Genomic DNA, 576,716 nt, shown 5'->3' with positions numbered 1-576,716 from the left:
CATCCATAATTGTATACCACCTACCCGTGGTTTTTTCTTTCTTCTTTATACATACTACATCTCATTATCATCCAGTCTATATTAGCAGCAGACACAGTACAGTACGGTAGTCCACGGCTGTAGCTACCTCTGTGTCTGCACTCGGCAGTCCATCCATAATTGTATACCACCTACCCGTGGTTTTTTTTTCTTTCTTCTTTATACATACTACATCTCATTATCAACCAGTCTATATTAGCAGCAGACACAGTACAGTACGGTAGTCCACGGCTGTAGCTACCTCTGTGTCGGCACTCGGCAGTCCATCCATAATTGTATACCACCTACCCGTGGTTTTTTTTTTCTTTCTTCTTTATACATACTACATCTCATTATCATCCAGTCTATATTAGCAGCAGACACAGTACAGTACGGTAGTCCACGGCTGTAGCTACCTCTGTGTCGGCACTCGGCAGTCCATCCATAATTGTATACCACCTACCCGTGGTTTTTTTTTTCTTTCTTCTTTATACATACTACATCTCATTATCATCCAGTCTATATTAGCAGCAGACACAGTACAGTACGGTAGTCCACGGCTGTAGCTACCTCTGTGTCGGCACTCGGCAGTCCATCCATAAGTATACTAGTATCCATCCATCTCCATTGTTTACCTGAGGTGCCTTTTAGTTGTGCCTATTAAAATATGGAGAACAAAAATGTTGAGGTTCCAAAATTAGGGAAAGATCAAGATCCACTTCCACCTCGTGCTGAAGCTGCTGCCACTAGTCATGGCCGAGACGATGAAATGCCAGCAACGTCGTCTGCCAAGGCCGATGCCCAATGTCATAGTACAGAGCATGTCAAATCCAAAACACCAAATATCAGTAAAAAAAGGACGACAAAACCTAAAATAAAATTGTCGGAGGAGAAGCGTAAACTTGCCAATATGCCATTTACCACACGGAGTGGCAAGGAACGGCTGAGGCCCTGGCCTATGTTCATGGCTAGTGGTTCAGCTTCACATGAGGATGGAAGCACTCAGCCTCTCGCTAGAAAACTGAAAAGACTCAAGCTGGCAAAAGCACCGCAAAGAACTGTGCGTTCTTCGAAATCCCAAATCCACAAGGAGAGTCCAATTGTGTCGGTTGCGATGCCTGACCTTCCCAACACTGGACGTGAAGAGCATGCGCCTTCCACCATTTGCACGCCCCCTGCAAGTGCTGGAAGGAGCACCCGCAGTCCAGTTCCTGATAGTCAGATTGAAGATGTCAGTGTTGAAGTACACCAGGATGAGGAGGATATGGGTGTTGCTGGCGCTGGGGAGGAAATTGACCAGGAGGATTCTGATGGTGAGGTGGTTTGTTTAAGTCAGGCACCCGGGGAGACACCTGTTGTCCGTGGGAGGAATATGGCCGTTGACATGCCTGGTGAAAATACCAAAAAAATCAGCTCTTCAGTGTGGAGGTATTTCAACAGAAAAGCGGACAACAGGTGTCAAGCCGTGTGTTGCCTTTGTCAAGCTGTAATAAGTAGGGGTAAGGACGTTAACCACCTCGGAACATCCTCCCTTATACGTCACCTGCAGCGCATTCATAATGTCAGTGACAAGTTCAAAAACTTTGGGCGACAGCGGAAGCAGTCCACTGACCAGTAAATCCCTTCCTCTTGTAACCAAGCTCACGCAAACCACCCCACCAACTCCCTCAGTGTCAATTTCCTCCTTCCCCAGGAATGCCAATAGTCCTGCAGGCCATGTCACTGGCAATTCTGACGAGTCCTCTCCTGCCTGGGATTCCTCCGATGCATCCTTGCGTGTAACGCCTACTGCTGCTGGCGCTGCTGTTGTTGCTGCTGGGAGTCGATGGTCATCCCAGAGGGGAAGTCGTAAGCCCACTTGTACTACTTCCAGTAAGCAATTGACTGTCCAACAGTCCTTTGCGAGGAAGATGAAATATCACAGCAGTCATCCTGCTGCAAAGCGGATAACTGAGGCCTTGACCACTATGTTGGTGTTAGACGTGCGTCCGGTATCCGCCGTTAGTTCACAGGGAACTAGACAATTTATTGAGGCAGTGTGCCCCCGTTACCAAATACCATCTAGGTTCCACTTCTCTAGGCAGGCGATACCGAGAATGTACACGGACGTCAGAAAAAGACTCACCAGTGTCCTAAAAAATGCAGTTGTACCCAATGTCCACTTAACCACGGACAAGTGGAGCAGGGCAGGGTCAGGACTATATGACTGTGACAGCCCACTGGGTAGATGTATGGACTCCCGCCGCAAGAACAGCAGCGGCGGCACCAGTAGCAGCATCTCGCAAACGCCAACTCTTTCCTAGGCAGGCTACGCTTTGTATCACCGCTTTCCAGAATACGCACACAGCTGAAAACCTCTTACGGCAACTGAGGAAGATCATCGCGGAATGGCTTACCCCAATTGGACTCTCCTGTGGATTTGTGGCATCGGACAACGCCAGCAATATTGTGTGTGCATTAAATATGGGCAAATTCCAGCACGTCCCATGTTTTGCACATACCTTGAATTTGGTGGTGCAGAATTTTTTAAAAAACGACAGGGGCGTGCAAGAGATGCTGTCGGTGGCCAGAAGAATTGCGGGACACTTTCGGCGTACAGGCACCACGTACAGAAGACTGGAGCACCACCAAAAACTACTGAACCTGCCCTGCCATCATCTGAAGCAAGAAGTGGTAACGAGGTGGAATTCAACCCTCTATATGCTTCAGAGGTTGGAGGAGCAGCAAAAGGCCATTCAAGCCTATACAATTGAGCACGATATAGGAGGTGGAATGCACCTGTCTCAAGTGCAGTGGAGAATGATTTCAACGTTGTGCAAGGTTCTGATGCCCTTTGAACTTGCCACACGTGAAGTCAGTTCAGACACTGCCAGCCTGAGTCAGGTCATTCCCCTCATCAGGCTTTTGCAGAAGAAGCTGGAGACATTGAAGGAGGAGCTAACACGGAGCGATTCCGCTAGGCATGTGGGACTTGTGGATGGAGCCCTTAATTCGCTTAACAAGGATTCACGGGTGGTCAATCTGTTGAAATCAGAGCACTACATTTTGGCCACCGTGCTCGATCCTAGATTTAAAGCCTACCTTGGATCTCTCTTTCCGGCAGACACAAGTCTGCTGGGGTTGAAAGACCTGCTGGTGAGAAAATTGTCAAGTCAAGCGGAACGCGACCTGTCAACATCTCCTCCTTCACATTCTCCCGCAACTGGGGGTGCGAGGAAAAGGCTCAGAATTCCGAGCCCACCCGCTGGCGGTGATGCAGGGCAGTCTGGAGCGACTGCTGATGCTGACATCTGGTCCGGACTGAAGGACCTGACAACGATTACGGACATGTCGTCTACTGTCACTGCATATGATTCTCTCACCATTGAAAGAATGGTGGAGGATTATATGAGTGACCGCATCCAAGTAGGCACGTCACACAGTCCGTACTTATACTGGCAGGAAAAAGAGGCAATTTGGAGGCCCTTGCACAAACTGGCTTTATTCTACCTAAGTTGCCCTCCCACAAGTGTGTACTCCGAAAGAGTGTTTAGTGCCGCCGCTCACCTTGTCAGCAATCGGCGTACGAGGTTACATCCAGAAAATGTGGAGAAGATGATGTTCATTAAAATGAATTATAATCAATTCCTCCGTGGAGACATTGACCAGCAGCAATTGCCTCCACAAAGTACACAGGGAGCTGAGATGGTGGATTCCAGTGGGGACGAATTGATAATCTGTGAGGAGGGGGATGTACACGGTGATATATCGGAGGATGATGATGAGGTGGACATCTTGCCTCTGTAGAGCCAGTTTGTGCAAGGAGAGATTAATTGCTTCTTTTTTGGTGGGGGTCCAAACCAACCCGTCATTTCAGTCACAGTCGTGTGGCAGACCCTGTCACTGAAATGATGGGTTGGTTAAAGTGTGCATGTCCTGTTTATACAACATAAGGGTGGGTGGGAGGGCCCAAGGACAATTCCATCTTGCACCTCTTTTTTCTTTAATTTTTCTTTGCGTCATGTGCTGTTTGGGGAGGGTTTTTTGGAAGGGACATCCTGCGTGACACTGCAGTGCCACTCCTAGATGGGCCCGGTGTTTGTGTCGGCCACTAGGGTCGCTTATCTTACTCACACAGCTACCTCATTGCGCCTCTTTTTTTCTTTGCGTCATGTGCTGTTTGGGGAGGGTTTTTTGGAAGGGACATCCTGCGTGACACTGCAGTGACACTCCTAGATGGGCCCGGTGTTTGTGTCGGCCACTAGGGTCGCTTATCTTACTCACACAGCTACCTCATTGCGCCTCTTTTTTTCTTTGCGTCATGTGCTGTTTGGGGAGGGTTTTTTGGAAGGGACATCCTGCGTGACACTGCAGTGACACTCCTAGATGGGCCCGGTGTTTGTGTCGGCCACTAGGGTCGCTTATCTTACTCACACAGCTACCTCATTGCGCCTCTTTTTTTCTTTGCGTCATGTGCTGTTTGGGGAGGGTTTTTTGGAAGGGACATCCTGCGTGACACTGCAGTGACACTCCTAGATGGGCCCGGTGTTTGTGTCGGCCACTAGGGTCGCTTATCTTACTCACACAGCTACCTCATTGCGCCTCTTTTTTTCTTTGCGTCATGTGCTGTTTGGGGAGGGTTTTTTGGAAGGGACATCCTGCGTGACACTGCAGTGACACTCCTAGATGGGCCCGGTGTTTGTGTCGGCCACTAGGGTCGCTTATCTTACTCACACAGCTACCTCATTGCGCCTCTTTTTTTCTTTGCGTCATGTGCTGTTTGGGGAGGGTTTTTTGGAAGGGACATCCTGCGTGACACTGCAGTGACACTCCTAGATGGGCCCGGTGTTTGTGTCGGCCACTAGGGTCGCTTATCTTACTCACACAGCTACCTCATTGCGCCTCTTTTTTTCTTTGCGTCATGTGCTGTTTGGGGAGGGTTTTTTGGAAGGGACATCCTGCGTGACACTGCAGTGACACTCCTAGATGTTCCCGGTGTTTGTGTCGGCCACTAGGGTCGCTTATCTTACTCACACAGCTACCTCATTGCGCCTCTTTTTTTCTTTGCGTCATGTGCTGTTTGGGGAGGGTTTTTTGGAAGGGACATCCTGCGTGACACTGCAGTGACACTCCTAGATGGGCCCGGTGTTTGTGTCGGCCACTAGGGTCGCTTATCTTACTCACACAGCTACCTCATTGCGCCTCATTTTTTCTTTGCGTCATGTGCTGTTTGGGGAGGGGTTTTTGGAAGGGACATCCTGCGTGACACTGCAGTGACACTCCTAGATGGGCCCGGTGTTTGTGTCGGCCACTAGGGTCGCTTATCTTACTCACACAGCTACCTCATTGCGCCTCTTTTTTTCTTTGCGTCATGTGCTGTTTGGGGAGGGTTTTTTGGAAGGGACATCCTGCGTGACACTGGAGTGACACTCCTAGATGGGCCCGGTGTTTGTGTCGGCCACTAGGGTCGCTTATATTACTCACACAGCTACCTCATTGCGCCTCTTTTTTTCTTTGCGTCATGTGCTGTTTGGGGAGGGTTTTTTGGAAGGGACATCCTGCGTGACACTGCAGTGACACTCCTAGATGGGCCCGGTGTTTGTGTCGGCCACTAGGGTCGCTTATCTTACTCACACAGCTACCTCATTGCGCCTCTTTTTTTCTTTGCGTCATGTGCTGTTTGGGGAGGGTTTTTTGGAAGGGACATCCTGCGTGACACTGCAGTGACACTCCTAGATGGGCCCGGTGTTTGTGTCGGCCACTAGGGTCGCTTAGCTTAGTCATCCAGCGACCTAGGTGCAAATTTTAGGACTAAAAATAATATTGTGAGGTGTGAGGTATTCAGAATAGACTGAAAATGAGTGTAAATTATGGTTTTTGAGGTTAATAATACTTTGGGATCAAAATGACCCCCAAATTCTATGATTTAAGCTGTTTTTTAGTGTTTTTTGAAAAAAACACCCGAATCCAAAACACACCCGAATCCGACAAAAAAAATTCGGTGAGGTTTTGCCAAAACGCGGTCGAACCCAAAACACGGCCGCGGAACCGAACCCAAAACCAAAACACAAAACCCGAAAAATTTCCGGCGCTTATCTCTAATAAATACTGACTCAAGGCCTGATTCATGTTAGTACGCACATGCCTACGCGCACAGTTTGATAATCGCTCAGTTGCATGAACATCGGCATTGCATACAAACATGGATTAGGCCCTCAGTCCACAAAATGGTGGACTTCACCTTGGCTAGATGACTGGTACTCTTCGGGGTTAGTTCAGCTGTGTGCAATGTAAAACCATATGCTGCGGTGCGATGTATAGGCAATGTACAGCGCATACCTCACTGGTGGATAAGGTAGCCCAACATAATGCATGTTCCCTTGGGCGTGGGCGGTAAGATGCACCATGAAGGCTGCCTTCACCGTCTCTCACGTGATCCCGACGGCATCGCTCCCACATCATAGGTAATAGATTTACCTCCCTTTAAGTCTTACATGATAAAAGTTTGATGAATTTCTTGTGTGTGGGGAGTAGCAAATCAGTCTTACCTGGGTCCTACCATGGCTGCTGGGCGAGTGCCGCGGGGCTGTGACAGTTTGCTAGAGAGGTGATCCGGCAACTGTCACTTCATTTCATGTGTGGCGGTTCTGAGTCAGTTTCTGTGTAGGAGGCAGGTGCTCTGCTGGGAGCCGTATACAATGCACACACACAGGGGCAGATGTATTAACCTGGAGAAAGCATAAGGAAGTGATAAACCAGTGATAAATGCAAGATGATAAATGCACCAGCCAATCAGCTCCTAACTGTTCATTTACATATTGGAGCTGATTGACTTGTGCATTTATCACCTTGCATTTTCCACTGGTTTATCACTTCCTTATGCCTTCTCCAGGTTAATACATCTGCCCTATTGTCTGAAATGAAAGCTTATTTTGATTATTATTTTACCATGCACAATTTATGGTCATTCACACTGTAGGGAATGCACAATGGCCCTCATTCCGAGTTTTTCGCTCGCTAGCTGCTTTTAGCAGCCGTGCAAACGCTAAGCCGCCGCCCGCTGGGAGTGTATCTTAGCTTAGCAGAAGTGCGACCGAAAGTATCGCAGCACGGCTACAAATAAAAAGATTGTGCAGTTTCTGAGCAGCTCCAGACCTACTCCTGCCTTGCGAACACTTCAGACTATTTAGTTCCTGTTTTGACGTCACGAACACGCCCTGCGTTCGGCCAGCCACGCCTGCGTTTCCCCAGGCACGCCTGCGTTTGTATGTCACACGCCTGCGTTTTGCCACACACTCCCAGAAAACGGTCAGTTACCTCCAAAACGCCCACTTTATGTCAATCACTCTGCGGCCAGCAAGTGCGACTGAAACTACTTCGGCTGTTGTGAAAGTACGCCACGCATGCGCAGAAGTGCCGCTTTTTTGCCTAAACGCTGCGCACGAAAACAGCTAGCGAACAACTCGGAATGACCACCAATGTAAAAGCTCAGGGGCCAAATGTAATAGAGTGAGAGTTTCAGAAAGTGAGAGATTTGGTAAGGTTTTTCAGGTTTTTTTTTAAAGTGGCAATCATTTACACTGCAAAACCAGGTTGATCTTGCGGTGTAAATTATTGCCACTTTAAAAAAAACTGCAAAACCTTACCAAATCTCTCACTTTCTGAAACTCTCACTCTATTACATTTGGCCCCTGGTGTATGATCTAGCACAGGGGGTAAATCAGATCTGATCGCTGGGCTACGTTTTTTGCTGTCCTGCGATCAGATAGTCGACACCTACAGAAGGAGTGTAGCTGAGCTGCTAAAACCCAGTGTATGCAGTCTGTGCGCAGCCTAGGACTTAGGGGGACATTTACTAAGCAGTGATAAGAGAGGAGAAGTGAGCCAGTGGAGAAGTTGCCCCATCAACCAATCAGCAGCTCTGTATCATTTTATAGTATGCAAATTATAGATGATACTTCAGTGCTGATTGGTTGCCATGGGCAACTTCCCCACTGGCTCATTTCTCTGCTCTTATCACTGCTTAGTAAATGTCCCCCTTACTCCTCCAGTGCGATAAGAACAGGCTGATCGGGGCTGGAGCTGACGTCAGACACCCTCCCTGAAAAACGCTTGGTAACACCTGCGTTTTTCCGGCCACTTCCTGTAAACACTAAGTTGCCACCCACAAACGGCCTCCTCCTGTCAATCACCTTGCGAACGCCCGTGCGATCGGCTTTTTTGCATCATCCCGTCGCTGGCCGGCGGTGCTTGTTGCTGTTGTCCGACGTGCGTTCGCATTGCAATGTATAGGCATGCGCAGTTAGGATCTGATCGCCCGCTGTGCGAAAACGCACAGCAGCGATCACATCTGAATTACCCCCATAGTCATATACGACGTGAGAGGACGGTCATATGTTAGTCAGTGGTAACTTGTATAGTAAAACATGAATACTATTTCTGAAGGGACACAGGAGGCTATTCAGAGATGGATGCAGTCTTACAAAAAATTGCAAATGGGCAATTTTTGGAAACACCGCGCACGCACAGTGGCCGCATTGCACGTGCGCGACCAATCATTAAGCGATCGCATGATGATTGACAGGCGACAGGTGTCCGAGTGCGTGGACGCAGCGTTGGGGGAGGGGAGTGCACCAGGAAACGCCTGCGTTTCTTGTGTGTAGACAGGAGTCAACCTCCATTTGAGGTTTTTGCGCTGCAATTACACTTGAATGCTGGCTCCCAGCATGCGATTTTAGAGGTTGCAGATTTTGCAAAAATTGCTAAATATGCAACCAACTCTGAATAACCCCCATAGTACAGGATGTACTAATGGGAAAATGTGGTAAAACCCCAGTTTTTGGGGTTTTACTGCATTTCCCATATGTACTAAGCCCTGGTCGCCGAGTTTCCGATACGGAAGGTAACACCAGCAAAAGCTGGCATTACCCTATAGAAGCCTATGGACTTCTTTCCGCATTGGTGCTGCCAGAATCCCTCCTAGTATTCCCCGCCGCCACCCTGTCGCTATTGCGTACAAATCCGGTGGTGGGTTCCCTACGCATGCACAGGACCCTTTCTCTGCTCGTGCGAATGGATCCTGCAGTGTTGCATGCAGTGCTTCCTAAGCTTTAGCCTGATGTGGCTGCTTACATTTGAGGGCGGGCAAATTGCTAGCGACTTTGCCTCCGAGTCATGGAATGTAATAGCCTGGGTATTAGAGGCTGAGGGGGAGATGTACTAAGCAGTGATAAAAGTGGAGAAGTTGCCCATGGCAACCAATCAGCTGCTCTGTATAACTTTATAGTATGCAAATTATAAATGTTACGTCAATGCTGATTGGTTGCCATGGGCAACTTCTCCACTGGCTCACTTCTCCACTTTTATGACTGCTTAGTACATGTCCCCCTTAGTCACCAACCTGCAGGTGGGTTATGACGCCACACATCGCCAGCATTCCCTCATCATTACATTTTTCGGTGTTTAAATAAATGAAAATAGCAGAAAATAGAGACGGTGCAGTGTGTTGAACCGTAAGTAGTACCTAAATATTATACATTAAATGCATTAATTGACCATAATGTAAATATTCAGCAGTTATTTCATGTATCTCAAGCAATAACCATAAAAATGAATATATATATATATATATATATATATATATATATATATATACGAAAGCCCTCACTGACTGACTGACTGACTGACTGACTGACTGACTGATTGACTGACTGACTCATTCATTCTCTTACTTCCCGATATGTTAGGAGGCTGAAATTCAACAGAAGGTATTCTGCAGGTAGAAAGTAGGAAAACTACGTAATTAGAATTTTAATAAACCTCCCCTAAGGGGATGAACGGGGGGTTGACATAATGATGTCATTGATAAAACAAAGATACAATCTGATAAAATACAGTGCGCCAATGATGGCTGCCCTCTGATTTCAAAATGGATGGAAAAGTGTCACCCAACACTTTAGAAACCGTTGTAGTCAAGAAATACCATTTGAATCCATAGTAGGCTCTCAAAAAAAAACAGATAAAATAAACATTCATAGTGTACCATATATATGCATATAAAACCCAAATCAAGTAGAATCTTTTAATAAGCCCTTATACCTCAAACAATGTCTACTGTTTTAAGAGTAGACAGTCACGTTTATTGGGGGGGCTGGGATTTCACCAGTTCAGATTCTGTACACCTTCTGATCCATTCTTCCAAAATCGACACTCAAAAGAGAGAGACAGAACCTCCGATAGTGTAATACTATTTATGCACTGCACAAAATATGTACCAAATGGGGGATATAGATGGTCTCTTATCCTATAAAATGGTCTACAAGTGAAGTAGACAAAAACAGTGTGGGACCTGGAATTTCGCCAGTTTAGATTTTTGTGTACTTTCTGATCCTCTCCTCCAAATTGGATACCCAAAAGAGAGACAGAACCTCCAATAATGTAATACTATTTATTCACTGTATAAAACATATAACAAATGAGGGATATAGATGGTCTCTCACCCTGTGAGGTGGTCTACAAATGAAGTAGACAAAAACAGCTGGTTATAAAGATGGTAATACTGGGCGTCCCCGGAACCAGCCGTCCACCTCCACGGGGTGATGTCGCCAACGTCTCCCCCACAACAAGCAAGTCCTCCTACCGACGCGTTTTGACACAAGCAGTGTCTTCATCGAGGCATAAAGAGGATGAACAACTTCAACATATATATACCCTATAATTACGTCATTACTGATGCGTGGCTTGTGTTGCATGAACGATAACGCCCAAACGGACAATCGGATCAAAATTCGGATTGTACCTCTAGTGTGTAGAATTTAATAAACTACAAAAATGGTCCTGTCACTTTTTACCGTATCTGCTACGAGTGCTCCTCGGGTTACGCCAAGAACCATGGATTAATATTTATTTACATTAACACGTCTCAAATTAACATCTTTATAGATTTACCAAATTTTTAACACTCATTTATATTTACAACAGTGAAAATCAGAAACTGTGTGAAGAAAGGGTAGAACAGCTAGTAAGCTTATAAAACTGTATAGGTGAATAAAATCGTGAGAGCATAGAACACAATGCAACCAGTCACGAGGAGAGTGTCTGCAGGTTCACATACTGTCTAAAGAGCTAGAAAAAGAAATTCAAAAAATACAAATGTATATATGAATGGTAGTTCAAGGAAAATCAACAGGTAGAAACTGTTGGGGCCGTGAGGGTATAGACACTCCAATTAGGAGTGGGTCTCTCCAGATCTGATATGGGGTACGGCAGGGACGTGCAGTGCCTCCCCTGTCATAATGATTAAATAATAAAAAAAGATATTTGCAACACAGAGTCTGTTATAAATATCTTCTTTATTATTTTAACCATCCCCCCCCCCTTCCCCCCAGAAATAGAAAATCCCTTCATCGTAGGGTTGGAGGCAACGGGAGAGGTGCCTCCCGCTGCTAACATTTAAGTCCGGGCAGCGGGGGGCAGGCAGGGGGCAGAGCAAAGCAATGGGCTGTAAAAGCCCATTGAAAATGTATGGGGAAGCGGCACCTATACTGGTGCCTCAGTGACGGGCGTGCATTCAGCCCACATGAAGGCACGCCCCTGTCAGTCCCCCAGATGTGATTGGGCACAATCGGCGGCGCGACGCGGCGGGCATCGTGGCGGCGGGACCCGGCGGGGAAAGGGTGGCTGGCGGCAGACCTGGATCCGAGAGGATCCAGTCCCTGCCAGCCACTCTGCAGAGTTCGGCAGGAAGAGCGGCTTCCAATTTCAAAATTTCAGCGTCATTTTTTAAATTCAAGATGGCCGCCGCAAGCCAATCACGGCTCGCTGCATCATCGCCCCGCCCCCTCAACAGGCTTATATAAGCCAGTGGCGAGGTAGCGGCGGCCAGTCCGGTGGCGGGGAGGGAGCAGTCAAGAGCTCCCGAAGACCGAAGACGCTGGAAGCCCTGGGGAGGCGGCGGCCATGCAAAAGAGCTTAAAGGCCGCCACCCCCCCGGTAAAGACGCCGGAAGTCCTGGAGTGGGGTCAGCCATGCAAAAGAGCTTAAAGGACGCCTCCCCCAGGTGAAGGTCCTGCACAATAAAATACTAAAACATCAGGTGTTGTATTTTTATTTTAATATTTTCTTTACAGGTGGACTACGGGTGCCAGCGGGCCCTTAAAGTCCAGGCATGCTGGCACTTGTGGTTCTCCAAGTGCCGGCATGCTTGGGCAGGCTTGCTGGGACCTGTAGGCCGACTGTAAAGAACAATATTAGTATGCCATGAACCCCGCATCCACCGCCACCAGGGGTGCGGGGCATAGCACTGGGAATTCAGCCCAGTACTGGTTGTTGCTCAGGAGGGGGGACCTCATTTAAGTTTTTGGGGTCCCCAATTCCTGAGGCATTCCAATCCTGGGCTGACTAGTTTGGGGGGTTGTTTAATGCTATGTCAGGGGGACCCCACACTGAGTGTCTCCCCTGCTATGGCATTACTCCCCCTGGCTGAGGATGAGAATTCTGTAGGCAGTTATTTCCAGGAGTACGAATCAGCAGGGACCCTTTACTGCAGGGTCACTATATCCGAAATCAGTGAGAAGAGATAGGAATCATATTTCTCAGGTGGACCCCAAAAGGTAAGTCTGCCTTAATACGTTTTCACTAGATATACTGTACCAGCTTCATCAGAGACAAGTGATGGAAGACAGAGTCCTGGCCTCTGCACTCCCACAAAATAGAGACCATTGCCGTTCCTAAACATCTGTTGGCCGTCATTCACCTCTTTGCAAGTGACGATGCCTGACCCATACTGCACAGGTGCAGTATGGGTCTTGGGCATGTGCAATGTACTGAACAACGGTGCATTGCTACTTTTCCGGATTAGTGATGGGACCCTAATTGGGCCCTATATGGGGGGGGGGGGGGGGGGGAGATTGCATTACAGGCAGTGAAATAGACCAGTGGGCTGGTTAGGGAGGGAAGAGGGAGGTACTGATACTGTAAGGTCAGTGAGATGGGCGTAGGCCGCTGGGCTGGGAGGAGAGGGTGGCACTGGGCTGGAGACATGGGAGGACTCACCTGGTGTTGCTGCTGCAGTAATTAGCATTCCTCCTTAGCATCTTCTCAGCCTCCGTCTCCACTACTGCTGCTGGGATCTGATCATCTGGTGGCTGGGGGGGGGGGGGGGGGGAGAGGGGGGGTACCCAGACTCCAGCAGCCACCCTCAATGAGAATAATTGTGAGGACTGGAGGTGGAGTCTCCCTTGTTGGGAGGAGAGTGATAAGAACTGTCAGGACTGGAGGTGGAGTCTCCCTCAAGGAAAGGAACCTGGTGTTGTGCCCAGCACTCAGACTCCAGAAGCTCCCGCCACTGATAAGAACTGTGAGGAGTGGAGGTGGTGTCTCCCTTGAGAGGAGGAGCCTGGCATGTGCCCAGACTCCAGCAGCCACCATCAGTGAGTGGAACTGTGAGGACTAGAGGTGGTGTCTCCCACGGTGGGAGAAGACTGATGTTGTGCCCAACCCTCAGACAGAATGAGCATGAGGTCCCCCTGAATCTTCCGTAACTAGTACTAGGCATTATCAGTCATGACTGTAGGCACTGTAGGAGTTGGAATATATGTCATGTTGTGACCAACAGGAGCTGCTCGCACCTTAAAAAGAAAGTACATTAAACACAGTACACGGACACCATTGGTAAAATATCTTTTCATAAAAAAATTCACTCATGTCAGGTCTGTAATTGTGTCTGTTCCCGGAGGGGGCACTAGTGGGTCAGTGGTGGTGCGGTGGAGGAAAAGAGGAGGATGTAGAAGATTCCTGCGCATGTGCGCAATGATATTTATTTAGTGCACAGGGATATGAACAGTCACTGAAGCACAATATAATACTGATGGTATGAGCAAAGAAGCTGATGGAGATATAACAACAGTCACAGGTGATGATCTGTAAACCAGGCAAATTAATAACAGTGATGACCAGCCTGGAAGCCGATGGCAACAGGATCAAATATGCAGACGATAGTAATGCAACTGAAGACAGTGAACACAGGCGAAAGTAACTCTGGAGATTGGTCTGGAAACCAACAGCATTAGATTCACACAGTCTGTATTTACAGCATGCACAAGTCCACAAAGCCAAGCAAGGCAAAAGCAGGAGACAGTTTGTAAATTGCAAGCTGGTTGTTTTAAGTGCCAGATGGAATAGCACAGTGCTGAACGCACAGGTGAGAATGGTAAGTAGCACCTGGAGAGAGTCTCTTACTGTATGCAAAGGTGGAAGCGGACCGTGGAAGGAGTTGTGGCAGAGCAGGATGGCTGGAGCCTGCAATTCCACGGAGGCACTGGAGCAAGGAAATCACTGGAGACAGAAGACTGGAGCCAGGAGACACTGTACACTGGATGTGACGCGTTGTTCAAGGCGATGAGACTGAGCCAATGTTCTGGATTTATACCCCCTAGTCAGCAGGCATTGGATGCTTGAAACATGTGTGCAGGATTGGGTGTTTGCAGGTCAGCTGACCGCAAGTGTCATGGCGGCGCCTATGCTGCACAGATGGTGGGTACACACTAGATGGACTTCAGGGGTACACAATGACAATGGGCACCGTGCCCACGGACAGAGCATTCATGCAGCCGCAGACTGGGTCCGTGACCTCCGGAGGCCTGCACACCAGCGCGCTGGTAAGTGAGATGCCACTGAACGCCAATTCCTGACAACTCATTTATTACTCGCCTAAATCTTTGGTCCCTATAGGCATCCCATGGACTTGGAAAAATAAATAACTATATACTGTATATGAGGTTCCAATGGTAATGGCAAGTCACTCACAGCCACTACCATAGGAATGAATGAGAGGACTTTGATTGGTCAGAGGATGGGAGCTGCCATGCTCTGGCCAATCAGAGCACTCCAGTTCATTCAACGCAACCACCATCCTCCCTTAGCATTATAAGTACCTAAATAAAATGCCCTCATGTTGCGACCTTGCTGATATTGACACTTATATTGACATTATAAATGTCGATACCTGGAAATGTCAGCATACGAAATGTCAACATTGTGTAAATGTCGACATTAGCATTAGGGCAAGGGTTACCACTGGGGTTAGATTTACCTGAGAACACATTATCGATATTCTGACCATGTCCACATTTCAGTAGTGTCAAAATAATGACTATCAAACTAATATACAGAACCCTTTGTTGCTGGCATGCAAAGTCTGCCCTACCTTCCTTTCCATCACAATATGCTAGGCCACAGGTTCTCAAACTCGGTCCTCAGGACCCCACACAGTGCATGTTTTGCAGGTAACCCAGCAGGTGCACAGGTGTATTAATTACTCAGTAACACATTTTAAAAGGTCCGCAGGTGGAGCTCATTATTTCAATTGTGATTCTGTGAGGAGACCTGCAAAACATGCACTGTGTGGGGTCCTGAGGACCGAGTTTGAGAACCTGTGTGCTAGGCCATAGGTTCTCAAACTCGGTCCTCAGGAGCACAATGCATGTTTTGCAGGTAACCCAGCAGGTGCACAGGTGTATTAATTACTCACAGACACATTTTAAAAGGTACATAGGTGGAGCTAATTATTTCACTTGCGATTCTGTGAGGAGACCTGCAAAACATGCACTGTGTGGGGTCCTGAGGACCGAGTTTGAGAACCTGTGTGCTAGGCAATAGCCATTAATTGAGGAGTGATGTCAGCTGCTTGTGCAGCTGATGGCGATGCTGATCTTATGTGCAATGGATGTGCTGCAGATGATATTATCAATAACCAGGGCTGTCCTGCAACTTCTGCTCCAGCCCAGTAAAACCACAGATCAGTTTTACAATTTTAAATTCGTTTCTAGTTTGTTTTTGCCTATGATGTATGTTTAAAGAAAAAAAAAATTAAATAAAAATGGTAAAATGTTTAGATTGAGAAAGGACTTGGCTGTCTGTAGGATATTGAGGCTAATTACATCATGAATGGGGAAGTAATAGAGATTGGCGCAATGAGGAAATGGAGACAGATCACTGTAAAGGAACTATTGGATTGCGCAACATCTAATACAACATTATAATACCGAGATGCAGGTCACACCACAATTCCAAGGAAAAACCTACAATGACATGTCCAATTGCACTCTTAACACCAATGACTTATTGGTATCATCAGACCCATTACGGAGCCCTCACAGCCCATATACAGCAAACAGGCTCAGGGTGAAGTCAAATGCTGCCAGAACCGATGTCAGAGGGCTTACTGCATTCTGCGGGTGCTGTGGCTATCCTCCACCAATCCCCCATGCAGGTCACATGCTATAGGAGAGGGTGCATGGCTCTGCCTGGTATTTAAAGTGTAACGCATGTGCCGTAGGAATAATTGGCACATGCACAGTAGCAAATAATCACTCAACTCAGTGGCGTAACTCCCAGAGACATTGGAGGCACTGGCCAGCGGGCTCCAGATGATCAGAGGGCATACTTGCCTACCTGACCCTCTCCATGAGGGAGAAAATGCTCCGTTCCTGGACTTTCCTGGTAATGTGTGATTGCCATCACCTGTGGTGAAACACCTTTCTTATCAATTAACTAGCTCACCACAGGTGATGGCAATCACACATTACCAGGAAAGTCCAGGAACGGAGCATTTTCTCCCTCATGGAGAGGGTCAGGTAGGCAAGTATGTCAGAGGGGCACCAAGAAAGAAAGACCAAGGGAGCTGTTGAGCTAGAACAGATCTCTGTGCCTAATTCAGAGTTGATCGCAGCAGCAAATTTGTTAGCAGTTGGGCAAAACCATGTGCACTGCAGGGGAGGGGACGGACAGACAGATATAACGTGTAGAGAGAGTTAGATTTGGGTGGGGTGTGTTCAAACTGAAATCTAAATTGCAGTGTAAAAACAAAGCAGTCAGTATTTACCCTGCACAGAAACAATATAACCCACCCAAATCTTACGCTCTCTGCACATGTTATATCTGCCTCCCCTGCAGTGCACATAGGGGCTAATTCAGACCTGATCACTGCTGTGCATTTTCGCACAGCGGGCGATCAGGTCTGAACTGCGCATGCGCCGCAGTGCACATGTGCATGCCAGAGATGCAATTGGCATTTCAGCCCAGCGATTGCCTCTGCCTGACTGACAGGCAGAGGCGCTCGCTGGGCGGGAGGGGGCGGGCTGCCATTTGAGGGCGTGGTCCGGGCAACACAGGCGTGCCCAGACCGTACAGGGGGCGGGCCGTGGCAGCTGCGTCACGTCACACGCAGCTGCCACGGCCCGCCCCCTTTACGGTCTGGGCAAAAAGTTGCCCACCATGTAGGGACTTACTCGCTAGATGCAATGCTATCACCGCCGTGCGGTTGGGGTGAGGGCCATACATGCGGGGCGTACTAGCCCTGTGCTGGGCGTCCCCCCGTATGTCAGGGTGGCTGATCGTAGCCGTGCAAAATTTTGGCTACGATCAGGTCTGAATTAGCTAGAGATGAGCGCCTGAAATTTTTCGGGTTTTGTGTTTTGGTTTTGGGTTCGGTTCAGCGGCCGTGTTTTGGGTTCGACCGCGTTTTGGCAAAACCTCACCGAATTTTTTTTGTCGGATTCGGGTGTGTTTTGGATTCGGGTGTTTTTTTCAAAAAACCCTAAAAAACAGCTTAAATCATAGAATTTGGGGGTCATTTTGATCCCATATTATTATTAACCTCAAAAACCATAATTTCCACTCATTTTCAGTCTATTCTGAATACCTCACACCTCACAATATTATTTTTAGTCCTAAAATTTGCACCGAGGTCGCTGGATGACTAAGCTAAGCGACCCTAGTGGCCGACACAAACACCTGGCCCATCTAGGAGTGGCACTGCAGTGTCACGCAGGATGTCCCTTCCAAAAAACCCTCCCCAAACAGCACATGACGCAAAGAAAAAAAGAGGCGCAATGAGGTAGCTGACTGTGTGAGTAAGATAAGCGACCCTAGTGGCCGACACAAACACCGGGCCCATCTAGGAGTGGCACTGCAGTGTCACGCAGGATGGCCCTTCCAAAAAACCCTCCCCAAACAGCACATGACGCAAAGAAAAAAAGAGGCGCAATGAGGTAGCTGACTGTGTGAGTAAGATAAGCGACCCTAGTGGCCGACACAAACACCGGGCCCATTTAGGAGTGTCACTGCAGTGTCACGCAGGATGGCCCTTCCAAAAAACCCTCCCCAAACAGCACATGACGCAAAGAAAATAAGAGGCGCAATGAGGTAGCTGTGTGAGTAAGATTAGCGACCCTAGTGGCCGACACAAACACCGGGCCCATCTAGGAGTGGCACTGCAGTGTCACGCAGGATGTCCCTTCCAAAAAACCCTCCCCAAACAGCACATGACGCAAAGAAAAAAAGAGGCGCAATGAGGTAGCTGTGTGAGTAAGATTAGCGACCCTAGTGGCCGACACAAACACCGGGCCCATTTAGGAGTGTCACTGCAGTGTCACGCAGGATGTCCCTTCCAAAAAACCCTCCCCAAACAGCACATGACGCAAAGAAAATAAGAGGCGCAATGAGGTAGCTGTGTGAGTAAGATTAGCGACCCTAGTGGCCGACACAAACACCGGGCCCATTTAGGAGTGTCACTGCAGTGTCACGCAGGATGTCCCTTCCAAAAAACCCTCCCCAAACAGCACATGACGCAAAGAAAATAAGAGGCGCAATGAGGTAGCTGACTGTGTGAGTAAGATAAGCGACCCTAGTGGCCGACACAAACACCGGGCCCATCTAGGAGTGTCACTGCAGTGTCACGCAGGATGGCCCTTCCAAAAAACCCTCCCCAAACAGCACATGACGCAAAGAAAAAAAGAGGCGCAATGAGGTAGCTGACTGTGTGAGTAAGATAAGCGACCCTAGTGGCCGACACAAACACCGGGCCCATTTAGGAGTGGCACTGCAGTGTCACGCAGGATGTCCCTTCCAAAAAACCCTCCCCAAACAGCACATGACGCAAAGAAAAATAAAAGAAAAAAGAGGTGCAAGATGGAATTGTCCTTGGGCCCTCCCACCCACCCTTATGTTGTATAAACAAAACAGGACATGCACACTTTAACCAACCCATCATTTCAGTGACAGGGTCTGCCACACGACTGTGACTGATATGACGGGTTGGTTTGGACCCCCCCCAAAAAAGAAGCAATTAATCTCTCCTTGCACAAACTGGCTCTACAGAGGCAAGATGTCCACCTCATCATCATCCTCCGATATATCACCGTGTACATCTCCCTCCTCACAGATTATCAATTCGTCCCCACTGGAATCCACCATCTCAGCTCCCTGTGTACTTTGTGGAGGCAATTGCTGCTGGTCAATGTCTCCGCGGAGGAATTGATTATAATTCATTTTAATGAACATCATCTTCTCCACATTTTCTGGATGTAACCTCGTACGCCGATTGCTGACAAGGTGAGCGGCGGCACTAAACACTCTTTCGGAGTACACACTTGTGGGAGGGCAACTTAGGTAGAATAAAGCCAGTTTGTGCAATGGCCTCCAAATTGCCTCTTTTTCCTGCCAGTATAAGTACGGACTGTGTGACGTGCCTACTTGGATGCGGTCACTCATATAATCCTCCACCATTCTTTCAATGGTGAGAGAATCATATGCAGTGACAGTAGACGACATGTCCGTAATCGTTGTCAGGTCCTTCAGTCCGGACCAGATGTCAGCATCAGCAGTCGCTCCAGACTGCCCTGCATCACCGCCAGCGGGTGGGCTCGGAATTCTGAGCCTTTTCCTCGCACCCCCAGTTGCGGGAGAATGTGAAGGAGGAGATGTTGACAGGTCGCGTTCCGCTTGACTTGACAATTTTCTCACCAGCAGGTCTTTCAACCCCAGCAGACTTGTGTCTGCCGGAAAGAGAGATCCAAGGTAGGCTTTAAATCTAGGATCGAGCACGGTGGCCAAAATGTAGTGCTCTGATTTTAACAGATTGACCACCCGTGAATCCTTGTTAAGCGAATTAAGGGCTCCATCCACAAGTCCCACATGCCTAGCGGAATCGCTCTGTGTTAGCTCCTCCTTCAATGTCTCCAGCTTCTTCTGCAAAAGCCTGATGAGGGGAATGACCTGACTCAGGCTGGCAGTGTCTGAACTGACTTCACGTGTGGCAAGTTCAAAGGGCAGCAGAACCTTGCACAACGTTGAAATCATTCTCCACTGCGCTTGAGACAGGTGCATTCCACCTCCTATATCGTGCTCAATTGTATAGGCTTGAATGGCCTTTTGCTGCTCCTCCAACCTCTGAAGCATATAGAGGGTTGAATTCCACCTCGTTACCACTTCTTGCTTCAGATGATGGCAGGGCAGGTTCAGTAGTTTTTGGTGGTGCTCCAGTCTTCTGTACGTGGTGCCTGTACGCCGAAAGTGTCCCGCAATTCTTCTGGCCACCGACAGCATCTCTTGCACGCCCCTGTCGTTTTTTAAATAATTCTGCACCACCAAATTCAAGGTATGTGCAAAACATGGGACGTGCTGGAATTTGCCCATATTTAATGCACACACAATATTGCTGGCGTTGTCCGATGCCACAAATCCACAGGAGAGTCCAATTGGGGTAAGCCATTCCGCGATAATCTTCCTCAGTTGCCGTAAGAGGTTTTCAGCTGTGTGCGTATTCTGGAAACCGGTGATACAAAGCGTAGCCTGCCTAGGAAAGAGTTGGCGTTTGCGAGATGCTGCTACTGGTGCCGCCGCTGCTGTTCTTGCGGCGGGAGTCCATACATCTACCCAGTGGGCTGTCACAGTCATATAGTCCTGACCCTGCCCTGCTCCACTTGTCCACATGTCCGTGGTTAAGTGGACATTGGGTACAGCTGCATTTTTTAGGACACTGGTGACTCTTTTTCTGAGGTCTGTGTAAATTTTCGGTATCGCCTGCCTAGAGAAATGGAACCTAGATGGTATTTGGTACCGGGGACACAGTACCTCCAACAAGTCTCTAGTTGGCTCTGCAGTAATGATGGATACCGGAACCACGGTTCTCACCACCCAGGATGCCAAGGCCTCAGTTATCCGCTTTGCAGTAGGATGACTGCTGTGATATTTCATCTTCCTCGCAAAGGACTGTTGGACAGTCAATTGCTTGGTGGAAGTAGTAAAAGTGGTCTTACGACTTCCCCTCTGGGATGACCATCGACTCCCAGCAGCAACAACAGCAGCGCCAGCAGCAGTAGGCGTTACACGCAAGGATGCATCGGAGGAATCCCAGGCAGGAGAGGACTCGTCAGAATTGCCAGTGACATGGCCTGCAGGACTATTGGCATTCCTGGGGAAGGAGGAAATTGACACTGAGGGAGTTGGTGGGGTGGTTTGCGTGAGCTTGGTTACAAGAGGAAGGGATTTACTGGTCAGTGGACTGCTTCCGCTGTCACCCAAAGTTTTTAAACTTGTCACTGACTTATTATGAATGCGCTGCAGGTGACGTATAAGGGAGGATGTTCCGAGGTGGTTAACGTCCTTACCCCTACTTATTACAGCTTGACAAAGGGAACACACGGCTTGACACCTGTTGTCCGCATTTCTGTTGAAATAGTTCCACACCGAAGAGCTGATTTTTTTGGTATTTTCACCAGGCATGTCAACGGCCATATTCCTCCCACGGACAACAGGTGTCTCCCCGGGTGCCTGACTTAAACAAACCACCTCACCATCAGAATCCTCCTGGTCAATTTCCTCCCCAGCGCCAGCAACACCCATATCCTCCTCATCCTGGTGTACTTCAACACTGACATCTTCAATCTGACTATCAGGAACTGGACTGCGGGTGCTCCTTCCAGCACTTGCAGGGGGCGTGCAAATGGTGGAAGGCGCATGCTCTTCACGTCCAGTGTTGGGAAGGTCAGGCATCGCAACCGACACAATTGGACTCTCCTTGTGGATTTGGGATTTCGAAGAACGCACAGTTCTTTGCGGTGCTACTGCTTTTGCCAGCTTGAGTCTTTTCATTTTTCTAGCGAGAGGCTGAGTGCCTCCATCCTCATGTGAAGCTGAACCACTAGCCATGAACATAGGCCAGGGCCTCAGCCGTTCCTTGCCACTCCGTGTGGTAAATGGCATATTGGCAAGTTTACGCTTCTCCTCCGACAATTTTATTTTAGGTTTTGGAGTCCTTTTTTTACTGATATTTGGTGTTTTGGATTTGACATGCTCTGTACTATGACATTGGGCATCGGCCTTGGCAGACGACGTTGCTGGCATTTCATCGTCTCGGCCATGACTAGTGGCAGCAGCTTCAGCACGAGGTGGAAGTGGATCTTGATCTTTCCCTAATTTTGGAACCTCAACATTTTTGTTCTCCATATTTTAATAGGCACAACTAAAAGGCACCTCAGGTAAACAATGGAGATGGATGGATACTAGTATACAATTATGGACGGACTGCCGAGTGCCGACACAGAGGTAGCTACAGCCGTGAACTACCGTACTGTACTGTGTCTGCTGCTAATATAGACTGGTTGATAAAGAGATGTAGTAGTATGTATGTATAAAGAAGAAAGAAAAAAAAACCTCGGGTAGGTGGTATACAATTATGGACGGACTGCCGAGTGCCGACACAGAGGTAGCTACAGCCATGGACTACCGTACTGTACTGTGTCTGCTGCTAATATAGACTGGTTGATAAAGAGATGTAGTAGTATGTATGTATAAAGAAGAAAGAAAAAAAAACCACGGGTAGGTGGTATACAATTATGGACGGACTGCCGAGTGCCGACACAGAGGTAGCTACAGCCGTTAACTACCGTACTGTGTCTGCTGCTAATATAGACTGGTTGATAAAGAGATGTAGTAGTATGTATGTATAAAGAAGAAAGAAAAAAAAACCACGGGTAGGTGGTATACAATTATGGACGGACTGCCGAGTGCCGACACAGAGGTAGCTACAGCCGTGAACTACCGTACTGTGTCTGCTGCTAATATAGACTGGTTGATAAAGAGATGTAGTAGTATGTATGTATAAAGAAGAAAGAAAAAAAAACCACGGGTAGGTGGTATACAATTATGGACGGACTGCCGAGTGCCGACACAGAGGTAGCTACAGCCGTGAACTACCGTACTGTGTCTGCTGCTAATATAGACTGGTTGATAAAGAGATGTAGTAGTATGTATGTATAAAGAAGAAAGAAAAAAAAACCACGGGTAGGTGGTATACAATTATGGACGGACTGCCGAGTGCCGACACAGAGGTAGCTACTGCCGTGAACTACCGTACTGTACTGTGTCTGCTGCTAATATAGACTGGTTGATAAAGAGATGTAGTAGTATGTATGTATAAAGAAGAAAGAAAAAAAAAACCACGGGTAGGTGGTATACAATTATGGACGGACTGCCGAGTGCCGACACAGAGGTAGCTACAGCCGTGAACTACCGTACTGTGTCTGCTGCTAATATAGACTGGTTGATAAAGAGATGTAGTAGTATGTATGTATAAAGAAGAAAGAAAAAAAAACCTCGGGTAGGTGATATACAATTATGGACGGACTGCCGAGTGCCGACACAGAGGTAGCTACAGCCGTGAACTACCGTACTGTGTCTGCTGCGACTGGATGATAAATAATGATATAAAAAATATATATATATCACTACTGCAGCCGGACAGGTATATATATTATATAATGACGGACCTGCTGGACACTGTCTGTCAGCAGAATTAGTTTTTTATAGAATAAAAAAAAAAACACCACACAAGTGAAGTCACACGACGAGTGTTTAACTTTTTCAGGCAATCACACAATATAGTATACTACTAACTATACTGGTGGTCAGTGTGGTCAGGTCACTGGTCAGTCACACTGGCAGTGGCACTCCTGCAGCAAAAGTGTGCACTGTTTAATTTTAATATAATATGTACTCCTGGCTCCTGCTATAACCTATAACTATTAACTGGCACTGCAGTGCTCCCCAGTCTCCCCCACAATTATAAGCTGTGTGAGCTGAGCACAGTCAGATATATATACATAGATGATGCAGCACACTGGGCTGAGCAGTGCACACAGATATGGTATGTGACTGAGTCACTGTGTGTATCGTTTTTTTCAGGCAGAGAATGGATATATTAAATAAAACTGCACTGTCTGGTGGTCACTGTGGTCAGTCACTAGTAAACTCTGCACTCTCTACACTTCTACAGTACTCCTAAGCTCCAGTAAATCAGGTCAATCTCTCTCTCTCTCTCTCTCTCTTCTAATCTAAATGGAGAGGACGCCAGCCACGTCCTCTCCCTATCAATCTCAATGCACGTGTGAAAATGGCGGCGACGCGCGGCTCCTTATATAGAATCCGAGTCTCGCGAGAATCCGACAGCGTCATGATGACGTTCGGGCGCGCTCTGGTTAACCGAGCAAGGCGGGAAGATCCGAGTCGCTCGGACCCGTGAAAAAAAACATGAAGTTCGTGCGGGTTCGGATTCAGAGAAACCGAACCCGCTCATCTCTAGAATTAGCCCCATGGTTTTGCCCAACTGCTAACAAATTTGCTGCTGCGATCAACTCTGAATTACCCCCTCTCTCCACTCATTTCATAGTGATTTGCTACAGTCACTGCTGACTGCTGACCCAGTCTACAAACCCCTTTTGCAGCCTCCTGGAGCTGACAAGTCTTGGAATGTGTGTACTGTAAATAGTGAGCTACAGTTCTGTTGTTGTTGTACTATATGACAAAAGAAAGGAGAGCAGAAGTTGCTTTAAGGAAATGCACTAATGTATAATATAATAATAAATGTTTGATGGGGGGGGGTTATCAAAGCTTGGAGAGAGAAAAAATGTAAAGAGATAATGTACAAATCCACTCCTGTCATTTTTCACACACAGCCTGTAAAATGTAAGGCAGAAGCTGATTGGCTGGTACTTTATCTCACAATTTTATCTCTCTCCCAGCTTTGATAAAACCCATGTATTAGCATTTGCAGTCAGCACCCGAAAAATAAAGATTCCTTATCACCACAATCAGCTGCAATACGGAATCTTTATTCTTTCAGATGTGCCATTGGCAAGTCACAGGGATGTCATTTCACCTCCGTGCACCTGATATGAACTTATGTCCCTGGCTCAACTGCGCAAACATCGGCACTGCACTCAGCGTCTACCTCAGAATAAGTCCCTTAGGGGGACATTTACTAAGCAGTGATAATTCATTCAGGGCCTTTATAATGATAATATAACAGTGGATAAAGTGCATCTTATATTCTGTAGCATGACGTAAATAAGAAAGTCAATCAGTGAACAAATGTGATGATTAATCTCACATGAGCTTAAAGTACAGATCGTGTCAAAAAGACCGCACACCTCCTATTCATTTACTAAGGCAGATTGTTAACCAACAAAGCCATGACCCAATTAAATGATGTCATGTGACAAATGGGACATTCTCTCAGTAGCTGAAATCAGTTCTAACTGAATAACCAAAGACATCTTGGTCCTGATTCTGAGTGACACGGAAACCACATGGCAGTGTCCACGTAGTTCAGTGATTATATGTTAGTGCACGGCAGAGGCGGATTGGCCATAGGGCTCACAGGGAAGATCCCCGGTGGGCCGGCGCACCCGTGGGGCCTGTTTAGTTTGAGGACATGTGGTCCTTTTTATAGACATAATGAATAAGATGCTAAATAATTTGCATATATGAAAATGACTTTGCCACTTAGCCTGTGATTGCAGATGATCTAGTGCAGTGGTTCTCAAACTCGGTCCTCAGGACCCCACACAGTGCATGTTTTGCAGGTAACCCAGCAAGTGCACAGGTGTATTAATTACTCACTGACACATTTTCAAAGGCCTGCAGGTGGAGCTAATTATGTCACTTGTGATTCTGTGAGGAGACCTGCAAAACATGCACCGTGTGGGGTCCTGAGGATCGAGTTTGAGAACCTGTGATCTAGTGCATAGGTTCTCAAACTCGGTCCTCAGGACCCCACACAGTGCATGTTTTGCAGATAACCCAGCAAGTGCACAGGTGTATTAATTACTCACTGACACATTTTATACGGTCCACAGGTGGAGCTAATTATTTCACTTGTGATTCTGTGAGGAGACCTGCAAAACATGCGCCCTGTGGGGTCCTGAGGACCGAGTTTGAGAACCTGTGATCTAGTGTATGCTCTGTCTGCCTGCTTGGCTGACATATAAGATTGAGTGACTAGTGATTGGGATACAATTGGTGTAATAAGCAAGAAAATATCTTTCTAAAGAATGATATAGTTTCCTAAATTCTGAAGGTGTATCATATAATGTGCTCATAATATGTAATTTTATTTCCTTTTAACGTCCCCCTTGATGCTGGACATGCCCACTATCTGGAAAATCTTGGGGGGAGGGTGCTGCTGCCATGGCCCATGGCTAGACCTTACACCTCTGGTGCTGCCCATGTGGGGCCACTAGTACAAATTTTTCCAGGGCCGCTTTTTGTTCCCAATCCACCCCTGGTGCACGGGTGCAAAATATTCTGAAAACACCTAAAGCACTTGCGTTATCATGAGTGCATACTCAATGGCGCTGTTGTATGCGAGACAGATTATATCAGAATTTGAGAGGCAAAGTGATGGGAGTTCCTTGCCAGTGTCCGTGGGGTGGCCTGGAGTGTACGCAAGACAAATCCTGGACCCGTCGCCTAACTCCATCTGAAGATCATGTAAACCATTGTAGTCAATATGCTACAGATCACAAAAAGTATTGGGAGAAGGATCCGTAGGATCCCTCCCCAGCACACTCCACTCGCACACTCATAACAGTAGTGCAGATGGCTCTGGAAAAACAAGTGAAAGGATCGCTTACGCACCGTAGGGACAGGCTTTCTTTTCACTACAAGCGGTCTATGGGGGTAATTCAGACCTGATCGCTAGGCTGCGTTTTCGTACAACCTGCGATCAGGTCTAAACTGCGTATTTGCACCGCAATGCGCAGGCGCGTCGCACAGGTACAAAGCGGATCGCCGCTTAGCGATGGCTTTGTGCGAAGAATGCATTCACACGGGTGATCGCAAGGAGATTGACATGAAGAAGGCGTTAGTGGGTGACAGGGAGTGGCTGGAAAAACGCAGGCGTGTCCATGCGTTTCCAGGGAGGGTTCCTGACGTCAGTTCCGGTCCCGGACAGGCTGAAGTGATCGCAGCGGCTGAGTAAGTCCTGGGCTGCGCAGAGACTGCACAAGATCTGTTTCTACAGCTCTGCTACACATGCGTTCGCACACTTGCACAACTAAAATACCCTCCCCCAGTAGGCGGCGACTATCTGATCGCAGCAGTGCAAAAATCGCCTGCTAGCAATCAGGTCTGAATTAGGCCCTATGTACTAAGGTGTTTTCCCCCAATAATGCAAAAGACATTGCAGATAACGCCGGTATTAACCAAAGCACTGCTGTACACTGCCATGTCCATAGTCCTCTATGGAAACGGCGATCTTGCGGCATTCGTGAAAGGTGGAGCCAGACACCCAGATGGGAGATTGTGTAAGCACTCACCTATAGTGCCCCCAAAGCAAAATCTGGAGAGAGGCCTGGTGATGCTGGTGCATTTACTTTGGGGGCTAAACAGCATTGCTGTGCCGCTGGCACCATTACCAATAGACAAAAAGATTAGAACACATTCAGCATGTAATGGAGAACGTGTGCGATATGGGTCTATTACGGCCTATTCTGCTTTGTGTGCCATCTAGCAGATTCCTGACAAGCAAATTGCACTTGAGGAGACCATTGTTCTACAGGTAGGGCTGGTTGGTAGCGTGAGGAATGGCAATTCACACGTGAAAATGTCAGTCATCTGCATCTCCAAGGCAAGTGCCCTAAATCGAAATGCAGAGGGTTTGCCAAATGCTCAACAGTGCTTCTTACCCAGCCACTTGTCAGACAGACGGGAGAGAGTGGCGTAATGCTTATGGAGCATGCTAAGTAGACAGATCAGCACTTACAAGGATAAACGTGTGAGCTAGCTGTGGGGCTCTTGAAGGATCGGAGCAGGTACTGCAAAAGTATTTGTTGTCTCTGTGGCAACCAGACAGGCTACCAGCGTGTCAGACACATTCTCTTATTCCGCCTCTGTCCTGGCGGTGATAGGAAAGGGGGAAAATAGATTTTATTTAACAGGTTAATTGTGCATTTATGTGCATAGACAGGTGATGGGAGCTTGTGTAGTTTAGCCACGAGCAGTGACAGGTGTCACATATTCAGTGCAATCACACAGAATAATTTAAATAGCTCTTTCTGCATTACTTATAATGGACATTTTTACACTTACTCCGAGAAGTGTACTTGATGTTCCCACTTGCACTGCCAATGAGTGGCAGGCGTCTCTTTCTGATGGCTCTTTTGCCCTCAGCATGGGGCATGTGTAAGGGCCAATACTAATGATGACAGTTGCGGTTGCAAACAGAAAAACAGTGGGTGGTGTCGCTATTCTGATGCTTTCATTAGCATAAGGTAGGAAAACCAAAACATGTACCCCCAGCACCGTGCAATGGGCAAGCAAATACGATTTACATCCTACAGGGTCATAGAAATGCAGAGATCTCTGTTACATACATTTGCAAACATATGGTAAGCCATCAGCCACGGCAAGGCGTCTCTGCTCTGGTGGTCCTATGCTACATGATAATAGCACCTACTTTGGGTCATAGATTTATGTATTTCTACATTGACAACTCGCTCTCAGTTTAGAAATGCATAAATGTATGACCCAAAGTAGGTGCTATTTTCATTAATACCCCTTTTCCACTAGCTCAAAAAACACGGGTAAATGCACGGGGGCGCGCATTTACCCGTGTTTTTGGCAAGTGGAAAAGGGTAAACCCGGATCAAGTGACCCGTGAATCCTACCCGGCTATTTACCTGGGTAGGACACGGGAATGATCCGGGTAGGGTGTAGTGTAAACGGGAGCCGTGTCGATGCGACACGGCTCCCGTTTACACTGTATGGATAGGCGGCGCTGGGAGATCATGTGATCTCCCTGCGCCGCCGCTGTCGTGTAGCTAGAAGCGTCACCAACCCGGCATATGCCGGGTTGTGACTGCTAATGGGAAAGGGACCGAGCACGGGTCGCAGCAGGGGGCAGCTCCCGTGTCAGGCTCCCGGCTGCGACCCGTGCTCGTAGGTGTAAAAGGGGTATTAGTGTAGGACCACCAGAGCAGAAACGCCTTGCTGTGGCTGGTGGCCTACTATATGCTTGCAAATGTATGTACTGTACCGGAGATCTCTGCTTTACTATTATCATGTATGATGCAAATCTCATTTGCTGGTCCATTGCAGTGTTCTGGGGGAACTTGTTTTGTCTTGTCTAGACTAGACTAGCCGCTCCCTCACATGCACCTGTGATGGACCAATAGATTGATTGAGCAACTTCTATTTTGTGTATCGTTAGCATAAGCCAGTAAATCTGGCTGCATCATCCTTCCACACTTGCAGCCGTTTTGCATACATCTCTGGACGATTGCCCTGACTCCATACCTATTTGTGCTTTTTCTTAAATTTTGGTCTTCTTTTTACAAATGCTATTTATTCCATTTCACTGCGTTTGCCACGTTTCAGCACACACAATTATACAATCTGTAAAACGCTAGTGAATAATATGCATATCAAACGGTCTCCGAGTAGAAGGAACAGCACCGTACACTCTCAGAGACCTTATTACTGCAGCTCCCAGTCAGGTACGGCTGAAACAAGCGCTTTCATTATTTCACTTTAGTTTACAGGCTGCAGCTCCGGATATTCCTGCTGAGTGTGATTAATCGGTGCAATCACTTTGATCAAATTACCTATGCTTCCATATTGATATAGCTGTGGACTGAGGGACAATCCCAGAGGAGTGGTTTTCGCAAAAGATATTATCATTCCTCACTCGACGTGAACGTTTACGGGATAATTCAGCTGCTACTGAGAAACACAAGGATATTAACAGTATCCAAGGAGTTACGTGAACATGAAAAGGAATGAGGCTGCGGGGACTTCAGTTTTGCACGTATTACATGTCGCTCGGTGTACCTTGTCCATTAACACTTCTGTAAATATTATTAGCATAATCAGACATCAGAATGTGCTCATTGTACAAAATTTTCCTGATGGGAAGGATCAAATTTTTCAGTGCTCAGTTCATGGCAAGAGTAACTCTCCAATTCAAGGATACAGCCAGCGGTGTAAGGAAATGCTATAAAACTGATTGTATCATTGGAGTTCCGAATGGCTTTGGCTTGGTCTCGTTCAGGTTATGTAAGATGAGGTGGTGGGGAGGACTACTGTCAAATGTCAACATCTGTCAGTGTGTATGTCACTGTCATCGTAAGTCTTTGGGTTAGTTACTGTCATTGTGAGTCTGTGTGCTAGTCACTGTTATTTAAGTCTGTGTCCTGGTCGCTGTCATTGTGAGTCTGTGTGCTAGTCACTTTCATTGTGAGTCTGTGTGCTAGTCACTGTTATTTAAGTCTGTGTCCTGGTCGCTGTCATTGTGAGTCTGTGTGCTAGTCACTTTCATTGTGAGTCTGTGTGCTAGTCACTGTCATTGTGAGTCTGTGTGATAGTCACTGTTATTGTGAGACTGAGTGCTAGACACTTGCATTGTTAGTCTGTGTGCTAGTCACTGTTATTGTGAGTCTGTGTGCTAGTCACTGTCATTGTGAGTCTGTGTACTAGTCACTTGCATTGTGAGTCTGTGTGCTAGTCACTTGCATTGTGAGTATGTGTGTTAGTCACTGTCGTGAGTCTGTGTGCTAGTCATTGTTAGTCTGTGTGTTAGTCACTGTCATTGTGAGTCTGTGCTAGTAACTGTAATTTTGAGTCTGTGTGCAAGCCACTGTTATTGTTAGTCTGTGTGCTAGTCGCTTGCATTGTGAGTCTGTGTGCTAGTCACTGTCATTGTGAGTCTGTGTACTAGTCACTGTCAATGTGAGTCTGAGCTAGTCACTGTCATTTTGAGTCTGTGTGCTTGCCACATGCATTGTGAGTCTGTGTGCTAGTCACTGTTATTGTTAGTCTGTGTGCTAGTCACTTGCATTGTGAGTCTGTGTGCTAGTCACTGTCATTGTGAGTCAGTGTACTAGTCACTGTCAATGTGAGTCTGAGCTAGTCACTGTCATTTTGAGTCCGTGTGTTTGCCACTTGCATTGTGAGTCTGTGTGCTAGTCGCTTGCATTGTGAGTATGTGTGCTAGTCACTGTTATTGTTAGTCTGTGTGCTAGTCACTGTAATTTTGAGTCTGTGTGCTAGTCACTGTCATTGTGAGTCAGTGTACTAGTCACTGTGAGTCTGTGTATTAGTCACTTGCATTGTGAGTCTGTGTGCTAGTCGCTTGCATTGTGAGTATGTGTGTTAGTCACTGTCGTGAGTCTGTGTGCTAGTCATTGTTAGTCTGTGTGTTAGTCACTGTCATTGTGAGTCTGTGCTAGTAACTGTAATTTTGAGTCTGTGTGTTAGTCACTGTCATTGTGAGTGTGTGTGCTAGCCACTGTAATTTTGAGTCTGTGTGCTAGCCACTGTTATTGTTAGTCTGTGTGCTAGTCGCTTGCATTGTGAGTCTGTGTGCTAGTCACTGTCATTGTGAGTCTGTGTACTAGTCACTGTCAATGTGAGTCTGAGCTAGTCACTGTCATTTTGAGTCTGTGTGCTTGCCACTTGCATTGTGAGTCTGTGTGCTAGTCACTGTTATTGTTAGTCTGTGTGCTAGTCACTTGCATTGTGAGTCTGTGTGCTAGTCACTGTCATTGTGAGTCAGTGTACTAGTCACTGTCAATGTGAGTCTGAGCTAGTCACTGTCATTTTGAGTCCGTGTGTTTGTCACTTGCATTGTGAGTCTGTGTGCTAGTCGCTTGCATTGTGAGTATGTGTGCTAGTCACTGTTATTGTTAGTCTGTGTGCTAGTCACTGTAATTTTGAGACTGTGTGGTAGTCACTGTCATTGTGAGTCTGTGAGCTAGTCACTCTCATTTTGAGTCTGTGTGTTAGTCAGTGTTATTGTTAAGGCCAGTACTGATGGGAGAGATGTGTGCTGAGCGATCTTAACACAAACCGCTCAACACAGCGCGATGTGTGGATGTGTGCTGAGCGAGGGGGGGGGGGGGGGGCGGTCATTTCACACAGCGAGTGAAATAAGTGATGTGCTAGATTGAGCCAGCATGCAGGCCAATCTAGCACCCCCTGTGGGGGGTACACACGGAGAGATCAGTGCTTAACTTCTAAGCAGTCTAGTCAGATTGCTTAGAATTTAACCACTGATCTCTCAGTGTGTACCTCCCTTTAGTCTGTGTTCTAGTCACTGTCATTGTGAGTCTGTGTGCTAGTCACTGCATTGTGAGTCTGTGTGCTAGTCACTGTAATTGTGAGTCAGTGTACTAGTCACTGTTAGTGTGAGTCTGTGCTAGTCACTGTCATTTTGAGTCTGTGTGCTATCCACTTGCATTGTGAGTTTGTGTGCTAGTCGCCTGCATTGTGAGTATGTGTGCTAGCCACGGTCATTAGTCTGGGTGCTAATCATTGTTTGTCTGTGTGCTAGTCACTCCATTGTGAGTATGTGTGTTAGTCACTGTCATTGTGGATCACTGTGCTAGTCACTGTCATTTTGAGTCTGTGCTAGTCATGGTCATTTTGAGTCTTTTTGCTAGTCACTGTCATTGTGAGTCTGTGCTAGTCATGGTCATTTTGAGTCTGTTTGCTAGTCACTGTCATTGTGAGTCTGTGCTAGTCACTGCCATGTGAGTCTGTGTGCTAGTCACTGTCATTGTGAGTGTGTGCTAGTCACTGTCATTTTGAGTCTGTTATTGTTAGTCTGTGTGCTAGTCACTGCATTGTGAGTCTGTGTGCTAGTCACTGTCATTGTGAGTCTGTGTGCTAGTCACTGTCATTGTGAGTCAGTGTGCTAGTCATTGTGAGTCTGTGCTAGTCACTGTCATTTTGAGTCTATATGCTAGCCACTTGCATTTTGAGTCTGTGTGCTAGCCACTTGCATTGTGAGTCTGTGTGCTAGAAGCTTGCATTGTGAGTATGTGTGCTCGTCACTGTCGTGAGTCTGTGTGCTAATCATTGTTAGTCTGTGTGCTAGTCACTTCATTGTGAGTATGTGTTAGTCACTGCATTGTGAGTCTGTGTGCTAGTCACTGACATTGTTAGTCTTTGTACTAGTTACTGTCATTGTGAGTCTTTGTGCTAGTCACTGTCATTGTAGGTCTGTGTGCTAGTCACTGTCATTGTAGGTCTGTGTGCTAGTCACTGTTATTGTGAGTCTGTGTGCGAGACACTTGCATCGACAGTCTGAGTGCTAGTCACTATCATTGTGAGTCTGTGTTAGTCACTGTCATTTTCAGTCTGTGCTAGCCACTTGCTTTGTGAGTATGTGTGCTAGTCACTGTCGTGAGTCTGTATGCTAGTCATTGTTAGTCTGTGTACTAGTCACTCCATTATGAGTCTGTGTGTTAGTCACTGTCATTGTGAGTCAGTGTACTAGTCACTGTCAATGTGAGTCTGTGCTAGTCACTGTCATTTTGAGTCTGTGTGCTAGCCACTTCCATTGTGAGTCTGGGTGCTAGTCGCTTGCATTGTATGTGTGCTAGTCACTGTCTTGAGTCTGTATGCTAGTCATTGTTAGTCTGTGTACTAGTCACTCCATTGTGAGTCTGTGTGTTAGTCACAGTCATTTTGAGTCTATGTGCTAGTCACTGTCATTTTGAGTCTGTGTGCTAGTCACTTTCATTGTGAGTCTGTGTGCTAGTCACTGCATTGTGTGTGTGCTAGTCACTGTTATTGTGAGTGTATGCTAGTCACTGTCATTTTGAGTCTGTGTGCTAGTCACTGTTATTGTTAAGGTGTGTACACACAGTGAGATAAATTTTTAAGATTTTGACTATATAGTCAAAATCTTATGAAAGGTTAGTGCATATCTCAAGGTGTTAGGCAGCTTGCGATACAGATTCAATTCCAACTGTGTGTGCTAGTCACCCCTTTGTGAGTCAGCGTGCTAGTCACTGTCATTGTGAGTCTGTGCTAGCCACTTGCATTGTGAGTCTGTGTGCTAGTTGCTTGCATTGTGAGTATGTGTGCTAGTCACTTTTGTGAGTCTGTGTGCTGATCACTGTCATTGTGAGTCTGTGTGCTGGTCACTTGCATCGTGAGTCTGTGCGGACAGTCATCTGAAATTTGAACATATCAGGAAACTTCTGCCCAAAGTTCAGAGGTTCTTCTAATGTTCTTTAGCTCTCCTACGTTCACTACTATCACACAGCAGAGAGAGTGGAGAGTCATACAGTGCCTCTCCCATGTAACCTGAGGTAGCCATTTTGTTGAAGATGGTCCTGTCAATTCACTGAGACGAACAAGGAACAAACACTCAAGAGAATGCAGCCTATCAATGCACCAGGAACCTGTGACATCACCGAGACTGAAAACTCACTCAGGAAAAATTGACTTCACAGAGACACATTTTCATAACACATGCACATTGAACTTGACAATCATTCTGTACCGTTGGCCACACACCCACCAACGAATGACACTTTTTTGTTGAAAAAAGTTATTAACCAGTTTTGTTTTATCATTGTAAAGCGCAACGGAATTTGCTGCGCTATATAAGAAACTGTTAATAAATAAAGAATATTTAACATTTGAAAACTGGAACTGCAATGAACCCGTAACCACGGTGACGTTCTGAGTGACACTTAGCCCAGGTGTTTCCAAGGATCCTCTGCAACACACTCTTCATAATCAGGTAGCTCTTTCCTACGCAACACCCAATGATAATTTTCGAGGCAGTCTATCAGCGGGTATACAAGCGACTCTTCAAAACGAAGACGATTGTCTTTCAAAGCTGAAGAGAAATTTTATTGGTTACTTTCTATTTGATTGAGGTTTTTTTTATTTTTTATTATATGTCTCTGCTTTGGTATTAACCCTTCCATAGGGCGAACGCTGAGCATTATGCCTGACAGAATGTAGTCACCTGCCTGACAATGTCACATTTGCCATGCCCAAATATTATTACACATGTTGCGTCCAGCTAAAATATAATTATACGCCTATACATAGAGACAGTACGGACGGTGTAATGGTTAGCATTACTGCCTCACAGCACTGAGGTCATGGGTTCGATTCCCACCATGGCCCTAACTGTGTGGAGTTTGTATATTCTCTCCGTACTTGCGTGGGTTTCCTCCGGGTACTCCGGTTTCCTCCCACAATCCAAACATATACTGGTAGGTTAATTGGCTCCCAACAAAATGAACCCTAGCGTGAATGTGTGTGTGTGTGTGTACATGTGGTAGGGAATATAGATTGTAAGCTCCACTGGGGCAGGGACTGATGTGAATGGCCAAGTATTCTCTGTACAGCGCTGCGGAATATGTGTGCGCTGTATAAATAACTGGTAATAGATAAATAAATAAATAGTAAAATAAATAGAGACGCCTTCATAATACAGCATGATATAACAACTTGTCCCATTTGGAGGAAATAATATATCTTGGCAATGATAATCTTCTTATCCCGGCAGCAGCGTTGTACAACAGAGTCTGAAGCTACATTAAGCCAATTGATTTTCTTTATCTTGAAGAACTATATCAAGCCCCTTAGTCATGTATTTCTAACTTACAATATCTTGCCGTACAAAAAGTTAAATCACCCACTACTGGCTAAGCCTAATTAAGTTACATTGCTGCTAGCAGTTTCAGTTAATTAGATAATTAGATGAATTAGCTAATTAAGTGTGACTGCTGCTAGACAAAAGCAGGTAGTACGCTGATGGTGATAAGAAAACAAAAGTTTAGGGGCCTATAAAAGGAGATTATAGGCCTATTTTATTATGTTTAAAGAGGAAGCACTGCCGTAGACTGAAATATTACGCTGCGTGATGTAATAATCTGCTCTTAACCTGGTCTCACCAAAAGTGCCGACACAGGAATGTGCACACCTGAAGCTGGCCATGAATTGGAGCAGAATCAGTTTTATGAGCAAATTAACCACTAAGTAGCTTTCTGCAATGGTTCAGAATTCAGAAAATGGTCTGCAGGATGGCAGTACTTAAATGAGATAATGGTGCAGTGAAGAAGTATTTACATGGTCCAGTTGTAAAGCGCAACGGAATTTGCTGCGCTATATAAGAAACTGTTAATAATAATAATATTCCATGATTTGTGATAAGGTATGGGACTCCCAGCATTGTCCCCACCTTGGAGGTTGTATAATGGGCCATGCAGCCAAAACAGTTCTCTACAATAAAGGTTTACATGGAATATGGGGCCTAATTCAGCATAAGCTGTAGTTTTGCTTCACTAGTATGCGGGGGACCGCAAGCAAAGGGTAAGGCCAACCCGCATGCCAGGTCCCCCCCCCCCCCCCACGCTGACATGTGAGCACATCGCTATACAGCGATGCACTCGCATGATTAAGGTTGACCCTGCAGCTGCATGTGACGTCACGCAGCCACAGCGACCAGCCCCAGTAACAATCCGGACACGGCTCCGTTGTCCGGGCCATGCCCTCTTAAACGGAGCGTCGACTACCCATTCCCGCCCCCTCCAGGTCTTAGACTGCGTTCTGAAGAGAACTCCATAGCGATTTCAGCACATAAGCGTCAGATGCTGAATTAGTCCCATAAAGGATGTTGAGGACATTACCATTCAGAGAGGAGATGCAAGAGTTTATGGATGACCAATGACATTAAGCCAGGTGCAAAGTGGATCCCAAACTTTGACTTGATCTAGAACCAATCTTTGCAGAATATTACGTTTCTAGGTGCACTTCTACCAATGCAACAAAAGTCTTCAAACGTAATAAATACAGCCTGGATATCCCTTTATTCTCAATAAGGGAAAATGTAAAAAAACAGTGAGGCATACAGAGCCTGGATGCTGATGTTATAATTTGACAGCAGGAAAGAACTACCAGATTAACCAGTGGGTGACTTAATAGCCTTAACTTTTAATTAGTGTTCCTCTTATCACTTTTTCAGCCATACAGCCTACACTGAATAAAATAGCCACATTCATTCACCATAATACTGTCTTTCTCTGTGCCCCTGTATGCCAGTCCGTGTATTGGTTCTACTCAGGGGCGGAACTGTGGGAGGCAGTGGAGTCGGCTGCCGCCGGGCTCTTGGTTTCAAGGGGGCACTTCTCCTCCACTGTCTCCCACTGACGATCACTCACTGCTACTTTTTTTTTTAATGATTCTTACAGACGGAGGAGCTGTGTCCGTGACAGGGAAGCTGCCTCCTGTATATACAGAGAGCTGCTTCTCCATGAGGCTGATGATAGCCAAAGGTAGGCACTGGCCTCAAGCTGCACTGTGGTGGGGAAGGTATAGTTGGGGGTGCTGGGGGGGCTTTGATAAATGTTGGAAGCACTGTGTTTTGTGTGTGCATGTTTTAAGTGAGGTGTGTGTGTGTGGTTTTAAGGAAAGTTGTGTGTTCACGTAAAAGAGGCATGTGTGTGTGTGTAAGTGAGAGGCATGTGTGAAAGGCATATGTGTGTGTGTAAGTGAGAGGCATGTGTGAAAGGCATATGTGTGTGTGTAAGTGAGAGGCATGTATGAGAGGCATGTGTGCGTGTGAGAGGCATGTGTGTGAGAGGCATGTGTGTGCATGTAAGTGAGAGGCATGTATGTATGTGTGTGTAAGTGAGAGGCGTGTGTGTGTAAGTGAGAGGCATGTGTGTGTGAGAGGCGTGTGTGTGTGTAAGTGAGAGGCATGTGTGTATGTGTGTGTAAATGAGAGGCGTGTGTGTGTGTAAGTGAGGTGTGTAAGTGAGAGGCAAGTGTGTGTGAGGCATGTGTGTGTAAGTGAGAGGCATGTGTGTGAGGCATGTCTGTGTAAGTGAGAGGCATGTGTGTGTGTAAGTGAGAGGCACATGTGTAAGAGGCAAGGATTAAAGGAGGCATTTGAGCATTTCTACAGGACTATGGGGGTCATTCCGACCCGTTCGCACGCAGCGGTTTCTCGCTGCGGTGCGAACTGGTGCGGAATGCGCATGCGCGGCGTACGCTGTCGCCGGGTTATGTCACGCCTACCAACGTAAGATTGATAGGAAGGAGGCGTGGCAGGGCGGATCCGGACCATTGGAGACCATTTTCGGGGAGTGGTGAGTAAAACGCAGGCGTGTCCAGGACAATGGAGGGCAGAGGTGTGACGTCAAAGCCAGGCCCATCATCGCTGGATCTATCGCACAGGGTAAGTATGTCCAGGGCTTGTCTATTTCTGCTTGAATTTTTTTTAGCTTAGCAGGGCTGCACAAGCGATCGCAGCCCTGCTAAGCTAAAATACACTCCCCCATAGGCATGGACTATTGATCGCAGCAGCTAAAAGTTGCTGGCTGCGATCAACTCGGAATGACCACCTATGTACAGAGCACACACCTGGTCTGCGTACACGCTACCTTACAAATATATGACGGTGTGTGTGTGTGTGTGTGTGTGTGTGTGTGAGAGAGGCGTGTGTGTGTGTGTGTGAGGCATGTGTGTGTGTGTGTGTGTGTGTGTGTAAGCGAGAGGCATGTGTGTGTTTAAGTGAAAGCGGCGTGTGTGTGTTTTTAAGTGAAGGAGGCGTGTGTGTGTGTGTGAGTGAAAGAGGCATGTGTGAGAGGCATGTGTGTGTTTTTAAGTGAAAGAGGCATGTGTGTGTTTAAGTGAAAGGTGTTTGTGTGTTAAAGTGAAAGCGGCGTGTGTGTATGTTTAAGTGAAAGAGGCGTGTGTGTGCTTTTAAGTGAATTAGGTGTTTGTGTGTTTTTTATATATATATTGGCACACGGCTGCGCCAAAGCATCTCCATCGAGACCTGCTGGCGGGTGAGGGAGCACCGTAGGTGTACTATAAAGGTATGCTGGTATCTGTTTTTATTGTAATGACTGACTTGGAGTGCGTCCACTTTTTATGTGTATCTATATTACTATTGGGAAAGGTACCTGAGCATGCTACTACTGTTCACCCTGAGTGCCGGATAGTTACATATGGTATGTGTGTGTATATGTAGGGGGGCACCAACATTTATCACGCCTCCGGGCGACTGGGACGAACTTACGCCACTGGTTCTACTTACTTTTACTACTATTTAATCTTCTAACCCTTGGTACATACAGTATGTAATCTCGTCCCCATATACACTCCGAATTGCCATGTTCAATGTACATACAATGGTTTCAGAGATGGACCATCTATTAGGCAAATCAGGCTTCTGCCTAGGACTCAGTGAGCCCTTAGACTCCCCGATTACCCTAACCTGAGGTCCCATATAGACTTAATCAGGCTCTAAATCGATTGCTTTACCACTATCATATTATGTCTACTCCTGCAGGTAACAAGACTTCTCTAGAGCTGAACCTCATATCTGGAACTGACTGCCTTTCTAAACAGAAACTTCCCACTTCTTAGGATTTGTTTAGAGCGCTTTTTCCTCCCTGTAAATTCTAGATCTTACCAAGGTTTTAGTCATAATTTGGAACAAACTTAGTAGCCGGCTACATGTTGCTGGTTCATCCACCAACTCTTGCCGCTCGTCTTGTCTCTGAACTGCAAGTTCTCACCTGGAGGGCTCCTCAACATTTTGTATTGGCCTTATCATGCTATATATTATGGAGAGCTGTGTTAGTCAGGAACATGAATAAGTTGTAGATTGCCTTCAGCTACCTTTATTTAAATAGCCATTGATCAGCAATAGTTCACCTGTCCCCCCAAGTCCATAATTGAAATAAAACTTGCCTATGCATAGCGGGGTCAGCCATTTTAAGTGTTCATGAGATAGCAGCCTGTCATTTCACTAGGAAAAAAATGGTTCCTCTTGCCTCATCGGTGTCTATTGAATTGTATATTTTTTGCGCCAGTAAAAGGGTTGCCAACACAGTATGTACACAGGTACCCACTGGTAAAAAAAAAATATATTACCATCCTAAATCCCAGTAACTCATATCACCCTTTCCGTGGCCTGACATGCATTTTTTTTTTATCACAAAACAGGCTGGGGGGCAAACATGGTGTTAAAGTGCTAAAATGGTGTTATTATTACAATTTTAATTGGCTAATTGGATGTTAAGTAGTAAAAATCCATAACTCTGTCTTGTTAGTGTCCCTGGATGGTGTAACTCAGCTCTTTCCCTCTCTCTCCAAATGATCCAAGCACGGAAAATGCACTGATTGTGCTGGGGGCGTCTGGGAGGCGTGCTTCACACAGTGGAGCCTTGTCTTGGTTTCGATTACAAGATGTGGGTGTTACCAAACTCTGAGGTGAAAACATTGGCATGCAGAGAATGTCATCCGTTTCAATGTTATACCAGCAAAAGGCTGAAGCATTATTTTGTTTCTTTCTTTTCTAATGCCTGGGAGTACAGAACACGTTTCTTAAAAGTGCACCTGTCACCTACACATCGGTGGAGGCAGCCATTTTGTGGGCTGGATTGACCTTCATGATGATGATGCCTGCCAGTTCACTAGGAACTAGTGACATCACTGAGGTCATACAACCAGGTGAGGAAGAGTAGGTCATTCATAACAGGAGTAAAAGAAAGAAGAAGAAAAAATGTGCTCAGTGGTGTGATTATATTTCCATCTGTACTTTTGGGAATCATCAGAGCATGCAATTATTGCTTTGCTAATATTATTATAGTATTACACAGAGCTTCACAATATATTTATTGCATTGATGGTCAAAGTCAGAGCCGGATTAAAGGGATGGAGGCGGTGCTCTGGTGGCCCCCACAAGCATGCATTTGCAAGTTGTCCCACTGCCTGTCTATGCACCCAGCCTGAGCACACTGCTGTACTGTGTAGTTCCATGCATTTTCTAAGGGCCAAACAAGTGGGGGTAAACCAAATGATGAGTGGGGGCGGGCTGGATGACGAGTGTGGGTGAGTCGGACAACAAGTGGTGGTTGGCAAGATGACAAGGTCAGTGCTGGCTAGAGTTGGAGGGCTGGAGAAGTGGGGGTGGTTCTCCCTGTTTTAAGTGCCTTCGGCCCCTTGAAGGCTTAATCCGTCCCTGGATGAAATGATATCCATTCATCTGCTCACTGCTGTTTGAAGCAGATAGTAAGTGGGCTTTAAGTGAAAGTTCTTATGCTCTGATTGGGTAACAGTTAACAGTTAACCCTGCATATTTTCAGGTATGTGAGCAAATGTCATTCTTCATGTAATAAGAGTGTGTGTTTTGTCTCCAGGGTCATATAGAGTGTTCCTGGGAATACCCCGTTGGCCTTCACGTGCCATGCTAAACTTGGCTTGGAAAGTAAAAAGGTTTAAGCAATCTAAAAATTGACTCCTCTTACAGGATCACCAGAAGATAATGAGTAGGAGTCACGAGAACCTTCCAACCAGTCAGGTCGTAGCTTTCATTTATCTAGTACATTCTATAAAATGAAAGCAAACACCTGATTGGTTGCTGAGGTAACAACTCTGCTTGTCCTCTTCAGAAGTTTTGGTGAATTTTCCCCTAAGTGTCAAGTTATGTCAGTACGACCCTGATTCTGTTCAACTCTGGTTTGGTTGATGCCAAATGAACCTGACTGTTGCTGCCACCTCCAATGTAAGTTCTGAGAGGGAAGTCAGAGAGAGGCCAGTAATGCTGAGACATGGGGGGTAATTCAGAGATGATCGCAGCAGCAAATTTGTTAGCAGTTGGGCAAAACCATGTGCACTGCAGGGGGGAAGATATAACATGTACAGAGAGAGTTAGATTTGGGTGGGTTATATTGTTTCTATGCAGGGTAAATACTTACTGTTTTGTGTTTACACTGCAATTTAGTTTTCAGTTTGAACACACCCCACCCAAATCTAACTCTCTCTGCACATGTTATATCTGGCCCCCCCCCCCTCCCCTGCAGGGCACATGGTTTTGCCCAACTGCTAACAAACTTTCTGCTGCGATCAACTCTGAATTAGGCCCATGGACGTATCTATAATGAGTGCAGCATGTGCTATGCACATCGGCCCCTGGGTCCAGGGGGGCACATACCACACACCCTGCACGCATTCACTATTCTTATTGGCACACGGCCCCCCTTCTCTATTAAAACTTCACTGTGTGGAAAGTCAGTACTAAGAGGTTGAAAGTACCGCCAGGACAGAAGGCTGCTACCCGGTTCTGTCTAAGGGGTATACTTGTTAAAGTTTGAGGTTTTAGAAGTGAAGATGTTGCCCATAGCAACCAATCTATCTATTATATTCAAGAAGGTGCTAGGTAAATGATAAGAATTTGATTGGTTGCTATGGGCAACATCTCCACTTCTGAAAACCCGCACCTTTCTGAGATTAGTAGTGCCAATGAAGGCGATCGCCAGGGCCGTAACTAAGTGTGTGCGGAGGGGGTAATGAGTGTTGCTAGTCAATCCAAACAATCCTTATATACCCATAATATCCAATCCCTTCACTACCTCCTACTGAAAAATACATAACTGCTGAGGCTGGTCTCTCTCCAATCATTGGCCCTCATTCCGAGTTGATCACTCACTAGCTACATTTAGCGGCCATGCAAACGCATAGTCGCTGCCCACGGGGGAGTGTATTTTCACTTTGCAGGAGTGTGAACACGTGTGCAGCCGGCCAGCAGCAAACACATTTTGTGCAGAACAAGACCAGCCCTGTAGTTACTTATTGTGTGCAATGATTGCTGCGACGAAGGTCCCGGTATTGCCGTCAGATACCCGCCCAGCAAACGCCCGGCCACGCCTGCGTTTTTTCCAAACACTCCCAGAAAATGGTCAGTTGACACCCAGAAACTCCTACTTCCTGTCAATCTCCTTGCGTCCGCCAATGCGAATGGAAGCGTCGCTAGAACCTGTGCAAAACCACAAAGCTCTTTGTACTTGTACGACGCGCCTGCGCATTGCGGTGCATATGCATGCGCAGATTAGCCCCGTTCTGCCATAATCGCTGCGCTGTGAAAATCCGTAGCGAGCGATCAACTCGGAATGACCCCCATAGATCTCTAAATCATGTGACGTAAACAATTCCCATCTATAGGGCAACAGTGTGTTTTTCTATTAACACTGATGTCACTTGATATTGGTCACGTGTTCCGGCTCGGCGTCTATCTGCTGCCATCTTTAATGTTTCCGGAATCTCCATCACTGCGTCTCCATTCCCATGGAGATGGCACTGTGACTACTTCCTTTCCTCCCCGCCTGCTGTCTTGGTGATGTGTCGGGTACTCTGTATTTCCGCATTCGGAATAGATGCGTGCATGTTGTTATGGCAACAGAAGCGGCCTGTCACCTCTTCCTTTAAACTCAAGACTAGCAACCAATAAGCTTCTAGCTATCATTTATCAAATATATTCTATAAAATGATAGCTAGAACCTGGTTGGTTGCTATGGGCATTGTATGGTGGTCACTGGGATGCTCCTTGTATTGAAAATCTCTCACTGGAATGGTAGACAGAAGCATTGTGATTTATTTATTTTTTTACACCACAAGGAAAACTGTGAGACCAGTGGGTGTTTAGCAATGGATGAGACCCTAGTAAGAATGATCTATATTATAATGACCTATTACCAAATCATTGCTAATCTTTGGAATTCCCTGCTGTTGGTTTAAGTAGTAGTAATCATTTAATGTGTGTACGTGTCACCCTGGTGTGCCTCCAACCAGTGCAATACCTCACCCACTGGTGTGATTTCCACCTCCTGTGACAGGATCCTCCTGCTGGTGCTGTGACTGCCTACCAGTACAATACCTCACCCACTGGTGTGATCTCCACCTCCTGTGACAGGATCCTCCTGCTGGTGCTGTGACTGCCTACCAGTACCAATACCTCACCCACTGGTGTGATCTCCTCCTCCTGTGACAGGATCCTCCTGCTGGTGCTGTGACTGCCTACCAGTACAATACCTCACCCACTGGTGTGATCTCCTCCTCCTGTGACAGGATCCTTCTGCTGGTGCTGTGACTGCCTACCAGTACAATACCTCACCCACTGGTGTGATCTCCACCTATTGTGACAGGATCCTCCTGCTGGTGCTGTGACTGCCTACCAGTACAATACCTCACCCACTGGTGTGATCTCCACCTCCTGTGACAGGATCCTCCTGCTGGTGCTGTGACTGCCTACCAGTGCAATACCTCACCCACTGGTGTGATCTCCACCTACTGTGACAGGATCCTCCTGCTGGTGCTGTGACTGCCTACCAGTGCAATACCTCACCTACTGGTGTGATCTCCACCTCCTGTGACAGGATCCTTCTGCTGGTGCTGTGACTGCCTACCAGTGCAATACCTCACCTACTGGTGTGATCTCCACCTCCTGTGACAGGATCCTTCTGCTGGCGCTGTGACTACCTACCAGTGCAATACCTCACCCACTGGTGTGATCTCCACCTCCTGTGACAGGATCCTTCTGCTGGTGCTGTGACTGCCTACCAGTACAATACCTCACCCACTAGTGTGATCCCCACCTCCTGTGACAGGATCCTTCTGCCGGTGCTATGACTGTCTACCAGTACAATACCTCACCCACCGGTGTGATCTCTACCTCCTGTGACAGGATCCTCCTGCTGGTGCTGTGACTGCCTACCAGTGCAATACCACACCTACTGATGTGATCTCCACCTCCTGTGACAGGATCCTTCTGCTGGTGCTGTGACTACCTACCAGTGCAATACCTCACCTACTGGTGTGATCTCCACCTCCTGTGACAGGATCCTCCTGCTGGTGCTGTGACTACCTACCAGTGTAATACCTCACCCACTGGTGTGATCTCCACCTACTGTGACAGGATCCTTCTGCTGGTGCTGTGACTGCCTACCAGTGTAATACCTCACCCACTGGTGTGATCTCCACCTCCTGTGACAGGATCCTTCTGCTGGTACTGTGACTGCCTACCAGTGCAATACCTCACCCACTGGTGTGATCTCCACCTACTGTGACAGGATCCTTCTGCTGGTGCTGTGACTGCATACCAGTGTAATACCTCACCCACTGGTGTGATCTCCACCTCCTGTGACAGGATCCTCCTGCTGGTGCTGTGACTGCCTACCAGTACAATACCTCACCCACTGGTGTGATGTCCACCTCCTGTGACAGGATCCTCCTGCTGGTGCTGTGACTGCCTACCAGTACAATACCTCACCCACTGGTGTGATGTCCACCTCCTGTGACAGGATCCTCCTGCAGGTGCTGTGACTGCCAACCAGTGTAATACCTCACCCACTGGTGTGATCTCCACCTCCTGTGACAGGATCCTTCTGCTGGTGCTGTGACTGCCTGCCAGTACAATACCTCACTCACTGGTGTGATCTCCACCTCCTGTGACAGGATCCTCCTGCTGGTGCTGTGACTGCCTACCAGTACAATACCTCGCCCACTGGTGTGATCTCCACCTCCTGTGACCGGATCCTCCCGCTGGTGCTGTGACTGCCTACCAGTACAATACCTCACCCACTGAAGTGATCTCCACCTACTGTGACAGGATCCTTCTGCAGGTGCTGTGACTGCCTACCAGTGTAATACCTCACCCACTGGTGTGATCTCCACCTACTGTGACAGGATCCTTCTGCTGGTGCTGTGACTGCCTACCAGTGCAATACCTCAACTACTGGTGTGATCTCCACCTCCTGTGACAGGAGCCTCCTGCTGGTTCTGTGACTGCCTACCAGTACAATACCTCACCTACTGGTGTGATCAGTAGCGGATCTTGCCACGGGCAAGCAGGACTTTTGCCCGGGGCGCCGCCTTCCGGAGGGCGCTGGCGCCATCCGGAGGGCGCCGCACCGTGGCAAGATCCGCCACTGCTGCCCGCTGCGTCCGCCTCTGCTGCCCGCTGCCGTCCCCCGTCCGCCTCCTGTGAAGGGAACTAGACGCTACGCGTCTAGTTTCCCTTCGTGGAGAGTAACTTTGCTGAGCGATGCGCAATGACGTCATCGTGCACCGCACAGCAAAGGTCCTCTCCACGAAGGGAACTAGACGCTACGCGTCTAGTTTCCCTTCGTGGAGAGGACCTTTTGCTGTGCGGTGTGCGATGACGTTATCGCGCACTGCTCAGTATTCAAGCGGCGCTAGCAATGTACAGGGGGCGCGACTGACCACGCCCCCTGTATTAGGCCACGCCCCGTTTCCTGCCCGGGGCGCAGGGCGGCCTTGAACCGGCCCTGGGTGTGATCTCCACCTCCTGTGACAGGATCCTTCTGCTGGTGCTGTGACTGCCTACCAGTACAATACCTCACCCACTGGTGTGATCTCCACCTCCTGTGACAGGATCCTCCTGCTGGTGCTGCGACTGCCTACCAGTACAATACCTCACCCACTGGTGTGATGTCCACCTCCTGTGACAGGATCCTCCTGCTGGTGCTGTGACTGCCTGCCATGCTGCATTGGCCTTGCTTACTACCATTGTGGCTAATGCTAACAATTTGCTAACCCCCCAGTTTGTGTCAGGCCCTGCTTATAGCTGACTTACTCCAACCTACATGAGGCCATAAAGTCATATTTTTCCAGGGCAGAGCTGGCCCCTAACCAATATGATGCTCCAGGCAAGATTTTAGCTGGTGCCCCCTAGCACCACCGCTGGTTCCGCCTCTGACCTTGTACCCCCTATATTTTAAATAGGAACAGATTGCACATTTGGCGCACAGCCCAAAAAGGGGTGTGTTTTTGCTGGCAAGGGGCATGGCCACGCAATAACCACAATTCCAATTCCGCCACACAGTGCTGCAACTTTTTTCACATATGATCATGCGATAGTGTCCATAATTCATATTACATCCCATAGTAGTATCACTTTACCTTATAAACGTTACTCCTCACAGTAGAGCCCCTTATTCACATTACATCACACTGAATTGCTCCTTATTCACATTACACCACACCTTATTGCTCTTTATTCACATTAGACGACACAGTAGTGCCCTTTTCTATATGCAACGCCACATAGTAGAGCACCTTATACACATAATGCCACACATTAGTAATGCATTTATACACATTCCACACAGTAATGCCCCTTACACATATGAGACACCTTATTAATGTCCTTATAAACATAATGCACCGTACACATTATGACAACCTTTATTAATGCCCTTTTACACATAATGTCCCTTACACATATGCCGCACATGATTAATGCCCTTATACACATAATGACACACATAGTGTCCCCTACACATTTGCTGCACATTTTTAGTGCCCCTATACACATAATGACACACATACAGTAGTACCCTGTTACACATATGCTGCACATTATTAATGCTCTTATACACATAATGACACACATAGTGCCCCTTACACATATGTTGCACATTATTAATGCATTTTTACATGACACACAAAATGCTCCTTACACATATTCCAAACACTACTGCAAAACCAGCCCACTTACATGCACACAGCACTCACACTGCCACTAACACTGTGACCTCTGCCTCTGCTTGGATACAGATGTGTCCTTATAAATATTGCCTCAATGCTAACGTCGGGCACACCTTTTTTATGAAAATGCATCTTATTTGCATTGCTATGTGGCTAGGATGCACAAGCAGCTTCTTCTGATTAAAATGATATGCAGCATGCCTATATACTGTGTGCGACTGCGGCTGTATCTGCATATGAAATGCTACACACAGAATCTAGGCATGCTGCATATCATTTTAATCAGCAGAAGCTGCTGATGCCCCTAGGCATATCAAATGCCCTAGGCAATTGCCTAGTTTGCCCATACCTATGGCCGGCTCTGTTCCAGGGCCACTGTACGTTTCCAATCCACCCCTGTCTGTCATGGAAGAAACGTGAATGATAAATCACAGTAAATGTACCAGGAGGGTATTGACCAGCCATTAGAAAGTTATCAGAAGATGGAAACCCTTCTTAACATTATCTTATATTGTGAATTTCTTACCCTGTTTCCAAGACAAAGACATTGTCAATTATTAATTTAACCTGTTAATTAAGTGAAAGGGAGACATGATATTTTCCACGAGATGTATCACCCGTGGAGAGAGGTAAAGTTGAGTATTTGCCCAAAGCAATGATGCTTCAAGTTCTAACTATAGGTATCATTTCATGTACTGTGCTAGATAAGTGACAGAAGATGATTGGGTGCTTTGGTTATCTCTACTTTTTCTCTCTCCAGGCTTGATACATATCCCCAAGTGTGCTGTATATAATATATGTCTCGCTGCTATACAACAGGCCAGGACGACGAGCAGGACAGTAGAGTAACAGTCATATCAGTAACAATTTGCAGACCCTGTGAAATTAGCATGCAATAAAGAATGGAGCCTCAGTCAATTAATACATAAAACAATTTTTAGTTTATGTTAAAATATTAAAATTTTATTATGTGGAATATTTCATAAATGTTTGCGAGACATCTCCAAAAACAGTCAGTTTTGGGGGCTGCCCACAAATATTAAACAGCCCATGAATGTATGTATTAGGGACTGCAATGTATATTGGAGATTTCTGTTGTGTTCCTCCTATTTTTATCACAAAAGCAACCACCAAAAGTTTCTACGGCAGTTGGTAAACTGCAAAACTCTTTTGAAAATAAGAGAAACCGCGCTATTACTGGGATTTTTTGTGTCTGAGCAGCCCTGAGCAAGAAAAATGGATACTGATAATTTGTTTAAAAACAAGGCGCTTGTTACAGTGTATAAAATGTATTGCAACAAATGATTGTTGCAATACTGCAGTGCAATACCTGTAATAAAAAGGGAATTAGTAAATGTTTACAGTCCCTTTTGTATTTTTTATTGGTCCTGCCGGATTTCTGTATTGCCGGCTCGTAGCTCCGTTAAAGTCTCTGTGCAGGATGGCAAGAAATACCTATCTGTCCCTATACTACCCACCTTGTACTTGATAGTGGTGGGGCGGGATCTTCACTCCTGGCGGCTAGCTGTTAGTTCTCCGCAAACAGCTGTTCGTTTTAGCAGCGTCTCCTGTGTGCCAAGCTGTACGGCTGCAGAAGCTCGGGACTCCGGCTTGTAAGGACGGACGGAGGGTATCTTCTTATGTGCACTCTGTGTAGCTGAGAGTGCACGGACCGTGTAAATGCTTCCAACGCGTTTTCGGGCTGCACGCCCTTTATCGAGGATATCACTGGTTTAGCCTTATTGTTATTTATCCCGCCCCACCACTATCAAGTACAAGGTGGGTAGTATAGGGACAGATATGTATTTCTTGCCATCCTGCACAGAGACTTTAACGGAGCTACGAGCCGGCAATACAGAAATCCGGCAGGACCAATAAAAAATACAAAAGGGGCTGTAAACATTTACTAATTCCCTTTTTATTACAGGTATTGCACTGCAGTATTGCAATAATCATTTGTTGCAATACATTTTATACACTGTTACAAGCGCCTTGTTTTTAAACAAACTGCGAAACTCGCCAAGCTCCAGCATGTGAAGCATTTTTGAGCCTGGCCCGGCAGCGAAGGCCATTTCTAAATGGCGTTTGTAGCCTGTGGGCAACATTATGCAATTCTTCCCAGGAGAAGGATCCTTGGGATCCCTCTGCATTACGGTCTGCTCTCACATACGCAGTCTGACGAATGCAGCCGTGGTCTAAACCCAGAAGTAAAGTGATCACATTAGTGATTATTTTACTTCTTATACATTGCAGAGACGGGCATCAGATTGATTATGGCATAAAAGCTACACCTCTGGACTCACGAAGAGTCATCCTTCTGTAAGAGGTTGGCGGTGCGGTGTAGTGCCTGCTGCTGTGCAAGTGTAGACTCACTACTTACCAGGCGCCGCACTCTCTCACCTTCAGGTCACGGAACCTTAACGGACCTGGAACCTTCAGTCGGACCCGGACACGATGACCTAGGGGGAAGGAGATTGCTGAGTGCCGTTCCTCCTAACTATGGACCGAAACGCCCTCCGAAACAGAAAAATAGAGCTTTCGGGCTAGGTGAAGGTCATCCTGGGCGCACGGCCTCAGAGCCCGAATTTCACCTATCGGTACTCTCGCACCAGGTGTAAATTCAACCTTGCACCTGCGTGTAAGGTTCACATTTCGCCCTGAAGGAAAGGAGACAGATAGGGACAAACACATCGAAAGGGACACACGGACAGCATAGGTGTGCGCAGGGGGGGTGCCTGGTGCGCACAGGCACCCCCTAATATTTGGCATCCCGATCTCACATGCCTGATGCAGCGATCGCCGAACAGGCTGATTACTGTCCCCTCTGCGCTGCACCCTGTCAGGACTGCATTACTGACCATATGCTTGGGTTAATCAAGGGTGCCACTGCCACAGCTTTCAAACTCCCGGCTCCACCTCCATGTACAAAAACAGCGTGATGTGATGTGATTACATCATGCTGCTTGCACGCCCACCCGCCACATGCCCACCTCTCTCCTTCTATGCTATGCCAACGCCAGCCACTGATGAGGATCAGCATGCAACCAGCGTTCCTCATAGGAAGACAAATTCAATACTGGCAGGCGGTCGGCAGCAACATTGACACATCACTCATTTTTCCAGCAACAGCAGTACTAGTCTGTGACTGTCAGTGTCAGTGAGTGACTGACTTGTAAGTAAGCTGCTGCAACTTGCAGGGGAAAGAGAGGGGGAGCCAGAAAAGGCTGAGGAGGAGCAGTGTAATTGCAGTGAGTGCCATCAGGGGTGTTTGCTTGGTGCACACCACAACATCTGACAATGGGGTAAATTTACTAAGGTGGGAGATTTTTAGAACTGGTGATGTTGCCCATGGCAACCAATCAGATTCTACTTTCCATGTATCTAGCTGCTTCTAGCAGATAATAGATGTCATCTGATTGGTTGCTATGGGCAACATCACCAGTTCTAAAAATCTCCCACCTTAGTAAATTTACCCCAATGTATCTGCTTTATTAGGATTGGTACAAGGGTGGATATTTTATATTGCGTTGACCGTCAATAGATGGTGCTAGACTCACCCCTCCGACGGTGCACCCCCTAACAAAATGTGCTGTGCACGCCTATGACGGACAGAGGTGTTACTCACCGTTGCCAATCTTGCACTGCGAACTTCTTCTCCACTTACAGGTCCCTGTAAGGAGGTAAACAAACAACAGCCGTGCAGGGCCCCACTCTATACTGGTGTAACACCACTACACTAACTATAACGGCAGAGCCCTCAAACTAGCTCTGTGTGTGTGTGGTGCAACAAACTAGACACAAACTATCAGCAAACTTGGCCCTGCACGGAAACAACATTCATCACAAAACACAGTGCAATCCAAGTATTTACAACGGTGCTGTCTCTTTAAATCCCTATCTGCCTTAGAATACTGGGATGTGGGCGCTGTACAGCCTACCCACTTCCCTTTTGCTGCTTAATTGGGCCTAGTGCCGCCTATATGCATCCAGGCCAGAGGCCTGACTTTACCCTCGGGCCTAGTGCCCGCCTAACTTGGGGCCCGTTAGGTGACCTGGGCCTAATGCCCAGGGTCACCTTATATACCTGATGGCCGCCTAACTGAACTAGGGCCTAATGCCCTCTAATATACCCGCAGGCCTAATGCCTGGTCTTGGCCACGGGCCTAGTGCCCGCCTACAGTGCCACAAGCCTGTGGCCTGACTGTGCCCACTGAGGGCCTACCTATCCGTTGGGAGAGGCACCAGGGGAGAGCTTTGTTAGCTCTTTTTCTTTCCTCCCCTGGTGGCCTCTCCGGCACTCCTCTTCACTCTTCTGCCGCCGGCCCGTAATGGCCAGCGGCGTCGCCTCCGCTCCTCTGCGTCCAGCCGCTGCTGGACATCTGCTTTCAGGAGCCCGGCATCTTCTGGCCTCTTCAGCGGCCACCGGAGCTCTTCTCCCCACGGCCGCCATCTTCTTCTTCGCTGCCGCCTCTTCTGTCCGTCCCGCTCTTCAGCGCGGCCTCCTCTCTTCCTCTGCTCCCGGCGGCATCTGACATCACATCCAGGGTGCGGGGCCTATGACGCGGCGAGCGCGATTGACTCGCCGCACCTGCCTCTGATTGGCCCGCGGAGGGCGCCGGATTTGAAAAGACGCGGCCGGTGCTTCCCATTGGCGGTAAAATTGGCGCCAAGTTTGAAACGCTGCGTTGCCCTCTGTCGCCGCTGCCAGTCTGGTGCAGGGAAAAGTCTAATCCCTCCACCGGACACCCGCCGCTGCACTTCTGATGTGCCTTGTGACACAGGGCACATCTCTACACTTCAGCACTCAGGAGAGGAAAAACCGCCTTGGGGTGAAACCTCTGGGGAACCATGGCCTCAGGATCGCCCTTTCCTCTAGGCCAGGGGTGGCCAACCAGTCAGAGACAAAGAGACAAAAAAATCTTGTTAGGTACGTCAAAGAGCCGACATCAAGCCGAAGGCGCGTGTGCAAAAATGGGGTGTGGCCACGTGCCTACTAGGCCACACCCCTGGTATAAAATACAATGAAAATGCCAGATCCACTTAAAATACATTTTAAAGCCAGATTCAACATAAAATACATTGAAAAAGACTCTTCCACATAAAATAATAAAAAAATCCAGATCCACATAACATATGTTGAAACAGCCATATTCACATAATACACTTCAGCTCCTCCATGTGTCACTCCAGTCAGCACCCTCCTGTGTCACTCCTGCCAGCTCCCCCATGTGTCACTCCTGCCAGCACCCTCCTGTGTCACTCCTGCCAGCTCCTCCATGTGTCACTCCTGCCAGCACCCTCCTGTGTCACTCCAGCCAGCTCCCCCATGAGTCACTCCTGCCAGCACCCTCCTGTGTCACTCCAGCCAGCTTCCCCATGTGTCACTCCTGCCAGCAGCCTCCTGTGTCACTCCAGCCAGCTTCCCCATGTGTCACTCCTGCCAGCACCCTCCTGTGTCACTCCAGCCAGCTCTCCCATGTGTCACTCCTGCCAGCACCCTCCTGTGTCACTCCAGCCAGCTCCCTAATGTGTCACTCCTGCCAGCACCCTCCTGTGTCACTCCTGTCAGCTCCCCCATGTGTCACTCCTGCCAGAACCCTCCTGTGTCACTCCTGCCAGCTCCCCCATGTGGCACTCCTGCCAGCACCCTCCTGTGTCACTCCAGCCAGCTCCCCCATGAGTCACTCCTGCCAGCACCCTCCTGTGTCACTCCAGCCAGCTTCCCCATGTGTCACTCCTGCCAGCACCATCCTGTGTCACTCCAGCCAGTTTCCCCATGTGTCACTCCTGCCAGCACCCTCCTGTGTCACTCCAGCCAGCTTCCCCATGTGTCACTCCTGCCAGCACCCTCCTGTGTCACTCCAGCCAGCTCTCCCATGTGTCACTCCTGCCAGCACCCTCCTGTGTCACTCCAGCCAGCTCTCCCATGTGTCACTCCTGCCAGCACCCTCCTGTGTCACTCCAGCCAGCTTCCCCATGTGTCACTCCTGCCAGCACCCTCCTGTGTCACTCCAGCCAGCTTCCCCATGTGTCACTCCTGCCAGCACCCTCCTGTGTCACTCCAACCAGCTTCCCCATGTGTCACTCCTGCCAGCACCCTCCTGTGTCACTCCAGCCAGCTCTCCCATGAGTCACTCCTGCCAGCACCCTCCTGTGTCACTCCTGCCAGCACCCTCCTTTATCACTCCAGTCACTGCCCCCATCACGTCTCTCCTGCCAGGATCCTTCTGTGTCACTCCAGCCACTCCCCCTTGTGTCACTCCAGCCCACCCTCATATGTCACTACAGCTCAGTATCTGGCTCCCTCAGTTTTCAGTCACTGTAGTGCTGCTGTGTGTCTGGCTGGAGAGCACCAGTTTCCAGGATCTGTTGTGGTCAGGTGACTTTGAGTGTTGGGAGCCACATTTGAATAAAGAGCCGCATGCTGCTCCAGAGCCACGCGTTGGCCACGCCTAGTCTGGGCATTAAGAGGTGTACTAATAGGGGGATAAGTCTGATATCCCGGCGCAAGGGATCCCGGTAATCGTAATACTGACGCCGTGTTCCCAGTGCAAAAAAGACAGACGGGTGAGTAATAGAGATGAGCGGGTTCGGTTTCTCTGAATCCGAACCCGCCAGAACTTCATGTTTTTTTTTACGGGTCCGAGCGACTCGGATCTTCCCGCCTTGCTCGGTTAACCCGAGCGCGCCCGAACGTCATCATGACGCTGTCGGATTCTCGCGAGGCTCGGATTCTATCGCGAGACTCGGATTCTATATAAGGAGCCGCGCGTCGCCGCCATTTTCACACGTGCATTGAGATTGATAGGGAGAGGACGTGGCTGGCGTCCTCTCCGTTTAGACACTTGATTTACTAATTTTGGGGAGCATTAGGAGTACTCAGTAGTGTACAGTGCAGAGTTTTGCTGATAGTGACCAGTGACCACCACTTTTATTTATAATCCGTTCTCTGCCTGAAAAAAGCGATACACAGCACACAGTGACTCAGTCACATACCATATCTGTGTGCACTGCTCAGGCTCAGGCCAGTGTGCTGCATCATCTATATATATTATATATCTGTCTGACTGCTCAGCTCACACAGCTTATAATTGTGGGGGAGACTGGGGAGCACTACTGCAGTGCCAGTTATAGGTTATAGCAGGAGCCAGGAGTACATAATATAATCCGTTCTCTGCCTGAAAAAAGCGATACACAGCACACAGTGACTCAGTCACATACCATATCTGTGTGCACTGCTCAGGCTCAGGCCAGTGTGCTGCATCATCTATTATCTATATATAATATTATATATATCTGTCTGACTGCTCAGCTCACACAGCTTATAATTGTGGGGGAGACTGGGGAGCACTACTGCAGTGCCAGTTATAGGTTATAGCAGGAGCCAGGAGTACATAATATTATATTAAAATTAAACAGTGCACACTTTTGCTGCAGGAGTGCCACTGCCAGTGTGACTAGTGACCAGTGACCTGACCACCAGTATATAATATTAGTAGTATACTATCTCTTTATCAACCAGTCTATATTAGCAGCAGACACAGTACAGTGCGGTAGTTCACGGCTGTGGCTACCTCTGTGTCGGCACTCGGCAGCCCGTCCATAATTGTATATACCAGTGACCTAACCGTGGTTTTTTTTTCTTTCTTTATACATACATACTAGTTACGAGTATACTATCTCTTTATCAACCAGTCTATATATTAGCAGCAGACACAGTACAGTGCGGTAGTTCACGGCTGTGGCTACCTCTGTGTCGGCACTCGGCAGCCCGTCCATAATTGTATATACCACCTAACCGTGGTTTTTTTTTCTTTCTTTATACATACATACTAGTTACGAGTATACTATCTCTTTATCAACCAGTCTATATATTAGCAGCAGACACAGTACAGTGCGGTAGTTCACGGCTGTGGCTACCTCTGTGTCGGCACTCGGCAGCCCGTCCATAATTGTATATACCACCTAACCGTGGTTTTTTTTTCTTTCTTTATACATACATACTAGTTACGAGTATACTATCTCTTTATCAACCAGTCTATATATTAGCAGCAGACACAGTACAGTAGTTCACGGCTGTGGCTACCTCTGTGTCGGCACTCGGCAGCCCGTCCATAATTGTATATACCACCTAACCGTGGTTTTTTTTTCTTTCTTTATACATACATACTAGTTACGAGTATACTATCTCTTTATCAACCAGTCTATATATTAGCAGCAGACACAGTACAGTAGTTCACGGCTGTGGCTACCTCTGTGTCGGCACTCGGCAGCCCGTCCATAATTGTATATACCACCTAACCGTGGTTTTTTTTTCTTTCTTTATACATACATACTAGTTACGAGTATACTATCTCTTTATCAACCAGTCTATATATTAGCAGCAGACACAGTACAGTGCGGTAGTTCACGGCTGTGGCTACCTCTGTGTCGGCACTCGGCAGCCCGTCCATAATTGTATACTAGTATCCAATCCATCCATCTCCATTGTTTACCTGAGGTGCCTTTTAGTTGTGCCTATTAAAATATGGAGAACAAAAATGTTGAGGTTCCAAAATTAGGGAAAGATCAAGATCCACTTCCACCTCGTGCTGAAGCTGCTGCCACTAGTCATGGCCGAGACGATGAAATGCCAGCAACGTCGTCTGCCAAGGCCGATGCCCAATGGCATAGTACAGAGCATGTCAAAACCAAAACACCAAATATCAGTAAAAAAAGGACTCCAAAACCTAAAATAAAATTGTCGGAGGAGAAGCGTAAACTTGCCAATATGCCATTTACCACACGGAGTGGCAAGGAACGGCTGAGGCCCTGGCCTATGTTCATGGCTAGTGGTTCAGCTTCACATGAGGATGGAAGCACTCAGCCTCTCGCTAGAAAACTGAAAAGACTCAAGCTGGCAAAAGCACCGCAAAGAACTGTGCGTTCTTTGAAATCCCAAATCCACAAGGAGAGTCCAATTGTGTCGGTTGCGATGCCTGACCTTCCCAACACTGGACGTGAAGAGCATGCGCCTTCCACCATTTGCACGCCCCCTGCAAGTGCTGGAAGGAGCACCCGCAGTCCAGTTCCTGATAGTCAGATTGAAGATGTCAGTGTTGAAGTACACCAGGATGAGGAGGATATGGGTGTTGCTGGCACTGGGGAGGAAATTGACCAGGAGGATTCTGATGGTGAGGTGGTTTGTTTAAGTCAGGCACCCGGGGAGACACCTGTTGTCCGTGGGAGGAATATGGCCGTTGACATGCCAGGTGAAAATACCAAAAAAATCAGCTCTTCGGTGTGGAGGTATTTCACCAGAAATGCGGACAACAGGTGTCAAGCCGTGTGTTCCCTTTGTCAAGCTGTAATAAGTAGGGGTAAGGACGTTAACCACCTCGGAACATCCTCCCTTATACGTCACCTGCAGCGCATTCATAATAAGTCAGTGACAAGTTCAAAAACTTTGGGTGACAGCGGAAGCAGTCCACTGACCAGTAAATCCCTTCCTCTTGTAACCAAGCTCACGCAAACCACCCCACCAACTCCCTCAGTGTCAATTTCCTCCTTCCCCAGGAATGCCAATAGTCCTGCAGGCCATGTCACTGGCAAGTCTGACGAGTCCTCTCCTGCCTGGGATTCCTCCGATGCATCCTTGCGTGTAACGCCTACTGCTGCTGGCGCTGCTGTTGTTGCCGCTGGGAGTCGATGGTCATCCCAGAGGGGAAGTCGTAAGCCCACTTGTACTACTTCCAGTAAGCAATTGACTGTTCAACAGTCCTTTGCGAGGAAGATGAAATATCACAGCAGTCATCCTACTGCAAAGCGGATAACTGAGTCCTTGACAACTATGTTGGTGTTAGACGTGCGTCCGGTATCCGCCGTTAGTTCACAGGGAACTAGACAATTTATTGAGGCAGTGTGCCCCCGTTACCAAATACCATCTAGGTTCCACTTCTCTAGGCAGGCGATACCGAGAATGTACACGGACGTCAGAAAAAGACTCACCAGTCTCCTAAAAAATGCAGTTGTACCCAATGTCCACTTAACCACGGACATGTGGACAAGTGGAGCAGGGCAGGGTCAGGACTATATGACTGTGACAGCCCACTGGGTAGATGTATGGACTCCTGCCGCAAGAACAGCAGCGGCGGCACCAGTAGCAGCATCTCGCAAACGCCAACTCTTTCCTAGGCAGGCTACGCTTTGTATCACCGCTTTCCAGAATACGCACACAGCTGAAAACCTCTTACGGCAACTGAGGAAGATCATCGCGGAATGGCTTACCCCAATTGGACTCTCCTGTGGATTTGTGGCATCGGACAACGCCAGCAATATTGTGTGTGCATTAAATATGGGCAAATTCCAGCACGTCCCATGTTTTGCACATACCTTGAATTTGGTGGTGCAGAATTTTTTAAAAAACGACAGGGGCGTGCAAGAGATGCTGTCGGTGGCCAGAAAAATTGCGGGACACTTTCGGCGTACAGGCACCACGTACAGAAGACTGGAGCACCACCAAAAACTACTGAACCTGCCCTGCCATCATCTGAAGCAAGAAGTGGTAACGAGGTGGAATTCAACCCTCTATATGCTTCAGAGGTTGGAGGAGCAGCAAAAGGCCATTCAAGCCTATACAATTGAGCACGATATAGTAGGTGGAATGCACCTGTCTCAAGTGCAGTGGAGAATGATTTCAACGTTGTGCAAGGTTCTGATGCCCTTTGAACTTGCCACACGTGAAGTCAGTTCAGACACTGCCAGCCTGAGTCAGGTCATTCCCCTCATCAGGCTTTTGCAGAAGAAGCTGGAGGCATTGAAGGAGGAGCTAACACGGAGCGATTCCGCTAGGCATGTGGGACTTGTGGATGCAGCCCTTAATTCGCTTAACAAGGATTCACGGGTGGTCAATCTGTTGAAATCAGAGCACTACATTTTGGCCACCGTGCTCGATCCTAGATTTAAAGCCTACCTTGGATCTCTCTTTCCGGCAGACACAGGTCTGCTGGGGTTGAAAGACCTGCTGGTGACAAAATTGTCAAGTCAAGCGGAACGCGACCTGTCAACATCTCCTCCTTCACATTCTCCCGCAACTGGGGGTGCGAGGAAAAGGCTCAGAATTCCGAGCCCACCCGCTGGCGGTGATGCAGGGCAGTCTGGAGCGACTGCTGATGCTGACATCTGGTCCGGACTGAAGGACCTGACAACGATTACGGACATGTCGTCTACTGTCACTGCATATGATTCTCTCAACATTGATAGAATGGTGGAGGATTATATGAGTGACCGCATCCAAGTAGGCACGTCACACAGTCCGTACTTATACTGGCAGGAAAAAGAGGCAATTTGGAGGCCCTTGCACAAACTGGCTTTATTCTACCTAAGTTGCCCTCCCACAAGTGTGTACTCCGAAAGAGTGTTTAGTGCCGCCGCTCACCTTGTCAGCAATCGGCGTACGAGGTTACATCCAGAAAATGTGGAGAAGATGATGTTCATTAAAATGAATTATAATCAATTCCTCCGCGGAGACATTGACCAGCAGCAATTGCCTCCACAAAGTACACAGGGAGCTGAGATGGTGGATTCCAGTGGGGACGAATTGATAATCTGTGAGGAGGGGGATGTACACGGTGATATATCGGAGGGTGAAGATGAGGTGGACATCTTGCCTCTGTAGAGCCAGTTTGTGCAAGGAGAGATTAATTGCTTCTTTTTTGGGGGGGGGACCAAACCAACCCGTCATATCAGTCACAGTCGTGTGGCAGACCCTGTCACTGAAATGATGGGTTGGTTAAAGTGTGCATGTCCTGTTTTGTTTATACAACATAAGGGTGGGTGGGAGGGCCCAAGGACAATTCCATCTTGCACCTCTTTTTTCTTTTCTTTTTCTTTGCATCATGTGCTGATTGGGGAGGGTTTTTTGGAAGGGACATCCTGCGTGACACTGCAGTGCCACTCCTAGATGGGCCCGGTGTTTGTGTCGGCCACTAGGGTCGCTAATCTTACTCACACAGTCAGCTACCTCATTGCGCCTCTTTTTTTCTTTGCGTCATGTGCTGTTTGGGGAGGGTTTTTTGGAAGGGACATCCTGCGTGACACTGCAGTGCCACTCCTAGATGGGCCCGGTGTTTGTGTCGGCCACTAGGGTCGCTAATTTTACTCACACAGCTACCTCATTGCGCCTCTTTTTTTCTTTGCGTCATGTGCTGTTTGGGGAGGGTTTTTTGGAAGGGCCATCCTGCGTGACACTGCAGTGCCACTCCTAGATGGGCCCGGTGTTTGTGTCGGCCACTAGGGTCGCTAATCTTACTCACACAGTCAGCTACCTCATTGCGCCTCTTTTTTTCTTTGCGTCATGTGCTGTTTGGGGAGGGTTTTTTGGAAGGGACATCCTGCGTGACACTGCAGTGCCACTCCTAGATGGGCCCGGTGTTTGTGTCGGCCACTAGGGTCGCTAATCTTACTCACACAGTCAGCTACCTCATTGCGCCTCTTTTTTTCTTTGCGTCATGTGCTGTTTGGGGAGGGTTTTTTGGAAGGGACATCCTGCGTGACACTGCAGTGCCACTCCTAGATGGGCCCGGTGTTTGTGTCGGCCACTAGGGTCGCTAATCTTACTCACACAGCTACCTCATTGCGCCTCTTTTTTTCTTTGCGTCATGTGCTGTTTGGGGAGGGTTTTTTGGAAGGGCCATCCTGCGTGACACTGCAGTGCCACTCCTAGATGGGCCCGGTGTTTGTGTCGGCCACTAGGGTCGCTAATCTTACTCACACAGCTACCTCATTGCGCCTCTTTTTTTCTTTGCGTCATGTGCTGTTTGGGGAGGGTTTTTTGGAAGGGACATCCTGCGTGACACTGCAGTGCCACTCCTAGATGGGCCCGGTGTTTGTGTCGGCCACTAGGGTCGCTTATCTTACTCACACAGCGACCTCGGTGCAAATTTTAGGACTAAAAATAATATTGTGAGGTGTGAGGTATTCAGAATAGACTGAAAATGAGTGTAAATTATGGTTTTTGAGGTTAATAATACTTTGGGATCAAAATGACCCCCAAATTCTATGATTTAAGCTGTTTTTTAGTGTTTTTGGAAAAAAACACCCGAATCCAAAACACACCCGAATCCGACAAAAAAAATTCGGTGAGGTTTTGCCAAAACGCGTTCGAACCCAAAACACGGCCGCGGAACCGAACCCAAAACCAAAACACAAAACCCGAAAAATTTCAGGCGCTCATCTCTAGTGAGTAAGGGGTGTTTTCCCCTCTCCCCACCCCCTTAACCCTCCCTGTCCGCAGCCTAACACTAACCACCCTCCTCTGTGCCTCACTCTAAGTATGGGTACACACCAGAACAATCGCAATCGTTCGACGATCGTTCAACAATTTCCTTTCAACTTCCCGGGAGCTCCTGGACAGGCCCAGACTCACTATTTGGCAAAATCGTTGCATTTGTGTCAAACGATTATGATCCGACTCTGACCATCCGATACATTGTTTGGTACACAGAACACCAGCCGACCGTCTTGCCGATTGGCCTGATAATTGCTGAGGGGATATAAATAGCAGGAGGAGGAGAGAGCGTGTGTGTCTGCACTGCTGGTACACCGCACAACATACTTTAAAATGTATCAACTTGCCATTTATCTATTTTATTTACTTTTTCATCCCAAAGCAAGAACCTGCCTCATAGAGACTTATCTCCACTGTATGTGTGCTTACCAGGGCTGTTTCTAGCCAATTTGGCTCCAAACACCCCCCACCCCCACCCCACCCCCGTTGACATAAAAAAATGCTCCCCCCCAGACACAAAAAGAAAAAGCATGCGCGCGCTCCCGGCAAGGGTGTGTGACCTCATCAAAATGGGCGTGGCCTCATATAAATGGGCGTGGCCTCACCTGATTGCATCATCACGGCCACCACAGGAAAAAAATAAAAAGTCCCCATTTTACACATTACAGCAGGCACGTGTCCCCATTTTACACAGTACGGCAGGCAAGAGTCCCAATTTTACACAGTACGGCAGGCAAGAGTCCCCATTTTACACAGTACGGCAAGCAAGAGTCCCCATTTTACACAATACGGCAGGCAAGAGTCCCCATTTTGCACATTATAGCAGGCAAGAGTCCCCATTTTGCACATTATAGCAAGCAAGAGTCTCCATTTTACACTGTACGGCAGGCAAGAGTCCCCATTTTACACAGTATGGCAGGCAAGTGTCCCCATTTTATACAGTATGGCAGGCAAAAATCCTCATTTTACACATTACGCAGGCAAGAGTCCCCATTTTACACAGTACGGCAGGCAAGTGTCCCCATTTTACACAGTACGGCAGGCAAGTGTCCCCATTTTACACAGTACGGCAGGCAAGAGTTCCCATTTTACACAGTACGGTAGGCAAGAGTCCCCATTTTACACAGTACGGCAGGCAAGTGTCCCCATTTTACACAGTACGGCAGGCAAGTGTCCCCATTTTATACAGTATAGCAGGCAAGAGTCCTCATTTTACACATTACGCAGGCAAGAGTCCCCATTTTATACAGTACAGCAGGCAAGTGTCCCCATTTTGCACAGTACGGCAGGCAAGTGTCCCCATTTTACACAGCACGGCAGGAAAGAGTTCCCATTTTACACAGCATAGCAGGCAAGAGTCCCCATTTTACACAGTACGGAGGCAAGAGTCCCCATTTTACACATTACGGCAGGCAAGAGTCCCCAATTTACACATTATGGCCGGCAAAAGTCCCCATTTTATACAGTACGGCAGGCAAGAGTCCCCATTTTATACAGTATGGCAAGCTAGTGTCCCCATTTTACACATTACAGCAGGCAAGTGTCAAGTGGGGGGGGAAGGAAGGGAGACGGAGGGGGGGAGAGAGAGAGAGACTACTTACATTTGAAGAGGTTCTTCCCGCTCTTCAGGCCGCCTCTCCGTCCTCGCACCGGCCGCCTCCTGCTTCTAGCTTGGCTCCCCCTCCTCTTGCCATCAGTACTCCTGCTCGGGGGAGGGGTAAACAAGGACCAGCAAAGTGCCGCGGTTGGACGGCTCACCCGCCGCAAGAAACGGCACTGGTGCTTATCCTCCATACTGCCCTCTTTATTTCTGTAATGCTACATTTTTATTCCTAAATATGTAATTACTTCCTAAGCTTCTCCTAATTATGTGTCCTTGTACCAATATTCCCTGTTCTGTCTATGTTGTCTTGCCTTTCAGCTGACTATACTGCACTCTGTCTTCCTTACCCTCCCTCTATCATACCCTGCTATGTAGGACTCACCTCCTCCTACCTGTCTTCCTGCATGGTAACTGGAAACTTCAGCAGCTACAGAATGTTACAGGATGAAGCATTGTGTGTCACAGGCTTGTGATGTCACAGGCTAGGTGAGTGATGTCACAGTAACCAGCAGCAAAGCTACCAAGTTACAGCTGTCTTACATATACATTTTATACATCAATTCTAATTCGTGACTACCCCCGCGCGCCTGCTGGGCTGCTGGTCGCCGGATCCTGTGTGCTGCGGTGTCCCCCGGTGCTGTAAAGGGCAAATGCCTCCCTATCGCAGTGCTGCCCTGTGATCTCGCCAGCCTGAGCTGGTGAGATTATCACAGGGCTCGCTGCGGTATTTTTTCACTTTTTTTTTCGTTTAGTAAGGTTGGCCACATCACATTTCCCATTATAAGTATGGGGAATGCAATGTGGCTTACTAAAACAAAAGTGAATTAAAGGTTTGGAGCAGTTTTTCATAAAAAACTGCTCCAAATGCCCTTTAATACATTCAGGCAATACTAAAATAACGTGAAAAGGGTGTGAAAACACCCCTTTTCACATTATTTTAGTAAAAATAATGTTAATAAATAGACCTCTAAATCACCACTTATAGGGGGTAATTCCAAGTTGATCGCAGCAGGAAATTTTTTAGCAGTTGGGCAAATAAGTATCTTCTTTATTATTTTACTCATCATTAAATCAGTTTGGGAGGCACCGATCGTGGTGCCTCCCGCACCGATTGTTAAAAGATATGGGAGCGGGGGGCGGGTGCGGGTGGGGCCTAACAATGGGCAGGAAAAGCCCATTGAAATTGTATGGGAAAGCGGCACCATTAGAGGTGCCGCTTTCCTACAGGGACGTGCTTTCAACCTATGAAAGCACGTCCCCTGTCAGTGAGGCCACAGTGATTGGCCAGCGGATCCGTCACTGGATCCGCTGTCAATCACTGTGTGGGCCTCAGTGGCGGCGGAGGTGTGGGCGGCGGAGGTGCGGGATGCGGCGGGCCGGGGCGGCGGAGGTGCTGGCGGCGGTGATGCGGACGATGGTAGCGGCGGCGGGACCCGGCATTACATACAGTTCAGCAGAGTTTGGCAGCGGAAGCGGTACCCATTTCAAAAATGGCGCCTCAGCGTAATTTTTGAAATTCAAGATGGCCGCCACGAGCCAATCATGGCTCGCCGCGTCATCGCCCCGCCCCCTCCGCTGACCTATATAAGTCAGCGCGAGGCAGCGGCTGTCAGTCCGACGGTGGAGGAGGAGCTGAGAAGAGCTCCTGAAGACCGAAGACGCCGGAAGTCCTGGATGGGCGGCGGCTATGCAAAAGAGCTTAGCAGCCGCCGCCCACCAGGTGAAGATGCTGGAAGTCCTGGGAAGGCGGCGGCCATGCAAAAGAGCTTACAGGCCGCCGCTTCCCAGGTGAAGACGCCGGAGGAAGACGCCAGAAGCCCTGGGGAGGTGGCGCCCCCCCAGGTGAAGACGCCAGAAGCCCTGGGAAGACGGCGGCCACGCAAAAGAGCTTAAAGGCCGCCGCCCCCAGGTGAAGACCCTGTTTAATAAAGTTTTTTTTAAAGTATGTATTGTGGTTTTTTTTTTATATTTTCTTTACAGGAGGACTACGGGTGCCAGCGGGCCCTTTATGTCCGGGCATGCTGGCACTTGTGGTTCTCCAAGTGCAAGCATGCTGGGGCAGGCTTGCTGGGACCTGTAGGTCACCTGTAAAGAACAATATTACTATTCTTTACAGGTGGACTGCAGGTGCCAGCAGGCCATTTATGTCCGGGCATGCTGGCACTTGTGGTTCTCCAAGTGCCAGCATGCTGGGGCAGGCTTGCTGGGACCTGTAGGCCACCTGTAAAGAACAGTATTAGCATACAATGAACCCCGCACCCACCGCCACCAGGGGTGCGGGGCATAGCACTCGGCTATCAGCCCAGTGCTGGTTGTTGCTCGGGAGGGGGGACCCCATGTTCATTTTTTGGGGGCCCCACCTTCCGAGGAATGCCAACACTGGGCTGACTGGCTGGGGGGTGTATAATGGCATGGCAGGGGGACCCCACACTGAGTGTCTCCCCTGCTATGGCATTACCCCCCCCCAGCTGGTTCTGCCTGGTGCTGGTTTTAGCGGTGGGGGGGAAACTGCATTTTTTTTTATTTTGCGGGGGTGGGGGGGTAGTTGCAGTGCCTCCCCAGCCCCTGACCTCACCGCACGTCACATGGGCCCTCATTCCGAGTTGTTCGCTCGTTGTCGATTTTCTCTATATTGCGATTAGTCGCTTACTGCGCATGCGCTTAGTTATTTTACTCAAAAGTTAGGTATTTTACTCACGGCATTACGAGGATTTTTCTTCGTTCTGGTGATCGGAGTGTGATTGACAGGAAGTGGGTGTTTCTGGGCGGAAACTGGCCGTTTTATGGGAGTGTGTGAAAGAACGCTGCCGTTTCTGGGAAAAACGCGGGAGTGGCTGGAGAAACGGAGGAGTGTCTGGGCGAACGCTGGGTGTGTTTGTGACGTCAAACCAGGAACGAAACTGACTGAACTGATCGCAGTGGCAGAGTAAGTCTCGAGCTACTCAGAAACTGCAAAGAAATTTCTATTCGCAATTCTGCTAAGCTAAGATTCACTCCCAGAGGGCGGCGGCTTAGCGTGTGAAATGCTGCTAAAAGCAACTCGGAATGAGGGCCATGGTTTTGCCCAACTGCTAACAAAGTTCCTGCTGCGATCAACTCAGAATTACCCCCATATTTTATAAGGATATAAAGCTCTTTATCTAACAGGCTGAATTAATAATTTTCCATAATATATGTATGTGTGTACATATATATCTCCTATATAATAGCCCAGATCTGTGATTTTGTGATTCATTTGCAAACGCTGGGCGGAGTCACAACAGTGGGCGGAGTTAGTCAAATGAGTCACAGATCAGGCCAAATCTATAGGACACTAGGAGCACACACACACACACACACACACACACACACACACACACACACACACACCTTCACGGGAGGGCCCCCGTTTTCGTCAGTGAGGGGGCATGCCCAGCGCTCTGTGAGCTGCTGGCATGCCCCCAGGGGCTGATTATGAGTCCGGGGGGCACAGGGTACTTGAGACAGGGGAGCCCTATCTCATAGCTGTGCCTGCTGTGGGTTAGAGGGCGTGGCCTAATCGCGCCACGCGAGGCCACGCCCCCTTATGCAAATTCCGGGATTTTTACTTTTTTTTTTATATGGAATTTTGGCCCCTCAGCTAGGGGTAAATCCAGAGGAGGTGGTCGCTCCCCCTACACACCCGCACAGGCAGAAGAAAGCAGGGAGACTGCTGCCTCCCTGCAACACCACAGACCTGCCAATACGCAGCAGCGTGTGCTGACTGTAGCACAATGCTGCCGTTGTTGCTGGGGGAGCTTCTGAACTGGGACAGAGCTACTCGAGCCGGGGGGACCCCTAAAACTGTGGGGCCAACGGTACGTACCGCCTGCCCCCCCCCCCCCCCCCCTTAATCCGGCTCTGCTGCTGGAACCCCCCCTTCATCCGTACCCCCTGATGCCCCCTCTCCCTCTGTCTCCACTATTCACCGCTGCTCTGCTAAGCAGAACAGCGAGTACAGGAGCTTTCCAACTGCCCCCCCCCCCCCCCCCACCACCACCGCAGGACACTGCGACCCGCGGGTGGGACAGCGGGACAGACCCCAAAAAATGGGACTGGCCCGCGAAGATTGGGACATTTGGGAGGTATGGGGGTGTGTGAGGGGGTATGCCATACTTGACCCCCACATCAGCATACTCAGCAGGGTCTCTCTGGCGGGGAGGAGCGTCACTTTCTGGCACACTCCACGCTTCTTAGCTGTAGTTTTGTGGGTCACCAGCCGCTGTGCACTTTCCGTACTGCCTCTGTTATCTCCAGCCCCGGCAACCCCACCGCTAGCTGCAGCGCTGCCACCCGCAGTGTGGTGCGCCCAGCTCCTTCACACACTTTAGCCGGCGGGTAGCGCTGCAGAAGTCCGCGCTGCTTGCCGGCTCTCTGACCCCCTCCTCTCTCCAGCGGCAGCGTCTCCTGGGAGCTAACCAGTCACTCCCAGTCTCCCCTTACCATAGTGCCCAGCAGCCGTGAGGTCCGCGCCACGTGCATGCTATGACCCCCTCCTCCCTCCAGCCGCAGCATCTCCTGGGGGCTAACCAGTCACTCCCAGTCTCACCTTACCACAGTGCCCGGCAGCTGCGCGAAGTCTGCGGTGTGTGACTGAGGAGGGGGGGAGTGATGCGGACGGGCAGAGGAAGCAGGACTACAGCCTAAGAGAGTCAGCCATGCCAAGTCTCCACCAGCAGCAGATCCCAACAGGTTGGAGTGGAACAGCAGCAGCCAGCAGCAGTGACTCCGGCAAGACACATCTGTCTGTCACCACTGTTCTGTCCCTAATACCAATCTCTCCCGTGCCCTGTGTTCTGTCATGTCCCTGTCACCCCTGGCCTTGACGTGCCACCCTTATCCTGGCCCTTTCACCCTTATCCTGGCCCTTTCACCCTTATCCTGGCCCTGTCACCCTTATGCTGGCCCTGCTACCCCTATCCTGGCCCTGTCACCCCTGTGCTTGCCCTGTCAACCCTATACTGGCCCTGTCACCCCTGTCCTGGTCCTGCCGCCCCTACACTGACCCTGTCACCCCTATCCTGTCCCTGTCATTTCTGTCCTGGCCCCGTCGCCCGTGTCCTGGCTCGTCACCCCTGTCCTGGCCCCGTCACCCCTGTTCTGACCCTGTCACCCCTGTTCTGACCCTGTCACCCCTGTCCTGGCCCAGTCAACCCTGTTCTGACCCTGTCACCCCTGTCCTGGCCCTGTTACTGCATACCCTCCAACTACCTTTTTGGCAGGTACAGTACCCGCAGCACCTCCAGACCTCTCCCCAATGCACCACACCTCCGCACCTTCCCCTCCACCACATGTGGCACTCCACCCCTCCCCCACATGCTGTGCCTCCAGACCCCCTACACCACCCGCGGCTCCCACTCCTCCGCCCCTTCACCACCCCCAGCAATCTCCAGGCCCCCTCCACCATTCACCCCCCTTATATGTCTCCCCCACACCTGCCCCCCTCCACCTGCAGCATCTGCAGACACCATCCTCCATCCGCGGTCCCCTCCTCCCCCACCCCTCCCCCACTCCTCTGCCTCTCCCCCACCCGCAGCACCTCCCAACCCTTCCCCATCCGGGCCCCACCCCCACTTCTGCCCCCCCTCCATACGCAGCATCTACAGCCACCATCCGCAGTACCCCCCGCATCCGCTACATTCTGTACATTGTGGCCTGCAGGTGCTTTTCACGCCGTCGCAAGGGGCTGCGACTCCTTCACCATCGCACGCCCTTTCATTGTGCAATATTTAACCACTAACAAAGGAATGCAGGTGATACTCCATATAACACAAATATTGAACCCCAGAAAGGCATGCAAGGGTTAAGGGGGCGTAGCCCCTTGCGACGGTGTGAAGAGCGCCCGTAGGGCGCGATGAAGCACCTAGTATATATATATATATATATATATACACATACACACACTAGGTGATTCATCGCGCCCTATGGGCGCTTTTCACACCGTCGTAAGGGGCTACGCCTCCTTAACCCTTGCACGCCCTTGTGGCGTGCAATATTTGTATTATATGGAGTATTACCTCCAATCATAATTGTGTGAGTAATTAAATATTGCACAGACAGAGGGCGTGCAATGGTTAAGGGTTCGTAGCCCCTTGCAACGACGTGAACAGCACACGCAGGGCCTGATGAATCACCTAGTAGGTGCTGTGGTTGGGGGAGTGGAGGGTGCGGGGGAGACGCGGACAAGGGAGTGGGTCCCACAGGTGGGGGAGGGGTGATTGCGGGGGTGCAGCGGGTGGGGGAGGGGCTGGTGCGGTGGTGCCATGCCTGGGGGAGGGGTGGGTGCCGCGGGTGGGGGGGGGTGCTACGGGTGGGGGAGGGGCGAGTGTGGTGGCGCAGCAGGTGGGGGAGAGGCGGGTGCGGGGTTGCTGCTGGTGGGAGAGGGGCAGGTGTGGTTGTGCGGCGGGTGGGGGAGTAGCAGGTGTGGGGGTGCTGCAGTTGGGGTAGGGGGTCTGGAGCCACCGCGGGTGGTGGAGGGGGGGGGGGTGTGGGGGTGCCCCGGATGGGGCCCGGAGGTATTGTGAGTGGGGGAGGGGTGGGTAATGCTTGTCCTGCTTCTCCTCCTGGAAGCAGCTAAGCTGCTGTCCTCCCTTTGGCAGTGGCTCTTCCGGAGACTCACACAGCAGCCAGTCACTATTGTTAGTGCCGCTGTCCCAACGCACCACATTGCAGGTGAGAAGATGCACTCAATAAACTACAGCTCCAAGCAGCCCTAAGGGCCGGAATGCTCCTGCACTAAGGGCTGCTGGGAGCTGTAGTTTATTTAGTGCGTATACTTCCCTGTAATGCAGTATGTTGGAACACCGGCGCTAACAATAGTGGCTGGCTGGCAGAACTGACTGACTCGCTGAATCAATGTAAAGGGTGAGAGTGCTGTGCAGTGTCAGTGACACTACACACCCACTGCACTGCACAGCACTGTCACCTTTAACATTGATTCAGCGTCCAGACATTACCCTCCGCGATATCACCCACTCTAGCCGTTGCATTAGCCATCTCGGGGCTTCCAGGCCGGCAGGCCAGGTGCTGTGTTGCGGAGTCGGGCCTCTGGGGATCTGGGCACGGCTGTGGCGGGGAGGCACTTCTGTGACATCATGCGCAGAGGAGGCTCCGGGGCTCAGAGAGCATGCGGCGCAGGGAGGGTTATGAAAGCCTTCCGCTGCACCGCTTTCATACACATCTATGCCAGTGGCCACAGCAGCTTTTGTTCCACCTGCGGCGCGGCTAGGGAGTGGGGATTGTTGATGCCGGAGGGGGCAGGCGGACCGACAGCAGGACATAGGACGCTGCAGTAAAAGGATTGTTTTTTCCCTATCTACAGCGCAGAGACTTGCTGCAGATGCAGTGGCCTACCCTCCAGCTGCACCTTCTTGGCAGGTACAGTCCCTTTTTTTTATGGTCTGTACCGATTTCTGGCTCTCCAAACTTCCATTGAAAGTATAGGAAAAGGGACGTGGCCACGCCACTGTACCTGTGGCCACGGCCCTTTTGGAATTTGTAACGATGTTTATGTGTAAAGTGTTGGAGGGTATGTTGCTGCAGATGCAGTGGGCCTGTTTTGGGGTGTGGACCAGGAGCTGCAGCTCCATCAGTCCCATTGTTAATCTTGCTCTGGAAACACACAGCAGCCAAAGGGCAGAGCCTCCCTTTGGATGTAACCTGTGTGGGAGGACGTTTATCGACCAATCAGCTGTGGACTGGGTGTGATGGACCTGCTGCTAATCCAATGAGAACTCCTAGCCACGCCCAGTGTTATACACACAGGCACAGAGTCACAGATCTGGGCTATTATATAGGAGATATATATATTACCTCCCAACTGTCCTGGTTTTTGTGGGGCAGCCCCATTTATTTTGGGACTGTCCTGCTGTCCCGCATTGAGGGGAAAGGGGGCAGTAGGGAGGCTCCTGTCAATCGCTGCTCTCCTGTAGAGCAGCGGTGAATAGACGCTGTGCGCATGCGCATACAGTGTCTAGTTAAGGAGACAGAGGGACTGGGGGCATATCAGCAGCCCACAGAGTGTTACATACATAACACTGCCGCAGGTTCCGGTGTCCGGCCTCTCCCAGCTCCCCCTTCTTCAGCCGCAGCGAATACTCCGCAACACATTCCCCACGCTGATCCATCGCCGCCCGCAGCTGACAGGTTTTTGTTATCCTTTGGGGTTCGGAGGTCTGAACAGGAAGCTAAGCCATGTGACGTGGCAGCTGCTTATCATATCTCCTCAGTGAGAGGGCAGGCAGGGAAGCTTCCTGCAGCGTGCCGCCAGTTCCCCTGGGACTCTGAGAGCTGTCCCACAATGCACTCTTCCTCAGTCCCCCGGTTAGGCTTCTGTAACAAGCTGCTCTGTATGTGTGGCAAATGTGCTGTAGTGTAGTGTGGTGGTGCTGCACTGAGGGTGCGGTGGGGGTGGGGGCTATTTAGTAAATGATGGTAGCGGTGTGTGTCAGCAGGGCCGTAACTAGATGTGTGCCGAGTGTGCTCAGCTCACAGTGCATAGGCCCTACTTTAGGTATGGATGTGTGTGTGGGGGGAAGGGGTGGAGGTGCACCAATTCTCTTTCTGGCACAGGTCACCAAAATGTCTAGTTACGGCTCTGGCGGTTGCTCTAAGTAGCAGGTCCAAGACTGCAGTATGAGTGAGCAAGCTGCGATAGTCATAGACGTGCAGAGGAAGATGAGTGTCAGCTCTTGTGTCAACACTAACCTTAATCTACCAGTCCAGTGTGGTTTTGGACTGTAGCACACACAAAAAAACCCCACATATTACCATCTGAAATTAATTTTAGTGGAATTTTTTATTTATTTATTTATTTAGCAAATTTCCTGTGTCCTCAGCAGCACCATTACAAACATGGAAAAGCGTTCTCTCCGCTCAATTCTTTCCAGGTGGACTCTGAATGCATCGCCCACTTGCTGGATAATCAGCCGGCGGAATTGCTTTCTTCTGGCTAACAATGGTGATGAGTACTTCATTTAATGGCTCAAGTCTCTTGTTAGGTGTCTGTTTTCTGCTCTCGTGCTGTACTCAGCATAAACCAAAGCCGCTCTCAGCGGGAGATCTCTCTAGCCCTTGTTCACAGCATTCCTCGCAGCTCAGGATGTGCCGCGTTGAATGATTCTGTGTTCTGACTGTAAAATGTTCTGTTAGACTCTGACACAAACTCCCACAAGACCGCGGCGTCCATCACGTCTCTGTTCCAGTGTTGCAGCTGCTGGAAAAGATGTGTTGGTGAAATGATCAGAGAACAGCGTCTGAGAGTTTCGCAGACAAAAGCTTTGACAGCACTTTTTTTTTTTTTCAATCTTTTTTTTTTCCTTGCAATTCTTTGTTGTAACTTCCATTTGTGATAACTTGGTTTATTTAGAAAAGTGAAAACAGTACAGTGCAAATACGGTGACATCATAGGTTTACGGCACAGGTTCTCAAACTCGGTCCTCAGGACCCCACACAGTGCATGTTTTGCAGGTAACCCAGCAGGGGCACAGGTGTATTAATTACTCACTGACACATTTTAAAAGGCCCACAGGTGGAGCTAATTATGTCACTTGTGATTCTGTGAGGAGACCTGCAAAACATGCACTGTGTGGGGTCCCGAGCGAGGACCGAGTTTGAGAACATGTGGTTTACGGGTTAGATGGAATAGTGTGGGGACTGCTAAGGTTTGCTCCTTTTTAGAGTGAAGCAGACAGGAGTATTTCACGGAGAGTGTGGTCTATTGAAGGATTGAACAGAAACGGTCCGTATGCACTAACAATTTCTGCAAACGCCGAAGCTGACTCCCTTGGATGGCACATGTGCAGTATATGCATCCCCGAGGACCCATGCATTTTGCAGTGGGGGTGGAACTCAGAATCAGGCCCAAGGTCGGACTGGCCCACAGGGAGCCCACTGCCTGAGGGCCCCACCACTATCTTTAATCTCAGGTTCCAGACTGTGATCTCAAATTATATATTGTTACTCTATTCGTGAGTCAGTTACATGGTCTCCTAATGGCTGGTAAGCCTCTGGCTGGACCCCCCTACCCCCCCGTGCTAATTGGCCACACCCCTTAAGCATGGGTCCCTGCCACTGCATTCCCCTGTTGGGCCCTTCATGCTCCAGTCCAACACTGACCAGGCCCCTAGTGTTATGGCTGTTTAGGGACTCAGCAATGAGATTATGAATTTTGCAACTGACAGGTTGCAGCACAGGAAGGATTAGGTGACGGGCTAAATGCAAGAACAGGCAAAACAGGTTCCAAACAGGTTTGCACAGTGATCCAAAGGTCACGGTCACAAGCAGGCATGGGCAGCGAGGAAATAGGCCAGGTTAGAGACAGGTGATCAGACAAGTGTTATACACCTGTCGCTCAGGAACAGACAATTCTCTGAGCATCTCTTTAAACCTGCAGCCACATATTGGGTGCTGGGCCAATAAGATGGAAGCAGATACTTGAGAGCGTACCTAGGAAACAAGGTGATCTGACTGTCACCTTGTAAAGAGGTAAGTTCCAGGGGAGCAATACCATACACCAAACGAAATTGAGCAGAAATGGAAAAGTTTTGCTGAATGGAAGAGGTGGCGCTGACGAGGGTGGACTTGATGTTCTCTTTAGCTTTTATATCATGCTCCTTTTCACGGGTGGTATTCAGGTGACCGACGGTCACATGACCTCCACCAACATGCCCCCTCACTATCCCGACCAACAGGGACTATTTCCACTCGCGGGTGTCCACGAAACCCACAGAGTGGGAATAGAACTAGAGATGTGCACCGGAAATTTTTCGGGTTTTGTGTTTTGGTTTTGGGTTCAGTTCCGTGGCCGTGTTTTGGGTTCGAACGCGTTTTGGCAAAACCTCACCGAATTTTTTTTGTCGGATTCGGGTGTGTTTTGGATTCGGGTGTTTTTTTCAAAAAACCCTAAAAAACAGCTTAAATCATAGAATTTGGGGGTCATTTTGATCCCAAAGTATTATTAACCTCAATAACCATAATTTCCACTCATTTTCAGTCTATTCTGAACACCTCACACCTCACAATATTATTTTTAGTCCTAAAATTTGCACCGAGGTCGCTGGATGACTAAGCTCAGCGACCCAAGTGGCCGACACAAACACCTGGCCCATCTAGGAGTGGCACTGCAGTGTCACGCAGGATGGCCCTTCCAAAAAACACTCCCCAAACAGCACATGACGCAAAGAAAAAAAGAGGCGCAATGAGGTAGCTGTGTGACTAAGCTCAACGACCCTAGTGGCCGACACAAACACCTGGCCCATCTAGGAGTGGCACTGCAGTGTCACGCAGGATGGCCCTTCCAAAAAACACTCCCCAAACAGCACATGACGCAAAGAAAAAAAGAGGCGCAATGAGGTAGCTGTGTGAGTAAGCTAAGCGACCCTAGTGGCCGACACAAACACCTGGCCCATCTAGGAATGGCACTGCAGTGTCAGGCCGGATGGCCCTTCCAAAAAATACTCCCCAAACAGCACATGACGCAAAGAAAAATGAAAGAAAAAAGAGGTGCAAGATGGAATTGTCCTTGGGCCCTCCCACCCACCCTTATGTTGTATAAACAGGACATGCACACTTTAACCAACACATCATTTCAGTGACAGGGTCTGCCACACGACTGTGACTGAAATGACGGGTTGGTTTGGACCCCCACCAAAAAAAGAAGCAATTAATCTCTCCTTGCACAAACTGGCTCTACAGAGGCAAGATGTCCACCTCATCATCATCCTCCGATTCATCACCGTGTACATCCTCCTCCTCACAGATTATCAATTCGTCCCCACTGGAATCCACCATCACAGCTCCCTGTGTACTTTGTGGAGGCAATTGCTGCTGGTGAATGTCTCCATGGAGGAATTGATTATAATTCATTTTAATGAACATCATCTTCTCCACATTTTCTGGAAGTAACCTCGTACGCCGATTGCTGACAAGGTGAGCGGCGGGACTAAACACTCTTTCGGAGTACACACTTGTGGGAGGGCAACTTAGGTAGAATAAAGCCAGTTTGTGCAAGGGCCTCCAAATTGCCTCTTTTTCCTGCCAGTATACGTACGGACTGTCTGACGTGCCTACTTGGATGCGGTCACTCATATAATCCTCCACCATTCTTTCAATGGTGAGAGAATCATATGCAGTGACAGTAGACGACATGTCCGTAATCGTTGGCAGGTCCTTCAGTCCGGACCAGATGTCAGCATCAGCAGTCGCTCCAGACTGCCCTGCATCACCGCCAGCGGGTGGGCTCGGAATTCTGAGCCTTTTCCTCGCACCCCCAGTTGCGGGAGAATGTGAAGGAGGAGATGTTGACAGGTCGCGTTCCGCTTGACTTGACAATTTTCTTACCAGCAGTTCTTTGAACCCCTGCAGACTTGTGTCTGCCGGAAAGAGAGATACAACGTAGGTTTTAAATCTAGGATCGAGCACGGTGGCCAAAATGTAGTGCTCTGATTTCAACAGATTGACCACCCGTGAATCCTTGTTAAGCGAATTAAGGGCTCCATCCACAAGTCCCACATGCCTAGCGGAATCGCTCTGTGTTAGCTCCTCCTTCAATGTCTCCAGCTTCTTCTGCAAAAGCCTGATGAGGGGAATGACCTGACTCAGGCTGGCAGTGTCTGAACTGACTTCACGTGTGGCAAGTTCAAAAGGTTGCAGAACCTTGCACAACGTTGAAATCATTCTCCACTGCGCTTGAGACAGGTGCATTCCACCTCCTATATCGTGGTCAGTTGTATAGGCTTGAATGGCCTTTTGCTGCTCCTCCAACCTCTGAAGCATATAGAGGGTTGAATTCCACCTCGTTACCACTTCTTGCTTCAGATGATGGCAGGGCAGGTTCAGGCGTTTTTGGTGTTGCTCCAGTCTTCTGTACGTGGTGCCTGTACGCCGAAAGTGTCCCGCAATTCTTCTGGCCACCGACAGCATCTCTTGCACGCCCCTCTCGTTTTTTAAATAATTCTGCACCACCAAATTCAAGGTATGTGCAAAACATGGGACGTGCTGGAATTTGCCCATATTTAATGCACACACAATATTGCTGGTGTTGTCCGATGCCACAAATCCACAGGAGAGTCCAATTGGGGTAAGCCATTCTGCGATGATCTTCCTCAGTTGCCGTAAGAGGTTTTTAGCTGTGTGCGTATTCTGGAAAGCGGTGATACAAAGCGTAGCCTGCCTAGGAAAGAGTTGGCGTTTGCGAGATGCTGCTACTGGTGCCGCCGCTGCTGTTCTTGCGGCGGGAGTCAATACATCTACCCAGTGGGCTGTCACAGTCATATAGTCCTGAGTCTGCCCTGCTCCACTTGTCCACATGTCCGTGGTTAAGTGGACATTGGGTACAACTGCATTTTTTAGGACACTGGTGAGTCTTTTTCTGAGGTCTGTGTACATTTTCGGTATCGCCTGCCTAGAGAAATGGAACCTAGATGGTATTTGGTACCGGGGACACAGTACCTCAATCAAGTCTATAGTTGGCTCTGCAGTAATGATGGATACCGGAACCACGTTTCTCACTGCCCAGGATGCCAAGGCCTCAGTTATCCGCTTTGCAGCAGGATGACTGCTGTGATATTTCATCTTCCTCGCAAAGGACTGTTGGACAGTCAATTGCTTGGTGGAAGTAGTAAAAGTGGTCTTACGACTTCCCCTCTGGGATGACCATCGACTACCAGCAGCAACAACAGCAGCGCCAGCAGCAGTAGGCGTTACACTCAAGGATGCATCGGAGGAATCCCAGGCAGGAGAGGACTCGTCAGAATTGCCAGTGACATGGCCTGCAGGACTATTGGCATTCCTGGGGAAGGAGGAAATTGACACTGAGGGAGTTGGTGGGGTGGTTTGCGTGACCTTGGTTACAAGAGGAAGGGATTTACTGGTCAGTGGACTGCTTCCGCTGTCGCCCAAAGTTTTTGAACTTGTCACTGACTTATGATGAATGCGCTGCAGGTGACGTATAAGGGAGGATGTTCCGAGGTGGTTAACGTCCTTACCCCTACTTATTACAGCTTGACAAAGGCAACACACGGCTTGACACCTGTTGTCCGCATTTCTGTTGAAATACTTCCACACCGAAGAGCTGATTTTTTGGGTATTTTCACCAGGCATGTCAACGGCCATATTCCTCCCACGGACAACAGGTGTCTCCCCGGGTGCCTGACTTAAACAAACCACCTCACCATCAGAATCCTCCTGGTCAATTTCCTCCCCAGCGCCAGCAACACCCATATCCTCCTCATCCTGGTGTACTTCAACACTGACATCTTCAATCTGACTATCAGGAACTGGACTGCGGGTGCTCCTTCCAGCACTTGCAGGGGGCGTGCAAATGGTGGAAGGCGCATGCTCTTCACGTCCAGTGTTGGGAAGGTCAGGCATCGCAACCGACACAATTGGACTCTCCTTGTGGATTTGTGATTTCGAAGAACGCACAGTTCTTTGCTGTGCTTTTGCCAGCTTAAGTCTTTTCATTTTTCTAGCGAGAGGCTGAGTGCTTCCATCCTCATGTGAAGCTGAACCACTAGCCATGAACATAGGCCAGGGCCTCAGCCGTTCCTTGCCACTCCGTGTGGTAAATGGCATATTGGCAAGTTTACGCTTCTCCTCCGACGATTTTATTTTAGATTTTTGAGTCCTTTTTTTACTGATATTTTGTGTTTTGGATTTTACATGCTCTGTACTATGACATTGGGCATCGGCCTTGGCAGACGACGTTGATGGAATTTCATCGTCTCGGCCATGACTAGTGGCAGCAGCTTCAGCACGAGGTGGAAGTGGATCTTGATCTTTCCCTATTTTTGGAACCTCAACATTTTTGTTCTCCATATTTTAATAGGCACAACTAAAAGGCACCTCAGGTAAACAATGGAGATGGATGGATACTAGTATACTTATGGATGACGAGTGACTGACGACACAGAGGTAGCTACAGCCGTGGACTACCGTACTGCGTCTGCTAGTATAGAGATGATAATGATATAAAAAATATATATATATATCACTACTGCAGGTATATATAATATAATGACGGACCTGCTGGACACTGTCAGCAGACTCCTAAACTACTAGTATGAAGAAGATAGAAAAAAAAAACCACCACAGGTAGGTATACAATTATGGACGAGCACTGACGACACAGAGGTAGCCACAGCTGTGGACTACCGTACTGCGTCTGCTAGTATAGAGATGATAATGATATAAAAAATATATATATATCACTACTGCAGGTATATATAATATAATGACGGACCTGCTGGACACTGTCAGCAGACTCCTAAACTACTAGTATGAAGAAGATAGAAAAAAAAACCCACCACAGGTAGGTATACAATTATGGACGAGCACTGATGACACAGAGGTAGCCACAGCCGTGGACTACCGTACTGCGTCTGCTAGTATAGAGATGATAATGATATAAAAAATATATATATATCACTACTGCAGGTATATATAATATAATGACGGACCTGCTGGACACTGTCAGCAGACTCCTAAACTACTAGTATGAAGAAGATAGAAAAAAAAAACCCACCACAGGTAGGTATACAATTATGGACGAGCACTGACGACACAGAGGTAGCCACAGCCGTGGACTACCGTACTGCGTCTGCTAATATAGAGATGATAAAGATGATAGAGATGAACAAAAAAAATATAACACTACTGCAGGTAAATATTTATATAATATAATGAATGACGGACCTGCTGGACACTGTCAGCAGAATGCGTTTATAGAATTAAAAAAAAAAAACACCACAGGAGTGTTTAACTTTTTCAGGCAGACAATATACTGGTGGTCACTGGTCAGTCACACTGGCAGCAAAAGTGTGCACTGTACTCCTGCTATAACTGCACCCCAGTCTCCCCCACAATTCAGCTGTGTGAGCAGTGAGCACTCAGCACAGTCAGATATACATAGATGATATTATCATGCAGCACACTGAGGCTGAGCACAGATATGGTATGTGACTGTGTATCGTTTTTTTTCAGGCAGAGAACGGATTATATTAAATAATAAATAAAACTGGTGGTGGTCAGTCACTAGTAACTAACTATCAGCAAAACTCTGCACTCTGAGTACTCCTAATGCTCCCCAAAATTACTAAGTAATCAACTCAAGTGTCTCTATCTATTCTAACGGAGAGGACGCCAGCCACGTCCTCTCCCTATCAATCTCAATGCACGTGTGCAAATGGCGGCGAAGCGCGGCTCCTTATATAGAATCCGAGTCTCGCGATAGAATACGAGCCTCGCGAGAATCCGACAGCGGGATGATGACGTTCGGGCGCGCTCGGGTTAGCCGAGCAAGGCGGGAAGATCCGAGTCTGCCTCGGACCCGTGTAAAAAGGCTGAAGTTCGGGGGGGTTCGGATTCCGAGGAACCGAACCCGCTCATCTCTAAATAGAACCCGTGGCGAGCGCAGCAAGCCTGCAAGGGGCTTGTTGCACTCTTCCCCCGCGCCGGGATCCCAGCGTCCGTATGCTGACCGGCGGTCTCCTGATCGCTGGTCAGCCATACTACACACCCTTTTCACATTAGTCCAGTTCACCTTCTGATCCCAGAGGAGATGAACAAACCTACAGTATATTTAGTACAGGGTTCCAATGTATAGACAGTGTCTAGATACACAGTCAGTAGGTCGACCCCATATGGTCGACGTGGTCAAAAGGCCCACAAGGTCAAAAGGTAGAGAGTGCTTAAGGTCGACAGGTGCAAAAGGTCGACGGCTCAAAAGTTTAACATGACAATGGTTGATACAGGTTTTTTGGGGGGTTTCACATTATTTTTCAACTTTTGTTTGATTTATTACTATCCACGTGGACTACGATTGGGAACAGTAACATGGTCCGAGCGCAGTGACTGAAATGAGCCCACGAGGTATATGTCTGCAATAAATGTGGTCATATATGATGAAACAGAGAAAATTACACCCCCCAAAACATAAATAAAAGTATGTCGACCTATTTTGTGTGGCTTATTTCAATGTCGGCCTTTTCTACTGTCTACCTTTTCCATAGTGACCCTGTCGACCATATGGGGTCAACTTAATGACTGTCTAATTACTGTAGATCTTCTATATCACACCCATTAGTACATGGCCTAGAAGAAGCAATATGGCCAATAATAGGCCAATGGCTACCATCAATATTGCTATACCATTTAAACGCCTTTCAGTGGTGATATGTGCCCCTTCCCTGCCCATCAGTAAGGATGACCACTGGGATACCTTTCACTGACACACCCGTCGTTAGCTGCACATAATCACCTTGCGTGGGAGTAAGTGTTGCCAGGCATCAGTTAACTGTTCATGCGCCATATCTGGCACTGTGGAAAGTTCTGCCAAAATGATACTTGATGATGTCACAGGCTCACGCTCTGGCCACACAAACTACAAACAAGTGACTATTGCTTGAAAAGTTAGACGTACGTGAGAGCCTGATGCAGGATGGAAAGAGAATCAGGTGCAATTACTTGGTGCAAATAATACTCATGTCCAGTTATATCTCTTCAGTCACAAGAGGAGACGACATTGAAATGCATATTACTGCATCGCCAGTGCATCTATATACTTCTTTTTTTAGCTTGTGCAGTCCAAAAGCAAGCAAGATACACTCAGCAAACCAGCAGCCATTCAACTCAGCATCAAACCCTGAGTGAGAAACTGAAACAGAAAAAAAATCTGCAGTTCCAACATTAAAAATGCTGCAGCTACACAAAAATATCTGTCAACGATAAAAAAAAAACTATAAAAAAAGCTTCTCTCAAAGGAAGAACTGTTGCGTAAGCCTAAATGAAATAGTAGAACCCCCTCCCCCATTTGTCACGCTGTTATCCGTCCACCACCCATGCAATGCTCAGTACGGGAAAATTTGAATGACCAACATCTCGTTCCTCTTTCCCTGCGCGTGGGTAGTCGTGACGGGAGGGGGGGGGGTCGACCGGACGGCAGCGGTAGTGGCGATATTGGCGGGGGCGGCGCATGCGCAGCAGGACATTGGGGTATTTTTTAAGAAAAATACCCTGATGACGCTGCAAAGAGGCATCGCAGGGACAGAATTGACCGCAAGCTCTATCCCTGCATGCGATAATTGATACATCCCTGCGATGTAATCAATTATTGCAGTGCGAGTTGGGGCGTTTTTATCACCTGTCATCCGTGATAAATAGGCCCCTAAAGCAAAACTTATGTAAACCTGAATGAAATAGTAGAACCCCCTCCCCCATTTGTCACGCTGTTATCCCTACACCACCCATGCAATGCTCAGTACGGGAAAATTTGAATAACCAACATCTCGTTCCTCTTTCCCTGCTGAGAGCGCCAATCTGCTCACTGCACACAAAAGCTTTAACGTTCTCCTTTGTCCTCTAGGAGTAGAATTAAGTTTAACCATTCCAGAACTGTGATTAAGGCTAGTACCTGAAGTTCCTCAGACAGTCGCAGACAGGTTCGGTTCTGCTATTAGGGAGGATTAATCTGTAATTATAGGTCAGAATGAAGTTCCTTTAACCATAACTTTACATTATATACTGCTGATTACAGTTTTTCTTTACTAAATGTCCATTAGAATACATTACTGCCTTTTGTATTCACTTTTATAAAAACCTCCCTCCCAATATTACCAGTTGTTCTCTGTGGCAAATTCTAGACAAATCAGTTTCTAATGAAGACACTAGGCCAGAGGTTCTCAAACTCGGTCCTCGGGGGCACACACAGTGCATGTTTTGCAGGTCTCCTCACAGAATCGCAAGTGAAATAATTAGCTCCACCTGTGGACCTTTTAAAATGTGTCAGTGAGTAATTAATACACCTGTGCACCTGCTGGGTTACCTGCAAAACATGCACTGTGTGTGCCCCCGAGGACCAGTTTGAGAACCTCTGCACTAGGCCCTAGCTAGAAATCCTTAACCCCTGTCCTGATTTTAAGAGCCAAGTCCAATGGAGATTGTGAGAGTTGAGTATTTATTATCTTAAACCTCATTTCTTTTTCTCAAAAGCTCTGTTTGACATGAGAACAGGGACAAAAGACAAGATGATGGATCCAAAGTCAGGTTCAACCTTTCACACGGGGGATGTGTAACTTAATCTTTCCAAAGAACAGATGTCACCGATTTGTAAAGAATGATATATATGTGATACCTAGCAGATGCCGTGAGGTGTTTATTGGAAAAAATTGAGCCGTGAACATGTGCCAATCTTATGGCAATTTAGCTACAATGATAAGCAGCAGTTACGTCTACCTGCTTTGAAGCTGCACCGCCAGGTGGGGTGAAAAGACCTCATTATCCAGGAGACACCTTACCAGAGCACAATACAAAATGGTGCACCGCCGTAGGGGGGCGTATGATAGCGTGCCCCAATAAAAACCACAGACACTGAGAATGTAAACGCTCTGTTCACATGCCCCCTCTGCGGACATTTTACAGTGTTGAGACCAGGGAAAAATATTTGTCTGGCTCAGAGGCTTCACCATAATACGACGAGCCGCTGTGACTGAGAGCAAGTTTTAGGACTCATTTTTTTGCTTTATCTGACCCCTGTATTAGGAATTTTTGGCAGAACCTATGGTGTTGATAGTGATGGAGGTCAATCCACACGATGAATGGCTTAACCAGGAGTTGGTTTATTAACCAGGTAGAACACAGTTCATTGGTCAATACAGGGTTAATGCACCAGTCATACAATGCAGGAACATGTAGTATAACAGATCCAGCCAGGATCAGGTTAAGGTAGGTGGTGTGTGGTATCTGGGGCGCATAGTCAGCGGTGGCTGTGGAATGTCTGAAACACCAGGGGTGCATGTACAGTCTCTGTCTCCCCTCTACATGATTTGTGCTCTGTTCATTGCAACTGAATGGTTCTCAAATCAGTTTTTTTAAAAAGGGATTTCTGATGCCCACGGTGATGGCAAGGCTATTCAGGTAAAAGAGGTTGGCTATGATGATATGTTGACAGTCATAATGTCACCATTCATCATGTAGACAGTGATGAAATGTCGACATGTTAGAATCTCATTATTGTCCTTGGTGGCCCAGCGGTGACTTACCTGCTCCTGGCAGCTGTAGCGGCTCCAGCAGCGTATATTATAGTTCCTGGCAGTCATGTGATTGTCACTTTCTGGTCAGACCTCCGATCTTCCAGCATTCTGGTGAGTACTTATCTCCGCTATCCCTAACCCTAATCCCTACAACTGACCCTCCCCCTAGTGTCTAACCATAACCTTCCCTTACGCAGCCTAACCCTAACCTTCCCACACACAGCCTTTCCCTAACTTCCCCACACAGCCTAACCCTAACTTCCCCTCACAGCCTAACCCTCCCCACCCGCAGCCTAACCCCAACCTCCCCCGTAGCCTAACCCTCCCCACCCGCAGCCTAACCATAAGCTCCCGCTACAGAGCCAAACCCTAACCTTCCCACCCGCAGCCTTTCCCTAACTTCTCCCCTCAGCCTAACCCTAACCTCTCCCCACAGCCTAACTCTAACCTTCCCACCCGCAGCCCAACCCTAACCTCCCTCCACAGCCTAGCCCTAACATGCCCACCTACAGCCTAACCCTAACCTTCCCCACAGCCTAACCCTCCCCACCCACAGCCTAACCCCAACCTCCCCCCGCAGCCTAACCCTTCCGCAACCTAACGCTAAACTGCCCACCTACAGCCTAACCCTCCACATCCGCAGCCTAACCCCAACCTCCCCCCGCAACCTAACCCTTCCGCAACCTAACCCTAACCTGCCCACCTGCAGCTTAACCCTAACCTCCACCCACAGTCTAATCCGCACACCTGCAGCCTAACCCCCCCATCTGCAGCCTAACCCTAACATCCCCCACAGCCTAATCATCCCACCTGCAGCCTAACTCTCCCCACTCGCAGCCTAGCCCCAACCTCCCCCCGCAGCCTAACCCTCCCCACCTGCAACCTAACCATAAGCTCCCCCTAAACAGCCAAACCCTAACCTTCCCACCCGCAGACTAACCCTAACCTCCCCCTACACAGCCAAAGCCTAACCTTCCCACCAGCAGCCTTTCCCTAGCTTCCCCCCTCAGCCTAACCCTATCCTCTCCCCACAGCCTAACTCTAACCTTCCCTCCCGCAACCTAACCCTAAACTGCCCACCTGCAGCCTAACCTTCCACATCCGCAGCCTAACCCCAACCTACCCCCGCAACCTAACCCTTCCGCAACCTAACCCTAACCTGCCCACCCGCAGCTTAACCCTAACCTCCACCCACAGTCTAACCCGCACACCTGCAGCCTAACCCCCCTCTCTGCAACCTAACCCTAACATCCCCCACAGCCTAATCATCCCACCTACAGCCTCTCCCCAGTCGCAGCCTAATCCCAACCTCCCCTCGCAACCTAATCCTAACCCTCCTCTCCCACAGCCTAACCCTGACCTTCCCCCCGCAGCCTAACCCTAACCTCCCCCAGCAGCCTAACCCCCTGCCTGCAGCCTAACCTCCTCCAGCAGCCTAACCCTAACCCTCCCCCAGCAGCCTAACCCTAATGTCAGTCACTTGTCGACATTCCAGGAATATCAACACATTGCCTTTTAACAGTGTTGACACAATTGTTAACATTGTGGTGTTGACATTTTTTATTGTCACCTGTTGACTAGATCCTGTTACAATGCAGGATGGATGTCCAGCAGAACATAGATGGGGGAAAATACTGCAAACGGCATCTGTGCTCTTCACCGAGAGTCGCCACATGAATGCCGTTATACCCATGCCATGACGCCAATCAATCAACCAGCCCTTTTTAAAGCTTTGTTTCACCAACATTTTGTTCCGTCTAATGCATGCAGAAATCTTTCTGTGCCCACTTGCCATACATATAGAATTATATACTGTACATAGCTAATAATCTACCAATTTATCTCTTCACAGGAAAGGAACTCTTCTTACTTCTCAGCTCAAAAAATCCCCAATACATGTTTCTAAATAGATGACGGCTAATTTCGGATGTGGGGAAATAGTTCCAGATTCATGGCCTATCTGAGAGATAATGATCCCATGTACGCCACACTTGGAGCTTTCTCATGATGAAAGCCTCCAGCTTCTAATAAAGATCATGAGGAAGTAATCAGGAAAACGTTTCAAAGACAAAACCTGGTTTCATAGGTCAGGACTGAGGTAGCCTATAAACCTCTAGACTCAGACACGTCTTAAGGCAAGAATAAATCTACGTGTGTCTAAGGTTTGCCAAAGATCTCCAGATAAAGCAGAGAAATATAACAGGATAATAATAATACTTTATTGTCATCAATAGTTCAAGAAAAAAAATACATGAACAATCAACGAAACTAAAAGCAAGCATATACAGAGACCATGAGAACAGAAAGAGCACTCCTGAAACCAAGACATTCTCAATTATCAATTTATCTCGGTTTTGTCCGGTTTAACATGTTTACTGCTGTTGGGAAAAAAATACCCCTTAACCGGTTAGTCCGACAAAGAATAGAACGATAACGCCTATTAGATGGCAACACAGAAAACATCCCCACATTAGGATGAGATAGATCTCCCAAAATACTTCTCACCTTAGTGAGGAGCCTCTTTTCATATATATCCTGAATACAGGGCAAACTAACTCCAATAACCCTGCTCACAGTTTTAACCACTCTCTGAAGGGACTTACGTTCTACGGCAGTACAGTTACCAAACCATACCATAATCCCGTATGTAAGGACACTCTCTAAGATGGCCGAATAAAAATTTACTAAAATCTCCTTACGTATTCCCACCATACGCATTTTCCTTAGTAAAAACAGGCGTTGTTGGGCTTTTTTAACAACACATCGAGTATGAGTGCCCCAGGACAAATTATTAGAGATGTTAATACCCAGGAATTTAAAAGACTCAACTGTCTCCACTACCTGGTTATTTACAACTATAGGGCAAAAGGCCTGCTTATGCGATTTCCTAAAATCTACAATAATTTCTTTCGTTTTTTTTTACATTTAGGATTAAATGATTTGTTTGACTCCAAGCTTCTAACCTAGCGACCTCAGATCTATGGGGGTCATTCCGAGTTGTTCGCTCGTTATTTCTTTCTCGCAACGGAGCGATTAGTCGCTAATGCGCATGCGCAATGTCCGCAGTGCGACTGCGCCAAGTAAATTTGCTATGCAGTTAGGTATTTTACTCATGGCATTACAAGGTTTTTTCTTCGTTCTGGTGATCGTAATGTGATTGACAGGAAGTGGGTGTTTCTGGGCGGAAACTGGCCGTTTTATGGGTGTGTGCGAAAAAACGCTACCGTTTCTGGGGAAAACACGGGAGTGGCTGGAGAAACGGAGGAGTGTCTGGGCGAACGCTGGGTGTGTTTGTGACGTCAAACCAGGAACGACAAGCACTGAACTGATCGCACTGGAAGAGTAAGTCTCGAGCTACTCAGAAACTGCACAGAGAAGTCTTTTCGCATTATTGCGAATCTTTCGTTCGCAATTTTGATAAGCTAAGATTCACTCCCAGTAGGCGGCGGCTTAGCGTGTGCAAAGCTGCTAAAAGCAGCTTGCGAGCGAACAACTCGGAATGAGGGCCTATAATCTGACTCATCGTCCTTACTAATTAAACCTACAACTGCAATATCATCGGCAAATTTAATAATGTGAACTGACTCCGATTTAGAAATGCAATCATAGGTAAACAGGGAGTACAACAGGGGACTCAGTACGCAACCCTGAGGCACCCCCGTACTAATTACAAGCTCGCTAGACAGAGAATTGTGCAATCTAACAGATTGGGACCTGTTTGTCAAGAAATCCAAGATCCATCTACATACAAAATTATTTAATCCCAACTGAGATAGTTTAGACACTAATGATGCTGGGATTACCGTATTAAACGCTGAACTGTAGTCCACGGACAAAATTCTCGCAGAAGAACATGTGGATTCTAGATGGGTAGCTACACGATGAACCAAAGTGATAGCAGCGTCATCCGTCGACCTATTTGCTTTATATGCAAACTGAAAAGGATCCATATTAACTGGGATATTTTTCTTTATGTGTCCCATAACCAATCTTTCAAAGGCCTTCATTATAAGAGATGTCAGAGCAATTGGTCGGTAATCGTTTGGCTCACAGGCCTTACCATTTTTGGGAACCGGGACAATAATAGATGACTTAAAACAATTTGGCTCCCAGTGCGAGATTTAAAAATGCGCCCCCCCCCCCCCCATAGATATAAAGAGGAAAAGCATGCGCGCGCGCTCCCGGTAAGGGTGCGTGACCTCATTAAAATGGGCGTGGCTTTGTTAAGCTGGGCGTGGCCTCATCTGATCTCATCAACACGGCCACCACAGGATATAAAAAAAAAAAAGTCCTCATTTTACACATTACAGCAGGCACGCTACCCCATTTTACACAGCACGGCAGGCAAGTGTCCCCATTTTACACAGTACGACAGGCACGTGCCCCCATTTTACACATTGCGGCAGGAAAAAGTGTCCCCATTTTACACAGTATGACAGGCAAGTGTCCCCATTTTACACATTGCGGCAGACAGGTGTCCCCATTTTACACATTGCGGCAGACAGGTGTCCCCATTTTACACATTGCGGCAGACACGTGCCCCCATTTTACACATTGCGGCAGGAAAAAGTGTCCTCATTTTACACAGTACGACAGGCAAGTGTCCCCATTTTACACATTGCGGCAGACAGGTGTTCCCATTTTACACATTGCGGCAGACACGTGCCCCCATTTTACACATTGCGGCAGACAGGTGTCCCCAATTTACACATTGCGGCAGACAGGTGTCCCCATTTTACACATTGCGGCAGACAGGTGTCCCCATTTTACACATTGCGGCAGACAGGTGTCCCCATTTTACACATTGCGGCAGACAGGTGTCCCCATTTTACACATTGCGGCAGACAGGTGTCCCCATTTTACACATTGCGGCAGACACGTGCCCCCATTTTACATAGTACGCAGGCAAGTGTCCCCATTTTACACACTGCGGCAGACAGGTCCCCATTTTACACATTAAGGCAGACAGGTCCCCATTTTACACATTAAGGCAGACAAGTCCCCATTTTACACATTAAGGCAGACAGGTCCCCATTTTACACATTAAGGCAGACAGGTCCCCATTTTACACATTACTGCAGGTGGTGGGGAGGGAGAAAGGGAGAGAGAGGGAGAGGGGCTGACTTACATTTGAAGCGGTTCTCGCCGCTCTTCAGCCGCCTCTCCCTCCTTGTCTGCGTGGCTCCCCCTTCTCCCTCCTCCCGAGTGCCCAGCTCGGGGGGCGGAGTTTCGCGGAATGACGCGTTTGCGTCGTGACGTCACGACGCAAACGCGTCATTCTGCGAAACCCCGCCCCCCCGAGCTGGGCACTCGGGAGGAGGGAGAAGGGGGTTTCAAAGTATGAAGAAGTGCCGCGGCGGGCGCCCCGTGCGGTTGCACGGCTCGCCCGCCGCAAGAAACGGCACTGCACTTAGGCACATGACAAGTGGCAAGGGAAAGGTTAAAAATCATAGTAAAGATCCCAGCCAACTGCTCAGAACATGTCTTAATTACATTTCCCGGGATCCTATCTGGGCCGGGGGCCTTACCTGATTTAGAGCTGGCAAAGCATCGTCTAACAGACAATTCATCCAGTATCAGGGGCTCCGCATTCTCCAGATTCCCATCCCAATCAACAGGGGAAACAGCCATGCTATCAAAACGAGAATAAAATATGTTTAACGTTTCCCCTAGGGAACTATCAGCCTCTTTATGAGAGAGATTCTTATTAACTTTGTAGTCAGAAATGTCTTGGATGCCTTTCCACAAGCTTTTTGCATCTTTATCATTTTTAAACTTGCTTTCAAGTTTAGCAGAAAAGGCCCTCTTTGCCTCTATTATACCCTTTTTAAATTTTTGTCAGGCAGCCCTGAAAGCATTTTGGTCACCAGATCTAAATGCTTTGTCTCTCTCACTTAATAAGGTTCGAACCATGCCATTTATCCATGGTTTATCATTTGCAAAAGCTCGAACACACTTTTTAATTGTTACACTCTCTATACAGCAGCACACATAACCAAGGACCATGGAGGTGAGGGAGTCCACATTCACATTATTGTCGTCCCCCAATGATTCGTCAATGAACAACCCCCAATCAGTAAATTCCAAAGCATCCTGAAGTTTCTGCATTGCACCCTCAGGCCAAGCTGTAATATTAGTACTGGTCGGCCTAGACCGTTGAACTACGGTTTTGTATGCTGGGACCAAAAATAGGGACATATGATCAGAGTGACCAATATTAGGATATCTAAAAGTCGCATAAGCATCCTTGATATTACAATAGACATGGTCCAACACATTTCCCCCTCTGGTGGGGACTTTAACATACTGATAAAATTTTGGTAAAACTGCCTTCAATCTAGCCTGATTAAAATCCCCTGCAACTAAAAAAAACCCCTCAACATATTTAGATTCCAGTTTAACTATAGCAGCGTACAAGACATCTAATGCGTATTCTACGTGAGCAGAAGGAGGAATGTATACGGCCATTACCAACGCCACTGAAAATTCTCTTGGCAAATAGAAGGGTCGACACTTAACCACCACATATTCCACATTTACAGAGCAAAAAGTTGCAACAAGACTAGCATCAGTGCACCAGTTATTATTTACATATACACATAGTACACCACCTCGCTTTTTCCCAGATTCCATGGTTCTGTCCGATCTAAATAATGACCAATCTGTAAGCTGAACTGCAGAGTCCAGGATAGAGTCATTCAGCCATGTCATCATGAGAGAGCAGGTCTTTAAAAAGGACTTATTTGCCAGTCTCACTTGGATCTCATCCAATTTGTTCATAAGAGATCTTACGTTTGCAATAAATAAACTGGGAAGCGCCGGTCTATGGGGGCACAAATAAAGTCTTACCCTAATGCCTGCTCTTTTACCCCGCTTTTGCTTCCTCTCTCTCCGCGGTCTACGTTTCCATCTGGGCTTGCATACCCTCCAGGGGCTAGGCATCCTCCAATCATGAGCAGAATCTTGTTGCTCGGGCTGCTCAGGCTGACCAGATTCCAGGCATCCTAGCCTCCTCCAGCCTCCAACAACCAAAGTCCTCCTGAGTCCACCGCAGGATCCCCTACAATTCTCCTGTCCAGAGGAGCACCCAGCATGCCACGGGTCATCACCTCCTCTGACCCCGGAACTAGCTTGCGGGCCTTCCGTAGTAGCAGCGCTCAGAAGCCGGTCAGCGTCCCCGCCAGCCCGCTCATTGGCGCCCGCCAGCCGCACACTCCCTGCCGCACCGGTCCGCCCGTCCGCCGCCGGGACATTGGAAGTCAGCAGGGTCCCCCACGTGGCTTCCTTCAGCGGCAGCGGCGTCGCAGAGGGACCAGAGCCAGAACGGACCGCAAGCAGCTTCCACCGTGAGTATGTGATCCTGTATGAACCACACGGCAGCAGAGCCCCCAGGCCCCCTATCCATGAAATCAAGATAAGGGAGAATAGAATGGTAGGTAGAGATACTCCTACTCCTGCTCCCATAGTTCTGTTACGCTCACAGCCGCTGCGTCTGAACGCGCCGCCAAGTATGTGCCCCTGTCACATGCAGCCCTGTCCTCACTGACACATCACACATGGACTTAAAGCTTGTAGAGCTCTTGCACTAACAGCTCATGGGGGTAATTTTGAGTTGATCACAGCAGGAACTTTTATAGCAGTTGGGCAAAACCATGTGCACTGCAGGGGAGGCAGATATAACATTATTTATTTATTTATTTATTTATTAACAGTTTCTTATATAGCGCAGCATATTCCGTTGCACTTTACAATTAGAACAACAGTAATAGAACAAAACTGGGTAAAAACAGACAGACATAGAGGTAGGAAGGCCCTGCTCGCAAGCTTACAATCTATAGGGAAATAGGCATAGATACACAAGGATAGATGCTACCTATTGCATAATGGTCCACCAGATTGCTAGGTTCTTAATAGGTTGTATGATGATACCCACAAAGTTATCCAAGTGTCAGGAGGGTGTGAGACTAAAGAAAGACAAGATATGTGATGTTATGAATATTCTACAGAGGATGTAATTAGATAGGAAAGCACTGAAGGTTATGTGGGTGGGTCTGGAATTTGATAGGCTTGTCTGAAGAGGTGAGTTTTCAGGGAACATTTAAAGGTTTGGAGACTAGAGGCGAGTCTTACTGTGCGTGAGAGGGCATTCCACAAAGTGGGTGAAGCCCGGATAAAGTCCTGTAATTTTGAGTGTGAACAAGTAATGCGTGTGGATGAGAGACGTAGATCTTGTGCAGAGCGGAGAGGTCGGGTAGGGAGATATTTTGAGATGAGTGAAGAGATGTATGTTGGTGCAGTTTGGTTAATAGCCTTGTACGTGAGTAAAAGTATTTTATATTTAATACGGTAGAATACCGGTAACCAATGGAGGGACTGACAGAGCGGATCTGCAGACGATGAACGTCTGGCAAGGAAGATTAACCTCGCAGCTGCATTCAAAATGGATTGTAGTGGTGAGAGCCTATGTTTGGGAAGACCGGTCAGGAGACTATTACAATAATCAATGCGGGAGATAATGAGAGCATGGATTAGAGTTTTTGCTGTGTCTTGTGTAAGATAAGGGCGTATTTTGGATATGTTTCTTAGATGTATGTAACATGATCTTGAGACAGATTGAATGTGGGTAACAAAGGACAGTTCAGAGTCAAGAATGACACCTAGGCAGCGAGCTTGTGGGGTAGGGGTGATTGCAGAGTTCTCAACAGTGATAGAGATATCAGGTTGGAAACTACTATTGGCCGGTGGAAATATAATTAATTCTGTTTTGGAAATATTAAGTTTGAGGTGGCGAGATGTCATCCAAGATGAAATGGCAGAAAGGCATTCAGTGACAGGGGCCAATACAGATGGTGACAAATCAGGGGAGGATAGGTAGATTTGAGTATCATCCGCATACAGATGGTACTGAAATCCGAAAGAGTTGATTAGTTTGCCAAGCGATGTGGTATAGATAGAGAAAAGCAGAGGACCTAGGACTGAGCCTTGCGGTACTCCAACTGAGAGAGGTAGCGAAGGAGAGGTGGAATCAAAGAAACGAACACTGAAGGAGCGATTAGATAGGTAGGATGAGAACCAAGAAAGGTCTGTGTCCTGAATACCTAGGGATTGTAGTGTTTGTATGAGAAGAGAGTGGTCAACATTGTCAAAAGCAGCAGAGAGATCAAGGAGAATAAGTAGAGAGTAATGTCCTTTAGATTTAGCAGTGACCAAATCATTCACTAACTTAGTCAGTGCCGTCTCTGTGGAGTGTTGGGCACGAAATCCTGACTGAAGTGGGTCCAGTAGGCTGTGTGAGTTAAGAAAGTGTGTGTGCAGAGAGAGTTAGATTTGGGTGTGGTGAGTTCAATCTGCAATCTAAATTGCAGGTAAAAATAAAGCAGCCAGTATTTACCCTGCACAGAAACAAAATAACCCACCCAAATCTAACTCTCTCTGCAAATGTTATATCTGCCCCCCCTGCAGTGCACATGGTTTTGCCCAACTGCTAAAAAAGTTCCTGCTGCGATCAACTTGGAATTACCCCCCATATTCATAAAGTAGCTGAATCTTGTGCATAGATTTACTCTTTATTGATGAATTGGCGGCTTTTGTAACACGTTGCATCCAGGTGGCCGTATGGACTTATGTAATAGGCTACAATTTGCTGGTCACCACATGATTTTGTGATTTCGACAAGATAGCTGCTAGAATTAAAGCACCAATTAGTTTTAATGTAAAAACAATCTGGTTTCACTCTAAAACCAATTGCTGCTTTAAATCTAGTAGCTATCTCTCCAAAATCACAACAGGACCAGCAAACTGCAACCTATTACATAAGGGCCTATAAAGCATAATTTTTAAAATAAGTATGTGGGATTGCCCCGGTATCTAACGCCGTCTTCGGATGATGTTTGCCCATAGCAGCCTATAGCCTTCTCTTCCGTCTTTTTTTTTTTTTTTACAAAGAGGGATTTCTCAAATTGGCCACCGGCCCCAACTGACACATTGGTAGACCTGACACATTGGTAGACCTTGACAGGAACGAACTCTTATTGAAGCCTGTGTTCCTGCAAGATAGTTTCTAAATCTGAGCAAAAATATAAACTTTTGTGTTGCAAATTTGGTCAATACTATGACATCACAAACACATAATATATGTATTATGTGATTAAAATACCCTACATGTTTTAGCATCTGATACGGGGCGGATCTAGCCTTTTTTTTTTTAACACTGAATTATCCCCTTTCCGGTCCTAGGGGTATATTTACTAAAGGTCGGGTTTGCTATAGCTTGGTAATCAGCTAACAAAGGCAAATGCCTTTACACTGATAGATTTGGCATAAAGAGAGACTCAATTAGCAATACAGAGTTTTATAGGTAAAGGTGATTTATTTAATAGGGTGCATGGTGACGTGATTTGTTCACCATGTGGCATAAATTCATTTGCACAGAGAACTTTTTTCTTTTTGCAGAACTCCTACCCAGCTCAGAAGGTGCCTTAGCTGTTCTCAGGACATGCGACAGGGTGGTACAAGATCACAGAGCTCAGTCTTGGATCTGACCCCCCGTCGCTGCCCTGCCTGCGCCCAGGGGTGTATTAAGTGAGTAGGGGGTCCATGTGCAGTCTCCATCTGGGCCCCCTCCGTTCTAGCTGGCAACGCAGTAGACTCTGAGAACTAGGGTAACTAGTAGAACATAGTGTGTGCCAGAGTCTTGTGCACATGCGTAAGTCTCCAGGGAAATGACGCAGTGTCCATTTTCCTAGTGATTTTCCTACTGTGCAAAACACTGGGAAAATAGCCACCAAACCATTTTAGCAGTGAGCTCTGCAATGCTGTTGCAACGACGAGGGACTTCCGGAAGAAGAAATGTCTCGTATGCTAAGTGGGACCTCCTGGCCCATGTGCACCGCACATCCTGCACCCATTACAGATACGCCACTGCCTGTGCGGCTGCAGTGAATACTGCAGGGCGCAGGCATGAAAAGGGAACCTTGCGCAATAAAGTTTTACTTTTCTTTTTGTGATGAAATGCGCGTGATGTTATGATGTTGCGCCACAAAATTTTTTTTATTTTTTTATTTATTAACAGTTTCTTATATAGCGCAGCAAATTCCGTTGCGCTCTACATTTGGAATGACCTTGAGGAGTCGGGAAGAGGAGCAGCAGAAGACAGAAAAGGTAAGCGTCGACAAAGGCTGGAGCCCGAGTGATACTGTGGAAGGAGGAGCTGGTGCCAGATAGACAGAGGGGGCCTTGCTGGAGATGGAGAGATACGGGGAGTGTGGGGGATCTGAAGCCAAAGATATTGGAAGACAGGTGAATGAGGCTGCGGCAGGAGAGACAGAAAGGGAGGTGAGGTTGAAGATGGAGAGACTACAAGGTGGATCAGGCTGCAGATGGAGAGACAGAGAGGCGGATGATACCAGAGATGGAGAAACAGAGAGGGGGCTGAGAATGGAAGACAAAGAGGGAGATTATACCAGAGATGGAGAGACAAACAGGGGGATAAAATTGGAGAGACAGAGAGGGAGATGAAGCTGGAGATGGAGAGACAGGGAGAAGGATGAGGCTGGAGAGACAGAGAGGGGGATGATACCAGAGATGGAGAAACATGGAGAGGGATGCGGCTAGAGGGACAGAGAGGGGTGGTACTGAAGGAAGGCACTGGGATAGGGCTGGAGAGACGGGGATGGGGCTGAGATGGAGAGACAGGGAGAGAGAAGAGGCTAAATGGATAGAGAGTGGGATGAGGGTGGGGAGACAGAGATGGGGTAGGAGAAAGAGAGATAGGAAGGTGGATGACACCGGAGATGCAGAGCCAGAGAGGGGGATGAGTCTGGAGATGGAGAGACAGGGAGAGGGATGAGGCTAGAGGGACAGAGAGGGGGACGAGTCTGGAGATGGAGAGACAGGGAGAGGGATGAGGCTAGAGGGACAGAGAGGGGGATGAGTCTGGAGATGGAGAGACAGGGAGAGGGATGAGGCTAGAGGGTCAGAGAGGGGGATGAGTCTGGAGATGGAGAGACAGGGAGAGGGATGAGGCTAGAGGGTCAGAGAGGGGGATGAGTCTGGAGATGGAGAGACAGGGAGAGGGATGAGGCTAGAGGGTCAGAGAGGGGGATGAGTCTGGAGATGGAGAGACAGGGAGAGGGATGAGGCTAGAGGGTCAGAGAGGGGGACGAGTCTGGAGATGGAGAGACAGGGATGAGTCTGGAGATGGAGAGACAGGGAGAGGGATGAGGCTAGAGGGGGATGAGTCTGGAGATGGAGAGACAGGGATGAGTCTGGAGATGGAGAGACAGGGAGAGGGATGAGGCTAGAGGGACAGAGAGGGGGATGAGTCTGGAGATGGAGAGACAGGGAGAGGGATGAGGCTAGAGGGTCAGAGAGGGGGATGAGTCTGGAGATGGAGAGACAGGGAGAGGGATGAGGCTAGAGGGTCAGAGAGGGGGATGAGTCTGGAGATGGAGAGACAGGGAGAGGGATGAGGCTAGAGGGTCAGAGAGGGGGATGAGTCTGGAGATGGAGAGACAGGGAGAGGGATGAGGCTAGAGGGTCAGAGAGGGGGATGAGTCTGGAGATGGAGAGACAGGGAGAGGGATGAGGCTAGAGGGTCAGAGAGGGGGATGAGTCTGGAGATGGAGAGACAGGGAGAGGGATGAGGCTAGAGGGTCAGAGAGGGGGATGAGTCTGGAGATGGAGAGACAGGGAGAGGGATGAGGCTAGAGGGTCAGAGAGGGGGATGAGTCTGGAGATGGAGAGACAGGGAGAGGGATGAGGCTAGAGGGTCAGAGAGGGGGATGAGTCTGGAGATGGAGAGACAGGGAGAGGGATGAGGCTAGAGGGTCAGAGAGGGGGATGAGTCTGGAGATGGAGAGACAGGGAGAGGGATGAGGCTAGGGGGTCAGAGAGGGGGATGAGTCTGGAGATGGAGAGACAGGGAGAGGGATGAGGCTAGAGGGTCAGAGAGGGGGATGAGTCTGGAGATGGAGAGACAGGGAGAGGGATGAGGCTAGAGGGTCAGAGAGGGGGATGAGTCTGGAGGTGGAGAGACAGGGATGAGTCTGGAGATGGAGAGAGATGAGGCTAGAGGGTCAGAGAGAGGGATGAGTCTGGAGATGGAGAGAAAGGGAGAGGGATGAGGCTAGAGGGTCAGAGAGGGGGATGAGTCTGGAGGTGGAGAGACAGGGAGAGGGATGAGGCTAGAGGGTCAGAGAGGGGGATGAGTCTGGAGATGGAGAGACAGGGAGAGGGATGAGGCTAGAGGGTCAGAGAGGGGGATGAGTCTGGAGATGGAGAGACAGGGAGAGGGATGAGGCTAGAGGGTCAGAGAGGGGGATGAGGCTGGAGATGGAGAGACAGGGATGAGTCTGGAGATGGAGAGGGATGAGGCTAGAGGGTCAGAGAGGGGGATGAGTCTGGAGATGGAGAGACAGGGAGAGGGATGAGGCTAGAGGGACAGAGAGGGGAATGAGTCTGGAGATGGAGAGACAGGGAGAGGGATGAGGCTAGAGGGTCAGAGAGGGGGATGAGGCTGGAGATGGAGAGACAGGGATGAGTCTGGAGATGGAGAGACAAGGAGAGGGATGAGGCTAGAGGGGGATGAGTCTGGAGATGGAGAGACAGGGATGAGTCTGGAGATGGAGAGACAGGGAGAGGGATGAGGCTAGAGGGACAGAGAGGGGGATGAGTCTGGAGATGGAGAGACAGGGAGAGGGATGAGGCTAGAGGGACAGAGAGGGGGATGAGTCTGGAGATGGAGAGACAGGGAGAGGGATGAGGCTAGAGGGTCAGAGAGGGGGATGAGTCTGGAGATGGAGAGACAGGGAGAGGGATGAGGCTAGAGGGTCAGAGAGGGGGATGAGTCTGGAGATGGAGAGACAGGGAGAGGGATGAGGCTAGAGGGTCAGAGAGGGGGATGAGTCTGGAGATGGAGAGACAGGGATGAGTCTGGAGATGGAGAGACAAGGAGAGGGATGAGGCTAGAGGGGGATGAGTCTGGAGATGGAGAGACAGGGATGAGTCTGGAGATGGAGAGACAGGGAGAGGGATGAGGCTAGAGGGACAGAGAGGGGGATGAGTCTGGAGATGGAGAGACAGGGAGAGGGATGAGGCTAGAGGGTCAGAGAGGGGGATGAGGCTGGAAGTAAATGCTACACATCTGCTTGTGGCAGAAGTCGTCATTATCAGCACGCACAGCACACAGTCCTATATCTGGGTGCAAGAGATCCGTAATCATACAGACATATGCTTATGCACAACTCTGCATAGTCTGCAATTCTGACTACACCCCCACGATGTGCACCCAGCTCAAAGTTACCCATGCGTAGACACTCGGTTTAGGAGACAGCCATAAACACAGCTTTCCTAAACAACCAACGCGCTTCTCTAATCTAGGAATGCTCATAAATACATTGATCAAACCTAAATAACACCAGACGCAAAGATGTAGTGTGTGGATGCTAGAGCTGTACCTTTACATGTGCCCAAAGCACGTGGACACACCACTCCCTCACTCTGTGCTCCAACCCCACCCGTCTCTCTGGCTCCTTCACTAAATGGAGGGCGCAGAGCGTGGAGAACAGGGAGTCTCCATTTTGGGACCAGAAATGGGCAAGGGTAAAAGGGGATGGTTATACACGGTCGAGTCACATTATTATGACCATCTCCTAGCAGCGCATGAAGTACGTCACGTGTCGTGCGCTGGCGTGGTGGGTATATAAGGTGTGTGATAGGCCGTCTGCACACAAATCACTCGTTGCTGTCATGGGTAAAAGGGGCAATTTATCCGAGTTGCAAATAGGGATGATTATTGGCTTTCGGGCCTAGGGTGGCAGTATTCCTGACACCGCGCAGTTTGTGAATTGTTCGCGTGCTGCTGTGGTGAAGGTGTATCGTGACTCCACAAATGGCACCATTGCGTATAACCGGCGTGGAAACTGCGGAGACTACGTGCCATTGATGTGAGAGCTGAACGTCGGCTACGCAGATGCGTGAGGGCCTACTGACACGCTACAGTGGAGCAGGTCACCGTCACAATGAACCTGAGGGCTACCAGACATGCGTCTTAAACGACAGTTCAGCCCGTCTAGCTGCTGTCCGTGCTGCACACGGCGGTTACTCTGGCTATTAGCTGGTGGTCATAATAATGTGACTCCACCGTGTACATTGCATACCCTCCAACAATTTACACATAGAAATCGGTACAAATTCGAAAAGGGGGCGTAGTCACGCCCGTTTTCCTATACTTTCAATGGAAGTTTGGAGAGCCAAAAATCGGTACAGACCATAAAAAAAAAAAAAAGTACTGTACCTGCCAAAAAGGTGCAGCTGGAGGGTATGACATTGTGAGAGGACTATGACAACCCATTTGGGCCATATTGGTCAATATGTCTATAATGAGCCCATTATCTATTTATCCAACTCCCTGTGAGTTGCGGAGTCAAATACCAAATTGCCGGAGCAATTGAAGATTGAAAAACAGCTGTCACCACAATCCCTAACACCTGCAGTTACGCCACTGATACCTAGCGGTGCAACCTTACACCGCCGAGTCTGACCCGGCAGCGTTAGTGCTCATGTGTCACCTGCAGATGGAGGACACCGGTACGAGCAGAGGGATCTCATCAAATCCCTCTTCGCGACCCAGTGCTCTTTCCCAAAGAAAGGAGCAGGGCTCTGGGAATCAGCGCCATCTGAAGGTGGCATATGTTCTCATGGGCAAACACCAAACACTTATTTTTCTGAGTATTTGATGACTATTAGTTGGCCACATTGGGCCCCTAATAATGAAGGGACCTGTTACTAAAAACATACAGAAACTACTGTAAAAGGCCTGTTAGTGATGAACAGTCCCCTCAGCTTGATAGGAAAGCTGTGGGAGGAAATAAAGAAATTCTGGCGAAGAGGAAGCAAAGAATGGAACTGTACTAGGTGGGGAGCGCAGTGAGGATATTTTTAGTCAGTCATTCCTTAATAATTATTACAAAAAACAACAACAAATACAATGGGAAATTAAAAATATGTGGTTAAAGTCTCTTTAAGAATACAGAGCATTAGGTTTAGGAGCCGGAAATGAATGGAAAGTAATCCAGGGCAGAGTGCGGGTGAACAGTTACTAAAAGTCCGGAGAGATGAGGACACTTGAGTATTTTATGTGGTGTCGGCTCCAATTAAATGGGAAGGAGGCCAAGGAAAGGGGAAACCTGGATACATGATAGAGACATTGCCATGGCCATTGAATTGCTAAAGTTGATCTTAAAATGAAATAATTGAAACTAAGTAATGAAGCTACCAAACATCATGGAAACATAGTGTAGCCACAGGTAATAGATATGAAAGGATGGGCTGGCTGTGATGTCTCCTGCTTTCTGCTGCCATTATGCTGTCTCATACCACGCATATCGGGGGCAATACGCTGTGTACTGCCAACTGTGCATATTGTTGGGGGGAGGATGACCCCCTCAAGTCAGCAGTAATCTCGGCAGGGTGTGGTGGGATATGGCGACATTCATCATGTAGATGTGGTGAAATGATGACATTGTCAACCTTTTGACTATATTCCCTTGAGTGAGCAGTACTGTGCGTACTGTAGTCAGATGGGGTAATACTATGTGCAGAAGTGAATGGAAAATGCTGTCCTTTGAGGGGGTAGTGCTGTTTATGCTGCGGACACTGAGGGGAGTGCTGTGTATACTGATGACACTGAGGGGGCAGTACTGTGTGTACCGCTGATATGCATACTGCTGACACTGAGAGGGCAGCGCTGTGTATACCGCTGGAACTGAGGGGGCAGTTCTGTGTACACTGCTTACAATGAGTGGGGTGACGTGTATACCACTGACACTGAGGGGAGTGCCGTGTATACCACTGACACTGAGGGGGCAGATCCGTGTATACCGCTGACACTGAGGGGGCAGAGCCGTGTATACCGCTGACACTGAGGGGGTAGTGCCGTGTATACCGCTGACACTGAGGGGGCAGCACTGTGTATACCGCTGACACTGAGGGGAGTGCCGTGTACCACTGACACTGAGGGGGCAGTGCCGTGTATACTGCTGACACTGAGGGGGCAGTGCCGTGTACAGCACTGTCCCCTCAGTGTCAGCGGTATACACGGCACTGCCCCCCCAGTCACAGTGTCAGCGGTATACACTGCACTGCCCCCTCAGTGTCAGCGGTATATACGGCACTGCCCCCTCAGTTTCAGCGGTATACATGGCCACTGACACTGAGGGGGCAGTGCCGTGTATACCGCTGACACTGAGGGGGCAGTGCAGTGTATACCGCTGACACTGAGGGGGCAGTGCAGTGTATACCTCTGACACTGAGGGGAGTGCTGTGTATACCGCCGACACCGAGGGGTCAGTGCCGTGTATACTGCTGACACTGAGGGGGCAGTGCCATATATACTGCTGACACTGAGGGGGCAGCGCTGTGTATACTACTCATATTATAAATAATAAGATTTTACTTACCGATAAATCTATTTCTCGTAGTCCGTAGTGGATGCTGGGGACTCCGTCAGGACCATGGGGATTAGCGGCTCCGCAGGAGACAGGGCACAAAAATAAAGCTTTAGGATCAGGTGGTGTGCACTGGCTCCTCCCCCTATGACCCTCCTCCAAGCCTCAGTTAGGATACTGTGCCCGGACGAGCGTACACAATAAGGAAGGATTTTGAATCCCGGGTAAGACTCATACCAGCCACACCAATCACACCGTACAACTTGTGATCTGAACCCAGTTAACAGTATGACAAACGTAGGAGCCTCTGAACAGACGGCTCACAACAATAACAACCCGATTTTTTTGTAACAATAACTATGTACAAGTATTGCAGACAATCCGCACTTGGGATGGGCGCCCAGCATCCACTACGGACTACGAGAAATAGATTTATCGGTAAGTAAAATCTTATTTTCTCTGACGTCCTAGTGGATGCTGGGGACTCCGTCAGGACCATGGGGATTATACCAAAGCTCCCAAACGGGCGGGAGAGTGCGGATGACTCTGCAGCACCGAATGAGAGAACTCCAGGTCCTCTTTAGCCAGGGTATCAAATTTGTAGAATTTTACAAACGTGTTCTCCCCCGACCACGTAGCTGCTCGGCAGAGTTGTAATGCCGAGACCCCTCGGGCAGCCGCCCAGGATGAGCCCACCTTCCTTGTGGAATGGGCCTTGACAGATTTAGGCTGTGGCAGGCCTGCCACAGAATGTGCAAGTTGAATTGTGCTACAAATCCAACGAGCAATCGTCTGCTTAGAAGCAGGAGCACCCAGCTTGTTGGGTGCATACAGTATAAACAGCGAGTCAGATTTTCTGACTCCAGCCGTCCTTGAAATATATATTTTCAATGCCCTGACAACGTCCAGCAACTTGGAATCCTCCAAATCGCTAGTAGCCGCAGGCACCACAATAGGCTGGTTCAGGTGAAACGCTGACACCACCTTAGGCAGAAACTGAGGACGCGTCCGCAGTTCTGCCCTGTCCGAATGGAAAATCAGATATGGGCTTTTATACGATAAAGCCGCCAATTCTGACACTCTCCTGGCTGAAGCCAGGGCCAGTAGCATGGTTACTTTCCATGTAAGATATTTCAAATCCACCGATTTGAGTGGCTCAAACCAATGGGATTTGAGAAAATCCAAAACTACATTAAGGTCCCACGGAGCCACTGGGGGCACAACCGGGGGCTGTATATGTAGTACTCCTTTTACAAAAGTCTGGACTTCAGGAACTGAAGCCAATTCTTTCTGGAAGAAAATCGACAGGGCCGAAATATGAACCTTAATGGACCCCAATTCGAGGCCCATAGACAATCCTGTTTGCAGGAAATGTAGGAATCGACCCAATTGAAATTCCTCCGTGGGGGCCTTCCTGGCCTCACACCACGCAACATATTTTCTCCAAATGCGGTGATAATGTTGTGCAGTCACCTCCTTCCTGGCTTTTACCAGTGTAGGAATGACCTCTTCCGGAATGCCTTTTTCCCTTAGAATTCGGCGTTCAACCGCCATGCCGTCAAACGCAGCCGCGGTAAGTCTTGGAATAGACACGGTCCCTGCTGAAGCAGGTCCCGTCTTAGAGGTAGAGGCCACGGATCTTCCGTGAGCATCTCCTGAAGTTCCGGGTACCAAGTTCTTCTTGGCCAATCCGGAGCCACGAGTATCGTTCTTACTCCCTTTTGCCGTATAATTCTCAGTACTTTTGGTATGAGAGGCAGAGGAGGAAACACATACACTGACTGGAACACCCACGGTGTTACCAGAGCGACCACAGCTATTGCCTGAGGGTCTCTTGACCTGGCGCAATACCTGTCCAGTTTTTTGTTGAGGCGAGACGCCATCATATCCACCTTTGGTTTTTCCCAACGGTTCACAATCATGTGGAAGACTTCTGGATGAAGTCCCCACTCTCCCGGGTGGAGGTCGTGCCTGCTGAGGAAGTCTGCTTCCCAGTTGTCCACTCCCGGAATGAACACTGCTGACAGTGCTATCACATGATTTTTCGCCCAGCGAAGAATCCTTGCAGTTTCTGCCATTGCCCTCCTGCTTCTTGTGCCGCCCTGTCTGTTTACGTGGGCGACTGCCGTGATGTTGTCCCACTGGATCAATACCGGCTGACCTTGAAGCAGAGGTCTTGCTAAGCTTAGAACATTGTAAATTGCCCTTAGCTCCAGTATATTTATGTGGAGAGAAGTCTCCAGACTTGATCACACTCCCTGGAATTTTTTTCCCTGTGTGACTGCTCCCCAGCCTCTCAGGCTGGCTTCCGTGGTCACCAGGACCCAGTCCTGAATGCCGAATCTGCGGCCCTTTAGTAGATGAGCACTCTGCAGCCACCGCAGAAGAAACACCCTTGTCCTTGGAGACAGGGTTATCCGCTGATGCATCTGAAGATGCGATCCGGACCATTTTTCCAGCAGATCCCACTGAAAAGTTCTTGCGTGAAATCTGCCGAATGGAATCGCTTCGTAAGAAGCCACCATTTTTCCCAGGACCCTTGTGCAATGATGCACTGACACTTTTCCTGGTTTTAGGAGGTTCCTGACTAGCTCGGATAACTCCCTGGCTTTTTTCTCCGGGAGAAACACCTTTTTCTGGACTGTGTCCAGAATCATCCCTAGGAACAGCAGACGTGTCGTCGGAAACAGCTGCGGTTTTGGAATATTTAGAATCCACCCGTGCTGTCGTAGAACTACTTGAGATAGTGCTACTCCGACCTCCAACTGTTCTCTGGACCTTGCCCTTATCAGGAGATCGTCCATTTTCTTTGAAGAAGAATCATCATTTCGGCCATTACCTTGGTAAGGACCCGGGTGCCGTGGACAATCCAACCGGCAGCGTCTGAAACTGATAGTGACAGTTCTGTACCACGAACCTGAGGTACCCTTGGTGAGAAGGGTAAATTTGGACATGGAGGTAAGCATCCCTGATGTCCCGGGACACCATATAGTCCCCTTCTTCCTGGTTCGCTATCACTGCTCTGAGTGACTCCATCTTGATTTGAACCTTTGTATGTAAGTGTTCAAATATTTCAGATTTAGAATAGGTCTCACCGAGCCGTCTGGCTTCAGTACCACAATATAGTGTGGAATAATACCCCTTTCCTTGTTGTAGGAGGGGTACTTTGATTATCACCTGCTGGGAATACAGCTTGTGAATTGTTTCCACTACTGCCTCCCTGTCGGAGGGAGACGTTGGTAAAGCAGACTTCAGGAACCTGCGAGGGGGAGACGTCTCGAATCTCCAATCTGTACCCCTGGGATACTACTTGTAGGATCCAGGGGTCCACTTGCGAGTGAGCCCACTGCGTGCTGAAACTCTTGAGACGACCCCCCACCGCACCTGAGTCCGCTTGTACGGCCCCAGCGTCATGCTGAGGACTTGGCAGAAGCGGTGGAGGGCTTCTGTTCCTGGGAATGGGCTGCCTGCTGCAGTCTTCTTCCCTTTCCTCTATCCCATGGCAGATATGACTGGCCTTTTGCCCGCTTGCCCTTATGGGGACGAAAGGACTGAGGCTGAAAAGACGTTGTCTTTTTCTCCTTTATACGGCAATACTTCCATGTGCCGTTTGGAATCTGCATCACCTGACCACTGTCGTGTCCATAAACAACTTCTGGCAGATATGGACATCGCACTTACTCTTGATGCCAGAGTGCAAATATCCCTCTGTGCATCTCGCATATATAGAAATGCATCCTTTAAATGCTCTATAGTCAATAAAATACTGTCCCTGTCAAGGGTATCAATATTTTCAGTCAGGGAATCCGACCAAGCCACCCCAGCGCTGCACATCCAGGCTGAGGCGATCGCTGGTCGCAGTATAACACCAGTATGTGTGTATATACTTTTTAGGATATTTTCCAGCCTCCTATCAGCTGGCTCCTTGAGGGCGGCCCTATCTGGAGATGGTACCGCCATTTGTTTTGATAAGCGTGTGAGCGCCTTATCCACCCTAAGGGGTGTTTCCCAACGTGTGAGAGGTGCGGCTGCTGTGCGTGTGGTGGTGCCTGCTGCCGTGCAGGTGTAGACTCGGTACTCACCAGGCGCCGCTCGCTCTCACCTTCAGGTACCGGAACCCTCAACGGACCTGGAAATCTTCACTCGGATCCGGACACGGCGATTCCCTCTCGGAGCTGACCGACGACCTAGCTGAGGAGAGAAGGGTTTACATCAAAGGGGTATCGACCCTTCTTCCGGTGGAACAGGGGATACCCCAGGGGTGGCTGCGACCTTCACCGGCTGGGTGAATGGTCATCACCGGCACAAAGCCTCAGCTACCCAGCTTTCACACACTCGCGCTTTCGCACGTAGTGTGATGAAAGGGATTCTCACGTCCGTGAGCAATCCTAACTCCGGCGCTCGGGGACAAACAAGGGACAGACGTACACGGATGCTACTCACCGTCACGAGTCTTGCACTCCGATCTTCTCCACTTACAGGTCCCTGTAAGGAGGCAAAGAGAAACAGCCGTGCAGGGCCTAACTCTGACCTAGTGTCACACCCTATACTATCTACAACAGCGGAGCCCTCAAACTAGCTCTGTGGGTGTGGTGCAACACAACTATGCACAACTTACACAACACATACACTTTGCCCTGCACGGTAACAACATATAACACACTATCGGAGTTACAACATAAAACGGTGCTGTCCCTTTATCTACCCGACCCAGAACACCCAGTAGTGGGGACCGCACAGCTCACCCACCTACCGTACTCTCAGGGTGGCCTGAGCCTAGCGCCCAGTACCACCTTTACTCACCTCAGGGAAACGCTGCTTCGCTGGGCCTAGCGCCCCCTAACTGCCCACAGGCCGGAGGCCTGACTTTGCCCACGGGCCTAGCGCCCGCCTAACTTGCCGCCCGTTGGGTGACCTGGGCCTTGTGCCCAGGGTCACCTTTCATATCCCTAATTGGCCACAAATCCACTAGGGCCTAGCGCCCTCTAATGTCCCCACAGGCCTAGTGCCTGAACGTGCCCCTCGGGCCTAATGCCCGCCTAACTGTGCCCACAGGCCGGTGGCCTGACTATCCTCATGGGCCTAGTGCCCAACATGTGCCCCCCAGGCCTAGTGCCTGCCTATCTGGTGCCGCAGAGGTTGGGTGGCTTGGGCCTAATGCCCGTCCCTGGTGGTCTAGGGAGGAAAAGGGGCCTCACTGAGGCCTTACCTAACCCGGGGGCCTCCGGTGCCCTCTTCGGCCGCTGGCCCGTCCTGGCCAGCGGCGCCGCCGTCGCATCGCCGCGTCCAGCCGCCGCTGGACATCTTCTTTCCCAGGGCTGGAGTCTTCAGGCCTCTTCAGCGGCCACCGGAGCTCCTCTCCCTGCGGCCGTCGTCGTCTTCCTCCACGCAGTCCTTGTTTCCTGTCCGGCTCCTCTTCCTTCTTCGCGCTCTTCTGCGCGCGCGCTGTCCTCTTCGGCTCCCGCCCGCGACGTCTTCTCCTCTTCCCGCTCCTCAGCGCCGTCGTCCTCCGCTCTGGCTCCCGCCCGGCGTCTGACGTCAGACGCCGGGGGCGGGGCCTATGACGCGGCGAGCGCCGATTGGCTCGCCGCGTCTCTCTCCTATTGGCTGCCGCTCCGGGAGCCGCGATTGGCTCCCGGAGGGCGCCAACATTCAAACCCTCCAGCCTGGGGTCCGGTGCAGGGAAAAGGGTAATCCCTGCACCGGACACCCGCCGCCGCCACGCACCCAGCGCTGGGGACAGACAAGCTGCCCCAGCGCTGTCCCCAACTAGGGACAACACAGATGTGCCCACAGGGCACATCCTTACATTTCCCCCCCCTTTTTCCTTTGTAGTCCCTACAAAGTTCCTCACGACGCCCATTGTCCGCGGGTCAGGGAATTCCGAGGTCCCTCCGGCGAGGGTGCATTCGGGGGCCCAGCCTGGACCAGCTGTGACCCCACATCCTTCCTCCTCCAGCTCCGGGTTCCTCTTGCGTCCTGACCTCCATCGGCGGATCCTCTGGGGGAGTGGCATCTCCTCACGGTCGCTTGACGTTGGCCACCAAGGGGAATCTTCTTCCACGGGGACAACAGTCACCCACTCTTGGCCTCCGATATCGTCTGTGGCTTCGTCCCTGTCTTCCGGGTGTGGTATCGACCACCACCCAACAGCGGAATCCTCCGGGGCATCCGTTTCCTCCCGGGCAACAGCCACAACATGTCGCATTTCCTCGTGGGGCATCTCCAAAGGTCCTATCTCTTCCTCTGGAACGGGTCCTCCCACGGCAACGCAGTCCTGTCCCCGTACGTCGGTCCATTTCGGCACTCCTGGCAGGTATTCTTGCTCCAGGACTATCTCCTCCTCTTCACGGAGGGCATTCAACTGGGAGCATGACTCCACCCGATCCTGCCAGTCACTCTCGTCGGCGCTTCCGATGCCAGAGTCGTCCTCCATCTGTTCTGGGAGGGATTCGTCGGCGGACAGCTCACCGTAGTCCGAGTCCTCCTCCGATACCTGGACTGGGGTATTACTTTCCTCCTCAGCGTACTTCTTCGCTTCCGCTGGCACCTCTGCTTCCTCAGCGTACTCCTTCGCTTCCGCTGGCATCGTTACTCCCTCAGCGTACTCCTTCGCTTCCGCTGGCATCGTTACTTCTTCAGCGTACTCCTTCGCTTCCGCTGGCATCGTTACTTCCTCAGCGTACTCCTTTGCTTCCGCTGGCATCTCTTGGTACCCAGGACACTCCTGTTCCGCACGTCCTGGTCGTGGACGGTTCCATCGCGGGGAGATTCCGGACGTCTCAGTCACTGGGTCTTCACGCTTTTCTTCACAGCGTGGTCTCTTCACCTCCCAGTCGTCCACCTCCGCTTCATGCGGGAAAGGATTCTGCCTTACTGGGGTCACTTTTTTTGGACAGAGTAGGTCCGCGGCATCTTCCCAAGGGCACTCACTGGCCGCATGTCCTGGTCGCCGACACTTCCAACAAGGGAGGGCCACTGCCACCTTCTCCAAGACGGGTTCCTGGTCCACCTCCTTCACTGGGGAATCTTCACCCGTTGGTTCCGGCTCAGAGGAAATGGGCACCTGCGAACTAACTTCAAGCAAGGCCTTCCGCTCCATTTCCCTGGTTTCCTCCTCCCATCTCTGGGCGCGACCATCCGCAATCATCCGGTCTTCGTTCCACGGACAATCGGGAAGCGCATGTCCTCTCGCCTCGCAGAGCGCACACACAGGCTCTGCAGCCACCCGGTCCCAAAGCTGCTGACGAGACTCCGTCAGCTGCTTCACCGTGGCCTCGTAGTCCGTCCGGTCTTCAGTCCATGGACATTCCAGGAGCCGATGTCGGGGATCTCCACAGTTTTCACACCAGGAATCAACCTCGTCTTCACTCAACTCTTCGTCCCAAGGACAACTGTTGTGCTCATGCCCGTAGTTTCCGCAGAGCAAACACCAGGACTCCTTCTTCGCTTGGCCCTTCTGACGTCTTCGGTCCGCTTCCTGGACCACCTTCTTTGGGGACGCCTCTCGCCAAGTACACTCGTCGGCCAAGTGACCTGTTTGCCGACATTTCTTGCAGGGCGTCACAGCGGCCTTCTTGCGCCCCTTCTCCCGGCGCTCTTCTTTTTCACGCTGGACCGACCGCTGCACCATCTTCAGGATGTCTGCCCCAGACACCGTCACCCAGTCGCTCTGGTCCGCACACATCCGGGGGTGAGTCTTCTCCGGAGCCGTCCGCAGGGAGGTCTTCTTGGTGGCGTTCCACATCGTGTCCGTGATCCGGTCTCTTTTATCCTGCCGACTACGCCAAGTGTGAGAGGTGCGGCTGCTGTGCGTGTGGTGGTGCCTGCTGCCGTGCAGGTGTAGACTCGGTACTCACCAGGCGCCGCTCGCTCTCACCTTCAGGTACCGGAACCCTCAACGGACCTGGAAATCTTCACTCGGATCCGGACACGGCGATTCCCTCTCGGAGCTGACCGACGACCTAGCTGAGGAGAGAAGGGTTTACATCAAAGGGGTATCGACCCTTCTTCCGGTGGAACAGGGGATACCCCAGGGGTGGCTGCGACCTTCACCGGCTGGGTGAATGGTCATCACCGGCACAAAGCCTCAGCTACCCAGCTTTCACACACTCGCGCTTTCGCACGTAGTGTGATGAAAGGGATTCTCACGTCCGTGAGCAATCCTAACTCCGGCGCTCGGGGACAAACAAGGGACAGACGTACACGGATGCTACTCACCGTCACGAGTCTTGCACTCCGATCTTCTCCACTTACAGGTCCCTGTAAGGAGGCAAAGAGAAACAGCCGTGCAGGGCCTAACTCTGACCTAGTGTCACACCCTATACTATCTACAACAGCGGAGCCCTCAAACTAGCTCTGTGGGTGTGGTGCAACACAACTATGCACAACTTACACAACACATACACTTTGCCCTGCACGGTAACAACATATAACACACTATCGGAGTTACAACATAAAACGGTGCTGTCCCTTTATCTACCCGACCCAGAACACCCAGTAGTGGGGACCGCACAGCTCACCCACCTACCGTACTCTCAGGGTGGCCTGAGCCTAGCGCCCAGTACCACCTTTACTCACCTCAGGGAAACGCTGCTTCGCTGGGCCTAGCGCCCCCTAACTGCCCACAGGCCGGAGGCCTGACTTTGCCCACGGGCCTAGCGCCCGCCTAACTTGCCGCCCGTTGGGTGACCTGGGCCTTGTGCCCAGGGTCACCTTTCATATCCCTAATTGGCCACAAATCCACTAGGGCCTAGCGCCCTCTAATGTCCCCACAGGCCTAGTGCCTGAACGTGCCCCTCGGGCCTAATGCCCGCCTAACTGTGCCCACAGGCCGGTGGCCTGACTATCCTCATGGGCCTAGTGCCCAACATGTGCCCCCCAGGCCTAGTGCCTGCCTATCTGGTGCCGCAGAGGTTGGGTGGCTTGGGCCTAATGCCCGTCCCTGGTGGTCTAGGGAGGAAAAGGGGCCTCACTGAGGCCTTACCTAACCCGGGGGCCTCCGGTGCCCTCTTCGGCCGCTGGCCCGTCCTGGCCAGCGGCGCCGCCGTCGCATCGCCGCGTCCAGCCGCCGCTGGACATCTTCTTTCCCAGGGCTGGAGTCTTCAGGCCTCTTCAGCGGCCACCGGAGCTCCTCTCCCTGCGGCCGTCGTCGTCTTCCTCCACGCAGTCCTTGTTTCCTGTCCGGCTCCTCTTCCTTCTTCGCGCTCTTCTGCGCGCGCGCTGTCCTCTTCGGCTCCCGCCCGCGACGTCTTCTCCTCTTCCCGCTCCTCAGCGCCGTCGTCCTCCGCTCTGGCTCCCGCCCGGCGTCTGACGTCAGACGCCGGGGGCGGGGCCTATGACGCGGCGAGCGCCGATTGGCTCGCCGCGTCTCTCTCCTATTGGCTGCCGCTCCGGGAGCCGCGATTGGCTCCCGGAGGGCGCCAACATTCAAACCCTCCAGCCTGGGGTCCGGTGCAGGGAAAAGGGTAATCCCTGCACCGGACACCCGCCGCCGCCACGCACCCAGCGCTGGGGACAGACAAGCTGCCCCAGCGCTGTCCCCAACTAGGGACAACACAGATGTGCCCACAGGGCACATCCTTACAAACGCGCCCTAACTTCTGGCGGGAAAGGGTATACCGCCAATAATTTTCTATCGGGGGAAACCCACGCATCATCACACACTTCATTTAATTTATCTGATTCAGGAAAAACTACAGGTAGTTTTTTCACACTCCACATAATACCCTTTTTTGTGGTACTTGTAGTATCAGAAATATGTAACACCTCCTTCATTGCCCTTAACAAGTAACGTGTGGCCCTAAAGGAAAATACGTTTGTTTCTTCACCGTCGACACTGGAGTCAGTGTCCGTGTCTGTGTCTGTGTCGACCGACTGAGGTAAAAGGACGTTTTAACGCCCCTGACGGTGTTTGAGACGCCTGGACAGGTACTAATTGGTTTGCCGGCCGTCTCATGTCGTCAACCGACCTTGCAGCGTGTTGACATTATCACGTAATTCCTTAAATAAGCCATCCATTCCGGTGTCGACTCCCTAGAGAGTGACATCACCATTACAGGCAATTGCTCCGCCTCCTCACCAACATCGTCCTCATACATGTCGACACACACGTACCGACACACAGCACACACACAGGGAATGCTCTGATAGAGGACAGGACCCCACTAGCCCTTTGGAGAGACAGAGGGAGAGTTTGCCAGCACACACCAAAACGCTATAATTATACAGGGACAACCTTTATATAAGTGTTTTTCCCTTATAGCATCTTAATATCTATAATCATATCGCCAAATAAGTGCCCCCCCCTCTCTGTTTTAACCCTGTTTCTGTAGTGCAGTGCAGGGGAGAGCCTGGGAGCCTTCCCACCAGCATTTCTGTGAGGGAAAATGGCGCTGTGTGCTGAGGAGAATAGGCCCCGCCCCCTTTTCGGCGGGCTTCTTCTCCCGTTTTTCTGAGACCTGGCAGGGGTTAAATACATCCATATAGCCCCAGGGGCTATATGTGATGTATCTTTTAGCCAGTATAGGTATTTCATTGCTGCCCAGGGCGCCCCCCGCAGCGCCCTGCACCCTCCGTGACCGCTGGTGTGAAGTGTGTGACAACAATGGCGCACAGCTGCAGTGCTGTGCGCTACCTCATGAAGACTGAAAAGTCTTCTGCCGCCGGTTTCTGGACCTCTTCACTTTTCGGCATCTGCAAGGGGGTCGGCGGCGCGGCTCCGGGACCGGACTCCATGGCTGGGCCTGTGTTCGATCCCTCTGGAGCTAATGGTGTCCAGTAGTCTAAGAAGCCAATCCATCCTGCACGCAGGTGAGTTCACTTCTTCTCCCCTAAGTCCCTCGTTGCAGTGAGCCTGTTGCCAGCAGGACTCACTGTAAAATAAAAAACCTAAAAACTTTTTCTAAGCAGCTCTTTAGGAGAGCCACCTAGATTGCACCCTGCTCGGACGGGCACAAAAACCTAACTGAGGCTTGGAGGAGGGTCATAGGGGGAGGAGCCAGTGCACACCACCTGATCCTAAAGCTTTATTTTTGTGCCCTGTCTCCTGCGGAGCCGCTAATCCCCATGGTCCTGACGGAGTCCCCAGCATCCACTAGGACGTCAGAGAAATTACAAATGTATTCTATAGCCGAATTAGTGGATCTGCTGAAACTTTCCTTTAGATCAGGGCAGGGGCGCAGCACTCAGTATGAGCAATTGCATATTGTTTGTGACACACCCTCTTCTGGGGGGAATTATCCCTTCAAGCACTGGCAGCCAGTATTTATGGTCTATTCATTGCTGAGCCAGTTGGTTTGGGGTAATAGCTGACCTGCCTGGACAAGATACACAATCTGACTTCCTGGAGCTGTACCTTATCTTGTTCCAATACTGAGTGATATGTCTTGTCAGCTATATATATATATATTTACTTAGTCACCTGCAATTACTGTCTGTCTGCATAAGAGGTACTTCGCCATAGTGTAAACAGTGGTCACTCTACCAGGAAGGTTCCCGTGAGCTTAGAATCAGTGTGCAGGGTACTAGAGAGAAAGCTGACTGTGAGGAGAATAGGGGGGGGATCTACTGCAGTGACGTGCGGTGGGGTGAGGCAGGAGCCAGTGCCTCCTGAGCTATATAGCTCACCGCACGTCCCTGATCTACTGTGTATAGGCCCTACACTTCCAGGAGAATTCCTGACTGTTCCCAGCTGTCACTAATGTCCTATCACTCACCCTGCTGTCTGTCACAGACAGGGCTGTTTCTAGCCAATTTGGCTCCTAGTGCGAGATTTAAAAATGCGCCCCCCATGACTTAAAAAAATGTGCCCCTCCCCACACACCTAGATGAAAAAAAAAACTTGCGCATGCACCCGGCAAGGGGGCGTGGCCTCGTCTAAATGGGTGTGGCCTCGTCTGAAAAGACTACCTCACAATCCCGTTTTTGACCCTGCTCCAACAGATCACGACCACCACAGGAAAAAAAAATTCTACCATATTAAGCCCCACACAGTAATGCCCCCTGCACCATATTATGCCACACACCGCAATCCCCTTGATACATTAAATCCCCACACTACGGCAGGCAAGAGTCCCCATTTCACACATTACAGCAGGTGTCCCCATTTAACACATTGAGAGAGAGAGAGAGAATACTTACAGAGGCGATTGCCGCTCTTCGGCCTGCCTCACCAGTCGCTCCTCGCGCCGGCCTTTCCCTCTTCCTAACTTGGATCCCCCTCTGTACTCCGCTCGGGGGGGGGGGGAGTTTGGCGCAGTGACGGGGTTGCGTCATGACGTAATGACGCAACCGCGTCATTCCATGAAACTCTGCCCCCCGAGCGGGTTACTCGGGGAGAAATAGAAGGTGGAAGCAGGGAGCCACAGTTAGTGCCGCTGCGGGCGCCCAGTGCGGTTGCACTGCTCGCCTGCCCCAAGAAACGGCCCTGGTCACAGATAAGCTCAGTTATGTCACAATGTATCTGCTATTGCGCAGTGGGAAACAGCGTAAATGTGTTGTCTCCTTATACACACCACCCTGTTACAGCATTTGCTACAGATGCCTTAAGAAGTATAACAAAGACATTTCAGCTTGCAAGTTTAAAAGAATCTGTTCTATTTAAAAATAAAAAAAACCTACTGCATATTTCATTGGTATTGGGGGGGGTTGCAATTAAGTGCGGTATACTATTACAAGTGGTAATTTACCGAACAGTAAAAATTGTCTTTTTAGCCCAATAGTACTATCGGGCTATCCTATTATAGCCTGTTTTTACCATGAGGTAAATGACCCGTTATCGACTAATAACACATGGGATCTGGAATAAGTTCCTGGACCCACATTTTATCAGCTGTTAGGATACCACCCTTAGACTGTAAGCACCAATGTGGCAGGGAGGGATACATACGATTTGCCGGGGGCGTGAGATCCGGCTGTCACTATACCGAAAGTGGCACCCCGTCTTCCGGAATCCCGGCAGCGAGTCCCCTTGGAATATACTTCCTGTGCATATTAAAAATCTCACGTTATTGCAAATTAACACTGAGCCTTTACTTCAGTTACACAATAGTTCAGTGAGTGTTTGTACAATGATAACATTGTTTTTGACCCGATAGATTATGAAGTTGTAATCACGTCTGTGGTTGTTTTAGAGTAAACTGATCCCAAGTTTCTCCGTGTCTGTGACCAAGAGCGCCGGTTACCCGATCAACACTGATCAAGACTGACACGACAAACATACAATTTAAGGATAATGGGGCTGATTCTGAGGGGGGAATTCAATTAGCCACAGGGTTTACCCCGCAGTTAAATGATAATACTGTGCGGAGAATAGCTATTCAATTAATTTGCCATTTCCGTGTGTGGTAAACTATGGTTTAATATGCAGAAACCCACTGATTCACGCAGAATGCAGAACCAAATGGGTTTACCTATGCGTTCCTCTCTTACAAGACCTTCACTGGCTCCCCTTCCCTTTCAGAATCCATTTCAAGCTTCTCACACTCACTTACAAAGCCCTCACCCTCTTCTCCCATCTACATCTCTGACCTTATCTCCCTTTACACTCCCACCCGTCCTCTTCGCTCTGCTAATGCACACGCTGACTCTCCTGCCTACTGATTACTTCCTCCCACTCCTACAGTACCTCCAAGATTTTTCACGTGCTGCTCCCTTTCTCTGGAATTCCCTACCTCTCCCCCTCAGACTCTCCACCTCTCTACAGAACTTCAAACGGGCTCTCAAGACCCACTTCTTCACCAAACCCAGCCAAATCTCATCCTATCCCTCTGTTCCACGCTCTCTATGTACCCCGTCTGTGCCACCCCGGTCTGTCTAACCCTCCCATTTAGAATGTAAGCTCTCATGAGTAGGGCCCTCTTCCCTCATGTACTTATCCTTTTCTTACTTTAATGATCTTCAACTGCGCCAAATCCAGCAGTCTTCTGCCACCTGATACTTATTCCAGTGTCATCTGCTGCTGTAGCTCTGTTTATTTACCCTGTACTTGTCCTATATTGTCGTCAACTGCTGGTTTCCTGTTTTGATTATTTGTTTATGTACTCTGTAATTGGGCGCTGCGGAACCCTAGTGGCGCCATATAAATAAAGGATCATAATAATAATAATAAATGCAAAGGGTTGCATTTGCCCATACCTCCCAACTGTCCTGAATACAGCAGGACAGTCCCGCTAATTGGGCACTGTCCCGCCTGTCCCACGCGCAGGCTGCATTATCCTGCTGGCAGGGAAGGACAGTTGAGAGAGCCAGCGATCACCACTGCTCTGCTCTGCAAAGCAGCCAGTGATCACTGAATAGATGCCGTGCGCATGCGCACAGCATCTATCAGTGCAGGGAGGGTTAGCCACGGGATGCCCAGCTGCTCAGGAAGCAATGCCCCCCAAATGACGAAAACGGGGGTCGCACCGCTAGCCCTATGTTCCACCAGGCAGTTGTAAGGCAACATAGGCAAGTAGGGTGATTTTGATGAAAATCTTAAACAAGGCAATGGAAAGTCATGTTCATAGCACTGTGTTCTTGAGATTATATCTCACAGCTCTCACTGGCTGCCTGACACACACAGAGATAGAGATGAAAGAGAGAGTGGGTTAAAGGGGACAGGTGAAAGAAACACAGTGGAGGGGGGGGGGGGTGATGTACAGAGATGAGAGACACAGATAGGGTGTGGTTGAGGGACAGAGATGAGAAGGTTGGGGAAGATACCTGTCTGTGCCTGGAAATGATGAGCCCCCATCAGCCATGGCTACCCACCCATGACAACTGCCAACAACAAACTAGCCCTCCCCACAGGGGTGGGGGAAAGGGACAGAGATGAGAGAGCAAGAGGTATGGGAGGAAGGATGATAGAGAGGAGCGGGAGAAAGAGGCCGACAGTATGAGGGATAAAAGGAGCGAGAGAGGAAGGTGGGAAAAAACTGCAAGTCCAAAATACTAGAGTATATACATTATATATGTACACAAATGCTGTCCCTAGTATCCCCTCATGATAAAAAAAATGTTTAGCAGAGCTCATCAGAGTGTCTTGGGTAGGTGCTTGTGCGTATAAAAAATGAAGTCACCAAATAGCTGCAAATATTTCTTTATTTGAACTCTATGGATGATGTGTTTCTGGATAAGTAATCCTGACATGTGCGTAACTGTGTGTGTGTATAAAATTCTAGCAGGTAACTTCTCCTGAATGAAAATGGATTAACATGTATTCATTCCATCATACTGTATATCAACATCTTTATAACGCCACCCTCGGTATAACGGTTGTTTCAGCACAATTACATAGCGAACACATTCTCATGCATCTCTCCATCCCCCAAAGTGATTACACATATTCCCATTCTCCCAGTGATCATGTAATCTATGGTCTTTTGTCTTCTTCATTGTATAATGCTGTGGGATTTGTCAGCATAACATAAATAAATGATAAATGATGGCATTAGAATGATGGTAATTGGAAGCGGAACACCTCAGGTTGCATGAGAGGAGAGAAAAGGGTCACTTTTTCTGTGTCTAAAATTCTGCTTTGTCTTTCTCCTCCTGCAGGAAACCACTGGGGATTTACTAAGGTGTCACTCTGTTTCTCTATACTTCTAGGTAATAAGCAAAGAGTTTATGGGACTGCAGGACCTGCTGTAAAGTGATGTTAGTTTTTTTTTTTTAATTAATAGATAATAGTAAATAAATAAAGATATCCTATAGAGTTGCATTGTTCTTTATCAGAAGTAGGAAATCTGGGTTATCCATCAGTTTGGGAACTACTCCATGATCATCTTGCTGGAGGAAAAGACTTCTAGACAAGGAATGAAGTTCCCTAGCCTATACTGTATATATCATAACTGGTACAAGATCAAGCATCGGTCAAAGTTACCTAGGCACGAAGTTCCCTAGCCTATACTGTATATATTACAAATGGTACAACATCAAGCATTGGTCAACTGCATTTTTGGCCAAGAACTATTGATATACATCTATTTTAAATGTGTTCTAGCCATGTTTAGGTGTGGTGGAGCCCCCAAGCCCAGTGATTTCCAGACAGTTTTGGCTAAAAATAGCCTTGAGTGTCTAATTTTAATCTACGTGATAAAACTGAATAATTGAAATAAGATAACAGGGATGGAATACAGAGATGGCAATTCATTAGCCAGCAGTCATGTTCTGTATAATAAAAGATGGCACAGTACTTTCAAACTTTTCAATTGGCCAGCCTAATAGGTACATGTGAGCAACATAAGCTGTGGGCAGATGGATTTAGGCCCAAGTGGGCACTCTCAGATTTTATCAGCTGCATCCTGCAGGCATATCTAAGGTTTTCCAATGAGGAACATACACAGACTATAATAATATCCATGGCTGAGTTACAGTTCTACTATGAAACAGTCCTAATTTGAGGCTCTCAACTCCAACTCCCTTCCTTCCTCCTCCCATTCCTCTTTGCTCTTGGCTTTGCCACCCCATTCACCTCCAAAATCAAGCCCATGACATATCCTCACATCAAATCCTTCTCACCCCATCCCCTTTCTCCTGTGTACACACCCTTTCCCTCTCCCTAGCACCCTCCGCCTCTTGCACCCCAACCTCTCCTCCATCAACCTGGTTTCTGTACCCTTCTCTCCTCATTGACTCAATCGACTTTGACCTCCTCCGCTCCTTCTGTCATGAGGCTGGCTCCCACCCTGCTCACCTCTTCAACCAATCCCTCTTTTTTGGTACATTACCCTCCACCTCCACACATGCTCTTGTATCCCACATGCTCAAAAAAAACATTCCTTGACCCTGACTTTCTCTTTGCTTCCAAGTTTTTTTGAGCATCTTGTTGTAAAAACCTCACCTTCCTCTCCTCTCACTCTGTCCTTGATCCACACCAGTCTGGCTTTTGCTCTCTTTACTTCCTGGATACAAACCTTACCAAAGTCATCATCAATCTTCTTACTGCTAAGAATAAGGTTCACATCTCTGTCCTTATTCTTCTCCACCTCTCCGCTGCCTTTATACACTTGACACCCCTCTACACTTGCCAATCCTTCATTCCATTGGCATCACTTACCTCGTACCTCCACAACTCGCTCCTTTTCTGTATCAACGTCTGATTCCACCCCCTACCCCCCTTCTCTCACCTACAGGAGTCCCCCAAATATTTGTCCTTGACCCTCTACTTTTCTCCCTTGGAAATCTCATCACCTCTACACTGATGGTAGCCAAATGTATTGCTCCTCCCCAGACCTCTCCCCCTCTTTCTTCTCTTCTGTCTTCAGTGGTCTTTTAGGCATCTCATCCTAGAAGTCCTTTCTGAAACTCAATATCTAAAGCTAACATCATTGTCGAAAAACATTGACCATTTGTGCGACTCAGAATGCACCATTTAAAGGAAGTGTCAACAATTTTACTGTTATGGTTTTAGAATGACTGTAAATAAATCTATGTTTATGATGTTAAAATGTCCTGTTTTGCAAGTTTGTATTAAAAAAGTGAATTTTCTGCCATGCATTTATAAGTAAGCAGCTGTGTTTGCAGGTCTCTAGTTCTCCATACAGGATAATTTCCTGGTGTTCATTGGTGATTCTAAAGAAATAAAATGTATAAATAATAAAATGCACACGTGTGCGTGTCTGTGTGTATAGACTGTACGCTTTCTTGAGCAGGGCCCTTTTCCCTCATGTGCTTCTCCTTCACTCACTTATGCCATCACCTCCCCCACATTGCCTACACTGGCACCTAACCCTTGGGTTCTGTCACCCTGCTGCTTATTTGGGTATTATGGCCGCTGATGCAGCAATATTTATAAACCTTATCCATGTCTTGCAATGCTCTGTACTGTATGTATGTATATTGTTATAGTCTTGAGCAGTAGGAAGCACAATTCTAAAGACAGGTAAAGGCCCAATTTTCATAGCACATCCGACCATTATTATAGTGTAAGCGTGTTACTTGACACTGTAACGCACTGCATAAGGATTCTTTCAGGGTATTCTTTGCCTGACTCACAAGATCTGCAATCAATTAGGACTTTTTTGTATCTATGCTAGGACACTTCCCGCTGAGGACAAAAGTCAGCGCTTAAAATCCTGGAGGGCTTTGAAGTCGGTAGAACAAGCTCGGAATGAATGACTCCATTAGCCGTTTCATTTTGCTTTGTTCCTCCTGGTTTGTAGATGCTGCAAGATGTCGCTGCACTAGGCTGGAAAAGTTTCTGGCTGGTGGGCAATCTATTTGCCAGCAGCAGGGAAACACAGACTTTTTGTAAGTAATTATCTGCACAGCAACACCCAGAAGATCGCTATCTGCTCTCTGAGGACACAGCAAGGGGCATACACACTTCTGGCATTTGTAGTGCTCTATGCAAATACTCAGTCCACCCAGGGCCGGTTCTTGCCCTTGTGGCGCCCCGGGCAAAAATAGGGGCGTGGCTTCATATGGGGGCGTGGTCAGTTACGCCCCCATTTGTGCCCCTGTAGCGCAGCTGGAAGAAAAATAAAAATAAAATAAAAGTATACTTACAATCCCCGCTCCTGATTCCAGACCTCCTCCTCCGCCGGCGCCGCTCTTCTCCAGTCCTCGGATCTATGGGAGAGACGTCATTACGTCTCTCCCATAGCACAGCATAGACACTAGAGGTCAATTATGACCCCTAGTGTCTGTGCCACTATGCAGTGCGGTGCGCGATGATGTCATCGCGCACCGCACAGCACAGGTCCTCTCCATGAAGGGAAACTAGATGCGTAGCGTCTGGTTCCCTTCAAAGCGGGGGACCAGCGGCCGGCACAGCGGGGGGCACAGTGGCGGATCTTGCCATGGTGCGGCGCCCTCCGGATGGCGCCGGCCCCGGGCAAAAGTACTGCTTGCCCGTGGCAAGATCCGCCACTGAGTCCACCTCGGGAAGGCATTAGCTAGCGACAAAAAGCTATGCCCTTTACCCACGTTAAATGATAAATGCACAGTTGGGTCAGCTACTCCCAAAATTTGTGCAATCTATTGCTCCCTGCACTCACTTCCATAATAATGACACTCTAAGCCAGGCCTGGCCAACCTGTGGCTCTTCAGCTGTTGTGAAACTACACATCCCAGCATGCCCTATACCAGTTTTAGCATGTACTAATACATACTAACCTACAATATAAATATCCTCTCCGGGAGATGCCTGAAGTGGAGAAGTGAGGGGCGGGGCCAAGCAAATTGCACAATTAGGCCCCACCCCCTCACCGGGAAAAATATGCGATTGCCTCATATTTGCATAGGGGTGGGACTAAAATTGTGCAATTAGCATCATTAGGTCCCGCCCCCTCCAATGGGTGCACATTTTTTCTTAGTTATCTTCATAGTCTGCCCACTTCACTAGGAAGTAGGCAGAATGCGGGAGGGGTGCCTACTCTTCCGGGGCTGTGGGGGGCTACCCGAGAAACTGGGTGTCTCCCGCAGAATCCGGGAGAGTAGGCAAGTATACCATAATAGCAAAACTGTGACAGGGCCTGCTGGGACTTGTAGCTTCACAACAGCTGGAGACATAGGCGGATCCAGGGGGGGGGGGGGGGGGCACATGGGCCCGTGCCCCCCCCCTGTCGTTTCTGACTTCTTTTTATCAAAAGGAGAACAGCAGCAGCACTACTGCTATTTCCGTCAGTCAGATTTGATAAAAGAGCCGGCAGGCACTAGGACCCGCCGCGGCTCTAACAGCAAGTCCATGTGGTAACCAATGGGGAGGCTGGAGCTGCAGCTCCAGCCTCCCCCTGCTCACACCGCAACCTACCTCCCCCACTGCCAGCTGGCCAGAGTCCAGCCCAGGCGCGGGGTTCAAATGCCAGCATCGAGTAAGACTGTTACTTATGATGGCACAGAAGGCTTCATTAGCCCTCACTGCACCGCAGTGGCGTGCGGTGAGGTCAGTGGCTGGTGAGGCATGCCCACTAAAACCGCCTCTATGTCCGCTGCCAGAGGTGAGTTTAGACCCCTAAGCAACACACGGATTTGGGGCCCCCTTCCTCATACAATCCATAGCACTATATCATGTCATCGCCACCCCTGGCTGTGCCTGCTGTGCTTGTGTCTCCTTCTACCTGCACTACAGCAGTAGGGGGCAGATTCTGGAGCCTCCTCTCGGACAGCATGGGGACAGACTCTGCTCACCTCCATTCTCCGCCAGCAGCAGCAGGTTTCCCAACAGCTGAGCTGCTGCTTGTGGTGGAGGCTGGAGACAAGTAGAGTCATCCCTGGCCAGCAGTACCAGTCTAGGAATGGGCTCTACCTGGCGCAGTTTAGAAAAAGGCTGCAGGGTTTGGGGGAGTTGTCGGGATCCTGCACATCGGGATGACGCTGTCGGTATTCTGACAGTCGTCATCTCAAGCGCCAGGATTCTGATACCATCCCTCACAGTGGTTGAAGTGGAATTTTGAAGTGGGGATATGGAAAAGTGAAGGATGCAATTATGTACGCGCCGAAGGCGCGTGCGCTACGGATCAGGGGGCGTGTCCTTCAGTGTAGTTTACCACACCATATACCCCTTATACACTACAATAGTAGAACCCCTTATACTGTCTAGTATTGGTGCCCATTTCACATTATACAACACAGAATGAGCCGAAATTCACATTATAGCACACGGTATGAGCCGAAATTCACATTATAGCACACGGTATGAGCCGAAATTCACATTATAGCACACGGTATGAGCCGAAATTCACATTATAGCACACGGTATGAGCCGAAATTCACATTGTAGCACACTGAATGAGCCGGAATTCACATTGTAGCACACTGAATGAGCCGGAATTCACATTGTAGCACACTGAATGAGCCGGAATTCACATTATAGCACACTGACTGAGCCGACATTCACATTGTAGCACACTGACTGAGCCGACATTCACATTGTAGCACACTGAATGAGCCGACATTCACATTGTAGCACACTGAATGAGCCGACATTCACATTGTAGCACACTGAATGAGCCGACATTCACATTATAGCACACAGAATGAGCCGGAATTCACATTATAGCACACTGAATGAGCTGAAATTCACATTATAGCACACTGAATGAGCTGAAATTCACATTGTAGCACACTGAATGAGCCGGAATTTAGGGAAAGTGACAGCAGGGACAGAGAGAGTGACAGAGAGGGACATGGAAAGTGACAGCAGGGACATAGGGAAAGGGGGATTGACATGGAGAGGGACATGGAAAGTGACAGCATACAGTAGGGACTAGGGAGAGAGAAAGGCAGCAGGGTAAGATTACCTCTTTAGTAGCGGCGGTGCTGAGGATGCAGTGGTCTGCAGTGCAGTGGATGAGGATGCTGTGGTTGGCATGGTTCGGAGGAGGCAGAGGTGGAGAGAAGGACTGAGGCCGGCCGCACGGCTGAGGGTGGCGGAGGTATAGCGAGGAGGCAGAGGGTGGCAGCGGTGTAAAGAGGAGGCTGTGGTTGGCGGCACTGCGGCTCCTATGACTGCGGCGCTACTCTTTCAAATCTGCTGCGGACCGGCAGCCTATCAGGAGCGGTACACCACAGGAGAGCCGGTTATACACGCTACACTACGGAAGAGACGCTTATACACGTCACACCACAGGAGAGCCGCTTATACACGCTACACTACGGAAGAGACGCTTATACACGCTACACTACGGAAGAGACGCTTATACACGTCACACCACAGAAGAGACGCTTATACACGTCACACCACAGAAGAGACGCTTATACACGCTACACTACGGAAGAGTCGCTTACACACGTCACACCACAGAAGAGACGCTTATACACGTCACACCACAGAAGAGACGCTTATACACGCTACACTACGGAAGAGACGCTTATACACGTCACACCACAGAAGAGACGCTTATACACGTCACACCACAGGAGAGTCACTTATACACGTCACACCACAGGAGAGCCGCTTATACACGCTACACTACGGAAGAGACGCTTATACACATCACACCACAGGAGAGTCGCTTACACACGTCACACCACAGGAGAGCCGCTTATACACGTCACACCACAGGAGAGCCGCTTATACACGTCACACCACAGGAGAGCCGCTTATACACGCTACACTACGGAAGAGACGCTTATACACGTCACACCACAGGAGAGTCGCTTACACACGTCACACCACAGAAGAGCCGCTTATACACGCTACACTACGGAAGAGACGCTTATACACGTCACACCACAGGAGAGCCGCTTATACACGTCACACCACAGGAGAGCCGCTTATACACGCTACACTACGGAAGAGTCGCTTATACACGTCACACCACAGGAGAGTCGCTTATACACGCTACACTACGGAAGAGACGCTTATACACGTCACACCACAGGAGAGCCGCTTATACACGTCACACCACAGGAGAGCCGCTTACACACGTCACACCACAGGAGAGCCGCTTATACACGCTACACTACGGAAGAGACGCTTATACACGTCACACCACAGGAGAGCCGCTTATACACGTCACACCACAGGAGAGCCGCTTATACACGCTACACTACGGAAGAGTCGCTTATACACGTCACACCACAGGAGAGTCGCTTATACACGCTACACTACGGAAGAGACGCTTATGCACGTCACACCACAGGAGAGTCGCTTACACACGTCACACCACAGGAGAGCCGCTTATACACGTTACACTACGGAAGAGCCGCTTGGGGGGAGGGATGGAGCTGAGGGGAGAGAAGGCAAAATAGCATGCACCCACGGAAAATGATGAGGGGCAACCCGGCCATATACAGGTCCTTGTAGCCACCCGCTCACCCCCGCTGGTGGCTCATCTGGTGTATGACTATGCTGCGCTCACCCAAGCTGGCGGCTCATGTGGTGTATACATACATCACATGAGTTGCCAGCAGGGGTGAGCGCAGCAGTCTCAGCGGAGCCCCAGGCACAGCACTGCAGCTTCCCCCAACTGACACTCAATGGGCCGCCAGCTGGGGGTGAGTGCAGGATAGTGTCAGTGAAGCCCCGGGCCCGGCATTACAGCTTCCCCTGCGCTCCCTCCAGCTAACAGCTCAGCTTAGCTGGCAGGTAAACGGCGGGTGTCAGAGAGGGGGGGGGGGGGAATATGAGCAGGGAGCTGCGCTGCACTGGGGGTGATGGGGGGGTGATAAGCAGGGGGGTGTGCCTGGGGGTGATGAGAGGTGAGCTGTGGGTGATGAGCAGGGGGTGGGGCGCCTGGGGGTGATGAGAGGTGAGCTGTGGGTGCTGAGCGGGGCGGGGGGATCGGCACCCAGCGGTGAGCAAGGGGTGTTATTTGCAGGGCCATCGCTGAGCAGGGGGGGGGGGGGGGGGGGGGCGGGGGGGTGAGCGGCACCCAGCTGTGAGCGGGGGGGGGGGGGTGATTTGCGGGACCATAGCTGAGCCGAGGGGGGGCAGCAGTGAGCGGCGGTGGCTTGATGTGCGGCACCCGGTGATGAGTGGGGGGGGGGGGTGATTTGCGGGTCAATCGCTGAGCGGGGGGGGGGGGTGTAAGCAGCACCCAGCGGTGAGCGGGGGGGGTGAGCAGCACCATAGCTGAGCCGAGGGGGGGGGCAGCGGTGGGGGTGATTGGGGGGGGTTTGGGTTATTTCAGCGGGTGGGGTGAGCAAGGGGTGTGATTTGTGGGGCCATTGTGGGGCGGGGGGGGTCGGCACCCAACACTGAGGGGGGGGGGTGATTTGCCGGACATCGGGTGAGCGGGGGGGGGGAAGAGATTTGCGGGACAATTGCTGAGCGGGGGGGGGGGTGAGCGGGGGTGATTTGTGGGACCATCGCTGAGCCTGGGGGGTGAGCGGCACCATAGCTGAGCCGAGGGGGAAGGCAGCGGTGAGCGGCGGTGGCTTGATGTGCGGCACCCAGTGGTGGTGAGCGGAAGGAGGGGGATGTGCGGGACCATCAGTGAGCCGGGGGGAGATAAGCGGAGAAAGGGGAAGCTTGATGAGAGGCGCTGGCGGGGAGCTGGTGATTAGCGCCAGTGAGTTCACCGGCGCCCGTTGCTCTATACAGCCACTAGTTAGGAGAGGTCAGGGAAGCAGAGGCCGCCAGGGTCTCTTCGGCGGAGCTGCAGAGGGTCTGGCCGGAGGAACGGAAGCGGCCAGCGGGTGAGCTCAATGTCTAGTGCCCAATCATATGTGCATCAGCGACAGGGGCGTGCTTTCATATGGGCTGAAAGCACGCCCCTGTCACTGCGGCACTCACACTGGTGCCGCTTATCCTGTTTTTTTCAATGGGCTTTTACAGCCCTGTCCTTGGCCCCGCCCCCTGCCCACCCTCCGCTTCCGGCTCTTTGCCATTATACACAGGAGGCACCGCTCTCGGTGCCTCTAAAAAAAAATTTTAACCTGTTTTCAAATGTAGTAATTATACAATAATATAAAGCATATACTTAGGACACAGAATATGTGTCATAAGTATCTTCTTTATATTATTGTAATCATTAATGACAGGGGAGAATGACAGGGGAGGCACTGCCTCCCCTGACTGCACGTCCCTCCTGCACCGCACAGTTTCCCAGCACTTCCTCCTCCACTTCCTTTACCACCATTCTAGGTGCAGTCACACTCAGCTCAGCTTTGAGAAGGCGGCCCGTGTGATTGTGACAGGGCTGTCCTGCAGATGTCTTATGCTGCTTGTTGGAGATCCAGCTGGCTGCTTCTGCTAATCAAAGATGTGCAGTCCGTGTCCTGCAGTCTGAGTCTCAGTTCAGTGCCCAAAACAAGATATGCTGCACCTGACACCACCAACTAAAAACTTTAATAATTATATTGTGCTGGGGTGCCTTCCAGGCCCTCATACCTAATGGAACAGGTGACCAACATTTCAAGGCCCAATCAGCCTTTTCATCTGGATGAAACATTGGCAATAAACCAGGATGCGCTCCTACAGCCAATCATTACATGATGGCGTATTCTGTGAGGCCACACCCCCTGTAATACCACACCCCTTATCTGGGAGCACGCGTGCCTTAGGTGCAAGTAAATATAACTTACCGTTCCTCTATCATGGTGCCCCCCCTTTCATTTTCTTCTGGATCCGACCCTGGCTGGAGAGCCATAGGTTGACCAGGAGTGCTCTTCTAAGCCATGGGTCTTCATCCTGTGGCCCTCCAGCTGCTGTGAAACTACACATCCCAGCATGCCCTGCCACAGTTTTGCTATTAAGGTATGCTAAAACTGAGGCAGGGCATGCTGGGATGTGTAGTTCCACAGCAGCTGGAGGGTCGCAGGTTGAAGACCCATGCTCTAAGCTATGTGTTCTCCTGTACAAAAAAAAGAAGCACATTCAGGCATAAAATAGCAGCATGACATCACTAAACAGAAGTTACGTTTAATGGTGGTGTCACAACTGAGGGCCTGAGCTGACGGGAGGCAGCCTCAGTTGTAGGGGCTGAGATGTACCGGAACCTGGGAGGTTGTATCAGACCCCTGGACATGTAAGTAACATGAATAATAACTGCCCGAAGGCGTGACCACGACAACTTGGATAAAAGTCAATGATGTTTATTATGACAACTCCGCAACACAGCAGCAATAAAAGAAAACGTAAAAGTCAGCAAAGAATAAATACAGTTTCTGGGTACTACAGGATGGCAGGAGCCACAGGGCACTGGTAGTGTGAGATAGTTCTTATGATCTTCTAGATGGAAAGTCCTTACCAGGCCCGACTGTAGCAATGGAGATAACCCAGGATTGTGCCAGCTGGTGTTCCAGGAAAAGCTGGGTTGCTGAAGATAAAACAGCTGCTGTGGATACTGGCTGGAACCAGACTGTTGTTAGTACGGAGTGGATACTGGCTGGAACCAGTTAAATAATAAATGAACTTGGGAGCGATGAAATATGAACTGAAATGTAGAACTTGAGAGCGGAGAAATAATAATACCGGTGGAGAGTGGTAAAGTGTAGAAAGGACACCGGCCCTTTAAGAGAAGCTGTACTCTGCTGGAAGCTGAGCTGGAAGCAGGTAATGCTGTAGCTGGAAACAGATGAATCCACAATGGGTTGGAGAGTCAGGCTACACCGCAGGTGGAATGCTGGTGCGGGTCTCTATGGTGGAAGTCTTGAGACAGGAGCTGGAACCTGGAAGACAATCACAGGAGAGAGACAAACAGGAACTAGGTTTGACAACCAAAGCACTGACGCCTTCCTTGCTCAGGCACAGTGTATTTATACCTGCAGCAAGGAAGGGATTGGCTAGGCAATTATGCAGATTATCAATACTGAGAACAGATTGGTGGAAATGATCAGCTGACAGAATCCAAGATGGCTGCGCCCATGCAGACACTTGGAGGGAAGTTTGGTTTGTAATCCATGTGGTAATGAAAACAGTAATGGCGGCGCCGGCCACCGGAGACAGGAGGCGCCAGGCTGACAGATGCACATCCAACCACGCGGACACAGCGGAGGCCGCGGCCGACGTAATCGCCACTCAGACACTCTGCATGCAGAAGTTCAGGGACGGCGGCGGAGGCCGCGGGAGACGCCATGCCAGGTGTAATATGGCGTTCACTGTGACAGCGTCCCAGAGTGACAGGAGAGGATACAGGAATGTACACATCAGGATAACAGATGGGATCCGGTCCTGGAGCGCTGAGCCAGCCTTAGGAGGCATCTGATGGGTAAGAAATTGCGTCCAGATACCCGGATCGTGACAGCACCCCCCCTTTAGGAGTGGCCCCAGGACACTTCTTTGGCTTTTGAGGAAACTTGGAATGGAATCTCCGGACCAAGGCAGGAGCATGGACATCAGAAGCATTGGTCCATGAACGTTCCTCAGGACCATAACCCTTCCAGTCAATAAGATATTGTAGTTGACCGTAACGGTGACGTGAGTCCAGGATCTTGGCCACTTCATACTCAACGCCTCGTTGAGTTTGGACTTTCGGAGTTGGAGGAAGTGAGGAATGAAACCGATTCAAGATCAGCGGTTTCAACAGGGAAACATGGAATGTCCTGGGTATTTTTAAGAAGGGAGGCAACTGGAGTCTGTAAGCAACAGGATTGATGACTTGTTCAATCTTGAAAGGACCGATATAGCGAGGTGCAAACTTCATACTGGGAACTCTTAACCTCAAATTCTTCGTGGATAACCATACCCGATCACCCACCTTGAGAGCAGGAACTGCTCGACGCTTCTTATCCGCAAACTTCTTGTACCTGAACGATGCCTTGAGCAGAGCTGATCGTACGCTCTTCCAGATATTGGCAAACTGATGCAAGGTGATATCCACTGCGGGAACAGAAGTTGCTGGAAGCGGTTGGAACTCAGGGACTTTAGGGTGGAATCCAAAGTTAGTGAAGAATGGTGTTGAAGCAGATGAAGAATGATACTGGTTGTTATGACAGAACTCGGCCCAGGGAAGTAATTGAACCCAGTCATCTTGAGAGGAGGACACATAGATGCGGAGGAAGGCCTCCAAGTCCTGATTCACCCTCTCGGTTTGACCATTGGTCTGAGGATGGTAAGCCGTGGAAAACTTTAGCTTGACTTGGAGGACTTGACATAAACTTCGCCAGAATTTGGCTGTGAATTGAACTCCTCGATCTGAGATAATTTCTTCAGGAAGACCGTGGAGTCGGAAGATCTCTTGTATGAATACTTGAGCCAACTTGGAAGCTGACGGAAGACCGGTGAGAGGAATGAAGTGTGCCATCTTGGTGAACCGGTCAACTACCACCCAGATGGTATTGAACTTGTTGCACATGGGTAAGTCTGTAATGAAATCCATCGACAAGTGGGTCCATGGTCGACGGGGAACGGATAGTGGAACCAGTTGCCCCGCAGGCGACTGGCGGGATACTTTATGTTGGGCACACTTTGGGCAAGATGCAATAAACTCCAAGACGTCCTTTTTCAGAGTTGGCCACCAATAGGACCTAGAGATAAACTCCAGGGTTTTTTGGATACCTGTATGTCCGGCAAAACGGGAAGCATGGGCCCAATGCATGAGCTTCTTCCTTAGCATCGGCTTCACAAAACTTTTCCCTGATGGGGGCGTAGAGTCCATCCCTACCGTGGAGAATGCCAACGGATTTATAATAGGATGCTTGTCTGAAGACTCTGACTCATTTTCTTGCTCCCATGAGCGGGAAAGGGCATCGGCCTTGCGATTCTGAGAGCCCGGACAGAACTGGAGTTTAAAGTCGAACCTGGAAAAGAAAAGTGCCCATCTGGCCTGACGAGGGTTGAGACATTGTGCGCCCTTCAGGTATAAAAGGTTCTTGTGGTCTGTAAGTATGGTGATTGAATGAGAAGCTCCCTCCAACAGATACCTCCACTCTTCTAGAGCGAGCTTGATGGCTAGCAACTCCTGGTCGCCAATGGTATAGTTGCGCTCAGCTGGGGAGAACTTCCGGGAGAAGAAACTGCAAGGGTGTAAATGGCCATCTTTAGCCCTCTGAGATAACACCGCTCCTACTCCAACGGAGGAGGCATCCACCTCTAAGGTGAAAGGAGAGTCGATGTCAGGCTGTTTCAGAACAGGCGCAGAGATGAACCTTTGTTTTAAAAGATGAAATGCTTGCATGGCTTCTTCAGACCACTTGGACGGGTTAGCACCCTTCTTAGTGAAAGCAGTAATAGGCGCCACAATGGTGGAAAAGTCTCGTATAAACTTTCGGTAATAGTTGGCGAACCCTAAGAACCTCTGGACCCCTTTGAGGGTTAAGGGTACCGGCCAATTTTGGATTGCTTGTAGTTTCTCAGGATCCATCTCTAGTCCGGAACCGGACACAATGTACCCTAGAAACGGAATGGACTTGACTTCAAAGACGCATTTTTCTAATTTGCAATAGAGATGATTGACACGGAGACGGGACAGAACCTCTTTAACCCAAAAACGATGTTCCTCTAAATCGTTGGCAAAAATGAGGATATCGTCTAGATAGACCACGACATGACGGTATAGAATGTCTCTGAAGATCTCATTGACAAAATGCTGGAAGACAGCTGGAGCATTGCTCAATCCGAAGGGCATGACGAGGTACTCATAATGTCCGTCACGGGTGTTAAAGACGGTCTTCCACTCGTCACCCTCACGGATCCGGATGAGATTGTATGCACCTCGCAAGTCCAGCTTTGTAAAGATGGTAGCTCCGCTAACTCTGTCAAAGAGCTCAGTAATCAGGGGTAAAGGATAACGGTTCTTGATGGTAATGTCGTTCAAACCTCTGTAGTCGATGCACGGCCGTAGACCACCATCTTTTTTTTTACAAAAAAGAAGCCTGCGCCGGCTGGAGAAGAAGAAGGTCGAATGAACCCCTTTGCTAGGTTCTCTTTAATATATTCCTCCATAGAATGCGTCTCAGGCAGAGACAACGGATAAGTTCGGCCTCGAGGTGGAACCTTCCCTGGAACGAGATCAATCGGACAGTCCCATTCTCTATGAGGAGGAAGGATATCAGCAGAAGCTTTACTGAACACATCCGTGAAATCTTGATATGGAGGAGGTGGAACATCAGACGACCTGGGGGAGGAAGAACAGACAGGCAATACTTTAAACAAACATGTCTCAGCACAGGAGGAACCCCATGCCAGGATTTGCGTAGTCGTCCAATCAATTGTAGGATTGTGAAGACGGAGCCATGGAAGACCCAGGACCACAGGATGTGTGGCTCTTGGAATCACTAAAAAAGAAATAAGTTCGGAATGAAGAACTCCCACTCTCAGACGAACTGGTAGAGTCCTTAAAGAAATAACTGCATCAAAAATTTTGCTGCCATCCACGGCAGTTAAAGAAATGGACGAAGGAAGTCTCTCGGTGGGTAGGAACCACCGTTTAACATAGGCTTCGGTAATAAAGTTCCCAGCTGCTCCGGAATCAAGGAGGGCAATGACGTTCCGATAACGTTGAGCAACTTGAAGCGAGACTGGGAGATTACAATCTTGAGGAGATGGAGAGGAGATCATTACTCCTAGCCGGCCCTCTCCTTGGCGAGCTAGGATTTGGAGTTTCCCGGACGTTTGGGACAGGCATTAATGGTGTGAGACGGAGCTGCACAATAGAGACAGAGAAACTCGGAGAGACGTCTTCGGCGCTCAGCAGGAGTTAAACGGGAACGGCCAAGTTGCATGGGCTCATCTTTAGATGGTGACAGTTGACGAGGAGGAGGAGCAGAAGATTTTGGAGAAGATGATCTTCCACGCTCAGTTGCTCTCTCTCTGAAACGTAAATCAACTTTCGTGCAGAGTGAGATTAGCTCATCTAACTTAGAAGGTAAGTCTCTGGTAGCTAACTCATCTTTAATACGCTCAGATAAGCCATGCCAGAATGCAGCATACAGGGCCTCGTCGTTCCATGCCAGTTCGGATGCCAGGATCTGGAACTGTATCAGATATTGTCCTACAGTACGTGACCCCTGGCGTAAACGGAGAATCTCGGATGAAGCTGAGGTTACCCGGCCTGGCTCGTCGAAGATGCGCCTGAATGTTGACACGAAGGCAGTGTAGGAAGATAGCAGGGTGTCGGACCTCTCCCATAACGGTGATGCCCAATCAAGGGCTGAGCCACTGAGAAGAGAAATAATGTAGGCAATTTTTGTACGGTCACTGGGAAAATTGCCAGGTTGTAGCTCAAACTGAATCTCACACTGGTTGAGAAATCCCCTGCAGAATCTTGGAGATCCGTCAAATTTTGCTGGCGTTGGAAGATGAAGACGTGGAGCAGAAATGGGTAAGGTGGGTGGGGTTATAGCTGGAGTCACTGTGGTTGACGCACCAGACGCGCCTGATCCACGGAGAGTTGTCTGAATCCCATCCAGCCGAGTAGAGAGATCCTGGAGACAGCGGATGATGTGGCCCTGTGCAGCCTCCTAATGTTCTAGTCGGGCTGCCAGTTCTTGCATCGGCCTGGCCGCTTGATCCTGGTCTCCGGCTGGATTCATTAGGTCAGTGCTTACGGTCACAACTGAGGGCCTGAGCTGACGGGAGGCAGCCTCAGTTGTAGGGGCTGAGATGTACCGGAACCTGGGAGGTTGTATCAGACCCCTGGACATGTAAGTAACATGAATAATAACTGCCCGAAGGCGTGACCACGACAACTTGGATAAAAGTCAATGATGTTTATTATGACAACTCCGCAACACAGCAGCAATAAAAGAAAACGTAAAAGTCAGCAAAGAATAAATACAGTTTCTGGGTACTACAGGATGGCAGGAGCCACAGGGCACTGGTAGTGTGAGATAGTTCTTATGATCTTCTAGATGGAAAGTCCTTACCAGGCCCGACTGTAGCAATGGAGATAACCCAGGATTGTGCCAGCTGGTGTTCCAGGAAAAGCTGGGTTGCTGAAGATAAAACAGCTGCTGTGGATACTGGCTGGAACCAGACTGTTGTTAGTACGGAGTGGATACTGGCTGGAACCAGTTAAATAATAAATGAACTTGGGAGCGATGAAATATGAACGGAAATGTAGAACTTGAGAGCGGAGAAATAATAATACCGGTGGAGAGTGGTAAAGTGTAGAAAGGACACCGGCCCTTTAAGAGAAGCTGTACTCTGCTGGAAGCTGAGCTGGAAGCAGGTAATGCTGTAGCTGGAAACAGATGAATCCACAATGGGTTGGAGAGTCAGGCTACACCGCAGGTGGAATGCTGGTGCGGGTCTCTATGGTGGAAGTCTTGAGACAGGAGCTGGAACCTGGAAGACAATCACAGGAGAGAGACAAACAGGAACTAGGTTTGACAACCAAAGCACTGACGCCTTCCTTGCTCAGGCACAGTGTATTTATACCTGCAGCAAGGAAGGGATTGGCTAGGCAATTATGCAGATTATCAATACTGAGAACAGATTGGTGGAAATGATCAGCTGACAGAATCCAAGATGGCTGCGCCCATGCAGACACTTGGAGGGAAGTTTGGTTTGTAATCCATGTGGTAATGAAAACAGTAATGGCGGCGCCGGCCACCGGAGACAGGAGGCGCCAGGCTGACAGATGCACATCCAACCACGCGGACACAGCGGAGGCCGCGGCCGACGTAATCGCCACTCAGACACTCTGCATGCAGAAGTTCAGGGACGGCGGCGGAGGCCGCGGGAGACGCCATGCCAGGTGTAATATGGCGTTCACTGTGACAGCGTCCCAGAGTGACAGGAGAGGATACAGGAATGTACACATCAGGATAACAGATGGGATCCGGTCCTGGAGCGCTGAGCCAGCCTTAGGAGGCATCTGATGGGTAAGAAATGGCGTCCAGATACCCGGATCGTGACAGGTGGCAGTTTTGCCACCGTATGAATGACTCTTAGAGACCTTTAAAAACTTCACATTTACAGTAAAGTTCTTGGTTTGATGATTTTGGTACTTTTATCTGTTATGTGTCAACAGATCAGCAGGATGGGTCAATGCACTATCAGCCAATAAGAACTGCTTATCATCATTGAGTACTGATGCACCAGTCCACCAGCGCCCGCCAAAAGGTACACTTCCTAAAAAGCCAATATTGGCGGACGATCTCATGTCTAATTATATCGGAATTCCACAAACACAAATAGCAAATATATTAATGCTACCCTGTAGAATTCTTCAGCAATATCATGTTGTACAGTTCTGCGGCTGCCTTTCCCCTGTCCTGAATAATTCATATTTACTGACTCTTCCAAAATGTCCAAGAGACTCCTAAAATATTATGTGATCTCCCAGACTCCCGAGAGTCTGGCAATCTCCCTCAAGCCAGACAGAATGAAAGGTGTTTAGGGGCATACACTATATGCCATACAGCGTTCTTCTGATGCAATTTGTATAGTACAGTACATTGTGGTGGGTGGAAACTGCTCTGTCATCGATGGTTTAAAATCATCGGTTAGCAACCACATGATGACTGCACGACAATGGTTTAACCTTTCACGTGCGCAGACCGCTTCTATGTATATGCAAACCGCATCCGATATTAGCTAGCAGGGTGCCGCCATTGCTGTACACCACTGGTGGCTTCTCATCGATGGTAGAACTAGTTACCATCACTATCAGACTATCGATGGTTGCTAATAATCAATGCTCAATGGCCATTGCTACATTAATGCCCGACCTCCGTCTTCACCCCCTTGGCGCAAGGGAGCTCTAGAATTTATATCCAATGTCCCCACCAAGACTGAATGTTCATTTTTCTCAATCGCATAGATAATTTTTATTTTCTTTGTTCTATGGATTCTGCAGTTAAAAATCTGTTCCATCTACTGTATATTATGCCAAATCTAGGCCTGGCACCAGCTGAACAAGAATGAAGCTTGTTACCTGTGACTCGTACTGTAGCATGCAGATTCACCGTCTTACCGTCATTGCTCTACAGCACCTTTATCATCAGCACATGTTGGACAAATAGCCTCTGCTCTTTTTAATTAAACCGTCGGCAGCCTGGGAACTCGCCGGCTCTTAGTCACCCACAATAATCACCCCTTGCAGTAAGACCTCCCCACACATCACCAGCGATCATTGCCTCCACAGGGACTACAAATGTGTTTTCTTTCCCTCGTTTGCTGAGAATTCAGAGTCAGCAATCTGTACACAGATTGGATTCTGTCCAATAGATCTGGATTTATTTTTACTTGCATCTAAATTTATGTACTCTGTGCCCTGCCCCCATTAGCCAGAGGCTGGATGTGTCATAGCAGAGCTGTCTTCCAATGCAGCACTTATATCATGTTATCTGTTTCCTTGTGTTCTGCACTGTGAATTGCGGACAGACGTGTGTGGGCCTAAGAAGCTTTATATCATTATTACATCACAATCACATACCAGAGCAGTATAAAGTAGCTGTGTGTGCTCTGTGACTAGTGAGCAAACACAAGCCGAAAAGCGTGCACTGGGAGCCTGTTTGTACAGTTTTGGGGAGGGGAGGATGGATCGCAGGAAAAGGTTTTTTAATGAAAGCCCCCCTCTCGCCCTGCCCCTACATTCATTTTTTAAAGCTTCAATTGTGTAATTATGTAGGAGGGCAATAATTATATAATTATATAGATGGTCATCTACTGGATCCACTACAATTACCTTAAGATCAGTGCCATTGATTATTGAACCCTCTGGAGCCATGGTGAAATATTATTATTATTATCCTTTATTTATATGGCGCCACAAGGGTTCCGCAGCGCCCAATTACAGAGTACATAAACAAATAATCAAACAGGAAAATATCCAGATTATATCAAGGGGGAATGAGTTATGAATGAAGTACCACCAGCTTCAAATAAGGCCAGCGGTCACCAGCACTGATATTAAAGAATGATTCCCATAGACATTCCAGCAGACCCCTACTAACAGCACTACAAGTAGGGGGACCATAATATCCCTTTAAACTGGGACACTCATAAATTACACAGGTTCTGTGGCTGAATAAAAACAGGTGACATACAGACTTGAAGTCAACCAGCCACAGAACCTGTGTAATTCATTAGTGCCCCAGCTTAAAGGGATATTATGGTCAGCCTACTGCAAGGGTCCCATGCCCGGAATGCCTGAGGTTTGCTTGATACCATTACTTTAACACTTTTGGCTGGTGACCCTGGTTTGTCGTTTTTTTTGGGGGGGGGTTGATAGTAGGGCAATGTTTGGAATGAGTATCTTCCACACAGTGCATATCCTAGGCATTAGGTCATACTTGCTTACTTTTGAAAATTAGTTTCAGGGAGATTCTAGATGGTATTGTGTGGTGCACCTTTGAGGTGGGAGGGTAGGTAACTATATGCTGGTGTCTCCTAATCGCTACCAGATCTCCTGCATACAAGTCTAAGGGGTCTATTTACTAAACCTTGGATGGCGGTAAAGTGGATGCAGATACAGTACCAGCCAATCAGATCCTTACTGTCATTTTTCAAACCCAGCCTGTGACATAGTAGTTAGACACTGATTGGCTGGTACTTTACCTATGTCCATTTTATCTCCATCAAAGGCTTAGTAAATAGACCCCTAAGAGGATAACCGCAAATATTAAGTATCCTCTGAATGTATGACGGGGAGACTGCAGCAGATATCTATTATATATTAGATATTCCTGTCATCAGTGCCGTTTCTACTGGTGGGCGCCTTCCGCGACACCTGCTGTCTGTTATCCTGCCTCCCGCCCATAGTAATAATAATAATAACAATTTTATTTCTATAGCGCTCTTTCTCCAATAGGACTCAAGGCGCTTAACAGATACATAGCATAATATAGTACAGAAAATAATGAAGTACATTTTCATAAAATACAGAAGCATGACGATACTAAAAGGGACATTATGAAAATGCTGAGTAAAAAGGAAAGTCTTGAGTCTACTTTTGAAGGATTCTATAGTTGGGGCCTCTCGCACTGTGCGGGGAAGTGAGCTCCATAGAGTCGGAGCCGCATGACTAAAAGCTCCACCCCCGGATGAATTATGGGAGATTATAGGTACTGCTAAAAGTCCTTCATCTACAGATTGCAGTAAGCGAGTGGGGCAGTATGGAGTCAGAAGCTGTTTCAGGTACCTTGGGCCCTGGTCATGTAGTGCTTTGAAACTCATTAAGCCAATCTTGAAGATGATTCGCCATCTTACAGGCAGCCAGTGAATGGAGTAGAGTATGAGTGTTATGTGGCTAGAACGGGGCTGGTTGGTTAACAGCCTGGCAGCTGTGTTTTGCACCAGCTGTAAGCGCTGCAATTCTTTTGCTGGGCGACCAAGGTAGAGGGCATTATAGTAGTCTAATCGAGATGATACAAATGCATGTATGACTTTTGGCATATCATCTGAGGGAATTAAGTGCTTGATTCTGGCTATGTTCCTCAGGTGAAAGAATGAGGATTTGATTGTGGCTGATATCTGATGTTTAAGTGTCAAGCCACCATCCAGGACAACACCAAGATTCCGCACACGATCACTGGTCTGTAATTCTGAATCCCCGAGTGTAAGTCCAGTTGGTTGGCTATGCTGCGGTCCATAGCACTCTGCTCGAGGGGTGGAGTTTTGCGAAATGATGCGGTTGTGTCATTTTGTTTAGCTCCACCCCCCGAGCGAAGTACTATGGGTGGGAGGAGGGGGAGAAGGATAGCAGTGCTGGCGCCAATGAGTATTACACTCCATGGCAACGAGCATTACACAGCCATGGCAGTGAGCATGACTCCCGTACAATGAAACCCCTGGCAATGGACATTACACCCAGAGCATTAAAATGGGCATTACACTTCCATGCCAACCCAGAGCATGAAACCCCTGGCATCAAGCATTACACACCCCTGGCAACGAGCATGACACCCAGAGCATGGAACCCCTGGCAACGAGCATTATACCCCTTGCAACAAGCATTACAAACCCCTGGCAATGAGCATGACACCTAGAGCATGAAACCCCGGACAACAAGCATGGAACCCAGACCATGAAAGCGTTGGCAAAGAGCAGGTAATTTAAAAGTAATTAGAAGCCTTACTGTAGGGCATAATGTATCATGGGCATTGCGGTGTGTGGCATAATATGATGCAAGGGGCATTACTGTGTGGGGCTTAACATGGTGGATTTTTTTTCTTTCCTATGGTGGCTGAGGTCTGTTGGTGCAGTGACAAAAATTGGGGTGTAAGGTAGTCTTTTCCTGCAAGACCACACCCATTTAAGCGAGACCACGCCCATTTTAGCGCAAGTTTTATCTGTACAAACAGAACAGCTAATATCCATATTTTGCTTTGTAAAATTCATCTCCTCGGCGGCAGAGCAGCAAAAGTAATGCCGGACCTCAAGGCCTGAGGACCCTATTAAAGTGGAGGCGCCGGAATACTGGTTGAGCTGGCTGTATCATTATAAAAGTATGCTAGAACAACTAAGAATACAATTACATGGCTTTATTACTAAATAGAGGATATTTGTATACACACAATGGTCACATGACAATCCTCATAAATTTACCTGGCAAACCCATGAGAGCACTGACATAAATTGTCTGAATAGGGTGTTGGGGTGTCTTACCCATCAGGTCAAACTCAGTGCTCTGTGCCATCAGCTATAAATACCTCTTGATCTCTAATGGGAGATGACATAATTCTTTCATCATCAATTCTATGTTTTGTTAAAGCTGGAAAATTCTGGCTACCTCATACCCCTTTCACATCGCAATGCCGGGTCGCACCTGGGAATTGGAAATGGGTCCTTCCTGGGTGCGACCTGGCACTGGACCCTTACACACTGGCTTCCCGACCCAGCAGTATGCCGGGTCGGGTTGCCATCGGGACGGGGACCACCGCGGGCATCGGGGGTGGAGGCGGTGCTGGGAGATTAGATAATCTTCACACTGCCTCTGACTATGGTGTGAATGGGTCCCGGGTTGCATCGACCCAGCAACCCGATCACACTGCACGTGACCCGGTATTAAACCCGGGAGTAACCCTTCTTTATTCCTGGGTTGAAATACCGGGTCAGGCGCACCAGGAATTTGGGGGTGACCCCTTTCATACCGCACAGCGACTCACGTCGACCTGGTAATATACCGTGTCGATACCGGGTTATTTGTGCAGTGTGAAAGGGTGCCTGGGCTGGGATCCGGTCTGAAGATAGTCAGTGTCTAGGTCGACAATGTTTAGGTCGACCACTATAGGTCGACAGTAGGGAGGCCAATCCCGGGATCGGGATCCCGGGATTTAGGCCCAAAAACGGCCGGGATTCAATCCTGGGATTGGGAGCTCCAATCCCGGGGATTGAGGGATCAGCGTTGAGCGTCCACAGGACGCTCAGACGCTGCCCGTCTCCCCCCGCATGTGAAGTCACAAAGAGCCAGCTGTGCGATTGGTGCAGGCAGAGAGACGCAGCGACAGCAGCAACTTGCCGCAGCCCGAGTGCGTCTGTCCCGCCGCTGCCAGAGCACGCTGTTTGTGTGCACGGCATCGGATCCCAAGGCGGCGTCTGCAAGTCGCGGCAGCGCAGACCGAGCTGACTATCTGAATCCCCTGGAGCAGGGGCCCAGCTTGCTGAAGCGTGATGAGGTATTGCTAAGGTGCAGAAGGGGCGGGTGATCCCTGTGGCTCCAACCGGGCATCAAGTCACCGATTCCAGGCAGAAGAAGCCTGTGAACCGCACCCTTTGGGTACTCTGCTAAGGGCACCCTCCCAGTAACACTCTTGCACCACTTCCTGGGCACATGCTGGTGTGTGTTCTCCTAGCTGGGGTCAGTGACCAGTGAAGGGTAGAGCAGTGTGCACAATTCTTGCTGGCAGTAATGGGCCACACCTATACCAACTGCTATCCCAGCATCTGACAGAGTTCCCACACACACAGCATGCTGATTACTACTGGGGGCAAGGCTGGGGTGCCCTGCACTGAGTGCAAGCTCTGCAGGCCAGCACTACTCACCGGGTGTAGTACCACCTTACCGACGCCGGGATCCCGGCAGCATACAGACGCCGGGATCCCGGCGGGGAGGGGCGAGTGCAGCAAGCCCCTTGCGGGCTCGCTACGCTCGCCACGCTGCGGGCTCAGTGGCGACCTGCGGTCGCCACGGGTTCTATTCCCACTCTATGGGTGTCGTGGACACCCACGAGTGGAAATAGTCCCTGTTGGTCGGCATGCCGACCATCGGGATAGTGAGCCGTCGGGCTCACGGAGGAGGTCATGTGACTGTCGGTCAGCCGACCGGCGGTCACATGACTACCACCCCTACTCACCACTTGGCTGCATTTCAGGATCTCATAGACAGAGCGGATGTAGTCCATGTCACAGCAGATGCCCCTCCAGCCCCAGTTCTGCCTCACCGGCTCTGTGGTAGGCTGGTACGGGCTGCTGGCCCCAGAGACCATGGAGGCTGTGGACGCTTCTGCCTCAAACCCTGTCTTCGGCGGCTCTCATGCCTGCGGCTGGCCCCGGCGCTCAGATCAGCAGGGTTGGGGGGCCACAGTCTGCACGATGCTGCATGGCCCCAGCCGCCTCTGCAGAGACGGATGTTTCCCACCTGCCCGTGTTGTATGGTCAGTTATGTGTGCGGCGCGGGCGGGGCAGACACATAGGGAAAAGCCAATCCCGGGTATCCCGGGAATCCCCGGATTGACCATTTTCCAATCCCGATACCCGGGATTGAAAAAATGGCCCGGGATTGGCCTCCCTAGTCGACAGTCACTAGGTCGACAGGGTCAGAAGGTCGACATGTTCTAGGTCGACAGGTCAAAAAATCGGCATGAGTTTTTTAAAAAAACTTGTTTTTTACTTTTTCTTACTTAACGATCCACGTGGACCACGATTGGAACGGTAATCTGTTCTGAGCGAAGCGAGGCACCTTGCCCGAAGCATGGCGAGCGAAGCACGGTGCACTAATTGGGGTTCCCGGTCACTCTACGAAGAAAGTGACACACACAAAAAACCGTCATGTCGACCTTTTGACCTGTCGACCTTCTGACCCTGTCGCCTGGAGGTAATGATATCTGCAATACTGGGGACATTGCACATAAAGTAATGTAGTAATAAACGGTTTCAGGTCACATTCACAAATGTACATTTTTATACAGATTTTAAGTAATTATTTAAGTTAAGTTTATTCTTTCAACAACTGCCATGTATGTATGCAAGTCATACTTGCCTAACCTCCCGGAATGCCCGGGAGGCTCCCGAAAATCGTGAGGCCCTCCCGGCCCCCCGGAAAGGTGGGCAAGCCTCCCGCTTTCTGTGCTGCCCCTCCACGACCCTCCTCGGCCGCCCGCAGCAGAGAACAAGTGGGCGGTCCGAGGGGGTCTGATGACACGATTCACGCTGAATTGCGTCATCATAGCGCCGCCCCCCGCTATACAGCGCCTCTTTTCTCAGCACTGCATAGTGAGGGGGCGGAGCCACAATGACGCGATCATAATGCCACGCCCCTGGACTGTCCACTACCCTGTTGGCCATGCCCCCATGCACCTACAAGGGGGGGGGGGCAAAGTAGGTAAGTATTATACAAGTGCAGGCTTAGTTTTCTGTTCTCATGGCTGTAACCACTTGCCTGGTATGGTCGCATCTGCTGTAATTTCCTTGCTACACTCACATCTGGTGCGATAGTGTCAGAAATGCACACCAGTGGCTGCTGGAAGGTAATCTTCTGTCAGTCGCCGGGGACTGCACAACCAGTCGGCCTCTTTGTTGCTTCAGAAACACTTTCCTCCCCCAGGATCCACCTCCCAGCCATGTAAAGAAGGGTGAGCTTAAAAGTATTGCTTACCTGTGGCTGCAGGAAGACAGGGTCTAATTCAGACCTGATCGTAGCAGCAAATTTGTTAGCAGATGGGCAAAACCATGGGGGTCATTCTGAGTTGATCACTCGCTAGCTAATTTTAGCAGCCGTGCAAACGCTATGCCGCCACCCACTGGGGAGTGTATTTTAGCTTAGCAGAAGTGTGAACGCATGTGCAGCCGAGCTCTGCAAAAACAATTTGTGCAGTTTCAGAGTAGCTCAGAACCTACTCAGCGCTTGCGATCACTTCAGCCTATTTGTGTCCGGATTTGATGTCATACACCCGCCAAGCGAACGCCCAGCCACGCCTGCATTTTTTCAGACACGCCTGTGTTTTTGCAAACACTCCCTGAAAACGGTCAGTTGACACCCAGAAATGCCCCCATACTGTCAATCTTCTTGCGGCTGTCAGTGCGACTGAAAACTTCGCTAGAACCTGTGCAAAACAACAAATCCCTTTGTACCGGTACGTCGCGCGTGCGCATTGCGGTGCATACGCATGCACAGAAATGCCGATTTTTAGCCTGATCGCTGTGCTGCGAACAACGGCAGCTAGCGATCAACTCGGAATGACCCCCAGTGTGCACTGCAGGGGGGGGTAGATTTGGGTGGGGTGTGTTCAAACTGAAATCTAAATTGCAATGTAAAAATAAAGCAGCCAGTATTTACCCTGCACAGAAACAAAATAACCCACCCAAATCTAACTCTCTCTGCAAATGTTATATCTGCCCCCCCTGCAGTGCACAAGGTTTTGCACGCGCACTAGCAAGGGGGGCTTGGATTCGTTGCACGCCCCCATTTCCATGGAAACGGGCGGGCCGCGCGTCGGGGGCGTGGACTCGCAGCATACCTCCATTCCCATGGAGACGGGCAGAGGGGTGGAAGAGCTTCTACAGCATAGAGGCCGGAGGCTGCGCTGAGTGCGGCCTCCCGGCTCTCCGAATGGCAGGACCAGCCCACCAGCCCTTCTGGCATTTGCCAGAATTACCAGATGGGCAGTCCGGCCCTGGGTGTTTCTGTTCCCTTTGCTATGCCTGTCTGTACTTCTGGGTACACGCTAGGACGATGGGACATATCTGACGATCGATAAGTGCATACACACTTACCAATCGCTGGTCCGATGTGTTGTGCCTGACATTTACATGTGCCCGCCCAGTTGTGATGTCAGTCATCGTCGACCTTTGCAGCAAGTGTACCATCTCCCGTACACACAGCACGATGTGCCAATATATCTGCAGACATACTGTGCTGTACAGCCGACGCGATATGCCTGTGAATGACTTCATTCACAGACATATCGCTGGTACATACTCGCCGACGCCCCCACAATATATCGGCCATTCAATTGAACGGCCTATAAATCGGCCTGTGTGCACCCAGCATACCACTCAGCCAATAAGTTTGCTATGGTACACAACAGTTTAAGTTTCACCTCACACTCACAGGGTGCACTTCCCTCCCAGTGCAGTTGTGCGGAAATGACTGGATGTAATAACAGGATCACTGGACCCTGTGACAAGGTCCTATTAGCAATGTCACCAGGGCTGGCTCCACAGGAGACCCCCGTCCCGTCTCACTGGAGGAGATGTGCTGCTGAGCCATTAGCCACGGAGAAAGCACCTCATTCCACATCTCCTCTATTTACAAGAAAAGGTCCTGGCTTATTCAGTTGTACATGGAGGTTTATTGTACGACCGGTTTGCCCTTGCGGTCATGGACCAATAGGAGGGCACAATATGTCTGCTGGATCCTATAGGAAGTAGGAACACCCCCCCCCCCACCACCACCACCCACAAGATGTGTGCAGAGTACAGGAGTCACAATAACACATATGCAGTGGGAAGTTGCCTATAGCAACCAAATCAGATTTTACCCACCATTTTATATGTATTAAATAAATGATAGCTAGCAGCTGATAGGTTAGTTTGGGCAATTTCTCCACATGTCCGCTTTTGAAGGTCTGATATATCTCCCCTTTAGTCACTAAGAGGAGCGCCGCTAAACAGTATAATAAGTATAGCAATGGCAGGAGCTGTGAGTTGAATGACAAGGGAATAATTAGAGATGTTTAATTAGATTTTAAGACATGGAGTTCCAAATTAGGGAGATGCATAGTTCTCCCATGTCCCAATCTTTCAGGGTAATAGATCCCACTTACGCACAAGCTGTCCTGATTGCAAGTCAAACTCCCATGTATCTTTATTATTTAAATTTGTAAAGTATGCAAATGCGGGCATAAGCTAATTTGGACTGTCAGGAACATTGCCTGAGGATTGTGAGGCTGATCTGTTATTTACCATTGTCACAGCTGTACGTGCCCGCTTCCTTATTGTATAGAAGGTCATAAAACACGTTAAAATCTGCTTGTAGCAGAAGGAGGACAGTCTCTGGTTGCAGAGATAAAACCAAATGGATGCACAATAATTGTCTCTTCTCAGGAATTCCCTTCCATGGCGGAAATATTTTGTGTTAGCACAGGAGAAAGTGGGAAAGACTAGAGGCACTTTGGTGGCTGAGTCACAGCTTTGCTCCTTTGGGCATTGGTTGGGGGATGGGATGAAGCAGGAACGGCTGGAGAGAGGGGTTGAATACGTCTAGACTGCCGGACAATATTTTTTGTTTCTGAAACAAACAGGGGCCGGATGAGGGTTTCAAGAATGTGTCCGGCTACCCTTTATCAAAATAACTTCCTTTTTTGTTTCCACTTGCACAAAACCGCCATGTAAGAAGTAGTTCTAATGAATTATATAATTAAATCAGATTTTTAACCATTTTTGTACTGGTATTTTAGCTAACAAATTAGGGCAACCATTTCACCTGGGATGAATTTATTTAATCTTGAAATTAGCACTGCTTATATGACTTGAAGAGTGTGGTAGTGTTCCCTTATATCAGACTTTATAGTGTCAGACCGGGAAATCGCTGCGTTCTAAATTGTGTTTCGCAATCACGATTCTGCTGCCAGAGTTTTGCAGGTGTTTAATGTTTAAAGCTGGGTACACGCCATGTAATGGCGCAACACAGTGGAGCGGCAATCCAATGTATGGATATATTGCATCCGTCATACACACTAAATGATCCACTGTGCGATGGCGCAATGTATTGTTACATGCTGTGTGTATCTATATCGTGGTCAGACGTGGAATCGTCCCATTGGACATGCAGTACATCCAATGGGACAAATCAATGAATGACTGACGGGAACAACAAATTGGGTATACATGCTATCCAATATGGGGGGGGGGTCATTCCGACCTGATCGCACGCTTGCTATTTTTTGCAGCGCTGCGATCAGGTCAAAACTCGACAAAACTGCGCATGTGTATGCACCGCAATGCGCAGGCGCGTCGTATGGGTACAAAGCGGATCGTTGCTGGGTGATGGATTTAATGAAGGATCCATTTGCACAGCCGATCGCAAGAAGATTGACAGGAAGAGGGGGTTAATGGGTGTCAACTGACCGTTTTCAGGGAGTGGTTGGAGAAACGCAGGTGTGTCCAAGCGTTTGCAGGGCGGGTGTCTGACGTCAATTCCGGGACCGGACAGGCTGAAGTGATCGCAGCGGCTGAGTAAGTTCAGAGCTACTCAGAAACTGCACAAAACTTTTTTGTACCGCTCGGCTGCGCAAGCTTTCGCACACTTGCATAGCGAAAATACACTCCCCAGTGGGCAGTGACTATCTGATCGTAGCGCTGCAAAAAAATAGCTAGCATGCGATCAGCTCGGAATGACCCCCATGATCCGTATCGGAACAATATCGCGTACGATATATGACTTAGTGTGTACCCAGCTTAATGTTAATGTAAAGCTCACAAAACGTATCCTTGCTTTAGAACGCCATATGAAAATAATGCTACAAAGTAAAATACCTATTAGGAGGTAGTGGTGGCCACGGTGTGTGTGGGGGGAAGGGGGAGTCGATTGTGCCCCTTCTATGCAATGCCACAAATTCCTGCGTCATGCAGAGGGGTGGGGCTCCAATGACGCAAATCACAGAGAATCCTCACTCTGCCCCTTTCCCTATGAAGTGAAAGGGGGTGGAGGGGGGGATTTAGGGGTGTACACAAGGGGGTAACTACAATAGGTGTGTGGGGGTCCAGCTGCAATGGGACCCTGAATTGTGAGAGGCCCGCATTTCCTGTCAAAGTTACATGTGTATAATGAGTATATACATTGTTCACCATTGGGCGGTACATAGGGGCACTTACAAACTAATGCTGTGGGGTCTTCAGATATCTAGTTTCGACCCTGAGTGCACTCTATTCTGCAGGGAGTCTGTGAGATGCCCTAAAGTAAAATCCTGTGAGTGTCCCAGTCCTTCCAAGAGAATAGGTAAAGATGAAGGGTGTGATACGGGTGACCATTGTTCGGGATGCCGGCGGTCAAAAGACTGACAGCAGCATCCCGATGGTGAGAATCCCGACAGGAGTCTGGTAAGTATATTTACCTTCTCCCCTTCCCCCCTAACCCTCCCTTTCTGCAGCCTAACCCCCTAACCCTGCCCCCCACTGCCTTGCCCTAATCCTGCCTAACCTTTACCCTACACCGCCCCCTTCCCCGCAGTCTAACCCTAACCCTCCCCGGTGGTACCTAAACCTGATTCCCCCCTCCCTCGCAGCCTAACCCTAACTGTCCCCGGTAGTACCTAAACCTAACCCCCCCCCCCACACACACACACACACACACACTCAGCCTAACCCTCCCTTCCCCGCAACCTAACCCTAATTGTCCCCGGTGGTACCTATACCTAAACCTAACTCCCCACCCCCACACACACACACACACACACACACACTCAGCCTAACCCTCCCTTCCCCGCAACCTAACCCTAACTGTCCCCGGTGGTGCCTAAACCTACCCCCCCATCCCCCCCCCCCTAAACCCCTAACCCTGCCCCCCACTGCCTTGCCCTAATCCTGCCTAACCTTTACCCTACACCGCCCCCTTCCCCGCAGTCTAACCCTAACCCTCCCCGGTGGTACCTAAACCTGATTCCCCCCTCCCTCGCAGCCTAGCCCTAACTGTCCCCGGTGGTACCTAAACCTAACCCACACACACACACACACACTCAGCCTAACCCTCCCTTCCCCGCAACCTAACCCTAACTGTCCCCGGTGGTGCCTGAACGTAATGCCCCCCCCCCACACACACCACCCTGCAGTCTATCCCTGAGTACCCGGCATACTTATGTTTGGGATGTCCGCTGTCAGGATTCCGCTGTCGGCATTTATACTGATGTTGGGATTCTGGTGCTAGCATTCTGTCCGTGTGTCAGGATTCTGGCGCTGGGACTTTGACCGCTGGCATTTCGACCGCCGGCACCCTGAATGTATCCCAATGTGATAGCTAACTGGCATTCATAAATCCCTCTCCTGGGAAACATTTGGCATACTGAAAATGGGCAATACCATCTAATCAGCTGATCATTTCAGGGCTTGTTAAATTAGCCATTTTGGAAGTTTCCTTAGCAAGCTATGGGGACTGATACTGCACCCGGAAATTACGGTGAATAGCCCCTATCTCTTATATAATAGCCCAGATCTGTGACTTTGTGCTTCATTTGCTAACGCTGGGCGGAGTCAAAACACTGGGCGGAGTTAGTCAAATGAGTCACAGATCTGGGCAAATCTATAGGAGACTTGGAGCAGGAGCAGATGGTATGGCCATGGCACAAGCAGGGGTGCATATCTCCTAGCTTTCATCAGGCAGGAGGCACACGCACAGCAAAAAGGGGGCATGACCAACGGAAAGGGGGCGTGGCTTCGCGGGTGGACCCAGCAGCGGATTATGAGTCCGGGGTGCCCAGGGCACTTGAGACAGAAACCCTATCTCATTGCTGTGCCTGCTGCGGGCTTGGGGGCGTGGCCTAATTGCGCCCTCGTGACCACGCCCCCTTATGCAAATTCCGGGATTTTTTTTTTTAATGGGATTTTGGCCCCTCAGCTAGGAGTAAATCCAGAAGGGGTGGTTGCTCCCCCCTACACACCCGCACATGCAGAAGACAGCAGGGAGGCTGCTGCCTCCCTGCAACACCACAGACCTGCCAACACGCAGCAGCGTGTGCTGACTGTAGCACAATGCTGCTGCTGTTACTGGCAGGACGGGGGAGCTTCAGAGCTGGGACAGAGCTACTCCAGCCGGGGGGCGCCCTAAAACTGTGAGGCCCGGGGTACGTACCCCCTGGGCCCACCCTTAATCCATACCCCCTGATGCCCCCTCTCCCTCTGTCTCCACTAAATAGACGCTGTGTGCATGCTAAGCAGAACAGCGAGTACAGGAGCTTCCCAACTGCCCCCCCAACCGCGGGACACTGCGGCCCGCGGGTGGGACAGTGGGACAGACCCAAAAAAATGGGACTGTCCCGCGAAAATCGGGACAGTTGGGAGGTATGGCGGTATGTGAGGGGTATGTCATACAGACATCAGCATACTCAGCAGGGGCTCTCTGGTGTGGAGGAGCGTCACTTTCTGGCACACTCCACGCTTCTTAGCTGCAGTTTTGTGGGGCACCTGCCGCTGTGCAGGTTCCGTACTGCCTCTGTTATCTCCAGCCCCGGCAACCCCACCGCTAGCTGCAGCGCTGCCGCCCGCAGTGAGGTGCGCCCAGCTCCTTCACACACTTTAGCTGGCGGCCAGTGCTGCAGAAGTCCGCGCTGCATGAAGGCTCCGACCCCCTCCTCCCTCCAGCCGCAGCGTCTCCTGCGGGGCTAACCAGTCACTCCCAGTCTCCCCTTACCACAGTGCTCGGCAGCCGCGAGGTCCACGCAGCGTTCATGCTATGACCCCCTCCTCCCTCCAGCCGCAGCGTCTCCTGGGGGCTAACCAGTCACTCCCAGTCTCCCCTTACCACAGTGCCCGGCAGCCGCGCGAGGTCCGCGGTGTGTGACTGAGGAGTGGGGGGGAGGGATGCGGACGGGCAGAGGAAGCAGGACTCCAGCCTGAGAGAGTCAACCATGCCAAGTCTCCAGCAGCAGCAGATCCCAACAGGTTGGAGTGGAACAGCAGCAGCCAGCAGCAGTGACTCCGGTAAGACACATCTGTCTGTCACCACTGTTTTGTCCCTAATACCAATCTCTCCCGTGCCCTGTGTTCTGTCATGTCCCTGTCACCAATGGCCTTGCCCTGTCACCCTTATCCTGGCCCTTTCAGCCTTATCCTGGCCCTGTCACCCCTATCCTGGCCCTGTCACCCTTATCCTGGCCCTGTCACCCCTATCCTGTCCCTGTCATTTCTGTCCTGGCCCCGTCACCCCTGTCCTTGCTCTGTCACCCCTGTCCTTGCTCTGTCACCCCTGTCCTGGCCCCGTCACCCCTGTCCTGGCCCCGTCACCCCTGTCCTGGTCCCGTCACCCCTGTCCTGGTCCCGTCACCCCTGTTCTGACCCTGTCATCCCTGTCCTGGCCCTGTTACTGCATACCCTCCAACTACCTTTTTGGCAGGTACAGTACCCGCAGCGCCTCCATACCCCTCCCCAATTCACCACACCTCCGCACCTTCCCCTCCACCACATGCGACACTCCACCCCTCCCCCACACGTTGTGCCTCCAGACCCCCTACACCACCAGCGGCTCCCACTCCCCCACCCCTCCACCACCCACAGCCCCTCCAGACCCCCTCCACCATCCACCCCCCATATATGTCTCCCCCCACACCTGTCCCCCTCCACCCACAGCATCTGCAGACACCCTCCTCCATTCGCGGCCCCCCCCTCACCCACCCACGGCACCTCCGCACCTGCCCATCCACCACCTGCAGCGCCTCCGGAACACCTTCCCCGTCCGCTGCACCACCCGCACCTGCCTCTCCCCCACCGCGGTGCCTCCGGATCCCCTACCCCACCCCCGCCCCTTCCCATCCCACAGCACCTCCGGAACCCTTCACCCATCCGCAACATCCCTGCACCTGCCCCTCCCTCGTGGCACCCCCGCCCCTCCCCCACCTGCAGTGCCTCCAGACCCCTCCCCCATCTACAGCCCCCGCTCTTCTGTCTCTCCCCCACCCGCAGCACCTCCCAACCCTTCCCCATTCGAGCTCCCCCGCATCTGCCCCCCCTCCACCTGCAGCATCTACAGACACCCTCCCCCATCCGCAGTCCCCTCTGCACCCGCTCATTCTGTACATCGTGCCCTGCAGGTGCTGTTCACGCCGTCGCAAGGGGCTGCGCCTCCTTCACCATCGCATGACCTTTCATTGTGCAATATTTAACCACTAACAAAGGAATGCAGGTAATACTCCATATAATACAAATATTGAACCCCATGTAGGCATGCAAAGGTTAAAGGGGCGTAGCCCCTTGCGACGGTGTGAAAAGCGCCCGTAGGGCGCGATGAAGCACCTAATATTAAATAATGTTGCAATCCTCCAAAAACTGATCTTTTCAGAGAATTGACTACAATTATTACTTTAATAAATAGGCTTACTTACTACTTAGACATAGTAACATTGAATTTGACATCAGATAAAAATCAAGTCTACAGGTCATCTGATTTGCCCTTTATACATCTGCTTTTTCAAGGGGCTTTTGTTAATAGCCCTTTTACAACTGTCTAAGGCCAGTTCTGACATGAAATGGTCACTTGTTACGGATTTTATTTCAGGCAGTCAGTATATAATCAGGAGCCCTGAAAAAAGATGGTGAGATTGCCTGCGGACATTCCCCCTCCATTCTCTGCTGAAATCGCCTCCTCCGCTCATTATTAATTTACAGCACAGATGTGTGAAAAATCTGACACTTGTAAGTTTCCCCGAGTCTATTATGCTGAGCGCCAGAGGTGGCAGAGGGAGGACGAGAACAGCCCCCTGGGTTTTGTCACTTATATGAAAATAAAGATGTCCAATCATTTTCTAATGGGAAGGTTAGAACAGGGCAGCTGTAAAGCGGCGAGTGGAGCCTGGGGGGATTGGTTATGATAAAGTACTGGACTAATTGGGCTGGTTTACACTTTATAATTACATAATGCTGTGAACCGCAGCAGGATATTGAATGGAAACGGAACATTATTCGCAGGGAGCAACAAAAAATTAATTTAAATACTGGTCACTATACAAGGCGGGATTATATCCACTGTCTACCCGGGTAACAGACCACTGCTCCACAGTTACTGGTAGTACAACATGGGCCCAATTCAGACCTGATTGCTAGCAGGCGATTTTTGCACTGCTGCAATCCGATAGTCACCGCCCACAGGGGAGTGTATTTTTCGCTTTGCAAGTGTGCGAACGCATGTGTAGCCGAGCTGTACAAACAGATTTTGTGCAGTCTCTGCGCAGCCCAGGACTTACTCAGCCGCTGCGATCACTTCAGCCTGTCTGGGACCGGATTTGACGTCAGGAACCCTCCCTGCAAACGCTTGGACGCGTCTGCGTTTTTCCAACCATTCCCTGAAAACGGTCATTTGCCACCCACAAACGCCCTCTTCCTGTCAATCTCCTTGCAATCGCCCATGCGAATGCATTCTTCGCACATAGCTATAGATGAACGTCGATCCGCTTTGTACCCGTGCGACGTGCCTGCGCAGTTTAGACCTGATCGCAGGCTGTACAAAAATGCAGCCTAGCAATCAGGTCCGAATTAGCCCCCATATTCATAGTTGTTACATTTCTGACTCAAATGAACACCAATAACTGCTTGGCTCATGTAATATTAGGGTTACAGTATGTGAGTTCTTGTTAAAAAAAAAAAATGGGATTATTCAGTTTTATTAACCTGCTTCCATTTATTCCAAACATAATGTAACCTTTCAAACCTTGATGCCCCATAGTCAGGGTATTTGTAGAATGGTATCTACTGCTGCAAATTTCCACACTGCTAACACAGTGCAGACCAAGAATCAGTGACATCATAATGGGGCAGATGTATTAAGCCTTGGAGAATGATAATGTGGACAGAGATAAAGTACCAACCAATCAGCTCCTGTCATTTTACAAGCTGTGGTTGCAAATCGACAGTTAGGAGCTGGTTCGTTGGTGTTTTATCGCTGTCCACTTTATCAATTTCCAAGGCTTAGTAAATCTGGCTCATAGGGGGGGGATGTACTAAACAGTGAAAAGAGTGGGGAAGTGAGCCAGTGGAGAATTTGCCAATGGCACCCAATCAGCTGCTCTGAATAATTTTATAATATGCAAATGATAAATGTTAACTCAGTGCTGATTGGTTGCCATGGGCAACTTCTCCTCTGCCTCACTACCCCCACTCTTTTCACTGCTTAATACATCTCCCACTTTATCTACATCCACTTTGTTTCTCCAAGGCTTAGTACATAGACCCATTAATGGCGAACCTTTGACATGTATTGGCCAAAGCACAAAAAAAGCTGTGATCAATGATAATCCTTTATATGTAGGGCCTCCATATGGAATGTTAGGTTTCTGTACAAAATGGGGGGTGGGGGGTGGGGGTGGGGGTATGGAAATTCCACATCAGACTTCTGGTGACCTATCCACAGATACTAAAATCAGCGAGGTCACACCAGGTTGCACCTGTTTACATGTAGGGGTAGATTTACCAAGCTACTAGCAACCAATCAGATTCTAGCTATCATTTCACTGTTGCATTCTAGAAAATATTACAGAGAAGTTAATTGGTTGCTATGGGTATTACCTCCACTGTTTTAGAAGCTTTAGTACCCCATAGTGTGAGAGATTTGCAGCCTTGCACTGTCAGGATTGGCAATCTGTCAATCAATTATGCCTCCAATCTTTGAGAAGAGAACAATATTTGGGATGGTATTGGAATCCTTGTAGTCTGGATACTGACACTCAGAATGGCCACAGGGCACGGTGACTATATTTTAACCCTAACTCTACCGCTAAACAAGCCCCTCCTATAGCCTGACCCTAACCCTCCCACAGTGCCTAACCCCAACCATCCCCACCTGCAGCCTAACACTAACTCCCCTCTTCTGCAGCCTAACTCTAACCTTCCCCTTGGTGCCTAGCACTAACCCACCCCTCCCGCCGCCTAACACCAACTGTCTCCACCAGCAACCTACTCCTAACTGCCCTCCCCCTAGTGCCCAAACCTAACCCTTCCCCCTGATGCCTAACCCTAACCCACCCCTCCCCTCCTGCAGCCTAACCCTCCCCCTAGTGCCTAACCCACCCCTTTGCAGCCTAACCCTCCCCCTAGTGCCTAACCCACCCCTCCTGCAGCCTAACCCTAACCGTTCCCACCTGCAGCCTAATCCTAACTACCTTCCCCTGTAGCCTAACTCTAACCATCCCCCTAGTGCCTAACCTACCGCTCCCACAGTCTAGCCCTAACTGACACCACCAGCAGCCTAATCCTATCTGCCCTCCCCATAGTGCCTAACCCTGCCCTTCCCCCTAATTTCTAACCCTAACCCACCCCTCCTGTAGCCTAACCCTAACTTTCCTTCTAGTGCCTAACCCTAACCCACCCCTCCTGCAGCCTAACCCTCCCCCTACTACCTAACCCACCCCTCCTGCAGCCTAACCCTTCCCCCTAATGCCTAACCCTAACCCACCCCTCATGCAGCCTAACCCTAACCTTCATCCTAGTGTCTAACCCACCCCGTAGTGCCTAACCCACCCCTCCTGCAGCCTAACCCTAACCGTCCCCACCTGCAGCCTAATCCTAACTACCTTCCCCTGTAGCCTAACCCTAATCATCCCCCTAGTGCCTAACCTACCGCTCCCACAGTCTAGCCCTAACTGTCCCCACCAGCAGCCTAATCCTAACTGCCCTCCCCCTAATGCCTAACCCTACCCTTCCCCCTAATTCCTAACTCTAACCCGCCCTCCTGTAGCCTAACCCTAACTTTCCTTCTAGTGCCTAACCCTAACCCACCCCTCCTGCAGCCTAACCTTCCCCCTACTACCTAACCCTAACCCACCCCTCCTGCAGCCTAACCATCCCCCTACTACCTAACCCACCCCTCCTGCAGCCTAACCCTCCTCCTAGTGCCTAACCCACCGCTCCCGCAGCCTAACCCTCCCCCTAGTGCCTAACCCACCCCTCCTGCAGCCTAACTCTAACCATCCCCACCTGCAGTTTAACCTAACTGCTCTCTCCTGCAGCCTAACCCTAACCCTCCCCATAATGCCTTACCCTAATCCCAGTACTTACCATTGGGACTTTGACCGTCGGGATTCTGCTGTCTGCATCCCCAATATTCCCACAATTTCCAGCTGCAGTCATACATCCTGCATCAGCTGGGATAAATACGTGACAGGGAAGGGAAATGGTAGTCCAGTGTGGTGGCGATTCCACAGCAGCTAGGCATACATATAAAATACACATGGTGCATACGTGTAATTGCATTGTGACTGTACTGCACAGCCTATAAATGTCATGTGTCACATTTCATTAAGTGATATGTTGTATATTTCACTTATATCAGACTCTATGCAGTGTATACAGTCACTGTGTCAGCATTCATAATGTTGAAACCAGAATGTCATTATTTATGATGATGACATGATTAAAATGTTGACATCATAAATGCTGACACCTGGAAAATGTCAACCTGGGCAGAATGTCGGCATCATGAATATGCCCACATGATTATTAGGGTTAGGTTTATGGGGTTAGGGTTACACTTACCTTACTACGACACTACGACCATGTTGATATTCTCATATCGACATTATGAAGGAAGACATGGTCACTGCCGACATGATATACCAAACTCTATCAGACTCCAGACACACATTTTAGGTTGGGGTAACTAGGCGGCTAAAACAACAGGGCCCTTCAAAAACTAATTGTGCCCTTGCCCTGCAAATCAAGATCACTTTTCTCACACACAAAATTGGTTTTGTGATGCAAAACAAAAAAACAACAAACAATTTTGTAATTCACAAAATTGATTTTGTGTCACAAAACTTTTTCAAAAACGGAAAATTGATTTTGTGTCACACAAATTATTTGTAACTGACAAAATTGATTTTGTGGCAAAAAAAATCTATATGGTAATACCTAATATAGATTTTTATTTTTTTTGCCAAATCGAGAAATAGAAAATGTGATGTATTGTTAGGTCAGTAGAGTATATTGGGCCTGATTCAGATGTGGTTGGAGTTGCTATCACTTCCTTGGAAGCAGCAGTGATAGCGCTGTATGGTGATGCAGCAGGAGGCAAAGGGTGCCGCGCAATCTGACCATCGCCAGGAAATCTGTCCTTTGACGGAGATCCCCGGCCTCTTCCCTCCCTCTAACAGGTGGCAACATACCTCCATTTTCACAAACGGAGGCCGTCACCGCCCCTCCCCGCCCCCCAGAACGTCAATCACTGGCAGACTGCTGCCATCATGCTTCCTACATCACAGGGCGGGTATGGGTAATATGGTCGACCACACTTAGGTCGACAGTGTCCCTGTTGACCACTATTGATCGACAGCGAGTAAGTCGACACCCAAAATATATCGACACAATCATTAGGTCGACATGACAAATGGTCGACATGAGATTAGTAGAGTGATCGGGAACCCTGATTAGTGCACCGTGTCCGCTCGCATGACTCGCTTCGCTCGCCATGCTTCGGGCAAGGTTACCGTTCCCAATTGTAATCCACGTGGATTGTAAAGTATGAAAAAGTTAAAAAATTAAAAAGATTGTGAAAAACTCACGTCGACCCTATGCCATGTCGCCTTAGGGATCATGTGGACCTAGAAACCCTGTCGACCTAATGCGTGTTGACCAATAGTTGTCAACCTAATGACTGTCGACCTAATTGTGGTCGACCTAATGACCGTATACTTACAGGATCTAGTCGCGCATGCGCCGAACAGGTTCTGCGTATACGCAAAGTAACGATAACCGGGACTTTGCGCATCACGTAGCAATAGCTACGGGATCTGAATAACCCTCCACTGTCTTACCTTCGGCTGCATTGATTTCATTTCATGAAGACCAGGCAGCAACACACACAAATGATTTTGTGCCAAAACACATTTCCCACAACAAAACACATTTCATCTAGGGGAACAAAATCAACCCTATACGGCATTGTTCTTAACTGCATTTCCTCTCAGATGTTCTTACCTGCATTTCCTCTCAGAATCGAATTAAAAGGAGAAAAAACAAATGGGCCCGACAGACACGGCGATCCGCCGCCGAGCTGCCCGACTGCCGATACGGCAGACGGGCGACCCGGCGGCGGGGGAGGGGCAGTGACGGGGGAGTGAAGTTTCTTCACTCCCCCCATCACCCGGCTCCATACAAGTGCAGGCAAATATGGACAAGATCGTCCATATTGGTCTGCGTGCACAGCCGACGGAGCACCAGCGATGAACGAGCGCGGGGCCGCGCATCGTTCATCGCTGGTGACTCCACACTCAAAGATATGAATGGTATCTCATTCAATAATGAACGAGATCGTTCATATCTATGAAGATTGTCGGCCATTGTGTAGGGCCTATAAGTTTGATTGAAATAAAGCTAAACACATATCTCACATACAGGCCATTTATGTACTTATATACTGTACAGTATATCCAGTAGCGGATCTTGCCACGGGCAAGCAGGACTTTTGCCCGGGGTGCCGGCGCCATCCGGAGGGGGCCGCACCATGGCAAGATCCGCTACTGCTGTGCCCCCCGCTGGTCCCGCTGTGAAGGGAACTAGACGCTACGCGTCTAGTTTCCCTTCGTGGAGAGGACCTTTGCTGTGTGGTGCGCGATGACGTCATCGTGCACCGCACAGCATTTCAACGGCGCTACTCTACTGTACAGCGGGCGTAACTGACCATGCCCCCTGTATGAAGCCACACCCCTATTTCCCACCTGGGGCGAATAAAGGGCTAGAACCGGCCCTGTGTATATCTAGCTACACAAAAGTGACACGTTTCCTTTCATCTGTGGCATCTGCTTCACTTCATTATTTGATTGCCCTGTGACCTGGCCCATATAACCTGGGGTCATTATATCCACTTAATTTATCATCTGTAGCGCTACAAGCATGTGTAGTATGTAGAGTAGCTAGATAGGAGCATGTCTAACCTGCAACATTTTATGTCACTATAAATTGATTTAAGTTATTACTTTATTAGAATAAGACATTATATTTACTAAAATAATGTGAAAAAGGGAGTTTTCACACCTGTTTCACATTATTTTAGTATCATCTGAATGTATTAAAGGGCATTTGGAGCAGTTTTCATGAAAAACTGCTCCAAACCCTTTAATTGTCATTTCTTTAGTAAGCCGCATCACATTCCCCATACTTATAATGGGAAATGTGATGAGGCCGAATTTACAAAAAAAAAAAAAAAATATTATTATTTTTTTTTTTAAATACAGCAGTGAGCCATGTGATAATTTTGCCAGCTCAGGTTGGCGAAATCACAGGGCAGCACTGTGATGTACATCCTTTGCCCAGCTTTCTCTGCCCCCCTGGACACACAAGCTGTTCACAGTGTAAAAAAACCCCACATATTTACCAGTCCAGGGAGACCATGTCCGCTGTCCCGGTGAGCGCTGCCGGGCGCCGGGACCTCCATGTGCTGCACTGTGACCCCGGTGCAGTAAAGTGATGCTGCAAAGCGGCAGCTCACTTTACTGCAACGGGGGTCACAGCACAAAAGAAGGACTTGGCAGCATCCAGGAAGCAGCAGACACCGGCTCCTGGACTTGTAAGTATAAAATCAGGGGGGGCTTTTTGCGGCGGTGGAAACCCGGTGGCGGCTGTCGCGAAGGGCGGCGACGCATGCGCAGCAGGACATCGGGATATTTTTTACTAAAAATACCCTGATGATGCTGCGGAGAAGCATCGCAGGGACAGAGCTTGCAGGCGATAATTGATACATCCCTGCAATGTACTCAATTATCGCAGTGTGAGTTTGGTCTAGTTGATCACCTGTCATACGCATCAGCAACTAGACCTCTTTATCATGTTTGTTTGTCCTACAACTTCTTGTTTTACTGTTACAATATGTCCATACTTGCTGATTTCTTCTTCCTCCCAGACCCCACCTGTATCTCCCAGCGGTTGATGTCAGGGTTGACCATCAACCATTGACGATCTGAAGGTGACTAGATACACCATCGATGAGAGACAGCCCTGATGGTTAGTGCTGGCCGTGGGAAACCTTCAGTGGCTTGTCCATAAATGGTTCCTAGTCGATGATTTAAAACCATCAGCCATCGACGGACAACTCTAATCAATGTGGGAATCCAAGGGGCGAGGCAATGAAATTGGCACCATTGTGGGTAACTCCCCTATACCAATGCCACAATATCTGTTCTGTTTCGCAGTGGAAGGGGTGCATGGTGGGCCGTGATGAGGCGAGTCATGTCATTAAGTCCACAGACTGCCCCTGAATTTCCAATTACATAGATTTATCTTGAAAATGCCACAATATTAAGCAACTGTGCAGTAAAATCTCTATTTTCTGCCCTTGCAGTATTGTAGTGTGCTACAGTATATATTACCGTTATATAAATACTCTCTAATAATAATGTATATTGAATCATTTATATCTTTGCGTGCATGTATAAAATGCATTTTAGATGAAGTTTTAAAATGGCAGGTTCCTTTTTGCTGTTAGATACCAACAACGTCCAACTTCTACAACCAGCTTATCGTTTAATAAATCAATCTGACTTTCTGGCATTATGTTGGCTGAGACAGCTATTGTCATATCACAGCCCGTTGATAGCTGCCAATTAAATGCTCCCATTCTTGACCTTGTTGTTTAGTCACCAGGCACACACCAGTGTCAGCTGGATAGAATTTCCCTGGGGTAGTACAATCTGCAGCTATAAATAAGGTGACCTGCCATCTATAAATAAGGTGGACCTGCCATCTACACGATAGTACAGGATTGCTCCAGGAACGTCTCATTGAAGTTGCAATTCCTGCACAAAAGCTTGTATTCAGGTGGCAAAGACAAGTTTATACAGTGATTTTCTGTGGGTTGCAAACAGGGTAGAGCCAGGAATGAAATTCTAGTGAAAGGCATAAATAAAATTATGTCAAAGCTGAGCCAAGATGTTACTGTGTCTAGGGCAGGCATGTCCAAACAGCGGCCCTCCAGCTGTTGAGAAACTACACATCCCAGCATGCCCTGACACAGCTTTAGCATTCTCTGACAGCAAAACTGTGTCAGGGCATGCTGGGATATGTAGTTTCACAACAGCTGGAGGGCCGCAGTTTGGACATGCCTGGTCTAGGGTGTACATGATATCCACTCCACCAGAAATCATCCCTAGATAGTACTGTACTAGATATATTTCCATTCCTTTGACAACAGCCACCTAAGTCCTCTCCATGTTTCACAAAATCTTTCCTGCTCCCAAAGCCCACTTCATTGACTGGCGGTCTACCTCCTAGAACTTCAACGCCGGTTGTCAACTGACAGCCTGAGCCCAATAAGTTCATCTCCCTGACACTTAATTACAGAAGGCTGTAAATTGTTGACAGAGTGTCATCAACCCACCCCCAAGGTCCTCATCAACAGCATCCAGTTGCTGAATCATGCAACGACAATGGGATGCCAATTAAGTTTTTGGAGGCTCTTATGGAAACTTAGGTACTTACAGCATTAAGGCATATGTCATGTGCATAGAAATGGCAATGAACTTTGAGGAAAGGGTTGCATTGCCACTTCTTCAAGTCACCCCACATTGCAGCCACAGCCAGGGTGCTCACTTGACCTTATGGCTGTTTGTCAAAGAAGGATCAAAAAGGCTCTAATAAATCTCAACTGGGTCTACTTACTCTCCCAGAAGTTATGGGAGATGCCCGATTTCTTGGGTAGACCCCCCCCCCCCCCCCTCCACCTCTGCATGAGTGGATTGACCACCTTCCTTGTGAAGTGGGCAGGCATGGCAGATAATTATATCATTAGTGATAAGGTCGGTGATATTCACATTGCACCCGTGTGCAGTGGAACTCTTCTTCTGGTGCTTGGAGATGACATCATCTCACGATACTGTAAATGGAATTCATGTTGGACAACTAACTTCAAGAAGTAATGTATATTGAATACCCACTCTATATTCCGAGACAATTTACAATTCAATTATGAGAGTCAGGGGACGTGAATATCTAAGAACACTTGAAATACCTATTTAAAGACCTTTTCACATACAGTATGTAATACAAGTAATGCTATGTAATTTACAAGTAATGCTACGTAATTTAGGGGAACATTTACTAAGCAGTGATAAGAGTGGAGAAGTGAGCCAGTGGAGAAGTTGCCCATGGCAACCAATCAGCACTGAAGTAACATCTATAATTTGCATACTATAAAATGATACAGAGCTGCTGATTGGTTGATGGGGCAACTTCTCCACTGGCTCACTTCTCCGCTCTTATCACTGTTTAGTAAATGTCCCCCTTAATCTGGTTTATTTTGGTTTGGTTTTGGTTTTTATTCTACTTTTGGTTTTGCTTGATATTCTTACATGCATCATGCTATCTTAACATGTAGTTGAATTCACTGGTACAAATAAAACTTTTTATTATCTTTTTATTATAAAACTTTTTATTGTATTATGCATTTTGTACATTTCTTACAATATTTTACATCTGTATGCAAAGACTAGCAGAATACATAACTACAGCCACGGATTACAATATTTCTTTCAATATTACGCTGCCCCTTAACCTGGGTCCTTCCCAGGACCAACTCTACAAACTACCCGGTCACTGGACCATTTTTTTTTTTTTGGGGGGGGGGGACCCTTTTACACTGAGCTGCGACCCGGGGTCCAAAGCTTGATGTAAAAGGGGTGTTATTATTCCAGCTGCTCCCACAAACAGAAATCCTCAAAACATGACCTTCTGGGTACACTTGTGGGTTGCAGTTGAGAACCGCTGGTCTATTCAAATACATATACTTCTATACAATGTACCATTAGTACGGAGTGTTCACCATGTGAGTTAGTTTATGTGTACTTTTGTTTCCAGTATAGGACAGCTGTCCCGATTCTCAATAGCATCGTGGGTGGAGGCCCTACGCATATTTTTCTTTCTGTTTGTTAGATCATTTGCACCTGCAGCTCTCCCCTGGTAGTCAAGGGTGTGGTAAGCATTTATAAACTCCTCTGTTCCTTTCAGGCACAGAACCTGTTGTACCGGCATGGCCTCACTTGTCTGAACTGCTATACCTGTCTACCAGCCCGGCTTATTTGGTTGCTGGTGAACCTGATCCTGTGTTTTGCATCTCTACTCCCTGCTCTTGGTCTTGAATTGAATTCTGATGAACCTGAGCTGCCTCTCCTGACCTCGGCCTGTTCCCACCCATAAGCAGAGGGATGGGGTTCTCTATTAATCAATGCTGCAAAAAAGGAGGTCCTTTCCTTGGACCCCTTACATTGAATTATGGAGCACATAAGACAATGGTGTGCACAGAAATGAAGTAGAGAGCCTTCAGTCTAAGCAACCAGGCCTGATCTACCAATCCCGCACCCTTGATCTGTCATGATAACACCCTTAGGGCCTTAATCAGAGTTAGACTTAAATGCAAGTTGCAGCCGTTTTTCTTTTTTTCTTTTTAGTTTACATGTGCTTTTTTTTTGTGAAACATAAAATTTTCCACACGCAAGGGGGGCATGCGACTCCCTACCACATGGGTCCAGAACGGGGGTTGGAAGAAGCAGTTAGACGTTACAAGTTGCCCACTGATGATGATGATGCTGACGACTGACACTGGCTGCCCCCGATTGGCTGAAAGCGTCTGAAACACTAATGCAGAGTAAAACTGCTGCAGAAATAAAGTATGTTTTATCCTCTGTTTGGGAAGGGGAAGGCTGCCCAAATGTGTAAAAAATATTATATTTGCATCTTCACATGCTTCAAGCGACTTGGGTACTTATTAACAGCACTATGTGGGCATTTTACTGTAATGTGTATGTATTGTCAACTGCAAGTTTTTGCTGTTTGGTATCTTTTATACTCGGAGTCAGCCACACCTTCTGTTATATACTTGGCGCTCCCAAACCTGTTACGTGCTATGTAAGGAAGCCGCAATTGCGAACTTGCATATGTGCCCATCTCGATGTAGCCAGTGGCAGAACTTCCCATCACCCTGAGGCAGTATCTCCTCCTCGCTTCTTACCGGCTTGTAGAGGCAACAGCACTCGGCTCAGGCCAAAAAGAAGCATGACTAGCACCTAGCGCCATAGTCCTGATCCCAATATTACATATCAGTACCTTTGCTGATGCCGTGTACCGGGGGTGCCAAGACAGGGAAAGGGTGTGGGGGGTGCAGGTACTGATCACCCGGGCCTGGCTTGTGGTGGGGTATGGGTCAGCTGCTGAGGAGGACAACTATATACAGCATATAGTATGTTTTTCATTTTTTATCATTTAGGCTTAGCCACACCCCAGTACCCAGGCCCAGTTCAGCTCTCGAAGGCCCTACTTCTCCCTGCATGGAGTGCTTCTGTTGCCTCTGGGAGTTACGCCACTTAATCCAGCTGCCTCAAACGGCAAGCTTTTGGGTGAGTCCACTACATGAAGACAATTGGTTTAATGCCAATTTTTGTGATGCAAAAATCTAAATGAATTATATTTTGCCTTGGTAGCACTAATAGCTAAAATTGCATAATTTGCAAAGTACATGCAGCTGATATACAGTACAAAACACTTTATATACAGGATGAGAAGTGCAGAACTCCTGGTTACCCCTCACGCAGCAGAAAGTGTAGTCAGATCCCCGATTATTGTGTTACAATGTGCAGCAGTGTTCTGGGGTGGAATTTAGTAATACCGCTGAGCTTTGGAGTTGGAACTCAATAAACAGAATAATATATTTTTGACATTATTAATATATACACTATTATATTGCCCAGGAGCTATTGTGGTCTGGTTTTACTCTGTTTTACTGTAAATTAGAGATATCGGGTTACACTGTTGGCCAGCAGAGCTGAAGCTGTTAAAAAGATTTTGCTGTTAGGATATAATGGCCTGTTGCTCTGTAGAGACTACCTGAGCCGTGCTTTTATCCTGCTCAACGCACTGACCCGCAGACGTATTATGTATCCCCGGAGATCTTACACCCCTGAGGCAAGGATGCTTAAGACATAGAGTAGTCAGCGACCCAGCGTAACAAGACCAGCCAGAGAACAGCACGTCTGACATTTGGTCCAGTTACTCTTATATATGAAATAGACCTCAAGTGTATAAAATTCTGTCAAATTCACATGGATCTTAGGGATTTTGCGCAAATGTTACAGTGTTCCTCATCGCCTGTGTGCGAGCAGCGTAGACTGTCATTTATTAGGCTAGACCAATATTTAGAATATAGCTTATTCAGGGGTCTATTCATGAAGCAGTGAAAAGTGTGGAGAAGTTGCAAATGACAACCAAATGTCAGTTTGCTGAGTCTCAATAATAAGCTCCTTAGGAGTCTATGGGGGTCATTCCGAGTTGTTCGCTCGTTGCCGATTTTCGCAACGGATCGATTAAGGCGAAAATGCGCATGGTACGTAGCACGCATGCGCTAAGTATTTTAGCACAAAACTTAGTAGATTTACTCACGTCCGAACTAAGAATTTCCATCGTTGAAGTGATCGGAGTGTGATTGACAGGAAGTGGGTGTTACTGGGCGGAAACTGCCCGTTTTCTGGGAGTGTGCGGAAAAACGCAGGTGTGCCAGGATAAAACGCGGGAGTGTCTGGAGAAACGGGGGAGTGGCTGGCCGAACGCAGGGCGTGTTTGTGACGTCAAACCAGGAACGAAACGGGCTGAGCTGATCGCAGTGTAGGAGTAAGTCTCCAGCTACTCAGAAACTGCTAAGAAATTTCTATTCGCAATTCTGCTAATCTTTCGTTCGCAATTCTGCTAAACTAAGATACACTCCCAGAGGGCGGCGGCCTAGCGTGTGCAATGCTGCTAAAATCTGCTAGCGAGCGAACAACTCGGAATGACCCCCCATGTACTAAGCCTTGGATGGAGATAAAGTACCAGCCAATCAGCTCCTAACTGTCATTTTTCAAACCCAGCATGTAACATGGCAGTTAGGAGCTGTTTGCTTGGTACCTTATCTCTGTGCACTTTACCTCCATCCAAGGCTTAGTAAATAGACCCCTATGTATTAAGCCTTGGAGACAGATAAAGTACCAGCCAATCAGCTCCTAACTGCCATGTTACAGGCTGTGTTTGAAAAATGACAGTTAGGAGCTGGTTGGTTGTCTACTTTATCTCCATCCAAGACTCAGGCCCAGATTTATCAAGCCTTGAAGAGTGATAAATTGCACGGTGATAAAGTACCAGCCAATCAGCTCCTAGCTGTTATTTTTCAAACACAGCCTGTAACATGGCAGTTAGAAGCTGATTGGTTGGTACTTTATCACCGTGGAATTTATCACTCTCCAAGGCTTGATGAATGTGGGCCTTGGGGGGAGATGTACTAAGCAGTGATAAAAGTGGAGAAGTGAGCCAGTGGAGAAGTTGCCCATGGCAACCAATCACCATTGAAGTGACATTTATCATTTGCAATTTTGCATATTTTACAATTATACAGAGCAGTTGATTGGTTGCCATGGGCAACTTCTCCACTGGCTCACTTCTTCGCTCTTTTCACTGCTTAGTACATCTCCCCATTAGACCTTCATTCAGCTACTGTTGCAGTTTTGCTATTTTAGCAAAACTACAACTGACTGCGATTGCATGCTGGGGGCCATCCAGCACAGGGCAAGGCCGTCCAGCATGCAAATAACCGGAAGTGATGCGATCACAATCCAATTGCGACCGCATCACTGATTTGTAGATGCTCCCCCCTGCCTCCGCAGCCAGGCTGCAAAGGCAGGCGCAGGGCATCCATTTTCCCATTGTCCCAAACCCGCCCCCATTTCCGTCACCACACCCACTGAATGCTGCATCACCACCCCTGCAACGATGCAATACCTCCCACCCAACGCCCGCAGCTGTCAATTATACTGCGGTTGCACCCTTCTAGCATGCGACCGCAATAGGACAACCCGCTCACGCGCATTACGACAAATGCGCACTACAACACGGGTTGGCAGAATGCGAACACAACGCATCACCAACCCATGCTGAATAATACCCTTAGTACATAGACCTCTCAGCACCGACATGAAGTTTTTGTAACTATAAGTTATTTTTCTCTGCCACATTTCCTAGACATTCTGTGCGAATGCCGGAGACACTGACTCCCTTTCAGGCGTGGCAGAAATGTGCTCATTTTCTGCTGTTAGCGCTACAACAAGTACACTGGCTGATATAATTAATTGCCTTCTGTGTTTCTACACTTAGCTAGCTAATGGTGTTAATAACAAGAACAGATTTTATTCTGTTATGTGCCACTGAATTCTAACAAATATACTACTTGGGATCAAAATATATATTTCTACTTCTACACCTGTATCGCTAATGGTGCGAGTGACAAGTACAGAAATGAATTTTGTATTAATCAAATATACGGCTCAGGGGTTGATTCACTCCCAGACACAGTCCTGATCTGGTCGCAATTTACCAATGTTTTCAGAAGTGCCCAAACCGCCGGAGGCAAGTGCGCATGTCTGGCGCTGGTGCTCATTGACAGGCTACACGGAATTTGGGGCGGCGACAGGGAGCGTTGCCAGAAAATAGGGGCGTCCGTCCTGTTTTCTGGGCATTCTGAAGCCAGTGGCAACATTCTCGGATGCAGCTTCACACTCTGCTACTAATATCCATGTTTTCCACTAATACATAACCCAGGAAGAATGAGTGTCCGAGGGATTGTAATCTTGCTTTACAGCTATACACATGTGACCTTTATCCATGCTCCTTGCTTGCATACCTCCCATTTCTGGAAAGGGGATCAGTTCCGCTGCATGGTCATGCAACGGAGGAGGAGGAGGAGGAGGAGTCTTTGAGTCATGGAGGTGGCGTGGACACTCCGCCAGGGTGTGTCTATTAAATAAAAGCACTAGGATGCCCCCCTCTCACTCCAGCACATACAAGTGGCAGGAACCGGTGACCCACGTTCAGTGAATAGAACATACCTCTCCAACTGCTGAACCCATCAGGACAACACAGTGCTGATGGAGAGGGACACAGCCCTCAATCCGGGACAGTCCCCCACAAATTCGGACGGTTTGGAGGTATATGATTGGGCAGATTCTGCAAATTCACTGATCCACAAATGAATTCACTGAAGTGGGAGATTGTCCACAATCTGTATGGCGACACTAAAATACCGGCTCAGTTATTGCGACACAGATGTAATACTGCTAACCGCATATTAAAGGGGGATGGAATTACAAATTGAATCATGGTTATGCCTATAATGTCGCCCTCTTTAAAAGCAGCATTACGACTGTGTCGCAATAGCGCCGGTGCCTGCATTTCAGTGTCCCCATCACAGTGGTAGGCGTAATTTAGGTCGAACAATCATATCTATTTCCTTAAAACTAATCTCTATATTTCATCTGAATTTTAATCCATCCCTATATTTGTCCATCCTCAATGGTAAGCTGTCCTATTCAATTATAATGCAGAAAATTGCTAACAAACCGCTTTACTCAGAAATAATAAAATAATTAAATTAAGAAGAAAAATAAAATGAGACCCTTTATCAGAACGCTGAATCTCAAGAATGTAACCACAATTAATTTCTGTATATAAATAACATGCAGGATCAATCTAAATCAATGCAGCAACTACAAATGACAGCAAGGGCGAGACAGCTTCCAAACCAATTAGACCCTGTAAATTGAACAACACGAGATATTCGTGAAATATCCGAAAAAGCATAAGAACAAGATTTTCACGTACCATGTCTTCAGGGCCCCATCTGCTGCTGGGGATGTTCATTAGCAATTGAGTAAAGGTATTTGGGATATCCTGCAAATAAGGGGGCACTTGACCGTGACAATAATTGGGATCAGCTGTCCATTTACATGGAAATTAGAAAGACTGAAACACATTTGAGTTATTTGTCTAACCCTGCTGGAACACTTGTGTGCATTCAGTCCAGCGGCTCGTTAACTCTTTCATGGTTAAAGGTTGCTATTTCCCATATAATAATAATAATATTATTATTACTAATGTCATACATGGAAACAGCATTAGAAAGGACCTAATTCACGGTGGAACTACAGCAGCATCACGGAAAAGTCAGCACAAAAATACATTCTAAGCTCCCACTCCTCAAAACTACTTGTGTCTCATATTTTTTTGGCCCTTGTAGACTGTAACCTGTAATGTTATCCATTTAATGTTTCTATCTAAACTCCCAATTGGCTGAGGAGTGTTCCCTGTGTCAGCCACACCGTACATACAGGATACTTATTTTAATTTAGTGGATTATTATATTAAATTAAATTATATTATATTAAAGAAAACTGTGAGGTGGGGAAGAAAGGACAGCTATAACAGAGCACACAGCTATATAGTGCTCAACCAAACTAAGGGGGACTTTTACTAAGCAGTGATAAGAGTGGAGAAGTGAGCCAGTGGAGTAGTTGCTCCATCAACCAATCAGCAGCTCTGTATAATTTCATAGTATGCAAATTATAGATGTTACTTCAGTGCTGATTGGTTGCCATGGGCAACTTCTCCACTGGCTCACTTCCCCACTCTTATCACTGCTTAGTAAATGTCCCCCTAACACACATGCACTGTAACAGCAGACTGCTATAAGCTAGAAACTATAAGCTTAACTCGCACCTGTTCTGCTTACTCAGCCATACTCTCCCACCATGACAGAACCACCAACCGACCCGCCCAGCTAGCTAACAACGCTAACAACTGGTATGGTAAGTGCATAAACACTTTCCAGTTCTCCACCCGATGTATCGTGCGTGACGTCACAAATGGGCAGGAATTTAAATGAGCCAGCTGAGATGTCAGTCACTGGCGGTCGCTGCAGCATACGCACACACAGCCAGTTGCGTCAATATATCTGTAGCCGATGCAATATATCTGTGAACATCATTCACAGACATATCGGGAGTACACACCTGCTGATGGGCTTGCGATATATCGGCGTTTGCTCGAACGGTTGATATATCTGTCAATGTATACCCAGCTTTAGATCCAGCAGACAAAGAGGCCTGAGCCTAGCATGACAGAAAACTGATATCCTTGCTACCACTCCCCCTACAAACATTGGGGCCCATTTATCAACAAGTGATAAAACTTGTTGTTTATGATAAATGGCTCTGGATACACACGCGCTTTTACCACTCGGCATGGAGGCTGCTGCTGGCTGGGTTGCCCAAGCAAGCTATGGTTCACACAAGTGGCTGTAGTATAGTGTTTGTGGGGATGGGGGTGCACGGTAGTGTGTGTGGGGAGGGGGTACACGGTAGTGTGTGTGGGGAGGGGGTACATGGTAGTGTGTGCGGGGAGGGGGTGCATGGTAGTGTGTGCGGGGAGGGGGTGCACGGTAGTGTGTGTGGGGAGGGGGTACATGGTAGTGTGTGCGGGGAGGGGGTGCATGGTAGTGTGTGTGGGGAGGGGGTGCATGGTAGTGTGTGCGGGGAGGGGGTGCATGGTAGTGTGTGCGGGGAGGGGGTACATGGTAGTGTGTGCGGGGAGGGGGTGCATGGTAGTGTGTGTGTGTGGGGGGGTGCATGGTAGTGTGTGCGGGGAGGGGGTGCAGTGCAGGGTAGTGACGGTAGTATGCAGGGGAGGGAGGGAGTGAAGTAGTGTATTGGGTTAGACGCACAGGTTCTCAAACTCGGTCCTCAGGACCCCACACGGTTCATGTTTTGCAGGTCACCTGTACATTTTTCAAATGTGACAGTTGGTGATACACAGTGCACCTGCCGGTGACATGGAAAACGTGACCTGTGTGGGGTCCTGAGGACCGAGTTTGAGAACCACTGGGTTAGAGGTAGTGTACTGTATGTGGGGAAGGGAGTAGAGATTAGCAGCATTACTGTAGTGTGTGCAAGGTGAGCAGTGTAGAGTAGCTTCAGTAATGTAGTGTCTTTTTTATTTTATTTAGTAGTGTAGTGCAGTGGTTTCCAAACTTTTTTGAGTCACGGCATCTTTGAGTATCAGAATTTTTTTCACAGCACCGCAAATATAAAAAAATCTTATTTAAAAATTACAAAAATAATATTAAATTAAGTAAATTGTTTTTCTATGTGGTAAATTACATTCAGCACGTATTGAATAGTGTCGGTAGGGGGCTCCCGCAGTGAATAAATTTAGCGCACCATAAATCGGAGAATGCCGGTTCTCGCAACTTAAATCTTCTGTTTTGTTAGGAGAACCAGCATTCTCTGACATAACTGCCCCACCGCGATGATGTTTGCGCCACGCTGTGACACAAAATGACATAGCTGTCCTAGTTGTGTAATCATATACTATACGATAAAATTTGATCCGCGTCCTCTTCATACTCCAGTCAGGTTCATGCTGTCCTCCCTCTTCAGATGAAATCCTCTACTGCAGCAAGATATGTTAGTTGAAACAACTGAGTAGGGGGAGGGACAAACCACTTGCTAAACTAGCCAGCGTGAATATAAACATGTTGGATTGAAAAATTAGACCTATTTACAGCATTTCTAATAGTTTGGTATTAATTTCAAAACAAAAATTTGTAAACTCTCACCCCTTTGGGGATGAGAGAAAAAAATGGGGAATTTTAGAATAAAATTGTCAGGAATTAGAACTCTCACCACAACCGAGATTTAATTGAATTGGTCTTATAAGCTATAGAGAAAACAATTGTCAGTAATTGCAAAAACATCTCCAACTAAAGAGCAACATCTCAGAGAATTGAATTAGTGGGAATTTGTTTTGGCGACAAAAGTTCCCAAAACTCCTGGAAACAGCAACATCCCACCGAATTGAATTGAGCCCCCTAGGGCGTGTGGACGGTATGGCGGGCTATGCACAATTCTGTGTATGCAGACACCCGTCTGATTTCAGATGTATCTCTTGCACTAGGGATAGAGCTGGAGCACATCTGTGCTGATAATGCAGCTATTTATGAAAGTACGGTCACCCTGAATGATCCCTTTAGTGTCCATCTTGTGTCAGCTGGCCAAACAGATAACAGGACAGAGAAACAGGAAAAGCCGGATTGAGGGGCTCTACATAGAACCACTGGCTCAGCCGGCAGAGAACAACGCAGGCTTCAAAGTTAAACTTTCTCTGTCTGCAAATCACCCGGAGGCTTTAACCTCACTCGCTCCCAGAGTGGTTTACAGAGTACAAATCACAAACGGCCTCTGGCCCTTCTGAGTCCAGTCTGGATCCCCTTTCAGTTCTCAGGCTTGTACAGTGCCCTGGTTTGTCAAAGATTAAAAAATGTATCATTTACCTTTCTTTTGATAAGAATACATTCTCCTAAAGTTCCACATGTTGGGAATTTGTAGGCTGAAAGCTTTGAGTTATCCAGGAATCATTTTGGGGCAGGGTGGTGAAATCGAGTGAAGTGGGAGTTCTGATTTACTAAAAGCCCCTGTAGCATATAAGACCTGTAATTATTATTATTATTATTATTATTATTATTAGTGTGGTTTACGGATTACAGCAATACATTTGAAAGTAAAATTATAACTATGCAAAATGATGTTAGATTTTATGGAGTAATCGTGAGGCTATAAATGTAACATAAGACCTGTGATACTGAATGGTGTATAAGACATGACATGGAACACTGATGATTACAATGGTGTGATGATTATGGTAATGCAGATTTATCTAGTTATCACAAAGATTGACGAGCAGCATTTACCTGGTGCTGAGAATGGGAAAATGAAAGTCCTGTTGAGGAAAACATTCTGCATTGTCTCCTTGTTCCTATTGCCAGTGCTGTAGGGTCCCCGTAGTAACGGAGGTGCGCTGATGTCATGTGCGTGACCTCTAACCTCATGCTCCACTGTAAATGTACACCTTTACCACGCGTCTTCTTCTCCATCCATAGAACTAGAACATGGCTCTCCACCGCTGGCTACTATATACAGTATACTCCACTGCCGCCACTGTGTGCTTCAGATACCGCACACCACCTGCATTTAACCGACTCTCGGCTGGTTCTGTCATACTGTACGTTCCTGCATTGTATTCCTACTGCATTTACCCTGTGTTGACCAGCTTCCTGCGTTCTACCTGATTAATAAACCATTCCCTGGCTAAGCTATTGATGGTGCGGACTGACCTCCATCACACCCCGCTGACACCTATCAACACCATAGGTCTTGCCAATAAGGCCTTCATATTTAGAGGAGTGAAAACCCCACGTGGAAACCTCTGAAGGGTCACGGCCTCACTGGGAATATTTTAGGGAGGAAAAGTCTACGTGCATTTTGGTGCCTGGGTTTGGGGGTATAACACATCACCATTCCCAACACAACCACGTGTATGAATGATGAGAGTGGGAACTTGGTTTCAAGAGACTCATGTGGCAGCTGCTACATAAAAGGAGTCACAAGGCTTATAGGAACAATGGAGGCTGAGACGTGACAGGTTAACCCTATGGGACCAGATGGATGACAATGTGCTTAGCAAAGAATATTATTGGGGATTCTGGAGTGGCTGAATGAGATAGTATAGGAAGGAGTTGGAAGTTTGTGGAGCAGGAACAATTAAATGAGAGATAATTATTGACTTTGGTATTATTAGAGAGACAATCGGTTTGTATAAAATTAGAGATGAGCGGGTTCGGTTTCTTTGAATCCGAACCCGCACGAACTTCACTTTTTTTTCCACGGGTCCGAGCGACTCGGATCTTCCCGCCTTGCTCGGTTAACCCGAGCGCGCCCGAACGTCATCATGACGCTGTCGGATTCTCGCGAGGCTCGGATTCTATCGCGAGACTCGGATTCTATATAAGGAGCCGCGCGTCGCCGCCATTTTCACTCGTGCATTGAGATTGATAGGGAGAGGACGTGTCTGGCGTCCTCTCCATTAGAATAGAGATAGATAGATTAGATAGAGAGAGATTGTGCAGAGTCGCAGACAGAGTTAGTTTACCACAGTCAGTGACCAGTGCAGCAGCTAGTTAACTTTTATTTAATATAATATATCCGTTCACTTCTCTCTGCTATATCCGTTCTCTGCCTGAAAAAAAAAACGATACACAGCACAGTCAGTCACACAGTGTGACTCAGTCTGTGTGCACTCAGCTCAGCCCAGTGTGCTGCACAGTCATCAATGTATAAATTAAAAGCTTATAATTAATTGTGGGGGAGACTGGGGAGCACTGCAGGTTGTTAGCAGGAGCCAGGAGTACAATTATATTAATTAACAGTGCACACTTTTGCTGCAGGAGTGGTGACCAGTGCCTGACCACCAGTATAGTATTGTTGTATACTACTAATATCTCTTTAAATATCAACCAGTCTATATTAGCAGCAGACACAGTACAGTGCGGTAGTTCACGGCTGTGGCTACCTCTGTGTCGGCACACGGCAGGCAGTCCGTCCGACCAGAATTGTATTATTTATTATTATATACCTACCACCTAACCGTGGTTTTTTTTTCATTCTTTATACCGTCATAGTGTCATCCTAATTGTTACGAGTATACTACTATCTCTTTATCAACCAGTGTACAGTGCGGTAGTTCACGGCTGTGGCTACCTCTGTGTCGGCACACGGCAGGCAGTCCGTCCGACCAGAATTGTATTATTTATTATTATATACCTACCACCTAACCGTGGTTTTTTTTTCATTCTTTATACCGTCATAGTGTCATCCTAATTGTTACGAGTATACTACTATCTCTTTATCAACCAGTGTACAGTGCGGTAGTTCACGGCTGTGGCTACCTCTGTGTCGGCACACGGCAGGCAGTCCGTCCGACCAGAATTGTATTATTTATTATTATATACCTACCACCTAACCGTGGTTTTTTTTTCATTCTTTATACCGTCATAGTGTCATCCTAATTGTTACGAGTATACTACTATCTCTTTATCAACCAGTGTACAGTGCGGTAGTTCACGGCTGTGGCTACCTCTGTGTCGGCACACGGCAGGCAGTCCGTCCGACCAGAATTGTATTATTTATTATTATATACCTACCACCTAACCGTGGTTTTTTTTTCATTCTTTATACCGTCATAGTGTCATCCTAATTGTTACGAGTATACTACTATCTCTTTATCAACCAGTGTACAGTGCGGTAGTTCACGGCTGTGGCTACCTCTGTGTCGGCACACGGCAGGCAGTCCGTCCGACCAGAATTGTATTATTTATTATTATATACCTACCACCTAACCGTGGTTTTTTTTTCATTCTTTATACCGTCATAGTGTCATCCTAATTGTTACGAGTATACTACTATCTCTTTATCAACCAGTGTACAGTGCGGTAGTTCACGGCTGTGGCTACCTCTGTGTCGGCAGTCGGCAGGCAGTCCGTCCATCCATAATTGTATTATTATTATAATATATACCACCTAACCGTGGTTTTTTTTTCATTCTTTATACCGTCATAGTGTCATACTAGTTGTTACGAGTATACTACTATCTCTTTATCAACCAGTGTACAGTGCGGTAGTTCACGGCTGTGGCTACCTCTGTGTCGGCAGTCGGCAGGCAGTCCGTCCATCCATAATTGTATTATTATTATAATATATACCACCTAACCGTGGTTTTTTTTTCATTCTTTATACCGTCGTCATAGTGTCATACTAGTTGTTACGAGTATACTACTATCTCTTTATCAACCAGTGTACAGTGCGGTAGTTCACGGCTGTGGCTACCTCTGTGTCGGCAGTCGGCAGGCAGTCCGTCCATCCATAATTGTATTATTATTATAATATATACCACCTAACCGTGGTTTTTTTTTCATTCTTTATACCGTCGTCATAGTGTCATACTAGTTGTTACGAGTATACTACTATCTCTTTATCAACCAGTGTACAGTGCGGTAGTTCACGGCTGTGGCTACCTCTGTGTCGGCAGTCGGCAGGCAGTCCGTCCATCCATAATTGTATTATTATTATAATATATACCACCTAACCGTGGTTTTTTTTTCATTCTTTATACCGTCGTCATAGTGTCATACTAGTTGTTACGAGTATACTACTATCTCTTTATCAACCAGTGTACAGTGCGGTAGTTCACGGCTGTGGCTACCTCTGTGTCGGCAGTCGGCAGGCAGTCCGTCCATCCATAATTGTATTATTATTATAATATATACCACCTAACCGTGGTTTTTTTTTCATTCTTTATACCGTCGTCATAGTGTCATACTAGTTGTTACGAGTATACTACTATCTCTTTATCAACCAGTGTACAGTGCGGTAGTTCACGGCTGTGGCTACCTCTGTGTCGGCAGTCGGCAGGCAGTCCGTCCATCCATAATTGTATTATTATTATAATATATACCACCTAACCGTGGTTTTTTTTTCATTCTTTATACCGTCGTCATAGTGTCATACTAGTTGTTACGAGTATACTACTATCTCTTTATCAACCAGTGTACAGTGCGGTAGTTCACGGCTGTGGCTACCTCTGTGTCGGCAGTCGGCAGGCAGTCCGTCCATCCATAATTGTATTATTATTATAATATATACCACCTAACCGTGGTTTTTTTTTCATTCTTTATACCGTCGTCATAGTGTCATACTAGTTGTTACGAGTATACTACTATCTCTTTATCAACCAGTGTACAGTGCGGTAGTTCACGGCTGTGGCTACCTCTGTGTCGGCAGTCGGCAGGCAGTCCGTCCATCCATAATTGTATTATTATTATAATATATACCACCTAACCGTGGTTTTTTTATACCACCTAACCGTGGCAGTCCGTCCATAATTGTATACTAGTATCCAATCCATCCATCTCCATTGTTTACCTGAGGTGCCTTTTAGTTCTGCCTATAAAATATGGAGAACAAAAAAGTTGAGGTTCCAAAATTAGGGAAAGATCAAGATCCACTTCCACCTCGTGCTGAAGCTGCTGCCACTAGTCATGGCCGAGACGATGAAATGCCAGCAACGTCGTCTGCCAAGGCCGATGCCCAATGTCATAGTACAGAGCATGTCAAATCCAAAACACCAAATATCAGAAAAAAAAGGACTCCAAAACCTAAAATAAAATTGTCGGAGGAGAAGCGTAAACTTGCCAATATGCCATTTACCACACGGAGTGGCAAGGAACGGCTGAGGCCCTGGCCTATGTTCATGGCTAGTGGTTCAGCTTCACATGAGGATGGAAGCACTCAGCCTCTCGCTAGAAAACTGAAAAGACTCAAGCTGGCAAAAGCACCGCAAAGAACTGTGCGTTCTTTGAAATCCCAAATCCACAAGGAGAGTCCAATTGTGTCGTTTGCGATGCCTGACCTTCCCAACACTGGACGTGAAGAGCATGCGCCTTCCACTATTTGCATGCCCCCTGCAAGTGCTGGAAGGAGCACCCGCAGTCCAGTTCCTGATAGTCAGATTGAAGATGTCAGTGTTGAAGTACACCAGGATGAGGAGGATATGGGTGTTGCTGGCGCTGGGGAGGAAATTGACCAGGAGGATTCTGATGGTGAGGTGGTTTGTTTAAGTCAGGCACCCGGGGAGACACCTGTTGTCCGTGGGAGGAATATGGCCGTTGACATGCCAGGTGAAAATACCAAAAAAATCAGCTCTTCGGTGTGGAGGTATTTCACCAGAAATGCGGACAACAGGTGTCAAGCCGTGTGTTCCCTTTGTCAAGCTGTAATAAGTAGGGGTAAGGACGTTAACCACCTCGGAACATCCTCCCTTATACGTCACCTGCAGCGCATTCATAATAAGTCAGTGACAAGTTCAAAAACTTTGGGTGACAGCGGAAGCAGTCCACTGACCAGTAAATCCCTTCCTCTTGTAACCAAGCTCACGCAAACCACCCCACCAACTCCCTCAGTGTCAATTTCCTCCTTCCCCAGGAATGCCAATAGTCCTGCAGGCCATGTCACTGGCAAGTCTGACGAGTCCTCTCCTGCCTGGGATTCCTCCGATGCATCCTTGCGTGTAACGCCTACTGCTGCTGGCGCTGCTGTTGTTGCCGCTGGGAGTCGATGGTCATCCCAGAGGGGAAGTCGTAAGCCCACTTGTACTACTTCCAGTAAGCAATTGACTGTTCAACAGTCCTTTGCGAGGAAGATGAAATATCACAGCAGTCATCCTACTGCAAAGCGGATAACTGAGGCCTTGGCATCCTGGGTGGTGAGAAACGTGGTTCCGGTATCCATCATTACTGCAGAGCCAACTAGAGACTTGTTGGAGGTACTGTGTCCCCGGTACCAAATACCATCTAGGTTCCATTTCTCTAGGCAGGCGATACCGAAAATGTACACAGACCTCAGAAAAAGAGTCACCAGTGTCCTAAAAAATGCAGCTGTACCCAATGTCCACTTAACCACGGACATGTGGACAAGTGGAGCAGGGCAGGGTCAGGACTATATGACTGTGACAGCCCACTGGGTAGATGTATGGACTCCCGCCGCAAGAACAGCAGCGGCGGCACCAGTAGCAGCATCTCGCAAACGCCAACTCTTTCCTAGGCAGGCTACGCTTTGTATCACCGCTTTCCAGAATACGCACACAGCTGAAAACCTCTTACGGCAACTGAGGAAGATCATCGCGGAATGGCTTACCCCAATTGGACTCTCCTGTGGATTTGTGGCATCGGACAACGCCAGCAATATTGTGTGTGCATTAAATCTGGGCCAATTCCAGCACGTCCCATGTTTTGCACATACCTTGAATTTGGTGGTGCAGAATTTTTTAAAAAACGACAGGGGCGTGCAAGAGATGCTGTCGGTGGCCAGAAGAATTGCGGGACACTTTCGGCGTACAGGCACCACGTACAGAAAACTGGAGCACCACCAAAAACTACTGAACCTGCCCTGCCATCATCTGAAGCAAGAAGTGGTAACGAGGTGGAATTCAACCCTCTATATGCTTCAGAGGTTGGAGGAGCAGCAAAAGGCCATTCAAGCCTATACAATTGAGCACGATATAGTAGGTGGAATGCACCTGTCTCAAGTGCAGTGGAGAATGATTTCAACGTTGTGCAAGGTTCTGATGCCCTTTGAACTTGCCACACGTGAAGTCAGTTCAGACACTGCCAGCCTGAGTCAGGTCATTCCCCTCATCAGGCTTTTGCAGAAGAAGCTGGAGGCATTGAAGAAGGAGCTAACACGGAGCGATTCCGCTAGGCATGTGGGACTTGTGGATGCAGCCCTTAATTCGCTTAACAAGGATTCACGGGTGGTCAATCTGTTGAAATCAGAGCACTACATTTTGGCCACCGTGCTCGATCCTAGATTTAAAGCCTACCTTGGATCTCTCTTTCCGGCAGACACAGGTCTGCTGGGGTTGAAAGACCTGCTGGTGACAAAATTGTCAAGTCAAGCGGAACGCGACCTGTCAACATCTCCTCCTTCACATTCTCCCGCAACTGGGGGTGCGAGGAAAAGGCTCAGAATTCCGAGCCCACCCGCTGGCGGTGATGCAGGGCAGTCTGGAGCGACTGCTGATGCTGACATCTGGTCCGGACTGAAGGACCTGACAACGATTACGGACATGTCGTCTACTGTCACTGCATATGATTCTCTCAACATTGATAGAATGGTGGAGGATTATATGAGTGACCGCATCCAAGTAGGCACGTCACACAGTCCGTACTTATACTGGCAGGAAAAAGAGGCAATTTGGAGGCCCTTGCACAAACTGGCTTTATTCTACCTAAGTTGCCCTCCCACAAGTGTGTACTCCGAAAGAGTGTTTAGTGCCGCCGCTCACCTTGTCAGCAATCGGCGTACGAGGTTACATCCAGAAAATGTGGAGAAGATGATGTTCATTAAAATGAATTATAATCAATTCCTCCGCGGAGACATTGACCAGCAGCAATTGCCTCCACAAAGTACACAGGGAGCTGAGATGGTGGATTCCAGTGGGGACGAATTGATAATCTGTGAGGAGGGGGATGTACACGGTGATATATCGGAGGGTGAAGATGAGGTGGACATCTTGCCTCTGTAGAGCCAGTTTGTGCAAGGAGAGATTAATTGCTTCTTTTTTGGGGGGGGTCCAAACCAACCCGTCATATCAGTCACAGTCGTGTGGCAGACCCTGTCACTGAAATGATGGGTTGGTTAAAGTGTGCATGTCCTGTTTTGTTTATACAACATAAGGGTGGGTGGGAGGGCCCAAGGATAATTCCATCTTGCACCTCTTTTTTCTTTTCTTTTTCTTTGCATCATGTGCTGATTGGGGAGGGTTTTTTGGAAGGGACATCCTGCGTGACACTGCAGTGCCACTCCTAGATGGGCCCGGTGTTTGTGTCGGCCACTAGGGTCGCTAATCTTACTCACACAGCTACCTCATTGCGCCTCTTTTTTTCTTTGCGTCATGTGCTGTTTGGGGAGGGTTTTTTGGAAGGGACATCCTGCGTGACACTGCAGTGCCACTCCTAGATGTGCCCGGTGTTTGTGTCGGCCACTAGGGTCGCTAATCTTACTCACACAGTCAGCTACCTCATTGCGCCTCTTTTTTTCTTTGCGTCATGTGCTGTTTGGGGAGGGTTTTTTGGAAGGGCCATCCTGCGTGACACTGCAGTGCCACTCCTAGATGGGCCCGGTGTTTGTGTCGGCCACTAGGGTCGCTTATCTTACTCACACAGCGACCTCGGTGCAAATTTTAGGACTAAAAATAATATTGTGAGGTGTGATGTGTTCAGAATAGGCTGAAAATGAGTGTAAATTATGTTTTTTGAGGTTAATAATACTTTGGGATCAAAATTACCCCCAAATTCTATGATTTAAGCTGTTTTTTAGGGTTTTTTAAAAAAAACACCCGAATCCAAAACACACCCGAATCCGACAAAAAAAATTCGGTGAGGTTTTGCCAAAACGCGGTCGAACCCAAAACACGGCCGCGGAACCGAACCCAAAACCAAAACACAAAACCCGAAAAATTTCCGGCGCTCATCTCTATATAAAATACAGTGTTCTTGTTTCTTTACTATATTAGACCTTTTGAGAAAGGGCACTTTAAGAAAAGATACTCTAATTCACTAGAGCTGATGAAATCATGAAAGGTCATGAAAAAGATTACAAAATGAATGAAAATCACGTGATAAAGGAAATGTTTAAATGTTTGGTATATATGTTTATGAAGTGAATGAACAGTGGACTATAGGTAAGCATCAGTCAGAAGACCAACAGCAGGATCCCAATGGCCAGAATCACAACACATCCCAGTAAGTATTTTAACCTACTACTAATCCTAACCCACCCCTCCCCACCCGCAGCCTGACCCTAACCTTCCCCTCCCACAGTCTAACACTAACCACCCCTCCCGCAACCAAATACTACCCCCCACCCGCAGCCTAACTGTAACTTCACCCACCCTTGCAGTCTGAACCTAACCCTCCCCCTAGTGCCTAACCCCAACCCCTGTACTTACCTCCAGGATGGGTTGGGATTCTGTCAGTAGGGATTCCGCTGTCGGTCTTCTGACGGGGTTTTCGACTGTCAGGATTTTGACCGCATCCAGATTCTGGAGAGGAATTCACGCAGAGGAAACTTTTATTGGCACTAACCATAGTAGAGGAAGTGTAGATAAGGTGTAGTGTCTGAGTACATACAGAGTTCGGGTTAGCATCAAGGATTAGGAGATAGATTTGTGATAGCAGAGTGTTTACGTGGCAGATTCTAGGTTCTGGTAAATCACATAAAATAATTTAGCTTTCATTGAATTAGCGGGATATAGATAATACCTTTAGCTATGAGTTGCTAATGAGTTTGTGTGGTTCAAGTTTTTAGTGAGTTGGGTCATGATACCAGTCAGAGGTAAGTAGGTATTTATACCTACTTTTCTGATGTAGGACTCCAGTGGCAAGGACACCTTGCATCAATATGGCAATGTGTGGTGAATAACCACAAAAAGTACATGTCCTTAAGTGTTGCTCATTTGTTTTGCGATATTAGGTCACCAAAACTCATAGCCAGACATCCCAATATTGCTGTAAAGATCAGTAGAAGGCAGTAGAGTAGTCAGAAAGCAAGACAGAGGTCAGAAGTTGATGTCACATTCCAATGTTCCTGAAATGTGCACAAAAGCAATATAACATCAATCACCTAGCACTGACTGCTAGGCTAGGGCTCACTATAAGTGGCAAAATGAACATCTGAGAGCCATATTGCACAGTCAGTTTTTCAAAGTGGCATGAATTTTGAACGAACGCTTAGCACTTAATTTTAAATGACAATCCAACAACACCACTGGGTTCACTAGATATACTGAATTAAGATATTTTTTTTCTTCTTCTTTTTCTTGAAGCCCGAGGTGCGTGGCTTCATCACCCAGTGTCTTGTGCAAAATGTACTGGGGGTGTAGGACCTTGGACCCTCTCCAAAAGGAGAAGGGCCCCATTACTCCCCAACCCCTCAGAGCCAAAAGGCCTACTGAGGGAAAAAAGGGTCTGTAGGTCCCTCCTTGCCGAAGCACAGAGGGACCCTCGAGTATCCTCAGGGTTGGCCGAAGTTTACCCCTGGGGAACGAAACAGTCTCCAGCCCTCCCCAAAAGGAGAGGGCCTCGACAACTAGGTGAGAGGGTGGCCCATAAGGGTATCACTTAAACCACACCAAAAACGTGACAAACACACAAAAAAACACAAAAAAGTGCAGTGTAGTGCAAAAAAGTGAATAAATAAATAAGCCCCAGCCCGAAGGCCGGGGGGAAAATAAAAATTATCCTTGCCCTAGCCAGAAGGCCAGGGCAAAGGAAAGTGGGTGCAGACAGGAAGGATGAGGTGCTCAGTGCAAAAGTGCCGTACTAGTGCGTGGTGTGTCAGATCACCAGTGCATTTTCAGGCACCCCTGGTTCTCCCAGCACCAGGGGCACATAGCAACCTTGGGCTTCAGGCTGCTCCCGACCCTCCAGCCAGACCAAGCTTCATACCCACTCTGTGCCAGGGTCAACCCCCAGTACGAGAGTAGATACTAGACCAGGCCGTTCTCCGCTCCACGCATGGGGTCCTATTTCAACCCCTTAGAAGGACGGCGGATACTAAGCCCAGTTTTTCTTCACTCTCGAACAGAGGCAGTGCCACACCCCGGCATGGTACTCCACAAGGTGTTTCTCCATTCCACACTAGGGACCTCTCACGCTCCCAGTGTAAGAACAGGTACTCCACCAAGTGTTTCCCTCGAGCAGGTACTACACTTGATCTTAGCCAAAAGTCAGAAGCTGAATTAAGATAAATAGTGTATAAACAAAGGTTGATTGTGTAAGAACGAATGAGACTTAAGAGAAAATTATGAATGGCCTATGAGAGTCTGAAGGATTTTATGGAGAGACCTCGAAAGGAAAACAAGGTAATTAAAATTCAGTAGGAGAACATGTATATGGTCACAAAGAAAGCAGCCAATAGGTAGGCTGTGACGGTCAAGCTACAAGTATCTGGAAAGACAACTTACACATGGAATGAATCTTATGAGGTAGAGACTACGGGGTATATTCTAGAGATGAGCGGGTTCGGTTTCTCTGAATCCGAACCCGCACGAACTTCATGTTTTTTTCACGGGTCCGAGCAGACTCGGATCCTCCCGCCTTGCTCGGTTAACCCGAGCGCGCCCGAACGTCATCATGACGCTGACGGATTCTCGCGAGACTCGGATTCTATATAAGGAGCCGCGCGTCGCCGCCATTTTCACACGTGCATTGAGATTGATAGGGAGAGGACGTGGCTGGCGTCCTCTCCATTTAGATTAGGGTTGAGAGAGAGAGAGAGAGATTGACCTGAGGCTGTGATACTGTAGAAGAGAGTGCAGAGTTTAGTGACTGACGACCACAGTGACCACCAGACAGTGCAGTTGTTTGTTTTATTTAATATATCCGTTCTCTGCCTGAAAAAAACGATACACACAGTGACTCAGTCACATACCATATCTGTGTGCACTGCTCAGCCCAGTGTGCTGCATCAATGTATATATATATCTGACTGTGCTCAGCTCACACAGCTTATAATTGTGGGGGAGACTGGGGAGCACTGCAGTGCCAGTTATAGGTTATAGCAGGAGCCAGGAGTACATAATATTATATTAAAATTAAACAGTGCACACTTTTGCTGAAGGAGTGCCACTGCCAGTGTGACTAGTGACCAGTGACCTGACCACCAGTATATATAATATTAGTAGTATACTATCTCTTTATCAACCAGTCTATATTAGCAGCAGACACAGTACAGTGCGGTAGTTCACGGCTGTGGCTACCTCTGTGTCGGCACTCGGCAGCCCGTCCATAATTGTATATACCACCTAACCGTGGTTTTTTTTTCTTTCTTTATAGTCATACTAGTTACGAGTATACTATCTCTTTATCAACCAGTCTATATTAGCAGCAGACACAGTACAGTGCGGTAGTTCACGGCTGTGGCTACCTCTGTGTCGGCACTCGGCAGCCCGTCCATAATTGTATATACCACCTAACCGTGGTTTTTTTTTCTTTCTTTATACATACATACTAGTTACGAGTATACTATCTCTTTATCAACCAGTCTATATTAGCAGCAGACACAGTACAGTGCGGTAGTTCACGGCTGTGGCTACCTCTGTGTCGGCACTCGGCAGCCCGTCCATAATTGTATATACCACCTAACCGTGGTTTTTTTTTTCTTTCTTTATACATACATACTAGTTACGAGTATACTATCTCTTTATCAACCAGTCTATATTAGCAGCAGACACAGTACAGTGCGGTAGTTCACGGCTGTGGCTACCTCTGTGTCGGCACTCGGCAGCCCGTCCATAATTGTATATACCACCTAACCGTGGTTTTTCTTTCTTTCTTTATACATACATACTAGTTACGAGTATACTATCTCTTTATCAACCAGTCTATATATTAGCAGCAGACACAGTACAGTGCGGTAGTTCACGGCTGTGGCTACCTCTGTGTCGGCACTCGGCAGCCCGTCCATAATTGTATATACCACCTAACCGTGGTTTTTTTTTCTTTCTTTATACATACATACTAGTTACGAGTATACTATCTCTTTATCAACCAGTCTATATATTAGCAGCAGACACAGTACAGTGCGGTAGTTCACGGCTGTGGCTACCTCTGTGTCGGCACTCGGCAGCCCGTCCATAATTGTATATACCACCTAACCGTGTTTTTTTTTTTTTCTTTATACATACATACTAGTTACGAGTATACTATCTCTTTATCAACCAGTCTATATTAGCAGCAGACACAGTACAGTGCGGTAGTTCACGGCTGTGGCTACCTCTGTGTCGGCACTCGGCAGCCCGTCCATAATTGTATATACCACCTAACCGTGGTTTTTTTTTCTTTCTTTATACATACATACTAGTTACGAGTATACTATCTCTTTATCAACCAGTCTATATATTAGCAGCAGACACAGTACAGTGCGGTAGTTCACGGCTGTGGCTACCTCTGTGTCGGCACTCGGCAGCCCGTCCATAATTGTATATACCACCTAACCGTGGTTTTTTTTTCTTTCTTTATAGTCATACTAGTTACGAGTATACTATCTCTTTATCAACCAGTCTATATTAGCAGCAGACACAGTACAGTGCGGTAGTTCACGGCTGTGGCTACCTCTGTGTCGGCACTCGGCAGCCCGTCCATAATTGTATATACCACCTAACCGTGGTTTTTTTTTCTTTCTTTATACATACATACTAGTTACGAGTATACTATCTCTTTATCAACCAGTCTATATTAGCAGCAGACACAGTACAGTGCGGTAGTTCACGGCTGTGGCTACCTCTGTGTCGGCACTCGGCAGCCCGTCCATAATTGTATATACCACCTAACCGTGGTTTTTTTTTCTTTCTTTATACATACATACTAGTTACGAGTATACTATCTCTTTATCAACCAGTCTATATATTAGTACAGTGCGGTAGTTCACGGCTGTGGCTACCTCTGTGTCGGCACTCGGCAGCCCGTCCATAATTGTATATACCACCTAACCGTGGTTTTTCTTTCTTTCTTTATACATACATACTAGTTACGAGTATACTATCTCTTTATCAACCAGTCTATATTAGCAGCAGACACAGTACAGTACGGTAGTTCACGGCTGTGGCTACCTCTGTGTCTGCACTCGGCAGGCAGTCCATAATTGTATACTAGTATCCATCTCCATTGTTTACCTGAGGTGCCTTTTAGTTGTGCCTATTAAAATATGGAGAACAAAAATGTTGAGGTTCCAAAATTAGGGAAAGATCAAGATCCACTTCCACCTCGTGCTGAAGCTGCTGCCACTAGTCATGGCCGAGACGATGAAATGCCAGCAACGTCGTCTGCCAAGGCCGATGCCCAATGTCATAGTACAGAGCATGTCAAATCCAAAACACCAAATATCAGAAAAAAAAGGACTCCAAAACCTAAAATAAAATTGTCGGAGGAGAAGCGTAAACTTGCCAATATGCCATTTACGACACGGAGTGGCAAGGAACGGCTGAGGCCCTGGCCTATGTTCATGGCTAGTGGTTCAGCTTCACATGAGGATGGAAGCACTCAGCCTCTCGCTAGAAAAATGAAAAGACTCAAGCTGGCAAAAGCAGCACAGCAAAGAACTGTGCATTCTTCGAAATCCCAAATCCACAAGGAGAGTCCAATTGTGTCGGTTGCGATGCCTGACCTTCCCAACACTGGACGTGAAGAGCATGCGCCTTCCACCATTTGCACGCCCCCTGCAAGTGCTGGAAGGAGCACCCGCAGTCCAGTTCCTGATAGTCAGATTGAAGATGTCAGTGTTGAAGTACACCAGGATGAGTAGGATATGGGTGTTGCTGGCGCTGGGGAGGAAATTGACCAGGAGGATTCTGATGGTGAGGTGGTTTGTTTAAGTCAGGCACCCGGGGAGACACCTGTTGTCCGTGGGAGGAATATGGCCGTTGACATGCCAGGTGAAAATACCAAAAAAATCAGCTCTTCGGTGTGGAGGTATTTCACCAGAAATGCGGACAACAGGTGTCAAGCCGTGTGTTCCCTTTGTCAAGCTGTAATAAGTAGGGGTAAGGACGTTAACCACCTCGGAACATCCTCCCTTATACGTCACCTGCAGCGCATTCATAATAAGTCAGTGACAAGTTCAAAAACTTTGGGTGACAGCGGAAGCAGTCCACTGACCAGTAAATCCCTTCCTCTTGTAACCAAGCTCACGCAAACCACCCCACCAACTCCCTCAGTGTCAATTTCCTCCTTCCCCAGGAATGCCAATAGTCCTGCAGGCCATGTCACTGGCAATTCTGACGAGTCCTCTCCTGCCTGGGATTCCTCCGATGCATCCTTGCGTGTAACGCCTACTGCTGCTGGCGCTGCTGTTGTTGCCGCTGGGAGTCGATGGTCATCCCAGAGGGGAAGTCGTAAGCCCACTTGTACTACTTCCAGTAAGCAATTGACTGTTCAACAGTCCTTTGCGAGGAAGATGAAATATCACAGCAGTCATCCTACTGCAAAGCGGATAACTGAGGCCTTGACAACTATGTTGGTGTTAGACGTGCGTCCGGTATCCGCCGTTAGTTCACAGGGAACTAGACAATTTATTGAGGCAGTGTGCCCCCGTTACCAAATACCATCTAGGTTCCACTTCTCTAGGCAGGCGATACCGAGAATGTACACGGACGTCAGAAAAAGACTCACCAGTGTCCTAAAAAATGTAGTTGTACCCAATGTCCACTTAACCACGGACATGTGGACAAGTGGAGCAGGGCAGGGTCAGGACTATATGACTGTGACAGCCCACTGGGTAGATGTATGGACTCCCGCCGCAAGAACAGCAGCGGCGGCACCAGTAGCAGCATCTCGCAAACGCCAACTCTTTCCTAGGCAGGCTACGCTTTGTATCACCGCTTTCCAGAATACGCACACAGCTGAAAACCTCTTACGGCAACTGAGGAAGATCATCGCGGAATGGCTTACCCCAATTGGACTCTCCTGTGGATTTGTGGTATCGGACAACGCCAGCAATATTGTGTGTGCATTAAATATGGGCAAATTCCAGCACGTCCCATGTTTTGCACATACCTTGAATTTGGTGGTGCAGAATTTTTTAAAAAACGACAGGGGCGTGCAAGAGATGCTGTCGGTGGCCAGAAGAATTGCGGGACACTTTCGGCGTACAGGCACCACGTACAGAAGACTGGAGCACCACCAAAAACTACTGAACCTGCCCTGCCATCATCTGAAGCAAGAAGTGGTAACGAGGTGGAATTCAACCCTCTATATGCTTCAGAGGTTGGAGGAGCAGCAAAAGGCCATTCAAGCCTATACAATTGAGCACGATATAGTAGGTGGAATGCACCTGTCTCAAGCGCAGTGGAGAATGATTTCAACGTTGTGCAAGGTTCTGATGCCCTTTGAACTTGCCACACGTGAAGTCAGTTCAGACACTGACAGCCTGAGTCAGGTCATTCCCCTCATCAGGCTTTTGCAGAAGAAGCTGGAGACATTGAAGGAGGAGCTAACATGGAGCGATTCCGCTAGGCATGTGGGACTTGTGGATGGAGCCCTTAATTCGCTTAACAAGGATTCACGGGTGGTCAATCTGTTGAAATCAGAGCACTACATTTTGGCCACCGTGCTCGATCCTAGATTTAAAGCCTACCTTGGATCTCTCTTTCCGGCAGACACAAGTCTGCTGGGGTTGAAAGACCTGCTGGTGACAAAATTGTCAAGTCAAGCGGAACGCGACCTGTCAACATCTCCTCCTTCACATTCTCCCGCAACTGGGGGTGCGAGGAAAAGGCTCAGAATTCCGAGCCCACCCGCTGGCGGTGATGCAGGGCAGTCTGGAGCGACTGCTGATGCTGACATCTGGTCCGGACTGAAGGACCTGACAACGATTACGGACATGTCTACTGTCACTGCATATGATTCTCTCAACATTGATAGAATGGTGGAGGATTATATGAGTGACCGCATCCAAGTAGGCACGTCACACAGTCCGTACTTATACTGGCAGGAAAAAGAGGCAATTTGGAGGCCCTTGCACAAACTGGCTTTATTCTACCTAAGTTGCCCTCCCACAAGTGTGTACTCCGAAAGAGTGTTTAGTGCCGCCGCTCACCTTGTCAGCAATCGGCGTACGAGGTTACATCCAGAAAATGTGGAGAAGATGATGTTCATTAAAATGAATTATAATCAATTCCTCCGCGGAGACATTGACCAGCAGCAATTGCCTCCACAAAGTACACAGGGAGCTGAGATGGTGGATTCCAGTGGGGACGAATTGATAATCTGTGAGGAGGGGGATGTACACGGTGATATATCGGAGGGTGATGATGAGGTGGACATCTTGCCTCTGTAGAGCCAGTTTGTGCAAGGAGAGATTAATTGCTTCTTTTTTGGGGGGGTCCAAACCAACCCGTCATATCAGTCACAGTCGTGTGGCAGACCCTGTCACTGAAATGATGGGTTGGTTAAAGTGTGCATGTCCTGTTTTGTTTATACAACATAAGGGTGGGTGGGAGGGCCCAAGGACAATTCCATCTTGCACCTCTTTTTTCTTTTCTTTTTCTTTGCATCATGTGCTGATTGGGGAGGGTTTTTTGGAAGGGACATCCTGCGTGACACTGCAGTGCCACTCCTAAATGGGCCCGGTGTTTGTGTCGGCCACTAGGGTCGCTAATCTTACTCACACAGTCAGCTACCTCATTGCGCCTCTTTTTTTCTTTGCGTCATGTGCTGTTTGGGGAGGGTTTTTTGGAAGGGACATCCTGCGTGACACTGCAGTGCCACTCCTAGATGGGCCCGGTGTTTGTGTCGGCCACTAGGGTCGCTAATCTTACTCACACAGCTACCTCATTGCGCCTCTTTTTTTCTTTGCGTCATGTGCTGTTTGGGGAGGGTTTTTTGGAAGGGACATCCTGCGTGACACTGCAGTGCCACTCCTAGATGGGCCCGGTGTTTGTGTCGGCCACTAGGGTCGCTAATCTTACTCACACAGCTACCTCATTGCGCCTCTTTTTTTCTTTGCGTCATGTGCTGTTTGGGGAGGGTTTTTTGGAAGGGCCATCCTGCGTGACACTGCAGTGCCACTCCTAGATGGGCCCGGTGTTTGTGTCGGCCACTAGGGTCGCTAATCTTACTCACACAGCTACCTCATTGCGCCTCTTTTTTTCTTTGCGTCATGTGCTGTTTGGGGAGGGTTTTTTGGAAGGGACATCCTGCGTGACACTGCAGTGCCACTCCTAGATGGGCCCGGTGTTTGTGTCGGCCACTAGGGTCGCTTATCTTACTCACACAGCGACCTCGGTGCAAATTTTAGGACTAAAAATAATATTGTGAGGTGTGAGGTATTCAGAATAGACTGAAAATGAGTGTAAATTATGGTTTTTGAGGTTAATAATACTTTGGGATCAAAATGACCCCCAAATTCTATGATTTAAGCTGTTTTTTAGTGTTTTTTGAAAAAAACACCCGAATCCAAAACACACCCGAATCCGACAAAAAAAATTCGGTGAGGTTTTGCCAAAACGCGTTCGAACCCAAAACACGGCCGCGGAACCGAACCCAAAACCAAAACACAAAACCCGAAAAATTTCAGGCGCTCATCTCTAGTATATTCATGAAGCAGGGAAAAGTAAGGAGAAGTGAGCCAGTGGAGAAGTTGCCCATGGTGATGAATGAGCATTGAAGTAATATTTATCATTTGCATACTATACAATTGTAGGGATACGGTCATTAGGTCGACACCACTTAGATCGACAGTCATTAGGTCGACCACTATTGGTCGACAAGGTTTCTAGGTCGACATGGTCCCTAGGTCGACATGTTCTTGGTCGACATGACAAAAGGTCGACATGCGTTTTTCACCATTTTTTGTATTTTTTTTTTCCATTTTTTCATACTTTACAATCCACGTGGACTACAATTGGGAACGGTAACCTGCCGAAGCATGTCGAGCAAAGCGAGCCATGTGAGGGGACACGGTGCACTAATTGGGGTTCCCGGTCACTCTACAAAGAAAACGACACCAAAAAAAATAAAAAATCTCATGTCTGCCTTTTGGCATGTTGACCTAGGGACCATGTCGACCTAGAATCCCTGTTGACCTAATGCATGTCGGCCAATAGTGGTCGACCTAATGACTGTCGACCTAAGTGTGGTCGACCCAATAACCCATACCCCAACTGTGCGGAGCACGTGATTGGTTGCCAATACCATAGGCAACTTCTCCACAGGCTCACTTCTCCACTCTTTTCACTGCTTCATGAATAAAATTCTTTATCTTGGAAACCAGATTTCTACCTGTAGCTGAAAACTAGAGCTGGAGAAAAATAGGGGAGGAAGAGGTACATGGACATAAAGTAAGCAAAGTAAGAGTACCCAGGTGATGTGGTCAGCGGGTCATGTGGTTGCCAGGTATTATAAACTGCTAATGAATGTTAATGAGAATCATCTGTGAAGAAAAAAAGCAGAGGAGTCATGGAGCCACCGAAATGGAAGTGGGACATCAACATTATTATCTCTTTAAGTAAGTGTGACTAATTGACCAGCCAAGAGAAAGATCCTAGATGGAATTATTCAGAGGTTGGATCCGAGGAAGGTAGGGCAAGGTCAGTTGTTGACATGTGTTGAGTTTGAGAAGTGAAATGACATAGGAAGCAGGTAGAGGACTTCATTAAAGAAGTCCAATGAACACAGACTACAACTCACTGCACTTTTAGATGCCACCATCTGTCGCACCATCAAAACCTTTCACCAGCCCTGTGGTAGGTGCAGTTTCTCTATCCGAGTATGGCCTCCTATGTGTGCAGTTGAGCAACACTCCCATAACACGTCCATTTGCTAAGAAGCCTCCCTGTTCAGGAACTATTGGCGTTTTTATAATGGATCAGTGTGTGCGGTCTAGGGGGGCCCACACCACATATAGTGCACACGTTTAGGTACTTACCCTTTTGGGATCCCAAGTCAGCGCTGCAGCACATGATCAGTAGGAAAACGGCTGCCAAGCATGTGCAGTAGTGTGTAGTCACCAGAGCATGGCGGATGGCATGTTTCTGGAGACTTGTGAATGCGCAGTAGACTCTGGCATAATGGCAGAGCCTATGGCGCCGTAGAGAGGAGGGGGCTCATAAGGAGTTTGCACATGGGCCCACCTCCTCTGCTATTCCATCCCTGCCAGGAACGCCCACTAAGTTTTCAATAGACTTCTCCATGCATGCTCAAGAAATTTAAACTGTGGACACTGCACCTTATTCAGTAAGTATTGCAAAATTTGCAATTCGCAATCCGGACGAGCATTCGCATTGTGTACGCGCAAGCAAAAATAGCGACAGAAATTGCGTACAGATCGTGATCGCAATGCAGCCGCTGTTTGTCTGACAGGAAGCTGGCATTTTGTGAGCGGAAACCTGCCATTTTCTGGGTGTGTCTGAAAAAACGCAGGCGTGCCCAGGCTTCCAGCCTCTTGTGTTGCAAGAATTGTGGATTACTTTGCTCGATGCAGACGGAAAATATCTTCGATGTTCCGGTAATTGTGTATGGTTCTGCGATCAGCCCGCATATTGCAATGTATTCGCAATTTCTGCAATGGGCGTTTTTTTCTCTATTTCTGGGTGGCAACTATTTGATCGCAGCAACTGCTTTTGTTTTTAGCAGAAATTGCAATCCTTACTGAATAAGGTCCACAATCGGGATGCATGCGCATTGCGACTTAGACACCAGTGCAGTTCATCATCAGTGTGTCCATCTCTGACAGTGGCCCTCATTCCGAGTTGATCGCTAGCTGCCGTTGTTTGCTGCGTAGCGATCATTTAAAAAAAACAGCAAAACTACGCATGCGTATGAGCCGCAATGCACACGCGCGGCGTACGGGTACAAACAGCATCGTTATTCAACACTGCTTCTGGCGACGATTCCATTCACACAGCCGATCGCAAGGAGATTGACAGGAAGTGGGAGTTTATGGGTGTCAACTGACCATTTTCTGGGAGTGTTTGGAAAAACGCATGCGTGTCCAGGCGTTTGCAGGGCGGGTATCTGACTTCAATTCCGGGACCCTCGTCGCAGCAATCATCGCACAGAATAAGTAACTACAGGGCTGGTCTTGTTTTGCACAAAATGATTTTGTACCACTCAGCTGCACAGGCGTTCGCACACTTGCAAAGTGAAAATACACTCCCCCGTGGGCGGCGACTATGCGTTTGCACGGCAGCTAAAAGTAGCGAGCGAGCGATCAACTCGGAATGAGGGCCCGTGTCCCAAAATATACTGCAAATGGAAGATGCAGAATATATACTATTAAAAGCATAGGTCAATACCAGATCTGAGTGAATTGTTAATGAAATAGGAGATACCGGGGTATCAGTATAACCGATTAGCTTCACTTAGCAGGATGTGACTGAATGCAGGCGAAATCTTCCGTTAAGAAGCACTTAATGTAATGCTTCAATTGATTGCTGCAGCTACTAGATAGCTTCCCTTTGCTTGGCCGAGAGATGACAGATTGAGCTCAGCATCCAGTGCTTGCTGGACACTTGCGGGGAGGAGTGGAGGCAGTGCAGAGACGGGTGTTGCTAGGTGATGCTAAAGCACAACCGACAGGGGAGGAAGGAGAAAGCCATGTTGCAATGAAAATAAGGATTATGGTAGAAGATTCATGAACAGTATTATTATGTACAAAGTCTACGCCCGGACCTAATCTCTTATCTTGAAGGGTGGAGGCAGAAGTCAGGAGATAGTGTTTAAGGATCTGATTAACCTTCTCAATCCCATTACTACACTGGGGGTGAGAGACTGGAGGAAATTCCATCTTATTAATGTCTGTTTCCAGAAGGGTCTCCAGACTATAGAAACAAATTGTTCCCCAATGAGATACTGAGGGTCCTCAAATGCGAATACGCCCGCATCGCCGATTGTGTTGTTTTTTAGCAGACTGCACATGTCATAGCCAGAATACATATAATTAAGAGATAGGACTCCAGCAGAATAAGACATCTTACAGAAGCTATCTACCATGACCGAGAATCAATGCAATTTTCAAGGGCGGATGAGTGTCTATGTAAGCTACCGCTTTCAGCGCAACACAAGCAGCACTCCAACAACATCTCTGTGTGTCTTCTTAGCCACCCATCCCTGTTACCTCCAGGTCATTGTCCAGGAATTCCACTTACTTTTCTGATACCGTATGTCTAAAAAGAGTTGGGTATGGGTGACCGCGGCTGGGATACCGCTGGTCACCAAACCGACGCTGGGATACCAGAGTTTAGGTTGCCAGCAGAGGGGGGTGCAACCAAGCCCCTTGCAGGCTCGCTGCGATCGTGGACACCCACGAGTGGGAATAGTCCGACTGTCGGGATTTCACCCAGGCGGGATTCCGGCGTCGTTATAGTGACCGTTACCGTATCCCGTCTAAAAATGATCTGTGACTCTGTCAAAGCAATGCACCGGGGCTCCTACCCCCCCATTCATGGAATCCAATAAAAAAAATCATAACATGCCCCTCCTGCGGTGCTGTGCCGTCTCTCCACATGCTTCCATACAGTGAATGGCTGTCAGCACTCTGATTGGTGGATAGCTCCAGCCATCCACCAATTAGTATGCTGACAGCCATTCACTGTATGGAAGCATCCTCGGAGGCAGGTATGTAATGCTGCTTCGCTGCTCTGATTGTGTGACCACCACCTGCCTCTGCCCGGAGGCCCCTAGAATTGCGGGGCCCTGGGTAGCTGCCCAGTGTGCCTATACTTTAAGATGGCCCTGCATGCGCTGTGCAACTCAGACGCATATGCAGAAGGAAAAAACATTGTCCGTTTGTGTGAAGGCATCGTGTGGGACTCTAAAGGTGGGTACACACTAGTAGATATATCTGCAGATCAATTGATCTGCAGATATATCTATGGACGGATTGGGCAGTGTGCTGTGTATACACACTGCCCGATCCGTCGGGGACTGACGTCATGAACTGGGCGCCCGCCCAGCTCAGCTGTCAATCACCGCCGGCCGCGGCGGCATGTGTACGGGCCCGTACACAGACAGCGACGCGCCAATATATCGGTAGATATATTGGCCGTCGGCTGTGCTGCGGGGCCGACGCGATACGTCTGTGAACGACGGAGTTCACAGACGTATCGGCCGTACACACTGGCCGACGGTCCCGCGATATAGAGAGAACGGCCTGCCACAACTGAGGGCCTGAGCTGACAGGAGGAAGCCTCAGTTGTAGGGGCTGGGGTGAAGCTAAACTTCGGAGGTTTTATCAGACCCCTGGACATACGAGTAGGATGTAGAAAGGTTGCCCGAAGGCGCGACCATGACAACCAGGATTAAAAGTCAATAAGTATTTATTAACAGAACTCCATGTAATCGCAGCAGTAATAAGTCAATGAAGATATACAGCAGATTTAGTAAAAACAGTTCCTGGAGAACTACGGGTTGGCAACGGCCACAGGGTACTGGTAGCAGTAGGTACAGTTCTTAATGTCCCAGAGATGGAATGTCCTTACCAGACCCGTCCGTAGTATGAGGTATAACCAAGGAACACACCAGCAGATGTTTCACTGGAAGCTGGTAGCACTGTAGTTGAGGTAGCTGCTGAGGAGGCTGGATGGAACCAGCCAGGTGTTAAGACATGGAGTAGATGCTGGATGGAACCAGCCAGATAGTAGAATGAAGCTAGGGAGCGAAGATGTAGAAACCGATGGTTTGCAGGTACCGATGGTATGCAGGTAACCAATGGTATGCAGGTAACCGATGGTATGCAGGTAACCGCTGGAAAAGCATCGGCTCTTTAAGAAAGCTGATCACTGCTGGAAGCTGACCGCTTGAAGCAGATGAGAGTGTAGCTGGAGACTGGAGCAAACACAGGAGACTATAGAGTCAGGCTGCACCGCAAGATGGTAGGCTAGTGCGGGTCTCTTAGTGGAATCTGGAAACAGGAGCTGGAAACCTGAAATGGAAACAACCACAGGAGAGAGAGACTGGAAACAAGGTTTGACAACCAAAGCACTGACGATTTCCTGGTTCAGGCTCAATCCCTTTATACCCTTAGGTATGCAGGGATTGGATGAGCAATTAGGCAGACTTCAGTGGAGCTATGGATTGGAGGACAGGATCATGTGACTAGAACTAAGATGGCTGCGCCCATACTGGCCAGTGGAGGGAAACCTTGTTTGTAACACCACATGGAGATTCCTCTGTAATGGCGGCGGTGAACACAGAGAACGCCGACTTGCGTCTCAGACCTCCAGTGCGGACGGCCGCGGCCGCAGTAGATGAGTGCCACACAACCTGTAATGCATTGAGAAAACACAGACGATGCCCGAGGCCCCGCCGGCTGGCGATGCCATGCCAGTCGCCCGGGCACTGGAAGGACAATATCCACGGACCAGCAGAGATGAGACATGACATATGAATGCTAGCAACAAAGCTTTGGAACCGGGCCTAGGACGCTGAGCCAGCCTTAGGAGACTCCTGAAAGGTAAATAATGGCGTCCAGATACCCGGATCGTGACACGGCCGATATATCGACCAGTGTGTACGGGCCTTAAGGGTGATATTCAGTTGTTTGAAAAGTCACTTGGGTGTCTGTTTTTTCCTATCTAATAGATAGGATAAAACAGACACCCAACCGACTTTTCAAACATTTGAATACCCCACTAAGAGTCTGATCAGTGTAAATGAATACCCAGTTAGCTGGAACATAAAGAAGAAATGGAACAGTACGTGCTGGACACAGTTTCTTATTTTTGGGCACAAACAGGACAAGCTGACATGATATCTAGTATATACTTCTTTAAATTGGGCCACCAACTTATTCTGGTTATTAACGCCAGGTTCTAGTGTGTATCCAGCCTTAGGCTGGGTACACACTAGACAGTTACATCGATCATTTGAGCGTCAAATTATAGATCTGTAGGTTATCGGTACTTGTGTGTATACCTGATATGTCTGTGATTTACGTCATTTACAGACATATCGGGTCGTCCCCGCAACACATCTTGCAGATATATCGGCGTGTCTGGCCGTTTGTACAGGACCATCGACACTGTCATCACAACTCACAGGGCAAATTCAAATGTCGACGTCCCCCTCAGTTGTGATGTTAGGACCGACATATCGAGTGGCCTTTTAGTAAGTGTGTATAGCCAAGCTAATTGGCCGCTCGGTCGGCGCGACGCGTTGTCACTGTGGTGTGTAATCAGCTTAAGATGAGTGCTTGGTAAGGGCAATTGATGTTTTCCCAAAAGGATTTCTTCAGTATAGATGAAGGTAGCATCTAGATCTTTAAGAATTATACAGGACAAGTCCAGCTCTTGCTGATCTTCTTTGTACAGTGGAGAGGATTGAGAAAGAGCATCAGTGTTTACTGTTTTTGGACCAAGGGCAATATGTGAGGATGAAGCCAATGGAGAACAGAATCTGCCTGACCTGACAGGGGATTCAACCCTGGATGTTTTTATAATACAGTAATAGGATGCAGTGCCTACTCCAGTGGTCCTCTTCATTCCCCCAAGTCAAGTTTCAGAGACAGCATTTCTATGCCTACTATGGAATAATTCTTTTCAATAGCCAACAGTTTCATAAAAATTTTTGGACAGACTTATTGCCCAGACCTTCTGCTACTACAACTGAGGAGTCAGCAATATCTACGGAGACAGGAAGAGTGATATCCCTGGTCTGTCAATAATGCTGCTTTCACATCGCAAATGCCGGATGCTACCCGGTAAGAGAAACGTGTACTTACCGGGTGGGATCCGGCATTTGCGCTCCGTTGCTGGCTTTCCGACCCGGCAATATACCGGGTCGGTTGCCATAGCAGCGGAGGGCGCAGCAGCAGCAGGGGCGGGGGTGGAGGCGGCGCCGGGAGATGAGCTCATCTCCTGCGCCGCCTCTGCCTATGCTGTGAATGGGAGCCGTGTCGCATCGGAACGGCTCCCATTCACACTGCGCCTGACCCGGTAATCAACCCGGTAATAACCCTTCTTTTTTACCGGGTTGAATTACCGGGTCAGGCGACCCGCTAATTCACCAAAGGACCTTTCACAACGCATACGGACCCGTTTCGACACGGCAATATGCCGTGTCGATACCGGGTTTTTAGTGCGATGTGAAAGGGGTATAACTGGCAAAGAGAAGATTACTTCCGGAAGGCAAACTTATCATCTAATGCATTTTGGTAAGAACTTTCTGTTATTTACCCTTTGTCTTCAAATGTAATAAAGATGTAATTTGCACTAAAAATGTAGAAATTATATATAAAGGAATACAGAATCCCAACTTGTAAAATGACAGAGCATCCTAGTGACTGACACACAATTCCCAAAGAATCTATATACAATACATATTGCATAGTCAAACTTTGCCCCATCCGCCTTAACCTTACTCTTGTGTTACATTTAATGTATTAAGGAACATGGTGTGGGGGGCATGGTTCTAGTGACTTCTCTGATGCACGGGTGCAAATCTCCAATAAAATCCTGTCTGTGTCCTTTTCCTGTGATTTCAGCTGCTGCATAGCCGACGCAATACTCTGGAGAAGTAAGTATATTTATATGGGTACAGGGTGTGCGATCTGGGGCCCCCTGGAACTGCACACTCAGCACCCATTATACATATACCATACTTGCCTGCTCTCCCAAAAGTTGCGGTAGACTCATGATTTTTTGGGGTAATCCCAAGCTCCCCAGAAGAATGGCTGGATCTCCCGCATCCCGACCGCTTTCTTGGGAAGTAGGCAGGATGGGGAGAGAACACCGGAAATTATGAATCTGCTTGAGGGGGTGGAGCTAAATTACATAATTGCATAATGTAGCCCCACCTCTTCCTTGCAGACTCACGAATCACAGCAATTTGTCGCTATGGGGATGGGGCCAAATGGTGTGATAGCTTCCCCCCCCCTCTCCCCAAAGGTACCTGCAGCGTCTCTTCTTTGGGTACTAGAGTTCTAAAAAGTAGGCAAGTACGACATATGGGGAAAGGCACTATGGTTGGTAAGTCCTGAATAAATGCTTACAATTTGTCAGTTTTAGGTATGAGTTTGAGGCACAGGACCCCCTGGGTTAATGCAGACTGGTCACTTTGGGGCATCATATTGTAACACTAAATCTAGCACATTTTTAGCGCTGAATTGCTTTGCTACCAATGTAACACTTTTTAACTTTCTAATTATTACCTCTCACCTATGTAACACTGTTAACACATAGCTGCTGCTGCTTCTTACTTATATAACACTTTATAACACTTAAACCTCTCACTAGTGTGGTGCCTTGGGGTGATTGGCTTTTGCTGACCTGAGGGTGTCCCATTCTCTGTACTTGAACCTTAGTGTTAGGGACCCACCAAATTAGGTCACCTGGTCACTGTTGGTGTGCCCATTCTCTTGGCCAAAAATTATGCTAAGTATCTCAGTTTTGCTCTATGTTAGATTGAAGCGTTTAATAGAATTATACTGATTAGCAGCGCTTAGTACTATGGAGTGTGCATCTGCATTTCCTTGTTTTTTTTCTGTGTGGAAGTCTTAGCATAGTAGAACCTCTTATACCCCCACCTCTCGTGCATGCACAACATTTCCTCACCCACTAATGCATGTCCACTAATGTAATTAACTTAATACATAGTCATCCGGTAAAGGCTATGTTAAACATCACTATGGGAGCCGCCACATTTCCTCGCCCATCGCGTAGATGCAACATTTAGTTACTGTGCTAAGCAACAATGCAGAATGGTAAGTATTGCTGCAATCAGGAGCACAATGACAGCTGGTTTTCCAACTCGTGGCAGGCAGGTTTGTTTCTTTGCCCATACAAAAGGTTAAATATAATGTTTTGCAGGTCGCTGGAAGCTTTCAGAGCTTGACAGGCCATTAAATAAAAAGTACTGTTCATCACACATAAAAGAGTTACCGGTAGCATTCATGTCTGTTTATGCACGTGCGTCCCTGACAAATAACGGGCATTGTGTTTGTATTTGTCCTGCAGGCTACAGCTGAGTGTGAGCTATTGTTATTTATCAGTCAGATTTCTGCAAAAGGAAAATAGTAAACGTAGGTCGCTTCAATATCTCTCATACATGTAATCACATAATCAGGGCTCATGAGGATCTGGATGGAATGTTCAACTAAATTGCAAATGCACCCCAAGAAAAGGCGCATTTTGCTTAGTTTGCAGAGGTGATCTATAAATGCGCTCGGCTTACCATCATCATCATCTTCAATTCACGTAATGCACTAAAGGCAGAGGATCCGCAAGTGATCCAGCACATCTCCAACCTCCAGCCTTTACTTTACATTGGCCATGCTTACGTGCTCCCTCCAATGCGCGTCCTGTCCCCTATCGCGAAACGCGTCTCGGTCAGCACGGATATATAAAGAATATTTGGTCATTTCATTTGTGGGAAAACAGAGGCGTGAATTGAGTTGGTGTAAGACTCTGCGTGAGCTCCTTTATTTCAGATAACTAAAGACCTGGTCTTGAACCTTTTGTAAATGTTACAATTAGTCTCCTTTAATGCTGAAATAAACCACGAGAAAGAGGAGATGGCGGAGCTGCTTTATTTCTTGTGCCACTTTTGCCATTGTATAATGCATTTTATTACAACTCCTTGACATATGTCTAGAAGCGGCAATTTCCTGCAGAACGTTTTGAATGTATATGAACTAGGTTGGGTTTCCAACACTATAGACCACCAGGAGAACCGGGGTTCTTTTGCACGCCCCCCATCTTATTTAAATAGTAGACTCTCTCAAAATGAAATCCTGTTATTCTCCGCCATTGCTCAACTAGGAGCACATGTGCCCTATCCATACTTCTGAGGGAATGCCAACCAACCTGCCCAACAGCTGGGGCAGGATAGGGTTTAGCTTGCAAATCTATGTGTTTACCTGTATAACCATCCATCTGCACAAAAGTCACTATAGCAGTCTTCATGTCTGGCATTGCTAGCAAGGTTAATGCCCATACACACTAGATAAGAAAATAAAAGATCTCGCTCAGATCTGAGCAAGATCTTTCACAATCTCATCCAGTGTGTACACTACATGTCATGCACATCGTTAATGACCCCCTCACTCATCTAAACATGTACAGACGAGGGAGGTCCTCATTAACGACAGCCATGCTGTAGATGCAGCATGACTGTCGTTCCCCCGCCGCCCTGCCATCGCTGCCTGTCCTGCATCAGCGTCGACGGGTATCAGGTAATGTGTATGGAGCTTAAGAGTTCCAATGTATGAGTCGATAGTCAATAGGTCAACCCCATATGTGTTTTTTGGGGGGGGTTTCATGGTTTTTCAACTTTTGCTTGCTTTACTATTCACTACGATTGGGATAGTAACCTGCACAAGCCACCTTGCCCGGAACTTGGTGAGCGAAGCGAGCCCGCGAGGGTTCACTTTTCCACTTATTGTGCTTAGAAATGGTGTCAACTTTTTGTTTTTTTTTGTGTACATCATTGTCGACCTTTTGACCCTGACGACAGTTTGTACCTTTCGACCTTACCCACTGTCTACCTTTCACCTGTTGACCTTTTGACCCTGTTGACCTAATGCATGTTGATGATATGGGGTCGACCTAATGACTGTCTACCTAGACAGTGTACATCTTCTATACCACACCTGCAAGGTAAAAGGGGCTGGTGACCTCTACTCACTATTCCCAAGACAGAACCAGAGCCAGAGTAAGATCTGATGGGGGCATGACGCTAATGCAAAACACTGGTGTAGCCGACCTCTTATCCAAGGTGGGAGCCCACTCATTGCCCACTGAGCCCCACTGCACTACCAGTGCACGATGCCATGACGCTACTTGCCCTGCAAGGAACAGGTAAGACGAAGGGAATAGCCCAGCTATATGGAGTCTGATAAGGCTCCTCACAAGACCCAGCTGGGTGTTGACACCGGTCTTACCAGAACTCCATACAGTTACATGTGATTGTCATACTACAGAGAGACCAACCATGCAAACTACAGACATAGTACATATGTGTAAAATTGTGGCCTGCACAACAGTGGTGCGTGTCCTAGATTGAACTGCAGAATAAAACGTTGTATTGTTCAGCAAAGCACTAGCGTGCACAACATGCAGGTACCTGCCGAAGACAGTTGCAAGAGAGTTTCGCTCATCATTCTACAGCTAACATGTCCTATGTGTCAGAGAACCTGCCAGCTACAAAGGGATTAATGGATTTCTCTTTTTGGCTTAGCTACTAAACATGCCCGAGGCATTTCAGCCACCAAATACCTTCTACATAAACCGAGAGCTGCAGACTGGAGTGAGCTATCACAACATCTCGTCTAGGGCAAAGTTGAACAGCTGAAGTGGCCTTTTAACGCCAGCTCTGCCAATCATTCGGGAAGCCTTGCAGACTCTCTAAACATGTTACACCTCTAGCAACTGCCCCCCCGTGGAGTCTGGCGCAGTGGGATTCTCAATTCAATTATCCAGCCCAGCTGCCCATCAGTGTGCGGGGGGATTTTCACAAGCTGCTATAAAGAGGTCTTACCCGCTTCCGAACGCATTCAACCAACAGTTAATATAAATAATCATTGTCTTCCACCGGCAAACCCCCTGCCCAGGGGCAGGGGAGTGCTAATACCCGTCACATGTACAGAAATGAGTGACTGATGTCTCCAATTTACCCAACCTTATCCTACACACAAAGTTGTTTCTTTGTAGCACTGTTCAGTGGACCTAAGGGGTCATTCCGAGTTGATAATTCGCTACGCTGCGATCAGATAGTCGCCGCCTATGGGGGAGTGTATTTTCGCTTTGCAAGTGTGCGAACGCTTTTGCAGCGATGGCACAAAAAAAGTTTTTTGCAGTTTCTGAGTAGCTCTGGACTTACTCAGCCGCTGCGATCACTTCAGTCTTTTTGGTCCCGGAATTGACGTCAGACACCCGCCCTGCAAACGCTTGAACACGCCTGCGTTTTTCCAAACGCTCCCAGAAAACGGTCAGTTGACACCCACAAAGATCCTCTTTCTGTCAATCACCTTGCGATCGGCTGTGCGAATGGATTCTTCGGTAAATCCATTGCCCAGCACCGATCCTCTTTGTACCCGTACGACGCGCCTGTGCATTGCGGTGCATATGCATGCGCAGTTTTGCCGAGATTTAACCTGATCGCAGCGCTGCAAAAAGTTGCTAGCAAGCGATCAACTCAGAATGACCCCCCCTAATTCAGAGATGATCGCAGCAGCAAATTTGTTAGCAGTTGGGCAAAACCATGGCCCTCATTCCGAGTTGTTCGCTCGCTAGCTGCTTTTAGCAGCATTGCACACGCTAAGCCGCCGCCCACTGGGAGTGTATCTTAGCTTAGCAGAATTGCGAACGAAAGATTAGCAGAATTGCGAATAGAAATTTCTTAGCAGTTTCTGAGTAGCTCCAGACTTACTCGGCCATTGCGATCAGTTCAGTCAGTTTCGTTCCTGGTTTGACGTCACAAACACACCCAGCGTTCGCCCAGACACTCCCCCGTATCTTCAGACACTCCCGCATTTTTCCCAGAAACGCCAGAGTTTTTTCGCACACTCCCATAAAACGGCCAGTTTCCGCCCAGAAACACCCACTTCCTGTCAATCACACTCCGATCACCAGAACGTTGAAAAATCCTTGTTATGCCGTGAGTAAAATACCTAACTTTTGAGTAAAATAACTAAGCGCATGCGCTCTGCGAACCTTGCGCATGCGCAGTAAGCGACTAATCGCAATATAGAGAAAATCGGCAACGAGCGAACAACTCGGAATGACCACCCATGAGCACTGCAGTGGGAGGCAGATATAACATGTGCAGAGAGAGTTAGATTTGGGTGTGGTGTGTTCAATCTGCAATCTAAATTGCAGTGTAAAAATAAAGCAGTCAGTATTTACCCTGCACAGAAACAAAATAACCCACCCAAATCTAACTCTCTCTGCACATGTTACATCTGCCCCACCTGCAGTGCGCATGGGCCCTCATTCCGAGTTGATCACTAGCTGCCGTTGTTCGCAGCGCAGCGATCAGGCAAAAAATCGGCACTTCTGCGCGTGCGTATGGTGCGCACTGCGCACGTGCGTCGTACTTTCACAAAAGACTATGTAGTTTCACACAAGGTCTAGAGACGCTTTTCAGTCGCACTGCTGGCCGCAGAGTGATTGACAGGAAGTGGGTGTTTCTGGGTGGTAACTGACCGTTTTCGGGGAGTGTGTGGAAAAATGCAGGCGTGCTGGGGAGAGGGCGGCGGCTTAGCGTTAGCACGGCTGCTAAAAGCAGCTAGCGAGCGATCAACTCGGAATGAGGGTCATGGTTTTGCCCAACTGCTAACAAATGTGCTGCTACGATCAACTCTGAATTACCCCCAATGTATGAATGTAAACATAGAAAATATGCAGAATATATATAACTAGCTATTTTATCTGTCTACTAAATCTCCTTTCCTGCCATCTCTGCTCTAACATCATTTATTTTGCAGAAAAGACAGAGGGGTTAATTCATTGCGGCTCGTAATCTGTGCGCATCGCATGGCTGCTCGGAATTAAATGCGGATCTTCACCTGTGTTAGCATCTATGCTTCCGCCAGTGTCGCAACAGGGCGGCAGGTGCCCTGTACCAGCCCCACCCGTCAACGCATTACATCATGATGTCATGCAGAGGGGGCGGGGCCACCTGCACCTGGAAGTGCAGAAATGCCTGCAGCATCCTGAGAACGACCCGAGCGGCTGTACTGGCTGCAGGGTGTCAGTCTGGAGCAGGGGTGGCCAACCAGTCAGAGACAAACAGGCAAAAAAATCTTGTTAGGTACGTCAAAGAGCCGACATCAAGCCAAAGGCGCATGTGCAAAAATGGGGAGTGACCTTGTGCCTGCTAGGCCACACCCCTGGTATAAAATACAATGAAAATGCCAGTTCCACATAAAATACATTTTAAAGCGAGAATCAACATAAAATACATTGAAAAAGACACTTCTACATAAAATAATTTAAAAATGCAGATCCACATAACATATATTGAAAAAGCCATATTCACATAATACACTTCAGCTCCTCCATGTGTCACTCCAGTCAGCACCCCCATGTGTCAATGTGTCACTCCAGCCAGCACCCTCCTGTGTCACTCCAGTCCATACTTGCCTACTCTCCCGGTATGGCCGGGAGGCTCCCGAAAATCGGGTGACCCTCCCGGTCCCCCGGAAAAGCAGTCAAGTCTCCCGATTTGAGGGGTCCCCCCCAGTGGCGTAAGTTCGTCCCAGTTGCCCGGAGGCAAGATAAATATTGGTGCCCCCCTATTTCCTATATCAAAATAAATGTGTGTGTGTGTGTGTGTGTGTGTGTGTGTGTGTGTGTGTGTGTGTGTGTGTGTGTGTGTGTGTGTGTGTGTGTGCGCTGTATATACTATATTTATACATTTAATTGTTATATTAAATCACACATTTCTTAGCGGTCATACCTAGGATTAGAACCCATGACCTGTTACACTAACAGCAGACACTTTACTGATGGAGCTATTTAATTCTTTTTTTTTGCAAATAGATTTTTATTGAAATTTCAAATATACGAAACCAGGAAGTTGCGGAAACAATACAGTAGCTTCTAAGATTGTCAGAGGTACATCATCTGGAGAAACTTAGCACCTTGTATAATAATAGAAAAAAAAAAAAGAAAAAAAAAAGAGAAAAGACTGTATAAGGGGATGTCCTCTTTCCACAATCGGATCATAATTCCTGGGAAAGAACAATATATAGAGCATAAAGGAGTAAGAACTATAAACGTTTCATAAATTGCAACTTCTTGATGCAAAAGGGAGAGAGTAGTAGTAGGAGAGGAAAGAAGAGTATCGAGGTGAAAAGAGAAAGATATAGGGATATGGGGTAGTATTACTCTCAGAGTAGAGGGGGAGAAAGAAAGATTACTTAGGGAGTTAAGGTTTAGGAAGGGGGGGGGGGGGGGGGAGGTTCTCTCATCCCTTCCCAAGGGGCTTAATGCATGATTGATTACATATGGCTACTGGAGGTAAGAAAGGGGGGGGGTTTCTCTTAAAGAGAAGATTTGTAATGGGCTGACGCTTTGTATTCCAGCCATGGGCTCCAAGTAGCGATGAAGGAGGTGTTTTCCATTTCTAGAGACAAAATGAGATCTTCCATTGCCATATAGTGGTCTAATCGGGCGGTCCATTCTTTCATGGTGGGGGGCACTGTTGATTTCCAGTGAACTGGGATCACTGCCTTAGAGGCACTCAAAATATGGCGAAGTAGTGATTTCTTGAGATGATATCTAGGTGTACGCGTGAGATTTAATAACCAAAAGCTGGGGCAAAAGGGTAAGTCCTCACCGAGGATAATGCTAGCTGTCTCCACCACCTTGCGCCAAAACGGTTGCAAGAGAGAGCATTCCCACCATATATGTAGTGGGGTGCCCACTGCTGTCCCGCATCTCCAGCACGTGTTGGGTACTCCAGGATAGATTTTCGCAAGGATATTTGGGCATCTATACCATCTTGTAAGTACTTTGTAGTGAGTCTCCAAGACTAGCACATTGGTAGTTAATGAGAAGGTATTTTTATAGATCCCTTCCCAATCATCCGTGGTCACCAAACCTCCCAGGTCTAATTCCCAATCTCTGACAAATTTCGGTTGGGAAGAAAATCTATGATTCACGATCCACTTGTAAAACGTGGAAAGAGTGTGTCTAGGGTATGTGTGAGAGAGGCACATCTGTTCAAATAGAGTCAGAGCTCGTATACCCTCTCCAGAAGAGCAAAAGGTCTGTAGGTAATGTTTAATTTGGAGATATCTCCAGATTTCTTTATTGGGTAGATTCCATTTAGTTTGCAGTTCGGGAAAAGGTATTATACCAGATGAGTCCAGCATTTGATTCGTTCTCCGGATGCCCTTTTCCTGCCATGCATAGTACGACAGGGAGTGGCATCCAGGGGGAAATTCAGGATTCCCAAACAGTGGTGAGAGTGGGGAGGGATGTGCTGAAATATGTGGGAGGGAGCGCAGGAGACGCCAACACGAAAAGATGGGACCAGCCAGTGGGTGCATTACCTGGGGGACTTTAGAAAGCCAGGGGGAGTTCATGCTAAGAGAGGGAAGAGAGGCCAGTTCAATGTCTACCCATTGTTTCCTGTGGAGTTCACTACTCCATTCCATGACTCTCGTAAGGAGTACTGCATGGTAATAGGATAAAAAGTGAGGGAGTTGGAGACCTCCTTGATGTTTCCGTCTAAAGAGGATCTCATGCTTAAATCGGGGTTTTCGCCCCGCCCAAATGTAGTCTCTGATTTTTCGTTGTAGTGAGAGGAACCATGGTCGAGGAATAGTGACAGGCAGGGTTTGTAATAGGTAAAGAATTCTGGGTAAAATATTCATTTTGATTACTGCTATTCTCCCTATCCATGAAATTTTTTTCCCGCCCCATTTGGAGAGATCAGATTGGAGTTTTGATAGGAGTGGGGGGAAATTCAATTGGTAAATTTGGGAAAGATCCTTGTGAAGGATTACTCCTAAATATTTTAATTGTGATGGATGCCATGCAAAGGGCGAGATAGATTGTAATACTTGGAGGCTGGTCTGGTCTAGTGTTAGATTCATTGCTGTAGATTTTGATAAATTTATTTTAAAATTGGAGAGAGTGCCAAATCGCTTGAACTCTTTAAGGAGATAGGGTATAGAGGTCAAAGGATTAGAAATCACTGCAAGGAGGTCATCTGCATATAGGGCAAGCTTGTACTCCGTCTTCCCCACCTGCAGCCCTGTGATGTTAACATTCTGGCGAATGGCCCTCGCCAGGGTCTCCATACATAACACAAAAATAAGTGGTGACAAAGGACACCCCTGACGAGTCCCATTCCGTATCTGGAACGGGTCTGACAGTTCACCATTGATACGTACGCGAGCAGCGGGGTCAGAATATAGGGCCCTAATTCTCTGGAGGCACACCATGCCCACGCCCATGTGTTCCAGCACCCCCATTAGGAAATCCCAGTCAACTCTGTCAAACGCTTTTTCTGCGTCTGTTGAGAGGAGAATGGAGGGGGATTTACAAGTTGAGGCGTAATGAATCAAATCAAGAACCTTCGTGGTGTTGTCCCTGGCCTCGCGGCCCGGGACGAAACCCACCTGGTCCGAGTGTATCAGTTTTGGAAGGAAGAGTTTTAAGCGATTCGCCATTAATTTGGCGAAGAGCTTCAGGTCTACGTTTAGTAGGGAAATGGGTCTATAGCTGGAACAGTGTGACGGGTCTTTGCCCTCTTTATGAATCACTGTGATGTGTGCGAGCATTGACTGGGGGGAGAAGGAGGACTGGTCTGAAACCTGATTAAAAGCTCTAAGCATCATAGGTAGCAAGACATCTCCAAATGTCTTATAGTAGGCTAGAGAGAAACCGTCTGGGCCCGGACTCCTGCCATTTGGGGTGGTCTTAACCGCTTCTTCGAGCTCTGCCAGAGTGTAGGGGTTCTCGAGTGACTCGACTTCTTCAGGTGTAAGAGTGGGGAAATTAATTTCCCTTAAAAACTCTGCAATGTAGGCCTGTCGGGGAAGATCAGATTCCGCCTCCGTGGGGCTTCTTAGATTGTATAATTGGGTATAATAATGTCGGAAAGCTGCTGCTATCTCTGTCGTGGTGTGTTGTGTTGTTCCCGTATGGGATTTTACTTTAGATATAAAAGATGCTGCGCGTTGAGCCTGGAGAGCCCGCGCTAGCAGCTTCCCAGGCTTGTTCCCCCATAGGAAATAGCGACTGCGACATTTTCTAGCCTCTAACTTCAATCTGTGGGACATAAGCGAGTCTAATTCCTTCCGGGCCATTAGTAATGATTGAAGGTTTTCATCTGACATGGTGGATTTATGGAAAAGTTCTAATGCTTGAATTCTGTGTAACAAGGCTTCCCGTGCCGCCATATGTTGTCTTTTCCTATGGGCGCCCAGTTGAATGAGTTTTCCTCTTATTACACATTTGTGTGCCTCCCAAACTACCACTTTAGAGATCTCCTCTGTGTCGTTAACCTCAATATAATCGGCTATCGCCTCTCTGATCTGCTGCTGGCAACTGGGGTCCCGGATGATCATCTCGTTTAGTCTCCACGTGTAGGAGTTCGGGCGGGCAGGGGACAGGCGAACCCCCAGAGAGACGGGAGCATGGTCCGTCCAGGACATGTTGCCCACAGCAGATACTTCGGCCAGGTGCAAAAATCTATGCGGGATAAATAAGTAGTCAATCCTAGTGTAAGTGTTGTGAGGGTGTGAATAAAAGCTAAAATCCCTAGTGGAGGGGTGTTGTATCCTCCAGACATCTATAAGTTGGAAGTTATGTAGGATCTTCCGGACCCTACGGTGTAATTTATCCGAATACCTTGGGGAGGGGTTGGAGGAGTCTAATCGGGGCTCCAAAGACCAGTTTAAATCCCCGCCAAAAAGCAGAATCCCATTAATATGGGGTTGGGCTAGCGTTAGGACTCTTTCCAAAAAGCCTGGCTGTGCCTTATTGGGGGCATAAACATTGAGAAATGTGAGAGCTCTATTAGCGATGCTGCAGTTTACAAGTAGAGCCCTGCCGGGGACCAGTTGGTGACACACAACCTCAGCGAGGGTAACATGTTTGGCGATCAGAATCGCTACCCCCAATGTCTTACCTTCAACGTTATTGGAAAAATACCCTGTAGGGAAGTCTCGATTCCTGAGAGAGGGGGCCACTCCCTCTTTAAAGTGAGTTTCTTGCACAAAGGCAACGTCTGCTTTTTCAGCTTTCAATTCACGTAAGGCCCTTGACCGCCTCTCAGGAATGTTGAGTCCCCGGGCATTAATAGAAACCACTTTTAGTAATGCCATTTACTCGTTCCAAAAAGAAATAGTACATCTGGTCTTACCGAGATCCCAGCAGCATAGAGTAGGGTTTGGGTATTGGTGAGTCTAGGTAATTTTGGAAGGGAAGAGAGAACCTGGAGGAGAGGAGGGGAGAAAGAAAGGGATAGAGGGAGAACAACAGAACAGAAAAGCATAGCAATATAGAACATTTGAACATGTGAAGACGTAACACCGCTCCTGGCGATACGAACAACGGGGACAATGACCCCATCGGTCGCTCCAGGACCAAACATTGTGGTGCAAATGGGGTAACAACGGGGGGGATGGACCCGCCCTCCCACACGAACTATATCAATGGAACATAATTAATAACCACAATAATATGAACATTGCATGCCATCACATTCGGAACAGTGCATTGCCCGAGCTACAATAATATAGTAGATACCGTGTCAGAGTTGCTTAAATCTCACTCTATTCGGGAAGTTAAAATGTCTAAGTCCCTCGGGCGTGACTGGACTGTCAAATGTAGAGGCGGGAGTCCGAGAGGCAACGCGCCCCTCAACTGCATGGTGTCTCAAGGGAGGCAGTCTTCATATAGGAGCCATGGACCCTCCTATAGGGACTTGACATAATGAGGTAGTCCTCTCCGTGCCCGTCAGTCCTGCGTAGCGAGGAAAGGTTGCCATTTTAAAGGTGGGGCGATCAGGTCTTCGCAGCCGAGGGAGAAGATAAAGATTGAGGGGACGGAAGGGAGCGATTCCTTTTCTGTGCTGCTGAAGGAGATCCCACTGTTTGGAAAGGTATGTCAGCCCGGGGAGGTTGGGGGGGGGCGTATCCTCAAGCCTACGGATTGCCACTCAGGGACCTGTACTGGGTCAATAGATAGGGTGGAGCAGAAGGGGGCGACATCCTCGGGGGTCCGAATCGTTGCAGACCTGCCGTCATTGGTTGCTGTGATGCTGAAGGGAAAACCCCACCTGTATTTGATGTTGTTTTTACGGAGAGCATCTGTTAGGGGTTTTAGTTGACGTCTTGACTGTAGGGTGTGGCGAGAAAGGTCCTGGAAGACCTGGATAGGTGCGCCGTTGAAGTCTAGGTCTCCGGCGTTCCGGAGTTTCCTGATTATCTCTTCTTTTTGGCTGTAGTAGTGAAGTCGGCAAATAATGTCTCTTGGCCGGTCGGACTGCAAGCCTCTGGGACGCAGTGCTCTGTGTGCCCTGTCGAAAACAATGGGGTCGTTCGGGTCGGTTTCCAGGATTGCACCAAAGATCTTGTTGAGGACATCTGAGATGTTTTGCTGTGGTATGTCTTCGGGAATGCCCCTCACTCGCAGGTTATTCCGACGTCCCCTGTTGTCTATATCATCAAGATGGTCGTGCAGGTTCTGAATCTCTTCTGCTTGAAGTCTGATAGTATCTACCAGTGCGTGTTGGAAAGCGTTGGATTCATCCCCCCTGGTCTCCAATGTTTCAATTCGAGAACCCAGCTGAGTCAGTTCAGACCGTAGTGAGGACACCTCAGAGTGGACCACATCTCGGAGTTTACTCTCCAAAGATGTGAAGTCCGCCTTAGTGGGCAGGGTCTGCAGGAGGGTGAGGACTTTCTGCATGTCTTGCTGTCCAGAGGAGTTCCTATCTGGTGTAGTCACCTTGGTTTCGCCTTGCTTCTCCGCCCTCTCGGAGTGTGCCGGAGAGGGAGGCGTCGGTGGAGTCGACATAACTGTATCTTTCCGGAGATTGAGAAACCGACTTAGGTCTGAGCGGGGGGTGACTTCAGACTGACGAATAGAGGTTTTCACTCCCCTACGTTTCCTGCGACTCATGGGTAATAAGAAGGAGATGTGGGCGTCGAAACCAGTGCGACAGGCGTTGGGGCAGATGTATTGGGCGATTCAGTATCACAGGTCACACTTTGAGCTTTCCCTCGGTCCCATATCCCAGAGCTTGGGGCTGATATTCACTGATCCCTAAGTCGCCACCATACGGAAGAGAGTGTCAGGTGCAGTGGTGGATGCGTTCGGTGAATCGCGCGGTTACAGACATGTCCGGGTGGATGCGTTATCGTGTCGGGTCTAGCAAGTTATTGCAGAGTCAGCAAAACAGATCTGTGGTCATTTTGGTAGTGGAACGTGTTAGAAGGCGTCCGCCATCATCCCCCGAGACGGCCCTACATGACTGCAGGAGGAGGCGTCTATTTCCTTGTGGGTGGGGGCATGATGGTCACACAGCGGTGGCTAGTTGTAGGCAATTTGTTTTGTTATAATACAAGCAAGTGTAGCAGTAGGGGAGGTGAGATGTAGCAAGGGTCCACCAGGGGGAGCTTCAGTTCCCTATGTCAGGCAAAGAATGTGCAGCTCATCCCCTATAACTAGTGGGGTGGTTGGAACCTTGTGTTAACAGCCCCTGTCACCTACACCTTATTTGGCAGCAGGACTATAAAGCTCCCCAGAGCAGCTTCTCTTAGTATGGGTGCCTTTGCCAATTGCCAGTGATGTCTGCCAGGGTCTAAGATGGCGTCGCCAGGCTGCTGTCTCTAGGTGCCTGTAATGAGCCTTATGTATCTCCTGTCTGCGGGATATTTTCAGTGGTGGCAGTGGCTGGCGTCCCCGGAGCCCAGGTGGGGTCTCCTGGGGCACGCTGTGAGCTTTAATTATCCCAGTGGCCGCGTCCGGCCCCGGGAGCGATATCACGTGACCGGCGCCGCACTCTCACTACGGAGCCAGCCGCCGGGCACACAGGGACCCGCCGCGCAGAGCGTATCGTCTAGGTACAGACTCACCAGGACGGGGTGACGCGCGGTGAGTGGTGCGGGGGCAACAGGGGTGTAAGGAATAGTTCCAGCCCGTCTCTCCGCCGCAGGGCGCCGCACTTACGGTCCGGGGCAGCTCCAAACGCGAGGTCCCGGCTCCAGCTGGCAGGGAAGGCCGCAACCCGCACGGGTCCAGGGGGCACCCGCCGGCTCCGCAACCGCCCTGTGTAGTGTTGGGGGGGGTCCGGGTAGGATATATGAAGGGTCCCCGTTAAGTCTGTGTGGCAAATGAGCAGTTAAAACTGCTATTGTAACAGGAGCTTAAGTGCTGCACCACCTCCTGCATCCACAGCCAGGCCACTCCCCGGAGCTATTTAATTCTAACTATATTGTCACAACTGAGGGCCTGAGCTGACGGGAGGCAGCCTCAGTTGTAGGGGCTGAGATGTACCGGAACCTGGGAGGTTGTATCAGACCCCTGGACATGTAAGTAACATGAATAATAACTGCCCGAAGGCGTGACCACGACAACTTGGATAAAAGTCAATGATGTTTATTATGACAACTCCGCAACACAGCAGCAGTAAAAGAAAACGTAAAAGTCAGCAAAGAATAAATACAGTTCCTGGGTACTACAGGATGGCAGGAGCCACAGGGCACTGGTAGTGTGAGATAGTTCTTATGATCTTCTAGATGGAAAGTCCTTACCAGGCCCGACTGTAGCAATGGAGATAACCCAGGATTGTGCCAGCTGGTGTTCCAGGAAAAGCTGGGTTGCTGAAGATAAAACAGCTGCTGTGGATACTGGCTGGAACCAGACTGTTGTTAGCACGGAGTGGATACTGGCTGGAACCAGTTAAATAATAATGAACTTGGGAGCGATGAAATGTGAACTGAAATGTAGAACTTGAGAGTGGAGAAATAATAATACCGGTGGAGAGTGGTAAAGTGTAGAAAGGACACCGGCCCTTTAAGGGAAGCTGTACTCTGCTGGAAGCTGAGCTGGAAGCAGGTAATGTTGTAGCTGGAAACAGATGAATCCACAATGGATTGGAGAGTCAGGCTACACCGCAGGTGGAATGCTGGTGCGGGTCTCTATGGTGGAAGTCTTGAGACAGGAGCTGGAACCTGGAAGACAATCACAGGAGAGAGACAAACAGGAACTAGGTTTGACAACCAAAGCACTGACGCCTTCCTTGCTCAGGCACAGTGTATTTATACCTGCAGCAAGGAAGGGATTGGCTAGGCAATTATGCAGATTATCAATACTGAGAACAGATTGGTGGAAATGATCAGCTGACAGAATCCAAGATGGCTGCGCCCATGCAGACACTTGGAGGGAAGTTTGGTTTGTAATCCATGTGGTAATGAAAACAGTAATGGCGGCGCCGGCCACCGGAGACAGGAGGCGCCAGGCTGACAGATGCACATCCAACCACGCGGACACAGCGGAGGCCGCGGCTGACGTAATCGCCACTCAGACACTCTGCATGCAGAAGTTCAGGGACGGCGGCAGAGGCCGCGGGAGACGCCATGCCAGGTGTAATATGGCGTTTACTGTGACAGCGTCCCAGAGTGACAGGAGAGGATACAGGAATGTACACATCAGGATAACAGATGGGATCCGGTCCTGGAGCGCTGAGCCAGCCTTAGGAGGCATCTGATGGGTAAGAAATGGCGTCCAGATACCCGGATCGTGACAGCACCCCCCCCCCCCTTTAGGAGTGGCCCCAGGACACTTCTTTGGCTTTTGAGGAAACTTGGAATGGAATCTCCGGACCAAGGCAGGAGCATGGACATCAGAAGCATTGGTCCATGAACGTTCCTCAGGACCATAACCCTTCCAGTCAATAAGATATTGTAGTTGACCGTAACGGTGACGTGAGTCCAGGATCTTGGCCACTTCATACTCAACGCCTCGTTGAGTTTGGACTTTCGGAGTTGGAGGAAGTGAGGAATGAAACCGATTCAAGATCAGCGGTTTCAACAGGGAAACATGGAATGTCCTGGGTATTTTTAAGAAGGGAGGCAACTGGAGTCTGTAAGCAACGGGATTGATGACTTGTTCAATCTTGAAAGGACCGATATAGCGAGGTGCAAACTTCATACTGGGAACTCTTAACCTCAAATTCTTCGTGGATATCCATACCCGATCACCCACCTTGAGAGCAGGAACTGCTCGACGCTTCTTATCCGCAAACTTCTTGTACCTGAACGATGCCTTGAGCAGAGCTGATCGTATGCTCTTCCAGATATTGGCAAACTGATGCAAGGTGATATCCACTGCGGGAACAGAAGTTGCTGGAAGCGGTTGGAACTCAGGGACTTTAGGGTGGAATCCAAAGTTAGTGAAGAATGGTGTTGAAGCAGATGAAGAATGATACTGGTTGTTATGACAGAACTCGGCCCAGGGAAGTAATTGAACCCAGTCATCTTGAGAGGAGGACACATAGATGCGGAGGAAGGCCTCCAAGTCCTGATTCACCCTCTCGGTTTGACCATTGGTCTGAGGATGGTAAGCCGTGGAAAACTTTAGCTTGACTTGGAGGACTTGACATAAACTTCGCCAGAATTTGGCTGTGAATTGAACTCCTCGATCTGAGATAATTTCTTCAGGAAGACCGTGGAGTCGGAAGATCTCTTGTATGAATACTTGAGCCAACTTGGAAGCTGACGGAAGACCGGTGAGAGGAATGAAGTGTGCCATCTTGGTGAACCGGTCAACTACCACCCAGATGGTATTGAACTTGTTGCACATGGGTAAGTCTGTAATGAAATCCATCGACAAGTGGGTCCATGGTCGACGGGGAACGGATAGTGGAACCCGTTGCCCCGCAGGCGACTGGCGGGATACTTTATGTTGGGCACACTTTGGACAAGATGCAATAAACTCCAAGACGTCCTTTTTCAGAGTTGGCCACCAATAGGACCTAGAGATAAACTCCAGGGTTTTTTGGATACCTGTATGTCCGGCAAAACGGGAAGCATGGGCCCAATGCATGAGCTTCTTCCTTAGCATCGGCTTCACAAAACTTTTCCCTGATGGGGGCGTAGAGTCCATCCCTACCGTGGAGAATGCCAACGGATTTATAATAGGATGCTTGTCTGAAGACTCTGACTCATTTTCTTGCTCCCATGAGCGGGAAAGGGCATCGGCCTTGCGATTCTGAGAGCCCGGACAGAACTGGAGTTTAAAGTCGAACCTGGAAAAGAAAAGTGCCCATCTGGCCTGACGAGGGTTGAGACATTGTGCGCCCTTCAGGTATAAAAGGTTCTTGTGGTCTGTAAGTATGGTGATTGAATGAGAAGCTCCCTCCAACAGATACCTCCACTCTTCTAGAGCGAGCTTGATGGCTAGCAACTCCTGGTCGCCAATGGCATAGTTGCGCTCAGCTGGGGAGAACTTCCGGGAGAAGAAACTGCAAGGGTGTAAATGGCCATCTTTAGCCCTCTGAGATAACACCGCTCCTACTCCAATGGAGGAGGCATCCACCTCTAAGATGAAAGGAGAGTCGATGTCAGGCTGTTTCAGAACAGGCGCAGAGATGAACCTTTGTTTTAAAAGATGAAATGCTTGCATGGCTTCTTCAGACCACTTGGACGGGTTAGCACCCTTCTTAGTGAAAGCAGTAATAGGCGCCACAATGGTGGAAAAGTCTCGTATAAACTTTCGGTAATAGTTGGCGAACCCTAAGAACCTCTGGACCCCTTTGAGGGTTAAGGGTACCGGCCAATTTTGGATTGCTTGTAGTTTCTCAGGATCCATCTCTAGTCCGGAACCGGACACAATGTACCCTAGAAACGGAATGGACTTGACTTCAAAGACGCATTTTTCTAATTTGCAATAGAGATGATTGACACGGAGACGGGACAGAACCTCTTTAACCCAAAAACGATGTTCCTCTAAATCGTTGGCAAAAATGAGGATATCGTCTAGATAGACCACGACATGACGGTATAGAATGTCTCTGAAGATCTCATTGACAAAATGCTGGAAGACAGCTGGAGCATTGCTCAATCCGAAGGGCATGACGAGGTACTCATAATGTCCGTCACGGGTGTTAAAGGCGGTCTTCCACTCGTCACCCTCACGGATCCGGATGAGATTGTATGCACCTCGCAAGTCCAGCTTTGTAAAGATGGTAGCTCCGCTAACTCTGTCAAAGAGCTCAGTAATCAGGGGTAAAGGATAACGGTTCTTGATGGTAATGTCGTTCAAACCTCTGTAGTCGATGCACGGCCGCAGACCACCATCTTTCTTTTTTACAAAAAAGAAGCCTGCGCCGGCTGGAGAAGAAGAAGGTCGAATGAACCCCTTTGCTAGGTTCTCTTTAATATATTCCTCCATAGAATGCGTCTCAGGCAGAGACAACGGATAAGTTCGGCCTCGAGGTGGAACCTTCCCTGGAACGAGATCAATCGGACAGTCCCATTCTCTATGAGGAGGAAGGATATCAGCAGAAGCTTTACTGAACACATCCGTGAAATCTTGATATGGAGGAGGTGGAACATCAGACGACCTGGGGGAGGAAGAACAGACAGGCAATACTTTAAACAAACATGTCTCAGCACAGGAGGAACCCCATGCCAGGATTTGCGTAGTCGTCCAATCAATTGTAGGATTGTGAAGACGGAGCCATGGAAGGCCCAGGACCACAGGATGTGTGGCTCTTGGAATCACTAAAAAAGAAATAAGTTCGGAATGAAGAACTCCCACTCTCAGACGAACTGGTAGAGTCCTTAAAGAAATAACTGCATCAAAAATTTTGCTGCCATCCACGGCAGTTAAAGAAATGGACGAAGGAAGTCTCTCGGTGGGTAGGGACCACCGTTTAACATAGGCTTCGGTAATAAAGTTCCCAGCTGCTCCGGAATCAAGGAGGGCAATGACGTTCCGATAACGTTGAGCAACTTGAAGCGAGACTGGGAGATTACAATCTTGAGGAGATGGAGAGGAGATCATTACTCCTAGCCGGCCCTCTCCTTGGCGAGCTAGGATTTGGAGTTTCCCGGACGTTTGGGACAGGCATTAATGGTGTGAGACGGAGCTGCACAATAGAGACAGAGAAACTCGGAGAGACGTCTTCGGCGCTCAGCAGGAGTTAAACGGGAACGGCCCAGTTGCATGGGCTCATCTTTAGATGGTGACAGTTGACGAGGAGGAGGAGCAGAAGATTTTGGAGCAGATGATCTTCCACGCTCAGTTGCTCTCTCTCTGAAACGTAAATCAACTTTCGTGCAGAGTGAGATTAGCTCATCTAACTTAGAAGGTAAGTCTCTGGTAGCTAACTCATCTTTAATACGCTCAGATAAGCCATGCCAGAATGCAGCATACAGGGCCTCGTCGTTCCATGCCAGTTCGGATGCCAGGATCTGGAACTGTATCAGATATTGTCCTACAGTACGTGACCCCTGGCGTAAACGGAGAATCTCGGATGAAGCTGAGGTTACCCGGCCTGGCTCGTCGAAGATGCGCCTGAATGTTGACACGAAGGCAGTGTAGGAAGATAGCAGGGTGTCGGACCTCTCCCATAACGGTGATGCCCAAACAAGGGCTGAGCCACTGAGAAGAGAAATAATGTAGGCAATTTTTGTACGGTCACTGGGAAAATTGCCAGGTTGTAGCTCAAACTGAATCTCACACTGGTTGAGAAATCCCCTGCAGAATCTTGGAGATCCGTCAAATTTTGCTGGCGTTGGAAGATGAAGACGTGGAGCAGAAATGGGTAAGGTGGGTGGGGTTATAGCTGGAGTCACTGTGGTTGACGCACCAGACGCGCCTGATCCACGGAGAGTTGTCTGAATCCCATCCAGCCGAGTAGAGAGATCCTGGAGACAGCGGATGATGTGGCCCTGTGCAGCCTCCTGATGTTCTAGTCGGGCTGCCAGTTCTTGCATCGGCCTGGCCGCTTGATCCTGGTCTCCGGCTGGATTCATTAGGTCAGTGCTTACTGTCACAACTGAGGGCCTGAGCTGACGGGAGGCAGCCTCAGTTGTAGGGGCTGAGATGTACCGGAACCTGGGAGGTTGTATCAGACCCCTGGACATGTAAGTAACATGAATAATAACTGCCCGAAGGCGTGACCACGACAACTTGGATAAAAGTCAATGATGTTTATTATGACAACTCCGCAACACAGCAGCAGTAAAAGAAAACGTAAAAGTCAGCAAAGAATAAATACAGTTCCTGGGTACTACAGGATGGCAGGAGCCACAGGGCACTGGTAGTGTGAGATAGTTCTTATGATCTTCTAGATGGAAAGTCCTTACCAGGCCCGACTGTAGCAATGGAGATAACCCAGGATTGTGCCAGCTGGTGTTCCAGGAAAAGCTGGGTTGCTGAAGATAAAACAGCTGCTGTGGATACTGGCTGGAACCAGACTGTTGTTAGCACGGAGTGGATACTGGCTGGAACCAGTTAAATAATAATGAACTTGGGAGCGATGAAATGTGAACTGAAATGTAGAACTTGAGAGCGGAGAAATAATAATACCGGTGGAGAGTGGTAAAGTGTAGAAAGGACACCGGCCCTTTAAGGGAAGCTGTACTCTGCTGGAAGCTGAGCTGGAAGCAGGTAATGTTGTAGCTGGAAACAGATGAATCCACAATGGATTGGAGAGTCAGGCTACACCGCAGGTGGAATGCTGGTGCGGGTCTCTATGGTGGAAGTCTTGAGACAGGAGCTGGAACCTGGAAGACAATCACAGGAGAGAGACAAACAGGAACTAGGTTTGACAACCAAAGCACTGACGCCTTCCTTGCTCAGGCACAGTGTATTTATACCTGCAGCAAGGAAGGGATTGGCTAGGCAATTATGCAGATTATCAATACTGAGAACAGATTGGTGGAAATGATCAGCTGACAGAATCCAAGATGGCTGCGCCCATGCAGACACTTGGAGGGAAGTTTGGTTTGTAATCCATGTGGTAATGAAAACAGTAATGGCGGCGCCGGCCACCGGAGACAGGAGGCGCCAGGCTGACAGATGCACATCCAACCACGCGGACACAGCGGAGGCCGCGGCTGACGTAATCGCCACTCAGACACTCTGCATGCAGAAGTTCAGGGACGGCGGCAGAGGCCGCGGGAGACGCCATGCCAGGTGTAATATGGCGTTTACTGTGACAGCGTCCCAGAGTGACAGGAGAGGATACAGGAATGTACACATCAGGATAACAGATGGGATCCGGTCCTGGAGCGCTGAGCCAGCCTTAGGAGGCATCTGATGGGTAAGAAATGGCGTCCAGATACCCGGATCGTGACATATATGAAGTTACGTGTAATTGTCAGAGAAGTATCTTCATATAGTTAGAATTCTCATATTTCCTACACAGGAGCAAACAGCTTCATCAGTAAGGTGTCTGCTTCCAGTGTAATAGGTTGTGGTTTCTAATCCTGGTTGTGACACTTGTAAGATGTGTATATTCAGTATAATAAAGAGGGTGTGATTTGTAAGGTGCAGGGACCAGTGAGGAAGTCGCCACTGAAAAGACAGCGGCAGCTATCAATTAACTTAATTCACTGGTGTCACAGAATGGGAGGAGAGGTGCCCCCCTTCAGAGCAGGAGCCCGGCGGCAGATGACTCCGTTGCCTCCCAGAGTTCTGCCTCTGGTCCCCCCGCCCGTCCGCCCACTTTGTGTGTAAAATGGGCGGTCCGGGCAGTCGATGACGCGATTCTTGCTGAATCGCGTCATCATAGCCACGCCCCCTGCAGTGTAATGCCAGTGATTACAGAGCGGGGTGTGTGGCTTAAATGAGGCGTCACCGTAACCCCGTCCCTGTCCCACCCTTGCTCCGCCCCCATCCTGCCTCCGGCCCACCCCCTCCTTACATCACAGCGCTCCCCGGCCCGCCTGTTGAGCTACCTGGCTGCTCTCTCCCGCAGAGAGCAGCCAGAATGTCGGTAAGTATGCTCCAGTCAGCTCCCCATTGTGTCTCTCCTGCCAGGATTCTCCTTTGTCACTCCAGCCAGCTCCCCACTGTGTCACTCCTGCCAGTACCCTCCTGTATCACTCCAGTCAGCTCCCCCATTATGTCTCTCCTGCCAGGATCCTTCTGTGTCACTCCAGCCAGCTCCCCCTTGTGTCACTCCAGCCCACCCTTATACTGTATGTCACTACAGCCCAGTATCTGGCTCTCTCAGTTTTCAGTCGCCGTACTGCTGCTGTGTGTCTGGCTGGAGTGCACCAGTTTCCAGGATCTGTTGTGGTCAGGTGACTGAGTGTCGGGAGCCACATTTGAATAAAGAAAGAGCCGCATGCGGCTCAAGAGCCACAGGTTGGCCACGGCTGGTCTGGAGTGTCTAAAGTACGCTCCAGCAGCACAGCAGCAGTGATCCTGGCACTCTGCTAGCCAGAAGCAAGGACTGTGGAGGACGTTTTTTATTTTTTTATTTTTAAAGGTAACAATTTAAAAGGCAAAACCAACCTGGCGTTGTCTTTTATATTACTGCCACTTTTTAAAAACACACGTTAAGACTCACTGGGATGTAACTGATATCTGCATCTCACAGGCTATTATATGTCCCCCTTCCCCCTTCTTCTTTAATCTAATATATAAAAATAAAAATTTGTCCTTCTGTCTTTCTATACAAATCCACAGTTTACAAGCGAAGATCGTGAAATTTTACATACGAGCGTATTAAAACATGGCGGAGGCAACTAAAACAATTTGAAATTCCTAGCACCCCTAGGGGGGCAGACAGCAGCACAGAGTATATCAGGATACAGCATAACTCCGGAATTGCTGGAGCAATGTACTCAAATATTGGTACACATCGGCCTTACAATCTGGGAACAAACACTGTGCGGGGAAGACACCCCTAGGGGTGGGACAGCAGCACTGAGTATTTCAGCAGACAGCATAACTCTGGAATGCCTGCAGCAATTTACAACAAACTTGGTACACACATGACTTTCACTCTGGAAACAAACACTGTGGGGGTCAGACACCCCTAGCACCCCTAGGGGTGGGACAGCAGCACAGAGTATGTCAGCAGACAGCATAACTGTGGAAGACCTGGAGCAATTTACACCAATCTTGGTACACATTTGACTTACAATCTGGGAACAAACTCTGTGGGGGTTTGACACCCCTAGCACCCCTAGGGGTGGGACAGCAGCACAGAGTATTTCAGGATACAACATAACTCCCGAATACCTGGACCAATTTACAACAAACTTGGTACACATATAACTTACACTCTGGTAACAAACACTGTGGGGGTCAGACACCCCTAGCACCCCTAGGGGTGGGACAGCAGCACAGAGTATGTCAGCAGACAGCATAACTGTGGAAGGCCTGGAGCAATTTACACCAAACTTGGAACACATATGACTTAAAATCTGGGAACAAACTCCATGGGGGTTAGACACCCCTAGCACCCCTAGGAGTGGGGAAGCAGCACAGCGTATTTCAGGAGACAGCATAACTCTGGAATGCCTAGACCAATTTACAACAAACTTGGTACACATATGACTTACACTCTGGGAACAAACACTGTGGGGATAAGACACCACTAGCACCCCTAGGGGTGGGCCAGCAGCACAGACTATATGAGGACATGCATGATATGTCAGTGATGACAGGGCTGCATGTAGGGAGGCCAATCCCGGGATCGGGATCGGTGGGATCCCGGGATTTGGGCTAAAAAATGCCGGGATTTGAATCCCGGGATTGGAGCATCCAATCCCGGGATTCACGGGATTGCACTGCGCATGTGTGGGAGGGAGTGTGTGTAAGTAATACTACTTACACTTAGGCGGGCGGCAGCCATAGACGAACGCTGAATGCGGCGACACTTCAAATGTGGCGCCGGCCGCCAGCCAATCAGGGAAGCTGCCGCGGCAGCCAATCAGGAGCGACTGCTGCGGCCGCTTCCCTGATTGGCTGCTGGTCCGCCTGCTCTGGTTGGCTGGCAGCCGGCGCTTCATTTGAAATGCCGCCGCGTTCAGTGTGTCCATGGCTGGCGCCCTCCTAATAGTAAGTGTTATTACTTACACCCACCCTCCCTCCTGCGCCGCTACCAACCCTCCCCGCTACCTACTGTACATCCTCCCGCCCAGCTACCTACACCCTCCCGCCCAGCTACCTGCACCCTCCGCACAGCTACCTTCACCCTCCTGCCCAGCTACCTACACCCTCCCGCCCAGCTACCTACAACCTCCGCACCGCTAACTACACCCTCCCGCCCAGCTACCTACACCCTCCCGCCCAGCTACCTACACCCTCCCGCCCAGCTACCTACAACCTCCGCACCGCTAACTACACCCTCCCGCCCAGCTACCTACACCCTCCCGGCCAGCTACCTACACCCTCCCGCACCGCTAACTACACCCTCCCGCCCAGCTAGCTACACCCTCCCGCCCAGCTACCTACACCCTCCCGCCCAGCTACCTACACCCTCCCGCAGAGCTACCTACAACCTCCGCACCACTAACTACACCCTCCCGCCCAGCTACCTACACCCTCCGCTCCGCTAACTACACCCTCCCGCACCGCTACCTACACCCTCCCGCCCAGATAGCTACACCCTCCTGCACCGCTACCTACACCCTCCCGCCCAGCTAGCTACACCCTCCCGCACTGCTACCTACACCCTCCCTCCCTCGCCGCTACCTACACCCTCCCGCCCAGCTACCTACACTCTCCCGCCCAGCTACCTACACCCTCCGCACCGCTACCTACACCCTCCCGCCCAGCTACCTACACCCTCCGCACCGCTACCTACACCCTCCCGCCCAACTACCTACACCCTCCTGCACTGCTACCTACACCCTCCCTCCCTTCCCCGCCGCTACCTACACCCTCCCGCACCGCTACCTACCCTCCAGCGCTGCTCCCTACACCCTTCTTTACTGATCCCTACTGCAATCCCGGGAATCCCGGGATTGATCGTTTTTCAATCCCGAGATTGAAAAAATGGCCCGGGATTGGCCTCCCTAGCTGCATGTGATAGGGACAGTGACATGATGTGAGGAGGGGAATGGAGGTATCACAAACCCACACACTGACAGTTATATAGTGGAAGTAGCACGGACTCCCACCAGCACAGAGTATATCAGGAGATACATAATGTGCTGCGCTATATACGAAACTGTAAAAAAATTGATAATTTCACAGGTGCACCGACATGACGTGAGGAGGGGAATGGAGGCAGCAGGAAGCCACAGACTGAGAGTTGTATAGTGGGAAGAGCAGGGTCCCTTGGGGGACCAAAAAGGGGCTCGGCCACTACACAAAGTGCGTCAGGGAAGCAAGATATGCCTATATACTAGATCTCCAACCAATGTAACTTAGCAAACAACTATCATTCTCATTTACCATCCTCATCCTGCAGCGAAGCATGGGTATTCCGCTATCTACAATGTTATTTATACTGCGTGTTTAATATTTACATTTATTTTTGTAAACAGACATTCTTAAAATCCCGGGCAACGCCGAGTACTCCAGCTAGTTTATAATAAACACATAAAGCATGTTCCAAATCCTATATATGTAATACAAATAGCTTCCAACAGTCCTGATTCTGTCAGGATAGTCCCGCTTTTTGGGTCATGGGAAGGAAAGGTTGGGTGGTAGCTTTCTGTCACCTGCTGCCCTGCATAGAGAACCAGGGGTGTGTCATGTGCCCACACCCCCAAAATGAAGCACATCTTGGCAATATGTTTGTAGGCATAGTAGCTCAGGACATGAACAATCATTATCTACAGTATGTGCATTTCACAATCAATGATTGCTTAATATTGCAGAATCACCAATCTACCATGGGTGGGTGGAGCCCAGTGGCAGAGCTGCCGCCATTGCAGTGGGTGTGGTACATATTTGCCCACTGTCTCAGATGTTGCTACAGACTCACAAATTGGGAGGAGAGTCTCCCTGGCTTCTAGTAAAGTGGGCAAATGTCCCGTGTCCCACCGCCTGACTGTGAAGTGGGCGGGTTGCGGGTATTGATGGCATTGCGTCATCACAGCCCCACCTCCAGGGTAGAAAAGCCAGTGATGCCGGCAAACAGTAGCAGGGGGCGGGGCTGCAGTGGTGCAATTTGGGATGCTCTGCCCTTGCCCCACCCACATGACTCTTCCTCTCCCAGACTTTACAAAGTATGAGACTTGACAAAGTATGATGTGGTACCTGCAGGGCCTGGAAGTTTGATCCACTTTCTCCTGTGGAGAGATGTATTAAACCTTCTAACAGGTGGAAGAAATGGGGAAGTTGCCCATAGCAACCAATCACCTTCCAGCTATCATTTACCTAATACATTCTATAAACTAATAGCAGCTTCTCCACCAGTCCCCTTTATAAGGTCATTCTTTCCTACACTCCCGGAATATCCAGGAGACTTGTGATTTTCAGGACTCCAGTGAGTGAATTATCCTTCTGGATCCAGCCGACTACCCCATGTAGTCTTGAAAATCCAAACAAGTTTCACAGCGCATCCTCTGGGTGGCTTTAGGAAAATGGGCAAACATCCCCCTCCCCACTTCATATTTTGCTATGTCGCCGAGAGATCCGTGTTACGCCCATGGCAGAGCCTGTTTATACATAACATATGATCAGGTGGACGGAACCTTTAAATAATTTATAACCCATAAATAAATGTTAATACAACATCATTTATTATACGTAGTGCTGGTGTTCCATGAAATTCAGTCGTCCCCCCCCCCCCCCCCCCCCCCCCCCGTTTCCCCACTACTAAGCTCCACTTCATGGCTGTCTTTATCCAAAATAAGAACCAACACCTGAGAAATCCAATTAACTTGAAGTCCAGTACTCTGTCAGTAGTGCAGCTCGGATACTGATGAATGGATGATACAAAGGCTATGCTGAAGAGCACGGCAGAAAGCCATGTACAAAGTATAAGTGGCAAGAGGGTACATGCAAGCCAACTCATTAAAAACATCCTGGGTTTAATGTGGTAAAAAATTGCTCCATTCAGAGATCATTCTTTATGTATCTATGGAACAGAAAAATGGTGTTAGCTAGGCGACTGCAGACAGGAAAGCGTACATGAAATGTGCCGCAAATACTCAGTAGACTAATCGCTTGCTAAACACCTGGCCAAGACAGGACATATCCTCATTCAGCGGCCTCTGCTGCTTGTCACACCAGCAGCCCTGCAACGCGTCCGCATCTAATGTCACATTTATCGAGCTAGGACTCTGCGGACTACAGTTGCTGTCGGAGAAACAAAACTGCACTACAGGGAAATATTACAGATTTAATACTTGTCCTTAATTGCTATGAGAAAATTATATCACCTTCTACCCAGTGAGAGGCAGCACAGAAAATCTCTGTAACATATTATGCGCCTGCATAAGCCCCGCTGGCAGAAATGATTCAGTTGTAGGGACGAGATAGGAGCGAACAAGTAGCTTATTTAATTCATTATTATGATTCATTATGTGCAAATCTATAGAGGATTTGGAGGCAGATGTTGTGGTCACAACCCTTCTTGGCAGGCTGACTCTCTCTCACTCACTCCGCGCTTCTTGCAAGCAGTGTACACTGTATTATCTGAACTGACAATCTACACCGAGAGTCCTGCATAAAACATCACAAGGCATCATTGTCACAGACACACCTGGATTCTCACCGCTGAGGACAAACACACCAGGCCGGCTTCCTGGTACCGCATCTTTCATCCAGATTTCCTCCTAAACTACTACTCGGCGCAACTTTTTTGATAGATTTAATTCGTCCTGAGAGTGAGGGGACACTGTGAGTGTCTCTATGACATGTGATCAGTGCCAGATTACCAAATAGGCAGAGTAGGCACCAGCCTATGGGCCTTGCGCAGAGCCGGATTAAGGGGGGGGCCCAGGGGGTCAGTACCCCGGCCGGAGCTCTGCACCGCTGTGTCGCCACTCTCCAAGCTGCCGGGGCAGGAGGGATCCACGCTCCAGCCTCTGCTGCTGCCAGGAGAGATGCTGCTGGTTGCAGAGGCTGGAGATTGCTTGACTCAGTCCCCTACCGTGCTGCCCGAGAGGACGGGGGAAGAAGCCACATGCATAGCCGCACCTCTCCCCCGGCAGCGTGGATCCCTCCTGCCCCAGCAGCAAGGGGTCTTCTCTCCCTGCTGCAGCGCGGCTCTCGTTGCTGGTGGCCGGCCGCGTTGGGAGGGGAGAGGTGAGCAGTGCGTGCAGCCGGGAGGTGCTGATGGTCGGTGGGATGGGGGGGGGGGGGGGGTGTCTTGGGTGCCTTGTGCCCCCTGAGGGCCTGATCCGGCCCTGCCCTTGTGCCTTTTAGGGGCTCCGCGACAACGGATCAAAATAATATTGATTTGATCTTGAAAGGAAATGACAATCAAGATTACGTTTTTTCAAAAGATAGAAGAATTATTCAACTCAGAGAAACAGAAACTTTGCGTTAATTAAAGACTCTATAGAGAAAATACTATATTAATGTAATGTACCCATTAACAACATTGGGGGTCATTCCGAGTTGTTCGCTCGTTATTTTTTTGTCGCAACGGAGCGATTAGTCGTTAATGCGCATGCGCAATGTCCGCAGTGCGACTGCGCCAAGTAAATTTGCTATGCAGTTAGGTATTTTACTCACGGCATTACGAGGTTTTTTCTTCGTTCTGGTGATCGGAGTGTGATTGACAGGAAGTGGGTGCTTCTGGGCGGAAACTGGACGTTTTATGGGAGTGTGTGAAAAAACGCTATCGTTTCTGGGAAAAACGCGGGAGTGGCTGGAGAAACGGAGGAGTGTCTGGGTGAACGCTGGGTGTGTTTGTGACGTCAAACCAGGAACGACAAGCACTGAACTGATCGCACTGGAAGAGTAAGTCTCGAGCTACTCAGAAACTGCACAGAGAAGTCTATTCGCAATATTGCGAATCTTTCGTTCGCAATTTTGCTAAGCTAAGATTCACTCCCAGTAGGCGGCGGCTTAGTGTGTGCAAAGCTGCTAAAAGCAGCTTGCGAGCGAACAACTCGGAATGAGGGCCTTAATGTTAATAAACAACAGACATAAGATTCAAATTACAGGTTGCAGATTGTAGACTGTTGGTTGGTAAAATTAGAAACGTATTAGGAAATCATTTGCGAGGGGGGCCCCAAGATTTTGGAGGCTAGGGGCCTCCATAGGATTTAATCCGGCACTGCACGTGGTGATTTCTTATGTTTGATGCAGTTTATTAGCTTAACATTGGGCAAAGTGCATCGGAAAATCCCATTCTCCGCAGATTAATCCTGATCTCTGTCACAGGGGCAGTGAGGAAATCTGACCGTCACCGCAGCGTAATGTTTGTTTTACTTATCCAAGACCGTGCTTCTAGTTCCACCGCGAATGTGTGCACAGGCAAAGCCAGGACACAATAACTATATCAGTGAACTTTTCTTAATAAATAGGGGAGAAACTAGATTTTCTATCTCTCGATAAGCAGCAACAGAAAATAGTGAATAGGCCCATTAAAGTCTGATTCCCTTTATACATCCACACACTTTCTCCTTTGGCTGAGAGCTAAAGCAGCGGAGTTCTCCGTCTAGATGAGACATGTATTTACTCTGTGTGGTGTGAGATCATCTGTCCAGTGTGGTTAGGCCGGCTTACTGCAGCAACCAGGCACGGGCTGTGCGGTTTGATCTCACATAAATGTTGTTTAAAATATGCATTGATTCATTGCAGTAAATGTGCTATGCCAATCACACAGTCTGAATATGAGAAGTCGTAGGTGAGATCTGTGACCGCATTAATGGGCTCTAAATGTAGCCGTAGATGACCTGACTTCCCACAGTTCCGTTCTAGAGTTGAATGTGAACCAGGGGTTCTATTGAATGTGGTCTATTTCTTTTTTATTATTATTATTATTATTATTATTATTATTAACAACAGAAATTTTGACTTAAACCAATGAAGTTTAAGGGCTGTTCAACACATGATGCCATACGATGGAAAACTGAAGACATGGAATGGATCAGTAGATGGGAGAATCTCATTCAGAGTATAGGAGGTGTAATTAAGAACCCCATTTATGATGCACACTTTGCACTTAGATGGTCAGGGGCTGAAAGGGGCCAAGAATTGACCCTGGCCTCTTACGGGCAAGGTGCGCAGTAGATAAAATGCATGCGTTCACGCATCACAAGGGAGTGGCTACGAATCTTAGCGATGGTCCATGAGGCATGGAGGCACGGCCTTGCGCTAAGCCCTGTCTAAGCATGCCGGACAAACTGGGCACCGGGAGGCGGAGATGCTTGGCCAGGCCTTCAGGAAGCAGGACCGGTCCAGCAGGCTATCAGCCCTTCTGACATTTGCCACAAGTGCCGGATAGCCATTCCTGCCATGTAGATAGTCCGACTGATGCATGTCAAGGTGGAAGCCTTCTCTATGATCTTGGATGTCTTCTCTATGATAACTCTGCAAACCAGGGGCCCGATTCAGACTTAATCACTGCTGTTCGTTTTTGCAGCAGTCTGCAAGTGCAAGTGTGTGAATGCATGTGTACGGCGTGCAAAAATTACGCCAGGCAGAGGACATATGCAAATCTGTTCGCAACTCACTCACCATCGAATGATTTTTCCAGTCTGTGCATCCTAAGACTTACTCCTACAGTGCGATACAAACAGGCTGACTGAGGCCGGAGCTGACGTCACACACCCTCCCTGAAAACTCTTGGGAACACCTGTGTTTTTCCTGACAATCCCTGAAAACGGCCAGTTACCACCCACAAACGCCCGCTTCCTGTCAATCACCTTGCGAACGCCCGTGAGATCGAAATTTTTGCACCATCCTGTCGCTGTTTGGTGATGTACCTGTGCATTGCGGCACATACGCAAGCACAGTCATTAGATAATCGGCCGCTGTGCAATTTCACACAACAGAAAACGGGTCTGAATCAGGCCCCAGAAGCAGACCTAGCTGTGCGGAGAGGTTAAAATTGCACAAACCCAATAGACCAGGGGTTCTTAACCTCAGCCCTCAAGTTTCCCCAGCATGTCATGTTTTCAGGATTTCTGTCTGTGGAAGATGGAAGAAAAAGATAAACATGTTATGCAGGGTTATGAGCATAAAAGGAGCAATTTGCTCTGGAACAAATGCATTTTTTTGCATGCAGGATAAACATTGGCTGTTTTTGCATGTAGTCTGAGAACAAATACTGGGCAGCTTTGTTTTTACGCCGAAATCTAGAATTAGGGGGTCATTCCGAGTTGTTCGCTCGCAAGCTGCTTTTAGCAGCTTTGCACACGCTAAGCCGCCGCCTACTGGGAGTGAATCTTAGCTTATCAAAATTGCGAACGAAAGATTAGCAGAATTGCGAATAGACACTTCTTAGCAGTTTCTGAGTAGCTCCAGACTTACTCGGCATCTGCGATCAGTTCAGTGCTTGTCGTTCCTGGTTTGACGTCACAAACACACCCAGCGTTCGCCCAGACACTCCTCCGTTTCTCCAGCCACTCCCGCGTTTTTCCCAGAAACGGTAGCGTTTTTTCACACACTCCCATAAAACGGCCTGTTTCCGCCCAGAAACACCCACTTCCTGTCAATCACATTACGATCACCAGAACGAAGAAAAAACCCCGTAATGCCGTGAGTAAAAAACCTAACTGCATAGCAAATTTACTTGGCGCAGTCGCACTGCAGACATTGCGCATGCGCATTAGCGACTAATCGCTCCGTTGCGAGAAAAAAATAACGAGCGAACAACTCGGAATGACCCCCCAGGTTAGAATACACTCCTGCTTTCTAGAAATCTGCTCATTTGAAACGTGCCCCAGCTGCGTTGTTACGGAATGCAATTTTTTTTTGCTCCTTTATTTGATTTGCCCCTAAATATGTATAAACCCCAAAGAGATTATTATTTTTACACTTCTTTGTTTATAATAAATCATATTGGGACATTACATAACCAGTGGGCAGGAAGCACTACATATAAGTAATGCCGTTTGCTTAAGGAGATTTGCCCTAGTCTAGACTTATCAGATGGTCACAGCCCAGGTGCGTCTTCATGAGAGGAAGGGATCAAGAAAAAGGAGCGCACTGTGAGAGTAAAACTGTCCTTTAATCCTGAAGGTTTAACGTTCCTTAACAGGGATTAACAGAGTAACTGTAAAACCTGGGAATGAATGGGATGCTGGTTGCTCTTTCGGTGGCATAACACACACTGAGACCTGTAAGTCATCACATTTTGGCAGTGACAATTCCACTGAGTGTGTTAATGAGGCCGGGAGCATGACATCACACTAACTGCTAGGCTGGAAACTGACAGGGAGAGTGAGTGAGATTCTGCACCTGTGCGTCGCAGGGAACAACGCTTCTGAAAAGTCAGCTTTCAGGTCAGTGTAACACTGCTCCTCAAGGAGAAATAACCTTTTCACAGTAATGCTTGAAAGTTAATTACGAGTCTAATTTTCCAGTGCTTGTCAAGCAACAGCGATTGTGACTTGTCATTAGAGTCCTCTGTTTCTATAATGTAATACTGCAACGTCATAAATATTGGACACATGGAAACTCTAGAAATATGGTAAATGTGAAGGTTAGGGTTAGGCCATTGGCATTTCTATAATGGGTGTGGTGCACACGGGCCTCTGGGTCCAGGAGGGGCCCACATCGCACTGATTTTAATACTTACCTTTCCGGAGTCCAGCACCGGGAGCTGAGCCAAAATGGCCACCGCACATGAGCAGGAGCCAAATTGGTCTCCGGATCATGGCGGGCGCCATGTTTCCGGGGACCTGGGCATGCGCAGTAGACTCCGGCACAATGCGCAGTAGACTCCGGGCCCCCTCCTCTGTAGAAACGCCCATGGGTTAGGCTACCGGTGGTTCAGGGTTAGGCTACGGGTGGGGAGGGTTAGTCAATGGGCAGGGGCGTAGAGATCCCCGCCGGCCCAAAGAGGCGTGGCTTAAAAAAGGTGCATGACGACGACGCCCTCTTCCATAAAAATATTAATGTAAAATTTTATTGCAGGGGGGGCCGCGGGGGAGGGCAGACGCTTCCTACCTTACTTGAACGGGAAGTTGGTCCCTCCGTCCTGGCCAGTGCCATCTTTCCAGTGATATTTGGGAAAATGACGCCAGCCACTAGAGGGCAAAGACTCTAGCACAGGGTTAGGCTACAGGTGGGGATGTAAGACTATGGGAGGGTTAGGGTTAGGCTACAGGTGGGGAGGGTTAGGCTACGGGTGGGGAGGGTTAGACTATGGGAGGGTTAGGCTACAGGTGGGGAGGGTTAGGCTACGGGTGGGGAGGGTTAGACTATGGGAGGGTTAGGCTACAGGAGGGGAGGGTAAAATTGAGCAATAGAGAGAGGTTTATGGGTTAGGATTAATGATATACTCTTCGCCGTAAAATGTGCATGATCATCCGGAAGTCATTCAGATGTCACCGCAGATCTGTAAGACACCAATGGAGCCACTGTACCAGGTAAGTAATCTAGTGGGACATTTTATCAACATTCTAATGATGTCAACATTTCATCAGTGTTGACATTCCAAGAATGTCAACATTACCACCATGTCAACATTTTTGTGTCGACATAATGAATATATACCACACCCTAGACTAGGGAAGAAAAAAAAACATATCTTTGATTCTGCATTTTGTACAAAAATGGTGCCGTTCTCTTATTGAGCAAGTGAACTAATCATCATTTCTCTGACGTCCTAGTGGATGCTGGGGACTCCGTAAGGACCATGGGGAATAGCGGCTCCGCAGGAGACTGGGCACAAAAGTAAAGCTTTAGAACTACTTGGTGTGCACTGGCTCCTCCCCCTATGACCCTCCTCCAAGCCCCAGTTAGATTTTTGTGCCCGAACGAGAAGGGTGCACACTAGGTGGCTCTCCTGAGCTGCTTAGTGAAAAGTTTAGTTTTAGGTTTTTATGTTCAGTGAGACCTGCTGGCAACAGGCTCACTGCATCGAGGGACTAAGGGGAGAAGAAGCGAACTCACCTGCGTGCAGAGTGGATTGGGCTTCTTAGGCTACTGGACATTAGCTCCAGAGGGACCGATCACAGGCCCAGCCATGGATAGGTCCCAGAGCCGCGCCGCCGGCCCCCTTACAGAGCCAGAAAACAGAAGAGGTCCGGAAAATCGGCGGCAGAAGACGTCCTGTCTTCAACAAGGTAGCGCACAGCACTGCAGCTGTGCGCCATTGCTCTCAGCACACTTCACACTCCGGTCACTGAGGGTGCAGGGCGCTGGGGGGGGGGCGCCCTGAGACGCAATAAAAAAAAAAACACCTTGGATGGCAAAAAATGCATCACATATAGCTCCTGGGCTATATGGATGCATTTAACCCCTGCCAGAATACATAGAAAAACGGGAGATAAGGCCGCCGATAAGGGGGCGGAGCCTATCTCCTAAATGAGGTGTGTGATGATGCGTGGTTTTCCCCCGATAACAACTGATAATTTCTAAAATGTTATTGGCATTATATCCTTTCCCGCCAGAGGTTAGGGTGCGTTGGGAAACACCCCCTAGGGTGGATAAAGCGCTCACACGCTTGTAAGGGCTCTACCCTCTCCTGAGATGGCCGCCCTTAAGGATCCTGCTGATAGAAAGCAGGAGGGTATCCTAAAATGTATTTACACACATACTGGTGTTATACTGCGACCAGCAATCGCCTCAGCCTGGATGTGCAGTGCTGGGTTGGCGTGGTCGGATTCCCTGACTGAAAATATTGATACCCTAGATAGGGACAGTATATTATTGCCTATAGAGCATTTAAAAGATGCATTTCTATATATGCGTGATGCACAGCGGAATATTTGCCGACTGGCATCAAGTCTAAGTGCGTTGTCCATTTCTGCCAGTAGAGGGTTATGGACACGACAGTGGTCAGGTGATGCGGATTCCAAACGGCATTTGGAAGAAGGGGAGGAGCTATTTGGGGTCGGTCTTTCAGACCTGGTGGCCACGGCAACAGCTGGGAAATCCACGTTTGTACCCCAGGTCGCCTCTCAACATAAGAAGATGCCGTATTATCAGGCGCAGTCCTTTCGTGGGCAAGCGGGCAAAAGGTTCCTCATTTCTGCCCCGTGACAGAGGGAGAGGAAAAAGGCTGCAGAAATCAGCCAGTTTCCAGGAACAGAAGCCCTCTCCCGCCTCTGCCAAGCCCTCAGTATGACGCTGGGGCTTTACAAGCAGAATCAGGCACGGTGGGGGCCCGTATCAATGAATTTCAGCGCGCAGTGGGCTCACTCGCAATTAGACCCCTGGATCCTTCAGGTGATATCTCAGGGGTACAAATTGGAATTCGAGACGTCTCCCCCTCGCCGTTTCCTAAAGTCGGCTTTACCGAGGTCTCCCTCTGACAGGGAGGCAGTTTTGGAAGCCATTCACAAGCTGTATTCCCAGCAGGTGATAATCAAGGTACCCCTCCTGCAACAGGGAACGGGGTATTATTCCACACTGTTGTGGTACCGAAGCCGGACGGCTCGGTGAGACCGATTCTAAATCTAAAATCTTGAACACTTACATACGGAGGTTCAAATTCAAGATTGAGTCACTCAGAGCAGTGATTGCGAACCTGGAAGAAGGGGACTACATGATGTCTCGGGACATCAAGGATGCTTACCTTCATGTCCCAATTTACCCTTCTCACCAAGGGTACCTCAGGTTTGTGGTACAGAACTGTCACTATCAGTTTCAGACGCTGCCGTATGGATGGTCCACAGCACCCCGGGTCTTTACCAAGGTAATGGCCGAAATGATGATACTCTTTCGAAGGAAGGGAATTTTAGTTATCCCTTACTTGGACGATTCCCTGATAAGGGTAAGATCCAGGGAACAGTTGGAGGTCGGTGTAGCACTATCTCAGGTAGTGTTGCGGCAGCACGATTGGATTCTCAATATTCCAAAATCGCAGCTGATTCCGACGACTCGTCTTCTGTTCCTAGGGATGATCCTGGACACAGTCCAGAAAAAGGTGTTTCTCCCGGAGGAGAAAGTCAGGGAGTTATCCGAGCTAGTCGGGAACCTCCTATAACCGAGCCAAGTCTCAGTACATCAATGAAAGGGTTCTGGGAAAAAGGGTGGCTTCCTACGAAGCAATCCCATTCGGCAGATTCCACGCAAGAACTTTCCAGTGGGACCTGCTGGACAAATGGTCCGGGTCGCATCTTCAGATGCATCAGCGGATAACCCTGTCACCAAGCACAAGGGTGTCTCTCCTGTGGTGGTTGCAGAGTGCTCATCTTCTAGAGGGCCGCAGATTCGACATTCAGGACTGGGTCCTGGTGACCACGGATGCCAGCCTGCGAGGCTGGGGAGCAGTCACACAGGGAAGGAATTTCCAGAGCTTATGGTCAAGCCTGGAGACATCACTTTACATAAATATCCTGAAGCTAAGGGCCATTTACAATGCTCTAAGCTCAGCAAGACCTCTGCTTCAAGGTCACCCGGAGTTGATCCATTCAGACAACATCACGGCAGTCACCCACGTAAACAGGCAGGGTGACACAAGAAGCAGGAGGGCAAGGCAGAAGCTGCAAGGATTCTTCGCTGGGCGGAAAATCATGTGATAGCACTGTCAGCAGTATTCATTCCGGGAGTGGACAACTGGGAAGCAGACTTCCTCAGCAGACACGACCCCCACCCGGGAGAGTGGGGACTTCACCCAGAAGTCTTCCACATGTTTATAAAACTCGACAAGTATTGCGCCAGGTCAAGGGACCCTCAGGCAATAGCTGTAGACGCTCTGGTAACACAGTGGGTGTACCAGTCAGTGTATGTGTTCCCTCCTCTGCCTCTCATACCCAAGGTACTGAGAATTATAAGATGGAGAGGAGTAAGCACTATATTCGTGACTCCGGATTGGCCAAGAAGGACTTGGTAACCGGAACTTCAAGAGATGCTCACGGAGGATCCGTGGCCTCTACCTCTAAGAAGGGACCTGCTCCAGCAAGGACCCTGTCTGTTCCAAGACTTACCGCGGCTGCGTTTGACGGCATGGCGGTTGAACGCCAGATCCTGAAGGAGAAAGGCATTCCGGATGAAGTCATTCCTATCCTGATCAAAGCCAGGAAAGATATAACCGCAAAACATTATCACCGCATTTGGCGAAAATATGTTGCGTGGTGCGAGGCCAGTAAGGCCCAGACGGAGGAATTTTCAACTAGGTCGATTCCTACATTTCCTGCAAACAGGAGTGTCTATGGGCCTGAAATGGGGGTCCATTAAGGTTCAAATTTCGGCCCTGTCAATTTTCTTCCAAAAAGAACTAGCTTCAGTCCCTGAAGTTCAGACGTTTGTGAAAGGGGTACTGTATATACAGCCTCCTTTTGTGCCTCCAGTGGCACCTTGGGATCTAAATGTAGTTTTTGGGGTTCCAAAAGTCACATTGGTTTGAACCACTTAAATATGTGGAGTTAAAATATCTCACATGGAAAGTGGTCATGCTGTTGGCCCTGGCCTGGGCCAGGTGCGTGTCAGAATTGGCGGCTTTATCCTGTAAAAGCCCTCATCTGATTTTCCATTCGGACAGGGCGGAATTGAGGACTTGTCCTCAGTTTCTCCCTAAGGTGGTTTTCAGCGTTTCACCTGAATCAACCTATTGTGGTGCCTGCGGCTACTAGGGACTTGGAGGACTCCAAGTTGCTAGACGTTGTCAGGGCCCTGGAAATATAGATTTCCAGGACGGCTGGAGTCAGAAAATCTGACTCGTTGTTTATTCTGTATGCACCCAACAAGCTGGGTGCTCCTGCTTCTAAGCAGACTATTGCTCGTTGGATTTGTAGTACAATTCAGCTTGCACATTCTGTGGCAGGCCTTGCCACAGCCAAAATCTGTAAAAGCCCATTCCACAAGGAAGGTGGGCTCATCTTGGGCGGCTGCCCGAGGGGTCTCGGCTTTACAACTTTGCCGAGCAGCTACTTGGTCAGGAGCAAATACGGTTGTAAAATTCTCCAAATTTGATACCCTGGCTGAGGAGGACCTGGAGTTCTCTCATTTGGTGCTGCAGAGTCATCCGCACTCTCCCGCCCGTTTGGGAGCTTTGGTATAATCCCCATGGTCCTTACGGAGTCCCCAGCATCCACTAGGACGTCAGAGAAAATAAGAATTTACTTACCGATAATTCTATTTCTCGTAGTCCGTAGTGGATGCTGGGCGCCCATCCCAAGTGCGGATTGTCTGCAATACTGGTACATAGTTATTGTTACCAAAAAATCGGGTTATTGCTGTAGTGAGCCATCTTTTCTAGAGGCTCCTCTGTTATCATGCTGTTAACTGGGTTTAGATCACAAGTTATATGGTGTGATCGGTGTGGCTGGTATGAGTCTTACCCGGGATTCAAAATCCTTCCTTATTGTGTACGCTCGTCCGGGCACAGTATCCTAACTGAGGCTTGGAGGAGGGTCATAGGGGGAGGAGCCAGTGCACACCAGGTAGTTCTAAAGCTTTACTTTTGTGCCCAGTCTCCTGCGGAGCCGCTATTCCCCATGGTCCTTACGGAGTCCCCAGCATCCACTACGGACTACGAGAAATAGAATTATCGGTAAGTAAATTCTTATTTTTGGACTAGTATTTGGATTATACTGAATATTATTAAAACATATTCTCGATTGTCAAACCACAACCTAATTTAATCAGAGTTACTGTAGTGTAAACTAAATTACCTGCATAAATGTTGCATTATAAACACCAAGTTCTTCTAATGCATGAACACAAAGACGGAACGTTTGAAGTGGAGTTTAATATGAGAAAAAAAATCACAAATCTTTATTGAATAATAAATATTACTAACAAACTGACATACAGAACTATTATTTATTTATTATTACCAGTTTCTTATATATTGCAGCAAATTTCGTTGCGCTTTACAATTGGAAATAACAATGATATAATAAACTGCGTGATAACAAACAGTCATAGAGGTAGGAAGGCCCTGCCCGCAAGCTTACAATCTATAGAACTATAAAAGCAAACCTGTTTTCTTAAAAACAGAAATAAAACATTAAGAGGCTCATTGTACACTGACAAACCGGCGTTTAAGGAATATCCAAGGAAACATAATACACTTATAACACTTGTAATGACCCCGTCACCCCAAATATGGTATTTTCTAGTCAACATAGAAACATTCCAATCTTTTAGCTTCTTGTAATCTTTAAAGCCAGATGACAAAAGAAAGCTTATCAGGCATGCAACAAAATACACTAAAAATACTCTAAAAACACCTTGGGGGTAATTCCAAGTTGATCGCAGCAGGAAATTTTTTAGCAGTTTGGCAAAACCATGTGCACTGCAGGGGAGGCAGATATAACATGTGCAGAGAGAGATAGATTTGGGTGTGGTGAGTTCAATCTGCAATCTAAATTGCAGTGTAAAAATAAAGCAGCCAGTATTTACCGTGCACAGAAACAAAATAACCCACCCAAATCTAACTCTCTCTGCAAATGTTATATCTGCCCCCCCCCCCCCCCCGCAGTGCACATGGTTTTGCCCAACTGCTAAAAAATTTCCTGCTGCGATCAACTTGGAATTACCCCCCTTGTTTGTTTACACATAGTGATCTGCTGGAAGCCTTGTTATCTCGACCGCCCCCCCTAACACAGTCATAGCCACGCCCACTTTTGAGCAGAAGAGAGCTCTCCGGGGAGAGCATGAGGCAGAACGATGTGCTGCAGCTTATACCACAGCAGCACAGAGGAGCCAGGAGAGCAAGGGTTACAGAGCATTTGTCCCTCACTTGCTGGTGTGTGGGTACTAGGGCTAATAAATACAATTACCCCATAGCACAGTCACATGTACATAGAACAATCACAAAGCTCTATCTCAGTCTCACTCAAAAAGTTCAGTCAGAATTGAGAGAGGAGGAGTTAGGATTGCAGATGGGAGGAGTTGGGACTGTAGAGGGAGGAGTCAAGATTAAACAGTAAACCGGCCCCCCTAAAGAAAAGTCTAGATCCGTCCATGTCCAGTACCCAAGTACCCCTAACAGTGCATGTTTTATAGATATTCTCAGTATCACAAGTGAAATAATTAGCACCAACCGCGGATTTTTTCCAGTGTGCCAGCCAGTAATGAATACACCTGTGCACCAACATTTCTAGAGTGGGACCCTTCGCTCATGCAAGGGCAGGTGGTGTGACTTTGTACCAACTGTGCCATGCCTCCTGATGTGCCATTTAGAGGTGTGACTGCATGTCATATCCTGCCTCTCTAGTCACAAAAGAGCCCAGTACTTCCCCCAGCCTCTCTCGGCACTGCATGGCTGCATCCATTCAATGTTGTCCAATAACAGGACAGTGCCTGAAATGTGGGAGTGTCCTGGGACAGTTTGGGGATACATATAATATATATATATATATCCTGTGTGTGCATGCCGGTGACGGCCACCCTGATACACTTCAGGACATACTTGCCTACCCTCCCGGAATAGCCGGGAGGCTCCCAAAAATCGGGTGACCCTCCCGGCCCCCCGGAAAGGTGGGCAAGCCTCCCGCTTTCCCCCTCGGCCGCCCGCAGCAGAGAACAAGTGGGCGGCCCGAGGGGGTCCGATGAATCGCGTCATCGTAGCTCCGCCCCCGCTATGCAGCACCTCGTTTCTCGGCACAGCACAGTGGGGGGTGGAGTCACGATGACGCGACCCTGATGCAACGCCCCCGGACCACCCATCCTGCTGCAGGCCACGCCCCGAACCGACCATCCTGCTGCCGGCCACGCCCCCATGCACCTACAACGCTGCCTCCTCCCGGAGGAGGAGGCAGCAAAGTAGGTAAGTATGCTTCAGGAGCTGCATTGTGCGGAACCTCTAACCTTCAACAGGCCGCACATTGGGGGTCATTCTGACCTGATCGCTTGCTGCAGTTCTTCACAGCGCAGCGATCAGGTCAGAACTTGACATGCGCCGGTGCTGCAGTGCCGCACCGAAAGGCTGACAGCCGATGGCTGTCGTTGCCTTGCGATCGCCTCTGCCTGACTGACAGGCAGAGGTGGTCGCTGGGCAGGAGGGGGTGGGCCGCAGTGGCTGCGTGACATCACACGCAGCCGCTGCAAGCCGGGCTGCGACAAGTAGCTCCCGGCAAGTGCACAAACGCTACGCTGTCCGGGAGCTACTCTTCAAGCTAGCCCTGTGCTGAGCCTCCCCCCGCATGTCAGTGTTCCTGATCGTAGCTGTGCTTAATTTAGCACAGCTATGATCAACTCGGAATGACCCCCATAATCCTTCATCTCAAATTAAAACATTACATTGAATGAAATAAAGAGACTCACATCTGTAATAACACATCAGAAGGCATTTTAAGCAAGGTATAGTGAACAAATCTGACAATATAGCAGGAAGGAGCTGAGGCTGCAGGCTGATGGGCTGATGGGCTGGACTACAGACCCTCCAACACGAGCCTTTCCATCAGGAAGAAAATACTCTGTTCCTGGATATCTTTCTTCATTTATGACTGCTGTCCCCTGTGCTGAACTAGTTAATCGCAGGTGACTGCGTTCATATATTAGGAAGGAAGTCCAGGATTTTGCATACGATGGAAGGGGTCATGTTGGAGGGTCTGTGAATATACCCCCAAATCACTAAGCAAAGCCCCCCTTTGTTCTGAAGACCCCGGTGATTTAGTGAGTGATTACTTGCACATCGGGGGTCATTCCGAGTTGTTCGCTCGTTATTTTTTTTTCGCAACGGAGCGATTAGTCGCGAATGCGCATGCGCAATGTCCGCAGTGCGACTGCGCCAAGTAAATTTGCTATGCAGTTAGGTATTTTACTCACGTTTTTTTTTTCGTTCTGGCGATCGTAATGTGATTGACAGGAAGTGGGTGTTTCTGGGCGGAAACTAGCCGTTTTATGGGTGTGTGCGAAAAAACGCTACCGTTTCTGGGAAAAACGCGGGAGTGGCTGGAGAAACGGAGGAGTGTCTGGGCGAACGCTGGGTGTGTTTGTGACGTCAAACCAGGAACGACAAGCACTGAACTGATCGCAGATGCCGAGTAAGTTTGAAGCTACTCAGAAACTGCTAAGAGGTGTGTGGTCGCAATTTTGAGAATCTTTCGTTCGCACTTTTACTATGCTAAGATTCACTCCCAGTAGGCGGCGGCTTAGCGTGTGCAAAGCTGCTAACAGCAGCTTGCGAGCGAACAACTCAGAATGACCCCCATCATCCGTACTAGCAGAGACAAGGCTGTTACTGTGTCAGAGGGCCTGATTCATATTTGTACTCAAATCTGATAGTGTAGGGGCTGCGCAGGCTCATGTGCAGAACGGATCTTGCAACATCGATTGCAGCCCCAAGTCAGCCGCAGGATGATTGCCATGCTGCGGTGTATGGGGGGCAGCACCCAGTGCCGTTCATCAAAACAGCATCGCCTCCAGTTAGTTCGGCGTTATGAGTCCAGGGTCTGCTTCGTCGGATGCAGACTTACTGGACCCGGATGTCCAGATCTGACGGGCAGCATGAGCATCGGCTTACGCAGGCTGACTGACGTCTGAAGCCATCGCAAATCACAATGGTGATCCAAGGCTACTCAGATGCTGCAGCACTCAGGTCTTCATACTTACCAACTTTGAAGAATGCAGAACCGGGACTCTATGCGCGGCGAAGCCGTGCCCACCCAAAAAGGGGGTGTGGCCTTTGGAAAAGTGGGCATGGATTTGTGGGAATGGCGAAACCGCCTGCTACACCCCCGGCGCTCTATGAGCTGCTGGCATGCCCCCAGTCCCTCTGTCTCCTGTGAATAGACGCTGTGTGCGCATGCGTACACAGCGTCTATTCACCGCTGCTCTATAGCAGATCAGCGAGTGACAGGAGCCCGCCAACTGTCCCTTCCCCCACCACAGGACACTGCGGCCCATAGGTGGGACAGCGGGGCCATCCCAAAAAAAACAGGACTGTCCCGTGAAAATTGGGACAGTTGGGAGGTATGGATCTTGCTAATGCAAACAGGAGGCGTCTATCTCCTACAGACGCTCCTACTGCATTTCAATTTTCACCACCTCACAAGCTCATCAAACAATTCCCCCCTAGAGGTGTTGGGTGGCTGAGATTTTATACATAAGGTCCAACAGCTCCTCTGCTATTATACTGCACGACTCAGACTGAGTACTCACTCTGCATTGTAAATACTATACAGGGGGCATTAGTTCTCAATTTGTCTTTCTTGTGCAAATCAAAGAGGTGTCACGTTTCCAAAGGTCACGTTGCACACGGATTGCATGAAAGGAACCTGGCTCTCTGGATGGCTCATTATTGTCAATTATTTTTTCCTCTTTTTCATGGTTAATGATTGTTGCGTTACATACTACAGTAGGTGCCAGATCCAGTGTTTATAGTTTTTATTTTTTTGTATTAAGAATTATAAGCAGACGTATGCAAGTGTCTTGTAAATGAGGCCGGAGTTGTTCCCAATGCTGAACACCGGAGAGGTGTTTGGGGATCTGTTGCTATTGTCGGCTGAATACAACATAAGCAAACCCGGATCCTGTATCAGCCAGGCAGGCTGTAATACATTGTTGTTGCAAATGTTACCGACAAGGGATCCTGATTAAAATCTGACTTTCAAAATAAACAGAGGCAACTGGTGCCCGATCAGATCTATGGGGGGAATTCAGGGGGCAGATATAACATTTGCAGAGAGAGTTATATTTGGGTGGGTTATTTTGTTTCTGTGCAGGGTAAATAAATACTGGCTGCTTTATTTTTACACTGCAATTTAGATTTCAGTTTGAACACACCCCACCCAAATCTAACACTCTCTGCACATGTTACATCTGCCCCCCCTGCAGTGCACATGGACCCTCGTTCCGAGTTGATCGCTCGCTAGCTAATTTTAGCAGCCATGCAAATGCATGGTCGCCGCCCACGGGGGAGTGTATTTTCGCTTTGCAAGTGTGCGAACGCGTGTACAGCCGAGCGGGATGAAAAAGTTTGTTGCAGTTTCTGCGTAGCTCTGGACTTATGGGCCCTACAAATATAAAGATCCGCCGCCGAGCTGCCCGACGGCGGATACGGCCGACGGGCGACCCGGCGGCAGTGACGGGGGGAGTGAAGTTTCTTCACTCCCCCCGTCACCCAGCTGCATTGAAGTGCAGGTAAATATGGACGAGAGCGTCCATATTGGCCTGCATGCACAGCCGACGGGGAACTAGCGATGAACGAGAGCGGGGCCGCGCATCGTTCATCGCTGGTGACTCCACACTGAAAGATATGAACGTTATCCCGTTCAATAATGAACAAGATCGTTCATATCTTTGAGGAATATCGGCCAGTGTGTAGGGCCTATTACTCAGCCCTTGCAATCACTTCAGTCTTTTTGTTCCCGGAATTGACGTCAGTCACCCGCCCTGCAAACGCTTGGACACGCTTGCGTTTTTCCAAAATCTCCCAGAAAACGGTCAGTTGACACCCATGAACGCCCTCTTTCTGTCAATCTCCTTGCGATCGGCTGTGCGAATGGATTCTTCGTTACATCCATCGCTCAGCAACGATCCGCTTTGTACCCGTATGACGCACCTGCGCATTGCGGCTCATACACAGTTTTGCAGAGTTTTGAGCTGATCGCTGTGCAGCGAAAACCGTCTGCGAGCGATCAACTCGGAATGACCCCCATGGCTTTGCCCAACTGCTAACAAATTTGCTGCTGCGATCAACTCTGAATTAGGCCCTATGGCCTAAGCCACCCATGTGATTGCTATAAAAAGAATATATGCCTCCAAGAGGCCTCTCCGCCTGCCTGCATGGAGTATGAATAATTGAATTTGGCAGCTAACGAGGATAAAAGAAATGTGTAGCTATAGTTCAAGCACCTGTGTTAAATGAGTAATTCTGCAATGAGTGTTAATTATTTGAGTAGATCTTTATGGCTAGGAATTATTTCATATTTAAGCTTGAAGGGGAAGAGGACCTTTACAGTTTTGCTGCATGGTCCAGTGATTTCTATTCAGATTGTATTTATAGCTGAAGCTACCCTAAGCATTATATCCCCGACCAGGGGCGCAAGTTCATACTAGGAGACCGGAGGTGAGATAGTTGTTGGTGCCCCCTCCGCTCACACAACCAACACCCCATCCCAGCAGCACCCAGATACACATTCTCTCCAGGGCTGCTGAGATGGGGGTACTAATGACCTGGGCCCAGGCTTATTAAAGGGGACCGGTCTGGGTCATATGCTAAGGGGAACATGGTCCCCCTCTGCGGCTGCCTGTGCCCACTTTACAGCTGGGAGGAGGAGGGCACGTTAGGTTGGGGGTGTGTGCACTCAAGAGGAAGTCTCTCCCCATAGGTGTCGGTGGCTGTGGGAGGGGCCCTGCCTCCTGCAGATCACATTCACCCTCCACATTCGGGGAGGGCCCGGGAATGGGAAGGAGGGCCGCGGCATATGCCCCCTGGGCTCCCTGCTTAGTCCTGCTCTGGGGTGCATACAGCAGAACCTGGAGCAATGGAGGAGGTCAGTGTACCCCCTTCAAGGCTGGCCCCACGGAGGAGACTGCCTTCCATTGTCTCCTGTATTTGTGCCCCTGTACCCGATAGCAGATTGTGCACACACTGTGTTGTAAGTCTCCAGCCAGCAGACCCCTCTTCCACCACATATACAGGTAAAGCAGGTGACTGGCAGAGACCAGACAAATGCCTGAAAATAAATCTGGCATCAACAGATATCTGAACCCAACACTAGGCATGAACTTAGGTTACAAAATCAGATGCAAAGATGTAGAGGTCTATGTACTAAGCCTTATAGAGAGATAAAGTGGAAGGAGATAAAGTACCAGCCAGTCAGCTCCTAACTGCCATGTTACAGGCTGTGTTTGAAAAATGACAGTTAAGAGCTGATTGGCTGGTACTTTATCTCCGTCCACTTTACCTCTCTCCAAGTCTAAGTACACAGACCCCATACTACCTTATGTTCATGTGAGATTCCGTCCAGTTAATGTGGGGTTCCATGCACCTGCTGTTGCAAGTGGAACTGTCTGTCATTGTTAGTATCATCCAGAGACAGGCTTCCCTCCCCCTTACACATAACCCACGGAGCGTTAGATACACGCTCACGACACACCAATGTCACTCCCACAAGCCAGGGCGGTTCTGTGTGTGAAAAGACAGACCTGGCCAAGTTCTAGCCAACTCAGAATAGGCTGGACAGATGCACACATTAGCATCTGCGCAATGCGCTACACGCAGAAACCCCTTTCCGACCGGCCACACACCCCTTTTTCGAATACGCGTGCCCAGGACACCTGCACCATGCCCTGCCGGAGTCTTGGGGAGGACACTACTACTGTGCCTTATTATTATACACTGCTCCCCTCTAAGGTCAAGGCTGGTACTGCATGTGACGTGTGACATGAGCCAGACAGAATATGAAGGGAACACAGCAGGTATTCTCTAAAGGGCCCCATACACTAGAACGATAATGCCCAATTTCATCCGATTTCAGGCATTCGGCCCGATATATCAAATGAAATCGGGCATTATGGAGGTGTTTCCGATACGCGTTCCTGTGAGCATTGGATCGGATCCTCCAGATTGACTGTGCTGCACTAGCGATTATGTCCGACCCCGCAGGCACGGCTGGGATCGCACAAGATAGATCGTATGCAAAAGGACAGCATACGATGTATCTTGGGCGATCCTGCCGCCTGGGAGGTGTCAGAGTGATCGCCTGCGACATGACGGTCTGACATGTCGCCTAAGTGTATGGGGCCCTTTAGCCTTTCGGTTGCCTAGGGCCAGGGCCGGATTAACAATGGGGCGGATGGAGCTGCAGCTCCAGGCCCCTCATTGACAACAGGCCCACAGGATCCCCTGCAATCAGTGCCAGATTAAGGTCCACATGGGCCTGGAGCTGATATTTATAATGGGCCTATTGTGTGTTGTGAAGTGGGTGTGATTAGCACCACAGAGAATTTCTTCCTGCATGGTCAGATGGGTGTGGTGGCATAGTACATCACTGCACTTCCTCCCTACACTACATCTTCACTATATAACTACTGTACTACACTACATCTCTGCACTACGGGGCAAATGAGGATAGGATGTGATAAATTCGACAGCAATAATTGAATACATCGCAAGGATATATCAATTATCGCATACAGGGACAGATCTTGTGAGAAAGTTCTGTCCCTGCAAATCCAGTTACCACAATTCTCAGGGTATACATTCAGATTGTACAACACGTCTTTGCCCTGGTCTCTAGAGGTAGGAGAAGTTTAGAAATAGGCAGTACAGACAGGATAGGGGAAAAGGAGGGGTTGGCCTGAGAGTGGGGATGGGGAAGATAAAAGTGGGCAGTGGGGTATAGGAACAGGAAGAGTGCAGACTTGGTCTTGGGGATAAAAGGGACTACTTTGGATGTCTACCTACTCACCACAGCGCATCAGTCCAGGGGTGACTGGCTTATTCACATTACACCGGACAATAGTGTCCGTTAGTCACATTATGCACACAGTAGTATCCGTTATTGACATTGCACTGCAAAATAGAGCCCTTTATACACGCTACACCACACAGTAGAACCCCTTATAACGTTACACCACAGAAGAGCCCCAAATACTCATTATGCCATGGTAGAGCCCCTTACGCATTACTCCGCAGTAGAGCCGCCTATACACAGTTTGTCAGGTAGAGCCAGTGGCGTAACTACTGCCCCCGCAGCCCTCGCGGTGGCTTGGGGGCGAAGGGCTGCGGGGGGCGCCACTGATTTAGTGCAGACTGACATGCGGACGAGCGTCCGCATGTCAGTCTGCGGTCTCGTTCCCTCCGCTGCTGTTAGGAGGGACACGGAGGGCACAGCGCGCGCCTCTCCTGTGTCCCTCCTGGGTCTCCGGCGGCCGCGGGTCTAATAAAGGAAGTGCCGTTCGTGAGCACTTCCTTTATTAGACCCGCGGCCGCCGGAGACCCAGGAGGGACACAGGAGAGGCACGCGCTGTGCTCTCCGTGTCCCTCCTTACAGCAGGGGAGCGGCGGCGGAGGAAGCGCGCGCGCGGGGGGGGGGGGGGGGGGGGCGACGACGCACTGAGGGGGCACGCACTGAGGGGGCATATCTGGCACTGGGGGGGAATATTTGGCACTGGGGGCATATTTGGCACGGGGGGGGGGGGGAGAATATCTGGCACTGGGGAAATATATGGCACTGGGGGGGAATATCTGGCACTGGGGGCATATATGGCACTGGGGGGGAATATCTGGCACTGGGGGCATATATGGCACTGGGGGGGAATATCTGGCACTGGGGCATATGTGGCACTGGGGGGGAATATCTGGCACTGGGGGGGGGATATCTGGCACTGGGGCATATGTGGCACTGGGGGGGACTATCTGGCACTGGGGGCATATATGGCACTGGGGGGGAATATCTGGCACTGGGGGCATATATGGCACTGGGGGGGAATATCTGGCACTGGGGCATATGTGGCACTGGGGGGGAATATCTGGCACTGGGGGGGGATATCTGGTACTGGGGCATATGTGGCACTGGGGGGGAATATCTGGCACTGGGGGCATATATGGCACTGGGGGGGGGAATATCTGGCACTGGGGGCGTATGTGGCACTGTGGGGGAATATCTGGCACTGGGGGCATATGTGGCACTGGGTGGGGTATATGTGTACCTGGCACATGGGGGGGGCGCTATATTTAGCACTGGGGGCATGTGAGTACCTGGCACCGTGGGGGAATATCTGGCACTGGGGACATATGTGGCACTGGGAGCACAGCCCTAGCAACAAGGACTACCTCCTAGCAACGAGCATGACACCCAGTGCATGAAACACCTGGCAACGAGCATGACACCCAGTGCATGAAACCCCTGGCAACGAGCATGACACCCTGAGCATGAAAACCCCTGGCACCGTGCATGGAACCAAGAGCATGAAACCCCTGGCAATGAGCATGACACCCAGTGCATGAAACCCCTGACAACGAGCAGGTAATTGAAAAGTAATTAGAAGCCTTACTGTAGGACTTAATGTGTAATGGGCATTACGGTGTGTGGCATAATGTATCACGGACATTGCGGTGTGTGTTATAATGTGTCACAGACATTACGGTGTTTGGTATACTATATCGCGGGCATTGTGATATGTGGTATAATGTCTCAGGGTCATTGCAGTGTGTGGCATAATGTATCACGGACATTGCGGTGTGTGTCATAATGTGTCAGGCATTACGGTGTGTGGTATACTATATCACGGGCATTGTGGTATGTGGTATAATGTCTCAGGGTCATTGCAGTGTAGCATAATATATAATGGGCATTGCGGTGTGTGGCATAGGGTATAACGGGCATTGCGATATGTGTCACAGGCATTACGGTGTATGGTATACTATATCACGGGCATTGCGGTATAATGTCTCAAGGTCATTGCAGTGTGTGGCATAATGTGTCACAGGCATTGTATGTGCTATAATGTATCGGGCATTGCAGTGTGTGGTATAATGTATCACGGACATTGCAGTGTGTGTCATAATGTGTCACAGACATTGTATGTGCTATAATGTATCAGGGGCATTGCAGTGTGTAGCATAATGTATAACGGGCATTGCGATTCCTGTCATAATGTGTCACAGGCATTACGGTGTGTGGCATAATGTGTCACAGGCATTACGGTGTGTGGCATAATGTGTCAGGCATTACGGTGTGTGGTATACTATATCACGGGCATTGTGGTATAATGTCTCAAGGTCATTGCAGTGTGTGGCATAATGTGTCACAGGCATTGTATGTGCTATAATGTATCGGGCATTGCAGTGTGTGGTATAATGTATCACGGACATTGCGGTGTGTGTCATAATGTGTCACAGACATTGTATGTGCTATAATGTATCAGGGGCATTGCAGTGTGTAGCATAATGTATAACGGGCATTGCGAATCCTGTCATAATGTGTCACAGGCATTTTGGTGTGTGGCATAATGTGTCGGGGGCATTATGGTGTGTGCATACTGTGTCATGTGCATTATTGTGTGTGGCATAATGTCTAAGGGCCATTGCAGTATGTGGCATAATGTATACCGGGCATTACTATAAGGAGGAAAAATGACAAATAATGTAAGGGGCATGAAGGTTGCAAAACTGGGGTATAAGGTAGTCTTTTCCTGCAATACCACGCCCATTCCAACGAAGCCACGCCCATTCAATCAAAGCCACGCCCCTTTTTGCTGCGCGTGCTTTCGCCGCGCGCCTATTTTGCCCATTATTGCTCCCAATTATGGGGGATGGGGGGGCGCGCCGAAGAATTTTTTGGCTTGGGGGAGATAAATTTCTAGTTACACCACTGGGAAGAGCCCCTTATATATACTATGCCAAGTACAGCCCCTAAATCCCCTTACTCCACAGTAAAGCCCTCATTCCTACTTATCATCATGCCCCCCCCCCCCCCCCCAATCTCTGTGACTGAAGGCAGGGTGGGGCCAGTCACTGTCAGCTTGTCAGCTGCATGCACTAAACTGCACCTGTTGCTGCTGGGGGCTGGGCTCACCAACCTACCCTGCTTGCTAGACGGTGGGTGGACCTCTGAAAGAAAAACTCGACTCCTACTGCTGCAGCCTGCTGTTCGGTGACTCAGTGCCTGCCAGTAGCTGTGGGTCAGCCTCAGTATCCTCCTCTCCCTCCTGCCCAAACCATGTGGCTCTTTTTGTGGTGCAGGGTACTGTAAGTGCCATCTCTCCCAGAAGACGCTGTGGATATAGAAAGGGAAGCCGGGAGAGGCGGAACTTGACGATGGACAGGAAACTGCAGGACTGCCGGCTACCTACGTGCTGGGCGCTGCAGCTAGGAAGCGGTGGGTAGACAGACAATTCTAGTGGCGTGGCCATGCAGGTGTTCTCAGCGGCTCTGTGCGCACAATACATATGCGCTGTGTGCTAGGCACTGCTTGCACAGCGCTACTTACAGCCCTGCCCTAACACAGACTACTGACCTGAACTTCTCATCCTGTTCATGGCTCCCCTGCACGACTTATGTCAGGTATTCTGATTTCTACATGATGAAACTGCTACGCTTGCTCCATCAGGCACTGCTGCAGAAGTAACCTCTTTTCTTCACAGTTGGTGAGAGGTGCAGGTGGCGAGAGGGGTGGAAGCACAGGTGGTGAAGCGAATAGAGCCACAGGTGGGGAGGGAGGCAGAGATACATTTGAAGAGGGAGGCGGATGCGTAGATGGAGGGAAGGCAGTGGCACAGGTGGAGAGGAAGGTAGAGATACAGGTGGAGAGGGAGGCAGAGATGCATTTGGAGAGGGAGGTGAAAGTGCAGATGAAGAGGAGGCAGAAACACAGGTGGGGCCGGGGATAGAGATACAGGTTAGAGGGGGAGAAGCATAGGTGGTGAATGGTGCAGACACAGGTGGGGAAGGGGTAGAGATACAGGTTGGAGGGGGGGGGGGGGGGGGGAGCACAGGTGGTGAATGGGGCAGACACAGGTGGGGAAGGGGTAGAGATACAGGTTGGAGGGGGGGGGGGGCACAGGTGGTGAATGGGGCAGACAGGTGGGGAAGGGGTAGAGATACAGGTTGGAGGGGGGAGCACAGGTGGTGAAGGGGCAGACACAGGTGGGGAAGGGGTAGAGATACAGGTTGGAGGGGGGGGAGCACAGGTGGTGAAGGGGCAGACACAGGTGGGAGGGAAAAAGAGATTGGAGAAGGGGGGAGTAAAGCGCAGGTGGCGAAGGGGGCAGACACAGGTGGGGAGGGTGTAGAGATGCAGATTGGAGAAGGGGGGTAAAGTGCAGGTAGTGAAGGGGTCAGACGCAGGTGGGGAGGGGGTAGAGATACAGGTTGGAGGGGGGGAGCACAGGTGGTGAAGGGGCAGACACAGGTGGGGAAGGGGTAGAGATACAGGTTGGAGGGGGAGTAAAGCACAGGGGGAGAGGGGGGCAGAGATACAGGTGGGGAGGGAGGCAGAGATGCATTTGGAGAGGGAGCAGAGGAATAGATTGTAAAAGAAGCACAGGTGTAAAGGGGCAGATTCCCCACTGGCCAATCAAGCTGCTCAAAGAGTGGCTTCATAAGCTCTGACAGAAGCTGAGAATATGATGGGTCCGGGAGGGCTGGTGACACTGACTACATTGCAGGGGATCCTGTGGGCCTGTTGTCAATGGGGGGCCTGGAGCTGCAGCTCCATCCGCCCCATTCTTAATCCGGCCCTGCCTGCAATGTAGTCAGTGTCACCAGCAGGGCCGGATTAAGAATGGGGCGGATGGAGCTGCAGCTCCAGGCCCCCCATTGACAACAGGCCCACAGGATCCCCTGCAATGTAGTCAGTGTCACCAGCCCTCCCGGACCCATCATATTCTCAGCTTCTGTCAGAGCTTATGAAGCCACTCTTTGAGCAGCTTGATTGGCCAGTGGGGAATCTGCCCCTTTACACCTGTGCTTCTTTTACAATCTATTCCTCTGCTCCCTCTCCAAATGCATCTCTGCCTCCCTCCCCACCTGTATCTCTGCCCCCTCTCCCCCTGTGCTTTACTCCCCCTCCAACCTGTATCTCTACCCCTTCCCCACCTGTGTCTGCCCCTTCACCACCTGTGCTCCCCCCCTCCAACCTGTATCTCTACCCCCTCCCCACCTGCGTCTGACCCCTTCACTACCTGCACTTTACCCCCCTTCTCCAATCTGCATCTCTACACCCTCCCCACCTGTGTCTGCCCCCTTCGCCACCTGCGCTTTACTCCCCCCTTCTCCAATCTCTTTTTCCCTCCCACCTGTGTCTGCCCCTTCACCACCTGTGCTCCCCCCCCTCCAACCTGTATCTCTACCCCTTCCCCACCTGTGTCTGCCCCTTCACCACCTGTGCTCCCCCCTCCAACCTGTATCTCTACCCCTTCCCCACCTGTCTGCCCCATTCACCACCTGTGCCCCCCCCCCCTCCAACCTGTATCTCTACCCCTTCCCCACCTGTGTCTGCCCCATTCACCACCTGTGCTCCCCCCCCCCCCCTCCAACCTGTATCTCTACCCCTTCCCCACCTGTGTCTGCACCATTCACCACCTATGCTTCTCCCCCTCTAACCTGTATCTCTATCCCCGGCCCCACCTGTGTTTCTGCCTCCTCTTCATCTGCACTTTCACCTCCCTCTCCAAATGCATCTCTGCCTCCCTCTCCACCTGTATCTCTACCTTCCTCTCCACCTGTGCCACTGCCTTCCCTCCATCTACGCATCCGCCTCCCTCTTCAAATGTATCTCTGCCTCCCTCCCCACCTGTGGCTCTATTCGCTTCACCACCTGTGCTTCCACCCCTCTCGCCACCTGCACCTCTCACCAACTGTGAAGAAAAGAGGTTACTTCTGCAGCAGTGCCTGATGGAGCAAGCGTAGCAGTTTCATCATGTAGAAATCAGAATTCCTGACATAAGTCGTGCAGGGGAGCCATGAACAGGATGAGAAGTTCAGGTCAGTAGTCTGTGTTAGGGCAGGGCTGTAAGTAGCGCTGTGCAAGCAGTGCCTAGCACACAGCGCATATGCATTGTGCGCACAGAGCCGCTGAGAACACCTGCATGGCCACGCCACTAGAATTGTCTGTCTACCCACCGCTTCCTAGCTGCAGCGCCCAGCACGTAGGTAGCCGGCAGTCCTGCAGTTTCCTGTCCATCGTCAAGTTCCGCCTCTCCCGGCTTCCCTTTCTATATCCACAGCGTCTTCTGGGAGAGATGGCACTTACAGTACCCTGCACCACAAAAAGAGCCACATGGTTTGGGCAGGAGGGAGAGGAGGATACTGAGGCTGACCCACAGCTACTGGCAGGCACTGAGTCACCGAACAGCAGGCTGCAGCAGTAGGAGTCGAGTTTTTCTTTCAGAGGTCCACCCACCGTCTAGCAAGCAGGGTAGGTTGGTGAGCCCAGCCCCCAGCAGCAACAGGTGCAGTTTAGTGCATGCAGCTGACAAGCTGACAGTGACTGGCCCCACCCTGCCTTCAGTCACAGAGATTGGGGGGGGGGGGGGCATGATGATAAGTAGGAATGAGGGCTTTACTGTGGAGTAAGGGGATTTAGGGGCTGTACTTGGCATAGTATATATAAGGGGCTCTTCCCAGTGGTGTAACTAGAAATTTATCTCCCCCAAGCCAAAAAATTCTTCGGCGCGCCCCCCCATCCCCCATAATTGGGAGCAATAATGGGCAAAATAGGCGCGCGGCGAAAGCACGCGCAGCAAAAAGGGGCGTGGCTTTGATTGAATGGGCGTGGCTTCATTGGAATGGGCGTGGTATTGCAGGAAAAGACTACCTTATACCCCAGTTTTGCAACCTTCATGCCCCTTACATTATTTGTCATTTTTCCTCCTTATAGTAATGCCCAGTATACATTATGCCACATACTGCAATGGCCCTTAGACATTATGCCACACACAATAATGCACATGACACAGTATGCACACACCATAATGCCCCCGACACATTATGCCACACACCAAAATGCCTGTGACACATTATGACAGGATTCGCAATGCCCGTTATACATTATGCTACACACTGCAATGCCCCTGATACATTATAGCACATACAATGTCTGTGACACATTATGACACACACCGCAATGTCCGTGATACATTATACCACACACTGCAATGCCCGATACATTATAGCACATACAATGCCTGTGACACATTATGCCACACACTGCAATGACCTTGAGACATTATACCACAATGCCCGTGATATAGTATACCACACACCGTAATGCCTGACACATTATGCCACACACCGTAATGCCTGTGACACATTATGCCACACACCGTAATGCCTGTGACACATTATGACAGGAATCGCAATGCCCGTTATACATTATGCTACACACTGCAATGCCCCTGATACATTATAGCACATACAATGTCTGTGACACATTATGACACACACTGCAATGTCCGTGATACATTATACCACACACTGCAATGCCCGATACATTATAGCACATACAATGCCTGTGACACATTATGCCACACACTGCAATGACCTTGAGACATTATACCGCAATGCCCGTGATATAGTATACCATACACCGTAATGCCTGTGACACATATCGCAATGCCCGTTATACCCTATGCCACACACCGCAATGCCCATTATATATTATGCCACACTGCAATGACCCTGAGACATTATACCACATACCACAATGCCCGTGATATAGTATACCACACACCGTAATGCCTGACACATTATGACACACACCGCAATGTCCGTGATACATTATGCCACACACTGCAATGACCCTGAGACATTATACCACATATCACAATGCCCGCGATATAGTATACCAAACACCGTAATGTCTGTGACACATTATAACACACACCGCAATGTCCGTGATACATTATGCCACACACCGTAATGCCCATTACACATTAAGTCCTACAGTAAGGCTTCTAATTACTTTTCAATTACCTGCTCGTTGTCAGGGGTTTCATGCACTGGGTGTCATGCTCATTGCCAGGGGTTTCATGCTCTTGGTTCCATGCACGGTGCCAGGGGTTTTCATGCTCAGGGTGTCATGCTCGTTGCCAGGGGTTTCATGCACTGGGTGTCATGCTCGTTGCCAGGTGTTTCATGCACTGGGTGTCATGCTCGTTGCTAGGAGGTAGTCCTTGTTGCTAGGGCTGTGCTCCCAGTGCCACATATGTCCCCAGTGCCAGATATTCCCCCACGGTGCCAGGTACTCACATGCCCCCAGTGCTAAATATAGCGCCCCCCCCCATGTGCCAGGTACACATATACCCCACCCAGTGCCACATATGCCCCCAGTGCCAGATATTCCCCCACAGTGCCACATACGCCCCCAGTGCCAGATATTCCCCCCCCCAGTGCCATATATGCCCCCAGTGCCAGATATTCCCCCCCCAGTGCCACATATGCCCCAGTACCAGATATCCCCCCCCCCAGTGCCAGATATTCCCCCCCAGTGCCACATATGCCCCAGTGCCAGATATTCCCCCCCAGTGCCATATATGCCCCCAGTGCCAGATATTCCCCCCCAGTGCCATATATGCCCCCAGTGCCAGATAGTCCCCCCCAGTGCCACATATGCCCCAGTGCCAGATATCCCCCCCCCCAGTGCCAGATATTCCCCCCCAGTGCCACATATGCCCCAGTGCCAGATATTCCCCCCCAGTGCCATATATGCCCCCAGTGCCAGATATTCCCCCCCAGTGCCATATATGCCCCCAGTGCCAGATATTCCCCCCCAGTGCCATATATTTCCCCAGTGCCAGATATTCTCCCCCCCCCCGTGCCAAATATGCCCCCAGTGCCAAATATTCCCCCCCAGTGCCAGATATGCCCCCTCAGTGCGTGCCCCCTCAGTGCGTCGTCGTCCCCCCCCCCCCCGCGCGCGCGCTTCCTCCGCCGCCGCTCCCCTGCTGTAAGGAGGGACACGGAGAGCACAGCGCGTGCCTCTCCTGTGTCCCTCCTGGGTCTCCGGCGGCCGCGGGTCTAATAAAGGAAGTGCTCACGAACGGCACTTCCTTTATTAGACCCGCGGCCGCCGGAGACCCAGGAGGGACACAGGAGAGGCGCGCGCTGTGCCCTCCGTGTCCCTCCTAACAGCAGCGGAGGGAACGAGACCGCAGACTGACATGCGGACGCTCGTCCGCATGTCAGTCTGCACTAAATCAGTGGCGCCCCCGCAGCCCCTCGCCCCCAAGCCACCGCGAGGGCTGCGGGGGCAGTAGTTACGCCACTGGCTCTACCTGACAAACTGTGTATAGGCGGCTCTACTGCGGAGTAATGCGTAAGGGGCTCTACCATGGCATAATGAGTATTTGGGGCTCTTCTGTGGTGTAACGTTATAAGGGGTTCTACTGTGTGGTGTAACGTGTATAAAGGGCTCTATTTTGCAGTGCAATGTCAATAACGGATACTACTGTGTGCATAATGTGACTAACGGACACTATTGTCCGGTGTAATGTGAATAAGCCAGTCACCCCTGGACTGATGCGCTGTGGTGAGTAGGTAGACATCCAAAGTAGTCCCTTTTATCCCCAAGACCAAGTCTGCACTCTTCCTGTTCCTATACCCCACTGCCCACTTTTATCTTCCCCATCCCCACTCTCAGGCCAACCCCTCCTTTTCCCCTATCCTGTCTGTACTGCCTATTTCTAAACTTCTCCTACCTCTAGAGACCAGGGCAAAGACGTGTTGTACAATCTGAATGTATACCCTGAGAATTGTGGTAACTGGATTTGCAGGGACAGAACTTTCTCACAAGATCTGTCCCTGTATGCGATAATTGATATATCCTTGCGATGTATTCAATTATTGCTGTCGAATTTATCACATCCTATCCTCATTTGCCCCGTAGTGCAGAGATGTAGTGTAGTACAGTAGTTATATAGTGAAGATGTAGTGTAGGGAGGAAGTGCAGTGATGTACTATGCCACCACACCCATCTGACCATGCAGGAAGAAATTCTCTGTGGTGCTAATCACACCCACTTCACAACACACAATAGGCCCATTATAAAATAAGAATTTACTTACCGATAATTCTATTTCTCGGAGTCCGTAGTGGATGCTGGGGTTCCTGAAAGGACCATGGGGAATAGCGGCTCCGCAGGAGACAGGGCACAAAAAAGTAAAGCTTTACTAGGTCAGGTGGTGTGCACTGGCTCCTCCCCCTATGACCCTCCTCCAGACTCCAGTTAGGTACTGTGCCCGGACGAGCATACACAATAAGGGAGGCATTTTGAATCCCGGGTAAGACTCATACCAGCCACACCAATCACACCGTACAACTTGTGATCTAAACCCAGTTAACAGTATGACAACAGAAAGGGCCTCTTAAAGATGGCTCCTTAACAATAACCCGAATTAGTTAACAATAACTATGTACAAGTATTGCAGATAATCCGCACTTGGGATGGGCGCCCAGCATCCACTACGGACTCCGAGAAATAGAATTATCGGTAAGTAAATTCTTATTTTCTCTATCGTCCTAAGTGGATGCTGGGGTTCCTGAAAGGACCATGGGGATTATACCAAAGCTCCCAAACGGGCGGGAGAGTGCGGATGACTCTGCAGCACCGAATGAGAGAACTCCAGGTCCTCCTTTGCCAGGGTATCAAATTTGTAAAATTTTACAAACGTGTTCTCCCCCGACCACGTAGCTGCTCGGCAGAGTTGTAATGCCGAGACCCCTCGGGCAGCCGCCCAAGATGAGCCCACCTTCCTTGTGGAGTGGGCTTTTACAGTTTTAGGCTGTGGCAGGCCTGCCACAGAATGTGCAAGTTGAATTGTGTTACAAATCCAACGAGCAATCGACTGCTTAGAAGCAGGTGCGCCCAACTTGTTGGGTGCATACAATATAAACAGCGAGTCAGATTTTCTGACTCCAGCCGTCCTTGCAATGTATATTTTTAAGGCTCTGACAACGTCCAACAACTTGGAGTCCTCCAAGTCGCTAGTGGCCGCAGGCACCACAATAGGTTGGTTCAGATGAAATGCTGATACCACTTTAGGGAGAAAATGCGGACGAGTCCGCAGTTCTGCCCTATCCGAATGGAAGATTAGATAAGGACTTTTATAAGATAAAGCCGCCAATTCAGATACTCTCCTGGCAGAGGCCAGGGCTAGTAACATAGTCACTTTCAATGTGAGATATTTCAAATCCACCTTTTTCAATGGTTCAAACCAATGGGATTTGAGGAAATCTAAAACTACATTTAGATCCCACGGTGCCACCGGAGGCACCACAGGAGGCTGTATATGCAGTACTCCCTTGACAAAGGTCTGGACCTCAGGGACAGAGGCCAATTCTTTTTGGAAGAATATTGACAGGGCCGAAATTTGAACCTTAATGGATCCCAATTTGAGACCCATAGATAATCCTGATTGCAGGAAATGTAGGAAACGACCCAGTTGGAATTCCTCCGTCGGAACCCTCCGATCCTCGCACCACGCTACATATTTTCGCCAAATGCGGTGATAATGTTTCACGGTGACTTCCTTCCGTGCCTTAATCAAGGTAGGAATGACTTCTTCTGGAATGCCTTTCCCTTTTAGGATCTGGCGTTCAACCGCCATGCCGTCAAACGCAGCCGCGGTAAGTCTTGAAAAAGACAGGGACCCTGCTGTAGCAGGTCCCTTCTCAGAGGTAGAGGCCACGGTTCGTCCGTGAGCATCTCTTGAAGTTCCGGATACCAAGTCCTTCTCGGCCAATCCGGAACCACTAGTATTGTTCTTACTCTTCTTTGCCGTATGATCTTCAATACCTTTGGTATGAGCGGCAGAGGAGGAAACACATACACTGACTGGTACACCCAAGGAGTTACCAGTGCGTCCACAGCTATTGCCTGTGGATCTCTTGACCTGGCGCAATATTTGTCCAGTTTCTTGTTGAGGCGAGACGCCATCATGTCTACAATTGGTCTTTCCCAACGGTCTATTAACATGTTGAAGACTTCTGGATGTAGACCCCACTCTCCCGGATGAAGATCGTGTCTGCTGAGGAAGTCTGCTTCCCAGTTGTCCACGCCCGGGATGAACACTGCTGACAGTGCTATCACGTGATTCTCCGCCCAGCGAAGAATCTTGGCAGCTTCTGCCATTGCACTCCTGCTTCTTGTGCCGCCCTGCCTGTTTACATGGGCGACCGCCGTGATGTTGTCCGACTGAATCAACACCGGCTTTCCTTGCAGGAGAAGTTCCGCCTGGCTTAGAGCATTGTAGATTGCTCTTAGTTCCAGAATGTTTATGTGAAGAGACTTTTCCAGACTCGTCCATACTCCCTGGAAGTTTCTTCCTTGTGTGACTGCTCCCCAGCCTCTCAGGCTGGCGTCCGTGGTCACCAGGATCCAATCCTGAATGCCGAATCTGCGGCCTTCTAATAGGTGAGCCTTCTGCAACCACCACAGAAGTGACACCCTTGTCTTTGGTGACAGGGTTATTCGCAGGTGCATCTGCAGATGCGACCCTGACCATTTGTCCAACAGATCCCTTTGGAATATTCTTGCATGGAATCTGCCGAATGGAATTGCTTCGTAAGAAGCCACCATTTTTCCCAGGACTCTTGTGCATTGATGTACTGACACTTTTCCTGGTTTTAGGAGGTTCCTGACCAGATCGGATAACTCCTTGGCTTTTTCCTCTGGAAGGAAAACCTTTTTCTGAACCGTGTCCAGAATCATTCCTAGGAACAGCAGACGAGTTGTCGGGATTAAATGGGATTTTGGAATATTCAGAATCCACCCGTGTTGTCTTAGCACCTCTTGAGATAGTGCTAAAGCTGTCTCCAGCTGTTCTCTGGACCTTGCCCTTATTAGGAGATCGTCCAAGTATGGGATAACTAATACGCCTTTTCTTCGAAGAAGAATCATCATCTCGGCCATTACCTTGGTAAAGACCCGAGGCGCCGTGGACAATCCGAACGGCAGCGTCTGAAACTGATAGTGACAGTTTTGAACAATGAACCTGAGGTACCCCTGGTGTGCGGGGTAAATCGGAACGTGTAGATACGCATCCTTGATGTCCAAGGATACCATAAAGTCCCCTTCTTCCAGGTTCGCTATCACTGCTCTGAGTGACTCCATCTTGAACTTGAACTTTTTTATGTAGAGGTTCAAGGACTTCAGATTTAGAATAGGCCTTACCGAGCCATCCGGCTTCGGTACCACAAATAGAGTGGAATAATACCCCTTTCCTTGTTGTAATAGGGGTACTTTGACTATCACCTGCTGAGCGTACAGCTTGTGAATGGCTTCCAACACCCTCTCCCTTTCGGAAGAGACGGTTGGTAAGGCAGACTTCAGGAAACGATGAGGAGGATCCGTCTCTAATTCCAACCTGTACCCCTGAGATATTATCTGCAGGATCCAGGGGTCTACCTGCGAGTGAGCCCACTGCGCGCTGTAATTTTTGAGACGGCCCCCCACTGTCCCCGAGTCCGCTTGAGAGGCCCCAGCGTCATGCTGAGGTTTTTGCAGGAGCCGGGGAGGGCTTCTGTTCCTGGGAAGGAGCTGCCTGTTGGTGTCTCTTCCCTCTTCCTCTGCCTCGTGGCAGGTACGACAAGCCCTTTGCTCTCTTATTTTTGTAGGAGCGAAAAGGCTGCGGTTGAAAGGTCGGTGCCTTTCTCTGTTGGGGAGTGACTTGAGGTAAAAAAGTGGATTTCCCGGCAGTAGCCGTGGCCACCAAGTCTGATAGACCAACTCCAAATAACTCCTCCCCTTTATACGGCAAAACCTCCATGTGACGTTTTGAATCCGCATCGCCTGTCCACTGTCGTGTCCATAAGGCTCTTCTGGCTGAAATGGACATAGCACTCACCCGAGATGCCAGTGTGCAAATATCCCTCTGTGCATCACGCATATAGATAAATGCATCCTTTATTTGTTCTAACGACAGTAAAACATTGTCCCTATCTAGGGTATCAATATTTTCAATCAGGGATTCTGACCAAACTACTCCAGCACTGCACATCCAGGCAGTTGCTATAGCTGGTCGTAGTATAACACCTGCATGTGTGTATATATTCTTTTGAATAACTTCCATCTTTCTATCTGATGGATCCTTAAGTGCGGCCGTCTCAGGAGAGGGTAACGCCACTTGTTTGGATAAGCGTGTGAGCGCCTTGTCCACCTTAGGGGTTGTTTCCCAGCGCGCCCTAACCTCTGGCGGGAAAGGGTATAATGCCAATAACTTTTTTGAAATTATCAACTTTTTATCAGGAGCAACCCACGCTTCATCACACACGTCATTTAATTCTTCTGATTCAGGAAAAACTGTTTGTAGTTTTTTCACACCATACATAATACCCTGTTTTACGGTATCTGTAGTATCAGCTAAATGTAACGTCTCCTTCATTGCCAAAATCATATAACGTGTGGCCCTACTGGAAAATACGTTTGAATTTCTACCGTCGTCACTGGAATCAGTGCCCGTGTCTGGGTCTGTGTCGACCGACTGAGGCAAAGGGCGTTTTACAGCCCCTGACGGTGTTTGAGGCGCCTGGACAGGCATTAATTGATTGTCCGGCCGCCTCATGTCCTCAACTGACTGTTTAAGGGAAGATAAACCATCACGTAATTCCACAAATAAAGGCATCCATTCTGGTGTCGACCCCCTGGGGGGTGACATCTGCATATTTGGCAATTGCTCCGCCTCCACACCAATATCGTCCTCATACATGTCGACACCACGTACCGACACACACCGCAAACTCACAGGGAATGCTCTAATGAAGACAGGACCCACTAGCCCTTTTGGGGAGACAGAGGGAGAGTCTGCCAGCACACACCACAAAGCGCTATATATACAAGGGATATCCTTATATTAAGTGCTCCCTTATAGCTGCTTTAATATATATATATATATAGCCATTAATGTGCCCCCCCTCTCTGTTTTACCCTGTTTCTGTAGTGCAGTGCAGGGGAGAGACCTGGGAGCCGTTCTGACCAGCGGAGCTGTGACAGAAAATGGCGCCGTGTGCTGAGGAGATAGGCCCCGCCCCTTTTTCGGCGGGTTCTTCTCCCGCTATTTTTCCAGTCAGGCAGGGGTTAAATATCTCCATATAGCCCCTATGGGCTATATGTGAGGTATTTTTAGCCTTGTATAAGGTTTATATTTGCCTCTCAGAGCGCCCCCCCCCAGCGCTCTGCACCCTCAGTGACTGCCCAGTGAAGTGTGCTGAGAGGAAAATGGCGCACAGCTGCAGTGCTGTGCGCTACCTTATGAAGACTGAGGAGTCTTCAGCCGCCGGTTTCCGGACCTCTTCACGCTTCAGCATCTGCAAGGGGGTCGGCGGCGCGGCTCCGGGACCGGACTCCACGGCTGGGCCTGTGTTCGATCCCTCTGGAGCTAATGGTGTCCAGTAGCCAAGCAGCAAATCCACTCTGCATGCAGGTGAGTTTACTACTTTCCCCCTAAGTCCCACGTTGCAGTGATCCTGTTGCCAGCAGGACTCACTGTAAAGAAAAAAACCTAAACTAAACTTTCTCTAAGCAGCTCTTTAGGAGAGCCACCTAGATTGCACCCTTCTCGTTCGGGCACAAAATCTAACTGGAGTCTGGAGGAGGGTCATAGGGGGAGGAGCCAGTGCACACCACCTGACCTAGTAAAGCTTTACTTTTTTGTGCCCTGTCTCCTGCGGAGCCGCTATTCCCCATGGTCCTTTCAGGAACCCCAGCATCCACTTAGGACGATAGAGAAATATCAGCTCCAGGCCCATGTGGACCTTAATCTGGCACTGGTCACCAGCCCAGCTCACTCCACTCCCAGCCACCTGATAACATCCCCTGCCCTAAATATTCCTGTCCCTAGCTGGCTGACAGAAGCTCCTCCTACTGTCCTACATCAGACTCAGGGCCAGCCGAAGCACCGACCCTGGACCCGCCTGAAGCCCCGCCTCCTGGAACCGTCCTTAGCTCCGCCTCCAAGACGGACCTGAGCTCTGCCTCCCGGACCCGTCATATTCTCAGCTTCTGTCAGAGCTTATGAAGCCACTCTTTGAGCAGCTTGATTGGCCAGTGGGGAATCCGGGGAAGATGAAACACAGGTGACTCACACTGCAACAGTTCCCACAATGTCACAGCTCTTCCTGTGCACATGCTGCGCCCTCTGACCCCATTTCTACTCCTCCTCCTGTCCCCTGATGCTCTTTTCCCCCTATGTTTCTGCCCCTTTACATCTGTGCTTCTTTTACAATCTATTCCTCTGCTCCCTCTCCAAATGCATCTCTGCCTCCCTCCCCACCTGTATCTCTGCCCCCCTCTCCCCTGTGCTTTACTCCCCCTCCAATCTGCATCTCTACCCCTTCCCCACCTGTGTCTGACCCCTTCTCCAACCAGCATCTCTACCCCCTCCCCACCTGCGTCTGACCCCTTCACTACCTGCACTTTACCCCCCTTCTCCAATCTGCATCTCTACACCCTCCCCACCTGTGTCTGCCCCCTTCGCCACCTGCGCTTTACTCCCCCCTTCTCCAATCTCTTATTCCCTCCCACCTGTGTCTGCCCCTTCACCACCTGTGCTCCCCCCCTCCAACCTGTATCTCTACCCCTTCCCCACCTGTGTCTGCCCCTTCACCACCTGTGCTCCCCCCTCCAACCTGTATCTCTACCCCTTCCCCACCTGTGTCTGCCCCATTCACCACCTGTGCTCCCCCCCCCCTCCAGCCTGTATCTCTACCCCTTCCCCACCTGTGTCTCTGCACCGTTCACCACCTATGCTTCTCCCCCTCTAAGCTGTATCTCTATCCCCGGCCCCACCTGTGTTTTTGCCTCCTCTTCATCTGCACTTTCACCTCCCTCTCCAAATGCATCTCTGCCTCCCTCTCCACCTGTATCTCTACCTTCCTCTCCACCTGTGCCACTGCCTTCCCTCCATCTACGCATCCGCCTCCCTCTTCAAATGTATCTCTGCCTCCCTCCCCACCTGTGGCTCTATTCGCTTCACCACCTGTGCTTCCACCCCTCTCGCCACCTGCACCTCTCACCAACTGTGAAGAAAAGAGGTTACTTCTGCAGCAGTGCCTGATGGAGCAAGCGTAGCAGTTTCATCATGTAGAAATCAGAATACCTGACATAAGTCGTGCAGGGGAGCCATGAACAGGATGAGAAGTTCAGGTCAGTAGTCTGTGTTAGGGCAGGGCTGTAAGTAGCGCTGTGCAAGCAGTGCCTAGCACACAGCGCATATGCATTGTGCGCACAGAGCCGCTGAGAACACCTGCATGGCCACGCCACTAGAATTGTCCGTCTACCCACCGCTTCCTAGCTGCAGCGCCCAGCACGTAGGTAGCCGGCAGTCCTGCAGTTTCCTGTCCATCGTCAAGTTCCGCCTCTCCCGGCTTCCCTTTCTATATCCACAGCGTCTTCTGGGAGAGATGGCACCTACAGTAACCTGCACCACAAAAAGAGCCACATGGTTTGGGCAGGAGGGAGAGGAGGATACTGAGGCTGACCCACAGCTACTGGCAGGCACTGAGTCACCGAACAGCAGGCTGCAGCAGTAGGAGTCGAGTTTTTCTTTCAGAGGTCCACCCACCGTCTAGCAGCAGGGTAGGTTGGTGAGCCCAGCCCCCAGCAGCAACAGGTGCTGTTTAGTGCATGCAGCTGACAGTGACTGGCCCCACCCTGCCTTCAGTCACAGAGATTGGGGGGGGGGCATGATGATAAGTAGGAATGAGGGCTTTACTGTGGAGTAAGGGGATTTAGGGGCTGTACTTGGCATAGTATATATAAGGGGCTCTTCCCAGTGGTGTAACTAGAAATTTATCTCCCCCAAGCCAAAAAATTCTTCGGCGCCCCCCCCCCCCCCCATCCCCAATAATTGGGAGAAATAAAGGGCAAAATAGGTGTGCGGCGAAGGCGCGCGCAGCAAAAAGGGGTGTGGCTTCGTTGGAATGGGCGTGGCTTAGTTGGAATGTGCATGGTATTGCAGGAAAAGACTACCTTATACCCCAGTTTTGCAACCTTCATGCCCCTTACATTATTTGTAATTTTTCCTCCTTATAGTAATGCCCGGTATACATTATGCCACATACTGCAATGGCCCTTAGACATTATGCCACACACAATAATGCACATGACACAGTATGCACACACCATAATGCCCCCGACACATTATGCCACACACCGTAATGCCTGTGACACATTATGACAGGAATCGCAATGCCCGTTATACATTATGCTACACACTGCAATGCCCCTGATACATTATAGCACATACAATGTCTGTGACACATTATGACACACACCGCAATGTCCGTGATACATTATACCACACACTGCAATGCCCGATACATTATAGCACATACAATGCCTGTGACACATTATGCCACACACTGCAATGACCTTGAGACATTATACCACAATGCCCGTGATATAGTATACCACACACCGTAATGCCTGACACATTATGCCACACACCGTAATGCCTGTGACACATTATGCCACACACCGTAATGCCTGTGACACATTATGACAGGAATCGCAATGCCCGTTATACATTATGCTACACACTGCAATGCCCCTGATACATTATAGCACATACAATGTCTGTGACACATTATGACACACACTGCAATGTCCGTGATACATTATACCACACACTGCAATGCCCGATACATTATAGCACATACAATGCCTGTGACACATTATGCCACACACTGCAATGACCTTGAGACATTATACCGCAATGCCCGTGATATAGTATACCATACACCGTAATGCCTGTGACACATATCGCAATGCCCGTTATACCCTATGCCACACACCGCAATGCCCATTATATATTATGCCACACTGCAATGACCCTGAGACATTATACCACATACCACAATGCCCGTGATATAGTATACCACACACCGTAATGCCTGACACATTATGACACACACCGCAATGTCCGTGATACATTATGCCACACACTGCAATGACCCTGAGACATTATACCACATATCACAATGCCCGCGATATAGTATACCAAACACCGTAATGTCTGTGACACATTATAACACACACCGCAATGTCCGTGATACATTATGCCACACACCGTAATGCCCATTACACATTAAGTCCTACAGTAAGGCTTCTAATTACTTTTCAATTACCTGCTCGTTGTCAGGGGTTTCATGCACTGGGTGTCATGCTCATTGCCAGGGGTTTCATGCTCTTGGTTCCATGCACGGTGCCAGGGGTTTTCATGCTCAGGGTGTCATGCTCGTTGCCAGGGGTTTCATGCACTGGGTGTCATGCTCGTTGCCAGGTGTTTCATGCACTGGGTGTCATGCTCGTTGCTAGGAGGTAGTCCTTGTTGCTAGGGCTGTGCTCCCAGTGCCACATATGTCCCCAGTGCCAGATATTCCCCCACGGTGCCAGGTACTCACATGCCCCCAGTGCTAAATATAGCGCCCCCCCCATGTGCCAGGTACACATATACCCCACCCAGTGCCACATATGCCCCAAGTGCCAGATATTCCCCCACAGTGCCACATACGCCCCCAGTGCCAGATATCCCCCCCCCAGTGTCAGATATTCCCCCCCCAGTGCCATATATTCCCCCCCCCAGTGCCATATATGCCCCCAGTGCCAGATATTCCCCCCCAGTGCCACATATGCCCCAGTGCCAGATATCCCCCCCCCCAGTGTCAGATATTCCCCCCCAGTGCCAGATATTCCCCCCCAGTGCCACGTATGCCCCAGTGCCAGATATTCCCCCCCAGTGCCATATATGCCCCCAGTGCCAGATATTCCCCCCCCAGTGCCATATATGCCCCCAGTGCCAGATATCCCCCCCCCCAGTGCCACATATGCCCCAGTGCCAGATATTCCCCCCCCAGTGCCAGATATTCCCCCCCAGTGCCACATATGCCCCAGTGCCAGATATTCCCCCCAGTGCCATATATGCCCCCAGTGCCAGATATTCCCCCCCAGTGCCATATATGTCCCCAGTGCCAGATATTCTCCCCCCCCCCCGTGCCAAATATGCCCCCAGTGCCAGATATTCCCCCCCAGTGCCAGATATGCCCCCTCAGTGCGTGCCCCCTCAGTGCGTGCCCCCTCAGTGCGTTCCCCCCCCCCCGCTTCCTCCGCCGCCGCTCCCCTGCTGTAAGGAGGGACACGGAGAGCACAGCGCGCGCCTCTTCTGTGTCCCTCCTGGGTCTCCGGCGGCCGCGGGTCTAATAAAGGAAGTGCTCACGAACGACACTTCCTTTATTAGACCCGCGGCCGCCAGAGACCCAGGAGGGACACAGGAGAGGCGCGCGCTGTGCTCTCCGTGTCCCTCCTTACAGCAGCGGAGGGAACGAGACCGCAGACTGACATGCGGACGCTCGTCCGCATGTCAGTCTGCACTAAATCAGTGGCGCCCCCGCAGCCCCTCGCCCCCAAGCCACCGCGAGGGCTGCGGGGGCAGTAGTTACGCCACTGGCTCTACCTGACAAACTGTGTATAGGCGGCTCTACTGCGGAGTAATGCGTAAGGGGCTCTACCATGGCATAATGTGTATTTGGGGCTCTTCTGTGGTGTAACGTTATAAGGGGTTCTACTGTGTGGTGTAACGTGTATAAAGGGCTCTATTTTGCAGTGCAATGTCAATAACGGATACTACTGTGTGCATAATGTGACTAACGGACACTATTGTCCGGTGTAATGTGAATAAGCCAGTCACCCCTGGACTGATGCGCTGTGGTGAGTAGGTAGACATCCAAAGTAGTCCCTTTTATCCCCAAGACCAAGTCTGCACTCTTCCTGTTCCTATACCCCACTGCCCACTTTTATCTTCCCCATCCCCACTCTCAGGCCAACCCCTCCTTTCCCTCTATCCTGTCTGTACTGCCTATTTCTAAACTTCTCCTACCTCTAGAGACCAGGGCAAAGACGTGTTGTACAATCTGAATGTATACCCTGAGAATTGTGGTAACTGGATTTGCAGGGACAGAACTTTCTCACAAGATCTGTCCCTGTATGCGATAATTGATATATCCTTGCGATGTATTCAATTATTGCTGTCGAATTTATCACATCCTATCCTCATTTGCCCCGTAGTGCAGAGATGTAGTGTAGTACAGTAGTTATATAGTGAAGATGTAGTGTAGGGAGGAAGTGCAGTGATGTACTATGCCACCACACCCATCTGACCATGCAGGAAGAAATTATCTGTGGTGCTAATCACACCCACTTCACAACACACAATAGGCCCATTATAAATATCAGCTCCAGGCTCATGTGGACCTTAATCTGGCACTGCCTAGGGCAATAACTGACAAGACAGCCTTGTAATCCTTTCCACAAACCAACACAAACATTTGTTGTGTGCAATGTAATAAAACAAATATAATCTTGTAAATATTTGTAGATCTACAAAGACAGTAAATATCAATAATTGACGTATTTGTATAATAAAAATAACATATTTTTTTTTCTTCTACAAAACATTCTCCACCAATCTTGGTGTCTGAGACAGATACACCTATGAAAAGCAATATTTATACTTTATATCATTGGCGTCACAAGGCGGGTGCGGGGGGTGCGGCTCGCACCCGGATGTAATGCCTGGAAGGGGTGACACCAAAATGTCGGCTCCTCTGCAGTGACGGGAGCCGGGTGCTGCAGTGTGAAAGTCTCCTACAGCACCCGGCTCCTGTCATAGAAGAGGAGCTGAAAGCTCTGGCACACAGTCTCCGGGGGCAACTCAGTACAGCCCAGCATCTCCGGAGATGCTGGGCACGCCCCCAGAGTGACAGTCCAGCGAGGCCACGCTCCTTTATGTACAGCCACGCCCCATTCTGCCACGGGCACACTTCCGGCACGCTGCGTTATCAAGGGTGCGCCACACATGGTGATGCCTATGTTTATATTGGTTCCGGTATGAATGGTCGACCATGTTATGGTCGACAGTCATTAGGTCGACCACTATTAGTCGACACTGACATGGTCGACATGGGCACTTGGTCGACACATGAAAATGGTCGACGCATGAAAGGTCGACATATGAAAAGGCCGACATGAGTTTTTTTAGTTTTTTTGGTGTCGTTTTTTGCGTAAAGTGACTGGGAACCCCAATTAGTGCACCGCGTCCCCTCGCATGGCTCGCTTCGCTCGCCATGCTTCGGGCATGGTGCCTTCGCTCCTCTACCGCTTCGCTCGGCAAACTTTACCGTTCCAATCGTAGTCCATGTGGATCGTAAAGTATGGAAAAGTTCCCCAAAAGAAAAAAAAAGTAAAAAAACTCATGTCGACCTTTTCATGTGTCGACCTTTCATGTGTCAAGCATTTTCATGTGTCGACCATGTGTCCATGTCAATGTCGACCAATAGTGGTCGACCTAATGACTGTCGACCATAACATGGTCGACCATGTGAATATAACTGATTTATATCACAACAGGAAACCATTCACTGTCTTGAGTGTAATGCACTGTGGCGCTGATTCAGAGGGGTGTGGTTCATAGGGTCGACCACAGTTAGGAAGACAGTGCCTAGGTCGACAACTATTGGTCGACACCCAAAAAAGGTCGACACATGCATTGGGCTGAAATGAGCAAGGTCGACATTTTTTTTTTTTTACTTGTTGATGTTTTCTCTGTACAGTGAGCGGGAACCCCAATTAGTGCACCTTGTCCGCTCGCCATGCTTCGGGTCAAGGTTACCATTCCCAATTGTTCTCCACGTGGATCGTAAAGTATGAAAAAGTTACAAAAAAGGTAAAAAAATTGAAAATCTCATGTCGACCTTTTGTCATGTTGACCTAGAACATGTCGGCCTAGAACCCCTGTTGGCCTAGAACCACTGTCGACCTAAAGACTGTTGACCACCGATTCAGAGATGAACGGTAAAAGCACAGCGTTTTTTTCTTTGGACTCTACTGGCATTGTAGATCTAAGTGTTGAGTCTGACGATGCAGCATCGGATCACCATCGCAACCATTAATTGCATCATTAGCTGAGCAACTCTAACACACCTCTGTTTTGGGTAACAGTCGCTGTCTCCTCCCCATATTTAGCGGACTTGGACCTAATTCAGACCTGATTGCTGGGCTGCTAATTTTGTTGTCCTGAGATCAGATAGTCGCCGCCCAATGGGGAGTGTATATTCGCCCCGTGCAAGTGTGCGATCGCAGTGTTTACGCCGTGCGAAAAATGTCCCTCAGCCAGCAGACAACTGCAAATCCGAGTGCAGCTCATTCACCATTGGATGGTTTTTCCCGCGTGTGCAGTCTGTGCGGGGTGTGGTATAACAGATAGACAGTGTCTAGATAGACACATGTTAGACAGTCAAACGGTCGACAGGGTTAAAAGCTCGACATGAAAATGGTAGACACTCCCAGAAAACGGCCAGTTACCACCCACAAATGTCCGCTTCCTGTCATTCAGCTTGCGAATGGCTGGGCGATCTAAATTTTTGCACCAGCTTGTCGGTATTTGGCGACGCACATGCGCATTGCGGTGCCTATACATGTACAGTCAATCGATTGTCGCCTTGTGTGAGAAAACGCACAGCAACTATGAGGTCTGAATCAGGCACATTGTGAGGGATCTTGCACTTGCTCAGTACAGACCCTGCGCATGCATAGACTAATAAAAACCATCAGAGATGTACCCATATACCACTGGCTGGCATCATCCAGCGCCAGGCTAGCACTCAGTGGCGCACGCAGGGGGGGTTTCCGAGCACCCCGAAACCCCCACTCCACCCAATAAAATAAATTTATATATTTTTTTATTTATTTATTTTTTGCTGCAAGAGTATTATTAATGGCTGTCTAGCGTCCTCTGCAGCCTGCTTTCTTCCTGGTGGCACTTGTAAGTGCTTAATAAAAGTTTGCTTTATTTTTATTATAGTACATATATATCCATCTGCATACATATATACACATGTATATACATACATATAAACACACACACACATATTATATATATATACATGTGTATATATACGTGTACTGTATATATATATATATATATATATATGTATAATATATATATATATATATATATATATATATATATATGCATGTTTAATATGCTATGTATATGTGTATATGTATGTGTATGTATATATATATATATATATATATATATACTAGGTGCTTCATCGCGCCCTACGGGCGCTCTTCACACCGTCGCAAGGGGCTACGCCCCCTTAACCCTTGTATGCCTTTCTGGGGTTCAATATTTGTGTTATATGGAGTATCACCTGCATTCCTTTGTTAGTGGTTAAATATTGCACAATGAAAGGGCGTGCGATGGTGAAGGAGGCGCAGCCCCTTGCGACGGCGTGAACAGCACCTGCAGGCCACAATGTACAGAATGTAGCGGATGCGGGGGGTACTGCGGATGGTGTCTGTAGATGCTGCGTATGGAGGGGGGGCAGAAGTGGGGGTGGGGCCCGGATGGGGAAGGGTTGGGAGGTGCTGCGGGTGGGGGAGAGGCAGAGGAGTGGGGGATGCAGATGGGGGAGGGGTCCGGAGGCACTGCAGGTGGGGGAGGGGCAGGGGTGCCATGGGTGGGGGAGGGGCTGGTGTGGGGATGTTGCAGATGGGTGAAGGGTTCCGAAGGTGCTGTGGGATGGGAAGGGGCGGGAGTGCCGCTGGTGGGGTAGGGGTCCGCAGGCGCCATGGGTAGGGGAGGGGCAGGTACGGGTGTTGCGGCGGATGGGGAAGGAGGTCCGGAGGTGCTGCAGGTGGTGGAGGGGCAGGTGCGGGGGTGCCATTGGTGGGGGAGGGGTGGGTGAGGGGGGGACCGCGGATGGAGGATGGTGTCTGCAAATGCTGCAGGTGGAGGGGGGCAGGTGTGGGGGAGACATATAAGGGGGGTGAATGGTGGAGGGGGCCTGGAGATTGCTGGGGGTGGTGAAGGGGCGGAGGAGTGGGAGCCGCGGGTGGTGTAGGGGGTCTGGAGGCACAGCATGTGGGGGAGGGGTGGAGTGCCACATGTGGTGGAGGGGAAGGTGCGGAGGTGTGGTGCATTGGGGAGAGGTCTGGAGGTGCTGCGGGTACTGTACCTGCCAAAAAGGTAGTTGGAGGGTATGCAGTAACAGGGCCAGGACAGGGGTGACAGGGTCAGAACAGGGTTGACTGGGCCAGGACAGGGGTGACAGGGTCAGAACAGGGGTGACAGGGTCAGAACAGGGGTGACGGGGCCAGGACAGGGGTGACGAGCCAGGACACGGGCGATGCGGCCAGGACAGAAATGACAGGGACAGGATAGGGGTGACAGGGTCAGTGTAGGGGCGGCAGGACCAGGACAGGGGTGACAGGGCCAGTATAGGGTTGACAGGGCAAGCACAGGGGTGACAGGGCCAGGATAGGGGTAGCAGGGCCAGCATAAGGGTGACAGGGCCAGGATAAGGGTGAAAGGGCCAGGATAAGGGTGAAAGGGCCAGGATAAGGGTTGCACGTCAAGGCCAGGGGTGACAGGGACATGACAGAACACAGGGCACGGGAGAGATTGGTATTAGGGACAGAACAGTGGTGACAGACAGATGTGTCTTACCGGAGTCACTGCTGCTGGCTGCTGCTGTTCCACTCCAACCTGTTGGGATCTGCTGCTGGTGGAGACTTGGCATGGCTGACTCTCTTAGGCTGTAGTCCTGCTTCCTCTGCCCGTCCGCATCACTCCCCCCCTCCTCAGTCACACACCGCAGACTTCGCGCAGCTGCCGGGCACTGTGGTAAGGTGAGACTGGGAGTGACTGGTTAGCCCCCAGGAGATGCTGCGGCTGGAGGGAGGAGGGGGTCATAGCATGCACGTGGCGCGGACCTCACGGCTGCTGGGCACTATGGTAAGGGGAGACTGGGAGTGACTGGTTAGCTCCCAGGAGACACTGCCGCTGGAGGGAGGAGGGGGTCAGAGAGCCTGCAAGCAGCGCGGACTTCTGCAGCGCTACCCGCCGGCTAAAGTGTGTGAAGGAGCTGGGCGCACCACACTGCGGGTGGCAGCGCTGCAGCTAGCGGTGGGGTTGCCGGGGCTGGAGATAACAGAGGCAGTACGGAAAGTGCACAGCGGCTGGTGACCCACAAAACTACAGCTAAGAAGCGTGGAGTGTGCCAGAAAGTGACGCTCCTCCCCGCCAGAGAGACCCTGCTGAGTATGCTGATGTGGGGGTCAAGTATGGCATACCCCCTCACACATCCCCATACCTCCCAAATGTCCCGATTTTCGCGGGCCAGTCCCATTTTTTGGGGTCTGTCCCGCTGTCCCACCCGCGGGTCGCAGTGTCCTGCGGTGGTGGTGGTGGTGGTGGGGGGGGGCAGTTGGAAAGCTCCTGTACTCGCTGTTCTGCTTAGCAGAGCAGCGGTGAATAGTGGAGACAGAGGGAGAGGGGGCATCAGGGGGTACGGATTAAGGGGGGGTTCCAGCAGCAGAGCCGGATTAAGGGATTAAGGGGGGGGGCAGGCGGTACGTACCGTTGGCCCCACAGTTTTAGGGGTCCCCCCGGCTCGAGTAGCTCTGTCCCAGCTCAGAAGCTCCCCCAGCAACAACGGCAGCATTGTGCTACAGTCAGCACATGCTGCTGCGTATTGGCAGGTCTGTGGTGTTGCAGGGAGGCAGCAGTCTCCCTGCTTTCTTCTGCCTGTGCGGGTGTGTAGGGGGGAGCGACCACCTCCTCTGGATTTACCCCTAGCTGAGGGGCCAAAATTCCATATAAAAAAAAAAAAACCCGGAATTTGCATAAGGGGGCGTGGCCTCGCGTGGCGCGATTAGGCCACGCTCCCAACCCACAGCAGGCACAGCAATGAGATAGGGCTCCCCTGTCTCAAGTACCCTGTGCCCCCCGGACTCATAATCAGCCCCTGGGGGCATGCCAGCAGCTCACAGAGCGCTGGGCATGCCCCCTCACTGATGAAAACGGGGGCCCTCCCGTGAAGCCACGCCCCCTTTTCGCTGTGTGTGTGTGTGTGTGTGCAGGGCCGAAACTAGGGGGGGGCTAGGGGGGTAGGCGACCTGGGCGCCGGATTGGAGGGGGCGCCGAGACCCCCTAACACCCGCCGCGGCACTTTTAGACTTTGAAACCCCCTTCTCCTGAGTGCCCAGCTCGGGGGGCGGGGTTTCGCGGAATGATGCGATTGCGTCGTGACGTCACGGCGCAAACGCGTCATTCCACGAAACCCCGCCGGAGGAGGGAGAAGGGGGAGCCACGCAGACGAGGAGGGAGAGGCGGCTAAAGAGCGGCGAGAACCGCTTCAAATGTAAGTCAGCCCCTCTCCCTTCCTCTCTCTCTCTCTCTCTCTCTCTCTCTCTCTCCCTCCACCACCTGCCGCAATGTGTAAAATGGGGACCTGTGCCTGCTGTTTCAGATGTATTACACACACACCTGCCGCAATCTGTAAAATGGGGACACTTTTTCCTGCCGCAATGTGTAAAATGGGGACACTTTTTCCTGCCGCAGTGTGTAAAATGGGGACACTTGCCAGCGTACTGTGTAAAATGGGGACCTGTGCCTGCCGCAATGTGTAAAATGGGGACACTTTTTCCTGCCGCAATGTGTAAAATGGGGACACTGTTTCCTGCCGCAATGTGTAAAATGGGGACACTTGCCAGCGTACTGTGTAAAATGGCGACCTGTGCCTGCCGCAATGTGTAAAATGGGGACACTTTTTCCTGCCGCAATGTGTAAAATGGGGACCTGTGCCTGCCGCAATGTGTAAAATGGGGACACTTTTTCCTGCCGCAATGTGTAAAATGGGGACACTTTTTCCTGCCGCAATGTGTAAAATGGGGACACTGTTTCCTGCCGCAATGTGTAAAATGGGGACACTTGCCAGCGTACTGTGTAAAATGGGGACACGTGCCTGCCGCAATGTGTAAAATGGGGACACTTTCCTGCCGCAATGTGTAAAATGGGGACACTTGTCTGCCGCAATGTGTAAAATGGGGACACTTTTTCCTGCCGCAATGTGTAAAATGGGGACACTTGTCTGCCGCAATGTGTAAAATGGGGTCACCTGTCTGCCGCAATGTGTAAAATGTGGAATGGGGACACTTGCCTGTCGTACTGTGTAAAATGGGGACACTTTTTCCTGGATATGAAATTTATGTTAGAAAAGGCAATTTTTCAGGTAAAAAAGTTCTGAAAGAGAGAGATATATATATATATATATATATATATATAAATAATATTTTTATTCATTTATGTATTTATTTTAAATTGTTTTTTTTTAATTATTTTTATTTATTTATTGTAAGAGAATTTTTTTTTGCGGGGGGGGGGGGGGGGGGGGGGGGAGGGGGTGTCAAATTACTACCTTGCCCCGGGTGACAAAAATCCTAGTTTCGGCCCTGGTGTGTGTGTGTGTCTCCTTCTGCCTGAAGAAAGCTCATGAAGAAAGCTGGGAGGTATGCACCCCTGCCTGTGCCATGTCCATACTATCTGCTTCTGCAGCTGCTCCTAGTGTCCTATAGATTTGGCCAGATCTGTGACTCATTTGACTAACTCCGCCCACTGTTGTGACTCCGCCCAGCGTTAGCAAATGAATCACAAAATCACAGATCTGGGCTATTATATAGGAGATAAATATGTGTATATATATATACGGTATATATATGTGTAGATATGTATATATATATATATATATATATATACATACACACAGACACACTAGTTTTACGGACCCAGCATATACCGGGTCACCTCAGTACCCACCCCCGTGCTTGGCTCCACCCAGTTCTGAAAAAAAACAAAAACCATGCACATCCTGCGTTTGCCACTGGCACTCAGCCCCGCGCCAAAGAAATTCTAACGAGAACCCAAACCCTACTCTCTTCCATTAGGACTGTGACAGACTGGAGCCAGCAAGGACAGGAATGATTGAGGATCGGTACTAATCGCAGCAATTGATATAAATTACTGTGTCAGCTGTAGGATACAGCAGTCTGTAGGATTTACACCTCATTAGCTTGCAAGTGCTAGATGAATCAAAAGGGTTCAGTAGAACATTTTTAATTAACAGTTCTAGCAACAGGACAGCACTCCAAGGGAGACAGGGTTTTTTCCACAGTGTTGCCGTCTAACATCTATCTGCAGAAAGAATAATTTGCTAGCTGCGCTGGCAGAGAATGGGGTCAGCGATAGATTTCCATTGTGTGTTGTAGTAGAATTCGGCGTGCGGTATACAGGTGCAGAGCTACTGAAGGCTGCGTAGATTCATCCATTAATATTTCAGTAAGAAACATGAAATGAATACGCAGATCATCCATCTAGCCTGTAATATATAGACTGACAAGCAGCAATCTGACTGTCGGATGCCATTATTATGTGTCACTAACAGGTTACAGAAAGAACAGAGACATAGAGGAGACCAGAAACTGCAGAACTTGTCACTAGCAATGTGAAAGGCTCAGTAGATATGAGGTGTTAGCAGCACATTTTGGCCAAACATGTATGCTCACATATTAAGGCTTTATGCTGTACAAATGTTTAAACCGGAGGTTCCCAAACTCGGTCCTCAAGGCATCCCAACGGTCCAGGTTTTAAGTATATCCATGTTTCAGCACAGATGGTTAAATCAATTTGACTGAGGTGCTTATTAAGTCACCAGTGGCCAAGCATGGTATGCTTAAGTTAAAACCTGGACCATTGGGGTGCCTTGAGGACCGCGTTTGAGAAGCTCTGGTTTACACAAAAGTAGGATAATTACGAAATCACTTCCGCACGTGCCCAGCATTCAGGATGTACTGGACAGGGCACACATACAAGACCATGTCATTAAGTACAGCCCACCGTGTGTTTTCCTATCACCCCTCTGGATCTCTCAGAAACAAGGTATGAATGAATATTGGCCCTCATTCCGAGTTGATCGGTCGCAAGGCGATTTTAGCAGAGTTACACACGCTAAGCCGCCGCCTACTGGGAGTGTATCTTAGCTTCTTAAAATTGCGACCGATGTATTCGCAATATTGCGATTACTTACTACTTAGCAGTTTCAGAGTAGCTTCAGACTTACTCTGCCTGTGCGATCATTTCAGTGCTTGTCGTTCCTGGTTGACGTCACAAACACACCCAGCGTTCGCCCAGGCACTCCCACCGTTTCCCCGGCCACTCCTGCGTTTTTTCCGGAAACGGTAGCGTTTTCAGCCACACGCCCCTGAAACGCCGTGTTTCCGCCCAGTAACACCCATTTCCTGTCAATCACATTACGATCGCCGGAGCGAAGAAAAAGCCGTGAGTAAAAATACTTTCATCATAGTAAAGTTACTTGGCGCAGTCGCAGTGCGAACATTGCGCATGCGTACTAAGCGGATTTTCACTGCGATGCGATGAAAAATACCGAGCGAACAACTCGGAATGAGGGCCATTGTTCATGAGTGTGTGTTTTTTCATTCACTAGGGAACAATGATCTCGATGAGCCTGAGGCATACTTGCCTCAGGCTCATGAGGGGGAAAATGCTCTGTTCCTGGACTTTCCTGGTAATGTGTGATTGCCATCACCTGTAGTGAAACACCTTTCTTATCAATTAACTAGCTCACCACAGGTGATGGCAATCATACATTACCAGGAAAGTCCAGGAACAGAGCATTTTCCCCCTCATGGAGAGGGTCAGGTAGGCAAGTATGGCCTGAGGGACAATGTTCATGCAGCGAGATCAATATGCATGATGCATTGGTTCCTGGTAAACTACGGCTGTGATCTCATGAACATTGCTCCAGCCCATAGAATGGTTAAAGCCTGGTACACACTGATACCCCTTTCATACCACAACCTCTCAACACGGGTTATTGGCACATGAACGCACATAACCCGTGTTCATGTGCAATGTGAAAGGGTGCCGGGGTTGAAATACCGGGTTGAGTGACACGGTTTTTCAACCCTGCTCTTGAGCAGAGTAGAACTCGAGTTCAATCCGGCTTACTGTGCGGTGTGAACGGGAGCCGGGTCGATGCGACTCGGCTCCCGTTCACTCTCTATGTACGGGCGGCATTTGGAGATCATGTGATCTCCAAGTGCCGACACCGCTGATGTCAGCAACCCGGCAATATGCTGGGCTGCTGACTGCGGTGTGACAGGCGCCTGAGGTGGGTCGCACCTTGGGAGCTTCCGTGTCAGGCTGCCGGGTGCGACCCGCCTCAGGCGGTGTGAAAGGGGTATGAGCCAATCACTGTGCAGATCAAATAGACACCCTGATACTTGGAGCAGTTATTATCCAATCAGTGTGCTCCACATACCCTATTCTATCTCAAGGGTGTATGTTTTTCAATGGATTGGGCAGTAGGGAATCTTAAATATGAATTAATGCTTATATGACGCGAACCACCGATCCAACACTTGCATTCGGCAAATCGGCCCAGTAATTGTATAGGTGTGTAGGAAGGAGCGTTTTCTGCTAAGTGGTTCAAGCTTAACAGAAAACGCTCCTTACACCTATACAATTACTGGGCTGATTATCCGATATCAGGTGATCAGCTCAATAATAGTATAGGGGTGTACCTACACTCTTTCCAACAGGTGCTCTTGAGATATTTATCAAGCAAGCAAACTCCATTATTCCTTTAAATGCAATTCTACTTTTCTCTAACGTCCTAAGTGGATGCTGGGGACTCCGTCAGGACCATGGGGTTTAGCGGCTCCGCAGGAGACAGGGCACAATAATAAAAGCTTTAGGATCAGGTGGTGTGCACTGGCTCCTCCCCCCATGACCCTCCTCCAAGCCTCAGTTAGATTTTTGTGCCCGGCCGAGAAGGGTGCAATCTAGGTGGCTCTCCTGAGCTGCTTAGAATAAAAGTTTAAGTTAGGTTTTTTATTTTCAGTGAGTCCTGCTGGCAACAGGCTCACTGCTACGAGGGACTTAGGGGAGAGAAGTAAACTCACCTGCGTGCAGGATGGATTTGCTTCTTAGGCTACTGGACACCATTAGCTCCAGAGGGAGTCGGAACACAGGTCTCACCCTGGGGTTCGTCCCGGAGCCGTGCCGCCGACCCCCCTTGCAGATGCCGAAGTTGAAGAGGTCCAGAGGTCCAGAAACAGGCGGCAGAAGACTTTCAGTCTTCATAAGGTAGCGCACAGCACTGCAGCTGTGCGCCATTGTTGTCAGCACACTTCATACCAGCGGTCACTGAGGGTGCAGGGCGCTGGGGGGGGGGGCGCCCTGGGCAGCAATGTATTATACCTTTTTTATGGCTAAAATACATCACATATAGCCCTTGAGGCTATATGGATGTATTTAACCCCTGCCAGATCTCACAAACTCCGGGAGAAGAGCCCGCCGTTTTAGGGGGCGGGGCCTATTCTCCTCAGCACACGGCGCCATTTTCCTGCTCAGCTCTGCTGTGAGGAAGGCTCCCAGGCTCTCCCCTGCACTGCACTACAGAAACAGGGTTAAAACAGAGAGGGGGGGGCACTTATTTGGCGATATGATTACATATGTGAAAATGCTATAAGGGAAAACACTTGTATAAGGGGTTGTCCCTGTATAATTATAGCGTTTTTGGTGTGTGCTGGCAAACTCTCCCTCTGTCTCCCCAAAGGGCTAGTGGGGTCCTGTCCTCTATCAGAGCATTCCCTGTGTGTGTGCTGTGTGTCGGTACGTGTGTGTCGACATGTAGGAGGACGATGTTGGTGAGGAGGCGGAGCAAATTGCCTGTATTGGTGATGTCACTCTCTAGGGAGTCGACACCGGAATGGATGGCTTATTTAGGAATTACGTGATAATGTCAACACGATGCAAGGTCGGTTGACGACATGAGACGGCCGGCAAACAAATTAGTACCTGTCCAGGCGTCTCAGACACCGTCAGGGGCTTGTAAAAACGCCCATTTACCTCAGTTGGTCGACACAGACACAGACACAGACACGGACACTGACTTCAGTGTCGACGGTGAAGAAACAAACGTATTTTCCTTTAGGGCCACACGTTACATGTTAAGGGCAATGAAGGAGGTGTTACATATTTTCTGATACTACAAGTACCACAAATAAGGGTATTATGTAGGGTGGGGATAATCTACTTGTAGTTTTTCCTGAATCAGATAAATTAAAGTGTGTGATGATACGTGGGTTTCCTCCGATAGAAAATTATTGGAGGTATACCCTTTCCCGCCAGAAGTGAGGGCGAGTTGGGAAACACACCTTAGGGTGGATAAGGCGCTCACACGCTTATAAAAACAAGTGGCGTTACCGTCTCCAGATACGGCCGCCCTCAAGGAGCCAGCTGATAGGAAGCTGAAAAATATCCTAAAAAGTATATACACACATACTGGTGTTATACTACGACCAGCAATCGCCTCAGCCTGGATGTGCAGCGCTGGGGGGGCTTGGTCGGATTTCCTGACTGAAAATATTGATACCCTTGACAGGAACAATATTTTATTGACTATAGAGCATTTTAAGGATGCATTTCTATATATGCGAGATGCGCAGAGGGATATTTGCATTCTGGCATCAAGAGTAGATGTGATGTCCATATCTGCCAGACGATGTTTATAGACACGACAGTGGTCAGGTGATGCAGATTCCAGACGGCACATGGAAGTATTGCCGTATAAAGGGGCGGTCCATCGGACCTGGTGGCCATGGCAACAGCTGGAAAATCCACTTTTGTTACCCCAAGTCACATCTCAGCAGAAAAGGACACAGTCTTTTCAGTCTCAGTCCTTTCGTACCCATAAAGGCAGGCGGGCAAAAGGCCAGTCATATCTGCCCAGGGTTAGAGGAAAGGGAAGAAGACTGCAGCAGGCAGCCCATTCCCAGGAACAGAAGTCCTCCACAGCTTCTGCCAAGTCCGCAGCATGACGCTGGGGCCATACAAGCGGACTCAGGTGCGGTGGGGGGTCATCTCAAGAGTTTCAGCACGCAGTGGGCTCACTCGCAAGTGGACTCCTGGATCCTACACGTAGTATCCCAGGTGTACATTGGAAATTCGAGACGTCTTCCCCTCACAAGTTTCTGAAGTCTGCTTTACCAACGTCTCCCTCCGACAGGGAGGCAGTATTGGGAAAAAATTCACAGGCTGTATTCCCAGCAGGTGATAATCAAAGTACCCCTCCTACAACAAGGGAAGGGGTATTATTCCACACTATATTGTGGTACTGAAGCCAAACGGCTCGGTGAGATCTAAAAGATTTGAACAATTACATACAAGGGTTCAAATCAAGATGGAGTCACTCAGAGCAGTGATAGCGAACCAGGACGATAGGGTGTCACTGGATATCAGGGACGCTTACCTACATGTCCAAATTTTGCCCTTCTCACCAAGGGTATCTCAGGTTCGTGGTACAGAACTGTCACTATCAGTTCAGACGCTGCCGTTTGGATTGTCCACGGCACCCCGGGTCTTTACCATGGTAATGGCCGAAATGATGATTCTTCCTAAAAGAAATATGGACGCTTTCCTGATAAGGGCAAGGTCCAGAGAACAGTGGGCGGTCGGAGTAGCACTATCTCAAGTAGTTCTACGACAGCACGAGTGGATTCTAAATATTCCAAAATCGCAGCTTTTTCCGACGACACGTCTAATGTTCCTAGGAATGATTCTGGACACAGTCCAGAAAAGGATGTTTTCTCCCGGAGAAGAAGGCCAGGGAGTTATCCGAGCTAGTCAGGAACCTCCTAAAACCAGGAAAAGTATCAGTGCCTCATTGCACAAGGATCCTGTGAAAAATGGTGGTTTCTTACAAAGCGATCCCATTCGGTAGATTTCACGCAAGAACCTTTCAGTGGAATCTGCTGGGAAAATGGTCCGGATCGCATCTTCAGATGCATCAGCGGATAACCCTGTCTCCAAGGACAAGGGTGTTTTCTTCTGCGGTGGCTGCAGAGTGCTCATCTATGAAAGGGCCGCAGATTCGACATTCAGGACTGGGTCCTGGTGACCACGGATGCCAGCCTGAGTGGCTGGGGAGCAGTCACACAAGGAAAAAAATTTCCAGGGAGTGTGATCAAGTCTGGAGACTTCTCTCCACATAAATATACTGGAGCTAAGGGCAATTTACAAGGCTCTAAGCTTAGCAAGACCTCTGCTTCAAGGTCAGCCGGTATTGATCCAGTGGGACAACATCACGGCAGTCGCCCACGTAAACAGACAGGGCGGCACATGAAGCAGGAGGAAAATGGCAGAAACTGCAAAGATTCTTCGCTGGGCGAAAAATCATGTGATAACACTCTCAGCAGTGTTAATTCCGGGAGTGGAAAACTGGGAAGCAGACTTCCTCAGCAGGCATAACCTCCACCCGGGAGAGTGAGGACTTCAGCGGGAAGTCTTCCACATGATTGTAAACCGTTGGGAAAAACCAAAGGTGGACATGATGGCGTCCCGCCTGAACAAAAAACTAGACAGATATTGCGCCAGGTCAAGGGACCCTCAGGCAATAGCGGTGGACGCTCTGGTAACACTGTGGGTGTACCAGTCAGGGTATGTGTTCCCTCCTATGCATCTCATACCAAAAGTACTGAGAATCATAAGAAGGAGATGAGTAAGAACGATACTCGTGGTTCCGGATGGGTCAAGAAGTATTTTGTACCCGGAACTTCAAGAGATGCTCACGGAAGAACCGTGGCCTCTACCTTTAAGAGAGGACCTGCTCCAGCAGGGGCCTTGTCTGTTCCAAGACTTACCGCGGCTGCGTTTGACGGCATGGCAGTTGAACGCCGGATCCTGAAAGGGCATTCCAGATGAAGTCATCCCTACCCTGGTCGAAGCCAGGAAGGATGTAACCGAAAAACATTTTCACCGCATTTGGCGAAAATATGTTGCGTGGTGGGAGGCCAAGAAGGTCCCTACAGAGGAATTCCAACTGGGTCGTTTCCTACATTTCCTGAAAACAGGACTGTCTATGGGCCTAAAATTAGGGTCCATTAAGGTTCAAATTTCGACCCTGTCGAATTTCTTCCAGAAAGAACTGGCTTCAGTGCCTGAAGTTCAGACGTTTGTAAAAGGGGTACTGCATATACAGCCTCCTTTTGTGCCCCCAGTGGCACCTTGGGATCTCAATGTTGTTTTGAGTTTCCTAAAGTCACATTGGTTTGATCCACTCACCACTGTGGAATTAAAATATTTCACATGGAAGGTGAAGATTCTATTAGCCCTGGCTTCAGCCAGGCGTGTGTCAGAATGGGTATAAAAGCCCTTGCTTAATTTTTCATTCTGACAGGGCAGAATTGAGGACTCGTCCTCAATTTCTCCTTAAGGTGTTTTCTATTTTTCATGAACCAACCTATTGTGGTACCTGCGGCTACTAGGGACTTGGAGGACTCCAAGTTACTTGACGTTGTCAGGGCCCTGAAAATATATGTTTCCAGGACGACTGGAGTCAGAAAATCTGACTCGCTGTTTAGCCTGTATGCACCCAACAAGATGGGTGTTCCTGCTTCTAAGCAGACGATTGCTCGCTGGATTTGTAGTACAATTCAGCTTGCACATTCTGTGGCAGGCTTGCCACAGCCAAAATCAGTAAAAGCCCATTCCACAAGGAAGTGGGCTCATCTTGGGCGGCTGCCCGAGGGGTCTCGGCTTTACAACTTTGCCGAGCTGCTACTTGGTCAGGGGCACACCCTGACTGAGGAGGACCTGGAGTTCTCTCATTCGGTGCTGCAGAGTCATCCGCACTCTCCCGCCCGTTTGGGAGCTTTGGTATAATCCCCATGGTCCTGACGGAGTCCCCAGCATCCACTTAGGACGTTAGAGAAAATAAGAATTTACTTACCGATAATTCTATTTCTCGTAGTCCGTAGTGGATGCTGGGCGCCCATCCCAAGTGCGGATTGTCTGCAATACTTGTACATAGTTATTGTTACAAAAATCGGGTTATTCTTGTTGTGAGCCATCTTTTCAGAGGCTCCTTCGTTGTTATCATACTGTTAACTGGGTTCAGATCACAGGTTGTACGGTGTGATTGGTGTGGCTGGTATGAGTCTTACCCGGGATTCAATATCCTTCCTTATTATGCACGCTCGTCCGGGCACAGTATCCTAACTGAGGCTTGGAGGAGGGTCATGGGGGGAGGAGCCAGTGCACACCACCTGATCCTAAAGCTTTTATTATTGTGCCCTGTCTCCTGCGGAGCCGCTAAACCCCATGGTCCTGACGGAGTCCCCAGCATCCACTACGGACTACGAGAAATAGAATTATCGGTAAGTAAATTCTTATTATTTTTTTTATGTGTTCCGATCAGACATCTCATGTGGGTTATTAGGAATATAGCTACAGCACTCACTTTCAGTTAGGGCACACACTCTGCGTTTAGCAGCCAGCATAAAGTCTAATATCATTCTGTTGTTCAGGGTTACAGTTCTAAGGGCAGACATTCCCGCAGTAATCTAATGCAAAGCACTTCCAGTGTCATCGCTAACCACTTCTACCATACCGGATAACGGGGGGGTCATTCTGATCCGATCACACGCTGCAGTTTATCGCAGCGGTGCGATCGGGTCAGAACTGCGCAAGCGCCGCAGTTCGCCGGCGCATGCCAGACAGCCGAAGGCCGTTAGGCCACTACGATCGCCTCTGCCTGATTGACAGGCAGAGGCGGGGGGGGGGGGCGGAACGCCGTTTCGTGGGTGCAGTCCGACCAACGCAGGCGTGGCCAGACTGAACAGGGAGCGGTGACGTCACACGCAGCCGCTGTGGGCCGGGGAGCGACGAGTAGCTCCGGCCAGCACGCTAAAGCTGCGCTGGTCGGGAGCTACTCTTGAAGTGCAAAGGCATCGCCGCTGTGCGATGCCTTTGCACTTCTGCGGGGGGGGGGGGGGGGGGCACTGACATACGGGGCGGGATAGCCCTGTGCTGGGCGTCCCCCCGCATGTCAGTGTGAATGATCGCAGCTCATCTCGGAATGACCCCCAACAATCTAACTTTCTCCATAGTAGCACATAAGAGCAAAATATACAGGGTGACACAAAAAAAAAACCTCCCAGATGTTAAAGGTTAACAAAAGAGGCATGGTAAGTGCTATTCAAAATGTTAGTACATAACCTAAAAGTGCATGGAATACAGTCTACTATCAGTTGGGTTTGAATATGATATCATCCAGAGGGTGGTCTTCCTCGTGATACACATTTGTGATTGATTTCTGAAGTTTTGCATCACTCAGTGGGTCATTTCTGACGTTTTATCACTGCAATTTCCTGACGAAGCTCACTTTTATTTGTCTGGCTACCAGTGGTGGTTTTTAACTATGGACTGCAAGACTACAGTCCCCCCAGGTAAAATCCGCCACCCAGCTCACTGTCACTGAAGCCAGATGCAGTCCGTGAGACTGCACTGGCTTCACTGTGACTGGCAGTGACGTCCTATTGGAAGTTCTACCTGCCAGTCACAGAAACTACAGGCAGTCCCATTGGGAGGTGTTTCCTCCCTCCGGGACTGCCAGACCGGGCTGCAATAGGCAGAGAGCTGGCTTCCTGTAGGAATCCAGCTCCTTGCCTTGTGAGCTCTAGCCGGCTTCTATGGGCTGTAGCCGATGCAGTCCGTAGAAGCCGTAGTTTTGTGCATGCGCAGTACCATCAGGGCGAGACCTGGCAACATCGCCAGCGGCAGCCATCCTCCTCACACACAATAGGAGCTGCCGCTGCTTGCTATGTTTACAAGCAAAATTTTGTTACCGGACAGAAAACAATTCTCATCAGCTTCATGAAAGGCCGCTACACCACCAATGAGAGCTGAGGTCTACAAACATCAACCAAAAACCATTAATGGACTGAAGATGGCTGATATACACCAAGAAACGACAATACCATCTCCAAAAGCAATTGAAATAAACTGTATTCCGTGCACTTTTAGATTATGTACTAAAATACTGTATAGCATTTACCATGCCTTTTTTGTTAACCTTTAAAATCTGGGAGTTGTTTTTTTTGTCTCACCCTGTATGTGTTAGGAACTTCTCTCACGAACATGGTGCTACTTCCTGACCAATCTTATACAGTAGGTTAGCTTGTGCTCTGCAAATAATGGGGGTCATTCCGAGTTGTTCGCTCGTTATTTTTTTGTCGCAACGGAGCGATTAGTCGCTAATGCGCATGCGCAATGTCCGCAGTGCGACTGCGCCAAGTAAATTTGCTATGCAGTTAGGTTTTTTACTCACGGCATTACGAGGTTTTTTCTTCGTTCTGGTGATCGTAATGTGATTGACAGGAAGTGGGTGTTTCTGGGCGGAAACTGGCCGTTTTATGGGAGTGTTTGAAAAAACGCTGCCGTTTCTGGGAAAAACGCGGGAGTGGCTGGAGAAACGGAGGAGTGTCTGGCCGAACGCAGGGTGTGTTTGTGACGTCAAACCAGGAACGAAACTGACTGAACTGATCGCAGATGCCGAGTAAGTGTGGAGCTACTCAGAAACTGCTAAGAAGTGTCTATTCGCAATTTTGCTAATCTTTCGTTCGCAATTTTGATAAGCTAAGATTCACTCCCAGTAGGCGGCGGCTTAGCGTGTGCAAAGCTGCTAAAAGCAGCTTGCGAGCGAACAACTCGGAATGAGGGCCAATATCCCTGATAAGTGCTTATTATATGTGCTAAATGCCCCATCCCCCATCCCTGCTTATTTCATGTGCTAAATAATGAGACCTCCAGATCCCCCATATGCAAGGAAGGTCATATTATAAAATGTAGCATTTAGATTGATCCCTGCAGAGATATCACACGCAATATTTCCCACTGGTTGAGTTCCATTGTTTACAAAGCAAATTAAGCCAGAAACAGAAGTAGCTAATTGTAGATACACAGTTTTCTGCAAATCGCTGGCTCTAGTCCATGATGGCGTTCCCAGCCCACGTGCTGTTTTTCCCATGTTACTGCCAACTGTCAGTTTGTTTTCCCTGGAAGAATCCTGGCAGTAGACGGTCCAAGCGAACGGGACAGACAGCTTGCTGGTGTAGCTCTCTTAGGGAGGAAATGCATGTGAGCACGTATCCAGCAGTCACTTCTGTGAGGGGCTTTGGCATGTTGAGGCTGGGTATTTAGATTGGAACTGAGAAGAGTCAATGTTAATAATAGCCTTCAATTTCACTGCCTCTTGGTGCATTGGTGCACATCCTAATCAAGGTACCCCAAGCCATGCAGTGAAATCCATAGGCAACGTCTAAGTAAATTCTATGTATGAAGAAGACAACTGCAGGAGTCTACTGTAGTTGCATAGTAAATCTCTTTGTAGGCGGTTATTAATAGAAGACTGCCTGAAAATGCACTGTTTGGTTTTCAAACCTGTTTTTATCCGCTTGACCGTTGTTACAATTCCAGGCAGTGGAGATCCTCCTCCATACAATGCGTAATTGTCACCTCCTCTGTCCCCATCGGCTGGTCACCTGCTAGATCGTGCAGTGTATTACCAGTATTAATGAGACAGCATGAGGATCAGAGATAGATCCAATGGTCACACACAGACGTTGTCAGACAGCTTGGATGGTAGGCTAATCAGAAACATCTACACCTGTGATAGTTTAGAGGTAAGTGGAAAAAGAGAACTGGGAAGAATTATCTTAATTAAAAGAAGGACCCAACTGGTCTAAAGTTGGGGTTCTCAACTCAGGTGCTCATGTACCCCCAACAGGCAATGTTTTCTGGATTTCTTTCATCTTCTACCACTCGTCTACATCGTCTACCACTCTTATAGAAATGCCCTGGACACTGCCAAACAAACATATTTCATCTTTGCTCAAGCCTCTAATCCCAAACATCTCTTTAATGCATTTAAATAACTTCTCAGTGGCAAACGCAGGATTTTTAGAGGGGGGTTTCCAAATGTCAGTCCACAATCTCCCACTCTACAGAACATTTGAGCACGTGCGGGAATCTGGGGAGCAGCAGAAGAACCTAGTACAACCCTGGACATTAATGTAAACATTGGTCTTTTTATACACTGGATACTACAGTATATGGAATACATTATTATTTATCACTATAGATGGTCTCTAGTATAGACTGTATCAAACAAAGTGGTCAGGAAAAGGTTAAACATATCATAATAAATTAATTAATTAATACACAAACACAATAGAACCAGTACTGCACTTTCTAAGCACACATTCTCCCACCTCATGGTAAGGCTCCTGTCTCTTCTTCCTGGTAGCTACTCTCTGGTCCAGTGCACTGATTGAGGACTCAGATCCACACACACAGCAAACTTGGTAGAAGAAGCTACAACCACTGGACATGTGCAGTGGTAAACGGGTGATGTGGCGTTAGCTCTAGTAATCATATTATATACCATTGCTATTGTTGTCATAATGTGAGCCACTTGCCAAGAGGAGGGGGGTTTCCGTGCGACCGGAAACCCCCCCTGCGTTTGCCTATGCTTCTGAATCCTCTCTCACCTACCCCACCAGCCACTATCAAGGCACAAGATCTTACTTCCTACTTCAAGGAGAAGATTGATAAGATCCGAGATGAAATGGTATGCTCTTCGTCAGCCAGTGACCTGCTCAGTTCTTTACCTGAACCCTCTGGCACTTTTTCTTCATTTGATCCCACAAATGAAGATGAAGTATCAACACTCTTCTCATCTTTCTTCTCTACTACCTCTCCAGGGGCAAACGCAGGATTTCTAGAGGGGGGTTTCCAAATGCAATCCTCAATTTCCCACTGTGCCGAACATCGGGCAACTGGAAATCCCCCCAGCGTTTACCTATGCTTGTCCCCCCCCCCCCCCCCCCCCCTGCGTGCGTCACTACTCTCCTCTTGATCCTTTACCCTCACAAATAAGTAAAGCTCTGTCTCCGGTGCTCATCCCAACCTTAACTAACATCTGTAATCTCTCTCTCTCTACTGGTATTTTTCCTTCACTGTTCAAGCATGCACTGATTACTCCCTTTTTGAAGAAAAAAAAAATCTGACCCTAACGCTCTCTCAAACTACCGCCCTATCTCTAGGCTCCCTTGTCTCTCTAAGCTATTTGAGAGACTTGCCTACACTCGCCTCACACACTTTCTTAACTCACACAACTTATTGGACCCACTTCAGTCAGGCTTCCGTTCCCAACACTTCACAGAGACAGCACTGACTAAAGTGGTTAATGATTTGGTCACTACGAAGTATAAAGGCCATTACTCACTTCTAATTCTTCTAGGTCTATCTGCTGCCTTTGACACTGCGGACCACTCTCTTCTCATACAAACGCTACAATCTCTAGATCTTAAGGGCCCCATACACTACCGCGACATGTCCGTCTGACATGTCGCAGGTGATCACCCCCAGCAGCCTCCCAGGGGGCAGGATCGCCCAAGATACATCGTATGCTGTCCTTTTACATACAATGTATCTTGGGCGATCCCAGCCATGCCTGCGGGGAGCAGCACATTCAATCTGGAGGATCCGATCCGATGCTCACGGGAACACGCATTGGATCGGAAACGCCTCCAAAATGCCCGAAATCGGATGAAATCGGGAATTATGGTCCTAGTGTATGGGGCCCTTATAAGACACAGCCCTTTCTTGGTTCCTATCCTACCAATCTGATCACTCCTTCAGTGTTCGCTTCTCTGATTCTACCTCCTCTTCGCTACCTCTTTCAGTTGGAGTACCGCAAGGCTCAGTCTTAGGTCCTCTGCTTTTCGCAATCTATACCTCCTCTCTTGGTAAACTAATCGGCTCTTTTGGATTTCAGTATCATCTGTATGCAAAGGCTACTCAAATCTACCTATCCTTCCCAGATTTATCACCTTCTGTATTGGGCTGTGTCACTGAAAGCCTTCCTGTCATTTCATCTTGGATGACATCTCCCCACCTCAAACTTAATATTTAAAAAAACAGTTATTTATATTTCCACCAGCCAATAGTAAGTACCAACTTGATATCTCTATCACCTTTGAAAACTCGACAAATAACCCTACCCCACAAGCTCGCTGCCTAGGTGTCATCCTTGACTCTGATCTGTCCTTTGTTCCCCACATTCAATCTGTCTCAAGATCATGTTACATACATCTAAAAAACATATCCAAAATACGCCCTTATCTTACACAAGACACTGCAAAAACTCTAATCCATGCTCTCATTATCTCCCGCATTGATTATTGTAATAGTTTCCTAACTGGTATTCCCAAAACGAGACTCTCACCACTACAATCCATTCTAAATGCTGCTGCGAGGCTAATCTTCCTCGCTAGACGTTTATCATCTGCTGATCCGCTCTGTCAGTCCCTCCATTGGTTACCTGTATTCTACCGTATTCAATCTAAAATACTTGTACTCACACACAAGGCCATTAACCAAACTACACCAACGTACATCACTTCGCTTATCTCAAAATATCTCCCAACCCGACCTCTTCGCTCTTCACAAGATCTGCGTCTCTCATCCACACTCATTACTCTCTCCCACTCACGACTGCAGGACTTTCTTCGGGCTGCACCCACTCTGTGGAATGCCCTACCACGCACAATAAGACTTTCCTCTAGTCTCCAAACCTTCAAGCGTTCCATGAAAACTCACCTCTTCAGGCAAGCATATCAAATTCCAGAACCGCCCACATAACTTTCATAAACCTTCCTATCAAATTGCATCCACTCTGCACAGTCCACACATATCCTCACATGTCTTCTCATTCTTCACTTTCCCTTCCTCCCGACCCCGGTTCATCATTGCTGTATGACCATATCATACAGTCCACCAAGAACCTTTGCAATCTGGTGGACAACTATGCAATAGATAGCGCCTATTGTTGTGTATCCATGCCTATTTCCCTATAGATTGTAAGCTTGCGAGCAGGGCCCTTCTACCTCTATGACTGTTTATTACCCAGTTTTGTTATATCATTGTTATTTCCAATTGTAAAGCGCAACGGAATTTGCTGCTCTATATAAGAAACTGTTAATAAATAAAACATATACATCTTGAACAGGTACGGACGGTGTAATTGTTAGCATTACTGCCTAACAGCACTGAGGTCTCGGGATTAATTCCCACCATGGTGGGTAATTCAGTTCTGACCACTGCTGTGCGTTTTCGCACACCGGGTGATCAGGTCCTAACTGCATGCGTTATGCTCTGCAATGTGCACGCGCGTCAGACAACAACAACAACGGGCATCGCCAGTCAGCGACGGGATGGTGCGAAAAATCCCATCACACGGGCGTTTGCAAGGTGACTGACAGGAAGTGGCCATTTGTGGGTGGCAACTGAGCAATTACAGGGAGTGTCTAGAAAAATGCAGGTGTGCCCAAGTGTTTTTAGGGAAGGTGTCTGACGTCAGCTCCGGCCCCGATCACCCTGTTCTCATCGCACTGGAGGAGAAAGTCTTGGGCTGCGCAGAGACTGCACATGGTGGATTTTTCGCAACTCGGTGTGCACATGGGATCGCACACTTACACAGCGAATTTACACTCCCCCTGAAGGCGGCGACTATCTGATCTCAGGACAGCAAAATGATCAGCCCAGCGGTCAGATCTGAATTACCCCCATGGCCCTAACGGTGTGGAGTTTGAATATTCTTCCTGTGCTTGCGTGGGTTTCCTCTGGGTTCTCTGGTTCGGCCAGCATCCCAAAGAAATCGGATTTCATTACATCCCGCCCCTAATCCCTGAGATCTTCAGGTGGAGGGTTGCTGTGTGCTGCGGTGTAGCCAGAAATACTGATAACAGGATAGAACTGTGGAGAGGGGTTAAGATTTTGTCTGGCACTCCTTATATTTCTTTACTTCCTAATTTAACCTGCACACCCTTATTAAATGACTCAAGACTTCTTAGGTTTGACTGACTCTGTCTTTTAGTAGCTTAATGTTGCCAATCACAATAAGCTTTTTATGAGAAGCAGAGATTACGAACCTCTTTTTCTGAATGGCTCCACTGAGAATTCTTAATCTGCCCCAAATTAAATGGAACCTACCAGGAGAAGCTCTAACACCCGTTCCCAGTATGATAATTTGTTGCAGCCTCCTGCATACTCCAAGTCTCAGATCCATACTGTGCGCATACGCGGGAGGCTGGCGAGACTGATGACAGACATCTATTATTGCCAATCTAATAAATTCAGTCACACACAGAATAGGAATTGCTGCAGTTATTACTAACGGGAATGATCCTGACTTCTCCAGTTCAGCCTTTACAGTAGCAGACAGGAAAGCGGAAAGCACAGGAGGAAAACTTGAGGCCACACATACAGTATGTAGCACAGGTATGCCAGGAGACGCAGCCTTCGGTCCTGAAGATTATCCCAAGTACGTCCTTGCATAGGCGGATCAAGGGGGCGTGGGGGCACTCGGGCCCTTTTTTTTTTCTTCAAAAGGAGAACAGCAGCAGCACCACTGCTATTTCCGCCAGTCAGATTTGATAAAAGAGGCGGCAGTCACTAGGACACGCCGCAGCTCTAAAAGCAAGTCCGTGTGGTAACCAATGGGGAGGCTGGAGCTGCAGCGCCAGCCTCCCCCTGAATACACCGCAACCTACCTCCCCCACTGCCAGCCGGCCAGAGTCCAGCCCAGGTGCGGGGATCAAATGCCAGCATCGAGTAAGACTGTTACTTATGACGGCGCAGAAGGCTTCATTAGCCCTCACTGCACTGCACAATAATCCCAGCGCTTCCTCCTCCACTTCCTTTACCACCATGCTAGGTGCAGTCACACTCAGCTCAGCTTTGAGAAGGCGGCCCGTGTGATTGTGACAGGGCTGTCCTGCAGATGTCTTATGCTGCTTGTTGGAGATCCAGCTGGCTACTTCTGCTAATTAAAGATGGGCAGTACGTGTCCTGCAGTTTCAGCCTCAGTGCAGTGCCAAAAACAAGGTATGCTGCACCTGACACCACCAACTAAAAACTATAATAATTATATTGTGCTGGGGACTGGGGTGCCTTCCAGGCTTCCATACCTAATGGAACAGGTGACTAACATTTCAAGGCCCAATCAGCCTTTTCATCAGAGTGAAACATTGGCAATAAACCAGGATGCGCTCCTACAGCCAATCATTACCTGATGGCGTATACTGCGAGGCCACGCCCCCTTTGATACCACACCCCTTATCTGGGAGCACACGTGCCTTAAGTGCATGTAAATATAATTATTACCATTACCCTATCATGGTGCCCCCCTTTCATTTTCTTCTGGATCCGCCCCTGCGTCCTTGTGATGTGTTTGTTCCCAGAGTCAGGATTCCGAGGCAGCTATGTACAGGGGCTGGCTGGGCAGGGTGCCATCTGCCCCCCCTTCCCCCCCGGGTCAGTACAATTTTAGTGTTCTTGGGCCATTTTTGCATTGCATTCCCTGTGAAAAGCTGGGCCACTTGCTTGAGTCTGCCCCACAGGATGAAAGTTGCCAGCCAGCCCCTGGCTATATACATTTTCCAGTTCCTCTGCTCAGATTACACAGGCTCCTTTTCTGACCCTTTCATGCAAAGGACAAAAGATCAGTAATAAGGATATCGTAGGCGTCTATGTACTAAGCCTCGGAGATGGCGATAAAGTACCAACCACTCAGTTCCTGCAATTTTTCAAGCACTGCCTATAACATAACAGTTAGGGGCTGATTGGCTGGTACTTTGAGGATCTATTTACTAAGCCTTGGAGAGAGGTAAAGTGGACTGAGATAAAGTACCAGCCAACCAGCTCCTGTCTTTTTTCAAACACAGCCTGTAAAATGTTAGGAGCTGATTGGATGGCAGTTTATCTCTCTCCACTTTATCACTCTCCAAGGCATAGTAAAGAGACCTCTTTATTTCCATCCATTTTATCTCAAAGGCTTAGTGTATAGATCCTTTATCATAGAGTTCTACTGGGTTCCCCCAGTTTATGTCCAAGATCTGCCCAATGAGGACTCTTCTTTTGCTCAGCACTTTCCAGAACTCTTCTCAATTCCTATGTCCATTAATTAGCACCCGTCTTCTATTCATCTGTAGTACAACATCATACACAGACTAAAAGAACAACAACAATTCCTACTGGAAAAACAACATAACCACAAAGAAATACAAATCCATAAATACCTCAATGTGAATCTGTCCAGTCTGGAGGAACTATCAGATGTAGTTAGCTCTAGTGGTAAGAGAAAACCACAGGTCAGACCCTAAATAGGGCCTCCTTCTGCAGGTTTCTAAATTCCTATTCTTCTTACCACACGTAATTGTGGGACAAGTCAAGATCCAGATGATCCTCTAAAGCAACAGTGACCTGATACATAATTATTTCAAAATCATGTAGGGCTGTAACTACCAGGGTGACCCTCACCAGTGGGTCAGATGATGGTGGGACCCACCTGTCTCAACTACTCAGAAATTTGAAAACCTTGGGGCCCATTGGACACCCAACAACAGGGGAGGCTCTGAAATGACCCAATATTGGCCCTCATTCCGAGTTGTTCGCTCGTTGCCGAATTTCGCTATATTGCGATTAGTCGCTTACTGCGCATGCGCAATGTTCGCAGAGCGCATGCGCTTAGTTATTTTACTCAAAAGTTAGGTATTTTACTCACGGCATTACGAGGATTTTTATTCGTTCTGGTGATCGGAGTGTGATTGACAGGAAGTGGGTGTTTCTGGGCGGAAACTGGCCGTTTTATGGGTGTGTGTGAAAAAACGCAGCTGTTTCTGGGAAAAACGCGGGAGTGGCTGGAGAAACGGGGGAGTGCCTAGGCGAACGCTGGGAGTGTTTGTGACGTCAAACCAGGAACAAAACTGACTGAACTGATCGCAGTGGCTGAGTAAGTCTCGAGCTACTCAGGAACTGCTAAGAAATTTCTATTCGCAATTCTGCTACTCTTTCGTTCGCAATTCTGCTATGCTAAGATTCACTCCCAGAGGGCGGCAGCCTAGCGTGTGCAATGCTGCTAAAAGCAGCTAGCGAGCGATCAACTCGGAATGAGGGCCATTTTGTTTTTGTTCTGAGCCCCTTGTGCCTCCATGATGTAGCGCGGCGCAGCCTAGTATAACTTTTCAGTTAGTGAGAACCTTGACTTTGCCAGGGGTTCCTCGACCTCTAGATGCAGCCCTGACCTTATAAGGTGTGCACCAGAGAGTATTAGTATTCAAACTAGCACAAAATCACTATATAAGGTACAGAGAACAGGCGCCCCCACTCCCCCCCCCCCCCCATTCTGTAGGATTATATTAGTATTTATAGTTTAGACCAAGTGAGAAAAAGAAGAGTAGCACAAAGCACATCAGAATCAGCTTTATTGGCCAGGTATACTTACGTATACTAGGAATTTGTCTTCGGTTTGCTATACAACAGCCAAGTAGGTAACAGGTAAGCAGGTGTGTGTGTGTGTGTGTGTGTGCGTGTGTGTGTGGGGGGGTTGGGGGGGGGGGGGGGCAAGTAAAGTTACACAGATAGGTATACCGTAGGGACACAAGTTAGTTACATGTACGTCTAGTCAGTCAATGTTCAGGAGTTCAGCAGGCGGACAGCTTGGGGAAAGAAACTTTTGAGGCTTCTGGTGGATCTGGCGGGGACAGCCCTGTAACGCCTGCCTGAAGGAAGCAAGTTAAACATGCTGTGGCTGGGGTGTAGCTGGTCTTTTACTATCTTCATTGCCCGCTTTTTAGCTCTGGACAAGTACAGGTCCTGGACTGAGGGAAGGTCGGCCCCGGTGATCTTCTCTGCGGTTCTGACCACCTTTTGGAGCCTGCATCTGTCCCTCGCGCTGGCGGAGCTGTACCATACGAGTATCGAGGAGCACAGTACCGACTCCACAATCGCGGAGTAGAAGAGGAGCAGGAGCTTCTGTGGGATGTTGAACTTCCTTAGTTGCCTGAGGAAGAACAACCTCTGCTACGCTTTCCCAACAGTGGCATCAGCGTTGGACCCCCATTTAAGGTCCCTGGAGATTGTGGTCCCTAGAAACTTGAAGGAGTCCACTAGCGATACCACACTGTCAGCAATCGTTAGCGGAGGTGCACTAGATGACTTCTTCCTGAAGTCCACTATCATCTCGACAGTTTTGAGGGGGTTGAGGTCAAGGTTGTTGTGGATGCACCACTGGGCCAGCCGATCTACTTCCCGTCTATAGGCCGATTCATCCCCATCCTTGATGAGGCCGATGACGGTGGTGTCATCGGCGAATTTGATGATCCTTACTGATTGCGCCTCTGAGGTACAGTCATTTGTGTACAGGGAGAAGAGCAGGGGTGAGAGGACACAGACCTGAGGGGCCCCTGTACTAATGGACTGCGCTTGAGAGGTGAATTCCCCCGCTTTCACCACCTGTGTCCTATCTGTCAGGAAGTCTATTATCCAGGAACAGGTAGCTTCTGGGACCCCTAGGCGAAGTCATTTGGGGTGGAGGATGCTGGGGACGATTGTATTGAAGGCCGAGCTGAAATTGACAAACAGGACCCTCGCGTAGGTACCGGGAATGTCTAGGTGCTGTAGAATGTAGTGCAGGCCCAGGTTGACTGCATCCTCGACACACCGATTCGAGCGATAGGCGAACTGCAGGGGGTCCAGTCACAGTTTTCAGGTGATTCAAAACCAGACGCTCAAACGTTTTCATGACCACAGACGTCAGTGCTATCGGCCTGTAGTCGTTCAGGTTCGTGATAGTGGGTTTCTTGGGGACCGGGACTATAGTAGACCTTTTGAGGCAGGAAGGGACTTTCTGTAGCTCCAGCGATTTATTGAAGATCTTGGTGAATATGGGGGCGAGCTGACCCGCACATGCTCTTAGGGCAGATGGGGACACTCCGTCAGGACCCGGAGCTTTCCTGGTTTTGGTCCTTTTGAACAATGCCTCCACCTCTTCTTGGGTGACTTGCAGTGCCTGGGGTTGGCCGTCGGTGTTCGGGGCATCGTAGAGGTGATTGTTTGGGTTGCAGGGGACTTCTTTTGCGAACCTGCAATAAAAGTGGTTCAGTTCATCTGCAAGGTCTTGGTGCATAGCGGTGGACTTTGATGTTTTCCTATAGTTGGTTATGGATTGCATTCCTTTCCATACAGATACGGGGTCATTGGTGGAGAGATCGTTTGTCAGCTTGTCCGAGAACCGCTTTTTTGCTAGCCTGATTCCTTTAGTCAGAGAGTTCCTAGTACGGTTGTATAGTGCTCTGTCACCGCTGCTATAGGCCTCCTCTTTGGGTCGACAAAGTTGCCTGAGCTGTGCATTGAACCAGGGCTTGTTGTTGTTGTAAATGCGGTAAGTATTGGTAGGCACACACATGTCCTCACAGTAGCTGATGTAGGATGTGACAGTGTCTGTCAAGTCATTCAGGTCAGTTGCCGAGGCTTCAAAGACCCCCCATTCCGTGCAGTCAAAGCAGGCCTGGAGCTTCATCTTGGCCTCATTGGTCCATTTCTTGACAGTCTTAACGACAGGCTTAACTGCTCTCAGCTTCTGTTTATAGGTAGGGAGTAGGTGGATGAGGCAGTGGTCAGATAGGCCGAGTGCAGCACGCGGGATAGACCGGAAGGCAGACTTGAGGGTAGTGTAGCAGTGATCAAGGGTGCGCCCTTCCCTAGTGGGACACGTGACTTGTTGTGTACTTAGGTAGCTCCTTGCTCAGGTTAGTTCTGTTGAAGTCACCCAGTACTATAAGCAGAGAGTCTGGGTGTTTTTGTTCTATGTCGGATATACATATGGCCAGGTGGTGCAGGGCTTCGTTCGCGCAGGCGAGGGGGGGGGATGTACACTCCCACAAGGACAATTGAGGCAAATTCCCGGGGGGAATAGATGGGGTTGCAGTTGATACTCAGCATCTCCAGGTGAGGGCTGCATGATTTGCCTATGATCGTGACATTGGTGCACCATCCGTCGTTGATGTAGAAGCAGATGCCACCACCCTTCGTTTTTCCTGAGAGAACCTTGGAGCGATCGGCCCTGAAGAGACTGAAGCCCGGCAGAGACATCGGGTTGTCCGCAATATGGTCGTCCAGCCACGTCTCTGTAAAGCAGAGGACGGATGACCCTGTAATGCACAGTACACAAGAAGGGGACATTTACTAAGCAGTGATAAGAGCAGAGAAGTGAGCCAGTGGAGAAGTTGCCCCCTCAACCAATCAGCAGCTCTGTATCATTTTATAATATGCAAATTATAGATGTTACTTCAGTGCTGATTGGTTGCCATGGGCAACTTCTCCACTGCCTCACTTCTCCGCTCTTATCACTGCTTAGTAAATGTCCCCCTTAGATGTAGTTACACAAGTGTCATATATCAGGAGCTGAAAGCTGAAACATAACCAGAGGCCTAATCACATTACATCACAGGGGATATGTAATAGGGTCTTAAGGGCCGTACTGACGTGGAGATGTGGAGGGAGATGTGTGCTGAGCGATCTAACAGACCACTCAGCACACATCTCCTCCCCCCCCCCCCCCCGCGCTCAGCACAGTGTGATCAAGGAGGGAGGCGCTAATTTCACCCAGCGTTGAAATGAGCGACCTGTTAGATTGTGTCTGCATGCAGGCCAATCTAGCACCAGCGATAGCGACGCGTGGGACTGCGCATCGCTGCCGCCGGCACCCGTACACACAGCGTTGTGTTCTTAATTTATAAGCAATCTGGTCAGATTGATTAGAAATTAAGTGACCATCGCTCCGTGTGTACCACCCTTAAGTTTGCAGAGAATGTCCGTATTTTTAAAGCGACAATCATTTACAAGGCAAAACCACCCGTGGTACATACTGTACAATATATATCATGTGACACATCATTCCAGATGCAGATCGGAACGATATACAGTATATCGTGTGTACCCGCAATCCATTGCTGCTGTCATTGAATGAGTCGGGCACGGAATCCCGGCGGTCGGAATCCTGACTTTCAAAATACCGACGCTGGAATCCCGACCGTCAGAATGCCGGCAGGGGGGGCAGCGGAACGAAGCCCCTTGCGGGCTCGCTATTCTGTTTCGCTCGCCACAGGTTCTATTCCCACTGATGGGTGTCATGGACACCCAGGAGTGGGAATAGCTATGGCGGCGCTTGTGGTATTCTGGCGGTCGTGATTCCAGCATTAGTATTTTGACCGTCGGGATTCTGACCGCTGGGATTCCAGCTACATCCCCATTGAATCATCCCATTGGATGTGCTGTATGTCCAAAGCATTGTAGTCATATGAAGCATAAAACGTTACACTGCGCTATCGTACAGCAGACCGTTTAGTGGTGATGCAATGTATCGTTACGTCCTCTCGGAAGGTGTGTACCCAGCTTAAGGCTGCAGCTTGCTGGTAACTCTGATGAAGCAAGCAGAATGATCCTCACCGCTTTGTAAATATTACTGTGACCGACAGGAAAGACACGGTAGCTGCAGTCTGTGACGCTGTGCTGTCATATCGCCGACTCACTGCAGACACAATACAGCCTGCATCCTCACTGTGCAAATGAGTGGTCTCTGAAAGCCCTGTGAGGAAATGAGACAAGAGAACAGTCTGTACACAGCGATCTCACAGACTGCGCAGCTCATGAAAGGAAAGTGTCAGTCAAAGCGTTAACTTACACGTAGCAGTAATTTACCAGCATGTTCTACAGAACCACAATGTAACAGCTTTTCTAACACACAATATGGGATGGCCAATAATAATCCTACATCTCTTCAGAAGCCGTGTATAACTAGCATCCCTGTAATGCAGAACACGGGAATTCACTGACATTACAGATTGGTTACATTAGTAACATGAATAGCAATGTATTAGTATGATGTAACACTTTAGCAGGGTGCTGTAATAACATAATACTATGGTGTAACAAGGCATCGTTATGATGTAGTTATATGTCAGTATGTAGAATTTGTTCCTATTCAAACGTAGGAGGTATATTAACCCCTTGCTGGATATATGCCAACACAGACATATTTGGCGGTATTCATATGATATATCACGCACAATCTCCTTTCTAAATTGATCCCCGCTATCTCACATATCGTGCCCATAGTAATCAGGTGTAGGTGCGTAAAGGGTTAGGGTGCCTCGTTGCCCCGGGGGTAGCGAGCTGAATTTATGATAACACGCCCATCAGCAGAAACAGAATGAGTGTGGAAGGGGGCAGAAAGAATTGAATACCGCTCAATGGCCCTCATTCCGAGTTGTACACTCGCTAGCTGCTTTTAGGCCGCCGCCCTCTGGGAGTGTATCTTAGTTTAGCAGAATAGCGAACGAAAGATTAGCAGAACTGCTAATAAATAATTTCTCGCAGTTTCTGAGTAGCTCCAGACCTACTCCTAGATTGCGATCACCTCAGTCAGTTTAGTTCCTGGTTTGTGGTCACAAACACGCCCTGCGTTCGGCCAGCCACTCCCCCGTTTCTCCAGCCACTCCTGCGTTTTTACCTGGCACGCCTGCGTTTTTTTAGCACACTCCCTGATAACGTCCAGTTTCCGGCCAGAAACACCCACTTCCTGTCAATCATACTACGATCACTCGAGCGATGAGAAAACGTCGCTCGAGCTTGTGTAAATCGCCAAAGTTTTGTGTTAAATTACTTAGCGCATGCGCGCTGCGTACCATGCACATGCGCATTTTCCACCTAATCGCTCCATTGCGAAAAAAGGCAACGAGCGAACAACTCGGAATGACCACCAATGTGTACATTTCATAGTGAATGTCTATCGTACTATTTTAGTTTAGGACCACAGTACCCCTAACCCTAAGATGCGGGCCTGGGGGGCCCTGCATAGAGGAAGGGCCCGCCACACATGGGCCTCCTTGGGCGTTAAAACGCACCTGTTCAATAGAATATAAGGCTCAACTACATGCCACTGGTTTCAGCACCGCTCAGGCCCCCGGAAGACCTAATTCACCACTGTATATAGAAAGGTGTTGCATTGGATATATACTTTCTTGTCATGTCATGATCAGATCATAAAGTGACCATTCCTTTGAGTGTGTGGAAAGTCATGTTTACTTTTTATCTCTTTAAAGGATATTTCTACATTTGAAGGCATTTTCTTTTAAATTAACCCCCCATCTCCTAATTTAGGGGGACATTTACTAAGCAGTGATAAGAGCGGGGAAGTGAGCCAGTTGAGAAGTTGCCCATGGCAACCAATCAGCACTGAAGTAACATCTATCATTTGCATACTATAAAATTATACAGAGCTGCTGATTGGTTGATGGGGCACCTTCTCCACTGGCTCACATCTCCGCTCTTATCACTGCTTAGTAAATGTCCCCCTTAGTTTGGCGAGTGGTCTGGCATTTCCACCCTTTGTGCTGTTGAAGTCCCTGAAGAAATTTGCCTCTACAATCAAGGAGCAAGTATTTGGAGCTGGCTGCAAGCAGAGCCGCTGTTGGCTCTACCTTCTTTGGCTGTTATCGTGCTGCCTCAGCAGGGTGTGATTGGCAGACTTGCACACTTGCTCAGCAATGTGTGGATGCTGGATTCCAATTCAGGTGCAGAGGCAGTAATGTCACAATAGTTTAATCAACACTCTGGGCTTAGTATTGCTAAGGTCCCAAATTGCACTTAACATTTCTCTCCCTGCTCGAAACAAGGGGAGTAATTCAGATCTGATTGCTGGTCTGCGTTTTTTGCTGTCCTGCGATCAGATAGTCGCCACCTACAGGGGGAGTGTATTTTTTCTGTGCAAGTGTGCGTTCCTATGTGTTAGCAGAGCTGCTAAAAATCAGTTTGTGCAGTCTCCGCACAGCCCAGGACTTGCTCTTCCAGTGCGATTGAATCCTGCTGATTGGGGCCAGAGCTGACGTCAGACACCCTCTCTCAAAATGCTTGGATACGCCTGTATTTTTCCAGACACTCCCTGTAAACGGTCAGTTGCTACCCACAAACGGCGTCGTCCTGTCAATCACCTTGTGTACACCCGTGCAAATTGATCCTACGCACCATCATACCTCCCAACATGACCCTCTCCAGGAGGGACACCATGCTCTGCTCCTGGACTTCCCTCTTAATCTATAATTGCCATCACCTGTGCTGAAACACCTTTCTTTATTCATTTACCTGTTCAAAACAGGTGCCCGCAATCATACATTAAGAGAAAAGTCCAGAGGCAGAGCATTGTGTCCCTCCTGGAGAGGGTCATGTTGGGAGGTATGCACCATCCCGTCACTGATTGGTGATGTCCGTTATAGTTCTCTGACATGCCTGCGCTAATTCGGGCAAAGTGCTTTCACATCGCACACTGACCCATGTCGACACGGCAATATGCTGTGTCGATACCGGGTTATTTGTATGATGTGAAAGGGGTATAAGAACAGTAAGGATTTGGAATTCTTTGCCAGAGAATGTAGTAATGGTGGACTCAATCAACAAGTTTAAACATGGCTTAGATATATTTCTAGCGGAAAAAAATATCCAAGGATACAGCATTTAATTAATATATAAAAAATTAATTATAATACAGGTTGAACTCGATGGATATTTGTCTTTTTTCAACTTCAACAACTATGAAACTATGATCTGAATTACCCCCCAGGTGAGTGAACACAATGCGCCGTCCATCCCGCATTGAACATTCAGGTGAAGAGAGGAGAAGAGAAGAGAGTACAGTCAGATCATTAGAGCAAGCAGGGAGCTTAGGAGATGCAGCTACAGTACCTGACCATGAAAGGTAAGCAGTGTCGGACTGGGGCATGTAGGGCCCACCAGGGGGAATACAGTGGTAGGGGCCCATGTTTAGGGGTGTGGCCAGTCTCTAGAGGGGGGGTGCCCAGCCGCCACATTGGTTTGCCTATCCATTTTGCAAGTGTTGGTCCCCTAGATAAATATATACAGTAAATACTGCAGTGCATGCATGATAATGTTCTAGATTAGTAACAGTACAGTCTGAAACCTGATCCCTAGAGGAGGGGGTGGGCCCCCAGGCAGTAGGGCCCACCGGTGGTTTCCCCTGTTCCCCTGTGGGCCAGTCCAGCCCTGAAGGTAAGTACATCCTATATACTGTCTCATCAAACTTTACACTTTGCCCCGTATGTTCCCCAGCACAATTCTGAAACAATGATTGACTTACTTTTACTCTAGATTGCACATTCCACATACTAGGTTTACCATACTATCCCTCTAAACCAGGACGCTAATGAATTACACAGTTTCTGTGGCTGGCTGACTTCAAGCCTGCATATCACCTGGTTTTAAGCAGCCACAGAACCTGTGTAATCCATAAGTGTTCCGATTTAAAGGGATGGTATGGTAAACCTGCATATACTAATCTACAGATGTCTAATCGCACTCAGTCATTTGGTTTCAGATACTGGACCCTATTCAGACAAGTACGCAATGTTGATTTTGCACATAGTGGAGTCTTTTTTTGCCACTGCGCACTAGTCGGAATCATTGGGGGTCATTCAGACCTGATTGCTCGCTAGCGTTTTTCTGCAGTCCTGCGATCAGATAGTCGCCGCCCACCGGGGAGGGTATTTTAGCTTTGCAAGTGTGCGATCGCATGTGCAGCCGAGCGGTACAAAAAAAATCTTTGTGCAGTTTCTGAATAGGTCTGAACTTACTCAGCCGCTACGATCACTTCAGCCTGTCCAGGGCCAGAAATTGACATCAGACACCCGCCCTGCAAACGTATAGACACGCCTGCGTTTTTTCCAACCACTCCCTGAAAACGGTCAGTTGCCACCCACAAACGCCCTCTTCCTGTCAATCTCCTTGCGATCGGCTGTGCGAATGGATTCTTCCTAAAACCCATCGCACAGTAATGTTCCTCTTGGTACCCATGCGACGTGCCTGCGCATTGCGGTGCATACGTATGCGCAGTTCTGACCTGATTGCAGCACTGCAAAAAACGCTAGCGAGCGATCGGGTCTGAATTACCCCCATGCTGCGGTGTGATGATCTTGCAGCCAAAATGACTCTAGCGCAGAGGTTTCCAAACTGTGTGCCGTGGCTCCCTGGGGTGCCTCGGGACACTTGCAGGGGTGCCCTGGGTTGGTGGTCCAGGACCAATTCAAATTATTCATGCTCAATATAATAGGCAAAACCAGTGCTGGTGGCTGCCAGTCATAAAATATGTGGCCAAACAGAAGCAAATCTTGTCCCTCACCACACAACTGACCCTAAGGGTGACATATAAACGCGATCTACTTAATGTAATATTTCTTTCTAAATTTCGCAATAAGAAATTTTTGGCCTAGGGGTGCCGTGAAAAAAATTTGGATATTCTAGGGCGCCGTGATTCAGAAAAGTTTGGAAACCACTGGTCTAGCGTCTCAGTTCCGTTAGGCTATCTGCCTGGCCACAGGGTCTCAGGCCAATTATTGACTGATGTAGGTCTGATGGTTGCGTCTTTGTAAGCAAGACGATAACGAGTGCACGGGCCGATGAATGTATAGGTGTGTATGCAGGACCGTCGCCGATAAATGGATTGTAACACTCGTGCAGCGGTCAGGGTCGTGAGTGCTGTTTTATATTTATCTGTCCGAAATCCCGATCCCATACAAGTCCATACACACTGAGCCATTTCCAGGACAGTGTGTATGGGGGGGGTCTTAGGCAGCGAACACGGGGTCAAGCTGCGGACACACCACTTGGATTGAGAGCATTTACCTGATCAGCCGAGTGAACGCAAAGGTGTGTACTCAGCTTAATACAATGGAGTTTAAATATCACTGGTCTGATCATTCAAAGTCCTGCACAGCTGTGTCCACAATATGAGTTACCTGGGGTGGATACACACTGGCTCAATGTATCCAGGGAGTAATTCAGAGCTGATCGCAGCAGCAAATGTGTTAGCAGTTGGGCAAAACCATGTGCACTGCAGGTGGAGCAAATATAACATGTGCAGAGACAGTTAGATTTGGGTGGGTTATTTTGTTTCTGTGCAGGGTAAATACTGGCTGCTTTATTTTTACACTGCAATTTAGATTTCAGTTTGAACAAACCACACCCAAATCTAACTCTCTCTGCACATGTTACATCTGCCCCCCCTGCAGTGCACATGGGGGGTAATTCCAAGTTGATCGCAGCAGGATTTTTGATAGCAATTGGGCAAAACCATGTGCACTGCAGGGGATGCAGATATAACATGTGCAGAGAGAGTTAGATTTGGGGGGGTTATTTTGTTTCTGTGCAGGGTAAATACTGGCTGCTTTATTTTTACACTGCAAATTAGATTGCAGATTGAACACACCCCACCCAAATCTAACTCTCTCTGCACATGTTATATCTGCCTCCCCTGCAGTGCACATGGTTTTGCCCAATTGCTAACAAAAATCCTGCTGCGATCAACTTGGAATTACCCCCATGGTTTTGCCCAACTGCTAACAAATTTGCTGCTGTGATCAACTCTGGGGTATATTCAATGAGTCGGGTCCATTCCGACATGCAGTTGTCGGAATGGACCCGACAACCCCTATTCAAAAGAGCAGCCAAATCCAACTGTCGGATTTGGCCGCTCCCGGTGTCCTGTCCTGTCCTGAAGCTGTCAGCAGCGGGGGGAGCTGTCAGGAGGAGGTGATGTCTGCGGCACCGGGAGCTGAGAGCAGGTGATATCTGTGGCGCCGGGGTGGGGTGGGGGGGAGAGCAGCGAAGGAGACGGAGCGGATGGGGGAGGAGAGGAGGAGAGGGGGGAGCAGCGCCTGCAGCAGCGGAGGCTCACGGCAGCGTCCACCCGGCTCCAGCAAGCGGGACGTCGCTTGCTGGAGCCGGGTGGACGCTGCCGCTGGGTCCCTGCTCTCCCCGCTGCCCCCCCGTCTCCTGCTCTCCGCTCACTCATCTCAATCCGACTTTTTTTTAAGTCGGATTGATATTGTCGGAAACGGGGCTAAAACCTGTCGGGTTTGGCCCCGCTTCCAACAATGCACGCTGATTGGCGGCCCAAGCCGCCGGTCAACGTGCATTCCGACAGCATTCTGACAAGTCGGGTTTCCCGACTTGTCGGAATAAATGGGGCCGTAATGAATAGGTCGGAACCCCTTCCAACCTAAAACTGTCGGAAACTGCCGTCTTTCCGACAAGACGTCAGCTTCCGACAGTTATTGAATATACCCCTCTGAATTAGGCCCCCAGTGCATAGTGAATCTGGAACAGGGTTCCACTGCGCAGTCTCAGAAGAGTAGACCGTGGGCCGCAAGTGGATGAACTGTATCCCCGTAACTACCTTCCAAATTTTGCTATGATGAAGAGTTCTGTCCCAGGTGTCATCCACCCATAAGTCTATTCTTTAACTGCCATTACAAACCATTAGCATATGATTTTATATGAATTTCAACTCCAGCAGGTAACTGGCCTAGAGATTTAAAATTTGACTAAGTTTTACTGACTGCCAGAACCCTTACTGACAGCTGGCAACCCTGGGAGGAACGCCTGACAAGCACACTGCATATTACATGAGAAACCACTTAGTACTTGCACTCCCCTCCTGAATTCTAAAGAGCGACCAGGGGAATACATACAGCAGTATGCAAGGAGTGGTTCCAGCCCTCACAGCTGCACAGCTCAGCTGAAGTAGAATCAATGTAAATTTGATTTAGAACACTAGTTATAAAACCAGCGCCACCAACATGATCAATAAATGCCTGGAGACACGGAGGCTGCTGTACTGCGGCTCACAGGGCAGAGGCGGCTCTCTGCGGCGAGAGATTCACTCATGGGGGCGATCAGAGGAGAGGCAGAGGCCGGACAGACAGTAATGGAGGGAGCCAGGAAAGCGGCATGTTGCAATCCTGATCAGTGGCCTGACGTTGCAGTAGGAGTAGCCAAACCAGGATATGTGATAATGCTTATTAGCCAAGGGGATTATGTGGCCTGACTCGGCACTCCTTCAGTGTGGCCACTTTAACAGTTCTATTTATTAATTATCACCACTTAAAGCTGGGGATGCAGTCACTAAATTAACATTCAAAATGTCGACAATCATGTTGACGCCACATTATTGTCAGTTATGATGTCGATAATGTTGACATAGATATGTTGATATCTTCACAATGGCGACATGTGAACTGTCGGCATTCTGCACGGAGTGGAGGGTTAGGTTATGGGACAGGACAGTTAGGGTTGGGCAATAGCGGGAGTGATAGGGATTACTGTTACCGCCTGGACCGCTACATGACACTCGGTAGTCCCGATCGCTTGACCGCCGTAGCCGGTGGAGATGCGTTTCCAGGTAAGAGAAGCCGCTGCACTGGGACACACTGTTTTGTCGACATTCTAATCATACTGACATATCAGTTGGCGACATTATACATTTTGACATGATCAGTGTCGACATGCTGAGCATGACCAATGTCGACAGAATATTTCCCCAATCTCAAAACTGCTGCACAGATTTTGTTAGCTCCGCAATGTATCAGCCTAGCACCCCTTTCTGAGCCCTGGCGATAACACCGCACCTCACCGAGAGGTCTGGCTGAAAACACCAGAGAAAAGACTTATCTGTGTTTAATAAATAGGCCTCCTCTTCAAACTGAAATAAAACCAAATCAAAAGGTTCTCTTAACGGGGACATTTTTGCTTGCAGGATATATAAGAGAGTGCCACCCACTTTGGAAGAGACTATCCTGGCAGCCTTCAGTCACCAATTAGCGAGATTATAAGACTAATAGAGGCCAGTAAGTGATATCATTGTCCTGGGATGAATAGCCTCTTGTTTTAAGATCAGGTTTTTTAATGTAGTGAAGATCTATTTTAAAGCTGGCTGGAAAGAGATGTCTTGTTGCCCAAGATTAGGGCCTTATCTACTAACAAGTCAGGCAAGCACTCACCACAGGATTTGGCACCTTACACTAAGGGGGAGGGGGACAGTGGTTGTATAGGTTTGAACTGGCAGTTTAGCTCTATTATTATTATTATTATTAAATTTTATTTATAAGGCGCTACAAGTGTTTTGCAGCACCGTACAAAGGACATTACAGGGAGACAAACCTTAACATTACCGTAAATAAATAACAGAAATAGAGTACAGGTAACATAGAGCACCACAATTCTCAATACATAATACAGCTAAGATGTAAGTAGCGAGGGAGTAATCATCGTACTACAAGGGGCTGGCGGCCATAGATAGAGATGAGCCTTTACCAGCAGGAGAAAATGCGGGTAAAGATGGTCGCTGAGTAGGAGAGATCTGCGACTGAAATGTGTTGAGAAGAGGGCTTAGATAACAAGAGGAAAGAGGGCCCTGCTCTGAAGAGCTAACAATCTAGTGGGAAGGGGCGACAGACAGATGACATGAGGTGCAAGCAAGCGGGAGGTAGCCTGATAGCAGTATGTAAGCAAAGCAGATATGTTCAAGGCATGAGGCAGGGGGATGGAGGAGCAGCCTCAGGACTGGGTAATGCATCAAAAGGGTATGCTCTATCCCCTAGCCCCCACATTCAGAGCCAGATTAAGGACCACATGGCCCGGGAGCTGAAAATGTAGAAGGGTCTACTGTGAGATGCTGAGGAGCTGTGATCAGTGTGGGTGCGGCCTGAGCCATGTGGGTACACACTGTGTACACCTCCTACAGTATCAGCTCCACTATTTCCCTAAATACATAAAAAGAAAATGCTAGAAAAACTATTTTAATACTTATAATTTATGGCTCCTTCCCTCTGGTATTGGCACCCCTCCCATCTACTCTCAGGTGTTTTAATTAGCACAGGTTCCTACGTTACAGACCACACATTAATAAGGGCTCTATTTGAAGGTAAGACCTAAAAAAATATATATATAATGTGATAGTATTAGAGATGTTAGGGACCCATGTGATGAAGTCACCAGGTCGCTGTGGATGGGCCCACATATTTGCGCAAATGTTTGCTAAGAACGTCACTTATACTCCATGTTAACTGTAAGAGTTTCCCAAAATAATTTTTACTATCTGTGTTCTTAGTGCTTAGAGTGTGCATCAGCATTGTTTTCTTTCTCCAGCATAGTACTAGATGTTGGCAGAGTGTTGCGGTGTTGGATAGGGATGTTAGTCCACACAACAGCACTTACCCAGGGTGATTTGTTTATTCAGATAACAGCTTGTAGTATATAGAAGATGTTCTGCAGTAGCAGGAACTCACAGTATACATGTGAAGCAATACAGAGGTAACACAGCGTCTCAGTACACACAGGATGCAGCTGTCAGAGCCGTAACTAGGTGTGTGCGAATGGTGCTTTGAACACAGCGCACTTGCTGTGTGGGCGCACCATCCGCAATGCAATCGATTTGCTGCCGGAGTATGTGTCTGCAGCATACATTGTTGCCACAGCAACAAGTGTCCCCTGTGTAAGCGCAGCTTCCCTTTCTCCCTCCTGACCCCTCCTGTTGCGGTTGCTCTGTACTGGAGGGGATTAGCAGAGCACTGGACGCTAATAAGTATTAGGAGGGTGCCTGCACTGCTGAAGAGTATTGTGGAGGGAGAAGAGGGGATTCTGGCTGCTGACCATTGGGGTACGTTTTTGGCTGCTGTATTGAGGGTTCCTCCTAGCCTCCTATAGATAACTATACATATATATATATATATATATATATATACACATATTTCTATATATTTTTTTTTTTACCTGCCATAATGTGTAAAAAAGGGGACTCTGTCTGCCGTAATGTGTAAAAAGGGGCTCTACCTGGTGTAGTGGCGCTACTGTGCGGCGTAATTTGAATAATGGAGACGACTGTGCACCGTAATAGGAATTGGTATTATTTTGAGGCCACACCCCTTCCCCATGGAGCCATGCCCCTATATTTTACATAAAGGGGAGGGGGGCGCTGATGCCATTTCTTGCACACAGCGCTAAAATGTCTAGTTACGGCACTGGCAGCTGTATACACACAGGCTGCGGGGTAGACACACTCAGGAGAGCAGAAGCTGCACGTCAGTGCAGTTGTCTCTCCCAGGAAGAACTCTCTCAGACTGTGCACTAAGCACCTCCTCCTGCACTGAGCTGACACTAGGGGGGAAAAGACTAGAGCAGGGAAGCTGCCTGTAGTGCTGGGAACAGAGACAGACCACAGAGTGATCCACTGTCTAACACTAGAAGCCTTAGCATGGTAGCAGCTGTTAGTATGTTTAAAAAGAGAGTGTGCAGTCAGGGGCGTTTTAACAGAGAAGGGGGCCCATGTGCAAACTCTGAGTGGGCCCACTCTCCATCATCATACCGGAGTCTTCTACGCATGCGCAGGTTTCCGAAAACATGACGCCCGCCATGTTCTGGAGATCAAAATCACTACTGCACATACGCAGCGGGCATTTTTACTGTGATTTTCACCGCGGTTGCAGCGCCCGGCGGTGGACTCCGGAAAGGTAAGTATTAAAATATGGGTGCAATGCATGCGGTGTGGGCCCCTACCGGACCCAGGGGCCCATGTGCACCACACACATTGCGTGGTTTAACGGGGTAACTCTGTAACCCCGCCCTCTTTTCACCTCTGCCCCTCCTCCAACGAGCCCCGTTCCGCCTCCTTCCCGCCCCCTCCCCTCGTCATTTTCCAGCCCAGCCCCTCCATTGAGCCGTTCTGGCAGCTCTCTCCCGGAGAGAGCTGCCAGAAAGTAGGTAAGTATGGGCTAGTGATCATCATGCTGCCATGATGATGGGCCTATGTTTATGTGGAGGCCTGGAGCTGGAGCTCCATCTGTCCCATTGTTACTCTGGCCCTGCCCACATTACCAGCCACACTCCTCACATGTTGCAGGTCTGTGGAATCACTGGGCGCTAACTATTTATACTAATTTGTGAGTAGTGTGGGGATAGCAGCATTAATTCTGCTTTCTCCCCCCTTCTCCCTCCTCTCACATAAAATAGGTTAGAGTAATCCCAGCCCCTCAATGTTCACTGGGATCTTGATGGGAGTCTAGGTTGCTTAATGGAAGGTCTACCCATCATGCTATGCCTGCTGCAATCACACATATGTAAGTAGGGAGGACACATAAACAAATCACCAAACAAGTCACATGGCAATCTATGGAGGACTTGTCCTTCGGGGTTGGTGAAGAAAATCAAATGTTCCAAAAGGAGATCAAATGTACTCACGGGGAGGGTAAATAGGCCTCTTTCTTAGGCTGCTTGTGTGCATGGAAATACCTCTGTCTGAATGTAATAATAATGCCGCAGAACACAAATCAGAAATTGTTTAAACAATCATAATATGTACAGGAAAGAGAACTTTGCCACACATCAGATTCACTATACAGTATATTCTAGCCCTCCCCCTAGTGCCTAACCAACCCCTCCTCTCCCACAGACTAACCTAACCTCCCCCCAGTGCCTAACTCTAACCTACCCCTGGTGCCTAACCAATCCCTCCTCTCCCACAGACTAACCTAACCTCCCCCCAGTGCCTAACTCTAACCTACCCCTGGTGCCTAACCAATCCCTCCTCTCCCACAGCCTAACCCTAACCCTTCCCCTAGTGCCTAAGCAAACCCTCCACTCCCACAGCCTAATCCTAACCCTTCCCCTAGTGCAGGCATTCCCAACCACGGTCCTCAAGGCACACTAACAGTGCAGGTTTTAGTGATATCCAAGCTTCAGCACAGGTGACTTAATTAGTAGCTCAGTTATTTTGATTTAACCATCTGTGCTGCAGCCTGGATATCACTAAAACCTGCACTGTTGGTGTGCCCTGAGGACCGTGGTGTGGAATGCCTGCCCTAGTGCCTAACTCTAACCTCCCTTCCCGCAGCCTAACCCTAACCTCCCCCTAGTGCCCAACCAACCCCTCCTCTCCCACAGACTAACCTAACCTCCCCCCAGTGCCTAACTGTAACCTACCCCTGGTGCCTAACCAAACCCTCCTCTCCCACAGCCTAACCCTAACCCTTCCCCTAGTGCCTAACCAAACCCTCCTCTCCCACAGCCTAACCCTCCCCCTAGTGCCCAACTCTAACCTCCCATCCCACAACCTAACCCTCCCTCTAGTGCCTAACCAAACCCTACACTCCCACAGACTAACCCTCATCTCCTTCCAGTGCCTAACTCTAACCTCCCTTCCCACAGCCTAACCCTAACCCTCCCCCTAGTGCCTAACTTTAACCTCCCTTCAAAATCCTAACCCTAACTCTAACCTCCCTTCCCACAGCCTAACCCTAACCCTCCCCCTAGTGATTAACTCTAACCTCCCTTCCCACAGCCCAACCTTAAGCTCCTCCCAGTGCCTAACCCTAACCTCCCTTCCCACAGCCTAATACTAACCTCCCCCCAGTGCCTAACTCTAACCTCCCTTCCCACAGCCTAACCCTAAATTCCCACTAGTGCCTAACTCTAACCTTCCCTCCCACAGCCTAATACTAACCTCCCCCCAGTGCTAACTCTAGCCCCCCATAGTGCCAAACCCTAACCCCCCCTAGTGCCAAACCAGTGCCTAACTATAACCTCCCTTCCCATAGCCTAACCCTAAACTTCCCCTAGTGCCTAACTATAACCTCCCTTCCCACAGCCTAACCCTAACCCTCCGCTACCACAGCCTAATACTAACCCACCCATCTGTGCAGAACTTCAACACTGTGAACATGTCAACATTCTGCAGATGTCAACATGCTCCATGTCAACATTTCAACAATGTCAACATCATAACTATTGAGATTGTGATATCGACATTGTAAATATCAATGGCCGCATCCCTCCATATCTACTGTTAACTATGGGGGTAATTCAGAGTTGTTAGCAGTTGGGCAAAACCATGAGCACTGCAGGGGTGGCAGATATAACAGTTGCAGAGTGAGTTAGATTTGGGTGGGTTATTTTGTTTCTGTGCAGAGTAAATACTGGCCGCTTTATTTTTACACTGCAATTTAGATTTCAGTTTGAACACACCCCACCCAAATCTAACTCTCTCTGCACATGTTACATCTGCTCCACATGCAGTGCACATGGGCCCTCATTCCGAGTTGTTCGCTCGCTAGCCGCTTTTCGCAGCAGTGCACACGCTAAGCTGCCGCCCTCTGGGAGTGTATCTTAGCTTAGCAGAATTGCGAATGAAAGATTCGCAAAATTGCGAATAGACACTTCTTAGCAGTTTCTGAGTAGCTCGATACTTACTCTGCCACTGCGATCAGTTCAGTCAGTTTCGTTCCTGGTTTGACGTCACAAACACACCCAGCGTTCGCCCAGACACTCCCCCTTTTCTCCAGCCACTCCCCCGTTTCTCCAGCCACTCCCGTGTTTTTACCAGAAACAGCAGCGTTTTTTCACACACTCCCATAAAACGGCCAGTTTCTGCCCAGAAACACCCACTTCCTGTCAATCACATTACGATCACCAGAACAAAGAAAAATCCTCGTAAAGCCGTGAGTAAAATACCTAACTTTTGAGTAAAAAAAAATTACTAAGCGCATGCGCTCTGCGAACATTGCGCATGCGTAGTAAGCGACTAATCGCAATATAGCGAAAAACGGCAACGAGCGAACAACTCGGAATGAGGGCCATGGTTTTGCCCAACTGCTAACAAATTTGCTGCTGCGATCAACTCTGAATTAGGCCCTATGGGGGTCATTCCGAGTTGATTGCTCGTTAGCAACTTTTCGCAGCGCAGCAATCATCTCAACCGCGGCTAAACTGCACATGCGTATGCACTGAAATGCACAGGCGCATTGTACGAGTACAAAGCGGTTCGTTGCTGAGCGATGGATTTAACAAAGAATCCATTCGCACAGCCGAACGCACGGTGATTGACAGGAACAAGGTGTTTATGGGTGTCAACTGACCGTTTTCAGGGAGTGGTTGGAAAAATGCAGGCGTGTCCAGGCGTTAGCAGGGCGGGTGTCTGACGTCAAATCCAGACCAGACACGCTGAAATGATCGCAAGGGCTGAGTAAGTCAAGAGCTACTTAGAAACTGCACAAAATGTTTTCGGCCCGCTCGGCTGCACGTGCGTTCGCACACTTGCAAAGCGAAAATACACTCCCCCATAGGCGGCGACTATATGATCGCAAGCCAGCAAAAAGTTGCTAGCGAGCGATCAACTCGGAATGACCCCCCCATGTCCCTCTCTCCAGAGACAACACACTGTACCTGACCAGGTTTTGCTCAAGGGACAGGGTAAGTCAGGCAATTGCAGTTTGCTGAGCCATCACTGACCGGCCACTGTTCACAAGACTGCATTTGCTGCCTGGGGAATGAAATCAGGCGGTACAGTATGGCTGCCTTGTAAGGCGAAGTACCTCAACAAATACCTGCATATCAAGGAATACATATAAATAATAGAACATACCAGACATGGGAGTACCATCACTTTATTCAGCAAAAGGATTGCAACAGTGTACTCAGAAAAACTGCATTCCAAATGGGACATGGGGCTAATTCATACCTGATCGCTGCTGTGCGTTTTCTCATAGCGGGCGATCGGGTCTGAACTGCGCATGCGGATGCACCGCAATGCGCAGATGTGATGATCTGCAGTGCCAGTCAGTGACGGGATGGTGCGAAAAATCCGATCGCACTGGCGAACACACGTAGATTGACAGGAAGAGGGTGTTTGTGGGCGACAACTTACCGTTTCTAGGGAGTGTCTGGAAAAACGCAGGAGAGACCCGGCATTTTGTTGGAGGATTCCTGACGTCTGCTCCGGCCCCGATCATCACAGCGGGTGACTAAGTCCTGGGCTGTGCAGAGACTACACAAACTGCTGTTTGTGCAGCTCTCCAGCACAAGCGTTCGCACACCTACACACATATTATACTCACCCGCCTCTGTAGGCGGCGACTACCTGATCACATGGATGCAAAAAAACGTACCCCCATAGTGTGAACAAGCCGTACCGGAAACTGTGCACTGATAAACACTTATGGGGCCTAGTGAATAATTTGCAAACGAAGGTTTGCAGAGGCAGACTACCTGTGACACCCCAACTCCACGGCACTTCAAGTCCCAGCATGCCCTGCCAGCCAACTGCTGGAAATCCCACTCTATTTGCTACAGAGATTGCCGATCAGATGGGGAAAGCATGCAGGATGGGTTATCAAGAGGTACTTAATTCCAAAACTGCTGTAATCAAACATGTAATTAAACAATGGCCTAATTACCACAAAGGTCTTTCCGTTTCACTCACGTCTATACAGTGTAGGCTCTCGAGAATGTAACATGAAACATGACTGGGCATGCTGGGACTTGTAGTTCCACAGCAGCTGAAGAGCTACAAGTTGCCTACGACTACTAGGCCAAAGAGCAGATGAAACCAATACGCATGTATTGTTAGTTCCTTTCATTACTGGCAGGCTGAAAAATGACATAATTAATTGCTATTTAGTGCATCCACTTCAGGAAGCAACGGGGTTAATTAAGCCAAGATCTAAGACTCAGGCAGCATTGGCTGTGCAGCTCGCTAATGAGAATTACGGGGAGATGATGAGGGAGTGCACTGAGGACCGCTGAAAGAGCAGTATAATATAGACTCAGCGTAGTAAATTGGCCCCCGGGGGTAGCTGAGAACTTTGCATTACAGCTGTGTGGCACTCTGCTGCCTCTCCAGAGCCTCAACTCAACACTACACCATTCATTATCCTTTTAAAGGGACAGAGGTAGTTTAAATCAACAGCCCTGTAACAGAAAGCTAAACATGAAAACCTGTTGTATCCGGTATTTAGAATAATTCAGTATAATTACAGCAGTTTTCACAGAGATCAGGAGATCAGTCTTTTCAGATGTGCTGACTTTCTAGTGAATAAGGATAACTGCAGAGGCCAGGGCCGTAACAAGGGGCTGCGACCAGTGCTGCCGCCTAGGGTGGAAGGTCAAGGGCAGGGACGGACTGGGGCTCTGATTCGGCCCTGGCATTTGTGAGGCGCGCACGTCAGGGGGCTTGGACTTGCGGCACCCCCTCATTACTATGGAAATGCACATGACGGGGGGCTTGCGGACACGACGCACAGGGGCGTGCCGTGAGTCAGGGGACGTGGACTCGTGGCACGCCCTCATTTCCCATGGAAACGCATGGATCAGATAGCCGGAGGCTATGCTGCATGCGGCCTTCCCGGCTCTCTGCGGGACTGGACCGGCCCACCTGCCCATCGCCCCTTCTGGCATATGCCAGAATTGCCCAATGGGCAGTCCGGACCTGGTCAAGGGGGTGGTACAGCAGCTGGCCAGATAGTACATTCCCAATTTGTGGGGTGCCTGGAGAGGCACCCCATGGCATGGAAAACTGCTTAGTGCCCAGATTCCTGTTCTCTGTGCCTGTTTTATGAAGTCAAGTGTACCAGGGTTTATCATGACCCCACTCAGGGCCCACACAATCAGAACAGCCAGGCAGCATTCCTACCTGCCTCCCAATCTGCAGCCAGACAGTGAATGGCTGTCAGCATGCTGATTGGTGGGTGGTTGGAGCTATCCACTAATCAGAGTGCTGCCAGCCATTCACTGAATGGAAGTGTGTGGAGAGACAGTGCAGGACTGCAGGAGGGGCATGTTAGGATTTTTTTATTGGTTCCTGTTAATGTGTGGGTAGCGGGCCCAGTGCATTGCTTTGTTCAGGGCCTACAATGCTGTTAAGACGACACTGACCCCACTCACTTCAAAAATCGAAGTAGGATCTTGAATGGTGTTCTACTGTGCCAGGAGTCCAGAAAATGTATAGTATCCAGGACATTACAGGAGAGTAGCTAAGTATGATGTAGTGAGACAGAGGACTGACCAGGTGATGCAGTTAAAATGCCAGCTGTCGGGATCCCGGCATTCAAAAGACCAATGCCGGAATCCCAACAGCCGGCATTTTTCTGACACATGGAAGCCCGACACCACCCGGTGTTCCCACTCGGTTGGTGGGTCCATGCCACCAACCGAGTGGAAATAGAACCTTTGGCGAGCAAAGCGAGCCACTGGGCCCAAAACGTGGCAAGTGCAGCGAGCTCGCGAGGGGCCTCGCTGACAGTATTCTGACAACTGCCATCCCGTCTGCCGGTATATCATACCAGATCCCTGAGCAGGATATGGGGGAGGCTTATCAAACCTTCTAAAGAGGACAAATGAAGGTGTTGACCATAGAAACCAAACAGATTATACCTATCATTCATCTATTACATTTTATAAAATGAAAGCTAGACCCTCATTGGTTGCTATGGGCAACAGTTCCATTGTACACTTCACAAAGTTTGGTAAATCTTCCCTTATAAATCATAATTGCCTACACTCCCGGATTATCTTGGAAACTCTCTGTTTTCTGGACTTAAGTGAGAGTAGACCATCCTCCCGGATTATGGCCACTACGTTAGTGCATACTTACCTATTTTTCAGGTCTCCTCTCTTGGAGAAGATGGAGTTTGGCACTTTGTGGAGCATGGCCGGGATCTCCCGTCACTAGGTCCTATCCCCAAAATGCTGTGTTTTGCGGGGGGTCCATTGGAGGGGGCAGGGCTAAATTAAGCTAATTTGTGTCGTTTAGCCCTGCTCCTGCTATTCGGTGCTGCAATTCCTTGCGCAATCTCATCTTGCCAGCTTCACTAGGAAGTGGGTGGGATGTGGTAGATGCGGCCACTCCTCTGTGGGTGCAAGGGACTGCCCGAAATATCGTGAGTTGTAGGCAAGTGCGCCCTAGTGAAGAAGGCTGTATAGTGCTTGCTGTGGTGAATCGCGATATTGGGGAGCTGCACTACAATGAGGCCAGTCACAGAACTCCTCCCCTTTACCACATTAGTGCAGCAGTGGGGCAATATGAAATACACCGCCTGATTCAGGGTTATGAAGGGAGCGGGAGGGGGGGGGGGGGGGGGGGTGCAGTTTAGCTCAATTCTAAGATGTAGCGTAATAACAGAGCCAGCCATTATGTGTGGACCGCGTGCTATGACATGTCAACATGAGAATGTCAACATGGTCACAGTGTTGACACTGAACATGTTGACGTGCTCTTGATGTTGACATTGATCAAGTCCACACGTAGACAACGGGCCTAATAGCTATTTGTTCGCAATGTCGATGTTCATGCGACTGAGCGATAATCGGCAGACTGTGCATGTGCCACGAGTGATTGACAGGACGGCACCGCTTGGGGGAGGTAACGGAGAGCGGCGGCAAAAATAAGAATTTACTTACCGATAATTCTATTTCTCGGAGTCCGTAGTGGATGCTGGGGTTCCTGAAAGGACCATGGGGAACAGCGGCTCCGCAGGAGACAGGGCACAAAAAGTAAAGCTTTAGGATCAGGTGGTGTGCACTGGCTCCTCCCCCCATGACCCTCCTCCAAGCCTCAGCTAGGTACTGTGCCCGGACGAGCGTACACAATAAGGAAGGATTTATGAATCCCGGGTAAGACTCATACCAGCCACACCAATCACACTGTACAACCTGTGATCTGAACCCAGTTAACAGTATGATAACAGCGGAGCCTCTGAAAAGATGGCTCACAACAATAATAACCCGATTTTTGTAACTATGTACAAGTAATGCAGATAATCCGCACTTGGGATGGGCGCCCAGCATCCACTACGGACTCCGAGAAATAGAATTATCGGTAAGTAAATTCTTATTTTCTCTATCGTCCTAGTGGATGCTGGGGTTCCTGAAAGGACCATGGGGATTATACCAAAGCTCCCAAACGGGCGGGAGAGTGCGGATGACTCTGCAGCACCGAATGAGAGAACTCCAGGTCCTCCTTCGCCAGGGTATCAAATTTGTAGGATTTTACAAACGTGTTTGCCCCTGACTAAATAGCCGCTCGGCAAAGTTGTAAAGCCGAGACCCCTCGGGCAGCCGCCCAAGATGAGCCCACCTTCCTTGTGGAATGGGCATTTACATATTTTGGCTGTGGCAGGCCTGCCACAGAATGTGCAAGCTGAATTGTATTACACATCCAACTAGCAAAAGTCTGCTTAAAAGCAAGAGCACCCAGTTTGTTGGGTGCATACAGGATAACAGCAAGTCAGTTTTCCTGACTCCAGCCGTCCTGGAACCTATATTTTCCAGGGCCCTGACCACATCTAGCAACTTGGAGTCCTCCAAGTCCCTAGTAGGCGCAAGACACCACAATAAGCTGGTTCAGGTGAAACACTGACACCACCTTAGGGAGAGAACTGGGGACGAGTCCGCAGCTCTGCCCTGTCCGAATGGACAAACAGATATGGGCTTTTTTGAGAAAAAAACCACCAATTTGACACTCGCCTGGTCCAGGCCAGGTCCAAGAGCATGTTCACTTTTCATGTGAGATGCTTCAAATCCACAGATTTGACTGGTTTTAAACCAATGTGTTTTGAGGAATCCCAGAACTACGTTGAGATCCCACAGTGCCACTGGAGGCACAAAAGGGGGTTGTATATGCAATACTCCCTTGACAAACTTCTGGACTTCAGGAACTGAAGCCAATTCTTTCTGGAAGAAAAATCGACAGGGCCGAAATTTGAACCTTAATGGACCCCAATTTGAGGCCCATAGACACTCCTGTTTGCAAGAAATGCAGGATTCGACCGAGTTGAAATTTCTTCGTGGGGCCTTCCTGGCCTCACACCACGCAACATATTTTCGCCACATGTGGTGATAATGTTGTGCGGTCACCTCCTTTCTGGCTTTGACCAGGGTAGGAATGACCTCTTCCTGAATGCCTTTTCCCTTAGGATCCGGCGTTCCACCGCCATGCCGTCAAACGCAGCTGCGGTAAGTCTTGGAACAGACATGGTACTTGCTGAAACAAGTCCCTTCTTAGCGGCAGAGGCCATAAGTCCTCTGTGAGCATCTCTTGAAGTTCCGGGTACCAAGTCCTTCTTGGCCAATCCGGAGCCATGAGTATAGTTCTTACTCCTCTACGTCTTATAATTCTCAGTACCTTAGGTATGAAAAGCAGAGGATGGAACACATACCCGACTGGTACACCCACGGTGTTACCAGAACGTCCACAGCTATTGCCTGAGGGTCTCTTAACCTGGCGCAATACCTGTCCCGTTTTTTGTTCAGACGGGACGCCATCATGTCCACCTTTGGTAATTCCCAACGGTTTACAATTATGTGGAAAACTTCCCCATGAAGTTCCCACTCTGCCGGGTGGAGGTCGTGCCTACTGAGGAAGTCTGCTTCCCAGTTTCCATTCCCGGAATGAAACACTGCTGACAGTGCTATCACATGATTTTCCGCCCAGCGAAAAGTCCTTGCAGTTTTTGCCACTGCCCTCCTGCTTCTTGTGCCGCCCTGTCTATTTACGTGGGCGACTGCCGTGATGTTTTATCCCACTGGATCAATACCGGCTGACCTTGAAGCAGAGGTCTTGCTAAGCTTAGAGCATTATAAATTTACCCTTAGCTATATTTATGTGGAGAAAAATCTCCAGACTTGATCACACTCCCTGGAAATTTTTTCCTTGTGTGACTGCTCCCCAGCCTCTCGGGCTGGCCTCCGTGGTCACCAACATCCAAAACTGAATGCCGAATCTGCGGCCCTCTAGAAGATGAGCACTCTGTAACCACCACAGGAGAGACACCCTTGTCCTTGGATATAGGGTTATCCGCTGATGCATCTGAAGATGCGATCCGGACCATTTGTCCAGCAGATCCCACTGAAAAGTTCTTGCATGAATTCTGCCGACTGGAATTGCTTCGAAGGAAGTCACCATTTTTTTTTACCATGGCCCTTGTGCAATGATGCACTGATTTTAGGAGGTTCCTGACTAGCTCGGATAACTCCCTGGCTTTCTCTTCCGGGAGAAACACCTTTTTCTGGACTGTGTCCAGAATCATCCCTAAGCACAGGAGACTTGTTGTCGGGATCAGCTGCGATTTTGGAATATTTAGAATCCACCCCTGCTGTTGTAACAGTATCCGAGATAGTGCTACTCCGACCTCCAACTGTTCCCTGGACTTTGCCCTTATCAGGAGATCGTCCAAGTAAGGGATAATTAAGACGCCTTTTCTTCGAAGAAGAACCATCATTTCGGCCATTACCTTGGTAAAGACCCGGGGTGCCGTAGACAATCCAAACGGCAGCGTCTGAAACTGATAGTGACAGTTCTGTACCTCGAACCTGAGGTACCCTTAGTGATAAGGGCAAATTTGGGACATGGAGGTAAGCATCCCTGATGTCTCGGGACACCAGATAGTCCCCTTCTTCCCGGTTCGTTATCACTGCTCTGAGTGACTCCATCTTGATTTGAACCTTTGTAAGTGTTCAAATTTTTTTAGATTTAGAATAGGTCTCACCTAGCCTTCTGGCTTCAGTACCACAATATAGTGTGGAATAATACCCCCTTTTCTTGTTGTAGGAGGGGTAATTTAATTATCACCTGCTGGGAATACAGCTCGTGAATTTTTTCCCATACTGCCTCCTTGTCGGAGGGAGACCTTGGTAAAGCAGACTTCAGGAGCCTGCGCAGGGGAAACGTCTCGACATTCCAAACTGTACCCCTGGGATACTACTTGTAGGATCCAGGGGTCCTGTACGGTCTCAGCGTCATGCTGAGAGCTTGTCAGAAGCGGTGGAACGCTTCTGTTCCTGGGAATGGGCTGCCTGCTGCAGTCTTCTTCCCTTTCCTCTATCCCTGGGCAGATATGACTCTTATAGGGACGAAAGGACTGAAGCTGAAAAGACGGTGTCTTTTTCTGCAGAGATGTGACTTAGGGTAAAAACGGTGGATTTTCCAGCAGTTGCCGTGGCCACCAGGTCCGATGGACCGACCCCAAATAACTCCTCTTCCTTTATACGGCAATACACCTTTGTGCCGTTTGGAATCTGCATCACCTGACCACTGTCGTGTCCATAAACATCTTCTGGCAGATATGGACATCGCACTTACTCTTGATGCCAGAGTGCAAATATCCCTCTGTGCATCTCGCATATATAGAAATACATCCTTTAAATGCTCTATAGTCAATAAAATACTGTCCCTGTCAAGGGTATCAATATTTTTAGTCAGGGAATCCGACCAAGCCACCCCAGCTCTGCACATCCAGGCTGAGGCGATCGCTGGTCGCAGTATAACACCAGTATGTGTGTATATACTTTTTATGATATTTTTCCAGCCTCCTGTCAGCTGGCTCCTTGAGGATGGCCCTATCTATAGACGGTACCGCCACTTGTTCTGATAAGCGTGTGAGCGCCTTATCCACCCTAAGGGGTGTTTCCCAACGCGCCCTAACTTCTGGCGGGAAAGGGTATACCGCCCATATTTTCTATCGGGGGGAACCCACGCATCATCACACACTTCATTTAATTTATCTGATTCAGGAAAAACTACGGTAGTTTTTTCACATCCCACATAATACCCTCTTTTGTGGTACTTGTAGTATCAGAAATATGTAACACCTCCTTCATTGCCCTTAACGTGTGGCCCTAATAAGGAATACGTTTGTTTATTCACCGTCGACACTGGATTCAGTGTCCCTGTCTGTGTCTGTGTCGACCGACTAAAGTAAACGGGCGTTTTAAAACCCCTGACGGTGTTTTTGAGACGTCTGGACCGGTACTAATTGTTTGTCGGCCGTCTCATGTCGTCAACCGACCTTGGCGCGTGTTGACATTATCACGTAATTCCCTAAATAAGCCATCCATTCCGGTGTCGACTCCCTAGAGAGTGACATCACCATTACAGGCAATTGCTCCGCCTCCTCACCAACATCGTCCTCATACATGTCGACACACACGTACCGACACACAGCACACACACAGGGAATGCTCTGATAGAGGACAGGACCAACTAGCCCTTTGGAGAGACAGAGGGAGAGTTTGCCAGCACACACCAAAAACGCTATAATTATATAGGGACAACCTTATATAAGTGTTTTCCCTTATAGCATCTTTTTTATATATTTCTAACGCCAAATTAGTGCCCCCCCTCTCTGTTTTAACCCTGTTTCTGTAGTGCAGTGCAGGGGAGAGCCTGGGAGCCTTCCCTCCAGCCTTTCTGTGAGGGAAAATGGCGCTGTGTGCTGAGGAGATAGGCCCCGCCCCTTTTTCGGCGGCCTCGTCTCCCGCTCTTAACGGATTCTGGCAGGGGTTAAATATCTCCATATAGCCCCCGGAGGCTATATGTGAGGTATTTTTAGCCAAAAAAGGTTTTCATTTGCCTCCCAGGGCGCCCCCCTCCCAGCGCCCTGCACCCTCAGTGACTGCCGTGTGAAGTGTGCTGAGAGGAAAATGGCGCACAGCTGCAGTGCTGTGCGCTACCTTAAGAAGACTGAGGAGTCTTCTGCCGCCGATTCTGGACCTCTTCTCGTTTCAGCATCTGCAAGGGGGCCGGCGGCGAGGCTCCGGTGACCATCCAGGCTGTACCTGTGATCGTCCCTCTGGAGCTAATGTCCAGTAGCCAAGAAGCCAATCCATCCTGCACGCAGGTGAGTTCACTTCTTCTCCCCTAAGTCCCTCGTTGCAGTGATCCTGTTGCCAGCAGGACTCACTGTAAAATAAAAAACCTAAGCTAAACTTTTCTAAGCAGCTCTTTAGGAGAGCCACCTAGATTGCACCCTTCTCGGCCGGGCACAAAAATCTAACTGAGGCTTGGAGGAGGGTCATGGGGGGAGGAGCCAGTGCACACCACCTGATCCTAAAGCTTTACTTTTTGTGCCCTGTCTCCTGCGGAGCCGCTGTTCCCCATGGTCCTTTCAGGAACCCCAGCATCCACTAGGACGATAGAGAAAACCACAGTAGTGTCATGGCCATTTTGGGGCATGTATCTAGCGGCAGCTGCTGCCCCTGGGCTGCAGCGCCGTCCAAAGACTGCAGGTGGGAGCTGGCCAGGACAAATGAAGATACATGTGAAGATGTATGTAACATATGTCCTGGTTTCCTTCCCTGGGAATCAGCAGCCACCGTAGCATGCCACACACTGCTCAGCCTGTTAATCGGCATTTAGCCCACCCCCAGACTCCCATTGGCTGGTTTCACAGGAGTTCGAGGACGATTGACAGGCTGAGCACTGTGTGACATGCTGCTGCGGATGCAGATTCCCGGGGAAGGAAGCCAGGACATATTTTACATACATCTTCACATGTATGTTCATATGTCCTGGCCTGCTCCCCCTGCAGCCGTTGGATGGAGCTGCAGCAGCCTCTGCGTGTACCTGCCTTCAGCTGCTATCATGTACGTAGAGAAACATGGTGCCCGCGTCACTACTGTCAAGGCCAGACTGCGGCCAGTCACTTGGGGAGTCGATGTTCCCCCGTTAGTGCGATGCTTCCGGTGGGTGTCTATATTCTTTTCCAGAAGGCAGCATCACTTGTAATGATTAGCAATTCCGTAGCCTTAAAAGTCGCAGCTGTGTCGGCATTGGTCTACAAACAGGAATTAGGCCCTGTGTTACAGTGTCGACATACTGGTTTTCCTCACATGCTGTCCCTAGCCCTAACATTAACCATAGCCCCAGCCCTCCATACATTTTGCAGGTCCCAACATCGATAGCGTGGACATTTTAACCAAGCTGACATCAATGTGGACATGGTAAACACTGACATATAGTGACTGCATACCGCGGCACATAGCCTGTATACAAGAAACATTTGCCATTGTACCCCTTGCAGCGCAGCGTTGCAGGCATGAATGTAAATTTGACACTTTGGCAAAATATGCACCTAATTCGGAAGATCATCGCAACCATAGAACCGAAGATTACTCAGACTGGCCGCCTCCTGCCCGCTATGAGGGCAGTAAATAGGTGTCCTCCGACACAGATCCTGGTCTATGCACTCCCAGAAAATGTATGTCCATAACAGTAGTATGTAAAGCATCGGGTTTGTGTACTACTTTGAATCTGGCTTGTACACGGTCGAGTCACATTATTATGACCACATCCTACATTTGACTTCAGCAGCGCGTAGCCCAGTAAGTCCGTCACGTATCGTACGCTGGCTTGGTGGGTATATAAGGTGTGTGATAGGCCGTCTGCACGGGTGTAGTATGGTATGCCGGCGGCCGGGCTCCCGGCGCCGGGAGCCCGACCGCCAGCATACCGACAGCGTGGCGAGCGCAAATGAGCCCCTTGCGGGCTCACCTCGCTGCGGGCACGGTGGCACGCTACGCGCGCCACGCTATTTATTCTCCCTCCAGGGGAGTCGTGGACCCCCACGAGGGAGAATATCTGTCAACCACCCCATCTGCACACATATCACTCGTTGCTGTCATGGGTAAAAGGGGCGATTTATCTGAGTTGCAAAAAGAGATGATTATTGGCTTTCGGGCCTAGGGTGGCAGTATTCCTGACACTGCGCAGTGTGTGAACTGTTCGCGTGTTGCTGTGGTGAAGATGTATCGTGACTGGACAAATGGCACCACTGGAAATACCTTACATGGAAACTACGGAGACTAGGGAAAGTAATGGAAAAACTATTAAAAGAAAGAGTAGTGGAATATCTTAAATCAAACAACTTACAGGATCCAAAACAGCATGGATTTACTGGTGGGAGATCATGCCAAACAAATCTTATTGACTTTTTTGACTCTGTGATGAAAATAATAGATTAAGGGGGAGCTGTAGATGTAGCATATCTAGACTTTAGTAAGGCATTTGACACTGTCCCTCATCACAGACTGCTAAATAAACTTGAAAGTCCGGGGGTGGATTATAAATCAGTTAAATGGATAAGAACCTGGTTGCAGGATAGGAAACAGACAGTCGTAGTTAATGAAGTGCAATCTATGGAGGGAAATGTTACCAGTGGAGTACCCCAGGGATCTGTACTTGGTCCAGTTCTCTTTAATATCTTTGTTGGTGACATTGCAGATGGTATTGAAGGGAAGATATGCCTTTTTGCAGATGATACAAAGATATGCAACAGGGTAGACACACCGGGAGGGGTCAAACAAATGATTAATGACCTAGGTAGGCTTGAGAAATGGTCAAGAACGTGGCAACTACAGTTTAATGCTAAAAAATGCAAAATCATGCACTTGGGTCTCAAAAACCCAAAGGCTAAGTATAGTATCAAGGGTACTATAATGGAAACGACTGAGGAGGAAAGAGATTTAGGAGTCACTATTTCAAGTGACTTGAAGGCAGGAAAGCAATGCAACAAAGCAATGAGAAAGGCAAGTCAGATGCTTGGTTGCATAGGGAGAGGAATCAGTAGCAGGAAAAAAGAAGTGATAATGCCACTGTATAGGTCATTGGTACGGCCCCATCTGGAATACTGTGTCCAGTTCTGGAGACCCTATCTCCAGAAGGATATAAATAGTACATTAGAGAGTGTACAAAGAAGGGCAACTAAAATGGTGCATGGCCTACATTACAAAACTTACCCGGAAAGGCTAAAAGATCTTAACATGTATAGTTTGGAGGAGAGAAGGGAAAGGGGAGACATGATAGAAACTTTCAAATATATAAAGGGTCTAGACAAAGTTCAGGAGGGAAACATTCTTCAAAGGAAAAGAAGTATTAGAACTCGAGGACATACATTGAGACTGGAGGGGGGGAGGTTCAGGGGAAATTTAAGGAAAAATTACTTCACAGAAAGGGTAGTGGATAAGTGGAATAGCCTCCCATCAGAGGTGGTAGAGGCTAAGACTGTAGGGCAATTTAAACATGCTTGGGACAGGCATATGAATATCCTTACAAAGAATCAAGGTTAAAAAAGGGTTGAGATTGCCTAAAGGATAAAATAAAAAAGGGGCAGACTAGATGGGCCAAGTGGTTCTTATCTGCCGTCAAATTCTATGTTTCTATGTTTATGTGCCATTGATGTGAGTGGTGAACGTCGGCTATGAAGATGCATGAGTGTTGACCGACGCACTACAATGGAGCAGCTCACCATCAAAATAAACCTGGGGGGCGTGGCCTGGAGGCTGAACTGATAAGCAGCAGGTGCTGTGAGCTCCTCAAAAACGGGGGAAAAAATTGCATCCCTCACCACAAAAGACCCCTCTAAACTTGTCTCCCGGTCCGGGGGGTACATCTATGAACGGAGAGGTAGCGCTGCGGAATCGGGGAGCCGGTTTACTGGCTCCCGCGGGTTGCGGCCTACCCTCCACTACGAAGCCGGGGCCTAAATTTTGACCTCTCGCCTGCGGTGGGCCGTCCGGAGTTCCGGACTCGGGCCCCCTCCTGCCGTGCCTCTTACTGGTCTCATTCCCACTCGGGGATCGCCCCCCCCCCCGCCTGCCTCCACTACTCGGACACCGTACACCGCGCGGGTGAGGAGATACGGCCGGGACGCCGCCACCCCGGCGCCTCAGGGACGGCGGCCATCTTCTGCTCCTGGGCCTGCGGTGGAGTGACGGCTGTGGGACCCGGCGAAGCACACTACACACGGAGGTGAGCCGCGTCCCCTCCCCTGCTCTCCCCCACCAACGCTCACCTACACCCGCTCCTGCCACATCCAGCAGACGACCGCGACCAGCTCCCCCACGGCCGACCGTCAGGTGGTACACGGCCCCGCAGAGGCTCTGTCCGGGGTCTCGTCTTGGGGCTGTCTCCCGGTCCTGGCTCGGCTGTCATCGGTCTCGTGCCGGGGTCGTCGATTTTCAACCCTGCACCCGGCGAGGTGTGGGTGGACCAGCCCGGCGGGATGTGTGGCCTGATATGACCGGTTCTAGGGCTCTCAACATACGTGCCCCATCTGATTGCTGAGACCCGCTCCCCCTCCCTCCTGGACCCGCAGCATTAAGTCCGCAAAGTACACCTGGGGGACCTGGGCTGTGGTCAGTTTGACCCCCACTCATGCTGGCACACCATCCCTCTCCCCAGCATTTGCTCTGAGCCTGTCCTAGGGAGGTGCCTCCTGACCCTTTCTGTGAGGCCTCTATTTGCTTGGTCCCCTCTCACTCACTCTCCCCCCAAGTGCTACCTATAACTACATATAGCTGGGGCTATTTGATTCTACTCCAAGGCACTGGACTTTTCCTATATTACAACCTACAGCCCGGGGGCGCCACCCCCCTGGCCAATGCCTGTGACTACCTCTACACGATACCCCAGTCCTCCATGATCTCACCGAGCAGGGGAATGTCCTGCTGAGTTCCTGCGGGTGCGACCCGGGGGGTCTTCTCATGTTTTATCTTTATGCACTCTCCGTGATGGATCACTAACTACTTACGTTATAGCTCAGCTCTGACCTATGACCCTCACTACCTTCGGGACTGTCCTACACCATGCCTAAATCTAAATCCAAGTCTAAGAAAGCCACAGCTTCGGCGGAAATCTCGTCCTTTATTTCTAAGATGAAGTCTAGTGCGGCCAAACCACCAGTTGTCCCCCCCTCTGACCTGGTCTTGGAATCTGAGGAAGACTCGTCTACCCCTGAACCCTCCATGAAAGATTGCTTCTCCTCAATTTTAACGGAAATGAAATCGCTGAAGCAGGCTTTCCACTCGGAGATCCACAAAGCCATCTCCGGTCTTAAGGTGGAGATATCTGATCTTGGGGCCCGCACTAATGATGTTGAACAGAAAATCGATGAAGTTATCACCTTTCAGCAGGAGCTGGAGCACTCGGTTCAAGTCATGCAGGAGGATATATACCTACTCCAGGACCAACAAGAGGACGCTGATAACCGCGCGCGACGTAATAACCTGCGCATTAAATATATTCCAGAGTCAGTGGAACCAGCTCAACTGGAGGATTTCCTCCTCAGGTTTTTCCAGCACCTCCTGCCGGATATTCCTTGTGAGCAGTTCCTCCTGGACAGGGCCCATCGCTCCCTGCGTCAAAAGCCCTCAACCTCGTCCCCTCCACGAGACGTAGTTTTACGCTGTCATTATTTCAAAACTAAAGAGAGAATTTTGTCGGCTGCCCGGTATAAAGACGTGTGTCTATTCGAATCACATAAGCTCTTGGTGTTTCAGGACTTATCCCCTACTACTCTCAAGAGGCGCTTCAATTTGAGGGAGTACACCCAAATCCTCAGGGATAATCAAATCCGTTACAGATGGGGCTTTCCTTTTGCCTTAATCGTGCAGGTGGATGGGAAGAGACTGTTGGCGCGATCCAAAGAAGAGGCTCACAGGCTTCTGTTGAGACTGAACTTGCCCCCCCCGGAGGCCAATAAATCTTCCTCCCCGCGGGATGCACCAGATCTCCGACACTCACCAAACTCACCCCTCCCTCAGCGAGCACCTCGACGTCTTTGGTCGACAGTTCCGGAGAAAACCTCTACAAGCCATGACCCTCCGTGAAAGTCTCTTCACAGATGCGCTGCTGGGTCACTATACGTCAAATGTTACTATTTTGCAAACTAGTTTAGAGGTTTAAGAATTTCTTTTCGAGCTGAGATTATTTACTTATTTACTTATATAATTCCAACAGTGGTCCATTATGGCAGGTTGTTGCAACGACCCCCTTGGTCGCCCCCCCTATGTTTTATTGGTGGGCGCCTCGGTGGCCGGAGCCGCGCCCTCCACCGAGCCTCCATAGTCAGTTTTGAGCATAAGGGAGTTCTTTTTTCCCTTAAATTCCCCATACGGGTGCTCAAACATACGGACCCGTACGCAGCGTACAATGGGTCGTTGGCTCGGTCAATTCTACATGTTCATTTTACAGTTTCTTAAATGTCTTTTTGTGACTCTTTTGATTCTTCTTCTTCTTTTTCTTCTCCTTCTTCCCCCACTTCCCGCTCTCCCTTTCCCCCTTGTTCCCCTTGTCCCCCAGGGAGACCACTTATGGGTCATTAGGACCACTCATGCTATGCTTATACTTGTAACATTATGTCTGTCAACGTAATATCCTACAATGTGAAGGGCCTCAATAGCCCTCAAAAGAGGACCAAGTTATTTCTTTTTCTGAAACAGGTGAGGGGAGATCTGGTATTCCTCCAGGAGACGCACTTCAGAGGTACTTCCCACCCTGAACTACGCTCTAGACGCCACCCTGTTGCCATACACGCCTGTGATCGCACTCAAAAGAAAAGAGGGGTCACCATACTGATCCCCGCTCATTTACATTTGGAATCAGACCGAATCATTAAGGACAAACGCGGTAGGTTTCTCATTATAGTAGGTAAACTTAATAATGTTCCTATCACCATGGTCAATGTCTACGCTCCCAATATTAACCAGGCCTCGTTCTTTGCTTCCTTAGACTCCAAAATCGCCCAGTGTAGGAAAGGTGACATCTTAATTGCAGGTGACTTTAACACCATTCTACACCATAGTCTGGATCGCTCCCACCCCCTCCCACTGTCCCAGTCCCATATCAGCGCCCGCAACTCCAGAGCCTTGCAGTCGCTGCTTAAAAATCACCTTCTATTTGACTCCTGGAGGGTTGTCGACCCCTTAATTAAGGATTACACGTTCTTTTCCCCAGTCCATAATCTTTACACTAGAATTGATATGATTATGGTCGGAAGGGATCTAACATCTAGAATCCAGAACTGCTGTATTTATCCAATTACGTGGTCCGATCACGCCCCGATTTCTCTGACTCTGACTGGGCTGGCTCGCACTCCTTCCCCCCCTTCCTGGTCTCTTAACGACGCCCTCCTCCAACAACCTGAAGTGTTACAGCAAACTACTCAGGCATTAACTGATTACTTCAATGAAAACCAAACCCCCGGTATATCCGATATGACCCTGTGGGAGGCACACAAAGCGGTCCTCCGGGGCCACTTCATCCAGACGGCTGCCAGGATCACTAAACAGCGTTCCCAAAAGATTCTAGAGTTAACTAATCAGCTCCACCAAATGGAGGAAGTTCATAAGTCCTCTTTAAACCCTGCTGATTTAGAAAAGGTACTTAAAATCAGAGGCGAACTTAATTTACTGTTGTCTCACAAGACTGAAATGTGCCTTAGACGTCTTAACCAGATTTACTACGAAAAAGGGGATAAAGCAGATAAACTACTAGCCAGAAAGTTGAGGGCTCGGATTTCTTCCAAAAATATCTTATCCATTCGCACCAAACAAGGGGCTCTGACCCATGATCCTGACCGCATTCTGGGTGAATTTGAGGAATTTTATAAATTACTGTACAACTCGGAAGTGACTCCCCCCTCATCACCGAGACTTGAAAGGGGAATTGACTCCCTCCTAGATAAATGTAACCTACCGTCACTGAGTGGCACGACAGTGTCCCAATTAGGCTCAGAGATTACTATCGAAGAAATAGAGAATGCACTTAAAACTCAGAAACCGGGTGTGGCCGGAGGGACCCCAGCCACGAGGGAAATGGCCGCCTGCAGCACTGAAGGGGTTAACCCTAGTGCCCGGCGCCATTTTTACAGACAATGGGCGCTTGGCGCCAGATTTGAAAATGTATGGGGCGCTAGGCGCCATGTTGTATTAAATGTCTAAATTGTATTCTTTGAATGTGCCGTGGTCCCGGACCCCTCCGGAGACCACGGCAGGGAGGACAGCCCCCGGCGCGCTCAGCAGTGTGTGCGCGCCGGGGGAGAGGAGAGGGCAGCCGCCGACCGCCGGAGTCCGGGAGCTCCGCTCCCGGCATCGGTCAGTGTAGCCCCGGGCGCACTGGAGTGTGCGCGCCGGGGAGAAGGGTGAGCGCTGCGGCTGGGAGCTCGGCTCCCGCTGCAGTGTTCTCTGTGAGAGCCGCCGCTGGGGGCCGGGAGCTCTGCTCCCAGCGCCTCAGCCCAGCACGGGTGGCCAGCCGCAGCAGCCGGGACGGACGTCCCGGGCTGCTAGCCGGCGAGGGGGGTGCGCTGCAGCCCGGCTCCCCGCCGGACGCTGCAGCGAGGCCACAAGTCAGCACCGCTCACGGGGGACCGGGCTAGCCGGCTCCCTAGCGGTGTGGGGGAAATTAGGTTGGCAAGCAGGCTGATGAGCGCTGGGGTCCGGGAGCTACGCTCCCGGCGCCTCAGCGCTGCAACAGAGCCAGAGTCACGGTGGCCGGGACAAGTGTCCCGGGCCGCCGGGCTTCAGTACAGGGGGGTGCGCCGCTGCGTGCGGCCGGGCCACAAAAGTAGTGCCACACTGGGGGGACAGGGAGAGCCAGCTCCCTGGACCCCAGTGGCAGGCAGACAGGCTGGAGGGTGGGGGAAGCCAGCCCCATACCTCCAGCACACAGAGAGCCCTAGCAGCCAGGCTGCAGGGCTAGTACACAGTAGTTACAGAACGAAACATTGTGTAAAATAATGACGTACAGTGTGTTGTAAGGCACTGCAGTGCCTGAGTATGTAGAGTCTGTGCAAGGCACAGGCTCAGTGTGTATTTAAAGGGAAATGTACAGTGTGATTTAAAATGTAATGTATTTAAGGATAAATTGCACTTACTTGATTGTGTGTCCCAGGAGGGGGGAATCCATAGCTGTGCAGGCTGATGGATTCTCCCAGACCTTTTCCCCAAAAACGGAATGTTTTCCCATCCAGCCTCACATTTCCAAGAGGCACAGGGAGAGAGAGAAGCAGCTTAGCTATGAAACAAGCTGAGTGGTTTCTTGGAGCTCCATGGAGATCAGCCGTAGTGCCAAGAAACCTGGACCGGGGAGCCAGGCTGCCCAGCTCTGGAGCCCAAATCCAGGCTGCAGGCAGTGAGAGGGGTCCCGGGCAGGTTTCTGGAAGTCAGTTTAGGAGGGAAAAACTTCCCCCCAGCCAGACTGAACGGCACCGTGGGAGTATCCTGCTCTCCCAGATGGGAGAGTCCAAGGAGACCGACCACTCCCCACTGTCCATAGGGAACAATGTTAGGTGTGCATGAGACCAGAGCATGCACAGCTCATGGGTAAACATTGATTGGTTGTGCACCACTAGCAATAGGGAGGAGCCTTTTTAAAGGTTATTTGAGCAATAAACACCTTTGCCTCAAGAAGACTGCTTCATCTTGTGACCTACAGGGTTAGGCCAAACCTAGCCCCGTTCTCCGGCTGTCCAGGGAAGCACCTGACGTCTCCAAGCTCCGCCTTCCGCCAGCTACCGGTAGAGGCCTAGCAAGTGGCTAGAGGGGATTCGTCAACACCACACAGCTGTGGTAAGGCAGTGCGTCGGCACATACAGAGCAGAACCGTGGTTCCAAACGCCACGGCAGGTTAGGAGTTTGGTGGTGGCAGCAAGAACCCGCCCACAGCGCAGTGGGTGGAGTCAGTAACAGGCGGTTACTGACGGTAAGCGGGAATCCCCTATGTGGTCAGGCCTCGTGCGGCTTGACCATCCATTCTGTGCGCAGTCAACGGGACGCGGCAAGCGGCGAGTGCTTCCGTACGGTACCGTCCTGTCACACCGGGTAAGGCCCCTGGACCTGATGGGATGTCAATTACGTATTACAAGAAATTTAAGGGGACGCTTCTGCCCCACCTTTGCCGGCTCTTCAATGGTTTCCTAAGTGGTAATCCTCTATCACCCCGTGCCTTGGAGGCACGAATAGTTTTAATCCATAAACCTGGGAAAGATCCCAACTCCTGCGCTAGCTACCGCCCCATTTCCTTATTAAATAACGATATTAAGTTATTCGCCAAAATTCTAGCCTTAAGATTAAACCCAGTTCTCCCGCGCTTAATACACGCCGACCAGGTGGGCTTCATCCCAGGCCGACAAGCCAGAGACAACACACGAAGAACTATTAATTTGGTCCATCTTATTAACAAAACTAAAATGCCCTCCGTCCTTCTCTCGCTAGACGCAGAGAAGGCTTTTGATAAAATACTATGGCCCTTCATGTTTGCCACTCTACGCAGATTCGGTCTGGGGGGAAGCCTACTTCAGGGTATTCAGGCACTTTACTCCAACCCCTCTGCTAGAGTTCGGGTCAATGGCAAGGACTCTCAACTCTTTCACATTAGCAACGGTACACGCCAGGGGTGTCCCTTCTCACCACTAATTTTTGCTATGACAATCGAACCTCTGGCGTGTATGGTTAGGGCCAACCCCGATATCAAAGGCATCTATGTTGGTGAGGAGGAATTCAAATTGTCATTATTCGCAGATGATGTTCTCTTAACTATCTCCTCTCCCAATATATCTATCCCTAATCTATTTAAAACCCTCTCATTATACTCTCACTACTCGGGATATCGTATTAATTACTCCAAATCGGAAGCCCTCCCACTGCACCTTGATGAGAATACCAGATCTCTCCTAGCTGCTAACTTTAACTTTTCTTGGCGCTCCAAGAAAATTAAGTACCTTGGCGTGTATATCACAAACTCCTACGACTCTCTATACTCTGAAAACTTCACTGCCCTTTTTAAATGTATAGAGTCTGACCTTAGAGCTTGGGACAAACAGATTATAGCCTGGTTTGGACGGATAGTCTCAATTAAAATGAACATCCTTCCGAGGATCTTATATCTGATCCAAACAATCCCCGTGAGCATCCCCGCTGAGGCCTTATGTCGAATGCAGAAACTCTTCGTAAAATTTATATGGTCTGGTAAGCCCCCTAGAATCAGGACCTCCACTCTGATACGTGACCCGTTGGCGGGAGGTAGAGGATTGCCGGATATCCGTAAATACTACCATGCAACTCACTTGAGTCAGGCTCTTGCATGGTTCTCCCCTGCCCCCCGCCTGCCTTGGATTCGAATCGAGCTTCTAGCGGCCGGGGTCTCTTCTTTGGTTTCCCTCCTTTCGCCGACCAAGCTACTACGGTCATTGCAAACCTGTGTCCCTTCGACAAAACTCACTTGCGCCTTGTGGTTTTTCTGCATTCGGCATTATGGCCTGTCCACTTTTCCATCTCCTATCACGTCCATCTGGGATAATAGGGATTTCCCCCCAGGCTCCACCTTGCGATCTCATTCGTGGCTTCATCTGAACCCACGTCCGGGACTCGTATTTGATTTTATAGAAGGATCCTCATGGCGTTCCCTACAATCTCTATGTGACAGATATGATATCTCCCAACCCGTATTTTATGAATATTTACAGCCCCGCTCTTTTTTAAGCTCCCTCCCCAAATCCCAGGTTATTCGCCAACTCACCCCCTTGGAGCGTCTCTGTATTTACTCTCCTATGCGGCAGGGTATTATTTCTATACTCTACGGCTTATTACGTTCCCTGAAGGCAGCAAGCATCCTCCCCCATGAGCGCAAGTGGGAGAAGGACCTAGGCCCTCCACCTGATGAAGATTCATGGGAAACCATTAGACAAAAAGTAGCCCAATCCTCAATATCCTCTCTTGTGAAGGAAAATTCTTATAAAGTCTACACTAGATGGTATCGGGTCCCTGCAACAATGCATAAGATCTTTCCCGGGTCCTCCCCATTGTGTTGGCGTGAGTGTGGCCAGATTGGAGATTTTAAACACATTTGGTGGTCATGCCCCAAAATGCACACGTTCTGGTCTCAGGTGGAGGCTCTCTTAGGCTCTGTCTTCTGTTCACGGATAACTCTGGGCCCCTGGTCAGCCTTGCTGGGCCTACCCTTACCCAACCTAGATAGCCATGCGAATAGCCTAGTTCTCCAAATCTTACATGCGGCTCGATGTGTGGTAGCTAAAAATTGGAAAAACACCAATACCCACCCTAGGAGCATGCTAATAGCAAAAATTTGGCATATCTCCACGATGGAGAAAATCACAGCCTCCTTACATGACAGATCAGACAAATATAGGAGGATATGGGAACCATGGTTCACCTATACTACGCCCCCCGCTACCGGGGTTTGATGGGATGTGCCACATTGTGATACAGTTCTCTACGCCACACAGGTTCCAATAAACATAAAAGGTGTTACACAGGCCCCGGTTGTACAGATGGTATGGTTTGTAGCTGGGAGGTACTACCCCCCCCCATGTCACGTATTCATCTAGTTCGCTTCTCTGACGTACCACCACTCTCCCATCCCCCCCCCTCCCCTTCCTCTCTTTCCCCCACTCTTTCTTTCTCTCTTCTTCTCAGAATCTTTCTTACTATTCTTCTTTTTGTTTGGTGTTTAAACATAAAAAATTTTGGTCGAGATATACATATATTTGGTATTGATGTAATACTCCCTTGTTTATGTAATATTTGGTTGTTCCCTATGGGATAACTTGTATGTGATTAAGCATTGACTTGGAGCTGTCATCTCCTGTTTGTTTTGTATTTGCATACTCGACTTCTCTCTAATAAAAATATTAAATAAAAAAAAATAAAAAAAACCTGGGGGCTAACAGACGTGTGTCTAAAACGACAGTTCAGCCCGTCTAGCTGCTGTCCGTGCTGCACACGGCGGTTACTCTGGCTATTAGCTGGTGGTCATAATAATGTGATTTGACCGTGTAGTTTAATGGTAAGTTTTGGAGCAGAGTTCCGGCTGGAGGGGGTAATGCTGAAGTGTGTGCAACGGCAAGCGACAAGACTTTTTATTTCACGCACGTTACTTGGCTTATAACATAAATTGCGCATTTTGCAGTATATAGTGAGAAGACAATCAGAGTGGAAAGTCGGTTAAATCTAAATTGGTTTAGTATGTGTGTAAAATTGCTTTCAAGTTGAAGTTTTCCTTGGCTGAATGAAGCGTTACTTCTGTACGTACACCTGGTAAACAAATTCTTTTTTCCCAGACACCTGCAGAATCTAAACTAGGTCCCCTTCTTCTCCGCCGCCTCCCAGAGCAGACCTCCTACGTCTTCTCAGTGGAAGCCCCCCACTGCTACATACTGAGCTGCACACTTGTAATACACATAATTAGGGAATTCGATGGAAAATGAAGCAGATCATTGCGGGCTGGTGTTACATGATGCGAGAAGTCTAAAAATTGTACTGGCGGACGACGGTTTGGGGAATACAACATAATGCTTGCTTCTGGGTAGAAGTACAGCTCATTATGCTGCAGAAATCAGACCACAACCACAGCTGAAATGTATCACAGAGCTTTTCAGAACAGGGACTATACAGCTTACAGCAGGTTGTAAGCTTATGAGATCAGGGTTATTGGAATTGTGTTGATCTGTAGCTGTTATTAACTCATGATTGTAAAGGGTTCTGTGTTATGTTTTTGGATCATAAAAGGCCATAAGATGGCCAAGAGGGCCAGCTGTTGCTCAAGTACATGTTTAAAGCTACAAACGGTTTCTACCTTCTTGTTCATCTTTTTACATGTATTCTTTTAATAAAGTGCAGTATACTCTGTAAGGAGTAGTTTGTGATGCTTAACGTTTTTATGCTATATGAAATTTTATTAGCAAAATAGTCCTTCTGGACTCCTGTAAGGGACCAATGATGCCGGCCCACTCTCCTGTGACCCTTCTCCCTGGTCTTCTGAGCTTGTTTAGTAAAGCCCAGTTTTCGGGGATCACTGCTCATGCGTTGGTCTGCTGCATGCTTATAGCAGAGCAGGGGCCCCTGGAGAGCAGGCTGTCAGTCTCTTTAGCTGCTGTGCCGCTTGGGTTCTTTGACACGATCATGGTCAGAGAATTTGGTCATGCCAAATTTCAAGCAACCTTGTCTGATCACATAGTGGCGGCCTCTGTATTATTCGTACCTCTACCGTTCAGATGAGGTCACAGGTAAACAACGGAAAATCGTGCATGGACGAGTTTCATATGTGACTGGGCTGATTACGCTACTCAACTATACAAAGACAAGTCCTGGATCAATAATCACGATGCTATATGATATATCGCGATCGGATCGCCGAGTGTGTATGCCTGATATGTCTACGAATGATGTAGTTTACAGACATATCAGATTGGCCCGGCAGCACAGCTATTGTGGATATATCTGTGCATCTGCATGTGTGTACGGGTGACCCGCCGACCGCCTGGCTGCAGTGACCGTCAACACTGGCAACACAGCCCCTCAAACCTTACTTGATCCTTATTTCTTGGTAAGGATAAATCCTTATGTCTATCCCATGCATGTTTAAATTCCTCTACTGACTTAGCCTCTACCACCTCTGCTAGGAGGCTATTCCACTTCTCCACTACCCTCTGTGCAATAAGTTTTCCTCAAATTTCCCCTGAACCTTCCCCCTTCCAGTCTCAGTGCATGTCCCCGTGTTCCAATACTTCTCTTCATTTGGAGAATGTTTCCCTCCTGGACCTTGTTAAAACCGTTGATATATGTGAAAGTTTCTATCATGTCCCCCCTTTCCCTTCTCTGCTCCAAACTATACTTATTGAGATTTGTAGTCTTTCTGGGTATGTTTTGTGATGTAGGCCATGCACCATTTTAGTTGCCCTTCTTTGTACAGTCTCTAATGTATTTATATCCTTCTGAAGAGGTGAGAGGGTGAGAGATTGCACTTATAAGTAAAAATGTCAGTAAAAATAGAATATCCATTTTTTATTATTTGTTACTGAAAAAACGTGTTCCTTGTAAAGCACAGAGCAATCCCTCTTATTCTGTATTCTTGTTTTATTACTTTTTTGTTGCCAAATGTGAAGTGCAACAGAATATGCTGTTGTTATATAATTAACTGTTAATAACATAACTAATTCTCTGGTCTTAAGAAGTTAATAATTATTGGAGTATTTAAAATACATTCTTGCTACCCCTTTGCCACGAAAAACCCAGGTAACTGACCACGGGTTTCAAGCCACGTCACAGTGGCTTGAAACCCAGTTCATACCGCAGGCTGGACCTGGGTTAGTAGTGGATCTTCCCTCTGGCGGCGTTTGGAGATGACATCATCTGCAACCAGGCATTGCTGCAGGTAACATGGAAGGGGATGCAGCAGTATTTTACACTGAAGGCAACCGATGAAGACATTTAACCTTACAATAAAAAGGCACACAAAAAGTCACTTAGCCTTTCATGACGTGCCTTATGGATCGGTAACAATTACATATATAAACAGAACTTGATTACCAGGAACTGTCCCTGCTGAGAGAGAGCAATTGTATTTTGTCTGCCTTGGCTCTTGGAGAAGACCCCTGTGGTGTTTTACAATAGCTGGCTATTTACAGACACAGCGGGGGGCTGCCCTTGCGACACAGGACGACGTGCTATAATCTTGGTAGCGCTTGTTCAGATGATCCACTTTCTAAAATGTTTAGATGGAACAAGATTGGAGCAAAGTGCTCTGAAAATGGCGTGGGTAACGGGATAAGTGGTTCCAGGGGTCACACGTCTGCTGTACATATGAGCTACAGTGTTGAGCTTGGGTCAGGCTGAATCACCAGAAAATCGTGCATCCACCCCTATCCCCAATTTACACTGACCAGAAGAGACATGGAAGTAGCAGATCCCTGATCGATATGCCAACAGTACATACAGAGCGGGAAGCAAGGAAAGACCTTATCTGACAGAGCCCTTACATGTCAACTTTATTACAGAAACCAATTGTATTCTAAAAACATTACAGAGGAGAGGATGCTAAGGAACCAATATGGTGTGATTGTCATGTTCTGAGAATGTATTTCTTTGGCAACAGACAGGGCCGCCAAGAGCTGAACGGGGCCTAGGCACTAGGAGCATGGCCAAATCAGGGAGAGAGCAGACCCCCTCAGCAGCTGACCCAGGCCCCTCCGACATGCCGAGCCTGGGTAATCTGTAGCCCCCAACCACCTGCACCCTATTGGTGCCCCTGATGGACTAATTAGGGACCGTAAAACAGAATCCAGGGCCTGGTGCAGAGATGCTGGCAGCCGCATCTCTGAGTTTATGCAAATGGCCTACAGACTCCTTCCCTTATGTACATTCGTGCGGCTGAATGTGGAAAGCTGAGACGCCCACTTTTAGCGCCTGTGCACGCTGTAATACAGATGGGTGAGTCCTTATATGTCCCCATCGGTCACTCCATTGAAACTTGCAGTAGCCATATAGCAGGTGGTTTCTCTGTCTGACCACAGCCTATTATACCCGTGGCTGTGCAAGCAGCGGGTTTGCCTTGACACAACCATAACAAGCACACTGAACAGACGACTATTGCATGTGCTGAGCCACCGCCCAGGAACATCCATCACTTTCCTGCCACCGTCTGACCCAAACACAACAGCACCCGTGAGCGTTCTGTGTAACACATGTGCCATAGGGGCTTGCACAACTAGTTGCAAACAATCGCTCAACTACGTGAGCAGTAGCATAGCCTGCGGCTCTGAATCAGGCCACCAGTCTCCGGTAAAAGACCAGTCGTCCGATGCTGGGGGGACCAGACGTGACGTGGAAGGACATCTGTGTCAGATGCCACATACCTGACCGAATAAGGGACAGGTTACCCCAATTTTCTGGTTTTAATATTTTTTTGCTCATTGTTTGAATAGTAAACTTTTGCTATATTATGGGTCTATTCATTATGCTGAAAACCCCATTAGTGCATGTGGTGATGGGGGTGGATCACTGGTCAACCAGTATTAGGTCGACAAGCAATAGGTCAACATGTAAAAGTTTGAACCTTAAAAAGGCCGACAGGTACATTAGGGATCAGTACGAAATCCCGCCGGATGGGATCCCGGCGGTCGGAATCCCGACACCGGAATCCCGACCGGCACAATCCCGACAGGGGGCGAGCGCAACGCAGCCCCTTGCGGGTTCGCTGCGCTTGCTACGCTCGGCACATTAATTTATTCTCCCTCGATGGGTGTCGTGAACACCCACAGATGGAGAATATGTCGGGATTGTGCTGGTCGGGATTCTGACCGCCGGGATCTTGACCGCATCCCGTACATTATGGAGGTCGGGATCCCAGCATCGGTATTCTGACCACAGGGATCCCGTAACCAACACTGGGGCAGATGTATTAACCTGGAGAAGGCTTAAGGAAGTGATAAACCAGTGATATGTGCAAGGTGATACACGCACCAGCCAATCAGCTCCAATATGTAAATTAACAGTTAGGATCTGATTGGCTGGTGCCTTTATCACCTTCCACATATCACTGGTTTATCACTTCCTTATGCCTTCTCCAGGTTAATACATCTGCCCCACTATTTTTAGTTATGTAAGTTGTGGCATACCGGCTTCTAAGTGGCCCTGTGATCGCTCTGCTACAGTGGAGATATACTAGATAGAGTCACTATGTTTGCCTTATCATACTGAGAAACTGTCTACTATATATAGGTGGTGTTTGGACGGGATCAGTATGAAGAACCGGCGTCCGGGATCCCGTCCGTCAGTATACCGACGGTGGGATCCCAGCCACCGGTATGCCAGCAGCGGGGTGAGCGCTCGCCACAGGTTATATTCTCCCTCTATGGGTGTTGTGGTGGAAACCCATAGGAGAAAGGCCTGTAGCATCGGGATTCCGGCTACGGTATTTCACCGCTAGTCAGGATTCTGGTGTCGGCAATGTGACGTCTGGGATCCTGACGACCGGTATTGTAACTGCTTCCTGTTTGGACCTACCTCACCTAAACAAAGATAATTGGAACGAATCCTGGACGCATCTCGTCACACGATAAACTTATCCCGATTTGTTTCCTCAACTTCTGTGAATTTACATGGACCAAATGCCGTAAGATTTGTATTTGAAATGAGGGGTCTCTTGTTTTTGGCGTGACCAGTCATCACACAGCTCTGTGCCAAAATCTCCATCCTCTTTGCAGAAGATTTGGGTACTGATTTACGAACCATGTTTATATATTAATACTTTCCTGGAATGATTTGGTGCTTGTGAAAAGAACCTTCCTTCTGGCTATTGCGTTATTATGCATCGGGCGCGGTACGAGTGTTGTTTGAGCAATTTCTACCTTTCTGTTAATTTGCTGTAAGTAAAAGCACACACACTTTTTTATACAAAATGTTTATTGCTAACTCATTTAGATATATCTGAATGCTGATATTGATACACCAATTGCTTAATTTTTATTTTATTTTTTAAATGTAGGTACTGACGTCATATTATTTTTCAATCAAAACACTGTGTAATATGTCGGCACTATAAAAAAACAAAAACATCTAAACGATTTTCCATATGAGAATGTTCATGATTAGCTGAGGGCAGAAAACAACATTACCCAGCATAAATAAATTAGAACACGTTGGAGTCGGTTGCGGCAAATGAATGGAGCACAGAAGCAGCGGCTATCTGTTCCCGTGTTCCTAATTGCCTGGAACATGCCCTATTTATCCTGCCCCCTCCAGCTTATCTGCTGTAGCAGCACTGTTCCTTATCTTGCAGACAAATGGCCTGCCCATAGAACTCAAACAGCGAAAGCATATATCTCTCTGCCACGCGTGTCTCTCGGTGTCTTTTCTCCAGCCTTTAGTCATCAGCTCAGCCTCCTTACATTATTTAAGACGTGTCTTCCTGGCAATGCCCCTTGGTCGTTTTCACAGGTATTAATCAGGTTCTTTGGTGCATTTATCACTAGACACAATAAATCTGGCCTAATCAATAGCTCTCTTCTTTACAGATACAGAAAACATCAGGAGAAACACTTTGGGGAAGTAAAAAAAAAACCCCTAAACATTACAAGAGACGGGTCACCTCTTAATCCAGCGATTTAATGTGTCCTCATTTTCTGGGATCAAAGTAATTGTAGAGGAAACCAATATTATCCAATTACGTTCAAAGGAGTCTCACGATTCCTAGGAAGCAATGTTCCCAGAATCCCCAGCTGGACAAATCCAGTCAGCAGCGAGAGAAGCCCCTAATTAAAAGACACAGGTTTAGAGTTAGGGGTGTTAGGTTTAGGCACTAAAGGGGGAGGATTAGGGTTAGGCATCACCAGGGGGTGGTTAGGGTTACGCACTAAGGGGAGGGGTTTAGGGTTGCGCACTAAGGGGGGGAGGTTAGGGGGTAAGGGACGTCATATTTACCTTACCCCTGTTGGGATTTAAAGATCGGGATGTCAGCGTTGGTAGTGTGACCGCCGGTCACACATACCAAACCCGTGTAAACGCCCACATGTGGCTTTAATTTAGCATGCCTCTAACACTGCAAAGCCTGGCGGCCCCCAATGTTCTGGAGGTGCTTCCCCTCACACAGTGCCCTGCTGCACCCCCGTGAGTCCTGGCCCCTGGATAAAAGACGCTTCCTCTAGGAGGTACACCGCTGGGAGCTTGCGAATAGGAACAGTTCTGCCCCCGTGTCTTTGTGAGGCTGATAGGCATACTGGCATGAAACGACACAATAAAACCACAGTTCACCAAAATACGGGATGTTCCCAAAACTTGTATTGTTGCTGGCTAATTACCAATGCAAGGCATCATATTTACTCCTCATTGGGTTACCGTTCTTATGTCCTGATTGATTTAATGATTTTATATCAGGCTTTCTGTCTCTTCATTACTTCATTAGACCTGATGCCCAGGAAGACATCTCAGGCGCTAATGAAGTATCCCAAGAACGAGGCTGTCATTTATCTATAATGAAAATGCAATCCAAACTGAAGTCTGCAATGAGAGGCGGACGGGAGAGATTAATCTACAAGCAGCATCTCCTCCTCCTCTGACTGCTGAACAATGAGGAGCGGATTCATCCTCGGAGTCACCTCTAAGAACGCCCTGGACAGACACTTTGGTTCAGTACGTTCCGAATGGCGGGCTGCGCAGTCTGTCTCTTGGGATCTGTCAGTGTCATCAGAAGTGTGCCTTAGGGGGATGTCAGGGATGGTAACTGCTGCTTGCACCTTCTCCTCTGTGCTCCCCGCCGCTTGTAAGGGAACAGATGGCTGTGTGGGGGAAGAATCTGCTTCTGCAGCTGTGTTAGGGTGGGTCTGCCTGTTATCCATAACCTGTATGAGAGGTGTGGTGGTCTCGCCTGGGAGCTGCTCCAGGGAGTCCTGGATTTCCTCGCTGCTGCTGCTGGTCTCATCCTCATCTGACGAAGTGTCTTCTGTCTCTGTTGAGGCATAGCTGCTGGAGGTTTCAGATGTAGCGCGTGCTGCGGGCTGTCTGGGAACGCTGTCTGACACCTGCAGTAGTTTTTCTTCCTCTTGAACTAAATTGGCAGCTTCCTCCAGCTCCTCTAGATCAAAGCCCAGATCTGCCTTAGCGATGGATGCCGCTTGTATGCAGTCTGATAGGGCGGACAATTTCTTAGATCTAATAGGAAAATACAATGAGAAATATTATATTATTGAACCATGGAAAAGCTGGACAGCTGCAAAACAAGATGATGAGAGCTTGTTGCTTGTATTTACCATAGTAGCAGCAAGGCATGCTTGGACTTGTGGTTCTACAACAGTTGGACGACTACAGGTATCTACTATTGCAATAGAGATTTCTTTGCATCAACAAATAAGAGATGTAATATCAAGCACTGGCAGCCTATGGGTTGCCACCTGTTTTAGAACAACAAATCCCAGCATGCCTTGCCAGTTTAAGTACAGTACAGTCTGTAAAGCTAGGCTTAACTTACTATCACTTTAAACCGGAACGCTCATGGATTACTCAGGTTCTGTGGCTGGCTGACTCCAATTCACCTGGTTTAGGTGGTCATTCCGAGTTGATCGCACGTAGCAACTTTTTGCTGCTGGTGCGATCAACTTGACGCCGCCAATGGGGGAGTGTATTTAGCATAGCAGGGCTGCGATCGCTTGTGCAGCGCTGCTATGCTAAAAAAAAAGTTTCCTGCAAAACAAGACTAGCCCTGCAGCTACTTACACAGTGTGACGGATCCAACGATGAAGGTCCCGGCTGTGACGTCAGCTACTTACACAGTGTGACGGATCCAACGATGAAGGTCCCGGCTGTGACGTCAGACTTCCGCCCTCCAAACGCCTGTGTTCGCCTTACCACGCACGGGAAACTGTGAGTAGACGCCCGGATCCTCCTTCCCGCTGTCAATCTTCTTGCAATCACGTCTGCGATCGCTTTCATCGGTCCTGGCGTCGTTGCCCGGCGATGGCCGCCACTAGGCAATGACGCGCAGCCGCCGTTCCGACCCGTTCGCACCGCAGCGAAGAACCGCTGCGTGCGAACGGGTCGGAATGACCCCCTTAACCAGCCACAGAACCTGTGCAATCCATGAGCTCCCGGTTTAAAGGAATGGCATGGTAAGTCTATTTAAAGCGGGCAAAATAACTATTTGGCAATAAAATAAATGTTTATAGCAACATTAGGGAACACTACAACTCCCAGCCTGCTATGAAGCCAAATATAATTCTACAATAGCAAAGAAAGACACAGACTGCAGACTGTATGGTCAACTATAACACACTTCCGCTTAATGTAACAGAAAAGCCAATCAGCAGGTGTATAATATTGTACTGCTTGGGATTATCAGATTCTATACGGTATTAATTAACATTTTTCTTTCTCCTTAACCTGGCGACCTGTAGGTGAATTTGGAGACAACGTCTATAAATAGCAAGAGGCACACAAGGAGCTGGGTGTGTATAGTAATTAGGAGGCGCACCCCAACTTGTTACTAATTAACCATGGACCCCGCCTCCTACCTTTATTCTCACTAGAGATTGTCCCTCAGTATGTACACAAGGACATTTCCTGCATCAGCAAACTGCCTGCTGGGCTCATCTCTAGGGCTTAGTTCACAGCATTGTGTGTCAAGGTTTTTGTATTCATATACATGAAATGTAAAAGGTTTGAACATGGCAGCTATGGAGGAGCTGAAGATCATTTCAGTGATCTACTGATATTGTGTGTACACTCGAGCAACACGTTGTGTCCTGGTACCCTTCTATGCTTTTCAACAAAGCCTTTATAGCTATGCAAAGTTGTTGATTTCCCCCCAAACCTCAGTAATAATAGGATTTTAATACCTACCGGTAAATCCTTTTCTCTTAGTCCGTAGAGGATGCTGGGGATGCATCAAGAACCATGGGGTATAGACAGGATCCGCAGGAGACATGGGCACTTTAAGACTTTAAATGGGTGTGAACTGGCTCCTCCCTCTATGCCCCTCCTCCAGACTCCAGTTATAGGAACTGTGCCCAGGGAGACGGACATTTGGAGGAAAAGGATTTATTTAATTTAATTTTAAAACTAAGGTGAGATATATACCAGCTCACACCTCAAACGCGCCGTATAACATGGCATTCAGCAACAACGCATGCAACGGCATATGACTAACATCAGTCATAGACTGACTGAACTCAACACAACATGTGTATAAGCATTACAAATAACTGCAGATACAGCCCGCACTGGGACGGGCGCCCAGCATCCTGTACAGACTAAGAGAAAAGGATTTACCGGTAGGTATTAAAATCCTATTTTCTCATACGTCCTAGAGCAGTGGTTCTCAAACTCGGTCCTCAGGACCCCACACAGTGCATGTTTTGCAGGTTACCCAGCAAGTGCACAGGTGTATTAATTACTCACTGACACGTTTTAAAAGTTCCACAGGTGAAGCTAATTATACCACTTGCGATTCTGTGAGGAGACCTGCAAAACATGCACCGTGTGGGGTCCTGAGGACCGAGTTTGAGAACTTGTGTCCTAGAGGATGCTGGGGATGCTTCAAGAACCATGGGGTTTATACCAAAGCTCTAGAACGGGCGGGAGTGTGCAGATGACTCTGCAGCACCGATTGACCAAACAAGAGGTCCTCCTCAGCCAGGGTATCAAACTTGTAAAACTTCGCAAAGGTGTTTGAACTCGACCAAGTAGCAGCTCAGCACAGCTGTAATGCCGAGACCCCTCGGTAAGCCGCCCAGGAAGAGCCCACCTTTCTGGTAGAATGGGCTTTCACCGATTTCGGTAACGGCAATCCTGCCGTAGAATGAGCCTGCTGAATCATACTACAGACCCAGCGCGCAATAGTCTGCTTTGAAGCAGAAGCCCCAATTTTGTTGGGAGCCCACAGGACAAACAGAGCCTCCGATTTTCAAAGCTCTGACCACATCGAGAGACTTCGATTCCGCCAAGGCGTCAGTAGCCACTGGCACCACAATAGGTTGGTTTACGTGAAATGATGAAACCACTTTTGTCAGAAATTGCTGACGAGTTTTCAACTCCGCTCTATCAGCATGGAAGATCAAATAAGGGCTCTTGTGAGACAAGGCCGCCAACTCAGATACCTGCCTTGCGGATGCCAAGGCCAACAACATGACTACTTTCCAAGTAAGGAACTTTAACTCAACCTTACGTAAAGGTTCAAACCAATGAGATTGCAGGAACTGCAATACCACATTAAGATCCCACGGTGCCACAGGAGGCACAAATGGAGGTTGGATGTGCAGCACGCCTTTCACGAAGGTCTGAACTTCTGGAAGGGAGGCCAATTCTTTCTGAAAGAAGATTGATAAGGCCGAAATTTGTACTTTAATAGAGCCTAACTTTAGGCCCGCATCCACACCTGCTTGCAAAAAATGGAGTAAACACCCCAGCTGAAATTCTTCCGTAGGAGCCTTCTTGGATTCATACCAAGACGCATATTTCCTCCAAATACGGTGGTAATGCTTTGCCGTTACTTCTTTCCTAGCCTGGATAAGTGTGGGAATGACTTCACGGTGAATACCCTTTCGGGCTAGGATTTGGCGTTCAACCGCCATGCCGTCAAACGCAGCGACGGTAATTCTTGATACACGCACGGCCCTTGTTGTAACAGGTCCTCCCGTAGCGGAAGAGGCCAGGGATCTTCTATAAGCAACTCCTGAAGATCTGGATACCAGGCCCTCCTTGGCCAGTCTAGAACAATGAGTATCGCCTGAACCCTTGTTCTTCTTATAATCTTTATCACCTTTGGAATGAGTGCAAGTAGAGGGAACACATAGACCGACGGAAACACACACGGTGTCACTATGGCGTCCACCGCTATTGCTTGAGGGTCCCTCGACCTGGAACAATATCTCTGAAGTTTCTTGTTGAGGTGGGACGCCATCATGTCTATTTGAGGAACTCCCCAACGATTTGTCACTTCTGCAAAGACCTCTTGATGAAGACCCCACTCTCCTGGATGGAGATCGTGTCTGCTGAGGAAGTCTGCTTCCCAGTTGTCCACGCCTGGAATGAAGACTGCTGACAGAGCGCTTGCATGTCTCTCCGCCCAGCGAAGAACTTTTGTGGCCTCGGCCATCGCCGCTCTGCTCCTTGTTCCGCCCTGGCGGTTTATGTATGCCACTGCTGTTATGTTGTCTGACTGAATCAAGACGGGCAGACCGCGAAGATGTTCCGCTTGCAAAATGCCATTGTAAATGGCCCTTAATTCCAGAATGATTATGTGCAGACAAGCTTCCTGGCTTGACCATTTTCCCCGAAAATTTCTCCCCTGTGACAGCTCCCCAGCCTCGGAGACTTGCATCTGTGGTTACCAGGATCCAATCCCGAACCTGCGGCCCTCCAGAAGGTGAGAACTGTGCAGTCACCACAGGAGGGAGATCCTGGCCCTGGAAGATAGGATTATTTTCCGGTGCATGTCCAGGTGAGACCCGGACCACTTGTCCAACAGGTCCCACTGAAACACCCTGGCATGGATCCTGCCATACTGAATGGCCTCGTAGGCCGCCACCATCTTCCCCAGCAACTGAGTGCATTGAAGAATCTACACTCTTGCCGGTTTCAGAATCTGTTTTACCATGTTCTGTATTTCCAGAGCCTTTTCCACTGGAAGAAAAATTCTCTGCATTTCTGTATCCAGAATCATACCCAGGAATGACAGCCGTGTCGTCGGAACCAACTGTGATTTTGGAAAGTTTAGGAGCCAACGATTGTTGCAGAATCGTCAGCGATAGCGCAACATTTTTCATCAATTGCGCCTTGGATCTCGCCTTTATGAGATCGTCCAAGTACGGGATAATTGTAATTCCCTGCTTGCGCAGGAGAACCATCATTTCCGCCATAACCTTGGTGAAAATCCTTGGAGCCGTGCGTGGACAGACCAAACGGCAACGTCTGAAATTGGTAATGACAATCCTGAACAGCACACCTCAGGTATGCCTGATGTGGAGGTTATAGTAGGCATGTAAGTAGGCATCCTTTATGTCAACCGACACCATAAAATTCCCCTCCTCCAGACTGGAGATCACTGCTCGGAGAGATTCCATCTTGAATTTGAATTTTTTCAGAAAGAAATTGAGGGATTTTAGGTTCAGAATCGGTCTGACTGAGCCGTCCGGCTTCGGGACCACGAACAGACTCAAATAAAAACCCTCCCCCCGTTGTGACGGGAGTATCGTGACAATGACCTGATTTTGACACAGCTTTAGTATTGCCGCGCATACTACCTCCCTTTCTAGATGAGAAGCTAGCAAGGCCGATTTGAAAAATCGGTGAGGGGGCACGTCTTGAAACTCTAATTTGTACCCTTGGGTTACTATTTCCAATATCCAAGGATCCAGGTCCGAGTGCACCCAGAGCTGACTGAAGAGTTTGAGACGTGCCCCCACCGGTGCGGACTCCCGCAGAGGAGCCCCAGCGTCATGCAGTGGATTTGGTAGAAGCCGGAGAGGACTTCTGCTCTTGGGAACTTGCCACAGCCTGGGACCTCTTTCCCCTTCCTCTTGCAGCAAGGAAGGAGGACCCTCGTCCTTTTTTGAATTTATTGGGCCGAAAGGACTGCATCTGATAGTGGGGCGTTTTCTTCTGTTGTGCAGGAACATAAGGTAAAAATGACGATTTACCCGCGGTAGCTGTAGATACCAGGTCAGTGAGGATGTCACCAAACAAGACACTACCATTAAACGGTAGAGACTCCATCGCCTTCTTAGAGTCAGCATCAGCATTCCATTGATGAATCCACAATGCTCTCCTAGCTGAGACTGCCATGGCATTGGCCCTTGATCCCAAAAGGCCAATATCCCTTACAGCTTCTTTTAAGTATGCTGCAGCATCCCTGATATGACCCAGAATCAAAAGTACGCTATCCCTGTCTAGGGAATCTACCTCAGATGACAAGTTATTTGCCCACTTTTCAATAGCGATACTCACCCATGCCGAAGCAACGGCAGGCCTGAGTAGCGAACCCGTAGTGACATAAATGGATTTTAGTGTATTTTCCTGCTTACGATCCGCAGGATCCTTTAGGGCTGCCGTGTCAGGAGACGGAAGCGCCACCTTTTTGGATAGACGCGATAGGAGCTTTATCCACCGTGGGGGTGACTCCTACTTTTCCCTGTCCCCAAAAGGAAACGGATATGCCACTGGAATTCTTTTGGGAACCTGTACCTTCTTGTCAGGATTTTCCCAAGCCTTTTCAAAAAGAGCGTTCAGTTCATGAGAGGGAGGAAACGTTACCTCAGGTTACTTTCCTTTATACATACAGACCCTAGTATCAGGAACAGCAGGGTCCTCTGTTATATGCAACACTTCTTTTATCGCCACAATCATGTACTGAATGCTCTTAGCCAATTTAGGATTCAATCTGTCGTCGCTATAGTTGACACTGGAATCAGAGTCCGTGTCGGTATCCATATCTGTTATCTGGGTAAATGCACGTTTCTGTGACCCCCGAAGGGGTCTGAGCTTGTGACAAAGCATCTTCCATGGACTTCCTCCATGTCTGGCTTTTAGACTCAGATTTATCTAATCTCTTCGTCAACCGAGCCACATTAGCATTCAAAACACTCAACATATTTACCCAATCAGCCGTCGGCGGTGCCGACACGGTCACTCCCACAGCCTTTACTGTCCCCACTCCAGCCTCCTCCTGGGAAGAGCACTCAGCCTCAGACATGTCGACACCCACAACCACACTGGGGCTATAGGAGACAGACCCACAACAAAGCCTTTTAGAGAAACACAGAGGGAGTTCTGCCAGCTCACAACCCAGCGCCTATGCCGGTTCTGAAGCGAGTAAATTACTGCCCAGACCTGTTAGCGCTTTTATTTTCAACTAATTAGCACCAAATCTCTTGTGCCCCCCCCGTTTTGCACCCTGTTACTTGTACAGCAGTGTGGGAGGCCAGGCTCAGCGTCTCTGCAGCTTCTGTCAAGAGAAAATGGCGCTGGTCAGAGCTGTGAGGGCTAAGCCACGCCCCCTTAATGGCGCGTTTCAGTCCCGCTTAATTTTTCATCTTTATACTGGTGGAGGTCTGTAATTAGTGCCCAGGCACTTTATACACTTTCTGCCAGTCGCTAAATTGAGGATTTATGCTGGCCAGGGCGCCCCCCCTGCGCCCTGCAGTGCCGTTCATACGTGGGAGTATGGCGCGCAGCGCGGTACCTCAACAAGCCGTCTTCTGCCGTCACTGAAGTCTTCTGATCTTCTGCTACTCACCCGGCTTCTATCTTCCGGCTCTGCAAGGGGGTGACAGCGCGGCTCCGGGAACGAGCAGCTAGGCGTACCAAGTGATCGGACCCTCTGAAGCTAATGGTGTCCAGTAGCCTAAGAAGCAGAGCCCTTGAACTCAGAGAAGTAGGTCTGCTTCTCTCCCCTCAGTCCCACGATGCAGGGAGACTGTTGCCAGCAGGTCTGCCTGAAAATAATAAACCTACAAAGTATTTTTTCTGAGAACCCCTGGAGAGCTCCTCAGTGTGCATCCAGTCTCACTGGGCACAGAATCTAACTGGAGTCTGGAGGAGGGTCATAGAGGGAGGAGCCCGTTCACACCCATTTAAAGTCTTAAAGTGCCCATGTCTCCTGCGGATCCCGTCTATACCCCATGGTTCTTAAAGCATCCCCAGCATCAAATAAACGTAAATGGGAAGCACAGTGGCAGACACTGCTAAATCTCAGCGCAGGGGTTAAAATCCAACCAGACCACAATCTATGTGGAGTTTGTATGTGTTTACCAGTGTGGGTTCCATATATTTGTCAACAGTTGTGCTTTACAATTGGATGTAAGCAATTTTCTTCCCAAAAAATGCACAAGTAAGTTAAATGGCTTCTGTCTAGATTAAACAAGTGTACTGTAGGGAAATTAGATTGTAAACTCCGCCGGGGGTAGGGATTAATGTATATAAATAGGCACTCTTTACCCTCTATTATCTATAAAGCGTTACTTATACCACTTTCCGACCAAACCTAGGGTTCTGATCCTGCTTTTTCCCGGGTTACTGAACACTGGTTGGAACTCCTACATCCGTTTCACTCTGCAGCTTGGTCCCACGCTGACCGCTTTCACACTGAACCCGTGTCTGCCCTACATGTCACTGTAGACACTCCTTTGAGGCGGGCCTCCAAATGCACCACCAATCAGCAACTTTGAAAGGTAACCCGTGTCCCACCATTCACACTGCAGGCTACCCTGGTCAGTACTGGGAATAATACCCCTTTCACATCACCCTTCCCGGGTGTGAACCGGAATTGGACGCTACTGCAGGCTTCCCTGACCCGGCAATATGCCGGGTGGGTTGCCATAACAGCAGGTGGCGGAGATGGCAGCGGTGCTGGGAGATGAGCTCATCTCCGCGCCGCCTCTCCCTGTTGTAGTGAACGGGTCCGTTTGCGCTGCCACTGACCCGGTATTCAACCCAGGAATACCACTCCTTTATTCCCAGGTTGAATTGCCGGATTTCAGCTATGGCGCTTTCACACCGCACGCTGACCCGTGCCGACCCGTCATAATGTGCGGTGTGAAAGGGGTATAATCCTGGTCGCTACCAGAGTCGGAGCCCTGGCAATATGGACCTGGGTAGACCCCTTCACAAAGAGACAGGACCCGGGATGCCTTGCAATATAACTGTGTGAAAGGGGTATTACAGAGTACTTGCCACCTAAACACAACAACAAATACCTAATCAATCTGCACAGTTATTTAGCTGTTTTTTTGGGAGCGTTTATCAATAATGACTTGTTGCACATTGCAATTAGGACACCACTCACTGTTAAATGGCACATTTTCCAAAACTACATTATAACAAGTCAGGAAAATAGTTTTACAACCGAGGACAATGTCCTGGAGGGGACATAATGTTGGGTTGTGAGGGGTCATGGTTGCACAAATCACTGCACCGTGCAGGGGACGGTGGCCTGGATGAGCCATTAAACTGGGCTGGGGTGCTTGGAGGACGACGATGGGACCTGCCCTGCTGTCTGAGGGGGGGGCTGTCAGTGTGGGAGAGGATAGTCCGTATCTGGGTTGCCAGAGAGAGGGCAGGGACTCCCTGCAGCTTTCTCCTGGGCAACTGCCTAGACGGACAACAGCAGCATTATGTAATAGAGGTGATGAGCCCAAGATAGCTGCCTCACCTGGTACTCTCACTCGCACCCCATTGTGTGTCATCTCTTCCAGGCATTGCCCATTCCGCCCAGTGTAACCTACATAGTGCGCCCAGGATGGCTGCCTTGCCCAGTACCTTTGTGGGCAGGATGAATAAGCCTTGCAAATGATAACACAAAATGGCTGCCTCATCTCTGAATTATGTTCAAGGTTTCAGCATTTTCTTCATATCTAAACCTCTGTATTATGGACCTTATTCAGTAAGGATGACAGATTCTGCTTTTTAGCAGAATCTGCAATCCTTGCAATCGCACGCTGGGGGCCGCCCAGCATGCTACTCACCCACTGCGATCACACTGTAATTGCGATCGCGCTGCAATCACAGCGTGGTCGCAGAAACTGTGGATGCCTCCTGCCGGTGCAGCCTGGCTGTGACGGTAAGAATCCTGCCACCACGCCCCCGTTTCCCCCAAACCTCCGTGAACACGCTCGGTCGCCACACCCCGCGAACTCTGTCTGTCAATCAGGCAGAGGCATTCGCAGTTAATGCTATCCAATCGCATTAACTGCTCCCGCAGGACGGAACATGTGTGCGCGCATAGTGGGGCCCTCTCAATGCAGTCGAATAGCGTTTGCGATGCGACCTGAATCAGCCCCTATGTTCAGAATTTCTGTAAAGCGCCACTGAGTACTTTTGGAGAAATGAGCTGTACTAATCATTTATTATCATCATCATTAGTAGCAGTAAATACAGTTCCGTTACGGACGTTAGAAATGTGACATTCGGTATTATAGCACTAGTAGTGACCACTAGCAGTGTTTTACATAGCAAATACCATAAATGGAGTAGTAAGCAATAGCATCAAACCCAAAACCTGATTCCATAGGTCACAATTGCCCCAGATTTATCACAGATATTTGTCCAGTGAACTGTACAGCCCAGAGGCTGCAGTGCTGTAAATTCAGAGGTTGGATCCCAATTGCTGGTAGCTGAGGGGTTAAACGGAGCCAAATTCAGCGATAAGGCCAGGAATGTGGTAGGTGAGGGATGATCTAGGGACAAGGTCAGGAACCAAGTCAGGGTAATCTGACAAAGCCAAGGGTCAAAGTCCAAAACGTCATGCCGAACAGCCAGTAACCCAGGATTAACATGACTACAGTGCAAGCACACTGATCAGGCCCTGGTAGTGTGCAGTTCAGCCTTATATAACAGCAGGTTACAGGGGATTGGCTGTAGCAAGTAAGTGGGTGGAGAGCAGACACAGTAGCCTAAACAGATAGCAGCTGACGTTCTGGCTCAGTTGGTGGGCTTGATGGTCCTGAGATTACCAAGTACCATGTGCTCTAATATTATTAGATAAGATATATGCTTTTCAGTAGCACAGAATATTCCAATTTGGCCACACAGACAGCATGGTTGACATGATCAGCTCTGGTTGTTGGGTACACAGACGGCCGAAGCAATATAACATCTGATCAGGGGATTGCTTCAAGCTCACAAAGCAATTTAGCCCACAGAAGGCCACTGAAGCTGGCACGTAGGTGGTAGTGATAAAGGAAGGACATGCTCTATGTCAGTGAGGGGCAACTTGATGTACTGCAAGGGCCTCCAACACATTATCCTTTATTTAAATTATTAAAACCTCTCGCCCTCGCAACCTCAGCACCCCCAGCACTCATCTTCTACCTTCCTCTACACCAGGCATTCCCAACTACGGTCCTCAAGGCACACTAACAGTGCAGGTTTTAGTGATATCCAGGCTTCAGCACAGCAATTCGGAGCCCAGATCCTCCAATTTCGCTGTGGCGATGTGGGACGAGTTTGCCAGCGCATTGTCGTGGTGGAACAGCACTTTTTTCTTTGCCAAGTGGGGCCATTTTTACTTCAGGTTTTAGTGATATCCAGGCTTCAGCACAGGTCACTTAATTAGTAGCTCAGTTATTTTGATTTAACCATCTGTGCTGCAGCCTGGATATCACTAAAACCTGCACTGTTGGTGTGCCTTGAGGACCGTGGACCCCATATGCCAACCATATCTCCGCACATGCAACCCAGAGCTTCCCAAGTGCCAAACATCCCCACTCAGTAACCAATATAGCAAGCTGTAGTTAAAATACTTACCTTTAGTCTGCAGCCCGCATAAGAGGGATGGAGATCACATGGGGAGATCACACTGCACCCTCCTCCTCCACTTGGGTGTGCCCCAAGACATCCTTGCAGTGTGCAGAGGAGGTCATGTTACATAGGCGCCTATTCTCTGTCACCTTATAAATGGGTGGCGAGCCACCGAGCCCACAAGGTGCTTCGTTGAACTTGCCTCCCTGTCTGCATTCTAGTCGTCGATATGCTGACCGCCGGGATCCCGACCGACGGCCACCCGTACCCAACCCACCCATATTATATATACAAGGGGTGAATGATAAGTACCTGTGTTAGGCAAGAAAAAAAGTTATTGGGAACATTTTTATTTATTTTTCAAGATAGTCCCCTTTTCGAAACACTTGGCCCAATGATATTCCAACTTTTTCAAGCCCTCCAAAAAATAGGATTTGTCGAACTCTATGAAATAGGCTTCAGTTTCGGCGATGACCTCCTCGTTCGATGCAAAGCTCTTTCCGCCGAGCCATTTTTTCATGTTTGGAAACAGGAAGAAGTCGCAGGGGGACAAATCTGGAGATTACAGCGGATGCGGCAGCAATTCGGAGCCCAGATCCACCAATTTCGCTGTGGCGATGTGGGATGAGTTTGCCAGCGCATTGTCGTGGTGGAACAGCACTTTTTTCTTTGCCAAGTGGGGCCATTTTTTCTTCAATGCGTCATCGAATCTGCCCAATAATTGAGCATAATACTACCCTGTGATTGTTCTTCCCTTTTCCAAATAGTCGATGAAGATTATGCCTTTCAATCCCAGAAAACGGTGGCCATGACCTTTCTGGCTGATGGAACCGTCTTCGCCTTCTTTGGTGCACGTTCGCCAGGTGAAGTCCACTGTTTTGACTGTTCCTTCATTTCTGACGTCTAGTGATGGATCCATGTTTCATCAACAGTCACGAAATGGCGCAGAAACTCCTTCAGATTGCGCTTAAACAGGTCCAAACACTGCTTCGAAGTAGTCATTCGATTCCACTTGTTGTCTACAGTGAGCAAACGCGGCACCCATCTTGCCGATAGCTTTGTCATGCCCAAATGTTTATGTAGGATATTCTGCACATGTTCAAATGAGATGCCTACGATCTCAACAAATCTCTCTGATCTTCACTTGCCGGTCTGCCAATACGACATCATGGATTTTGTTGACCATTTCATCCATAGTCACTTCAATTGGGCGACATGGACGCTCTTCATCGTGGATGGATGTACAACCAAGCTTCAATTCACTGAACCAATATCTGATGGTTGTCATCGAGGGAGAAAGGTCCCCATAAACGGCTTCCAATTTATCTTTGATTTCCTCACACGTCTTCCCATCCAAAAACAATAATCTAATCCCCGATCGGTACTGCACTTTCTCCATAGTTAGAAAAAACTAAAACTTGCTCACTTCCAACAGCTACCAAAACAAAAGTACACAATGAAATTTTCTGAACTTCTGACAGTTGTTGTTTGACAGATGACACTAAACGATGATATGCAGGTTTGACGTCAGTGGCGCCATCTGTCTTCAAACACGGGTACTTATCAATCACTATATATATGTATATATAAAACATGAAATCATTGTACCCTATTTAAAAAGGCATCGTAAGTTCCATGTATTGAAAAAATAAATAAAAATAAGAATTTACTTACCGATAATTCTATTTCTCGTAGTCCGTAGTGGATGCTGGGAACTCCGTAAGGACCATGGGGAATAGCGGCTCCGCAGGAGACTGGGCACATCTAAAGAAAGCTTTAGGATCACCTGGTGTGCACTGGCTCCTCCCCCTATGACCCTCCTCCAAGCCTCAGTTAGGATACTGTGCCCGGACGAGCGTACACAATAAGGAAGGATTTTGAATCCCGGGTAAGACTCATACCAGCCACACCAATCACACTGTACAACTTGTGAACTGAACCCAGTTAACAGCATGATAATAGAGGAGCCTCTAGAAAAGATGGCTCACTACAACAATAACCCGAATTTTTTGGTAACAATAATTATGTACCAGTATTGCAGACAATCCGCACTTGGGATGGGCGCCCAGCATCCACTACGGACTACGAGAAAATAAGAATTTACTTACCGATAATTCTATTTCTCGGAGTCCGTAGTGGATGCTGGGGTTCCTGAAAGGACCATGGGGAATAGCGGCTCCGCAGGAGACAGGGCACAAAAAGTAAAGCTTTCCGATCAGGTGGTGTGCACTGGCTCCTCCCCCTATGACCCTCCTCCAAGCCTCAGTTAGGTACTGTGCCCGGACGAGCGTACACAATAAGGGAGGAATTTTGAATCCCGGGTAAGACTCATACCAGCCACACCAATCACACCGTACAACTTGTGATCAAACCCAGTTAACAGTATGATAACAGAGGAGCCTCTGAAAGATGGCTTCCTAAACAATAACCCGAATTAGTTAACAATAACTATGTACAATTATTGCAGATAATCCGCACTTGGGATGGGCGCCCAGCATCCACTACGGACTCCGAGAAATAGAATTATCGGTAAGTAAATTCTTATTTTCTCTATCGTCCTAGTGGATGCTGGGGTTCCTGAAAGGACCATGGGGATTATACCAAAGCTCCCAAACGGGCGGGAGAGTGCGGATGACTCTGCAGCACCGAATGAGAGAACTCCAGGTCCTCCTTAGCCAGAGTATCAAATTTGTAAAATTTTACAAACGTGTTCTCCCCTGACCACGTAGCTGCTCGGCAAAGTTGTAATGCCGAGACCCCTCGGGCAGCCGCCCAAGATGAGCCCACCTTCCTTGTGGAGTGGGCCTTTACAGATTTAGGCTGTGGCAGGCCTGCCACAGAATGTGCAAGTTGGATTGTGCTACAGATCCAACGAGCAATCGTCTGCTTAGACGCAGGAGCACCCATCTTGTTGGGTGCATACAATATAAACAACGAGTCAGATTTTCTGACTCCAGCTGTCCTTGCAATATATATTTTTAATGCTCTGACAACGTCCAGTAACTTGGAGTCCTCCAAGTCACTTGTAGCCGCAGGCACTACAATAGGCTGGTTCAGATGAAATGCTGACACCACCTTAGGGAGAAAATGCGGACGAGTCCGCAGTTCTGCCCTGTCCGAATGGAAAATCAGATATGGGCTTTTGTAAGATAAAGCTGCCAGTTCTGACACTCTCCTGGCCGAAGCCAGGGCTAGTAACATGGTCACTTTCCATGTGAGATATTTTAAATCCACCTTTTTTAGTGGTTCAAACCAATGAGATTTTAGAAATTCCAAAACCACATTGAGATCCCACGGTGCCACTGGAGGCACCACAGGAGGCTGTATATGCAGCACTCCCTTAACAAAAGTCTGGACTTCAGGAACTGAAGCCAATTCTTTTTGAAAGAAAATCGACAGGGCCGAAATTTGAACCTTAATAGATCCCAATTTGAGACCCATAGACAATCCTGATTTCAGGAAATGTAGGAATCGACCCAGTTGAAATTCCTCCGTCGGAGCACTCCGATCCTCGCACCACGCAACATATCTTCGCCAAATGCGGTGATAGTGTTGCACGGTTACTTCCTTCCTTGCTTTAATCAAAGTAGGAATGACTTCTTCCGGCATGCCTTTTTCCTTTAGGATCCGGCGTTCAACCGCCATGCCGTCAAACGCAGCCGCGGTAAGTCTTGAAACAGACAGGGACCCTGCTGAAGCAAGTCCCTCCTTAGAGGTAGAGGCCACGGATCTTCCGTGATCATCTCTTGAAGTTCCGGGTACCAAGTTCTTCTTGGCCAATCCGGAACCACTAGTATCGTTCTTACGCCTCTTTGCCGTATAATTCTCAATACTTTTGGTATGAGAGGCAGAGGAGGAAACACATACACCGACTGGTACACCCAAGGCGTTACCAGCGCGTCCACAGCTATTGCCTGCGGATCTCTTGACCTGGCGCAATACCTGTCCAGTTTTTTGTTGAGGCGAGACGCCATCATGTCCACCATTGGTCTTTCCCAACGGGTTACCAGCATGTGGAAGACTTCCGGATGAAGTCCCCACTCTCCCGGGTGAAGGTCGTGTCTGCTGAGGAAGTCTGCTTCCCAGTTGTCCACTCCCGGGATGAACACTGCTGACAGTGCTATCACATGATTCTCTGCCCAGCGAAGAATCCCTGCAGCTTCTGCCATTGCACTCCTGCTTCTTGTGCCGCCCTGTCTGTTTACATGGGCGACTGCCGTGATGTTGTCCGACTGGATCAACACCGGTTTTCCTTGAAGCAGAGGTTCTGCCTGGCTTAGAGCATTGTAGATTGCTCTTAGTTCCAGAATGTTTATGTGAAGAGACGTTTCCAGGCTCGTTCACACTCCCTGGAAGTTTCTTCCTTGTGTGACTGCTCCCCAGCCTCTCAGGCTGGCGTCCGTGGTCACCAGGATCCAATCCTGTATGCCGAATCTGCGGCCCTCCAATAGATGAGCACTCTGCAACCACCACAGAAGAGATACCCTTGTCCTTGGAGACAGGGTTATCCGCTGGTGCATCTGAAGATGCGACCCTGACCATTTGTCCAACAGATCCCTCTGGAAAATTCGTGCATGGAATCTGCCGAATGGAATTGCTTCGTAAGAAGCCACCATTTTTCCCAGGACTCTTGTGCATTGATGTACAGACACCTTTCCTGGTTTTAGGAGGTTCCTGACAAGCTCGGATAACTCCTTGGCTTTTTCCTCCGGGAGAAAAACCTTTTTCTGAACCGTGTCCAGAATCATCCCTAGGAACAGCAGACGAGTTGTCGGCATTAACTGGGATTTTGGAATATTCAGAATCCAGCCGTGCTGTTTTAGCACTTCTTGAGACAGTGCTAATCCCATCTCTAGCTGTTCTCTGGACCTTGCCCTTATTAGGAGATCGTCCAAGTATGGGATAATTAATACGCCTTTTCTTCGAAGAAGAATCATCATCTCGGCCATTACCTTTGTAAAGACCCGAGGTGCCGTGGACAATCCGAACGGCAGCGTCTGAAACTGATAGTGACAGTTTTGTACAACGAACCTGAGGTACCCCTGGTGTGAGGGGTAAATTGGAACGTGGAGGTACGCATCCTTGATGTCCAAGGACACCATAAAGTCCCCTTCTTCCAGGTTCGCTATCACTGCTCTGAGTGACTCCATTTTGAACTTGAACTTCTTTATGTACAGGTTCAAGGACTTCAGATTTAGAATAGGTCTTACCGAGCCGTCCGGCTTCGGTACCACAAATAGAGTGGAATAATACCCCTTTCCCTGTTGTAGAAGAGGTACCTTGACTATCACCTGCTGAGAGTACAGCTTGTGAATGGCTTCCAAAACCGTCTCCCTTTCGGAGGGGGACGTTGGTAAAGCAGACTTCAGGAAACGGCGAGGCGGATCTGTCTCTAGTTCCAACCTGTACCCCTGAGATATTATCTGCAGGATCCAGGGATCTAACTGCGAGTGAGCCCACTGCGCGCTGAAATTCTTGAGACGACCGCCCACCGCCCCCGAGTCCGCTTGAGAAGCCCCAGCGTCATGCTGAGGCTTTTGTAGAAGCGGGGGAGGGCTTCTGTTCCTGGGAAGGAGCTGCCTGTTGGTGTCTCTTCCCCCTTCCTCTGCCTCGTGGCAGATATGAATATCCCTTTGCTCTCTTGTTTTTAAAGGAACGAAAGGGCTGCGGTTGAAAAGTCGGTGTCTTTTTCTGTTGGGGAGTAGCTTGAGGTAAAAAGGTGGATTTCCCGGCTGTAGCCGTGGCCACCAAATCTGATAGACCGACTCCAAATAACTCCTCCCCTTTATACGGCAAAACTTCCATATGCCGTTTTGAGTCCGCATCGCCTGACCACTGTCGCGTCCATAAACTTCTTCTGGCCGAAATGGACATAGCACTTACCCGTGATGCCAGTGTGCAGATATCCCTCTGTGCATCACGCATATAAAGAAATGCATCCTTTATTTGCTCTAAAGACAGTAAAACATTGTCCCTATCCAGGGTATCAATATTTTCAATCAGGGACTCTGACCAAGCTACTCCAGCACTGCACATCCAGGCTGTCGCTATAGCTGGTCGTAGTATGTGTGTATATACTTTTTTGGATATTTTCCATCCTCCTATCTGCTGGATCTTTAAGTGCGGCCGTCTCAGGAGAGGGTAACGCCACTTGTTTAGATAAGCGTGTGAGCGCCTTGTCCACCCTAGGAGGTGTTTCCCAGCGCGCCCTAACCTCTGGCGGGAAAGGGTATAAAGCCAATAACTTCTTTGAAATTAGCATCTTTTTATCGGGGGCAACCCACGCTTCATCACATACATCATTTAGTTCTTCTGATTCAGGAAAAACTATAGGTAGTTTTTTCACACCCCACATAATACCCTGTTTAGTGGTACCTGTAGTATCAGCTAAATGTAACGCCTCCTTCATTGCCAAAATCATATAACGTGTGGCCCTACTGGAAAATACGGTTGATTCGTCACCGTCGCCACTGGAATCAGTGCCTGTGTCTGGGTCTGTGTCGACCGACTGAGGCAAAGGGCGTTTTACAGCCCCTGACGGTGTTTGAGGCGCCTGGACAGGCACTAACTGATTGTCCGGCCGTCTCATGTCGTCAAACGACTGCTTTAGCGTGTTGACACTATCCCGTAATTCCATAAATAAAGGCATCCATTCTGGTGTCGACCCCCTAGGAGGTGACATCCCCATATTTGGCAATTGCTCCGCCTCCACACCAATATCGTCCTCATACATGTCGACACACACGTACCGACACACAGCAGACACACAGGGAATGCTCTTAACGAAGACAGGACCCCACTAGCCCTTTGGGGAGACAGAGGGAGAGTTTGCCAGCACACACCAAAAGCGCTATATATGACAGGGATAGCCTTATAATAAGTGCTCCCTGTATAGCTGCTTTTATAATATAATTTTTGCCACTATTTTGCCCCCCCTCTCTTGTTTTACCCTGTTTCTGTAGTGCAGTGCAGGGGAGAGACCTGGGAGCCGTCCTGACCAGCGGAGCTGTGTAAGGAAAATGGCGCTGTGTGCTGAGGAGATAGGCCCCGCCCCTTTTTCGGCGGGCTCGTCTCCCGCTCTTTAGTGTATTCTGGCAGGGGTTAAATATCTCCATATAGCCCCCGGAGGCTATATGTGAGGTATTTTTTAGCCAAATAGGTTTTTATTTGCCTCCCAGGGCGCTCCCCTCCCAGCGCCCTGCACCCTCAGTGACTGCCGTGTGAAGTGTGCTGAGAGGAAAATGGCGCACAGCTGCAGTGCTGTGCGCTACCTTTAGAAGACTGAGGAGTCTTCTGCCGCCGATTCTGGACCTCTTCATGTTTCAGCATCTGCAAGGGGGCCGGCGGCGAGGCTCCGGTGACCATCCAGGCTGTACCTGTGATCGTCCCTCTGGAGCTGATGTCCAGCAGCCAAGAAGCCAATCCATCCTGCACGCAGGTGAGTTCACTTCTTCTCCCCTAAGTCCCTCGTTGCAGTGATCCTGTTGCCAGCAGGACTCACTGTAAAATAAAAAACCTAAGCTAAACTTTCTCTAAGCAGCTCTTTAGGAGAGCCACCTAGATTGCACCCTTCTCGGCCGGGCACAAAAATCTAACTGAGGCTTGGAGGAGGGTCATAGGGGGAGGAGCCAGTGCACACCACCTGATCGGAAAGCTTTACTTTTTGTGCCCTGTCTCCTGCGGAGCCGCTATTCCCCATGGTCCTTTCAGGAACCCCAGCATCCACTAGGACGATAGAGAAATAGAATTATCGGTAAGTAAATTCTTATTTTCTCTGACGTCCTAGTGGATGCTGGGAACTCCGTAAGGACCATGGGGATTATACCAAAGCTCCCAAACGGGCGGGAGAGTGCGGATGACTCTGCAGCACCGAATGAGAGAACTCCAGGTCCTCCTCAGCCAAGATATCAAATTTGTAGAATTTTACAAACGTATTTGCTCCTGACCAAGTAACTGCTCGGCAAAGTTGTAAAGCCGAGACCCCTCGGGCAGCTGCCCAAGATGAGCCCACCTTCCTTGTGGAGTGGGCATTTTAAGATTTTTGGCTGTGGCAGGCCTGCCACAGAATGTGCAAGCTGAATTGTACTACAAATCCAACGAGCAATCGTCTGCTTAGAAGCAGGAGCACCCAGTTTGTTGGGTGCATACAGGATAAACAGCGAGTCAGATTTTCTGACTCCAGCCGTCCTGGAAACATGTATTTTCAGGGTCCTGACCACGTCAAGCAACTTGGAATCCTCCAAGTCCTTTGTAGCCGCAGGTACCACAATAGGTTGGTTCATGTGAAATGCAGAAACCACCTTAGGTAGAAAATTTGAGGACGAGTCCTCAATTCTGCCCTTTCAGAATGAAATATTAAGTAAGGGCTTTTATATGATAAAGCCGCCAATTCTGACACCCGCCTGGCTGAAACCAGGGCTAACTCGTCACTTCCATGTGAGATATTTTAAGTCCACAGTGGTGAGTGGTTCAAACCAATGTGACTTTAGGAAACTCAACACAACATTGAGATCCCCAAGGTGCCACTGGAGGCACAAAAGGAGACTGTATATGCAGTACCCCTTTTACAAATGTCTGAACTTCAGGCACTGAAGCCAGTTCTTTTTGGAAGAAAATCGACAGGGCCGAAATTTGAACCTTAATGGACCCTAATTTTAGGCCCATAGACAGTCCTGTTTGCAGGAAATGGAGGAAACGACCCAGTTGAAATTCCTCTGTAGGGGCCTTCTTGGCCTCACCCCACGCAACATATTTTCGCCAAATGCGGTGATAATGTTTTGCGGTTACGTCTTTCCTGGCCTTGACCAGGGTAGGGATCTTCAGGATCCGGCGTTCAACCGCCATGCCGTCAAACGCAGCCGCGGTAAGTCTTGGAACAGACAAGGCCCTTGCTGGAGCAGGTCCTTTCTTAGAGGTAGAGGCCACGGTTCGTCCGTGAGCATCTCTTGAAGTTCCGGATACCAAGTCCTTCTTGGCCAATCCGGAACCACGAGTATAGTTCTTACTCCTCTCCTTCTTATGATTCTCAGTACTTTTGGTATGAGGGGCAGAGGAGGGAACACATACACTGACTGGTACACCCACGGTGTTACCAGAGCGTCCACCGCTATTGCCTGAGGGTCCCTTGACCTGGCGCAATATCTGTCTAGTTTTTTGTTTAGACGGGACGCCATTATGTCCACCTTTTGTTTTTCCCAACGGTTTACAATCAGGTGGAAGACTTCTGGGTGAAGTCCCCACTCTCCCGGGTGAAGGTCGTGTCTGCTGAGGAAGTCTGCTTCCCAGTTGTCCACTCCCGGAATGAACACTGCTGACAGTGCTATCACATGATTTTCCGCACAGCGAAAATCCTTGCAGCTTCTGCCATTGCCCTCCTGCTTCTCGTGCCGCCCTGTCTGTTTACGTGGGCGACTGACGTGATGTTGTCCGATTGGATCAATACCGCCTGACCCTGAAGCAGGGGTTTCGCTTGACTTAGGGCATTGTAAATGGCCCTTAGTTCCAGAATGTTTATATGAAGAGATGTCTCCAGGCTTGACCATAAGCCCTGGAAATTCCTTCCCTGTGTGACTGCTCCCCAGCCTCGCAGGCTGGCATCCGTGGCCACCAGGACCCAGTCCCGAATGCCAAATCTGCGGCCCTCTAGAAGATGAGCACTCTGCAACCACCACAGGAGGGATACCCTTGTCCCTGGTGACAGGGTTATCCGCTGAAGCATCTGAAGATGCGACCCGGACCATTTGTCCAGAAGGTTCCACTGTGCGTGGAATCTGCCGAATGGGATTGCTTCGTAGGAAGCCACCATTTTTACCCAGAACCCTTGTGCATTGATGCCCTGAGACTTGGTTCGGTTTTAGGAGGTTCCTGACTAGCTCGGATAACTCCCTGGCTTTCTCCTCCGGGAGAAGCACCTTCTTTCTGGACTATGTCCAGAATCATCCCTAGGAACAGAAGACAAGTCGTCGGAACCAGCTGTGATTTTGGAATATTGAAAATCCAATCGTGCTGCCGCAACACTACCTGATATAGTGCTACACCGATCTCCAACTGTTCCCTGGATCTTACCCTTATCAGGGAATCGTCCAAGTAAAGGATAACTAAAATTCCCTTCCTTCGAAGGAATATCATCATTTCGGTCATTACTTCAGTAAAGACCCGGGGTGCCGTGGACCATCCCTACGGCAGCGTCCGAACTGATACAGTTCTGTACCATAACCTGAAATACCCTTGGTGAGAAGGGTAAATTTTGACATGAAGGTAAGCCTCCTTGATGTCCCGAGACATCATGTAGTCCCCTTCTTCCAGGTTTGCAATCACTGCTCTGAGTGACTCAATTTTGAATTTGAACCTCTGTATGCAAGTGTTCAAAGATTTTAGATTTTAGATTTTAAAATCGGTCTCACCGAGCCGTCTGGCTTCGGTACCACAATAGTGTGGAATAATACCCCGTTCCCTGTTGCAGGAGGGGTACCTTGATTATCACCTGCTGGGAATACAGCTTGTGAATGGCTTCCAAAACTGCCTCCCTGTCAGCGGGAGACGTCGGTAAAACAGACTTTTGGAAACGGCGAGGGGAATACGTCTCGAATTCCAATTTGTACCCCTGAAATATTATCTGAAGGATCCAGGGGTCTACTTGCGAGTGAGCCCACTGCGCACTGAAATTCATTGAGAACGGGACCCCACCGTGCCTGAACTTGTAAAGCCCTAGCGTCATACTGAGGGCTTGGCAGCGGCGGAAAAGGGTTTCTGTTCCTTGGAACTGGCTGATCTCTGCAGCCATTTTCCTCTCCCTCTGTCACGAGCAGAAAAGAGGAACCCTTTTGTCTGCCTGCCAACCAGGACTGCGCCTGATAATACGGCGTCTTATTTTGAGAGGCGACCTGGGGTACATCCCCTCTTTTAAGGCAATACTTCCAAATGCCGTTTGGAATCCGCATCACCTGACCACTTTACTGGAATAATTGGACAACGCACTTATACTTGATGCCAGTCGGCAAATATTCCGCTGTGCATCCTGCATATATAGAAATGCATCTTTTAATTGCTCTATAGGCAATAATATACTGTCCTTATCTAGGATATCATATTTCCAGTCAGGGAATCCGACCACGCCAACCCAGCACTGCACATCCAGGCTGAGGCGATTGCTGGTCGCAGTATAACACCAGTATGTGTGTAAATACATTTTAGGATACGCTCCTGCTTTCTATCAGCAGGATCCTTAAGGGCGGCCATCTCAGGAGAGGGTAGAGCCCTTGTTTTTACAAGCGTGTGAGCGCTTTATCCACCCTAGGGGGTGTTTCCCAACGCACCCTAACCTCTGGCGGGAAAAGGTATACTGCCAATAACTTTTTAGAAAATATCAATTGTTATCGGGGGGAAACCCACGCATCATCACACACCTCATTTTATTTCTCAGATTCAGGAAAACTACAGGAAGTTTTTCCTCACCAAACATAATACCCCTTTTTTTGGTGGTATTCATATTATCAGAAAAGTGTAAACTTTTTCCATTGCCTCAATCATGCAATGTGTGGCCCTATTGGAAATCACGGTTGTCTCTTCACCGTCGACACAGGAGTCAGTACCCCTGTCGGCGTCTGTATCTGAGGTAACGGGCGCTTTAGGGCCCCTGTATGAGACGTCTGGACATGCACAAGCTGAGTAGCCGGCTGTCTCATGTCAACCACTGTCTTTTATACAAAGCTGACACTGTCACGCAATTTCAACAGTACATCCACTCAGGTGTCGACCCCCTAGGGGGTGACAACACTATTTCAGACACTCTACTCCGTCTCCTCATCATTTTTCTCCTCATACATGTCGACACCAACGTACCGACACACAGCACACACACAGGGAATGCTCTGATAGAGGACAGGACCCCACTAGCCCTTTGGGGAGACAGAGGGAGAGTTTGCCAGCACACACCAGAGCGCTATATATATATATATATACAGGGATAACCTTATATAAGTGTTTTTCCCTTTATAGCTGCTGTATTGTTATATACTGCGCCTAATTTGTGCCCCCCTCTCTTTTTTAACCCCTTTCTGTAGTGTAGTGACTGCAGGGGAGAGCCAGGGAGCTTCCCTCCAACTGAGCTGTGAGGGAAAATGGCGCCAGTGTGCTGAGGAGATAGGCTCCGCCCCTTTCTCGGCGTCCTTATCATCCTTTTTCTGTATGTTTTGGCAGGGGTTAAATGCATCCATATAGCCCAGGAGTTATATGTGATGCATTTATTTTAGCCATATAAGGTTTTTTTTTATCGATTTATTGCGTCTCAGGGCGCTGCCCCCCCCAGCGCCCTGCACCCTCAGTGACCGGAGTGTGAAGTGTGCTGAGAGCAATGGCGCACAGCTGCGGTGCTGTGCGCTACCTTATCTGAAGACAGGATCGTCTTCTGCCGCCGATTTTTCCGGACCTCTTCGCTCTTCTGGCTCTGTAAGGGGGACGGCGGCGCGGCTCCGGTGACCCATCCAGGCTGAACCTGTGATCGTCCCTCTGGAGCTAATGTCCAGTAGCCTAAGAAGCCCAATCCACTCTGCACGCAGGTGAGTTCGCTTCTTCTCCCCTTAGTCCCTCGATGCAGTGAGCCTGTTGCCAGCAGGTCTCACTGAAAATAATAAACCTAAACTAAAACTTTCACAAAGAGCTCAGGAGAGCCCCTAGTGTGCACCCTTCTCGTCGGGCACAGAAATCTAACTGAGGCTTGGAGGAGGGTCATAGGGGGAGGAGCCAGTGCACACCAGGTGATCCTAAAGCTTTCTTTAGATGTGCCCAGTCTCCTGCGGAGCCGCTATTCCCCATGGTCCTTACGGAGTTCCCAGCATCCACTAGGACGTCAGAGAAAATACTGTCCCTTTAACATGAAGCATATGAATGGCTTGGCATAGGATTCCGTGCTTCATATCAGCATCCAGAGATGCAGATCTGTACGTTATAAACTTCACCTATTTCCCCCCAAATGAGCAGAAGGATCTGTTTCCAGTTACAGCCAGCTGGATGCACTGTATCAGCAGAGCATACGCAGCTGTCCCTAGGGGAGACCAGGGGTTTAATCCTGGTTTCCTCTCATTCCATTCCTGTGACACTAATGGATTAGAAATGGAAAAAAAAAAAAAGACTTCAACAAGCCAGATCCACCACGTGGGGGGAAGTGTATCAAGCAGTGAAAAGAGTGTTAACGTTGATCAGTGGTGATGTTACCCACTGCAACCAATCAGCTTTGAGGAAGCATTTATCAAGCACATTCTATAAAATGATAGGTAGAAGTCGATTTGCTATGGGAACTTCTCCAATCTCTTCACTGTTTGATACTGTACATCTCCCCTTTAATATGTGTACAGTTGTGCTAGGAAATAAGGACTGTGTGTACCTAATGCCAGTTATACTTTCACATTGCCCTAAACACCATCGACAGCACACATTAATGCGATCATGTCAAACATGCGGCGATAATAGGCCTCGTACTTGCACTTGGACATCATTGGTGAATGCAGTATTAAATAATGACAATACACAGCAAACATTCCTGGGCGTAAATGTTAGTGGTTATGGGGCAACCAGAACCATTGGACAAACGTTTACTAGTGTTAAAAGAACTGTAGTTAAATCAATCTGACGCCAGTGGGTAAGGGAAGGCCCTAAATGCATTTGGTGAGGTCTAACAGGCTCAGGGATATTAAATGTGTTTTAAATGTAATATTAGGTGGGTTTTATACTAGCTTCAGTCTATGGGCTAGATGCATCATCGCTTGGAAAGTGATAAAATGGAGAGTGAAAAAGTACCAGCCAATCAGCTCCTAACTGCCATGTCACATGCTGTGTTTGAAAAATGGCAGTTAGGAGCTGATTGGCTGGTACTTTTTCAATCTCCATTTTATCACTCTCTAAGCAATGATGCATCTAGACCAGCGGTTCTCAAACTCAGTCCTCAGGACCCCACACGGTTCACGTTTTCCATGTCACCCGGCAGGTGCACTGTGTATCACCAACTGTCACATTTTAAAAATCTACAGGTGACCTGCAAAACATGAACCGTGTGGGGTCCTGAGGACCGAGTTTGAGAACCTGTGATCTAGACCTATATGTGTGGGGTATATACAATAGTTTATATGTAAATGCTTAAGTGATCAGGTCTCCCACCATACATGTGAGACGGACTGCCGCTAGCTCATCCACAGTCATGATAAAGCATTGGGAAGATAACAGTAAGTGTAGCAGGGCCAGTGTAGTAGATTCCACCGCTTTGGGATCGGAAGGTTTATATAAGGATTAGTTACATTTTTGTCTCGTTATTGACGGTCTCTTTCTGATTATTTGTATCCCTGACAGCAGATCCACCAAATGTGACTATTAAGCAGATCACTTTACAGATGGCATTCATGAGACAGTATTCAGGCAAACATGTCGCAGCACTGGATAAATAACTGAATAGGATGTACTGGCCACACACCATGGTACAGATTATAGACCCAATATATTTTATTCCTGCAACACCATCGACAATGGGAGAAGACTCTATGGCTGATTTCCAAGTCGTATGTAAAGTGGCTGCGGAAGTTTGATTTACTACATTACTTTCATGTGCGGACCTTGTCAGCCGACGCGTGTGATCTGTGCATCTGCACGCGGAAAGCCACGCCAGCCACCTCAACCGTCATTATTAGTATTGGCACTGCACCTGCCTCATGCTAGGGACAAGAGATCCATCAAAAACAGGATTCCTTTCGTTGAATGGTTTGCGTACAAATCCAGTGGTAAGAGATCTGCGCATGATCAGATGCTACCCTGCGCATTTCTCGTACTGCACAATTGCATGCAATGCCCCCAAGCTGCTGAACGATTGACATTCTGCAGCCGTTTGAGGTGTGTCTGCCCCATGTTTTGGGCGTGGTGAAGCCAGTGGCAGCATCTTTACCGACGGTCAAACAGAAGCGACAATCAGAATAGCATACAACTTAGAACCAGGCCCGAAGTTCTCTGACTGACAAATTGCCACACAAATCTGCCATGGGTTTGACTGGTCTCAGCAACGTGTTACACAAACATGGGATCTGGACTACTGAACTCCAGCGCTGGATTGCCAGTGTATAATCGCCATATTAGGTGGGAAAAGGTCTCTTCCGCATACAATACTTTACCATGTCTTTAATTTTTATTACTATTATTGGACTGTTCATAACAAAAATTTTAATATTAACAAAAATTACTAATTACTAAAATGGAGATTTGTGTGAGGACTAATTCAGCCTGATCTCAGGGGGCCTTGTCTGAGCGGTGCACTACTTCGCGGATATAAAAATGAGTGGTCGCTGACCTCCGTGAGGAAAGGGTTATCATCTAGGCCTTGTGTCTACGGGGCCCATTTATCAAACACAATTTGCAGCGGGTGGTCTTCTGTATGCCGAATGTCGGGATCCCGGCACACAGTATACCGGCGCCGGAATCCCGACACCCGGCATACCGACAACTATTCTCCCTCGTGGGGGTCCACGACCCCCCTGGAGGGAGAATAAAATAGTGTGTCGCACGTAGAGCGCCACCGTGCCCACAGCGTGGCGAGCGCAGCGAGCCCGCAAGGGGCTCCTTTGCGCTCGCCACGCTGTCGGTATGCCGGCGGTCGGGCTCCCGGTGCCGGTATGCTGGTCGCCGGGAGCCCGAGCGTCGGCATACCGTACGACACCCTTTGCAGCTACTGTATGTCCCCTGAAAACAACAGATTTCGGTGACTAGCTTCAAATATTATGCATCCCTGCTGCGATGCCTCCTCTGCTGCCCTAGCTGCATCCCCCATAGGTGTCTATGGGGGATGCAATGCTGCCAGATTTACCAACATCAGGAATGTGAAGCATTCTCGATATTGGCCGCCGCAACTGCTACAGTCTTTTGTTTGCGGTAGCCTGTTGTAGCCTATAGACTACACTTTGCGGGATGTCGTTCCGGCAGGGTTCTCTAGGAACCCCCTGTTGGAAATTACCCTTGTGCATGGCGGGAAGCCTGACCGCTCATGTGCAGAAGGCCCGGACATGCACTGAGCACATTGAAGGGACGGGCTACTGCCTGTCCCAGGTGATACATTCACTCAAAGTGATCGCATATTGCAATGCGATCCTGGTTGGTAAGATCCTGTACAAATCGCATTCACTATGGGATCGTTGATAAATGGGCCCCTAAGTATCTACTCTTTTCCACATGATTTTGGAATGGGTTCTGGTCTGTGTCCTACCAACGTAAGAACACAAGACACTATCTATGAGGGGAGGCCGATTTGTTCTTCTGCCAACATTATTATTATCCTTTATTTCTATGTGCCACAAGGGGTCTGCAGCGCCTAGCAAAGTACATAAACTGAAACAGTATGAACAAAACAAGAAAAAAAAATGGCTTACAGCACAGAACAGTGCAGGACGTGTACATGGTTTATAAACATTTCTACATCAGTGGTCATAATACCCAAACACGCAGCAGAGCGGCAGAACCCAAGGGATAGGTGCCATTGCAGGGAGTGGGGAGAAGATGATGATATAAGTGAGGGAAGGACAAGCATGAGAGACAAGGGTCCTGCTCCTGAAAGATTAGAGGTTTAGAGGGACCTGCCCTGACACACTAGCTGTATATGTTCCCTTCATGGTGGTCCTGACGATACCCTCTCAGTATGACCAAAGCAGGAGCCTAGCAGAGATAAACGTACATGATCTTACCGGCTCATAAAGCCGATACCTATCAGCAACCATCAAGCTGCTCCTTGTTATGTAGAATTGTGGTCGGATAGAGGGGTAGACTGACAAGAGGTGTATTGCAACAGACGTGTGAGTGTACGCTTTGCTGTGGCCCACCAAACCAAACAACGTCCTGCAGCTATAGATCTTGTATATATCTTCCAGAGGAAAGCAGTTTAATTTCCTCTGCACAGCCCTCAGTAACCTCCGAGGCATGTCACGCTGACAGCGGAGCAATCAGCAGATAATGTAATAGACAAGTCCCAGGAGGGAAAACTGAGGTGTATATTCTCTCGGCTGAATGGCTTTTAAGAGCTTCATATTCCCTCTCCCAGGAGGATAATCATTTAACATGTCACAAAACTTTGCTTTCTAGCTTCTAATAGGATTTTATCTGTCGCTGAGATCTCTTTGCTGCTTTTCGGAACTATGCTGCCTGCTCCACCCAGTGTCCTCAGACACATATATCTGGGTGTACAAGCTGCCGGCATCAGCTCTACACAGACTTATACGGGTTGTCATGTTCTGGTAGAGCCGCTGCGCTGGAATCCCGCAACATTCGTCAGCGCAAATTGCCTTAGGTCGGATATCTGACTTCGATCTAATGAGGTTAGGTGAGGACAGCGTGGGGTACAGATGTAACCAATTTAAAACTCTGAAAGGTACTTTTTAACAAGCCCGGAAAAAGCTTTTATGGATTAACCTGTTTTAATGAGATGCTGAGTCAGCCTGCTCAGTGGTTGTAACAATGAAGAGACTGGTTCCTTAGTGAGCGGATAGGCTGCCATCTTGTCGTGTCAGCCTGTCTGCCCATATTGTCTGCAGGCGAAAGGCATGCTTAAAAAAAAATTAAACAAATCAGTATATAAACTCCACAGGCACAAAGTACCAGATTATAACACACAGAAAATGTAAATTAGGGGCAACAGGGTACACAAACTATTTTGCAATGGGAGGGGTGCGTGCAAATTTAGCTTTTGTTGCATGCAGGGAACCCGCCGCCTGCCCTTGCACGCCAGGCAACCCGCCGCCTGCCCCTGGGTGCCAGGGAATCCGCCGCCACCTGCCCCTGCGCGCCAGGAAACCCGCAGCCTGCCCTGCGTGTCAGCGAACATGCCGCCTGCATAAACATAATCAGGAATGAAGATAAATAATTAGTAATGTGTTCATATACACAAATATTAAAACAATTGCATTTAGCTTGTGGCTCATACATGGAAATTGGAAATAGTGGAAGGGATGTTATTAAGCGAGGGGAAGTGGCTTATGGGTGGCCCAACCTTTTAAAGAGCTTTACTGGCCCCCAGTGTTATATGTACGCACTCCTCCCCCCCATACATACATGTGGGTCACTGTGGTGAGTGCACTCTGTCTCCATTCTTAAATGATAACTGTCGGGAGCTATGTAATGCACCTGTGGCATACTGGAATGTTAACAGATATTGGAAAGTTCCAAAAGCCATTTAATTCTTATCAATGAGTGGGGGAGTTTATGGCCCCAAAACTAGAAAAAACAGTTCTCACAGAGCCTGCCACATGTAGGGGGTTACGACAGGAAGTGTAAGGGGGTTTTTAGGACAAGGAACAAAGCACAGGACAGTGCAGTGTGAGCTGATGCCTGAGGATGGAGGGCACAGGCTAAGTGTCCAGGAGAAACGCCATCTGGGGACTGTGGAACAAGCATGGTACTCCACAGTCCCTGGCATTATGGAGAGAAGAGCAGCGTGTGGGTGTTGCTATGAAGAGAGGGAGAGCCCATATCTGCAGTGTAATACCCCTTTTCCACTAGCTGTTTTTACCCGTGTTTTTGCACGGGGGCGCGCATCGACACAGATTTTTAGTAGGTTGAAACGGGTCAACACGGGTTGAGTGACCCGGGAATCCAACCCGGCTATTTACCTGGGTAGAACACGGTAATGACACGGATAGCGGTGCAGTGGAAACGGTCATTACACGTGTTTTCAGACCCGAGTAACGCTCTGAGACGCTGATTGGCTGCTTCTGGGGCACTGGAAGATGATGTCATCCCTGGGAGACACGCTGGGCACATGCAGGCACCGCAGCAGCATGAGCTCTCCTTCTCCAGCTCTGCAGTAGGTAGCACAAGGTGAAAAGCTGCATCAAGCTGTCTGTAGCAGAAAGCAGCAGTAAACTGCAAACAGTCTGCGACTCCATGCTAGACACAGCTACTGCACCGGCGTCCATTGCTGCAATGCTGTGAGCAGGCCTTACCCCTCTGTTTTGGTCCTTTTGATGACATCATCTTGATGAGACAGTAAAAAGTCCATTTGTAATGACAGCAATAGGCTTTTACAGAGCTTACCCGGGTTAGGTGGAAACAGATCAGACACGGGAATAACCCGTGTCGAAGTGTAGTGGAAACGGGGGAGCCGACACGGGTTGTAGCCGTGTTAAACATCCCGGATCGGACACGGTACGTAGGTGGAAAAGGGGTATAACAGGAAAGCCAGCAGCTTCAGTGAGAGATGGAGAGTGCAGTGTGAGAACCACAGTATACAGAGTACAGTGGAAGGAACCAGGAACAAAGGTGATCCCCAACTTCAGGGATACCCAAGAAGCAGGACGGGAGGTGGAAGTCTTCGGGAGAGGACCTGGGTGAGTGCTAGGAAACCACGTTTGGCGGAAGGCCCCCAGTAACGTGTCCATGAGAGATCCCGTTTAGATAGAGCCCATAGCAAATGGGGGAGAGCACACTGAAATGAATATCAGTTTGCGGAAGCCGCACTACTGATTCCCAGAGACTGCGCTGGTATGTACTGTACTGTAATGCTGCCACATCACTGTAAATGCTGTTATTGCCAGTGAAGCAAATAAAAGGAGATGTAACCTGATGTAACCCATATGAATATTACGCTGAAAAGAGGAGAACAAGAAATCAAATGTTATTGTCGTGATAACCCTGTCTGAACTGTGAATAAACTGCTTGCTTATGTGATGAGATGGCCTGGCGTGACAATGCTTTTTAAAATCACTGTGGAACCAGCGATGCCCGGCTATCACACACCCTTCTCTGTTTAGCTGTTCCTAAAGAACATCGAAGTGATGGAATCGGAATATTATATTACACATACCGTAGCATTACTTGTATACATTGGGCCTGACTCGCAGATTTATGTAAATACGATATTTACGTCGATCTCTGATGTTTAATGATCTGCGCTGGAGCTGCACTGCCCACTGTACAGATCTGGTCCTGTGAGTTTGCTCGTAGGGTCTCAAAAGCTGCAGCATGACTGAAATGCTACTAGTGTTTGGGGGCGGCGGCGATGGTGAGCGTTGGCCCGGTAGCGTGATTTTGCCGGTCATCCTCAGTAACTTGAGGCTGGGTTACGCATATGTCTGATGTTCACACAGTTGACGCTACGTCCTTGGATGGATCACAGAAGCCTCCTGCGGCTTTTGCATCATTTCGCACAGCCGCTGTGTACAAAGACTAAGCGCTTATTTTCTATTTTATTTGTAGTTCTTTTTAATTAATGAAGTTAGCAAAAACACTAGTCTATAAACTAAAAGGCATAACAGCAAGAACCAATATGAAGAATAATTTAAGGGTACATAAAATATATGCCAAAATGCTGCGGTTCCAGGCCCTAACCATGCATTAATCTGGACTTCATTACCACAGCTTTAAAGTTTTACTAGGACTCACACCACCCTAATAGAAATAGCAGAATGGCAATTGCCATCTTTATGGATCCACTGTAAAGGAAAAGGTGACAGTCACAGCTAAGCAGAGATGTGTTATCTAATGTACGAAGTGTGGAGAAGGTTGTATAATAAAGGTGTGGCATCATTAGCTATTCCACACAAGGCCTGAACAACACAATATCTTATCTGTAATTAGCACAGTCTAATTGCTCATTAAAATGAACCCATCGCCTGCACACTGTGCCAACTGAATTTTACAATGAAGAAAAGGCAAAGCATCCATTCATTAGGAACCACTGGCATCACAGCGGCAGCCATTTTGTGGGGTCTACCTAAATCCACAAGAAAGCAGCCCATGCAATGATGAGGAACCAGTGACATCACCATGGCAGCCATTTTGTGGGTTCTACCTGTATTCACAAGAAAGCAGCCCATCCAATGATTAGGAAACAGTGGCATCACCATGGCAACCATTTTGGGGGCTCTGCTTATCACTCATGAGAAAATAGCCCATCTACTGATTAGAAGCCAGTGACAAACGTGGCAACCATTTTGTTGGCTCTGCCTATATTCATGTACCTCAGGGCCAGATGTTCTAAGCCTCAAAAAGTGATAACGTACCAGCCAATCAGCTCCTAACTGCCATGTCACAGGCTGTGTTTGAAAAATGACAGTTAGGAGCTAATTGGCTGGTAATTTATCACTCTCCACTTTATCATTTTTCAAGGCTTAGTGCAGGGATGGGGAACCTTCGGCCCTCCAGCTGTTGTTGAACTACACATCCCAGCATGCCCTGCAACAGTGTTAGCATGGCCAAATAGCAAAACTGTAGCAAGGCATGCTGGTATGTGTAGTTCAACAACAGCTAGAGGGCCAAAGGTTCCCCACCCCTGGCTTAGTACATCTGGCCCTTTAACACTAGAAACAAAGTGACATCGATGAAATACTTTGCACCTTTTCGGTTTTGTAGCAATCTCCTATATATTTGCCTTAATCTGTGACTCTGTGCCCGTAACGCTGGGCGGAGTCACAGAGCTGGGCGGAGTCAACTGCATCTGCTGCAGGGAGCTACCCCATACCCAGTGCCAGCAGCAGTCAGGTGCAAGACCCTACCTTACAGTATAGGAGGTGAGGATGGCCACTAGCTGCCGGCTGCTGTGCCTGTCCTCTCCCCCCTCCCCCCCCCAATCACCCGTGACAGCGGGCTGTGTGCTGTGCAGTGCGGGTCATTACGTATAAGGACACTACTACTATAGGGGGGCATTACGTATAAGGACGCTACTACTATAGGGGGGCATTACGTATAAGGACGCTACTACTATAGGGGGGGCATTACGTATAAGGACGCTACTACTATGGGGGGGCATTACGTATAAGGACGCTACTACTATAGGGGGACATTACGTATAAGGAGGCTACTAATACTGGGGGGCATTACATATAAGGACGCTACTACTGGGGGGGGCATTATGTATAAGGACTCTATTACTTCTGGGGGGCATTATGTATAAGGACGGTGCTACTACTACTGGGAGGGCATTACATGTAAGGATGCTACTACTACTGGGGGGGCATTATGTATAAGGACGGTACTACTACTGGGGGCACATTATGTATAAGGATGCTACTACTACAGGGGTGGCATTACGTATAAGGACGCTACTATTACTGTTGGGGGGCATTACATATAACTGCTACTACTACTGGGGGGCATTACGTATAAGGACGCTACTACTACGGGTGGGGCATTACGTATAAGGATGCTACTATTACTGTTGTGGGGCATTACATATAACTGCTACTACTACTGGGGGGGCATTATGTATAAGGACACTACTACTATTGGGGGGGCATTATGTATAAGGACGCTACTACTACTGGGGGGGGCATTATGTATAAGGACGCTACTACTACTGGGGGGGGGCATTATGTATAAGGATGCTACTACTACTGGGGGGGCATTATGTATAAGGATGCTACTACTACTGGGGGGACATTATGTATAAGGATGCTACTACTACTGGGGGGCATTATGTATAAGGACGCTACTATTACTGTTGGGGAGCATTACATATAACTGCTACTACTACTGGGGGGGGCATTATGTATAAGGACACTACTACTATTGGGGGGGCATTACGTATATGGACGCTACTACTACGGGTGGGGCATTACGTATAAGGACGCTACTACTACGGGTGGGGCATTACGTATAAGATGAATAAGATTGTGCTACATTGTGGCGTAATTTTAAATGGGGGTACTATTGTGTGGCCATGCCCCTTAGTTGTGAGACCACACCACTTTTCCCGATGCACAACAAAGGAAAATGGGAGGGCGCAAAATTCATAGTTTGCAGGGGGGCGCCGAACACCCTAGCACCGGCCCTGGCCACCAGTAGCAAAAGTACACCACGGCCACTGACACTATCTGCAGGGAGGGGAACAGCGCTGATATGGAGGGTACTTGCAGGCAGCGAGTCGCCGCCCGCAGCTCCTCTCCCACCTACACACCATACCTGCCGCCTGACACCCACACCCCAGGGAGAGGGCGCTAGCTCAGGCACCGCTAGATCAACATCTGCAGCATACACACAAGGGCTGCCATGCTCAGCGGCAAGCGGTGCGGAGAATGTGCAGTGGGACAGCGCCAGGACGGGACACGCACTAATCAACATTGCTGCTGGGCCGAAGCTCCCTCCGTCTGCAGCCTAAGGACGCGCGCCGCACCTCTCCAGGGAAACACCATGCCTGCCCGCCCACAGGGCTCCGGACGCTTACCTATGCTCCGCGATCACAGCAGCTGACGCTGCCATGCAGGATGGAGGAATGACGCCCGTCAGACGGGGCGGACAGTGTGCGGCGGAACGGGGCCAGGAAGGAATGCTGACCACGACCCATTGCTGCTGGGTCTGAGCTCCTTCCCTCTGCAGTCACCATCTCACAGCAGCAGCCTGGAGGTTAGTGGCCACCACGACCCGCACATCCTTACCTCACACATACCTCACACATACCTCACATATGAGAGCAAAGGTACACACACTGTGACATCACACCTGTAGCCCACCCCTATATCTGCTAAGTACTCCCCGTCACTATGCCCTGTCACCCTCATCCTGCTCTCTAACTGCCTGTCTGTGTACTGGCCTTCACCCCTCTCACACCATCACCAACCCTCACTAACTACCACAGAGACTATGTGCACTGATATCTGCCCCTCCACCACCTGCAGCGCCCCTGGACCCCTCCCCATCCCCCGCAAACCCCCGCACCTGCCCCTCCACCACCCGTGGCACCCCCACCCACTGCGCTTTCGGACCCCCTACCCCACCCGCAGTGTCTTCCAAACCCCTCCCCCATCTGCAGCAGCCCCTCCCCCATCCGCCACACCCCGCATCTGGCTCTCCCCCGCCCGCTGCACCTTTGGATCCCCTACCCCACCCACGCAGCAGGCCCTTCCCAATCCGCGTCGCCTACACCATTCGCAACAGCACCGCACCCGCCACTCCCCCACCCACGTTACCCCCGCATCCACCCCTCCCCCACCCACCGCGCCCCCTGGACACCTCCCCCATCCACTGCACACCCGCACACACCCCTTCCCCATCTGCAGCGCCTTCGGAACCCCTCCTCCATCCGCAACAGCCCTGCAGCTGCCATCCCCCACCTGCGACACCCCTGCTCCTACCCCACCCACAGCGCCTACATACCCCCTCCCCCATCCGCGGTCCCCACTCCACAAACCCCTTCCTGTTGCAAGGGACTACGCCCCCTTCACCATCGGACGCCCTATCATTGTGCAATATTCAAACACTAACAAAACTAGGAATGCAGGTAATACTCCATATATTGAACCCCAGAAAGGCGTGCAGGGGTTAAGGGGGCGTAGCCCCTTCCGACGGTGTGAAGAGCGCCCGTAGGGCGCGATGAAGCACCTAGTTTCAAATATAAAAGTCACATAAGCCTCCCAATTTATTCAGTACACAAACCATGAGATTATGGACAAGAAATAATTAGTGACAATTTCCAGAATTTCCCCAGAAGTCCAGAGCGTGAATGCAGCTCCTGGATATTGCGTCATCTCTTACACCATGTCACATATTACATCCCCCCCACATATTCTAGTCGATGATAAAAGCTATTTCACTTTTGGAAGTTCCCTTTGTTAATTGAACTTTCAGAATTCAACTATAAAGTTTTATAGTCAGTTACCAAGAGCTCCATAATCCGAAAATGCAGCAGTGCAAACTTGGCGTGGGCCCACTAGTATCCGTGGAGTGACACAGTAAATGAACCCCATGAGAAAGGGGAATCTGTATTACGTCTTATTTCTGTGTCTGCTGTTCTTTTGCTATTATAAAGCTTTATTTATTATTATAATTTATACATCATCTTATTACATAGCACATATAGGATCACAGACTGTTTATTCATTCACATCAATCCCTACCACAATGGACCTTACCACAGGCGTGTGTCTGCACATCACTCACACAGCACCAACCAGAAATGTCACAGACTGGGATTGCAGCCATACACATTGGGGCAGGGAACAGATAGTGATTTCTGCAGGCACTCCATCCCAGTGCCTCCACATCATCAGCTGTCCCACAAGGAAGAGAGAGTGGTCCGGGTTAGGGGGGGTTACACCATGAATACCCCTTAAAATGACTGCACATGTTTATGGACCTTACCAACTTTCTTACCACGTTCACACAAATGCACCAGAGCCAATTAAGCTTATGTGAGAACATTGGATACAGAGGGGTATATTCAATAAGAGTCGGGTCCATTCCGACATGCAGTTGTCGGAATGGACCAGACAACCCCTATTCAAAAGAGCGGCCAAATCCGACTGTCGGATTTGGCCGCTCCCGGTGTCTTGTCCTGCCACTGCTGTCAGCGGCTGCCGGGTGCGCTGACAGCAGCGGCGGGGGGAGCTGTCTGCGGCGCCAGGGGGGGAAGAGGAGCTGTCAGCGGCTGCCGTGGGAGAGATGTCTGCGGCGGCGGGGGCAGCAGCGGAGGAGGATGAGACAGAGAGGAGACAGGGGGAGCAGCGGCTGCAGCAGCGGAGGCTCACGGCGGTGTCCACCCGGCTCCAGCAAGCAGGACTTCGCATGCTGGAGCCGGGTGGACGCTGCCGCTGGGTTCCTGCTCTCCCCGCTGACCCCACCCCCATCCCTTCCGTCACCTGTCGGGTTTGGCCCCGCTTCCAACAATGCATGTTGATCAGCGCGCATTCCGACAAGTCGGATTTCCCGACTTGTCGGAATAAACGGGGCCCTAATGAATAGGTCGGAACCCCTTCCGACCTAAAACTGTCGGAAGCTGCCGTCTTTCCGACAAGACGGCAGCTTCCGACAGTTAATGAATATACCCCAATAAAATATGCTCTGGTAATACTGGAGCCTCACCAAACTCACTTAAATAAAATAAATACAGTTCATTAAAGTGTTTCCCAACCTCGGTCCTCAAGGCACACTAATAGTCTATGCTTGCGCACAGATGGTTAAGTCAAAATAACTGCTGTACTAAATAAGTCAGGTTCAGAATGACATCCCGGCTGTCAGGCTCCCGCCAGCGGCATCCCGCCAGCCACAATACCAGCAGCGAGTCCCCCCGCGGGCTCACCACGCTTTGGGCCCATTGGCAAGGATTATACTGGCTGTCGGGATTCTGGCGTCAGGATTCTGGCTTCGGGATCCCGACAGCCAGTAAATTAACTACATCCCATTAAGTCACCTGTGCTTAAGAATGGTCCCAACAGCCGGTATATTAATAACATCCAATTAAGTCACCTATGCTTAAGTATGGCTATCCTTAACACCTGGACTGTTAGTGTGCCTTGAGGGCTAAGGTCGGGAAACACTGGCTTAGACCCTAAGGAGTCTAATTACTAAAAACTTTTTTTTTTGTATTTTTTTTTACCCAAAGCTACCAATTCTTGTCGGTTTTGAGGCCTGGTGAAAAAAGGGCAATAGTAAAGACGCAAAATAAGGCTTGTTTTTGTGTGCATTATTACTGCCCTTTTAAATCCATCCCTCAAAGTCAATACTTTAAAAAATAGATACATAAATAAATAAAATATGTAAAACTATATTTAGTAAATATACCTCTAAGGGTCATCCTACCCTCTCTAAATGTGGGTACACACTTTGCGATACAGTGAACTATATCGCTCATTTTCCCCCTCCTGAGCAATATAGTTTACTATATCGCCCAGTGTGTATACGGGATCAGTACGAGTTCCCGGTGGTCGAGATCCTGGCGGTCAGGAGACCGACGCCAGGACCCCGACAGCCGGGATCCCAGTGGCAAGCGCAGCGTGTCCCTTCATGGGCTCGTCACACTTCGGGCCCCTGTGGCGAACAGGTTTCTATTCCTCTCCGGGTAGTGGCGTGGACCACCACCCAAGAGGGGTAACCAGACAGCGGTCAGGACTCCAACCGCCGGTATTTCAGATGGTGTCGGGATTCCGGCGTCGGTCTCCTGATCGCCGGGATCCCGACAGGCGGTCAATTGACTGCCTCCCGTGTATGCCACCGCCGCCGAGTGATGCGCGCCCCCCTCAGTCTCGGCCGTGCATGCAGCTCAATTTGGACTCATTGTCCAAAGCTGCATGCTCCGGCTGGTCGCGGTTGAAGTCGCTGTGCGATACCAAGTGATATCACACAGTGTGTATGCGCAAAGGCGGGCGGTTCGGCCCGGGAGGGGAAAAACTAGCTGATGTCGCTCACCGAGCACATCGTCAAGTGTGTCCCCACCCTTAGTAAGAATATAAAATGGCTGTGCATGGCCCAAAGTTTATCATCGCCATCATATTAAGCAGTGGATGTGCAGAGAGAAAGTACCCCGGACCCCATAGTGGGCGATTTGCTTCTTTACGTCTCTGATGGACGAGGGGATTATAACCCAAAGTCAGTATGCTTATATTAGCTATTGAGGGGCTACTGAAGTCTGGAATGGGAGGGAGCATTGAGTCTGTCTATAAACAGTGCTAGGTGCTTCAGGAAACTGAGGTTAGCAGACTATCACCACCAAGGTCATAAACCTATACAAGCAATAAATGCATATGAAACACAAGTCATTAGTGCTGGGTCATTACCCTAGATCTGGGCACTGGAAATATTTCTGAAGTACTTTGCCAGACAGCCTAAGGAATTCACCCTATAGGCAAAGTGACACATTCATAGAAAATTTCTCTGGGCATTTATACCTTATAAAACTGTAGTTTTAAAGAAGCGCAATTAAACAAGTACAATAAATGCAACTTGAAAATAAGAATTTACTCACCGGTAATTCTATTTCTCGTAGTCCGTAGTGGATGCTGGGTACTCCGTAAGGACCATGGGGTATAGACGGGCTCTGCAGGAGACTGGGCACTCTTAAAAGAAAGATTAGGTTCTATATCTGGTGTGCACTGGCTCCTCCCTCTATGCCCCTCCTCCAGACCCCAGTTAGGGAAACTGTGCCCGGAAGAGCTGACATTACCAGGAAAGGATTTGGAATCCAGGGTAAGACTCATACCAGCCACACCAATCACACCGTACAACTCGTGATAACTATACCCAGTTAACAGTATGAACAATAACTGAGCCTCTCTCAACAGATGGCTCATACAATAACCCTTTAGTTAAGCAATAACTATATACATGTATTGCAGAGAGTCCGCACTTGGGACGGGCTCCCAGCATCCACTACGGACTACGAGAAATAGAATTACCGGTGAGTAAATTCTTATTTTCTCTGACGTCCTAGTGGATGCTGGGTACTCCGTAAGGACCATGGGGATTATACCAAAGCTCCCAAACGGGCGGGAGAGTGCGGATGACTCTGCAGCACCGAATGAGCAAACTCAAGGTCCTCCTCAGCCAGGGTATCAAACTTGTAGAATTTTGCAAAAGCGTTTGAACCCGACCAAGTAGCAGCTCGGCAAAGTTGTAAAGCCGAGACCCCTCGAGCAGCCGCCCAAGAAGAGCCCACCTTCCTCGTGGAATGGGCTTTTACTAATTTGGGATGCGGCAGTCCAGCCGCAGAATGTGCAAGCTGAATCGTGCTACAGATCCAGCGAGCAATAGTCTGCTTTGAAGCAGGAGCACCCAGCTTGTTGGGTGCATGCAGGATAAATAGCGAGTCAGTTTTTCTGACTCTAGCCGTCCTGGAAACAAAGTCCAGCAACTTGGAATCCTCCAAGTCCCTAGTAGCCGCAGGCACCACAATAGGTTGGTTCAAATGAAACGATGATACCACCTTAGGTGGCGCGGCTCCGGGACCAGATGACCGAGGACTGGGCCTGTGTTCGATCCCTCTGGAGCTAATGGTGTCCAGTAGCCTTAGAAGCACAAGCTAGCTGCAAGCAGGTAGGTTCGCTCCTCTCCCCTCAGTCCCACGTAGCAGTGAGTCTGTTGCCAGCAGATCTCACTGAAAATAAAAAACCTAACAAATACTTTCTTTTCTAGGAAGCTCAGGAGAGCCCCTAGGGTGCATCCAGCTCTGGCCGGGCACAGATACTAACTAGGGTCTGGAGGAGAGGCATAGAGGGAGGAGCCAGTGCACACCAGATATAGTACCTAGTCTTTCTTTTAAGAGTGCCCAGTCTCCTGCGGAGCCCGTCTATACCCCACGGTCCTTACGGAGTACCCAGCATCCACTAGGACGTCAGAGAAATATAAAATAGATAGTAAACAAGAATAGACGCAGCCGTCTTTATTTTTACTGGATTTTTTTTTATACTGTACATTATTATCTCTATAGTTATCTACAACTAAGAACCAGCTCAACAGCCCTAACTGGATATTTCAGATAGATGTACAGTAGGTACATACTGCAAATATAATTTGCTGCTACTTTTGTAGTTGCATGAATTATTAGTTTTACTTCTCTGATAGCTACAGGTTGATCCAGATCTGTCAACATTCTGTTGTTTTGTTTATTCACCAATGCGAGTGTTCTACAGCCCTGATTGGCTGCAGCAAGTTCTAATCCAATCAACATCTTGATCAAGAATCTATCTGAAATATCTTCAGTACTGATAAACTTTTGAAACTTGCGCATATATAATTGTGAATATTATTGGTAGTAGAGACTTGAGCGGACCCCAATGTTTTGATTTTGGTTCCAATTCATCATCGTGTTTTAGTTTTGGCAAAACCACCCTCAAGTGTTTTGGTTTAGATACGAATTTCGGTTCGGTTTAAAAATTGATTAAAAAAAATGATAATAATAGATAAAAATCTATAATAAAAAAACAGCAGCTAAAATCATGTAATTTTTGCAAACCAAAACCCCAAATTCGGATTTAAAATTTAAATTCCAAACCGCTGAAAGATTCAAATCGCTACTCCAATCAGATCTCCTGGGGGGATACGGACCAGGTTTTGGTTGTCTTCAGATCCCAAAAATTTGGGTGGATTCAGTCATCTTGGATTTAGCAGCCATTTAAAAAGCCAGAGAAAGGTATGTAAACTTGTAACATCCAAAAACAAAGATGCAGGGCCCCGTAGAGGGGAGATTAAACGATTTAGCTATCATTACAACTAATTCAACACGAGCACTGAAAATAGCTGCGTAAAGGTGTAAGTCATGCGTTTTATGTAAAATCATAAAACAAGTACAACTTTGAGGTTTTAAAAGTAAAATATACAACGTCTTTAAGAAACTCTGCATACATAACATTGCTGAGGATAGAGACAGATATTTCTGACCTATAGGGAAAGCTATTCTAACAGGAAGCGACTGAGAATTCCGCAGACCACATATAATGTGCCAATAATGTATAGACATCTTTGTAGCCACCCACCGAGATCAGATCTCCGTCCGTATACTTAAGTACCTTTGAAAAGTGTTCAGATACATTAAGCATGCGAGTTGTCTGCCAAATACACTTGTAATAACATCTCTGCCATTGCTCAACGCTTACTGCCAAATTCATCTTCTTTACACTCGCTACATCTTGTCTATGCCAATTTAAATATGTCAGTCTTAAGTCCGAATCCCACAATATACAGAGTCCATAGGCTAATCAAACAATTAAAAAAAAATCTATGCATCTGACAAATAGAAAAAAACACACAATACTATACGGAAAAAAAAAAAACAAACAACCAAAAATTCCCCAAACAATAAATCGTCACCTTCATAAAAAAAAAGAGCAGATGACTTTATACTTGAAAGAGATGAGCTTTACATTGAGTGACATATAGGCGAAATGTGCAATTTGAAAAACGCCTGCTCATTAGATGTAATTAAAGAGTTGGTTACAAATGACATTTGGGTGTGGAAAAGCTCATTAAATGCATCCAGTGCAAATTAAAATAAGTAACAAATCTATAATATGGTTTAGCGGCTATAAAGAATATAGGGGTCTGTGTACGAAGCCTAGGAGAGTGGATGGAGATAAAGTACCAGCCAATCAGCTCCTAACTGTCATTTTTCAAACACAGCCTGTATACATGGCAGTTAGGGGCTGATTAGCTGGTACCTGGGGGGTTATTCAGAGTTGTAAGCAAACAAAAAAAGTTAGCAATTGGGCAAAACCATGTTGCACTGCAGGTGGGGCAGATGTAACATGTGCAGAGAGAGTTAGATTTGGGTGGGGTGTATTCAAACTGAAATCTAAATTGCAGTGTAAAAATAAAGCAGCTAGTATTTTCCATGCACAGAAACAATGTAACCCACCCAAATATAACTCTCTCTGCACATGTTACATCTGCCCCACCTGCAGTGCACATGGGGCCTAATTTAGACCCAATCGCTTATATGCGTTTTTGCACAGCGAGCGATCGGGTCTGTACTGCCCATGCATATGCACCGCAATGCGCTGGCGCGTTGGACGACTGCACCTGACATCGGTGCATACCGACGGGATGGGCGTAAAAAGCGATCGCACAGGCGATCGCAAGGTGACTGACAGAAAGAGGCCGTTTGTGGGTGGCAACTGACCGTTTTCAGGGAGTGTCCAGAGAAAAGAAGGAGGGACCAGGCGTTCTGATGTCAGCTCCGGCCCTGATCATCGCACTGGAAGAGTAAGTCCTGGGCTGTTCAGACACTGCACAAACCGCTGTTTGTGCAGATCTCCTGCACATGTGGTCGCACCCCTGCACACCGAATTCACCCTCCCCCTGTAGGCGGCAACTACCTGATCGCAGGCATGCAAAAAATGCACCCTAGCGATCAGGTCTGAATTAGGCCCATGGTTTTGCCCACTTGCTAACTTTTTTGGTTTGCTAACAACTCTCAATAACCCACTTTCTCTCTCTCCAAGGCTTAATAAATAGACCCCAAAGTTCCAACCAATCAGCTTCTGTCATTTTTTCAAACACAGCCTGTAACGGGATGTAGTTTGAAGTCCATACTTGTTAGAATGCCGACGCCAGCACTCCGACTGTCAGAATCTCAAAAGTAACTATCCCGGGGAGGGTTGGGCTTCAGGAGGAGGGTTAGGTTTAGGCTGCAAGGGGTCGGGGAGTGGGGGGGGGGGGGGCGGATTAGGCTGCAGGGAGGGCAGGTTGGGGTTGGGTTACAAAGTACCTGCACCTCTGTTGGGATACCGGTGTCGGTATTCTGGCCGCTGGCATCCTGACTGCCGGTATCCCATACCCAACCCCTTGTATCATGATAGAAGATGATTGGTTGGTACTTTATCTCTCTGTGTAGTTTAGAACAGCTGTCTCCCTTTCTGTATTACCAGTCATATTTTGAGTTTAGTTCAGAGTGGAGAGCAAGTACACAATGTTGTGTTTGTTCGTGCTGCGCCCGCTTTGTAGCCAATCACACGTACCTTTGAGCAACTACGGGCAATCCAAAGTCATATGTATCTCTGTGACATCTCCACTTGAGGTTGAGTGGGTGTAACTGTAGAGAAGTACCCTGATGGAGTATCGTAGGTGTATAGGTAGAATTGAGGGATTTTCAGAGGCAAGTGTACTCGTATAGGCCTGGGGGAAACGCGCACGGATTGTGATAATAGCCACTTTCGCAAGCAGATGAATATGCGCGGTGCGGCCGCATAGATGAGGCCAACTCTGAATACAGACGGCCACACTTAAAAACCCTACAAAATGAATGATTTCTCCCTCAGGAATGAGTTTAGACCAAGCCCACTCAATAGAAAATTGAGGAAACGGCAGTAAGTCATTAACTGATGGGTTTGATTTGCTAACAGGACTAGTCAGAGCTGGTAATAAGCAGAACAGGAGTTAAAAGGGAACAGTAATGATAAGTGCGGAGTCTCTCATCTTAAGAAACAGTCGGATACTTCAAAAGAAGCTGAACAGACGGAGGTTTCCGTTTAATTGTATTATCTTAATGCAAGCGGTGAAGGCAGCGGGGTGTTTGATAAGCTTACTTAGCAGGGGGATGGAACGAAGTGATGACATTCCAGTGTGACCTCGGGGGCTAAAGATGCAATTTTCCATCTGGAGGACTCTGGCTGGGGCACCTGCTGTTCAGTGCTGGAGACTGACTATGGAATGGCTGCGGAAGGTGCTGTCACAGCTCAGTCACTTCCTCACACAAATCCGCTTATCTGCATGTGTTACAGTCACATTCAGCAGAGGACGTGCTACAGGATGCAATACAATACAGCAATGTTCTGTCTGCATAATAATAAAGAGGAGGGGGAGGTGTATAGGTTTATAGGAAGGGCTTATTAGACAACCACTTTCCCTGCAAATTTACATTTATTGAGGGGTTTTCTATTTTCACACAAAACGTATAGGTTTGCATCTGCCTTCCACCAACTTCTAATAAATGCAGGCTTTTTTTTTTTATTGTGTCTGTGCTTTTCAGTCAGATATTTATATCAACAAGCAGCATTACTTATTCCCATTGCTTTCTGCTGTGCTCTCTGGGCTGAATGAAATTGTAGCCAAAGACCTGCTTTGCTGCACAGTTGTGGCCAACTGAGGGGGTCATTCTGACCTGATCGCACGCTACCGTTTTTCGCAGCGCAGCGATCAGGTCACTAATGCGCATGCACCGCAATGCGCAGGTGCGTCGTACGGGTACACAGCGGATCGTTGTTGGGCGATGGATTTAACGAAGAATCCATTCGCACAGCCGATCGCAAGAAGATTGACAAGAAGACGTTCGTGGGTGTCAACTGACCGTTTTCAGGGAGTGTTTGGAAAAACGCAGGCGTGTCCAAGCGTTTGCAGGGCGGGTGTCAGACGTCAATTCCGGGACCGGACAGGCTGAAGTGATTGCAGCGGCTGAGTAAGTTCAGACCTACTCAAAAACTGCACAAACTATTTTTGTAGTGCTCGGCTGCACAGTTCGCACACTTGCACAGCTAAAATACACTCCCCAGTTGGCGGCGACTATGCGTTTGCATGGCTGCAAAAAGTAGCTAGCGAGCGATCAACTCGGAATGACCCCCTGAATACGATAGCAAAGACAATAAAATCTGTCTGGTAGCATTAAGACATGGCAGAAAAGCAGATACGGGAGTATAACTGCAGGTGGAAAACCTCTTTATTTAAGGTTAGAGGGAGCTATCCTTTGCATTCAAATGAAATATTAGCATAGGAGGGAGCATGCCAGCAGCAGCATGAGTAAAGATAGTCCCTGGATTATACACACTGTGCAGTGGCAACACATGAGAAGCCCCCTTGTAATGTGCTCCCGTACTGCTGCATCTAGGTAGCCTGGCTACAGGATCTGGTATGAAATACCGGCAGACAGGATTCCGGCAGCGAGTCACGCTTCGGGCCCGGCTCTATTCCCACTCGTTTGGTGGCTAGGACCCATGAGACGAGAATCCCGGATGTGTGATGGCATTCAGGCCGTCAGTAAAATGCCGGCTGTCAGGATTCTGAATGCTGCGGTCCCGACAGGCGCCATTTTAACTGCATCTCTGGCTACAGTATTACTGTAGAACTGTAATTCTGTTGAACTACTGCTCCCAGCAACATCTGGCAAGTAATCGGATACCACATTGCTGTGGTTAAGAACTGTGCTGGAGGAGTGAGGAGATTGTGCCTTAAGACAAGCCTTTAACATCCGCTACAGTATTGTGCCAGAGGAGTTGAAACTCATAAATGTGCATGCAACCATAACAATGTATGCAGGAGGAGAATGGCATTAATACTTTCATATTTCTGGTGTTCTGCAACTGTGAAGATGTGTGTGAAGATTTCCGTGCTGGAGGAGAAGGCATGTAAATAAAAGATGTTCATTTTTACACAAGAAATGATCTGGCGATCAACATTTTGTACTGCACTGCATCACATGGCATCATCCGTGACCAACTCCTGGAAAAATGAAGTGCTAAACACCTGCTGTGTATTTAATGTGATGTAGTTATGTGACTGTCGGTCACAATACCGACGCCTGGATCCCGCCCCTCACAATCCCGTCAGTCGGCACGCCAACTGTCAGGGACTATTCCCACTCGTGGGTGTCCACGACACCCATAGAGTGGGAATAGAATTTGTGGCGGGCGCAGCTTATCACCGAGCTCGCAAGGGGCTTCCCAACCGCCGGTCACACATACCCAACCCTATTTAATGGCCCTCTCAAGTGACACAGCTGGCACTAAAGAGATCAGTATAAGGGTCTGTCATCCTGTTGCACTAGTGCCAGAGGGATTGTAGTAGAAGGTACTCTAAAGAGGGATACATAAGGAGAGGTCCGTGCTTAAATTCTAAGCAATCTGACTAGATGCCCCACAGAGATAGCGATGCGCGGCCCCGCGCGTCGCTATTGCTGGTGCTAGATTGGCCTGCATGCAGGCACAATCAGAATCAGCTTTACTGGCCAGGTGTACTCATGTACACAAGGAATTTTTTGCGGTACAATGAATCGCCAAGCAGCAACGTGAAGGGGGAATCTGCCAGGATTTTCTCCACTTGCTTCCTGACCCTTGACCGGTTTAATTCCTGGATGGGAGGGAGGTCAGCCCCAACGATCTTTTCAGCTGTCCTCTCCACCCTTTGCAGCCTCCATCTGCCACTCTCATTGGCAGCTCCATACCAGACTGTGATCGAGGAACATAGGACTGATTCTACGATCGCTGTGTAGAAGATGAGCAGCAGCTTCTGCGGGATGTTGTATTTCCTGAGTTGCCTCAGAAAGAACATCCGCTGCTGGGCCTTCTTTACGACAGTGCTTATGTTGGATCCCCATTTGAGGTCTCTGGAAATTTTTGACCCTAGGAATTTGAAGGAGTCGACCCACGAAACCACGCTGTCAGCTATTACGAGTGTTTGCATGGCACTGGGTTTCCTTCTGAAGTCCACCAGCATCTCAACTGCTTTGAGGGGATTTAGGTCAAGGTTGTTCCTGCCGCACCACTGCATTAGCCGCTCCACTTTGTGTCTGTATCATCTAGCACATCGCTCATTTCACCGCTGGGTGAAATCGCTGTGTGCTGAGGTGGGGGAAGAGATGTGTGCGGAGTGGTCTGTGCTAGATCGCTCAGCACATATCTCCCCCATGTGTACGGGGCATAAGAGTTTTCTTTTCGTACTAGACATTTTTATCTACAGCAAAGTTCTATTAAAATTTGAAAACAACTGCGCTGTATGTATCTAAGCAGCTCTGTTTAAATGAACACTATTAAAATATTTGTAACGAGCGCTAAAAATTATAAGAAAGTGGCACCTGTAAAGAAAAAAACTGTTAATATAAACCATGTTTACAGCTCCTTTTGGAGAATTTGAGCTCAGTCCGTCCCGATTCACAAAATGTGAAAGTTCTACCTCTCCCTGACTACTAACCGGTACCATGCAGGGCTCCAAGATGTAATATGGTAAGTCCTCCTCTCCCGTACCGCTGCGTCCAGCGGTATGGGATCGCGGTCAGTTGTTAGGTCGCGGCCCGATGACGTCACACTGCGGCTCGGCGTCAGGGAATTCGGGACGGTCAGATGGTAAACTGTAGCTCTGTGCCTCCAACGCGTTTCGTGCGTCACCGCGCACTTAGTCATGGATGGCAATTGTGTTTCCTGTTCCTTCTTTTATACTTGCAGCTGTAGGATCAGGGAAATTTACCTCACCGCACGTCCCTGGAGGCACAGAGCTACAGTTTACCATCTGACCGGCCCGAATTCCCTGACGCCGAGCCGCAGTGTGACGTCATCGGGCCGCGACCTAACAACTGACCGCGATCCCATACCGCTGGACGCAGCGGTACGGGAGAGGAGGACTTACCATATTACATCTTGGAGCCCTGCATGGTACCGGTTAGTAGTCAGGGAGAGGTAGAACTTTCACATTTTGTGAATCGGGACGGACTGAGCTCAAATTCTCCAAAAGGAGCTGTAAACACGGTTTATATTAACAGTTTTTTTCTTTACAGGTGCCACTTTCTTATAATTTTTAGCGCTCGTTACAAATATTTTAACAGCAGAGTTCTGTCTGCCACCTGATGGCCACCTCTCTGTCAATATCTTCTGTGCTCAACACCCCAGCAATGACCCCAATGACATCATACACCATCACCAATGATGTAATACTGCTCTCTCGGCACTAGGCAAATACACTGTATTGTGACACCATTATCATACTTTGGATAAGATTAACAGGAGGACGAGATAAGGGTGTGATGTTATGAGACAAGGGGGGAGATGTACTAAGCCTTGGAGAGTCAATTAGCTCCTAACTGCCACGTTACAGGCTGTGATTGAAAAATGATAGTTAGGAGCTAATTGGCTGGAACTTTATCCATCTCCACTTTATCACTTTCCAAGGATTAGTACATCTGCCGCAGAGAGAAAATGAATGGCAGTCTACTGAACGCAGAGTCCTGGAAATGGTTAAACAAAAACTTCTATAATTCAATAATTATAAACTCGCCAGTAAATATTTCCACTAGACAATATCTATGGGAATAAGGGAAAAAATAGGGTTGCCCTATTGTGCATCTGACTATTTTATGCTTTGCTGCTTAAGGGCTAAATGATCTAAGATGAAAGTCATGTTTGGAAAGGGGGTTTCATTCCTACAGATTAGGGAGTAACAGAGATTTCTGCATGAAAGAAGTTAAACAAAAACACAATTTGGTAACAGCTGCTCCCCTCGCACTGCATAGACTGTAAGGAGTGCGCCTGTCTGTGTACAATTGGCTCCTACAAAGTTTCTCCCCGGAGAGAGAGCGAGTGAAAAGCTGCAGTTTTGCACATGCCTGCACAAAGCCTTCCGAGCAATGGTCCTAATCGACACTGAAAACATTAGCCGACAATACAGAGACACAGCGCGATCAGTCAAGAGTGGAAAAGAATCTCTTTACCAATAAAGACATTTCCTTGAAGTGGAAAATACTTAACCCATTGCCTCGCAAAGCATGGGAAGCGCGGGTCCATAAACCAACGACTCGGCTACAGCCACGTGTTTGACAATTTCTCTGATTAAAGATGTTCTTCATTAACTGTGTTATGTTCAAATGAGGCCACCCAGCAGCACGCACGCACGCGCACGCACGCACACACACACACACACACACACACACACACACACACACACACACACGAAAGATGGTACCAAAACCATTAACCTCCAAATGCCCTTTATGCAGGATATCTAACAATGGAGAAGTGAATAGTTCATAAACAATAGAAGGATGCCACCCTGTGGCCAAACTATTGTGAAACCCAGCAGAACACACACACACACACACACACACACACACACACTTAAAATGTAATACATGGCAGATAATTTTTCCCAAGGTAGTGAATAATGGCCCTCATTCAGAGTTGTTCGCTCGCAAGCTGCTTTTAGCAGCATTGCACACGCTAAGCCGCCGCCTACTGGGAGTGAATCTTAGCTTAGCAAAATTGCGAACGAAATATTCGCAATATTGCGAAAAGACTACTCTGTGCAGTTTCTAAATAGCTCGAGACTTACTCTTCCAGTGCGATCAGTTCAGTGCTTGTCGTTCCTGGTTTGACGTCACAAACACACCCAGCGTTCGCCCAGACACTCCCCCGTTTCTCCAGCCACTCCCGCGTTTTTCCCAGAAACGGTAGCGTTTTTTCACACACTCCCATAAAACGGCCAGTTTCCGCCCAGAAACACCCACTTCCTGTCAATCACATTACGATCACCAGAACGAAGAAAAAACCTTGTAATGCCGTGAGTAAAATTCCTAACTGCATAGCAAATTTACTTGGCGCAGTCGCAGTGCGAACATTGCGCATGCGCAATTAGTGGAAAATCGCTGCGATGCGAAGAAAATTACCGAGCGAACAACTCGGAATGACCACCAATGACGTGAATCCATGCTGTCTAAATCATGTTTTAGAGCTTAATCACTTAATCAACTGGCTAACTCAGAACTTTAAAGTATTACCAGGAGGGGAGCGGGGGGAATTCCCAATTATTTCCTTAGTGGCATCACAGAGTCTCCTGTGCTTGTGGGGATATCCAGGCTTCCCCAATGCGCTGTGTGCATCACTAGAGACAGGTTCAGCTGCTACTAACAGCCATGTTCTAGATACAGGTTCAAATGCTACTAACAGCCATGTTCTAGATACAGGTTTAGCTGCTACTAACAGCCATGTTCTAGATACAGGTTCAAATGCTACTAACAGCCATGTTCTAGATACAGGTTCAAATGCTACTACCAGCCATGTTCTAGATACAGGTTCAAATGCTACTAACAGCCATGTTCTAGATATGGGTTCAGCTGCTACTAATAGCCATGTTCTAGATACAGGGTCAGCTGCTACTAACAGCCAAGTTCTAGATACAGGTTCAAATGCTACTAACAGCCATGTTCTAGATACGGGTTCAGTTGCTACTAACAGCCATGTTCTAGATACGGGTTTAGCTGCTACTAATAGCCATGTTCTAAATACAGGTTCAGCTGCTACTAACAGCCATGTTCTAGATATGGGTTCAGCTGCTACTAATAGCCATGTTCTAAATACAGATTCAGCTGCTACTAACAGCTGTTTTCTAGATACGGGATCAGCTGCTACTAATAGCCATGTTCTAAATACAGGTTCAGCTGCTACTAGAGGTTCAGCTGGTACTAACAGCCATGTTCTAGGTACGGGTTCAGCTGCTACTACAAGCCATGATCTAGATACAGGTTCAGCTGCTACTAACAGCCATGTTCTAGATATGGGTTCAGCTGCTACTAACAGCCATGTTCTAGACACAGGTACAACTGCTATACAGGTTCAGTTGGTACTAACAGCCATGTTCTGGATAGAGGTTCAGCTGCTACTAACAGCCATGTTCTAGATACAGGTTCATTTGCTACTAACAGTCATGTTCTAGATACAGGTTCAGCTGTGTGCCTGACATGCTCATATACTACTTAAATACAGCATTCATCACAAGGCCCGCCAACCAAAAACATAATTCTACCTTCAATAATCAACACTAAGTTTATACACAAGACAGAGCCGATGGTTTATGTACCCTACAAGTGCTGTCCTCAAATCCAGCAAGTCTCATAGGAACCAGTACACTATTTACTAGTGATGAGTGGATTCGGTTTTACTCGGTTTTACTCGGTTCTCAAAACCGAATCTTATTGGCTCACTGATGTCACGTGTTTTGGATAGCCAATAAGATTCGGTTTTGAGAACAGAGTAAAACCGAATCCGCTCATCACTACTATTTACCTCTTGCAAACTCAATTTCCACTTCTTCAACAGATTCTCTATGTGGGTTTTAGAACTTTAATAACGATAGCCTCCCCCTTCTTACACTTTATTCCTCTCCCTCCGCACTGTATAAAAGCATTATTGTCCTGGCAAGATACCAAAGTTGCATCTGAGATCCCGCCAGTTCCTGCTGGAGACATTTTCACATTTTAGTTCCCCAGCATTGCCTAATACAACACGCCAAACGTGCTCCTGTCACTGTGACAGCCAAGAAAGTTACAGCAATCTGCCATGCGTCTCTCTAGGGGAAGTCAGCACTGCGCTAGAGCCTGGTCCGTGAACTCTCCAATCTACTCTGCATTTCCCTAATGTGCTGTGCAGATGGCTTCTGCCAGGGAGTTTGCTCTCACTGTGATAACATACACTCCCTTCTCAGGCTAGTTTTACATGAATCAACCTTGTATGCAAAACTTAGGTGGAGGCCGCTGAGAAGATAAGTAAATAAATGAGTTATCTATTAAAAAAATAAGATTTTAAACCTACCGGTAAATCTTTTTCTCGTAGTCCGTAGAGGATGCTGGGGACTCCGTAAGGACCATGGGGATAGACGGGCTCCGCAGGAGACATGGGCACTTTAAGAAAGACTTTAGATTCTGGGTGTGCACTGGCTCCTCCCTCTATGCCCCTCCTCGAGACCTCAGTTAGAGAAACTGTGCCCAGAGGAGACGGACAGTACGAGGAAAGGATTTTGTTAATCCAGGGCAAGATTCATACCAGCCACACCAATCACACCGTATAACTTGTGATAAACTACCCAGTTAACAGTATGAAAAAACAACATAGCAGCAGTGCAGGACCGATGCAACTATAACATAACCCTTATTGAAGCAATAACTATATACAAGTATTGCAGAAGTAGTCCGCACTTGGGACGGGCGCCCAGCATCCTCTACGGACTACGAGAAAAAGATTTACCGGTAGGTTTAAAATCTTATTTTCTCTAACGTCCTAGAGGATGCTGGGGACTCCGTAAGGACCATGGGGATTATACCAAAGCTCCCAAACGAGCGGGAGAGTGCGGATGACTCTGCAGCACCGATTGAGCAAACATGAGGTCCTCCTCAGCCAGGGTATCAAACTTGTAGAACTTAGCAAAAGTGTTTGAACCTGACCAAGTAGCAGCTCGGCACAACTGTAATGCCGAGACCCCTCGGGCAGCCGCCCAAAAAGAGCCCACCTGCCTAGTGGAATGGGCCCTAACCGATTTAGGCAACGGCAATCCAGCCGTAGAATGAGCCTGCTGAATCGTGTTACAAATCCAGTGAGCAATAGCCTGCTTTGAAGCAGGAGCGCCAAGCTTGTTGGCAGCATACAGGACAAACAGTGATTCTGTTTTTCTGACTCTAGCCGTTCTGGCTACGTAAATTTTCAAAGCCCTGACCACATCCAGGGACTTGGAGTCCTCCAAGTCACGCGTAGCCACAGGCACCACAATAGGCTGGTTCATATGAAAGGATGATACCACCTTAGGCAGGAATTGAGGACGTGTCCGCAACTCCGCTCTATCGACATGGAAAACCAGATAGGGGCTTTTATGAGACAAAGCCGCCAATTCCGACACTTGCCTAGCCGAAGCCAAGGCTAATAACATGACCACCTTCCAAGTGAGATATTTTAACTCTACTGTTTTAGGTGGTACAAACCAGTGTGACTTAAGGAAACTTAACACCACGTTAAGGTCCCAGGGCTCCACCAGAGGTACAAAAGGAGGTTGAAAATGCAGCACTCCCTTCACAAAAGTCTGAACTTCTGGGAGAGAAGCCAATTCTTTTTGAAAGAAAATGGATAGGGCCGAAATCTGAACCCTAATGGAGCCTAAGTTTTAGGCCCAAATTCACTCCAGTTTGTAGGAAGTGAAGGAAACGGCCCAGATGGAATTCTTCCGTAGGAGAATTCCTGGCCTCACACCAAGAAACATATTTTCGCCATATACGGTGATAATGTTTAGATGTCACGTCCTTCCTAGCCTTTATTAGCATAGGAATGACCTCATCCGGAATGCCTTTTTCCGCTAGGATCCAGCGTTCAACCGCCATGCCATCAAACGCAGCTGCGGTAAGTCTTGGAACAGACATGGGCCCTGTTGCAACAGGTCCTGCCTTAGAGGAAGAGGCCACGGATCTTCTGTAAGCATTTCCTGCAGATCCGGATACCAGATCCTTCATGGCCAATCTGGAACAATGAGGATTGTTCTCACTCCTCCTTTTTCTTATTATTCTCAACCCTTGGGTATGAGAGGAAGAGGATGAAATACATAGACTGACTGGAACACCCACAGTGTCACTAGGGCGTCTACCGCTACTGCCTGAGGGTCTCTTGACCAGGCGCAATAACTCTGCAGCTTTTTGTTGAGGCGGGACGCCATCATGTCTGTCTGTGGCAGTCCCCACCGAACTGCAATCTGTGCGAAGACTTCCCGATGAAGTCTCCACTCTCCAGGACGTATGTCTGGTGAGGAAGTCTGCTTCCCAGTTGTTCACTTCCGGAATGAACACTGTTGACAGTGCTCTTACATGATTCTCCGCCCAGCGAATAATTCTGGTGGCTTCCGCCATCGCCACTCTGCTCCTTGTGCCGCCTTGGCGGTTTACATGAGCTACTGCGGTGATGTTGTCTGACTGGACCAGAACTGGTTGGTCGCGAAGAAAGGTCTCCGCTTGACGTAGGGCGTTGTATATGGCCCTTAGTTCCAATATGTTGATGTGAAGACAAGTCTCTTGACTTGACCAAAGACCTTGGAAATTTCTTCCCTGTGTGACTGCTCCCCAGCCTCGGAGGCTCGCGTCCGTGGTCACCAGGATCCAGTCCTGAATGCCGAATCTGCGGCCATCTAGAAGGTGAGCACTCTGCAGCCACCACATGAGAGATACCCTGGCCCTGGGGGATAGGGTGATCAACTGATGAATCTGTAGATGTGACCCGGACCACTTGTCCAGTAGGTCCCATTTGAAGTCCTTGCATGGAACCTGCCTAAGGGAATGTTTTTCCCAGGACTCGAGTGCAGTGATGCACTGACACCTGTCTTGCTTTCAATAGGTCCCTGACTAGAGTCATGAGTTCCTGGGCCTTCTCTATCTGAAGGTAAACCCATTTCTGGTCTGTATCCAGAATCATACCCAAGAAGGGCAGACGAGTTATAGGAACCAACTGTGACCTCGGGAAATTGAGAATCCAGCCGTGTTGCTGTGACACCTTCAGCGAAAGTGATACGCTGTTGAACAACTGCTCTTTTGATCTCGCCCTTATTAGGAGACCGTCCAAGTATGGGATAACTGTGACTCCTTGCCTGCGTAGGAGCAGCATTATTTCCGCCAATTACCCTGACATTGGTAATGACAATCCTGTACTGCAATTGTCAGGTACGCCTGTTGGGGTGGATAAATGGGAACATGAAGGTATGCAGCCTTTATGTCTAGATACACCATCAAATCCCCCCCTTCCAGGCTGGCGATGATCGCTCTGGGCGATTCCACTTTAAATTTGAACCTTTTCCCGTATAGGTTCAGAGATTTTAATTTTAAAATAGGTCTGACCGAACCGTACGGTTTCGGGACTACAGCCAAGGTTGAGTCATATCGCCTTCCTTGTTGCAGGAGGGGAACCTTGAGCACCACCTTTTGGAGATACAATGTGTGAATTGTATTTAATATTATCTCCCTTTCTGGGGGAGAAGCCGGTAGGTCCGATAGGGAAAAACCGGCGAGGAGGCACCTTTCGAATTCCAGCTTGTAACCCTGAGAAACAATTTTTATTGCCCCGGGATCCACCTGTGAGTGAACTCAGATGTGGCTGAAGAGTCGAAGACGTGCTCCCACTGGGACGGACTCCATTAGCGGAGCTCCAGCGTCATGCGGTGGATGTAGTAGAGGCCGGGGAGGACTTCTGTTCCTGGGAACTAGCTGTGCCCTGTGCCCTTACCTCTGGTAAGAAAGGACGCTCCTCGTACTTTCTTGTTATTCTGCGACCGAAAGGACTGCATTTGATAATGTCGTGCTTTCTTAGGCTGTGAGGGAATATAAGGCAAAAGATCAGAATTACCAGCTATAGCTGTGGAGACCGGGTCCGAGAGCCCTTCTCCACACAATTCCTCAGCCTTGTAAGGTAAACCTTCCATATGCCTCTTTTAGTCGGCATCACCTGTCCATTGCATGTTCCACAGGACACGTCTAGCAGAAATCGACATAGCGTTGACTCTAGAACCCAGTAGACTAATGTCTCTTTGGGCATGTTTTATATATATATAAGACATCATCTTTTATATATAAATATATATATATATATATATATAGATAGATAGATAGATAGATATATACACACACATATACTAGGGTCAATAACATGGTATCCTTATCTAGGGTTTCAATCTCCGCTGATAAGGTATCTGTCCACGCTGCTACAGCGCTATAAACCCATGCCGGTCTGAATAGTGTACCAGAATGTGTGTAAATGGACTTCAAAGTACTTTTACTGCATGCTATCTGCAGGATCCCTGAGGATAGCTGTTAAGTCAGCGCTACCTTTTGGGTAAACGTGACAAAGCTTTGTCCACCCTAGGGGAAGATTCCCATTGTATCCTGGCCCTAGTAGGGAAAGGATACTCCCTGAGAATTCTTTGTGGGAATCTGCAGTTTCTTGTCTGGAGATTCCCGCTCTTTTTCTTCATGAGAGGAGGGAAATTTACCTCAGCTTTCTTCCCCTTAAACATGTGTACCCTCGTGTCAGGGACAGATGAGTCATCAGTGATATGCAAAACATCTTTTATTACAATAATCATCTATTGAATACTTTTCTGTCAGTTTTGGCTGTACTTTGCATTATCGTAGTCGACACTGGAGTCAGACTCCGTGTCGATATCAGTGTCTATTATTTTGGATAGTGAGCGTTGTGAGACTCTGAAGGTCTCTGCGACATAGAGACAGACATGGGTAGATTCACTGTCTGTTCTCTAATCTTTTGTGCAATAAATTTACCTCAGCACTTAATTTCACATATCCAATCAGGTGTCGGCGTTGTCGACGGAGACACCACTCACACACACATTTGCTCCATCTCTTCCTTAGGAGAGCCTTTTACCTCAGACATGTCGACGCACACGTACCGACACACCACACACTCAGGGAATGCTCATCTGAAGATAATTCCTCCACATGGCCCTTTGGAGAGACAGAGAGAGAGTATGCCAGCACACACCCCAGCGCTATATGACCCAGGAAAAAACACAGCAATTTAATGTTTACCCAGTAGCGCTGTTATTATCTGCGCCGAATTATGTGCCCCCCCCTCTTCTTTAAAACCCTCTCTTCTACCGTGGTATAAGCAGGGGAGAGTCCGGGGAGCTTCCTCTCAGCGGTGCTGTGGAGAAAAACATGGCGCTGGTGAGTGCTGAGGGAGAAGCCCCGCCCCCTCGGCGGCGGGCTTCTGTCCCGCTAAAAGTGTAAAATTGTCGGGGGCTCCTGCATATATACAGTGTCCAGCTGTATATATGCTCCTTTTGCCAAATAAGAGGTTTATATTGCTGCCCAGGGCCCCCCCCCCCCCCTGCACCCTTACAGTGACCGGAGTATGTGAGGTGTGTGGGAGCAATGGCGCACAGCTGCAGTGCTGTGCGTTACCTTAGTGAAGATCATGAAGTCTTCTGCCGCCTTTGAAGTCTTCTTTTCTTCTCATACTCACCCAGCTTCTATCTTCCGGCTCTGCGAGGGGGACGGCGGCGCGGCTCTGGGACGGACGGCGAGGGTGAGATCCTGCGTACCAATCCCTCTGGAGCTAATGGTGTCCAGTAGCCTAAGAAGCAGGACCTGCACTCAGAGAGTAGGGCTGCTTCTCTCCCCTCAGTCCCTCGATGCAGGGAGTCTGTTGCCAGCAGAGCTCCCTGAAAATAAAAAACCTAACAAAATACTTTCTGTCAGCAAGCTCAGGAGAGCTCACTGAAAAGCACCCAGTCTCCACTGGGCACAGTATCAAACTGAGGTCTGGAGGAGGGGCATAGAGGGAGGAGCCAGTGCACTCCCAGAACTAAAGTCTTTCTTAAAGTGCCCATGTCTCCTGCGGAGCCCGTCTATCCCTTTTATCACGTCATTGCTCTTGTCACATGTATCTCTGTCCTCACTATCACATCACGGATCTCCTGATATACTCTGTGCTGCTGACAACCTTGCTCCTTCCACTATGTAACTCTCAGTCTGCGTCTTCCTGCACCTTCCATTCTCCTCCTCAGATCATGTCACTGCCCCTGTCAAATGCAGCCCTGCCCTCACTAACACATCACTCATCTCCTGATATACTCTGTGCTGCTGGAAGACCATGCAGAGAGTCTGATACGTCCATTATATAAAAATTAGGGGTATATTTACAGAGCGCTAGGTTGTAAAAAACACTTCTGATCGTGTTTATGCCCCATATTTAAAATGACAATGCTTTTATTAGCAAGACACGGCTAGTAAAAACATTGCCCCTTTTAAATATACAAAATAAACACAATCAAAAGAGTCTTTATAAATAAACCCCTCAGTCTGGTTTCCTTCTGTCTCTATTTGTTTCACGTAACAGTTAATAACTGTGAAGGTGGAAGAGTTGGATATTTACAGCTAACAATTACACAGGTGGAGGTGCATGAGGTGAGGCTGGGGGACGTCCGTTAGGTGCAAATGTGATGTGACAATGCAATTCGGGAGCTTTGGTTGAGTTGAAGGGGACACGGTCGTTAGGTCGGCACAGCTTAGGTCAACAGTCATCAGGTCGACATGAGTTTTTCACATTTTTCTTCTTCATTTCTTTGGATTTTTTCATACTTAACGATCCACATGGACCACGATTGGAACGGTAACCAGTGCTGAGCGCAGCGAACCATGCGAGGGGACACGGTGCACTAATTGGGGTTCCCCCCGTCACTTTACGGAAAAAAAAACTATGCCAAAAACAGTCAAAAAACCCATGTCGACTTTTTGACCTGTCGACCTAGTACGTCGACCTAATGACCATGTCGACCTATTGTCCATGTCGACCTTCCATGGTCAACCTAATGACTGTCGACCTAAGTTGTGTCTATACAACGACCCGCACCCGAGTTGAAGAACTGGGATGATATGTACTGTAAGGTGAGTAGCAACACATACATTTGATGTCTGCTCTCTTGCAGTTAAAAACACATTTTAGTTCCCTACATAACGTACACATTAATCTGCTCTTGGGTTGGCTAATACTAAAATACATCAAGCTTTTCTCTCTGCAGGACTTGTAAGCAACGCTTGTTGGGGGTAATTCAGAGTTGATCACAGCATCAAATTTGTTAGCAGTTGGGCAAAACCATGTGCACTATAGCGGGGGGGGGGCAGATATAACATGTGCAGTGAGAGTTAGATTTGGGCGGGTTATATTGTTTCTGTGCAGGGTAAATACTGGCTGCTTTATTTTTACACTGCAATTTAGATTTCAGTTTGAACACACCCCACCCAAATTTAACTCTCTCTGCAAATGTTATATCTGCTACACCAGCACTGCACATAGGGGGTCATTCCGAGTTGATCGCTCGCTAGCAGTTTTTAGCAGCCGTGCAAACGCTATGCCGCCGCCCACTGGGAGTGTATTTTAGCTTAGCAGAAGCGCGAACGAATGTATCGCAGAGCGCATGCAAAAAAATGTTTGTGTAGTTTCAGAGTAGCTCAAAACCTACTCAGCGCTTGCGATCACTTCAGCCTATTCTGTTCCGGATTTGATGTCACACACCCACCCAGTGTTCACCCAGCCACGCCTGCGTTTTTTCTGGCACGCCTGCGTTTTCCCAAACACTCCCTTAAAACGGTCAGTTGCCACCCAGAAACGCCCACTTCATGTCAATCACTCTGCGGCAACCAGTGCGACTGGAATGCATCGCTAGACCCTGTGCAAAACTACATCGTTCATTGTGCGCGTGCGCATTGCGCCGCATATGCAGAACTGCCATTTTTTAGCCTGATCGCTGCGCTGTGAACAAATGCAGCTAGCGATCAACTCGGAATGACCCCCATGGTTTTGCCCAACTGCTAACAAATTTGTTGCTGCGATCAACTCTGAATTAGGCCCAATATTCTGGGGGTTATTCCCAGGTGGGTGTACACCCGAAAATTATTTAGGTGGACAAGTAGCTTGCAACAACGCTTGCACACATAAAACAGAATTCCGCACATTAAACCTTAATAGATGATCCTAGGTGAGGAGTATCATATGCTCACAAAGGAGGGAAGAATAAAAGAGCAGATGAAACAGATATCCGGACTACACTAAAAAGGTCCACGGTCAATGGGTCTACCACTAATGGTAGACATGCATTAGGTCGACAGGGTCAAAAGGTTGACATGTAAAAAGTAGACAGTTCAAAAGGTCGGCAGGGTCAAAAGCTCGACGTGACAATGGGGGTCATTCCGAGTTGTTCGCTCGCAAGCTGCTTTTAGCAGCTTTGCACACGCTAAGCCGCCGCCTACTGGGAGTGAATCTTAGCATAGTAAAATTGCGAACGAAAGATTAGCAGAATTGCGAATAGACACTTCTTAGCAGTTTCTGAGTAGCTCCAGACTTTCTCTGCCAGTGCGATCAGTTCAGTGCTTGTCGTTCCTGGTTTGACGTCACAAACACACCCAGCGTTCGCCCAGACACTCCTCCGTTTCTCCAGCCACTCCCGCGTTTTTCCCAGAAACGGTAGCGTTTTTTCACACACACCCATAAAACGGCCAGTTTCCGCCCAGAAACACCCACTTCCTGTCAATCACATTACGATCACCAGAACGAAGAAAAAACCTCGTAATGCCGTGAGTAAAATACCTAACTGCATAGCTAATTTACTTGGCGCAGTCGCACTGCGGACATTGCGCATGCGCATTAGCGACTAATCACTCCGTTGCGAGAAAAAAATAACGAGCGAACAACTCGGAATGACCCCCAATGGCCGATACACATGGTAGATACAAGATTTTTAAAAGAAATTTTTTTTTCTTTTCTTTTTACTTCTTCATACTTTACCATCCACGTGGACTACGATTGGGAATAGTAACCTGTGCCAAGCGCAGCGGAGCAAGGCACCTTGCCCGAAGCATGGCGAGCGAAAACAGTACACTAATGGGGCTTGTTTGTGGCAGAAAAGTGACAAAACACCCAAACAAAAAAATAGTCTACTTTTTTGTGTCTACCATTTCCATGTCAACCTATTGACCCTGTAGACCTTTTCTACTGTCTACCTATTCCATATCATTTTGACTCGTCTGACCTAACTCATGTCTACCACTAGTGGTAGACCCATTGACTGTAGACCTTTTTAGTGTAGATCTAATAATGCACACACGATGAAACAACAATAACAAACTTACTTGACTTTTTGAATCCAGATACAATAGTCCGTAATATACAGATCATTGAGAATGTATGCCGGGTCATTTGCTTGAAATATCGCATGGATGTCCAGCAAAGATTTCAGAACAGCAGCTTTACCTAAGAAGTCAGAAAATTTAAAATGAAAGCCAATTAGAATAAACATAGTAGAACCAAAAAGCCAACAACAATTAGGAGGTAAGTTCTATAGTTTTATTTATTTTATTTTTTCTATACACAGTCAAATACATAGTTATTTTTAGGGGAATAACAACTATATTTCCATGCTGAGAATGTTCAGTCTGACATGCAGACATTGGTCACTCTGAAGGTTAAATGGCTACTATAAAGCAACAGTGACCCCTGATGCTCAAATTGTCATGTAAAATGGTGCATTACTCACTTATCTATTCCAATCAGCAGCATTTAAACAATGCCTTTCTCAGACATAGGAGCCCCTTCTTAGCAATTTAGCAAGGCATGCCGACCAACAGGGACTATTTCCACTCGTGGGTGTCCACGACACCCATAGAGTGGGAATAGAACCCGTGGCGACCGCAGGTCGCCACCGAGCCCGCAGCGTGGCGAGCCCGCAAGGGGCTTGCTGCACTCGCCCCTCCCCGCCGGGATCCCGGCGTCGGTATGCTGCCGGGATCCCGGCGTCGGTAAGGTGACCGGCGGTCAGGAGACCGCCGGTCATCCGTACTACACCCCTTCTTGGGTGGTAGTCATGTGACCGCCGGTCGGCTGACCGACAGTCACATGACCTCCTCCGTGAGCCCGACGGCTCACTATCTCGATGGTCGGCATGCCGACCAACAGGGACTATTTCCACTCGTGGGTGTCCACGACACCCATAGAGTGGGAATAGAACCCGTGGCGACCGCAGGTCGCCACCGAGCCCGCAGCGTGGCGAGCGCAGCGAGCCCGCAAGGGGCTTGCTGCACTAGCCCCTCCCCGCCGGGATCCCGGCGTCGGTATGCTGCCGGGATCCCGGCGTCGGTAAGGAGACCGCCGGTCACCCGTACTACACCCGTTCTTCTTACGCTGGGTACACACTGCAGAGATATTGGGCTGATTTGCCGTCTCGTAACGACAATCTTCCATGTGTACGGAAGATTGCACGCTCCCGCAGACTCTAGCGATGGTCAGCAGGTTTGATGTGCTGCACGTCAAACCTAACGATATTGCTAGCGACATACTTATGGAGGACAGTACACGATCTTTCCATCCTTCATCAAACTCGCTGCATTGTGTACACCCAATCTGGGCTCAAAGGCATTCGTTCCGTCATTTATATAATATATATAATATAGTTTTTTGTGCCTAGTCGAACACTTATTTTATTTAGTCTTTAACCAGCCTAGTGTTTGCATCTACGGGTGATGGAGAGTCGAACGCAACTCCGTCGCTTCTCCACTGGTGTCCGAAGTAACTGGACGGTAACCTGGCGCCTGCACATAGGGAAAGTCTGGTGAAGGTGCACAGTTGGAATTGTGTGCTAGAGAGTTGTGCAAAAGTGTAAATACACCTGGAACCTTTTACCAAGGTGGAACAGGCGCTTAATATGTAGTTGTTGCAACGAGCAGCTGCTAATGAAACAGGTGAGTCACTCCTGAAATGAACTATACATGAACAAATAGAAAGCAGCGCTATAAACTGAGAAATGACTGGATTGATCTTGATTTAAAGTGTCTCTGTTTGATTTTAACCACAGCACAGTTCAGCAGTAGTGGTACATTTACCAGTCACCATTCGTTAGAGGTGGAGATGCTTCCATTTAATAGAGTCCTTGCTTGGAATCTTAAGTCCTCATTTGGTACGGGTGATGCTGCTGTTGTTTCTCTTCGATGCGTGTGACAGTAAAACGAGGTTCCTGTTGGATCCGGGGTTGGTTCAGACACCTGTGATCAAAGTCCGTGGAGCGTAGATGATGGTCTGGAAGGGTTCCTGGCGCGTTTCGCTGCGTCCCAAAAGTGCAGCTTTGATAAAGCAGCGAATACACCTGCTTTCATATGCATCTCTCGCGCCATGGATGGTGCGCGATAATAATGATGGCAGCGATGAAATCAAGGGGACGATAGATCCGATGCAGTCATACAGATGTGTATAACTCTGTACAGGGGCAGGTATCTGCATTTATTTTTCTGCATGCTATGCTGCTTCAATTGCACCCGAATCTGTAACGGCCCCATAGTCTCACCGCATTCGGCAATGGCCCCTTAGTCTCCCCCGATTCTGCACCGGCCCCTTAGTCACGTCCGATTCTGCACCGGCCCCTTAGTCACGTCCGATTCTGCACCGGCCCCTCAGTCGCACTAGATTCTGCACTGGCCCCTTAGTCGCACACGATTCTGCACCGACCCCTTAGCCTCGCCCGATTCTGCACCGGCCCCTTAGTCTCGCCCGATTCTGCACCGGCCCCTTAGTCTCGCCCGATTCTGCACTGGCCCCATAGTCTCGCCCGATTCTGCACTGCCCCCTTAGTCACGTCCGATTCTGCACCGGCCCCTTAGTCACGTCCGATTCTGCACCGGCCCCTTAGTCACGTCCGATTCTGCACCGGCCCCTTAGTCTCACCAGATTCTGCACCGACCCCTTAGTCTCGCCAGATTCTGCACTGCCCCCTTAGTCACGTCCGATTCTGCACCGGCCCCTTAGTCACGTCCGATTCTGCACCGGCCCCTTAGTCACGTCCGATTCTGCAGCGGCCCCTTAGTCACGTCCGATTCTGCACCGGCCCCTTCGTCTCACCAGATTCTGCACCGACCCCTTAGTTATGCCCGATTCTGCACCGACCCCTTAGTCAAGCCTGATACTGCACCGACCCCTTAGTCTCACACGTTTTTGCACTGGCCCCTTAGTCTCATCCTGCCACTGCTCCCACGGAGATTTTACTTTAAAAAAAAAAAAACTTAACTTCAATCGTGTTGTTTTAACACCGTGTATCCATTAAACCAATTTGAATTATGATTTAGCCACTGGATGGCGACGTTCTATTTGTAAGTTTGGCATTTCATTTTTCTCTGGACCAACAAGCAATACGGGGACATTCACTCATATTAATAAGCTTTGCCTGCATTTACAGAAGGCTGCTATTTCGTGGACTTAAACAATATTCATGGCAATGGAGCCTAAAATGCACTGGGGACCTATGACATCGCTGAAGCCGCTGCTTTCTATTGGCTGCCCTAATTATATACACGGGGTGTTTGTGAAGTTTAACTCCCGTCTAGGGTTCGTTAAACGGCTGTAGAGCTGCACACGTCTGCGTGTTCCTGGCTCCGTTACACGCTGGAGATAAAAATAACAGATACTGTTGTCTAAACTCAAATGTCTTTTTGGCATTCCTCCACGCTCTGACATTTTCACACCACTTCCCTTGGCAGGCAACACGCCGGGCTACAATGATATCCAGATTGTGCTAAATAAAACACACATTTCCCCATCTAACACAATGCCTGAGCTTCCCCACACAATGATAAACTCTCACAAATTCATGTGGTTTGTGGTGGTCCGTGTGTGCACCCCCACCCAGGAAGAGTCACTGTAGTTGGTGTCACTTGGTGAATAAGCTGAGAGACGTTATGTGGAGGAGGGGGCATTACACAGAAACACAGAATGTGAAGATAGATAAACACGGGCTGGACATTGCAGTCTGCCAGCTTCACTTTAATGCTCTCCAAGCAGTGTTCCGTTCCGACGCTGTGTTTTCCCGATCAGTGTTATGGAAGTCTATCCCACACAACTTCTGCTCTATCATTACATATTGTCTTTCGCATCTATTCAGCTTTCTTTCACCGCTTTTAGATTTGTTCCTTTAGTTCTAGAATTTGGTTTATTCTGGAAATAGTGCCTCATTGACAACCTTAGGTTAATAAAAGGAAGGGGGTTAACTCTCCCCCACCATGGATGCTTCTCTTTTCGATTAGGTTGGGGGTGATTTTTAAATAAGAATTTACTTACCGATAATTCTATTTCTCGGAGTCCGTAGTGGATGCTGGGGTTCCTGAAAGGACCATGGGGAATAGCGGCTCCGCAGGAGACAGGGCACAAAAGTAAAGCTTTTACAGGTCAGGTGGTGTGTACTGGCTCCTCCCCCTATGACCCTCCTCCAGACTCCAGTTAGGTACTGTGCCCGGACGAGCGTACACAATAAGGGAGGATTTTGAATCCCGGGTAAGACTCATACCAGCCACACCAATCACACCGTACAACTTGTGATCTAAACCCAGTTAACAGTATGATAACAGAGGAGCCTCTGAAAGATGGCTTCCTAAACAATAACCCGAATTAGTTAACAATAACTATGTACAAGTATTGCAGATAATCCGCACTTGGGATGGGCGCCCAGCATCCACTACGGACTCCGAGAAATAGAATTATCGGTAAGTAAATTCTTATTTTCTCTATCGTCCTAAGTGGATGCTGGGGTTCCTGAAAGGACCATGGGGATTATACCAAAGCTCCCAAACGGGCGGGAGAGTGCGGATGACTCTGCAGCACCGAATGAGAGAACTCCAGGTCCTCCTTTGCCAGGGTATCAAATTTGCAAAAATTTACAAACGTGTTCTCCCCTGACCACGTAGCTGCTCGGCAGAGTTGTAATGCCGAGACCCCTCGGGCAGCCGCCCAAGATGAGCCCACCTTCCTTGCGGAATGGGCCTTAACAGATTTAGGCTGTGGCAGGCCTGCCACAGAATGTACAAGTTGAATTTTGTTACAAATCCAACGAGCAATCGACTGCTTAGAAGCAGGTGCACCCAACTTGTTGGGTGCATACAGTATAAACAGCGAGTCAGATTTTCTGACTCCAGCCGTCCTTTAAATGTATATTTTTAAGGCTCTGACAACGTCCAACAACTTGGAGTCCTTCAAGTCGTCTGTAGCCGCAGGCACTACAATAGGCTGGTTCAGGTGAAACGCTGATACCACCTTAGGGAGAAAATGCGGACGCGTCCGCAGCTCTGCCCTATGTCGAATGGAAAATTAAATAAGTGCTTTTATAAAACAAAGCCGCCAGTTCAGATACTCTCCCGGCCGAAGCCAGGGCCAGTAACATAGTCACTTTCCATGTGAGATATTTCAAATCCACATTCTTTAGTGGTTCAAACCAATTGGATTTGAGGAAATCTAAAACTACATTTAGATCCCACGGTGCCACCTTAGGCACCACAGGAGGCTGTATATGCAGTACTCCTTTGATAAAAATCTGGACCTCAGGGACCGAGGCCAATTCTTTTTGGAAGAATATTGATAGGGCCGAAATTTGAACCTTAATAGATCCCAATTTGAGACCCAAAGACAATCCTGATTGCAGGAAATGTAGGAAAACGACCCAGTTGAAATTCCTCCATCGGAGCACTCCGCTGCTCGCACCACGCAACATATTTTCGCCCAATACGGCGATAAAGCTTCGCGGTGACTCCCTACCTTGCCTTTATCAAGGTAGGAATGACTTCTTCTGGAATGCCTTTTCCTTTTAGGATCTGGCATTCAAACGCCATGCCGTCAAACGCAGCCGCGGTAAGTCTTGAAAAAGACAAGGACCCTGCTGAAGCAGGTCCCTTCTCAGAAGTAGAGGCCACGGATCGTCCGTGACCATCTCTTGAAGTTCCGGGTACCAAGTCCTTCTTGGCCAATCCGGAGCCACTAGTCTTACTCCTCTTTGCCGTATAATCCTCAATACCTTTGGTATGAGAGGCAGAGGAGGAAACACATATACCGACTGGTACACCCAAGGTGTTACCAGCGCGTCCACAGCTATTGCCTGCGGATCTCTTGACCTGGCGCAATACCTGTCCAGTGTTTTGTTGAGGCGAGACGCCATCATGTCCACCATTGGTTTTACCCAACGGTTTAATAGCATGTGGAAAACTTCTGGATGAAGTCCCCACTCTCCCGGGTGAAGGTCGTGTCTGCTGAGGAAGTCTGCTTCCCAGTTGTCCACGCCCGGGATGAATACTGCTGACAGTGCTATCACGTGATTCTCCGCCCAGCGAAGGATCCTGGCAGCTTCTGCCATTGCCCTCCTGCTTCTTGTGCCGCCCTGTCTGTTTACATGGGCGACTGCCTTGATGTTGTCCGACTGGATCAACACCGGTCTTCCTTGAAGCAGAGGTTCCGCCTGGCTTAGAGCATTGTAGATTGCTCTTAGTTCCAGAATGCTTATGTGAAGAGACTTTTTCAGGCTCGACCACACTCCCTGGAAATTTTTTTCCTTGTGTGACTGCTCCCCAGCCTCTCAGGCTGGCATCCGTGGTCACCAGGATCCAATCCTGCATGCCGAATCTGCGGCCCTCCAATAGATGAGCCTCCTGCAACCACCACAGAAGGGATACCCTTGTCCTCGGCGACAGGGTTATCCGCAGGTGCATCTGAAGATGCGACCCTGACCATTTGTCCAGCAGCTCCCTTTGCATGGAATCTGCCGAAAGGGATTGCTTCGTAAGAAGCTACCATTTTTTCCCAGGACTCTTGTGCATTGATGTACAGACACCTTTCCTGGTTTTAGGAGGTTCCTGACCAGGTCAGATAACTCCTTGGCTTTTTCTTCGGGAAGAAAAACCTTTTTCTGAACTGTGTCCAGAATCATCCCCAGGAACAGCAGACGAGTTGTCGGCATTAATTGGGATTTTGGAATATTCAGAATCCATCCGTGCTGCTTTAGCACCTCTTGAGATAGTGCTAAACCCATCTCTAGCTGTTCTCTGGACCTTGCCCTTATTAGGAGATCGTCCAAGTATGGGATAATGAATACGCCTTTTCTTCGAAGAAGAAATATTATCTCGGCCATTACCTTTGTAAAGACCCGAGGTGCCGTGGACAAACCAAACGGCAGCGTCTGAAACTGATAGTGACAGTTTTGTACAACGAACCTGAGGTACCCCTGGTGTGAGGGGTAATTGGAACGTGGAGATACGCATCCTTGATGTCCAAGGATACCATAAAGTCCCCTTCTTCCAGGTTCGCTATCACTGCTCTGAGTGACTCCATCTTGAACTTGAACTTCTTTATGTACAGGTTCAAGGACTTCAGATTTAGAATAGGCCTTACCGAGCCATCCGGCTTCGGTACCACAAAAAGAGTGGAATAATACCCCTTCCCTTGTTGTAGAAGAGGTACCTTGACTATCACCTGCTGAGAATACAGCTTGTGAATGGCTTCCAAAACCGTCTCCCTTTCTGAGGGGGACGTTGGTAAAGCAGACTTCAGGAAACGGCGAGGTGGCTCTGTCTCTAATTTCAACCTGTACCCCTGAGATATTATCTGCAGGATCCAGGGATTTACCTGCGAGTGAGCCCACTGCGCGCTGTAATTTTTGAGACGACCGCCTACCGCCCCCGAGTCCGCTTGCGAAGCCCCAGCGTCATGCTGAGGCTTTTGTAGAAGCCGGGGAGGGCTTCTGTTCCTGGGAAGGAGCTGCCTGTTGCTGTCTCTTCCCTCGTCCTCTGCCTCGTGGCAGATATGAATAGCCCTTTGCTCTCTTATTTTTAAAGGAACGAAAGGGCTGCGGTTGAAAGGTCGGTGCCTTTTTCTGTTGGAGAGTGACTTGAGGTAGAAAGGTGGATTTCCCGGCCGTAGCCGTGGCCACCAAATCCGATAGACCGACCCCAAATAACTCCTCTACGCATCGCCTGTCCACTGTCGTGTCCATAAAGCTCTTCTGGCCGAAATGGACATAGCACTTACCCGTGATGCCAGTGTGCAGATATCTCTCTGTGCATCACGCATATAAAGAAATGCATCCTTTATTTGTTCTAACGACAGTAAAATATTGTCCCTGTCCAGGGTATCAATATTTTCGATCAGGGACTCTGACCAAACTACCCCAGCACTGCACATCCAGGCAGTCGCAATAGCTGGTCGTAGTATAACACCTGCATGTGTGTATATACCTTTTTGGATATTTTCCATCCTCCTATCTGATGGATCTTTAAGTGCGGCCGTCTCAGGAGAGGGTAACGCCACTTGTTTTGATAAGCGTGTTAGCGCTTTGTCCACCCTAGGAGGTGTTTCCCAGCGCTCCCTAACCTCTGGCGGGAAAGGGTATAAAGCCAATAACTTCTTTGAAATTAGCAGTTTTTTATCGGGGCACCCCACGCTTCATCACACACGTCATTTAATTCTTCTGATTCGGTAAAAACTACTGGTAGTTTTTTCACACCCCACAGAATACCCTGTTTAGTGGTACCTGTAGTATCAGCTAAATGTAACATCTCCTTTATTGCCAAAATCATATAACGTGTGGCCCTACTGGAAAATACGGTTGATTCGTCACCTTCACCACCGGAATCAGTGCCTGTGTCTGGGTCTGTGTCGACCGACTGAGGCAAGGGGCGTTTTACAGCCCCTGACGGTGTTTGAGGCGCCTGGACAGGCACTAATTGAGTGTCCGGCCGCCTCATGTCGGCAAACGACTGCTTAAGCGAGTTGACGCTATCCCGTAATTCCACAAATAAAGGCATCCATTCTGGTGTCGACCCCCTAGGAGGTGACATCCTCATATTTGGCAATTGCTCCGCCTCCACACCAATAACGTCCTCATACATGTCGACACACACGTACCGACACACAGCAGACACACAGGGAATGCTCTATACGAAGACAGGACCCACTAGCCCTTTGGGGAGACAGAGGGAGAGTCTGCCAGCACACACCAAAAAGCGCTATATATGACAGGGATAGCCTTATGATTAAGTGCTCCCTTATAGCTGCTTTTATATTAATATATATATAGCCATTTATTTTGCCCCCCCTCTCTGTTATACCCTGTTTCTGTAGTGCAGTGCAGGGGAGAGACCTGGGAGCCTTCCTGACCAGCGGAGCTGTGACAGAAAATGGCGCCGTGTGCTGAGGAGATAGGCCCCGCCCCTTTTCCGGCGGGCTCGTCTCCCGCTATTTAGTACATTTAGGCAGGGGTAAATATCTCCATATAGCCTCTGGGGCTATATGTGAGGTATTTTTAGCCTTTTTAAAGGTTTTCATTTGCCTCCCAGGGCGCTCCCCCCCCAGCGCCCTGCACCCTCAGTGACTGCCGTGTGAAGTGTGCTGAGAGGAAAATGGCGCACAGCTGCAGTGCTGTGCGCTACCTTAAGAAGACTGCAGGAGTCTTCAGCCGCCGATTCTGGACCTCTTCTTGCTTCAGCATCTGTGAGGGGGCCGGCGGCGTGGCTCCGGTGACCATCCAGGCTGTACCTGTGATCGTCCCTCTGGAGCTTCATGTCCAGTAGCCAAGAAGCCAATCCATCCTGCACGCAGGTGAGTTCACTTCTTCTCCCCTCTGTCCCTCGTTGCAGTGATCCTGCTGCCAGCAGGAATCACTGTAAAATAAAAAACCTAAGCTAAACTTTCTCTAAGCAGCTCTTTATGAGAGCCACCTAGAATTGCACCCTTCTCGGCCGGGCACAAAAATCTAACTGGAGTCTGGAGGAGGGTCATAGGGGGAGGAGCCAGTACACACCACCTGACCTGTAAAAGCTTTACTTTTGTGCCCTGTCTCCTGCGGAGCCGCTATTCCCCATGGTCCTTTCAGGAACCCCAGCATCCACTTAGGACGATAGAGAAAATATGTTTACTCCTTTTGTCCCCCAGATACCAAGGTTCAGAGGGAGAGACAGGTACTAAGCATGTTCTAAGGATAAGCTGGCTCTCCCATGGTTATTGCCTCACTCTTGTCCAAATACACCTATCTATCCATCGTGTGAATGTGTAGTGTGAACCGTAGTGTGAATGTGTGTGTGTGTGTGTGTGTGTGTGTACATGTGATGGGGAATATAGATTGTAAGCTCCACTGGGGAAGGGACTGATGTGAATGGCCAAATATTCTCTGTAAAGCATTGCGGAATATTTATGCGCTATATAAATAAACTGGTAATAAATAAAAAATATCCAGTGTGCGTTACTGTGTTTTCATGATTGTGAGAGTACTAAGGCATTTATCAAAGAGTGGAGAGAGATGGGGGGGGGGGGGGGCAGATGTATTAAGCCTGGAGAAGTGATAATGTGGAGAGAGACAAAGTACCAGCCAATCAGCTGCTGTCAAGTTACAGGCTAGGTTTGCAAAATGACAGTTAATTGCTGACTGGCTGGTGCGTTATCACCTTACTGAAGACCACCCCACTTTATCACTTCTCCAGGCTTAATACATCTGTCCCAAAGTACCAACCAACTGTAATTTATACTGCAGGCTGTGCTAGAAAAATTACAGTTATGAGCTGATTGGTTGGTACTTTATTTCTCTCCAAGCTTTGATAAATCTCCCCCTAAAGAGCTGTAAAAGAGGCATAGCCACCCTGGGAAAGACCACTCCTGCCAAGACTGAGCCAAGCACAACCTGCTTCATAGATGGGCTAAGTGTCGGCTTTTGCAGCTGCTGGTAGCAGGACTACGCATGCAGGGAGCTGACGGACACCCACAGACAGTATTCTGAAGTCTGGTGCTCTGGATGTTACTGCAAAAATATAATCATCAGTGATTAGTCTTCCCATGCTGAGAACAATTGTGGAAGTTGGTTATCTCCAGACTATATAAAGCCTGCGTCTCTAGGGGGTCCAGCAGTGAGATGACAGGGTGTTAGGCTCTGCCAATCGGTAACCAGTATATACTATACCTAGACAGTGTGAACCAGAGCCCAGATAAAAGGCTGCATCCAAGGGATTGCAGTTCCTATTGGATTGGCCAGGAAATAAAGGTTACAGATAAGGACTGTACTAACCTCTCCCGCTGAATCCTAGTTCTGATTCCATTCAATGCCGGTGTCCTAGCTGCTATCACTAGGTGGCAGCACTCTGCATGCTCTGCACTGGCCTCTGCCAGGCAACAAGAGCTCATTCAGTGATACAAGTAATACTGATAGGTGGTTGCTATGGGAAACAGAGGAGCAGGGGAGATTTTACTGGCAACAAATGCTGCCAGTAACATTTTTTCTCATTCACTTAAACCATCCATAAGTGCGTACTTTGCTTGCTTTTACACTATCGCCCAGGCCATGATCTGCCAATGGCGATTCCACTACTGAGACCGGCACACTGGGGAGGCCACTGGTTGAAAATTACATGTCGAAATGTAAAAATACACACATACACTTCACTATTGCTCATTGCCAGTTTTGGACCGCTCTTCTACTGCTGGATTTTAAGCAGATCTTCCATCGTAATTTATGTTCTTATCCTTTCTATAATGTATAATTGGCCAAATTGTTTGGCCTAAACCTGTGTCTCATCTGTTTGGCTTGCACGCATACTTAATGTAAACCGATAGTAGAACACAAACAACTTACGGTGACTACAGATGCGTTTAACTGGAACCAAAGTACCTATTGCTTTCTCTATATAACAGGTTACACATCATCACTCAGGAGATCTGATATGCAGGGCATTACAGTATTACGAGGCTAGTTGTGTCAACTGTAGACAAGTCCGAATAGAAGGGTGTAGGGCAACATTAGCAACGCAGAACACTGATGTCAGAGCAGAGAGACTGTGCAGCTTGTTGTGTCCCAGAATCACCCATTTCATTTGCTTTTTCATCCATGCGGTGAATAGGATGATCACTGCTGGGAGAAATATGAAACAGATTTCTGTACATTAACACGTGACTGGGCAAGCTGCAGTTCTCGTCAAAACCGATAATGTCATGCCAAGAGTCCTTCAACCTTTCAAATGTCTCCCAGACCCAATGCAATCCTTGGAAAATGAAGCCTTAAGAGGACAATCCCCCATTTCTTACCCAATCGCAGCAGTGAGCCAGCGTCCTGGATGGCCTTGTTAACCAGGCAGAAATTCCTGTATAGTGGATAGCACAAGACTCGCCTCCCAAATGTCACCAGGACATCCTTAGCAGACATGTGATTCTGTTACCGAAACAAAAAAGAAAGAAAAAGTTGTCGATGACCATATAGACCAGGGGTAGGCAACATGTGGCACTCCAGCTGCGGTGGAACGCAGGTCGAACTAAAACAGCGGCATGCTGGGATTTCCACAGCAGCTGGCGTGGCAGAGGTTTCCTACCCGATATAGGTCATACTCTACACATTTATAGTAGGTACAGTATGGCCAGCAACATAACACAGGAAATTCAGACACATTATATACAGATGAGATATTGTATAAGAGATAAAAGAAAAACACAGGTGGGTATACAGGTAGGAAAATAAGAACTGGATCACATGGTCTGTGGCATCTAAGGGGGTCTATGTACTAAGCCTTGGAGAGAGATAATGTAGACAGAGATAAAGTACCAGTCAATCCGCTCCAAACGTCATGTCACCAGGTACCAGACAACCAGCTCATTTTTCAAATACCCTTTAACATGGCAGTTACAGTTATACCCCTTTTCCACTAGCATAGCACGGGTCGCAGCCGTGTCGCCTGACACGGCCGCGACCCGTGCTACAGCCCCCTGCAGACAGCGCTCACCAACTCGGCAATTGCCGGGTTGGTGACGCGCTAATGACGCGGCAGGGGCGGCGCTGGGAGATCACATGATCTCCCAGCGCCGCCCTCCCTATGCACTGTGAACGGGAGCCGTGTCGCCTCGACACGGCTCCTGTTCACACTAGACAGCTAGCCGGGTTGAACACGTGTTCAACCCGGCTAGCTACCAGGGTAGGATTCCCGGATCACTTGATCAGGGAATTTGCCGGGGGCCCCTTTTACACTAGGGAAAAACACGGGTAAATGCGCGCCCCCGCGCATTTACCCGTGTTTAAAAAAGCTAGTGGAAAAGGGGTATTAGTTGGCTGGGACTTTATCTTCATCCACGGCTTAAGGGGCTCACAATTTACCAAAACAACCACAATTTATTGTTTCACAGATCCGGAGTTTTCCCCCCAGGTTTTTACAATGCGTCTGACTTTGCCTATACATTACAGATATTTTTCAGCGATTTGCAGATCATTTTCAGGTAAACAGATCAGCCAATCTTGAAAGTTTCATCAGTTTATTAGAAACGGTCTGCAGATCTGCTGATTGTTGTCCATACGGGAAGCAGTTAGGTTCCCGACGGATGGGATCCCGGTGGTCAATATACAGACGCCGGCGTCCACATACCAACACTGCTCGGGATGCCGGCATCACGTTACCGACAGCCGGCATAACGATCGTCCTCAGAGCGGGACGCGCTGGCGTTCTGCCGCAGGGAGGTTAGGTTTAGGCAGAAGGAGGGGGTAGTGTTAGGGAGCAGGGATGGGAAAGTTAGGGTTAGGGACCGGGAAGGGAGGGTTAGGCAGTTAGAAGGGGAGGTTAGTGATAGACATTAAGCGGGCAGGGTTAGACACCCAGCAGGGAGGGTTAGGGTAGGGAAAAGGTGAGGGTTAGAGGATTGACTGCTGCTGTCGGTACAGTGACAGCCGGCATCCCGTCCATCGGCAAATCATGCTGAACCCGTCCATACACTAGTAATCTACAGTCCCAACTGATCTGTGAAACTAAACATGTTCAAAAACCTGATTTAACAATCCCAATCGATTTGTGACAGAAATCTGCGATCTGTGATTGTTTGAGACGGCGCACTATTTTCTTCTTCACAACACATCCCAGCAAAGCAGCATGTGGTATTTATAGAAGACATGTGTATATAGCTGATCTTTACAAATGATTTATGAGACAGTTTCCAAGAAATCCAGCTCTGACACAAAAGGAGGGGGGATGCATTGCCCCTCCAGCGGGCGCCGAGCATTGTGTGCCGCAGAGAGTAAACAGCCAGAGGTGTGTGTGAAATCCCGGAGACTTTGCAGTAGGCAATTTGCCATTTTTCAAGGGTGTACTCTGTGTATAAATGAGGCTGTTCTTATTAGACATCAACGATTACCACAGATTAAAAATTGAACCGGCATCAGCACTCCAGACGTTTACAGCTCGTTACATGAATATTTTACTTGTGTTGTATTAAATACAAGACCTGCAAGGAGAATTGTAGTAACCCTTTGGCTTCTATATTGCGTCTAAGCAAGGGCCGTGTGGGGCGGTCGTACAATCAATGCTCTTTAGAACATAAAGGGAGCGAAAACAAGTCGGACGCAAATGCGTTTTGCAGACTGATTTTGCCATTTTTAACGCTGCACATGCTCTGCAGGCAAGCATACGCATCCTAGGGGCGATTTAGTCATACGCCTCTCATTTGCATCTCCAGTGGCGACTGAAAGGGCCAAATTACGTTCTGCATCCGCACGCAAAACAGGCGCAATGAAGGCGCATCGAGACGGAGTAGGCAAAACTGCGGACAACGCAGAACTGAGCGTATGGAGAGTGATTTCGGACGGACCTCTTGCATCAGGTATAGAGCAGGTTAAATGCACATAGATAATAGCTGATGGATGCTGCATACAGATGCGCCCTCTGACACTATTGCCATAGTCGCGCCAAACTGCCCTTCTCAACGTGCCAGGTCCCAGGCAACTTGGGTTGAGCATCTTTTTTGCTTGTATGTGCATATCAGTCCCAATGAAATAAAACCCCTTCACGAGACTGCACTGATTAATTTGATATGCGACACTTGTGTGTGAAGGAGTCTAAGGGGGTCTATATCCTAAGCCTTGGAGAGAGATACAGTACCAGACAATCAACTCCTTACTGCCATGTCACAGGCTGTGTTTGAAAAATGACAGTTAGGGGATGATTGGTTGGTACATTATCTCTCTCCGAGGCTTAGTAAATAGACCCTCAAATCTGTATACAAAATGCTACAATGCTGTTACCGCAGCTTTTTCTCACTCCAAGTTCCGCTGCGCATCATCTGGTACGCTTTGAATGGTGTTTCACTGCTTCTGCGGTGCGAATAAGACGTAAATCTAAAGAAAAACGAGTTTTATGGTAAGAACTTACCCTTGTTAAAACTCTTTCTGCGAGGTACACTGGGCTCCACAAGTCTGGACAAAGGGGTGTAGAGTAGGATCTTGATCCGAGGCACCAACAGGCTCAAAGCTTTGACCTTCTTCCCAAGATGCATAGCGCCGCCTCCTATATCACCCCGCCTCCCAGCACAGGAGCTCAGTTTAGTTAACCAGCCCAATGCAGTAGCAGGAAAAGAGACGGCAACGGTTAGCAGCCACATACACCACACTCTCACGACAAGAGAAGTGTCAGCGGCTAATGCCATATCAACCCAAAGAAGCTAAGTGCGCCAGGGTGGGCGCCTTGTGGAGCCCAGTGTACCTCGCAGAAAGAGTTTTAACAAGGGTAAGTTCCTACCATAAAACTCGTTTTCTGCTGCAGGGTACACTGGGCTCCACAAGTCTGGACAATGGGGATGTCCTAAAGTAGTTCCTTATGGGAGGGGACGCACTGTAGCGGGCACAAGAACCCGGCGTCCAAAGGAAGCATCCTGGGAAGCGGCAGTATCGAAGGCATAGAACCTTATGAACGTGCTCCCGGAGGACCACGTAGCCGCCTTGCACAATTGATCAAGGGACGCACCACGTTGGGCCGCTCAAGAAGGTCCAACAGACCGAGTAGAATGGGCCGTAATGTGAACAGGAGCTAACAGACCAGCCTTCACATAAGCATGCGCAATCACCATTCTGATCCACCTGGCCAGGGTCTGCTTGTGAGCAGGCCAGCCACGTTTGTGAAATCCAAACAAAACAAAGAGAGAATCAGACTTTCGAATAGAAGCAGTTCTCTTCACATAGATATGGAGAGCCCGTACCACATCCAAAGACCGCTCTTTGGGAGACAAATCAGGAGAGACAAAAGCAGGAACCACAATCTCCTGATTAAGGTGGAACGAAGAAACCACCTTAGGCAAATATCCGGGCCGAGTCCTAAGAACTGCCCGGTCACGGTGAAAAATCAGATATGGGGAACTACAAGACAAGATACCCAAATCCGACACTCTTCTAGCAGAGGTAATAACCAACAGAAACACCACCTTAAGGGAAAGCCACTTAAGGTCAGCTGAGCCAAGAGGTTCAAATGGAGACTCTTGTAACGCCTCCAAAACCACCGACAAGTCTCAAGGAGCCACAGGCGGGACATAGGGAGGTTGGATACGCAACACACCCTGAGTGAAAGTATGAACATCAGGTAAAGTCGCAGTTTTTCTCTGAAACCACACCGACAAGGCAGAAATATGAACCGTGAGGGAGGCCAGGCGCAGGCCTAAATCTAGGCCCTGCTGTAGAAAAGCCAAAAGTTTGGCTGTACTAAACTTGGAAGCGTCATAATGGTTAGATGCGCACCAAACAAAGTAGGAATGCCAGACCCGATGGTAAATCCGAGCAGAGGCCGGTTTCCGGGCCCGCAACATAGTTTTAATGACCTCTTCAGAAAAACCTTTAGCTCTTAAGACGGAAGCTTCAAGAGCCACGCCGTCAAAGACAGCCGGGCTAGGTCCTGGTAGACACAGTGGCCCTGAACGAGGAGGTTTGGACGTTGTGGAAGTAGAAGTGGACGCTCTGACGATAGGCCTTGCAGGTCTGAGAACTAGTGCCATCTGGGCCACGCCGGAGCTATGAGAAGCAGATTTCCTTTTTCTTGCTTGAACTTCCGAATTACCCTGGGCAGGAGTGACACCGGAGGGAACACGTACGGCAGCCCAAACCTCCACGGCACTGCCAGCGCATTCCACGAATGCTGCTTGAGGATCCCTCGTCCTTGCTCTGAAGACCGGAACCTTGTGATTGTGTCGAGACGCCATCAGATCCACATCTGGAAGACCCCACCTTTCCACGAGGAGTTGAAACACTTCTGGATGGAGGCCCCACTTGCCGGCATGCACGTCCTGACGACTGAGAAAGTTTGCTTCCCAATTCAGGGCTCCCGGAATGAATATTGCCGATATTGCCGGTAGATGGCGTTCTGCCCAACGTAGAATCCGTGAGGCTTCCTTCATTGCAAAACGGCTTCGAGTGCCGCCTTGATGATTTATGTAAGCCACTGTGGTGGCGTTGTCCGACTGTACTTGAATAGGACGGTTCTGAATCAAATGCTGGGCTAGGTTCAACGCATTTAAGACAGCCTGCAATTCCAAAATGTTGACCGAGAGGAGAGATTCATCCTTGGTCCACCGACCCTGCAAGGAGTGCTGCTCCAGCACCGCGCCCCAACCTCTTAGACTGGCATCTGTCGTCAACAGGACCCAGTTGGATATCCAGAAGGGACGGCCTCTGCACAATTGTCGGTCCTGGAGCCACCAGAGCAGCGACAGACGGACCTCCGGAGTCAAAGAGACCATCTGAGACCTGATCCGGTGAGGCAGGCAGTCCCACTTGGCTAGAATCAGCTTCTGGAGGGGGCGAGAATGGAATTGAGCATACTCCACCATGTCGAATGCTGATACCATGAGGCCCAGCACCTGCATTGTCGAATGTATCGACACTTGCGGACGAGAAAGGAAGCAACGAATCCTGTCCTGAAGTTTCAGGACTTTCTCCTGAGACAAGAACAACCTCTGGTTGTGAGTGTCCAACAGCGCTCCCAGATGCACCATGCTCTGAGCAGGGACCAGGGAGGATTTCTTCCAGTTGATGAGCCACCCGTGGGCTTGTAGAAACCGGACCGTCATATCCAGATGACGCAGGAGAAGATCTGGTGAATTTGTTGATGTGACACTGCTATAGGAATATGCAGGTAAGCATCCTGTATGTCCAGGGAGACCATGTAGTCCCCAGGTTCCAAGGCCAGAACTATAGAGCGAAGGGTTTCCATACGGAACTTGGAAACCTTCACAAACTTGTTCAGTGCCTTGAGGTTGAGAATGGGCCGGGAGGACCCATTCGGTTTCGGGACTAGAAACAGCGGAGAATAGTACCCCCGGCCCCTCTGAGCAAGAGGCACCTGTACTACGACTCCTGTATCCAGGAGGGTCTGTACCACCGAATGCAGAGCGTTTGCCTTTGTCTGGTCCGACGGGACGTCTGTCTGGCAAAATCGATGAGGGGGTCGGTTTTTGAAGGCTATGGCGTAACCTCGAGTGACGACTTCCCGTACCCAGGCATCTGAAGTGGTCTTCAACCATTCCTGGGTATACCCTAGAAGCCGGCCCCCCACCCTGGGATCCTTCAAGGGGAGGCCCGCCCCGTCATGCTTATCGGTCTTGGCTGCTGGCTGACGGGCAGCCCAGGCTCTTTTGGGCTATGGCTTACCAGGTTTGGAAGTGCGGGCCTGCCTATGGTACGCCTGACCTTTTGCTTTACCTGAAGGAAAGGGGCGAAAGGACGTTCCTTTGGCCTTCGACACAGAAGGAGCTGTATTAGGCAGACAGGCAGTTTTGGCAGTAGCCAAGTCAGCCACTATCTTATTTAAGTCCTCCTCAAACAGAATATCCCCCTTGAAAGGGAGTACCTCCAGGGTTTTTCTAGAGTCCAGATCCACAGACCAGGATCTCAGTCACAATATCCTGCGAGCCAGGACTGACGTAGTAGAGGCCTTGGCTGCCAGAACACCGGCATCAGAAGCCGTCTCTTTAATATAGCGAGAAGCTGTGACAATATATGACAAGCATTGTCTAGCATGGTCAGAGGAGATTTCAGCTTCTAACTCCAAGGCCCATGCTTCAATAGCCTCTGCCGCCCAAGTAGATGCAATAGTGGGCCTTTGTGCAGCACCCGTGAGGGTGTAAATCTCTTTTAGACAACCCTCGACACGTTTATCCGTAGGCTCTTTTAGAGACGTGACGGTAGTGACAGGTAGAGCTGAGGAAATCACCATTCTAGCCACATGTGAGTCTACTGGAGGAGGCGTTTCCCAATTCTTAGACAGCTCTGGCGCGAGGGGACAGCGAGCCAGCATCTTCTTTTGAGACACAAACTTCGTACCCGGGCTTTGCCAGGGTTCCTGACGTATATCCACTAGGTGGTCAGAGTGAGGTAAAACTTGTTTAATCACCTTCTGACGCTTGAACCTATCTGGTTTCTTAGGAGGAACGGATGGCTCGGGATCATCCGTAATCTGCAAAAGATCAGGAATATCCACATGTGAACTACCCTCCCCATCAGCCGTATCTGAGTCAGAACCTGTGGGGTCAGTGTATGTGCTGTCTTCATCAGACGAGATGTCAGTGACAGCAGTGGATTGTGAGGAGACGAGCGCTCGCTTAGAGGACCTCTTGGACTTAGGCGAGCGTTGGTCAGACTTTTAGTAGTCAGGGACTGGTTCAACTTCTTTAATTGAGCAGATAAATCGTCCGCCCACGGCGGGTTAGCTGCAGGGACCACATACGGTTGTAACGGCATTGGGGGTGTTCGTTTATGAACTAGCGTATGCAGAAGTGTGGAAAAAGCGGCCCACGGAGGGTCCGTATGTGCCTCCGTTGCCACAGTCCCACTGGGGGGCAAGGAGCCCCCAGAACCAGAGCCCACAGCTGCTATATTCTCCCCATATGTGCCTGTGGCTTCAGCAACACCAGCAGTGTGTTCCGCCCCAGAACCGAATACCCTCAGAAGCAGAGATGATATAACTTGCAGTATGAGGTAACACAGTACAATTATTAGCAGCACTATATCCATAAACCCAAACCCCTGCGCAGTGTAGTCAGCACCAGCAGAGATAAAGGAGAGACTAAATCAAAGAGAAAAATAAGAATTTACTTACCGATAATTCTATTTCTCGTAGTCCGTAGTGGATGCTGGGGACTCCGTCAGGACCATGGGGATTAGCGGCTCCGCAGGAGACAGGGCACAAAAGTAAAAGCTTTAGGATCAGGTGGTGTGCACTGGCTCCTCCCCCTATGACCCTCCTCCAAGCCTCAGTTAGGATACTGTGCCCGTACGAGCGTACACAATTAGGAAGGATTTTGAATCCCGGGTAAGACTCATACCAGCCACACCAATCACACTGTACAACCTGTGATCTGAACCCAGTTAACAGCATGATAACAGCGGAGCATCTGAAAAGATGGCTCACAACAATAATAACCCGATTTTTGTAACAATAACTATGTACAAGTATTGCAGACAATCCGCACTTGGGATGGGCGCCCAGCATCCACTACGGACTACGAGAAATAGAATTATCGGTAAGTAAATTCTTATTTTCTCTGACGTCCTAAGTGGATGCTGGGGACTCCGTCAGGACCATGGGGATTATACCAAAGCTCCCAAACGGGCGGGAGAGTGCGGATGACTCTGCAGCACCGAATGAGAGAACTCCAGGTCCTCCTCAGTCAGGGTGTGCCCCTGACCAAGTATCAGCTCGGCAAAGTTGTAAAGCCGAGACCCCTCGGGCAGCCGCCCAAGATGAGCCCACCTTCCTTGTGGAATGGGCATTTACATATTTTGGCTGTGGCAGGCCTGCCACAGAATGTGCAAGCTGAATTGTACTACACATCCAACTAGCAATCGTCTGCTTAGAAGCAAGAGCACCCAGTTTGTTGGGTGCATACAGGATAACAGCAAGTCAGTTTTCCTGACTCCAGCCGTCCTGGAAACTATATTTTCAGGGCCCTGACAACATCTAGCAACCTGGAGTCCTCCAAGTCCCTAGTAGCCGCAGGTACCACAATAAGCTGGTTCGGGTGAAACACTGACACCACCTTAGGGAGAAACTGGGGATGAGTCCGCAGCTCTGCCCTGTCCGAATGGACAATCAGATATGGGCTTTTTTGAGACAAACGCCGCCAATTCTGACACTCGCCTGGCCGAGGCCAGGGCCAACAGCATGGTCACTTTCCCATCCACAGATTTGAGCGGTTTAAACCAATGTGATTTTAGGAATCCCAGAACTACGTTGAGATCCCACAGTGCTACTGGAGGCACAAAAGGGGGTTGTATATGCAGTACTCCCTTGACAAACTTCTGGACTTCAGGAACTGAAGCCAATTCTTTCTGGAAGAAAATCGACAGGGCCGAAATTTGAACCTTAATGGACCCCAATTTGAGGCCCATAGACACTCCTGTTTGCAGGAAATGCAGGAAACGACCGAGTTGAAATTTCTTCATGGGGCCTTCCTGGCCTCACACCACGCAACATATTTTCGCCACATGTGGTGATAATGTTGTGCGGTCACCTCCTTCCTGGCTTTGACCAGGGTAGGAATGACCTCTTCCGGAATGCCTTTTTCCCTTAGGATCCGGCGTTCAACCGCCATGCCGTCAAACGCAGCCGCGGTAAGTCTTGGAACAGACATGGTACTTGCTGAAGCAAGTCCCTTCTTAGCGGCAGAGGCCATGAGTCCTCTGTGAGCATCTCTTGAAGTTCCGGGTACCAAGTCCTTCTTGGCCAATCCGGAGCCACGAGTATAGTTCTTACTCCTCTACGTCTTATAATTCTCAAAACCTTGGGTATGAGAAGCAGAGGAGGGAAGACATACACCGACTGGTACACCCACGGTGTTACCAGAACGTCCACAGCTATTGCCTGAGGGTCTATTGACCTGGCGCAATACTTGTCCAGTTTTTTGTTCAGGCGGGACGCCATCATGTCCACCTTTGGTCTTTTCCAACGGTTCACAATCATGTGGAAGACTTCCCGATGAAGTCCCCACTCTCCCGGGTGGAGGTTGTGCCTGCTGAGGAAGTCTGCTTCCCAGTTGTCCACTCCCGGAATGAACACTGCTGACAGTGCTATCACATGATTTTCCGCCCAGCGAAAAATCCTTGCAGTTTCTGCCATTGCCCTCCTGCTTCTTGTGCCGCCCTGTCTGTTTACGTGGGCGACTGCCGTGATGTTGTCCCACTGGATCAATACCGGCTGACCTTGAAGCAGAGGTCTTGCTAAGCTTAGAGCATTGTAAATTGCCCTTAGCTCCAGTATATTTATGTGGAGAAAAATCTCCAGACTTGATCACACTCCCTGGAAATTTTTTCCCTGTGTGACTGCTCCCCAGCCTCTCAGGCTGGCCTCCGTGGTCACCAGCATCCAATCCTGAATGCCGAATCTGCGGCCCTCTAGGAGATGAGCACTCTGTAACCACCACAGGAGAGACACCCTTGTCCTTGGAGATAGGGTTATCCGCTGATGCATCTGAAAATGCGATCCGGACCATTTGTCCAGCAGATCCCACTGAAAAGTTCTTGCGTGGAATCTGCCGAATGGAATCGCTTCGTAATAAGCCACCATTTTTCCCAGGATTCTTGTGCAATGATGCACTGACACTTTTCCTGGTTTTAGGAGGTTCCTGACTAGCTCGGATAACTCCCTGGCTTTCTCCTCCGGGAGAAACACCTTTTTCTGGACTGTGTCCAGAACCATCCCTAGGAACAGCAGACGTGTCGTCGGAAACGGCTGCGATTTTGGATATTTAGAATCCACCCGTGCTGTCGTAGAACTACTTGAGATAGTGCTACTCCGACTTCCAACTGTTCTCTGGACCTTGTCCTTATCAGGAGATCGTCCAAGTAAGGGATAATTAAGACGCCTTTTCTTTGAAGAAGAATCATCATTTCGGCCATTACTTTGGTAAAGACCCGGGGTGCCGTGGACAATCCAAACGGCAGCGTCTGAAACTGATAGTGACAGTTCCGTACCACGAACCTGAGGTACCCTTGGTGAGAAGGGCAATTTGGGACATGGAGGTAAGCATCCTTGATGTCCAGGGACACCATATAGTCCCCTTCTTCCTGGTTCGCTATCACTGCTCTGAGTGACTCCATCTTGATTTGAACCTTTGTATGTAAGTGTTCAAAGATTTCCCATTTAGAATAGGTCTCACCGAGCCGTCTGGCTTCAGTACCACAATATAGTGTGGAATAATACCCCTTTCCTTGTTGTAGGAGGGGTACTTTGATTATCACCTGCTGGGAATACAGCTTGTGAATTGTTTCCAATACTGCCTCCCTGTCGGAGGAAGACGTTGGTAAAGCAGACATCAGGAGCCTGCGAGGGGGAGACGTCTCGAATCTCCAGTCTGTACTCCTGGGATACTACTTGTAGGATCCAGGGGTCCACTTGCGAGTGAGCCCACTACGCGCTGAAACTCTTGAGACGACCCCCCACCGCACTTGAGTCCGCTTGTACGGCCCCAGCGTCATGCTGAGGACTTGGCAGAAGCTGTGGAGGGCTTCTGTTCCTGGGAATGGGCTGCCTGCTGCAGTCTTCTTCTCTTTCCTCTATCCCTGGGCAGATATGACTGGCCTTTTGCCCGCTTGCCCTTATGGGGACGAAAGGACTGAGGCTGAAAAGACGGTGTCTTTTTCTGCTGAGATGTGATTTGGGGTAAAAAAGGTGGATTTTCCAGCTGTTGCCGAGGCCACCAGGTCCGATGGACCGACCCCAAATAACTCCTCCCCTTTATACGGCAATACTTCCATGTGCCGTTTGGAATCTGCATCACCTGACCACTGTCGTGTCCATAAACATCTTCTGGCAGATATGGACATCGCACTTACTCTTGATGCCAGAGTGCAAATATCCCTCTGTGCATCTCGCATATATAGAAATGCATCCTTTAAATGCTCTATAGTCAATAAAATACTGTCCCTGTCAAGGGTATCAATATTTTCAGTCAGGGAATCCGACCAAGCCACCCCAGCGCTGCACATCCAGGCTGAGGCGATCGCTGTATAACACCAGTATGTGTGTATATACCTTTTTAGGATATTTTCCAGCCTCTCAGCTGGCTCCTTGAAGGCGGCCCTATCTGGAGACGGTACCGCCACTTGTTTTGATAAGCGTGTGAGCGCCTTATCCACCCTAAAGGGTGTTTCCCAACGCGCCCTAACTTCTGGCGGGAAAGGGTATACCGCCAATAATTTTCTATCGGGGGAAACCCACGCATCATCACACACTTCATTTAATTTATCTGATTCAGGAAAAACTACAGGTAGTTTTTTCACACCCCACATAATACCCTTCTTGTGGTACTTGTAGTATCAGAAATATGTAACACCTCCTTCATTGCCCTTAACATGTAACGTGTGGCCCTAAAGGAAAATACGTTTGTTTCTTCACCGTCGACACTGGAGTCAGTGTCCGTGTCTGTGTCGACCGACTGAGGTAAATGAGCGTTTTACAGCCCCTGACGGTGTTTGAGACGCCTGGACAGGTACTAATTTGTTTGCCGGCCGTCTCATGTCGTCAACCGACCTTGTAGCGTGTTGACATTATCACGTAATTCCTTAAATAAGCCATCCATTCCGGTGTCGACTCCCTAGAGAGTGACATCACCATTTCAGGCAATTGCTCCGCCTCCTCACCAACATCGTCCTCATACATGTCGACACACACGTACCGACACACAGCACACACACAGGGAATGCTCTGATAGAGGACAGGACCCCACTAGCCCTTTGGGGAGACAGAGGGAGAGTTTGTCAGCACACACCAAAAACGCTATAATTATACAGGGACAACCTTTATATAAGTGTTTTTCCCTTATAGCATTTTAATATATATATACATATCGCCAAATAAGTGCCCCCCCTCTCTGTTTTAACCCTGTTTCTGTAGTGCAGTGCAGGGGAGAGCCTGGGAGCCTTCCCACCAGCATTTCTGTGAGGGAAAATGGCGCTGTGTGCTGAGGAGAATAGGCCCCGCCCCCTTTTCGGCGGGCTTCTTCTCCCGTTTTTCTGAGACCTGGCAGGGGTTAAATACATCCATATAGCCCCCAGGGGCTATATGTGATGTATTTTTAGCCAGAATAAGGTACTATCATTGCTGCCCAGGGCGCCCCCCCCCCCCAGCGCCCTGCACCCTCAGTGACCGCTGCTATGAAGTGTGCTGACAACAATGGTGCACAGCTGCAGTGCTGTGCGCTACCTTATGAAGACTGAAAAGTCTTCTGCCGCCGTTTCTGGACCTTCACTTTTCGGCATCTGCAAGGGGGGTCGGCGGCGCGGCTCCGGGACGAACCCCAGGGTGAGACCTGTGTTCCGACTCCCTCTGGAGCTAATGGTGTCCAGTAGCCTAAGAAGCCAATCCATCCTGCACGCAGGTGAGTTCACTTCTCTCCCCTAAGTCCCTCGATGCAGTGAGCCTGTTGCCAGCAGGACTCACTGAAAATAAAAAACCTAACAAACTTTTACTCTAAGCAGCTCTTTAGGAGAGCCACCTAGATTGCACCCTTCTCGGCCGGGCACAAAAATCTAACTGAGGCTTGGAGGAGGGTCATAGGGGGAGGAGCCAGTGCACACCACCTGATCCTAAAGCTTTTACTTTTGTGCCCTGTCTCCTGCGGAGCCGCTAATCCCCATGGTCCTGACAGAGTCCCCAGCATCCACTTAGGACGTCAGAGAAAATACGAAATACAGTATATCTTTGTGAAAATCCTATATTAATTAACACCTGACGCACCAAGCCCCCTCAGGTTATAGAATATAGGGATAGCAAGTTGAGTGAAAGACACGAGATGGACACCACTCAGCTATCAATGCACACACAAATAGTCACAGTTTGTACAATGCAGAGGTTATTACTGACAATAATACTGCACTGGACTAGCTTACACAGCTATATAGTCAATAGATATAACAGTACACAGTAAGAAACTGGATGTATATCACAGGGTAATTGTACTATAAACCCGACTAAATGCACTCTTTCTTACTAGCACTGACTGAAAAGGCAGGTAGAACACTTAAGTGTCATGTAAAGGCACAGCGCTGACAACCAGGCGGCTTTACATAGGAGGATTTGCCCAAGCATTCCCAGGAACAGTGAGCTGAGGAGTAATGGCGCCGCAGACACTGACAGGGAGTGAGGAAAAGACAGAGATGCAGCTCCAGGGCGGGAACACTTGCTGGAAATGGCGCCCCGGGGCTGGGGGAGGGGCTTCAGGTCTAAGCCTTATCCCCATTGCTGGCAAAACCACCGGGTACTGTGGGCGATATTAAAATCGGTTTTAAGAGAAAACCTGACCTGTGCCCATGCCCTGGTGATCTAGTGGGATCGTCTGTATCCACAGTGTCCACCGCCAGCACACGCGGCCCGCCTCCCACTGACCGCGCCGGATCGCGATAAAGACAGGGTCCCGCGAGCGGGACCCACTTACCACCTCCCGAAGCGCGGCCATGCGATCCTGGAGAGCCCCCGTCGTGTGTGTCTAACATGAAAAAAAACGGAGCCTCCGCTGTAGGTACCCGGCAACCAGGGCTCGGGAGTGTACAGCGCCGCTGGGGAGAGCTGGAGCTGCAGCAGTGAATGTCACAAGACATTTACCACCGCTGCTGCCCTTGAAGTCTTCACTTTTTACCTCATAAAAAGCTTTTCTCAGGGCTGCTTGGAGCAGCCCCTCTGTTAAGTGCCTGCTTACTGCAGCACCAACTGACAAACTGAGCTCCTGTGCTGGGAGGCGGGGTGATATAGGAGGCGGCGCTATGCATCTTGGGAAGAAGGTCAAAGCTTTGAGCCTGTTGGTGCCTCGGATCAAGATCCTACTCTACACCCCATTGTCCAGACTTGTGGAGCCCAGTGTACCCCGCAGCAGAAAAGTCACTACACCACTTGCCCATCACACCTGGCATCTCACGCCCTATAGTGTATTGAGGTTAGTTGTATGAGGACCCATGTGTAGATGTATGAATCTTGGGAGAGTATCCGTGCACCTCTCAGACTGTGCACACGCTAGCTGGACGCATGCGCAGTGTGACTTAGACACACGCACAGAAGGAAAAAACATTGCTCCACTGTTTCTGGCATCATCCAATCAGAATAAGGCCATATACGTGCTTATGAGCCAGGAACCTATTACTAGTTTATCACATTCAATTCTACAATCTATATAATTAGCCCAAGTGAATGCCATAGTTCTAAGCCATGAGCATATACTGTATCCATGACAACAGACCTTATTTTGCTTTTTTTTTTTTTTTTTTTAAATTGGCAACTGGAAGCAGACAAGCATTTGTACTGTAGCATACACTGACTCTCTAGCCAGACAATGGAGCAGTGTATAAACGTATAAACCAAGCCAGCGCCTCGCGAGGCACGGATGATCTCCGATACACAGCGGCATTCCATGAAAGCACAACTAATAACTAATTTCCTGAGCAAACAGTGTTGTGTCAATGACCAAGGAACAGACAGTGCAGTTCTCAATGTACTGGAACACAGAAATATGTCTTGGCATGCTTTCCAGTTTAAAGGGACACAAGGAGGTGGCGTTGCCTAGGGTTCCAAGGATGCATGGTTTGAATGCTCCGTTAAAGCCCTCTTAAGAGAGTAATTTGCTGTAAAATGCTCCATATAGTGTAGCAATCACTTGCAGATTGTCCCTCTACAGATACTGACAAGTACCAGTACATTGCATTCCTACACAGGCGAAAACAGGGATTTGGACATTGACACCAGCCTGCAGAGCTAACGTCGCAATAACGTAGGCTTTAAACACAAATCACTGAGGCCCGACCTGATTCAGGGGATGATTCTCCAGCACCACTCCCCATATATCCTGCCTTTCGTTCACCAAATAATTGCCTCAGTGCTAGCTCTTTATAGCAGCTTAGAAAGTTCCGTACAGCTGAGGTTCTAATGAAGCCTGGTTACTACATCTGGGTAGCCGGCTAACACTCTTACGGGTAAACCCTGTGGCTAACTGTCAGCCCGGACCTATTCAATTAAGCCCTGTATCCAAGTGTGCAACAAGGATATTTCTTGCAGATGAAGGAACTGCTGGTATTACACTTTAGGTAAATGCACCCCCTCTGTGGTTTAATGCATGGTGAAACCCACAGATTCCAGCATTTAATGCAGACTGTATAGATTACAGCGTGGGGGAATTGCACAATAAATGTAACAGATCCAGCTGTTAAACCTGAAGCTAACCCCACGGCCAATTGGATATGCCCCTTGATCCATTAGCTTCAGATCCGCATTTCTGGATCCATAGGAAATCATTCCTCCTGTCTCTGGTGCACAGCCTACACCTGTAATTGGAGCTCTCCTGTCTCTGCAATTCTAGTGTCCTGTATTGGACCTAACACCATAGTGACTCTCAAATCGCTCTACACCTCTATGGCCTCCCCCAGACATCACACTCTGTGGCTGCTCTGGGCAGGCATTCCATCCTTAGGGCAGTAAGGATGGTATAATGGTTAGTATTATTGCCTCACACTAAGGTCATGGGTTCAATTACCTCCATGGCCCTAATTGTGTGGAGTTTGTATATTCTCCCCATGTTAACGTGGGTTTCCTGCGGGTACTCTGATCTCCTCCACAATCCCAAAAATATGCTGGCAGGTTAATTAGCTCCTGACAAAAATATTAACCCTAGTGTGTGTGTACTGGGCTGGTATTTGCATAGTCAAACACAGTGCAACTAACACCTCTGAATAGCTAAACATTTGCCGCACCTGAAGCCTGTGCTAATTGCCATAGCACACCTCCCAACATGACCTTCTCCAGGAGGGACAGAATGCTCTGCTGCTGGACTTCCCTCGTAATTTCTGATTGCCAGCACCTGTGCTGAAACACCTTTCTTATCCATTAACCTGCTCAAAACAGGTGCTGCAATCATAAATTAAGAGAAAAGTCCAGAAGCATAGCATTGTGTCCCTCCTGGAGAGGGTCATGTTGGGAGGTATGCCCTGGGTCTACCACTCATGGTGAGCAGGCAGCTGTGGGGGGGAGAGCACATGGAGCAGGCTCAGCAGGGACATTTCCATCACATTAGTGTGGTCCCGACATTCTCAGACCCTTCCGCACTGCTCCCATGAGACCAGGACAGCGTACTTCAGCCCCACCCTGTGCTATTCCTGTAATGTGTACCTCTGCTGATTGCACACCCTGCCAGCAGCAACCCACAAAGTGCACCCCAGATGGTTCTTCTGTGGGCAGGATGCACTTCACCATACCCTCCAATATTTTACACATAAAAATCGGTACAAAGTAGGAAAGGGGGCATGACCACGGGTGAAGGGCTATACTTTCAATGGAAGTTTGGAGAGCCAAAATTCGGTAGACCATAAAAAATAAGAATTTACTTACCGATAATTCTATTTCTCGTAGTCCGTAGTGGATGCTGGGAACTCCGTAAGGACCATGGGGAATAGCGGCTCCGCAGGAGACTGGGCACAAAAGTAAAGCTTTAGGACTACCTGGTGTGCACTGGCTCCTCCCCCTATGACCCTCCTCCAAGCCTCAGTTAGGATACTGTGCCCGGACGAGCGTACACAATAAGGAAGGATTTTGAATCCCAGGTAAGACTCATACCAGCCACACCAATCACACCGTACAACTTGTGATCTGAACCCAGTTAACAGCATGATAACAGAGGAGCCTCTGGAAAGATGGCTCACAACAACAATAACCCGATTTAGTTAACAATAACTATGTACAAGTATTGCAGACAATCCGCACTTGGGATGGGCGCCCAGCATCCACTACGGACTACGAGAAATAGAATTATCGGTAAGTAAATTCTTATTTTCTCTGACGTCCTAGCTGGGAACTCCGTAAGGACCATGGGGATTATACCAAAGCTCCCAAACGGGCGGGAGAGTGCGGATGACTCTGCAGCACCGAATGAGAGAACTCCAGGTCCTCCTCAGCCAGGGTATCAAATTTGTAGAATTTAGCAAACGTGTTTGCCCCTGACCAAGTAGCTGCTCGGCAAAGTTGTAAAGCCGAGACCCCTCGGGCAGCCGCCCAAGATGAGTCCACCTTCCTTGTGGAATGGGCTTTTACAGATTTTGGCTGTGGCAGGCCTGCCACAGAATGTGCAAGCTGAATTGTATTACAAAATGACTATGTCCAACAACTTGGAGTCCTCCAAGTCACTAGTAGCCGCAGGTACCACAATAGGTTGGTCCAGATGAAACGCTGAAACCACCTTAGGGAGAAAATGAGGACGAGTCCTCAATTCCGCCCTGTCTGAATGGAAGATCAGATAAGGGCTTTTACAGGATAAAGCCGCCAATTCTGACACGCGCCTGGCCTAGGCCAGGGCCAACAGCATGACCACTTTCCATGTGAGATATTTTAACTCCACAGATTAAAGTGGTTCAAACCAATGTGACTTTAGGAACCCCAAAACTACATTGAGATCCCAAGGTGCCACTGGAGGCACAAAAGGAGACTGTATATGCAGTACCCCTTTTACAAACATCTGAACTTCAGGAACTGAAGCTAGTTCTTTCTGGAAGAAAATTGACAGGGCCGAAATTTGAACCTTAATGGACCCCAATTTTAGGCCCATAGACACTCCTGTTTGCAGGAAATGCAGGAATCGACCTAGTTGAAATTCATCCATCGGGGCCTTACTGGCCTCGCACCACGCAACATATTTTCGCCTAATGCGGTGATAATGCTTTGCGGTTACATCCTTCCTGGCTTTGATCAGGGTAGGGATGACTTCATCCGGAATGCCTTTTTCCTTCAGGATCCGGCGTTCAACCGCCCTGCCGTCAAACGCAGCCGCGGTAAGTCTTGGAATAGATAGGGTCCTTGATGGAGCAGGTCCCTTCTTAGAGGTAGAGGCCACGGGTCCTCCGTGAGCAGCTCTTGAAGTTCCGGGTACCAAGTCCTTCTTGGCCAATCCGGAGCCACGAGTATAGTTCTTACTCCCCTCCGTCTTATAATTCTCAATACTTTTGGTAAGAGAGGAAGAGGAGGGAACCCATACACTGACTGGTACACCCACGGTGTTACCAGAGCGTCCACAGCTATTGCCTGAGGGTCTCTTGACCTGGCGTAATACCTGTCCAATTTTTTGTTTAGGCGGGACGCCATCATGTCCACCTTTGGTTTTTCCCAACGGTTTACAATCATGTGGAAGACTTCTGCTGAGGAAGTCTGTTTCCCAGTTGTCCACTCCCGGAATGAACACTGCTGACAATGCTATCACATGATTTTCCGCCCAGCGAAAAATCCTTGCAGCTTCTCTACGTGGGCGACTGCCGTGATGTTGTCCGACTGGATCAGCACCGGCTGACCTTGAAGCAGAGGTCTTGCTTGGCTTAGGGTATTGTAAATGGCCCTTAGCTCCAAGATAATTATGTGAAGTGATGTCTCCAGGCTTGACCACAAGCCCTGGAAATTATTTCCCTGTGTGACTGCTCCCCAGCCTCGCAGGCTGGCATCCGTGGTCACCAGGACCCAGTCCTGAATGCCGAATCTGCGCCCTCTAGGAGATGAGCACTCTGCAACCACCACAGGAGCGACACCCTTGTCTTTGGTGACAGGGTTATCCGCTGATGCATCTGAAGATGCGATCCGGACCACTTTTCCAGCAGGTCCCACTGGAAAGTTCTTGCGTGGAATCTGCCGAATGGAATTGCTTCGTAGGAAGCCACCATTTTTCCCAGGACCCCTGTGCACTGCTGCACTGACACTTGGCCTGGTTTTAGGAGGTTTCTGACTAGTTCGGATAACTCCCTGGCTTTCTCCTCCTGGAGAAACACCTTTTTCTGGACTGTGTCCAGGATCATCCTTAGGAATAGAAGACGTGTCGTCGGGATCAGCTGCGATTTTGGAATATTAAGAATCCAACCGTGCTGCCGCAACACTACTTGAGATAGTGCTACCCCGACTACCAACCGTTCCCTGGATCTTGCCCTTATCCGGAGATCGTCCAAGTAAGGGATAATTAAAACTCCCTTCCTTCGAAGGAGTATCATCATTTCGGCCATTACTTTGGTAAAGACCCGGGGTGCCGTGGACAAACCAAACGGCAGCGTCTGAAACTGATAGTGACAGTTCTGTACCACAAACCTGAGGTACCCTTGGTGAGAAGGGTAAATTGGGACATGGAGATAAGCATCCTTGATGTCCAGAGACACCATATAATCCCCTTCCAGGTTTGCCATCACCGCTCTGAGTGACTCCATCTTGAATTTGAACCTTTGTATGTAAAGGGCCCTACACACTGGCCGATTTTTAAAAAGATATGAACGATCTCGTTCATAAATGAACGAGAACTCGTTCATATCTTTCAGTGTGGAGACTCCTGCGATGAACGATGCGCGGCCCCGCGCTCGCTCATCGCTGGTCTCCCGTCGGCTGTGCATGCAGGCCAATATGGACGATCTCGTCCATATTTGCCTGCACTTCAATGCAGCCGCGTGACGGGGGGAGTGAAGAAACTTCACCCCCCCCGTCACTGCCCCCCCGCCGCCGGGTCGCTCGTCGGCCGTATCCGCCGTCGGGTAGCTCGGCGGCGGGTCGGCCAGTGAGTAGGGCCCTTAAGTGTTCAAGGATTTCAGATTTAAATTAGGTCTCACCGAGCCGTCCGGCTTCGGTACCACAAACAGCGTGGAATAATACCCCTTTCCCTGTTGTAGAAGGGGTACCTTGATTATCACCTGCTGGGAATACAGCTTGTGAATGGCTTCCTATACCGCCTCCCTGTCGGAGGGAGACGTCGGTAAAGCAGACTTTAGGAAAACGGCGAAGGGGAGACGTCTCGAATTCCAATTTGTACCCCTGAGATACCACCTGAAGGATCCAGGGGTCCCCTGTGAGTGAGCCCACTGCACGCTGACATTTTTGAGACGGGCCCCCACCGTGCCTGAGTCCGCTTGTAAAGCCCCAGCGTCATGCTGAGGACTTGGCAGAAACCGGGAGAGGGCTTTTGTTCCTGGGAACTGGCTGTTTGCTGCAGCCTTTTTCCTCTCCCTCTGCCACGGGGCAGAAATGAGGAGCCTTTTGCCCGCTTGCCCTTATGGGGCCCAAAGGACTGCGCCTGATAATACGGCCTCTTCTTATGTTGAGAGGCTACCTGGGGTAAAAATTTGGATTTTCCAGCCGTTGCCGTGGCCACCAGGTCTGTTAGACCTACCCCAAATAACTCCTCCCTTTTATAAGGCGATACTTCCATATGCCTTTTGGAATCAGCATCACCTGACCACTGTCTTGTCCATAACCCTCTTCTGGCAGAAATGGACAGCGCACTTACTCTTGATGCCAGTCGGCAAATATCCCTCTGTGCATCACGCATATATAGAAATGCATCCTTTAAATGCCCTATAGTCAGTAATATACTGTCCCTATCTAGGGTATCAATATTGTTAGTCAGGGAATCCGACCAAGCCACCCCAGCACTGTACATCCAGGCTGAGGAGATTGCTGGTCGCTGTATCACACCCGTATGAGTGTATATACATTTTAGGATATTTTACTGCTTTTTGTCAGCAGGTTCCTTAAGGGCGGCCGTATCCGGGGACGGTAGTGCCACCTGTTTAGACAAGCGTGTGAGCGCTTTATTCACCCTAGGGGGTGTTTCCCAACGTGCCCTATCCTCTGGCGGGAAGGGGTATGATGCTAATAACTTTTTAGGAATTAACAGTTTTTATCGGGGGAAACCCACGCATCATCACACACTTCATTTAATTCCTCAGATGCAGGAAAAACTACAGGCAGTTTTTTCTCACCCAACATAATACCCTTTTTAGTGGTACTGGTATTATCATAAATGTGTAAAAACATTTTCCATAGCCTCAATCATGTAACGTGTGGCCCTACTGGAAGTCACATTCGTCTCTTAATCGTCGACACTGGAGTCAGTATCCGTGTCGGCGTCTGTATCTGCCATCTGCGGTAACGGGCGTTTTAGAGCCCCTGATGGCTTTTGAGACACCTGGACAGGCACAGGCTGAGTCGCCGGCTGTCTCATGTCATCATAATTCCTTCCATAAGCTCATCCACTCAGATGTCGACTCCCTAGGGGGTGACATCTGTTACAGGCAATTGCTCCGCCTCCACCTCATTTTTCTCCTCATACATGTCGACACAACGTACCGACACACAGCACACACACAGGGAATGCTCTGATAGAGGACAGGACCCCACTAGCCCTTTGGGGAGACAGAGGGAGAGTATGCCAGCACACACCAGAGCGCTATATATATATATATATATATATATATATATATATATATATATATATATATATACACAGGGATAACCTTATATAAGTGTTTTTCCCCCTTATAGCTGCTGTATTGTTATACTGCGCCTAATTAGTGCCCCCCTCTCTTTTTTAACCCCTTTCTGTAGTGTAGTAACTGCAGGGGAGAGCCAGGGAGCTTCCCTCCAACGGAGCTGTGAGAGAAAATGGCGCCAGTGTGCTGAGGAGATAGGCTCCGCCCCCTTCTCGGCGGCCTTTTCTCCCGTTTTTCTGTGGAATCTGGCAGGGGTTAAAATTCATCCATATAGCCCTGAGGGCTATATGTGATGTATTTTCGCCAGCCAAGGTGTTTTTATTGCTGCTCAGGGCGCCCCCCCCTAGCGCCCTGCACCCTCAGTGACCGAAGTGTGAAGTGTGCTGAGGAGCAATGGCGCACAGCTGCAGTGCTGTGCGCTACCTTGGTGAAGACAGGATGTCTTCTGCCGCCGATTTTCCAGACCTCTTCTTGCTTCTGGCTCTGTAAGGGGGCCGGCGGCGCGGCTCTGGGACCGAGCTCCGAGGCTGGGCCTGTGTTCGGTCCCTCTGGAGCTAATGGTGTCCAGTAGCCTAAGAAGCCCAATCCACTCTGCACGCAGGTGAGTTCGCTTCTTCTCCCCTTAGTCCCTCGATGCAGTGAGCCTGTTGCCAGCAGGTCTCACTGAAAATAAAAAACCTAAAACTAAACTTTCACTAAGAAGCTCAGGAGAGCCCCTAGTGTGCACCCTTCTCGGCCGGGCACAAAAATCTAACTGAGGCTTGGAGGAGGGTCATAGGGGGAGGAGCCAGTGCACACCAAGTAGTCCTAAAGCTTTACTTTTGTGCCCAGTCTCCTGCGGAGCCGCTATTCCCCATGGTCCTTACGGAGTTCCCAGCATCCACAAGGACGTCAGAGAAAAAGGTACTGTACCTGCTAAAAAGGTACAGCTGGAGGGTATGCTGCACGTGGATATTTCCAAACAGTGTATATCACAAGTGTCAGTTTTCCCATATATGCATTGGGTCCTTGTATGGCTCACCTCCCACAGTGTAACCTTCATAGTGCGCATTGTAATGCTTTTAATAATATGGTCTTATGGTAGTAACCGGCTTCATTTTGTGACTGTCTACTAGTTTAGTCTTGTTTATCCTCTTGATTTACCACTGCCAGATTGCTAACTTGCCCCAAAGGTATTAATGGTTAACCCCACTGGGTTCACTTCCCAGTTACTAATGGTTAACCCACTGTCAGATCATGCGCTGCTGCATAGTGAGTCCTTTTAGTGTTAAGGCCAGTACACACTGGCAGATCTGGGGAGAGAAGTGTGCTGAGCGAACCGCTCAGCACACATCTCTCCCCCAGCTCAGCACAGCGCGATGTGTGCTGAGCGTGCGGGGGAAGCGGGGGGGCGCTCATTTCACCCAGTGGATGAAGTGAGTGACCCGCTAGATTGGCCTGCATGCGAGGCCGCGCATCGCTATCGCTGTGAGGGGTACACACGGAGAGATCACTGCTTAAAATCTAAGCAATCTAGTCAGATTGCTTAGATTTTAAGCAGCGATCGCTCCGTGAGTACCCCCCTTTACCTTCTTCTTCGCCATGACGTTATACGTAGCCTTTAAAAATGGTTTCTTTTAGGATGTTATCTTATTACTTGGAGTTTCTATCTCTACTTTCTATCCATCTCTTCTCCTCCTTTATCACAACTCCTGTCTTTCACTCGGAAAGCTTTTTCCCATTTCCACTGCCCTTAAGCTTCCAATTGCCCTATTCACCGTCCCACACACTTTGCAGATCCTTTTTACACTACAAACCGCTCAAACTAATTCATGTGATTGTTACTGGATTAAACTAGCTCCCAAAGTGCTCAATCATTCTCTCTGCCCTTCGGCACAGCCATTACGACCAAGCTTTCAAAACAGAAACACATCCGCTCTCAAAAGATTTGCAGACTTACTTTGCTCCGGCTTATTACAAAAGAAAAGGGGAAGCTAGTCTCATTCAGTCTTACGTACCCCAGCTTGCACTTTCTCACACCCAGTGGTGTCTCCTCAATGGGGGAGATGTGCCAAAGCTTGGAGAGAGCTACAGTAGAGAGAAAATTACCAACCTATCAGCTCCTGTCATTTTTCAAACCCAACCTATAAAGTGTCAGTTAGAAGTTGATTGGTTACCACTTTATAATTCTCTAAGCTGTAACACAGCTCCACCCAAAGTCATCTGTCACTAATGGGGCTATTTACCAAGCCAATAAGCTCCTAACTGTAATGTTACATGCTGGGTTAGAAAAATGACAGAAAGGAGCTGATTGGCTGGCACTTTATCTCCATCTACTTTACCTTCATCCCTAACTGTGGTCTCGCGTGAATCCATGAACTCGTTGCAGCTTCTGTTCCTCCCCTCTCTCCATCGCCATATAAGATCAACACGCTGAGCTAGAATTCTTGAAGACTTTCACAAAATTTCACATCCGAAACTGAATAAATTGTGATCTTTAGGAGAATCTGCGTCTAAGTGAGGGACTACGCTTTCTTCTCATCATCTCATAAGATATACTTTTTTTTAGTCAGGAAGATGTTATTGAAACATAAGTAAAAGAATCATGAGCATCGTGACAAATAAAAATCATACAAAAAAATAAAGTAATAAAAAGGTAGTCCCTTTAACAGTAAAATAACCAAAAAAAGATATATAGTTTCCATAAGGGACAGCCAGTAATATGGTAAATGACCCAGAAGAATACACTAACAGTTTGTAGACCTACATGGAAAATTGCCTCCCGAAAAACCGTGCAACCCATTTGTGCAATGAAGTCTTCCCTTGCCTCAAACACGGATGAGTTCTCCTCTGCAATGGCAGCAATCGCACCCTGAAGCCCTATGTGTTGTGCGCACGCGCAGCGACCGCACTGCGCGTGCGCACACAATGAGGAGCGAAAGCATGTCACTGGTGCAATCGTCTCTGCCTGATTGATAGACAGAGGCGGTCGCGGGAAGGGGCGTGCCAGCGGTGTTTATACGGCGTTGGGGAAGGGGGGGGGGCGCTGTCCGGACAATGCAGACGTGCTCGGACCGTTGCTGGGGCGAGCCGTGGCGGCTGAGTGACGTCACACGCAGCCGCTGCGCGCCAAAACATGGCGGGTGGCCGTTGCCACCGCAGTTGGGCTGCGTAGGCAGGGAGCTACTCTCCAGGTGCGAAAGCATCGCCGCCGCCGCGCGATGCTTTCGCACCTCTGCGGGGGGTAGGGCTTGGCATGCGGGACGGACTAGCCCTGTGCTGCGTGTCCCCCCGTATATCAGAGATTGTGATCGTAGATGTGTTCATTTGAGCACATCTATGATCAGCTATGAATCACCCGCAATGCAAGGGTTCTCCATAAAGATGGAAAGGACTGAAAAGACTATGATGGTCATTCAGAGTTGTTCGCTCGGTAATTTTCTTCGCATCGCAGCGATTTTCCGCTAACTGCGCATGCGCAATGTTCGCACTGCGACTGCGCCAAGTAAATTAGCTATGAAGATTGGTATTTTACTCACGGCATTACAAGGTTTTTTCTTCGTTCTGGAGATCGGAGTGTGATTGACAGGAAGTGGGTGTTTCTGGGCGGAAACTGGCCGTTTTATGGGAGTGTGTGAAAAAACGCTACCGTTTCTGGGAAAAACGCGGGAGTGGCTGGAGAAACGGGGGAGTGTCTGGGCGAACGCTGGGTGTGTTTGTGACGTCAAACCAGGAACGACAAGCACTGAACTGATCGCACTGGAAGAGTAAGTCTCGAGCTACTCAGAAACTGCACAGAGAAGTCTTTTCGCAATATTGCGAATCTTTCGTTCGCAATTTTGCTAAGCTAAGATTCACTCCCAGTAGGCGGCGGCTAAGCGTGTGCAATGCTGCTAAAAGCAGCTTGCGAGCGAACAACTCAGAATGAGGGCCTATGGTGGATATGGACAAATTATTTTGTTGTTATCTTTGTTAGAATCATCTCAACAGACTTATACCCCTTTTACACAGAGAAAACCACCCCGGGTTGAACTGGCTCTAAATTCTCAGGACTTCATCCCTGGTAGTTACCAGTATTTATCCCGGGTCTTACACGGGTTGCCGGCTGTGTGACAGGGTGCGACCTAAGTTTCTGAAGCAAGGTTGCGGTAACCAGCGCTGAATGGCTGAGCAGGCGGGTCACTGGCGCCGGCGTCTGATGTCATAAGTGTGCTGCAGAAATACACACACAGCATGGCGCATTGGAAAGAGGAGGAAATTAGAGAGCTGCTGTCGATTAGAAGGGAGGTGGCAAATTACTGGGACAGCCGAGGATGCCAGAGTGTATTCAAACAAAGAACTCAGGAACTCCAGGCTACTCAGTAGTAAACTCGTTGGCCATGGTTAATTCAATGCAGTGAGCGCTCATCACCTCATCTCTGTGTGCCACACAGTATATTCCAGGGCTGACCCAGGCTCAGTGTGAAAGGGGCCGACCTGGGAATAACCCGGAACCAATGTGCTATGTGAAAAGGGGGTAGGAGCTTTGAAATCCGTGAAAAACCGAGTGGAATTAACAATTTTTATACCCGCTTTCATTCCTGTATTGCAGACAGAACCATCTAGCTTTATATAACACCGTTGGAGCTATTCATTGATAAACAATGTTACATTTCTCTTACACGCTGAGAAAGTGTGTGATCACAGTAGATGGCCCTTTATGATATAAGGCCATAGTAGTGAATGGACTTCAAGTGGAATTTCTGCATAGGATTTTTGCCTTATATTATAACCCCTCTGTCCTGGCAAATGTTTTCTCTTCGTCCTCCTCCAATAAAACAAATGAAACCAGGACATTTCCCCTCCCGCGATTGAGCTGTTAGCCACCAATATTCAGTTTCAGTAAACGTCCAGGAATATAAAACTGTGCCCATTCCGGACTATAGTCTTCATGAACAATAATCCCCTAATGACCCTTCCTTAAGTCTTTAGCAGGATATACGTACGGGGATCCAGTCGGGATCCTCGCAGTCAAAATATCGACACCAGAATCCCGACACTGGCATCCTGAATAGGGTCACGCTCCTGGCACCAGAATCCTGACCGCCGGGATCCAGAACGAGCGTCTGATGGCCCAGGAGAGAGGGGGGGGTTAGGTTTATGCACCCCTGGGGAGGGTGAGGGGTTAGGCTGTTTAGGCTGCTGGGGTGGGGTGGGGGAGAGGGAGTTTAGGCACCCCAGGGCCAGGTTAGGCTGCAGGAGAGGGGGTTAGGGTGCCATTGGGGTATGGTAAGTATACCTACCTTCCCCTGTCGGGATTCTGAACACTGAGATGCCATGGTCAGTGTTCTGACCATCGGCATCCGAAATGCTGACATTTTAATCCCAGCCCACAGAACGGTCTCCTCTCTAATTTTAAAATGGAGACAGAAAAAAAAAACGGAACTCTTAAGATTCCTTTATTTCAAAACAGCAAAAAACAGCCCCGTGGGGGTTTCATAAACAGAAGCTTAGACATTTTATTCAGCATTATCTCTGCTTCTCTCTTAGCATGCTAAATCGGGTCTGGATTCTTGGAACAAGACAGCTCGAATTACCCAATAAAATATGACAATCCTTCCAAGATTACAGTCTTTCTTCCAGGCTCTTCCTGCTAGAATCCAACCAAAAACGTTTTCCTCTTTACAAGGGACAATTCCCTCCCAAGAAACCGTACTACCCATTTGTGCAATTAAGTCTTCCCCTGCCCCAAACCCGGATGAGTTCTCTGCATAGTATTAAAAAACATACATAGCTGATCTATATCCGTAGACTTACGGCATTGCAGTATTATGTATCTCTATTCTTGAATGGGCCTAATTTGTCACATCAACCACTAAGGATAATGTAAGGGTTCTCCATAAAGATGGAAAGGACTGAAAAGACTATGATGGATATGGACAAATTATTTTGTCCGTATCTTTGTTAGAATCATCTCAACAGACTTATACCCCTTTTACACAGAGAAAACCACCCGGGATGAACTGGGTCTAAAATTCCAGGACTTCAGTTACCAGTATTTTTTCTGGGTCTTACACGGGTTGCCGAATGTGTGAAAGGGTGCGACCTGAGTTTCTGAAGCCAGGTTGCGGTAACCAGCTCTGAATGGCTGAGCGGGCAGGTCTGTCTGATTGGCTGAACGTGTGGGTCACTGGCGCCGGCGTCTGATGTCATAAGTGTGCCTCAGAAATACACACACAGCATGGCACATTGTAAGGAGGTGGAAATTAGAGAGCATCTGTTGATTAGAGAGGAGGAGGAGATCCGCAGGCATCTTCATCTGTTTCAGAAAGTGACCCACAGGCCACTTGAAACAATGGATTAGGTGTTCCCAGTATTAATATATACTATTATGCAGCTCTGTTAGCACGTTATGTATACAGGCATTTCCCATCTGAGTTGTGAATCTGCCTCCCCCTCCTCTTAGCCCAGTTCATCCCTAATATTGCTTCACCATCTTCAAAGACCCCCAGCAGCACACGATCCAGTAATGAATCTTTCACTTTCGATGTGCCCACGTAACATATTATAGTCCTATTTCTCATCCCACTCTCTCTCAAATCCTATATTGAACAACTCAGCCTTTCCCCAGAAGGTTCCCTACAGATGTGACTACTTAAGCGGAAGTCAAACATCAGATTCCTCATAGAGCAGGCTAGATATCATCTCTTCTTTTTCCTCTACATCGCTTAGCGCTTTAGAACATATTTGCCAGTATAAGCAATTACCCAAGAACAGTACCCTACTTCTAACTGTGTGTTGGACATGGGAGGACTGCCTGACATTCAGAAAGGGGCATACAATCTTTTATATATGCTGGAGTTAAAGAAAGTCCCTATAGACTATTATACCACTAGTATAACGTCCCAATAGATTTTTAAAAAATCTCAGACCTACTGTACAGTAAGCTGGAGAGTATGTTGAGGACTTTTCCCCACATTCTGTGACTCCGTTACAACATTCAGATTTAAATGGGAAATCAGAAAATTAATTTGCATTGTCATTTCGTTTGTGACCCTTAAAACTCAAAATATGGCTTTCTACCACGTACCTACCACAGATATCCCTAAATAACATAATATACATATTTTCTGTCCGACGAACACACATACACTTGTTGCAGGGGCTGACGTCACAGCTGGGCGGACAAATTTAAATGCCCGCACAGCTGGGTATCCTGACCGAGACATCAAGCGGCCAATTGGCCACTCTGGTGGGTCCACTGCCAGTTTGTCTGGTGTGTACCCATCACAGCAGCATCAGCTTGAGGGAAGCCAAGCATAACACAAATTTCTACCTGAACCACTATTAATAATTAATCATTTTACTTATATAGCGCTTTTCTCCCACAGGACATCAAAAACATGGTACATACTACAAAGACATTAGAATGACATCAAACTGGGAAAACACAGAAAGAATGAATTAACTAAACATAGAGAGCACAATAAGCATACTGCAGGGTTGGTGCAGACATTTCATGTAATAACTTCTAGGACACGCCTGGCCAACCTGTGGTTCTCCAGCTGTTGTGAAACTACACATCCCAGCATCCCCTTCCACAGTTAAAGCATTCCCTAATAGCAAAACTGTGGCAGGGCATGCTGGGACTTGTAGTTTTACAACAGCTGGAAAGCCACAGGTTGGCCAGGCCTATCCTACGGGTTATATATTCCACCCATAAAAGGTACCAGGTGCGGCAGCCATCTTGGGCACACTATGTAGGATTACCCTGGGTGAAATAGGTTACACCCAATAGAGATGACACAAAATGGGTGGCCGCGGCGTCCTAGCACTAGGTGTAGTGCCTCCACATAACTGTCAGATCCATGTCATTTTTCATTCTATCCATGAGCATACCAGATGAGGCAGCCATGTTGGGCACGCTACAAAGGTTATGCTGTGGGAAATAAGCCATATACAGACCTGGGAAAACTGACGTGTGTGTAATAGTATGATACACTCTATATGAATAGATCCACATTTAGTACATACTGCTCATGGGGGAATCTTCTGGCAGCCATCTGGGGTGCACTGTGTAGGTCGCCATTATGAACCGATGCATAAGATCTGCCTTATGTTGATGTTAGAAGTGAGCCCGATATCGCGAGATGAGACCATGATTAAATAGTCAACTGGACATGGCATACCAGAATTTCTCGGAGTCTACTTGTACTAGAATGGGAGAGCCTTTGCAATGTATAACTATTTGAAAACCACTCTGGCGGCAGTCTCTGGAGTCTTGGGACTAACCAAGACTCATAGAGCAAATCTGCCTTCATACACCTAGCCTCAATATGTAATGCAGAGCGAGACGCATGGCACGAAAAAGAAGCTTGGCGCAAGTTGCGTGGGACCTGGTGCAAAGAAAAGGGCTGTTTGGCGCGAATGCAGCATAAGTGTATGATAACACATCTGTAATTACAAGGGAACCAGCGCCTTGTGAGTGAATTACCCAATAATTGCTTCAGTGATATCACAGGTCCCAGTGTGTCCTTCCAGGATGATCGCGAGTTTTGCGAGACTGGACATTACCCCACTGTAAAGTGCATTGTGCAATAAGCCCGCAAAGTGCACATAGGACTGAGGGGCAGATGTATTAAGCCTGGAGAAGTGGTAAAGAAGTGATAAGTGGAAGGTGATAACACACCAGCCAATCAGCTCCTAACTGTGAAGTTACAGACTAGGGGCAGATGTATTAAGCCTGGAGAAGGGATATAGAAGTGATAAAGTAGTGATAAGCACAAGGTGATAACGCACAAGCCAGTCAGCTCCTGTCATTTTTCAAATCCGTGCTGATTGGCTGGTGCGTTATTACACTGCGCTTATCACTGCTTTATCACTTCTTTATCCCTTCTCCAGGTTAATACATCTGCCACTCAGTTTCTCTACCAAAATTCCTGGTGCCATGATTTTATTTACAGTATAATATGGTTTTGTGGAAAGAACTTATTTCAACTTTTCTGGCTTTCGGCCCTCATTCCGAGTTGTTCGCTCGCAAGCTGCTTTTAGCAGCATTGCACACGCTAAGCCGCCGCCTACTGGGAGTGAATCTTAGCTTATCAAAATTGCGAACGAAAGATTCGCAATATTGCGAAAAGACTTCTCTGTGCAGTTTCTGAGTAGCTCGAGACTTACTCTTCCAGTGCGATCAGTTCAGTGCTTGTCGTTCCTGGTTTGACGTCACAAACACACCCAGCGTTCGCCCAGACACTCCTCCGTTTCTCCAGCCACTCCCCCGTTTCTCCCAGAAACGGTAGCATTTTTTCACACACTCCCATAAAACGGCCAGTTTCCGCCCAGAAACACCCACTTCCTGTCAATCACATTACGATCACCAGAACGAAGAAAAACCTTGTAATGCCGCGAGTAAAATTCCTAACTGCATAGCAAATTTACTTGGCGCAGTCGCACTGCGGACATTGCGCATGCGCATTAGCGACTAATCGCTCCGTTGCGAAAAAAAAATAACGAGCGATCAACTCGGAATGACCACCTTCGTTCTATAGGTTTTTGCGGACTCTGGTTTAAAAGAAAAAACAACACCAATTAAAGGCTGCTAACCTATTTCCAGCTGCAGCATTTACTTTTATTTTCAAGTGATAAAACTTCAAAAGGTAACATCCACATTCCCCTAAATCCTCTGTGCCGCTGCGCGTCAGGGATTCCTCTGGTGTGATATCAAAGCACAACCAGGTCTTGCACACACTGGGAGCGTGCTGCCTCGGGCGAAGATACGATCACACTTTGATAATCCACCAAAGAGATGGCACTCAGCCAGCGGCACCAGGCACACTGCAGAGGGATCACTGGCAGTGCCAGAAAGGAGACCGAGAAACTACATTTTTTAAATCAAAATGGTTTAAGAATTTTTTGACGGCTCCCAGATCTCCCGCAGGAAATACTAGAAACTGTTATAATGACATCCGAGGTCGGATATTAATGCTTATTCATGCAATGGAGGCATTTCAACATCTTAAATAATTAGCAGTGTTGTGTGATGCAGATTACAAAGCACAAAGTTTAATTTATTTGGAGATATTGGTGTTTGGTTACTCTATTAGTATGTATTTGTCTCTCTACAGGGGTGTGGTATGGTATGCCGGCGGTCGGGCTCCCGGGGACCAGCATACCGGCGCCGGGAGCCTGACCGCCGGCTTACCGACAGTGTGGTGAGCGCAAATGAGCCCCTTGCGGGCTTGCTGCGCTCGCCACGCTGCGGGCACGGTGGCGCGCTACGCTATTTTATTCTCCCTCCAGGGGAGTCGTGGACCCCCACGAGGGAGAATAAGTGTCGGTATGCCGGCTGTCGAGATTCCGGCGCCGGTATACTGTGCGCCGGGATCCCGACAGCCGGCATACTGAAGACCACCCCTCTACAGCAGTATTTCACAGACACAGACCCTCATTCGGCTTCAGTTGCAGTTTTGCTAAAATAACAAACCTGAAACTGGCTACGATCGCATGCTGGAGGCCACCCAGCACAGGGTAAGAACGCCCACCCGGCAGCGATGCTATCGCAATTCAATTGCGAACACATCGCTGATTTGTGGCAACAAGCATCCGCCTCGAACCCTACCGCATTTCAGACGGCATGCCCGCCAAAAGTTGCGTCACTTCTCCCCCACATCGCCGCCCCGCGAACGTTTCTACCTGTCAATCAGGCAGAGGCATTCGCATAACTTAAATGCGATCGCATGCATGCCAAATTTAGTGAGATCTCTCATTTCACCGCTGGGTGAAATGAGCGGCCCCCCGTCTCCCCCCCTTGCTCGGCACACATCACGCTGAGCGGGGGGGGAGATGTGTGCTGAGTGTTCTGTGCTAGATCGCTCAGCACACATCTCCCCTGTGTGTACGGGGCTAAGGGTCCGTACACACAAAGCGATGTTGACTATGAGCGATTTTGACTGAGCGATCTACCTTGAGCTGGCAGTAGGCTATTTTGACTCTTTACCAGCGATTTTGAGCAAGTGTGCCAGCGATTTTGGCTATGGGCGATTTTGACTAACTCATTTAAATAGGAGGATGTTTTTACTTTTTCAGCGACAGAGTGAAAATTGACTTGCCTGCACAGTCTATTTTTCCCAGCGATAGCGACCAGGCGGGGACGCGCATCGCTATCGCTCGCTGTGTACACACGGAGCGATATGAAATAACTTTCTTAGCGATTTTGACTATATAGTCAAAATTGCTGCGCCATATCGCTCCGTGTGTCGACACCTTAATAATTCCAGCATGTGTCCGTTTTAGCTGCAATTAATCGCTGCAGTATGGCAAAATGTTGGTAAATAATTCCCAATGGGAAGGCGTCAAGCTACGAACGACACTATGAGATAATCAGTAGTCATCCGTAACCCAGAGGGTCATTTACATAATGCAACGTTATGTGATACTGCACTTATGTAAATGCACAAGTTGTGAGCCATGAAAGTGAGCGTAAAGATAGTCTGCAGGGGTGCAAACGTTTGTTGAAAGAAGTTGCTCAGATGGGACATTTTGGCTAAGAACACCAGGGCACATGATTTTGTATTTACAATTAAAAAAACAGATTACATTTTGTGGGTTGGGATTATTTAAATGAGGCTTGCTGGGGCAGAACAGGGAGGAGCTTCCCAGATTAAGGATGGTCTCACGACGCTAACTAACAGCGGGTACAGAGCCCCTTTTTAAGCACAACCGCACCAGGGTCTATTTGCACCACTTCCCTTCACTACTGCTGGTAAAACGAGATTTATGGTAAGAACTTACCGTTGTTAACTCTCTTTCTGCGAGGTACACTGGGCTCCACAGGGAATGACACTGGAGTGAAGAGTAGGATCTTGATCCAAGGCACCAACAGGCTAAAAGCTTTGACTGTTCCCAGAATGCATAGCGCCGCCTCCTCTATAACCCTGCCTCCGTGCACAGGAGCTCAGTTTTTGTTAACCAGTCCAATGCAATAGCAGGTAAAAGAGACGACAACCGTTAGTAGCCGCATACACCACATTCTCACAACAGGAGAAAGTGTCAGCGGCTAATGCCATACCAACTCAAAGAATCTAAGTGCGTCAGGGTGGGCGCCCTGTGGAGCCCAGTGTACCTTGCAGAAAGAGATTTAACAACGGTAAGTTCTTACCATAAATTTTGTTTTCTGCTGCGGGGTACACTGGGCTCCACAGGGAATGACATTGGGGATGTCCTAAAGCAGTTCCTCATGGGAGGGGATGCACTGTAGCGGGAACATGAACCCGGTGTCCAAAGGAAGTATCCTGGGAGGCGGAAGTATCAAAGGCATAGAACCTTATGAACGTGTTCACTGATGACCACGTAGCCGCCTTGCACAATTGTTCAAGAATCGCACCACATTGGGCCGCCCAAGCAGGTCCAACAGACCGAGTAGAATGGGCCTTGATGGTAGCAGGAGCTGGAAGGCCAGTCTGTACATAAGCATGTGCAATCACCATTCTAATCCAACTGGCGAGGGTCTGCCTGTGAGCAGGCCAGCCACATTTGTGAAAACCAAACAGTACAAAGAGAGAATCAGACTTCCGAAGGGATGCAGCTCTCTTCACGTAGATACGGAGAGCCCGTACTACATCCAAAGACCGCTTTTTGGAAGACAAGTCAGGAGAGGCAAAGGCTGGAACCACGATCTCCTGATTAAGGTGGAAAGAAGACACTACCTTAGGTAAGTACCCGGGACGCGTTCTAAGAACCGCCCGGTCACGGTGAAAAATCAGATATGGGGACCTACAAGACAAGGCACCCAGATCCGACACCCGTCTAGCAGAGGCAATAGCCAGCAGAAACAATACCTTAAGGGAAAGCCACTTAAGGTCTGCAGATTCAAGGGGCTCAAACGGAGACTCTTGAAACACCTCTAGAACCACCGACAAGTCCAAAGGAACCACAGGCGGGAAATAAGGAGGTTGAATCCGCAACACACCCTGAGTGAACGTATGAACATCAGGTAAAGTCGCAATTTTTCTCTGGAACCAAACCAACAAGGCAGAAATATGAACCTTGATGGAGGCCAGACGAAGGCCCAAGTACAGGCCCTGTTGTAGAAAAGCCAAAAGTTTGGCCATACTAAACTTGTAAGCGTCATAATTATTAGTGGTGCACCAAGCAAAGTAAGAATTCCAGCAGAAGACGGTTTTCCCGGGCCTTCAACATAGTTTGAATGACTGCCTCAGAAAATCCCTTGGCCCTCAAGACGGAAGCTTCAAGAGCCTCGCCGTCAAAGCCAGCCGGGCCAGATCCTGGTAGACACAAGGGCCCTGAACGAGGAGGTCTGGTCATTGTGGAAGCAGAAGAAGACGCTCGAACGATAGACCCTGAAGGTCTGAGAACCAGTGCCGTTTGGGCCACGCTGGAGCGATCAGAAGTAGGAATCCTACTTCTTGCTTGAATTTCCTTAGTACACTGGGCAGGAGTGACACCGGAGGGAAAACGTAGGGCAGCCGAAAGTTCCATGGAATTGAAAGTGCGTCCACGAACGCTGCTTAAGGATCCCTTGTCCTTGCTCCGAAGACCGGAACCTTGTGATTGTGTCGAGACGCCATCAGGTCCACATCTGGGAGGCCCCACTTGTCCACTAGGATTTTAAATACTTCTGGATGGAGGCTCCACTCTCCGGCGTGTACGTCCTGACGACTGATACGGCTGGCAGATGGCGTTCTGCCCACTGAAGAATTCTTGATACTTCCCTCCATTGCCATGCGACTGCGAAGGCCGCCTTGATGATTTATGTAAGCCACTGTGGTGGCGTTGTCCGATTGTACTTGAACAGGTCTGTTCTGTATTAAATGCTGGGCCAAGTTCAGAGCATTGAACACTGCCCGCAGTTCCAGAATGTTTATCGGGAGTAGAGACTCTTCCTTGGTCCACCGACCCTGAAGGGAGAGTTGCTCCAACACCGCGCCCCAACCTCTCAGACTGGCATCCGTCGTCAGAAGGACCCAGTTGGAGATCCAGAAGGGATGACCCCTGCTCAATCGTTGGTCCTGAAGCCACCAGCTCAGTGACAGACGGACCTCCGGAGACCAGGAGATCATGTGAGACCTGATCCAGTGAGGCAGGCCGTCCCACTTGGCAAGAATCAATTTCTATAGAGGGCGGGAATGGAATTGAGCGTACTCCACCATGTCGAAAGCCGACACCATGAGACCTAGCACTTGCATCGCCGAATGTATCGACACTTGCGGACAAGATAGGAAGTATTGAATCCTGTCCTGAAGTTTCAGGACCTTTTCCTGAGACAAGAACAACCGCTGGTTGTGAGTGTCTAACAACGCCCCCCAGGTCCACCATGCTCTGAGCAGGGATCAGGGAAGATTTCTTCCAGTTGATGAGCCACCCGTGGGCTTGCAGAAACTGGAGCCTCAGATACAGATGGCGTAGGAGAATTTCTGGGGAATTTGCCAGTATCAACAAGTCGTCCAGATACGGCAGGATCCTGACCCCTTGACGGCGGAGTACAGCAGTCATTAACGCCATGACCTTGGTGAATACTTGCAGAGCCGTGGTCAAACCAAAAGGTAACGCCCGAAATTGGTAATGAAGGTTGCCAACCGCAAACCTCAGGTACTGCTGATGCGACACTGCAATGGGAATATGCAGTTAAGCATCCTGTATGTCCAGGGAGACCATATAATCCCCAGGTTCCAAGGCCAGAACAATAGAGCAAAGAGTTTCCATACGAAACTTGGAGACCCTTACAAATTTGTTTAAGAACTTGAGGTTGAGGATGGGCCGAGAGGACCCATTCGGTTTCTGGACTAGGAACAGCGGTGAATAGTACCCCTTGCCTCTCTGAGCCAGAGGCACCTGTACTACCACTCCTGTGACCAGGAGGGACTGTACCACGGAATGAAGAGTTTTTGCCTTCACCTGATCCGAAGGGACGTCTGTCAGGCAAAATCGATGAGGGGGACGATTCTTGAAGGATATGGATTAACCTCGAATGACGACTTCCTGTACCCAGGCATCGGAAGTGGTCTTCAACCATTCCTGGGTAAACCCTAGAAGTCGGCCCTCCACCCTGGGATCCCCCAGAGGGAGGCCCGCCCCGTCATGCAGCAGGCTTGTCAGTTTTGGAAGCAGGCTGACGGGTAGCCCAGGCTCGTTTAGGTTTGGGCTTAGTGGGTTTGGAAGTGCGAGCCTGTTTTGGGTACGCCTGACCCTTTGCTTTCCCTGAAGGACGAAAGGAAGTACTCTTAGCCTTCGGTACCGAAGGAGCAGTACTAGGTAGACAAGCTGTTTTAGCAGAGCAGAGTCAGCCACTATTTTATTGAGGTCTTCTCCGAAAAGAATGTCTCCCTTAAAAGGGAGCACCTCCAAGGTTTTCTTAGAATCCAGATCTACAGACCAGGACCGCAACCAGAGAATCCGGGGAGCCAAAATGGACGTATTAGAAGCCTTGGCCGCCAGTACACCGGCATCAGAAGCTGCCTCCTTAATGTAATGAAAAGCTGTGACAATATACGATATACATTGTCTAGCATGATCAGAAACGTTGGAAGGCAGCTCAGCTTCCAACTCCTGAGCCCACGCTTCAATAGCCTCTGCAGCCCAAGTTGCTGCAATGGTCGGCCGATGCGCAGCACTTGCTAGGGTGTAAATCGCCTTTAAACAACCCTCCACACACTTATCCGTCGGTTCTTTCAGAGATGTGACGGTAGTAACAGGCAGAGCTGAGGATACCACCAGCCGCGCCACTTGCGAATCCACTGGCGGGGTTGTCTCCCAATTTTTACTTAGCTCCGCAGTGAGGGGATAGCGAGCCAGTATCTTTTTGTGAGGTGTGAATTTCTTTCCTGGATTTTCCCAGGATTACTGACCTTTGTCAACTAAATGGTCAGAGTGAGGTAAAACCTGTTTAACCACTTTCTGACGTTTAAATCTGTCCGGTTTCTTAGGGGCAGTATCAGGCTCTGGGTCATCAGTAATTTGAAGAATTTTCCTGATAGCCTCCAACAAGTCAGGAACATCCACCTGTGAAACAGATTCCCCATCAGAAATATCACTATCGGTGTCTGTGGGGTCCGTATATACGCCATCCTCATCAGACGAGGCGTCTGTGATGTTGGTGGATTGTGAGGAAGTAATAGCCCGCTTAGAGGACCCCTTGGTCTTAGGCGGACGAGGGTGAGATTTCTGTTTATTCAGTGATTGGTTCAATTGCTGTAACGGAGTGGACAGTTGATCTGCCCATGGCGGATTAACTGCAGGGACCATAAGCGGTTGCACCGGCACAGGAGGTCCCATAGTAAGTCTAGTTACCAGCGTATTCAATAACGTGGAGAAAGTAGTCCAAGGTGGGTCATTATGCACCCCCGTTGCTACGGTCCCACTGGGGGGTAGGGAACCCCCAGAACCTGAACCCTCTGTTGCTACGTTTTCCTCTAATGTGTCTGCAGCGTCACCACCACGCACTCTGGGATTAGCCCCAGCTCCGTTGCCCCTTGTAGCCGACATATCTGAAAGCTCAATTCAGGGCAACCCAGTACAATTACAGCAGCACAACACCTGACAAGAACCCCCTGTGTAGTGTATTAGCACAAACAGAGAGTTCCAGAGGTATATGGGGACTAAAAATCACAGAGAAAAATACACAATAAGTATATCTTGTGAAACACCTATATTAAGTAATAATACTGACGCACTTAGCCCCCCTCAGGTTACAGAATATAGGGATAGCAATCTGAGTGAGATACACGAAATGGAGGTCACACAGCAGCTATATGTACACACACACATAGTCACATTGTACAATGCAGAAATGATGACATGCAATAAAACTGCACTGGACTAGCAATACAGAGTAGTACTTAGTATAGCTATACACTCAATAGATATAACAATGCACTGTAAATACTGGATGTATATCACAGGGTACTTGTACTAAATAACCCCGACTAAATGCACTTTTTCTTAACTAACACTGTCAACAGACATGTAGAATACTTAAGTGTCCTGTAAAATGCACAGCGCTGACATGCAGGCGGCTTTACAGGGGAAGATTTGCCTAAACAGTCCCAGGATCAGCTCAGCTTGTCCTAATGGCGCCCAAACGGTGACAGGGAGTGAGGGAGAGAGAGATATGAAGCTCCAGGGAACATTTACTCTAAATGGTGCCCTGGGGCTGGGGGAGGGGCTACAGGTCAGAGCCTTATCCCCTTGCTGGACTTCACCACCGGGTACTGCAGGCCTTAGCAAACGGATTTTTGAGAGAATCCAACCTGTGCCCTTGCCCTGGTAGTCTAGTGGGGTCCCTGTACTGCCACAGTGTCCATGCCAGCGCGCGCGGCCCGCCTCCCACCAGCCGTGCTGGATCGCGATTTCCAGCGGGTCCCACTTACCTCCTCCCTGAGTGCGGCCACGCGATCCTGGAGAGCTGCGGTGGGGTGTGTGACTGACAGAAGAAAACCGGAGCCTCCGGTGTAAATACCCGGCAACCAGGGCGCGGGAGTATACAGCGCCGCTGGGGGAGGTGATGGAGCTGCAGCAGGAGATGTCTGACTGACATCTAACACTCACAGTGTCTCTGCTGCAGCCCTTGAAGTCTTCAAGTTTCACTTAAGAAAGCTCTTCTGAGGGCTGCTGGAGCAGCCCACCTATTGTATGCCTGCACTGCATAGCACCAACTACAAAACTGAGCTCCTGTGCACGGAGGCGGGGTTACAGAGGAGGCGGGGTTATAGAGGAGGCGGCGCTATGCATTCTGGGAACAGTCAAAGCTTTTAGCCTGTTGGTGCCTCGGATCAAGATCCTACTCTACAGCCCAATGTCATTCCCTTTGGAGCCCAGTGTACCCCGCAGCAGAATTGTACTTTACTTTCTTATCAGACATATTTATGGGTTAGAGGTGAGATACGCACAAGGAAATCTCTGAGGACATCTCACAGCGAGCAATACTAACTGACCCACATAAAGAGCTTATTAGCCAAAGGTTGTATATAGTGGACGGAACTCTGTAGCCGAGTGCACACCCTACAGATGAGTCATAAAGGGGGTAAACACAGAAAGATCCGTGCTTAATTTCTAAGCAATCTGACTGCTTAGAAATTAAACACGGATCTCTCCATGGGGTGAGCCCGACCGCCGGCATACAGACAGCGTGGCGAGCGCAAATGAGCCCCGCTATTTTATTCTCCCTCCAGGGGGGTCGTGGACCCCCACGAGGGAGAATATCTGTCGGTATGCCGGGTGTCGGGATCCCGGCGCCGGTATACTGTGCGCCGGGATCCCGACATTCGGCATACTGAAGACCACCCTCTCCATGTGTATGCCCCACAGCGATAGCGATGCGCATCGATATCGCCGGTACTCGCAGGCACAAACTAGCACATCGCTCATTTCACCGCTGGGTGAAGTGCGCCTCCTTTCGCTCAGCACACATGACGCTGTGTGTTGAGCGTTCTGTGCTAGATCGCGCAGCACACATCTCTGGGAGAAATCTCCCTGTGTGTACGGCCCTATACACAACACAGTCTCATCTCCATCTGTGGCTGAATGGGCGTAACTGGGTGGCAACGGGCATTTCAATGTAGACTACATTTAGTGAGTGCGTTCTGGATATGCAGAGCTTGGTCTAATTTCAGATGGAGCTTTTGCACCACGGATAGGGCTGGTGAGAGTGTGCGCGGTGAATGAGGCCTATTTAAGCAACCATAAAGCACAGGTGTATCCATACAGGGTGCAGGGCGTGCAGTACAAACAGCCCTTGAATGCAATGGGGCTCACACCACACAACAATTCAAAATACTTACCTCTCCGTCCGCAAGCGCAATGTTTCCTAGGACTGGAGGGGTTGGTGCCCACGAGGAGGCTGCACAAGGGCCCTCCCATCTCTTGATCACCCCTGTCATACGAGTAGGGGCAATGCAGTCGCACAGATGCATACGACTTGGCAGACAGACGAATATCTGCATTTAGCTCTGTGCAGACAATGTGGCCATCTAGCTCGCAATGATGAATCGGCCTCATAGGGAGACACATTTGGAAGTTAGAATGACAACGTTGAATAGTTTCCACCTTAAGATGTTCATTAGTGCAAAACGAAGAATGTCCAGTGATCGGGTAAAACGCTGCAGAACTGACAACCAAGACGTCGTGTTTCTGCTCAGTCTGCGACACGTGCCAGAAGCAGGAACTAAAGACACGGGCAGCGACATCTGGTCACACTTCACTCCTATCACTGAAGCACTGGAATATTATTGCTGGCATATAGACAAGCAGCTGGAGGCCTTGTGCAGCCGGAGTAAACTCTGCATCTTCATCCCTCATGTACAGCCTAGCAGGCCTACAGCTTTCAGGCAAAGTGATCTGACGACCCTATATATAGACAATCTATATGGCTTGAGGGTCAGATAAATTCTAAAGCAACACGTTTATTCCACAAACTATGTGCACTGCGTCGTGCCATAGTGACAGCTGACGGCGGGGTCTCTCCCAGTTCGCAGATCTAGGATCGCACTCTGAGCATAGTGAGGCATCTCTCATAAGCAATCGGAGAAATCTGATACCTTACCAGGGAAATAGCTGCACAGCGTGAATGCTGCCTGGAAATTGTGCGCCCAGTATACGCGCTGGTAGGAAAATGAGCACAGACCAACAACAATGCCAGTAAAGAGAGTGTCTAGCTGCCCAGTTAAAGGGTGCAGCCAGCGTAAACGCTGCCCAGGAAAGGGCGCGGGCAGCGGATGAGCTGCCTGGGAATGCCAGTGGATGTAAAGGAATAAACTTCTTTGTGTCAATTTAAATGCAGGATCCTAACATTCTATGTTTATTCTCTTAATAACGTGTTAAATAGGCTTGGCAGAAACCTACAGTATTTTTTGAACCATAAGAGACAGTGGAATTTATGGTTTAATAAATGAAAATGCTAAATAAAAACTACTGACCTCAAACCAGCTGAGGGTTCCACTTAATTTTCTTATATTCCAGGCAGACTCAACCTGCAATATAAAAAAAAACATTAACATTTACAAGTCCATCAAAGGGATCATTTGGTCATAAGAATGGTCAATTACTTTCATACCTCTAAAGAGCAGCCACGCTGGGACCAGTGCTATATGTGAGCTGGGGTGCGTTATTACTACCTTGCAGAACATAACAGTCACATGTTGCACACCGCTCGCTGCCATACTGCAGTGGAGTCTGTCGTACATATAGGGGGTTATTCAGACCCGATCGCTGCTGTGCGTTTTCGCACAGCAGTGATTGGGTCTGAACTGCGCATGCGCCGGCACCGCAGTGCGCCGGCGCATGGCAGACAGCCGTCGGCTGTCCTAGGCTAGCGATCGCCTCTACCTGCAGTTGCTGGGCGGGAGGGAGCTGGCCGGTGGCATTTAGCAGCCGTTTAGTGGGTGCGGGCTGCAGCGGCTGCGTGACGTTCTTTGCTCATTACGTATACAGGGCCTAACTCACGAAGCATTCCAGAAAATGAGGAAGGGAGGGGGGCTCTCCTCTATAGTCGCGACGACGATATATCTATATTATGGTGCCCATACACTTATGAGATTATCGGTACTAGCCTTCGATTTCGACCACAGCTGTGAGAGAAATGGAAGGATTGTATGCACATTTTAGTACCTTTCGACGCGATGCGCGGGCACGCCGGTCGAATATCGCGTCTCAAGATATTATGTGCTGCACATAATATTTATCGAATCGCAGTGCGATCGCATGTTTTTCTAGAAACACATGCTATATATATCGCCTTGCGACGTGCGATGGCCACCCTCCATGGCAGCTCCCACTCGGCGGTGACGTGCCCATCACGTGATTACCATGCGATCTATCGCATGGTAATCTTTTTGGCAGTTCAGGTGCGATGAACTGCCAGTGCGATGCCCCGCGATGTCGCGTCGCATCGCATAAGTGTATGGGCACCATAACATCACTGCACACATCGTTGTATGACCGCTCTCTGTTACATGACACTGCAATTTAGGAGGAGGATTGAGACCTTGGAAAGGGCGGACTGCTGCTCACTATCTGGTAAATCTACTGCACAACACTCCTAACATCAGCCTTCAGCCTTATCCTCAGAGCGAGTGGGACTCATTTTTCACCTGTCAGATTATTTCTCGCTCCTTGTCTGTACGCCTGGCCTGTCAGAGAGAGAGAGAGGCTCGCAGTCACAATGGCAGGCTATTATAGCTGAATCCTCCTGGCAGAAGTGTTCTCTAGACAGCACTGAGCCAGTCAGAAAAAAAATCCACTTACATTTCTCTCTCCTTCAGTAACCCGAACCTCGTAGCAGTAAGCCAGGAGGAGATCGATGAGGCCCAGGTACAATTGCTTCTCGGCTTTCTTGTCCAGCAAATACGACTTGTTTGTGAATTTCCTCAGCTGCTGCTTCTCTTTCTCTGTAAATGTCACTGGGAGAAGGTGGGGGAAAAAAGCTTACAATCAGAAATCTGTCCCAAAGTGTCCGTAAAAATATGCAGCGGTAACGGTGTTTTTTTTTTTTCAGTCTTCATAGAATAATATTTCTGCCTTAGCAATACCATTAGCTGGCAATAAATGTTATACCAGTTCAATGAAGAAGATGGAACAGATGTTTGAGAATACCAGATGGTATTTATATTCTACATTAAACAGCCACCAAAACATACTTTGAAGAGGGTGTGCGTGCGTGCGTGTGTGTTGGAGGGCATTAGGGATGTATGCAGTGGCGGATTTTATCTAGGGTCTGCAGGACTGCAGCTTCCCCAGTAAAATCTGCCACCCGCAAGGACTGCCTAGCAGTGGCATACCATAGGAAGCTCTCTCTGCAAATCACAGCCAGAAAGGCAGTCCCCAGGGAAAGGTATTTACTTCCCCTGGGGCTGCCAATCCACCTGCGATAGCAGAGAGAGGACTTCCCATGGGAAGCCACCCCCCTGCTGTAACATCAGCCCTATCTGGCTTCTATGGGCTGCAGCTGATGAAGTCCGTAGTAGCCAGCATGTTTAGCAGTGCCGGAGTTAAGCCCCAACCCCCAATCTAAGTACTGTTTCCATTGACGGCAGGCCTAAACCCTGCCTCCCGGTCAGCCATCAATCACCATGAGAGCAGGGAGGAGAGGGCTGCAGACCCCTCAGCCAGACAAATAACAAGCCACTGCTGGTTGTATGCTATATAAGAAAGTGTTACTGACCTGCACACCCTCAATATACAGGATAACCCTTCCCATTCAAAGTAGGCTCACAAGGTTGTCTAGGCCCCTCCCCATAAGTTTTGCACTCAAATGGGAAGCCCACAGAGGAGGGGTCTTGACAACTGATTTTCTTGCATGGACTATTTTGCGGCATCCATTCCATTACAGGATGGGTGTTAGGAACCAATCAAGCACATTCTATAAAATTATAGTTAGAAACTATTTCTCTGCTTTTTAGAAAGCTTCATAAATCTCTACTATTTTATTAGTTAAGGGCCCCATACACTAGGACGATAATGCCCGATTTAATCCGATTTCGGGCATTCGGCCCGATATATTGGATGAAATCGGACATTTTGGAGGCGTTTCCAATCCGATGCGCGCTCCCGTGAGCATCGGATCGGATCCTCCAGATTGAATGTGCTGCACATTCAATCACATCCGACCCCGCAGGCGTGGCTGGGATCGCCCAAGATACATTGTATGCAAAAGGACAGCATACGATGTATCTTGGGCGATCATGCCCCACGGGAGGCTGCCGGTTGTGATCGCCCGCAACATGTCAGACGTACATGTCGCGGTAGTGTATGGGGCCGTTAAGTGATAACGTCTCCATTACCTTCCCACAGCCCATAACACTTACAGTGACATGGATGGCCAACAACGGCCCTCATTCCGAGTTGATCGCTAGCTGCCGTTGTTCGCAGCACAGTGATCAGGCTAAAAATCTGCACTTCTGCGCATGCGTACGGGCCGCAGTACGCACGCGCGAAGTACTTTCACACAAAACTATGCAGTTTTACACAAGGTCGTGCAATGCTTTTCTGTCGCTGTGTTGATCGGTGAGTGATTGACAGGAAGTGGGTGTTTCTGGGTGGTAACTGGCCGTTTTCAGGGAGTGTGCTAAAAAACGCAGGCGTGACAGGTAAAAAAGCAGGCATGCCTGGGGAAACGGGGGAGTGGCTGGCCAAACGCAGGGCGTGTTTGTGACGTCAAAACAGGAACTTAACAGTCTGCAGTGATCGCAAGGTAGGAGTAGGTTTCGAGCTGCTCAGAAACTGCACAATCTTTTTTTGTAGCAGCGCTGCGATCCTTTCGTTCGCACTTCTGCTAAGCTAAGATACACTCCCAGAGGGCGGAGGCCTAGCGTTTGCAATGCTGCTAAAAGCAGCTAGCGAGCGATCAACTCGGAATGAGGGTCAACATTCACGGTACAGGAGTAATAAAAACAGCAAAGATTTGGGTTACATCACCAGCACATATTTTGCTAGAGTAAACAAAGCTGAAGTTCCAATAAAACTTTTAGCATTTTAATTTACTACATTGTGTTTCGTCTTCGCAGGACACCTTTTATGTATTCCTTCAATGGAGGAGAAGGTGAAGAAGAGATGTTGAAAATTCAGCCCATGTTCAAAGGGAGGAAAACTGATTAATTTATTTTTTAAAAGACAAGTGCCTAATTTGCTGAATTTCGCCTGTTTTACCATTGTGCATGCTCTGTAGCTGAGCTTTGTGGGTAATGCACAATCATCCCAATTCAGTCGCATCTCCAGCAGAGCGACTGGGTGGTAACAGGCCATTCACATATAAGCTAAGTGTAGCTAGGGCCAGTCCAGGGAATTGTGGGTTATGCAGAGTCGTGTGTATGCTTAAGTACATCTGTTTTCAGACCAGGGATTGGGCTGGTGCAAGTGCGCACTGATAATGATGAAGGTTACGAAACCAGATGCGCAGAATAATTATCACTTACAGTTAACCGTGTAATATCCAGCAGGGATGGCAAAGGTGGCATCCTATTACAGTGCCACCCTTGAAGTCACTGAGCTCTCCAGAACAACCCATTTTGCAAATGGAGACTGCATGGCTAGGTGCTTGATTTTACATACCTGTGGCAACGGGTCTGATTGAAACGCTTGAATTCAATAAATTAACATATAATTTTATATATATATATATATATATATATATATATATATATATATAAACAGGAACAAACGAGGCGGCACTCAAAGACTTGAAAAATGCATCAAACGTGTATTAGTGCTATCAACGTTTCGGGGACCACCTCCCCTTCGTCGGTGGTCCCCGAAACGTTGATAGCACTAATACACGTTTGATGCATTTTTCAAGTCTTTGAGTGCCGCCTCTTTTGTTCCTGTTCGTGTACTGGGGTGACCCCCCCGGGGGAAGGCACCTGAGCAAGCTGGTCCTGTGGGACTTCTGGAGTGCCGGAGTTAAGTAGTTGTTTTATATATATATATATATATATATATAAAAATCTACTGTATACAGTATTGCGCTATTATATCTCTTGCGTCCTAAGTATATACTGGAACTTTAATAAGTCCTAGCATCAAGTAGGTTTCGGGATTGGAGAAGGTACAGAACCATGGGGGTAATTCCAAGTTGATCGCAGCAGGATTTTTGATAGCAACTGGGCAAAACAATGTGCACTGCAGGGGAGGCAGATATAACATGTGCAGAGAGAGATAGATTTGGGTGGGGTGTATTCAATCTGCAATCTAATTTGCAGTGTAAAAATAAGAATTTACTTACCGATAATTCTATTTCTCGTAGTCCGTAGTGGATGCTGGGAACTCCGTAAGGACCATGGGGAATAGCGGCTCCGCAGGAGACAGGGCACATCTAAAGAAAGCTTTAGGATCACCTGGTGTGCACTGGCTCCTCCCCCTATGACCCTCCTCCAAGCCTCAGTTAGGATACTGTGCCCGGACGAGCGTACACAATAAGGAAGGATTTTGAACCCCGGGTAAGACTCATACCAGCCACACCAATCACACTGTACAACTTGTGATCTGAACCCAGTTAACAGCATGATAATAGAGAAGCCTCTCGAAAAGATGGCTCACTACAACAATAACCCGAATTTTTTGGTAACAATAATTATGTACCAGTATTGCAGACAATCCGCACTTGGGATGGGCGCCCAGCATCCACTACGGACTACGAGAAATAGAATTATCGGTAAGTAAATTCTTATTTTCTCTGACGTCCTAGTGGATGCTGGGAACTCCGTAAGGACCATGGGGATTATACCAAAGCTCCCAAACGGGCGGGAGAGTGCGGATGACTCTGCAGCCCCCAATGAGAGAACTCCCGGTCCTCCTCAGCCAGGGTATCAAATTTGTAGAATTTTACAAACGTATTTGCTCCTGACCAAGTAACTGCTCGGCAAAGTTGTAAAGCCGAGACCCCTCGGGCAGCTGCCCAAGATGAGCCCACCTTCCTTGTGGAGTGGGCATTTACAGATTTTTGGCTGTGGCAGGCCTGCCACAGAATGTGCAAGCTGAATTGTACTACAAATCCAACGAGCAATAGTCTGCTTAGAAACAGGAGCACCCAGCTAGTTGGGTGCATAGAGGGTAAACAGCGAGTCAGATTTCCTGACTCCAGCCGTCCTGGAAACATATATTTTCCGGGTCCTGACAACGTCTAGCAACTTGGAGTCCTCCAAGTCCCTAGTAGCCGCAGGCACCACAATAGGTTTGGTTCAGGTGAACGCTGAAAACCACCTTAGGGAGAAACTGAGGACGAGTCCTCAATTCCGCCCTGTCCGAATGGAAAATCAGATAAGGGCTTTTACAGGATAAAGCCACCAATTCTGACACGCGCCTGGCCCAGGCCAGAGCCAACAGCATGACCACTTTTTCTGTGAGATATTTTAACTCCACAGATTTAAGTGTGTCAAACCAATGTGACTTTTGGAACCCAAAAACCACCTGGAGATCCCAAAAGTGCCACTAAAGGCACAAAAGGAGGCTGTATATGCAGTACCCCTTTAACAAATGTCTGAACTTCAGGGACTGAAGCTAGTTCTTTTTTGGAAGAAAATTTACAGAGCCGAAATTTGAACCTTAATGGACCCCAATTTCAGGCCCATAGATACTCCTGTTTGCAGGAAATGCAGGAATCGACCCAGTTGAATTTCCTCCGTCGAGCCTTACTGGCCTCGCACCACGCAACATATTTTCGCCAAATGCGGTGATAATGTTTTGCGGTTACATCCTTCCTGGCTTTGATCAGGATAGGGATGACTTCATCCGGAATGCCTTTTTCCTTCAGGATCCGGCGTTCAACCGCCATGCCGTCAACGCAGCCGCGGTAAGTCTTGGAACAGACAAGGTCCTTGCTGGAGCAGGTCCCTTCTTAGAGGTAGAGGCTACGGATCCTCCGTGAGCATCTCTTGAAGTTCCGGTTAGAAAATTCCTTCTTGGCCAATCCGGAGCCACTAATATAGTGCTTACTCCTCTCCATCTTATCAATCTCAGTACCTTGGGTATGAGAGGCAGAGGAGGGAACCCATACACTGATTGGTACACCCACGGTGTTACCAGAGCATCTACAGCTATTGCCTGAGGGTCCCTTGACGTGGCGCAATACCTGTCGAGTTTTTCCCAACGGTTTATAATCATGTGGAAGACTTCTGGGTGAAGTCCTTACTCTCCCGGGTGGAGGTCGTGCTGAGGAAAACTGCTTCCCAGTTGTCCACTCCCGGAATGAAAACTGCTGACAGTGCTATCACATGGTTTTTCGCCCCGCGAAGAATCCTTGCAGCTTCTGCCATTGCCCTCCTGCTTCTTGTGGCACCCTGTCTGTTTACGTGGGTGACTGCCGTAATGTTGTCCGACTGGATCAACACCGGCTGACCTTGAAGCAGAGGTCTTGCTAAGCTTAGAGCATTGTAAATGGCCCTTAGCTTCAGGACATTTATGTGAAGTGATGTCTCCAGGCTTGACCATAAGCCCTGGATATTCCTTCCCTGTGTGACTGCTCCCCAGCCTCGCAGGCTGGCATCCGTGGCCACCAGGACCCAGTCCCGCATGCCGAATCTGCGGCCCTCTAGAAGATGAGCACTCTGCAACCACCACAGGAGGGATACCCTTGTCCCTGGTGACAGGGTTATCCGCTGAAGCATCTGAAGATGCGACCCGGACCATTTGTCCAGTAGGTTCCACTGGAAAGTCTTGCGTGGAATCTGCCGAATGGGATTGCTTCGTAGGAAGCCACCATTTTTACCCAGAACCCTTGTGCATTGATGCACTGAGACTTGGTACGGTTTTAGGAGGTTCCTGACTAGCTCGGATAACTCCCTGGCTTTCTCCTCCGGGAGAAACACCTTCTTTCTGGACTGTGTCCAGGATCATCCCTAGGAACAGAAGACAAGTCGTCGGAACCAGCTGCGATTTTGGAATATTGAGAATCCAATCGTGCTGCCGCAACACTACCTGAGGTAGTGCTACACCGATCTCCAACTGTTCCCTGGATCTCACCCTTATCAGGGAATCGTCCAAGTAAAGGATAACTAAAATTCCCTTCCTTCGAAGGAATATCATCATTACGGTCATTACTTCAGTAAAGACCCGGGGTGCCGTGGACCATCCCTACGGCAGCGTCTGAACTGATAGTGACAGTTCTGTACCATAACCTGAGATACCCTTGGTGAGAAGGGTAAATTTTGACATGAAGGTAAGCATCCTTGATGTCCCGAGACATCATGTAGTCCCCTTCTTCCAGGTTTGCAATCACTGCTCTGAGTGACTCAATTTTGAATTTGAACCTCTGTATGTAAGTGTTCAAAGATTTTAGATTTTAGATTTTAAAATCGGTCTCACCGAGCCGTCTGGCTTCGGTACCACAATAGTGTGGAATAATACCCCGTTCCCTGTTGCAGGAGGGGTACCTTAATTATCACCTGCTGGGAATACAGCTTGTGAATGGCTTCCAAAACTGCCTCCCTGTCAGCGGGAGACGTCGGTAAAACAGACTTTTGGAAACGGCGCGGGGAATACGTCTCGAATTCCAATTTGTACCCCTGAAATATTACCTGAAGGATCCAGGGGTCTACTTGCGAGTGAGCCCACTGCGCACTGAAATTCATTGAGAACGGGCCCCCACCGTGCCTGAACTTGTAAAGCCCTAGCGTCATACTGAGAGCTTGGCAGAGGCGGAAAAGGGTTTCTGTTCCTGGGAACTGGCTGATCTCTGCAGCCATTTTCCTCTCCCTCTGTCACGAGCAGAAAAGAGGAACCCTTTTGTCCGCTTGCCAACCAGGACTGCGCCTGATAATACGGCGTCTTATTTTGAGAGGCGACCTGGGGTACATCCCCTTTTTTTTTTTTAAGGCAATACTTCCAAATGCCGTTTGGAATCCGCATCACCTGACCACTTTACTGGTATAATTGGACAACGCACTTATACTTGATGCCAGTCGGCAAATATTCCGCTGTGCATCATGCATATATAGAAATGCATCTTTTAATTGCTCTATAGGCAATAATATACTGTCCTTATCTAGGATATCAAATTTCCAGTCAGGGAATCCGACCACGCCAACCCAGCACTGCACATCCAGGCTGAGGCGATTGCTGGTCGCAGTATAACACCAGTATGTGTGTAAATACATTTTAGGATACCCTCCTGCTTTCTATCAGCAGGATCCCTAAGGGCGGCCATCTCCAGAGAGGGTAGAGCCCTTGTTCTTACAAGCGTGTGAGCGCCTTATCCCCCCTAGGGGGTGTTTCCCAACGCACCCTAACCTCTGGCGGGAAAAGGTATACTGCCAATAACTTTTTAGAAATTATCAAATGTTATCGGGGGGAAACCCACGCATCATCACACACCTCATTTTATTTCTCAGATTCGGGAAAACTACAGGAAGTTTTTCCTCACCAAACATAATACCCCTTTTTTTGGTGGTATTTATATTATCAGAAGAGTGTAAACTTTTTCCATTGCCTCAATCATGCAATGTGTGGCCCTATTGGAAATCACGGTTGTCTCTTCACCGTCGACACAGGAGTCAGTATCCGTGTCGGCGTCTGTATCTGAGGTAACGGGCGCTTTAGAGCCCCTGTATGAGACGTCTGGACATGCACAAGCTGAGTAGCCGGCTGTCTCATGTCAACCACTGTCTTTTATACAAAGCTGACACTGTCACGCAATTTCAACAGTACATCCACTCAGGTGTCGACCCCCCAGGGGGTGACAACACTATTACAGACACTCTACTCCGTCTCCTCATCATTTTTCTCCTCATACATGTCGACACAAACGTACCGACACACAGCACACACACAGGGAATGCTCTGATAGAGGACAGGACCCCACTAGCCCTTTGGGGAGACAGAGGGAGAGTTTGCCAGCACACACCAGAGCGCTATATATATACAGGGATAACCTTATATAAGTGTTTTTCCCTTTATAGCTGCTGTATTGTTTATACTGCGCCTAATTTGTGCCCCCCTCTCTTTTTTAACCCCTTTCTGTAGTGTAGTGACTGCAGGGGAGAGCCAGGGAGCTTCCCTCCAACTGAGCTGTGAGGGAAAATGGCGCCAGTGTGCTGAGGAGATAGGCTCCGCCCCTTTCTCGGCGTCCTTATCATCCTTTTTCTGTATGTTTTGGCAGGGGTTAAATGCATCCATATAGCCCAGGAGTTATATGTGATGCATTTATTTTAGCCATAAAAGGTTTTCTATCGATTTATTGCGTCTCAGGGCGCTGCCCCCCCAGCGCCCTGCACCCTCAGTGACCGGAGTGTGAAGTGTGCTGAGAGCAATGGCGCACAGCTGCGGTGCTGTGCGCCTACCTTTATCTGAAGACAGGAAAGTCTTCTGCCGCCGATTTTTCCGGACCTCTTCGCTCTTCTGGCTCTGTAAGGGGGCCGGCGGCGCGGCTCCGGTGACCCATCCAGGCTGAACCTGTGATCGTCCCTCTGGAGCTAATGTCCAGTAGCCTAAGAAGCCCAATCCACTCTGCACGCAGGTGAGTTCGCTTCTTCTCCCCTTAGTCCCTCGATGCAGTGAGCCTGTTGCCAGCAGGTCTCACTGAAAATAATAAACCTAAACTAAAACTTTCACAAAGAGCTCAGGAGAGCCCCTAGTGTGCACCCTTCTCGTCGGGCACAGAAAATCTAACTGAGGCTTGGAGGAGGGTCATAGGGGGAGGAGCCAGTGCACACCAGGTGATCCTAAAGCTTTCTTTAGATGTGCCCTGTCTCCTGCGGAGCCGCTATTCCCCATGGTCCTTACGGAGTTCCCAGCATCCACTAGGACGCCAGAGAAAATAAAGCAGCCAGTATTTACCCTGCACAGAAATAAAATAACCCACCCAAATCTAACTCTCTCTGCACATGTTATATCTGCCTCCCCTGCAGTGCACATGGTTTTGCCCAGTTGCTATCAAAAATCCTGCTGCGATCAACTTGGAATTACTCCCCATCATCCCATTACTAACAGATAAATCTCACTTTGGTATGTGAAACACTTATTTCTCTATTGAGAGGTTAATGACTAAACTATCAGGCACACAGATTCTCTCCACTGACCACAAATCAGCTTTCTAACGGGCCGCTGCCACCTTTAGGGGGTGTGCTCAGAAGGGTTTTCCTTTGTGAACTACAACAAACTTCATATTTTTTGAGAACTGTTTTAGTTTGTATTACTCTTTTTTGGGAATCAATATACCTTGTATTTCTAATATATACTGCCGATTGCCCACCAGTGGTCCAGTGTCTAACAGTTACAATGCATCTTATAATCCATTAAATTGTTTTTAAGTTATACATTAAAAAATAAAACATGACTGGGATACATATATAAAAAAACGTAGATGAAATAGGTCTCTGTAACCCGTAAGTCAGGTTACTCATTTTTCTAGTACTGATTAGAAAATAAAACCAAGTGTGATTTCTGGCACCTTCTCCCGGTCACCATACATGTTCCCTGATCTTGTCCAGCATTGTTTATCAGGATAACACTTACTAGAGTCCCTACATCAGCCCATGTCACAAGTTCGTGCACTGATTCTCCTTGCATCCTGCAAGTCACCTTGGGGCATCGGAGTGCTCTGCTGATATGATGGTAGTTCTCCCTGTGACTTGTAACATCATTATGAAGTAATGGTGTGATGCAAAGGTTTATGCTTCTCAACAGTGTGCCCGACTATACTCTCTCGTGGGATTCTTATCATTCAGCAGCTGTTCCGTGAGATCACTGCTCCTTGCAGAGCGTGCACAGATAACAGAATGTTCCGAATACATTTCTTTTTCTATAAGGCACAGATCGTCTTACCCCTATTCTCCTGGTTCTCCAGCGATAAATTGCTTATTCCATGCTGTACTTCCACCCACCAGGGCTTAAACTTCAACAAGTGTAGAATGGCATCGTCCTCGAAGAGATCAGCGCTGGAGGAGAAACATTCGCTCCGTCAGGAATAGTTAGCAGAAGCGGAACAGTCTATACACAATGTGCACTGCCGGCTTCACACACAACAGGCTTACATGTTATAGGCCTGATCAGTGGCACCACTAGAGGGGTTGAGTACCGCACAGGGTAACACACAGGGTAACACCATCTGAGAGGGTGACACCAAAACAGCAGAACTGTTCTGCTATTTTGGTGTCAACCCCCCAGATGAAGTCACCAAGTAGCAGTGAAACCGGTGAGGCTGGGGACCTGCCCAGCAGTTCCCAGAGCACTGGGTAAGTCACAGAGGCGTATCTAGGGTAGGGCGAGTGGGGCACGTGCCCTGAGCGCCTTGGCAGGCCCAGGAGAGGGGGGCGCCGCCGGCGGCCAGGGCATCATGCCCCACTCGCCCCCGTCACGCCGAAAGCCGAAATGTGAGGGGAGGAGAGCGCACCGTCTCTCCCTCCCCTCACCGCCGCTGAAAGCCCTATTAGCGCTGCCAGCAGCGCTGCTGTGTCCGGCCTCCGGCAGCGTTAGCCAATCAGAGCTTGCGGACCGGCTCCTGATTGACTGCCGGTCCGCGAGCTCTGATTGGCTAGCGAACCGGCGCCACACAGCCATTTTACATCTTACCCTGGGCTCCAAAAACCCTAGTTACGCCTCTGGTAAGTCACTGATTGACAGAGGCGGTCGCTGGGCGGGAGGGGGCGGCACGGCAGCGTTTGGCTGCCGTTTTGTGGGCACGGTCCAGCCAACGCAGGCGTGGCCGGACCGTGCGGGGGGGCGGGCCGCAGCGGCTGCGTGACGTCACACACAGCCGCTGCAACCCGGGCAGCGAGTAGAACCCGGCCAGCACGCAAAAGCTGCGCTGGCCGGGAGCTACTCCTGAAGTGCAAAAGAATCGCCGCTGTGCAATGCTTTGGTACTTCTGCGGGAAGGAGGGGAGGCGCGGGCCTGACATGCGGGGCAGACTAGCCCTGTGCTGGGCGTCCCCCCGCATGTCAGTGTGCCTGATTGCAGCCCTGCAAAATTTTACAGGGCTACGATCAGGTCTGAATTAGGCCCTGTGTTGTTTAATGTGACATATGACACTTGTATATCTGTGAGTCTGTACACGAAGTGCTACAATGTCGTAGCCGCAGCTTTTTCCCCAATACAAGTTCTGTTCTGCTCTGTATACAGACTTAGTCACACACAATATACAAGCGTCCATTGTGTTGCGGCTAAGACGCATTCTCAGCAAAAAAAAAAAAAAGACGCCCAACGTTAGCCGAGTTGCATGGAACGCTGTATGGTGTATTGAAGATAAGATGTATGAGGACACATCTGTATCAATATTTCCCGGTTTTCATGGCAAAACCTGACTTTCATAATGTCAAAAAGCTTGTGATTCACAGGAAATGGGAGGGATGAGGGCATAGTTTGGGTGCGTAAGACAAGGCCTACTACGTCCCTAATTTATGATCATAAACGCTGTAAGACTTACAACAAAAGTGCACAAGACTCATTCCCTATAGCACTTTCAGATAAACTACACACGCTATATGAACTGTCATCTGCCCTTTTAAGAAAACTCAATAGAATGACCATGATAAAATTAACTGCCCCAAAACAAGATCGATATAATAAACTAAACAGAGAAAGTGACGGCAGATGACCTCTTGGCCCATCTAGTCTGCTCATACACATACACACACTTACAGGCTTGCGTTTATTTTTGTTGGGAGCCAGTTACCTACCAGTATATTTTTGGATTGTGGGAGGAAACTGCAGCACCTGGAGGAAACCCACGCAAGAACGGGGAGAATATACAAACTCCACACCGTTAGGGCCATGGTGGGAATCAAACCCACAACCTCAGTGCTGTGAGGCAGTAATGCTAACCACTACACCATCTGTGCTGCCACAATACGATATTTTATTTACAGTCATTTGATAGGAGTGTTATGGATCCCATACATTAGAAGAGAATCGGGGTAACACCTGGGTCGGGGGATGGGCAAATTTAACATGTTGGAAACCTCCGATTCCCCAATTCTGCCGAAAAATAGAACTGGTATCGGCAAGTCAGGAATTTTTAACATGCGTTTTTTTGCAGATTCCCAGACACATTGCCGATCATTGATGTCCACCAATCACTGGATTGGACTGGCAACAGGACTGCAGATGTATATATATAATTAGCAGCTATCAAAATAACAAACACATATATAAGAAGTAAAAGTCTGTGCAATCAGACTGAATGGCCATGGTGTATGCACTGCAGCAACTCTGCATCAATGCTTAATAGACAGACATCGTTGTGATGAAAAACGGAATAGAAGTTGAGTAGGAGACGGGCCAGTCGGCTCCAGCTGGTGGATGAATGAATGATGTAAGCGGCAACTGTGGAGAATTCCTCTGGTGTTCATCAACTAGATTATAGTGAGCCAGGCAGCCTAGTGTAGAATGTCAGAGCTGGGCCGGAGCCCAGTAAGTGATAGATGGACAGCGCTCCCTCTGGGGCTTTGGGATGTATGCAGAGATTAGCGTAAGACCGCGTGCATGGTTTATACCACAGAAATGCAGAGTACTGTAGCCATAGCGACACTGAGAAGGGGGGTGGGGGGGATGGTACGAGGAAGACAGGAGGCAAGGCGGAAGATTAACAGAGCAGGGACACATGAAATAAACATGCTTAATGGTACAGACAGAATAATAGGGACAGTAAGAGGAGCGGACGATGGAATGAGAGAAAAGGGCACAGGAGAGACTGAAGATAGGAAGATAAATGAATGGGTATGATCGGGACAAGGAAATGTGGAGAGGTCAAAGAAGGAAAATGAGGGAGAGGGATTGGGGAGTACAGAAAAGGGAATGTGGCGTAAGCATGGCTGAAAGTGCATTAAGAGGAGGGCTGGCTGGAGCAGAAGGAATGAGGAGTAGAGGCCCACCTGCCAAGACAGCAGCTGTTCACAGGAAAGTCCTAATTTTCAGGAATTAAAAAAGGAAGGGTCCTTAAAAGTAAATAGGTGCATTATGGACGGATTGGATGGTATTGTGGTATTAACGAAATCCCGGCAGCCAAGATCCCGTCGGCCAGAATCCAGACACATCCCGATAAGTATTTTCACCCCTAATACACCCTTCCTGAAGCCTAACCCTAACTGCCCCCCCCCATCCCCATGCAGCCTAACCCTAGCCTCCCCCACCCCCACAGCCTAACACTAACCCTCCCACTAGTGCCTAACCGTAACCTCAGTACTTACCTCCAGACTCGGTTGGCATCCCGCTGTTGGTCTTCTGACTGTCAGGATCCCGACCGCAAGGATTTTGACCACATCCCGTACCAAGGTGTGACCTACTGTTGTCCAGTATGAAGGTAATAATAAGAATTTACTCACCGGTAATTCTATTTCTCGTAGTCCGTAGTGGATGCTGGGAACTCCGTAAGGACCATGGGGAATAGACGGGCTCCGCAGGAGACTGGGCACTCTAAAAGAAAGATTAGGTACTATCTGGTGTGCACTGGCTCCTCCCTCTATGCCCCTCCTCCAGACCTCAGTTAGGGAAACTGTGCCCGGAAGAGCTGACACAACAAGGAAAGGATTTGGAATCCAGGGTAAGACTCATACCAGCCACACCAATCACACTGTACAACTTGTGATAACCATACCCAGTTAACAGTATGAACAACAACTGAGCCTCATTTAACGGATGGCTCATAACAATAACCCTTTAGTTAAGCAATAACTATATACATGTATTGCAGAGAGTCCGCACTTGGGACGGGCGCCCAGCATCCACTACGGACTACGAGAAATAGAATTACCGGTGAGTAAATTCTTATTTTCTCTGACGTCCTAGTGGATGCTGGGAACTCCGTAAGGACCATGGGGATTATACCAAAGCTCCCAAACGGGCGGGAGAGTGCGGATGACTCTGCAGCACCGAATGAGCAAACTCAAGGTCCTCCTCAGCCAGGGTATCAAACTTGTAGAACTTAGCAAACTTGTTTGACCCCGACCAAGCAGCAGCTCAGCAAAGCTGTAAAGCCGAGACCCCTGGGGCAGCCGCCCAAGAAGAGCCCACCTTCCTTGTGGAATGGGCTTTCACCGATTTTGGATGCGGCAATCCAGCCGCAGAGTGAACCCGCTGAATCGTGCTATAGATCCAGCGAGCAATAGTCTGCTTCGAAGCAGGAGCGCCAACCTTGTTGGCTGCATACAGAATAAACAGCGAGTCAGACTTTCTGACTCCCGCCGTTCTGGAAACATAAATTTTCAAAGCCCGGACTACGTCCAGCAACTTGGAATCCTCCAAGTCCCTAGTAGCCGCAGGCACCACAACAGGCTGGTTCAAATGAAACGATGATACCACCCTAGGGAGAAATTGGGACGAGTCCTCAATTCTGCCCTGTCCATATGGAAGATCAGATAAGGGCTTTTACATGACAAAACCGACAATTCTGACACACGCCTAGCCGAAGCTAAGGCCAATAGCATGACCACTTTCCACGTGAGATATTTTAGCTCCACGGTCTTAAGTGGCTCAAACCAGTGGGATTTCAGGAAATCCAACACAACGTTAAGATCCCAAGGTGCCACCGGTGGCACAAAAGGAGGCTGAATATGCAGCACCCCCGGAACAACGTCTGAACTTCAGGCAGTGAAGCCAGTTCTTTTTGAGAGAAAATGGATAGGGCCGAAATCTTGACCTTTATGGATCCTAATTTTAGGCCCATAGTCACTCCTGACTGCTGGAAGTGCAGGAATCGACCCCGCTGGAATTCCTCTGTAGGGCCTTCCCGGCCTCACACCAAGCAACCTATTTTCGCTATATACAGTGAAAAAGTCTTGCTGTCACGTCTTTCCTAGCCTTTATCAGCGTAGGAATAACTGCATCCGGAATGCCCTTTTCCGCTATGATCCGGCATTCAACCGCCATGCCGTCAAATGCAGCCGCGGTAAGTCTTGGAACAGACAGGGCCCCTGTTGCAACATGTCCTGTCTGAGAGGCAGAAGCCCTTTGTCCTCTGAGAGCATTTCGGAGCAAAGAATATTGTTCTCACTCCTCCTTTTATTACAATTCTCAGCCCTTAGGTATGAGAGGAAGAGGAGGGAATACATAGACCGACTGGAACACCCACGGTGTTACTAGTGCGACCACAGCTATCACCTGAGGGTCCCTTGACCCGGCTTAAAACCTTTTTTTTAGCTTTTTATTGAGGTGGGACGCCATCTAGTCCACCTGAGGCAGTTCCCATCAATTTGCAAACTGCGTGAAGACTTCCTGATGAAGTCCCCACTTTCCCGGGTGGAGGTCGTGCCTGCTGAGGAAGTCTGCTTCCCAGTTGTCCACTCCCGGAATGAACACTGCTGACAGTGCGCTTACTTGATTCTCCGCCCAGCGAAGAATTCTGGTGGCTTCTACCCTCGCCACCCTGCTCCTTGTGCCGCCTTGGCGGTTTACATGAACCCCTGCGGTCTGACTGGATCAGAACCGGTTGGTCGCGAAGCAGGATCTCCGGTTGACTTAGGGCGTTGTATATGGCCCTTAGTTCCAGGATATTGATGTGAAGGCAAGTCTGTTGACTTGACCACAGACCTTGGAAATTTCTTCCCTGTGTAACTGCCCCCCACCCTCGGAGGCTTGCATCCGTGGTCACCAGGATCCAGTCCTGAATGCCGAATCTGCGGCCCTCGAGAAGGTGAGCACTCTGCAGCCACCACAGGAGAGACACCCTGGCCCTGGGGGATAGGGTGATTAACCGATGCATCTGAAGAGGTGATCCGGACCACTTGTCCAGTAAGTCCCATTGGAAGGTCCTCGCATGGTACCTGCCTAAGGGGATGGCCTCGTATGATGTCACCATCCTTCCCAGGACTCGAGTGCAGTGATGCACTGACACCTGTTTTGGTTTTAATAGATTCCTGACCAGTGTCATGAGCTCCTGAGCTCTCTCTATCGGGAGATAAACCCTTTTCTGGTCTGTGTCTAGGATCGTGCCTAGGAGAGGCAGATGAGCTGTAGGAACCAACTGCGACTTTGGAATATATAGAATCCAGCCGTGTTGCCGTTACACTTCCAGAGAAAGTGATACACTGTTCAGCAACTGCTCTCTTGATCTCGCTTGTATGAGGAGATCGTCCAAGTACGTGATAATAGTGACACCTTGCTTCCGCAGGAGCACAATCATATCCGCCATTACCTTGGTTATGACAATCCCGTACCGCAATTCTGAGGTACGCCTAATGAGGTGGATAAATGGGGACATGAAGGTATGCATCCCTTATGACCCGATTCACGATAAAGTCTCCCTCTTTTTAGGCTTGCCCTGACCGCTCTTAGCGATTCCATCTTGAACTTGAACCTTCTCAGGTATATGTTCAGGGATTTTTAATTCAGTATGGGTCTAACCGAACCGTCTGGTTTCGGGATTACAACATGGTCGAATAATAACACCCTCTTGTTGAAGGAGGGGACCCTTGACCACCACCTGTTAAAGATACAATTTACGAATTGCAGTTAACACTGGCTCCCCCTCTTGGGGGGAAGCCCGCAGGGCCGTCGGTGAGGGGGCATCTTCTCACAGTCCAGCTTGTATCCCTGAGAACAATATCTATTGCCCAGGGACCTAACAGGGAGTGAACCCACTTGTGGCTGAACTTACGAAGGCGTGTCCCCACCGGGCCTAGCTCCGCCTGTGGAGCCCCAGCGGCATAGGTGGATTTTTGTAGGGGCCGGGGAGGACTTCTGTTTCTGGGAACTAGCTGTGTTGATCCCGGCTCTGACAAGAAAGGACGCACCTCAGACTTTCTTGTTTCTTTATTCGAAAGGCTGCATTTAATAATGTCGTGCTTTCTTAGGCTGTGCAGGAATATAAGGCAAACTAGCAGAATTACCAGCTATAGCTGTGGAGACCAGGCCCGAGAACCCTTCTCCACACAATCCTCAGCCTTCCATATGCCTCTTAAGTCGGCATCATCTGTCCAATGCATATTCTACAGGACACGTCAAGCAGAGATCGACATAGCTTTGACTCTAGGACCCAGTATACTCATGTCTCTTTGGGCATGCTTTATAACTATATATCTATCACTTAAGACAGCATCTTTAATATATTTACTAGGGTCTCAATCTCTGCTGATAAGGTACCTGTCCACGCTGCCACAGCGCTATAAACCCATGCCGACACAATCGCCGGTCTGGGTAGTATACTAGAATGTGCACGCTATCTGCAGGATCCCTGAGAATAGCAAGTGCTACCGTCTGTGCAAACAGGACACCCTAGGGGAAGATTCTCAACACATCCTGGCCCTAGTGGGGAAAGGATACAGCCTGAGAATTCTCTTGTGGGAAGCTGCCGTCTCTTGTCTGGAGATTCACGCTCTTTTTCCTCATGAGAGGAGGGAAATTTACCTCAGCATTCTTCCCCTTAAACATGTGTACTCTCGTGTCAGGGACAGATGAGTCATCAGTGATATGCAAATCATCTTTTATTTCAATATCATATATTGAATACCTTCTAGCCATCTTGGCTGTAACTTTGCATTATCGTAGTCGACAGTGGAGTTAAACTCCGTGTCGATACCAGTGTTTGTTATTTTGGATAGTGAGCATTGTGAGACTCTGAAGGTCTCTGTGACATAGGGACAGACATGGGTAGATTTCCTGTCTGTTCCCTAACCATTTGTGCAATAAATTCACCTTGGCACTTACACATATCCAAACAGGTGTCGGCGTTGTCGACGGAGACACCCTCTCACATACATATCCGCTCTATCACCTCCTTAGAGGAGCCTTTTACCTCAGACATGTCGACACACGCGTACCGACACACCACACACACAGGGGATGCTCTATTTGAAGACAGTTCCCCCACAAGGCCCTTTGGAGAGACAGAGAGAGAGTATGCCAGCACACACCCCAGCGCTATATAACCCAGGGATTACACTACAACTCAGTGTTTACCCAGTAGCTGCTGTATATACAATTTTTTTTTGCGCCTAAATTTATGTGCCCCCCCCCTCTCTTTTCACCCTTTGTGTACCAGGATACTGCAGGGGAGAGCCCGGGGAGCTTCCTTCCAGCGGAGCTGTGAAGAGAAAATGGCCCTGGTGTGCTGAGGAAGAAGGCCCCGCCCCCCTCAGCGGCGGGCTTCTGTCCTGTTTCTGACTAAAAATGGCGGGGGTTTTACACATATACAGTCACAGACTGTATTATGTGTATTTTTATGCCAAAGGTATTTTTATTGCTGCCCAGGGCGCCCCCCCCCCCCCCCCCCCCAGCGCCCTGCACCCTACAGTGACCGGAGTGTGTGGTGTGTTGTGGGAGCAATGGCGCACAGCTGCGGTGCTGTGCGCTACCTTAATGAAGACAGGAGTCTTCTGCCGCCGATTTCATCGCTTCTCTTCTGTCTTCTGGCTCTGCAAGGGGGACGGCGGCACGGCTCCGGGAACGGACGATCGAGGTCAGGCCCTGTGTTCGAACCCTCTGGAGCTAATGGTGTCCAGTAGCCTAAGAACCACAAGCAAGCTGCAAGCAGGTAGGTTTGCTTCTCTCCCCTCAGTCCCACGTAGCAGTGAGTCTGTTGCCAGCAGATCTCACTGAAAATAAAAAACCTAACAAATACTTTCTTTCTAGCAAGCTCAGGAGAGCCCACTAGGAGCACCCAGCTCTGGCCGGGCACAGATTCTAACTGAGGTCTGGAGGAGGGGCATAGAGGGAGGAGCCAGTGCACACCAGATAGTACCTAATCTTTCTTTTAGAGTGCCCAGTCTCCTGCGGAGTCCGTCTATTCCCCATGGTCCTTACGGAGTTCCCAGCATCCACTAGGACGTCAGAGAAATATAAGGGCAAGGGTTATTTGGGTGCAGGGGGCTGACAGGTGATGAGAGAATAGAGGGGACAGACTACGTTAGAGGTAATAAGATAGTGTAAGGAGTGAAAGTAGAAATTATTACTGTATGATGAGGGAGAATGAAGGTCCATGGAATGTCTGGTTAATGCAGATCCGTGTATTTTACCTTTATCGTCCTCATCTGAAAATTTACATTTTCAGGTTTGATCATCCAATTGCCAAATGAAAGATAGTGTAGCATTCTGCATGGTGACCACTTATCTGATTAAACATTAATTTAATCAATTCTGTGTTCCAATTACACACTTTCTGCTTTAGTACAGGGGCAAATGGGGGGCCTGGGGAGAATCTTGTTGCCCAGAAACCCCTCTGGGCAACAGGATCCCCCCCCTCCCCCCTGCGTTTGCCCCTATAGTACTGTGTAGATTATATTTCTTTACTACAATTGGATTCATTATTGACAAATAAAATAGTGATGGGCGGTTGTGTTGGGTGATTTGGTGTCATTTGGAGGGAATGTGACTGACATGAACATACTCTGGGGTGTGGAGAAGAAGTTGCCCATGACAACCAATCAGCATTGAAGTAACGTTTATAATTTGCATACTGTATAAATGTATGGACCTGCTGATTGGTTGCCATGAGCAACTTCACCACAGGCTCACTTCTCCAAACTTTTCACTGCTTCGTGAATAGACCCCTCTGTCTTTATATATATTTGTCTCAAAAGCCCACCAGCTAGAACATTTGTGCCGTCCTCTTCATCTTATTTATTAGCCATATTTATAAGTACTCTGCACTGCTGGATGTAAATATTTGCTCAGCACAAATTAAAGGAACTTTTATCTTCGGTGTTCTGAGCAGGAGGTATAAATGAAAGTATACTCTGTTTATATGTTCTACCTTCGGATAAAGACATTTCTGTGGGATATATTGCACACAGCTGGCAGCTTCCAGTGGATCTTGGTGGTCCCTGTTCTGCTCCCTCCCAGCACGATCCCCTAAGTACTTTTTACTGCGGTATGAAAGGAGACTGGTGCTGACAGTGGTGGGGGCAGAAGTTTTTAGCACGCAAAGAAGACACGAACAATTGTGATTTCTTCAAATGCGCTGCTTGTAGCAGATGCCAAAAATATATAGCCAGACTTTCTGTGTACATATATATGTCTTCAGTATTCCATGAAATAACGGATACGGGAAAAGGAGAAAAATAAGTGCCAATCACAGCCAAACTGTAGTTAGATCTGGGCGACTAGTTGCCCCCAATCTTAACATATTAAATATGATAATTAAGTATACCCCTTTCCCTTTATATAGGGGGCTCACGTGGTGCTATACGTTTGTATTTTTTAATGCTACGTACGATACAAGTGTTGAAAAAAGTCTCTCTCCCATCTGGCACAATTAGTAGACCCCTAAAGATACGGATCAGGTGTGAGGATTACTTTGTCCAGATTTCTCTTGGGAGCCGCACTGAAAGGTTTATATCAGCATTGGGGCAGGATTGAGAATTTAGTGATTCTCGTTACCATATATATTTATACAAACACAATTTCTACACTGAAGATCATCCAGAGATGACCATGCCCACCTATCAAATGCTCAAACTCCCGCCATATGCACCGCACTGGGCAGTCTGAGTCATTGAGAAAGCCACCATGCTCTTCAGCATTGTCTCAGTGTTCTACAGTGAACTATAATGACCTATTAAGAGGTCAGTGCACGATAGAATAGAAGTTACCAGCTGATGCCGAGGGATGCGACGTTGGATGGATAGGGGGAAAAGGTCTGGTCCAGCAAATTAACATTAGCAGCAGGTATCTCTATCTATGGAGCCTGCAGGCGTAGGCAGCCAGGTCTGGTTCAGTGAGCATAGAGGAAAGCAAGCTCCATGAGCCAATAAAGGAAGCACAGGCCGGGAGCTATAACATTACACCAATTAATGCACAAAGATAAAGATAGCTTTCCAAATCATCTATTAACACACAGATCATTACACACCATCACATCTCGCATCATTACACACCATCACATCTCACATACACTTGCTTAATTGCCTTCACCTTGGCGAAGTAGAAAGACATACTATTATGTGCCGTAAGTGTGCTTTATAGTAACATTTCACCTCTTCACCCTCCTATCCTCCACTGGGCAGGCGGGCATTCTTTGCAAGCCTACACACGTTGTCAAATATCTCGAAATAGATTCTAAAATCGCTTTTGTGTTTTTCAGCCATGTCTTTATATTAGCTTAGTAGTTTATTTCCTGTCCTGACACAGAGATGTCTTATTCATACTACTGTGATCAATGCAGAGACCCTCATAAGTAGGGAGCAATGACAATTAACCACTGTTTCCCAAACTCGGCCCTCAAGATACCCTAGCAGTCCAAGTTTTAAGCATATCCATGTTTGACCACAGACGGCTTAATTATTACCACGGATATCCTTAAAACCTGGACTGTTAAGGCCAGTAGACATGTCCAGAGATGTGTGCTGAGTGATCTATCAGTGACTGCTCAGGACACATCTCTCCCCCCGCTCAGCACAGTGCAATGTGTGCTGAGCGAGGGGTGGGGGATCCGGTCTCTAGGTCGACACTATCTAGGTCGACAGTAACTAGGTCAACAGGGTTTCTAGGTCGACATGTTCTAGATCGACAGGTCAAAAGGTCGACATGAGTTTTTCACGATTTTTTTCTTTTTTTGAACCTTTTCATACTTAACGATCCATGTGGACTACGATTGGAACGGTAATTTGTGCCGAGCGAAAACAGTAGCGGAGCGAGGCACCTTGTTCGCGAGCCATGCAAGGGGACACGGTGCACTAATTGGGGTTCCCGGTCACTCTACAAAGAAAACGACACCAAAAAAAACATTAAAAAACTCATGTCGACCTTTTGACCTAGACCATGTCGACCTAAAGACCCTGTCGACCAATAGTGATCGACCTAGTTACTATCTACCTTCCATACCACACCCGGGGGGGGGGGGGGGGGGTGCACGGTCGTTTCACCCAGCGGTGAAATGAGTGATGTGCTAGATTGTGGGAAGCGCATCGCTAGCGCTGTGGGGCATACACACAAGAGATCCGTGCTTACAATCTAAGTAATCTAGCCAGATTGCTTAGATTTTAAGAACAGATCTCTCCGTGTGTACCCCCCTTTAGGGTGCCTTGATTATCGGGTTTGGGGTCCACTGCAGTAAACAATTTGATGATATAAATACATAGCCGAGAAGAACATGAAGTAATGGGCCTCATTCAAATGTGGCTGGAGAAGCCATCGCTGCTGATTACATAAAAGCAGCAGTGATCCGTACTGCGTCCGGCACAAAGTACCGAATATTGGTACTTAGTGGCGTGCGCCGCTACAACCAGACCTGAGTCAGGCCCAATATGCATAATAAAAGGTTTGCAAATAGGCACATATACACCAGGCAATCCAAGTCCTCTGTAAGCAGCCCCTTTACATTTTACAAGATATTTTTGCAGCAGTGACTCAACAATAGTGTTTTACGCCACAGCCTAAAAGGAGGATAAAGCTAAAGTATAATCAAACAACAAAACAGTTAAAGAAAAAAAGAAAAAAGTCAAACACCAGATCTTTAAGGAGCAAATCCAGAGCCAGCCGCAGAGTGATGTCAATCCTACTGGGGAATATGCTGTCTCGCAGACATTAAAAGGCACTTACAGGTAATGATCGGGGTCAAACTTGGCCTTTTCGGCTGCCAGACGCCCGTGTGTGCGCTCAGCGGCCGGGGTGACGTCTGGATCTCTTAAGTCAATAACATCATTCAGTTCCTCCTGAAAGAGCAGAGTGCAGTATGTTATACAGGTGAAAACACAAAGGCTGAAAGGGATGAAAGATAAGGTATATAAAACAGATTACAGAGGCCAGGAAACTAATATAAAAACATAAGTGATAGACAAACATCCACGTGCAAAGCCCTTGAAACAGCAAAGTCTTATATAATCATTTATTTGTAAACATTTCCAAGTTAAAACTGGAAAAAAGGTTTTTAGCACAAAAAAAAAAAAACAATTCACAAAATGTATTGCAAATGTCATCATTTATGTACAACCTACCAATTAGGGTGGCCAATCCCGGGCCATTTTTTTAATCCTGTTAATCGGGATTGAAAAAATGATCAATCCCGAGATTCCCAAGTTCGGCTTCTTTTCAATGTGTCCCACTCCCCCTGCCCAGCCCAGCCCAGATAACTCACCCTAATCTGGACGGAAGGGAAGGTGGGCCACTTGCTGTGAGGTGCGAGGCAGTGCAGGGCGATGGTGAGGTCCGGCCAGCAGCTGACTTCGCAGCGTGACCTCTGACTTCACGTCACGCTGCACAGTGCGCACAGTTCACAGTGCGAAATCCCCAGGATTGGAAGATCCAATCCCGTGGATTGAATCCCGACCAATTTTAGGCTGGGATCCCGTGATCCCGAGATTGACCACCATACTATCAATGCACTACACACAAGAGTCATTTAGTTTAGGTGATAACTTATTATCATCCTCCATAAACAGAAATACATGACAGGTCAACCCCATATGTGTAAACTGCACATGCCGTAGCATCTTGCTGAAGAGACCACTGGAGTATTAGGAAAATACACATACAGTACTATATATTATAACAGGCCTCTTACCTTGAATAAAATTGGTGTAATTTCAGAGTTCTGTACTGCGATCCGAAACTACACAGCAATATTCCCAACATAGCCCTCCTTCCCCACCTGATGGAACACACACACACACACACACACACACACACACACACACACACACACACACTACGAACCATAGTCACAGTCAAACCTAAAAGTTTGGTGTGAAATTTACAGCTACAATTAGTGAGATGCGCAAAGATTCCTACGAGCTGTCCAGATGTGTTATTGCTGAGCGGAACTAATTTTACAAAGACAGTAGTACCATCTGATATTGTGATGTATAATTTTATATTGGACACATTGATCACAAAAATTCTTTGTAAATATTTGCAGTTTTTTTCCTTCAGGAATTAACACAAAAAGATGCTTGGGGCTACTAACTCGTGAGCAAGCCACGTAAAGCTGCCCATGGGAGAAGCAGCTGGTTCGGAGATCTACGCCTGCAGCCCTGAGTATTTGCTTCGCTATGACAATCAAACAAGTCACAGGGGCTTACAGGAAACTGCAGGTGCTTAAATTGAAAAGGAAAACTGCTGGGGATGAAGGGTATACGTGGTATAAATACAGTCTCACCAGCTCCACATCCTGTTAGAATCTCTGCCTCTGCAGAGCAGTCACTTTAAGTCAGGTTCCGTAGCATAACTTAGGTGGAGTCAAGTTCCGCAGCAGCATGATCGGAACAACAACTTTCTATATTTATATACATATAGTCATTTTGGACTGGAGGAGCCTGCACACTGCACACGCCAAGTGTCATTGTCTGGGTTTTCCCCTATTGCTCCTCTCCCTGATGTCACATCAAGATCTGAACCTCCGTTTCTTTATAGGTCACTAAACTATACAATAGTGAAACCACGATCCAAATTTATCCAGTAGTTTTTGCGAACAAAAAAAAAAAAAATGTAATCTCCATAGTTTGTAAACAGTCCCTAGAAATATATTTCTCAAAACAAATTGCTTTGCACAGACACAATACTTACAGTTTTACTATATGTATAGATACCGGTACATAATTAACTCAACCATTAGGAATTATATTGCAACCAGTAGCGGATCTTGCCACGGGCAAGCAGGACTTTTGCCCGGGGCGCCGCCTTCCGGAGGGCGCCGGCGCCATCCGGAGGGCGCCGCACCATGGCAAGATCCGCTGCTGCTGTGGTGCCCCGCCGCTGCCGTGGCCCGCTGTCCCGCTGTCCGTTCCGTTGTGAAGGGAAACTAGACGCTACGCGTCTAGTTTCCCTTCGTGGGCTGCCCGCTGTGAAGGGAAACTAGACGCTACGCGTCTAATTTCCCTTCCTGGAGAGGACCTTCACTGTAATGATGCGTGGTGCGCGTTTACGTCATCGCGCACCGCACAGCAAAGGTCCTCTCCACGAAGGGAACTAGACGCTTAGCGTCTAGTTTACCTTCGTGGAGAGGACCTTTGCTGTGCGGTGCGCGATGACGTCATCGCGCACCGCACATCCTACAGCAGTACAGGGGGCGTAACTGACCACGCCCCCTGTATGAAGCCACGCCCCTAATGCCGCCCGGGGCGCCCGAAGCCCCGGAACCGGCCCTGATTGCAACACAATGCCAGCGACTGCAGACTCATCACTACACGCTGGCAGTGTGCGCCCCCCCCCCCCCCCCTCTCCCCCATTACTTTACCTGTGGCCCATTAAAGTCTTCAATCTACCACCACTCAGTGCCACTCCCCTCTTGTCACAGCATGGCCCTTCCCCATTAGATTGTAAGCACTCAAGGGCAGGGCCCTGTCTCGTGCCATCTGCTCACACATCATCCACCTATGCAGCCATTTACCATGTATCACAATCCCTACGACGCCTATTACACCTTATGCCAGGCCTGGCTAACCTGTGGCTCTCCAGCTGTTGTAAAACTACACATCCCAGCATGCTCTGCCACAGTTTTAGCATTTCCTAACAGCAAATGTGTAGAAGGGCATGCTGGGACTTGTAGTTTCACAACAGCTGGAGAGCCAAAGGTTAGCCAGGCCTGCCTTCTGCATTATGTTTCTTGAATGTCCAGTACTTTGTCTTTTGGCTCTCTGCTGCTCACTGTGCAGTGTTCCACATATAGATGTGTCCCTCAAACCCCAATTCTATTTGCACCATATGGCTCAAGACACCTGGTGCAATTCCCACACAATTTGGTGCCATTTTCCTCAATTTTGATACTTTTTTCCTCAATTCTGCATCTTGGCTCACTAAGTATTTAGGATTAAAGTTTTAGCGCAGCTTAGCTGCAAAATCTGTGGCACACTGTCAGGGGGCAATTTATAATTGAAGGCAAGCCAAATCTGCGGAGCACTACACAACTATCGCATCTCCACTGCGGCTGTTCGTTCACATGTAGGCTAAGTTGCGTGTGTCGAGGTCATGTTGATGGGATATAAAAATAAGAATTTACTCACCGGTAATTCTATTTCTCGTAGTCCGTAGTGGATGCTGGGACTCCGTAAGGACCATGGGGAATAGCGGCTCCGCAGGAGACTGGGCACAACTATAAAGAAAGCTTTAGACTACTGGTGTGCACTGGCTCCTCCCACTATGACCCTCCTCCAGACTTCAGTTAGGATACTGTGCCCGGAAGAGCTGACACAATAAGGAAGGATTTTGAATCCCGGGTAAGACTCATACCAGCCACACCAATCACACCGTATAACTCGTGATACAATACCCAGTTAACAGTATGATAACAACTGAGCCTCTCAACAGATGGCTCAACAATAACCCTTTAGTTAAACAATAACTATATACAAGTATTGCAGACAATCCGCACTTGGGATGGGCGCCCAGCATCCACTACGGACTACGAGAAATAGAATTACCGGTGAGTAAATTCTTATTTTCTCTGACGTCCTAAGTGGATGCTGGGACTCCGTAAGGACCATGGGGATTATACCAAAGCTCCCAAACGGGCGGGAGAGTGCGGATGACTCTGCAGCACCGAATGGGCAAACTCTAGGTCCTCCTCAGCCAGGTTGTCAAACTTGTAGAATTTTGCAAATGTGTTTGACCCCGACCAAGTAGCTGCTCGGCAAAGTTGTAGAGCCGAGACCCTTTGGGCAGCCGCCCAAGAAGAGCCCACCTTCTTCGTGGAATGGGCTTTCACTGATTTAGGATGCGGCAGTCCAGCCGCAGAATGTGCAAGCTGAATCGTACTACAGATCCAGCGAGCAATAGTCTGCTTTGAAGCAGGTGCACCCAACTTGTTGGGCGCATACAGGATAAATAGCGAGTCAGTCTTCCTGACTCCAGCTGTCCTGGAAACATAGACTTTCAGGGCCCTGACTACGTCCAACAACTTGGAAGCTTCCAAGTCTTTAGTAGCCGCAGGCACCACGATAGGTTGGTTCAGATGAAAAGCTGATACCACTTTAGGGAGAAACTGGGGACGAGTCCTCAATTCTGCCCTATCCATATGGAAAATCAGATAAGGGCTTTTACATGACAAAGCCGCCAATTCTGATACACGTCTGGCCGAAGCCAAGGCCAACAACATGACCACGTGAGATATTTCAAATCCACGGTTTTTAGTGGCTCAAACCAATGTGACTTTAGGAAATCCAACACCACGTTTAGATCCCAAGGTGCCACTGGAGGCACAAAAGGGGGCTGAATATGCAGCACTCCCTTAACAAAAGTCTGAACTTCAGGTAGTGAAGCCAGTTCTCTCTGGAAGAAAATCGATAGAGCCGAAATCTGGACCTTAATGGAACCCAATTTTAGGCCCATAGTCACCCCTGACTGCAGGAAGTGCAGAAATCGACCTAGCTGAAATTCCTCCGTTGGGGCCTTCCTGGCCTCACACCACGCAACACATTTTCGCCAAATGCGGTGATAATGGTTTGCGGTAACTTCTTTCCTAGCTTTAATCCGCGTAGGAATGACTTCCTCCGGAATGCCCTTTTCCTTCAGCCATGCCATCAAACGCAGCCGCGGTAAGTCTTGGAACAGACAGGGCCCCTGCTGTAGCAGGTCCTGTCTGAGCGGCAGAGGCCATGTGTCCTCTGAGATCATTTCTTGAAGTTCCGGGTACCAAGCTCTTCTTGGCCAATCCGGAACAATTAATGTAGTTCTTACTCATCTTCTCCTTATTATCCTCAGTACCTTTGGTATGAGAGGAAGAGGAGGGAACACATAAACCGACCGGTACACCCACGGTGTCACTAGAGCGTCCACAGCTATCGCCTGAGGGTCTCTCGACCTGGCGCAATATCTTTCTAGCTTTTTGTTTAGGCGGGACGCCATCATGTCCACTTGTGGCCTTTCCCAACGGCTTACAATCATTTGGAAGACTTTTGGATGAAGTCCCCACTCTCCCGGGTGGAGGTCGTGCCTGCTGATGAAGTCTGCTTCTCAGTTGTCCACTCCCGGAATCAACACTGCTGACAGTGCTAACACGTGATTTTCCGCCCATCGGAGAATCCTTGTGGCTTCTGCCATCGCCATCCTGCTTCTCGTGCCGCCCTCTCGGTTTACATGGGCGACCGCCGTGATGTTGTCTGACTGGATCAGTACCGGCTGGTTTTGAAGCAGGGGTTTTGCCTGACTTAGGGCATTGTAAATGGCCCTCGGTTCTAGAATATTTATGTGCAGGGAAGTCTCCTGACTTGACCATAGTCCTTGGAAGTTTCTTCCCTGTGTGACTGCCCCCCAGCCTCGAAGGCTGGCATCCGTGGTCACCAGGACCCAGTCCTGTATGCCGAATCTGCGGCCCTCTTGAAGATGAGCACTCTGCAGCCACCACAGCAGAGACACCCTGGTCCTTGGAGACAGGGTTATCAGCCGATGCATCTGAAGATGCGATCCGGACCACTTGTCCAATAGGTCCCACTGAAAGGTTCTTGCATGGAACCTGCCGAATGGAATTGCTTCGTAGGAAGCTACCATCTTTCCCAGGATCCGCGTGCAGTGATGCACCGACACCTGTTTTGGTTTTAGGAGGCCTCTGACTAGAGATGACAGCTCCTTGGCCTTCTCCTCCGGGAGAAACACTTTTTTCTGTTCTGTGTCCAGAACCATCCCCAGGAACAGTAGACGTGTCGTAGGGATCAGCTGTGACTTTGGTATATTTAGAACCCAGCCGTGCTGTTGTAGCACCTCCCGAGATAGTGCTACCCTGACCAACAACTGCTCCCTGGACCTCGCCTTTATCAGGAGATCGTCCAAGTACGGGATAATTAAAACTCCCTTCTTTCGAAGGAGTATCATCATTTCGGCCATTACCTTGGTAAAGACCCTCGGAGCCGTGGATAGACCGAACGGCAACGTCTGGAATTGGTAATGACAATCCTGTACCACAAATCTGAGGTACTCCTGGTGAGGATGGTAAATGGGGACATGCAGGTAAGCATCCTTGATGTCCATTGATACCATGTAATCCCCCTCATCCAGGCTTGCAATAATCGCCCTGAGCGATTCCATCTTGAACTTGAATTTTTTTATATATGTGTTCAAGGATTTCATATTTAAAATGGGTCTCACCGAACCGTCCGGTTTCGGTACCACAAACATTGTGGAATAGTAACCCCGTCCTTGTTGAAGTAGGGGCACCTTTACTATCACCTGTTGTGAATACAGCTTGTGAATTGCCTGTAACACTGCCTCCCTGCCTGAGGGAGTGGTTGGTAAGGCAGATTTGAGGAAACGGCGGGGGGGAGACGTTTCGAATTCCAGCTTGTACCCCTGAGATACTATTTGAAAGATCCAGGGATCCACCCGTGAGCGAGCCCACTGATTGCTGAAATATTTGAGACGGGCCCCCACCGTACCTGGCTCCGCCTGTGGAGCCCCAGCGTCATGCTGTGGACTTAGAGGAAGCGGGGGAGGACTTTTGCTCCTGGGAACTGGCTGTATGCTGCAGCTTTTTCCCCCTACCTCTGCCTCTGGGCAGAAAGGACGCGCCCTTAACCCGCTTGCCCCTATTGGGCCGAAAGGACTGTACCTGATAATACGGTGCTTTCTTTGGCTGTGAGGGAACATGGGGTAAAAATGTAGATTTCCCAGCTGTTGCTGTGGAAAGGAGGTCCGAGAGACCATCCCCGAACAACTCCTCACCCTTATAAGGCAGAACTTCCATGTGCCTTTTGGAATCTGCATCTCCTGTCCACTGCCGAGTCCATAACCCTCTCCTGGCAGAAATGGACATTGCACTAATTTTGGATGCCAGCCGGCAAATATCCCTCTGTGCATCCCTCATGTATAAAAGTGCGTCTTTAATATGCTCTACGGTTAGCAATATAGTGTCCCTGTCTAGGGTATCAATATTTTCCGACAGGGAATCTGACCACGCAGCTGCAGCACTGCACATCCATGCTGACGCAATAGCTGGCCTCAGTATAACACCTGTGTGTGTATATATAGACTTCAGGATAGCCTCCTGCTTTCTATCAGCAGATTCCTTCAGGGCGTCCGTATCCGGAGACGGTAGTGCCACCTTCTTGACAAGCGTGTGAGCGCTTTATCCACCCTAGGGGATGTTTCCCAGCGTGACCTATCCTCTGGCGGGAAAGGGTACGCCATTAGTAACCTCTTAGAAATTACCAGTTTCTTATCAGGAGAAGCCCACGCTTCTTCACACACGTCATTTAACTCCTCAGATGGAGGAAAAGCTACTGGTAGTTTTTTCTCTCCAAACATAATACCCTTTTTTGTGGTACCGGGGGTAACATCAGAAATGTGCAACACATTTTTCATTGCCTCAATCATGTAACGTGTGGCCCTATTGGAAGTTACATTAGTCTCATCGTCGTCGACACTGGAGTCATTATCCGTGTCGACATCTGTGTCTGCCATCTGAGGTAGCGGGCGTTTTAGAGCCCCTGATGGCTTTTGAGACGCCTGGGCAGGCACAGGCTGAGAAGCCGGCTGTCCCATAGTAGGTATGTCGTCAAACCTTTTATGCAAGGAGTCGACACTGTCGCTTAATTCCTTCCACAGAACCATCCACTCAGGTGTCGACCCCGCAGGGGGTGACATCACATTTACAGGCATTTGCTCCGCCTCCACATAAGCCTCCTCATCAAACATGTCGACACAGCCGTACCGACACACCGCATACACACAGGGAATGCTCTGACAGAGGACAGGACCTCACAAAGCCCTTTGGGGAGACAGAGAGAGAGTATGCCAGCACACACCAGAGCGCTATATAATACAGGGACTAACTGAATTATATCCCCTTATAGCTGCTATATATATATATACTGCGCCTAAATTTAGTGCCCCCCCTCTCTTTTTTACCCTTCTGTAGCTTGTAGACTGCAGGGGAGAGCCAGGGAGCTTCCTTCCAGCGGAGCTGTGTGGGAAAAATGGTGCCAGTGTGCTGAGGGAGTTAGCCCCGCCCCTTTTTCGGCGGACTTCTCCCGCGTTTTTGAAACTCTGGCAGGGGTATTAATTTACACCTATATAGCCTCTGGGACTATATATGGTGTATATTTGCCAGCCAAGGTGTGTAATATTGCCCTCAGGGCGCCCCCCCCCCCAGCGCTTTGCACCCATCAGAGACCGGAGTGTGAGGTGTACATGAGGAGCAATGGCGCACAGCTGCAGTGCTGTGCGCTACCTTGGTGAAGACCGAAGTCTTCTGCCGCCGATTTTCCGGACCTTCATGCTTCTGGCTCTGTAAGGGGGACGGCGGCGCGGCTCCGGGAACGAACATCAAGGTCGGGTCCTGCGGTCGATCCCTCTGGAGCTAATGGTGTCCAGTAGCCTAAGAAGCCCAAACTACCACCTGTTAGGTAGGTTCGCTTCTTCTCCCCTTAGTCCTCCCTCGCTGCAGTGAGTCTGTTGCCAGCAGATCTCACTGTAAAATAAAAAACCTAAAAATAAGAATTTACTTACCGATAATTCTATTTCTCATAGTCCGTAGTGGATGCTGGGGACTCCGTCAGGACCATGGGGGGATAGCGGGCTCCGCAGGAGACAGGGCACATCTAAAAAAGCTTTTAGGTCACATGGTGCGTACTGGCTCCTCCCCCTATGACCCTCCTCCAAGCCTCAGTTAGGTACTGTGCCCGGACGAGCGTACACAATAAGGAAGGATCTTGAATCCCGGGTAAGACTCATACCAGCCACACCAATCACACCATACAACTTGTGATCTGAACCCAGTTAACAGTATGATAACAAAACGAAGTAGCCTCTAAAAAGATGGCTCACAACAATAATAACCCGATTTTTGTAACAATAACTATGTACAAGTATTGCAGACAATCCGCACTTGGGATGGGCGCCCAGCATCCACTACGGCATAGGTCTTCAACCTGTGGCCCTCCAGCTGCTGCGGAACTACACATCCCAGCATGCCCTGCCTCAGTTTTACCATGCCTTAATAGCAAAACTGTGGCAGGGCATGGTGGGATGTGTAGTTCCGCAGCAGCTGGAGGGCCACAGGTTGAAGACCCATGCACTACGGACTATGAGAAATAGAATTATCGGTAAGTAAATTCTTATTTTCTCTAACGTCCTAGTGGATGCTGGGGACTCCGTCAGGACCATGGGGATTATACCAAAGCTCCCAAACGGGCGGGAGAGTGCGGATGACTCTGCAGCACCGAATGAGAAAACTCCAGGTCCTCTGTAGCCAGAGTATCAAATTTGTAAAATTTTACAAACGTGTTCTCCCCTGACCACGTAGCTGCTCGGCAAAGTTGTAATGCCGAGACTCCTCGGGCAGCCGCCCAAGATGAGCCCACCTTCCTTGTGGAGTGGGCCTTTACAGATTTAGGCTGTGGCACGCCTGCCACAGAATGTGCAAGTTGGATTGTGCTACAGATCCAACGTGCAATCGTCTGTTTAGACGCAGGAGCACCCATCTTGTTGGGTGCATACAATGTAAACAACGAGTCAGTTTTTCTGACTCCAGCTGTCCTTGAAATATATATTTTTAATGCTCTGACAACGTCCAGTAACTTGGAGTCCTCCAAGTCGCTAGTAGCCGCAGGCACCACAATAGGCTGGTTTAAGTGAAATGCCGAAACCACCTTAGGGAGAAATTGAGGACGCGTCCTCAATTCTGCCCTGTCCGAATGGAATATCAGATATGGGCTCTTGTATGACAAAGCTGCCAACTCTGAAACTCTCCTGGCAGAAGCCAGGGCCAACAGCATGGTTACCTTCCATGTAAGGTATTTTAATTCTACCGATTTTAACGGCTCAAACCAATGAGATTTGAGAAAATTTAGAACCACGTTCAAATCCCACGGTGCCACTGGAGGCACTATTGGGGGTTGTATATGTAGTACACCTTTGACAAAAGTTTGTACTTCAGGCACTGACGCCAATTCCTTCTGGAAGAAAATTGATAAGGCCGAAATTTGAACTTTAATAGACCCCAATTTTAGGCCCATAGACAATCCTGCTTGCAGGAAATGTAAGAATCGACCCAATTGAAATTCTTCCGTTGGAGCCTTCTTGGCCTCACACCACGCAACATATTTTCGCCAAATGCGGTGATAATGTTGTACAGTCACTTCCTTCCTAGCCTTAATCAAGGTAGGAATAACTTCCTCTGGAATGCCCTTTTCTTTTAGAATCCGGCGTTCAACCGCCATGCCGTCAAACGCAGACGCGGTAAGTCTTGGAACATACAAGGTCCCTGCTGAAGCAGATCCCTTCTCAGAGGTAGAGGCCACGGATCCTCCGTGAGCATCTCTTGAAGTTCCGGATACCAAGTTCTCCTTGGCCAGTCCGGAGCCACCAGTATCGTTCTTACTCCTCTTTTCCGTATAATTCTCAGCACCTTTGGTATGAGAGGCAGAGGAGGGAACACATACACTGATTGGTACACCCACGGTGTTACCAGAGCGTCCACAGCTATTGCCTGAGGGTCTCTTGACCTGGCGCAATACCTGTCCAATTTTTTGTTGAGGCGAGACGCCATCATGTCTACCTTTGGTTTTTCCCAACGGTTCACAATCATGTGGAAAACTTCTGGATGAAGTCCCCACTCTCCCGGGTGAAGGTCGTGTCTGCTGAGGAAATCTGCTTCCCAGTTGTCCATTCCCGGGATGAACACTGCTGACAGTGCTATGACATGATTCTCCGCCCAGCGCAGAATCCTTGCCGCTTCTGCCATTGCACTCCTGCTTCTCGTGCCGCCTTGTCGGTTTACGTGGGCGACTGCCGTGATGTTGTCGGACTGGATCAACACCGGCTGACCCTGAAGCAGCGGTTTTGCCAGACTTAGAGCATTGTAGATCGCTCTTAGCTCCAGTATATTTATGTGAAGAGACGTCTCCAGGCTTGACCACACGCCCTGGAAATTTCTTCCCTTTGTGACTGCTCCCCAACCTCGTAGGCTGGCATCCGTAGTCACCAGGACCCAGTCCTGTATGCCGAATCTGCGGCCCACTAACAGATGGGCAGTCTGCAGCCACCACAGGAGAGACAACCTTGTTCTTGGTGACAGTGCTATCCGCTGATGCATGTGCAGATGCGATCCGGACCATTTGTCCAGCAGATCCCACTGAAATGTCCGTGCATGGAATCTGCCGAATGGAATCGCTTCGTAAGAAGCCACCATCTTTCCCAGGACTCTTGTGCATTGATGTACTGACACCGTTCCTGGTTTTAGGAGGTTCCTGACAAGTTCGGATAACTCCCTTGCTTTTCCCTCCGGGAGAAACACTTTTTTCTGAACCGTGTCCAGAATCATTCCCAGGAACAGCAGACGAGTTGTCGGGGTCAATTGAGATTTTGGAAGATTCAGAATCCACCCGTGTTGCTGGAGCACTACCTGGGTTAGTGCTACACCGACTTCCAGCTGTTCTCTGGACTTTGCCCTTATCAGGAGATCGTCCAAGTAAGGGATAATTAATACGCCTTTTCTTCGTAGAAGAACCATCATTTCGGTCATTACCTTGGTAAAGACCCGAGGGGCCGTAGACAAACCAAACGGCATCGTTTGAAACTGATAATGACAGTCTTGTATCACGAACCTGAGATACCCTTGGTGTGAGGGGTAAATTGGGACATGCAGATAAGCATCCTTTATGTCCAGGGACACCATGAAGTCCCCGTCTTCCAGATTCGCTATCACTGCTCTGAGTGACTCCATTTTGAACTTGAATTTCTGTATGTACAGGTTCAAGGATTTCAGATTTAGAATAGGTCTTACCGAACCGTCCGGCTTCGGTACCACAAATAGTGTGGAATAATACCCCTTTCCCTGTTGTAGGAGGGGTACCTTGACTATCACCTGCTGAGAATACAGCTTGTGAATGGCTTCCAAAACCGACGTCCTTTCTGAGGGAGACGTTGGTAAAGCAGACTTTAGGAACCGGCGAGGGGGAAACCTTTCGAACTCCAGCATGTAACCCTGAGATATTATCTGCAGGACCCACGGGTCCACTTGTGAGTGAGCCCATTGATTGCTGAAAATCTTGAGTCGACCCCCCACCGTTCCTGGGTCCGCTTGTAAAGCCCCAGCGTCATGCTGATGGCTTTGTAGAAGCCGGGGCGGGCTTCTGTTCCTGGGCAGGGGCTGCGTGCTGCCCTTTCTTACCCTTTCCTCTGCCTCTCGGCAGATAAGACTGTCCTTTTGGTCGCTTTTTATAGGAGCGAAAGGACTGCGGCTGAAAAGACGGTGTCTTTTTCTGTTGTGAAGGGGTCTGAGGTAAAAAGGTGGATTTGCCGGCAGTTGCCGTGGTCACCAGGTCCGAAAGACCGACCCCAAACAATTCCTCTCCTTTATATGGCAATACTTCCATATGCCTCTTGGAATCCGCATCACCTGACCACTGTCGCGTCCATAAACTTCTTCTAGCAGATATGGACATCGCGCTTACTCTTGATGCTAGAGTACAAACATCCCTCTGAGCATCTCGCATATAAAGAAAAGCATCCTTTAATTGCTCTAGAGTCAATAAAATACTGTCCCTATCCAGGGTCTCAATATTTTCAGTCAGAGAATCCAACCACACTACCCCAGCACTGCACATCCAGGCTGAGGCTATTGCCGGTCGCAGTATAACACCCGTATGTGTGTATATACTCTTCAGTGTAGTTTCCAGCCTCCTATCTGCTGGATCCTTGAGGGCGGCCGTATCAGGAGACGGCAACGCCACTTGCTTTGATAAACGTGTGAGCGCCTTATCCACCTTAGGGGGTGATTCCCAGCGCGCCCTAACCTCTGGTGGGAAAGGGTATAATGCCAACAACTTCTTTGAAATTAGCATTTTTCTATCGGGGGTAACCCACGCTTCATCACACACATCATTCAATTCCTCTGATTCTGGGAAAAATACAGGTAGTTTTTTCACCCCCCACATAATACCCCTTTTTGAGGTACCAGTAGTATCAGAGAGCTGCAAAGCCTCCTTCATTGCCGTGATCATATAACGTGTGGCCCTATTGGAAAATACGTTTACTTCCTCACCGTCGACACTAGATTCATCTGTGTCGGTACCCGTGTCGACTGACTGAGGTAAGGGACGTTTTACAGCCCCTGACGGTGTCTGAGATGCCTGAACCGGTACTAACTGGTTTGCCGGGCGTCTCATTTCGTCAACTGACTTTTGTAATGTGCTGACATTATCACGTAATTCCATAACCAAAGCCATCCATTCCGGTGTCGACTCCCTAGGGGGTGACATTACCATCATCGGCAATTGCTCTGCCTCCACACCAACTTCGTCCTCATACATGTCGACACACACGTACCGACACACACAGCAGCCACACAGTGAATGCTCTATTGAAGACAGGACCCTCCTAGCCCTTTGGGGAGACAGAGGGAGAGTTTGCCAGCACACACCAAAAGCGCTATACAGTATATAACAACCCTAGAAGGTGTTGTTTTTATATATGCGCTCTCAATATATATTTATATCGCCAATTTATGCCCCCCCTCTCTTTGTTACCCTGTTTCTGTAGTGCAGTGCAGGGGAGAGTCGTGGGAGCCTTCCTCACCAGCGGAGCCGTGCAGGAAAATGGCGCCGAGTGCTGAGGAGAATAAGCTCCGCCCCTTTTCCGGCGGGCTTTTCTCCCGGTTTTTCTAATAAACTGGCCTGGGTTAAATACATACATATAGCCTTAATGGCTATATGTGATGTATTTATTTGCCTCTAAGGTACTCTATATTGCTGCCCAGGGCGCCCCCAGCAGCGCCCTGCACCCTCCGTGACCGAGATCCGTGAGCCGTGTAGCAACAATGGCGCACAGCTGCAGTGCTGTGCGCTACCTCTATGAAGACTGAAGTCTTCTGCCGCCTGTTTCCGGACCTCCGTTCTGCCGTTCTTCAGCGTCTGTAAGGGGGATCGGCGGCGCGGCTCAGGGACGAACCCCAGGCTGACCTGTGTTCCGACTCCCTCTGGAGCTCAGTGTCCAGTAGCCTAAGACTTCAATCCTCCTGCAGGCAGGTGAGTTGCAAGTCTCTCCCCTAAGTCCCTCGTTGCAGTGCTCCTGTCGCCAGCAGGAGACACTGATTAGAAACCTAAAAAAAAAAAACTTTTCTAACTAGCTCTTTAAGAGAGCCACCTAGATTGCACCCTCTCGGACGGGCACAAAAACCTAACTGAGGCTTGGAGGAGGGTCATAGGGGGAGGAGCCAGTACGCACCATGTGACCTAAAAGCTTTTTTAGATGTGCCCTGTCTCCTGCGGAGCCCGCTATCCCCCCATGGTCCTGACGGAGTCCCCAGCATCCACTAGGACGTTAGAGAAATATACTTTCTTTCTAGGAGCTCAGGAGAGCCCCTAGTGTGTATCCAGCTCAGCCGGGCACAAGATTCTAACTGACGTCTGGAGGAGGGTCATAGTGGGAGGAGCCAGTGCACACCAGTAGTCTAAAGCTTTCTTTATAGTTGTGCCCAGTCTCCTGCGGAGCCGCTATTCCCCATGGTCCTTACGGAGTCCCAGCATCCACTTAGGACGTCAGAGAAATAGGATTTTAATTCCTACCGGTAAATCCTTTTCTCTTAGACCGTAGAGGATGCTGGGGAATCCATAAGGACCATGGGGTATAGACGGGATCCGCAGGAGACATGGGCACACTATAAGACTTTGAATGGGTGTGAACTGGCTCCTACCTCTATGCCCCTCCTCCAGACCTCAGTTAGAAAACTGTGCCCAGGGAGACGGACATTTCGAGGAAAGAATTTATTGTTTAAACACGGTGAGTGTCATACCAGCTCACACCACGAACATACCGCAGAACGTGGCATTCAAAGAATACCAGCCCACGGCACGAACAATACACAGCCACATGCTGAGAGAATATGTAACACAACTAGTGTGTCAACACAACCAATAATAAGACACCGCATGCCATGGCATGCACAACGTCAGCAACAGCCTGACAGAAAAGAAACACCACAAGAGTGTAACCATAACCAATAACTGCAGACACAGTACGCACTGAGACGGGCGCCCAGCATCCTCTACGGCAGTGATTTTCAACCTTTTTTTTTACTCGCGGCACGCCAAACTATATTTTAAAATTGCCAAGGCACACCATCAGTTCCCCACAGAAAAAAAAAAAAACACACATTGGCCCTCACAGTAAAAAAACAACAACACACATACATTGGCCTATACAGAAAAAACAATCACATGGCTCCCCACATAAATCATGTTGCTCACACATAAATCAATCACATTTCTCCCCACATAAATCCTATTGCTCCCCACATGAATTATTCACATTATTCCCCCCATAAATCCTTATTCTCCCCACATAAATCCTATTGTTCCCCACAGGAGAAATAAAATAACAAATATTAGCCCCTACCGGTCAGCTGTCCTCCTCCCTGTCCCTCAGTGGCGGGGGTTCATAGTGGAGTGTTGCGAATACTGAGCAGCGGGCGGTTGGGCAGGTGTGGATGTGGGTGGGCAAGGAAAGCTGTGTATGCAGGCAGGAATTGGAAGATGTGTATGCAGACGGGTGGGCTGGCTGGGTGGTGAGACGCAGCGTCCGTGACCTATGATATCACACCGCCGCATCTTCAAGACATAGGACATGGTCGAAGCATGACTGATCCTCTAAGAAGAGCCTGGGCCAACAGTTCACTCTGAAGGTGCAGGAAGCTGCTCTGGCTCCGCGGAACACCTTGCAACTGGTCGCGGCACACTAGTGTGCCACGGCACACTGGTTGAAAAAGCCTGCTCTACGGACTAAGATAAAATAGGATTTTAGTACCTACCGGTAAATCCTTTTCTCCTAGTCCGTAGAGGATGCTGGGAACTCCAAAAGGACCATGGGGTATAGATGGATCCGCAGGAGCTTGGGAACACTATAAAGACTTAAACTGGGTGTGAACTGGCTCCTCCCTCTATGCCCCTCCTCCAGACCTCAGTTAGAAAACTGTGCCCAGGAGAGACGGACATTTCGAGGAAAGAATTTATAACTTAAACACAGTGAGTGTTATACCAGCTCACACCACGAACATACCGCAAGACATGGCCTTCAACAGAATACCAGCCCACGGTATGAAAAACATACAGCCATATGCGGAGAGAATATGTAACACAACCTGTGCGTCAACCCAACCAATAATACGAAACCACATGCCCTGGCATGAACTACGTCAGCGATAGCCTGACAGAGAAGAAACACCACAAAGTGCAACCAAAATCAATAACTGCAGAGGCAGTACGCACTGGGACGGGCGCCCAGCATCCTCTACGGACTAGGAGAAAAGGATTTACCGGTAGGTACTAAAATCCTATTTTCCCTTACGTCCTAGAGGATGCTGGGGACTCCAAAAGGACCATGGGGTCTATACCAAAGCTCCAGAACGGGCGGGAGAGTGCGGACGACTCTGCAGCACCGATTGAGCAAACATGAGGTCCCCATCAGCCAGGGTATCAAATTTGTAGAGCTTAGCAAAGGTGTTTGAAACCCGACCAAGTAGCCGATCGGTAAAGTTAACCCGCCGAGACACCTCGGGCATCCGCCGAAGAAGAGCCCATCTTCCTAGTAGAATGGGTCTCCCCCAACTTTGGTAACGGCAATCCAGCCGTAGAACGAGCATGCCGAATCGTATGACAGATCCAGTGAGTAACAGACTGCAGAGACGCAGGCGCCCCAAGCACGCTGGACGCATACCGGACAAACAGAGCCTCTGTTTCCCCCAAACCGAGCCCAATTGGCGACATAAATCTTCAAAGCCCTCACTACATCGAGAGACTTTGAATCAGCCAAAGCTGAAGTCACCACAGGCATCAAAATAGGCAGGTTTTTGATAAACCCCGAAAACCCTTTTCGGCAGAACTACTATCCGAGTTCTCAGTTCTGTCCACCTGGAAGATCAAACAGTGGCTCGTGAGACAAAACCGCTACTTCCAACAACCACCTTGCGGTCGCCCAAAAGGCAAAAGCATGACCCCTCTCCAAGAGAAAATTTTTAACACAACCTTTAATAAAGGTTCCAATCAGTGATACCCAAGAAACGCAACACCACGTCAAGATCCCACTGTGCCAATGGGGGTACAAATGGAGGGTGGATGTGCAGCACCCCCTTCACGAAAGTCTGAACTTCCTGAAAGGTGGCCTAGCTGCTTGTTCCCGGAGCCGCGCCGTCAACCCCCTCACGGAAGCCAGAAGAAAGAAGCCGGGTGAGTATTAGAAGAAGACTTCAGTGACGGCAGAAGACTTCAGTAACGGAGGTAACATGCAGCGGTCGCGCTGCGCTCCATGCTCCCACACACCAACGACTCACAGGGTGCAGGGCGCTGGGGGTGGGCGCCCTGGGCAGCAAGTTACTGTAAGTTAAAGGGTACCGACGCCATATATATCCAGTTTCAGTGCCTGGGCAGCCTCAGCATTCCCCCGGCCACACCTCCTGTATACGTACGGCAACCTGCCACAATGTTATAGAGAAGAACAAACATAAGGAACATCCCCACTCTCTTTAGGGTAATTCTATCGGATGCCTTTCCGAATATAATCACTCCCTCATGTGCATGTAATGCAAATAAGCCCAAAGCATAGAAATAAAATATCACTTAGCTTCCTGTATACGATCCTTTGTGACAGGGCCCCGTGTCGACCAGGAGTTCATTTCACAGTGTTCTATCCGCAGCGGGAAAAGAATAAACATTCGGACTCCTGGAGAGGATCTGAGACCAACTCGTCACGGCCAACCTAGAGCTTTATCAACAGAGCGACCAGCACATGAGAAGGAATACTATTACTTCAGCATTCATTAGAAATCATAATATGAATATACATAATGTAATACACAATTACACACATATCCTAATATATATATATATATATATATATATATATACTAGGCGATTCATCGCGCCCTACGGGCGCTCTTCACACCGTCGAAAGGGGCTACGCCCCCTTAACCCCTGCACGCCTTGCTGGGGTTCAATATTTGTATGAGTATTACCTGCATTCTTAGGTTTGTCAGTGGTCAAATATTGCACGACGAAAGGGCTTGAGATGGTGAAGGGGGTGTAGGCCCTTGCGACGGCGTTAACGGTGCCTCCAGGGCACGATGTACAGAATGTAGCGGGGGCGGGGGGAGGGGGGGGAGGGGCGGATGAGGCAGGGAGTATGTAGATGCTGCGGGTGGAGGGGGAGGTGGATGCAGGTGGGGGGTGGGTGCAGGACCTATAACTATATGATTGTATGTGTAACAATATATAGGACACGGATAAGGATGTATGTGATATAGACATACCCGCATGAAGAGGTATACGGTGTCATTAGACACAGAGAGGAGTGCTGGTACAATGCGGAACAGAGGCAGCTGTGTCCTCTCTCTACACCATACCATCCTTCAGGTGTAGAAACGCGGACATGTTGCGCACGCAATGTCTCCACGCGGCCGCAGGTGCAACAGTCCCCTCTGCATGCGCTATGTGCGTGCCCCCCTCAGGTGCAGTAGGAGGAGGGTGCGCAGGCTGGTGCTGCTCCCAGGGCCAATGAGCATGGACAGCACGGTCATGTGCTCGGTGCTGGGCTTGCGCCCTGCGCTTGCCGAGTGAGGGATAGGGAGGAGGCGGCACAGCGGAGCATCACCAATATACCGGTAACTATGGGGGGCACCGCAGGGGGTTATGGCTCCTGTCCTCCTGGTGAGGGTTTGTCAGGGAGCTATCAAGGAGCCGGTGGTATGGACCGTGTATGGGACGCAGAGGGGTAGGGAGAGGATACAGAGACGCAGGGCAGTAGGGAGAGGATACAGAGACGCGGGGCGGTACGGAGGGGACAGAGACGCAGGGCGGTAGGGAGGGGATACAGAGACGCGGGCGGTAGGGAGGGGATACAGAGACGCGGGGCGGTAGGGAGGGTATAGAGAGACGCGGGGCGATAGGGAGGGGATACAGAGACGCGGGGCGATAGGGAGGGGATACAGAGACGCGGGGTGGTAGGGAGGGGATACAGAGACGCGGGGCGGTAGGGAGGGGATACAGAGACGCGGGGCGGTAGGGAGGGGATACAGAGACGCGGGCGGTAGGGAGGGGATAGAGAGACGCGGGCGGTAGGGAGGGGATAGAGAAACGCAGAGCGGTAGGGAGGGGATAGAGAGAAGCGGGGCGGTAAGGTGGGGATACAGAGGCGTAGGGAGGAGGGGATACAGAGACATGGGGCCTTAGGGAGGGGATACAGCGACGTGGGGCGGTAGGGAGGGAAAGAGAGACGCGGGGCGGTAGGGAGGGGAAAGAGAGACGCGGGACGGTAGGGAGGGGATAGAGAGACGCAGGGTGGTAGGGAGTGGATACAAAGGCGTGGGGCGATAGGGAGGGGACAGAGAAACACGGGGCGGTAGGGATGGGACAGAGAGACGCAGGGCGGTAGGGAGTGGATACAGAGATGTGGGGCGGTAGGGAGGGGACAGAGAGACGCGGGGTGGTAGAGGCGGGGCGGTAGGGAGGGGATATAGAGACGCGGGGCGGTAGGGAGGGGACAGAGAGACGCGGGGCGGTAGGGAGGGGCCAGAGAGACACGGGGCGGTTGGGAGGGGATAGAGAGACGCGGGCGGTAGGGAGGGGACAGAGAGACGCGGCCGGTAGGGAGGGGACAGGGAGACGTGGGGCGGTAGGGAGGGGACAGAGACGCGGGGCGGTAGGGAGGGGACAGAGAGATGCGGGCGGTAGGGAGGGGACAGAGAGACGCGGGGCGGTTGGGAGGGGATAAAGAGACGCGGGGCGGTAGGGAGGGGAAAGAGACGCGGGGCGGTAGGGAGGGGAAAGAGACGCGGGGCGGTAGGTAGGGGAAAGAGACGCGGGGCGGTTGGGAGGGGATAGAGAGACGCGGGGCGGTAGGGAGGGGATACAGAGACGCGGGGCGGTAGGGAGGGGACAGAGAGACACGGGGCGGTTGGGAGGGGATAGAGAGACGCGGGGCGGTAGGGAGGGGACAGGGAGACGCGGGGCGGTAGGGAGGGGACAGAGACGCAGGGCGGTAGGGAGGGGACAGAGAGACGCGGGTGGTAGGGAGGGGACAGAGAGACGCGGGGCGGTTGGGAGGGGATAGAGAGACGCGGGGCGGTAGGGAGGGGAAAGAGACACGGGGCGGTTGGGAGAGGATAGAGAGACGCGGGGCGGTAGGTAGGGGAAAGAGACGCGGGGCGGTTGGGAGGGGATAGAGAGACGCGGGGCGGTAGGTAGGGGAAAGAGACGCTGGGCGGTTGGGAGGGGATAGAGAGACGCGGGGCGGTAGGGAGGGGATACAGAGACGCGGGGCGGTAGGGAGGGTCCCCAGTGAGGAAGCTGATGAAGAAAGGGGGGGGGGGAGTAGTGGAGGGGGTGGAGTTGTGTAAAGTGGTGACCAGACATACAGTGGCTAGGATGGGCGGAGGGACTCACCGTTGGGGCTGTGGGTGGCTGCTGCAGGCTGTGAAATAGTTCAGTATCCAGAGGCGTCTGTACTATGACATTTCCTCCCCCAGGGCCCCCCCCCCTCCCTCGCACAGCGAAATGGGGGCGTGGCCTAGAGTAAAAGGGCGTGGCCTCGCTGGTCTTTTCTCTCTCGCTCCGGGGGTGTTTCCAGCTTGCCTGTAGATGCTGGCAGCCCCCGGAGACTGCAGAGTGTGTGTGCCGGCTGTGTGACCGGAGGAGAGTGCTGCAGGAGATGACGTCACTGCAGCACTCGGCTCCTGACAGCGGGATGTGTGCGGAGGAGGTGGCGGGTCTGTGTACGCGGGGCAGGGAGGCCATGAGAGCCTTCTCCTGCGCCACCCGTCCCTCCTAATGTGTATGCCGGGGGCAGCAGTTGTTGTTGTTCGGCGCGCCGTGGCAGGTTAGTCAGATTTGCTGGGGGGGGGAGGGGAAGGGGTGTGACATGGACAGGCAGCAGGAGCAGAGACTTGCTGCACATGTGGTGGGCGGGCTCTGTGACTCCGCCCGCCGCTGTGACTCCGCCCAGCGTTACGGGCACAGAGTCACAGACTTGAGCAAATATATAGGAGATATTGTAAACGCTGATTTACATACAGGACTAAAAGCAACACTTTAAAATAAGAATTTACTCACCGGTAATTCTATTTCTCGTAGTCCGTAGTGGATGCTGGGAACTCCGTAAGGACCATGGGGAATAGCGGGCTCCGAAGGAGGCTGGGCACTCTAGAAAGATCTTAGACTACCTGGTGTGCACTGGCTCCTCCCACTATGACCCTCCTCCAAGCCTCAGTTAGGTACTGTGCCCGGACGAGCGTACACAATAAGGAAGGATTTTGAATCCCAGGTAAGACTCATACCAGCCACACCAATCACACCGTACAACTCGTGATATGAAACACAGTTAACAGTATGAAACAATAGAGCCTCTCAACAGATGGCTCAACAATAACCCGATTTAGTTAACAATAACTATGTACAAGTATTGCAGATAAACCGCACTTGGGATGGGCGCCCAGCATCCACTACGGACTACGAGAAATAGAATTACCGGTGAGTAAATTCTTATTTTCTCTAACGTCCTAGTGGATGCTGGGAACTCCGTAAGGACCATGGGGATTATACCAAAGCTCCCAAACGGGCGGGAGAGTGCGGATGACTCTGCAGCACTGAATGAGAGAACTCCAGGTCCTCCTCAGCCAGGGTATCAAATTTGTAGAATTTTGCAAACGTGTTTGCCCCTGACCAAGTAGCTGCTCGGCAAAGTTGTAAAGCCGAGACCCCTCGGGCAGCCGCCCAAGATGAGCCCACCTTCCTTGTGGAATGGGCAATGACAGATTTTGGCTGTGGCAGGCCTGCCACAGTATGTGCAAGCTGAATTGTACTACAAATCCAACGAGCAATAGTCTGCTTAGAAGCAGGAGCACCCAGCTTGTTAGGTGCATATAGGATAAACAGCGAGTCAGATTTTCTGACTCTAGCCGTTCTGGAAACATATATTTTCAGTGCCCTGACAACGTCTAGCAACTTGGAGTCCTCCAAGTCCCTAGTAGCCTAGGCACCACAATAGGCTGGTTCAGGTGAAACGCTGACACCACCTTTGGGAGAAACTGAGGACGAGTCCTCAATTCTGCCCTATCCATATGGAAACTCAAATAAGGGCTTTTACAAGACAAAGCCGCCAACTTTGATACTCGCCTGGCAGAAGCCAAGGCCAATAACATAACCACCTTCCACGTGAGATATTTCAGATCCACGGTTTTTAGTGGTTCAAACCAATGTGATTTTAAGAAACTCAACACCACGTTGAGATCCCAAGGTGCCACAGGAGGCACAAACGGGGGCTGACTCTGCAGCACTCCTTTTATAAATGTCTGAACTTCAGGTACTGAAGCTAGTTCTTTTTGAAAGAAAATCGACAGAGCCGAGATCTGTACCTTAATGGAACCCAATTTAAGGCCCATAGTCACTCCTGCTTGCAGGAAATGCAGAAATCGACCTAGTTGAAATTCCTCTGTTGGGGCCCTTTCGGCCTCACACCATGCAACATATTTTCGCCATATGCGGTGATAATGAGTTGCTGTAACCTCTTTCCTGGCTTTAGTAAGCGTAGGAATGACTTCCTCCGGAATGCCCTTTTCCTTCAGGATCCGGCGTTCAACCGCCATGCCGACAAACGCAGCCGCGGTAAGTCTTGGAACAGACAGGGCCCCTGCTGCCGCAGGTCCTGTCTGAGTGGCAGAGGCCATGGGTCCTCTGATATAAATTCTTGAAGTTCTGGGTACCAAGCTCTTCTTGGCCATCCACGAGTATCGTTCTTACTCCTCGCCTTCCTATTATTCTCAGTACCTTTGGTATGAGAGGCAGAGGGGAGAACACATAAACCGACTGGTACACCCACGGTGTTACCAGAGCGTCCATAGCTATCGCCTGAGGGTCCCTTGACCCGGTGCAATATCTTTTATAGCTTTTTGTTGAGGCGGGACGCCATCATGTCCACCTGTGGCCTTTCCCAATGGTGTACAATCCTATTGGAAGACTTCTGGAGGAAGTCCCCATTCTCCCGGGTGGAGGTCGTGTCTGTTGAGAAGATCTGCTTCCCAGTTGTCCACTCCGGGAATGAACACTGCTGACAGTGCTAACACATGATTTTCCGCCTATCGGAGAATCCTTGTGGCTTCTGCCATCGCCATCCTGCTTCTTGTGCCGCCCTGTTGGTTTACATGGGCGACTGCCGTGATGTTGTCTGATTGGATCAGTACCGGCTGGTTTTGAAGCAGAGGCCTTGCCGGCCTCAGGGCATTGTAAATGGCCCTCAGGTCCAGAATATTTATGTGTAGGGAAATAACCTGACTTGACCAAAGTCCCTGGAAATTCCTTCCCTGTGTGACTGCCTCCCAGCCTCAAAGGCTGGAATCCATGGTCACTAGGACCTAGTCCTGTATGCCGAACCTGCGGCCCTCTTGAAGATGGGCACTCTGCAGCCACCACAGTAGAGATACCCTGGTCCTTGGAGACAGGGTTATCAGCCTATGCATCGGAAGATGCGATCCGGACCACTTGTCCAACAGGTCCCTCTGAAAAGTTCTTGTATGGAACCTGCCTAATGGGATTGCTTCGTAGGAAGCTACCATTTTTCCCAGGACTCGCGTGCAATGATGCACCGCTACCTATTTTGGCTTCAGGAGGTCTCTGACTAGAGATGACAACTCCTTGGCTTTCTCCTCCGGGAGAAACACTATTTCTGGTTTATGTCCAGAACCATCCCCAGGAACAGTAGACGTGTCATAGGAACCAGCTGTGACTTTGGACTGTTTAGAATCCAACCATGCTGTTGTAGCACTTTCCAAAATAGTGCTACCCCGACTACCAACTGCTCCTTGGACCTCGCCCTTATAACGAGATTGTCCAAGTACGGGATAATTACAACTCCCTTTTTTTGAAGGAGTATCAACATTTCGGCCATTACCTTGATAAAACACCCTCGGTGCCATGTACAGTCCAAACGGCAGTGTCTGGACTTGGTAATGGTAATCCTGTACCACAAATCTGAGGTACTCCTGGCGAGGATGGTAAATGGGGACATGCAGGTAAGCATCCTTGATGTCCCAGGATACCATGTAATCCCCCTCGTCCAGGCTTGGAATAACCGCCCTGAGCGATTCCATCTTGAACTTGAATTTTTGTGTTCAAGGATTTTAAATATAAAATGGGTCACACCGAACCATGCGGTTTCGGTACCCCAACCCGTGTGGAATAGTAACCCCGTCCTTGTTGAAGTAGGGGCACCTTGAGTATTACCTGCTGGGAATACCGCTTATTAATTGCCTCTAGCACAGCCTCCCTGCCTGAGGGAGTTGTCAGCAAGGCATATTTTAGGAAACGGCTGGGGGGAGACATCTCGAATTCCAGCTTGTACCCCTCAAATACTACTTGAAAGAAACAGGGATCCACCTGTGAGCGAGCCCACTAATTGCTGACATTTTTGAGACGGCCCCCCACCGTACCTGGCTACACCTGTGGAGCACCCGCGTCATGGTGTGGCCTCACAGGAGGCGGGGGAAGAATCTTGATTCTGGGAACAGGCTGACTGGTGCAGCTTTTTTCCCTCTACCCTTGTCTCTGTACAGAAAGGAAGCGCCATTTGACCCGCTTGCTTTTCTGAAGCCGAAAGGACTGTTGTCTGTGAGGAAACCTGAGGTAAAATTATTTCTTCCCAGCAGTTGCTGTGGATACGAGGTCCCAGAGACCATCCCCAAATAATTCCTCACCCTTATAAGGCTCTCTATGCGCTTTTTAAGTCAGCATCACCTGTCCAGTGACAGGTCTCTAATACCCTCCTGACAGAATGGACATTACATTTATTTTGGATGCCAGCCGGCAAAATATCCCTCTGTGCATCCCCCATATATAAGACGACGTCTTTAATATGTTTTTATGTTTGCCAACTAGTATCCCTGTTTGACAGGGTCACCGACCACGCTGCAGCAGCACTATCTGCAGGTCTCAGTCTAGTACCTGAGTGTGTAAATACAGACTGCAGTGCCACCTTTTTTGACAAACGTGTGAGCGCCTTATCCACCCTAGGGGATATCTCCCAGCGTAACTTATCCACCTGGCGGGAAAGGGTACGCCATCAGTAACTTTTTATAAATTACCAGTTTCTTAACGGGGGAACCCACGCTTTCACACACTTCATTTATTCATCTGATGGGGGAACAAAACACTGCCTGTTTTTTCTCCCCAAACCTAAAACCCATTTTTAGAGGTGCTTGGGTTAAAGTCAGAAATGTATAACACATTTTTTATTGCCGGGATCACGTCACGGATGTTCCTAGTGGATTGTGTATATGTCTCCACCTTGTCGACACTGGAGTCAGACTCCGTGTCGACATCTGTGTCTGCCATCTGAGAGAGCGGGCGTTTTTGAGCCCCTGATGGCCTTTGAGACGCCTGGGCAGGCGCGGGCTGCGAAGCCGGCTGTCCCACAGCTGTTACGTCATCCACCCTTTTATGTAAGGAGTTGACACTGTCGGTTAATACCTTTCACCTATCCATCCACTCTGGTGTCGGCCCCACAGGGGGCGACATCACATATATCGGCCTCTGTTCTGTCACCATATAAGCCTCCTCATTCAACATGTCGACACAGCCGTACCGACACACCGCAGACACACAGGGAATGCTCTAAACGAGGACAGGACCCACAAAAGCCCTTTGGGGGGACAGAGTAAGAGTATGCCAGCACACACCAGAGCGCTATATATATACAGGGACTAACTGAGTTATGTCCCTAATAGCTGCTTTTTATATAATATACTGTATACAGTGCCAATTTTAATGCCCCCCCTCTCTTTTCCCTCTTACTGTACTGTAGAATTGCAGGGAAGAGCCAGGGAGCTTCCTTCCAGCCGAGCTGTGAGGGAAAAATGGCGCCAGTGTGCAGAGGAGATAGGCTCCGCCCCTTTTTCGCGGCCTATTCTCCCGTTTTTTATGGAATTCTGGCAGGGGTATTTACCTCATATATAGCCCCTGGGGCCATATATTGAGGTATTTTAGCCAGCCAAGGTGTTTTTATTGCTGCCTCAGGGCGCCCCCCCCAGCGCCCTGCACCCTCAGTGACCGGAGTGTGAAGTGTGTGAGAGGAGCAATGGCGCACAGCTGCAGTGCTGTGCACTACCTTGGTGAAGACAGAGTCTTCATGCCGCCGATTTTCCGGACCATCTTCTTACTTCTGGCTCTGTAAGGGGGACGGCGGCGCGGCTCCGGGACCGAACATCAAGGCTGGGCCTGCGGTCGATCCCTCTGGAGCTAATGGTGTCCAGTAGCCTAAGAAGCCCAATCCGGCTGCAAGCAGGCGAGTTCGCTTCTTCTCCCCTTAGTCCCTCGCTGCAGTGAGCCTGTTGCCAGCAGTAGTAAAAAACAAAGAAGCGCTGTCATTGAAAGTATTATACAATTTATTAAAAATATATATATATGATAATCACAAAAATAAAACCTGGTATCCTGTAATTTGATAACACAGCATATATAGTATAGCAAGCATCAATACTTATTAGTAGCAGCAAATGATGGACATATTAACAAAATCCCCTAAAACGATATAACCACCTGTGCTTCAGATGGTAATATAGCACTTGTAATTAAAAAAAGGGCTCCTTGCTGGGAGCTCCACATGTGGGTTAATTAGACGTATAGGCTCATAAGATGATTTTATGGATTTAAAAGTCCATCCGTGGTGTGAATATAAACAGTTCACCTTTGTTTTGTCCACTTTATAATATCTGCTCCCAATACTTATTCCGTATTTTAGAAAAGGCTTTTTACGGGTGATTTTAATTAGCACAATTCCGTGCACAGCACAATGACATTTAAGCATGGAACGCTATTTTGACAGTCTCGTATTGTGCTTACCCCAGCCTCTGCTGATTGCAATTATTCGGTATTTCCTTTGAAAATGTTGGGCGCCGGCTGCCCACGCCGCTTGACTGCGGCACCGAAGGGATGAAATAAAGCAGAATGTATTAGTGAACTGAACGCTCGGAACCGCTCACTTGCAGTGATATAGCGGGAGCCGTCAGAGACGTGCCTGTAGCTGGAGCCGTTCGAAGACGTGCTTGTAGTCTCTGGTGGTGGAGAGAAGCAGGATACCAGACAGGATACTGGGAGGAATGCTTGACGCGTTTCTCAGCCTCAATCCTGGGGCTGTTTCATCAGATACATTCTGCTTTATTTCATCCCTTCGGTGCCGCAGTCAAGCGGCGTGGGCAGTTCACCAATACATTCTGCTTTATTTCATCCCTTCGGTGCCGCAGTCAAGCGGCGTGGGCAGCCGGCGCCCAACATTTTCAAAGGAAATACCGAATAATTGCAATCAGCAGAGGCTGGGGTAAGCACAATACGAGACTGTCAAAATAGCGTTCCATGCTTAAATGTCATTGTGCTGTGCACGGAATTGTGCTAATTAAAATCACCCGTAAAAAGCCTTTTCTAAAATACGGAATAAGTATTGGGAGCAGATATTATAAAGTGGACAAAACAAAGGTGAACTGTTTATATTCACACCACGGATGGACTTTTAAATCCATAAAATCATCTTATGAGCCTATACGTCTAATTAACCCACATGTGGAGCTCCCAGCAAGGAGCCCTTTTTTTAATTACAAGTGCTATATTACCATCTGAAGCACAGGTGGTTATATCGTTTTAGGGGATTTTGTTAATATGTCCATCATTTGCTGCTACTAATAAGTATTGATGCTTGCTATACTATATATGCTGTGTTATCAAATTACAGGATACCAGGTTTTATTTTTGTGATTATCATATATATATATTTTTAATAAATTGTATAATACTTTCAATGACAGCGCTTCTTTGTTTTTTACCATTGTCCATGATTTTTTGAGGTTCAGCACCTCAAATTGAGAAGCTGCAGTCAATGTAAAGTATAGTTGTCTCATAGCCAATTTTACTAGCGCTCACTTGTTTTATTTTTTCTTCTGTTGCCAGCAGGTCTCACTGAAAATAACAAATTCTAAGACTATAACTTTCTAAGAGCTCAGGAGAGCCCCTAGTGTGCATCCAACCTCGGCCGGGCACGAAATCTAACTGAGGCTTGGAGGAGGGTCATAGTGGGAGGAGCCAGTGCACACCAGGTAGTCTAAGATCTTTCTAGAGTGCCCAGCCTCCTTCGGAGCCCGCTATTCCCCATGGTCCTTACGGAGTTCCCAGCATCTACTAGGACGTTAGAGAAAAAGACATTTCATACACTTTAAATGAAGCCGCTGCGGCCGCTATACTTAATCCACAACCTACGTACTTATTACTCCATTAGCGTACAGAGTCCCGTACCGTGTACGGACTTTGCGTACAAACGCCGCGGTGACTGTACAAAGTACACGCAGCGCGTACACACCCAAAGATACACCGTGAACCCTTAACAGCTATGCATGCGATAGTAATACACTTTAAACCTTAGCAGGGAAAGGAAAACACGACACCAGATTGTATTTAAACTGCTGGGTTCCGACACCACAACATATTATTACTGAAAGGGGGTTACAATAACAAAGCAATACAATACAAGAGAATGGCTACAGTCAATGGTACATACTTGTTTGGATTTCGCCGTGCTACCCAGTCTGGTCCTCGGTCATCTAGATAGATAACTTTGAGAGTCTTGTGTGACCAGGCCTGCAGCTGGCTCCTTTTATACAATCTTCCAAAACTTAACACAATGGATACTGTAATCTCTTTGTCCATTGGACACAGGGATTGTCATTTACAGTACAGGAGAGGTCATAGGTTGGTTTGAATAGGTGGGCGAAGTCTGTTCAAGATGCACTTGTGGGTGGTCTCCTCTGGGTTCCCGCCGCATACCTAATGTACAGTAAATACAGTTTATCTCTATATTCTGCTCCTGCACAAAACTTTTCGTAGGAACGTGCGATCTTCTGCAAACCAACACCGGAATATTACTCTTAAAATAACCTACAGCTGGATACCAAACACCACCTTATAACCTTGTTCTGTCCCCTCCTATGCTGTAAAGGTGAATCCCTTTGTTCTGATACCATTTAAACTGTTGTAATTTGCTGATGTGGTGCGGGGAGACTATGGGGTATATGCAATTGCGGTCGAATTGCCGACAAAGTCGAAAAACGGGGCATTTTCAACAAAAAAAACATGTCGAATTGGATTCGACAATGCAATACAGTACTTTTCGACAAAAAAACGGCCGTTTCAGATTCGACTTTTTCAAATTCGACATGTCTGCACTGTTAAAAATGCGGCTTTTCAACAAAAGTATATTCAATTGAAGAATGTCGATTCGACAACAGTGCTTTTCGACAGTAATTTCGTTAATTTCATTCCGCCTCACTTTGCTGGCGGAATCTAATAAAAAAAAATTAAAACATGTTTTTTTTTGTGTTTTTTTTATTGCTAATAGCATATCTATTTATATTAGAAGGGATTATGTACTTGTTTTGTCTATTAGGAGACACAAGTATTATTTATAGATTTTTTAAAAGAATATTTTTTTTTTAACTGACTAAAATAGAGAGAGCATGGTTTTCAGTGGGAAGGGGTGGGAATGGGTTAAAATCACGAAAAAAAAATGCATGGGATCCCCCCTCCTAAGCATAACCAGCCTCGGGCTCTTTGAGCCGGTCCTGGTTGTAAAAATACAGGGGGGAAAATGGACAGGGGATCCCCCGTATTTTTAGAACCAGCACCGGGCTCTGCGTCCGGGGTACCCCGGCCAGGGGTGACTAGTTGGGTATTTAATGCCACGGCCGCAGGGACCGGTATAAAAGTGTCCCCCGGCTGTGGCATTATCTCTCCAGCTAGTGGAGCCCGGAGCTGGTTCAAAAAAAATACGGGGTACCCCTACGCTTTTTGTCCTCCGTATTTTTTGCACCAGGACCGGACGCAGAGCCCGGTGCTGGTTCTAAAAATACGGGGGATCCCCTGTCCATTTCCCCCCAGTATTTTTACAACCAGGACCGGCTCAAAGAGCCCGAGGCTGGTTATGCTTAGGAGGGGGGACCCCACGCAATTTTTTTCTGTGTTTTTTAACCATTTTTGCGCCGTCGGAAAAGTTGAATCCAGGATGCACTTATCCGTCAATTGGTCCGTTTTTCGACAGCGGGACTGTCGAATCAGTTTTTTATTGAATATGTCGAACTCCGGCACCCGCCGGCCGGAATTCGACGGTCGAATTGTGTCGAATTTAAAAACGGGCGAAAAAAAGCCGCAATTCGCCCGGAATTGCATATACCCCTATGTGTACATTGTGCACTATTTGGATTAAATATGTAATGTGTTTTGATGGCTTTTCCATGCGTTCACAAACTCTACCGTAAATATCCATACCACGCGCTAATGCGCAGGACCGCGGGAGCGACCATACGCAAATTGTGAATATGCGCACGCACAGCAGAACAAGTATACGCACGGAGGCCATCTGTGAGTAGTTTTTACGTGATGTGTGTACTGCAATATTTTTCGACTTTGACAATATATATATATATATATATATATATAACATACATATAAGCGGATTGTCCGGAACCTTCGAGTCCCTAGTGACATTAATGTGTTCTGAATATGTATGACCATGTACTGAATGCCCCAGTTGTGGATCTACCAGGAAACATTATGGTCGACAGAAAACCTAGTATTCGTCGACAGCAGGGAGTAGTAACCAGGCAAAATAACATTCTTGCAACCCAGAGGGGTCCGAGGGAAGTATACATAAAATAAGTTTAATAACACTCCCCCACATGTACTACCATGTCTGTGCTCGAGCTACAGGCCCATGGAACTGTACCCTACATATACATATAAATATATATACAGGTATAAATAAGATTTTACTCACCGGTAAATCTATTTCTCGTAGTCCGTAGTGGATGCTGGGACTCCGTAAGGACCATGGGGAATAGCGGCTCCGCAGGAGACTGGGCACAACTAAAGAAAGCTTTAGGACTACCTGGTGTGCACTGGCTCCTCCCACTATGACCCTCCTCCAGACCTCAGTTAGGATACTGTGCCCGGAAGAGCTGACACAATAAGGAAGGATTTTGAATCCCGGGTAAGACTCATACCAGCCACACCAATCACACCGTATAACTCGTGATACTATACCCAGCTAACAGTATGAAATATAACTGAGCCTCTCAACAGATGGCTCAACAATAACCCTTTAGTTAAGCAATAACTATAAACAAGTATTGCAGACAATCCGCACTTGGGATGGGCGCCCAGCATCCACTACGGACTACGAGAAATAGATTTACCGGTGAGTAAAATCTTATTTTCTCTGATGTCCTAAGTGGATGCTGGGACTCCGTAAGGACCATGGGGATTATACCAAAGCTCCCAAACGGGCGGGAGAGTGCGGATGACTCTGCAGCACCGAATGAGCAACCTCTAGGTCCTCCTCAGCCAGGGTATCAAACTTGTAGACTCTTGCAAAAATGTTTGAACCCGACCAAGTAACAGCTCGGCAAAGTTGTAAAGCCGAGACCCCTCGGGCAGCCGCCCAAGAAGAGCCCACTTTCCTCGTGGAATGGGCTTTTACAGATTTAGGGTGCGGCAGTCCAGCCGCAGCATGTGCAAGTTGAATCGTGCTACAGATCCAGCGAGCAAAAGTCTGCTTAGAAGCAGGAGCACCCAGCTTGTTGGGTGCATACAGGATAAATAGCGAGTCAGTTTTCCTGACTCCAGCCGTCCTGGAAACATATACTTTTCAGGGCCCTGACTACGTCCAGTAACTTGGAATCCTCCAAGTCCCAAGTAGCCGCAGGCACCACAACAGGTTGGTTCACATGAAAAACTGATACCACCTTAGGAAGGAATTGGGAACGAGTCCTCAATTCCGCCTTATCCATATAAAATACAGATAAGGGCTTTTGTATGACAAAGCCGCCAATTCTGATACACGCCTGGCCGACGCCAAGGCCCACAGCATGACCACTTTCCACGTGAGGTATTGTAGCTCCACGGATTTAAGTGGCTCAACCCAATGCGACTTCAGGAAATCCAACACCCCGTTGAGATCCCACGGTGCCACTTGAGGCACAAACGGGGGCTGACTATGCAGCACTCCCTTAACAAACGTCTGAACTTCAGGCAGTGAAGCCAGTTCTATTTTGGAAGAAAATCGATAGAGACGAAATCTGGACCTTAATGGAACCCAATTTTAGGCCCATCGTCACCTCTGACTGTAGGAAGTGCAGAAATCGACCTAGCTGAAATTTCTCCTTTGGGGCCTTCCTGGCCTCACAGCACGCAACATATTTCCGCCATATGCGGTGATAATGGTTTGCGTTCACTTCTGTCCTAGCTTTAAATAGCGTAGGGATAACTTCCTCCGGAATGCCCTTTTCCTTCAGGATCCGGCGTTCAACCGCCAGGCCGTCAAACGCAGCCGCGGTACGTCTTGGAACAGACAGGCCCCCTGCTGCAGCAGGTCCTGTCTGAGCGGCAGAGGCCATGGGTCCTCTGAGATCATTTCTTGGAGTTCTGGGTACCAAGCTCTTCTTGGCCAACCCGGAACAATGAGTATAGTTCTTACTCTATTCCTTCTTATTATTCTCATTACCCTGGGTAAGAGAGGCAGAGAAGGGAACACATACACCGACTGGTACACCCACGGTGTTACCAGAGCGTCCACAGCTATCGCCTGAGGGTCCCTTGACCTGGCGCAATATCTTTGTAGCTGTTTGTTGAGGCGGGACGCCATTATGTCCACCTGTGGCCTTTCCCAACGGTGTACAATCATTTGGAAGACTTCTGGATGAAGTCCCCACTCTCCCGGGTGGAGGTCGTGTCATCTGAGAAAGTCTGCTTCTCCGTTGTCCACTCCGGGAATGAACACTGCTGACAGAGCTAACACATGATTTTCCGCCCATCGGAGAATCCTTGTGGCTTCTGCCATCGCCATCCTGCTTCTTGTGCCGCCCTGTCGGTTTACATGAGCGACCGCCGTGATGTTGTCTGACTGGATCAGCACCGGCCGGTGTTGAAGCAGGGTCTAGCCTGACTTAGGGCATTGTAAATGGCCCTTAGTTCCAGAATATTTATGTGTAGGGAAGTCTCCTGACTTTTCCATAGCCTTGGAAGTTTCTTCCCTGTGTGACTGCCCCCCAGCCTCGAAGGCTGGCATCCGTGGTCACCAGGACCCAGTCCTGTATGCCGAATCTGCGGCCCCCTAGAAGATGAGCACTCTGCAGCCACCACAACAGCGACACCCTGGCCCTTGGAGACAGGGTTATCCGCCGATGCATCTGAAGATGCGACCCGGACCACTTGTCCCACAGATCCCACTGGAAGATCCTTGCATGGGACCTGGCGAATGGAATTTCTTCGTAAGAAGCTACCATCTTTCCCAGGGCTCGCGTGCATTGATGCACCGACACCTGTATTTGTATTAGGAGGTCTCTGTCCAGAGACGACAACTCCTTGGACTTCTCCTCCGGGAGAAACCCTTTTTATCCTGTTCTGTGTCCAGAACCATACCCAGGAACAGTAGACGCGTCGTAGGAACCAGCTGCGACTTTGGAATATTCAGAAACCAGCCGTGCTGTTGTAGCACTTCCCGAGATAGTGCTACTCCGACGAACAACTGCTCCCTGGACCTCGCCTTTATAAGGAGATCGTCCAAGTACGGGATAATTATTTCGGCCATTACCTTGGTAAATACCTCGGTGTCGGGGACAGACCAACGGCAACGTCTGGAAATGGTAATGACAATCCTGTACCACAATTTTGAGGTACTCCTGGTGAAGAGGGTAAATAGGGACATGCAGGTAAGCATCCTTGATGTCCAGTGATACCATGAAATTCTCCAGGCTTGCAATAATCGCCCTGAGCGATTCCATTTTGAACTTGAACCTTCGTATATAAGTGTTCAAGGATTTCAATTTTAGAATGGGTCTCACCGAACCGTCTGGTTTCGGTACCACAACATTTTGGAATAGTAACCCCGGCCTTGTGGAAGGAGGGGTACCTTGATTTCACCTGCTGGAAGTACAGCTTGTGAATTGCCGCCAGTACTACCTTCCTCCGAGGGCAGCAGGCAAGGCTGATGTGAGGTAACGGCGAGGGGGAGTCGCCTCGAACTCCAGCTTGTATCCCTGTGATACTACTTGCAGAACCTAGGGATCCACCTGTGGGCAAGCCCACTGGTCCCTGAAGTTTTCCGAGACGCGCCCCCACCGCACCTGTCTCCACCTGTGGAGCCCCAGCGTCAGGTGGACTCAGAGGAAGCGGGGGAAGATTTTTGATCCTGGGAACTGGCTGTCTGGTACAGCTTTTTCCTTCTTCCCTTGCCTCTGCGCAGAAAGGAAGCGCCTTTGACCCGCTTGCTTTTCTGAAGCCGAAAGGACTGTACCTGAAAATACGGTGCTTTCTTAGGCTGTGAGGAAACCTGAGGTAAAAAAATTTCTTCCCAGCTGTTGCTGTGGATACGAGGTCCCAGAGACCCTACCCAAACAATTCCTCACCCTTATAAGGCAGAATCTCCATGTGCCTTTTAAAGGCAGCATCACCTGTCCACTGCCGGGTTTCTAATACCCTCCTGGCAGAATGGACATTGCATTAATTTTGGATGCCAGCCGGCAAATATCCCTCTGTGCATCCTTCATATATAAGACGACGTCTTTAATATGCTCTATGTTAGCAAAATATTATCCCTGTCTAGGGTATTAATATTATCTGACAGGGTATCAGACCACGCTGCAGCAGCACTATTTATGCTGAGGCAATTGCAGGTCTCAGTATATAACCTGAGTGTGTATATACAGACTTCAGGATAGCCTCCTGCTTTTTATCAGCAGGCTCCTTCAAGGTGGCCGTATCCCCAGACGGCAGTGCCACCTTTTTTGACAAACGTGTGAGCGCCTTATCCACCCTAGGGGATATCTCCCAACGTGACCTATCCTCTGGCGGGAAAGGGTACGCCATCAGTAACTTTTTAGAAATTACCAGTTTCTTATCGGGGGAACCCACGCTTCTTTACACACTTCATTCATTCATCTGATGGGGGAACAAAACACTGGCTGCTTTTTCTCCCCAAAAATAAAACCCCTTTTATGTGGTACTTGGGTTCATGTCAGAAATGTTTAAACACATTTTTCATTGCCGAGATCATGTAACGGATGTTCCTAGTGGATTGTGTATATATCTCAACCTCGTCGACACTGGAGTCAGACTCCGTGTCGACATCTGTGTCTGCCATCTGAGGTAACGGGCGTTTTTTGAGCCCCTGATGGCCTTTGAGACGCCTGGGCAGGCGCGGGCTGAGAAGCCGGCTGTCCCACAGCTGTTACGTCATCCAGCCTTTTATGTAAGGAGTTGACATTGTCGGTTAATACCTTCCACCTATCCATCCACTCTGGTGTCGGCCCCACAGGGGGCGACATCCCATTTATCGGCCTCTGCTCCGCCTCCACGTAACCTTCCTCATCCAACATGTCGACACAGCCGTACCAACACACCGCACACACACAGGGAATGCTCTGACTGAGGACAGAACCCCACAAAGTCCTTTGGGGAGACAGAGAGAGATTATGCCAGCACACACCAGAGCGCTATATAATGCAGGGATTAACACTATAACTGATTGATTTTTCCCCCAATAGCTGCTTGTATACATATATTGCGCCTAAATGTAGTGCCCCCCCTCTCTTTTTAACCCTTTGAGCCTGAAAACTACAGGGGAGAGCCTGGGGAGCTGTCTTCCAGACACTGCACTGTGAAGAAAAAATGGCACCAGTGTGCTGAGGGAGATAGCCCCGCCCCTTTTTCGGCTGACTTTTCTCCCGCTTTTTTATGGATTCTGGCAGGGGTAATTTATCACATATATAGCCCTGGGACTATATATTGTGATGATTTGCCAGCCAAGGTGTCTTATATTGCCCTCAGGGCGCCCCCCCCAGCGCCCTGCACCCATCAGTGACCGGAGTGTGAGGTGTGCATGAGGAGCAATGGCGCACAGCTGCAGTGCTGTGCGCTACCTTGTTGAAGACAGAAGTCTTCTGCCGCCGATTTTCCGGGACACTTCTTGCTTCTGGCTCTGTAAGGGGGCCGGCGGCGCGGCTCCGGGAACGAACACCAAGGTCGGGTCCTGCGGTCGATCCCTCTGGAGCTAATGGTGTCCAGTAGCCTAAGAAGCCCAAACTACCACCTGTTAGGTAGGTTCGCTTCTTCTCCCCTTAGTCCCTCGCTGTAGTGAGTCTGTTGCCAGCAGATCTCACTGTAAAATAAAAAACCTAAATATACTTTCTTTCTAGGAGCTCAGGAGAGCCCCTAGTGTGCATCCAGCTCAGCCGGGCACAAGATTCTAACTGAGGTCTGGAGGAGGGTCAAAGTGGGAGGAGCCAGTGCACACCAGGTAGCCCTAAAGCTTTCTTTAGTTGTGCCCAGTCTCCTGCGGAGCCGCTATTCCCCATGGTCCTCACGGAGTCCCAGCATCCACTTAGGACGTCAGAGAAAGGTAGTTACAACATGTTAATTTACACCCAGTAATAACAGTTGGTGCCAACAGGGTCACCCACTTACTACTGTATTTCCCATACAGTGTTTACTTTTTTCAAGCATACAACTACCGACCTGCTGATACTGCATCTACTGAATCAAGTACCAACAGGCGTCGGCGATGCCGACGGTGATCCCCACAGCTGGTTGTGTCGACATATGTGGACTAAAATGCTATAGTGGATATATCTGACGGAACACACAGAGATATATGCACAACACAATGAATACATGACCATATCTAAAATAGTGCTATATTTCCTCTATATAGCACTAAAACATTGTGCCCCCCCCTCGTTTGCACTGTATACATTGCTTTTGGCGGGGACATTGAGAAAATGACGCTGAATCCAGTTGTGAGGGCTAAGCCCCGCCCCTTCTCGGCGCACTTCAGCCCCGCTAATAAAATTGCTTTTTATGCTGGCAGGGGTCCGTATACAGTGCCTATGCACTGTATACATGCTTTGCCAGCCTTATTTGAGGTATATATTGCCAACCAGGGCGCCCCCCCCCTGCGCCCTGCACCCTTGTAAAGCCGTTGGTGTGTGGAAGCAATGGCGCGCAGCGCGACCACTGCTATATACTGGCGGGGGTATCGTACACGGTGCCCGGGCACCGAACATGCATCTTATGCCAGTGGATAGACCATCAGTAACTTGCTGCCCAGGGCGCTCCCCCCCAGCGCCCTGCACCCTGTGAGCGCCGTTGGTGTGTGGGAGCATGGAGCGCAGCGCGACTGCTGCGCTGTACCTCCATTACTGAAGTCTTCTGATCTTCACATACTCACCCGGCTTCTTTCTTCTGGCTTCTGTGAGGGGGGTGACGGCGCGGCTCCGGGAACAAGCAGCTAGGCGCACCAAGTGATCGAACCCTCTGGAGCTAATGGTATCCAGTAGCCTAAGAAGCAGAGCCTTTAACTCACAGAAGTAGGGCTGACTTCTCTCCCCTCACTCCCACGCAGCAGAGAGCCTGTAGCCAGCAGGTCTCCCTGAAAATAAAACCTAACATTAAGTCTTTCAGAGAAACTCAGGAGAGCTCCCCCAGTGTGTATCCAGTCACTCCTGGGCACAGAATCTAACTGAGGTCTGGAGGAGGGGCATAGAGGGAGGAGCCAGTTCACACCCATTCAAAGTCTTATAGTGTGCCCATGTCTCCTGCGGATCCCGTCTATACCCCATGGTCCTTACGGAGTCCCCAGCATCTTCTAGGACGTATGAGAAAGATATTTGCCCTAGCACATCAAGAGTAGTGTTCATTCTAGCACCCTGCACCTTTCAAATCCTGTGCAGTTCGTCTTTCCTGCCTGGGGTGTTGCTCTCTGCTCTATTGCTTCTCAGCACACACAGAAGAGAGTGACACCCCAGACAGGTAAGAGGAACTGCACGGATTTTGAAAGGTGCAGGGTACTTGAATAAACCCTAAAGAGGATGGATGGGGATGGTGTTGGGAGTGTCCAGGCAAGTAATAATGCGCCAGTAATAATTTCTTTTTTATTTTATTTTTTTATGAACAACTCTACAAGAGTACTTTAGATAAAAGTTAATGCTTGGTAATGACTAGCATGTATTCTACAATGTTATATTGCAATTTGACCACTAGGGGCTGTGTCTTGCAATTTTACGAGGCTCGCTGTGCAGAGAAAGAATCTCCATGTACAATTCTTTGGAGCTAGAGTATTATTCTTTATTATTAGGTTATTGAATGAAGACATATCGAATGGCTTTTGACTGGGATATACAAACCACTGACAGAGAGAAAATCTTCTGTATTCCAAAGTGATTTACTTGTACTCCTAAGTCGTTTTATTGCTTTTGCAAGTGAAGTGCAGCTCGGCTGTGTTTAATAAAATCACTGGAGGTTCTGCAGCAAAGGTACAAATGGAAGGAGCACGAAAGCAGTGCGGCCGGGATCTCTGCACAAAGCTCTTTCTAGAGAGTCCACTGTTACAAGTCACATCATTTAGGAGTCTTATTATAGTTCTCAAGTTCACAACCAGTGTTAATTGCAAATTATACTAAATTGACTAACAGGAAACAGACAATAACAGCAGAGCTTTGATCTAATAAATGAATGCTACACAGCAGAAATTTTTCCCAAGCCTCCCCAGGCACGATGACGCCTCTTCTCCCTCACATCCTCCCTTATAGCGTGCTTCTAAACCGATATGCGTGGACATTCAGTGGTGGCAACAGTGGAGTGCCATGTACTTACCCTGTGCGCACCGGAATCTGCACAGCTAGTCAGACACAGCAAGTAAGACTAAAGCTGTGAGTGGTTTATAGCCAGAGCTCACTGTAGCCTAGACTGAACTCCGATTGTCTTAAATTCACTATAAAGGAGTACAACTATAGTGCTGCAATCAATCACAGAGGCAGAGTGCTTTCCTTTTTAGTACCAAGTTGTTACAGAGTACTAAGCTCCTGATAGCGCCAGAGAGAGGCGTCACAGAGTAGCAAGCGCCAGAGAGAGGCGTCACAGAGTAGCAAGCGCCAGAGAGAGGCGACACAGAGTGGCAAGCGCCACAGAGAGGCGTCACAGAGTAGCAAGCGCCAGAGAGAGGCGACACAGAGTAGCAAGCGCCAGAGAGAGGCGACACAGAGTGGCAGGCGCCAGAGAGAAGCGTCACAGAGTGGCAGGCGCCAGAGAGAGGCGTGACAGAGTGGCAAGCGCCAGAGAGAGGCGTGACAGAGTAGCAAGCGCCAGAGAGAAGCGTGACAGAGTAGCAAGCGCCAGAGAGGCGACACAGAGTAGCAAGCACCAGAGAGAGGCGTGACAGAGTAGCAAGTGCCAGAGAGAGGCGTGACAGAGTAGCAAGCGCTAGAGAGAAGCGTGACAGAGTAGCAAGAACCAGAGAGAGGCGTGCCAGAGTAGCAAGCGCCAGAGAGAGGCATCACAGAGTAGCAAGCTCCTGAGAGAGGCGTCACAGAGTAGCAAGAACCAGAGAGAGGCGCCACAGAGTAGCAAGCGCCAGAGAGAGGCGTGACAGAGTAGCAAGCGCCAGAGAGAGGCGTGACAGAGTAGCAAGCTCCTGGGAGAGGCGTCAAAGAGTAGCAAGAACCAGAGAGAGGCGCCACAGAGTAGCAAGCGCCAGAGAGAGGCGTCACAGAGTAGCAAGCGCCAGAGAGAGGCGTCACAGAGTAGCAAGCACCAGAGAGAGGCGTGACAGAGTAGCAAGTGCCAGAGAGAGGCGTGACAGAGTAGCAAGCGCTAGAGAGAAGCGTGACAGAGTAGCAAGAACCAGAGAGAGGCGTGACAGAGTAGCAAGCGCCAGAGAGAGGCATCACAGAGTAGCAAGCTCCTGAGAGAGGCGTCACAGAGTAGCAAGAACCAGAGAGAGGCGCCACAGAGTAGCAAGCGCCAGAGAGAGGCGTCACAGAGTAGCAAGCGCCAGAGAGAGGCGTCACAGAGTAGCAAGCGCCAGAGAGAGGCGTGACAGAGTAGCAAGCGCCAGAGAGAGGCGTGACAGAGTAGCAAGCTCCTGGGAGAGGCGTCAAAGAGTAGCAAGAACCAGAGAGAGGCGACACAGAGTAGCAAGCGCCAGAGAGAGGCGACACAGAGTAGCAAGCTCCCGAGAGAGGCGTCAGAGTAGCAAGCGCCAGAGAGAGGCGACACAGAGTAGCAAGCGCCAGAGAGAGGCGACACAGAGTAGCAAGCGCCAGAGAGAGGCGACACAGAGTAGCAAGCGCCAGAGAGAGGCGACACAGAGTAGCAAGCGCCAGAGAGAGGCGACAGAGTAGCTAGCGCCAGAGAGAGGCGACACAGAGTAGCAAGCTCCTGAGAGAGGCGTCACAGAGTTGCAAGCTCCTGAGAGAGGCGACACAGAGTAGCAAGCGCCAGAGAGAAGAGTTTCCCAAGAGAGGCGTCACAGAGTACAGCAGGGGCATGTGCTATCAGGCATAGTACTCTACTCACAACCATGTCCGAGTATAAGAAGGCTAGTGTTTACTCTAGGTGCAGTTACCACAGCTGTGTCTGTACAATGTCCCCCTCACTGATCAGCACCTGCACCTAGAGTGCACATTATTCAGAATCCGAAGAGTCTTATGCACAGCACTGACACACAGCCACCAAAAAGGTGATGAAAACCATGACTCAGAACTGCCACATTCCCAGTGCCTGCCATTTCTTGGCCAATGAGAAACTCGCATGCTGAAGGGTTCGAGGCAGACTCAGTAGTAGCAAATATGACAATCAGTAACCCTCAGCATCGCTTCTGAGCCGATCCTTATGCGCTGGCAAGCCCCAAGCATCAGAAATTCTGGGGGAGAAGTATCAATGCTTGGCGAGAAATAAAGTACCAACCCATCAGCTCCTGTGATTTTTCGAACACAGCCTGTAAACGGACAGACACGGATTGGTTGGTACTTTATCTCTCTTCAGCAATGGTTAAACATATAAGGCAATTCCCTGATATAGCAGAGATATCTGAATAGCTGCTGATTTTGTAAAGACCACTCCTATGCATGTAGAAATCCCGTACCTGCAGGCGGCTGAAGACCCCGACACTTAAATTGGCAAAACCATAACTGCACTGTGAATTAAGGGCACTGGTGGGAACTTCTTCAAAAGGAGTTTGGTCTATTTGCCAGTCAAAGTCCTCTTCATGGTCACTGTCCGCAGGACCCTCATTGGAAGATCCTGAAAATAAGAAAAATGTTAGTGTGAAGTTAGCTGTGTGAAGAAGTGTGGTCATCCAATGCGTTTCAGCCCTAAGGCCTTTCTCAAGGATCTGGCTGGAGAAGGGCGGCTTTTACCTTGGCTACTGCAAACAGCCCCAGAGAGGCAACTGCAGTTATTTTACAGCTGGACATCACAGACCGCAGAGGACAATCTAATGTACAAGGAGGAGTATAGCTCCAGTTATACAAAGAGTAACAGTACCCCATAACATAGGGGTCCTCATAGTGGAAGCATATAAAGGGTAACCACTTAAGGATATAACCTGAAACCTTGAGCACTTGTTATTAATTATTATCTAATATCTCTAAAACACCGTCCCACTTCATCCAGTTTTCATTTATACATATAGACACGCCACCACATACAGTAGTCCACATCCCCTAGGCACACAGGTTAACGCACACAATGGATGCTAAAGAGAAGGCTAGTTTTCCAGCAATGTTTTCCCTACTGTAATACCTAAAAACTCACACAGCCGCACATCGGGGGTCATTCCGAGTTGTTCGCTCGTTATTTTTTTCTCGCAACGGAGCGATTAGTCGCTAATGCGCATGCGCAATGTCCGCAGTGCGACTGCGCCAAGTAAATTTGCTATGCAGTTAGGTATTTTACTCACGGCATTACGAGGTTTTTTCTTCGTTCTGGTGATCGTAATGTGATTGACAGGAAGTGGGTGTTTCTGGGCGGAAACAGGCCGTTTTATGGGTGTGTGCGAAAAAACGCTACCGTTTCTGGGAAAAACGCGGGAGTGGCTGGAGAAACGGAGGAGTGTCTGGGCGAACGTTGGGTGTGTTTGTGACGTCAAACCAGGAACGACAAGCACTGAACTGATCGCACTGGAAGAGTAAGTCTCGAGCTACTCAGAAACTGCACAGAGAAGTCTTTTCGCAATATTGCGAATCTTTCGTTCGCAATTTTGAGAAGCTAAAATTCACTCCCAGTAGGCGGCGGCTTAGCGTGTGCAAAGCTGCTAAAAGCAGCTTGCGAGCGAACAACTCGGAATGACCCCTATCATGTGAGGTTCCTACGGAACCTTACGACAAAGGGAAGATGACCCGTAATATGTTGTATTATCTGCCACGTATTTTACAAAGCCACATTTTATAGAAAACATAGTTTGTTGGGTCGGGTCTATTAGTTAGTCAAAATTTAGACACCAAAATGTTAAGAGGGTCAAAATCTCAACAGTCACAATAAAATAACCCAGCACTGCTAAATGTCACCCTGCGGCTCAGATGCCTGTGACAGCCGGAAGGTTAGGAGAAGCTAAATAGTTACATTTACAAAATACCCCATACATTACAACATAACCAGCCCCGAAACTCTCAGCATTGGCTGGTACTGGAAAATCGTGGGGCAAATTACCAACAGCCAGGGGATAATGCTACGACATGGAGACTCACAGCGTGGGGCCCCCGTGCCATAATGCTAACCAGACCCAACCAGGAGACTTGAAACCTTTGGAAAGTCGGGACACTCCAAAAAATGGGGGGATTATTGGGGATCACACAAAAAATTTTTTTGCAGCGTCTGATTGGCATGCCTACTTGTAGTAGTGTGTTATTTTATTATGACCATCACATTTTGACTCTGTTGACATTTGGTTGTCGATCTTATGACTGTCAGTATTTTAACTGTGTCTACATTTTGACTGTCGACATCTATTTACTCATTGTCGACATTTAACGGAATTGGCTGCGCTATATAAGAAACAGTTAATAAATAAAATAAACTGTCAACCTTATGTCCGTGTCCACAGTTTGATTGTCTAAGCTTTGGCTGTATCACTATTTTGTTGCATTTCTCTAGAGCACATTACTGGTTATTACCAGACTCCTATGGGAGGTCCCTGGGGCCACATATCTCTGTGTAGACTGACATTTACAGTCCTGGAATGTGTGTTCAGCAGTGCTTTTGGTTTGAGCTCCTGAATTAATCCCGTGGGTAAGGATTCTCCTTTAGGGACCAATGCAAGAGCTGTGGAGACGGCCAACCAGGTTCTCTGAAGTCTTGTATTGTATACCTGCGTAGTCGTTTATTGCAAGCATTGGTCACTGGTCCTGCTGCAAACCTGTATACTCAGAAACCTAACTGTGACCAAAACCCCAGCAAGGTATGCACTAAACTAGTCCCATAACCGTAAATCACTTGCGAAGAGGCACACTACATAACAAACACAGAGGGTGATTCGGACCTGATCGCCGGACTGCTAACTTTGCTGTCCTGTGATCATATAGTCGCCGCCCCCAGGTGGAGTGTATATTCGCCGTGCAAGTGTGCAATTCCATGTGTACGTAGAGCTGCAAAAATCCACTATGTGCAGTCTCGGCGCAGCCCAGGACTTACTCCTACAGTGTGATGAGAACAAGCTGATCGGGGCCGTAGCTGACGTCAGACACCTCCCTGAAAACACTTGGGCACGCCTGCATTTTTCCGGACACTCCCAGTAAACGGTCAGTTACCACCCACAAACAGCCTCCTCCTGTCAATCACCTTTGCGAACGCTGTGCGATCAAATTATTCGCACCATCCAGTCACTGACCGGCGATGCCCATTGCTGCTGTCCGACGCACGTGCGCATTGCGGTAAATACGCAGTTACCTACTGATCGCCTGCTGTGAGAAGACGCACAGCAGCGATCGGGTCTGACTCACCCCCGCAACCTTTATCTCTGTCACAGTGCACCGCTGTCAGGCTATGACAAAGGAAAGGAAACCTGTGCTTGGTTTGCCTGCCTGCTGCACGGACGTCATCCTATAAGGCACCATGCAACACAATCCGTCATTTTAACAGCACTGCTTTCTTCTCCGCCAATTTGGCAAACACGCAGGTCCTTCACCCTGCTTATCAATCACTTGCTCGTCCATCTCTTCTAAAACCCAGGCATAACAAAGCATTTACAAGGATTAATGTGCAGAAAAAACTCCTGTTGCCTGTGAATCGGATGTTTACAGCGAACAGGACGGTCCCTGCATGTTTGCTGTATATAAAGAAATGCAGACGGAGATGAGGGGAGTGCTGGGATCACAGCATGCTGCAGTATATTCAAAGCAGGACAGGCAAGACAATTACAAACTGAGTAAATGATACAGCTACTAAGGTGCTGGCGCGAGTGTTAATAGCATGCCGCAGGGGAGAGCTTCCCCCACTGCAACTGCGCATAATTATGCACTGATAAGAGCAATACAAGATAACACCTTCTCTGTGCGTTATAAAGCAATGGAAATAAAAAGCATTTACAGTAAGTTAACTATTTCATTTTTGAATTTGACTATATTACAAAAAAAAATCAATGAAAAATAATGCTGAGTATATTCAATTAAAGTCGGATCCATTCCGACATGTATTTGTCGGAATGGATCCGACAACCCCTATTCAATCTCATCTCAATTCGACTTTTTCAAGTCAAATTGAGATGAGGGACGCAGAGGAAGAGAGGGGGGGAGGGAGGGGGGGGGGGGGGAGCCGCGGGGACAGCCGGCAGGCATACAGGGGAGATTAGCGCTACAGTAGCGCTGCAGGAGGATGTCACACAGCCGCCCGATCTCACGGAAGTGTCCACCCGGCTCCAGCAAGCGTGACCTCACTTGCTGGAGCCGGGTGGAAGCTGCCGTGAGCGGCGCGGCTGTGTGACATCCTGCTGCAGCGCTACTGTAGCGCTGATCTCCCCTGTATGCCCGCGGCTGTCCCCCATCTTCCTGCGGCTCCCCCCCTCTCCTCTTCTCGGGTCCCACATCTCAGTCCGACATCTTTTTATGTCGGACTGAGATGGTCGAAAAGGGGGCCAAAACCTTTTCGACACAAGCCCGTGGATCGGCAGCTATTCCGCCAATCCACATGCTTTTCGACAAGTCGAATTCCTCTACTTGTCGAATAGCATTGAATGGGTCGAATCACGTTTCGACCTTAAAAAGTCGAAAACTGACGTCTTTTCGACAGACGGCAGTTTTCGACACCAATTGAATATACCCCTTTGTATTACGTACTGCTAAATAGGAGTTATTAACGAACATTTTATATGGCAACCTATTCAAGAGATATTCAAGTGGACTTCAAGACAAGGAAATAAAAAAAATGGTAACACATTGAAACCCATCTTAAAAGTACCTCTGAGCCACAAAAGTGTAATTTCAACTTGTTTTACAGTGTTAATCCAAATGCCGCCACAGCTGTTATGTGCTACATGTCACAAAAGCTGTGATTGCAGTCACCTGAGCTGCTGAGACATCACTAGCCCCGCCTCTATAAATTCATCAAGCTACATAGAGCATTTCTGCTGGGCAAGCCTGTTACGCAAAACATTGCATGCTTACTTGGAGAAGGTGAAAAAGGGGTATACTTGACAATAGTAATAATACACTGTATTAACAATCACGTTATTTCAGGTGTATTATTCATCCTAATAATGCACAGCTTTTTATATATAACGGTAATATATGAAAAACAGTTGCTTTATATGCTCTCGAATGGCCTTGTGAGGCTTTTTTTAAAATCTTGGTTTGATCCCGTCTCTCGCTTCTGTTTACTGCTTCATCCTGTGAAGTGGGCCAGTAAGTGCTATAGGAAGCTTTTACTATAATAACTGCTACCTGGTCATACTCCGTTGCAGCGCTAATGTACAACACAAGTATGAACCCGACAACCTACAGCAGGGAAACTCTGACAACCAAGGGACAATACATGTAAACATGTTGAAAACCCTGATTTAACAATCCCAATCGATTTGTGAACCCCATACATTGCAGATTTATTGACACAATAATTTGCAAAACGTCACACTGTCCTAATTGACTGCTGATGTATGAGCCCCTTAAGTTGTTGGACATGAGTTGCAGTGAATTCATTAAGGAATAACCCAACAGACCTATACAATGTATTAAATCTTACAAACAGGCTCATAATAAAGAAAAACTGTTTTTATTTATCACTAGAAGTTAACATTCCTAAAACGCTCACACTTCTTGCAGTGTAAGGGTTAAGTCTGCTATTATTAAAGAGGGGAAAAAAAAGACTTTGTTTTATCAGAGTGGTAATAAATGTTGCAAGTTCTCAAAGAGGGTTATTACTATCTGTACAATAATCCTGGATGATCTGTCTCATCTCCGACACACACAGTGGAAGTCCACGCCGCAGACCCTACCACCCCAACGGTTCCCACTGCCACAACGGAGACAGGGGCTGGGGTTACCAAGCGTATGCCAGGTCCACATCACTAGTCTATGTATAAACCTGAATGCAATTCCACTGTGATGAGGACAATATCTCCCACAATAATCTCAGAGGATAAAAGAGCGGTAATGCTAAATAGAGGAAATATTACACCTTTCTCACCTATCTCTTCAATAAGACGTTTAGTGGTTCTAGCTCCTTTAGGTGCTAAAAGGGACGTCAAGAGGTTCAGGCCCTCAAAATGCTGTCCTGGGGTCTCTTTAGGCACACGGACAGTGAAAATACCTGACAAAAGAACAATATAACGTTATGTGAATTCCATACAAAATATAGCAACTTTACAGAGATATCATAAGTATGAACATGTAACTAAACTATTAGGGGTATAAAAAAGGTTGATTTTCATTGATTTCAGAACGATTAAAATCGATGCTGGGCTTCCAGGGCTAAAACACACATTGGGGTAAATTTACTAAGGTGGGAGTTTTTTAGAACTGGTGATGTTGCCCATGGCAACCAATCAGATTCTACTTAACATTTGTCTTGCTTCTAGAAGATAATAGATACAATCTGATTAGTTGCTATGAGCAACATCACCAGTTCTAAAAATCTCCCACCTTAGTAAATTGACCCCATTTACTAACATTTAAAAGGCCAACATCGCTTGAGATCGATTTCAATCGATCTGAAATCGATGAAAACCACTTAAAATCAACCTTTAGTAAATATACCCCTTGTCTCTTTCATGTACAAGATGAAAGCAGGTATGGTACAGTCTTTATGTTATCCCAAATTGTCACTGTGATAATAAAGGTGGTAGGACAATTCCTGCTATTTAGCAGCCCACCTCCCCTGCAGATGCCTGCAATAGTCTGTAGAGACCGCCACCATAGTTCCAGATACATAAATACATGTAGCAGTTGAATGAATTGCATATGGCATCTGCCAGGCCTGCCTGTCGCATAAAGGATATACCTACAGCGATGAAAGCTTGAACCTCCTGCCCTGCCATAGTATTCTCAGCAATATGCCAGAACTAGCAGACCAAACCAAGCCTTTTCTCTACCCCTAGGAAAAGAGGGAATCACCACCCGGGTTACATGGAACGGATTCTATTCCCTGATGTCACTAGCAATACCACTGTATTCACCAATCTGTCCGCAGAATTTCAGTTGCTATCCAGAAGACAGCAGAGTACGTCAAGCTCTGCCTCCTGCGCCTAGCCAGTGATAGAAGGTACAGTGATTCCACACTGCAAATAATCTTTCTTTGCAACTATGGGACAGATCAGTAACGGCTCTTGCCACGGGCAAGCAGGCTTTTTGCCCGGGCGCCGCCGTGGCAAGAGCCGCTACTCCTGATCCCGGGGACCCCCCCCGCAAAACCCCCTCTCTCCCCAGCTGCCGTGGGCGCCCGCTGCAGCCGGCTCCAGTGACAAATACTAGAGGTCTTAATTGACCCCTAGTGTCTGTGCGGCGCTACTAAAGGAGAGACGTCTCTCCCACAGCAGAGAGGAGCCGGCGGCCGGAGACGGAGGGCAGCGCAGCAGGAGCAGTAAGTATTGTGTGTGGGGGTTTTTTGTGTGTGTGTGTGTGGCGTTACTGGGGCACAACTACTGGGGGCACTGGCACAACTACAAGGGACACAGCTGCGAGGGTCTCAACTACTGAGGACACTGGCACAACTACAAGGGACACAGCTGCGAGGGTCTCAACTACTGGGGGCACTGGCACAGCTACAGGGGGCAAATCAACTGGGGGCACAGCTACAAGGGGCACAGCTACTTGGAGCAAATCTACAGGGGGCACAGCTACTGGGCTCACAGCTATTGGGGGCACAATTACTGGGGGGCACAAGTACAAGGAGATAACTGTGGCCACACCCCTTCCCTATGAAGAAGCCACGCCCCTATTTTTGGGCACGCACCAACACTGTTTTACCTTAGGGGGGACACAGGAAACTTTTGCCCTGGGCGCCACAAGGTCTAGAACCGGCCCTGAGACAGATAACACGCTAAACAGACGTCAATACGTAAAGAATATCACTGATCATTTCAGCTCAGCAACGCAGACTTTTTTGTGCGCTAATGTGAAATTACTTACCATCATCAGCGTTATATGTGGCTTTCTGTCTTCCATCTTCTACAATCCTCCCCGGCAGCGTCAGCCTGCAAGCAGAATTGAAGAGACTTTATAAGTAGGGGGTCCTATTACCTTGGGGAACACCGACCTACCTTTACACAGAATCTCCATGAGACTGCATGCCGCTGAAAGTGTTAATTGAATTATTTTATTGACTGGTCTCTACCTTTAGGCTTTCTCTCCAAGGGGTCTATTCATGAAGCAGTGTGGAGAAGCGAGCCAGTGGAGAAGTTGCCCATGGCAACCAATCAGCTGCTACGTATAATTTTATAGAATGCACTTCATAAACGTTACCTCAACACTAATTGGTTGCCATAGGCAACTTCTCCGCTGGCTCATTTCTCCACACTGCTTCATGAACAGACCCCCAAATTGCTGTAAATGCTAAGTAAGAAATGTACAAAAACGTAAAAAAATTCTAAAATAATAGGTAAGAAAAAAAAAAAAAAGGATTTTAATACCTACCGGTAAATCCTTTTCTCGTAGTCCATAGGGGATGCTGGGGATTCCATAAGGACCATGGGGTATAGACGGGATCCGCAGAAGACATGGGCACTTTAAGACTTTCAAAGGGTGTGCCCTGGCTCCTCCCTCTATGCCCCTCCCCCAGACTCCAGTTTAAGGAACTGTGCCCAGGGAGACGGACATTTCGAGGAAATAATTTATTGTTAAATCACGGTGAGCATCTTACCAGCTCACACCTCAAACATGCCGCAGAACGTGGCATTCAATAGAACCCAGCCAACAGCATGAAGAATTTTCAGCAATATGCTGATAAAACACCATAACACAACCTGTGTGTAACCCTAATCCATAACTGCAGATACAATACGCACTGGGACGGGCGCCCAGCATCCTCTACGGACTAAGAGAAAAGGATTTACCAGTAGGTATTAAAATCTTATTTTCTCATACGTCCTAGAGGATGCTGGGGATTCCATAAGGACCATGGGGTTTATACCAAAGCTCCAAAACGGGCGGGAGAGTGCAGATGACTCTACAGCACTGATTGACCAAACACGAGGTCCTCATCAGCCAGGGTAACAAACTTGTAAAATTTCGCAAAAGTGTTTGAACCCGACCAAGTATCTGCTCGGCAGAGTTGTAATGCCGAGACCCCCCGGGCAGCCGTCCAGAATGAGCCCACCTGTCTGGTAGAGTGGGCCTTCACTGATTTCGGTAACAGCAATCCAGCCGTACTACAGATCCAGCGTGCAATAAACTGCTTGGAAGCAGGAGTCCCAATCTTGTTAGGAGCATCCAGGACAAACAGAGCGTCTGTTTTCCTCAGACGAGCCGTCCTGGCGACATAAATCTTCAAGGTCCTAACTTCATTGAGAGATTTTTACTCAGCGAAGGTGTCAGTAACCACTGGCACCCCAATAGGTTAATTTATGTGAAAAGATGAAACCACCTTTGATAGAAACTGTTGACGAGTCCTCCACCTTGCTCTATCATCATGGAAGATTAAATACGGCTCTTGTTAGACCAGGCCGACAACTCAGACACCCGCCTTGCAGCTAGGGAAGCCAATCCCGGGCCATTTTTTCAATTCCGGGTAACGGGATTGAAAAATGGCCAATCCCGGAATTCCCGGTATTGGCTTTTACCTAGGTGGCCGCCCCCTCGCCCCACCCAGCCCCGCACATATAACTCACCATATACCGGGGGCGGGCGGGAGGGGCACATCCTGTGAACGCTGCTGTCGTCTCCCAGCAGCAGCTAACAGCACAGCGTGACCTCTCACGCTGCGCTGGGGACCCGGAAGCAGGAAGCCGGGCAGCGTCTGAGCGTCCTGTGGACGCTCAACGCTGATCCCTCAATCCCCGGGATTGGAGCTTCCAATCCCAGCCATTTTTGGGCCTAAATCCTGGGACCCTGCCGATCCATATCCCGGGATTGGCCACCATACTTGCAGCTGCTAAGGCCAATAGTATGACAACTTTCCAAGTGAAAATTTTCAGATCTATCTTCCGCAAAGGTCCAACTCAATGTGATTGAAGGGACTGCCACACCACATTAAGATCCCATGGTGCCACTGGGAGCACAAATGGAGGTTGGATGTGCAGCACGCCTTTCACGAAAGTTGAACTTCTAGAAGGGAGGTCCATTCTTTTTGAAAGAAAACTGATAAAGCCGAAATTGAACTTTAATTGAGCCTAACGTTCGGCCCGCATCCACACCTGCTTACCGAAAATGGAGAAACCTTCCTAGCTGAAATTCTTCTGTAGAAGCTTTCTTGGATTCACACCAAGACACATATTTTCTCCAAATACGGTGGTAATGTTCCGCCGTTACTCCTTTCCTAGCCTGAAAAAGTGTGGGAATGACTTCACTGGGAATATCCTTTCACGTTAGTATCCGGCGTCCAACCGCCAAACCGTAGCCGCTGTAAGACTTGATACACGCACAGGCCCCTGCTGTAACAGAGCCTCTCGTAGAGGAAGGGGCCAGGGATCTCCTATGAGTGAGTCCTGAAAATCTGGATACCAAGCCCTTCTTGGCCAGACCAGAACAATGAGGAACGCCTGAACCTCCGTTCTTCTTATGATCTTTAGCATTTTCGGAAATAGTAGAAGCAGAGGGAATACATACACCGACTGAAACACCCACGGTGTCACTAGTGCGTCCACTGCTATTGCTTGATGGTCCCTCGACCAGGAATAAGATCACTGAGTTTCTTGTTGAGACGAGACGCCATCATGTCTATTTGAGGAATTCCCCAAAGACTTGTCACTTCCGTGAAGACCTCTTGACGAAGACTTCTCTCTCCTAGATGGAGAACATGTCTGCTGAGGAAGTCAGCTTCCCAGCTGTCCACTCTTGGAACGAACCTCGCTGACAGAGTGCTTGTATGTTTTGTTCCGCCCAGCGGAAAATCCTTTTGGCTTCTGCCATTGTTGCTCCGTTTTTCGTTTGTAGAAAAACCATTGTAAACGTCCCTTAACTCTAAACCGTTTATGTGGTGACAAGAGTCCTAACTTGACCCTCTTTGTTGGAAAACAGGATTACCCTCCGGGGTATGTGTAGATGGAAACTGGACCACCTGTCCAACAGGTCCCCTCAGAACACCCTGGCCAAAAACCTGCCAAATGAATGGCCTCGTAGGCCGCAACCATCTTCACCAGCAACCGAATGCCTCGAAGGATTGACCCACTTGATGGTTTGACCAGACTCTGGATCATCAGGACCTTTTCCACTGGAAGACAAAAGTGGAACTTCATGAAGGTATGCACGGACGACCAGGTCGCCATTCTACACAGCTGCTCAACAGACACACCCTCCACGAACAGTCCAGGAGGCCCCAACGGCCCTAGTCGAATGATCCCTCAGGGGGTCAGGAACAGGAACCATAGAGGATACATAGGCCTGCCGAATAGCAGAAGTCACCCAACAAGCCACCATGTTTTTAGAAGCCGGCCAACCCCATTCGTGTGCATCAATAAGAATCAACAACATATCTGTATGGCGAATAGATTCCGTACAGGACAAATAAATGCGTAAGACCCTAAAAATGTCTCTGGATGAATTTGAAACAAACGCTGGAAGCACAATGTCCTGATTCAAGTGGAAAGTAGATACAACCTTCGGCAAGAAGGAAGGCTTCGTACGCAAGACCACTCGATCATCATGAAAAACCAACAAAGGTGGCCTACAGGAACAGGTCGCCAACTCTGAAACACATCTGGCCGAAGCAATGGTCAAAAGAAAAAAACATCTTAAGAGTAAGGAACCGCAACTCTACAGAATTCAGCAGTTCAAACAGAGATTTCTGAAGAAATTTAGAACTAAATTTAAATCCCAAGGAGGGACCGAGGGAACAAACAAACAGAGGCTGAATCCTTAGTATCCCCTGAAGAAACGTCTGGACTTCCGGAATGAGAGCCAATCTCTTCTGAAAAAGTACTGACACAGCGGAAACCTGTCCTTTAAGTGAGGAAAGACGAAGTCCTTTCGTCAGACCATCCAGATGAAAAGACAACAGTCGAATTAAAAGAAAGAGACACGGCGACAACCCGCATTTTTCACACCAAACAATGTAAATATGCCACACCCTTGGAGAATAGTTCTCACCACTGGCCGAGATAAACCCTTAGCTCTTAGAATGTTGGATTCAAGAACCATGCCATCAAAGCCAGACGAGGTAAATTGTAGTGGCGACAAGGCCCTTGAAGAAGAAGGTGTGGTCAAAGAGGTAGACGGAAAGGTTCCCTGGTTACCATGCTGCGTAGAAAGGTGTAACATTGGTGAAAAGGCCAATCTGGAGCTACGAGAATGACTGGTAGTCCTTCTCAACGGATGCGCTGAAGCAGACGTGGAATCAGAGGAAACAGTGGAAACACATAGGCCAGATGAAACTGCCTTGGAGCCGTTAAGGCATCGATCAGCACTGCCTGAGGATCCTGAGCTTGTGACCCGTAATGAGGAAGCTTTTTGTTTAGATGAGATGCCATGAGGTCTATGTCGGGGGTTTCCCACCAAGACACCAGAGAAAGAAAGACTTCCTGATCAAGCTCCCACTCCCCTGGATGAACCGTGTGACGGTTTAAGTAGTCTGCTTCCCAGTTCTCCACTCTCAGAATGTGAACTGCGGAGATGGCAGTTCCGCAACGTTCCACCCATGGCTCTCCAGCTTCGAGTCCCTCCTTGCCTGTTGATGTAAGCCAAAAATATATACTTGGCGCCTGCTCCTTTAAACCACTGGCAAATCTACACCTGAGACTGGGCTGCAGCTTCCTAATCAGGGTTATTGCAAACACCCTTTGTAGCAAGCAAACTAAAATATTAAAACCAAAGTTTCAATAGGAAGCGCTGTCCAGTCATAAATCAATTAAACAAATCACTTTAATTCCACAAACAACATATATATATGGCCATATACTGACATAAAATATCAATTCATAAAACTTTAACACAGTAATCACAAATGGATCGTTAAAATTGCAAATCAATTGTTAATCAGTTAGTATTGCTCAAAAATCACGGGCATGCAGTCTTATTCACTTATGTGGTTAGTCATCCACTCCGGTTATATTTAAATAGCCAAATGGCAGTCCCTTAATTACTGGGTCCAGAGAGTGCAGGTGTTCTTTAAGAACAATATTAAATGTCCTCCTACCACCCGTAGTAGCAATTAACGGGGGCTTTTCATAACGGGGACTATTATTCCTTATAGCTTTGTCTTAGCACTGTTCACTCCTTGCCGAGTGTTAGAAAGTTCTCCTCCCTCCCGTATCTCTCTTACCGGGGGTGTCTTGCTGAGTGGAGATTGTTGTTTTCTTAGGGACAATTTGGACCCAGGGGATTTTTCCACCAGAGAGTGCTCGACCTGCTTTCTCCCTTTCTCCTCTGTGGTGTCCGTATATCTGCTGGTCCCAGCTCTATCGCAGCGGCATACGAGCACTCGTACTCCCAGACTGCTATGCCCGATCACGTGACGCGTTTCTCCGCCTCTCCGTTTCCGGGTACTCGGCGGCTTCCTCAGACGTGATGTTGATGTAAGCCACCGCCGTGGCATTGTCCGATTGAATGCGTACCGGATGTTACCAGAATTAAGGTTCAAAAAGGGTTCAGATTGCCTAAAGGATAAAAAAAGGGGCAGACTAGATGGGCCAAGTGGTTCTTATCTGCCGTCAAATTCTATGTTTCTATGGATGACCTCGGACGGAGGATTGTATCTGAAGCAGGGCATAATGGATTGCTCTCAATTCCAGAATGTTGATCTGTAGCTTTGTTTCCTGGTTTGGCCAGAGACCCTGGAAGTGTTGAGATTGAAACACCACCCCCCAACCTGTGAGGCTGGCGTCTGTGGTAACCATCATCCAGGTCCAAATAGTGAACTGTGTCCCCTTGGTCAAATTGTGACTGTGAAGCCACCAAAGGAGAGACTGACGTGTCTGAACCGACAAGTGGGGCTGTGAGAGTCCAGATGTGGGCCTGTTCGAGTCCAACAGTAGAGAATTTGAGCTTGAAGAGGTTGAGCATGGAATTTGGCGTATGGTACTGCCTCGAATGTTGCTACCATCTTGTCCAATACCTGCATACACTGGAGAACTGCGACCAACGGTAATTGTAGTAAAGACTGGATCATGGATTGTATATCCTGAACTTTGTCCTGAGGCAGAAAAACTTTCTGGCTCCTGGTGTTGAACAGGAGGCCTAGGAACACCATCCTTTGAGAGGAAGTCAGAGACGATTTTCACTATCCACCCAAATGATTGCAGGGTATCTATTGTGAGTTGCAAGTGTTGGTGAAGAAGTGTCTGTGATGGAGCCTTCAGCAATTGGTCGTCCAAATACGGAGTGATGTTGACTTCGTGACACCTCAGTACTGCAACCATGTGAGCCATGATCTTTGTAAACTCCAGAAGGGCTGTGGAGAGACCGAACGGGAAAGCTTGAAACTGAAAATGCCAATGGCCAATTGCAAATCTTAGAAGATGTTGGTGACCCTTCCAAATGGTCATGTGCAGGTAGGCGTCCTTTATGTCTATGGACGCCAAATATTCCTCCGGTTCCATGGAGCCGATGACTGAACGAATGGATTCTATTTTGAATTTCTGAATTGCGAGATTAGGATTTAGACACTTTAGTTTTAAAATTGGCCGAAACGAACTGTGCGGTTTGCTTACAGGGAAAAGACTATAGTAAAAGCCCAGACCTTGTGGTTGGTTGGAAATCGGAAGAATTACTCCGTTGTGTAAAAGCCTTGCAGTTGCATGAATGAGTCCTTGACGTCTGGAAGGATCGCATGGGAGAGGTGTTACGAAAAATCGGTGTGGGACCGGCTCCTCGAGGTCCAAAATATATCCTCGGGGGACGACCCCTGTCACCCAACGATCTGATTTCGACAGGAGCCAAACCTCCTTGAACTGAATTAACCAAGCCCCCACCACCAATGATCGCTCCGGAGGCCCCGAACCGTCATGCAGTAGGTTTGTCGTCAGGTTTGACAGCTGGTCGACGAGTTGCCTGGGTTCCTCTACCTTGGAACACACCTCTGCGTGAAAATCTTAAAAAGGCTCAAAAGGACTGGAAACCTGCCCTGCCCTGAGTATGAAAGGACCAAAACCTAGCTGGTTTAGGTTTCTGAGGAGCGACAGGAAGAAAAGGGCTCTTGGCCCCGGTGATATTGAAAATTATTTTTGTAAGTTATGAGCCAAAGAGAAACTCCCCTTCAAATGGAACAGCTGTTAAAATAAGATTTTACTCACCGGTAAATCTATTTCTCGTAGTCCGTAGTGGATGCTGGGGACTCCGTAAGGACCATGGGGAATAGCGGCTCCGCAGGAGACTGGGCACATCTAAGAAAGATTTAGGACTACCTGGTGTGCACTGGCTCCTCCCACTATGACCCTCCTCCAGACCTCAGCTAGGATACTGTGCCCGGAAGAGCTGACACAATAGGGAAGGATTTTGAATCCCGGGTAAGACTCATACCAGCCACACCAATCACACCGTATAACTCGTGATATTATACCCAGTTAACAGTATGAACATAACAGAGCCTCTCAACAGATGGCTCAACAATAACCCTTTTAGTTAACAATAACTATATACAAGTAATGCAGACAGTCCGCACTTGGGACGGGCGCCCAGCATCCACTACGGACTACGAGAAATAGATTTACCGGTGAGTAAAATCTTATTTTCTCTGACGTCCTAGTGGATGCTGGGGACTCCGTAAGGACCATGGGGATTATACCAAAGCTCCCAAACGGGCGGGAGAGTGCGGATGACTCTGCAGCACCGAATGAGAGAACTCAAGGTCCTCCTCAGCCAGGGTATCAAATTTGTAGAATTTTGCAAATGTGTTTGCCCCTGACCAAGTAGCAGCTCGGCAAAGTTGTAAAGCCGAGACCCCTCGGGCAGCCGCCCAAGAAGAGCCCACCTTCCTTGTGGAATGGGCTTTCACCGATTTAGGCTGCGGCAACCCAGCCGCAGAATGCGCAAGCTGAATTGTGCTAGAAATCCAGCGAGCAATAGTCTGCTTTGAAGCAGGAGCTCCCAGCTTGTTGGGTGCATACAGGATAAACAGCGAGTCAGTTTTTCTGACTCCAGCCGTCCTGGAAACATAAATTTTCAAGGCCCTGACCACGTCCAGCAACTTGGAATCCTCCAAGTCCCTAGTAGCCGCAGGCACCACGATAGGTTGGTTCAAGTGAAAAGCTGATACCACCTTGGGAAGAAACTGGGGACGAGTCCTCAATTCTGCCCTATCCATAGGGAAAATTAAATGGGGGCTTTTATATGATAAAGCCGCCAATTCTGACACACGCCTAGCCGAAGCCAAGGCCAGAAGCATGGCCACTTTCCACGTGAGATATTTTAAATCCACGGTTTTTAGTGGCTCAAACCAATGCGACTTCAGGAAACCCAACACCACGTTGAGGTCCCATGGTGCCACTGGAGGCACAAAAGGAGGCTGAATATGCAGCACTCCCTTAACAAATGTCTAAACTTCAGGCAGTGAAGCAAGTTCTTTTTGGAAGAAAATAGACAAAGCCAAAATCTGGACCTTAATGGAAGCCAGTTTTAGGCCCATAGTTACCCCTGACTGCAGGAAGTGCAGAAATCGACCAAGGTGAAATTCCTCTGTTGGGGCCTTCTTGGCCTCACACCACGCAACATATTTACGCCATATGCGGTGATAATGCTTAGCGGTTACCTCTTTCCTAGCCTTAATGAGCGTAGGAATGACTTCCTCCGGAATACCCTTTTCCTTTAGGATCCGGTGTTCAACCGCCATGCCGTCAAACGCAGCCGCGGTAAGTCTTGAAACAGACAGGGCCCCTGCAGCAGCAGGTCCTGTCTGAGTGGCAGAGGCCATGGGTCCTCTGAGATTAACTCTTGAAGTTCCGGGTACCAAGACCTTCTTGGCCAATCCGGAACAATGAGTATAGTTCTTACTCCTCTTTTCCTTATTATCCTCAGTACCTTGGGTATGAGAGGAAGAGGAGGGAACACATAAACCGACCGGTACACCCACGGTGTCACTAGAGCGTCCACAGCTATCGCCTGAGGGTCCCTTGACCTGGCGCAATATTTTTCTAGTTTTTTGTTTAGGCGGGACGCCATCATGTCCACCTGTGGCTTTTCCCAATGGTTTACTATCTGTTGGAAGACTTCTGGATGAAGTCCCCACTCTCCCGGGTGGAGGTCGTGTCTGCTGAGGAAGTCCGCTTCCCAGTTGTCCACTCCCGGAATGAACACTGCTGACAGTGCTAACACAGGATTTTCCGCCCATCGGAGAATCCTTGTGGCTTCTGCCATCGCCGCCCTGCTTCTTATGCCGCCCTGTCGGTTTACATGGGCGACAGCCGTGATGTTGTCTGACTGGATCAGAACCGGTTGGTTTTGAAGCAGGGCTTTTGCCTGACTCAGGGCATTGTAAATGGCCCTTAGTTCCAGAACATTTATGTGTAGGGAAGTCACCTGACTTGTCCAAAGTCCTTGGAAGTTTCTTCCCAGCGTGACTGTCCCCCAGCCTCGAAGGCTGGCATCCGTGGTCACCAGGACCCAGTCCTGTATGCCGAATCTGCGGCCCTCCACGAGATGAGCACTCTGCAGCCACCACAAGAGAGACACCCTGGTCCTTGGAGACAGGGTTATCAGCCGATGCATTTGAAGATGCGATCCGGACCAGGAGTATCATCATTTCGGCCATTACCTTGGTAAATACCCTCGGTGCCGTGGACAGGCCGAACGGCAACGTCTGGAATTGGTAATGACAATCCTGTACCACAAATCTGAGGTACTCCTGGTGAGGATGGTAAATGGGGACATGCAGGTTAGCATCCTTGATGTCCAGAGATACCATATAATCCCCCTCTTCCAGGCTTGCAATAACCGCCCTGAGCGATTCCATCTTGAACCTGAATTTTTTATACATGTGTTCAAGGATTTTAAATTTAAAATGGGTCTCACCGAACCGTCCGGTTTCGGTACCACAAACATTGTGGAATAGTAACCCCGTCCTTGTTGAAGTAGGGGCACTTTGACTATCACCTGCTGGGAATACAGCTTGTGAATTGCCTCTAACACAGCCTCCCTGTCTGAGGGAGTCGTTGGTAAGGCAGATTTGAGAAAATGGCGGGGGGGTAATGTCTCGAATTCCAGCTTGTACCCCTGAGATACCACTTGAAGGATCCAGGGATCTACTTGTGAGCGAGCCCACTGATTTCTGAAGTTTTTGAGACGGGCCCCCACCGTACCTGGCCCCGCCTGTTGAGCCCCAGCGTCATGCGGCGGACTTGCCAGAGGACTTTTGGTCCTGGGAAATGGCGTAATGCTGCAGCTTTTTCCCTCTACCTCTGCCTCTGGGCAGAAAGGACGCGCCTCTACCTCACCTGCTCTTTTGGGGACGAAAGGACTGCACCTGATAATACGGTGCTTTCTTTGGTTGTGAGGGGACATGTGGTAAAAAAGCTGACTTCCCAGCTGTTGCTGTGGACACCAGGTCCGAAAGACCATCCCCGAACAACTCCTCACCCTTGTAAGGCAAAACTTCCATGTGCCTTTTAGAATCTGCATCCCATGTCCACTGCCGGGTCCATAACCCTCTCCTGGCAGAAATGGACAGTGCACTGATTTTAGATGCCAGCCGGCAAATATCCCTCTGTGCATCTCTTATGTAAAAGACCGCGTCTTTAATATGCTCTATGTTAAGCAATATAGTGTCCCTGTCTAGGGTGTCAATGTTTTCTGACAGGGATTCTGACCACGCAGCTGCAGCACTGCACATCCAGGCTGAAGCAATAGCTGGTCTCAGTATAACACCAGTGTGTATATATATAGCCTTCAGGAGAGCCTCCTGCTTTCTATCAGCAGGTTCCTTTAGGGCGGCCGTATCCGGAGACGGTAGTGCCACCTTTTTTGATAGACGTGTAAGCGCTTTATCCACCCTAGGTGGTGTTTCCCAACGTGACCTATCCTCTGGCGGGAAAGGGTACGCCATTAGTAATTTTTTTGAAATCAACAATTTTCTATCGGGGGAAGCCCACGCTACCTCACACACTTCATTTAATTCTTCAGAAGGGGGAAAGACTACTGGTAGTTTTTTCTCCCCAAACATAATACCCTTTTTTGTGGTACCTGGGGTTACATCAGAAATGTGTAAAACATTTTTCATTGCCTCAATCATATAACGAGTGGCCCTAGTGGACATTACATTTGCGTCATCGTCGTCGACACTGGTATCAGTATCCGTGTCAACATCCGTGTCTGCCATCTGAGGTAGCGGGCGCTTTAGAGCCCCTGATGGCCTTTGAGACGCCTGGGCAGGCACGAGCTGAGAAGCCGGCTGTCCCGCATTTGGCATGTCGGCAAATTTTTTATGTAAGGAGTCGACTCTTTCGCGTAATTCCTTCCACAAGTCCATCCACTCAGGTGTCTGCCCCGCAGGGGGTGACAACACATTTATAGGCACCTGCTCCTCCTCCACATCAGCCTCCTCATCAAACATGTCGACACAGCCGTACCGACACACCGCACACACACACAGGGAATGCTCTGATAGAAGACAGGACCCCACAAAGCCCTTTGGGGAGACAGAGTGAGAGTATGCCAGCACACACCAGAGCGCTATATAATACAGGGATTAACTAAATTATATCCCCTTATAGCTGCTATATATGTATATTGCGCCTAAATTTAGTGCCGCCCCCCCCTCTCTTTTTTACCCTTTCTGTAGTGTAGACTGCAGGGGAGAGCCAGGGAGCTTCCTTCCAGCGGAGCTGTGAGGGAGAAATGGTGCCAGTGTGCTGAGGGAGATAGCTCCGCCCCTTTTTCGGCTGACTTTTCTCCCGCTGTTTGTTGTATTCTGGCAGGGGTAATTATCACATATATAGCCTCTGGGGCTATATATTGTGATATATTTGCCAGCCAAGGTGTATTTATTGCTGCTCAGGGCGCCCCCCCCTAGCGCCCTGCACCCTCAGTGACCGAAGTGTTAAGTGTGTATGTGTAGCAATGGCGCACAGCTGCAGTGCTGTGCGCTACCTTGGAGAAGACTGATGTCTTCAGCCTCTGATTTTCCGGACTCTTCTTGCTTCTGGCTCTGTAAGGGGGCCGGCGGCGCGGCTCCGGGACCGAACATCAATGGCCGGTTCCATGCGGTCGATCCCTCTGGAGCTAATGGTGTCCAGTAGCCTAAGAAGCCCAAACTACCACCAGTTAGGTAGGTTCGCTTCTTCTCCCCTTAGTCCCTCGTTGCAGTGAGCCTGTTGCCAGCAAGTCTTACTGTAAAATAAAAAACCTAAAATATACTTTCTTTCTAGGAGCTCAGGAGAGCCCCTAGTGTGCATCCAGCTCGAACCGGGCACAGGATTCTAACTGAGGTCTGGAGGAGGGTCATAGTGGGAGGAGCCAGTGCACACCAGGTAGCACTAAATCTTTCTTAGATGTGCCCAGTCTCCTGCGGAGCCACTATTCTCCATGGTCCTTACGGAGTCCCCAGCATTCACTAGGACGTCAGAGAAAGTCTGTTTGGAATCAGAGTGCGCGTTCCAAACCCGAAGCTATAGAGATGGTCTTGCCGTTACGGCTAAGGCAGAAACACGTGACTGTAGTGAGGCAGAGTCCAACAAGGCTTCTCCTACATAAGTGCTTCAGAAATCTGTTCTGCTAATTGAATAGCCTCTAATGGATCATCAGATTGCATTCCAGAGACTACCCTTGCTAGCCAGTGATCTATGGCCGTAAAGGACCCAAGCACCAGTCAAACAGTCCCCATATAACCCAGCGCTATTACACGCACCGCAGTGGAAACAAAACTCAGGGGGATGTGGGGGAGCAAGAGAGAAACACAGCATCACACATAACAATGGAAGCAATAGCCCAAGACTGCCCAGGCAGGTTGTGGTTGTCCTACCCGAGAAATGCCTCCTCTCGGATCTCTGACCGGAATAAGTAAGCCCCAGTGACCTTATTATGGTGGCTTCTCAGCAGAGGCCATGTAGGTTGGGAGAAATTCTTAACTAGCTAACACCACTCCTGCTATACTCGTCACCTGTACACAGGGACTAAGTATGTAAAACTATTTTAATTAAACAAACAAAACCTAACTAAAATCTACAGACAAACAAACCTGTGCCTGTACTCCTTAGGCATAAAACTAAAAATAGGATTTTAATTACCTACTGGTAAATCCTTTTCTCGTAGTCCATAAGGGATATTGGGGAGACTTAGTACGATGGGGTATAGACGGGGTCCAAAGGAGCCGGTGCACTTTAAATTTCTTCATTGGGTGTGCTAGCTCCTCCCCTCTATGCCCCCTCCCACAGGAAGTTATAGGTAAAACAGTGCCCGAAGGAGAAAGGACATACTTGAGAGAAGGAACTTAACAAGTGGTGAGATTTACACAACAGCACACCACGAACATAAAAAAACAAGCAACGGCTGTTAACAACAAACAGCTGGACAGGTAACAATATAAGAGAACCTGCAGAAAAGTCAACGCACTGAAGCGGGCGCCCAATATCCCTTATGGACTACAAGAAAAGGATTTACCGGTAGGTAATTCAAATCGTATTTTTTGTATTATGCCATAAGGGATATTTGGTAAACTTAGTATGATGGGGACGTCCCAAAGCTTACAGACTGGGCGAGAATGTGCAGAGACTGCTGCAGCACCACCTGCCCAAACTGAGTAATCTCTTTGTCCAGGGTAGCAAACTAGTAAAATTTTACAAAAGTATTCTTCCCCGAGCAGGTAGTAGCTCAACATAGTTGCAAGGCTGAGACTCCACGGGCAGCTGCCCAGGAAGAGCCCACCGATCTTGTAGAGTGGGCCTTCAGAGACTTAAGAACAGGTAAGGCTGCCGACACATAGGCCTGTTGGATAGTAAGTATAAGCCAACGAGCAATGGACTGCTTAGAAGTAGGACAACCCTTTTATAGGTGGCACAAAACGTGAAGTACTCCTTGCAAGAAGGTCTGAACTTCTGCCAATATTGCCAATTTCTTCTGGAATAAAATGGAGAGGGACGAAATCTGTACCTTAATGCAACCCAGGCGTAAGCCCTTATCTACACCAGATTGCAGGAAACGGAGGAAACGTCCCAAGCGGAACTCCGCAGGCGGATACGAACGTTCCTTGCACCTGGAGACATCTCTCTTCCAGATATGATGATAGTGTTTTGATGTCACAGGTTTCCTAGCCTGAACCATGGTAGCAATGACTCTTCTGGAAAAGCCCTTGTGAGCTAGGATGTTCCGCTCAACCTCCATGCCGTCAGACAAAGTCACCGTAAGTCCGGGTAGACGGACGGTCCTTGTTGAAGAAGATCTCTTCTTAGTGTTAGAGGCCAAGGATCTTCGACGGACATGTCCAGAAGATCCGTGTACCATGCTCTCTGAGGCCAATTCGGGGCAATCAGAATTACCTGACCTCTTTGATTTCTGATTCGCTTGAGCACCTTTGGGAGCAACTGAAGAAACAGGTAGACCAGCCGGTAAGGCCAAGGCGACGTCAGCAATACCAGTAAAGCTACTTGTTGAGTCAAGAAGCCATCATGTCTATTTGTGGGCAGCCCCACCGGTCGATGATCTGCTGAAACACCTGATGGTGTAGCCTCCACTGCCCCGGGTGGAGATTGTGATGACTCAGGAAGTCCGCTTCCCAGTTGTCCATTCCTGGAATGAAGATTGCGGACATTGCTCTTGCATTTCTTTCCGTCCAGAGGAGTATCTTTGACACATCTCGCATGCAGGCTCTGCTTTTTGTCCCTCCTTGCCGACTGATGTATGCCACTGCAGTGGCGTTGTCCGACTGTACTTGGATCGCGTGATCCTTGAGTGGAGGAGAGGCCTGAAGCAGAGCATTGTAGATCGCCCAAAGTTCCAAAATGTTGATCGGAAGGAGGGCTTCGTGGGCTGACCACCTGCCCTGGTACTGAGCCCCCTGTCGTGAGGAGGATCCAATCCTGAATCCCGAAACTCTGGCTATCCAGGAGATTGGAGGACTGCAGCCACAACAGGAGGGAAATCCTGGCCTGAGGTGACAGCAGTATCATCCGATGCATCTGTAGATGTGATCCGTACCACTTGCTCAGGAGATCCAATTGAAATCTTCTGGCATGGAACCTCCCATATTGGATCGCCTCGTATGAGGCAACCATCTTCCTCAACAATCTTATGCAAAGATGGATAGATACTCGAGCAGGTCGGAGCACCATACGGACCATCTCCTGAAGTGTTCTCGCCTTGTCCTCCGCAGAGCCGTCTTAACAGCAATGTGGGCCCCTGGGCACAGCAATGCACTGGGGCCCCTACACATCCTCCAGGGAAGGGGGTGCTATCAGCGGCAGCTTTGATGTACCGCTGGCGGTTGGGGGTGTACTATCTTCCGCCTAGCATATAGGACCTGGAGCAGCAATTTCTGCTAATTACTCCTTTACTGCACAGATGGGGTGGGAGGGAGAACACTAAACTGTAGAAAGGGGCATTGGGCTGAATGAAGGAGCCCCGGTACATGACTTCCAGGGTGGTATGGGGTGTTTAATATGTAACGGAGGGGTTGATAGTGGAGTGGGCTTAATATTCATCATTTTCTGTTGAGAGAGCAGCTTGCATGACTGCAGATATCTCAAGTTCCTGGAAAAAGATTTCTTAGCTTTGAATGGGATAAAAAAAATTAGCGTGTCTCACCTGTCAGGAGGTACTGGGGACTTGGGGATCAGAATTCAGGAGCCAGAGCAATCCACCAACAAATATATAAAACTGCATATTAGGCGTGTGGAGCTTGAGCAGGGACCAGCTGCTTGAAGGCCGATATCTCTGGTTCTGGGCATAGTAGAGAAAAGCTGCCAGTGTCTACCAAAAGTGGAGAGTCCCAGCTTTTGAAATGTACCCACACAAAAACTCTATACAGAGCCTGAGATATCTGGCTGGGAGGAGCAATTAACAGGCTTGGATGGGGACCACTGCTTTGAAGTCAGATATCTCTGGTTCCCTATGGGCGATTTGCAAAAATCTGGTACCCCTGGAAAGAGGGGACCCTCAGCTATCAGCCTAGGACCCTTATACTCCTGGGGCCCTTGAACAAGAGCCCATTGAGCCCATACGAAAAGACGGCCCTGGTCCTCCGGGAGGAACACCTTCTGGGCTACAGTATCCAGTAACATCCCCAGGAACAGGAGCCGCTGATTTGGCTCCAGGTGGGACTTCTGTAAATTGAGAATCCACCCATGGTGTGACATAAGTTGGATAGTGCGGTTGATATGGAGCAATAAAAGCTCCCTGGATCTTGCTTTTATCAGGAGATCGTCCAGGTAAGGGACAACATTGACCCCCTGGACCCGGAGCTAGAACATCATCTCCGTCATTACCTTTGTGATTAGCCTCGGAGCTGTGGATAGGCCGAAGGGTAGTGCCAGGAACTAGTAGTGATCGTCCAGTAGGGCAAACCTCAGATAAGCTTGATGAGGTGGCCAAATTGGAATATGAAGGTAGGTGTCCTTGATATCCAGGGAAACCATTAATTCCTGTTTTTCCAAGGCTCGCAATCACTGCTCTTAAGGATTCCATCTTGAACTTGAAAACACTGAGATAAGGGTTCAAGGACTTTAGATTCAAAATGGGCCTTACCGAACCGTCCGGCTTCAGTACCACAAACAGGCTGGAGTAATAATCCTTTTCCCGTTGTTGTATTGGTACTGGAACAATGACGTGGGACTGGACCAACCTTTGGATGGCCTGCTGCAACGTAACTTGCGTATCCCTCAAAGCTGGTAAGCTTGATTTGAAAAATCGTTAGAGAGGAGCACCATCGAACTCCAGCTTGTAGCACTGAGAAATGAGGTCCCTTACCCAGGTATCCTGGCAGGAGCTTTCCAAGATGCGGCTGAAGTGATGCAGTTGAGCTCCCACCTCGAGATTCCCTCGGGATGGGTGGGCACAGTCATGATGAGGACTTAGTGGAAGCAGAACTGGTGTTCTGTTCCTGAGAACCGGTGTTTGCAGGTCTTCTTGTCTTACCTCTAGTGCCTCTAGCCGCACTGGAGGCACCTCTGGCCCTAGATCAAAGTGTGTTAGACCGAAAGGTCTGAACAGACGGCCCTGGGTAGGAACGCCTAGCTGGTGAGGCCCCAGAGGGGAGAAACGTGGATTCCCTCGCAGTAACTTTAGAAATCCACGTATCCAACTCAACCCCAAAGAGCCATTCCCCAGAAAAAGGGGAGATTCCACACTGCGCTTGGACTCTGCATCCGCTATCCATTGACAAAACCACAAGACCCTGCGCGCCAACACTGCCATGGCAGAGGTCCTAGCATGTGCAGTGTATTGAATGTGCTACAGGAGAGTCACCGTAGTGACCAGAGGCATATCCCCGGAGAAGGCCTCCTGAATTTGAGAAGCCCATGTGTGAATGGCATGGGTCATCCAGCAACTCACTATGACCGGCCTTTGTGATACACCTGCTGCTGTTTAGACAGACTTTAGTGTTGTCTCTATTTTTCTGTTCCCAGGGTCCTTTATGGCAAAGGATCCCAGGGCAGGCAGCACTGCCTTTTTTGACAGTCGAGAGACTGATACAGTACGTCATCCCCCAGGGGTTCTTCCCAGAATTTCCTACCTTCAGGAGCAAATTGGAAGTGGGCAAAAACTTTTTGGACACTTGGGGCATGATTCAATTCTTTTCACCCATTTCCACACTCGTTCTGTTTCTGCCCTCAGGGACGTTGTATCATTATTTCAGCTTGCTACCCTTGGAGTAGCGAGGCACCCAACCCTTTACACAGTAAACCTGATTACTATGGGCGCAATATGCGCGATAACGGAGATCATTTTAGAAAGGAAATTGGGTGTGATCTGTCATTTGATTCTCACCCTTGGTATTTTTTGTCTGGATTTTTCCAGGCCTGTCTGAAAAAGTAATCTAACTCTGTAGCATCAGGGAAAGTGACATTAGGTTTGTTCTGTGTAAAGAAAACAGACTGCTTTGACGCAGCGTCCTCTAGAGCAGAGGTTCTCAAACTCGGTCCTCAGGACCCCACGCAGTGCATGTTTTGCAGGTAACCCAGTAGGTGCACAGGTGTATTAATTACTCACTGACACATTTTTAAAGGTCCACATGTGGAGCTAATTATTTCACTTGTGATTCTGTGAGGAGACCTGCAAAACATGCACCGTGTGGGGTCCTGAGGACCGAGTTTGAGAACCTGTGCTCTAGAGGGAGCTTTAACACATCCCGTATAGCCAGGGGTGTGGTATTAAAAGTCGACAGTACCTAGGTCGACAATGTCTAGGTCGACCACTATTGGTCGACAGTAACTAGGTCGACAGGGTGTCTAGGTCGACAGGGTCTTTAGGTCGACATGTTCTAGGTCGACAGGTCAAAAGGTCGACATGAGTTTTTAATGTTATTTTGGTGTAGTTTTCTTCGTAGAGTGACCGGGAACCCCAATTAGTGCACCGCTTCGCTCGCCATGCTTCGGGCATGGTGCCTTCGCTCCGCTACCGCTTCGCTCGGCACAGATTACCGTTCCAATCGTAGTCCACGTGGATCGTTAAGTATGAAAAGGTTCAAAAAAAGAAAAAAATTGTGAAAAATTCATGTCGACCTTTTGACCTGTCGACCTAGAACATGTCGACCTAAAGACCCTGTCGACCTAGACACCCTGTCGACCTAGTTACTGTCGACCAATAGTGGTCGACCTAGACATTGTCGACCTAGTTACTGTCGACTTTCAGTCCGGATCCCATAGCCAGAATGAGGGGTTCAATACCCTGAGCAGAAGTGGAATCCCCACTAACGGGATCCAAGTCCTCCTGTACATCTTCATCTGAGTCAGAGAATAGAGCAGGTTGGCTGTGTAACATCTCCCCTGGCAGCTAAGTCTGCAACAGCCTGTTGTAGTAGCTGAGTTTTTTGAACATTGGCAGTGAGTTGTGATGACATATCAGACATCATATTTTTAAGGGCCCCTAGCCAGGAAGGCTTTTGACCCATTCCCCCAGCCCCCTCTCTGAGTTGTGAAGATTGGCTGCATTGTTCACATCAAACAGAATCAGATGATCAGGGAGAGAATCTGGTGTGGAATACACTGCATAGTTTGTGTTTACCCATGTTCACAGTAAAGCACAATCACAGACACAGACAAGTAATGACTAGCAAGCCTGCCCCTTACTGTATGCGAGAGGGAGATAGAGAGAGAGGACCAGCACACCCCAGCTACACAGCCCCAGTGAGGATGTAAGCTGTTATAGCACAGTGAAACACCTATTACTGTCCTTTATAGGACACAGATTGTGTACAATAGCGGCTCTCTCCCTTTGCTACACCCTGCACCAGCGTTTTCTTAGTGTCAGGAGGAGCTGTGTGTACCTGCTGCTGCTGTAAGCAGGAGAAGGCGACAAAATACCTGTGGTCCCGCTCTAAGGTAGGTTCCCTTCCCCCCCAACCCAAAATTGCACTGGAGCTAGTGTTCTTTATGCTGGCAATGTCTCCCAATTAGCTTCAAAATATCACATAAGTGCTAGTTTAAGCCACTGCTAGCCAGTGTACACAGGGGGCTATAGCTGGTCTCCCCCAGTAGGGTCCCGTATGCCTCCCCTGCGCGTCAGCCGCACTTTGAACCGGGGGACCCCCCTAGTGGGGCCCCTGGTTTGTACTCACCACTGTCGTCACCTTCAGGCTATTGTTAGGGGTGTGCGGCGTGCTGTGATTGCGACAGCTACGGCGCAGTGCCCTGCTGTACAAACAACCTCTCAGGACGGTGGTCCTGCAGCGGGGAAGCGGCTCTGACACATCGCAAGGCCGGTGACCGCCCCCCCCCCCCCCCCCTTCCTTATCTTTCACGGGGCAGTTGCCCAAACAGCATACCGAAAATAATAAAAGTTTAAAAGAAATTGAAGAAAACGCTCTGGAGCTGCAGAGATGTGCATCCTCTCCTGAGGGCACTTTTTTTCTAAACTGACTGTGGGAGGGGGCATAGAAGGGAAGAGCCAGCACACCCAGGGAAGAAATTTAAAGTGCACCGGCTCCTTTGGACCCCGTCTATACCCCATCGTACTAAGTTTCCCCAATATCCCTTACGGATGCTAGAGAAAAGTGAGGTGATTCTGTGACAGACTCGGAATGGGAGGAGTTAGAAGGGGGAGGGCTTAGTTTCTATAGGTTCTGTGCCAAACTCCCTTCCCACACACTCTAACAGTAAGTGCGCAGCGTCCCCGAGATGGATGAAAGAGAAATGATAATTTTATAAATTAAATAGAAGACAAATACTCACTGGTTCTGATTTAACAAGCCATTTTCAAAGGTTACAAACTAAGATGAGCACTAGGGTTTGCTTCAATCGTAAAACTTTTATTAGACTTTAATAAATCTTTTTTTCTTTATTGATTTCCATGTTACAGGCTTGAAATTTAAACATGCATCACATACTGGAACACTCTGAATTCCAACAGCATTTGCTGTTGGGCCAGCAAACACACTTAATCCCCGTACACAAGTGGCGATAACACTGGACGTTGTGAACGAGAACAATCTTTTTCGAAAGATCTATCGTTCATATCGTCCAGTGTGTATGCTTGAACAATGCGTGCACACAAGGGTCATTCAAGTTGAACTGCATGTTCAGGGAGTGCGGGAAATGATGTTACTGAACGATATCGTTCAGAGTGTATGCGCTATACCGCTGAACGATATAGTATTCAGCGATATAGCTGTAGCCGCTCATTAGAGGAATGTTGCCCCATGTATTCGGGGCTTTAGTGCTTAGCCATAAGAAGGAAGTATTTGTATAAGTCAGCACATGATGTAACAATAGGAAATTAGCGCTTTCATAACACCCAAAGGTGAGCACTCAATTAACAGCAACGTATCATCGGGATGTGAGGTTATGCGCAAAACAGGTACTTCCAGAAACCCAACACTGCAGATTTTCCTGCATACCTCCATGCTGGTGGTTGCAAGATGCTAGGTGGAACGCTGCCACCTTGCGCCCAACAACCCTAATGGAATACCCCATTATACAGATGACCACTCTAAAACTATTGCTCAAGTCGCAGAAAGAACAGCCCCTCCCGGCAAGCCAGACTTGGCCGCGGCGGGTATCGTTTTCGCTAAACATGAGTATCTTATTTGCAAGCGACTAAACTACATTGCTATCTTGCGCTGATTAATTTGATGTGCGACATTTGTGCATCTGAGGACGACCGAGTCTGAATATACAGTATAAACAAAGTGACATGATACAGAGGCTACAGCTTTTTCTCAGGCCAAGTTCCATTGGGCATCATCTGTGACTTTGTATGAGTATAAAACTAATTCCTGTGAGGCTGAAGTCATAGCCTGGAGTCTCTAGTACTGTACACTGTAGGCCTAATTCAAGGTTGATTGCAAAACAACATTTTTCTCTAATGGGCAAAAACCATGTTACACTGCAGGTACGGCAGATATAACATGTGCAGAGAGAGTTAGATTTGGGTGGGTTATTTTGTTTCTGTGCAGGGTGAACTGTCTGCTTTATTTTTACACTGCAATTTAGATTTCAGTTTGAACACACCCCACCCAAATCAAACTCTCTCTGCACGTTATATCTGCCCCCCCCCCCCCCTTCAGTGCACATGGTTTTGCCCATTAGAGGAAAATGTTGTTTTGCAATAAACCTTGAATTAGGCTCTGTGAGTGGGGTTTTGATGTATCTGCGATGCGAAAAAGACACAACATTTTAAAAAGAAGATGGAACGAATCACCTCCCGGGCGTCTCGTGTTGTATGGCATATTGTTCGCTCGGTATAGGACACATCTGGAAGTTGTTGTGAGAACATATCAAATTAATTTTGTAGACAATTTATTAATAGCTTATTAATCAAAGTCTTGTTATTTACCTATTATAATTAACATGTGCGTGTAACATATATTGTTGTTTAATAGCCTATCTAGGGATTATAAAGTTCTCTGTTAACGATTCATTCAAAGACAATTGAGCATATTTATTAAAGAAATTTTGCAGGAAATCTCCAGGGTGTATACAGGGAATACCATAGCAGATTATAGAAGATATCTGCGTCGGTTGCCCCATTACCACTTCCATAAGTTTCTTAGCTTGGCCCTGGTAACTAATGCCATCTTCAGATGGTGCTAGCCATTGTAGGCTATAGGCTACACACTGCAACATTTACCGGGAGAGGGATCGGTTGGATCCCTCCCCAGCAATGGCCGCTCACACACGCATGATCTGATGACTGAGTGTGCGCAGTAGTGCGGCCGGCCCCCAAACCAAAGAGTACAGCGAATGCATTACCATTTACTTTACCTTTACTTTTTGATCAGACGGGCCCATCCATTCTCTTACCTTAAAAAGTAAGGCTTGGCGTAGAACTTAAAGTCATCTCCGTCAATGTAGACATCAAACTCTGACGCCCTGGCATAGGGAACTTTGATGGTGATAATGAGAAAGTCCGACTCCTGACTGATGTCAAAAGCAGGTGTGATCATTGTGAATCCCGCTAGAAAATACCATGCAAAATAAATGAGTGAAATTAAAACTCCTGCAGCACATAATAAATAATAGCAGATTTGCAATGATTTGGTGGGAGAAAGCAAAAAAAAAAAAAAACGACTACTTTTTCATCTTTCACATTTTAAGAGCAACCTCCTTAATTTCCCCAAAACAGAACCTGATATTTTTTCATAAAGATGGCAACGTGTACATGACAAGATCTGGCACCACCATAGCACCCAAATCAATGCTGCAGTGATAGTGGGGCAGATGTATTAACCTGGAGAAGGCATAAGGAAGTGATAAACCAGTGATATGTGCAAGATGATAACGCACCAGCCAATCAGCTCCAATATGTAAATTAACAGTTAGGATCTAATTGGCTGGCGCCTGGTTTATCACTTCCTTATGCCGTCACCAGGCTTAATACATCTGCCCCATTGTTCCTTTAATATAAAGGTGCGTAAGCTCTGAGGAGTCTTCCCATTTCCAGCACTAAAGAATTCCTAGCAAACTGGGTCAAGTAGTATACTGTATGCAAACTGTTATTAACATGGCCACAGATATGTTAATGCGGTCATTTGGCACCAAATAAAGCAGACTGTGTAAGAGGATAGGAAAAGAGTGTCATAAGCAGAGGTAATGCTGTAATCTAAAGAAGCTTATTTGTTTTTCAAAGATAAGAGGCATAGGTAGAGAACAGCGGACCTAGGGGTTTATTCAGGTAGCGATGCGACTGCAATAACCCCATTCCTGACGCCAATGCGCTTCCTGCGCATGCACGACCAGCCAATGATCGCATTGGCTGCAAACACCTCTGCCTGGCTGAAAGGCACGGCAACGGAGCCTGCAGGGGCGGCATGGGGAAAACAGGGGCGGGTCTCTGGGGAGTCTGTGTGTGACGTCACATGCAGCGGCTCCGATGACAAAAATGGCAGCGGACCTCCTGCATACGCAGCCTAGCTGCGGCTGCAGGGGGTCGTACACAGTTGCTGTGACCGCAATTAAATTGCGGTAGCAGCCGCTGGGCAGGCCATTCTGCATGCTGGGCAGCCTTGCGATGGGCGGCCCCCAGCATGCAATATAAATGATTACAGATTTTGCTAAAACTGAATAACCCCCCCTAGGGCTCAGTCTTAGGTCCTCTGCTGTTCTCTATCTATACCTCCTCTCTTGGTAAACTAATCAGCTCCTTCGGATTTCAGTATCATCTGTATGCAAAGGCTACTCAAATCTACCTATCCTCCCCAGATTTATCACCATCTGTATTGGCCCCTGTCACTGTATGCCTTTCTGCCATTTCATCTTGGATGTCATCTCGCCACCTCAAACTTAATATTTCCAAAACAGAATTAATTATATTTCCACCGACCAATAGTAGTTACCAACCTGATATCTCTATCACTGTAGATAACTCAGCAATCATCCCTGCCCCACAAGCTCGCTGCCTAGGTGTCATTCTTGACTCTGAACTGTCCTTTGTTCCCCACATTCAATCTGTCTGAAGATCATGTTACATACATCTAAGAAACATATCCAAAATACAACCTTATCTTACACAAGACACAGCAAAAACTCTAATCATACATCTCATTATCTCCTGCATTGATTATTATAATAGTCTCCTGACCGATCTTCCCACACATAGGCTCTCACCACTACAATCCATTTTAAATGCAGCTGCGAGGCTAATCTTCCTCGCTAGACGTTCTTCATCTGCTGATCCGCTCTGTCAGTCCCTCCATTGGTTACCGGTATTCTACCGTATTAAATATAAAATACTTTTAATCACATACAAGGCTATTAACCAAACTGCACCATCATACATCTCCTCACTCATCTCAAAATATCTCCCTACCCGACCTCTCCGCTCTGCACAAGATCTACGTCTCTCATCCACATGTATTACCTGTTCCCACTCAAAATTACAGGACTTTACCCGGGCTTCACCTACTCTGTGGAATGCCTCCCACGCACAATAAGACTCTCTTCTAGTCTCCAAACCTTTAAACGTTCCCTGAAAACTCACCTCTTCAGACAAGCCTATCAAATTCCAAACCCACCCACATAACCTTCAATGCTTCCCTATCCAGTTACATCCTCTCTGTACAGTCCACATAACCTCACATTTTGTCTTCCAACATTGCTGGGTGATCATATCATACAACCCATTAAGAACCCAGCAATCTGGTGGACCATTATGCAATAGGTAGCTTCTATCCTTGTGTATCAATGCCTATTTCCTTACAGATTGTAAGCTTGCGAGCAGGGCCTTCCTACCTCTGTCTGTCTGTCTGTCTTTTCCCAGTTTTGTTCTATAACTGTTGTTCTAATTGTAAAGCGCAACGGAATATGCTGCGCTATGTAAGAAACTGCTAATAAATAAATAGGACTGAGCCTTGTGGTAGTAAAAACTGATAGAGGAAATGGAAACAATCACTGGAGGAGCAGTTTAATAGGTAGGATGAGAGTGGCCTTAAGACCTTGTATGGGAAGCGACCTCTAAATTTAGCAGTAATCATGGGGGCTAATGTAAGCAAGTGAAGCTGCCGCCCAGAAATGAGAAGAGACACCCACCAGAGCCATCACGAACTCATGCGCAATTGCGTACACATTCCCAGCTTATACGAAGCGAGGAACATTGAGGTTAAGGGTGCCATGTTTCTCTGTGTATGAGATCACAGCTGAAGACAAATGCATGCCCCAAAAATGCCTAGGACACTGCATTAACTCCACCAAACGGTCACTTCCTGTCAGTCACTCGTCAAATCCTCATTACGAGTGCAATCGCCAAGACACCTTGGTGCGCACACACTGCTATCACGGCACACGCGTGGTCTGCTGATAATCGCTCTGTGACGTGAACATCAGCCATTGCGTACAAACATGCATTAGGCCCAATATTCAGTCTACATGGCCGGCCCTGGTCATCCTGCCTGCAATGTTCCGCCGTGGTGCCCGACGGTCGATGCAGCCGGCGGCAGGGGCGGAGTGTAGTTTCTTCACTACCCCCGACACCCAGCTCCATAGCAGTGCATGCTAATATGGACGCGATTGTCCATATTGGACGAGCGCGGGACCGCATATCGTTCATCGTTGGTGTCTACACACTGAATGATATGAACGAGTTCATTCATATCGATCAGTGTTATCTGCCAGTGTGTAGGGCCCATTACTCAGTAAGATTGGTCACCCTGCTCCAGACAGGTGCTACACTATCCTCCATCAACATGCCTTGTGCAGAACGGAGTGGAGCAGTACGTTGGGACGGCCGCCAGTCAGGGGATACGCCAACCAGAACAGAAACTCCCCCCAGTAAGGCAAACGCTGCAATCTACACAGGCCTCAGTATATTATACCATGTCACCATATCTACAGAAGACTTATATGGATTCTATAAGGCACATGTATAACTAGGTGTCAAATGTTTTATACCCAGCGCGGACAGTAGCAGCGATCATACAACACTTTCTCAATGCTACGGCACTTGCAGGGATTGCTCCAACAGATGAGATGTTAATACTCTGCGCTGCTGCTTCGCCTCAATAAGACGCAGAGTGGGAACAGGTTTAGCGCTCACAATACGCGCCACAATAATACATCTCACCCTGTATGATAAATAGTAGTACTGCTATACATGTCAGGGACCTCAGCGATTGCGCTGCACCTACAGCTGTGTATGTTTGTCACTGGCAAACAACACTTAGGGCAGGCATGTCCAAACTGCGGCACTCCAGCTGTTGAGAAACTACACATCCCAGCATGCCCTGACACAGTTTTAGCATTCTCAGACAGCAAAACTGTGTCAGGGCATGCTGGGATATGTAGTTTCACAACAGCTGGAGGGCCGCAGTTTGGACATGCCTGACTTATAGGCCCTACACACTGGCCGATTTTTTTGAAAGATATGAACGATCTCGTTCATAAATGAACGAGAACTCGTTCATATCTTTCAGTGTGGAGGCTCCAGCGATGAACGATGCGCGGCCCCGCGCTCGTTTATCGCTGGTCCCCCGTCGGCTGTGCATGCAGGCCAATATGGACGATCTCGTCCATATTTGCCTGCACTTCAATGGAGCCGAGTGACGGGGGGAGTGAAGAAACTTCACTCCCCCCGTCACTGCCCCCCCGCCGCCGGGTCGCCCGTCGGCCGTATCCGCCGTCGGGCAGCTCGGCGGCAGATCGGATAGTGTGTAGGGCCCATTAGGGTGACCAGATTATCCCTTTTACCTGGACGCTCATGGATTACACAGGTTCTGTGGCTGATTAAAACCATCTGAAATGTAGACTTGAAGTCAGCCAGCCACAGAACCTGTGTAATCCATGAGCGTCCCAGGTAAAAGGGATAATCTGGTCACCCTGAAATCTTGTTCATATCCCAGCCTAGGAGCTATAACCTTTATAAAGTAACATTTAATCAGGCTTAGGCAACCAGGGACTGTACAAGCAGTGAAAGAAACAGGCTGTCAGTGCATGCTGGGACTTTTAGGTCTACAAGCCAATGAATAAAGCAGCCAAAGCTCCGCCCCCTGTGGGGTGTACTGAGAAAGGTTATCACTGCGCGGGCACACAGGTAGCTACGATGTCACCCTCTCACCTCAGCACCAGGGAGAGCCCGCGCTGCTTGACGCTTCCTACTTCCGGGACTACTGCACGTGTTACTGAGCGGGGACATAACGACTTCTCTCATTGGCCAAGGGACAAGCATTCCCCCTTCCCCCGACCCTCTACGAATAATCAGCAGCCGCTTAGAATCATCAATGCAGTGATTGGCTGACACGAGCTTCGGGAGGGCGGGACATGCCATGTGATTGGAGAGCGTGTGGGGGAAAATAGAGCTGGTAGTTGTCATGGAAATTGAAGAATAATGCTGTTAGGCGGATGCGCTGCAGCAGCTATGATAGAAAACTCACTGCTACTTATATAATACAGTATATAGATAGTACAGTACATAAGGGTCTGGCAGCAGGCACGGATACAGAGGGGGGCGGTGGGGGCGATCGCCCCCCCTAGCACACTTCTGCCTACAGACAATCTGTCTGTGAAGTCCTGCTCCTTAACCCCTTCCTATCTCAGCTGGCCGTCAGCTATAGTCAGTCAGCTATAGTCAGTGGTGTGAGTCGCAGCAGCTCACAGCGGGTGCCCCTTCCTCCTCACTCACCCTTTTGGCCTGCACGGCAGTTAATCAATCAACATAGTTTGTTGATTGAGACTGCTTTCATCTCCCCAGCGTCTCCTTGCTGATAACAGATCCAGGAAGTGTGGCTGTGTGTTGGGGGCGTGGCTTCACTTATAAGACAGGCTAGTGGGCTAATACAAACAGTATACTATAGTGTGTTTACTTTTTTCCACACTGAGAGCATGCTGCATTCCTGCACCCAGAGACCAGCCAGAGGGACTTTCCTGCCAATCTGTGCCATTGACCAGCCTGTGGAAAAGGGACCATCTTACCAGCCTGTTGCAGAGGAACCAGCCAGTAAGAGATCTTCTTGCCATATTCCCTAGGCAGGGTATTACAGGTTGAGTCTCACATATGTGCGATACAGTAGAACAGAGGATGTCTGTAGTAGATGCACTTATAGGTTTTAAAATATTCCTTGTATTTCATAATATTAAACATTACATATCATGTCCTGTCAGTGAAATACTAAAATAATAGAGAGATGCGTGTAAAAGTACAGAAAATGTGCATAAAAATGCTATACAAGAAATATGGTGTATGCTAATCTGTCCTCTATTTGGTTACTTTCTCATAACACCATACTCCTTCTACAAGGTATCAACTCGGAATTGTCCTCACCGTGTAATTCCCCTACAAGGTGCCCTCACTATAGCCTCACAAATGAGTATTAACGTCTTCAAGTTCCTGTATAGCATTGGTCCTATAATGTGCATCAGTTTATATATCAGTGGGAGAGATCCCTTGATTATAAATGGCACCCTAATAGCTGGTAGGGATATATTGCAAGATAAGCAGGTAAAGGATTTGTTAGTGGGTGTTTGGTATAATAATCACTTCTACAACACATCAAATCAAAGTCTCCCAATATAACATCTATCCAAATCCCTAGAAATATTTCAATTGCTTGATATGGTGCGTCCTCGGGAGCCTCACTCTCTTATAACTGATGTCATTACAGACAAGGGGCCTAATTCAGACCTGATCGGCTGCTGTGCATTTTCTCACAGCAGCCGTTCAGGTTTGAACTGCACATATACGCTGGTGCATGGCAGACAGCCGACGGCCATCTCAGCCCTGCCAGGCAGAGGCGGACGCTGGGCAGGAGGGTGCGGGCCGGTGGCGTTTTGCTGCCTTTTTAGGGGTGCGGTCCAGGCAACGCAGGTGTGCCCGGACCGTGCGGGGGGCAGGCTGCTGCGTGACGTCACACGCAGCCGCTGTGACCCGGTCAGTGACCAGTAGCTCCCTGCCTGTGCCCAGGAGCTGCGCTGGTAGGGAGCTACTCATCAAGTACAAAAGCATTGCCGCTGTGCGATGGTTTTGAACTTGTACGGTGGGGAGTCAGACATGCGGGGCGGACTAGCCTTGTGCTGGGTCCCCCCCCCCCCCCCCCCCCCGCATGTCTGAGTAACTGATCGTAGCTGCACGGCTACGATCAAGTTTGAATTATGCCAAATGTCTTGTCACTACTGTTGCCACAAATGCCGTATTTTGATGGCCCTCTATTATACCATCTATATGTTCATCATAATTTATGACACATCATGTACAGTTGTGATACCTACAGTATACAAAGTTGTAATTCCCTAATATTGGGGTATAACAAAAAAATATTAAATTAAAGCAGAATGCCTGGATTAATTATGATTGACTTATTCTATATCAGCACCTCATATTAACATGAGAAACATTAACAATCTGATAATAGATTTATAAAATAGACAATCCTAGCAGTGCGCACAAGCAGAAAAAAAGCAGCTCGGTGAGCTCAATATTTTACTTAAAGGTATCCTCACATCTTCACCAAATATGTGCCAAAAAAGGTTGAATAGAAGTTATCCAGCGCTACTGCATACAGTATGTAGGTCATTCATAAATATACCACTTCAGATACAGCAGATGTCATATCTCACAGTATACTTCTTATTAGGCTCATTCAGATATACCCAAAATGTAAGAGATAAGCAATTATAGTGAAACACTGTTTAATAATTGTAAGATTTAATATGAGAAAAACGAAAACATATAAACTCCACACAGATCACATGTATTTCCAAGTGGCCAAATTTTGACAATTCCAGCTAGACATGAACTGTTATTTAAGCAGTTCAGAATGCACTTGAAACAGTGCAAGTCCTGGGTTCTCCCACTGGTGCAGGCTCAGGTTTGGCTGAAATTTACAATTATTAAACAGTACTTCACTATATTTGCTTATCCCTTTCATTGGAGATAGCTGAATGAGCCTAATAAGAAGTATGACATCTGCTGTATCTGAAGTGGTATATTTATGAACAACCTACATATGCAGTAGCACTGGCTAAATTCTATACAACAATGTGATAATACCTATAATTCCTTAAATTAATTGTATCAATCAGATAACTATGGTATACTTGCAACATTTTTCTGGAAAAAAAAGGGTGGTGGGGGGATTTCCCAAACCTATGTGGCACATAGATGCAAAAGGGATTTTAATCTACAGGTGAACTCCTGCGAGTATTACGTACTCTCACTTAATCCTGGTTAGTCTCAAACTCCATTATTGGACAATTACAAATGTGGAATTCATCTATTAGGGTTGGCAAGTGTTGAGTACTGTGTGGGATTATCAAATAATTGGTCTAACCCCCCAAGACTCTGTGCCTAAAATCCCCTTGGTACTATTCAGCAGTTCCCCTTATTATAATAATATAACAGGGTATTATAATGTGTCTTCCCTTCCTGGTTCAGTAACACATAAAATGCCAGTTGTTACCATTTGTATCCATAAAAGTTGCTAGTATCCCAAAGAAAGGAATTATAGGTATTATCACATTGTTACTGTTTCTCATTTTAATATAATGCGCTTATATAGATTCAGTCAATCATCAAGGTTTATGATAATACTGTATTTCATAACGACGTTGACATATAAACCTTGATGATTGACTGTCTCTATATCAGTACCTCATATTAAGATGAGAAATAGCTGCAAATAATTACTCCAGACATTTTGTTTATATTTAATTTTCTTTTGCTATACCCCAATATTAGGGGATTATAACTTTTTATACTGTAGGTATCACAATTGTACATGACGTGTCATACATTATGATGAACATAAGGAGGGATTTGGATAGATGTCATATTGGGCAACTTTGCTTTGATGTGTTGTAGAAGTGATTATTATACCTAACATCCACTAACAAATCCTTTACCTGCAATTATACCTATTTGTGTGATGGATGAATTTGGACGGGAGAGGGGAGGAGTCAAGATGGGAGGGGTCAAGATGAGAGGGGTGGAGTCAAGACGAGAGAGGGGAGGAGTCGGGACTGGAGAGGGGAGGGGTCAAGATTAAACCGTAAACCGCCCCCCCTAAAAGAAAAGTCTAGATCCGACCCTGTCTGGCAGTGATGCAGCTATGGGAGGCAGCGCAGCTCATGTTTGCTTAAGACAAGTATGAGCTGCATCACTGTTACAGAACCCTATCGAGTTATAGTAGAACAACTAGGTGATTCATTGCGCCCCCTTAACCCTTGCACGTCCTTAAGGCGTGCAATACTTTTATTGTATCAAATATTACCTCCAATCATAATGGTTAAATATTGCACGGACAAAGGGCGTGCAATGGTTAAGGGGTCGTAGCCCCTTGCAATGGTGTGAACAGCACACGCAGGGCCTGATGAATCACCTAATAAGTGCTATGGTTGGGGAAGTGGCGGGGGACGGGGAGAGACAGATTGGGGAGGGGTTCCAGGGGTGCCGCTGGAGGGGGAGGGGCAGTTGCGGGGGTGCCATGGGTGGGGCTGGTGCCGTGGTTCCACGGGTGGGGGAGGAGTGGGTGCCGCGGGTGGGGGTCCGAAGCCACCACGGGTGGGGAAGGAGCGGTTTTCGGGGGGGGGGGGGGGGGTGGAGGGGTGAGGGGGTCCAAAGCCACTGCGGGTGGGAGTGCCGCGGATGGGGCCCGGAGGTACTGCGAGTGGGGGAGGGGCGGGTAATGCTTCTGGAAGCAGCTAAGCTGCTGTCCTCACTTTGGCAGTGGCTCTCCCGGACAGGGCCGGTGCAAGGTTTCTCGGCACCCTAGGCAAAACTTCTACCTACTGCCCCTTCCACCTATCTGCCCCCCCAGGTTAAACGACGACTGTGAGATAGGACCACGCTACCTTTTTCAGGCAGCTGTAGCCGGCCGCCCCCTCAGGATCCGGCGCCCCTAGGCGGCTGCCTAAAGCTACCTAACCTAATGGAAGCTCCGGCCCTGCTCCCGGAGACTCACACAGCAACCAAGCAGCCAGTCACTATTGTTAGCGTTGGTGTCCCAACGCGCCGTATTACAGGGAAGAAGATCCACTCAATAAACTACAGCTCCCAGCAGCTCTTAGAGCCGGAATGCTTTGGCGCTAAGGGCTGCTGCGAGCTGTAGTTTATTTACATTGGATGTAACCTGTGTGGGAGGGCGTTTCTCGCCCAATCATCTGTGGACTGGGTGTGACAGACCTGCTGCTAACCCAATGAGAGCTCCTAGCCACGCCCAGCATTATACACACAGGCACAGAGTCACAGATCTGGGCTATTGGCCCTCATTCCGAGTTGATTGTTTGCTGCCGTTTTTCGCAGCGCAGTGATCAGGTTACTACTGCGCATGCAAAAAGGGAATGCACTAAGCGCTTAGGTGAGTGAAACTGCAATATGATTGTCAGCAGCCTCTTGTAAAAGGGAATTGCCAATCCCTTAATACACAAAAATACCAAAGAAAACCAAGTGGCGCTTAACAATCATGTAATAAGAAACATTTAATAAAAATACAAATACAATACAACAACCTCCCGGGGGTGTGATACAATGTTAAAACATCACAATAATGTTGATAAACAATGTGAGATACCAAAACACCTGGTATTTGATTAGAGCACTTGGAGACATATAATGAGGGTTCAATTGCCAATGTTATCACGGGGAGTCTCAGGTTTGGGCAGAGAACAGTAGATACACACTGGGATGTGCAACTGCAGGGTATTTTCCAAATAAATAGCTCACAGTGGCGTGCCCACAGGTTGTTACCCGTGACCCAGGTTAAGATGTGTTTATTCAGCCAATGTGAGCAATATGAGCAAATGTTGAAATCAATGAAAATATGTGTACCTGTTATCGCTGGGCAGGAGCTTTCGATTCCTGCTTCCTGGTGCTGTCCCGTTAGCCAGGGAGATGTTAAACACCAGAGCCTCAGCGATGGATGGAGAGCGGTGCTGCGGTGCACGGGGAACCCGACTCAGCCGTCCTTACCAAGACGCTGCCGCATCCAAGAGCTCCGTATCCCCCTGCACGGAGACCGACCACCGATGGAGCCGGAGTGGTGGCAAAGGTCAGGCCAAGTGCACTGACCAGCGGCCCGTCTGTCGCTCGTGCTGCCAGGCAGTGTGGAGGCGGCTGTAGCTGGAGCCGTGTAAGTTGGAAGCTGCGGACTGGGATGCCCGAGCCGCAGCCGTCAATCTGGGTTCCCGTGCACGGCTCTGGTGGGGGATGGACGTACACAGCGGTACCGGTCCTCGTAGAATGTCCTGTATTCCTTAACGCGTTTCAACGCCAACAGGGCGTCTTTCTCAAAAGGCAGGTATACCTGATCCTCCTGTGCGGTCCTGAGATTTCTCTTTGTACAATCCTGGGAATTAGGAGTATGGGGACATCTCTCTGGGGTATCTCTGTTACTGGATATATCTCTCCAGTCAGCAGCTGAATGATCTTGTTGGTGAATTCCAGGATCTTCTGCGCATCGTCTCTCTCATGTATCAGTGAGTGAAAATGAAGGCACTGGGATAGGGCTCTGGGTCCTGCTCAGCACTACTTGTCTCCTGCTCAGTAGATGCCTTCCTCTCTCCTGAGATTGGCAGTATCACGCCGCGTGTACAAGGTTTCACGCCGGTGCAAGGTTTCTCGGCACCCTAGGCAAAACTTCTACCTACTGCCCCTTCCACCTATCTGCCCCCCAGGTTAAAGACATGCTGCTGCTCTCCCCCACCCCCAGTCTGTTGCATGGCTGCTCTCTTCTCCCCATCTCCCCAGTATGTGTGGGTGCCCTGCTGCTCTCACCCCCCCCACACTCTGTTAAATGTCTGCGGTTCCATCTCCCCCACCATCTGTGTGTGTGCTACTGCACGTTCCCCCCCCAGACAGTGTGCGTGCCTGCTGCTAATCTCCGCCCCACCCCCTCCCCAGACTGCTGCTCTCCCCCTCTTTCCTTATCAAATGCAGAGAGTGCACTGTGCAGCCACCTTACCTGCAGGCTGCGACAGAGCCGGCCCTAACCAATATGATGCCCTAGGCAAGATTTTGGCTGGTGCCCCCTAGCACCACCGCTAGTTCTGCAGGAGATGCCTGCCAAGAGTGAGCTGGTAGCTCTGCTAATGTCGGGAGCCTTTTGTTTATAAAAATGCATCTTATTTGCATTACTATGTGGCTAGGATGCACATGCAGCTTCTGCTGATTAAAATGATATGCAGCATGCCTATATTCTGTGTGTGACAGCGGCTGAATCTGCATATGAAATGCTACATTATAGTGGTTTCCAGGACTACACTGCAACGTAGCATTTTGTATGCAGATACAGCCGCAGTCACACACAGAATATAGGCATGCCGCATATCATTTTAATCAGCAGAAGCTGCTGGTGCCCCTAAGCATACCAAACGCCCTAGGCAACTGCCTAGTTTGCCTATGCCTAAGGCCGGCTCTGGGCTGCGATTTAGAGTTGGGACTGAGTAATCTGTGAAAGAGTCTGGAATGAAGAGCAGCGCCGCATGTTACCCCCAGCCAGGACTCCAGGAGCTGTAGAAGTTACTGCCTGTGCCAGGTGGAGGCAGAGCTGCAGGCTGCAATATGGGAGCTTGCCAGTCGCGACTGCTGTAAGATATAAGTGCCGGGGGGGAGGGAGGCGACGACTGTGAGATAGGACCACGCTACCTTTTTCAGGCAGCTGTAGCCGGCCGCCCCCTCAGGATCCGGCGCCCCTAGGCGGCTGCCTAAAGCTGCCTAATGGAAACTCCGGCCCTGCTCCCGGAGACTCACACAGCAGCCAAGCAGCCAGTCACTATTGTTAGCGCTGGTGTCCCAACGCGCCGCATTACAGGGAAGAAGATCCACTCAATAAACTACAGCTCCCAGCAGCTCTTAGCGCCGGAATGCTTTGGCGCTAAGGGCTGCTGCGAGCTGTAGTTTATTTACATTGGATGTAACCTGTGTGGGAGGGCGTTTCTCGACCAATAATCTGTGACCCGCTGCTAACCCAATGAGAGCTTCTAGCCACGCCCAGCATTATACACACAGGCACAGAGTCACAGATCTGGGCTATTGGCCCTCATTCCGTTTTGATTGTTTGCTGCCGTTTTTCGCAGCGCAGTGATCAGATTACTACTGCGCATGCGTATGCACCACAATGCGCACGTGTGTCGTACGGGTACAAACAGCATCGTTGCTGCGCAATGCTTCTAGCGACTAATCCATTCGCACAGCCGATCGCAAGGAGATTGACAGAAGAGAGCGTTTTTGGGTGTCAACTGACCGTTTTCTGGGAGTGGTAGGGAAAACGCAGGCATGTCCAGGTGTTTGCAGGGCAAGTGTCTGACGTCAATTCCGGGACCGGACAGGCTGAAGTGATCGCAGCGGCTGAGTAAGTTCAGACCTACTCAGAAACTGTACAAAGAAAAGATTATTTTCCTAAAATTGGCGCATACAGCATATGCAATGAATAAATGGTCTTACTCAAATAAATTCATCAATGAGGTAAATCCAAATCTCTCTCCAAATGGTGGATTTGTTCTTAGTCCACAACCGTATATAAATAAGTGAAAATTTCCCAATGGATTTTCGATTCCAATAAATTCACGAATGAGGTGAGTCCAAATCACTCTCCAAATAGTGGATTTGTTCTTAGTCCACACCATACACAAGTAAGTATCCAAATAGGTTTTCAATCTCAAAAGAAGAGAGAAATAATATAGTGCAGCTTAAAGCTTTTTGGACTCAAGGTCCTTCATCACATGCTTCTGATGAAGGACCTTGAGTCCGAAAAGCTTTAAGCTACTGGTGAGAAATATTTGAGGGAGAGTTCCAGTGGGTCCACTGATTACCAGAGGAGGTGAAAGAATCCCGGGCTTTCGGCCTCTGTGCCCTATACGATTTGGGACGGGTAACTTAGTGGAATTTGAACCATTGTGATCCCTATCCACAGAAAGTGGTTATATGCTTGTGATTATGTTTTTATTGTGAGTTTTATTTAATAAAATATTTCTGTTCATTTGTTCAGACAATGTTGCACTATATTATTTCTCTCTTCTTTTGAGATTGAAAACCTATTTGGATACTTACTTGTGTATGGTGTGGACAAAGAACAAATCCACTATTTGGAGAGTGATTTGGACTCGCCTCATTCGTGAATTTATTGGAATCGAAAATCCATTGGGAAATTTTCACTTATTTATATACGGTTGTGGACTAAGAACAAATCCATCATTTGGAGAGAGATTTGGATTTACCTCATTGATTAATTTATTTGAGTAAGACCATTTATTCATTGCATATGCTGTATGCGCCAATTTTGGGAAAATAATCTTTTCTTTGTACTGTGTTTATCTGTGGTTGGTTGTGAGGTACCACAATTTTTCTAGAGGCAGCTATACAGTGTTCGCGCATTTAAGATCACCAAAAAAAAATATATATTTTTTTTATTCTACTCAGAAACTGCAAAAAACTTTTTCGTCCCGCTCGGCTGCACATGCAATCGCACACTTGCACAGCTAAAATACACTCCCCCATGGGCAGCAACTATGCGTTTGCACGGCTGCAAAAAGTAACTAGCGAGCGATCAACTCGGAATGAGGGCCATTATATAGGAGATAATGCAGCTCATACGTGTCTGCTCATTGTAGGGGAGATTTATCAAAGCTTGGGGAAAGATAAAGGGGGTAATTCCAAGTTGATCGCAGCAGGAAATTTTTTAGCAGTCGGGCAAAACCATGTGCACTGCAGGGGGGGCAGATATAACATTTGCAGAGAGAATTAGATTTGGGTGGGTTATTTTGTTTCTGTGCAGGGTAAATACTGGCTGCTTTATTTTTACACTGCAAATTAGATTGCAGATTGAACACACCACACCCAAATCTAACTCTCTCTGCACATGTTATATCTGCCTCCCCTGCAGTGCACATGGTTTTGCCCAACTGCTAAAAAAATTCCTGCTGCGATCAACTTGGAATTACCCCCAAAGTACCAGCCAATCAGCTCCTATCTGCCATGTTACAGGCTGTGGGGCAGATTTATTAACCTGGAGAAGGCATAAGGAAGTGATAAACCAGTGATATGTGCAAGGTGATAAACGCATCAGTCAATCACAGCCTAACTGTAAATTTACATATTAAGCTGATTGGCTGGTGCGTTATTACCTTGCACATATCACTGGTTTATCACTTCCTTATGCCTTCTCCAGGTTAATACATCTGCTCCTGTGTTTGAAAAATGACAGGAGCTGATTGGTTGGTTCTTTATCTCCACTTTATCTTTTTCCAAGCTTTGATGAATCTCCCCTAGGTATAAATGCTATACAGCTGGGTAGGGTTCTATAACAGTGATGCCGCTCATGTCTATCTGCTCACTGTATATATAAATGCTATGGGGGAGATGTATTAACCTGGAGAAGGCATAAGGAAGTGATAAACCAGTGACATGTGCAAGGTGATAAAGGCACCAGCCAATCAGATCCTAACTGTTAATTTACATATTGGAGCTGATTGGCTGGTGCCTTTATCACCTTGAACATATCACTGGTTTATCATTTCCTTATGCCTTCTCCAGGTTAATACATCTGCCCCTATGTTTGGGTGTCCAGGATGGTTTCCTAACGTTTTCAAAGTTATGCAAATTCTCCGCCACTACTGCAAATTGGCATTTCTGTCCACCATTTACCCGTTTCTGTGTGTCTCAATCCTCCTGTCCTATCTAGTCTTCTTTCTATACCCCATGTACCTCCATCTATCTCTTCCCTCTCTCGCCCCATATACTAGGGGGAGGGTTAGGCTGCTATGGTGGGGGAGGTTAGAGTTGGGCACCGTGGAGGTATGGCTGTGGGAGGGGGCGGTCAGGATAAGGCTGCAGGAGGTTAGTGTTGGGCTGCGGAAGGAGTGGTTTAGGATTAGGAGTAGGGTGTGTAAATGCTGATTTACTTACAGGACTAAAAGCAATACTTTAAAATACACTCAATACACTTTAAAATCAAGCTACTGCGGCCGCTGTATTCAATCCTTAACCTACGTACTTTTTACTCAGCGTGCAAAGCCCCGTACAGTGTACGTACTTTGCGTACACACGCCGCAACGGACGTACAAAGTACACGCAGTGCATACACACACCGACACACTGAGAGCACAATGCAGCTTCACATGTGGCTGAAATACACTTAAAACCTTAGCAGGGAAAGAGACAAGACAACAATTGTATTTAAGAAGTTGGGATCCGACCCGCCAACATATAATTAATAAAAGGGGATTACAACAGATATATGATTACAATAAGAGAAAAGAAGCTACATACGTTTGGTTTCGCCAGCGCCACTCGGTCCGGTGCTCAGATCAATCAGGCAAGATGACCTTCAGAAAGAGAGAGTGACTGGCTAGGCAGCTTTGGCTTTTATACAGTTGGTAAAAACACAATACAATGGAAACTGTAACCTCTTCATCTATAGGTCTGGTCATTTACAGTACAGGAGGGGTCATAGGTTGGTTTGAATAGGTGGGCGATGTCTGTTCCAGGTGTACTTGCAGTTGGTCTCCACTGGGTTCCCGCCGAATATCAAAGTACAGTAAACACAGTATAATATTAATATCTTGCTATCTGCTGCAAACTGGTACCGGAATGTTGCCCTTAAAATACCCTACAGTTGGATACCAAACACCACCTCATAACCTAATGCTGTCACCTCATATCCTGTAAAGGTGATTCCCTTTGTTGTTGTACCTTTTAAACAAGTATAACTTGCTGGTGTGGTGCATGTGGGCTATGTGTACATTGTGCACTATGTGGATTAAATATGAGATATGTCTTTGTGGCTTTTCCATGCGAGTACCAATGCTACCGTAATTACTCATACCACTCGCTAATACGCAGGACCGCGTGAGCGGTTATACGCAACTTGCGAATATGTGCACGCACAGCAGAACATGTACGCGCACAGAGGCCATCTGTGTGGAGTTTGTACGTGATGTGTGTACTGTAATATTTTCCGACTTCGACAGTCCACCCTTTGGCAGTCATCAATAACTGCCACTCTTAACTAATAAACTAAAAATATTACCTATACAATATATACACAGCTTGGATGATCGGGGAGAGTTGTAGGTGGGAAATGTATAGCCTAGTGGGATAGTAAAAGCATGTATGTATGAATCAATATCTGTATATGTTCTAAGTAAGCTTCGAGGTATTGCGAAGTATACATTAAATCCTTCTCATCCCGTATTAAGGGTCTGTAAATGGGCAAACAAACACTACCAAGCTCTTTTCGGCTTCTTATTCCAACAATTGGGGAGCACATTTAGTTCATGATACATGGAGGGGGGGATATATGTGAATGCTACTATATGTGTATAACACCTATCGACTATGTGTGCCATTAACTGAGGGTTGCAGAGATGACGATAAGACATATATATATATATATATATATATATATATATATATAATACATTCACATAAACATTGGGTAAGGTTGACGTCTTTTCCGGTTAGATGTTTTCTGGGTAATGGGGGAGACAGAGAAAAATGGTCAAAGAAACAGGCCATGAAATTCATTTGCAATCCTTATCATAACACTGTTTCTATTGATGGTTCATAAACCAAATCTGCTGCTGTGACAATGCCCTCGCTCCTTAGACTCATCAAATTTTTGCCGTGCTTGCGCCGCGCTAGAATTCGAACACACTTAAATATCAAGCCAATAATTATGATGACACCCATGATACAAAGGAGAAACTTTCCTACACTTGCAATTACATTCTGCACCCACTCTCCTAATCCAGAAAACCATTTGAGTGGGTTTAACCATTAGACCCAGCCGGTCAATTCATTACCCACAGCCGTCAAGGTAAGATTGTGTTTCCTCCGTAACTCCCACTTCAACTGTAAGATCTCATCCATCTTTTGATCAATGATCTCCGTGGGGTCGTCAGTGCTATTCGTAATATACGTACAGCACTTCACGCCATATTGAGTTGCCAGGGTAACACAGTACCCACCTGTCACAGCTGTAACGTAATTCAGGACCATCCTGTGCTGGATCAATTCTTTCTTGTAAGCTTCTAACTCCCTTCCTGTATACCTGAAGGTGTCATCATACATCTCAGTGATATTATCTATCAAGTTCACTAGCGCATGGATGTATCTATAATTTATAGTTCCTCTGGCAGTACGGATGATATCTAATGCGAGAAGGAACTGAATCCCGGTGGATTCGTGGATCAAATCAGAGGCTGCGTGCTCTGCCCTATCTATGAGGTGTCTCTTGATGATGTGTTCATAGTGGATATGAGTATAAGGAGTCTGAGCGTTGCGGTGAACGTCATTCATTTTGTCATGGGTTATGGTCATGACTTCTGGTAGTACTCTCCCAATATAACACGTTCCCTCAGAGCTCGGAGTAAACCACTTGTATGCCTTCCTCCCACATATGAAATAGGCATCATCTGGGAGAACATAGGGGACAAAATGTAACATCACCATATTGCAAACCTTCCAGGCAAAGAAACCAATCACTAGTTCTCTCATATGCTCAGTACAAGTATCGGGCTGGATGATATGGGCACAATACCCCTGCAATACCTTTTCAACCCACATGGTTTTGCTTCCACATGTATACCGATACCGAAAATACTTTCCACTGTTGGCTATCTTGCGTACAAGTTCAGAGTCGATAGGAATCCTATCAGCTCTGTGTGAAAAGGTCATTGTCTGATTATTCCAAGTCACTTCCCAATTTCCTGGTTTTCGGAAATTGGAAATATTAAGACACAACAGGGACCTATCTACGTTGTACTGGTGGAGCTTCAAGCTAGGGGGCCTAGATATATTGAATTTCTTGTCCACCGGTCTCCCACCCCGTAATTCGAGTACCTTATCTATTGCTAAAGGGTACAGCACTAATCCTGACTTACTCTGTCCTTGAGGTACCTGTGAGCACACCCAACATTCTGTCTGGTTTAAGACCTTAACCACTAATAAGTGGTAATCACTCAATGGATGCCGGTCCATGTCGATATTAATATTGGACTGACATCTCTGGATGCACCCATCTTCGACTATGTTCTCGCAATTTCTACAAATACAATATTCATCAGACAATAACCCCTCACATTGCCTCCGAGCTCCATGACTACCAGAGTGCTTACTGATACCAGACTTTACTCGAGTGATGTGCTGCTCCTGAGATCCTACAAATCCGTACTTGTCATCAGAACCCATTCCAGATCCTTGCTCGACCTCTCTGGGACCCTCACCTACACAAATTGTCCTGAGCAAAAACAGAATTACTAGCAGAACCCGAAACGCAGTCTCTTGAGGTAGATCCATTTCGTTAAGGGAAGAAGAAGGGAGATAAGAAGGGGGAGAAAGAGAAAAAGGGCAGTGGGAGCTGAAAAAAAGAAAACTGGTACGACAACCGCCTTTGATCTTGTTGCTCTCCGCACTCAGGTGTCGTTTCAACAGTCCTGCCTCTCAGCTTTCCCGGAACAAACACTCTAGTGATACGAGGTTCTCTTCGCCTTGCTCTTTGTCACGAGTTTTCTCCGGGTCAGCGACCTTCTTGCAGTGGGACGAGTGGACCCAAGTCTCTCTTTCGGCGACTTTTAGTGCTGTTGTGCTGGTTAACAAGACTTGGTACGGTTCTTCCCATCTGTCAATGAGGCAACCTGAGCGTAGAAAATTTTGTACCATCACATAATCCCCAGGCTCAATGTCATGACAATTACTGTTCGGTAGGTCAGGAATCACCAGCTTTAGATTTCTTTGTTGATTCCTCAGCTGTTGGCTCATCCTAACCAAGTATTTCACAGTTATTTCATTATTGCATTTCAAATCATCCTGGGGGTCTATCATTACATGGGGTTGTCGACCAAAAAGAATTTCAAAGGGTGATAATTTAAGCGGTGACCTGGAAGTGGTTCTCATGCTGTACAACACTAGTAGCAAAGCTTCTGGCCACAACAATCCAGTTTCAGACATCACTTTACTCAGCTTATTCTTAATAGTGCTGTTCATTCTCTCCACCTTTGCACTCGCCTGTGGTCGGTATGGAGTATGCAGATTGCTATTAATTCCCATCAGTTTGCACATGACCTGAAAGACTTCACCTGTAAAGTGGGTACCCCTATTACTTTCAATCATTCTAGGTATACCATATCTGCACACAAATTCCTGCATGATTTTCTTTGCAGTGAACACAGCAGTATTTGTGGCAGCGGGGAATGCTTATACCCAGTTGGAAAACACATCAGTACATACTAACACATATTTCAAATTCCTACAGGGTGGTAACTGTATGAAGTCGATTTGTATTACCTGAAAAGGTCCGTCTGTAGGAGGGATATGGGATGGCTCCGTTGGTATTGCCTTACCAATATTCTTCCTCAAGCAAGTAAGACATGTCATTGCTTTCTTACCTGCATGAGAAGAGAATCCTGGTGCACTCCAGTAGGCTCTTACCAGCTTGCACATACCCTCCTTGCCCAGATGAGTCAGACCGTGTGCCGCCTCAGCTAGACTTGGGAGATATGTTTTGGGGTCCACTCGCTTACCGTGTCCATCTGTCCAAAGTCCTGAGGACTCCTGACCATATCCTTTCACCTTCCAGACCGCCTTTTCCTGTAGGGAACACAAATTTAGCATTTCAATTAACTGTTGCATGTTAACTGTTTCAAATGTCATCAGTGATGTGATGTTCGTTTGTATGGTTGTGCTTGCTGCTGATTTAGCAGCTTCGTCTGCCCAGCTGTTACCAAGTGAGACTGGGTCTTGGTTGTAAGTGTGTGCTTTACAATTGATAACAGCCACTCTGTCTGGTTCCTGTATTGCTGTCAGGAGCCTTTTGATGTGAGACGCATGCGCTACAGGTGTGCCAGCTGCTGTCATGAAATTTCTGAGGCGCCACAGGGTCCCAAAATCATGCACCACTCCAAAGGCGTACCTAGAGTCCGTGTATATATTAGCTGACTTACCCTTGGCCAACTCACATGCTCTGGTCAGAGCGACCAGCTCAGCGACTTGCGCTGAGTGTGGTGGGCCAAGGGGTTCAGCTTCTATGATACCTTTGTCATCTACAGCGGCATATCCGGTGCACAAGTCTCCCGAGTCCGTCTGTCTGTGGCAACTACTGTCAGTGTAGAAGGTAAAGTCTACTCCTTCCAGTGGGTTATCACTGATGTCAGGTCTCGCTGTAAAAGTTTGGTTCAGGTATTCCATACAATCATGTGTATCAGTATCTGCACTAAATCCTCCTTCACCATCATTCTCATCCTCCACCCTTTGTGCCTGTCCAGGCACACTTGGCAAGTTGCAGGATTTAGTGAGCTGCATGTCCTAATGGTGATGTTTACAGGGGCCATCAGTGATAATTCCCACTTTTAGAGGGTTGTTTTGCAAAGAGGCAAAAAGAAGAGGGCTATTAATTATGTCTCTCAGGGGCACACTTAATTTCTATAAACTGATAGAAAAATGGAAAAACGGATGAAATATTGCAATTTATAAGTAGGATAGGATAAAACTTAACTTTTAATGTTATTCACAGACGAAAGGATGGTAAGAATATGGCTGTGTGTCAGCAGTATAAGTTAAAACAAGTATTAAACAACAAAATTCTAATGACGATAAAGTAATGTGTAACTCACTTATATAAAGAGGGTGACAGAAAGTTTATCTGTAGACCCACTGATTTGTAAGCGAGTATTGATGTTTGACGTTTGTCAGAAGCGAAAATATATAAAATATTCCTGTTATCTCTATGAAATTATGATATTATATACACTTGCATATTCATAAAAGAGATAATAGGAAACCGGCTTGTGTAAATCTGGACTCCTATAAAGTGGGTCAGCTGGGGTGAATGAATTGCAGGATTAACTGTAATGAAATTTGCTGATCAGCGGAAGGTATATTCCTTAATGCTACAGTACCCGGTATTCCCAGAGGGTCACCCTTTCTGGTACTGACCAGGCCCAATGCTGCTTGGCTTCCAAGATCAGGCGAGATCGGGCATGTCCAGCATGGTATGACTGTAGAAAGTCAAGAAAATACCTATCAGCATAGACAATGGCCACTAATGGGGCCAATTAAAAAGACATAGTCCGAAGACTGACATTGGTCACTGGTCAATAGGTCGACCCCGGCCAGTGACCAATGTCAGTCTTCGGACTATGTCTTTTTAATTGGCCCCATTAGTGGCCATTGTCTATGCTGATAGGTATTTTCTTGACTTTCTACAGTCATACCATGCTGGACATGCCCGATCTCGCCTGATCTTGGAAGCCAAGCAGCATTGGGCCTGGTCAGTACCAGAAAGGGTGACCCTCTGGGAATACCGGGTACTGTAGCATTAAGGAATATACCTTCCGCTGATCAGCAAATTTCATTACAGTTAATCCTGCAATTCATTCACCCCAGCTGACCCACTTTATAGGAGTCCAGATTTACACAAGCCGGTTTCCTATTATCTCTTTTATGAATATACAAGTGTATATAATATCATAATTTCATAGAGATAACAGGAATATTTTATATATTTTCGCTTCTGACAAACGTCAAACATCAATACTCGCTTACAAATCAGTGGGTCTACAGATAAACTTTCTGTCACCCTCTTTATATAAGTGAGTTACACATTACTTTATCGTCATTAGAATTTTGTTGTTTAATACTTGTTTTAACTTATACTGCTGACACACAGCAATATTCTTACCATCCTTTCGTCTGTGAATAACATTAAAAGTTAAGTTTTATCCTATCCTACTTATAAATTACAATATTTCATCCGTTTTTCCATTTTTCTATCAGTTTATAGAAATTAAGTGTGCCCCTGAGAGACATAATTAATAGTCCTCTTCTTTTTGCCTCTTTGCAAAACAACCCCCTAATAGTTTGTTTTTGAACTAATGTCTGGGAGCACCACCAACCTTGTTCTACTTCAAAAGCCTTATTAGGCGAAGTCGGTAGCTTTATGTTGGTTTACATACATTTGTCATATATGATATATACAAATTGAATGACAATCATTGTACAATCAGGACCAGTGCAGATTCCTAAAAACCCCCACCCAACATAATTCCCACTTTGTAAACCGAGCAGATGTGACATGTCTGGTTTGGGCGGAGTTTAACATTACGTCCTTACTTTTACTTACCAGCAAAGCTATCGCTGCAACACTTCGCAAGCAAGTGGGGAGAGACCGCGCTACAGTGTCCAACTGTGCACTGTAGTAGGCTACCAGTCTGCTGGCATCACCATGTCTCTGTGTTAAGACTCCTGCCGCGCACCCAGCACTTTCAGTACCGTACAATTCAAAGGGCTTTTCATAATCTGGCATATCCAACGCAGATGCTTGTGATAAACACTGTTTTAGTCTCTCAAACGCCAGTTCGGACTCATCTGTGTGAGAGACCCGTTCCGGTTTGATCGAAGAGACCATTTCTTGTGAGGGTAGTGCTAGTATGGAGAAACATGGAATCCAGTTCCGACAGTACCCACACATTCCGAGGAAAGTGCGGACCTGTTGCTGAGTTTGCGGCAAGGTCATGTCACGAATCACCTTTATCCTATCAGCGGTCAGGTGCCTAAGTCCTTGTGTCAAGCAGTGTCCCAAGTATTTAACCCTGGTCCGGCACAACTGCAACTTATCCTTTGAAACCTTGTGTCCTGTATGGGAAAGATGAAACAGAAGCTGTTTAGTATCTTTCAAGGACGACTCGAGTGAGTCAGAACACAACAACAAGTCATCAACATATTGTATTAGCACTGATCCACTCTCAGGTTGAAAGGATTGTAAACAGTCATGTAAGGCCTGGGAGAAAATACTCGGGCTGTCAATTAAACCTTGGGGAAGACGAGTCCAGGTGTACTGTACTCCCCTGTACGTAAAGGCAAAGAGGTATTGGCTGTCAGGGTGAAGAGGGACAGAAAAGAAGGCGGAGCAGAGATCAATGACAGTGAAGAATTTGGAGGTGGAGTCAGCTGGATTGGGCACTATGGGGAATTGGCTCTCAACTATTTTGTTTATCCCCCTTAGATTCTGCACTAGCCTGTAACCCCTCCCCCCACTCTTTTTCACAGGGAAGATGGGACTATTGGCTGTGCTGGATGTCCTGACTAGGATGCCCTGCTGTAGCAGCCGCTCTATGACAGTGTACACTCCTAATTCTACCTTTGGCTTCAGAGGATATTGAGGGATTTTTTGAGCTATCCTGCCATCTTTTACTTGTACTGCTACTGGAGCTACATTCGCCATCAATCCAGTGTCCTGTCCATCTTTGGTCCAAAGGGAACCCGGTATTTGTGAGATCATTTCCTCTACCTTTGATGGACACGTGTCTATAACAGTAAAATGCGACATTAGCCTTTGAGGGGTGTCTAGTATATCTTGCACTTCTTGTGCGTGGTTCTCAGGTATATCCAAGAAGACACCCTCAGGAGTACAATATATGACACACCTCATTTTACACAATAAATCTCTGCCGAGTAGGTTAGTTGGAGCCGATGCAGCCAGCAGAAAGGAATGTTTTGTCTGCAAGGGCCCTATCGTAATCTCTGCAGGTCTACTCAAAGGGTATTGTTGCACCGTTCCTGTTACTCCCATTGCCGAAATCGTTTTACTAGTGGTTTTTAAACCTGATGTGGAATTCAACACTGACCCGGCCGCCCCTGTATCTACAAGAAAAGGTAATGGTACACCAGCTACATCAACCATGACCTCAGGTTCACTACCAAGGCTAGCAATCAACTTCACTGGCTGCAGACTACAGGTGTGGCCCAACCCCTATTGTGTAGTGGGACCCTCCCGCAGCGCGTTGGCAGCTACAATATGTGAGGGGTTAGCTGTGAGTTTTCGGAGGCCTGCCAGTCTCTCCTGGGTGGGTACCTCCTTGTTTCCCCTCTATGTGGCTCGTAATATCTTCTATATGGTCCCTGATCCCAATTATGTGAATTGTAGTGTGGCTCGTATTCAGGTCTAGGGGGTCTGTATACGTTATGTGTCCCTTTACTCCTACAATCCCTTGCAAAATGTCCTTCCTTCTTACAATTGAAACATACTATTGACAGTGACTTACCATCAGGGGTCTGTGGTCTTGGCTGATGTGGTTTTGCTGTAAGAGCCTGTATACTTACCATCATCAACCTATCCCCTTGCGACTCCCTGTGTTTACTGATGTTCCGATCGTGCTCGATAGCGGACTCTCTCAACGCAGCCACTGAGGTACCTCTCCAGTTAGGTAGAGAGGTTTGCACCCTTGTCCTTAGTGATTCCTTTAAACCGTCCATCAACACAGAAACAGCTACCTCCCTGTGGTGTGCATTATCCTTAATATCCTCGATCCCAGTGTATCTAGCTATTTCCTGCAGTGCTCGAAGGAAATATTCAGATGCCATTTCACTTTCATTTTGTCTTATGGAGAAGATTTTATTCCATTTAACAACAGTAGGGAAATATACTCCTAATTGCAGATTGATTTGCTTTACGTTCTCCTGATTGTACTCATCAGTGAGAGGTACCTTTGCATCTAACTTACAATCCGTTATGAATTTCGTGATGTCAATATTTGAGGGTAAGCACACCCGTAGCACTGTTCGCCATTCTTTATTTGTGGGTTCATGGGCGTTACCTAACGCTTTAACGAATTTCTGGCATCCGATTAGATCTTTTCTGGGATCGGGGAATTCTGGCATAATTGACCTTCACTCTGCTCGTGACCAAGGACAATGCATGGCAATGTTCCTGATGGGAGTTACTCCCTGACTATCAGTTCTCCCATTGGGAACTGCAATCACTCTGACAGGATTTAGTTCAACTATATTATTTTTGTTTGATTCTATAATGCGGGGAGCTATCGTCTCTGCATAGTGTATGGTACTGTACTTACCAGTGGACACAACCTCACTCACCCCTCCGCTGGGGGGTATCGCTACTACTGTTGGTGATTGGGACGTGCCCACCTGGGTGTCCCTTATGGTGGCTGCTAGAGAGAGTGCCAATATCGTGCTGGGCTCATCTTCCTGTTCACATCCTGGGGAAAATTTAAGATGGGATACAACTGGCAAGGGTTAGGGTAAACACATTGATCAATCACTTTCCTGTCCTTTACCAATGTACCATTGCTTGTAGCCAATTTCTCTTCATCAACATATGGTGGTGGTGGTGCGTTCGCAATCGCTTTCCCGCTAGGTTTGGAACCTGCTGTGCGAGCTAGTTCCTTCTACACCTCCCCCTCTTGCTGCCATAGGTTTAAACAATCGGTATGTCTGACCCTTTGTTTTCTAGATTTAATCAGACATATTTTAATCCTTATGTTCTGCAGTACCTCTGATTCAAAGCTACCCACCCCAGGGAATGATGCCCTATCTTTAGCAGTCATACATACCCATTCATTGCAAAAAGCCTCCGTGTTTGAACCATGTTTCTCACACATAATAAACCTTGCTGACCCCCTGGGCCGCAATTCTTTAGCCTGAACCCTAGCTACCAAACGTCCACTACTTGTGCAATTGGATCCCATCGCGGACTTTTTGCCTGTTAACGCAATCCCCAAATGCACAACACAATAGACGGTGAAAGACACCTAGCGCTTTCACTCGCTCCTTCTCCGCTGATGTACCACAACTCACTCCAATAGTGACCACCACGTACCCAGTGAGGCCCTAACTGGCTTCTATTCACTGGAAGTTTTAGGAGTAACTTACTTTTTCCAGTGAATATCTACCGTTGAAGATTTTCCTGAGAGAGACCAGCGAAAACTTCCCTTTTTGACATATACAAATCACGCTTGCATGTGCTCTACACAGCGCTAACGATACCGTGATTTTACGCGAAGCTCGCAAAGGGGTATCAAGTTGCGCTACGTATCGCACCCACAAACATGCGGTCCAATCACACAGCGTATAGGTACTTGTTACCTATCCGCCCTACGATCACTGGAGTCGAATATACAAGCTGCGTTCCTCAGCCGGAGCGTAATACAAAACCTTTAAACTTCAATTCACAATTTCTATACTTCTGCATAATGCACAATTCTATATCACGCTCCTCTGCAAATCTCCTCACAATTTGCGTATTATCTCTATTTGTATTAACGCAAGTCAGCCGCCTCACGCCACCAAGCCTCCACTTACTTGGTGTACCATGGGACCCGAATTTCCGGGGTTCAACTCCACTCACTCCACTTTCACTCACTCAAATACACCTTGTTTTTCTTTTCTGTACAGAAAATATCCACTCCCCTAGGTTGGTTACTTTATCCCAGTGGTACTTACAGTTTTAAACTAAATTTTTAAAGTAACCTGTTTTTGAAATCGGATAGTTATGTGCTATTGTATTAAATGTATACTATCCCGCCTTTAATTGAACAACTATCATGTGATTTGTACTTAGCGTCCATACTCCTACGCAACCTTGCGTACACACACGTGCCTTTTATGCCGCGTGTGCAACGCTGTACTTTGTCTGGGCCACGTGTACAAACGTGCGTCCGCAATAAAACAAACCACACAATCTCTATAAATGTGAGCAATACAAACTATAATTGCTCACAAACACAACCCACACTTGTTCTGTATAAACCTTGGCAACCAGGCCAGAACTGCGTTTTGTGTCTTTATAATTACTCCCTTACTACACTTATTTCAAATTTATCTATATAGCAAGCAAATGTATCCGATTTCACACAGGTCTAAAATGACTAATAACCTATGGTAACACTATGTGGGGGGAGTATGCAAAATATTGGTACGCTTTGTTACGCTTTTGGTGCCAAAAAAAATTACACAGATTTTTAAATAGCTTTTTTCCTGTTTACCTCCGGGTTCTTTCAGCACCTCTGCATAGCAGACAGCGCAGACGCAATCTAATAGCACAAAATAGAGTTTTAAAACATCCAAGCAACCAGGAAAAGGTTTAACTTAAAGATGTATTTCCACCCTTTGCTGATAGATTAAAGTCTGCTATGATCTGCTAGCCTATGAGCGTGTGATAAACCGTATCGAGCCCCCAATTGTAAATGCTGATTTACTTACAGGACTAAAAGCAATACTTTAAAATACACTCAATACACTTTAAAATCGAGCCGCTGCGGCCGCTGTATTCAATCCTTAACCTATGTACTTTTTACTCAGTTAGCGTACAAAGCCCCGTGCCGTGTATGCACTTTGCGTACACACGCCGCGACGGACGTAGAAAGTACACACAGTGCATACACACACACCGACACACTGAGAGCACAATGCAGCTTCACATGTGGCTGAAATACACTTATAACCTTAGCAGGGAAAGAGACAAGACACCAATTGTATTTAAGAAGTTGGGATCCGACCCGCCAACATATAATTGGGGGTTACAACAGATATATAATTACAGTAAGAGAAAAGAGGCTACAATACAATGGTACATACATTTGGTTTCGCCAGCGCCACTCGGTCCGGTGCTCAGATCAATCAGGCAAGATGACCTTCAGAAAGAGAGAGTGACCGGCTAGGCAGCTTTGGCTTTTATACAGTTGGTAAAACACAATACAATGGAAATTGTAACCTCTTCATCTATAGGTCAAAGGGCTGGTCATTTACAGTACAAGAGGGGTCATAGGTTGGTTTGAATAGGTGGGCGATGTCTGTTCCAGGAGTACTTGCAGTTGGTCTCCACTGGGTTCCCGCCGAATATCAAAGCACAGTATAATATTAATATCTTGTTCCTGCGCATAACTATGCGCAGGAGCATGCTATCTGCTGCAAACTGCTACCGGAATGTTGCCCTTAAAATACCCTACAGTTGGATACCAAACACCACCTCATAACCTAATGCTGTCCCCTCATATCCTGTAAAGGTGAATCCCTTTGTTGTTGTACCTTTTAAACAAGTATAACTTGCTGGTGTGGTGCGTGTGGGCTATGTGTACATTGTGCACTATGTGGATTAAATATGAGATATGTCTTTATGGCTTTTCCATGCGAGTACAAATGCTACCGTAATTACTCATACCACGCGCTAATACGCAGGACCGCGTGAGTGGTCATACGCAACTTGCGGATATGTGCACGCACGGCAGAACAAGTACGCGCACAGAGGCCATCTGTGTGGAGTTTGTACTTGATGTGTGTACTGTAATATTTTCCGACTTCGACAGATGAAATACTTACCTGGAAGCTGTTGGGATTCCGCTGTGTGTCTTCTGTCTGTCAGGATCCCGACTGCCGGGGTTTTGTACCCAACCTTTGTTTGACCGCTAGGAGCTGACTGGCTGGAACTTTATCTCTTTCCACTTTATTGATCTCCAAGGGTTAATACATCTCCAACAAATAACAAGTGGCGCTTGACAATCAGATAAATTAAAAAACATTTATTTGTATACAATGTGTAAAAATTACAACAATCTCCCGGGAGAATAAAATAATGGTGTAGATTTCACAGCAATAACAATGTGCACTGTTTTATAACTTCATTATCAATTAATCTAAAAACCATTAGTAATAGGTGAACCTATTTGCACATGCTTATTTGGTAACTGCACCTGGGAGATTTTCAACCGTGTTGGGTTCACTTGGTACACACAAAATTTTGATGGAGAATGTATGTAACTAATAGATATTGTATCTATACAAGAGTCACTTACGGCTAGGTATGCCAGAAGAGATTGCGTGCATCACAGATCCATTGCAGTGAATTGCTGGTTTAAAAGTAAATGAAAGAATTACCTCCGCTGGGCAGGAGCCTGTTCTATCCTTGCTCCCTGGTGTCGTCTCACCAACCCGTCAGAGACACACACCAGAGCCTCAGCGGGTATGACTGATGCTGCGCCGTGCAGGGAGCCCCAACGAGCCGTTCCAGATGGTCCGCGCCACCTCCGGTACCTCCGCACTTGCAGACGGGAGGCTGTTTAGCTGGTGATCCGGAGTTTACCGGTCTGCGCCGGGATGAGAAGGAGCGGCACCCGTTGTTTTCGCTTCCCCAGGTTACGTAGTCGGCTGTGGCCACGGGGACTGGAGCTGCAGTGCAAGTGCTCCCGATGGCGGTAATGAATTACCGGGCTCCTATGCATGTGAGACGACACCAGGGAGCAAGGATAGAACAGGCTCCTGCCCAGCGGAGGTAATTCTTTCATTTACTTTTAAACCAGCAATTCACTGCAATGGATCTGTGATGCACGCAATCTCTTCTGGCATACCTAGCCGTAAGTGACTCTTGTATAGATACAATGGCCCTCATTCCGAGTTGATCGGTCGCAAGGCGATTTTAGCAGAGTTACACACGCTAAGCCGCCGCCTACTGGGAGTGAATCTTAGCTTCATAAAATTGCGACCGATGTATTCGCAATAATGCGATTACTAACTACTTAGCAGTTTCAGAGTAGCTCCAGGCTTACTCTGCCTGTGCGATCATTTCAGTGCTTGTCGTTCCTGGTTGACGTCACAAACACACCCAGCGTTCGCCCAGGCACTCCCACCGTTTCCCCGGCCACTCCTGCGTTTTTTCCG

The 576,716-nt window shown here is 48.6% G+C and overlaps 2 protein-coding genes, 1 long non-coding RNA gene and 2 pseudogenes across 4 annotated transcripts in view; 1 reads left to right on the top strand and 4 right to left on the bottom strand.

Annotated features, from left to right (window-relative positions):
• RYBP (RING1 and YY1 binding protein) overlaps nt 1-6,630 on the bottom strand; it is a 163,989-nt gene extending 157,359 nt beyond the window's left edge. The window contains exon 1 of the mRNA XM_063941037.1: nt 6,546-6,630. Coding sequence (XP_063797107.1) covers nt 6,546-6,559 — 14 coding nt within the window. The 5' untranslated portion in view covers nt 6,560-6,630. The remainder of the gene's footprint in view (nt 1-6,545) is intronic.
• Nucleotides 6,631-70,915: 64,285 nt separating this feature from the next.
• Nucleotides 70,916-164,398, bottom strand: LOC134957111 (uncharacterized). Its single transcript, XR_010186466.1, has 3 exons — nt 164,360-164,398; nt 87,667-87,770; nt 70,916-71,325 (listed from the first exon to the last, which is right to left on the bottom strand). It is a non-coding gene; the product is annotated as an uncharacterized LOC134957111 (long non-coding RNA).
• Nucleotides 164,399-335,295: 170,897 nt separating this feature from the next.
• Nucleotides 335,296-552,046, bottom strand: SHQ1 (SHQ1, H/ACA ribonucleoprotein assembly factor). Of its 2 annotated transcripts, none has more exons than XM_063941032.1 (12): nt 551,964-552,046; nt 546,656-546,809; nt 524,316-524,380; nt 522,376-522,498; nt 516,845-517,002; nt 475,532-475,644; nt 462,887-462,999; nt 452,882-453,036; nt 451,555-451,608; nt 409,708-409,831; nt 397,977-398,097; nt 335,296-337,549 (listed from the first exon to the last, which is right to left on the bottom strand). In XM_063941032.1, exons 2-12 carry the CDS (start codon nt 546,796-546,798, stop codon nt 336,925-336,927), a joined length of 1,794 nt encoding a protein of 597 aa, XP_063797102.1. In that variant the 5' UTR covers nt 546,799-546,809; nt 551,964-552,046; the 3' UTR covers nt 335,296-336,924. The 2 variants fall into 2 exon arrangements, with proteins under 2 accessions (XP_063797102.1, XP_063797101.1); XM_063941031.1 differs by lacking the exon at nt 551,964-552,046 and adding an exon at nt 551,400-551,512.
• Nucleotides 552,047-568,153: 16,107 nt separating this feature from the next.
• Nucleotides 568,154-568,272, bottom strand: LOC134960745 (5S ribosomal RNA; annotated as a pseudogene).
• A 194-nt stretch (nt 568,273-568,466) lies between these two features.
• Nucleotides 568,467-568,585, top strand: LOC134960743 (5S ribosomal RNA; annotated as a pseudogene).
• Nucleotides 568,586-576,716: the final 8,131 nt, after the last annotated feature.

Source organism: Pseudophryne corroboree, chromosome 9, assembly GCF_028390025.1.
Source record: "Pseudophryne corroboree isolate aPseCor3 chromosome 9, aPseCor3.hap2, whole genome shotgun sequence".
Taxonomy (NCBI): Eukaryota; Metazoa; Chordata; class Amphibia; order Anura; family Myobatrachidae; genus Pseudophryne; species Pseudophryne corroboree.
Note: the sequence above shows the minus strand (reverse complement) of the source record. Positions and strands in the feature narration are given on the sequence as shown.

Excerpts from the sequence above, each read along its gene's own strand:
- SHQ1 (XM_063941032.1), bottom strand. The coding sequence starts at position 546,798 with ATGATCACACCTGCTTTTGACATCAGTCAGGAGTCGGACTTTCTCATT. Across the intron at positions 522,499-524,315 it reads CACATATAACGCTGATGATG|GTATTTTCACTGTCCGTGTG; the intron begins GTAAGTAATTTC and ends TTCTTTTGTCAG. Across the intron at positions 409,832-451,554 it reads GAACCCTCAGCTGGTTTGAG|AATCACATGTCTGCTAAGGA; the intron begins GTCAGTAGTTTT and ends TTTCGGTAACAG.